Source organism: Chrysemys picta, chromosome 12, assembly GCF_011386835.1.
Source record: "Chrysemys picta bellii isolate R12L10 chromosome 12, ASM1138683v2, whole genome shotgun sequence".
Taxonomy (NCBI): Eukaryota; Metazoa; Chordata; order Testudines; family Emydidae; genus Chrysemys; species Chrysemys picta.
The window spans coordinates 50365109-50791922 of NC_088802.1; the positions used below are offsets into that span (position 1 = coordinate 50365109).

Sequence of the window (426814 nt, forward strand, 5' to 3'; positions counted from 1 at the left end):
GAATTATGGCTGATGGGAAGCAATTTGCTCTTGAGGCTTCTGTAAATAAAATCTTTCTCCAAAGCCACCTGAGATGCCCACGCACCTTGGAACTAAAGTTTTTAGGACCTGCACAGCGGAGTGGAAGCTAGACAGATTTTTTTTTTGGTCTCCCTAAACTAGCCCTTGAGCAGGAATTTTTGCACCTTCACTGAGCTCCATTTGGAGGCAAAATGATCCACACAAGCTACTTTGACAATTTTCATCTTTGATTTATTCCAGGCTTTAAGCTACTTAGATGGAAGAGACTCCTTTTGTAATAATGATGGTTTCTTTCCTCCTCTCCTGCCCCCATTATTCTTTACCAGGATCAGGTAACAAAAAAATCAGCAGCTGCTAGTTTCCCACACAGAGGAGTTGGAGTGAATTAAAAGTAAATTGGAGAATCTACTGCATGGCAGATCACTTCTGAAACTGATAACCAGTTGTTTCAAACACTTCCATGTAGTATTGTTCAACTGGCACTTATTTGGACAAATGTGGACACAGCTTTTTTTGAGATTATTATTAAAATAAAAACATGTAAATTATTTCCCCTCATGCACTGTTCTTGGTTAACTGGAAAAAAGAATCTAAGCTGTAAATACCATCAAACTTATTTAATCAATTTATAAACATTGTATCGGTAAAAACAGTTCTATTCTAAATGCTCTCTGTACACTGAGAGTCTAACCAAACATTAACAAGATTGAAAATTAAAGTCTGAAAACTGAACAGTTGGCAAAATGGCAAAGGCATGAATCATTACTCTACCTGATTATAGCCTGGCTCCCTAATAGAGCCCCGGCCCTGCAAACACTTATACACGGAAAACTTTATCACATGGGTAGTCCCATTGACTTCTATGAGATTACTCGTGGGACTTCGATGGAATTTAAGCAGACTCTTAATAACTGTTCTGACAAGGGATGTTTTCCTGACAACAAGCATATGTGTTTGCAGGCCTATATATATTTGCACATTGCAACACCACACATTAAGAGACGCTCAGCTTTTAAACCCTTCATCTGGACTGAGCAGGTCATTTTCTATTTATAAGTAATGAATATCAAGCTCTAATTTAAGGGTTCTGTTGTTGTTTTTTAATGCTTAAATATGCCTAAAAACAAATCTATTACATAAATATATAAATTATTTTTAAAATGAGGAAACAGATGCCTTAAGGGAGAGCATATAAAAACGTACAGAGAAATATAACCATATTTATAAATTCTGGAGTGTACAAAATGATGCCCTGGTTTAAAACAAAGCAAATTATCCCGGAGTAAAGGCGACAGCATATACACATTACATTTCTTATCTGGAATAGGTGGACAGTGTTAGCCCTGATACTACATCAGATTGGCAACCACAGACCCACATATCTGTGCAGGGGCCCCACAGAACCCAGTGGGCACAGGGCTCTGTGCTATTGGCTCCTGATACAGAACTGGGATCATATTTTGGAATATGTTGTAAATACCGTATATACTCGTTCATAAGCCGAATTTTTTTTAGTGAAAAAGGGAAGCACCAGAGAACCGGCTTATGAACGGGTATAGAGAGGGAGAGGTGGGACACAGCTCCTCCCCCCGACAGAGGAAGCAAGGAGAGGCAGCACGGCCAGCGGACACAGAAGGGAAGAGGCGGGGCCAGCGTCTCTCCGCTTCTGGCCACGCTGCTCTCCCCCCAGCCTCTGAAGCAGCCGCAGTTCCAGGACTGGCAGGCTGCAGCCGTGCCGCTCGACCCCACCCCCAGAGGAAGCTGTGGCTGTGCCGCCCTACCTGCTGGAGCACGCTGCGGCCGTGCCCCCCAGCCCAGCCCGGCCCGCTGGAACATGCTGTGGTCGCGCCGCCCGGTCTTGCCCGCCGGAGCAGGCTGTGGCCGCGCTGCCCAGCCTACTGGAGCAGCTCCATCCAGGTCAGAGACATCCTCCCCTGGCCCTCCCCAGATAAGGTGGGAAGGGATGGGATGGGGAGAGTGTGGGGGTCCCGGGCTAGGGGTGGGGTCATGTGGGGGGTGGTCACAGGGGTTACTCCCCTGACTCCCAGCTTCTCCCCCCAAAAAACATTTCCCCACCAGTTGTTGTCCGGCCCGTCAGGGTAAGCAGCTGGTGCGCTGGGACACTTTGTTTACTTAGGTTTACCTCCGTGCCTGCGGACGCTTGAGGTAAACAACATCTCGGCTCACCAGGAGCTTATCCTGATGGCCCGGGAGCCAAAATTTGCTGACCCCTGAGTTATAGGGTTGGTTTATGAATGGGTTATAAAATGTTTCCATTTTTACTTATCCATCTTGGGGGGGGGTGGCTTATAAACTAACCAGCTTATAATCGAGTATATACGGTAATGATAAAATAGTACAAGGGTCATTACAAATACATTGTAATGAGGTTGAACGTCAGTGCATTACATTTAGTACAATCAAACTTTAAATTAAAATATAATATACAAAAAACACCTTCAGGATTTTCTGATGCTGACATTTTCTGAGGCCATTAAAACAACAAGAGTAGAAACCATACATTCTGACACTGTTCTTTCAGTAATCTTGTGGTTTTTTACAACAGTACTCGCTATAGATTTTCACCTTCGGTTCCCCAAACTAAATTTAGATATGGACTGATATTCATCTCCTGGTAGCTCTCAGTCCTCCAAGACCAAAGTGTATAACATTGACTTTTTCATGAATGACGAGGTCCCCAATGAAGGTACGCTGCAAAATTAATCAAGCTTGAAATAATGTATACTATTTTCTGTAAAATATAAAATTTGCACTAGATCTTCAGTTGGGGGAAATCAGCAGAGCGCCACTGACTTCCACGGATCTATGACAGTTTATACCAGCAGAAAATCTGACCGTTTGTTTCAAGAATTTGCCTTTCTGATGTCAAAAGTTTTCAAAGTCATATTGGAGGGAGGTCTAACATGAATGGTTTTTGGACATGATTTGCCAAACGCCCTAAATGAATGTCTTGGCTCCTACAGAAACTCAGTGGGAACCTAACTTAATTATAGACCTCTGAAAATCCCCTGAGGTATAGTTGGGAGGGATGGCTATTGATCATTATGGCCTACTTAGAAATGATACACAGAAATGATGGTCCATCATTGTGAATGTCCAATCAAGATGCAATTTATACTTTTGTAATTAATACCATTACTTAGAAATGTACATGTATCGTTCATGCCAATAAATCTACAGCAAAATGATACAAACACACAAGCTTGTGCCACCTACCATGAAATGCATTTTTGCTACTGGTGGTTCTTTGATATCAAACCCTCTCTAAGCCCAATCCTGGATCTATTCCACATCCAAAGCTACTACTTGTTGGGTGTGTGGAACGGCTGGGGGATCAGGACTTGTATTTCAGATATGTAGGGTAAGTATCATTTAAAAAAAACCCAAAAAACTACCACACTCTCTAGGCAATGATTAACACCATTTATGATCATATAAATAGAGGATTGTCCTGAAAAAGTGGCCTAAAAATGACAAACTGAGTCAGGACACAGCAGCTGCTTGCTCTTAATCCAAGTAGGCAATGGGGTTAATTGCCATTCAACATGGGGAGGAGGACATTTGATCATAATCAGGACATTTGAGCAGGGCAGGGTAGTTACTGTTCATCTGGAGAGATGCATCACTGGAAATATCGGAGGGGCTGCGTCCGCGCACCCAGGCATCGGGGTGCAAGAATTGCCCTGAGTAATCAGAGCAGTTGCTAAGACGGGGGTGGTAGAAGCCGGGGTGGGGCCTGTAGATCTCCTCGGCCGTGTATCGTTTCATGAACAGGTAGACGGACATCACACCAGCACTCTGAAGGGGAGAAAATGAAACAAATGCTACTCACAGAGTAGGGAACTGGGTTGATTTAATTCTAAATGAATGAACGATACTCAGGAGCCGTATTGGCATTGCCAAGGATAAACAAGACTATGAAAGCAGCATGGTCTAGTGGGCAGGGCATCAGACTAGGTGCCCGGAGACCTAGTTTCATTCCCTTGCTCTGCAAATGACTTGTGGTAAGACGCTGGTTATAGGGTGGCCATTCCAGTACTTTCAGAAACAGCGTGACGCTGCTCCCACTGGCAGGGCCTCTCTCACGCACAGCACGTGTGAGGTCACGCTGCACTGGGGGACACCATTTTGAGGAGCGCACCACCTCACCCCCACCGGCATGGCCTCTCACGCACAGTGCATGCGAGGTCATGCTGCACAAGGGGGTGCCATCTTTAAGAGTGTGCCGCCCTGCCCCCACTGGCATGACTTCACTTTTAAAAATAGAGTCCCCTGTCCAATACTGGACAAAACCAGGACCAAATAGGGAACAAAGCATCCAAAAAGAGGACAAACGGCCTCCCGACTTGGGTAAGTCACTTCTGCCTCTGCTTCCCAATCTGAAACATGGGGATAACAATACACCTGTCATCAAGGTGCTCCTGCTTCTCCTAATTCAACCTACTTTGACCACTGGCATTCAGGGTTTGCACTGGCTGGCAGGAGACACAGGCTCAGTTGACAGCACCAGGATCGGCCCATTTGTTTGTCATTCCATATAGATGTCTATTAATGATAAGGGGCTTCTAGAGAGTCTTGCCCTTTCAAACCCCATCACAATCCCCCTTTTCATAACAACCAATTCCTGACGGATTGGCCCAACAGTCAATATTTTAACTCCTGAGAACAGACCATGTTTCTAAGGTTATGTCTACACTGCCCTGCAGTATGGACTACAGGGGTGTGAATAGCAGCGAGCACAAAAGTGCTGCACTAACTCCCCCGTGTGGACACTGCAGGCGTGAATAAAAGTTTCCTACTTTGCATTAATGGAGTCCTGTTTGAAGAGGACTACGTTAATGTGGACTAGGAACCTTTTAGTTAACATCCACCCCGGGGAGTTACAGGGCAGCCCTTTGGTGCATACTGCTATTCATATCTCTGTAGTTCAAGCTGTGGGCAATATAAATGTGTCCTTATAGGCACTCCAGAAAGCTCACGACTGACAAGTACCTCTGTGAGAAGGAAAGAGATAGCAGAGAAAGCAAATGACCATCCATATTTATAACTGAAGTAAGTCTCTGAGTCCTTGGTCTGGTTCAACATCTCGTCGTTAATGCTGGATATGTACAGCACCAGCCCCACAACCAGAGATAAACCTGGGAAGGGAGAATGACAGAAGGAAACGTTCTTCAGTAAAGACACGAAGCAGCTCACGGTGGTTCTTCCTTTAAGAGAAAATGTGTATCTAAAATTTAAAATATGTAGGTTGCATTTCAAAAAATTGGGGAAACAGGCTTCTCCCCCATTGAACGGATCAGCGTATTTATGTCATTTTAGTCAAACCATTATGTTCTTAAGCAACACTCTTCTGAGCTACAAGTGATCCGTGTACGAAAATGCTTTAAAGCTCAACTGTCACCGCTGCTTGTTTAACACTCCTCTAACGCTATGAATAAAACATTGACTTGTCTCATGTAGGAAGATCCCAGTTGACAATTTTAAAGTTTCAAACATCCCCTGAGACTGACTTACCATAAGAAATAAGGGGCCTGGGTTTTTGTTTTTTTTAAAGAGTCCGATCTTACGGGAGTGATAAATTGTGGATGCAAACTTCTACAGGTCTCATTATACCCTTGCAGTCCTAAAGTAGGCTATTAAAGGGCTACCGTTTATATACTGCACTGAATAGACTTGGAGACCAAGTTAAGAGCCCCCGAAGTTACCGAAACAATAAGCTAACCGATATTCTTGGAGAATGCTGAAAACTACAAAAAAGAAAATCCTCTCACCACAGCTTTTTTTTCTCACCGGCCTCAAGAATGAGAAGTAAAACAAGGAAAGACAGATTTATCAGAACTAAGGAAAATAGTTTTAGAGTCAAGTATTTTTTTCACCATTATTCCTAGATGTACCTTATGAGATGTAAATACTAATATTGATTTTCTTTAGCTCCATAGGTCTGGAATTCCTGAGGTTGAGGCTCATATATTGTGCCAGGCTAAGAGACTGCATGGTATCATATCAAAGATCAAGTGAAGCGGTCATAATTAAAGCTGGTTGGGAATTTTTCTTTCCCTATGAAAATTTTCACATCGAGCTCTTGATGAAAGCCCAAGCATTTTTGATGGAAAAGGTAATTTTCCACAAAATTTCCATTTTGTTGAAAAGCCATTTTTCATCTTAAAAAAAAAAAAAAGTTTGATGACAATTTTGACCAGGTCTAGCCGTAATGTGCCACCTCACCATTGATTTCAATGAGGAGTTCTGCTTAAAAATACTATGGCACAATATAGCCCAAAGTAAGGATTTAACAGAGTGTTACTGCCGCTTTACAAATCTGTGGGTTTTTATGGCTGTTATTCCCCTCCCCTCGACGTACAAGGGCTTTCAGAGGAAACAAAGGCAGATGAGACAGCAAGTGCAATGTTAAGATCATTCCAATGAAACTCACCAGACAGAATGAAGAAGATTCCTGATACAAAGGCCAGGATGGTTCTGTGAGGCTGAATGTGTCCAATATTGCTCAGTATAAACCCGATGAACATGAAAAAGAGGCTGACCAAAGGGAAAGGCGTAGCAGAACGAATCATCTCTGATTGTAAAAGAGGGAGGAAAAATAAGAACAGGGTTAGCTCCTCCCTACATAACACCAGAACTGGGCTAGATTGCACAGGCCAGGTCCTTTACATCTCCAATTTGTAGCTTTCTATAGATCTCTCTTTTTCCTTTCCTGTTTTCTCTCTGAGTCTCATGTGCGTGCTGGCACCCACCCCCAAACCAACACACCAAATCTTCTTTGATAAGCAGTTGACCGAAGGTGCAATTATGCCTGGCTGAGAACACATCTGTTAATGTTTGTATTCCGAGTGGTTTCCACCTGAAGCCTTACAAATGCACATCCGATATTTTTTGTGGTAGCATCGCAAGTCTTTTCATAAACACTTGGCTTTATCATCTCAAAAATGTACCAAGCACGGTTAAGGTTCACACTTAGAAGTGGCAAAAACAAAACATAGGACTTTACAGTGAGAGCTGTGACATTCCATCCTTAGCTCATCCCACCCCACAGGGGATCTAAATCAGCACGCAATGCCCCAATCTGTATGTGTGTACACTCATCTATTCCCAAAAAAGCCACCAGCCTTGACCACTCCAGTGACAGGATGCAGGGCCTGGCTTGTAGCCGCTGTGAGCATCCCAGCATAAGGGGGAGACATAATCAGAGACTTTTGAGCATGTCTGGCATTTCACCAAGTAAAAAGTGTAGTTGTACGTAAGCAACCAGTTGTACATTACAACACAGCACTAACAGGGAATCAGAAGCCTCCTTTTGCATCCTGAGTTCTGAAGTAATTCCTAGTAACCCGTTAGTACTTTAACAGGCTGTAAAGTAAATAAACCACCTACTTAGAACATTGATTGTCGATTCAGACGTCAGCTGGACGTTCATGGGCATGACGTATTCTATAGTAAAACACCGGCCACGCTCCTCACCTGCAGGGAGAAGAGTCTGATTCATGCTTGTCATTTAATTAAAATGTTTTCTTTAATAGAAGGTTGGTTTTTAGATGAATTTCAGTGCATGCAAAAGAAACTTGCTTTTCTGCTGCTCTTTGAGTCATAACTGTTGGCATGTGGTGCTGAAGAAAGATGCCTACTAGCTACTGTATCCTTGAGGGATTGGCTTTTTAAAATGTCGCTGGCAAAAGAGTAATAGCTCAGGGAGTACTGCGAGCTGGTCTCATGTATCAAACACATTCGCTCCACAAATACAAAATTCACATTGTGCTGGTCATTCTGAACATTTATTGGAGGGCAGTGGAAATGGAAAAATGACAAATCTCAAGCTATGGGAAGTACATGGTAACATTACTGGGTGGAAACAAGGAGGACAGGTGGATGGAGTACTACAGTGCATTTTCAAACAAACTGCATGTAAACAGCTGTTCCTGAATAGGAGAAAGCGCTGAGAGCTAATTGCTAATTGGTAATGGGGGGGGGGGGAGGAGGCGGTGTTTGACAGATCATGCAATTCTACGTTAGCTAGAGAGGGCTTGGCTTAGGATGCCTTCTGATGAGGCAAACAAAGGTTTTTGTTAATCAAAAACACGATCAATCAAAATGGATGGTCAATCTCCATGGGGCTGCTACTCCCCACTGCACAGGTGGCCAGAAAATGGGTGGGCAGGAGCAAGGAACAATGGAGCCTCAATTTGGCCCCTCCCATTCCACATCCAGTAGCCGGTTACTTCCTGCTGGAGTATGGGAAGAACCAGGGAGAGAATTGTGACTCCGTAATTCCTTCCCTGCTGTGATCCTGAGCAGCACAGCTCTGCGCCACCATTCATTCAGGGCAGATTGTAAAGTTTCAATCGATGCGTAAGGAATGATACCACCCAAGCCCCCCTGTGCAAGAGGAGAAACTGAGGCAAAGAAGCGGTTAAGTGGCTTGCCCAAGGTTTGGGCAGAACATCTGCAGCAAAAACAGGAAAGGCAACTAAAATCCCTGGCTTCCTCATTGAAGATGATGTGAAAAATCACAAGAGTGAACAGTTCTTTGTACAAAGCACCGTACCTGCCAAGAAGCAGACCCTCCAGAGACCAGAGTGCAGCGACATTTTGATTTCGGTGGTCTGATTGTGGGGCAGGATGATTCCTTCCTCCAGGTAAAGCCAGTAGTCGGTGCTAACAGCAATTCCTAAGAGCCCCAAACCGCACACAGCAAACACGCTGCTGAGCAGAGTCAGAGCCTTCCTGCCGCACGCGCTCATTCCAAAAAGCATCAGGGTTCGAGACGGCAGTAAGGAACAGCTGGAGGGGAGAAAAGATGGCGTGATTAGCCGGGGCTGTAGCACAGCCAATCTATTTCCAACTTTGCTTTCTTTGAGATCTGTAAGTGACAAAAAGCTTTGCCCTCCCCTTTCCTGCTTATTTAGGTCAAGCTGAAATAAACCATTAAAAAAAATCACAAACTCCCCAGACAGACAAAGCATTTGAACCAAATGCTACCCGACTGCCACACAGTTTTACTCCCCAAGTGTTCATGGACTTGCTGGACACACTGCCCCCTGGGATGTACACATCCAGCCCTAGGGATGTGCACACACACACCACAATGGGGTTGTTATTTATCAGTGGTGTTACTGAGTTGCCTACATGCTCCAACCAAAATTGGGGCCCCATCTAATTATCTATCTTAGGTACTACTGTTGCCGAATGCCTCACAATCTTTATCCTCCCGACTCTCCTGTGAAGTTGGTGGTTTCTAAGCTACAGATACATAGTAAGAGACATTCCCTGTCCAGAGATCTTGCCATCTAAAGTCCGAATCCTGCAGAGCTTTACATGCATGCTCACATTTAGGGAGTTGGAATTAATACCATAGAAGTCAATAGGACTATGCACAGTGTGTAAAGTGAAGCATAGGTGGAAGTCTTCGCAGGTCAAGGCCTAAATAATACCTTACATTTATCTAGAGCCTTTCATCCACAAGGATCCCAAACACATTACAAACCCATGCACACATTGAGAACCACCATGATCTGCACTTAGCCACATACACACTGAGCCATTCTTTGTGTGAATTATAGGTCTCTCCACTCCTGTGAGAAACGATTTGCCATCAGGGGCTAGATTGAAGCAGGGCTTTGGAGCGGAGCCCGGAGCAGCTCCGGAACAGTGGAGCTGCAGGTTTTTGCCTGGAGCTGGAGTGGAGCCGGAGCAACAGCTCCAAAGCCCTGGATTGAAGTCTCATATTATTTAGGGTTACCATACTTAACAAATAAAAAAAGAGGACCCTCCATGAGGTCCTGGCCCCGCCCATTTCCCACCCCCAGCCCCACCCCAACCCCGCCCTAACACCGCCCCCTCCTCCCTCCCACTCCCAGCCACGCGGAAAGGGCTGCCCGAGCGCTACCGGCTTCACAGTTTGCCGGGCAGCCCCAGACCCCTGCGCCCCTGGCTGGCGCTTCCCCCCAGTGCAGCTGGAGCCCCGGGAGGGGAAGCGCCCAGCCGGGGGCGCAGGGTCTGGGAGGCTGCCCGGCAAACCGTGAAGCCGGTAGCGCTTGGGCTTCGGGCAGCCCCCTTGCCTCCGGACCGTGCGCCCCCAGCCGGGCACTTCCCCTCCCGGGCTCCGGCGGTTGCAGGGTCCGGAGGCATGGGGGCTGCCCAAGCCCGTAGCGCTCGGCTCTTAAACAGAGCTGAAGAGTCAGGGAGGAGCAGAGCCGCCGCGGCCGGAGGCTCTGCTCCTCCCCTGACTCTTCGGCTCTGTTTAAGAGCCGAGCTGCCCCAGCGCTTACCGGCTTCGGGCAGCCCCCGTGCATTCCGGACCCTGCGCCGCTGGAGCCTGGGAGGGGGAAGTCGCCCGGCCGGCGGCTGGGGTCGGAGGCAAGGGGGGGCTGCCTGAAGCCCATAGCGCTCGGGCAGGCTCGGCTCTTAAACAGAAGCTGAAGAGTCAGGGGAGGAGCAGAGGCAGCCACAGGAGGGGAAGTGCCCCCGGCCGGCATTTTCCCGGACATGTTCGGCTTTTGGCAATTCCCCCCGGATGGGGGTTTGATTGCCGAAAAGCCGGACAGGTCCGGGAAAAACCGGACGTATGGTAACCCTAATATTATTAAGCGTTGGTAATTTTACTAAATGCACTGTGGCCCATACACTAAATGACATTCGCTAGATAAATGAATGAAATATATTGTGCAATGCGCTAGCCTCACTTTATTTACTTTTTTATTGTGTTTGTTCACTTACTCGCTAATTTGCAGATTCAGTCGTTCTCAGTGGGCCTTCCAGATGACATTGCAGATTGACAAGATTTTACCAAAGGTCATCATTTTATTTATTAAAGTTTTACCAAAGGCTCTTAAGCAAAGTATGCAGTCATGGGATAAGAGGGAAGGTCCTCTCATGGATCAATCACTGGTTAAAAGGCAGGAAACAAGGGGTAGGAATACATGGTCAGTTTTCACAGTGGAGAGGTAGTGGGGGCCCCCGGGAACTGTACTGGGACCAGTGCTGTTCAACATATTCGTAAATGATCTGGAAAAGGGGGGAAATAGTGAGGTGGCAAAGTTTGCAGATGATACAAAATTCCCCAAGTTAATTTCAAAGCAGACTGCGAAGAAGTACAAAGGGATCTCACACAAGTGGCTGACTGGGCAACAAAATGGCAAATGAAATTCAATGTTGATAAATGCAAAGGAACGCATATTGAAAAACATATCCCAACTATACATACAAAATGATGGGGTTTAAATTAGTTGTTACTACTCAATAAAGAGATCTTGGAGTCATTGTGGATAATTCTCTGAAAACATCTGCTCGCGTTAAGTAGAAGTCTAAAAAAGCTAACAGAATGTTAGGAACCATTAGGAAAGGGATAGATAAGAAGACAGAAAATATCATAATGACACTGTATAAATCCGCAGTATGCCCACACCTTCAATACAGCATGGAGTTCTGGTTGACCCATCTCAAAAAAGATAGATTAGAACTGGAAAAGGTACAGAGAATTAGGGGTATGGTACAACTTCCATATGAGGAGAGATAAAAAAGATTGGTACTGTTCATCTTGGAAAAGAGACGATTAGGAGGAATATGATAGAGGTTTATACAATCATGAATGGTGTGGAGAAAGTGAATAAGGAAGTGTTATTTACCCCTTCACATAACACAAGAAACAGGGGGGACACCCAATGAAATTAACAGGCAGCAGGTTTAAAACAAACAAAAGCAATGCACAGTCAACCTGTGGAACTCATTGCCAGAGGATGTTGTGAAGGCCAAAAGTATAACCGGGTTAAAAAAAAAATTAGATGGAGGATAGGTCCATCAATGACTATTAGCCCAAGATGGTCAGGGGTGCAATCCCCATGCTCTGGGTGCCCCTAAGCCTCTGACTGCCAGATGTTGGGACTGGGACAACAGGGGATGGATCACTCAATAAATTGCCCTGTTCTGTTTATTCCCTCCGAAGCCCCGGGCATGGGTCACTGTTGGAAAAACAGGTTTCAGAGAAGCAGCTGTGTTAGTCTGTATCCGCAAAAAGAACAGGAATACTTGTGGCACCTTAGAGACAGGATGCTGGGCTAGATGGACCACTGTTCTGACCCAGTATGGTCATTCTTATGTTCTCAAAAGTTCACTGCTCCCTGACAAGGCACTAAGGGCTCTGTGCCACAGGGCAAAAGCATAACTAAAACAGAAGAAAAGTCACAACAAATGACAGGTTAGAGAAATGAGAGGCAATGAAGAAGGTTTTGCTAAAGCCATTGTAGCTTGGTGGTGGGAATCAGGTAGCTAGATCTCTTTACTGCTTTTACAAAGACACACTATGAGCTACAGATAAGGGCAGTATCATGCAGCCTTTCCCAAGTGTGTTTGGTTCTTACTGAAAACAAGAGAAACAAAAACAAAATTCCCTCTTGACAACAAACCAATCAAATTTAACACAGGAGCAGAAGGCAACATCTTCCTTGTCCTACTTTTAAAATTGCACATGCACTGTTCAAGCTATGTAAAGCTTCAAACAATACAATGGTAGCTGATTGACTCCAAACAGAACGCAGTGTTTAATTAGCGTGTACACTGCAAGGTGACAAGGAAGGCAGAAAACTCCTAAAGAAACAGAAGAGACAATGTCATATCAATTGTTGGAAGCATTTCCAAAATACTGAGGGGATAACTAATCAGAAATATGGGATAGTGTGGTCTTGTGTCTCTTAGGGCAGTTCTGCACATTAGCTTGTACCGAAGTAACTGAATTGTTTTTCATTTCACACCTTTTGTTATTTTGGGCCAAGTCAGTGTGTGAACACGCACAATTGAAGTAGGATATTTTTAAGTTTTTTTGGTTTTTTTTTTAACTTCCTTGTTGAAGCGAAGGAAGGACCAAGCGATTAAAGCAGGAAGCCTGGGAATCAGGAGTCCTGGGTTCCTCTGAGAGTGGGCTTTAGTGCGTGAGCAGAGGAATGTGGGGGCATGGGAGTCAGGAGGACACCACGGTTCTGTCCGTGCCCTGGCTTTTTACGATGGATAAATTAATAACTTAGATACAGTAACTCACAGGGGGACCTGTAAGACTTCACAGTTTGCAAAGCACTTTGAGAACCAGCAAAGGAAGAGTGCTATTGCAGACATCATGATTCCTGCCCTGAGAAGCAGGTGACGATAAGTATTTCCTGCCACTGAACAATGATACAGTCCTTGTATCTGCAGGACAGCCAACAAGTTAAGCTCCTTTAGGCAGAGTAAAATGTACTTTCCCTTTGATAACAATCAAATAAACACAGGCAATTAACCTCACCTACCAAGTTTTGCACTGCCTTTCCATTTGACCATACACAGAATATTAAAATAAAAGATGAAAGCAGTTTTCCTGAGTGTTAATGTTCTTTACACAACATTATGCTTCAAAAGAAATACATGGTGAAGAGGTTCAAACTATTTAAAAGGACAGTACCCCTATTCCTAGACACTAAAACTAAGTGCAAAGGAGTTAACTGAAACTTGGAAAGAAACTTGGCTCTTTCTACATTGACATTAGATAGACCATGCACATAAGGTGCTGACTTAAGCTACAAAAAGTGCTGTCACTTGAAGAATGTGGCCCAGCCAAGACCCTGCCACTACATGGTATTACCCTTGCCTATGGCTTTGATGAAGAGTCTGTTGTTTTTTTTTTGTTTTTTGTTTTACATGGTTTTCTCAGTTCCTTGGAAACCCTGATGTTCAATATTTGCCACTGGTGACTAAGGGGTTTTGTATGCGGTTAGCAACACCATAAAGATACAAAATAGAGATTGCTTCTTTCATTCAGACCTCAGGCAGCGGGAGCTATCAAGCCTGAAATTGTGTGACCATTACTTGCCAGACACCCACACTATAGAGCAGCATATGAAATTACAGCCTTGAAGTCGACTATACCCTACAGAGAACATCAGCAGCAGGATGCATGTTGTATGTGTGCAGGAACATCAAGACACTTTTTCTGATATATTGGTGGGCCAAAGCCAAGTAGGGATGGGTGGTTATGGGGAAAAGAAGAGATTCTTGCTCCAAAGACATCTATAATCCTTTCATTTAATCACCTCTAACCTGTTCCTACTGACCAAACTCTCCTCTGTGGCTTGAAAGCCAAAATCATTTAATAACTGAGAAAAAAAAAGTTTTTTGCCCCTTTGAGAATATTTGCCCATCCCCTAAGGAACTGTTGTGATCAGAAAAGTGACTATGCAGATATGGCACCTTCCTGTTCGTCACTTCTACTCCCTGGGTCCATATTGAGCCATATTTTCTGACTACAGTGTCTAAAAGAAAAGAGTTTACTGTGTTTTACTCCTGTTAATACTTCTGAAGCCAAAACAACTAAGGGAGCTGGAGTCTATTCCTGGCTCATGTATCATCAACAGGACTGTTAACAAAGGGCCTGACTGTGAGGGCTTGACTATACAGTGTGTTAGCACAAGGCAAGCTGGGGTGTAAATCTGCATTGCTGTATTCCTGTCCTGCACACTAACTGCCCACGTAGAACCTACTTCTGTGCTCCAACCTATTGCCGGTTGAAACAGTGGCATGCAAATCACACCACCGAACTTTTAGCGTACAGCAGCACGGTCCACAAGGACGGTTAGTGCACCGCACGCTACAGCAAGGTAGATTTACACCCAGCTTGCCGCACGCTAACTCGCTGTATCGACATGCCCCGAGAAGGGATGAGCACCTTAAAGTCCATTGAGGCTAATCAGAAATGAGTTTTTTAATGTAGTGCAGGGAATTATAAATTGTTCTTTCTGATCCCTTGTCCAGGACCAGTGCTTGGAAAAAATATACTGGTCTGGCAGAATTTGTACTGGTTTACTGGTGCATTTCTAGCACTGACTTGTGAGGTCAGACTTCAAAATCATGCCATTCTGATTGCCGCTAACCTTCCATCTCCCCCACTTCAATTCAGGGCCGCCCAGAGGATTCGGGGGCCTGGGGCAAAGCGGGGGAGCGGACATAAAAAAAGATGCCACCCGCTGCGGCGCTTGTACTCAACGGGCGGCGCTCCGAGTCTGCGGCGGCGGCAGGTCCTTCACTCGCTCCACGTCTTCGGCAGCTCTGAAGGGCCCGCCGCCACCGAAGTGCCGCCGAAGACCCGGACCGCCGCCGGGGTGAGTAGCCAGGGAAGGGATTCTCGGCCATGGCTCACGGGGCCCCTGCGGGGCCCGGGGCAAATTGCCCCCACTTGCCCTCCCCCCCTCCGGGCGGCCCTGCTTCAATTCTCATGTGGTTTTAACAGCTGATCTCTGAGGACTTGTGAGAGACACTGTGAGGGAGAGAATGGACCCCAACCAGAACCATCAGTCTCCCCAGCACCTCCCTGGACCCAGAACTGTGCAAGAGAGTCCCCCGCCCACGCACTCCGGGGGCACTAGAGGAGACTCCAGCCAGCAGCGGCAGAAGCTGCAGGCCCCTTGGAGAACTTTCCGCAGTTCTGACTGGACTCTCGCTGCCCTGTGCTGATCAGCTGTTTGCGCCAACCCTCCCCTTCTGCCTCACCACAGGCTCTTCACCTCGGCATCACCCCTCTTACCCGCTTCTCCCCTCCCCCTTAGCCCAGCTCCTCCCAAACTCGACAATCAATCAATCAATAAATTAAAGATTGAGGCAGTAACATGACATTTTGTCACCATCACATTGTTCACGTCCACCCCCTTCCCCCACCCTGTGTCCATCTTTCTATGTAAGCTCTTTGGATCAGGGACGGGGTTTTTTTTTGTTCTGTCTTAGGTACAGCGCCTAGTACCATGGGCTCCGAGGTGCTACAGTAACACAAGTAATAGATCAATACTAATATGGCTGTTATGCCTTGTGAATCAGCAGGGGCTCGTAAGAGGGAGATTTTTCAAAGGTACAAACGGGAGACAGGTTTGAGTTTCAGTAGGAATTGGGCAGTTGTCCTTTATGCCTTTGAAAATCTCACTCTAAATGAATCCATTGTGCCACTGAAAAAAGGAGATTGTTGGGTTTCCAGTGAAATCATGTGAAGAATTAATTTTGAACGCTGGTGATTTGGAGATCCGGATCCTTAGAACTGTCCCTGCTTCTTCAGTCTCACTACACTCTTTTGGTACCAGTCCAGGGATGAATACAGAAAGTAATCTGCAGTCGTAATGCTTTCCCTCCTGGTTTATACATATAACACTCCAACGATAATTGTGCATGTACCTCTCCACAACAGACCCCTTCAGAAACCTTTGAAACGAACACTGGTGTCATTACAAATGCTGTTCATCGACGCTCACAAGTGACTTACTTGACATTCTCACCCATTTCTTCAAGATCTCAGAAATAAAATATTATTCTGGACCTGATCTCTGAACCCAATTCTCTACGGCAGCAGAGGAGAGACCAGAGCAAGAGCAACCACCATTGTCTATGTAAGTGGGTTGTGAAAAATCAATCAATCTGTATTTCAACTGGCTGATCAACACTGACCACAGCAACAGATCCACGCTTTAAAGCCCTCAAGTGCCAATGGCAAATGACCCTCCTTTCAACCCCAGGTCCCGGTTGAAAGAGCAGAGCTAAATCAAGCGAAGATGGCAGCTATTAGTGCCAAAGCCACTTGCTAGAATGCAGTCTCCAATTTACTGCTGTTTGCGGCAAAGTGAAGCACTGAGAAAGTTGTCTCAGCTAACAAGAGAAAATGTTTCATTTATGGACACACACTGGGATTCAGCAGGACAAATGTGGTGGCCTGGTTGTGTGATTTCAAAAGCGTAGTGCTAGGGCAAGGCAGGGAAAGCAGGAGAGAATCGAGGCTATAAGGTAAACGCGCACACAGACACAAAGTTAGAATTAGGAGAGGAACTAAAGCAAAGGCAGAGATTAAGGAGAAAATAAAGAGAAATGAATAGAGCACAGTGAAAGGGGGAAGGTGAAACCCACTGAGTGAGCTTTCAAGTGCATGAAGAACAGTAGGGAAGAAGGTAGCAGCCAGCAAGTTCAGAAAGAGAGAGCAAGGATGGGGTAAGGAAGGAACTGACTTGAAAGACCAACTCCCCACTAAGTTGTAGCAAAGCTTTTTCATTGGACTAAAAATAAAGGGCTTTCAAGAAGCAAGGTCTCCTCCTCAGGACACAACGCAGCCCATACGAGAAGCCAAGGATAAATAGGTCAAGGGAGAATGGATCTTTCCAAACTTAACTTTGCAAAGTTGCGGAGAGTCCAGACTCGATGGAAGCACTGCCCCAGTTTGTCCCACTGCTTTAAGACAATTAGCAAGGATACCACTGGACACAGCACAATGCCAGACAGACTCATGGTCAGGCAAATCCTCACCTTCTCAATGCAGAACCAAACAGGATGATGCTACAAGAGAGCAGGCACGGCCATGGATTGCCTTGTTTCACGTCTTACTCCAGATCTTAGCTTACAGCCAAGCAGAAAGCACAAAGGTCAACTGACCTACATGAAGATGCTCTGAGCCCACTCCCCACTGAGAGAAGGGAGGCAGAACAGGCCAGGAAGATGAGGCTCCTGGCTACCTTGCATGCACAGCTACCCGGACGGTTCTAGTCTCCGTTGGGCTGGGTTTTCAAAAGAGCGGAGCTCCAGTTAGACACCCAAATAAGAGCCGGGTTTTCAAAGATACGCAGCACCCAGAAACTCTCATTGTGACGCCCAGCACGCTGAGTGCTTTTGAAAATCTGGCTCAGCGTGTCCCACCAAGATGGCTTTTCAGCTCTTTGGCCCTGTCCCAGCAAATAAAATAGACTCTTAAGCAGGGAACCAATTTCTTACCTGTTAACAGGGAGATTTTCAAAGGCACAAAGGGCAGTAAAGTGCTCGCACCCACTGGATGTCAATGGGAGCTGGGTCCCTAACTCCCAACTGTGCCTTTGAAAATCTCCCCCTGCTTCTCTCCAGTTTCAAGCAGTGCTGACTGGTGGAAAAGCCACACTGCCCATCACTCTGAACCGGCAATATGACAAGACTGTATATGTCTGCGTCAGTCTACAAACTCCATTCTGGTGTGTGAACGTCCCCTTTTGATTGACAAACTGTGCTGTGCCTTCATTTTGACAACTTATAGGTGCGGAACCAAAGCTCAGGAAGGGTAAGCAACATTCCCAAGATCGCATAGGATGTCTATGGCAGAGGCAGGCGCTGAACCCAGGTTTTCTGAATCCTAGTCCAGCACCCTAATCAGAAGACTGTTTTACCTCTTCAAGTGGTTCCCTACACTGTACACGACACACCCCATGCAACTTCTGTAGTGAGGTGACTACAGGGCCCAGCCTCATTCACAACACACCATACAATGGCTACGACTGGCTTTCAATGGCACTAGCAACTTCTAAATAATGTGGGGGGGGGAGGGGGGAGACAGGACAATAGCTTGCATAGACGCCATTTTAGGTCATGTGCATATTTTCAAGACCTCATTTACACATTAGTTTCTAGATCAAAACATAACCCTGGAAAGCTCATATTTAACATACCCTGCCTCCTCTCAGCAAGCAGAACTACCACACTTTGAAGGTCAGCAAAACTCAGGTTCCAGGGGATCGGTCAAGGCGACAAGTTTCACAGTCTAGGACCCTCCACAACAAATGCCTTTGTGTCTGGCTCTCAAGAGTTCAAATTTGCAGAAGCAGCCAGCAGAAGTGCAGCTACTGGGACCAGGGCCGGCTCCAGGCACCAGCTGAGCAAGCTGGTGCTTGGGGACGGCAGATTGTTCGAGGCGGCATTCTGCCCAATCCTAGGGCGGCACGGCCGCTTTTTTTTGTTGTTGTTCCACTCCGGCTGCCCTGTAGGGGGCGGTGGCGCGGAGAACCAGAGCGCCCTGCAGGGCAGTCCTCTTCCTTCCCTCCCCGCCGACCGGAGCGGAGCCCTTGCGGCAGGAGGCGGCGCAGCGGGAGGGGCCGCGTGGCAGCGCCCCTGCTGTAGCCCTGGCCGCCCCCTTCTCTCTCTCTCCCACCCCCCCCAGCCGGTCCCCCTGCACCTGCGCTCTGGCCGCGCCGCTGGTTTTTTTTGTTTTTTTGTTTTGCTTTGCCGTTCTGGCCGCCCCGTTTTTTTTTTTGTGCTTGGGGCGGCCAAAAAGCCAGAGCCGGCCCTGATTGGGACAGAGCACAGGGAGAAAAGTAGCCTCTTGGGTAGGAAGGTCTCAGACCATGAGGCTTTATGGTCTCAGTTGTCTACGTCAAAATGATTAACATGAGAAACATAAAGGCTGAGAAAACAGAGAAACTGAAAGGGAGGTGCAGGCTGTCTGTCCATGTTACAGCAAGACTCTGACCAAGTGGTTTGATAGAAAAGATTTGAACAAATTGATTCTTCTAAAGTTCTCCCTGACCTCTGAATACTTCCTATTAATGCAAAGTTTAGTTACATAAACTCTTAATTACTAACACGGGATGTCACCTTTCTTTTGATAGTCCTCTCATGCCATGCATACAAAAGCCTGTATACAATATTAATCTACCTGCTGTACTACTTTGTGATTTCCCGAGTAACAGCACCATTCAAAAATCCAGATGCTAATACATAATCAGCTCTGGATGCAAGATTTACGAAGGAGGAATATTCATCACTGTAGAAGTCTGCAGATAAAGCTGGAGGGAGAAGAATCAATTGTGAATTTCACTCTAGGCTGCAGAATTCTCATTGCTCTGTGTTACTGATTATGGTACGTGTCCACTGACCTCTGTTCATGGTACTATATCATACTGGCAACACTTTCCCCTTTATATTCTAAATGTTTACAGTCTAGTAATCCAACAGACTAGCAATCCTATTTTGCCTTCAGTATTTTGTGTTAACCCACACTTGCACGTGTGTGCCTCAAATGGAGGCTTTAAAGAATTTTAATACAGACACTGAAAGCAGCACACACTAGCTGAATGTACAATAGTTCAGTGGAAGGTGGAGAGCAGCGGATGGTTTAGAGCAGGGGTAGGCAACCTGTGGCACGCATGCTGATTTTCAGTGGCACTCACACTGCCTGGGTCCTGGCCACCGGTCGGGGGGGGGGGGAGGGGGCTCTGCATTTTAATGTAATTTGAAATGAAGCTTCTTAAACATTTTAAAAACCTTATTTACTTTACATACAACAATAGTTTAGTTATATATTATAGAAGAAGAGACCTTCTAAAAACATTAAAATGTATGACTGGCACGAGAAACCTTAAATTAGAGTGAATAAATGAAGACTCAGCACACCACTTCTGAGAGGTTGCCGACCCCTGGTTTAGAGGATTGGTAATTGGACATGCCACCTTCACGTCAAGGCCAGTTCTGATTTAACCTGGTAGTGGATGAAATTACCATAACTGTACTGACTTCCAGGTGCAATTTAAGATGTTGCTGATCTACAGAGCACAGAATGGTTTGAGCCCTGGCTAAGTGAGATCCCCTGTTTCCTTATGCACCAGATGGAGTCAGTTATCTACCTATGGTACTTACATGGCCTTTGTGATGATGTGGAATTGCTATATATTAATCTATGGCTACTGATGAGCAATAATTTTATGACGTGTCCCGATCAGTGAGGTAAAGTTAATGTATAACTATGGTGGGTTATTAGAATTTTCTGTAGGACTGTGTTGACCTAACTTAATGGGGGGGAGGAGGGAGGGAGAGAGAGAGAAAGCAAACAAGAAGACCACAGAGTAGGTCTAGATAAGAACACCCAAGCACGGGCCTGAAAGACGATGAGGCAAACTGTTAGTTTCAAGTATCCTGTCTCTGACAAAGTAGTAAACCTTGTTTTGCCAGAGCTGAAAGTTATCAGATTATAGACCTAACAAACAGTTAAAATTGTCTTGATTTCTGCAAAGGGGGACACTAAGGATTATATTTTAAGGCGGAAAAAACTAACAGTAAAGAAATGGCAAAGGATAAGCAAGAACTAGCAAGAATTGACTAGGACTGACTGCAAATGTGAATCCGTAGCACAAGCATACACTAAAGGCCAGCTTCCACTTCCATTTAAGGCAATGCGAGTTTTGGAACAGACTTCCATGGGAGAAGGATTTAGCTCTGAAGGGTGTGTCACATATCCGGGCTTGACCTGTTTCCACTGAATTCAATGGCAAAATTACCATTGTTTTGAGAAGTAATACTGTTAATATAAGAAAAGAGGTACCAACATTCCAGAAAGATGAAGGCAATAAAAATCCCATGAGACTAAATCAACATACATGGAAGCCCACTGGACTAAGCGCCCGGAGACCAGGGTTCTATTCCCCACTCTGCCACAACTTGCTGTGTAACCTTTGCTAAGTCACTTCACCTTTCTGTGCCTGTCCCTTCCTACCCTTTGACTTGTCTATGTAGACTGTAAGCACTTTGGGGCAGGGACTGTGTCTCACTGTCTATATAGCACCCATCTCAGAGGGTGCATTTAAGACAAACATTTACCAGGCATTATTACTTTACTAGTGTCATCTTGAGGTTTAAGATGCGCAAACCATCATTCATGCCACTGGAGATCGAGATCCATCCTCAGTTTCACAAAGTTACTGACAAATTTAAGGCACTTCTTGTATTTAAAGAGAGAAACGAAATCTCCTTTCATAACTTTTCCAGCAGGATAGTAAAATGCATTGTGACAAATTAAAAACCTGGACATCTTTTCTCTATCCAGACACACAAGATACTTTTTAAGAAGTTTTAGTTTGAACTAGAAATGAAAAAAAAATCACACATGCTCTTACATGCCAACCATCTTAGCCCTGTATGAACCATGAATTAGACATTAAGTCATGAAATTTCTCTGTGCTACAAAGTTTTACCCACATAGGCTAACAATAACACATTGTTAAAGGATGTTAATTACAGAAGGCATAGAGAGAAGGATTCTCCAGGCTCCAGGCTTATTCTGATTTGTAGCACAAGCATTGGTAGGTAAGTAGAAGATTAGGCTCTTGACCCACATTTCCCCTATCTGCCCTTCTCTTTGAGTGCTTCATGCAGCTAGGGAGGTACAGACAGAGCTGCAGTGACATGACAGCTGGAGTTAAGTTAAGCAGAAGTGGGGGTGGAGGGAACAACCCTAAGAGCCAAATTAGAAATTCCACCTCACTCCTCTCTCGGGTTCTTACATTCCAGGCAGCACACACAAGTAAAGACGTCTGTGTAGCAGAGGTTTTAAAACAGGGCAGCGTACGATTAATAGAGGGGGTTCTCCCCACACCTGAATGTTTCCATGCCGCTCCTGCTTGGGAACATTGTCGTAGTGGATTCCATTTTGCAAAGTGGGCCGCCCGTCCCATGTGACAAGTGAAAGCAAGCAAGATGAGCCTGAAAAGAAATCCCCAGAGCACCATCGCCATCTCTGAGCAGTGAGCGCTGCAGTCTGTGCATTGTAGAGCTTGGGAGTGTGCAGAGAGGGACTCAGAGACCTAGCCAGCCTGCCTTCTTAAAGACAATTGCTACCATGGAGCAGCACCCTGCAGATGCTGCTATTAGTAGTCAGCCCTTTCGCCACTTAGAAACCAGCCTTGCCACAAACTCTGAGCATGGCAATGGTATCCTAATTAAACCAGAGACTGACTTCGGTATAAACACTTCAGACAAGCAGCTTAGCAACTCCTGGGCATTAGCCATCTACATTAAAATCAACTAGCCAAGTACAACCTTTGTTTACTTACGGCTTTACTAAAGCAGGTGTGTCTGGGGCCACTCAGATGGCAATAGAATACCAGCCCTAAAAACCCAGCCTTATCATCAGCCTGATTATGACACGGGTGAAGACTAATCATTTGGTGAGAATTCCTCCCTCTCGCTTTGCTTCATGTCCCCAATTATCTTTCACTGGAACGCATCCTAATTGCCATCATCGGTTACTCAGTCTGAGTGCGATTTTGAAGCATAGATCGACGAATGTACCACGGCTCTTTTGATGTATTCAAACTCTGTGCTTCCTCTGACTTCAGCAAGATTCATTACAACCTCCTGGGCTGAATTGCTAATGTCCCAGGAGACACAATAGGAAAATCCTTGCAGAAATGCAGAGGAGTCTGTTGTCATTCCCAACACATCTACAATTTTATACCTAAAACTGAACCTCCCACACCCACACCCACTTCCCCTCTTTGTGCTCCTCCCCCACTCTCTCTCTGTCTTCTCTGTTTATACAGTAAGCTCTTTGGAGCAGGGACCATCTATACTGGGCCTAGCACAATAGAGCCTCAATCTTGGTGGAGATCTTTACCTGCGCCACTGATGCAAATAATTAATGATTAAAACAGGGAGTGGACTTTGGCAATCATAAAATATCAGGGTTGGAAGGGACCTCAGGAGGTCATCTGGTCCAACCCCCTGCTCAAAACAGGACCAATCCCCAGACAGATTTTTGTCCCAGATCCCTAAATGGCCCCAAAGATTGAACTCACAACCCTGGGTTTATCAGGCCAATGCTCAAACCACTGAGCTATCCCTCCCCTGACATTCAAACGTTCACATCTCCCAGAATACACAGCACCATCTGCAATAGAGGGACAGGGCCTTTGTCCACCCTTCCCACCAGACCCAAAGGGACCTGCACAGGATAACAAGCCGTGCCCCCATACCGTTGAATCTTCTATAGCAGCATCCAAGAGGAATTTGCAGGGAACAGCCAGCACTGGATATAGATGAGGGTGCAGGGTGTGAGTTAAGGCCTTCCAGTCCCCTGCATTGGCGGCAGAGGGGCCCAACCCAAGCCCCAGTATCCCTCCCTCCAGATGAGGAGCAGCAGAAGAGCCTTCTGCAGCCTCCTGACAGCATCTTTCATTCAGCTCTGAAACTTGAACATTGAGCATCTTTTTCTTATCTGCTCTATTGCCACTGGCTGTTCCCTCTTCGTCCCACCCCCTATCAGTGCCCCCTTCAGCTTCCCAGCCTTCTACACTGTGCCTTCTACCCCCCTCTCTTTTCCCACGCCCCTTCCCACCATCACCCTCCGTCACGGCAATCCCAACAAGTGCCACCCCAAAGCAAACCAAAACCAAAGAAACCCTAATGTTAAGTTTTCATAACACAAATAAACCCGTTTTTAAAAAGCAAACCCTCGACGGCTAGCACTAGCATGGTGTGTGCCTGTCACCACCCAGACCTTAGCTCTTGGTGCTTGGAAAACACCTAGCACATTTTGGGCACAACCTGAATATAAATATTTCAGAAGAATCTGCCCGTTCCGGGTAACTAATTTCCAGGCACATGGCTGCGGGCAGAGGAGGGGACCCAAGCTGATCAGAAGCTGAACTAGCCCAAACAAATCATTCCAGCCCAGCGAGAAGCGAAGAAAAAACTGTTCCCATCCCTCTGCCGGTCTGTAGGCACACAAGGGCTGATCTCATTCACACACCTGGCAGATGCTTCTGCAAAAGCATGATGAGAACATTTGGCAAGGCTGACGTTTTCTTGCTCCTTTACTGCAGCGCCTGGTATGAACATGCCTTCTTTGGGAATCACACTGAGAAATCTTGTCCCTACCCCTACTCTCTATTTTCCTTGGCTCATCACACTTCCTCTGGCCAGTTAAATCCCACTTGTGCTGATGAATTTCCCTCCTCCTCCGGCCTGCTAAGTGCAAATCATTGATGGAAGGATACTTTCCCATCTTGTGTTTTTCTGTCTGAATGCTCCTCCCAGATCCCAGCACTATAGCTACTAGACAGCATGACCCTCTGTACAAGCACTTCCATGCCATGCAGGTGGATTGCAACATGGTTCACTGCTAGCCAACTGGCATACACAGCATGCTCACCTCCCTTCCCCCTGCTTGCCAAAGGCGTGAAAATCCTGACCTGAGGTCACACTTCTCTCCCCTACAGCAACATATTATTCCATCAGCTGAGTCACAATCTAAACCCTCAGGAGATCAATGCATAACTAGTTCTGGTGAATCCACTATGTAAAACTTCAGGCCAACCCAATATAACAAGAACACAATTTGGCACAAGTACTTTTGCCATCTATGTAACTGGGGGGGAATCACTCATTAAAGAAGATGCTTTTCACACTGAGCTGAAGGCCACTGGGAGAAGAATGTTTAATATTGCACCATTAGCTTTTACTATGGATGTCATCTCCTGCTCTTTCCCTAACTCGCAGGTGTGCAGGGGGAAAGCAAGCTGGTTTTGGCTCTGTTTTGAAACAAATTGTTCTTCCTTTCATCATTGGTGATTACTTCCTAGCACCTGGGTTTTTAACTAATGGCTGTATCAACTCATGAATTCTCGTGTGCTTCTGTGAATGCCACATTGTAGTTCAACCTCCTTTTTGAATGTAACCTTGTGGCTTTGGACATGCATTTTTGCAGCAGGACCTTGACACCGTGGACAGACTGTACCTGGGAAGCTCTGACAAAGCAGTTAAAGGATCAACATTGCACGGACGCGGGGTGACCAGATAGCAAGCATGACAAACAGGGACGGGGGGGTGTAACAGGGTCCTATATAAGACAAACCCCCCAATATTGGGACAGCCCTGGTAATATTGGGACGTCTGGTCACCCTAAACTTATGTCTTCACATCTTATTTATGTGGGTTCTGAAATGATTCTTAGTATTTATTCTATTTCAGTCAATTTTGCGGCAAAAAGTATTACAATGTTCTGTACACGTGTGTAGATAGTAGCCAAATTCTACGATAGGTCAATAAGTTATTTCCCTTCCTTATCTTACATTCCAAAGCTGAAGCTGCAAGTTTCCTGGTATGAACTGTGCCAAATGGGGAATCATTCGGCTCAATGAATATATTCAACAGCTACAATAGAGCTACAAGGAATTGGAGAAATAAACATATAAAAACTTGTCTGACTCCTGGCCATCAAGCTGAACAGCTGCGCATCAAGCGCTGGCGGATAAAGGAAATGGCTCTTAGGGAACCTGCTCGTTCCTTATTCTGCATGTTTAACAATCCCAGAAAGCTCCCAGGGCCAAACCGTGCTCATGCAAATATTCTCACTCAAGTCAATGGAGAGATGTGCATGAGAAAAATGGGTGGGATTTCTTCCTGAGAGCATTTACACTGCTGGTGCAAAGATGCCCTAAAGCAGCTCTAACTGGCTATGGAAGGACCGGCAGTGGTGCCGACCCAGAATATGTCTACATTGAAAAGCATACAGCAGCTGCGCCACTGTAGCGCTTCAGTATAGACACTCACTACAGCAAAGAGACAGGTTCTCCCATCACCGTAGCTAATCCACCTCCCCGAGAGGCTATAGCAGTCTACACTGGGGCTTAGAGGTTGGCTTAGCTACATCCCTCAGGAGCGTGGATTTTTCACACCCCCGAGAGATGTAGCTATGTTGATGTCAGTTTCCAGGGCAGACCAGCCCCCAGTGCAGAGGCTCCTATGCCATGCCCCACTCTTTGTGTAAGGAGCATGGCTGGAAGAAAGGGAATGCAACCAAGGCTCCCTTCTGCCCAGCAGACCCTTCACTACCATATCAGCTCCTTGGGGGAATTGGCAGCGGATTATTATTATTGCTTATTATTTGTATTCTCGTTGTTCCTAGGAGACCCTGTCATGTATTAGGACCACACTGTGCTAGGCACTGCCCAAACGCAGAACAAAAACGACAGTTCCTGCCCCAAAAGATGAAAGTAAGAGCAGTCATTAGTAAAAAGCAACTTTCTCATCCTCTTCCTCAACTACAGTCTGTACCCCTTGCCTGCTGCGAAGGTTATGGGCCTGGAAACTATTCCATTATTCTCCCAACCTAGTTAGAGCACAGTCGATGTAGAAAGTGATTGTAGTGGACTTGATTTCAACCTAAGTCACGGTGCAACAGCATGGAGCAGCCCCACCCAAAAAACAGCAGCACACTAGTTGTTAAAATTAAACCAAATTATGTTCTTTGTAAATTCAAAAGGAAAACATGGACACAAAAGGCACTTCATCCGAAGAGGGCTAATATGTTAATATTCCTTCAGCAGGGCTTTCTTCAGAGAGTCAGATAATTCTCTCCCATTGTTAGTTACCCCTTACAAAGACATATAGTGACTAAAAAAAAAAATTGGCTTTTAACACACGTGCCAAAATTGGGGGTACTGAGTTTCCTCACTGTGCTTTTTGACTGACAGAACCACTAAACCTCTCTCAGCAAGGCACCGGAATGGATGGTTAGCATTAGCGAGGGCAGCAGCATGGCGAACCAGACAAGAGCTCTATGCAAAGCAAATAAGTTCGCCGTTGCTGTTCACTGGAGAACAGTTCGATTGTATTTAGGTTAGAGAAAGGGGTCTCCACTGGATCTGAAAAAAGTGGCTGCAAAAGATGCTAAAAATGTCAACCTTAAGGGGTGGATAGTTTTCAAAATGTTGAACAACTAGTCAGCAGTCCTCTGTATGCAAAATCCCCCCTGCCCTCTCCAGCTAACTGACATGATGGCTAAAATACCAGCTTTTACAGCTCACAATACTTTCTGCGGATTTTAATAACCATTGTTTGCAGAAGAGAAGACAGATTCCATGTCTCAGTTCACTTGTTCATATGGCAACAAATGGTCTAATATTTTTGTTTATACTTCATTTAACAAGCAGGTCAGGTGTTTTCCGTGTTGCCTCACTTGAATTTACATTATCTTCTCCAGCTGCAGGGCATGTTGTCTGTTACCCTCTCATTGTCCTGGGTACCGTAGGTTTTTATATTCACTGCACCTCACTTTTTCATATCAAGACTTCATTACTGCTGTGAATCAGTGTTAGCACTGAGACAAGATAGGTGAGGTTATATCTTTTTTGGACCAACTTCTGTACAAGCTTTGATTGCTAGCATTGCTGGTTCTACAGTGATTAAATGAATCTGGAAGCTTTTTTTTTCTCCCCAGTGGGCAGTGTCTCAGGAAAACAACCCAACACATGCAAACCCTTCCTATATAGACTTGGGAAGCACAGGCTGACTTTATTGAAGTGACAGAACTGAGATTCTAAAGTCAAGGGGCCAAATCCCCAGCTGGCGTAGATTGTTGTAGCTCCATTGACTTCAGTGAAGCGCAACAATTTACCCAAGTTCAAGTTGAGAATCTGGCTCAAAGTTCTTAGTCAAGGAAACCCAGCATCAATTGCAAATTGCTTTGTTAGCAGAGTTCGCCAAATCAATCACTTGACCAACTCCTATTTTCTTGTAATGACTTTACAAGTTTAACAAGTTGAAGCCAATAAGACTGGGATATAGAAAATGAAAGTACAAACGAATGTCCTTACTGACAGAGAAAGAACGAGAAAAACAAAAGCAGAGCGCTAATAAACTCGTTAACAGATTTAAAATTTAGTGGGGGAGTTTATTAACCGGCACATTCCAATAACTGATCCGCCAACGCAAGTTGAACAAGTGAGGGAAGAGTTGTATAGTGCCAGGGATTTAACACTTCCCTTATCCTGCAGGAAGGAGCACACTTTTCTTTTTAAGCAGAAACTCAGTGTTATTCAATGGCATTCATCCTGCAGGACCCATGAAATTCTACAGCCACAGGTTAAAGCTCCTAACCAATCTAAATCACAAATGATCTCTCTTTTGGGACTAATCCTGCAGTCAAATTCTTACTGAAGACTGTAACTGTTTAGTGTGATAAAAGACTGCACGATCCGGGCGCTGGAACATCTTTTTGATAGTGTTAAAACTAAAGGGAAAAAAGAAGTTACCGAGAAGTAATTATAGCTGGACGGGAAAAACAACAACATAAAAACAAGAGAGCACGGCCTCAGAACCTGTTATTTCATCACAAATCACCTCTTCTTTAACTAGGACCCAGCAACTCCGATGATTGGAAGGCACTTCAGTATTCTGACCTTATCTAGACTAGGTTAAAAGGTACACCTCTACCCCGATATAACACGAATTTGGATATAATGCGGTAAAGCAGCACTCTGGCGGGGTGGGGGCTGCGCGCTCCGGTGGATCAAAGCAAGTTCAATATAACGCGGTTTCACCTATAACGCGGTAAGATTTTTTGGCTCCCGTTATATCGGGGTAGAGGTGTATGTTGTTAGAATGCAGTAGCTAACGCATTCTGACACATTTGACAATTCAGTATAGATAAGACCCCACACTGCTGGTCACGCAAGTTAAACTGGTTGAGATAAAGTGTGGGGGAGAGCCTAACCTTTAACTTAATCATGTAGCATGTGTTAAAGTCTACACTGCCTTGTTGGCACAGGACTTTTCAAACATGGTCTTGTCCACACACAAAAATCGTACCACTTTAACTATAATGGCATAGCTAAAGTGGTACAACCCCTTAGTGCAGATGCAATTATATCAGAACAAAAGTGTGGATACTGGTGATTATTCCTCATATGGGAAGGGGATAAACATACCATTGTCCACATGAGGGGTTGTATCGGTATGAGAAAAAAAAAATCACACACAGTTATACCAATACAAACACTGTGCATAGACCAGTTAGAACAAGCTACACCTCCTGTCTTTATACTTTAGGCCTGCTGAAAAGTATCAGCTAATGAGATAAGACTTCAATAGCCTTTATCCAATCATCACACCCCTTTCTCTCAGCATCACACACAGAATTTCTTCAAAATGAATTAATTCTCTATATCATTTTTTCACCGAAAACATTAGGAAATAAACAATTAGGTCATGTAAGGGTTTGACTCTCATGGGCAGGTATAGGAGGCCCTAGGCTCACTTAAGATCAGCTTTGATATGCAGACCAACACTGCACCTCCTGGACAGCCCAATAAATTACCTTAGAAGAATGTCTTTAAGCTTTCTGGCTTTTACATCAAAGTAGGCAACATAAATCACATACCATTGTGATTGTCCCTCCCCCCACCTATTCCTCTGACCTTCCTTGTTGTAGCCTGGCCCTATTCGATGCAGTATTTTATAGCTGGGTATTTTAAATATGAGCTCATGTCTGAGAATGAGAAGAAATGGCAATGCGTTTAGCAGTTACTAGACAAGGGTTGGCCAACCAGTGGCTAACATGGCAATTAGCATCTCATCTGCATGAGTAAAAAGAACAGGCGTACTTGTGGCACCTTAGAGACTAACAAAGAGTAGTTAACGTCTATCAAAGCCACAGAAGAAACCTACTCTCAAATGAGTGTTTTCCTGTAGGGACCCTGTACTCTCTTGATATGTTCCAGCCGCCTGTGTTCTATAACGCTGCATTTGTTACCATCACACTGAAGCTGCCTGTTGTTGCTTGGTGCTGCTGCTGTTGTCTTGCCCACGGTGTTATATTTATACTGCTTCTTACAGCTTTTAACACCCTTCCTCCCCCCATCGCTCTGTCCCTGATTCTGTGTCACAGGGTAACACCTTCCCACTCATCAAACTGGCAGGGCTGAAATAGAGGGGGACAAAAGTGTTCCACCTGTTATAACACAGTGATTCAGAGTTATTCCCGGGTGGATTTGGTTTTCACGGTTAGCTATGGTTCAAATGAAGTCTTATATCACATGGGCACATGGGGGGAGGGGGCAAAAAGGTGGCCTGCTACTACACCTCTGCCTACTGGAGTAGTAGATACTGCAGGTTTTGCCCCAACCTCCTTCATCTGCCCCAGTTTTCCATGCCACCACAATCTGTATTTCTAACCCCCCAGCTGTCAACTCCCCTTGCCTGATTCCCCTTGCTCTATGGGAACTGGGCAAAGGGCAGAGAAAGGGAAGTGGCTTTAGTGAGGCTTCCCCCAGGGCTCATGTTTCTCATCAGTCCATTAAGAGTTTGCGCTTTCTCAGAAAGAGGAGGAAAGGAAAAAGCACATTGTGCAGGTGGAGCAGAATCCACTTTCAGTCTGGACTCTGCTCACCCCACAGAGCAAAGAGACGCTGCCCGGGATCATCAAGCCAAAGGAAATATTTCGAACACCAAGTCCCAGAATAATTGAACCTCAAGGATGGACTCAAAGTTCCCTCTTTGTTAGTGATAAAGTGCCATGCTCCGCAATGCTGAGATCAAGGCGGTGAGGTCTCTCCTCTCCTCATTCTCTAGCTCCCCTGTGCAGACGAGCAGAGGGGATGTGTGAAGTATTTTCTTCCCAGGGTAGACCAGGAAGCTCTCCCTTCAGACCCCAAAGCACAGCTCCCAAGTGCTCATCTCCAAATACCATGAGGCAGAGGGTTCCTATGCTTGCATGGATCGGGTGTGTGCATTTCAAACATCCCTCCTGCCGAAACCCTCTGCCTCCAGACAATGAGATGTGTGTGCACACGGGCGTTTGCACAACGGCCCTTTCTCCATCCCCTGCACGCGCAAACACACCCACCCACACGCACAGAGCCAACCCTCCTCCCCCCCCTCCGCGATTAAGAGAATGAAAAGCGGGTCTTACCTTTGGACTGCAGCAGGCGACCCCCACGAGTCTCTCCCCCCCCCCCGCCTTGTGATCTGAGTCTCCGGGCGCCGTTCAGCTCCCAGGCGCTGCAAAGGGGCGCGCACGGGAGAAGGATGCGCAGGGCCGGGGTGGGCTGGGAGCGGATCGGCCACTGGAAAGGGGAGGCGTGTGTGAGCTCTCTGCAGCTCCAGCGCTGGGTTTTATCCTCCTTCCTCCGGCGTGGGGGGCGCCGCCGCTGCAGGGGAGGGAGAGCCCCGGCGAGGCTTGGAAGGGAGGAGAGAGGAATCACATGGTGTTAAGGGCATAGACTTGCGGGAGGAGGGGGAGCAATCCCTGACCCCCACTGGTCATCCTCCCCCAGCCCCCTCCGCTGTGGCCAGCATCTGACAACTCACCAAGATCAACTGGCTGCAGAAAAGTCGCGGAGGGGGCATTTTTGGAGGCTGCACGGATCCATACAGCCCTTCCCTGGCTGGTGAGCTGGGTGCTTGGTTTGGCCCTTCCCTCTGCTCCCCTGAACCCACAGCGCAGAGCAGGGGACACAGATGGGGACGTTATCCCTTCTACAGCTCCCAAGGGAATTTAGGTGCCGAACTCCCGTGGGCTCCTTGGAAACCCCATCCTGTACACGCTAGCTCCTTCCATCCCGAAAGATTTCCCCAACTATCCATACAGGGACCACTTCTCACATCACAGATGCAGCCACTTCTGGGGCGGAACCCTGCAGCTGTTGAACCGCTCATGAACACTGTGCAGCAGTTGGTGGCAGGAGATTGCTTAGGGCAGCAAGAGAGTCTCCCTTTGTAACCTGGTTAGTGGGTTTTTTTTACCCTGCAGGTTTCAGAGCTGCAGATATTCAAGATATTGTGTAGAAGGCCAAGTCTACACATAAAAATTAGATCAACTGAGCTGTGTCACTCAGGACTGTGAAAAAGTTTCCACCCCGTGTGATGCAGTTAGGCCAACCTAACCCCCTGCATAGATGCCGCTAGACTGGTAGAAGAATTCTTTCATCAACCTAGCTACTGTCTCTCGGGGAGATGGATTAAATACACATCAACACAAAAACCCTATTCCATGGATGTGGGAAGCATCTACAATTCTACACTACAATAGCACAGCTGCAACACCGTGATATACCCTAAGACACACGGAAAAGGGTGGGATGAAACTCACCTCTGACTTGATGCAGCCAGACACAGCACAACTTTCCTGGTAAAGCATCTTTCACCCACAGCCTGCCCCAAACATGCATAATAGAGTTAAACAGACACAGTTACAAATGCAAAGGAAAACCACCACAGATAACAGGGGGAGTGGAATAGAGAGGCATAAAGCTTCCAGGAGAGAGAAGAAGCTTCTAGTTGAGATTTAAAATGAGATGGAGAATCACAGGCAAGCTATTTCAGGGGCTGCAGAGGAGAAGGTGCTTGCACTAAGATTGGTAAGAGAGCAGGGGCAGGACGCAGAAGGGAGACAGAGAGAGAGAGAGAGAGAAGGGGACACATTCAGAGTAACTCCTCTGAAAACCACTGAGGCACAGAGTTGCTAAGTGACTCACCCAAAGTCACAGAGAGGGTCCATAGCAGAGCCAGGAATCGAGTCCAGTCAACTGGGCCACGTGCTTGGGATATGACTAAAAAGATGTGGTGTCGGTATCAGAGATTCCTAGGCTAAATTCCAATCTCTAAGCAAGCTGGATAAATTACAGTAATTGTGCAGCAGGTCTTTTCGGCCTGTCTACAGCAAATATTATCAGTTTATGGACGAAGCCTCCAGTGGATTAAGCGTTTGATTCGTTTGATATTTCTAAACGCAGCGCTCGTTCTTTGAAAGGACTCTCAGCATCTAAAGACTGCGACTTTAGATGTTTCTATTTCAGCAGCCTTCGCAGCAGAACGCCAGGCATAGGCAAAAGCCCTTATTAAATAGTAATGGAGTCAATACACTGAAGAGAGATTCAGTTTGGTGGCTTTCAATCCCAGGCACTAGAGAGGAGATTTCCCAGTCCAAAAATAACAGCAGCAATTAATTAATTAATTATTGTGAGAGGGGGCGAGTGATCACCTTGGCTCCTTCTTTGAAATAAATATTGGATCACCATTTCCCTACTACATTATTCACACATGCCTCAAAGTATTTCATGGATTTCGGGTGATTTGGTTAGGAGTCCAGGCTTGCAGCCTGAAAAGTTAATGATCAATTAGCAGTCTCTTAGTAATTTTACAAGAGATCATCTAAAATACATTACCAGGGGTAGGCAACCTATGGCACACATGCCGAAGGCGGCACGCGAGCTGATTTTCAGTGGCACTCACACTGCCCGGGTCCTGGCCACTGAAATGATGCTCAGCTGGTGTTGACTGGCTGAAGTCAATGGATCTATGCTGATTTGCATCTGCTGAGGATCTGGCTAATTACTCCTGGGGGAATTCTGCATCACTGTGAGTGCGCAGAATTCATGTCCCTTGCAGATTTCTTTGCTTCCCCACAGAAAAATGACTTCTGATGGGGAAGCAAAGGGAAGCCAAAAGAGTGCTCCCTTCCCCCTTCCCCCCCACGTCCCTGGCAGCGCAGGCAAATTCAGGCACCTGGAGCAGCCAGTAGAGACATAAATCACCACTCAGGGGAGGGAGCAGTGTAGTCGTGTGTGTGAGAAAGAGAGAGACACACTGTTCCTCTTGCTCGCTACTACAGCACACTTAGCATGAAGGGGCAGGGTTTGGGGTGTTTCTGAGGAGGTAGGTGTGGGACAGGCTCTGTCCCGTCAGGCAGAGGAGGATGTAGCAGCCTGCCTGCTTAGTGAACTGTTCCCATTCTCTTTGTGAATTCCCCCAGGAGTATAAAACAAATGTAAAAGTTTTAAGGCTCCTTTATATTGCCAGAGTGGTGTAAAGGACAGTATGGCCTTATAAATGCTTATGGTGCTTTAGTGATTAGAACTGGTCTAAATTTTTGGACTGAATAAATTTCCTATCCGAATGTGCTCTAGGAACGGTTTGCTACTGACCTTTCTGGAGATGGTCAGTAGCCAGTTTAAACTGTGAGTTTGATTCCCCAGCCCTCACTTGCTCTTCAGTTGCCTATGATGCAACACTGAGCATATGCTGCATATATTTGTTGACTAATAACTAGAAATAAAGGGTCAAACCTAGTTACATTGCTGTTAGGCAAGGGTGTTTGGGGATTTCCTCCAATGCTCCCCACTCCCATTCTCCATCCACTGTATTGTAGTTTAAATAAATTACTGAAATAATTGAAACCAGAATGATTATATTGTGTTATTTTGACAAATAAAATATGCAGAATTTTATAATATTGTGCGCAGAATTTTTAATTTTTTGGAACAGAATTCCCCCAAGAGTACTAATTGTATTTTACTTTGGGGCATATGTATAATATAAGGCTGAGAGTGTGTTAGTCATATGGCACTGTTTTACATCCTACAGCCCTGCAATCAGATCCACGCAGGCAGAAACCTGAACCTGTGTGGGCTCCCAACTGACAATATATGTGCATCAAAGTTACTCACGTCTGCAAGTTTTTGCAGGATTGGACCTGAAATTTGTTCTTTCATATAATATTATGGTGCTACAATAATAGCCTCAGCCGGTTTTTCTCTGCTATAGCCCAGACATTTAAGGATAAACCATTCACAGCCTTAGCTCTCTTAGTTTATCCCTGCATCATTTCACAAAATAAAGCCAAAACGTAACAGTATCCCTCAAATAAAACTCTATTACATTTGGAGGAAGAGTTGAGTGATTCCAGATCCCCTGTAGAGTACGGACAATACTGAGAGAGTATTGACTTAATCAGTCAGAAATAAGGGCTTCACTCGTTGGAATAATAGGAAAGAGAGATTGTGTGCCAGGATGCTGTAAAAGTATAGAGTCCACATTCCCTCTGAAGGAGATGCAGCGGTGACTCCTGTCAGGATCTGCAGAGCTCTCACTGCCAGTAAATTAAGGAGTAGGAGGACAAACAATAGTTGTCTACACGACTACACGTAAAAGTTGTCCCCTTATAACTAGAGTGCCACAGTTAAAGTGATATACCGGCCATAGCCAGGACGCAGTTATACCACTGTAAATGTGCTTCTACCACTAGCCCTTATTTCCATTTGGGAAGGTAAATAAGATACACTGGTATAAGGTCTGGTGACAGGGCATCATCCCACTCCTGTCTTCTTTCTAGCTACGAACTGCTCAGAGCCCTGCTTCTGGCCAAACACCTTGTGCAATTTATTTACTGTGCTCTCTGCACCATCCTTACAGACTTGTGCAGCTCTGTATTTACAACAGCACATGCTCCTTAGCTCAACTCAGCCAAGGAGGTGGGGAGACAGAAGGTATCTTCCTCCTGAGGGATCTCTCCTGCCTGTGACTCTGAGAAGGCCACTCTCTACCTGTCCTCCCCGCCAACTCCAAGCACTTCCTTACTGTGCCTTTCTACTTCCTGGGCTAATGGGTTAATTAGCCATGCAGGTCTCTCCAGCCCATCCTCAACCGATCGATTAGGCACGGCTTTGCCCTCAGGTTTACTCTGGGGTGATGTAACTGGTGATCCAGTGACCAGAGTGCTGAGAACTCTGTTACAGATCCCTTTATACTGGTGTTCCTGTGTTCACACTAAGGGTTGTCTCCGTATAACTAGTTGTGTAAAAACATCACACTCCTAACCAAACTAGTTAAACTGGTACAAAATCTGTGTGTAGACCAGGCCTACGGGCCAAATTATAATTCCCTTTCTCGTGCAGACTAGACCCTACCCCCTGAGAAGTAACACTGAATCCAAGAGTAATGTACTATGTAGCATGAGTAAATGAATATGAATCTGGGTTTAAAAGGGAGATTCCAAAGGGCTCAGCTTTCACCTAACTATGCTCTCATTAAGTCAATGGGCACATAGGTGCCAACTCTGTGGGTGCTCCAGGGCTAGAGCACCCACAGAAAAAAAATAGTGGGTGCTCAGCACCCACTGGTGGGCCCCACCGATCAGCTCCTCCCCTTCCCCCAGCACCTCCCGCCCACCGAGGATCAGCTGTTCAGCGGCGGGCAGGAGGTATTGGGGGTGGGGGAGGAGCAGGGGCAGGAAGAGGTGGAGCGAGGGCGGGGTGCACTCGGGGAGGGGTTAGAATGGGCTGGGAAGAGGTGGGACGGGGCAGAGTCTGGGATAGAGCGGGGAGGTGAGCCCCCACCCCCCCAGGAAATCAGAAAGTCAGTGCCTCTGAATGGGCGTGTTACCACTGACTTCATTGGGAGCAGGGTTGGGCGATGTGCTTTTCAAAACAGCATCCTAACCTCTTTGCACACGTCCACATTTTGAAGTGGACACAAGAGTCTGGAGGTAGCTAATCTACAGTAAATTACATTAAATCCAAAAAGGGTACGGGGGCAGGCCACTGATAGGCTTCCTCTTGTTTCAATCAAACCCGAATTATTTTAATATGGTAATTGGCTTAGCTTTTTTTTTAAATACGAGTGTCTAATTTTCTAATAAAAAGTAATCTACTGGAATAGTTGCCTGGATACTGCACAGGATTATTCATATACAACATGAATATGCATGTGGAGTATTTCGACAATGACAGAATTAACCATTATGGCAGAAGAGGTCTCTAGCAGCCATGCGATCAATTAGAAATACCCTTTTGGGGCCTTATTCTGATGTTTTGGATTTCAAGGTAAATAATTTTGGATTAACACCACACTGGGCACGAATCTCCCTCGCACTGCACCATGTGTCATTATTTACACCAGTGCCAAGCAGAGGTAAATGTCACCCCTCTGATTTCGTAGCATTTTACACCTTGCTGGCACTCAATTTGCACGGGGGCAAATGATGACACAAACACAGCCCAGCGGAGAGGCAAACCTACTATGTAGAGCTGCTTATAAGCAATGATCACATGTTAACAAGTATTTAGCCATCTTGGGTGAAATCCTGGTCCCATTGAAGTCAATGGCCAAACTCCCTTTGACTGAGTTTGATAGAGAAATGCCCAAGGCACAAAGTTCTGATCCATATTTGGACCCAGAAATGCATATCCCCGAAGTTCAGGGTTCCAGTCTGGACCACTCATTGCTCTACTGCCCTTGGTACTCAAGGGTACTCTGATTTTTCTCGTATTCTGGTCCCTAAAATGGGATGCTCTGGTTAAGAAATTGAAAACTAGAGGGCCATTTGATGGCAATCTTCTTTCACTGGGAATACAATATGCCCATAGGACAACTTGTTGCTGATAACAGATGCTTTGACGTTTGATGCTGCGAATCTGACAAGTCTGGACAGCAGTGACACACATGGGGGTCTATTTAGAGCATGGATTTTACATGATTGTAATTCAATTGGCTGAAGTGGAATTACTCTTGATTTACTCTGGTGGAAGTGAAATCAGAATCAGGTTTTATAATAGACTAATTCATAAAAACAGGTCAAGATCAAAAAGCAAACAATATTTATTAAGGTATGTGCCACATTTCTATGTCAAGATTGTGACACTGGTAGACCAGGTACCAGTTTGTGTCAAAGCCCCAGGTCTCACTGAACACTTACAAATGCATAGCTGGAAACCAGGCTTGCTTACCTGTGTGTTAACATCGAATATCTATTTTGATAATGCTAAGTTGATAAGGATGTGTTTAGTCTTTATGAAATGCTTGTAGGATACTATATGTATTGATCTCACTAACAACCTCTATAACCCCTGGTACAAAGTTATATTGAGTGTTTGCACTGTAATTATGTAACTCACCAAACACGAAAGGAAGCACTGATGAAGATAAAGGGCTCGTCCATGCAGGGCTGGCTTTATGAACGGCGGTGCCCAATTCGAAATGCCGCCGAAGCCGCCCCCCTCCCCCGCCACCGAAGTGCCGCTGAAGACCAGGAGCGAACCCACCCCCCCACCGCCGGATGCCTAAGGCGCAGGGCCCTCTTAGGCGCCGGCGCGGGGCCCTCTTAGGTGCGGGGCCCGATTCCGGGGAATCAGGGGAATTGGCTTAAAGCTGGCCCTGCGTCCATGGCCCATTGAAGGCAAATGAAATATTGTGTAGATCAGACAGAGATTCTGTTGATTGCATTCCCAGCTCCCCCCCCACCCCCCCCAGGAAGGAGAGACCTATGCATGAACTCATCCCATTAATTTGGACTCTGGAATGAAGGGGGAAAATCCCTGAAAAGGAGAAATTGAATCTCTTCCATGCTGTCTAGACTCTGATGGGCAAAGATTCCTAAACACAAGCAAAGAGATCCCCTTGCTGCTCGGCCTGGGTTTGCCCTGAAAGACTCTTTGAATTGACAGATTACTACAACTCTGTCACCTTTCGAATCACTGACTGTAACTCACTTATGTGGGTACATTTACTTGCTTTAACTTTAAATAACGCATTTGTTTTTCCTAGTTAATAAACTTTTAGTTAGTTTATTATAGGACTGGCTACAGGAGTTGTCTTTAGTGTGAGATCTAAAGTACAAATTGATCAGAGGAAGTGACTGGAAGCAACTTGAATATTTTCCCAGTACTCACTCACCCCTCCAGCACCCCCCAAATACCACCTTCTAATACACACACACCCCTCCAGCACCCCCAAACACCACCTCCCAGTACACACGCACCCCTCTAGCACCCCCAAACACCACCTCCGAGTACAAACACACCCCTCCAGCACCCCCCAAATACCACCTCCCAGTACACACACACCCCTCCACCCCCCCAATACCACCTCCGAGTACAAACACACCCCTCCAGCACCCCCCAAATACCACCTCCCAGTACACACACACCCCTCCACCCCCCCAATACCACCTCCCAGTACACACACACCCCTCCAGCACCCCCCAAATACCACCTCCCAGTACACCCCCCAGCACCCCCCAAATACCATCTCCCAATACTCCCCAAATACCACTTCCCAGTACATATCCCCCCAGCACCCCCCAAATACCACCTCCCAGTACACACACCCCCTCCAATACCCCCCAAACATCCCCTCCAGCACCCCCAAACATCCCCTCCCAGTACACACACACACCCCTCCAGCACCTCCCAGTACACACACCCCCTCCAGCACCCCCCAAATACCACCTCCCAGTACACACACACCCTCCAGCACCCCCCAAATACCACCTCCCAGTACACTCACATCCCTCCAGCACCCCCCAAATACCACCTCCCAGTACACTCACATCCCTCCAGCACCCCCCAAACATCCCCTCCCAGTAGACACACACAAACCTCCAGCTCTCTCCAAATACCCCCTCCAGCACCCTCCAACTGTGCCCCCCTCTGTTCCCCCTCCTCCTCTCCCTGGAAGTGTCCTCTATTTGGGAACGTGAAATATGGTAACCCTGTGGCCGTTCTGACTCTGAGCTGCTGCACCCCATGACTGCTGGTGCCCAGGGATCATGGCTCAGCAGTGCTACTCTGTTTCTGCCTGCAAAGGCGGAGAGCATTGGCAGGGGCTGGCTGTGGCATCTGCCTGGCCCCTTCGCCCTCTCGCTGGTCTTAGTCCCTGCTGAGGTGAGGGGCCATGCACGCCCCACAGGGCCCCTCTCCCTGATGGATGCATGTTAATAGTTGGCTGCAGTGCCTATTGTGGCTGCACAGGTGGGCCTCAGGGAAAAAGGTCTGGCAACCCTAGATCTACTGTACCTGAATGAACTGAAAATCAAAGGAATCCAAAGGTTGGTGGGGCATCAGAAGGCCTGTCTTCTCAGCAGGATGGGGGAGTCCACATTGCTATTTTGCCACCTCAAGTGAGAGTCTTTAATGGACAAAGCAGGAGATCAAGAATCAGCAGTCCTAGGTTCTATTCCTGGCTCTGCCACTTACCACATGACCTCAGGCAAGTCCCTTAATCACTCTGTGCCTTAGTTTCCTCATTTGTAATCTGGGGTTAACACCTACCTCACAGAGGCCTGTGAGGCTACATTCAAGCACGTCTGTAAAGCAAGCTGATTGCCTGGGCGGGATGGTGCCAGGTCTTCATTCTCACCAACCTTGTGGATTCAAGTTCCAAACGCGGGCATTGCTGCCGAGCTGTAATACGTCTTTTTCTTCATTTAAGCAGAGCAGCTGTGCTACCTGGGCAGAGTCCAAATTGACAGCCGAGTGCAGTCCCAGCTTTCCCTCTTTCTTAGCATTCCTCATAGCAAAAATCTTGCCGTTAATAAAAAAAAAAAAAAACATTTGTGAAGAAGAAACCCGAGGAGACTTTTTCTGCAGGACGATGCTGGGCAGGAATTAGTCAGAGCAGCTTCACAGTTATTTCTCCAGGAAGAGATAGGTTAATTAGCACTTTGCATCTTCTCAGGGCTCCTCAGGGGTTTGGAGCCTGTCTTTATTTATCAGTTCCTGTATCGTACATTACTTTAGCACCTTCCAGTGCTGTCTCATACCCAGATGTCAGCATCTTCAAGTCATTCACTCTCTTTTTGACCTCTATGCATTTTACTATCTGTTGCTTTAACATTTTTTTCCAGCAGGGTAAGAGGGGAATCTGGCACTGTAGGGGCTAGTCCAATGTCTAAGATCCCAACCCTGCAAAGAGCTAGGCACATGTTTAACTTTCCATGTCGGAGTAGTCCCACTGAAATCGATGTGACTATTATTCACATTGTTAAGCACATGCTTCAATCTTTGCAGGACTGGGGCTTAAGTCAATTGGAGCCATCCTGGTAATATTATTGCTAACTGGAACTGGCCTTACTGCCATATTCAGAACCCACTGAAGTGGGGGCCACTCCATTGATTTCAACAGGTCTGAAGTTGGACCATTATATGTTAGTGAGCACTGACTTAAATAGAGATTGGCCCAGAGCAGCAAAGACGTATATGACCTCCCTGAAGGTCCCCACCCTGGGTCCTTTTAAAGTCTGTATGAAAAGAAAACACACCCCACCCAAGGGACATGTAAATCAAAAGGCACCTGCCCAGGCACAATCCCACATGCAGCAATAAATGCAGAAGCAGAGAGAAGAACTTCTGAGCAGCCCTGTCTGTCTGAGTGACTTCAGATCGTAAACTCTTCAGGGCTTGGAAGGTGCCTGGTTTCTGACTAGAAAGCACCTAATACCAGCGTGGGAACTACTAGAAACAAACAACAACAACAATAATAAAATCCCTTCAGGTGAATGTGCCAAGAAAATCCATTTGAATATAAAAACATACCATGCATTAACAGATATTGAAAATAAGCCACTGGCTGTACTGCTGACCCTGAGGTAAAAATTAAATCCCATTATTCATCCCTCCTTGCAATAGCTGTATTTAAAAAAAAAAAAAAAAAGGAAATGAGAAAGATGAATTTTCAAGTATAATTCTGAACAATGAGTCTAATGTCCTTTAGTCTTTCATGTCCCCGGGTTCAACCTCTTTTCCTCCTTCATGTTATTTCCCTTCATGTTGTTTGTCATTGTGGAAGACAAGTATCCCCAGGGGAGAAGGGCTCTGCTCATCTGCAGTGTAAATAATATTTTCATCAGTTTGAATATACTAGATATTAGCATAATGTCATCCCTGGGCCAGCGTGGTATCATGCTGGGGCTTTGCAGTTTGGCTGGCAGATAGAGGAGAAATCAGCAACGTGTAGTGTGGGTATATTCTCAGTGAAAATTATTTTATTTTTACATGCACTCCAATTTGGAAAAATTGACGATCACGAACTAGACACAGACCTCTCCTCACTTTCAGGGATTTCAGCCCAAACCCTAGTGCCCAATTACCAGGGGACAATTCTGCCTCAAGAATTTATTCTAGTCAGAAAGACATGAAGGCAGAAAGAAAACTCCCTTTCTGTCAGCCACTGCTCCCCCAAAGAAACTTCAAGAGAGAACCGACAATGCACCATTCTTCCAAAACTAAAAACTTGCTCACACGCTAGTAAAACTGCGTAACAGCACCATCTGGTGAGCCCTGCCATGACAACAGCATTTCACTCACCGGAGTTGGCTGCAGGGATGGCTACAGACACACTGACTTCTTTAAGGTCACTTCCCACCCTGAGCACTGGCTCTTCCCTTTAACTCCAGATCAGGGGTAGACCGTCACACAATCTGCCCTGCACCCATCTGCTGGGACCTGAGGGAAGAAAAAGGGAGAACAGGAAAATTTCCACAGCAAAAAAAAACTTTGATAGAGGTAGGTCTGAGCTTTGTGTCAGAAGCCTGGTCTTTTCTCTTATACTTTTGTACTTATTTGATATGGTGGCACCTAGAATTTGTTTGGTGTTTGGTATGAAAGAAGATTGAAGAACTTAGTAGCACCAGCCTCATTACAAACTGCAAGTTGCTGAGACTGCTGTCCAAGCATGCTCCATTCCTCATGGTGGTTTGTTGGGCAAACTTGCCACCTGCATAATTCAGCAGAGGTCAGATAAGAGGGACTGAGAAGGGGTGGGGGAGGTAGAACTGTAGTAGACTCTGTTGTTAAATCGTGTGCCTCGTTAGTGTGTTGGTCAGGTTGATATTGGCAGACAGGTTCATCCTGCAATGTGTATTGTGGGCACGAATGCCTTCAAGCTTACCTCTGCCGGAATAAAGGGGGGGACCATGAAGCAGGGGGTGCTCTCGCAGTGTCAGAAGCATGAATGAGGCACCTGCAATGCAAAAGGGAGGTGGAACTTACATTCTGCAGCATGAGAAATGAGGAATACAACTGGAATGCGATGGCTTTAAAATATTGGTTTTACGTCCATTTAAATTCATCATCTTCTCCTCCTCCTATCTCATGCAACAGAGTGGCCTAATGATGGCCGAAGGCAGACTTTTAAAATGGCTACTTTTAAACATTTTGATAGCACTTAACATGTTCCTTGATTTCAAGTATCCATAGAAATTACTCGGAACCTACAGTCAGGGATTGTCTACACGGAGCAGCAGTGCATACTACAGTGGTGTGATTTCTAAAGTGCACTAATGTACTATGTATTAATTGGTCCAGGTAGACCCTGCAGATGAGTGTTAAAAGTTCCCTAGTGCACTGTAATGAGATGCTGTTTGAAGCAGTACTACTGTTAGCAGAGTCTGAGTGAGCTCTTCCCTGACATCTAGTGATGAGCTGTGGAAGAGGACTTCAGGAGCTGATCTCGTTTGCATGGACACACCCACCCTGCCTAGATGCTCAGCATGATGGGATTGCTTGCCCAAATGATCACTTTTGGATCCCCAGTCTCCTTGTTATTGGGGCAGGAGTAATAAAGGGTTGTTATCCTTGTTGTGTGAATCAAGGGCAGAAGAACTGTACCTGGCATACCCTCAGATAAACTGCACTCGCTAGGCAGGGAACGTGGGTTCCAAAGCCCAGTGAGTTGAGAAAGGGTGGGGACAGGTGGTGTAGGCTCTGTGTAAGGTTCCCAGACACCATTTGACCCTCCCTCTCTCCACTGTGTAATAAAAGAGCTATTTTAGACTAAATTGAGAGTCTTGTTACATGCTGCAGAGCTGAAATTACTGATACCTAGGTCTAAGAATTAGACCTACTTTAGGACAGTGTCTCTGATGCAAGAGACTGCCCAGTGTGCACTAGCAGTGAGGCTCTCCCACTAACAGAAATCACTCAGAGCTGAAATCACTGAGAGCTGTGTTAAGTGGCCACACTGAAGACATCTTGGCGAGCAGCCAGCAGGGCTGCTGGTGGAGAGGCGCAGGCCAGCAGGGTGGCTGATGGAGAGGTGTAGCCAGCGAGGCAGCTGATGGAGAGGTGTAGCCAGCAGCCAGCGAGGCAGCTGATGGAGAGGTGTAGCCAGCAGCCAGCGAGGCAGCTGATGGAGAGGCATGACCAGTAGGACGGCTGGTGGAGAGGTGCAGGGAGAGGCGCAGTAAGCAGCCAGTAGGGCGGCTGGCGGAGAGGGCCAGAGCAGAGCCCCGCAAAGAGGCCCGGCGGCGAGCAAGTGCCCGAGCCATGGAGCGTATAAGGTGTCTCTTACCCCCCCCCTTCCACCCAGGGTGGGAGGTGAACTCTGCAATGAACCTCTGAACTCTGGGGCTGCCCTGACCAAGGACAGCGACTGTGAGTGGGGTGCAGAGAAGGGAAGGGCGTGGGGGTGGGTTTTTTGCTCATGGTTTATGAACCCTATTTGCAGCGTTTTCCCAAATTAATGCTGAATTACTCCCCTCCTTTTATTAAAAGCTTTTTGCTGCACTCAGACTCTGTGCTTGTGAGAGGAGAAGTATGGCCTCTTAGAGGTGGCCAGGGGTGGTGTGTAATTGTCCCAGGTCACTGGGTGGGGGTTCGAGCCAGTTTTGTGTTGCATCGTTGAAAAGGAACCCCTACATACTGAACTTGGCCCTTGTTGTTGCCAACTCTGACTGGCAGAAGGGTTACATTACAGTGAAGCACACTAGGGCACTTTAATGCACACCAGCAGGGTCTACACAGACCAATTAATGAGCAACATGTTAGTGCACTTTAGAATTTGCACCCCCATAGGACACATTGCTGCCCAGTGTAGACAAGCCGTCAGCCAAACTCCACCATGACTTGCAGTAGCAGAGGCTACTAAATGCCATACATTCCATAAAAGGCCTTGCAATTCTTTGTACTCAGGTTAAAATTAAATTAAACTCCTTACATTCTTGATAAAGCCAGCAAACTTGGATTAATAAATGACAGAGTCCTCATGAAAATGTTAGAAAATAAGCTATCCCAAACCATTCTTCATATGATTTATATATATTTCTTATACTTCCCGTAATTCTTCCCCACTAATACTTGATGATACCCTTACTATACTGAGGTAAGTGGGACTACTCATAAAATAAAGAACTAAGCATCATGAGTAAGCGTATCAGAATTTGGCCCATTGATATTTATAGATACAAAAATGCAACATACATATTCCTATGCTAGCAGTAGGGCCGATAGAAAATTTTCCATTTAAACTGCTTTTCAAGGAAACACAGAGTTTTTACAGATCTTATTTTATTTTGCAAAAAGTGTCTGCTTTCTGTAGAAAATTTTTACTTTTTCCTCAAGAACCTGAATGCCTGAAAATCAAGATGTTTCAAGGAAAACCTGAAAAATTTAAATTCAGAAATGCTGTTAGTGCTTCACGAGAGTTGTAGTTTGGGTGCCTCATGCCCTTATACCCTTCTATGGGCCATGTCCCCAGCTGGACTACATCTCCCATGATGCACCATGGGTAGGGAATCTCATGATGCATCAACAGTGGCTCAGCAAGAGGGTATACCATAGTGAATAATGGGAGATGTAGTCTGGCCGGAGAACCTATGCCAGAGAATAATGGGGGCATGAGGCACCTGAAATATTAACTCCATAAGGTATTGCAGCAGCATTTCTGAACTGAAATTTTTCAGTTTTCACCTGACAATTTTGGTTTTGGTTTTCCGCCAAAAAAAATTTTTTTCCCTGAAAAATTTCAGCAATTCCCCCTCCTCCCCCCCATAATTGTTAACATTCTTAATGGGGGAAAATATCCATTTTCCAACCAGCTCTATCTAGCAGTGACTTCAACCAACAAAACTATTATGTTTTCTGTTTCTTGCTAATATGTTTTCAATGTTATTACCTAATTTCCTTTCTAACGTTAGGGAAATGACCGTTTCCTATACAACATGGCAACTCTTGGTCAATGCTGACTTTTTAACATCTACCACTGTATTTTAACCTTGGGATAAGTAGAAACATTTGGTGCCAAGATTTTCATTCAAATTCACCTAAGACTATTGAAACTCATGAAAATCTTCCATTCCCCCAAATTTGCGATACCAATACCTCACATTTGTGTAACCTGTATTTATGCTGTAGCATGATTATTTGTCTATTACTTTCCTTAACATCTCATGTTCTCAAATAAGTGACCATGCTGATCCTATGTTAACACTTATTGAAGAGAGGTTTAAAAAGTCACAATTATTCGTTGCATCTTACATGAAAATTACAGGAGACACTCGATTTATGACTGCTTACAACAATCTGTAACCCACTAACCCCCTCTTTTTGTCCTATGACTGCAGAGGTATTAATGGGCCAATCTACTTTAAATGGTCCCTTAGAATATATGCTAACTACTTACGTTAAACAATCCATTCCACCTTGCATTTATCTGTGACACTCGGAGTACTTTTCCGAGACCTGAAGAAGAGCTCTGTGGAGGGGATGGTATGATGGGATAGCCTAATTTTGGCAATTAATTTATCTTTGACTATTAGTGGTAAATATGTCCAATGGCCTGTGATGAGATGTTAGATGGGGTGGGATCTGAGTTACTACAGAGAATTCTTTCCTGAGTGTCTGGCTGGTGAGTCTTGCCCACATGCTCAGGGTTTAGCTGATTGCCATATTTGGGGTCAGGAAGGAATTTTCCTCCAGGGCAGATTGGCAGAGGCCTTGGGGTTTTTTTGCCTTCCTCTGTAGCGTGAGGCACAAGTCACTTGCTGGAGGATTCTCTGCACCTTGAGGACTTCAATAGCTCAGACATAGGTTAGGGGTTTGTTACAGGAGTGGGTGGGTGAGATTCTGTGGCTGGCGTTGTGCAGGAGGTCAGACTAGACAATCATAATGATCCCTTCTGACCTTAAAGTCTATGATTCTATGATTCTCAAAAGCTTGTCTCTCTCACCAACAGATGCTGGTCCAGTAAAAGATATTACCTCACCCATCTTGTCTCTCTAATTATCACTTTTAACAGTGGTAGTATTGTTGCACTATGGATCAGAGATATGTTTTTTTATAAGAAATTGAAGTTTTATACTTGAGTAAGTAACAACCTCACTGGTATAAAGCACGAGGCACTTTGAACTGAAAAAAAACAATCCAACCCCTCTCGATATATATTGAAGACAAAGAAAGCTTTAGTAGTTATTGCTGCTGTGTTGTATAAATCAATGTTTATGGCAATCTTTGAGTTCCTCTGCAAAAGGCACATTTACATTAGGTTGCTGCAGAATGAAAAATCATTTTTAGCATCAAAGTATTAAGAATAGGAAAATAGGGACAGCTCATGGTGTCCCCAAGGTGTTCAAAGGGTACCTAGCCTACCCTATACTCCAGGGAGGTTTCTTACACTGAAGTTCCTTTTGATTTCACATGAGCACCAAGTAATTAAATGAACACATCTCCTTTCGTGGCTTGGCTCTGCAGTTCAGTCTCATTTATTATTTCTCACTCAGCTCCCTTCATGTTGGTCCGTTACTCAGGTACAGGTTACTGTCATAGCTGTTCATTATATTTCTCTCTCCACCCCGGTGGCACACGAAAGCTAAAACTACCACTGCTAATAATAATAAAACACGGTCCCCTTTCACACGCAGTCTCACCGAAAGGCTCTGACTCACAGGAATAACAAAGCAGAACGTGTGACAGGAAGTTATACTACGTTAATTTAAAATAAAATACACTCAGCTATCATATGCAATCTCAACTCAGCTAACAAAAGCCAAACAATTCTAAATTAAGGCTTTTTGCCTTGACGTTGCAGTACATCACTTCTTTTCGGATCACACCATTAGCTGACAGGCACCAAAGTGCATTTGGGTGGGCACTGCGACCTGATCTTGGAAAATTCTCACTTTTTTTGGAGGTTAAGGCAGGGATCTTTTAAAGGGCATTAAGGAAATTAGGTGCCCAAGTCTCATCAAATTTCCATGGGAGCTGGGCACTAATTCTCTGCTAATCCCAACCTCAAGGACTAACTTTTTATTTGGCTTTTTCCATTTGCTCTTGTCATTTTTACTAATATTAAAATGATCTCAGATGGGAGGCTCAGAGTTGGCTGATTTTTTAAAATGTTATCACATGTTTTAAATGGATTAACGGCCTGGTCCAAAGCCCTCTGAGTCAACGGAAAAAGGCTCCCACTGACGTCAGTGGTCTTTGGATCAGTCTCTTATTGTGTTAATAAAAGGTGCCATATTGACCACTCTGAAAATGAAATTCCATGATTTATCCACCCAACAAGCGTAGCACAGGTAATGGTTTATTCAATCTCTGGGTTCTGCTGAGCACTCCAGTTAGTGCCAGGTGGGGAATTTATTGTTCTCATCACTAGCCTATGCCCCTTCCCTCAGTCTTCCCTTCTATTTACCATATATAGTTTCTATAAATGTTTTTAACAGACTTTTACCGGTTTTCTTTTCCTAAAGCCACAGACAATCAGGCTCAGTGTTTCAGACAAACTGTTACACTTGCATGAGAAGCAAATGAAGCTGTTAAAAGCCGAATGTTTGTGGGGGCGGGAAGGGGGAGAGCGAAGTCTAGTATCACTGAAAAGACTTCCTTTCAGGAGGTTGCCTATAAAACCCTCTTACATTGGATTATTAGCTCTGTTACGGGCACTGAGTTTTATTAAGTGTTGTGTACAAAGGGACACATCATGCAGCAAAGTAAGGGGAAATACTCATTGACTCCATAAAGCTTAAAGACAAATTATGCAGGCACATTCCGAAAGGCTGGTTTATGAGCTCATTGACAAACACATGTTAATACCAAGGCCCAGATGATTACCAGCTTTTCCAGTAGCTGGCATGGCGGCGGCAAAGCAAAGCTTATGCACAGATTACCAATAGGGGATGATATCTGGAAAATAAAACATTCTGTACAAACCCACCGAGTAACTAAAGTGATATTTTACACATTAATATATTTTGAGTACATCCAGAGGTGCAAGTGAATTTAAAGTGATAATCAGGGTAGGAAGGTAGCTTCATTTCCCGTGCTGCTTTGTTAATTGTCTAGATCTTTTTATAGTTTTATAACATGCAGCTGGTAAGAAAATAGGGGAGCTTTCCATGGAAAATTTCAACAAAACAAAAGGATAGAAATTCTGACTTTCTGGTGAAAAATCAAAAACTGAAATATTTCTATTTGGAAATGCTCCTGCAATGCCTCATGGGAGCTGTAATTCGGGTGCCTGATGTCCCCTAAGATCAGGCTCCCTGGTCAGACGATACCTCCCATGCTGTAACGCAGCCTCTCTTCCTGATGAGGGGAAGCTGTGGATCATGGGAGTTCCAGGCTGTGGTGCACCACGAGTAGGGCCGGCTCCAGGCACCAGCCCACCAAGCTTGTGCTTGGGGCGGCACCTGGAGGGGGGCGGTGCAGTGCTCCGGCTCCGGCCGCCGGGGAGAACGGAGCCCCGGCCGGGCTCTCCGCCCTCCTCCAGGGGCTCCGGCCGGTTGGGAAGAGCGGCCCGCGGCCAGGCTTAGCGCCCTCCCCTGCTGTGTGGGTGGAAAGACTGGCTGAGGAACCTGGCCCCTAACTGGACATGAGGGAACTCAGCTACGCTCCCCTGATGCACAGCAGTTGCATATCCCAATCAAAACATTATGGGTTTTGGGTCTTCAGTCTTGAATGAAAAAATCAGCATTTTCTGTAGAAAGCAAACACGGCGTGAAAAACTTCATTCACTTGAAGACCCCATTTTCTGTCTAAAACAGTTGTGGCAGAATATTTTCAAGCAGCCCTACCTATACTACTCACAAATTAGTGATCTGCCTTCAGCATGTGGTTCTTTCTGTCACCCTTACCAGCTACAGACAACTCCTCCATGGGACAAATTGCAACACATACGCTCTGTGCAGGAGCACTTTAAAAAAAAAAATCCATCAATCATACTTACTTTGTTCTGGCAGCTGAATTTCTCTCGTCAGCCTTTGCGCGATGAGATGGACTCAGTCAGCTTCCTCAGCAGAAGGCTACGTTCATACCAAGCCCGTTGATCACAGACTCCGCTCCATTTCGTTTTGCAGTTTGTGTCAAGACAAGAGACAGGTGAATATTTGTCGGCCTTGCTAAAAAAGAGGGTGAGATTTGGATTTTAAAGCCCCTCTGAGCAGTTTCCATTTTGTTTTGGTTTTTTCCTCACTCCAATATCGCACTTAGAAATTCAGCCTTCTTCTTCAGCCCCGAAGGACCGTGCAGCAAGATGGCATGGTAGAAGCTGATTCCATGACCAGCAATGAACACCTGAAGTGGCAACTAGAGCGTGACACTATCGTACTGTCAAAGAATCTAGTAAATCCCCCGAGAGGGAGATGCTGTTGACTCATTTCCCTATGAAATCTGCCTTATTTCAGCTCTCCCTACTCTGAAAGAAAGTCTTCAGTGCTTTTTCTTCAAGGCTTCTTTCGACCAATTGCTATTGGGCCTGTACTTGTCAGTAGAGCTGAGCAACATTTGTTTTGGCAAATGGTGGACTTGCCAAAAAATGCATTTTTCAGGGCATCAAATTTATGTGAACTCAGGTTGGATTTGGAGAATTGTTTTGACTGGGGGAAAAAAAAAACCCGAAAACAAAAATTTCAGAAGTGTCGAATAGTAATTATATGATTCAAGTATGTTCCTGAGTTGGGCCCATACGTGTTTATTTTTATTTAGCTGCACATTGCTCATAGCACGTGGGTGGAGAGTGGGGGAAATGCAGGTTACTAAAACAATCATGATTTTGTATCTGTTTTTCCAGTGATTTTCAGGCCAATTTCTCAGTGCCATAGGGATGCCATTGATAATATAGGCTGGTCTATCATCATTCTTGGGCAATCTCCTCCAGTGACTATTTTATACATTCAACTGGGTGCTTGTTAAAACTTATTTTTGCTTATGTGGTGTGGATGACTCGTGAAAATGATGTATACCTGTTTAAAAAACTGTGTGGGGGGGGAAGGGGGGGATATTATTTCAGCTGACACTGGAAGAAAGCAAGTCTGATTGTTTTGTTATGTATTGCTTGGTTACTTATTGAGCACGCTTGGCATTGTACACAATATAGAGGAACTTACGTACTGAAGGAGACAGACAATCAGGAAATTTCAGCCCCTCATTTGGAAGTTTCTATTCTTTACATTTCGTTTCAAAAGCCATAGAGGACATCAGCCTAACCTTGGACGTCAGCCTGCCTCTTAGACTGACTTAGTGGTTAGTATTCCCGGCTGGTCAAACTCACCCCTGTGCAGGGGGTTAGCACAAGTCCTAAGCATCTTGAGTCCACTATTTTGAGGGCTTAAGTGGTGCCCGGACCTCTTGCTGGCTCTCAGCACAGTGAATTTCAGCTTAACCGCACTCCCATGCCGGGGAAATAGGTTTAATCCCTGAGCTCCATTTTGGCTCCATGGGTCAGACGGAGATTGAAATGCATCATGGCGCTCTGGGGTGACCTTCCTGTATGATTTAGGAGTGATGAAATGGTGGCACCCAAGCCCTCTCAGCTGTAAGGTGGGGGCCATACTATGGACATTTCCTGGAGGTTATTGGGGTATGGGGGTGGGGAGAGAATTGCTCCTCAGAAATTAATGATGGATGCCGAAGATAGTTTTCTGCTTCTCACCATATAGCGTTTCTAGCTGCACTCATCTGCTGCTACCAGCTGGAGGGCAGTCTCCAAACCCAAGGAGCCAGAGTTCTGTTGATCCTCCTGTCAAAGAGCTGCACTTTACAGTCATTTAAACAGAGGTGGGTAGCAAGAATCAACATCTTACATGGTCTGCGATAAGCTCTGTATTCCTTTTCATGCAGGGCAGATGGTTTCAGGCAAGTGCACCCCATTCTGGAAGACTATTCGGGCAAAAGAGGGAATGTAATTATCACTGATCATATATCAGGACTGACTATGCAGCCAGTAAATCTAACCAATGTTACTTTCTATATGGCCACCTGGAATGGTGCATACAAATTAGCTGTGAAGAGAAACATGACCCAGCTATCCAAGTTGTTTATCAAGGCTTCTAAGGCATCATTAATGTTCCTCAAAGGAGATGTGACTCATTTGAAAATGGAAATGTAGTCTTCCTTTGAACCAAGGCTTAGAGCACTAGGATACATTCTAATCAGTCTATGGCCTTCTGCCACTGCATTTTAAGTGAGTCCCAAGTGGAGGTGTGCTTTGCCCTTTTTTAGCTTTGCAGGCAGTACAAGTATTTTATAGATCCAATATCCTATGAAGCTCAGAGAACTGAAAGATCATTCTGGGTGCTCTGGAACATTTTCTCAGTCAGCTCCAGGAAGCGTGTGTATATTTGCAGCCTACTTATGCCTATGGGAGTTTTATGCATGTGTCCTTTGAACAACTTTGAAAATGTATGTGGCATTCCTCCCCACCACCAATTTAGACCAGTGAAAAGCATCCTTATTGTAGAGCTCAGTCACGTAAGGCTGCAATACTTCATATACATGGGTACTGCAATTTATCTCCTAAATAGCTGAAGTCCAGAATAACTCTGTGCCCACCCCTGCCTCTCATTCTGACATTCTAACCTTTCCCGAGAGAAGAATCAAATCTGCAGGGTCTTCAGAGACTGGCTTCTAATGAGCTCTATCTGACCTGAAAATCTAGCAACCCTGTGAATGCTGCCAATACTTGACGAATGTGACATGTGCTTGCATGATATCTGGCCATTTCAATTCATTTCCTACAATCTGCTGACAAGTGGAATAGAGAGGAGCTGAACACATTTCCGTTTTGAAACGGTTTGGTACTCGACTGCAAAGACCTGCTCACATGCCAGGTCAATATTGCATCTGCATTATGAACAAGAGTTCTGAGGCTGTTTCTATGCCATGAGCTAGGGCTGTGGTTCCCTGCTGGTGTACACTTACTCAGGTGGGTTTGTTCTCGGCTTGGCTCAGCCATGCCTCTGAAGCTGCTATCAGTGTTTCTGCTGCTACATTCATGTGCCAGCAATGCCCCTCTGCCATGTACATTGGCCAAACCGGACAGTCTTTACGCAAAAGAATTAATGGACACAAATCTGACATCAGGAATCAAAATACTCAAAAACCAGTGGGAGAACACTTTAACCTGTCTGGTCATTCAGTGACAGACCTGCGGGTGGCTATATTACAACAGAAAAACTTCAAAAACAGACTCCAACGAGAGACTGCTGAGCTAGAATTGATATGCAAACTAGACACAATCAACTCCGGTTTGAATAAGGACTGGGAATGGCTGAGCCATTACAAACATTGAATCTATCTCCCCTTGTAAGTATTCTCACACTTCTTATCAAACTGTCTGTACTGGGCTAGCTTGATTATCACTTCAAAAGTTTTTTTTCTCTTAATTAATTGGCCTCTCAGAGTTGGTAAGACAACTCCCACCTGTTTATGCTCTCTGTATGTGTGTATATATATCTCCTCAATATATGTTCCATTCTATATGCATCCGAAGAAGTGGGCTGTAGTCCACAAAAGCTTATGCTCTAATAAATTTGTCTATAAGGTGCCACAAGTACTCCTGTTCTTCTTTTTGCTGCTACACTGCTATTCATAGTCATGCTAGCGCTCATCAAGCTAATGTGAGCATGTGCACGAAAGCAGAGGAATCACACCCCTAGCTGGTAATGTAGACATAGCCTGAGAAGGTAGGAGACTACTGACTGTATTACCTATACTGAATTATACAGCACCTTCCATGCAAGGCTTTCCACAGACCTCACAAACATTAAGAAATTAAGCCCTGCAACATCCCCAGGGAGGTAGTAGATGAGAGTCCCTAGACGGGGAAGCTGAGGCAAAGAGATGTTCGATACCTGGTCTTGAAAGGGGCCAAGCATTCGCATATCACATTGCTGTCACAGCTGCTGAATGAAGTAGCTCGCAGTTCTAATCTAAACAGTGAAGATGATGGTGAATGGATATACCCTGCCTTTGATCTTTGGATGGCGTCTCCCCTTCTGATCCCATCACAGAAGAAACAGAGCTACATCCTTAGCAGGGGTAACTTGGCATAGCTCCTGTGATGGAGTGTTCACGCCACATAGGAATGGAAGGGATTGATGGAGGCCTCGGGGGGCCTGCCACACCCTGTCCCAGAAAGCAGCAGTGGAGGTGAGTCCTCCAAGCAGCCTAGAAAGGCTATGCAGGAAGCAGCCAATTGGAGGGAGGCTGCAGGAAGCAGCCAATTAGGGCCCAGCTGGCTAGTACAATAAGGAGCTGCAGGGCAGAGCAGTGTCAGTTGCTGTGGGGAGCCCAAGGAGTGAGGATGGTGTTCGTAGCAGGCTGCAGCAAGGGTACCGAGCAGTTGCTGGCAGGGACCAGGCGAGTAAGAGGGAACTCCTGGCTGGCTGCTGGGAGTTGCTGACTGAATGCCCTGAGAATAGGGCAAAGAATGTGCTGGGGCGCCGGGACGTGGCCCAGGGAATTGAAGCAGCATTGAAGAAAGTTAAGGAGACTCAGCAGGAAGCTGCTATCTACAGCGTCCCTGGGTTGGGACCCAGCGTAGCAGGCGGGCTTGACTGATAGTGATACCTAAGTCCAAAAGGGGGAAACACAGATGGTGACATGACCGGAGGGCTGAGTGATGAAGAGGATGCTCTGATACTTGGACTGAGGTGGGTCTGCAGGAGGAGAGGGCGCACTAATCCCCATGACGACCAGCAGGAGGTGCCACTGTTGTAAGCGGACCCCGTTACACCACCATTGACTTCCTATTTATACTAGCTGAGAATTCACAAGTCGGCTTCCCGAATTCACTGTTTTACTGTGCAGAAGGTTCTATGGAAAGGGGACAAAAGGGTATTTTTCAATTAAAATATTGCCTTCAGTAGAAGTTGTATACACTCATATCAAGGCTGAAGAGAGGACAACAGCCTGATTCTGTGTGTGGGAAAGAGAACAGAGGCAGCCAAACCTATTGCTACATAATAAGCACCCAAGTAAGTAACTGAGTGTGAGGTTCAACAAATATCTCAGAAAGGTGCAGGCAAGATCTGGTCTCTTGAGATGCCATTCATCATAATGTGATCCAAATTGTTTTTTGGTATTTGAGGATAAAACTATGCTGGCCAAGACGTGGAAGATTAAGCCTTGACTAGTAGGCGTGCATGGACAGGCAAGGGTTACAGGAGGCAGAATAGAAAGATTATGCTGGAAGGAGAAAAACTGTCCTCCATCATGGATGTGGTAAAACAAATTCACATCACAGGCAGGCTGAGGACGAGAGTGAAAATGGATTACAGACTTCATTACTGAGAACTGAAAGCAAAAGAGAGCTGTGATCCCCGTTAATGGGCTGGCTGAAAATTAAATGGAAAGTTTGAAATGCACCTGCTCTGCACCACAGAAAGCACAATGGGGTTCAAAATTACACTCAGAGCTCCAGAGGTGAAAGCAGACAGGTTTGGTAGGGCATCATTATACATCACAGCAGAATTAACTTTAAAATTAATCATAGCGAGCATTCAAATTTAAGATGAACCACACTTTTTTTGTTTGTTTTTACTCCAAAGCAAAGTTAGATCAGCTCCTTACAGCTTAGAGAAGTATCCTGTCTTATCCTAGCTGCAACTGAAAGTGAACAAGAAACTGACCATATGGGTGAAAGAGGAAGAATTCCTCTTGCTTTATTGCATCACAGTTTAATAGAATCTCATTTTATGATGTCACTGACCGCAAGCATCAATGAAATCAGCACCATCATGTGCACCAGAGATGGAATAGCTTTATATGAGGATTTTTAGAAAAATGACACACAAAAAATCACATGCTCCAGAAATTTATACATATCCCTTTAGCACAGGCTACCCTATGGGTTTGGGATAGAACTAAATTCTTTTCCCATTGCAAATAATCCAGCTCTTAACCCAAATCATGAACCAGAGTTTTAAAGATTGGGAGAGACATGGAATACATACAGTTGGCCAACTATTCAATAAAGAAACTTCTAATTTATTTAGAGACCAAAACTAACTTTAACTGGCCCATTCTCCCATGATACCACTACTCTCAAATTAGGCATTATGTTGCTCAACCTTCTAGAATAATTGTTTTATACAGAAAGCTAACTTTGAAGCAAGGGATTTAACTGCTTTACAAACATTGCTTGTATACCCTGATTTACATAACCAGCTATATACTGCAAAACAGGAAGGGTGCAAAGTCATGGTTACCGTGCATCATAATGCCAATGAAATTAAACGGGTATTTGCAAGAATTGGCTAGGATCTGTCGCACCACTGATGGGAAGTGTTATTGGGATGGTTCCCCACTGGCAGAGGCATCCTGGATTTGGCCCTACACCCCATGATAGGGTCTGGTCAATTAGGAAACAAAAAACAAAACTAATTTATATAAATCTTTGCAGATGTCTTTCCAAACAAAAAAAAGTGTCCATATATAACATGCTGGAAAAAGGACAAATCACCCCAGAAGAATGGGTTGATCTGAAAAGAAGAGGACCAACAATCTCAGACTATAGCACAATAAAATGTCTTTAAGGTACTGTTTGATGGTACCTCACACCAGTCAGGTTAAGAGAGCGAGTATGTGTACTGATATTGAATGCAGATCAATGATGAAGAAATTGTGGTGAAAGTGGAGATTTTATTTATATATATATAGTGGACATGTCCAGTCATTAGAGTGCTGGGATGCAATTTGTAAGTAAATATCACAAATTGTTGGATATTTATTACCAAAGGATCCTTGGAAATCCTCTTAGGGCTTCCACACAGGAGGAAATGAAGAATTCATCTCTCATCTGCTATTTATTGGTAGCCTCTCACTGGAAAAAGAAAAACAGTCCAACTGTATAGGAATGGTTAAAAAAACATTAGAGGTCGTTGCCATGGAAAAATGAACACACCAATTACATACCCAGCAAAACAGATAGACTGATACTTAGCTATTGTCTTAACTTTTATTCAGTACTCAGGCAATACTGTAAAAAAAGCACATCTGTGCAATTTTTTTTTAATATTGACATTTGATAGATATGCCTGCTCTATGTAATCAGAGATTTTACTCATTTTAAGAAAATCATTAGAAACAACATGTCCTGGGGTTGTAACAACGCGCATTCTGTAATATGGTAATACCCTGTTAAATAGAGAGATCTGACGACTATATTCCTGTATAATGTCTCTTTAAACAAAAGCTCATTGTTGTAATGACTGTTTTGTTTCTGATATTTACATGGCAAGAATTTGTAAACCTGTTTATACTTCTAAATAAATAATATATCTACATATACAAATAACCTGCTCTCTAGGATAGGAAATAGCCAAAACGATTGCCCTTTGGGAGCACACCCAGCGCTTTGTAAATTTTGAGAGTTCATCTTCTTAACAACCTGTGATTATTTGCATGTGATGCTTTCCCCATCACTCTTGTGCATGCACTTACAAAACTGGGATGCTGTCTACAGCACATACTAATTCCTCACTGGCTTTCTCAAGCAGAACAGTTCAAATGAACAGAGAGTCCTGCACCCTTGGCTTTCTTTAGGAAAACCTACTCAAGGCTTTTCAATTCTTAGCAATAACTTTGAAGCGTCTGCCTTGCTTTGGTGATAACACCGCGAATGCAAGGAAGCATGTTAATGGAATCACTGAAGCATCCTTTAAGCTCCACTCTTCAATGGAAATAATTAAATACCTTAGATTGGAGACACTTCAAAACAAAGAAATCACAAAACCCAGTGTTTAGTTGAACATTGCCCAATTTGTCCTAGCAATGAACTTCCCTCCAGCAATATTTTCAAACATATTGTCATATTTTGACAAATCTTTGCTCTAGTATTTCAGGAACGTCAGGTGAGCTTTTCTGCTTGGAAGTGACAGTCTGACAGTTTGCCTTTATTGTCCCTGCTGAATTACTGAACATTCGGGGCAATGCAGTGGTATAAAAGTTCAGGCTGAATGATCCTAGAACATTCGATACCTTTCACCACACATCTTTAATACAAATGTATGTATAGCATCTTTTATGCAAACGGTAGCTGAGTACGGTATGCAGAGTTATACAATGCAGTTACACATTTAAAATAAAATATAATGGCAGAAGCCGAGAAATTAAAGTATGCAATGCAATTAAGTACTGTGACATATAGTAGAGAACACACACATTATTCAAAGAGTTGTAGGCAATTTTACATTTCCACTATAAAAAAATACTTGCTTTAGCTGCTTGCCACATTCAAGTAGATGTCGTCTTCCAAGTTCACATAATACCTCCAGTAAACGAAATATTTTTGTTCCTTCTGTAACAGTTTTCCTCTATATCCAGAAGTACCATAGCAAATCCTCCTTGCATTTCTTCCAGCAGTCCATGTCCTTAATCATATAAACTTTTTGAATAATGTGTATATTCTCTATTATATGTCACAGTACTTAATCATGTTTAAAAAGCTTACCACAATACAGTAACACTACACACCTCCTGTATATCTGAACATTCCAACTCAGTTACATGGTTTTCTCCTTTTTCATCCATGCACTCACATACATGTTTAAGTGTGTGGAGGGAGAAGAGGAAATATTAAGATATAGAAAGATCCAGTGAAGCTAGCTGTTTGAGGTTTATCCAGACCTGCTCCATCGTCCCTTTCTTTCAGATGAGAGGTAAAACTGGGGCCCTGAGCTCTGGTCATTATTAAAGGTTTTATAATGAATCTGGTGTAGTAACCAAATTCTAGTGGGGTTTATTACTTCCTGTTGACTTAAACTCACCAGATTAGATACGCCTCTTCTCTTACAGCCTTAGTATATGGGGTAGTACTGCTGTATGGTAAATGACCGTACCCACTTGTTACATTGTCATTTCTCAATGGACAAAACCTAAGCTCCAGCACCAAAGAACAGACCTCCACCACTTGCGTTAAAGGAATTTGCTGGTAGTAGTAAGCTCTTGCTGTCTCTAAGAACTAGCCCCAAGAGGGAGAAATGTCACACTTACCCATATACTTCCTGGGTCACAGGAAACACATTTTGAGTGTCAAGTCCACTGGAGTACAAAACCCCAGACAGACCACCACTCTATAATGACATCCATCATGGGTCACCAAGCAGGGATCCAACATTCACCACCAAAACACAGGCCCCTACCTATTCTGCTACAGAAGTTACTCCTTTAACTGTTAGCACTAGGATCTTAACTTCTTTGTGGATTGAACACTAGAAGAGGGACAACAATCACCAGCACGTTAAGCATTTGCTCTATACTTCCCTAACTGTGGTCTCATTTCAACACCAATTCTTCCTTCCCCACCCCAGGTTGACTTCCAAATGGGCCAGCAACTACCAGTTTTGGGGAGGCAAGTCAGTGTAGAACTTGCTAGTTCAAAGATTTCCCCCTCTTGGCTCTCCACATCCCAGAAACCTTCATTTCCCCACAGCATAGATCACCATGGAACTGTAGCTCAAGGCACTCCCTGGAAAATTCCCAGTTCCTTAATGGTTAAGAGTGGCTGAATTAGGGTGCGACTATTTCCAAAGTGCCATGATTTCTGTGTTAGAATACATCTCACTTAGTGCTTTCCTCTAGGTTTACTTGTGGATTATTTATATAGAGCCAAATTAATGCATGAGGCTCTACAGTTTTCTTTAAAGAACCCAAACATGTAGGGTGAAGTCCTGCGCCCACTGAAGCTGATGGCAAAATTCCCAATGACTTCCATAAGGCCAGGATTTCACCCATCATCCCTGATACCATTATTGGATCCACGAAGGTGCAGGCGTTGCCACACTCAATTCAGTAGGGCACTGCCCAGGTGCAGGAGTCCACTAGCATAGATCCCTTTGCAGGATCAGGGCCTGATTTTAAAATTTTCACACACAAAATGTCTTCTAATAGAAATGTGCAGGGAACCTGATCATTCTGTAACTGGTTATCTTTTATCATGAAGTATTTATTCAGAATTATTTTACTTAAAATGGCGAGGCAGAAATATGGCACTGGGCTTAACCTCATGCTCTCCTGATCCTACCCCAGTGAATCAACTTGGCCATTGACTTCAATGGGCATGGGATAAAGCCCTTAGAGAGGAGCCCATCAAAACTCTGTATTTAGACATCCTTAATAGTGGGGAATTCAGATTCGGCTCTGAACTTCATAGCTTGGCTACGCCAAATCCCTGGATCTAAGCAGTGCGAAGTTTGGGAAAATGCTAGACCTGAGCTAAGGTCCACCTCTAACTTTACAATAAAGAATTCAGTCACTGGAGATCCCCAAAGGATGTAAGCCAGACAAAAGAACACAAAGCAATGATCAAGTATCTTTATTCAGACACACTTGCTTTCAAACTACAATTAATATTTAACAAAAGCATATCATGCAAACAAAGACTAAAGGTTAAAGAATTAAGAAAAAACAATGCAGTAATTTATACATCAATCTTGCCAGCTATTCTTCCAATATTTTTTGAAAAATGAATCGCCTCTCCACATTTTCCTATAGTATCTTGCAATTAAATAATAAGAAAATAATGTTCTCCTCTTTATAAAAATGAAGTTTGGGTCTTAAAATGATATCCTTCTCTGTTAATGATTTCAAGGTGGTATTATTCCTTGTTAAAAAAATAAACACAACAAATGCAATGATTTCAAATGTTTCAGGCGTATTCTATAAAAGACAGACATTCTCTTGCAAAAAGTACAAGTACTGTGAGCTGCATTTGTAAGCTTTTAGAAGAGGCAACAAAGCGTTTCATTTTGTTAAAATGATTTTTCTTACATTCGTTCTAGTAACTCAAAGAACGGAACAAATTTGAAACTCTTTCTGGGGAAATAAATCTATAGTGTTAAATCTTCGCCTTACTACAGCAAGAATGCTCACTAAGATCCCAATTCAGCAAAACACTCAAGCATGTGTTTAAGTCCCACTGACTTCAATGGGACTTAAGCATGTGCTGCTTGAAGTTAAGCATAGATGGACTTAAGCATATGCTTACGTGGTTTCCTGAATTGGGCCTAAGGGCTCGGCTCTGCAAGGTGTGGAACACTATGACCCTGGATCCAGGACAACACCGAAGCACGTTTTGAGCTATAAGGCTGTGAGTATTTCTACGCTCTTCAGTGGGATTGCTCATGTGCTTAGAGTACATGAAGTGCTTGGCTGGATCAGAGCCAGATTGATCAGCACCGTACAGGACTGAGCCCTAATGCAAGGGGTGCAAACAATGCTGATTCTGCACAATTGTTTAACCAGGAAAAAAAAAACCCCTACAGTTCGTTCCTTTATCAATTCAAATTATTCTTATTAAAAAATGGTGGCTTATAAAGATTAAAAAACAAAGATTATTGTTCTTAAAATCTGTTTCTTTCACCTATTTATAAATGATAAAAAATAACTTGCTATTAGCCGAAGGTTTCATGACAGGTCCTTCTAATCAAAAATTAATATATGGCCCCGTCTGCTCCCATTGACAGAAAAGGGCAACAGATTTGGATCTCACCTACCACCTATTCTGACTCCCATTGAAGTCAATAGAAAAACGTCCTGAGTTTACTAGCAGCAGGATTGTGCCCTTGCATCACTGGACTTCAGGGGATATTAAAAATAAGTGAGTGAAGTTACACCAGTAATAAACCCGAGTGAGATCCAGCTCTATGGTTTCAATGGAAACAGGCTACGGCCTGCAACATGATCAATGTTGTTGCTATTGCTTTTGCATTTCTAGCTTTAAAATGATTTATAAACATTACTGAATTTTTAGCCAGTCATCATAGACAGAAGAAAAATATAGCTTCTGGGGCTGTTTTCCCTGCAATTTGAAGTATCTAGGACGCTGTAGCTAAGCATGGAGCTAGATGAAGCAGCGTCTCTCAGATGCAAGTTAAATTACCAGCTGAACAAAATCCTCACTGATGGGACAATTGCAAACCAAAGATCACTTCTCCTCTTTTAAGAGCCATAACTGAGCGTTCCTAGAAAACAGTTGGGTTGTCAGTTGTATTTAGCCATATGGAATTTTGCTCTACAATATATCAATTCTGCTAAAAAAAATTTAAATTGCACAAAAAAAGTCTCAGTAGTTGGAAAACGGGTAGTGCAACTGACTTCTACACGGCTGGCAAGCAACACTTCACATTGTGATATGAGTTCAGTTAACAAGAGCTAAGCTGTACTCCAGATCCTATAAGAAACATACGTTTTTTCTTTTAAATGGTTTCAGTAGAATTACTAAAGTTATATAAAAGTATAAATAGCATGGTATATCCAGCAACACCATGTGAATTGAATAAACTGATTTATTTAATATTAAAAAATTATAATAATACTTACAATTACATAACACTTTTCATGTTAAAAGTGCATTAGAAACATTAACTAAGTAGTCCTCACAATACCTGGTGAAGGACGTAAGTATTATTATCCCCATTTTACAGATGGGGAAACTGAGGCAGAGAGGTTAAGTAACTTGCCCAAGGCCACAGAGGGAGTCAGTGATAGACCTGGGATCAGAACACATGTTCATGGACCCCAGAACTGTGCTCAGAACATCAGAGCACCCCCCCCTCTCGATTTTCTTATGAACAGGAGGGCTTTAGTGCATGATTATCATCCATTATAAGGCTATTTAATTACCAATCATCACTGGCACCACTATTAGTTGATATGAAATCAGACATGGTTATTGTGTCAATTTTTATATAACACTTCATTTAAACATTTCAAATAGTTTCTAAGGTTTGGGAATTGAAGGAAAGAGTGGTTTGGCTTTTATATGTAGCTAAATGTCTTCCTAATTAATAGCACAGAGATAAATGAATTCCTGTATTTGACACGGATATTTGTAAAGAAACAAAAACTATATACAACAATTTATGGCAATGACTAAAACAAACAAAATCACATTATATTTCCAGAAATTCCTTGGCAGGTTAGCACAGCTATTGCAAACCAAATACTACAAATATTCTTTCTAACGATATCAAAGATTTATCACTGATGTTTCCAATGTTGTGCTTTGCTTAGTATGGAGTATCTTCTCCCTTTGATGACTGCATATAACTCCAGCTCAGTTTAACTGGAGTCATGTGCATGCTCTGAAGAGAAACATACCCATAACTAAAAACAACGAGGAGTACTTGTGACACCTTAGAGACTAACAAATTAATTTGGGCGTAAGCTTTCGTGGGCTAAAACCCACTTCATTAAATACATGGAGTGGAAAATACAGTAGGCAGGTATAAATATACAGTACATGAAAAGATGGGAGTTGCCTTACCAAGTGGGGGGGGTCAGTGCTAACAAGACAATTGAATTAAAGTGGAAGTGGGCTATTCTCAACAGTAGAATACCAATACCCATAAGTGTTATCAGCAATTGCAACTCTGGACCTTTAACATTCCACCTTTCCTGCAAGGAGACAGGCTTTTCCCCTTGTTTGTTTTACAGGAGCTCAGTTGTTTTCCAATGAAATTGACCCTGCAGGCCAGGAAGGATTTTAAAGGATCAGAATGTACACACAATTCTGTAGGTTACTTTATTCACTAATGGATGGTTTTGACAGTGTAATCGTATTTAGGTTGTAAAAGAAAAATCACATTTTATTTCTGCAGACTATGAAATATCTGAAGGCTAAATGTCCCCGTCCCCCCCCTGAATTTCTAACCTGGGTTACGTTGGCATTTTTAACGTTTGGAGTGCGTTCTCTCTTTGTGCATGTGCAATTCTTCTTGATAGGAATGGAATGTGGATAAATGGGCTCTGTCTTTCAAGTCCATATTCACGTAGCAGTCCTTACCTCACCCAGGTAATCCCACTGAAATCAATAGGACGTGAATAAAAACTTGAAAGATTTTGCCCACAGAGTGAAATCGACCCCATGCAGAGGACCAGTAGGCGCCTTAGGAACCAATTCATTCCTTAAGGGTTTACGTGTGACTTATGTGGTTCCAAGGCTGTGCTAGCTCTCTGCATAGGAGTGGATTTCACCTACAGACAGGAACACAGACCCCATTTATTTCACTGCTGAGTCACTAATGCCTCAACCTGGGAAATGGACAGAGTTTTGCATCTACAGAGAGTGTTTCTAACACATTATGTAGAGATGTGTTACTTGTAATTTAAAAAAAAAAACACTAGTTTTAAAAATATGCAGTTTATTGGAGTGTTTTTTTTTTTAAGGGGGAAAATGGAACCTGGTCAATCACAAGCAGTTTCAGATTAGCAGCCTGAAACCAAAGCTTTTTCCTCAATAGTTCAAATTCCCCATGAATTGAGGTTTTAAGAACCTCTTTGGGACACCTCTATATTTATCGGCCCTCAGCCCAATTTATCTCCAACAGGCATCTACAATTGCTGCAGCACAGTGTCAGTATTACCTAATTGTGGGGGTCCTGGGCACTCTCAACTCCTTCAGAAGTCAACGAGAGCAGAGCCCATTCAGGATCTTATAAGATCAGGTGCTTAAAACTTTCACCTAAATTTTAATGCAACAAAATGTCAGTTCTAGTTTTACAAACTCATATCAGGGGTTTTTGTTGTCTCAAAGGGAAAGGTTCTAACTTAAATGAGATCACTTTAATGTTAACGACTACTCAAGTTAACCAAAGTTCTCTGGATAGCCACACCCGTATATAGATATCTGATAAATAAATAACAGCTGTATTAAAATGGCATTAGGAACACTTTTGCTGTACACTCAGGGTTTTACTTTCTATAATGCATTTCCAAATCATGAGGAAATCACTGGATGTGCCTTTTAAATAATGTGTAAAGGGCTGGTCCTAACATCAGGGCTCATATGAAACCTTGTGAGTAAGGCATAGTATTAATTAAGGATAACTTGTCTAGACAGCCACTTTTAGACAGTTCTGCACAATGTTGCCTTATCCTTGTAGGATGGGCAAGTTCTCAGTACCCTTCTGTTAGCATTACAAAAACCTACACAAGAAGACAGGAGAGGTCACACACACAGGAATTTTGAGGTAACATGATCAGAGATGACTTCCTGTTTTTAACCTAACCAATTGCAGAGCTTGTGCAAGTGCTTAAGAAAATAAAAATGAAAAATCTTGAGGAAATGAACAAAAGCAAATCATTTTAAGGTTTGGATGTTGGACCAGCCCTTTCATGTTATGCCCCAGTAGGCATAGTACTGTTTAACATTTAAAATGTGGGTCTACAATCTGATACATTCCATAGCTCCACTTCACCACTGATCCCTCCTAAGGAAAACACGAGTTCCCTATCTTGTCTACCAATCTCCTGTCCAACTTGGCTCTGTCCCATTTAGTCTCCCCTGCTGCTTCTCTCCTCTCTAGATCTCCTGTGCTCTGCTATCCTTTTCTATTTTTTCCTTTTCAAAGTCTCTCCATTACCTAATGCCCCACATCATAGTCCAAGGGTACACTTACACTGCAATAAAAGACTATTGGCTCAGCCATGACTGGCCTGAGTCAGCTGACTTAGGCTCGCAGGACTCGGGCTGTGGGGCTAAAATTGCAGTATAGATCTTCGGACTTGGGCTGCAACCGTGGCTCTGAAGCCTCGCAAGGGTGGATGGTATCAGAGACCAGGCACAAGCCCAATCCTGAACATCTGCACTGCAATTTGTAGCCCCACACACCATGAGCCCAATTCAGCTGACCAGGCTCTGAGATTGGGTGCCGGAGGTTTTTTATTGCAGGGCAGACGTACCCCCAGAATACATTTAATGACAGCTCCCGTCAGTATCGGCGGCTGTCACGTTAAGAGCCCCTTATTCTAAATCTGAGTTTTTGAAGTAATCTACTGAATCCACCATCAAATGTGGCATGATGCCTTGCTGTCCCTACCCTGTATCAGGAGTTCAATGCTAGTAGATTAGAATAATGTAGTAGGGCATGAAATTCTTCAGGCGTCCACATCCTTTATGTTGAATACCCATGTTTTTAAAGATATATATGATATACAAACAAGACAATTCATTCTCAGGTTTGGCAGATAAATTTAGTATTTTGACACAGATTTTGTTTTAAATGATTATTCCTAAAACAATTTTAAATTTTGTTTGAACGTTTCTGTAGTTTGGCAATAGCTTGAGCTCTGGTTTGTTTATAGTGCTCCTCATGTGCAGTGTTCTTCTCTAAGATCTCAGAAGGTTCCATTTTACCAGTAGCCCAGGATTACTCATTCACTCATTCACATACTCGCATGAATAGACCTTTTCTTATGAGAGTGGTCCCAGCGATTGCAATGGGACTATTTGTGGGTGAAATCCATTCCTTTGCAGAAGATCAGCACAAGTCACGAGGACTATGCACCACTGACTCCCTCAACAACTTTTGAGACTAAAAGAGATACATAAGCTTGATACTGGCCCTCTGCACATGGCTGAATTTCACCCAGACATAACTCCACTGCAATCTGTGAGACTGCTCAAGGAAGTAAGGAATAGTCATATGAGTAACAGTTTACAGGATTGGGCCCTTCCACAGCATTTTGGCAGAGTTTAGATGATCTACTGTAATACAAAACTGATGTTAAGGAAATTGCACCCTTCGTTACAGATTCTGATAAATTTATAAGTATTTTATGGGAAATATTTTACTTTGCATGAAAGTAAGTTTACATGCTGGAAAAAAACGGTAGATCACTCTGCATGCAGCAATAGAGACAACGTGCATCTGGCATTGACATGCACATCAAGAAGGCAAAAAATGTCTAAGATCGCTAACATTAACAAGGCAAAAGGAAAAGGAAAAGGTAATGACTATACCAATTTACATGCCGTAATGCAACCAAAATATGCACAAAAGTATTTACTGATCTTTGAATCAGTATCTTCTAGTAAGGTCTAAGAGGAAATAACAATCATTTTAACCAGATGATTGCTACAAGAGAAGACTGCATTAATTACAGTGTTCATCACTGCAAATAAAGAAAACCTATTTTCTTTTTTGCAAGTAATAGATGTGAAATAAAAGCCTCATTGAATCTTGTATAAAACCTGCAGGTAGCCATTATTGTTTAAAAATAGATCTACATTTAAAAAAACATAGTATATCCTATCCCATTGACTATATCCATAAACTAAAATAAAAAAACAAAACTAAGCAAAAAAATTAGCAATAAAACATTAAGCTAAATCTAAATAATAATGCTCATTTAGAACAAGAACCTTCACAAACATAGCACAATTTTGTCTTATAATTTTTTTAATACTCTCTTTATACTTGATACGATTATGTCAATAATAGAGATTTGCTTATTATTAAGGGTTATTACTAAACATGCAAAATTTATTGCATGAAGCATATGCAAAATGTATTAAATTCCCTTCTACCAATAAAACAATTTTTAACAGCTTTTTCTTTCAGGCTCCCATATTCTACAGCTCCACGGGTTTTAAACCAATATTTAAAGTGGAATTTAGACCAAAAAAACTCGTATTTTTCTAAGTTACCTTGGGGAAAGCAGGAAGTGACTTTGAACTCCACACGGTCATTAAATTACGGCACACAGTGCTCTCCTCTACTACCCTAGTCTGCAGCCTACTAAATGAATAAGTGTGAGTGGGTTGTAAGGGGTTACAGTTCTGTTTCACACTCTGGTTAACAAAAGTTTTATAGCAAAATATTGGTATTAGTAGAACTGGCTAACAATGAACTTGAGTAGTGGTGTAAATTAAATTAATATAACTAACAATGGCACCCTGGATCACAGAATAATCTCATGGAGATTAAAGTTAACACAAGTATTATTATTTTTATTACTATTAAATATGCAATTTTATCCTTGAGCTAATATTTGTCCTGGGCGCTAGTTACCATCAATCCTAAATATCTGGCCGCTACTGAAAATCTGTTTAAATTTGTGTCTGCTTTGTGCAATTGAGTCTCAAAGCCCAAGTGTCCAACATTATTTCATTAAAAAAACCCAACCTGGTACGTGTCCATATTTTTCTAAAAGCAATAGCCTTGAAACATTTTGCTTTGAACAATCTTACACAGTGCCCCTCCCTCCCGCAGTTACCCCTCCCTTTCAATCACTTGTGCTGTCGTTTCATCAGGAGTCATCAGGAAGACCAAAAGGAAGAGTAGTCCCTCAGGGCCTACTGCTCACATTTCATGCTATCCACATTTAAGGGCTGAAGACTTTCCATTTTAAGGTGGGTTGTTTGTTTTTTCCAGCCTACTTGATGCTGTTTCATTTTTTCTAATACGCTTTTCCAGTGCCGGAGGGGAGGTGGAAAAGGACAATAGAAATTATGCAAATATATTAAAATATACCGAAAATGGCTAACTTCATAAGAATAACCCTACAGCCAGTAGTGTGAATAAATGGACACTATATATTACATGAGCTTCTACTAAGACAACTTCTCTTTGTTGCAAAGCCAAATCCTGAATGAGTGTCCTTTTCCCTCCCCCTCCTCCTGTACTTTTTACCCTACAATTTCCAGGCCCAACTGGAACCAACAAGGCAAAGGCCTAAAAATTCTAGGGCAAAGGTCCATTTTCCACTGGGTGGTTTGTTCATGTCTATCAGCTTCATACTACACTTAGTAAGCTCGGGTGTACAAACTGTGGATTGATATAGGAGAACCCTTCAAAATCTGTTTGGTCTATGTTAGAAATGACCAGCTGATCAGGCGGTGTTAATACTGGTTGTCCTCGAGTAAAGAATTTGTCGAAGTTTTCAGCACCTTTGCCACACTAAAAGAGAAAAAGGGAAAAAAAATAATATAATTAGATGAAAAAAACATCAACGACACCTACTGACAGCGCTGTCTCTTGACTCATTCAGGATAGATATTGTGGGCTTCTCTCACGTTTTATCTTTACAGGTAGCTAGGACGCAATTTTCTTCCCTGATGTTAAAATATATAGCAAAGATGCAAGGTGAAGAGAAAATGAAAAATTTGTAACACATGGAGTAAGTAGCAGGATTGTGATGTAATGGAGTTCTTTCCAGAAGTACTGTGTGGCTCAGGACCATGGTACAAATATGAATGGAAAAAGTGGGGCAAACCTCCCCCTGCAGCTACTCAGGTAGATGGGCAATGGCTTTGTTCCACAGAGTTATCATGTGAGCAAAATTACTCATCTATATAAAGCTGGAAGCATGAATCTGTCAATTACTGGCAGCATTATACAGAAGCTTGGAAGGATTCGATTTTTATCAGTAGATGTCAATTTCACCGCACACACAAACTGATGAAAAAATACTTCCATTGATAATAACTGACATTTACAGATAGGCAAAGTAAGAAAAATGCTGCTTGCCAACTCATGAGAGTTTAAATTAAGGATATTTACTTTGTATATTTTGACATGTGATGTTGACAATTTGAGTTTCAACGGTTATAAAGCGTTCACTTTTTATATCTCGGTGTCCGCTGTCATTAAATAATTATTGTCTGAACCCCCGATGGTCTGACGCACCATAATTTCCCGCAACTGTGAACATTTAAATATGTGAAAATAGGAAAAAACACTTTAAAATAAACATGGATATTATCTGTCAAAATGGTAAAAAAAAAAAACAAAATTGAATTCTGCCAAGCCTAGTTCTACAGCATGCACCTGACTATGAATTTTGACTGCCAGCTCTTTTTCAGCTGGACCTCGCACGAGTACCGGTTTGTCACTGTTCACAACTAGGCACTTTCTTAATACTTGGTCTTGCCTCAAAGAAAAACTAACCCAAATGCATCATAACTCCCATTTGGAGAATTGAGAGACTAGCTTGTGTTGAACCTGAGCAGACCCCTTTGTAAATTAAACTCGGAGGAATTCTATCCTGTTTAGTAGGTACACTTTTAGCATGCTATTTTCTGGGTCTCTAAGAGTATGTCTACACTGCAGTTAAAAACCTGTGACTGGCCTGTGTCAGCTGACTTGGGCTCGTGGGGCTCAGACTAAGGGGCTGTTAACTGCAGTGTAGAGGCTTGGGCTGGAGCCTGGGCTCTAGAACCCTGCAAAGTTATTGAAATGATACTGAATTCTAAAGCAGCTGCCGATCCTGAAATCAGCTCTGCAAGACATTTATTCCAACTCAGCCGTCAAGACTATATGAGATTTCTTAGATAACAGAAAGATGGAGAGCCTGGAGAGGCAAGTTGTGTCTGCCAAAGGAAGGAGTTATAAAGGCCCGGAGTGGAGATGGCTGGACACAACTGGTTCTATTTCACAGATAGGGAGACCTCTCTTCTCATAAAGGCCAGCAAAGAGGTATAGTTGTGCAGAAAGCGATCGAGTCAGAACATAAACATGAAGAGCTCAGTTGTCATGGAAAGGTTGAGGGCAGCATTAAGGAGGGCAGACAACACTCAGAGCAAAGCAGCATTACTGGCAAGTAAAAGGGGATGGAGGAATGGAACGAACACAACAAAATTAGCTTGGCTGGAAGAAACTGAGTGCACGCTCGGGTAATACTGGACTTTGTATCCTCTGGAGAAGCCTAAAGGAACTTAAAAGCAAATCAGGTTCTCTCAATGATGTTAGTGGAACAGTGCTATACAGGGTGGTGTGTGCCTGTACTACAAGTCCTGTGAAAATGTCTTCCCATTTTAGCTGCTCCTTTCCTCTCTGCTAACTTCTGTAGGGTGTCTGCACTACTTTACATTACATTTAATGGGACTGTTTGCATTCAGCCTTCAAGGATGATATACCACCATGCACCTCTTCTAACCTGGGAACAGATGGTTCATTTGAAGATCTCATCTGCATTATCTAACACTAATGCAAACTGGGGTAGGGTTGAAGAGGAGTAGACGGAACTCAAGCGATCAGATACACGGTTCATATGCTACTTTGGACACAGTTCACTTATACCGTGTTCCCAATTATCTTGTAGAGCACCTAGCAGAAATAATAATAGTAAGGCCTTGGCTACACTTACCCGCTAGTTCGGCGGCTGGCAATCGAACTTCTGGGTTCGACTTATCGCGTCTAGTCTGGACGCGATAAATCGAACCCGGAAGTGCTCGGCGAGAGGAGTACCGCGGCGTCGACGGGGGAGCCTGCCTGCCGAGTGTGGACCAAGGTAAGTTCGAACTAAGGTACTTCGAACTTCAGCTACGTTATTCACGTAGCTGAAGTTGCGTACCTTAGTTCGAATTAGGGGGGTAGTGTAGACCAAGCCTAATAAAGTATAAGCAAAGCTGCAAAGAATTTTTGCTGTCTTGGGCACAAGATGCCTTATGTTTTAAATAAAAACTGCATGCGCAGGACACTGACTATAGTGTTCACAAGGCTATTTGTTCAGTTTATTACCAACACAAACAGAAAAACACTCCAACCGGTTAAAGAGTTATGTTAGTTTGCTTATCATTTCACCCAGCGTTCTGAATATGTGCTCACCGAATACCTCGATGCCCACTGAAGCCAGTGAATTTTGGTACAGAAGTGCTGAAGAACAAGAATGGACAATACTGACTTGTGGTGAAGGGTAAAACTCTCCAAATTCAGAGTTGTGAGAAAGCAGGCATGTACCACAATTAATAACCATCAAATCAATCTAGAGTCATGGAAATCAATTCAAAGCAGCAGTAAAGGGGCTTACTTACCAGTGAAACTTTTTTTTTTTTAAAAGATCTTTGACAAATGCATCTTATGCCTCCAAAAGAAAAACGGATGCCCAATAAGTTCTTTCAGTCAATGGAAGCTCAGCAGGTGACGCAAAGATGAATCATTTAAATAATTTTATCACGGATAGTCTAACCACCTGCTTTATAAATCTTATTACCACAACATTGCTGTAACTGACACAACTCTGAAGAGTAAGACTGTTCTATGTCTTGATGAAAAATTCTTGTTTCAGTCACAGTTCCCTGTTGCATAGGCTAGAATTAGGATATTCTAAACACACACGGGAAGATGACATCTCCTTCAAGTGGCTATCAAAGATTGTTGGTCAAATACCAGAAAAACGGCAAAAGAATTTAATCTAGAACCTGCAAATGTTTTATTATTGGGTTGTGCTGGTATATAGCCTTCCTAAACTATACACTGTAATCAGAGATGGTTTGGGGAGGCTCACACTATTAATTATATTCCATGTGTGTTCTTAAACAAATTGCCACTAGCTGACATGAAGTTAAGTTTGTATTTAATCTACTGAAATGCAAAATATCTTATCTCCTCTGTCCCTGTATAAAAATTACTTGGACTTAAAACAAAACTGGCTTTTTTGTCTTTTTGTTTTACATGAAGTCTAAAAAATGACCCCAAATAATCTTTTCCTACCCTCATTCATGAACAGCAACTACAGTATGTCATCATATCCCTTGTGTCAGATTTCTTAAGCCCTGTCTGTAGCAGATGCTTATGCCCTGTCTGTAGCAGATGCTTATGTTGATTCAGGCACACTGGTGGTAGTAACATTGGGAGTCCTTGGTTAGATAGGCCACAAACATTTTTAATGTTGCATCATCTATTCCTTCTAAGAGGGAATCTAATTAACAGGTTGTTAAAAATGCCTCTGGCACCCAGTGGCCTACACTAATGCTCCCATTATTGCTAACTTTATTGGAGCTCAAACAGGATTAGCAACAGGGGGAAATTTTGGAAAAATGTCTTTATTGTAGATCCCCTTTCTACTTTGTCTTTAGTCACTTAACAATAATTCTGCATCTGGCATCCAGATGAACCCCATTACAATCTTTATCACATTCACTATTGCTTGTAGTTTTCAAAGTGTAAAGTTATTTTCCTTTAGACTAGTTTTTGTTTCCTTTTAATTTCTGCTCTGACTCTTGATACATATTGTTTAAAATGTGCCAAGAGATTATCCTAATTTTTGAAAATGTAGTTTCTGAAACAGGGTTTTTCTTCACAGGTTTCTGTGTTGGATGGATGACCATTTGTGGATAGCTTTCAAAACAAGCCTGGTGAATTGGTAACTGAATAAAAGAATTTTTCACCGGTACGGAACAAATCCATATCTTGCGTAGGTCTAGGTCATCCAAAAATCATTTCATGGCAGTTTGGTGGACTATATGAAATATATTAGAGCTCTCAGACATGTTCTTGGTAAACAGGCCGTATCCAAAAAGCACTTTGCATCTGTGACAAAATGTCAAGTTGTAGGATTCTGCATGAAGCTGAACAACTATCCCTCTGATGCAGACACACACAAACTCTTGGTTTGGAGATAAGGAGACCTGCTTAGCCTGGCTTTCACCAGGAGGTCAGGCTAGATGAACATGATGGTCCCTTCTGGCCTTAAAAGTCTATGAGTCAGTAGAACAGTCCTGCAGCTCCATGCAAGGTCTTAAAGTCTAAAAATCTCTTATAACACTCTTCCTGGCGGTATCAAAAGAAAGTCCAAGGAGAGAACAGGCAGTGGGGTTTGAACGTTCTTTTTCAGCCAATTCAGGTTTGAGGCAGGAGGTGCAAGCTAGCCCATTCTGCATTCGTTCGATGGATAACTGAGGAAATCAGTCCCCGGAGACTATCCAAGTGTCTGGCATCTTTCACAAACAACTAAATTCATTTAAAAAATAAGAAAAAAAGGCAGTGTATCTTCCCTATTCATTTTTTTTTTGCAGAGTATGACAGATTTGTGTATGTCTGTATGTAACCATAAACCCCATTGTTTTTTGTAAATGCTATTTTGATTATAAACAGTCTGTGCTTCATTGTTGCCTTTTAACTTCCAACCTGGACTTGGCTATCGTGGTTATTAGCAAAGACTCTCTGTGCCCCTAGCAGTGGACTAACGATGGAGAGCAAGCAAGAGTCATTAACATGAATGATCTTCCATTCAAATGGAAGAACCTTTAGAACAATGAGCTGGCTGCAGCCCAGAACAACCAGTGTCCCAGGTGGAATGTAACTAACCAATGAATCACCTGACAAGGGACATAAAGCCACCTGGGGGTGTCACCTGAGAGAGGCTGAAACTTTGTAAAAGGACTTTCTTCAGCAAGGGGAAAGGAGACCACAACAAAAAGATAAGGCTGGCCAGGAGGAAAGGAAGAATCCTGGACCTGCTAGAAGGACACTGACTAAGACCCAGAGGACTCTGAAGGGGTGAGGAAAATGAGTCAGGGATGTTTGTGCGGGCTTTGTTATTTTTCCACAGACCTCTATCTTTCTTGTGTTTGTCTATGGACTTGTCTGCACTGGCCAGCTAAATCAGTGCCGCTGCGATCGATGCAGCGGCATTGATTTAGTGGGTCTGGTGAAGACTCGGTAAGTCGATGGGAGAGCGCTCTCTCATTGTCTTCAGTATTCCACCTCCCAGAGAGGCAGAAGCTAAGTTGGCAGGAGGGCGTCTCCTGTTGACACAGCACAGTGTAGACACCGCATTAAGTCGATGTAAATTATGTCGCTTGGGGGGGTGATTTTTTCACACTACTGAGCGACGTAACTTACATTGAGTTAAGCAGTAGTGGAGACTAGGCCTAAGAGTAAAGTGTAATTGGTTAAGAAGTTGCTCTGCGACATGTGTGTGTGCTACTTGTTTTATCTGTCCCAAAGTAGCCAAAGGGTGAAAGGCATTATTGTAGCATTTCTAGCTTGATTTTTAGACCAATGAGGTTGAAGGAATTCAGATAAGCACTGTGTACCAGTAGCCAGTGAATACTGGCACTTGTCATAACCTTCAGCTTCTTGCCAGCACTCCTGTATGTCAGATCCTTATTACAACTTAAGGTTTGGATGTTATTTTTTCTGGCTGCATTCCTTTTGCAGATAAATGACATACAGCACTGGAACTGGTGAGACAGAGTGTGGGAAACCAGTGGCAGGGACTCATCCTGTTTTAATATGGGTTTATCCATCATAAAAAGCTCAATGTGTAATATTAAAAAAACCCACAAAACTTTAAACATTGATATTGTTATTATGGATGTTTGCCCAGTACTAAAGCAGGATGGAAAAGACCCACTTCCTACACTGGAAGCTGCCAGTAAAATATCCCTTTTAGCAAGGTATCAATCAGCAACAATAACCTGAGAAATGCCATTTTGTAATTAAACAGATTTAAAAATTCAGTTTACACTTTATTCATAATGAGGCGCATGTCTAACACTGTTAGCTTTCAGATTGCAAGGATAAGCAAAATGGATGCAGTTTGCTTTTAATAGTTTTTTCTGCCTAATTCTGTGATGTGCTCATTAACAGATTGCTGTTGGGCTGGTATAATTTACGTACAGAAGATGTAGTTTATGCGTCAGGACTTAGTCAGGCAACCGTATAATCAAAGGCCAAACATCACTTTTAACTAAAGAGTCTGTTTCTCCTCTTGAAGCACATGTAAAACTTCCATGAACATGTAATTAATAAGGCTATTGCCTGCATAACATAGATATTAAATATGAGGATATTGCCTGCAGAAAATAGACTCCCTAGCATATTATTTTCAATAATATGCAATACAATAGCATGCATTTTAAGCAATACAATGGCTCAGACTTTAGTCTATTTATATGAACTTCACTCGTTGTCTACTGTAAAAATGGTCGTACAAGTACTTCCACAGAGAAAATCTAAAATTAAATATGATTTTATTATTGTTTAGAGCATATAACATATGACTGACATTCAATAGTAGGTGACATTGAATGAAATTTTCAAAAGTGCCTCAGGTACTTAGAGGTCTAAGTCGAATTGAAAGTCAATGGTACATAGATTCTTAAGTGCATACGTCAATTTGAAAAATGGGACTTAGGTGCTTTTGAAAATTTTACCCATTGTCTGATACTTCCCTTGATAAATGAAGAGACTCAAGTACCATCTTATTAATTAAAAACATACTTCTAGGAGATGTAGAAAGGCATAATTATACCTCAGTCTCAGGTAGTCAGGGAAAACTGACTAGTTTGTTCTATAGCCGCTTCAATTTTATTTTACTTATATAAATTATAATGTGTTTGTCAAAACAAAAAGTTTTAGGGCATTTAAAAAAAATCAATGTAATATTTCAATATAGCTATATAAAAGCAGGGCCAATTTTTCCTCTTAGTTACACCAGTGTAAAAATATAACATGATAGGAACCTCTGTTATCAACAAAAAATGTCCTATCCTGCAAGCCCACTTTCTCCTGGTTAGTCCCTTACAGGACTATGTGTATAAGTAAGAACTACTTGTGCAAGTGAAAGTTTCAGGACTGGGCCTCAAGGAATTCCCTATTTCAGTTACAAGAGCCGCTGACACCTAGTAAGATTTTCTGCAAAATGACATAATTGAATCCAGCTTTACAAATACCTGTAGGCTCTCATGAAGATGTTTTTATCCAAAAATCAATATAAATAGAATTAGTTACTAGGATATGTTGGTAAACCAATAACAAGGGACACAAGATTTGGATTTAAAATGATTGTCTAAGAAAGTAAGGCAGCCACATTAATACTAGATTTATCTAGATATGTTTCAATAGCAACCTGTATAAATAAAATAAGTCGTAATCAGCAGCCGAGAAACAGCCCAGCTGGTGATTAATCCCCTATTATGATATAAATAGGAGCTGTGATATAGCTTTCTGCAATTAAATGTGACATATTGGAATTAGATTGTATTTCAGGCTTTTAGTACTTTACACCCTTTAATAAAGTTTCATATGGGAAACGTGGGTCTAGATCCTGTGAGGTGCTGAGGTTATTCTCCTTAACTTCAGTGGGAGTTCAGCACACTCAGCTCTTCGGAGGATCAGACATGCTGATACTAATGGAGATATGGTTTATTTTTAGCTTTAATTGTGACACAAACATTGCATGACGAAAAATGTACATAATATGTGTCTGAAAAAGAGCAATTCCCCAGCTGTCTGCCAGGTTGGAGAACCACCAATGGTCATTAATAGAACCATGGGCATTTCCTTACTTATTTACACAGTGTGTGTGTGACATTCACTTTTTATGATAAGCCTGACTTTTACTAGCCTAGTATATAGTTCTCTTGGTATGCAAGCACACCTCCTGTTGAGGTTAAAGTATGCATATTACTCTCAACAAGAGAAGACTAGACATAGGTGCTGGAAATAGAGGTGCGTGGGGTTTCCATTATAAACAGGATTTACACCTTGGTTCAATGGCTCTCAGCACCCCCACTATAAAAACTGTTCCAGCACCTCTGAGAATATATGCTCTCCTTGGGTAGCACCCTCCCTCTGTTTACTGATCCATCTTTAGTGAGATTTACTCTAACATTCCAAACCTCTGAATAGCTTCAAACAGCTGCCATCAACTGGCCAGAGAAATGTACTTTTCTTTTCCATAAATGAAGAGTCTGCACCATCTCCCATCCAACCTCCTTGACCTCTAAATACAGAACACTGGCCCAAGGACCATGAGCAACAATATTCAGTCCTGCATAGTGGCAGGTTTGAGGTCGGATATCTTCTGACCCTGGAGAGCAAGAATTGAGCATTTTTATATTATTGGAAAGGGTTGATTCTAATGAAACGCACAGCATTTACCTCCAGCCATGAAATGTACCCAAATATTAGATCTCACAGTAAAGGCAAGCTATTCAGGTCATTCGTTTATAGAAGCGTTTAAATCTAAACTAATTTATTTGGATTTTTCTCCTCCTCTGAGCCCTCTAGAGTTACTATAATATTAAAAAAAAAAACTTTCCAAAGCATTTCTAACATTGTTTTTCTATAAAACAAATAGCATATGCAGAAATACATGATAGCATGGTATTGTATAAAGCTTTGTGATGACCTACGTCACTCAAGGTTTCATCACTCTTGAGTAACGTGGCCATCCCAGACTCATGCTGATAAAACAATTCTAGCATACTGTCATGTGCTCCCCATCCGTCTGCATGGAGGATGATTACATAGATTCCTTTCATCTTGTTATGCTACTAAATAGAAACAAAACAAGTGTTATAGAGGAGAGCTGCTACAGTAAGACATTTTCCAGGGGTCTCTGGCAGCTTTGACCTCCTTCTTCCTCAGATTTAACCTATTTTCTCTTTTGCATCAAGAACAAGCCTTTGTTTATCAATCATGTTACAAGCTGAAAGAAATTCTGAGCTGGATGACAAACACTACTACTTCTTCAAAGTAGATTAGACTTACTGTACTCACATTAATTAAGAGATCAATTACTTATTTGGATTTCTAAAACTGTGCCTATCCAATGATCCAGATACGTGCACATTACACGGTAACAAACCTTACTCATAAATCAGATTGATTATAGACTCTCCTCCACTATGGACATGGCAGGAGTACCGAAAACCACCCTAGTAAATTGCCCATATCCCTTCATTAATCTATCCTCTTCTTGAAAACCTTGGGAGAGAGAAGAGCCTTGTGGCACACCTGGAAATTCAACCAACTTGGACTCTGGCAAACCAATATGGGAAGCACAGTCCGAAGTTGAAGCTATTTAGTGAAAATACCCCAGCAGTTATACCATGGGCTGTCAGTTCAAGTGTTCAGTGTAATAGTTGCCATACCACAAAGAGACAGGCAATTTCTCAAGTAAATAGGCAACATGCCATTTAGAGCTTTCCAGATTAAAACCTAGCTCAAACTGAAGCCAGTACAGACCACAGAGCACTGTTGGGTGCTCCTTGTGGGAAAACCCCATCAAAAGTAGGCAGTCCGCTGAATTGTGCGCTGGATGAGGTTTCCGAATGGTGCTCAGGTGTAGCGAACATTACGGTAATGCAATTCTGAGCTGCAAATACACGGATAACTGACAAGGCCTGTGTCACAACACTTCAGCCAAACACAGATAGAAAGCATTAAGGAAGTAGGGATTTTATTATACAGAAAATCTCTGCAAATTGACTCCCATTTAGTCTACTGTGTGTTTTCACGTAGCACAGCTCTATCAAAGGCTTCTTATCAGGAAATCAGCAATAATTTTGTGGCATTTTTGATGACGCACTACCTACACTGGGTTATGCTAGAGCATGGAGTAGTACTAGTGACATTGCATGGCAGTCTGTCATAATCCAAGTGCTTGATTTAAGAAATGTCACACCTTTTGGGATACAGCTGTCTTGCAATGCCATCAAGTTGGCATTAGCCTCATACCACAGAGAGGCTTGATTGCAAACAGTGCATTTTAATAGGGAGACATCCTGCGTCTCACTCACCACTTTAGGCTTGAATGGCGGCTGAATCTCTCTGTTCTCCAGTTTCTCCCAGTCGATTCTCCTGAAGAATGCATGCTCCCTGACATCTCGCTCCCCCTCAGGCCCACAGCCAAGCCTTTTTGCAGGGTGTTTTGTCATTAACTAGAAATCAGTAAAACACCAAATGATTAAATTGACTTTTGGAATGAAACAGTAACAGACTGTCCACAGGTGGAATTGTTATTGCTCCTCATGTCAAGATGTACCTCAGCAATAAAATCCGTGTGAAAAGCTATACTTTATTTTTAAAGTGTTAATTTCTTTATTTCAAAGCTAGAATTGCCTGTAGGCACGGCAAGTCAAGGCCACTCTTTAAACCCTGCTTTCCTCTTTCGTTACACAAAGGTTACTGATACAGGAACAAATTTAGGCATGGTATAGGTGGGCACAATGGAATTACATCTGCATCCATCGTGTCTGAATTCAGCTCTTGTTACTATTACAACGTAGCCTTGTACACATCCAGAACAGGCTCTACTCGGCTTCAGCAATCAATTAAACTTGATAAATTCCATTACACTGAAACATTTAAAGTACAAGTTTCCTATAATTTTTCTGAGCGTGTTCTGGACAGCGCTTGTCATTTTTTTGGCAGCCTCCTGACAGTAACTAATCTGTGCTTCTCCTCTTACATCCTTAATACCAACTTGATCAATATTAAATACCAGCTGCACAGAGAAACCACACTCACAAAAAGGAGCAATAATGCACACTTATGCGCACTAATGTGCACCCTAATTAGCAAGCTCCTCCATGGAAATGAGCGGTCAATGAGTATAAGCATTGGCAACTAAGGAATGCAGCCCTCGCCCAATATTATGGGACTTCTGGAATCTTGCTTTATTCTAGTACAGTGGGTGCCATTAATAAATGAGCATTTACGGCATTTCCTTATTTAATGTTACTGTAATATTTGCCATATTCCCTATCTACAGAATGGGGAATATAAGGAGTGGGATAGTTGTGATAATTACTGCAATAAAACTCTTTAACATTATTTAATTGCACACATTAATAGCATTAATAGCAATGTATGTATAGCCAGCATTTAAAAAAAAAATCGAGCCTAAAGTCAGACTCCTAAGTTTGTATATTAGGCAGATAAACAAGTAGCTTGATTTTAAAAAATCTTGTGCATCCAGCGGTCCCTTTTATGTCAATCAAGCCTCTTATTTAGGAGAGAAAATATGAATTTTGGGTTTTAAAGTTTAGTCTCCTTTTGGAGAAAATTTTGTTAGTAAATATGAATTTAGGAGTCAATATCTTGGTACCTATTCTTGAAAAGGATGGTCATATATCTTTGTTCACCTAGTTAAACAAGTCCATGTACATAGATGATCATTTTAACATACTTTGTGTTAACAACAATAAGAACAATGATACAAAACAGGGAACCAAAGGGATTTAAGGAAACAGAATGTACATTATGTTTGAAACACCTTGTTCTTCAAGCTTAAAACAGCTCTTTACCATTTCTGTTAACTTTCCTAAAATGTGCAATTTGACAGCTAGTGACATCAGAAAGTGTTGCTTATGGTTGTATTAGTATTGAAGACCTGCGAATTAGTTGTATAGTTGCCAACCAGAAGATACAAGCTCAAGAGCAAGCAGGATTCCTTGGTTTTGGCCAGTTGAGGCTAAATATTGTATGTTGTTGAAAAGTAAAGCACCAGGCAAATAACATTTCCTATCACAAAAATAAGTACTGTAGCAGCGCTGTCTGTACTTGGAGGTACTGCTTTGAATTCTACTCTCCTGGTGTCACGTAGGAAGCTCTGTTGCTGGCTTCTCAGACCACACGTGTGCGAGAAAGGGATTTTAGAAGGGTGCGAAAGGATATAACATGTCTCCTTGGGTCATTTCAATCACAAAAATGTTCCACAGAGATAGCAAAGAAATATTCACCTTGAATGATGGTCTATTCAGTAAGTTCATATGGATTTGAGAGATGTTAACAGGAAATGACAGAGTAATTTCTGTGCTTGACACCTTTCCCACGCTGCTCTGAGAGTAGTAGATGCTCTGAAAGTATATTTTTTGAGGAAAATATCTGTCCATTATAGACAGAGGGAATTCCAATAGTTGAGATTTAGGAAAGCCGTTTTTGTCCATTATAAACTGATAGGACCCTCTAACCACAAATATTATGAGGTGAGCATGCTGTACTTTGTTGGATGCACATTTTACTTTTAAATATGTCAGCAGTATCAGACTTTTTGGGTGTGTGTGGGGGGGTATACTCAATCTGCTAATAATGAAAAATCTAGAGAGCTTAGTGAGCATAAATGCAGCCGTGTGTGACTCTTGTGGAACATTTGTGACAATATTTTAGCATACTTGGGGAATGCCATTAAAGCAGGAAAAAGTCAACACAAACTTTTCTTTGCTAATTCTCTGCAGTCACATCAATGCTCTCCCCAAAACCCCCATTAAAATAGTCTACAATCAGAGATGACCTTAAGCCACAAAGCTTGGACCTGGATCAGAATTTCCTCACCACTCACTGGTGTTTAGACTGGAGGTTTTCGTTCAGGCTAATTTCTATCTAAATGCTAAAATGACTTCTGTTAATCCACTGTTGTTTGCAGTGATGCTGTAGCCATGTTGGTTCCAGGATATTAGAGAGACGAGGTGGGTGAGATAGAATCTTTTATTGGACCAACTTCTGTTGGTGAGAGAGACAAGCTTTTGAGCCACACAGCTCTGTGTAAACTGATCCAATAAAAGACACTATCTCACCCACCTTGTCCCCCCTGTTCATTCCTTCAGTTCTTCCTATCAGGTCAAACACACAGGGCCCAGTGCTGTAGTGTGCCTCCTGCAAAGTGCTGTGTACTGTCAGCTCCCATTTGGCATCAATTAGAGCTGAGACGGCTTGGCACCTTGCACAATCTGACTCACAGTGTAGACAATTTAAGGCCTTGGCTACACTTACCCGCTAGTTCGACGGCTGGAAATCAAACTTCTGGGTTCGACTTATCGCGTCTAGTCTGGACGCGATAAGTCGAACCTGGAAGTGCTCGCCGTCGACTGCGGTACTCCAGCTCGGCGAGAGGAGTACCGCGGAGTCGACGGGGGAGCCTGCCTGCCGAGTGTGGACCAAGGTAAGTTCGAACTAATTCGAACTAAGGTACTTCGAACTTCAGCTACGTTATTCACGTAGCTGAAGTTGCGTACCTTAGTTCGAATTAGGGGGGTAGTGTAGACCAAGCCTAAGAGATGGGAAAGGCTCACACAACCACCCTGTTTGTAGCTTCTGCTTTGTATTTGGCTGCAACGGATTCTGAAATCTTTTCCTACCACAAAATAAACATGCACTGCAGAAAGAGTTGACACTCTTGCAGCCCTTGCCTTTGGCAGAGACCAAGTGAGGATGCAGGTGATCATCCATGTTATCTGCCTAAAAACCGGGCTGGACAGTGTTTATATTTGGAAAAGCCCAGTGGTATAAACTCAGTCAAACGCCACAAACTTTGGTTATTTAACACACTCTGTTGAAAAAGGATCCCATGATATAGCAACAACTTGCTTACCCCTTTGCAGATAGAAACAGCTTCTTTGGACAGCGATTTAGGATAGGAAACATTGTGCTCCATTATGGACTGAAAGAGTTCATCTTCATCCTCCCCATCAAATGGAGGCTGTTCAAGGAAAATAAAGAAGGTAAAATTATGTGGCGTTAATTTTAATTCCCTATAAATGTTATTTATTTACTGAAAAGCAGATACATTATTGAGGAGTTTTACATTTACAATGTACTCGACAATTCTGGTTATCTTTAATTAGATCTTTTTAAAGTTACCTTCCTGTAGCCATCCTAAAACAATCTAATCAGTACATGCTTTAGGCCAGTACTTTCTATGACTTTGATCTAAAGTGTCATGTAATTCCAATGATGCTCCCATTTGATTTAAAGGTAAATAGTGTTTCTGTGAGGGGAAGACAGTATAAGAAGTACGGGCTACATGTGTGTTTAAAATGTGGTGTGAGGATGAAGAAAGCCAGCACAAGATCCATGGGAGCTGCTTAAGTCCCACATAAACCCTGAACTAAGAGTTTAAGTGGGACTTAAGTTTTGCATAGGCCTTCTAGCAGCCCTTTGCACAGCGGTGAATATCATCCAGAAAGAACACTCCAAAAAAGAAAGCACCACTTAGTTATAAAGTACAGAGACAAGAACTCATGCAAACAGATAAATGTTTACCGATTGCTGGGCCTAATCTTATGTTTTTTGAAGACATATTCAAGGCAGCTATCATAATTAAAACAAATGTTGATGCATTTATCTACAAACAAATCTATATCTTCCAAGAAGCCCTGGAGGAATTACGTAGCACTTAATTATCAGAGGGGTAGCCGTGTTAGTCTGAATCTGTAAAAAGCAACAGAGGGTCCTGTGGCACCTTTGAGACTAACAAAGGTGCCACAGGACCCTCTGTTGCCTTTTAGCACTTAATGTAAATGCAGAAAATCCTAATAAGATAATGCTCTACAAATGACGTAAGACTCAGTAAATACACAAGTATATCAGACTTCTTCAAGAATAAGAAAACAAGAAGCTGGGATCTCCCAACATTATCCGACACAGCGGGATTCTACATTTCTAAATTCTCCAATTTATTTTGAATTATTATCAGTAATTTTGGTGGGTGTAGATAAACCCACAGAACTCATCTGTAGAACATCAGATGTTTCAGTACTGTTAAATATCTTAAGATTCTCACACACCTTTTCTCTGTCATAAAATACAAAAATGTTGAGGCAACAGAACAATCTGCAAGTAACTGGAGATGACCACAGATCAGACGCACGGTGATCTTGGTAAGAATTTGAAAGGAAAAAGAATAATGGACCAGCACACAGTATTCAGTTGTTACACAAGAAGTCAAGAAATCTACTGGGACTTAGCCTGGGAAAGAATATCAGAGGCTGGCTACATATTGTAAATATAGGAAATTCTGTGGTAGCTTCAGCTCTCTCTCTCAGGAGAATCACTTACATAAATCTTCCCCACGTCACGAGAATACCAGAGCTCTTTAGAGTTGGTTTGTTACCTTCAACTAAACTTTGCAGTCCAGGACCTGCTTTTCCAGTTGTGTAATCCCATCACGTGTGTAGAGAAAGGGCTCTGTAATCAACTGTGGTTTGAACAGCAAGCCCTGGGCTTTGCCCCCATGCACACAATACAAAAATACTGTCAGGATTCTGTGCCTTAACTTCCATGAAGAGTATCTAAAAACTCTGCTATTATGTTTCCAGGGGTTCTCTCCCAGTTGCACAATACTTCTTCCATTTATTATGCACTGCCTTGTAAAGTTCCTCTCATTAGATTTTGAAGAATAGCAGCAATATAATTCTTACCTGACCAGCTAGCATCTCGTATAACAGCACACCGTAGGCCCACCAATCTACTGATTTTCCATAGGGCTGATAAGCAATAATCTGTGAAATAATGAAAATAAAAATACCTGAGTTAAATATGGTCAGTGGTGAATCAAATTAACATCGACTTATGGAGACAAATACATGCCACTGAAATGCATAGAGAATCCAATCCTGTCATCCTTAATAAAGCCAAATCCCACTTGAATTTATGTATCTTACAGCACAGAATCCAGATCCGTGTGTTAGAATTGTAGGGCCAGATTTACAAAGGTATTTAGGCACCAAAAGAGGCAAATTGGCACCTAGAAGTATTTACCAAAGCACCTAAAGCAGGTTAGATGCCTAACTCTCATTAAAGCCAATGGGAGTTAAGTGCCTTTGCAAATCTCGCTAGGTGCCTATTTGCTTCTTTAGGCATCTAGATACCTTTGTAAATCCAGCCCTTCGAAGATTCAGGATGCGCTTTTGAAAATAATGAAGCAGGTAGAGTAATGCTACACAGAAGACCAGAATGATTTCATCAAGCCATTCATATTAAAGAAGCAAATCATCTGCACTTTATTCAGAGGGTATCAACAATTCAGAATTTCATTTCATTACTCTGTAATATTTACATTTTGTCCATCTCTAAAAACAGGCAAAAATCCCCAAAGTATGAGTAAGATCTCTAAAAATCTCAGCGTTGTTTTACAATGCTACACAATTCTCATGCTCTTCGTCTGAAACCAGGAAACCAGTTATGCCAACAGGAAAGGGGTTTCTGCCATTCAGACTAATGACAATTTCCAAGTATTTTGCACGCAGGGTTTATTTTAAAGGTGCATTGGAGCATACAGTCGGTTACAGTCTCAGCTCTAAATGCCATTTCAGTTTAACATCATTTGTTTGTATCTTTACTGTTATCGATTTCTAGTAATTCTGAAGAGATTACCTGTCCCATTTTTTTCCAGTAAAGGGAATGTTCTGAAACATTCTTGGATATTTTTCCTAGAATATAGGTCTCTCCTATTTAGTTTGGGGGCAAGTCTAGTTGACCCTGAAACCATAATTCATCTATTTCAAAGGAATAATCAGACAATGAGATATTGTCCTTTCACCATTAAACATTCCTTAATTTAGTCTCCTTTTCCTGCTACTATGTGTTTTTCATTCTCTGTGAAACAAATTGCTAAGACTAGTACAGATCACACACCCTAGGTTCTCAGCAGTCTGGTAAAGGAATTAAACCGGCTATCTGTAAGGAAAACATTTAATTATCAGTTCAACAAAACAGCGCTATGTAGCCACTACACAAAGACTACAGAACCTATCTGAAAATTATTGTCTTCACTAGGGTAATAACAGGACATGATCTGGAAGTTAGCAGTCTCTCTCTTAGCAAAGAAACTCAAAATAAGTCACTCTCTGAAATACATTACTCATGAGTTAGCAGCTGCAATGTATCTAAGAACATCTAAATTACAGTGTTTGTATCTTAACTTTACTGTAGAAAACTAATTTTTAGAATACAGTGTATTTTTTTTCTTAGTGGTAACTGCTATTAATATCAACCTCTAATTAAACTAACAATCTAGAAAAAATGGAGAAGAATTTTAAAGAGCTCCTTTAAATTGTGGGGAAACATGTAAATCATTGTATTTAAGCTCGGAAAACGTCTAGTGGTCAGAGCAGGGGGCTGGGAATCAAGACTCCTGGATTCTATTCCCTCACTTTGTATAGTAGACCATATGTCATTTGTGTTTTCTGTACCTACTTCCTTCTCTACAGTTAGGCATAATGAAGTTGCTGCTGGTACAACGCTTTAAGATTCCTAGATGAAAGGGGCTACAAAAATGCAGACTTAATTTTACAATTCTTTTGCAATTATCACATATACTGGGCCTTATAACATACATTTGGGGCCACCTACTTCCTGTTATAGTGGTGGACAGATTTGATTACTTTCAATGTTTTTCCACTTACCAGTAAGTTCTCAGGGGGTCTATTTAAAATCAATGTTGCTACTTCAAAGAACAAACACTTTCAAAATTTCAACCAGAAAAAAGGACTGGCCTTTATACATAAAACATGTTAAAAAATACCTCACTGTACTGGAAAAATCCCAACCCTATCTGACAGTGTTTTCATCCACAGAGTAATGGCTGTATTTTTAAAAGGTCGTTAAAATGCAAGGACAGAATATTTTTTTACAATTAGTATGTTTCCCTTCAAGGAGCCTAATGTAGAGATATTTTGTAAACTGAAATTAGAGAATGAAAAAATTATCAGATCCATGCCATAGAGGGGGCAAAATCCTTTGAAAATGTCCATCCCATGGGTGCTTTACCTGGGGGTCACAAATAGGTCCGGGAAAGTCACAACAAACTTCCCTTTCTCCATGGCCAGATGGCGTGGGGTGGGAGAGAACAGAACATTTTTGCTATTTTAACATGGGGTCGCGGTATGGAAAAGGTCAAGAAACACTTGTCTGCTGATTCTGACTGTTCATTTACCCTGGGCAACGGATAGGTAAGTGTCCTCATCCTTGAATATGATCTTCCAAAAACAAATCTAGCTTTAGAACAGGAGAGTCTCAAAGAAAGTCAGACACAATCAATGTGAAATATCATAGTCGCTCGTTACCATAAAACACTGTTAGAGACTCACAAGAGAACTCAAACTGTTTTTGTGCTGGTCTTGTCAGAGGAGCAGGAATACCAATTAGATATTGCAGGTCAGTAAATTTGTGCCTAGGACACTGAAGAAACTATGCAGTATCTCCTCACTCCAGGAATGCTGAAAGAGTCAATAAGATGCAGGTAGGATCAAAGGGTGGGATTTATAAAGGCACCTAAGGGCAGGTCTTCACTCCCGCCGGTAGTGATCGATCTGTTGGGGGGTCAATTTATCACGTCTAGTGTAGACGTGATAAAATCGATCCCCGATCCCGCTTCCCGTCGACTCCGGAACTCCAGCTCGCGAGAAGCGGAAGCAAAGTCGACGGGGGAGCGGCAGCAGTCGACTCGCCGCCGTCCTCATGGCCAGGTAAGTCGACCTAAGATATGCTGACTTTAGCTACGCTATTCGTGTAGCTGAAGTTGCGTATCTTAGGTCGCCCCCCCCGGCTAGTGTAGACCTGGGCTAAGGGAGACAGATTCCATTGAAAGGGATTTGGCTGCTCTTTGAAAATCCCACTCAAAGTGCTTATTAAACTCTCTCTCACTGAACCCTGGAATGTGGTGTCCCAATTGGTTTTATCCTGAGAAATATGGTTTCACGTTTAATATTAGAACTCACTTCTTGAACCTGTGGAATTTTCTTGTATGTATGTATGTACGTACGTATATGTATGTGTATAGCTCAAAGCCACCAGGAATTATTGGCACAGTGAAAATAAAAGGGTAATGATGTTTGCCCCTCAAACGGGGAAATAAACCTATGGATGCCATGATGATGTAGAACTGGTTGAATGATACATTTGTTGCACCTTCTGGACCCCTCAAAAGATTTTAAAACAACAACAACAACAACAACAACAAAACCCTAACCCCCTAATTAACTATGTCCCATGTGAATTACTAGCTAAATTCTAATATGGGTTTATCGATATGGTAAAATTGAAATGCAAAAGAGTAACCTGCCATGTTAATTTGCTAACCTGCCAATCACTCACAGAGAAACTGGCAGCTTGGTTCACACATAACAAATTGAAGCTATACAAAGCATTAATTGGGAAAGTAATGGGAAAAAATCTGGACTTCAAAGAAGGGCAATAATTTGTGGGGGCAGGGAAGGAGTGCAGTTATTTTGGTTCAGGTTGTGCAAGATATGTAGGGAAGGTTCTCGTTTTTTTGGCTTTACAGTCATATAAAAGTCAAACTCACTCACCAATTAGTAATTGTACCCCATTGTCCTGGACACTGTGCGCACACAATAAAAGGACAGGTCCTTACCCTTAAGAGAGAAAAGTCCTAAAGGAAAGCATATTTCCTCTAAAGGGCTGAAACTCTTCATCACTGGATGTAATCTGGTGAGTGTGAATGGACTGCTGTAAACTGCAAATGGCACAGGGTCAGTACTGAAATTCTACTATTTTGTGCCTGGGCTAGTTTCCTGCTTCACTGTAGAATCACAAACACTTAAAATGAATTAGTTCAATATTTGAAGTAACTCCCTCCTTCACTAAATTCTTGTCATTCAAATGGTTGTGTACTGTGAGTCCACTGCCACATTCGGTCTCAGGCCTGGCTGCTTTTCCGTGGTAGGTGAAAAGATCCGTACACAGCATGTGAATTCTGGGATCCTTTTCGGTACAAAGTGAAATATAAATACAAATGATCCAATAAAATGACTGCTACTGCTATAATAAATTCAGCTTTTAAACGGAATATGTATCCCTGCCATAAGCAACAGTCAAAGCCCACTTTTCCAGCACTCAAAATAGTTATCAACCTGCCATACTCCTGGCAGGTACAAGTTTGGTTTGTTTGTTTGTTTTTTACATTGAAAAAAACCCATTGTTTTGGGGTTCTCTCAGAATCAACCTTTCAGTCACTGCAAGGATTCTAACTCTTGGGATTTCGTTTTGTGCCCAAGAGAGAAGTTTGTGCTAAAAGTGATTGGAAACCTTTCTTATTAATACTGGTTTTGACATCCATCTCCCTCAGTCTCTGGTGACCAGCCAAGGAGATACTGCAGCATTAGTCAATTTCAAGGTTATTAGACCAATACAGCCATAAATATTTATATTTCAGCTCAGCCCAATAATGAAAATTCCATACAGGATAATCAGTTTACTCCTGCCTGACAGAATTGGCTGCACCAAGCATACAATTATTTTAACCTTTGCACAGTTCTCAAATCTTGAACCTATATGTTTAAAAATACCCCCTTTGTCCAATGTGCACTATACATGAGCTAAAAAAATGATGCAAAATTTCCTAAGACAAATAAAGGAAATCCATTATGTTACAGTACCGCATTCATTCTTGACCTGGGAATCATGACCCTTCCCTCCCCCAAAGACAGTGGGTTCATGAATAGGTATCAGGGGATCATGACTACCATGCCCTTTCCGTATTGCTAAAGGAGGGTGGGGGAGGACGGAGGAGAGAGGGAGAGAGTGGCGATGGTCCATCAAGAACCTGACTGCGTGGGACTGGAATCCTGGCATGGAAAACGCTGGTAATCACTGCAGTTACGGAAGAACCAGGCATAAGAGTGAATTTGGTCTCATGCTGGCTTCCCCTTAAGGAGAGAAGAAATTCTCTCGATCCAAGAGGGTGCAGTGTTTTTGATTTTTAAATTCCTCATTCTATTTTTGCATCTCATCCCTCTAGAAGCTTTTCACAGAAGCCACTCCCAAGATGGTTGGATGATTGGTCCCCTCCTCTGCTGAAACCACTGTTTCCCTCTTTGACTGACTGGAAATGGGAAGATTTAAAATCAAAACCCTCCCATGAGAATTCATCTTGATATTTATAATTTTGCTTTGAATTCAATTAGGTTCTATTGCTGAACATATAAAGACGCTTTGGATGTATCTAATACATTTCAGTTATAACCTACTGTAAAATCTAGACCACTGGGAGGCCTTAGAACAAACATGCTGAAATTCCTTTGCCAGCAAAAGGGAATGAGATAGTATGTGCCTTGGTATTCTTATTCATTATTTGTATTACCCTAGTGCCAAGGTGGCTTACCACTGGTTTATACTCAAGCTGGGATCGACGCTCTGAGATTGATTCACCGGTGGTTGATTTAGCGGGTCTAGCAAAGACCCGCCAGATCAACTGCAGATCGCTTTCCAGTTGACACCTGTACTTTACCCCCGACGAGAAGAGGTAAGTCGACGGGAGACCCGGTGGTAACTCAACCTAAGGTACGTCGACTCCAGTTACGTTATTCATGTAGCTGGAGTTGCGTAGCGTAGGTCGACTTACCGCGGTAGTATAGACATAGCCTTACACATAGACAAAGACCCCATTGTTCTAGGTGCTCTACAAATACAGAAAAAGACAGTCCCTGCCCCCAAAGACCTTACAATTTAACTCATTATGCACCTTCAAAAAATCCCTCCACAAAACTCTTCTCTGCTGTGATGCCTATAAAAAACTTGACCTGGTCAGGCCACTGGTGCACCAATACCACTGCCTGGCTTTGAGGCTCATCGCATAGTTTTAGATAACAATTCTTCCTCCAATGTCATGTCCTCAGAAACTAAGGCAAAGCAGTCGGCTGAAAAAGACATGCATGCTCTGAAATCTAATCTATACAAATCGTATTTCCCCCCAGTTACAGAAAGTTGTGGTAAAAGGACAATTTCTTCATATGAATTAAAGTGAAAATGCACCATTTCAACTGTACATTGACCATGTTTTCTCTGACTTTAGCTGGCACAAGAATATCACCCATAGATATGGCACTATCTTCTTTGTGTTCTTTGCTATATTGGCTTCATTTGCATTTGATGGGAAAAGGTGAAATGCTGACCTGGGTTATTCTGATCTCCTGCTGCAAGTAACAGCAATTTATGAAAACACAAGGTCTGTTAACATTTTACATAGGCACAGACTATGAACTGTGAGAAGAAAACAACCTGTCTCACTTGCAATTTCAGGAAAGTGCCAAAATTCACATTATACAAGAATGAATATTTCCCCCCACATATAAATCGTACGTGCTTTAACAAACATTAAATTATAGCTGGAAACGCTCCAATCAGAGATGCATTTTAACTAGTGTTCAGTAAAATAGGCTGCCTTTTGGATCTGGAAGAAATTCCTTTACCCAGAGCCATAGATCTAATGATGGAGATGTGGATTGTGGCTTCCGAGTTATGGTTGTGTTGAGATTTGCAGGGAAAACAGGATTTAAATCAGTGCTCTTGAATTTAGGCTCCATGCTCAATACACAAACAGCAGAGCCTAATACTCAGATCTTCAAATCACTTAATGACCACAGTCCCTCATTTCTCATTTTGTCTTATAGCTAATATAACTATATCTCTCGGTATCACATCTTCATTTGGCACAGGCTGGAATTAAGGCTGGGGTTTCAGCACTTGGTTGTGAGTATGCCGAGTAGCTGCATGCTGGAGGTGAGAAGGTTACGTTTTTGAGCCGAGCAGTCGGAGTATGTGTGGGTATTGGAATGTTTAATTGGTAAGAATTATACATTGTAGTTCTGAATATTCATATTGCTGGAAATTTCCTTGATTTTTTTAGTAATCGTGTTGATGCACTTGAGCTACCTTGCCGTAATAACTTAATTAAGATTTTTGGGTGGATATGGGTAAAGTAAACTTTTCTCATTATAAACCCTGACTATAAATATCTGACTAAAAGTTGCATTGAATAAGTCAGACAGATGTTACTTTTGGGTAACCCCGACAATAGTAATGGGAAATTTGGGGGAAAACTTTAGATTTGTTACATCAACTGCATCAAAGTTCTGAATTTGCAGTTTAATAGGAGGAGCTTTCTCAAATCCAAAGGTGATAGCCCAATTTTGTACCAGGTGATAGGATATACATTATCCAGAATACAGGGCAGAAGCTTTGCAGGAAAGCTGGTGAACCACTGCAGGAATTCATTAATCTCTTGTTGAAAATCGAGACACTCGTGAGTTCCTGAAAATAGTGCAAATGCTTGTTAATATATTTTATAGCAGCAGTGAGAACCCTTGGTGAGATGCATTAATGAAGCTATGTTTGCTCCCAATAACAACCTCATTAACATCTGTCAGCATTGTATGACTTTAAAATTAAATGGCACAAAGCTTTTTATATGCATGCTTGCTACAACTTTAATGAAACTGGATTGACAGTTCAAGCTGGTATTATGGCTTCCTTAGCAGTTTGTTATTATGAGCACAAATTTGAATTTCAATCTGATAAACAAACAATGCTTCATGAGCTAGATATTCCCTAAATAAAATCTTATTAATGGTCTTTTTTATTCATTCACAAAAGTATTACATCTTCCTGCAGAAGCAAGGACAGTCCTACGCATAAAACAGCCATTTTGTAGCGGTCATATATTCACTGGGTGAAATGTTTACAAAATCCTTTTGAGAAGTCGTATGCTATTTCCAATGTTAAATGTTTACCTCTGGTGCAATGTAGTCTGGAGTGCCACAGAATGTCCTCGTTGTTACTCCATCTGCCATATGTTCTTTGCACATCCCAAAATCTGCAATCTTTATGTGTCCTTCTGAATCCAGCATCACATTATCTAATTTCAGATCTCTATGAAGAATCATAGTAATTTAATATTAACAGTTATACCAGCTAGGCCACCAAAAATGTTGTCTTACATCAGTTTCACTACTGAATATTATGTGTTTTTTATATATACGTGTATATATGTGTGTGTGTATATATGTGTGTGTGTAGGGTGGACAGAGGGGTATCTTCCAGATGATGCCTTAAAAACAGGAAGTTTTTTCTGTGTGTTCTGTGTGGACATTAAAGATCCCATGGCATCTTTCATAAATGTAGTGGTTTGTTCAAGAGTTCATCAGCCGTATCATCCCCCTTGGGTGTGCTGCTCCACAGAAGTGGCTGCATTTCATCATGTAGTATACAGTTTGTGAAGCACTTTGGCTGGAAGGTGATACTTCAGCAATGAAACAATACAGCCAAGCAGTATGTCTCGGGGAAGAACAGGAAGAGAGGCTAAGGGGGGCTTCACAGGAGTAGGATAAAAATGGATAGCAAGATGAAGTTTTTTCACGAAGACCAAAAAGTCATATTACAGATTAAGCAACACCACATAAATGCTGCACTGCCAAAGGAATGCCATGTGACCACAAATGGGAGGAGAGGTATGCATGGGATACTCTCTACTAAGGTGTTGAATACACTATGAAAAAGTTTGAGGATCACTGCTCTAAGTCAACCTTCTAAACTAGTAATGAACAAGTAACCACTTAATTAAAGGTCAGCGTTCAACAAAATGAAAACAGAATTGTTCCTCAAATTAAAATCAGAAGGTAGAATTGCTCATTAGGCCAATGTTTTTTTACTTTGCTGACTGACCAATATTGTCTGATGCCCTTGAGTCAAAGCTTTCAGTCTGTACTATTCGCAGGATCCCATTATGCATTAAAGAACTATGCCCTTCTTGATTCAGCTGTCTTTTACATTTGTCTTTGCATATTAAAATCTCTGTTCATAAAATATATGGCAGGCTAACAATGCTAAATTCCTAATTGGCAGTGTTCTTATGTTCAATGTTTTATTTCTGAAGAAATGTGTGGGCACTGAATTATTATAGGGTCACACAAGGTACTCCTAGAGCATTATAACTCAACTACACTGATGTTGTAGACTATATATAACAAATACAGGCATGCACACTCTCTCTCTCTCTCTCTCTCACACACACACACACCCTTTTACATAAACACATGCTTTAGGACACATGAATGTATGCAATGCAGTAAGATATAACAAACGTTTTGGACTCAAGTGTTTTCAATTGAATGCTGCAGAGTGCAGATGTCAACATATCTAAGATACGCAGTCACCCTTAGTTAAAGGAACATCACCAACAAAACAATGAAGTTTAGTTATTAACACCAAATTGACTCTAAATTGATTTTAAAATACTTTAAATAGCCGAACACATCAATCTCTCCAGGGTTTTAATAGGAACGACTTGTGTCAGTTAGTACTCACCTATAAACAATTCCTTTTTTATGGAGAAAGAATAGCCCAATTGAAATCTCAGCTGCATAAAACCTGTAAGAACAGAATTTCAGATTTCTTATCTTCTGCGTATGATTTTCCTCTGCAGAAATATATTTGAAACTCACAACACCAAAGAATTAAAGCAAAAGAGTATGAGAAACTATTGCATTCATGTATATATTAAGCAGTAAAGATAACATCCTGCATCAACTTGATTTTCCTAATCATTTATGAAGTGTGATAATAATATTTTGACAAGACAGGGTAAAAAAATTGGGCATTTCTTCCTAAAATAAGAAGCACAGTGCAATTATTACATGGCAGTTATGTGGTAAGTAATCTGACTGGATAGGTCATTCCTCTCAATGCCTGATCACATCAGACCATTTATGATTCATAATGCTGATTAATTTACATTGAGATTCACACATCATTAAAATAATTTATAAAAATATTGTTACTTTATACAAATGGTAATGGATTAATTACTTCAAGCTAATTGAACTGACTGCCATATACAATGCAATTGCCAAAAGTAGTGTAAGTATACACAATATTGATGAGCTTTTGAAGCCAGAGTTACTGCAGAGCTGAGCCAATTACATGAAGGCGGCCAGTAAAAAAACAAGATTGATGATTAAGTTTAATAAAAAGGAAAAGGCAGCATAGCTCTTAAAATTCTGGTTCAGAATTGTTTTTAGTCTCTTTGGAATGTTTGCCAACACAGACCTTGGGGCAGGCCATCAGATAAAAATCAATCAATAAAATAAATTAATGGAGACATCCTATCTCCTAGAACTGGGAGGGATGGTCATTGAGTCCAGCCCCCTGCCTTCTCTAGCAGAACCAAGTACTGATTTTGCCTCAGATCTCTAAATGGCCCCCTCAAGGATTGAACTCACAACCCTGGGTTTAGCAGGCCAAGGCTCAAACCACCAAGCTATCCCTCCCCCCAGAGGGGGTACAATGTGATAGCACCACAGAAGTCAATGGAGCTGTGGCAATCTATACCAGCTGGAAATCAATGGGGCTATGCACATTTGCACCAGCTGAGGATCTGACCCATGAGATGACTCTGGTTTTTATTTAGTACTTAGTCAGGTCATGCTTCCATTTTTGTCTTTTATGTGTCATATATTTAAAATTAAGGTTTTTTTTAAATGACTCTTACTTGATGATTTTAACCATACTGAGCAAGTTTCAACTTAACAGCTATTTTTCTGCATTTTTAAAAACAGGACAGGTCACACTTTATATTAAGGTTTAATGGATAAACTGTTTATAAAATGCTAATAAATGTTTAATAGACATTAAAAGCATGTTACAAACTTGAGTAGTACATTTTAAAGAAAAGCACATCAGAAGGTGTTACAGATGGTTAGCAACCTATTGATCTGTTGGATGTCAGAACAATATATAACAATTGATTAACTATTTATTAAGACATCTATTAATGTATTAACTCTTAAAACGATCTATAAATTGAACTTTTATAATATAAAGTGTGACCACAGTATCTATCACTAGATATGCATTAAATTAAGCTTAATTACATAGTAAATGCTGAATCTGTTTCTTGTGTCTCTCACAGTGTTGTTCATTTAGTGTGAATTGTTAATAGCCATATTGTACTCCTGTTTACTTGTTGCCATTGATTTTAAAATTATTTTTTAGGTTAAGCTATCACCTGCAATGTGCGCTGGATGTTTAGACCAGCAGGCCAACAAAGTTTTTATTATACTGAATAAAAAGATGACAGCCCCAATTTATATATAATACCTTACATACTGGACAAATCTGATCCCTCTGCTACAGTGTAAAATTAGTAATGACTTTATTTAAATCAACAAACACTCACACTGCCTGTGGCTCCTTAAATTTTCCTACTTGCTGAATGTGATACATGAGGTCACCACCATTCACATACTCCATAACAAAGTACAGACGATCCTAGAACATAGTATTAAAAAGGTAAACACATTAGGCATAAGGAGTGATGTATTGCCCAATAGAATGTATTATTAAAAAGGTAAACTCATTAGGCGATGGACAGTGATGTATTCTCCCGTAGAGGTCACTACTATAAAGATTCTAATACAAAACAATCTTAAGAATGAGTCTATATATTCTGCACATTATGGCAAAAACAATTTTATAGATCAGGAAATGGAAACAGAATGACTTATAGATATTGCAAGAGTCAGTGGCAGGCTGGAACTCCATTCAGCCTTGCCAATTTTAGGGATGCAAGTTTATTTCTTATTACTCGTATTACAGTAGTGCCCATAATGTTACAAGTACTGTTCATACAGACAGGAAGACATAGCTAAGCCCAAGAGCTCATGTTTTTTAAGACAACAAAAAACTCTATAGATGGTTGGAAATTCTTGCCTTGTGAAGATGGGCATTTCCAAACCTATGTTGTAACATTTTCCCTAGGAAGACATGGAAGATGAAAGTGCACCTGATTTTAAAAGAAGGCAACAAGAAAACTATGAACATGATTTTAGAAAACTGGGTTCATGAGTCTTGATATTGAATTGGCCAACTCCAAATCATTTTTGCCCCAAACACCCTATTTCAGCAAAAGGCAGATTTAAGCATTTTGGAGGGAGAATTTTTTCTTTGGCCAAAATGTACATACCTGGGTGTCTGAAATTAGACATCTAGGGTAACATTTTCAAAACACCTAAGTGACTTAGAGTGTTCAGTTCAGATTGGTAGCTGAATGTTTCACCATTGGATGGTGAAAAGATGATGCAAAATGAGACCTCATTCTTGCAAAGACTTATGCTTGTATGTAAAATTACACACTCATTGTACACGTGCTTAAATCTTTGCAGTTTTGGGGCTTGACTTTAGATGTCTTTATCTAAGTAGACAAATGTCCATGCCACAAAAAACAGCACTACATTTAGAATTAATTGTAATTAATTGTAACTACCACTGACCTTTCCCTCTGAACTAAAATATGTTCTGATGGGACCATCTTCTGACATGTACTATCATTTTCTGGTCCTTATATCACCAACACAAACTCCATAGGTGAACCTTTTTGTATATTACATGCTACTGTTTGTATCACAGCCTTAGGGGAAGTAAAAAGCACTCACCTATTCTTTGCTCACTAACTACCATCCTAGCTTCAGCCTCCTTATCTTAGGGGTACCAGGGAACCAAATTAACTATGTCAATATATTAATAAATAAATAATTAGCTCATTAGATTACTGGGAAATTAAGGCCCCAATCAAGCAGAGTACTAAAGAACATACTTAACTTGAATAATATGAAAAGTCCCACTGACATAACTGAGTTCTTATATACAGAAAGAGAAAAGCTCTGTATAACTAGTTGCTGTAGAATACTTCTAAAGATCTATTTATTACTATTATTCTAAAGATCTATTTATTATTTTTATGGATTTTCCTGATTTCACAGGGTATCTATTTCTTACATTTTTCTGTGTAAAGCACCCATGAGATCTGCAAGTTGAAGATACTAAATGTTGCTGAAATAATAAAATATATCAGAGTTATCTTAGCAGAAGATTAAATCGAAAGAAGCGGAGGAGTGGGAAAGGACAGACATCACGTACAACTGTTTGGAAGCAAGAATGCAGCTGTGTTAGGAAAGGTGGCTTATCCTGCAGTGCTAGGACTCGTTTTTCAATCATGGTACATTCCACATCATCATCCTGAATCACCACATCTTTTTTCAATATTTTGACTGCATACAGCTCCTCCGTCCCCTTCCTGTCTGCCAGCATCACCTGCACAAAGAGAAATGACAGGCTGAAAATCTCCCTCGCAGGCAGAGAATGGAGGTGACTCACAAGCCCTGAGAAAGATGTAAATGGCACACCAGCTTCCCATTTTACCAGCACTTATTGACTTGGCTTGAAGCTCTGAAAATATCATGATTACTCACTGATTACAAGGAGCTGTACTATCACTTCAAAAATGGTGTTTACACTAACACCTGTGCCAGTGCTCCCAGATAATCATGGGCTCCTCTCCTAATGGCCAACAAAATGACAGACCCCACTTGAATTCCTCCATAAAATGCACTTTTATTATAAAACCACTTGTTAAAACAGCCAGAAAAACAGCAGCACCTTTAGTGGGTTAACAGTTTTCCCTGCATTTCTCATTCCTGACGTTTCCCAAGTATTCATTCGTACTGCATGACGACAACTTTCACAAATGGCATTGTGACCTACGTAACAGCTCTATCATCATCATCACCATCACCACCAAAGATGAGCCTGAATCTCCTTGAACTTTGGGGAAGGTCAGATCTGGATTCTTGAGCCCACCTCTGTATGAAAAGCCCGGAATTCCTAACATCATTTAAAATTTAAGAACTCAAAAAAATTTTTTTTTTAAAACATGCAACTTAAAGCATTCAAGTTTTGCAACTCAATGCCCATATGAGTGCCTAAGGGCATAAACTAAGCATCTCTGGACGTAAGTGGCATGTTCACACTTAAGTGACAGATATAGAATTTGAATGTCTATTATACCACCCAGGCTTGAAAATTGGCCCAACAATGTGGAACATCAAGACAGCGGATGGTCCTATTCTGGACATTTCATATACTGGAAAACAAATATTCCGCCCCATATCACCTTTTTGCAGTAATCATCAGTACAAAAATAATCATTTTCATTCATACATATAAAAATCTTCTACTGTTCTGGTAGGTCTTCACTGCAGGTTATTAGATGTAAGAATAATCAAGATAACTATATTTGTATACTACGAAGAGACGAGGTCTAAAAACGGAATCCCTAAAATCTGCAGCAAATGCATACAATGGTATTTTCCTGCTCTTCATTTAATAGCTTCATAGATTTTTATGGCTGGAAGGGTTCAATTAATCTGTATTTCTGCACAGCACAGGCCACAGATTTTTACTCAGTAATTCCTGCATCTACCCTACAACTTATGGTTGAAATAGACAAGCATCTCTTTTAAGAAAAAACAGCCAGTCTTAATTTAAAGATTCCAAATAATGGAGAATTTACCATATCTTGGGGTAATCTGTTCCAGTGGTTGATTACCCTCATTTAAAAAATCTGCATTTTATAAACGACAGCTCATAGGAGGACAACTCTCAGTTCATTTCTATTAAAAATAAGGCAGGTGGAACTGACTTTCAAGGTTTCTTACCTTTCCAAAGCTCCCCTTCCCAAGCACCATGAGAAAGTTGAAATCTGTCAGCTTCACATGGTCCAGGTTGTTGGATGGTATATTGGAAATCCTGTCTTCTATTGGAGTAATGACTTTGTGACCAGCTGGTCCAAGTCTGGCTTTCTAAAGAAGTAAAGAATATTGAAGTGAGAAGTTTAACCTGCTTACCCAGTAAAATGAAAGATTAGAAGAATGACGTTCAGTTGTAGATGACCAATTTGAAGCTGGATTCTCAGGAGAAAGGCTGCATAACAAAAGTTGCACAGACACAAATTCAAAGACGCATTCCAACAACATTTTTGTCATTATTAAGTGAAACAAAGTGGTAAACTGTGTAAGTGTCTAACCAGATAAAAGCAGATACACTTATCTGGTTAACAGAAGAAAATCAAAACAAAAAACAAGCAAAAATCACTATTTTTATGCCATAAGCAGGCTAATCAGTGATTTTTGTTTTTAAATATAAAAGGTGCTCTTTATAAATGTCATACTATAATGTTACTAGTGTACCTTAGGATATAAGAGAAAGTGTTTATATACATTCGCTTTTAAAATGTCATATGGAAGTTCACTCTTTGTAGCAGACTAATCTGTGACTTTTGTTTTTAAATATAAAAGGTGCTCTTTAAAAATGTCATACTGTAATGTTACTAGTGTACCTTAGGTTATAAGAGAAAGTGTTTATATACATTCTCTTTTAAAATGTCATACACAAGTTCACTCTTCATAGCAAGAGTTAGTCTGTGACATGCATTATGAAAAATAACCTCCACTTTGAAAACCCAACATATTATGACAATCAGTGTTGATGGGTATGGCCACTTTTGAACTGGCATTACAATCAACTTTGATTTTCAATCAAGTGTTGATAGGGGCGGGGAGAAGGGGGAAATGCTACATAAAAAAAAGTTTCTCTTGCCGACATAGTGTAGTTCATATTTTGCAGAAGGTTGCAACAGTCCGAGTGGGGCTACGTCTTCACTACCCGCCGGGAATCGGCGGGTAGAAATCTATCTCTCGGGGATCGAATTATAGCATCTCGTCGGGTCGCGACAATCGATCCCCGAATCGACGCTTGTACTCCACCAGCGCAGGTAGGAGTAAGCGCCGTCGACGGGGGAGCCACGGAGGTCGATTTGCCGCCGTCCTCACAGCGGGGTAAGTCGGCTCGGATACGTTGAATTCAGCTACGCTATTTGCGTATCTTAAATTGACCCCCCCGTGCCCCCCGTAGTGAGGACGTAGCCTGAGTAAATCAAATGAGATACTGTAAATAACATATGTAAGCTGCATTTCAAACGTCACAAAGTTAGGAAAAAATTAAGTCTCACCAAATGATAATTCAGAGCTATAATAGCTCAATGACCCCCTCTGCTTAAAACTTATCCTACACACCAGCAGTGAAGTCAAGAGGGTTTAAAATTGGCATTATACACAGAGTTTAGTGTTCTCTCTAAACTAGATGAAGACCCATTGTGCTGGACTGTCTAAATAATCCTAACTGCTCATACTCTGATTTCTGTCTCCAAGCACTTTACAAACATAGTAGTTACTCCTAATGCCATATCTGGAACGTACAGTAATTATGTATTATTACCACCATTTCACAGATGAGGAAACCAACGCACAGAGAAGTTAAGTCACTTGTCCAAAATCAACCAGTAAGTCAGTGCTAAAGCCTGGGTTTGAACTCACCCTGTGTGCTCCTCCTAGAAATTTGAAGATACATTTCCCCCCCACACTTTTATTTTAGGCATTTCACTTAACAGAAATCAAACACTCCCTCACCTCTTGATAGTGAGTATTCCCTTTCATACACATGAAAAAAGGTATACTCTGCTGGTATATACACATGATGTTTTCCACTTATGTTAATAATGGAGTTTAACATTAATATGGCATTTCCAGTTTCTTCCTTTATTATAATTAGCTATTTGTATGGCAGTAACACCCAGAGACCACAATGAGGATCAGGGCTCCATTGTGCTAGGTACCATAAAAACACATAGTAAGAGACAGTCCTTGCCCCATACACCTTGCAGTCAAGTCCCTGTTCCTCAATGCATTGCTCATGGGCAGACCTCTGTGCTGGCACAAATTCCCCTGGACTTCAATAGGGCTTTGTATGTGCACAGTCTACCTCTGAACAATACCTGGCATGACTGAGATGTTAACAAACAGGTTGTAAACTAAAATCTTATGTTTATACAAGGTAACAGGTGTTTAATCATATCACTTTCTCCATCACTATAGACTTTCTGGATATTCTGATGCATGTCCCAGAAAGGGGCCTAAACAACAAAATATTTTTATGTATAAGGAGCAGGTTAAGTGTCCATATTTACAAAAGGCAGAGGACTTCTAGCCAGACACAGAGTGAGCAGCATCCGAGGTTTCCAAGTTGCTTTGCTTTTCAAACAATATTCCAGTGAAATGCTGCAGCTTCTCTCCTTGCACATCTGGGTCCTTTACACCCACTCTCATCCCTGAGGCTGTGAACACTATATTTGGCACTCCTATCATTCTGAGTTACTCCAAAGATTTGGTCCATAATATTTGTTTTTGGGATAAAAACCTAAGACTCATTTATATATAAATAGGTGCTTTATTAACAAATGCTCTAGCTTGCCTTCCAAGACAAATGTAAAAAGTTAATTGATAAGCTTCTGTGCCCTCCGCTGGCTACAAAGCAGAATTGCAGAACACACTGTAGTTTCTCCTTAGTAGTAAGTATGGGCCATATTTAATTGTCAAGATCAAACAGGCAACTGTCAAGAAACAGCATTAAAGATGGAAAAGACTTGTTTGGTCACCCTGACAGAGTAGACTGGTTCTTGTATTAGTATTAGTAGTAGTAATAGATATGCTAAATATCTAACATCATCAGCAGGTGGAGGAAGCTCACTGTCCAACTCCTTAAATGAGCTAAGTAGCTGTTTTCTGAGGTTGAGGACATTTTTCTTCTAAAAAACAGAAAATGATAATCTATTAGCAAATTGATATCTTTCTAGCTGTGAAGGTGGTAATCTGAACATAAATAGAAACAGTTATTCAGGTTATTGAATACAGAGCAGTAGGCAATGTACAATTTATCATAGTTTAAAGATGCACATGCATATTGTACCTGTAATATTTTTTAAATGTGAAATCACCTAAGTCATAGATGCTTAATGTAACTGCTCTATTTTGGCCACAGATGGCACAATGATCTCATAAATAAAATCAGTACGTACTGTAGCATTTTAGATTATTTTAACTGAAAAAAAAAAAGACAAATATTCTGGGATATGGGTGTAGAAGAACATAAAGGATTGGTTGGGGTTAACAGGTGAAAAATGCTTGGTAACCTCAATATGGTGGTTTTAAGGAAGTTTGGGGAGAAGGTCTTTGTAAATGCTCTTCAGGCTTCATAGTGGGAAACACAGTTTTTGTAAAATTTGCCTTTTACTACAGCAAGAAAATGAAGGTGAAATCCAGATTTTCCACTTTTCACTAACCCGCAAAACAAGGGCTTTCTGTAAGGTTTGCAACTGCGGTGTCTTGTACAAGGCTGCAAGTATCATCTGTTTTGTGCGACCTACCCAGGCACCAGAAAGTGTATCGAATGCCGTTTAACATTTGGTCACACCTGAAGCCAAAACCGGTGCCTCACTAAAAGAGAGCCCTGATCTTAGAGGTATTATCCATGCCATGCTACAGCACGTGCTTGGGGCAAAAGGAGTAACTCTGGGTACAGACACTTTGGCGTTCAGGTAAGCACAAGGTAAAGGACTCCTGAACAAAAGCAGACTGGATTGTTCCTAGGCCTTGGTCATTCAATCAGGGCCGGCTCCAGGCACTAGCCCAGCAAGCCGGTGCTTGGGGCGACCAAGGGGAAGGGGTGGCACGTCGGGCTCTTTGGCGGCAATTCAGTGGCGGGTCCCTCGGTCCCTCTCGGAGGGAAGGACCTGCCACCAAATTGCCGCCGAAGAAGAAAGTGCCACCGATCGCAATTGCAGCTTTCTCCTCCCTCCCCCCCCCCCCGACGCTTGGGGAGGCAAAAACCCTGGTGCCGGCCCTGCATTCAATGAAGGGGTATAAATCAGAATGGCCTAAATAACCTAATGACAAGTACCCATTAAAAGATCTACAGTGCCCTTCCACCTGGGCCAACAGTCTGTGCATACAGGCCAATCTAAAAGAAAGCCTTCCATGTGCAGCACAGAGGAAAATTGGTGCATCCGAATCTTTTTCGTTGCCTTTTGGTTAAAAGTGTATCACTAGGATACAATGCAAACTTCACGGCTGGGGAACCACTTTTTGAAGCAATGACGCAGTCACTGACTTAAACCAAACATTTCAAGGATGACCTATTTGTAGTGCAGCCCAACGTGAAATGTCAAGGTTCTGTTGCAGTGTATTCCAATCACTTATTTGCACATAGAAAACAGTCTTCTTTCTCAGCTCTATTCACAGAAACTGCCAGTGATACCAGAACAAAATAGGGTTGTTTCCATGGGAACAAAATCATAAAAGCTCTATGAAGAACCTCCAGTCTAAAACAGTAAAAACAAATTTTTGATGGGAAATTGCACTGCCAGTATAAATGGAAAGAACTAACACCTCAACAGCTCTTCAGAGTCAGCTTCTATAATGTTGCATGTGGTTAAATTTATCCTGGAGACGGGCCCAAACCAAAAGTTTTACATTTCACAGAATTAGTATCGGAACTTTGTGATCACTCAGCCCCACCACTAAAGTATTCCTGTTTTGTTTATATGCATCTTAGGCTAGGTCTACACTACCCGCCTGAATCGGCGGGTAGAAATCGACCTCTCGGGGATCGATTTATCGCGTCCCGTTGGGACGCGACAATCGATCCCCGAATCGACGCTCTTACTCCACCAGCGGAGGTGGTAGTAAGCGCCGTCGACAGAAAGCCGCAGAAGTCGATTTTGCCGCCGTCCTCACAGCGGGGTAAGTCGGCTGCGATACGTCGAATTCAGCTACGCTATTCACGTAGCTGAATTTGCGTATCTTAAATCGACTCCCTGCTGTAGTGTAGATGTACCCTTATCAACAGATTTAAAAACCACACAGAAAGCCTTACATCTTGCCTTTAAAATGATAAGAAGAGTATTTTAACTTTGTAGTTAACAATTTCAATAGTTTCTTAAAAAAGCTGAAAGGGATCCGCAGGATGGCAGTGCACTTTTCAGTGGCTACTACAGACAATTTAGCAGCTTTTTCATTCGGATGAACAGCAATTAATACAGCTTTGTTAGGTATTATTAAATTATTCATTATATAGTAATCAGAGTTATTTCTTATTGTCACTTCCTTATCACTTCAATACTACATGTCATGCAAACAGGGATGGGACCAGGACCCACTAATGGTCAATAAGCAACAATTTCAATGGAACTTAGCTTCTTATCCCAGGTGACACCTGGCACACCCATTTCTGAATGCAAGAGAAAGCCTTCCTCATACCAGCTCTGCAGATTTTAGTTAGTATGAAACTTTCACTCCCACTAAAAAGAATAAAAGGCCCTCAAGGCAAAAGACAAATAAAAAAAGTTAAAGGCATTTTCCATCAGAAATATTCCAGATACAATACTTTAACCCGCAATATCGTATGTTCCACAAAAAGCCACCCCTTCTTATAAGACTCTATATGTAGAGATTTTATATAAAAGGGATTCAGTGCAAGCACTGTACAACAGAATACAATACGACACATAGTGATGTCAGTTTTCTAGTTTTACAGCACAGAGCCTTGAACGGCCCAAACAGGGAAGCTTTGCCTGAGACAGATGTGCAGAATTTGATTCAGAATGAGGTAAACACACATTGAACGACATAGTGACTCCCAGGGTGATTTTCTGATTAATTGTTCCCATCACCCCTGTATTTTTTAAATCCCTAAGCTGTACACTTTGCAGACATTTCATCCAAGATGAACTGAATGAATAAATGGAAGAGGACTTCTAAATCATCACTCTGCTTATTCTTTAGGTAGCTTTATCAACGTTTGGATGTGTCACCACCCTGTATTGCAATGACACCGTGGCAACTAATCAGCTGTCCAGGTGAGAGTGCACACCAAGCTATCTTGGGACACGTTGTGCACATCTCCCACCAATTCCCAAGCATTTTCTCTGACGCAGGCTGGAGGTTCTGAAGGTGGATACACACTGCCTGTAAAATATTTTCCAATCTTCTGTTTTGTTGAACACAACCTGGTCAGAGTGGCCTCTGAACATTCCTCTATACCCAGAACAAGTCTAACTACCGGGTCTTCCAATAATGTATTCGTTTTTCTTGCTTCACATTTACTACTGCACATACTAAACTTTGTGACTCCAAGAGACGATTGTGTGTATGGTGGAGACAGAGAAGGGATAAAGGCCATTTTTAAAAGCCTCCGCACCCGGGCAACTGGTCACAATTTTATTTTTCAATACACCCTGCAGGAAGTAATGCAAACAACGCATTTCTAGAAATACAAATGGAGAGCCTTTGATTTCTTTACCCCAAATGAGTTGCTCTGAAATTTATTTTTATTCCTGTGACTACAGTAGAAGGGAAAATGCCACTAGACAATGCAACAAAGAAGAATATACAATCCAAAGTATCCAAGATGTCCAAAGTGGCAAATCTGTATCAGCCACGCAATTTTCTATGTAACAAGTGCACCCACATTCAAAGGCTTCTATGAAAGGACTCTTAAGTAGCTCCCTGATGGCAATCCTATTTGGAAATGCTTTTGACAGGACTCATGGCACTTCAGCTTTAGTCTAGATTCCTGAGCACATATTCTTCTATATGATCATATATGAACAAATAATTTAAGAGCTGGATCCCGCCTGTGGTACATGCCCAACTGTCTGCACAGCAAGGGGGAGCAGACATACAGTCCAGTGAAACTCGGTCACAAGGATTCCTGCTGGGGAAGGGTAGGATTTCAGTGGCCCTGTGCTCAGTAGCAGAGGGGGAGGAGGTAAAGGTTCATGCTTTGGTCATGAGGGTGGCTTGTGTATATGGCTCAGGGTTTCAGAACCACTGCTTTTCTACCAGACCTTGGTTTTTCTACAAGGAGATGGTTTTATCTGACAGGTATTATGGACATTTGGGATATCTAAAGACTATTATATCAAGATTATAATTGTTATATGTACCTTAAAGGGCTAGGAATTGCATTCTAGTTCCACAACCAAAGTGTTTCCTGCAGGAACTAAAAACACTGGGAAGGGTAATTAATGCAAATCCCTAGGTTGGTGACAAGTCTGGAGAAGCCTTACCCCTCCCCGGGTATAGATTGGTTTGACCTAGCTGGGGAAATCCGGAAAACGAAACTGAACACCGTATACAATGATCAGCCTGACACAGTCTCTCTCTCTCTCAATCCAAGAAGTGACTTGAAACTGAGGAAGACAGGTGACATCTGGCAAGCCAGACATGCACAGAAACAGTTTGTTGTTTGTAAGGTATGTTATATCAGTAATACTTTTGTTCTGAATACATATGAAGGGTGGCTGGTCACGGAGTTAACCTTATTGTTGCTCCTGAGAGAACAAGACAGCAATTATGGAACTCAAGTCAGACCTCGGGATGATTATCGCAGAGACCTGCAAGAGGAATTGTAGCCTAAATCCCCAGGCTGGAAGGAAAGAGCTGCAAGACTCCACTCTGAGAAAGTTGCTGGCTAGAGGCTGGAGACTGAAATGTGTGCCACAAACATGACAGAGGTGCAGTTACCTTGGGAAGGGTCACTGTGCTCACCTGGATGTGCAAGTTAGTTAGATGGGCTTTTATTTACTTAGGCTTACATTTCCAGAAGCAACCAGTGATTTGGAGTGGTTCAATTTATGGCCACCTAATTTGAGACATCATAAAAGGGGCCTGATTCTCAGAAAGAGCTGAGCACCCACCATCTGAGAAATCAGACCCCCTAAAAGTGTCTCAGGCACCCAAAATGGGGCACATAAAATCACTAATATATTTGGAAAATATAGTTCCTATATCTTTAAAGAAACAACCCGAAGAATCTCAAAACACTAAAACCTGCAAATTGTGCATGTGGTCAACCTATTCCACCACCTTCCTGTTACTGTTACCTTTGTCATCCCCTCCTTCCATTTGTTTGACATATTTGTCATGCTAATTTGGTGCATCATCTTAATTTTTGTTTAGGGCAAGGAATGTCTCTTACCACATGTCTGGTTGGCAGAACAGTGCCTGAATGACAGCGACTGGTGGGCACCACAGCAATACAGTTAATAAATAGTCATATAGCAACACTCTTGTGCACCATGGAGTAAATTCTGAATGGCCACTTGAACACAGCACAGTTGTGTTGTACACTACATAAGCCAAGGACTGGGTTTGGAGGAGGCAGATCATGTGCCAATATGGCTGCAATGTACAAGAGTACAATTATTAGCTGATGGAATTAAGAACATAAGAACATAAGAATGGCCATACTGGGTCAGACCAAAGCTCTATTTAGTCCAGTATCCTGTCTTCCGAAAGTGGCCAATGCCAGGTGCCCCAGAGGGAATGAACAGAACAGGTAATCACCAAATGATCCATCCCTGTCGCCCCTTCCCAGCTTCTGGCAAAGAGAGGCTAGGGACACCATCCCTGCCCATCCTGGCTAATAGCCTATCCTCCATTAACTTACCTAGTTCTTTTTTTGGCCTACACAACATCCTCTGGCAAAGAGTTCCACAGGTTAACTGTGTTGTGTGAAAAAAATACTTCCTTTTGTTTGTTTTAAATCTGCTGTCTATTAATTTCATTTGGTGACCCCTAGTTCTTGTAAAAACAACGAGGAGTCCTTGTGGCATCTTGGAGACTAACAAATTTATATTTATACCTGCCTACTTTCATTCCATGCATCTGATGAAGTGGGTTATAGCCCACAAAAGTTTATGCCCAAATAAATTTGTTAGTCTCTAAGGTCCCACAAGGACTCCTCGTTGTTTTTGCTGCTACAGACTAACATGGCTTCCCCTTTGAAACCTAGTTCTTGTGTTATGAGAAGGCGTAAATAACACTTCCTTATTTACTTTCTCCACACCAGTCATGATTTTATAGATCTGTCATATCCCCCCTTTTCCAAGCTGAAAAGTCCCAGTTTTATTAATCGCTACTCATATGGCAGCCGTTCCCTACCCCTAATCATTTTTGTTGCCCAATCATTATTTTGTTGCCCAACGAATTAGTTTGTTATTAATGCCAAGTTTCTCCAATTTGGTAAAGACTGATTGTAAAATATACATTTTTGCTGTATTCAGAATATATGGCAGTATCATGATCATAGGTAACACCTAAAAACCCAATTGTCACTGAATACCTAAGTTTGAGAGACACTACCTGCTTGCTGATTCTCCTATATATAAGTAAATAACAACATTTGGGCCCCAATTCAGTAGAGCACTTAAGGACGTGCTTACGTCCCACTGGAGTCAATGGAGTTTGAGCATGTGTTGATATCCTTTGATGAACACGGGCCCTGGAGAGCTGTTTGCTATCTTTACATACAGTGTGTTGAAAAATCGCAAGCAAGTGGATTAGCTGTAGGTATTGAAAGAATAAGCAAACTTTAAAACCCAAAGCTTAATGAAAAATGAACTAGTTATAATATCCGTTTAAAAGAATCATTGACTTTTGACTTGACTTTTGGAGCCAAAAATATTCTGCTGTTCTACTGAATATTACTTCATACACAAATAAAATTATAGGTGCCCATTTATAAGACACAGACATCTGTAATTACATATTGTAATATGTACTACATATTTTTGCAGTCTTGAAGGAACATTTAACGTTTTAATTAAATTACTGTTTAGAGTGGAAGGCTATTACTGCTAACAATTTTACATTACAGGCACAAAAAAAACACATAATTGTTCTATAATCACATCATCGTTATTTGTTGATGTTCACATTTTTGGAGATTAGCTCCAAATATCATCACACGATAATATTACAAAGGGCATAAGTAATCAAGTAATTAGTTTGCTTCTGCATCCATTTGCATAGTTATTCCGGTCTTGCAAAGTTAAGGGGCATCTATAGTTCTCTGTATATAAATCCCAAATGATCTGTATTGAATATAAAAATGCTGTTGAAATATACAGTTTCTAATTATTTGCTGAGAAATGCCCGTCTGTTTTCAGATCTCATTTTTGAGAGCTCACTGGTTTATTTGTATGATTAGTACTTGCGCCTAAGCCCCATTTTCAAAAGAAAGTCTGGATCTTTGGAGCTTAAGGGTACATCTACATTGCTAAAAAGACCAACAGCTACAGGCTCACAGTAGGGGCTAAAGATAGCAGTGTAGACACGCAGGCTCAGGCTGGAGCCTGGGCTCTGAAACCCAGTGAGGGGAAGAGTCTCAGATCTCAGGCTCCAGCCCGAGCCTGAACATCTATACTGGTATTTTTAGCCCCGTAGCGCGAGCCCGAGTCAGTTGACCCATGCTCGGAGACTTGTCGTTGTAGCTCTTTTTTTTGCAGGGTAAATGTACCCTCAATCTCACTGAAAGTTAATGGGATTTAGGCTCCCAAGTAACTAAAAAAATGGGACTTGGGCTCTAACTCACCTGGTTGTTTTTGAAAAGTTAACCCCTCCATTCTATTTTCCATCAAAGGCAGCGATTTATGCAGCACTTTGGCCACTAGACTGATGTTTTAGAGTCCAGTCCTGAAAACCTTTAGACACGTGAACAACCCATTTCAATATTTTAGGACTACTCCGTAGGGACTTCAGGATCAGATCCGTACACCCCCTGATTCTCCAAGCTGCTCTATGCAGGCAGATCCTGGCATCTAGGTGGAACGATTAGCAGGATAAGGACATGAGACTTTAACCCCCACATTTTATCATCATCATCATCATTAAACTGGTATATAAATGAGGAGGTTACCATAAGGATAGTGCTGACTTGAAAATTCAGAAACAAGGAAATTATATAATTAGTCTGCCATTCCACTCTGAACATACTTCATTGTACTGGAAGGCTCTGACAATAGTGTGTTGTTAATTTCCTGATGTGGTAGTTTGTGCTAGAATGAATTTCAATGTAGTTTTTACAAATAATTTCTTAATAAAAAACTTAAAACAAAAATCAAACTATTTTTCTATTCTTGTTTTCCTTTTGCCAGGAACAAACAGTTCTCAGTGATATACTTAAACAATACCCAAGAATAAGAGTACTAAACTGTACTACTGCTTAGTAGAAAAGGTGCGCCCAATACGTACGTTTTGGAGTATATTGATCAGTCAGGTTGTGTTTCTTCATATTGAATCTATTCAGGGCTTAGTCCTGTTCTCCAATACACAGGCAATAATCATTGCACATGAACAATCTATTACTGTGCTTATAAACAGCCATCCATACTAACTGGCTTTATGAGGTATGCTATGAGGAATACCCATGTATCAAGGACGTAATGTGCATTATGGACCATAATGAGATTTCAAAATATTTATGAGACATAATTATTGTGGATGGCACTATACACTATCAAACTGAAATTCTTGGCCAGTTAAAAAAAATGTCACTTCTTATGACACACTCGGGAAACAATAACTTGTTGAAAAGTTCTTTCCTAGCAAAAGCTATTTCTCACATGCTTGTTATATTGTCTAATAAACAGGCTTAGTGGGAATGTTATTTTTGCATATGAGGAATTATTTATGTCTCATTATTTAAAATGCAGAAACATGGACTAAAAATATTGACCAAGGCAAATAAAAATATCAGTTCAACACTTTCAAAGATATAAAGACACATGTACAATAAAAATAAATGTGCCCGGATTACAGAAAGTAACTAATCAATGGATGCAGTTTTTATTCTCATAAAATGGCATGTCCAAGAGCAACTAGTATTTTTCATCTTTAATTCTTCCTTCCAATTTACTCTTTAGAGGTGAAATTCACTTCTGTGCAGAGTCTATACAAGAACTTGTCACCGGTTAAGTCCAATTTAAGCATTAAAAATAGGGCTTAAGTGAGAATCAGATGGTGCCCAAGCCTTCTGTATGTGTCTTTGCACAACTGCAACATCACTCTACAAGCTCTGATTTTACTGACAAGTCAAACAACTCAGATTTTCTCAGCAAACAGTACAGCAACACTGTCACTAGGCAGATACCTGTTAATGGCAGCAAGTTGATTTTCTCTTTCTTAGAACTAGGTATGCCTAGAAAATATGCAGGATAGGGTGAAGCAAGCTGGAATGTACAGGGAGAAATACATCTGAAAAAAGGAGGAACCAGCCAACTGAAAGCACAGAACAGGTATACAATCTCCTCCCTCAAACTTTTTTGTTATCTTGTGGGGGGTAGGGAGCAGCGAATAAAAGGCAGTCCTAATGTGATAACTTTTAACACTCAAGGTTATCCTGGGGCCCATTAACCCTCACAGCATTCCAGGAACCATATTTTCATGCAGTTATATTGGTTATATATAGTATGGCTTTAGTCCTCATAATTCAGGAATATCTTCTCTTGCTTCGGTATTTCTTACATCTCATGTTCTGTTACATTATGATTTTTCTTATGTCTTTTATGATAGAGAACTTGCTCAACCTCCTTTGTTTCTGGAGTAGTTTACTTCAGGTCCTAGTGACTTATGGGATCTAGTCATGCTTATAGGGTTTTTTCCCTACCAACTGCTCTCCTTCCAGGCTAGTAAGAATGAAGTCTTCATCTTTACGCGTGATGAGCCAAGTTACAATATACATTAGGAATTTCCTTATAAGGTCAAAATAAGAAACCAATAATCTGTATCTGAGTATCTTATTCTAAGATGTCAACAGCCAAACTCCACCAAGAGTCTCACATGTTACACATTTTCAATGTACTTGGATCACACTATAATGCAGACAACATACGATTCCCGACTACAGAGGAGGAAAAGTGAAATAAGGAGGCAAAAGGGAAATATTCTAAATGACACCAAAGTCTTTACAACAGTACTATGAAGTTCACTTGAAAATACTGCATTTCTCTGTTGTCATGGCAACTCATCCTTGGTATGCTGAAGAAGAGCAGAGCGATCTATCAGTAACATGTTTCCAAGGTGGAGAAAAGGACAGAAAGATAGTTGCTCCTTTTCAAATAAACGTTAGACACAGTATATATGTGTATAACTCAGTTTTCTTAATAGCTAGCACGCTTATCTCCAGTTTTCCCGTTATGTGTTGGCTCCAGTGACACCTACTGGGCAGAGTTTTCTCCCCTGCAGCTGAATCGGCTTGAGATTGACATCTCTGCTGCTCGTTAAAGATCAATATGGTCTCTTTTCCCAACAACACATTCCTCCTAACAAGACTGCATTGCTCATGCAAACACATACAGCTATAAACAGCAAACTAATAACATAACAGAGCAACGTTGTCTTCAGGTTCTAGTACAAACAATGCAATGTGAACAGAAGTCGGCAGAACAAAAGACTGGGGTTTTATGTACCTCACCCTAAGTCCCTGCAGCTGGGCACACCCAGATAAGAACAGTTCAATTAAAAACAGGCACCAGGATCATGAAAACAAGCGGCGAAGTCCTGGCCCCACTGAAGTCAACGGCAAAACTCCCCCTGACTTCAGTAGAGCCAGAATTTAACCCAACAATTAAGCTTTCCCTTACAGCTCCTTTGCAGGCTGTGTGTGAAAACCAGGATCCATTGAAGTTAATGGCAAAGTCCAATTGCCTGCAACAGGGCCAGGATTTCACCCTATGTATTCTCTATCAAACAGCCTTCCAGTCTTCCTTACCAAAGATTGCACCTGCCTGTAGGACACAACACTGACATTGCAGAAGAACACCATTCTCTTCTCTTTCAGAACTGGGCCTCAGAAACAGGACTATCCTCAACTTGACATCAGGAACTCGCTCCCCTGGGAATACTGAGGCCATCTACTTGATCCTGGAGGGCCTACAATGGCAATAGCAAAAGGCTCTTCTTTTCCCAGTTACCCACATCAGTGGTTTTCAAACTTTTTTTGTGGTGATGCAGTTGAAGAAAATTGTTGATGCCCGCGACCCAACAGAGCCGGGGATGAGGGGTTTGGGGTGTGGGAGGGGCTCAGGGCTGGGGCGCCGGGGTGAGGGCTGCGGTGTCAGAACAGGTAGGAACTAGCCTGCCTTAGCCGAGCAGCTCTGCCGATGGGACTTTTAACGGCCCAGTCGGCGTTGCTGACCAGAGCCGCCATGATCCAGTGCCTTACATTCTGCGACCCAGTACTGGGTTGTGACCCGCAGTTTGAAAACCACTGACCTACGTGACGCTCCAGTTTCCACTGGCTCAAGGAACGAGCCAACTCACATCCCTGCCTAGACACTAGAACACTCGGCGGCCTCGTTTGCCAATGTTTTCTGTTGGCCATGTCTTACAGTAACCCTAAAATATAAACAATTGTAGACTGTGTTCTCTCTGTTCAGCATATTGCACGAAAAAGTGTCAGTTTCACTGTTAGACCCAGCCTTTGCTTTCAAGAGTAAAGCTGATTGTTACCATTGGACTCTATTTGAGTCTAGCCTGAGTCTCGATAAGAATCTCTGAACAGCTTGGTGCCTAATACTGTATACGGTCGTCAGAAGCCTCCACTGGACACAATTGGTAGCACACATGCAAAGGACACCCAGGAATGACTGTCTATATCCTGAATTTTCCAAATCTCAAGGGAAGATTAACCCTCTGCTCACTCTACTGGTGATAGGAGAGACAATGGGGTGTGTGTGTGGAGGGGAACAAATCAATTTGTCTTTGTTTTATTATCAGGAAACCTTTAATAAGCAAACACATCCAGCAAATTCAAAAATGAAGATCTGGGGGGAAAACCTCTTGCTTAACAAAATATTCTTCACCAGTCTGGCATCTTGTTTACTATTTCATGACACTTTACAGTCAGTATCATTAGATCTGCTCTGAAGACTTCATCAACCTACATTTTCCCCATTGAATGTGCTTTAATTACTGGTTGCTTGGTCATTTTGGAGGAGAAGACCCCATTTCTCAGACTCAGCAAGAGCTGAATATTTCACCACACTGTGTTTTTATGTTAGTATCATAACATAGTGAAAGCTCATAATTTAGTAGCAGAGGGCCTGGTAACCATGGAAACAATGTTTAGAGAGAGATAGCCCCCAAACTACAGATTACTTACAGTGCTAAACGCTCTGATCAAATAATTCAATTAAAAGATGGTTATGTCAAAGTTCAGCCCTACGCATTGTGCTGCCCAAGGCCAAATTCAGTATCTAAGCACCCTCAGTTCTCTGTCCATTCTATCGCTTCCCTTTAAAACAGGTACTGAGCTATCAGACAAAGGCTTTTTGTATTAAGCTTTCTATTAGGTAGAAGGATTTTTTAACATACTCTCTGTCTTTCTTGCATTTCTTTTCTTCTCTTTCCATTCCCCTGTCCTTCATTTCAGCTTTTCATTTTGCTGCCTATTTTGGTGGACCATCTTTTTCACTGTTCATTCTCACTCAGTCTTACTTGTCTATGGTTTCTATTAGGAACAAACAAATAATATTAATACTATGTTAAAAAGAATTGAGTTTCACAGACATAATGATAGCATTAACTAATATGTACACATACATTTATGTCCAGAGACACACATGTATTCACACAAGAGGAATGTTTAAAATTCCTATTGGCAAAGACATACGTAAAATATCTAGGAATAATCACCAGAGTCACTCTAGTACCATTAGGATATACTGTACTATTGATACTACCAAGGACCTTTGTGACTCCACAGATATTTTCTCATCTGTTGATTTATGAATCGTTCAGTAAAATTACACATCCTGACCAACAAAAATAGTGGCAAGAAACAACAAAAATACTGGCAAGAAACTATCAGCAAACATGCAAAAATAAATGAAAACCACACACCACAGCTGCAATCTTACTATGGCTGTGATTTCACTATAGTAAAATATGACATCATAAGAAAAGCAGTGTGGAAAAAAAAATCAAGTAAAATGTATTGCATTTACATTGGTGACCTCTACTCTCAGAATCCCAGTCCACACCAGAATGGCCTCCAAGTCCATTTAAATGTAAATATCTGAAAACATTTGTATTCAAATATAATAATATATTTTCTTATTATTAATATTGTCTGGGATTGCAGATGTGTGTCAGATCAAAAACACATTGTAAAAGCCTTCCTCCTCATTTCCTCTCTTCCATGTATACTCTTTTCCCTCTCTATTTAAATGTATATCATATTTACCCTTCAAAATGGTGTCCTCCATGCAGTGTGACACTGCATGCATGTCAGTGGAGGTGGAGTCACACAGGCAGGTGTGGGCCCACACCGTTCCCGAAAGTACCAAAATGTCTGGTATTCTGGGCATGCATGAGGAGGAAGGGTTTGAGGAACATAGCCTGGGGCAATGGACCTCTGGACATTTCATTGGATGCAGTGGTGCCAGGGGAAGTCAAGGTTTTAATCTTTACAAGGTAGTTTCCAGATATCCTTTTGATGTAGTTAACATTGTTTAATATGTTTAATAAAGTTGCAGCCAGCTGACTCTACTTTGTTTTCAGTCTTTACTGCCTAACTGCTGTGTCCTCTACAAATCAGGAGTTCTAACTAGACAGAAAGCTAATTAAATCTGCTGTCTGGGGAAGATATTCCGAAATTATTGTAGAAATATCCTGTAAAACAACATGCAGCGGTACTAAAAAAAACAGCCCAAATGTGATTATACTGCAGTGTGTGCTATCAAAACTCAGTAGGAGCAGCAACTCCATGAATGCTCAAAATAAACTTTTTATAAAATTCACCCATTTTTTTAAGTGATACAAATTCCCACTAATTTACAATATTGAACCATTCAAAGAAAGCAGGGTTTGATTTAAGCAGAAAATGATTAGAAATATCAAAGTATCAAAACGATTATTAATGATATATTGTTTAATATGGACAAAGAATAAAATTATGTTGCAAAACTTATTAATGGAATTCGGTGGGAGACCTTGAACTAGTCCTTCCTGCTCCAGTACCAGCCCCAAACTACCATGGGGCAAACAGGGCACCAGAAATTCTGCCACTGGTTTGTATGACAATTGGTACTCTATAACCAGGTCTAAACTGATAAACTTCCATGCCAAAGACACAAGTAATTATTTGAAGATAGTCTAGATGTGTTTTGCCAATGATGTTTCAAAAATGCAGAAGCAAACAAAAACCTGTATACAAATGCAAGTTTCATCTACTGGAAAAAAACAATCTCTCTCTTATTATAAAGCTGTTCTTACCAGACTCCAATAATTTTATAAATGCTAGTGTTTGTGCTGTTTAAGGCAAATATTGTAGACTCAGTCTCACAGTGTTCCCGAAATACTGTTTTTGTTATTAATTTATTTTCAGTTTCGAAGCGTTACATATTGTCAGGAACATAGTCTCCCTTGTGGTCTGCTCCTGCTGTTTCTATTCAATTTCAATCTTGTAAATTTAGGAACACAACCTCTCTGGTGGTCCCATGTAAACTGATTACTTACAAAATTATTTCCAGAGAGATACTAACGCCACTGACGATTAATTTGCAGAATGGCGTATGCAATGACGCTTTTGAGTATGGGTTCATCAGTGATGCTAAAGCATTGACAGTGGCAAGTAAAATGTTTCTGGGCAAGAATGAGGGAAGGGATTCGTAATAACTGGTTTATAGAGATAAGACAGGAAGGGAAGGAGCATTGACTGAACCCTGGCAGGGAAAATGAACCCTGGCTGGGAAAAAATTGGAATTCTTGGGAATTACGTTACCAAATAAGTGTGCTGAGTCCCCACCTTCCTTTGATGGAAAAACAATCCTGTAATTCGCATTAGCCAAATGTTAATTATACCCACAAAAAAGTACTTGTATTGCCTCTATATGCACAGCGCAGGGGTGCACTGCACAAGTGCTAAATAGTTATGGACTGTTTATCAAGGAACAGGATCTTTCTAGCTGCAATTGTGTGGTGCAAGCACTGACCACAGACTCGTCCCCCAGTTAGCCACTTGTTCCCCTGGAAGCTGGAAATGAAGTTTTCCACTTGCATTGGGCCATTTCAATGTCCTGACTGTGTTTGTATAGTAATGGAAAAATTGAGTTTCACCTTTCAATTCTATATGCTATTCCAAATGTGTTCATTTACAGTTGGCTTTTGCTTTGTGCGTGGGTAGCTTTTGCTATGAGATGGTCTCTGATTTACTATTTGCTTTTGTTTCATGTTTGGGTGATTGTAAGATGGGATCCACTTGCAATTATTCCTAAGTGACATGTATCCCAATATCCCTGAGAACCCTGAATTAAAAGGCAGATGAGAATTTATTAAACCAGTATCTGCAGACTATTCTACACAAATCAGGCTAATGGTCACCTCCAGTGGGGATATATTTAAATAGAGAAGCTTGCAACATCCCTGAATGGATCAAGTTTCATTGATGAAACCAGTCTGTTTTTTTACTTTGAAACAGGAAACAAGAGATGATCCCTACTGTGACAGGGCAGTTCTCTTCTGAAGATGTTTTCTGAGGCAAAGATACCAAATAAAAGATCATGGTTTAAAAAACAAAAACAAAAACAAAAACAAACAAACAAAAAAATATAAGAAAAGTCACCATAAAACTGGCTGCATCAGAAAGCCACATGATTATTACATTATGAAATATTCGGTAATGAAAAACGATCATTTTTATTCTTTATTTAGTCCAATATTAATATATTTGACAAAATTATGTCAGTATAATATGAACATGTGATCTCAAAGATAAGAAATTGATTTTTAAATTGGATTTCACATGTTTCATGCCATTTATTATCTACAGCTGCCCTGGATCTTAGAATATGTTAAATATAATTTTCTCAAACTGATGAAAATGGTCCCAATGCCATTTTGGTTGTAAGTGTTCTTCAAACACTGTACTGTACAGTACTTTTGAAAAATAATCGTTGTCAAGAACCTTAGGTTAGCTCTGTACTGCTCGTGTAAGTGATATCAGTAGTCTTTACCCTCCCGCAGCATGAAAAGCTGTTAGAAACAACACATTACTATTTTTTAAAGAAATCTTACATGCAAATCAGAAAGTCCTGACATATATTTTTCAGGTCTAAGATATATTTTTAATGGAAATAATTCTGTGAGGTGGGGGGTCAGCGAAATTAAAATGGGATGTAAAATAGGTGATTTGGTAATCTAGGCACCAAAGCATCTGTGCAATATTTATGGGTACTATATTCTATGGTATATTGCACTACAGTATACTTATATGAATATATATGTTTGTGGTTTATTAAACCATAACACAGGCATGCTATACAGTGTATATATTTAAATATACAGTGAAAATGGATATAATCCGATATATGGAATTTATTCACAGTTCCACAAGGAGAAAATAATTGTGCTGTTTATCTAATTAAAGATGCACTATTTCCATTTTCCAAGAGAAGAACCAATTCATTTAACAACTTCTTAAAAATAAAGGCACGCTGCACCTGTGCAGGTATTGATGGCAAACTTTTGGCTAATACACTTAATTTTAGGACTATATTATGGCAAATTATAAAAGATACATACTTCAAAAATTGGTGGTGGGGGCAATGGAGGGTGGTTTATACACTAAAGCAGCTTAAACTAGGAAAAAATCAAGTGCATCCTTAAAAGGTGATAAAAATGACAGCAATCCAAATGTCAGAAACTGGAAACATTCAGAGAAGAGTTTTAGTGAAGAGAAATGAGCAAGAGAACATGGAGGAGAAAACTACCTTTAAGAAGCGGATTTTTTTTATGACAGCCCTGAAAAAGACAGGAGAAGGAGAAAAACTTCTGCATCAGTAAAGGGCTAGCAAAGCAAAGTACCAACAGTTATCAGCAGCAGTACACAAGGATAAAAGCAGCAACTCCAATACACAGCAGAAAGTACAAAAATGGATGTGTTAGTTATGCAGATCACAGCACAATCAGGAAAAAGGAAATACCCTCATCACCAATAAGAAACATGGAACAGTACAGTAGGGTACAGTGATGCAACGCTCTCTATATCTGTTATTCATTTTAGAAAGTGATGAGATATCTAAAGCATCTGATACTAATGTTTTAATTAATGTTGACCCCAATCCTGCAACCACACACACTTCAGATTAGCATGTAACATCGCGGATATCAATGGGATTACTGGCGTTTGTAAAGCTAAGTATGTGTATGAGTGGTTGTAGGATTGGAGTCTTAATATCAAAACTACAGTAGGGAGATGTGATGCTACAAAAAATCCCCTTGGGATTTTCTCCTTAATTAGAATGGTTGGGGACTGTTCTCCGCACCGGAGTCTGGACGTTTTATCAAGGGGTCGTGCAGTCACGCTTCATGCCCTCATGTTCCCTCCAGAGAGAATAAAGGGCAGAGGACTCTGCCTACCACCGCTTTTGGACAGTCAGAACAATTTAGTGAGCACTATGAGTGGGATCCATAACCACAGGAACTCAGAGAAGAAAAACTTTTCTAAGTTGAGAACAGGTTTTACGTCCGTCAGTTAAATCAGAGATTTGGGTCGATTCTAATTTTATTTGAACTAGTTCAGCTATCTTTTGTGCTAGGCATACAGACAACTTAATGTATGGTGTGATGAATATAGGGGGATGGTGGAATCCTATTCATTAAAGGCAGCATTTAGTGGCTATTGGGTGATTGCCATGATGTGGTCATTTGCCAGCTTTAGATGGGTGCTTAGAGCCTGTAGTATATTTCATTCAGTCAGCTCAATAGAGAATACTCTACCCTTCCTAATATTACGACACAGCTGCAGTTTGCTTTTTTAAAAATTAAGCAAACAGAGCTAAAAACATTTTTTTCCTTTTTCCGTTTTCTGCTTTTCAGGACATAGCATCAAAGGACATATAAAAAAAAGGGAATAGGATTGTTAAGAGCAGATTTATAAGTTATGGGTACACTGAGAATTATCTTAAAGTTGGTGAGATTAAAAACTTGGAGGAAAGCTGACCCAGTCAGTGCATTTATTGCCCCTTGCTTCTTTGGCCATTTTCTTGATTCCGTTTTACAGTTGCTTGGATATGGTCCTGTAAATAAATGATGGGTTGCAAAGCTTTGTGGGCAAATGGACGCCCTGGAGGGAAAACTGGACACCCGCGATGTCTATCACTATCCATCTGCACCCTAAGATTATACAGAAGAATCTGCTTTATTTCTGTCTATATTCTTATAGGTGGTGTAGAATGCAACATGCCTATAGCTAAGACTACCTGATACTTTCAGGTATAAAAGCCTTTTTTCAATTTCTTTTAACTTTACCAAACAAACCATTTTCCATGTTGCTGGTCTACCTAATGGTATTTTTTAAAAATGTTTTCTTACGTTTCTGCTAAAGCAGTTCAGACATTTCTGTGAATGAGATTAGGGAAAAATATCTTGTTTTGCCCATGTTAAAAAAATGCCTACAACTGTTTCACTGAGAAGCTCTAGTGCTTCCAAGCTTTGCAACAGGGACTTCAATTTTAGCATCCCTTTGTGTCGGGGATGTATCTTTTTGCTGTCTCTGTGCAAAGTCACTCAAATTAAGCCTAGTTATTAGCCTCTGAAATATTGTAGTTTTCACATGGCTCAGTAGAAGCTTCTTAGAGGTTGGCACATAAATTCTCTGAAGCTCCCATCTGCAAATACTGTTTTTTCTGATTGAAGAAAAACAAGATAAAGCTACAGAAAACAAATTTAATACAGAAGAAATATTTTTTTCTAATGAACTATCGACACTGAAAATGCCTGTTAAAAAGCTAAATTTCACCAAGGCAATCTCGACTTTGCTGTGTTTATTTACAGAAGTTTCTTACTCCCCGATCAAATCTCTCTTTTGCTCGGTCTGCTCCCAGATTTAGTAGGAAATAGACATATCAACCCTAAACTGAATATGACTCAAAATGTTACAAGTATTTAAGAGAAACTGGGCTAACACAATGAAATGTTTATTCATGCACTAACTGGGACATATTGCTTCTCTCAAAATGGATTAAACTTGCTCCTAAATAAAGATGTGCAATTGTCTAATCTCATGTCTTTCACTAACTCCTTTTTCCTCCCAGTGATCTTCAGAATATCTCTTTTAGAAGTTCTCCTAACTTCCTTTGTCAACATTTTCATAACTCTGGGAAGGAGCCCATCTGGCCATTGTGTCTTACCATTACTCAGTAACCAATTTTTCTATTACCTATTCTGGAGTGACTCTCTTCCATTCATTAGTCCTTCTGATGCTTGAGGAAAATGTATTCCTGTCATCAATATCCTCTCTCCTTGTGAGCAAATGAGGCAAAGAATTAAGTACTCTGCATTGGTAACCTCTTCCATCACTAAGCTTACACTAGGTAAGGTTGTCAGAAGTGCCTAAACAACTTGCAAGTCTAACTCCTATTTTCAAAAGTCACTTTGGAGCTGTCATAACTATAAAGGGAAGGGTAACAGCTGTCCTGTGTACAGTACTATAAAATCCCTCCTGGCCAGAGACTCCAAAATCCTTTTCCCTGTAAAGTGTTAAGAAGCTCAGGTAACCTGGCTGGCATCTGACCAAAGGACCAATAAGGGGACAAGATACTTTCAAATCTTGGGGGGGGGGGGAAAGGTTTTTGTTTGTGCTCTTTGTTTGGGAGTTCGTTCGCTCTTGGGACTGAGAGGGACCAGACATCAATCCAGGTTCTCCACATCTTTCTAAACAAGTCTCTCCTATTTCAAACTTGTAAGTAAATAGCCAGGCAAGGCATCTTAGTTTTACTTTGTTTTCTCAACTTGTAAATGTACCTTTTACTAGAGTGTTTATCTTTGTTTGCTGTACTTTGAACCTAAGACTAGAGGGGAGTCCTCTGAGCTCTTTAAGTTTGATTACCCTGTAAAGTTATTTTCCATACTGATTTTACAGAGATGATTTTTACCTTTTTCTTTAATTAAAAGCCTTGGGATGGTGGCAGCGGACCAGAGCTAAGCTGGTAGTTAAGCTTAGAAGTTTTTATGCAGGCCCCCACCTTTTGTACCCTAAAGTTCAAAGTGGGGATACAGCCTTGACAGGAGCCTAAGTCCCACTGACTTTTAGTGAGACTTACGCTCCTAAGGGCCAGATTTTCAAAGGTATTTAGGAGTCTAAAGATTTAAGTAAGTGCCTAGTGGGATATTTAGAAGTACTTGGGCACCTAACTCACATTCATTTAAATGGGAGTTAAGTGCCTAAGTGCTTTTGAAAACCCCACTAGCGGTCTAGCTGCATCTTTAGGTACCTATATAACCTTGAAAATCTGGCCCTAGGTGCCTAAGTCACTTTTGAAACAGGGTCTCATGCTCTTCAGAACCAGTTATGTATTTCTGAACATTTCTTATAGACCTCATCAGTTCTTGACCATTTAACTCTAAGTTTTGAAGTTTTTCTAATTCTTTATTTTTGCTCCATTTTATATTGGACACTCAATTTCAAATTCTAAAGTTTGCTGCCACCCTTTGCAGCTGAGGCTTTGTGTACATTTCACCTGCCATTTTCTAATATTTATAATTTGTGTTTCTTTATTCATACACAATAGCTTTTTAAAAATAACGCATGAATTGCTAGATCTTAAATATCGGCCGTGAGAATATATAGTAGTCCGCTTTGCTTTAAACAGCTCCCATTTTCCCTTTTTCTCCCACACCAAATTTCTTCTACCAAATGTGTACAGTCTGGGAATATTACCTTCTGAAGTCCTTTTCCCTTTATTTACTTAGACTCTGAGTCATACTGATTTTATTCCATTGGTCCTCCACTATAGGGCCTATAAAAAAATTATTACGCTTAAAATTAATTCAAATTGACTTGAATACTGCATCATGGATTGGAAAGTGGGTCAAAGACCATAACTGAGAACGTAACATGTTCAATGCCTGATGTCCTCTATTCTTTTTCACCTCTTTCCACTGTAAGTCAATGATACCTGTTCTGGGCTATCATCTGGTTTCTGAGCTCTCTTCAGGTCTATCTGTCCCTGTCCTTTGCGTTCTTGACCAAATTATGTCTCTGGGAAACTGGCTCTCAAGATCAGCAGCTTTTCCTGGAAAGGCTCCCAAAGCTGACTGGGAACTGATTGCAGATGGCAGAATAGCAGCACCGCTCACCTAGGAAGTGCCACTGGCTCATAAACCGCAGCATAATCTCCCTATCCACTCAGGGTAGCTTACCTAAAGAAAAACGAAGAAACAAACCTAAAATTAGAGGGAGACAGACAACTCAAGGACACAATGGGAAGAGAGGTGATCACAGAGTCAGCATCAGGTGTACCCTGTCTAGGGATACTGGGCAACCCTGGTAAAATAAGGGTTAATTTGGCTTAGGCTATGCTAGCAAACACATAGCCCTACAATTAATTACATTTAATTTGCTTATGCAAAATATGCCCCCAAAATGCACTTTTATTGAGGGGCAGGGGAGAGGAAAGAAGATACAATAAATAAAAGAGGTTTTGTTCTATTTTTTATATAAATGTTATGTACGGGTAAAAACTCTGCCATAGCCAGTAAAATAAGAGCTTTATTTATTTACTGGCTTGCTTACCAACAGCACCCAGGAGCTGAATAATTACAAGAGTCATACAGAGATCACATCCCATTGGCTGCGCTTGTCGATTTGTTAGAAAGGTTAGTACATGATTAAGAGATGTTGTCTGTAGCAAGTTATCAGTAGCTGGGCATAAGCCCATTAGCAGACGAATACACATAAGAACGGCCATACTGGGTCAGACCAATGGTCCATCTAGCCCAGTATCCTATCTTCCGACAGTGGCCAATGCCAGGTGCTTCAGAGGGAGTAAGCAGAAGAGGCTATCATTGAGTGATCCATCCCCTGTCATCTGCTCCCAGCTTCTGGCTGTCAGAGGCTAGGGACACCCAGAGCATGGGGTTGCATCCCTGACCATCTTGTCTAAGAGCCATTCATGGACATATCGTCCACATACTTATCTAATATTTTTTTGAATCCCGTTATAGTTTTGGCCTTCACAATATCCCCTGGCAATGAGCTCCACAGGTTGACTGTGTGTTGTGTGAAATACTTATGTTAATTTTAAGAACAGCTGCCCATAAATTTCATTGGGTAACACCTTGTTCTTCTGTTATGTGAAGGAGTAAATAACATTTCCTTATTCAGTTTCTCAACACCAGTCACGATTTATAGACCTCTATCATATCCCGTCTTAGTCATCTCTTTTCCAAGCTGAAAAGTTCCAGTCTTTTTAATTTCTCCTTGTACAGAAGCTGTTGCATACCATCAATCATTTTTATTGTCCTTCTCCATACCTTTTCCAATTCTAATATATCTTTTTTGAGATGGGATGACCAGAACTGCAAGCAGTATTCAGTGTGTGGGCATATCATGGATTTATATAGTGGCATTATTATATTTACTACCTTATTTACTGCCCCTTTCCTAATCATTCCTAACATTCTGTTAGCTTTTTTGACTGTCACTGCAAGTTGAGCAGATGTTTTCAGAGGAATATCCACAGTGTCTGCAAGATCTCTTTCTTGAGTGGTAGCAGCTAATTAAGATCCCATCATTTTGTATGTACAGTTGTTTTCATACAGTATGTATGTTTTCCTATGTGCACTGCTTTGCATGTGTCAACACTGAATTTCATCTGCCATTTTGTTACCCAGTCACCAAGAAGGTGTTATAGATGGTCATAAACTATCATTATCAGCCACCTATTGATCTGTTGGATTTTTTTTAAATTAACCATTTATTAACACTGTTCATTTATAAATGGTTAATATAGTATTATTTATAAATGTATTGTTAATATAAAGTGTGACCATTTTTCCTCCTTTTTTTGGAGGGGTTCAAAATTTGAAATATTTTAAATCTGTAATTCACGTATTTCCGGCAGGTTCATGATCAAGAGCATATCATTACAACTTCCTTGTGCTCGTAGCAAACTTTATAGTTTGTAGCAATCTTTAATTGCTGACAAACTGTTTTCAAATCACATGTTTAGTGGTAAAATGCCCAAAATGGACAGCCAGAATGAATATATTTTTGAGGAAAGTAATGATATTTTAAAAGAAAGCAGTCTCTCATACTTCTCAGCAATAATATTGACCTTGGCTTGGATTTTTTCCCCCCCAGTTCCGGCCATGCCTCAAATCTGCATTTCATGTAAGTTCCTACCTTGTACCCTGTACTGATGTTATGACAGGACCCATGATTGCTGATCCACGGTAGGCCAAAGAGGAGACCTCACTTTTCTCATAACGAATAGTCAAAACAAATGAACATTAGCTTCATCCACTTCTGGCAGCTGATGCGCAACACCAAGTGCATTACCCTTTCTTTTTATTTTGGCATATGTCTTTGTGCTGTAGCGGTCTTGAGAAATGCATAACTGGATTTTCATTTCTACATTATCAACACCCATCATAAATGAACACACACACACACACACACACACACACAGTAACCCAGTTCAAAAAATGGTATATTGCACAGTAAAACCTAAAGGAGGAAATAACACACAATCTATCAAGGGCTTTTCATATGCCATCATTCATTTCAATAGTCTCTCTTTAGTAAAATATTACTGATGAACATATAGAAGAGATTTAAAGTGTAAAAAAAATGTATATTTTAAATGAGTTAAAGCTGCTGAAAAGGCGGCATTTGTTATCCAAATTTGGAACATATGATCATTTTGCATTTTGAAGACAACCCAGATTTTTTTGCATATATGAAAAATAGTGACATTTGAATAACACTGAAATATCTTCTGAGACCAGGAAGCAGTTGTTTTACGTTTTTACCTTATTTACAACTTTACTTATGTGGCATTATAACATTAGCACTTTTTCTTATCCCTGGTAAATGGTTCTTACAAAAGGTTGTAAGAAAATAAAAAAATAATAATAATCCCAAGTGATATATTTTACCATTACATATAACCTCCTGGCCCCATTCCCACATCAGCAAGAAAAAAAAAAAACATAAGAAAAGAAACCCTAAAACTTTCCCCACATCTTTTTGTGTCTGCAACATCAACTTTATCTGTCTACAGACTTAGCCTCAAAACAGCACTAGATGTCATTTTAAATTTGAAACACCTGTATTCATAGTCCAATGGGAAAAAGTCCAATCTAGATAGGATAAAATGTAAACGGGATCTTGAGTAGGAAAGACCTAATACTGCAAAATAAATTTATGCTGGAGAAAGTACAATTGTACATGGAAGAAAATGAAAATATCAACTGGAGTTTTAAACACTTCTCAAATGTATAAAATAAATCCTATTTCATGCTGCAGACCACAAGTATAGTAGCTGATCCCAGCATAGACTCAAGAGCAATAAAAGCACCTATTCTTTTTGAAAGCTGAATGCCGTTTTTCCTCATTTTCTTGGGTTAACCTGTGTTTTATAATAACAGTGCAGAATTCTGTCTTTTGGTAAACAGAAAAGATTATAATTTCAGAGCTAAAGAAGCAGGCTTGGTATTGTGTGTGCAAGGCAGGCATTTTATTTATGCCGGAGATAAATAATTTGGGTCAAATCCTCAAATGACTTATTAGGAAAGAGGAAACATGACACCATGCCACGAATGTCTCAAAAAAATTGTAGATGCGGCCAGGAGGACTACTGAGTTCACAGGAGTATATTCGTGGCTTTGCTGGAACCAAAACTGTTCCCACCTGTGCCGTGCCCTATTGCTACTGGGTCTGTCTAGGTGTAATGAACAGCAAGTATTCTGTTGGAACATCCTCTGTATTTGCAACAAAAGGCAGGACCAACCATTCCAATTTGCATCACAGTAGGCAGGCAATATCCGCTGCAGATATGTTTTTTCTGCAGTTTCTCTTTCCTGTACATAAGCAGAAATGTCACTCACTTACCTGAGACTTCTGCACCCACATTAGTGAGTTCAGTGATTCAGGACAGAGCCCTTTGTAAATATTTTTAAAGCTCTAAATAATCAGTGCTTGACAAATAATAATAATTTCCTCCTAAAAAATTAAATTACTGTGCACCCCCTGAAACTAATATTAAAATGCTACTAGTTCTGGGCCCATAGTGTTTAACATTATTGACAAACTATCAGCCCGATCTTCTAAGTAGCCCAAAAATACACCCTACAAGAATGCACAGCAAAAATTATAACATATCTCAATGATGAGCCGCCTTATTCTTTTTTTAAAAAAGCATCTTTGAGTTTAATTCAATTATATAACAAGGGGGAAACATATGCAAAACATAGCTAGCACCACTTATATTTAATCCTCACCTCAAATTTCTGTCTGAGTTCTACATTTCCATCATCATCAGCTTCTGGAATTGGAACATTGTAGTATTCACCTTCTTCTTGGTTAAGCAACTTGTACCTGTGGAACACATGGAAGCAGGGTGACGGGCCAAATTAATATTACTTCTCATTAAAATATATTTAGTATCGTATATGTGGCCTGTCTGAAAATATAGGACGAAATCCCATCCCTACTGAAGTCAATGGCATCGTTCCCAGTCATGTCAATAAGGCCAGAATTTCAACCACTGTCACAATAGTGTAGTAAAACTATTTTATAAGGCTTAAAGTGGACATGTAATTCATTAAATAAGACAAGGACCCGACAAGATGTTGTTTTGTAAAATCAGTTTCTATGTGTTTCTGAGCAGGGTTATATTGATCATGATATATTTACTGTTATATATACACTTGCGTATTCAAGATTAATACAACGTCCACATTGCCAAATTCTGCTCTTCTAATTGAGTTTGCAGCACTGGCTGGTTGCAGGAGGAGTTTCACACACAAACTCAAATGCACTTTTTGCTTTTAGTATTTTAATTTTGGGGGGATTATTTATAATTTAAATGCTCCATGTTTACGTTAATGATCCATGAATTTAAACACAGGAAATTATGCAAAAAGCATAAGGAATGTCTTGGGGTTGAAAATATTGCTATGTAACTTTTTAAAACTTCCTCTCTTTCTAGAGCACCTCTTACCATCCACACGCTGGTATTTTCATAAGCTCTGACACCCCAAATGAAAGAGATCCCATGAAATCATTTCTAGTCGTTCGATCCCAGTCCCAAACTTCTATAGATAACCGTCGATCTTTGTCTGTAGGTTTCATTTTACTACAAAAAGGGAAGAAAAAATTAGAAAAAAGTAGGCATGCTTGAAGTTTTCAAAAGTACAATTCAATAAACCACACGGTGCTACCTACATAGATAACATAGCATTACAAAAGATTGAACTTACAATGTAAATGACTCATTCCAATGTGGGTTTAGAGTGGAACGGATGGTTTTTGTTTTTTGTTTACTTTCATTCTTCGGGTCAGGGATAAGTTTCAGCTTCACATATGGATCTGAAAGTCCATTTGGATCCATAGGGATTAAGTTTTTTGCTTCTCGTACTGCAAATGTAAAATGTATAATGTATTATTCATCTATTCATAGAAGAGAAGTAGCATAATGCTAATTATATAGGACTACAAAACATTAACAAAAGAATAACGTTAAGTCACAGGAAAGAAAAATGTAAATTACTGATTTTAAGCATATTAGAAAATAAAACTAAAAAACCCCATGCAGATCCACTAATGAGATCAGGTTAGTGGACAAAACTTTGACTGTCGTGGGCTGAGGTTCATTTCTGGATATTTGCTTCTGCCCTGAGCATGACAGGAAGAAATGGTCAGTTAGTTAGACAATGCACATAAAACACTGGCACACCACAAAGGTTATTTTCTGCCCATGGTATGACTGTTTAGCAACCAAATCCAATACAAAGAACTTCTAAGTTGGTAACTATTCTATGTGCCTTTATTAAATTGGACAAATAGCAGCTCTGTATTACATTTTGCTGCACTTGCAAAAATGAATAAAAGGAGAATTTAAGAAGTCTGGGAACATAGCAAACAGATGTATTGTTTGTTCAATTTCTGAATCACAAGACCCATCTTATTGCATTCAGCAGCCTACAAGAGTAGGATAGCTTTGCAAATGTTGGTACCTTCCCTTCGAAAAGATGTTAAGTTGCTGTCATGAAACAGAAGGGCTGTTACTTAATTCTGTAAGTTTGAAACTGGTTCATATACAACGGAAGGAGATCTTGGATATACTGTAACTGATTTAAGTTCAGAAGCCATTATAAATGCAGTTGGGTAAGCCTGCAATACCTACAAAGCCATTTTGCTTAATGTACTTTTAAAGTAATCTATGTGCTCAATTATCTAACCACAGGGCTGTTTATTTTGGTGCTTAGATAGCCTGTTAACAGGGCCACACAGGTACCTGAATTGTGAACAACAGATTTCACAGGCTATGTGTTGCATTGTGGGTAAGCTGTACACATTTTTCTATAATTGATTATTGGAGAACATACAATGTTAAACTCTTTACAGACTAGATGTTCATGAAGATGTTAGATGAAGCCACAACAAGAATGTGAACAGGCAAGTCAGAAACTTAAAACAAGGTTACTATGCTGTTTTAATTATCTCAAGTTGCACATGAAAGTTGTGGTGGCTTCCAATTTTATGATGTTGGGGGGAAACTACAAATGTGCCGATTTTGTACTTTCTAGATTCTGAATCAACTCCCCATATGGTATTGATCCCAAACAGGTGTGTGAGACAGATGAGAACAGTCTACTATAGTCTGCACATGTCCTCGTTCAAGTTGGGGGTCTCACAAGGTCATACCCTGAGAGGTGTCAAGCAACTGTTGACATCAATGGGAACTGATGCATTCATCAGAGGCTCAGCACACCCAGATTTTGGACCATCTGCGACTGCATCAGCAGCAAGCATTAATTAAACAGTCCAGCAGCCACAGCAGAGGAGTGCTTGAAATTGATGAGCAAATGTATTAACTGAAATTCTCCCCTGTGTAGAGAACCTTCACAAGTCCAATGTGCCATGAAAGTCATGCTGTTTTGAGTGTTTAAGTGAGGCTTAAGTGACAAAGCAGCTTTGCGTTCGCCCTCAGACCAGGGGTGAATTTCACCCTATTGAGAAACTGTCCCCACCCCGACTTTGTGGGGAACTCTAATTAACATTAATGCAGGTTCCATTTGTGGAACAATTGCAGGGCTTGCAACAGAGATCCACAAAACATATCACAGAAGACAATTTGGGCCTTTCACTTGCAAAGCGTACTGTGGGCTGAATAAGCATATCCAAATCATAAATATAACCAATGGCTTATTTGTATAAAATTTTGCTCACTGGAGTAGCCTTCTGAGCTACACATTTCACTGTCCTGAGATCTCCATATTCCCCAGAACTGCTCTGACTTATACTCAGTCTGCCTGTGGGCTCCGAAGGGCTATAAGCAGTCAAGAACAGCTGCAGTGCAGCGGTGTTCTGGCCTTGGCTGCTTCTTCTGAGCCTGTCCCTTGGGGCGGCAAGGGATGCTGACGTAGAGCTTTTCTGCCAGTGGTACACCAGCTGAGGGCATTCCTGAGTGCGTTGGGGGGCGAGAGGGGAGGGAGAGCAACTGCTTTTAAGACACTGGAACAGCATAAAGAGGCCTCAGGGTAATGGAGACTTTTGCCTCAAAACTATTAACCTTTATTTCTCGTTTTAAATTTCTAAATTCAATCCGTCTGCTTTCAGTGCAGCAGAACAGTCCATTTCCAAGCTCTGCCATATGCACAACAGCATTCCTACCTGATTTCTTCTGAATTCTGATGAATTGAAAACTTGGTGAAATTTTAAAAGGAAATTGCCAGCGATCACCAGAGACAATCATTTAAACTAAAAAGAGCTATTCCTCTCAAACATCACTGGAGTGGCATACCAGTTGGGTTTAAAACAAATTTTCTGACTTGGAAAATCATCCATTTAATGCTAAATGAAATGCCAAGTGATAGAGTCTCAGGTACCGGTTTTAGCGGATACCCATGTATAAGATGAAATATAGTAATACTTCTACAGGGAAATATTGGTAACTGCAAAATCACTAAAGCATCACGTTGATAAATGACTGTTGCTCGAGTTTTTCCTTATATTCAACTGATTTATTAAAGGGAACAAAATCTAATATTTGTAACAGAAATCTGTTTTCAGAATCTGCACTGAACAAAAAAGGCAAAACAGGAGTATTTATTGTTTTTCAAAACTAAATCCAGAGTGTTTTGGGTTTTGGTCCAAGTTTAACTGAACTCTCAATTTTTGGGATGTAGTTTTTGGGATGTAGTTTCTTACCCATCCCTAACATGTACCACTTCTTACAACAGCATTATAGGGACCCAATCAACTTAAAAATCTGACCCCTGACTTTGAACTTATTGTTGTCACAACTGAAACGTAAAATACTAAAAATGAAAGAAGTTAGTGAAGAGGGGGCGGGATATTTTCTCCCCCATTTTGTCTATATATTTGACAATTCTTTTTAATTGCTTCCCCAATGTAGTCAGGAAGAGTGAATTTCACCCCTGTGTACAGGGGTTACACATGACCTATGCAACAGGGCTGCCCAGAGGATTCAGGGGGCCCGGGGCAAAGCAATTTTGGGGGCCTCCATAAAAAAAAGTTGCAATACTATAGAAGACTATATTCTCGTGGGGGCCCCTGTGGGGCCCGGGGCAAATTGCCCCACTTGCCCTCCCCTCTGGGCGGCCCTGCTATGCAACACCAAGATGCTATTTGAGGGTTTAAGTGGGACTTCATATGCCTGGTGATAGCTCTCTCTGCTCAGGGGTGAATTTCAACCTCAGTTAGTCAGTTTCCTTTGTATGAGCCTTTTTATACAGCAGAAGAAAGGGGGGAAAACCCCATAAAAGCCCAGATTTTTGGGTGCCAAGTTTGAGACACCTTAGAACAGCCTAATTTTCAGAGAGCTGGTGCTCAGCACTTTTTAGATTTCTGGCCCCTTTAAGGAATTTCAGGTTTGGCACCCGAAATTACTAATCGTTTTGGAAAATAGCAAAACACAATTTTAAAATATCAGTAATTGGCACAACAGAGGTAGCACACATAGTTACAGATATAATATTACTTTGACTTCCTTTTCAAAAATTGACTCGATTTTAAGTTGACAGTCTCCCTTTAAGAGTGAAATAATGAAAGAATTGTCAGATAAGGAAAAGCATCCCCAAGAATCCCAATGCTGCAATACTGTAAATGGATCCAGAAAAATGGAGACTCAAAAGGGACTGGCTTTTGTGTTTGGAAATCACCTAGCACATAGCGGGTGCTATAGTAAATAATACTTATGACAAGCACGGAGGCGCAAGGTAGTCAACAAATAAAAATGATGATTCAGAGAAGTTAAGTGACATGCAAAAGTTACACAGTGATTCAATAGCAAATCTGGGAATACAACCCAAGAATCCTGACTCTCAATTCTTTGCTATAGAATGAAAAAAACCAAGTACCTTCTACAGAGCCAGAATCTACACCACAACCTAAGCATTGCACTGCTCCCTTTCGCCTTTCTTTTGTTTTGAGTAACAACCTCTTGATCAAAATGGGGGAGTGAATAGTGGCTACGCAGCTGATGTTGGGAACTGCATTTAAAGCAGGACTCAACTTCATTTGTTTTCGACTTGAACAGTCAAATTTTGTTCCAAAATTTGGCATAACCCTCTTCCAAGTACACTGAATTTTCACGTAATTAAAAAAATCACTAACTTTTCCAGCAAACATTTTAAAATTGTCCCTTATTTGAAACTTTGCCCTCGGAGCCTTATTTTTTTTTTTGCATTACTCTAGTTGAACCAACAGAATTCTCACTAATTCCAAACCTCACATTCTAAAATGGCATAAATCTCCTCAAAAATTTTAACAAATAAATAAGCCAGAGATTTTCTTAACTTAATCCATCTGTTTCTGTCTTTAACTTTCTGTTTTTAAAAATTAATATTACACTCTCCATCCGATTTCACAAAATGGTAATACTTTGCTCTGACTGTAGCTAAACTACCCTAACAGGTGTAGAATTTCCTGGTATGCACAACTATTGCATCTCTTTCTTTGCCTTTGTTTGTTGAAACTACTGAAGATACATGCACTGGCTTTAGAGCAAAATAATATAAAACTGCTGAATATGCAACCATTATTTGACCTTAAGTTCGAACTCGGAACTTCTGAAGAAGAATCTTCTGATGTATTCATTCCAGATGAATGTTTCTTGATTTCTTATAATAAATTAATGTATTTCATAAACTGAAGTTGGGATGCTCTCTCTCTGACCCACATGCCTGATTAGAAAACTATTTACAGTAACTAAAGCTATCCACCGCAGCAAATATTTATAGTGATTATGTCTGTTCTTGGGTGCTCCTGCTATAGAGATATCAGTTTACACTAGGCTTTCACGCCACCTATTTGCCATTGATGCTACCACCAGTCCAGCTCCAATGCTGATAGCAATAGTGGAAGCTGGTGGCTGCCAAAGTTTTAATCGCAATCTTTAACCCAGCTTGGTGCAGATCTAGATGACATAGTGTTAAAAATGCCAGTGGCCACAGAAGCATATTCAGCTCCACCAGTGGGAATGATAGCATCAAAGAGTGGTAGCAAAGGTGGGAAATTTTAGGCAAGAAATGCTAGAGGGGAGACAATCTTTCACTACAGCTGAAAACTCACATTGTGGTCATATATAGGCATATTTTCATTTGACTTGCATACCAAATGTTAACTGCTCTGTGATATCAAATGTGGAAAGAACACATCTGTTGAGCTGACTGTATTGTGTTTCTGCTTTGGAATTTAAAAATTGCACATCTTTAGATTTTTAATTTAAATACTTAATGTTAATCATTCAGCTGGTATTGAGATGTTTTACTTTGCAATTACCAGCTGTCAAGCATAGATAAGAATGAAAGCAACACAGGTTAACATGTCACATAATTTCATGTAAGGTCACAATACTATCAACTCATTATTAAATTTACTTACTTAGGGGCTGGAGGTGCAATATTTGGAAAATAACCACGCCCAATAATTGAAATGCTGGGAATACCTTTGTTTTCTAAACATTATCACAAGCTGTAAAGGAATTTATAATTTTGCTGTAGGCTAGAATTTGGTTTTACAGGAGGCCTTTCATTAATAATATATCCCTAAGTGTTTTGTAGAAATTGAGTTACTGTAGATATTGTAACCAAGTGACTTTGTGAATTCACCCTTAGCTTTCACAGTCATGAATGTTAGAAACTATTTTATCTGGCCAGGACACGGGGATCCTGGAATGTAACCAGAGTCAAGGAAAGGAAATCTTGTTTTAACTTATGTCACAGCATCGTCCAAACACTGAATTGCATTGTCAGATTCCGAGTATAAGCTGAAGTACTGCCTAGCACTTGAACCCAAGACTTCCTGGCCTAGATGTTAAAATGGTACCATCTGAGCCACCCAGGCATATTATAATACATTGTTTACTCTCAATATTTATAGAGCTGGAAGAGGACAGCTTTCAGCAGTATCCAGCAGTCAAATGACTTGCAAACCAGCTATGGCACCATTTTCAGAATAGGATGTGTTTTCCTTCTGAAAATAAAGGCGTGATTGTGGTGCATTTACAACTGTGCACTGCTGCTGTCAAATAGAAAACAACATAAACAATGACAGAAAGACACAATACGGATGTCAGAGTAAAGCACGGTGAAAGGCAGAATTATTAGCTAACATGACACAATAGCTCCATTATCCTAAAGTGTTAAAGGTGCTATACAAAGTCAAATAACGATTTTATTCAGTACCATGTTTGCACAATATATACATTTCAAAGTAGTAAAAAAATATAGATTTTTGAATATTGGTCAACTACAAATAAGAAAACGATATGAAATATTTAAAAATGTAAGGGGGTGTGGAATGGGACACTGGGTAAATATCAGCTGACAGGTGTATTTGCATATTGTATTTATACTACTTGCTTAAAATGAAAGACAGCGCTTGAGCAGGTGAAATTTTACTTTTTACAATACTTGTACAAGTCACACGGAAAGCAACAAAAAGGACAGCACAGTCAATTGATCTGCTACTACACTGATTAAATCTCTATTAATCTACAGTACTGGTCTCCAAAGTGGGGTGCACGCAAGAGGATCCTTCGGGGTGCGCGGCAGGAGGAGCGCCGCCGGAGCAGCGCTGCTTTTTATTTTCCTCCCCCTCCCTCAGCCCGGGAGTCCGAGCAGCTCTTTCCCCCCCCCCTCCCTTGGCAGTTTTACTGATGGGGTGCGCAATCAAAAAAGTTTGGAGACCACTGATCTACAGGATCCAAATGCATGCTAAAGCTGATAAAATGGCGGAGAAAACTTTAATTGAATAAAAACAAACTAATGTGAAAAATAAATGTCCTGTTTAGAAAGGATGGATACAGAACTAGACTGGGAATGAGGAAACCTGAGTTCCAGTTCTGGCTCTGACACTAACCTCCTGCCTCACCCTGGGCAAATCACTTTGCCTCTCTATGCCTGAGTTTCCCCTCATAGTTGATTGTAAGTTCTTTGGAGCAGGAACTGTCTCTTGCCACATGTACGCATTCCACCACCTGGTACAATGGCCTTCTGGAACCTGACACTAAGGCAATACAAATAAGTAATAATAATGTTTATCAAAATGATGGCATGAGAAAAAAACAAATCTACGCGGCAAATTGTAATTAGGAGCATCTTTTCAATTTGGGGGATAAAAGCTCTGCCGCCCCAACTTCCATCACATACCTCTGCTTTTCTTTACAAGAGAGCTCAAATTAATGAGTTGTATTTTACAGCACTGCCAGACAAAGTTAATAGAGGTGACACTGGAGGGCATAAACTTATTAAATAATTTCAAAGCAATTTACCCGTGATACCAGCACAATCACTAAGTGTATAATACGTAAATTCAATAAATGCTTATACAATGCTTTAAATATTTAGAGCACTTAATAAACCCTCACAATACTCCTGTGAGGTAAGCAGTTATAATCCTCATTATATAAATGAGGAAAAGAGCACAATACAGCCCTGATTCTGCAACGTATTTAAGCACATTCTTAAATGCTTTTGTGAACTAGGGCCTAAATGACTTATCCAAAGCCAGCACCAATGTAAAAGCTGAGATTAGATATCAGGAATTCCTCACTCCTAGTCTCTGGGTAGAGTATGCAGCCACTCTTATCTTTGTATCTTATCTGCCTGACTAAAACGGTTGTTCGTATGGGCCCCATCATCTCAGGATCTGAGAACCTGGCATAAAATTAATAATACATATTTCTCTTCCTTCCCAGCCAGTGCAACAAATAGCCTGATTAGCTGATAGATTTTTGCCTGTGTGAGCAAGAGAGTGCGTTGTGAGTCTGTGCGTGTGAAGAAATTATCAAGGGAAAACTCAGTTGAAATAAGTTTTGCATTTAGTCTGTTCTGTGCTCATTGTTCTCTCTCGCAAGTGTCATGGTATATTGCCAGCCGCTGTGAAAGTTCTGTCTCCTGCACTTATGAACCTCCCGCTATTGACTGACAGTTTTATTGTTCTAGTAGAAGATAGCTGTCCTGAGGGGAAACGGCTGCAGAGGGAGACGTGATCTCTTACGTAACAAGGGCCAATCCCGTGGACAGCTTTGACTATCAACACAGACAGGGCCAGCTCTACCGTTTTTGCCACCCCGAGCAGCGCACCGAATTGCGGACGGCGGGGGCAGTCCGTGTGCTGTTAGGGTGGCACGCACGTTTCCGTGGTGGTGGCAATTCGGCAGCAGCGCCTGTCTTCAGCTGGAAGACAGAAGCCGCCAAATTGCCACCACGGGCAGCTGAACATAGAAGCTGAATTGCCGCCGCCGTGGAAACGCACATGCCGCCCTAACGGCACACAGACAGCCCCGCCGTCCATGGCGGCAATTTTGCGCGCTGCTTGGGGCGGTAAAAACACACGGACTGCCGCTCCTTGCAGATTGCCGCCCCAAGCACCTGCTTGGAATGCTGGTGCCGGAGCCGGCCCTGACACAGAGGCCCTGAACTGGAATCTGAATTTAATGAGAAGTCATTAAGCATTATGGGAAATGGGGAGTAAGTGGTGGGTGTCACACACATTGGGTAGGATTCTAATGTTCACATACTAAAATTGTGATAGGACGAGAGCTGTATGCTACAATAAATTAGCAAATTTTATGCTCGTGCTGCATATTTTGAATGCAATACATCAAGTGTCCATTTGGAGGAACTGTGGGACTACAATAAATTTGCAAAGTAAAATAGATAACCTGATGGAATCAGGTCTATTGTAATCAGCATCGGAGCTGGAAAGGAATCATATTAACCTGATCCTGAGTTTGATGTTTACAATTTCTTTTTCTTTTATATATGTTTTTAAATTATGAAAGGAGAAAAAGATGTACAAAACAAAAGGTGCAACATAGGGTACAATCCCACTTATTCAACAATATTTTTAAGAGATTTGCACTGGAAAAATTAGTCATATTTGTCTCATAATATAAATTAAGCCATTGGGCACCCTAAACTAAGATACTTTTTGCAACTTGACACATTCTGGATGTGCACACATCCTTTCCTTTGTGTCATATACAGGCATGACATTTTATGGGAAGGGAAGGGAAGATTCAGGCTGCATCAACCTCTGAGGTTTTCAGAAAAATGAAGCACCTCTTATTGTGATCGGCACTATGTGAGATATGAGAACAAACAACTGAATGTCCATACACAAATTAGCTTTCCAGATAGACTATTTTTAAAACAATATTTTAATCGAGCAAGCTATATTTAAATGACAGTATTTAAAAAATAACATTTTTAGACTTTTTTTTTTTTTTGCCATGCTCCAACTAGGAAAATGGATCAAAATAATAAGAAGCAACACGTCCAAAAGAGCCTAAATCTTGAGAGGTGCAGAGCATTAGCAAATCCAGTGAGAGATGTAGGTGTTCAAACACCACTCAGAATCAGGCCCACAGTCCTTTATCATAGAATCATAGGCCTGGAAGGGACCTCGCAAGGTCATCTAGTCCAGTCCCCTGCACTCATGGCAGGACTAAGTATTATCTCTAGACCATCCCTGACAGGTGTTTCTCTAACCTGCTTTTAAAAATCTCCTGTGATGGAGATTCCACAACCTCCCTAGGCAATTTATTCCAGTGCTTAGCCACCCTGACAGTTAGGAAGTTTTCCTAATGTCCAACCTAACCTCCCTTGCTGCAATTTAAGCCCATTGCTTCTCATCCTGTTTTCAGAGGTTAAGAACAACGATTTTTCTCCCTCATCCTTGTAACAACCTTTTATGTACTTGAAAACTGTTATGTACCCTCTTAGTCTTCTCTTTTCCAGACTAAACAAACCCAATTTTTTCAATCTTCCTTCATAGGTCATGTCTTCTAGACCTTTAATCATTTTTATTGCTCTATGTAAAGAGATACTACCTCTTGTCTGAAAAGATTATTGCTCCTGCAAGTAACTTAGGCAGCATATATTCACCACCTATTCTCTATACAAGCAAAAGTCCATTCAAATGAATGAAATATCTGCATCACTGACTTCATGACTTTTCAGGGTAGAAATAATGGATATGTTGAATGAGTGCATATACTGTTCCACAATAAGATGCCAACCACGTGATACACGTAACATGATACATGCTAAGAACGGTACTTAGTCCATGGAAACATGTCCGATCAATTCTTACTTTAAAAAGTAAACTGAATATATAAAGATAAATTAAAAAAAAAGTAAAAAATAGACTTTTCCTGGCATGTGTGTAGTAAGCTGCAGCTTGACAGGAGTTTTGCATCTCTATCTATGCTCCACTTAACAGCTGTTCTTACTGTTGGTTGCTGGACTTCTCCAGGACTGGTGTCAGGATGACCTCAGTGGAGGTCCTATGTCTCTAGAACTTATTCCTTCTTGTATTCTGCCATAGTCTAAATTTAGCTTCCTTGCACCAGTCCCCTTCTCCTCTCCATTTAGAGGTATCTGAGGAAAAAAGCACTTGGGAAGATGAAATGTGCGCTGATCCCACTCCTCTCTACAGCCTGCAAGAATAATAGGGCAGTCTGGAAGGCAAGTGGAAGGCTCTGAATGAGACACGAATTGCCTTCTGCAGCCCACCACGTCAGCTCTGTCTGAGAGGACTTTAAAGTTGGGGAAGGGATGGCTCCAGCTTTATGGCAATTTTCTCCATTCTCAGCTGCTCCTTTTCTCTTATCAAATCTTCGTCCATGAGGCAAGGGAAAGATGAAATTTCTCTCTCAATCCTTGAAGAAATGAGCCATTGTTACTATAATTTACTGTAAATGCTGTTGAAAGGCCCAGGAGGGCTTAAAATTGGTACATTGCCCTTAACTGAATCATTGCAGTAAGATATTGTATGGTCATTAGTATTCTAAGGACTCAGCAGGACATGAGTGAAATGGGATAAGCGAAGGATGGAGCAGCAGCCTTCAGTAGGAATCTCTCAAGCTAAACATAATTTTTTAGCTCAGTATATGTAATTTTATTAATGTGCTGATAGCTTTGGAGCTTGTACAGTTCAGGCCTCTGACAGAAACAATTTCATGACTTTTATTCCTAGAGTCGAATATGAGACAAGTGAGGAGCTGAATAAATGCTATTTGCCCTGGACAGGATGTACACTATTGGAAGGTTTTCATTAAAACTCCTGTGAACACACCTGCTCAGTAATTCTTAACACCGTGTTCTCACCCTAATTCTCTGTGTTCAAACTCTACCTAGGGATGCTTAGCGTGAAACGCAGCAGAATTTCCAGATATTAGTTACTCTGATGCAGAATCATTCTCTGAGGCTTAGATACGGAGAGCTCCCTGGAGAAAACAATTACTGAATAGCCTTGGCACATGCTGCTGATCTAGGAGGCAGCCTGGACAGCTAGGGGACAGGAGAGTAAGTGCAAGGCTATTTCTTTCCTACCTCTCACTGCAGGAAACACTGAATGGGGAGAAAAAACAACCTTCCAGAAACAATAAAGGAGGAGTTCAAAGATTAACTGGGAAGGAAAAGACATAACTGTCTACTAAACACAGGCTGTTAAAGAAAAAATGTCATTATCTTGCTCCTTCTTGTTTTAAGAGTTCTGGCCTATTTGTATTTTTGTCTGCATAATTAGTACCCTTTGACATCTTTTTTCAACTGATCAAGCATTTCTTTTCTTGAGGGAACAGGATGATGATACTTGCACTGAACTGAGAGCGTAAAGAACTACCATCTCCGTGGTCCACCTCTTCGATGGCATCCTATTTTTAACAAGACAGATCATGTTCCTGTAACCGGGGTGTCAGGCTGCAGAAGAAATTCCCCTCTCCATTAGAGGCATGATATTTTGTGTATGGCTAAAACAGAATAAGCCAAATGGAAAATATCCCTAAGAAAATGAATTAAGAGTTGTTTTTGGAGACCACCTCTCAATCAGCATGCACTCTGAGAAAGCCACAGTTTAATTAAAAACAACAAACAAACATACTTTCTTCTCTCCTTTGTGAGACCCTTTACAAGCTTGAATACTTGAATGATACTAGGAGGAAGTGTTCTGTTTTACAAGGTAATAATAAAGGTCTTGAGATGCTAAATAAGGAGACCAAGAACAATTATCCTGGTAAGGGATGAAGATAACTCCCTAGGAGAGTTTGGTAGCTGTGCTAATAGCATCCTTCTTTTACGGGACCAATATAGGAAAATGTTTAATGGAATACGTATTCTCTCTTGCCTTTCCCGTTCTGCCTGTCACACTTATTGGAGCAGAGTTATGCTGTGGCGGTCAGCAGAATAGTATTTATAAGAACAGAACAGTATTAATAATTCATATTTTAATAATTATCCTTTCCACTTCTCTATGAAGACTTTCATGAAAGAATCCAATAACTGTTTTGAAAACATTAGCTAAAGAGGCCTCACTATTCTACCATGAGAAAGGTAAGCATTTATCCCCGTTTATAGATGGATAAACTGAGATACAATCTTTTCCAACGCCACAAAACAAGCTAGTTATTGAGTTTGAATTAGAACCCAAGAGTGTCTTGGCTCCCAGACATCTGCTGAGGTTGTGCTTTTCCTCGAACTGCTTACCATGCATCTGACAAGCCTTGCAGCCTGCAAGACTTGTCTATTGGCAAGGTTTGTTTTGCTTTATAGTCCTGTACTTGTATTCTATTCATGTGAAGAACAAATGCACTTGCAAAACTGCTCCATTGTGACCCTCTATCATAATTATCACATTGAAATGTTTGCCCTATGGAGCTACTTGCAAAACTCAATTATATAATCTAGAGTTACCATACGTCCGGTTTTTCCCGGACATGTCCGGCTTTTCGGCAATCAAACCCCCGTCCGGGGGAATTGCCAAAAAGCCGAACATGTCCAGGAAAATACCGGCCGGGCACTTCCCCTCCCACGGCTGCTCTGCTCTCCCCTGACTCTTCGGCTCTGGTTAAGAGCCGAGCTGCCCGAGCGCTACCGGCTTCGGGCAGCCCCCTTGCCTCCGGACCCTGAACTGCCGGCCGGGCACTTCCCCTCCCGGGCTCCAGCTGCTCTGCTCCGGCGGCGCAGGGTCCGGAAGCAAGGGGGCTGCTCGAAGCCAGAACGCTCGGGCAGCTCGGCTCTTAAACAGAGCTGAAGAGTCAGGGGAGGAGCAGAGCAGCCAGAGCCTGGGAGGGGAAGTGCCCAGCCGGGGGCGCAGGGTCTGGAGGCATGGGGGCTGCCCGAAACCCGAGCACTACCGGCTTCACGGTTTGCCGGGTAGCCTCCAGACCCTGCACCCCCGGCTGGGCGCTTCCCCTCCCGGGCTCCAGCTGCGCTGGGGAAGTGCTGGCCAGGGGCGCAGGGTCTGGGGGCTGCCCGGCAAACCGTGAAGCTGGTAGCGCTCGGGCAGCCCTTTTCGCGTGGCTGGGAGGGAGGAGGGGGAGTTAGGGCGGGGACTTTGGGGAAGGGGCGGAGTTGGGGTGGGGCCAGGGGTGGGAAAGGGGCGGGGCCAGTGCCCCATGGATGTCCTCTTTTTTTATTTTTTAAATATGGTAACCCTATATAATCAGCACCAAAATGAACTACTTATGCCACACTTCTTTTGTGGCAGAGGAAAACAATTCTCGTTCTAATTTCCATGTAGTCCATCACCACTACAAAGTCCTGTAATGTAAGACTTTTCTCTAACAAATGACTATTCCCAGCCAAGTTAAATCCTCTTTTAATATCCTGTTGGAGAGCAATGCTCACTTATTACTCTCACATTTACTGGATCCTGATGCCGTAATGAGTGCGGAATATGAAAGTGTCTGCATTTGGTAGGCGATCTATCCAACAAGGTATAGAAGAGTGATTCATTTTCCTTATATTATAAGGTGAAAAAATAGCTAATTTTAATGTGACCATTTTCTAATATATCCTTTCATGCCAGTAAGAAATTTACCATAGTCTCTGCTACCCTTTAATAAGAATTTGGAGCTACTGGAGTTTCTCTACTTTAAATTCACACCGAGAAAGATGTACCTTTTTTTATTCCACAGCTGGAAATCTCCTGGGTTCTATTATACTGCCTCACTAGAATATATTATTAGTTATCCCCCTTTACACACATTCGCTTTTGTAGGATAGGATACCTTTTCAGAACAATGTGAGTTTTGACAGGGAAAGCTGTCCCCCCTTCCTTGGGGGGAGGGATAGCTCAGTGGTTTGAGCATTGGCCTGCTAAACCCAGGGTTGTGAGTTCAATCCTTGAGGGGGCCACTTCGGGATCTGGGGCAAAATCAGTACTTGATCCTGCTAGTGAAGGCAGGGGGCTGGACTCAATGACCTTTCAAGGTCCCTTCCAGTTCTAGGAGATAGGATATCTCCATATATTATTTTTATTATTATTTTTAAAGCACTTCCTTTGCAATACGAAATTGCCAGAAGATGGTATCAGATCCTTATTCAATTACCTGTGTTCTTCAGTTTATATTTTGAAATACTTTCATAGGGTTATATTAGATGTAGTTTAGTTTGGGCATTTGTAGCTCCTTAAGGAAAACATTCTGCTACTACTTTATGGTAAAAGCAAACTTACTACGGATCTAAGTGGGAATCACAAGGAAACAGCTTAGAAGAGCAGGCCCACTCTACAATGAGCACAGAGGGCGTTGGATTCTGGGATCACCAGAGAAGGTTGAAGAGGTCACCAGGAAACAAGAGAAAATGTGCAATTATATTCTGTTACAGTACAAATCCCTCTCACATGGAGCAAATCTTCTGGGAATCACCTTGCTCAATGGCAGTTACTGGCAATTCCCAGTGACAGTTGGGAGTTACAAGCTGGTCAAGTAGACAGATTGCTCACACACATTCATTTTTAAAATCACAGCTGGTACCTTGCAGGCAGTAATAAAGTAGCAAGTCCTTTATTTCAGTGATACTCTCGGCGCAGAACAAAAATTGAAAGCAATGTTAATGAGGCGGATGCAGAAAGATTCTAATGTGAGCTCACTGCTAACCTCACCTGAACAGGCTGACTTTTTAAAATAGGGATAAAATGAAAGGGGAACTTTTAGAGGAGACAGAATTCTGACAAGGACCCAGAAATTAGTCAAAATTCGCCAGGTTGCATCAATGATGTGGCAGAGTCGTGGTACTCAGCTGTTTTATACTTGTAAGCTTTGTGGCTTCCCTAACAAAAACTTGAACATTCACAGCCACTAATGTAGCTTCTCTTCGATTAGGAAACATTGACCCCAACAGCCAGGAGTAATTTGGAAAAGTTGGGATTAGGGGCGAGGAGAACCCCACTAACTCATAGCAAGGCTATATTACACACCTGGGCAGCCGTCCTCTGCTCCTATCTTCTTCAAAGAGCATTCCAAGGCTCCTTTCTTCTAACACAAGCCTCATTATATACAAAACTCGGTCCTATATTCTCCATAACTGAGGAACGTACACATACAAAACTGAATATAATGGATGGTAAAACAGTTTTTTTTTTAAATTGAGAAGTTTACATAACATTAGGAACATAAGATGACAGCAAGTCAGTGGCACCCTGGCCCTAAATAAATGAGTACGTCAATATGGCAATTCTTTGTTATAAGATGCTGTCAAGTTCAACTCCTAGCAACTGTTAGGCCAGAGTTTAGAATCTCAGTAATGTGACAATTTTTTACATTTCAGTGCACCACGCAAGGTTATTTTCTCACAATGATTTCCATTAGCTCAGTATAAAAATAATTTTAGAAGGGGGGGCGGAGTCTGATTCAGCTACCTACAGATTCACTCACTGCACAACATCAGATGGTAAGATTATAAAATGGGATCAGCAAAAAACAGAACAATTCAAGAAAGGAGCTGTGCTTTCATATTCATCAAATATAGATGTGCTCTGAGTGGAAGTCAATACAATACAACAAGCAGCAGGATTGGGAATAATAAAAGTGTGTTTAATAACAGCAACCTGCCAACAAACCACAATGTTAACAATAAGTTAATAAGGAAAAGGATATATAGAGCTAACTGAAAACAATTCAAGAGATTTTCTAAACAAAGAGCAACAACAATAAACACCCAAGATTTACTGCCTTCAGGTGCATTGAAAAGAAGAGCTCTAAAACCTTTTTCCTTAGTGAACCATGGATTGCAAACTCCAGGCCATCTGAAACAGAATTAGGTATTAATATTTTAGAACTGCCACAAAGAAGCATGCCTTCTTGAACGAAAGGTTAGGTCAACAAGATTTTAAAAAATGCGGTATTTAATTGTAATGTGTGCATAAACTTATTAAATCCAGTGAGCAGAGTAGTGCAGTATTTCATTTGTCATGACTAGGACCTTGCATTTGACGGAGATGCTGCAACTGCTGACAGCTGTTGAGCTGAGGAATTCATAAATCTTTCAACTTGCATGCAACACAATTACCCCAACAGGCACACAAGCTCCTAAACGAAAATGGAGAATTGTCCTGGCTACTGGTTTCAAATCCACTTCCAGGGTCAACATGACCCTGCAACCAATTTCAATTTCTGACCAATGATAGATGTAATTTTTTGTAAGATCTTTCAATCCAATAGTTGTGCTCAATGGAAGGGATAAAGAAAAAAAACACCAGAAAAAAAGAGAACTTTTTTTTTCTTCTACCCGCTCCCCAGCCTTTCCCCACCCTCCCCGAAAGGAATGCTAATTGTCCCAGTCTCCCACTGACCTCTCAAACTAACACCCTCTTCCTGCATTTGTAAAACTCATAGGAAACTAGTTTCTAGGCATTATCCATTTAAGAACTTGCTAGTTTCCTCAGTGTTCAGATCAATAAAAAAAATTGAACAAAACCTTTAAAACATGTCAGGGTTTTCTTCCCACTGAACCTCTGGAGTGGAAACTTTCTTGTTTCACAGCTATATGGATGCAACACTGTCAGATACATTAAGCAAAGGGAGCAAATTGTGGAATCACCTACTAATGTATTAAAAGCTCTTTTGTGCCATCCAGGCTCATCTTTTGATTTCTCTGTTTGCTCTCCAATGTAATTAAAGAAAATTAATTGTAAAGAAAAATGTAAAGCAATCCAATTAACTGCTATAAATAAATTACTGTATGTATTAATAATATATTGCTCCTCTATGAGATCCTCAATCTGCAGAACTCAAAGAACCTTCACAGGGCTAATGACTTAAGCCTTCCAGCACCCCTGGGATTCACGGGAGAAAAAAATTATCCTCATTGTACACATGAGAAACTGAGGCACAGAGCGATGAAGTGACTTGTCCGAAGTCATAACAGAAACCAGTGGCAGAGCTGGGAATAAAAACAAGGTCTTCTACTGACCAGTCCTCCTTAACCACAAGCCCATCTTTTCTCCTCATGGTTTTGGGATCACTTTTAAAATCATCCGCCTTCTACACATACAAGAAGAAAGTAGAGAACAATTAATTTAGATTTCACCTGCGAAACACATTCAGTTTTGCGGCAACCTCATTTCCTACAACTGTCCCAAGTGATTTGCTTCTTTCCATTCCTAATTGACACCAAATAACATTTTTTGGAAAGACAGTGTTTGGAAAACATGATGTGAAACCTCACTTATGAATCTACTCCAAAGCCACTGCTTTAACTTTTCAGCGCAAGAAAACATTTCCGGTGCTAATTTCATAGCAATTAATATTACCCTTAGAATGATAACCCTATAATTAGAAGCAATTAAAATACTGCTGAAAAATGAGCTGCCCTGTCAATGTTGATTTCTCTTCCCATTAAAGCCAGGACACTGAAGCAGAGCTTTACAATAATTTGCTTCCACTCTTCTGAGGGGTGCTACTGTTTTGCAGCCCTCCATGACAATTGTGCTCTTTTCATTTTCATGGTTTGTTTCAGATGTGCCAATAAAGCCAATGTGAACTAATCTAGTTAGTCTCAAAGATTAGTAGGCTTCAGTAACGCATTCATCAGCCTGTAGCTGACAAAGAAAAATAGCTTTTGCCTGATCACTTAGGACCCTAAGTCTCGTTTTTAAAAATGCTATCCAAGGTCTTCACAGAAAAGAAAGGGAAGTACAGATTTTCACACAACTATGCACCTCCTGCAGCACATCCACATCCAGTGATTCAGCATCAGAAGAAACTTGTATTTTAACTGCAGCCAACAGGATCTAGCGTGAATCATTCTCCTCCATGGGAGATAAATCACTGCTGAATGCATATTTAACATTTAACTGAACTCCAGACAAGTGTGTAAAGTGGAATTGGAGCCTTGATGTAAATAACTACATTATTTTCTATTAGGAGAGCATGAACATCTTCTCCGCTATTCCTCTTATGGTCAAGCTTTGTGCTTTTCTAATAGACCCCAATCTTCAGTGTGCTATGATGAAAAAAAGCTACATAATGGAAAGTCAAGAGAAAATAATGGCTCAAATTTGGATCAGATAACAGAGCAGACTTTGACAGTGTCCTTTTATTTGTACCCAAAGCATTGAGCTACATATCTAAAAATATTTAAGAGCGCTAATTGCACTTCATATCTTTTTCCTCTATTTTTTGTAAATGAATTGTGTGTTCACTGTTAAGCAGAGCAAGGGCTCACTAGATACAGGCGAGTCTCATCTTATGCGCATTTAACATGCGCGAATTCAGCTTTACGCGGTCGGCAAAAACAAAACAAAACAAAAGAGAAAAATAACAATTTAAATACTGTACCTGTAGTGCAGGTAATTCTGCCTGCCATTACACTCAATGTAATTTTGACTATACGCGATTTTCGCTTTACGCGCTGACAGCGGAACGTAACCCCAGCGTAAGATGAGACTTGCCTGTACTAGTCACAAACCACAGGATTTAAAGCCTGTTCCACCCATATAATGGGTGTGAAAGGGTGTCAGCAAATGTCCTGCTAAAGAACAGACTAGAAGAAGGGCAGGCTTCAAGCTTGACATAATCCTCCAAACAAACTCTAGGTCAGGGGTCGGCAACATTTGGCACGCGGCTCGCCAGGGTAAGCACCTTGGTGGGCCAGGCCAGTTTATTTACCTGCTGACGCGGCAGGTTCGGCCGATCGTGGCCCCCACTTGCCGCGGTTCGCCGTCCCGGGCCAATGGGGTTGGCGGGAAGCCGCGGCCAGCACATCCCTCGCCTGCGCCGCTTCTCGCCACCCCCATTGGCCCGGGCCGGCGAACCGTGGCGAGTGGGGGCCGCGATCGGCTGAACCTGCCGTGTCAGCAGGTAAATAAACTGGCCTGGCCCGGCCCAGCCCGCCAGGGTGCTTACCCTGGCGAGCCGCGTGCCAAACGTTGCCAACCCCTGCTCTAGGTCATGCCTATTGAATCCTCCCTTTACCCCTGATCACCATGCCAGACAGACCAGAACGTTTCCTAAACTGTGGAAGTAATCCTAATCGCCTACCCATGTGGTAAATTTTACAAAAATATCCTGGATTTTTGTAACATCTGGTCATCCCAGTTTATCTGAGCTGTGGATGAAGACCATGTAGGTTGGGTTGCTGTTTAAGAAATACGTATTTTTGTTTACATCCTGATAATGGTAAACAAACATTAAATCAAACCTCAGGCATCTTGGTTGCACAACAAAAACCTACACTCTGTTCCAGAAAGAGCAACATAACTTAAAGCAGTCCAAGAGCCCTTTAATTATCTCCAGATTTACTCAGTTTTAAACAATTAGAGCAGCAAGGACATCTTACATTCAGAGCGCAATCTGCATCTCCAAAATGCTTTATGAAGCCTCTCCATGAAGCTCCAGTAGAGTGCAGCCTGCTAGGGAAGGAAAGTGGCTACTTGGCACTACCTAGTGCACAGCACTCCGCTTAGCTTAGAGTGTATGGGAGGTGAAATTGTGGCTAAAACACTGGGGTAATTCCTACATAATTTTTCATAAGTGCCACAAGGTCTGTAATCTGCATGCAGACCAACCAGGAGCTCTGCTTTTAAGGTCTCATCTTGACGTCCCCACTAAATAAATTACATGGAATTAAATACAGTAGATCTACTTCTGAAGGACTGTGGCAATCCTGCCAATGTTCTCCAGGTTGCTTAGATATTTTAAATGCACTGTTTAAGCCACTAGGCCATTGCCATCTGGTTCAGTTCCCACTTCCCCTCAATACTATTCAGTGGTGCAAATTACCACATTAGCAAGTATAGATATGCAATAGCCCCTTCCCAAACAAAAGCCACCTGAACCTCCTTATTGTCTTTCTAAGTATAGTACTCAAAGCCACTTAGGGTATGTCTACACTACCCGCCGGATTGGCGGTTAGTGATCAATCGATCGGGGATCGACTTATCGCGTCTAGTGTAGACGGGATAAAATCGATCCCCGATCGCTTTGCCGTCGACTCCAGAACTCCACCGCCGTGAGACGCAGAAGCGGAGTTGACGGGGGAGTGGCAGCGGTCAACTTGCGCCATCCTCACGGCCAGGTAAATCGACCTAAGATACGCCAACTTCAGCTACGCTATTCGCTATTCGCGTAGCTGAAGTTAGCGTATCTTAGGTCGATCCCCCACCCTAGTGTAGACCTAGCCTTACTCAACAATACTGACTCACAAACTGCAATCTACTAAGGAGCACCTCACTAAGAAATGTCACCCACAACTCCTCTCCCACAATAGCTATCAATGCTGAGGCAGGAATGGTTGTTAAGAGTTCTGTCTATTTAAGGAATTTATGGGATGCCACCATAGGTGCCGGCTGTACATTTAACAGCACAAATGTTTTGCAGGCAATCCAAACAGCGCACTGTTTGGAAGAATACAAAAACTCTGCAAAAGTTAAAGTTATTTAGCAACCAAAACAGGATGCAGGATAGGAGCAGCATTTGGGAATGCCAGCCCAAGGGGTTAGTATTTATCAAAATAAATAAGTAAACAAAATTTCAGGCCAAGTCCTGTACAGCAGCTGCCAAGCATCCCTTTTTTGTACTTCTATGCCTGAAGTGTCCTGATGATGTATTCATCCAATTCTTTGAGGCTCGCAGCTGTGGGACCCTTCTTGCCAGCTCTTGTGAAAGAGCTTTCTTCCAAAGCTTTTTATTTGACTCATTTTAAAGGCAACGTGTTACTGGGAGAAGAGGTATTAAAAATGTGAAATTTCAATAAAGCAAAAATATATATACCCAGCTTCAGAAGTTGTTTTTTTGGGGGTGAAAGACACAAAAAAAGAATCCAAAATCCATATGTCTTTGGTTGGTTAGTTTTGAAAAAAAAAATTTGCTTCCAAGGACCAAATTGCCATTTTTATTTCAAGTCATTTTCTGGACCCATGACAATGGAAATGCTGACAAGCCGTTAATTGTAATAGCACAAGTGGTACCACAATTATTATATACATTGAGAAACTATAACAAACATTTGCCTTTGCAGCAACAGAGCTATTAATTGTAGGATGGAAATGCTTTCCTATAAACACATGAGCCACAGTATTTGACAAGTGCACTCACTAAAATGGTGATTATGAAAAAAACTTGACTTGAAACCGATTTTTGGGGATGTTCCACAATGAACAAATTCTGAAAACTTAACAGCCCACAACAAAAAACCTTTTACAGCTTTGCTGTCCTCACATTTTGGAAAAGTGTTTTTCAAATAAAAATCTGAACTGTGAGGATTGATTTATACAGTTATATTGTAGCACCTCATTATGTCCAAGTCTTGTAAATAACTTTGATAATCTATAGGGATCATAAAGTATGATACTCTTTACTTTCTGATAATACACAAATGTAGCGTAAATGAGCTGCAGTGTGAATGAATATTGCCTAAAGATAATATTGAAAAAACATATCAGTTTTTTTTCTTGTTGTTTAATTATATCTTAAAATGTTACTATCGGACTAATATCTAGAGCAGTGGTTCTTAATCCACAGGCTATTGGCTGCTTGCGGCCTAATCATCACACAGCTGCAGTTCATGCGACATCCTCAGGGCCATACAGGTAGTATATATATTGTGTGGAGTGATGTTACACCACATATTCTTCATAGAAATATGGTTATATGAATATGGCATAACTAAGATGTTTTATTCAAGGTGGATCATGTGAGATATCTTTGGAAAGATTATGATGAATGTGATTATCCAATTTGTATGCATGTATCATTTCTGTATCTGGAGTTAGGAATATTAACTATGTAACAATTACAACTGCATATACACTTGGGAAACGCCCACCAGACAGTAAGCAATCAGCCTTGATGGGTCGTTAGAAAAAGACAACGAGTCTTTAAAGATGTGGATCTTCCATCTTCTTGGAGTTCTTCCTGTGGACATTGCAAATAAACCTGGTTTCATGGTTGCTTCAACACTGCAAGGTCAGGTAATGAGATCACCTGATGCAAAATACCATCTTGGACACTGCTGGTACTTTTCCAATGGAAACAAAGGCCTTACGTAAATTCTATTTAAGGCTGGGAGGCAAGGCCATCAGCACTCTCCCTTCACTGCCTTCCCACCCAAGAAGAAAGATTGCTAAAAGTACCTGAGGAGACAAAGGAACTAAGCTGATGGAAAGGCAAGGGCTGAGTCTAGACTGAGACAGAGGAGTCTAGTCTGTAAAGAGAAACAACAAACTCTAAGCTACAGAAACTCTGCATCCTGCCTAAGCCATTTTGTAACCTGTTTCTTTAGAGAATCAAGCTTAGTTTGTGTGTTTTGTTTTATTTGCTCAGTGATCTGCTCTGTTCTGTTTGCTATCCCTTGTAATTACTTAAAATTTACCTTTTATAGTTAATAAACTTATTTCTGGTTTATAACGTCACCCAGTTTGTGCAATTCATATCCGGGGTGGGGGGAAGAAACTGTGCATATCTCTCTCCACATCGAGGGAGAGTGCAAATTTTTATGAGCTTGCACTGTGCAGACTTTTCTATACAGTGCAAGACAATATTATTTTGGGTTTACTCTCCAAAGGGGCTGTGCACTTGAGTGCTGGGCAATTTCTTAGCTGAAACTTCCCATAGAGACCTGCTTGCAGACTTCGTATGATTCTACAGCTTGTGCGTCCCTACCTGTGTGTGCGCTGCCAGAGGCCGGAGAGCCTGATTCAGCAAAACAGGGAGAGGGAGCCCAGGCTAGTGGAGCAGGCAGGCTCAGTGAATACTCAGTACATCAGGTGGCATCCCAGACCGGGGTGTGTGTGTATAAGGGTCTAACCTGTCACAATATACATTGTGTGGATGTGGCCCGCATAACACAAAGAGCTGCAAAATGTAGTCTACTATGGTAAATAGGTTGAGAACCATTGATCTAGAGAGACTGAACATTTCAAGCAGGTTTGTGAATTATAGAAATATAGGGCTGGAAGGGACCTCAAGAGGTCACCTAGTTCATCCCCTCCCCCCTATTCCTGTTTGTCTAACCTGTTCTTAAAAACCTCCAAGAATATGGATTCCATAACTTCCTAGATGATTCTCTTCCAACATGTATGCCCTAGGTGTGATCACTGAGCCACACGGCAACTTCACGGATCACATTCTTCCGGGGCCTGTCCATACAGGCTGGCTCAAAAGCTCCCCACCAAACTTTTCTTGAGAGCATCTCTGACCAAATCAATTTTGCGTGTGAACATAACCACCTAATCAATTCCATAGTCCTCAGAATCCTAATTCTCAAATTTACTCTGGTGCAAGCCCCAAGATCCTTTTCATGAAGGTGAATAAGTAGGGCGTAAGATGCCCTTGAAAAACCCAGGCAGAATTTATAAAATACGGGGTGAGCACGAAAGCCAATTGGCTTGACCTGTCCATGGGAGGTGGAGGACTGGAGTGTCAGGGACCCACAGCTGACTCATTGCCTTCTGCTGACTGAGCTAATGAACCCGGCCTCCTGGGCTGAAGGCTCTAACTGGCACAGTCTCAAATCTCAGCAGATCTAGATGCCTGGCTGCTCCATCGTGTTCCACAACCACAGCTGTGTTTCTGGTCCTGCCCTCAGATCCTTGTTTCTTGTCCCTGGCTTCCTGCTCCTGTTCTGGCTGATACTCTGGTTCCAACCTCTGGCTCCCGGCTCCAGCTTGCTCCCTGGACGTGATAGTCAGATTCTGACCACAGCTTTGATGCTTGGCTCCTGATTTCTGGCCCTCAGCTCTAGTTTGCTCCCAGGACTTGACATATGGCTTATGAACATTGCTCTGACCTCTGGCTCTCGCTCACCCTGACTTGATAACCTGTCTCCTAATGCTGCCAGTAGGCCTGTCTAGCTCTGTTTCAACCACTACACCGGCCTCCTGCCCTGAACACTAGACAAGCATGTCCACAGCCCAATCATTACACAGAGAAGAAGGAGAGGCCTGGTTCTTGCCTTGCCAAGTATGTGCTTCTGCCTTCCCCTCCCTTTTAGGCACTGTGTCTTATCCCTGCAGGTCTGACAGGGATGCTATTGACTTCAGTGGAGCCAGGATTTCATTCTAAATGTTATGGCGCCTCAGGCCTGTTCTGCTACATACGCTGGTTCCAGCCTTCTGCTCCTCTACTGGCAAGATAAGTAATTATGAATCCCATTCAAAAAGATCCACCATTCTTAGAGGGAAAAGTCTGTGATTAAACTGGACCAAACAGTGGTAAAAACGCAATGATTGCTCTCTTAAAAAGTCAGGCTTATTGACCCTCTCAGAACATCTATTTTATGCCACTAAAAATCATGGATGTAGGGAGAATAAATACTTCCAGACTTGTAAGATAGGACCCTGTTTTTGGCTTTGACACAGTTAGCTCAGTGCACCTGTTGTTTTCTTCCTTAGTAGTTCCAGCCTTCTGTAGACCTTCTCTGGCAGTAAGCACAATCTAGTGAATATTTATACAGGCCAGCAGATCCTAGACTATCTGCTATCAATGTCTAAACAAATGTGACCAAAGACTCATTCTGAAAGCCAATGTAATTCTGCTTTACAGGATACTATGCTTGGGGAAAAAAACACCTTTTCCTTCCATGTTAGAATTTAAAATGTAAAAAATTTTGAACGATTTTTGTCAAATGCTGGTAAGTATCTTTGGGTACATCTACACTACAGCGGGGAGTCGATTTAAGATACGCAAATTCAGCTACGTGAATAGCGTAGCTGAATTCGACGTATTGCAGCCGACTTACCCCGTTGTGAGGACGGCGGCAAAATCGACTTCTGCCGCTTTTTGTCGGCGGCGCTTACTACCACCTCCGCTGGTGGAGTTAGAGCGCCGATTCGGGGATCGATTGTCGCGTCCAGACGGGACGCGATAAATCGATCCCCGAGAGGTCGATTTCTACCCGCCGATTCAGGCGGGTAGTATAGACCAGACCTTAGACACATGAAAAGCAGTTCTGAGACTTTCCACTACACCCTAGGGCCTATTATTGGCTCATCCCAGAAACAATAAGTAATGAGAGAACCGGAAAAAAATTGTTTTAGCTCTGCTGAGCAGTCAGAACCTAGATTCTGCTTAGGTGAACTATCTAAGACTCCCAGTCTTATAAAACTGGGATAGAAATATTTTGAGATTTAGGTGCAGTAAAGTTTTTGAGATGTTTAACCACAATGCTGATGCTTAACAAATAATTGTTTTTTTATGCCCAGTGCCCATTGGATGCAAACTGCAAAATATTTTGTCTGAATTCTAATTTCAATCACGGTATCAAGAATCCACAGGAGACTAAGGACATGCAGATGCAATATATTCCTGCATTCTAGACAATCGTCTATCTAAGATTCAATATATTCAGTATTCAATATAAGAGAATTTGAGGAAAGCATCCTTTTAAAAAAATTGCTCCATCAATACATGGCATTGGCAAACCTAGATTGATAGCTGAGGTTAATGACTAGGGAAAGAATCACAACTGTGGCAGCAGCAAGTTCTTTGTTGCAAATTCTGCAAGCACATCTGCTGCTGTTCAGCGTATCAACTCAATTAGGATAGTGAATGAGAAAATGCCAAAGAAGAAATTCTGAGCAATACACACTGTTGACTTGGGATGCTGTCCATTTTCTACTTTAAAAAAAATTATAATTATTTTTAAGAAAAACACTAAAGCGGTCTTTCAGAAGAACAAGCTACAACCCATCTACCTTGGATTTAAACCGATTATTATTTCTTCAGTTTCTCCTGTGCTGCTAGATAATTTTGTATTTCAAATCAATAGTCTGTTTTGCCTCCCTAATGAATCTCCCTGATAGAGTCTTTTTGTCCATTTAAAATATTTTTAGCTTGCTATTAAAACGGATAGAGACAAGATATGGACAGGAGAGCGGGCAATACAGATTTCTGTCCAGCACATTCCTAATTCTTATCAAAATGCATTGTGTTGTTATACATAGTGAATTTTTTTTTGGATATCTTTATACACCTGTGTAGATAAACTGTTCCTCTTCATTGAGATGTGTATACATTGCAGTAACAGACAAATCTTTCAAATTTGTGACGGGTTGGGTGAGGTAATATCTTTTATTGGCCCAGCTTCTGTGGATGAAAGAGATGAGCTTTCAAGCTACACAGAGGAGCTCTTCTTCAATACTCTTCTTGCCTCTTTCACCCACATAAGTTGGTCCAATAAAAGATATTTCTTCACCCACCTTATCTCTCTAATAGCCTGGGAGCAACACGGCCACACCACCACTGTAAACAAATAATCATGTGCACATCCGACCTTGGAACCTCACTGAAGCTGTCCAGTTCTGCTAGTCTTATCTAAATACAGTAATACCTCCTGTCCTAAAACGACTTCTGTTTTTTCCTCTGGGAAACTTTTCTTAAAACTGAGACACTTGAAAACTACAAGTATTGTATCTTCAATACTCAGGGAATAAATGATTGAATCTGCTCTGTTTCTTCAACAGGATGATGCATGTGAAAAGAACCAGCAGCACCTGTAGAAGCTACAATCATTTTACCCTCTTTGAAACTTTGAAGAGACATTTATAATACAAAAAACTAACAAAGAATTTGATCCTGCTACACTGGAGTCAATGGGACTTTTGTTATTGATTTAAAAGAAAGCAGGATCGGGCCCACAATGCATAAAAAGATGAAAATATTAACTAATGTCTATAGGTGAAGGCTAATTGGTGAGTTGGCAAGATTTTGAAACTGATCTTCTGCACTTCCTTTAAATTCAAGTGTGTTTCTTTCTAGTCGAAGTACCATGAGAGGTTAAAATGAATTAATTTTGAGTAGCAGCAAAGAGTCCTGTGGCACCTTATAGACTAACAGACGTATTGGAGCATGAGCTTTCGTGGGTGAATACCCACTTCGTCGGAAGCATGGACATTCACCCACGAAAGCTCATGCTCCAATACGTCTGTTAGTCTATAAGGTGCCACAGGACTCTTTGCTGCTTTTACAGATCCAGACTAACACGGCTACCCCTTTGATACTAATCTAGAGTAGTTTCAGATACCAGTTTCCAGGCGGGATACTAAAACAAGTTATTGTAAAATAAAACTACTTGTTATCAATACACTGCTCATTGTGCAGTATGTGAAAAGTCTTCAAAATCGCCTTAGTTTCCAATTACAATCCTATACTTTGAACTCTGGTATAACTGTTTCAGGACATCTAACTAATGCTGAATGTCAACTTCATCCTGGGACCCTAATTCAACAGAACTGTTAAGCACATGCCTAAAAAAGTGGTTGCTTAAAATCATCCCTATTCAACAAAGTAATTAAGCATGTGCTGAAGTCCCACTGAAGTCAATGGGATTTAAGCATGTGTTTTAAGTGCTTTGTTGAATCATTTTTGCAGGGCAGCTTTAAAGTTAGGTATTTAATCATGTGCCTTTCTGATTAATGACCTACATTAATACAAATATTCAATTTCTTCAGTGTTATGATTTTCAAATCAATTCCTCCTGATGTTACAGTTTAGACACCTTGCTACATCATTTAAGAAATGCCTTCACTATTTAGTGAAAGTAACATGACCTAAATAACAGCACCTCGGAGAAGTTTACTCCTCCTCCATCAGTGGGATGCAAGTGGAAAAAGTTAGCTACAATTAGTCGTCACATGGCTGCTATTCTGATCTTCTGTAGTTATATGTTATCCTTCTCTTTCCTTCCTTTCCAGTGTCTTTTACAAGATTTAATAGAATACTGTGTAAAATATTCTGGTGTCAAAATGATGAAAAAAATGTAGGTAGATAGGTATGGGGAAAATTTTGACAGTCCTGTAAAAGTCTTGAAGATTCAGAAATGTGGTTTCCTTTACAATCAATCATAGACAGCCTGACAAGAAAACCCAGAATGTGTGTTCTAACTTATTCTGAAACATAAGAAAAAGTGAATAACTAAAGGTAATATCCTTTATCATTTAATGTATTTTTGGTAGACTGCACAGTCTGGCATCTAAAGGGGGCAAGACTGATGTTCAATACCTACATATGATGAGAGCAAAACGGATACTTCACTACAACCATGAAAAAAAAGAGAAAAATGGAGACATCCTCACATCCCTCCAGCTCTGCTTTAGCCTCAGAACTGAAATTAATTCCCCATCACAATAAAGCGAGCAGCACTCTCATCTTAAAACCCAAAGGATCACAAAGTTCATATTCTGAGGGCCAATTTTTCCACTAACTGTTTTAACTGTAAATGTTTCTTACATGTTTGCTTTACAGATCCCATCACTGGAGGAGTCCTGGTCATTTGGGTTGAAATCCTGGTCCTGTTGAAGTCAATGGTAAAATACCCATTGACTTCAATGGGGCCAGGATTTAATCCCTGCTTATTACTGTAGACACTTCCCAAATGACGTCACATTTCATTATTTCTATTGTTTTCAAATAACATTGTACATTTAATTAGCGGGGTCTGACATCTGTTTTTATTAGTGTCTGGAAAATGAGGACACGACAATTTATTTGGGTTTTAGATATATTTTACATATTAATTCAACATGATCTTTATGACCTGTGAGATACAGGAGAGAAAGGATCAACTATACCACCCCCCCATCTCCTCCTCCTTTCCTACTCTCCACACCACGAGCTCTTTTAATGTAAATACATTTTAATCTGAACTGTACATAGTATTCTGGATGTGAGAACACAAATAATTTACTTTAAATAGGAACGAATTGTAACATTTGTCACCATCACATAATGTACACTGCTAGTCACTCCTAGCTAAAATATAAAAATTAGAAAAATTATCAAGGAATGTGTATTTTATGTTTGTTAATGTCTCAGTTGGTAACTAAAGGCCAGATCCCATTCTCTGATATGCATGAGGAAGCTCCACTGAAGTTAACAAAAGGAATATGTGCCTACTTGAAGAGAAATCTAAGCAGTCTCTTGCCACCCCCCCCCCTTTTTTTTTTTTTTTTTTTTTATATAAAGTAAATGAGGCCCAGCTTTTCTGAATGTTTCAGGTTACTGTTGGTTACCTGAAAAATTGATTTCATAGAGATTTTAAAGTTAGTGTTCCTGCGTTTTAATTTAGAGCCACTATTATTTCTTTGAACTATGTGCGTATCTATTATAAACTAACCTGTTCTTTTAAATAATAACATGGCATTTCTTAGACTAAAGTACATATTGAATGAAATCCTTGCCTTACTGACATTAATGGGGTGTTTTGTTCTTTACTTCAATGGGCCTAGATTTCATTCACAGCACATAAATAGGCTACAAATAATGCTGAACACAACTTATGTTAGTTATTCCAAAGCCCAGGAAAGTTCAAATTAAACCCTTCTATTGTCACCAATTCTCAGAACGCCTTTTTTTTACCTGTGACTTGCAGTTTGTCACCACTGACTTCAACTTTCAGATAAATCCTTCCTCTTTTCTCTGTGTGATCCATTCCACACAGACTTGGGACGTTTATTACACACTGTTTGTGAACATTCATATCGCAAGCTGTGGATCAGGAAAGAAAAGGTTCAGAAAATGATGACATGTATGAAAGTCAATATATTTATGCTAAATACATATGGTAAACATGAGTGGTAAAATTATTCTATAACATCTGATTAATCGTTGGGGTTTTTTTTTAACCAACCAAAATGCAATGGCTCTCCTTATAAATATTATTAAAAAACACTGAAGTATTAACCACAATAAAAGGCTCAGCTTCAGTCACCTAAAAATGTGACCTTATTAATGGAATGTAAAACAGACAAAATGAAGAGTCCATGGAATAAAGACTTGATCCAAAATATTAGAACGTTTGCTATAAATTACTGTAACCAATACAAAAATTGACAGTTTGCTTATTGATACAGAACTGTAAATATTTCTTTTCTAATTTCCATAATACTAGCATGGGGGGGATGGAGAGAAAATGAGAGAAAAGGCTGATCATGCAGATGTAACAGAGGAAGAGATGTCAGGATTTGGACATGACCTGGATATGTGATCTAGAGAGAAGGCTGTGGAAAATCATATCCATATTACCTACCTTGGTGACAGTTTAATGGTGCTGATGCCATCAATGACAAAGAAAAGGGTGAGTTGAAGGTTTGGGATGGAAGATAAGGAATTACAATGTTAATCATGGTAAATTTAAATTATGATGAGAAATCTAGCAAGAGATGTTAGAGACACAAGCTGAGATGCAGAATTTAAGGTTAGAGAGTCCATGCCCCACCCCTGCCACCTCAATAAATATTCTGGGAACAGTGAAAGAGAGATGAAAAGAACTGAAGACAACAAAGTCAAGGGGGGGGACAAGATTTCAAGGAGATGATGACAAATCATGTCATCAGCACACAAGAGATCAAGGAATATGAGGATGGACTAGAGGGTGCAATATGTGGCCAGGAAGAGGTCATTATGAACATTGACATGGAGTGGAGCAGGAGGTAGCTAGTTTGGGAGGAATCTGGGATGACACTGGAGCAGAGGAAATCAAGGCAATAGTTGTAGGACGTGCATTTGAGGAGTCTGGAGGTGGGACAATAGGGAGAATGGCCAGCCCAAAGCATGGCTCTGTTGTGACAGTACAAATAATATTTATGCATTTTAAACCATTTTTTGTTTTTTTGCCACCCTTTTACACATCCAAGGGTGATTCCTTTTGCCTATCTTTTGGGGTACAGATTCCATACAAATTATGGTTGTTGCAGGAGTGACTATGAAATACGGGACCTTAGCTAGCAGCTGGGCTGAACCAATGTCTCCACAAAGGATGCATCCTTCCCATACCAAAGTAGAACAAGCTTCAGAACTGCGACGGCAAATACACTTTAGCCATATCAAACTCAATAGATTCCTTTTTCTATGGTTTGCATTAGCATATTTTTACAGCATTTTTCCCACTGGAGGAGGTTTGGCTGATTTATGTTGTTTTACTGAGAGTCTTCAATAATGAAATATTCATTTGAATATACAGTACTGTAATTAACTGTAATTGAAACAATATTTTTCCAGACAAAGGAAAGAGGACGCTTGATGCCTAATGGTTTCCCTTATTATCTAAAAGGCCATTTTAATAACTTTAGAAAAACTTACTTACTGTCACATTTCATCCCTTGATGTAGAAGTCCATACAGCAATGATCCACAATGGTCACAGAACGTTGGGCTTCCATATGTGTGGATTTTAAACTTGTGTTTGCTTCTGGGATCCTAAAGAGGAAGCAGAAATAGGTTTTTAAGTAATGTCTAAAACTGCAAACCAAATTTCATCTATCACTGTAAATGTTGAATACATTAGAGGTCCACAGTTTATGTAGCAGAAAAGCACACTATAGAATACAGCGAATTCACCAGGTACGTGCTAGTTGAGTGAACCTAGAGTTGGTACAGCTATCAATCTGCAATTAAAACACACATTGACAGGAGCAGGATTGCATACTAAACAATAGGATTTAGCCTTCGATGAACATGACATATACTAGATATCTTTATTCACAAGTTGTGACTAATTACATTTAATAGCAGTCATTGCTTCAAATGAAGATATGTGATATTTGGGAAAAAAACATGTTTTGGAAGTTTGTTCTGAACATGGAAAAAACTACTGTAAAATCCGAATATCAAAGATGATGTTCAAATATTGTAAATCTGTAATCTGTATTATTATAAAGGAAAAGGGGCTCATTTTAACTTGACACATGCTAAATATTTTACTCAGACTGCTATTCCTGACTGAATTTCCAACTAAGAAATTTATAGCGATGAGACATCTTAATGGCACTGGCTGCTTGGAAAAGATTTCTAGTTTAGGGTCAGTGAAATGGAATACACCCAAATCATTTAAGTCAAACAAATACAGTACTGTAACTCCAAATAGGGTTGCCAACTTTCTAATCGTAGAAAACCAAATACCTTTGCCCCGCCCATTTCCCCAAGGCCCCACCTCCACTTTCTCCATCCCCCCTCTCTCCGCCACCCTTGCTCACTTTCACCAGGCCATGGCAGAGGGTTGGGGTGTGGGCTCTGGCTGGAGGTGTGGGGCCAGGGATGAGGGATTTGGGGTACAGGAGGGGGCTCTGGGATGGGGCCAAGGGGTTCCTCCGGCTGGAGGTGCAGACTCTGGGGTGCGGCCAGGGATGAGTAGTTTGGGGTGTAGGAGGGGGCTACGGGCTGGGGGGTAGGGGCAAGGGGTTCAGAGTGTGGCAGGGGGCTCCAGGCTGAGGCAGGGGGTTGGAGTGTGGGAGCGGGTACGGGATCTTGGCTGGGGGTGTGGGCTCCGGGGTGGGGCCAGAAATGCGGGGTTCAGGGTGCAGGAGGGGATCCCGGCTGGGGCAGAGGGTTGGAAGTGGATCAGCTGAAAAATGACTATGATTTTGAATCTGAAATTAATTACATCATCACTCTTTTTTGTTTGTTTCTTTCTTTCTGCCCATTCTCTGACTAACTCCATGGAGAAAGGGATTATGCAATTCTAGATCCTTCTAGCATTATTACAACTTTAATGAATACCTAACTGTCATGCAAGGACTCCTTTAACACAGCAAATAGCTACATCTTAATCTAAATGCCACCCTCAACAGATAGGTGTAGTTGATTAGGCTGCTGCCAAGTGGGGAAAGCCCCAGCTGTAGAGAAGAAGGCATTTGATGACAGGCACCAGTTAGCTCCTCCTTGCCCCCTCCCTCCCACCCTTACAAAAAGTTTCCTTCTGTGTACATTTTAAATTAATACCAATGGTCATATTATTTTACATTTAGATTATTACCATACAGTCAGCAAAAAATAAAGTACCATGTCAACTTAAACTAAGCTCGCTAGTAAAGGTCATTTCCGCTTTTCAGCTAATACTTAAGAAGATTCATAAGAATACAACACATGAACTCAGATTTCAAGTTGACAATATATTACATTGATTGTTGTTTATTTCTCAGCCTGAAATATGTTATGAAAAGAAATGCTGTACATATTTATTTTGTGGATGCTGTCAGTCTAAATTGAACTACACTCACAATTTTCCAGAGAACATCTGTTTGTTACTTATTAAAGATGTAACCAATGGGATCTTGTGGTATGGGGTCATGGGAATGTGACTTTTCAGAACGTTATCTGAAGAATAGAATCACACAGTTCCTCTGAAGGAGGAGGAGTGCACAGTAATATCAAAACCATTTAAAATAAAGTTTCAATGCCAACTCTTCATTCTATTTTTAATTAGCAAGGAGCAGGGGTAAATGCTGCCTTAACTTGTAATTCTATATAAACATTATTTTGCTAACCACTGTTGCTGTTGCTAAGGTCAATAAATCTATTGCTAAGACTGACACTAGAGAGGCACTTCTTTTTAAAACTCGTGTTAAACATCTGCCATAAATGACATTTATGACTGACAGATTATAAAACTGTAAGTATAAGGGAAAAAGCAAATACAGGAAATGATCATTGTGAATGCTTAATTAATCATCTGCTGTACCTATAATACAGGTATTACACTAAAACTGTAAAACAAGTATTGTCAAATAGTTGTTGTAGCATGGAAATACTTGTACAATATACTTTATCTGTAGATGTATATTGCCCCTGGCTGGTACATAGGAGTCGAAGTGATCACCTGCCAAATATTTACAATTATCCTTATACTTATTGTCTGTCACTGTTGATTCTGCTCCCAATTCTCTTTAAATCAGGTCGATAAATTCTTTGTTGAATTTAGCTATTAGTTTGCAAATGTTGAAGTCCTACGTTATTTGATTTTATAGTTTCATATTATATAGTTAACTCCATTATTTTACCCAATTTCATTGCATTTTTATAGTGGCTTAGTATGCTTTAAGCACTCCTGATTTATGTATAAAACAACAAATAAAATATAAATAATAAAAATACAGTGTTGGGCTCATTCTATACATGTTGTAATTGTGCAATACCTTTGTACTTTTTTGTTTTATTTGTTAAATTACTATTCAAACATTTGGGCAAAGCAGGATTATGCCACAGAAATTGATCACGTGGTTGCCTTGGTTATCAGCAGTTGATTCAATACCATGTGCCATAACTAGAAAGCTTATTTAACCATACAGAGCACCTTTTTTTATCCATTTTGATTACACATACATGAGTTTAATAGTGGGACACCAGAGATTGCGCCATTAAACTGGATAGCCCTGATCCTGCAACACTAATACATGTGCTTAACGTGACTATCATGAGTACTCCCATTCAAAGTAATCATTAAGTATTTGTAGAACCATTTACAGGATCGGGGCCTAACTGTACAGCATAATAACAGTGTCTTATATTAGGAAAGGCTAGACCACTCTTGTCATAAAGCAGCATACCAATGAGCCGTCCATGGGACTAGCACTTGCTTAATCTCACCTAATATCAATGAGTAAAACATTTTATGAAACTTCCAAATGGTCAAACATATGAGCCAATAGCATGCAAACTTGGGGGCAAGTTCTGTCCTCAGATATCTCCAGGAAACAACTACTGACTTAAACAGAATTATGTATATACACGAGGGCAGAATTTGGTTCTCACTTCTTGCCAGTAAAATGCTACAGAAATAAATTAACTAGGATATAAAATTATATGACTTCCACTGGCTTTCACAAATACTTATAAGGCACTCCATTATATACGCATATATAATTTAAAACATCACTCAACTTTTTACATTTCATTTAATAGTAGTTTCCTGCCCAACTTAAGAAAATGCCAGTAGTGCTATGTTTAAAATAACACATACAGCATGAATTAGATCTTTTGAGCAGCAGTACATTTGTTCTGACCATTTTATTCTATACATTCACACTCACAAGACTCCTTCTTGTCTGAATGTGCATGCAGAGAAAGAAATATCAAAACTCCTGCTGAAATGGAAATTCTCCCTTAATATGAAATCCATTTTAAACATTTTCCAGTTGCTTGATTGACAGCAAACACAAAAACCTCAGGAACTTTTAAGGCTAGAAAATGACAGAGGCATTTTCCATCAGTCTAACTCTCTCTTTTTTTTAATCCTGTGTTTTTTTGTTGGGCAACAAGTCATGAAAGATTCATGTTGCCACGGTAAAACATCGTTCCCATTCTGGGCTGGCATTTGGATATCTAGCTCACTAGATCTGCAGGGAATGTTGCAGTATTTGTGTCTCTAATCTTGTACTACACTGTAGGACTTCAAACTGTCTGGGCAGTAGTGGCAGCTTGAAATATGAAATGGTACAAGCACGCCTATAAAGCCATGATTTCAAAGCAAATGCATTACCCTGACCATTGCCTAAGACAAGGTCTGATTACATTCACTAAACATGGAAAAGGGGTACAACACATGTGTGTTTAAAAAAAAAAAAAAGGATCCAAGATAAAATCATTCAGAAGATAGAGCCTTTTCTGATCATCTCTTCCATATATTCTAAAATGGTATCTGAGAATTCACGTGTGAGCACTTCAGTCATTACTTTGCTTCCTAATTGCATGGGGATAGCAAATACAATGTGAAATTCCATTAAATAACCTTTGAAAAAAACATTTCACAATACGATAAGGATGAAGTGAACTTGAAGTAAACATGAAAATACACAAAAAGGGTACAATCTATTTAGCTTAATGAATCATATTAGATAGAACACTACATATTTACCAACACACACACACACACACACACACACAAGGTAGTTCACTGATGTAATGACTTTTGTAGTATTACAACAGTAACATTATTCTATGAATGAATGGTGCTTGAACAATTTCCCTAAGGCACTGAACAGAAACATCTTTCCCGTTAACTATCCACCGGTTTTCTTCAACAATGGGAATGCTGCAGTTCCCATTAATATTTGGGCTCCCATATGCCACTCTTTTAGTATCCAGGAAGTAAAGAGATCACAGGATCTTGTTCTAATCTCACATCCTGTTATATTTTAAGGAGGAGTCCAGTGTTGGGTTGTAAATGGCACTGTCTTTATTGTTTAATGGCAGCAGTGGGAGGAGGAAAGCTTCTATGAGCTATATCTATCCTTGCACATGAGGCTCCAGATTGTGCCTGTAATCCATCTATTAAAAAGGTGCTCTAGTGCCAGAAGAAAATGAAAAACCACAAAGGAATATCCTCAAGCACTAGAAGAGTCTATTAAGAATTCCCTCACACTAAATCCACCAAATCCTAGGAATTCCTATTAATCCTAAAGACACAGGAGCTGCCAGAGTGTGCCCAATGTGAAGTGCATATTATTTATTAAAAGCTGCTCTTTTAACTTAGGGCATGATACTGCGAGTTCCTGCAGGTCTGGATTCGTAATAAAAGGGATTCCATCTCATGCTTCTATAATCCTAATTCAATAATACTCTCAGATAAATCAAGCCCAGAAGCAGATTTCTAGTCATGTATTTTGAAGATTTTTTTTGGATATAAAGTGATATAGTGGGTCCTGGCATGCAAAAGACTTGCACTTAAAAAAAAAACCAGGAAAAAGTCAAAGCATAGATTTGTTGGAATGTATCATATCAGAGTTCACTCTAGAGGCACACAAAACTGTTATGTATGATCAAGTGTCTAGTGTTGAGCCTTCATGTTGCTCACAAAACATGTCATACTCCCAGCAACAAAGTAGACACTGTTACAAGAGCAGAAGAAGAATATTTTAGGGATCTCCTAATTATAGGTCTGGCTTGTTACTGTGGAAATTAAAACACTCATCAAGTTATATCTTTATGTCCTAACAGCTGTATTATATTAAAAGAAGTGAAAAATATATTGTTAACAGAAAAAGTATGGGTAAGACAAGAAGATTGCCACTAAAATGCTTAACATCAAATGCTTACTTTTGTTATTTTATGTATTCTGAGATTTGTTCTCCAAACAGAACTATAGCAACCCACCGATGCATCTCTTATTGCTCAGAAAGATATTTGCATATTGCGATATTCATACCCTGTGTTTCTTCCCATGTGGCAGGAACAACAACTGAATGTTTACTGGCATCTTCCAATTACTGGCATGTTACCCATTAAAAAGTTAAGGTGCACGCATTATGGGATTATGTACATATATTAAGGGCAAAATGTGACCCTTGCCAAAACCAGTAAATTGTTAGGATTTTATGCCCACTAGTCAGAACACCCAAATTATCTAGTGGCTAAAGCACAAGACTGGGAGCCAGTACCCCTAGATTCTATTCCTGTCCCCACCTGACTCCTTTCTTACCTCTGTGCAGAAATTTTGTACCTATCTGTCCTCTTACTCATGTGTAATGTGGGTCTAATAATATTTTAACTTCATTTGATATATAGAATGAAAAACAAACTAAGAGTAAAAAAAGGAATGTTTGTCTAGATTTACAATATTTTAAAGATTATGACATGACATTTAGACATGACATTTAGAAAGCGCAAACAAGAATACATTTATATTTACTTGGAAACGTGCAATTGCTGTAAATTGCCGTGCAATTTTCTAACCTGTTCACTTTTAGTCAAAGTTAGCCTTTAATAATTCCTCACCATAAGCACCTCTGGCTATAATATCTTAGTAGCAAGGCAAAGTAGAACACGACAAACCGATTGTCAAGCAATGGCTTCTATTGGCAAGATTATTGTATTTTGCACTAAACCTGGCAGAGATTAATCATAAATACTCTAAAGGGAAAATTCACTCTTCTTTTCACAGAGTCAGTAAAAAGGCAATGGGAAAACTGTAAAAATCCTGCCATCATTCAGCAGTGCTGAATGATGAATAAGTTGAGATGTGTAATGTTATTGCAGGCTGAAAAGTAGTAAAACCTCTGCTTCCTGCTCACACCTGTCTTCTAAAATCAAAGCACGTTTTCAACTATGAAGAATTAGTATACCTGGATTTAATCTAGATAAATAGGAAAGGAAAGCTCTTGCAATTTGTGATGTAGGTATTTCATTATTTTGCCCCCCTCAGAAACAACCACTGCTTACACAGTTTTGTGCATTTACTGCTTGTTTTGGCTAGAGACAGGCATAAAGCCAACCAATATTAGGCGAGGTGCCACATCAGTACGTCTAGGCTGAGATTTTCAAAGCCTTGCAGGCCAGACCGAGTTACACAATTCCCATTTACACTGAATGGGAGTCATGTATCTAAACCGTCTAGGTAGTTTTGAAAATCTCAGCCCCATTTGCTAATTTCAAGCACACCTCTGTTACTCTAATCTTGGGTCACATTTAAGCAGAGACTGTCAAACATGATAAAACAGGGGGATTTGTGACATGAAAAGGTTTGTCCAAAAAGAACTACACCAAGAGTCCTCAAACTTATTGACTAATCCAAATCTGAGGCAAAATCTCCAAAATCTACAACTAGAGAAGTAATTCACTCCGCCAAACCGGCTGATTAGGACAATTTTTCTTCTCACTACTCCACTTCACTCCTATGCTTTAAATATTCTAGACAGGAGAAGAGACTCAAATACACTTTCACTCCTCTAGAGGGAGGAAGAACAACATATAGGCACATAATCTAACCACTCTTTAAAAAAAAAAAAATGATGCATTTCCATTAAACTAAAGATAAATTCTTCTCCCTGCAGCAGCACAAGCACAATTTATTACTCTCTGGTAGCTAATATAGTTCAACAATAGCTGTTATGGATATAGATGTTGTGCAGTCTATATGGTTTTATAAAAACATGATAAGTGAATATACGGTAACTGGAATAGTTTTATAAAAACATGATAATAAGTGAATATAATGCAACTGGAATATGCTTCATGCAAAAGGTCTCTTGTAAGGTATCATTACAAAGCTTATAATCTAGTGAGTGAGATCATCCTATTTGTATAAATGTACCACTCTTGTATCTGAAACTAGAAATATAAAATATAACTCTGAGGGCCTATTGTAATTATGCAAACTGTGGGCCATTAATGGTGGTTTGGAATCTTGATGACTCCCATTGTCTGCAGATGACTGTGTTTACCTGTGAGTCTTCCTGTATATGTGTGTGCTGGCAAGTGGGTAATGAAGTCTTGCAGTGACATGTGATCATGTCACCTGAACTGGAATCCATCTTTAACCTGGTGCTTTTCCAGTGGATGGAAACCCAGAGGGACAAAGGATTCCTGCCTTATACAAAAGATATATAAAGGAGTGGAAGAGAACAGAGGGGGGGGAGGAGCCATCATGAAGAATCCCCTAGCTATCACCTGAGCTGGAACAAGAGCTGTACCGGAGAAAGAATTGTGCCCAGACCTGGAAGGTGTCCAGTCTGAGAAAAAACTTACTGAAACATCTCCGAGGGTGAGATTATCTGTATTCAATTTGATTAGACATAGATTTGCGCATTTTATTTTGCTTGGTGACTTACTTTGTTCTGTCTGTTACTACTTGGAACCACTTAAATCCTACTTTCTGTATTTAATAAAATCACTTTCTACTTAGTAATTAACTCAGAGTATATATTTATACCTGGGGGAGCAAACAGCTGTGCATATCTCTCTATCGGTGTTATAGAGGGCAAACAATTTATGAGTTTACCCTGTATAAGCTGTATACAGGGTAAAACGGATTTATTTGGGTTTAGACCCCATTGGGAGTTGGGCATCTGAGTGCTAAAGACAAGCACACTTCTGTGAGCAGTTTTCAGGTAAACCTGCAGCTTTGGGGCAAGTAATTCAGACCTTGGGTCTGTGTTGGAGCAGATGGGAGTGTCTGGCTCAGCAAGACAGTGTGCTGCAGTCCTGAGCTGGCAGGGAAAACAGGAGCAGGGGTAGTCTTGGTACATTAGATGGCAGCTCCCAAGGGGGTTTCTGTGATCCAACCCATCACAGTTTCCATTAAACTTTGGAACAGAAAGTGTAAAACTGACAACTTACAGCACTATTTCTATGCCATGGGTAAATGTTAAATAATCAGACAAATTAATTTTGATGTACTTTTTCTGGCCAGCAACACTTGCAGCTGCCCTGATGCAAATGTTGTGGAACAACTAATTAGCTTATATTGGTGGAAATGTTTTGCAGGTGATGCTATGGAAAAGCTAAATACATAAATTATAAAATATACTTTATACTTCTAACAGTAAAGACATGGGATGTGGACAGAAATCCTGATTTGATTTTTTTATTTAAAGATGCATGTGTGTTTTTAAAGAAAAGAGCTGTTATTTCTCCAGCGCCAGCAGGAATTGGAAGTCTGCCTTGAAGTTCTAGACCTTAGCTTTGTTTATAACATCATAACAAATGCTACTGCACATACCCCACCTTGGACATTTAGCCATCAGACAGATCGGCTATGACTCCTATCCTGATAAATGCCTCCTTAAAGTAATAATAATTTTGAATAGGAAATTTAACTATTGATCATGTTAGATAACTGTGGGAAATAAAGGGGGGAGAGGGGAAGAAAAATGCTACCGTAGATTATGAGAAGAAGAAAGGTTCAGATTGTTTCAAATTCTATATTTGAACAGCATATTGTTTAACAGTTAGAGTAGGCATCACAGTTGGAAGTCCTGGAATGCATTTGTGGCCCTGCCACTAACTTGCTGTTTAACCTTGGTTAAGTCACATACTCTTGCCATACTTCAGTTTCACTAGTGTACAAAATTAGAACAACATGCAGTGCTGTTGCAAAGTCAAATTAATTTACATTTGTATAAAGTGCAAAAATGCTATATTATCCTACAGCAAAGAAACCAATTATTTACAGATGTGCATGGTGTGGGTTACAGTAGCTCACACAACTCAAGACTTAGGACAGAGTCAGGATACCTGGATTATTTTTCCAGCTCTACTTCTGACATGCTGCATAGCCTTGAGCAAGTCTTAACTTCTCTGTGCTTCAGCTTCCCCATCTTTAAAACAGAGGTAATGATATTTACTAGCTTTAGTAAAGCAATATATAAGTGCTATGTATTATTTCTTCTTCTTCGATTCCTGTACACCAGATAAGTAATGACAATGGGGCTGAATGAAATCTTTCCACCACTTTCTGTCTTGTACCAGCTTCACAGCTTCATTCATCTTTAAAACTTTTTGTTCTATGTCATTCTTCACCATGTTGATCCAATGCATCCTTGGTTTTCCTCTATTTCTAGTTCCTTGCACTTGCATATCTTGCCTTCTAGTGTATCCTTGCTGGGTCAATTCTTGACACGTGTCCCAACCATCGCAGTTGTCTTTCTTGAATTTTCTGTAACAGCATTATTTCTTGCCCTACTCATTTTCTTATCACTTCGTTTTTTATTTTCTGCTATCTTGAAACACTCGGTATTCCCCTGAGTCAGTTCATTTCCACAGGCATTATCTTTTGTTCACCAGCTTTCCTCAGACTCCAGCATTCTGACCACACAGCAGTATCAACACAACTCTTGTCTCATAAACACTGATTTTTGTTTTTATCTAAATGTCTTCAGCCCTCCAGATCTTGCAGTTTTCTGAATGCTGTGGCCATGAGTCCAATTCTTCTTTTTATACCATCTTCACAATTCCCATTCTTCAGTACTAGTCCCCCAAGGTACACAAATGTTTCTATTTCTTCTAATTCTCAACTTTGGTCTTCCAATTGCCGAAATGTTTATCTTTTCCATGCTAATCTTCAGTTGGAATTTTCCACATTCCCTGCCCTCCATGGTCAATGATATGAGAGCAATATCATCTGTAAATCGAATGTTATTCATGTCTTCCCACATAACATGTCTCCTCCCATTTCCCTATGTATTAGCTATTATTATTATTAATGCAGAATGTACCAATAAACTGAAAAAATTATTACTTTTGATGCAAGTAGATACGTGATATGATCCCATCCGACACCCTACCACACAACAAATATAACTGACAACACCTACGGTTTACCTACATGCACCCAGAAATAGTCTGCAGTGTAAGGCATAGGAAGGAGTCAACAGCAGAGATTTTTGGGGAGTAAACCCTTGAAAATTTACATCAAGGAAATATTACAAGGATATTGCTCTCTGAGCAGCCTATGCACCTTGGTATCATGAAAATCAATCTGTTGATAGCTGCAGATGTGAAAAAGAATCTTGTGCAGCCAGTGTGTGTGTGTGTGTGTGTGTGTGTGTGTGTGTGTGTGTGTGTGTGTGTGTAATTGACAGAATCAACAAGGGACATGGAACAGTTCTCTGCATATACTCTGCCCAGTCAGCTCTGCCTATCCCAAGCCCGCCTCTGTTTGAGCTCAGAGCTTCCCAGCTTGTCTGACAGGACATCCACAGGCAAAGGTTGTGGGACAACAGGCTTTTCAACCACCCTACTATACTTTCTGCCACTTTGGTTTGCACTTGATTCAGTGTGAATGATATATTTCAACTTCTGGCATGTGTTATGTACATATTTAAGAGGAATCAGTTCCCTCTATAATGATTCTATGAAGGGTAATATATTAACTCAGTTAACAGGAGAACTCCACAATAGTAAAAACAGTGACTGCATAGTTATATTTGTTTCAAAAGAGTTAGTGTACAGGACTGTCCATTAGAAAATAAATCAAATATGACACTATTTAGAAACAACCATATGGAAATGCCAATGAAAATACTGGTGACCATGTGGAAACACATTTCTCCCGCTAGTTTATTTTTGTAATAATGTGTGTCATCAGTGTACGGAGGCGTAGCAAAGGCTAGCTGACATGAGTCACACACAGAAAACCTCTTGTTCACTAGTACTACCAAATAGGAAACTCTAACAGTTCCATTACACTGAAATATCACCTGTGACTAGGTTGCATTCCAGTACCTGGGTCTAGCTCCCTCCTCAAAGACAATACCCACTTCCTCTCTGAAAGATGGTCTTAATGGCCATCGACTGCTAGACTGAAGCTCAAGGAATCTGGGCTGAAAGGAAAGAATAATTATCAGACCACTTTCTGCCACAACATATACAGTATATATAATATGCAAGTATACTCTACAATGATGAAAGGTACATCCAATTCCCTTTGCAAGGTAGCAAGAGTTGTATAACTTCAGGAGAAAAACTGAACTTTATTTACTAGAAGACAGAGAAAAGATCCTGTGAAGAGGCTATCTGGGGATGTCTGAAGAAAAAAAAAACAACCACCCTTGGATACTAAATCAGAACATACAGCTTTTATGTGCTGTAATATATCAAATATTTCTTACAATAAATACCTTGAGACACCATAAGCTCACAGAAGTTATTCTTTAAATTCATATACTTCAGGTTGGGTTTTAGGTTTATTTACAGAATACTTATTGCACCCACTCACATTTTACCCATCCTAGAGATAAATAATGAACTACACTCACCAGTTCTCTTGATATGTTTTCTAGGAACAAGGTTTGAACTATCTCATCCATAGTAGTTAAACTTACAGAGTTCATGTGCCTCAAAAAGCCTTTGTTTGAAATTCTCTAGAACTTATTTTCTTCAACGAAAAGACATGACAAATAGTTACACGTGTTCTTCTGCACATATGGGAAAGTGGTATCCTTAGTGAGCCACCTTTAATTCTAGCAACTGCAGCTCTTAAGGTGGGCCCTACCTTAACTGACGATTCATTGGGCACAGCATGTGAAAAAAGCAAACTCAAGGCTAAGCAAGCAGAAATAATATCCAAAAACTCAACTGGATTCTGAACTACAGTTCAGAAACAGAGAGCACTGCCATGTAATTCAGCAAAAGTAAAATGGCAAATATGAGCTACAGTAAGTGTATAATTATATTTTAAAGTTACTAGCCCAGAAACAGGAAAGTTTGGCTCAAATACGGTACACTACTGTTTCAATTTCCATTCATACTTAAATTGTTTGATTATAATGGAAAAATACCATGGTAGTTCAAGCATCTAGCTTAACCATCCACGTATTTAACATTTGAAAATAAAATAAACAGCTAGACATAACCCGTAAAACAAGATATTGTTTACATATAGGATGATTAATAATTACATGGAATCTGTCATGCCTGAGAACCACACCCTAGTTTCATACACATTTCTCTCATCTACACCTTATAAAAGGAAAGTAAACAATGATGCGACTGACTTGCCGTACGTTTGCAGGTGTTCTTTCACGCTTTTACAGAACGTGCTCTAGTATCTGCTACTGCGCAAAAACTGTTGCAGCACAGATAATGAAAAAAGTAAAGGCAATAAGGGCCGATTATCAAAGATCGTAACTATTCTTTAGAATGGGGTTCCCAAACTGTGGTACATGTACAAGACATCTCTGGAGGGTATATGGAAGAAACTGTGTAATGGTGGATTTTATTTATTGCATTCTCAAAATAGGCTACTCAGATGATGTTTTAAAATTCTGTGGGAATGCGTTATATAAAATACGGTAGTTAATTTACTTCAAGATTTAGCAATGAGAACACAGATACACAGAGACGCTGACGTACAGAGCTCTCACCTCCGATCACCATATAGAGCTGGATCAGTTGCCCAGCAACTGTCCAGTCTAACTGAGCTCAGAACAAAGTCAGGGTTGTTTTTTTTCCGGTTGTATATGTCGCACTATAACTACATCTGTATGTAACAGTGAAATATGTTAAAACAGGTAGTGTTAAGAAGAACACACAAAGTATCAGTGATGAGGCATGCAGGAGTATGTGGGCAGCTGGTAAATCTGGAAGGGGGTACATGGACAGCGGATAGCTCTGGAAGGAGGTATGCAATAAGAAAAGTTTGGGAACCTCTGCTTTAGATTATATGCCTTTATTATCAAAGTACCTTGATTAGCATCATAAATGGGTTAAAACATGCTACCCTTGAAATAATATACACGACGATTATATTTCCATCTAGAGCAGGAGCTGCTTATTTCTGTTACTATCTCAAATAGAGGACTACCACCTAAACTTACAGAGCAAGCATTCACCTTGAACAGGTCGTGCACAGCTAACCAGAATCCTTGTTCTGGCATACAGCATCTCATTCCACATGAATGAGGATGATTTTTAATCAAGCACATTGCTTAGTCAGCTATATGAATAGGACTATTTTGCAGGATGTCAATAACTTTTTGAAAAATATCACCGTTCATGCTGATGGAATACTGTTTTAAGTCTTCTACTTTGTCTGCCTTTTTCACGCTTTTTTCAGAGTCCTTTAGAATTAATTCATCAGTAATTCACAAGTTCCTTATAAAGACAACGAAATAGAACTCATTGTTTTTGGTCAATACAGTACTGCCCCATATTCATATTTCTTGTCGTAAAGTCACGCTTCAAAATGGAAAGGAGAAAACGAACACTGGAGCTTTAGGGCACAATTTCCCACACCAACCTAACAAAGCACTGAAACACTTACATCCACCCCTTCTCAGGAAAGGACTTGAGCATGTGCTTACTCACTTTGCTGAAACGAGCGTTCTTCCATTTAAGTCCAATTAATAACAGTAGAAACTCTTTCTGGGAGGGAGGGGCAGGAGCGGGGAAGCGCTGTGTCTCTGTTCCTCCCCCTCCCTCCCAGAAAGTCCTAAGCGCCGCCAAACAGCGCTTAGGACTTTGGGGGCGGGAGGGGATGTGGCGTGCTCCGGAGAGGAGGTGGAGTGGGGGTGGGAAGAAGTGGGCCTGGAGTATTCCTAGCAAAGTCCGAGCCTGTTCTTCTCTGAGGAAGCTGCCACTGCTGCTGCAAAGGTGCTTCCTAGCATCCTTGCCTGCAGAGGGCTGTGCTGTGTGGGGTAAGCCAGGGGCACTTCCCAACCACAGTACAGTACTGTACGGTACATTATATAATGCCTTTTGTCTGCCCCCCAAAAATTTCCTTGGAACCTAACCCCCCACATTTACATTAAATCTTATGGGAAAACTGGATTCATTTAACATGGTTTCACTTAAAGTTGCATTTTTCAGGAACATAACTACAACGTTAAGTGAGGAGTTACTGTATAAGTCGTGGACAGGCCATGGGCCATGAATTTTTGTTTATTGCCCGTGACCTGTCCATGACTTATACTAAAAATACCCCATGACTAAATTGTAGCCTCACTTATTGCTTGAATTTCTAATGAAAGTAAATCAACATTGTAAGGGATGGATAAATGTACATGACTTGTTATAACATTTCAAGAAATCACTGATCCTATTCACAATTAGAAATATAAATAATTATGCATATTCAATGTGAGTTTTTGTAACTCATTTCAGTAAAGAGCAAAAATAATTGACAGTTTCTGAAATAGAACACAAATTTCAAATGCATTCTCTAAAAGACTGGCAGGTATGTTTTCATCAAATCAATACACAATATACTACAACCTCTAATCATTTCCTACTGTGATAGAAAGAAACACTGAATCCTGTATATTTCATACTGCACAGGATTTTTTTCTTTCCAAAATCCTCCATTAAAAACTAGATCCACATGGAACTTTGTTGTGACAGGTTGGAGAAAACGGTGTGCAATTTGTGTTGGATATACTGTACTTATAACACATTTACCTTACTATTGATTAATGATCCAGTTAATCAAAAATACTGAAGAGAAATCTACTGCATTTTTTCTCAGTAGGAAAAAAATCCTAGATACTTCCTGTACTTTACTCAGTCAAGACTTTTATTGACTTCAGTCGGACTTTTGCCCTAGTAAGACCTTCAGATTCTGGCACATTGAGACTAAGGGTACGTCTACACTACCCGCCGGATCGGCGGGTAGCAATCGATCTTTCGGGGATCGATTTATCACGTGTAGTATAGACGCGATAAATCGATCCCCAATCGCTCTCCTGTCAATGCTGAACTCCAGATCGGTGAGAGGCAGAAGCAAAGTCGACGGGAGAGCCGCGGCCGTCGATCCCACGCTGCGAGGATGCGAAGTAAGTAATTCTAAGTTGATTTAAGATACGTCGACTTCAGCTATGCTATTCTCGTAGCTGAAGTTGCGTATCTTAGATCGATCCTCCCCCCAGTGTAGACCAGGCCTCAGTCACACTATCTCTCACAAAACAGTGGGTACAACTCATTAACTAAACCCGCATTCAGATGCAGTATCAGTTACTGAATGTGTGTCTGCTTTTTACCCTTCGTTTTCCTGCTGGCATGGTCAAATATCTTGCACGGAGTCATACACTGAGATGGCAGCTTAGACCTGGGTCTGTAGTTTGTGCCAAGGATCCACGCTCTGCGACTGGAAATAATAAACAACTTCCATGGTTTAATATATGGTTTCTATGATCACAATCCAGGATGTGAGGAAGAGAAATAGTATAACAGGCTTTGTTAATTGGTAACCAGCAATATCCAGTTTCTGATTCAATGGGGTTGCACAGGTGTAATCACTAAAAAAAAAAAAAAATACCCAAGAAGGGAATCCTGTCTCAGCCAGCAACACAGACAATTTGAGATATGCAGAGATTACTGGGTGATGTTCTACAGTCTGTGATATGCAGGACATCAGACTAAAATATAATGTCCTCTTCTGGCCTTGACAACTATAAAAATGCCTTTAAAAGATTTTTTTTTCCATTTCCTTCTGGGGAGTCAGCCTATCAAGGACAGTGCAGCATGAGCTGTAAGTGTACTAGGAGACACAGCACCTTCACTGCTTTAAGAGCTAATTATGTTAATAGTCCCAGCTTCAGTGTGACGTTTCTGGGGATGGGTGCTGAAGGGAAAAGCAGGGAAAAGGGGCCTGATAAAACTAGAAGATGATGGGAATTAATATAGCAAAAGCCTAAAAGAATGTGTTGGAGAGGACTAGTACGAGTGAGTGACTTTATATAGTTTTTTGGGGGGGGTTGGGTTGGGGTGAGGGTGACAACATATAAAATACCTTCACATCACTAATAAATGGTTTACACATACTTTTTTTTTGTGCACATAAGTTTCCAATTTAACTTTTTCCTAGGAAAATTAAATGCACAAACAAGATGCCCTATTCTGAAACTTATTCAATGCAGCACCATCACTAAAATTTAATCAGGAAGCAAACCCTGATTTGGCTGTAAGGGTTCAATAGCCCACAGTGTACAAAAGGAACAAAGAGTCCAAGTTTTTCAGAAATCAGGAAGTTCTGGCAAAGGAAAGCAGCATTCTGAAAGTTAGGGAAGGTCATCAGATCTAGGGAGAGCTCCAATGCTATCAACCAATCTATGTGAAGTCTGCGGACTCTGCCAATGAGCTAGATGCTGCTACTGGAAAAAATAACTTCTATAGATGGACATACATTTCCTATGATTTCCATCCAATGGCGGAGGACAACGAATGGTATAACATGCTTTCTTACTTGGTAACCAACAATAACCAACCTTTTACAAAATCCAGCCCAAAATTATAACTGTCCTTATGCAGACATACACTGTTACTGGAGCCACTGGAGTCGTATGACCTCTGAGATATGACAGGAGTATAGCCACCTTTTATTACCCTGACCCATGTCATGTGACTTGAAAATAAAGGTTGGCATATTACCAGCACTCCTCCATGTCTCACCTTTATTTAGGTTTTGTCAGTTGTGTTATCAGCAAATGGCTTTTTTTTTTCTTCCTATAGGGCAGAGGGAGACTCAAAATATTGGGAAGTAGGGTTCAACTAGAGTTAAAAGAAAGAAAGAAAAGGATTTTCAGACAGAGGTTTCAGTTCTCTCCTGGAATGCACGCTAATTAAAAGGTTTTATTATTATTTATTATTATTTATTTATTATTATTTATTTATGATTAAGGGACACATGGTCAGAGAATCAACCTATTTTCATAGAATCAATTTTGATAATTGCCTTTTGTTCATATCCTTGTAGAGAATAGTACTGATTGAGTTGGCATATGGAGAGTGACGATCTATGCAACTGTACTCACAGGGGTTTATAATTTCCTAATTACCATACAGGCAGTTACATTTGGGAAAGAATCAGCATTTACTTGCTATTTTTTGTACATTCTTTTTTAACAAAGAAACTGCAGCATAATTACAGGAAAGTGCATAAACAAAGAATGCTGTCAGAAGATGATTTGCTCTTATGAACAGATGAGGAGCAAGGGGGGGGGGGCAGGATTTTGTTTTAGATTAAATTAAATTTAATCTGACAATGTAGAAGTCATGTCATGAAGTAACTTTAAAAGACGGAATTTAAAAATTACTGTTACTAATATAGTGTTTGTGTTTACAATAAGCTAATTTTTTTTAAGCCTTCTAGATGTTAACCAACAGATGCTGAGAGTCTGAATTCATAAGAAGTCCTTAGAAAGAGAAGGACACACTTATATGGGAATCTCAGCACTGAACCAAACCTTATTTATGGACTCCAGAACTGAAATCCTCTTCAGCCAGAAGGTAGCAAGACATACATGTACATTTTAACTATTTAGCACTAAATGTGTTAACATTACGAAGCTGAAAGCAACAGAAATCAACACAATCTCAATCCAAAATTCTTTGGGCAATTGTTGCCTCGGATAGATACAATATGAGGAGTTCTGTAACATATTATTTAAAATTACAATGTGGTTACTGTGGTTTCCAGTGGAGCTGAAATGTAGGTGCAACTAGTGCACAGATATGATGGTACTAAGATTTACTATCAGCAAATAAGTAATGTCATCATTGTCATTTGATTGTTGGTCAGTATGGAGTGCTTTAGCTGGATGATGTATTGTGTAATATATCTAGGTGCAATAACCAATCAACAGCTCTCTATGTTTCATGAGTCTGCCTGAACACCTATAGATACTGATTAGAGGTGTTTTTTAAACTACTCACAATTTGATAGCTGGAGCTCACTAATTCACATTATCCTTCTATTATTTAGCTGAAGAGAGGTGGAGATGAAATGAAAGCTGAGTACTAACCAATCTGAAATCCCCTACTTTCTTTGCAAAACCAGTAACCCAGAGGTCTGAGTTCAACATCTGCTCTAGCTTGCCTGCACTTCATACAGGCAACTAAATGTCTGTTTATCCAAAAAGTAATCAGCAACAGTTTAGGCAAAGAATGGGAACAATATCAAGCTGTGTTTCTCTGTGAAGCCGTCATATTTGTCAGCTGAAGATATTCTCTAGTGTTTTTAAGGCTTGAGAAAGGTGATCCCAGCTTCAGTTTGATTATTATAAACAACAATAATATAAAACAACACATTACCCTTATAAAGTCAAAGCTGCCCGTAAGTTACTTCTGTCCAAACCCACTGGAGACAGTCTGAAGACTGTGGTTCTGGCCTTACGTAGCCCTTCTCATTCCATGATGTCAAGACTCGTTACCACTGTTAATTGAGTCTTAGCATCCTATGTTAACAGAAAAGTGTTGTAGTTTCCCATTTTACAGATATGTAAACTGAGGCACAGTAAGATGAGATGACTTGCAAAAGATATCTGAGTCAGTGACAGAGCTAGGAACTGAATTCATAAGTCTGGATTTTCAGTCTCCTGCTCTAACCACCACAAGGTCACATTCACTGCCTAGTGAAACACTGGCCTAACCTAATAACTTTTACACTCCCTCCTCCCCAACCCCGAAATTAAGGCATAGTCTATTTCACCCCCAAAAGACCCTCCGGAAATGGTACGTATGCATTCTAAATACTCTCACTGAAATATCAACCACCTATTTCGTGTGTTCCTCCTTACCCCAACCTCCACATGCGATAATTTTCTCCCATTGCAGCATCTATACACATCAGAGCTTTTAGTGAGGAAACAAATCACCCCAAAGGCTTAACATTTATATGTCTGAATGAATCTCTACAGAAGGAAAGGATTTAATACCCATATAGAACAACAGACGGCACAAACTCTGAAGCCTGGGAACCAGCTAACTTCAATGCTGTTGATGTATTTGCAGAAGTTGGAAAATATTTCTGTTACAAATACTCAAAGATTTCTCATTGACAGTAAAGGAGGAAAATCAGAGAAAAGTCAGCCTATTCTACTTCAGGCTCTTGAATAACTTTAGCCTTACTAATTTTCCTTAACTTTAATGAAAGTTTGAGAGAATCTTTACAGAAGGAATTTCTTTTAAACAAATCTCCTGAAATATTCACTTGAAATTTCAACAATGGATTTTTCAAGTTGCACCAAGATTTTCCAGAGAGGACTAAGCCCACTCACTTGGGAATCAGATACTGAGAATTCTAGTTAGCTGATCTGGGCTCTTTAAGCATCTCTTGCTTAGGACATACCAACTTTTGATTGTGATACTGCTGTCCGGAATATTGCCATGGAAGAAACAGATATACATTTCTCAAATCTACAGGCAAATTTACAGACACAAACGAACATCCCTTACCAAACTACCTTTTCCACAAAGGTCTGCATTGGTGCAGTTTTTCTTATACATTAATGTTGTATAGTAATGCTGCTTAAAACCTGGGTGAAAAAACTGTATTTATTCAAATGGCCTGTGGGGAAAACAAGTTATCTTGATAAAAATAAATAAATTGCTCTCAGGGGAAGATTAAAACAATTGCAAGGTGACAGATGATTTCCCACGATAGTAAAGGAGACACAGTCAAGATGTGCAAGAACAGCACAGCTTTGAGATCGAACTGGAGGGGAAAACAAAGACGACACCACTTCTGCTTCAGGGAAGGAAAGAAGAAAATCTCAGTTTGTGGAGATCTGAGCTGGTATATAAATGTAAATACATAGTGGATTTCAGCATACATTTATGCAGGGAATTGGCAATTCTATTTTTTTCCCCTTTTTAAAAAAACATTGTGGAGCCTAAAATCCTCTCCAGTTGCACGGTTTACATTTTTCACATTTCAAATAAACCCATTTCTTCCTTTAGCAGCAAAAACAACTGGCTTATCACTTGTAAGTGGTGAACCAAATTCAGATATGAATCCAAAGTAGCTGCAGATAAGTCACTAAGAGCAGAATTTGGTTTCTTACGTTTACTTCCTACTGTCAGGATAGCCTTGTCTTGAAGTCAGGAGACCTGCTTTCTATTCCTGGCTATAACAGTAGCTTGTTACATGATTTTGAAGACAGTCACTTAACCTTACTGTGCCCCAATTTTCTGCATTGTAAAATAGGTAGTAACACTGACCCTACCTAATAAAGTATTGTATAGCTTAATTCATTAGTATTTATAAAAACATTGAGATTTCACAATCTGAAAGTGTTCCTTGATCATGTATTACATGCTAACATAACATCCCATAAATGTTGAAGCAGAAGACCCCTATATAACACTCATCTATGATGTACAGATGGTGCTCTAAAGGCCTGACTGTGGTGTTTACACTGATTAGAATACGCTTTGAATCAAGCCCTAAAAATCAAAGCATTAATATTGTATAACACCTCTCATCCCAAATGATCCCAAACCATTTTCAAAACTGATATTCAAACTTTATTTGGGGATCATGTGATCCAACACTCAAATGCAGGGAGCTCTGGGTTGAAATACAGCAGCTGTTTAACAGCACATATCAACACTACACAGAAGGATAGGAAGTAGAGAATAATACCGCATTATGCCAAAAAGTGCTCTTCAGGGGCCACTGAGGTACAAGCATAGGCTAACTAAAGCACTCACATTTTCTCTGTCAGTTAAAGCTCTGAGGTTTTTTTATACTTGCAAAGAAGGGCTGACACTTAGGCTCACTTTTGAAGGCCCTGTGGTCCCAGAAGAGGAGCTTTGAGTTAAAGGTGTTTTCTAGGTGCAAAGTTCAGGGAATGGAACAGGGAGAATAGACTATTTGTTAAGTTTTTAGATTTGTGTGAGACTTGAGAATGGGACAAATGTCCAAACCAGCTGGTTCTTAGGACAGGGCAGTAGTGTCATCCTGGGGGATTCTGCAAAATTTGCCAGTTTACAGTTTGTTACCACCTCTGTTCAAGGAAACAGAACTTGTGTATGTTTTCTAAATAAACAAATTACACTAAGAAAACACCTGACTCGTAATTGATTTCTGCTCCACAATGGGAAACTGGCCTGCAAAAACCCCACATTTGCTACAACTGTATGCATGTGAAATTTTAGGGGAAAATTAGATAGGCAAATTGTAAAGACTATTCAGCTAAAAGATTAGTCAACATCCTGTGTCTCTTGTACAAGGTCTCCTTCATAAAATGATGTCCGTAGTTTACAGTTGCGGACATATCAAACATGCAGGTCTATTTGAGAAGCCAGTCTCTATGCCATGTGTCTTTGTCAGTGTGCACAGCAATAACCATTATGACTTACATTACTTTAACTATTAAATCTTGGGCAGTTGCCTTTAACTAACTGAATAACAAATACTAAATCTACCATTCTGATTTCATGTTACCAAGTCATGTACTAGATGTTCATTGCTTTGCACTGATCAGTCAGAAAATAAACCATGACTAGTCAAATGAATGGCTCATTAGCTTGCCCAAAATAATGTAAGTATAAAAGAGAGTGCAATTGGGTATTTGTCACATATTAAGGAAATCATCACATAGGAGAGATTGCATATCTTTAACTACCTGGATTTTGCATTTTTTAAAATAGATTGGACTGCCAATATTCCTGACAATTATGCAATAAAGTCAGTAGTGAAACTGGCTAACAAATTATTTTGTTCAAAATCTGCGCATTTTTGGTTGCTTAGTGATCTAAAGGGTTAGTGCCCTCAAGTTCACACACCTATGTCTTTGATTTTCTCCTTCAAACTCTACTCCTATTCTCCATTTGCCTACACCACTGAAACTGTTGCATTTTTGCATCAAGATTATCATGCAAGAAAAGGGTAACACGAGAACTGCATGCTTGCTGCACTCCAGGACCAAGATGCATTGACATAATAAGTGGGAGGAGGAAGACTGCACAAAGCCTAACAATGCAATGCCCAACTCAAGCAATAAACCTTTTCCTTTAATGAGACCAAAAAAAAAAAAAAAATCACAAAAAATGTTATTTTAAATCTACAATTGTTTGTAGTAAATACAAAACCTTCCAATGTGTCAAAGAAACATCTTGATCATCTGCAGGGGAACAAAACATTGGAGACATAGTTTTTTTCTCTGTTATGCATTCATGTATAGTAACTAGAAGGATGATATTTACATGGAACAGAAAGAAAAAGGATGGGAAGCTCTTCCCCATGCTATAGGACACAAATGTGGAACTAATCATGGAGTTTAAAGCAACACAGTGAAAGCTAAAGAACAGTGGAGAAAATATAAATGCTGAAAAACATGTCCAATTGAACCAAAAAAGAGTAAATTATATTCATTTGCTGCTCTCTCATTGTCCCTTTTCTACATTTTCCCATTGTTAAAAGAACAAGCTGAGGGGAGGAAGAGGGACAAGAGCCTAGTTTTTTCTTCAGAAGTTAAAACCACTACACTGAGTGACCCCTACAGCAGGGTGTGCAGAGGGACGGTAGACAGTGAACAACCCTCTAATCTTCAACCAGTGACTCTAAGCAATAATGACTGTGCAGTCAAAAGTGCCACAGAAGTTGGATTCCCCAAAAAATCAATCATCATTGTTCACTTGTGCTCCACAAGAGAATGTGTCAATAGCAAAGAGAGGGAGGAGAAATCACCACATATCACAAACAATGGAAAGTAAATAAAAAAACATTACAAGCAATCAGTTATCTTCTGTTTTGCCTTTAAATTTACACTTAAATGTAAATTTTCATTTTCTTTCAAATTACATTTATCTCACATTTTTTCTTTAAATTTTCCCTGTCTCCACAAAAATACGAATAATTTCAATTATGTATATGCACGCTAATAAGAATTCAGTTTTTACTGGTAAATGTCAGTAAATGTTGATCTCACCATACACACACAAACTGACGAAAATATATTTCCATGAATAATTATCAAAATTTACTGGGCAAAGTAAGAAAACAGTTACTTGAGAGCTTATTACAGTTTGATTTAAGAATATTTAATTTGTATATTTTGACATGTGATGTCGATAATTTGTATTTTAACATCTGTAATGCTTTAACTTTTTGAATCTCAACATCTATAGTTATTAAATAATTATCCCCCAAAATCCCACCAATAATTTCTCTATTCCTACTGTTAAAATTAAACAATACTTTGGTTTTAAGAAGGCTGTCTGGTCACTACATTCATCGCTGGCTACAGACTCCAAAGGGAAGAACCGTAGGTGTTGCATCCAATAAGATCTGTTGGGTAAACACGGTTGATACACCACCACTATACCCCAGGCCAAGGCCTGAAATCTGAAGGGGTGCACTCAGAGATGACAGAAAGGAGACAAGGGTGTGTCGAGATCTGTAACCATAGCACTCCACCAAAAGAACTTCTCACTAATCAGCACTATATCCAATTATTCATGTTCATAGTTTAACAGCTCACTCAACTGCTAAGCAAGTAGTAGAATTGAACTTCTGCCAGTTGTAGAGAAAGATTGTGTGTTCTTTTTTCAACGCACACTTAATAAAACGTTCAAATTTCTCTTTCTGTAGAACATTTCTGAAATGATTAATAATTGCAGAAAGGAAGGCAGAACAATTAAACAGAATCATTAATTTATCCTATTTTCCTAAATGAGAAGGTATTTTCTTGAAGCTTTACAGGTTACCTATCGTTGCACCACAAACGAGAGCAGAGCAGGGCTTTGACTTACTGGGTTATTTCATTATCCCTCTCACTGTTTGGTCACTAGAGAACTTTGTGATAAATTGCTGCCTAATGCTCATGATCCTGAGTCATCCTTTACTGATATAATTCTAGAATTTATCTTGAAGGAACAAAAAAGGCTTCCAAATTTCTCATCAACCTAAAAATAAAAAGAACATCTGTGAGGTTCATCTGCAGTTTGCTGTTTATGTGCAGCATCAAGGGAGCAGTTAATAAGCTCTGTCCTTCACCAGCAGAAACCACTTCAGGTCATGTGATTTACTACAAATGATTTCAAATAGGTAATTCAATTGCTAAAAATGGCAAAATAACATAAAAGATGTGTTTGCTCCTCAGACTGGGCTAAAACTAGGTGGGCCCTTTGCTTATTTGAAGTCAGGGAAATCCACATTGGTCCATTTGCACTCTTGCCCCTTCCCTCTGAGGCAATATCTGGGTGGGGGACAGCTGACAAGGCGAGCATGGACTGGTTCTCTCTTCTCTGCTCCCAAGTGAATAATTTTTGGAATATCTCTTACTTCTCTGACTAAAATGCAAGCACAGATGGGCTACCAGTGGAAAGAAAGGAGGCGGATCATGTTAGCCTTTCACCTCTTTAGACATACATTCAAATCCTGACTTAGCTCATCCCTGAACATGAGCAAAGCTACATCATCCTATTTCTCCACAGCATTTTATTTTAGCATTTACCTGAGAATTCACAAAACCGAAATAATGTGACAGAAGTGTGACACTTGTGAACCAAACCTTTAAATACATATTAAAATTGTGGGTGAAAACAACAATATAGAAAATCACATGTTGCAATAAAAAGACATCAGCTTTAACACTAAATGAATGACTCCCCAAATGTCCATGAACTTTGATTTGCCCCACTCAACCTTCACCCTCAGAAAAAGTGTAAGACGACAGGCTTTACAGCATAGCCTGATGCTCCCAGGGCACTGTGGAACACTAAACATGGTAATGAACCATGAAAGTATTATGGGAGGAGGGAGGGGAAGCATGCCTCATTGTGACCAAGGATGAGAGAACAGTTCTGTTAAAATAAGAACCAACTCAAGCCTCCATCTAATCCTTAAACTGAACTCAGCCCTTTTTAAGGCTTCCCAATAAATAACCGTAACCCTCAATAAGAAATGTGTTGTAATCATGTTAAAAACATGGTGGGCTCCAAATCTTCCTGTTGTGAATCAAAAGAAAACTGAAGCACTAAAAGGAAACCGTGGGACTCCCGCAGAGCAGCCATCTCAAATTTGCTCCTAAGAGTGAATGAGTCACAGTTGTTTTACAATATTGGGAACTGTATTCACAGCATTAAACAATGAATAAATTTGTTATAACATATTAGTTAATCACTAACAATTTGGTGTGCACTGTTCAAGGCACAATAAAGTGGTTTTAAAACTTCAGTAGGACCTCACTCTCCAGGTTATAATTTACCAAGAAACATATCTGTCTGTCTTTTTCGGTAGGTATTTCTAATATGCCCATCCCCATAGTATTTAGGCACCATAACATTTTAAAAGAGTCTATAATGCCTGATAATAGACTATTTTCTTTTCTCCTCCCTTGGTTTGGTTGTTTTTAAGGACATAGGAGTTGCCCCATTGGGTCAGACCAATGGTCCATCTATCCCAGTACCCTGACTCTGACAGCGGCCAAAACCAGAGCTTCAGGGAGAATATACAAAACAGGCCAATTCTGGAGTGATCCACCCTTATCTTCCACTCCCAGCTTCCGTCAGCCAGAGGTTTAGGGTTGGCGGAGCATGGGGTTGCATCCCTAACCATTCTGGGTAACAGCCATTCTCCATGAATACCCATTTCTATGATTCCTTTGGATAAAGTATGCTTGATGTCTTTGGCTATGCTGAAAATGCCTTAATTTGGAAGAAGGCCTGCACAAAGAGGTTTGTATTGCACTGCACTCTAAAAGAAGGACTCATGAGCTCAGTCTTCTGCTGGTTCTCCCCATTTCTCAACAACACTTAAAAGCAGGAACAACGCTTCAGCGAAGCCTCAAGTTACTAAGATTTCATTACTTTTATAAAGCATTCTCGTGTACTCCTATTTGTACCCCAGGAACTGTGATAAACAATTACAATACAACTGCAACAAGTGTCAATAAAAAATAATCTCAGGAGAGATTATTCAAATGCACATAAGGGATTCAGCAGCAGAAATCTCATTGATTTGTGCTTCTAAATTCCTTGGGTACTTAGGAAAATCTGTCCCATACATTGTGTGATGTGTTATCTTCGCTTCTTCTACTGTGTGTAGTCAGTTATTTGCCAATTCATAAAATTCAGTAATTGATAGGGAGACCCACTGCGAGTGAAAATTAGTGGGGTCCATTGCTGGGCACGTGCGGTCTATGGTTTTAAAAGTTCAGCCTATTGGAGATAATTAATTTACATCAAAAGTCTTAAGTCCTGGAACTATGGATTTCAAAAGTGCCTACGTCTAAAAATCTTTTAATTTTCTTTAAAGCGATCTTGGAAGGTTGTATCATTTTAACTCTTTCCTGATATCGTTCAGTCCAGTCAGACAGCACTGACTGGGATTCCCTGTGTTGGTATACAGCTGGTACCACATTTGCAAAAATGGTGGTGAAGAATAACCGTGGAAGCCAGGTTGGCCAAATATTTGATGTAGCAGTACCCAATTGATAAATGACACTTCTATTTCCTTCAGAGACTGCTAATTCTGCTCTCAGTTTGAGAGCTTAGAATTGTGGACTCGCAAATCGTGTCCATAAAACAATCTGTGATGATCCAACATTTAGTCAGTTGCACTGAAGAATACATCTTTGAGTCCCAAGAAGCACGTACAATAGTAGAATTGGAGTCTGAAGTTTGCACTAAATCTATCTATCCTTATATACAAAACTAAGTGCACACTTACGAAAAAGAACATTCTTCTATAATCCTTTTTTCCAATCAACACTGTCTTTTCTTGGTGCTGTCAGTTAAGCCTTTGTAAGGCTATATCAAAAGGAAAAAAACTACTAAAATTAATCCTTGAGTACAAGTGGAAATGTGTAATACTTCCACCGAAAGAGGTTCTGATATTGTAAACATGCAGAAAGATCTATAATATCAGGAATAGTGAGAAGAAAGAATTCCCTGGAAAAATGGGTCTGCCAGCAGTTCTCAAGTCTTAAGCAGAGAAATGCAGGGAAAGTCATTTTTCCAACCACATCTATCGGCTCCTTTGCTTGGCTGACAGGCTATTCCAATATGGGGCGCTTAAGACATCCTTTCAAATTTGTAGCATATCAGCGTGAACCTTCAGGAAATTGAGCAAACAAAAACCACCAAACCAGCAAATGGAGGAAAATCTTCCTTAACAGAGCAACTTAAATGTAAAGTAAATATTTATAAAATAGGGAGCCAAAAATTACATTATCTCCTAAAGTCCTTAAGAAAATCCACTTCAGCCTGGAAAACCTCCCACATTCATTAAAAGAAACAAAAACAAGGAAGCATTAGTGTACTTCCTACAGATTAAATACTTACAAGTACATGAATGGTTTCACTTTTATGATGTGTACAGTCCAAATTAAGAGACAGTAATGCAGATGCATTGGCAAGTAGTTGTTTGAGCCAGAACCATAAATGCTTCTAAGCACAGTTTACATAACCTTTTCATATTACGAGAAACTTATCTGTACCCAGTGTTGGGTTTTCCCTTGGAAAATTTCTGGTTATTGTTTTCTTCAGCTTCTGGCAAAAACACACAAATCATGCAGAATTTCAGATTCACATTTAATGACATTTACTCAAAGAAGGAAAACATGCTCTCTACGTTTTCCATACTTAAATAGCTTATATATTATACTTTCCTTTTTGTAGCCTTCCTATACCTCGGCTGTCATTATGATGCAAAATGTCCTGTAGCCAGGCTGAATACACAATGATATTAAATATCACTAACTACAACTGATATGTGTTTTTGACAAAACGTACAGATTAACTAAGGCGAGCTGCATGTAACCAAGTGGGACTGGAAGGTGGCTCAGCTCCTCCCAGCACTTTAAGTTCACATTGTTTCAGCAAACCAAAGTCACATGGGTTTCATTTTTCGTGTGGCAAAAACCCACCAGAATTTCTGGGATTCTGAGGTTCATGCAAATCAAAAAACTGCAAGCAAAACTGAAATAAACACTGACGAAAATAAAATCTCATTTCCTAAGTGAACAGAACTTGTTTCCCTCTTTACAATCTAGATGTGCCAGTCCATTCAATTGCTTACATTCATGCTAATTTCATGTATGTTTTATTGTGAAGATTTTGCACTGTCCTATTATGAGGTTACTGACCTCAGCACTGTCTCTGGATAATATAGCACAAGATTTAGAGCTTACACGCATTCCAAAAGTAAATGAAAAATGTTTCATGCTAAAATAAGCAACTGTGCCTGTAGATAACCTGCACTCTCCTGATCTATGTGTGGAACAGGACCTCCTGGATTCAACTGTCCTGTAGATAGGAGAGTGAATCCCAGTTCAAGTGTCAGACACAAAAGATAACAATATGGAAGTATCACTTACAGATTCACTCTTCCATACCATTCTATTCCATGCATTGCACTTGAATGTAGTTTTCCCTCAGCTTTAGAAGACATTAAGATTGAATTTCCTATCTGGTTTATGCAAGGTAAGTTGGTGAAAAATACCCTTTTAGTGGAGGAGGGAGGGCCTTTGACTGGACAGCAGGGAATGAGAAAAGTCCAAATACGCGCATGGCAGGGAGGGGCCAAAGGGGGCTCCTTCCACCCCTTCAGTTCTCTGCTTAGCCATTAGCTGGGCAAGGGAAGATGGGATTAGCTGACTGGCTGCTGTCCCCCCCTCACCTTCCCTCCCCGCGGACATAGCTGCCTCGAGGACGTTCAAGGCCCACAAGGCCTGCCTGCCTGAGTTCATAGAATTTAGAGCTCAGGAAGGGATCCAGCATCTGTGGCCCATCCCTGAGAATCAGATGGTCAGATATGCAGTGTTATTGGTACACCATGGGTCAGCGCTCTCCACTATACTGGGTCAAACTAGCTGGCCTGTCCTTTTGGTGTAAGCCAGAAGGTTTCCCAGACCCAGGTAGAGATTTCATGGTGCAGAAGCTCTAAGAGAGATGGTCCAGAGGCAAAGGACACACACACGGGAGTGACAAGAGGAATCCCATAACCATTAAAATTTTTACAGAGTTATCAAATGCTCTGCCCAGGTGATGCAGTTGTGGGATGGAGGCAGTTTTATGCAAGGCCACTTTCATTCCTGGCTTCTTGGAGGGTAAATGATCCAGTACTCCAGGAAACCATAGATGGATCTAGGTGGGCAGTTGTCACCTGGTACAGTGTTGCTTAAACACCGCAAGAGACCAATTAGTGTCAAGGGTTCTTTTCTTCTAAAAGGGCTTGGGAATTCTGATTCCTCAGAAATGTTTTAGCACCTTCCAGTCAGAGATATAAGGATTATACCATTCTGCTCAATATTCTTTAAACCAATTATTGATATTATAGAGCGAGTTTGCTTTTAAATCTTTTATACTCTTCAGTTCATGTAATAATTTCTAATTCGCCAGATCTTAGTATTTTTTTCCCCATGCTTTAAAGATCTGTATTCTAAATGCTCCAACACAAACTGAGCTCACATGGAGAAACTAGTATTTGTTCTGAATCCTTTGAAAATGTGTTGGATCTACATATGATGTAACTGCTAGCCAATGTTTAAAATGTATCTAGGTCAACTAGCTTGCTTGAGAAAAAAATAAACTAGTGTATTCAGAAAGCAGAAGTAGAATAATTTTATTTTTCCATTTACAGAAGGTTTTCCATTTGAAAACCTTTAAAAATGTGTTGGTGCCAACTTAAATATTCAGATACATCACTTTGTTTAATAAAACATTCACCATCGAAATGTTAATTTGCCACTGAACAAACTATTATTAAGCTTAAGCTTTCCTCCATTAAGAGATTTGAAATCTCTGCTCCTGTGTGCAGCTTCTGAAAAGAAGAGTTTAATGCAAGCAACTATGTGAATTGTCAAGGTTTACAGCATTTTTTATATTAAGATTGTTGGAATTAAGTTCATAAGAAATCAAATCTTGCAGAAGGGGTGAAGGAAAAAATAAGTTAATGTCAGCCTTTAATGGGAATTAACAAAAAAAATAACACGAACAAAATGAAAACTGGCAAAGAAATATACTGACACACAAATATGTATTAATAGGAGTTTCCATTAAAAAGAAAAAGGATCTTGCAGTATAGTTATCTGCAAGAGTATAAGGGACTCTCAAGCTTTTTATCCATTTCTACTGGTTGAATCACAGAAACCAAAAGATTCACAAGGCTCTTGCATCTACTCTTGCTGAAAGCAGCAATGCATCATGGAAAAAAATACCATAAAATGGTTATGAATTTGTAAACTGAATTTCATCCTAAGTACAGAAGTTTGATAGAAACAAAAGGGTTTCAACATGTTTAAATAGCTATGATAGTAGCATCAAACCTCTGAACTTGACCCTCAGAAAGCATGACGTAAAATGAAAGAAGTCTGAACAAAAAGTTTGCAATTCAAGCTTTGGAAAATATTTCCCCCAAAACCCATTTCTGTGTAAGAGGGACATGCCTAACATTTAGCCTTTCTTACAAATTATGGACCAATCCTCCAAACATGTAAAACCAAGCACAGTGCTTAGCAGTAAATGTTTGCAGGATCTTGCCTGTTTCCTTGCTAGCATCATGACAATGCTGCTATATCTCCCAAACTAACCTCTTTTCTTCCTGCCTGTCAAAGCAAACCAAAAACCAAAAACAAAACAACCCCCCCCCCACCATACACACACAAGCAGAGCACTAGGTATCAGAAACTATGAATATTCAAAAAATTGTTTTCACCTCCAAAGCTCTATCATGGCATCGGTCCTGGTGTTTATTCCTAAAGTAAACTATATTCTTCTTTCTGAAATAAAAATGCAAGTCTCCATTGGCACAAGCCAATTGTTGCTTTCATTGGCTGAGTGGCATTAACAACACATAAAGCAATCGTAGCAGGTCACAGTCCAAATCTAAATAAGAAACCAATACTGCTTTGCCTGGAGGAAACAGGGAAAATGCTGACCAGTCTGAGGTGATCTGGCAGGTAGAACAAATTACCTCAAACAACCCCTATTCCCCCAAGAACTCCAGGGACAGAGCTGTACAAAAACCTAATATCCAAAGAATCTCTGCAGTGTTTCAAACTTATTCTGATAATACTGCAAAAATGAACAATACGTATACAATTACTGTAAATATATATTCAGACCTTATATTGTACAAGGTATGGCAAACCTTCACAAAAACAATGATTTTAACCATCAGTGAGTCATCCATTATAAACATTAAAGGTACACCTGAATATACTCTGATGCACATGGTTACAAGCCATATTCTTGGGATATTTCAAGAACTTGCCTGTTTCAAAATCCAAACTTGCAAGAATGGGGCTGGGGCAGAGAGATGGGTTTTTTTGGTTTTGTGGTTTTTCCCTAATAAGAAAACATGGCAGATGGGAAAGTTTTACATCCAACACAAGTGGAAAACTCAGGAGAGTTTAGGATTATGTGATTGATCAATAGCATAGTCAGTATCTGTTGCTTATACAGAGGAAAACAGTGGGATCACAATAGCTTAGGTCAGATACGACATTTATCTATGTAATTCAGAGGACTGACTCATGAGCTATTTAACTTACTTAACACAAGTGTCATCGCAGACAGGTATCTCACTTGCTCATTTATTACGGTCTGTGTCAAACAAAACTAGCAAAATTCTGCAAGAACAGCGATTCTCAATTGCTAGGAAGGAAAACCTAAATCAACTGGCAGAATGAAAAGAAACGAATTACATACTGAAGTCATACTTATTTGTCCACAAAAAATATCAAATGAATTGTATCACTGCATTTGGTCAACATTTCAGACAGGTCAGCATTCATTTAGCTTCATGATCTATGCACTGTAATAGGATGCTAAATGGTGTTTGGATTTAAATTGTGTGTCACTTTATCTGCTTTCCTTCCTTATCCTATTGATATTCCTGTCACTACTAACCAATCTTTGCCCATAGGTGTCCTGCATCGTCTCTTACTGATTCCCCTGGCCTAGATCCAATGGCTCCTATTCTCTTACTTGCCTTAACCTTAACAGTTTCCCTTTAAACGGCCAAGTCACAGCAGGGTTTCAGATCTGGTAGTTGCTGGGAGTTGGGAAAGCTGCTTTTCTTAAAATCTTGAGTGTACTGGGGCTTCCTACAATGTCAGCAGCTTGGGTAATAAAACTTGAGGTTGTACCTACACTATTGCTGATCTCAGATTTTAGTTAATCCAGCAGAAATGGATTGGAGAATATGGCCTGGTACTGAGAGTACTGGGGCTTCCTACAATGTCAGAAGCCTGCAAAGATTTTTACTCTTTCTATAGCCTTTAGAATAAGTAATACTGATTCCATGGAAAGAGATGTTAAAAAAAAGTTGAACTACCCAAAATTTAACACTACACAAACAAAGGCCATATTCTCCAGTCCATTTCTGCTGGATTAACTAAAATCTGAGATCAGCAATAGTGTAGGTACAACCTCAAGTTTTATTACCCAGTTTTGAGTTCTGTTCTGTCCTTCAGGTTGCAAGGAGAAAGGTGTCGGATTGAGAAATACCTAAAATATAACCTTTGTTTCCCTGTGATTCAGTCAAATCTGTTCCTGATTTTTTATTTATATATATATAAACATTACTAATTTAACTCAAGTAATTACTTAATAGTTGACTTACATCCTGCCTCAGTACTAGTAAAATATCTATATTACATATATTTATCAAAACAGTGCAAGGTTTATATCTTTCTAATCAGAGCCACTGTGACATAGGAAGGCAATTTTTAATCAAAGCCCCATCTGTTAAGTTTAGAAATGACTGAATATGCAGGCTGGAATATGTGTGAAATATGTACTCACTATGTTAAATTTTCTCTAAGACCAGTAACAAATGTATAACGATAGTTGACTATATGCAGAATACAGTTTAAAATGTATACCATGTGAAAGCTACGGATGAAAAACACTGAGATTATTATTACATATTGAAAAAAAATAAACATTTAATGTAAAATGGGGTGTTAAATCCATGCCCTAAAGCTTTCTACAATTCTCCTTGATTAGATCTATTTTTCCCCCAAAATATTATTTGTTCATTTAGCTATAATGCCTACAGCATCACGTAATGATCAATTTAGTAAGAGGACTCAATACATTAAAATGGTAATTTGCTTTTTAAATTACAAGTTAAAATGGTAACATCTATTTAAAAATGAAACCATACGATTCAAAGAGGATCATATCTGTATTCAGACACACTGCATGTACTGTAATTGTTACAGAAAGAAACCACCAAAGGAACAAAGAACAGAAATAAAAGGCAATATAACTAAAGCAAGAAAATTGGAGAGTCATACCATAATTGAACCGTATGAGGTACAGTGGTGATAAGGTTCCTCAGTTAGCTCCCAATACTGTGCTACTGAATATACACAGTAAATGCAGTGAAATTAGTGTACCAAATTCTTTGGTCCTTGATCAAGCAGAACTCCTACTGAAGTTAGAATTGGCCAAATGGTGGAAATTACACAGTAACAAATGGTTAATCACAAGTTTAGAGCTTTATTTTGTTGTTATAAGGGGTGATGCTTTGCATTTCTGTAGCAATTTCCATCCAAGGATTTCAAAATGTTTTCCAGACTTTAATTAAACTTCACAACACCTCTTACAGTACAAAAATTATCTCCATTTTACAGATGGGAAAACTGAGACAGGGTGGATTAGCAACTTGCCTAAGATCATGCAGGTAACAGAACTCAGATTTCCTAGTCCTATGCTTTAACCACTAGTCAATAATTCTTCTAATAAATAAATGGGCACAAAATTATTTTACCACTATATGACATCAATGTTGACAATCAGACATTGACATTATTTGGACATTATAAGGATTGAAGCTGAGACATCTGCCTCCAATTCTCCAGGGTTTTGAATAATTTTTAAGCTCTGAACAAAGAACACTTAGTGCCATGCACTTTTAGCTTCATAGTTAGGTTATTTTAAGTAGGTAAAACTTGATGGAATATAACTTTTTTATTCTGGAATATTTTAATTTAAAGGTATCATTCTACTCCCTTGAGAATTCAGAACATTTTAGAATGCTGCTTTTTTTAAATTTAGGCTATTTCAAAGTTACAAGACTCCACACACAGCCTCAAAAGTATGAAATATTATACTACTCTCAGCTTACCCAGAGCCCTCAGTAAAACAAAGGCTAAATCCCCTCTCCTTAGTAGAAGCCTACTTCTCTTTTTTTCCATCTCGTCTCATTGCCTGATCTCCGCATCTCCAACCTACCACTCCCAACTCCCCACACACAAAAAAACCCCTACAAACAAGAGCAAGACAAGACAAAAAAAAACTTTTCTAGAGCATGGGTATATGCTGCACCTACATTAAGCCCCATTGACTTTAACTGGTCTTCACTTGGAAAGGGAGGTCCATCCACCTACATGCAAGATTGGGGCTGAGTGAATTAGCTTAATTTTTTCTAGGTCTGTTTCCCAATCTATACAATGGTCATGTTAATGCTTTGCTATCTCTTAAGGGGTAGATTGAGGCTATGTCCTCACTACGGGGGGGGGGGGGAGAGGGGGAGTATTTAAGATACGCAAATTCAGCTACGCAAATAGCGTAGCTGAATTCGACGTATCCGAGCCAACTTACCCCGCTGTGAGGACGGCGGCAAATCGACCTCCGCGGCTCCCCCGTCGACAGCGCTTACTACTACCTCCGCTGGTGGAGTACAAGCATTGATTCGGGGATCGATTGTCACGTCCCGACGAGATGCGATAATTCGATCCCCAAGAGATCGATTTCTACCCGTCAATTCAGGCGGGTAGTGTAGACGTAGCTTGAGAGACTTAATATTGTAGAGTGTTTTGAAGATGTCAGATGAAAGGTGCTACATGAATTCAAAGTATTATACTAACTCCTTCTACCCATCCTGCTGTTTTCCAGTTCAGAAGTCAGTTACAGCAACTCGGATCTGGCACATTACTGGGGAGTACTCTGAGCCACTCAGCATGGAATTGGAGATCTTAATTTATTAGTCTTGTGGGAAAAAATGAGGGGAAAGTAGTGGTCAGATTAAACAATTTAACATTAACCTAATTCACTCATGACAAGTCAAATAGAGACACAGTGCTAGATCACCAACAAACAGAGCTTGGGTTGAAATGGGGATGGATGAGTAAAAATTATTAGGGAGCAAGAAAAGGAAGCTCCAAGTTTTCCTTTGCAAATGCAACCCCCAGTTAGATTAAACTGCCAGGAAAAATGCTGTTTTATTGGCTGCACCATCACCAAACGTACTTCATGGAAGCCAAAAGGTAGGTAGACAACAAAGATCCTTGTTTCCCTCAAGCCATGTGAAAATGTGGCCTGTTAGAGAAATAGTTTCAAAAGGACCCGCAAAGAAGTGAACCTCTAATAGGGAGATAAAAAACAAAAGATTTGAACATGAAAAAACTCCCATTCAAGCTCTTCTTTTGAGTCTCTTTTCCTTTCTTAAGTAGCTATAATTTACTTCCACTCCAGCAACCGCATCTCAAACCCCTTGACAGGTGAGCCCATTCCAAATCCCTGTACTACCAACTCTCTTACAGTATTTATTGCGACTTTCTGTCTAATTTATGTCCCGTTGGTTCTAAAATGAAAGGCCTCCAGGTTAACATACTGAGCACATAATATTCTATCTGCATGTATAATTATTGTTTCCCAAAAATATGACACATTCATGTTAAATACACCAAAAAGAACTCATGGGTACCACACATTTTATGGCATTACCGTAACACCTTTCAAAGTGCCCCAGCAGAAGTTACCACATAACCAGTGAGAAGCTATTAGCCCATTGCCACGCTGTAATTAGATGTTTGCCTCTCTTCTCAAGAATTCTCAACTTACACATTTTATTGACCAAAAATAAGAGTTCTCAGAAATTGCAAGGTTCACTGTTCATCATGTACTGTATCTTATATCTAGTAACAAGACATACATTTTCTCTGTGTTTACGGATTGAAAAGTTCCTCTAAAAACATTCTACCTTGGAGTTCCACAGCTCTAACTCACCATTGATGATTTGTATATAAAATTTTCTCACTTTACAAGTCACAGCTGGATTTTTTTTTAACTGCCAATACAGCAAGCACAACTTAATACCTGACTTCAAATGTTTTCCACTTCATAGAGTGCATCTTCCCCCAACTTCCTCCATTTTTGCCAGTAATACATTTTTAAACTATATTTATTTAGGAAGTTTTAACAGTTTTACAAAGTGTAACCATGTAAATATCAGAGACAATATGGTTTTAGGAATCAGCAATGAGCTGGGCAATCTAGCAACTGATGATGAATGATGCCTGAGGCAAAATAATTTCAGCTTCCACTTCTTTGCTTTTCTGAGAGGTTAAAAACCTGTTTTGCCAAGAGACTAAGCAGATATCATGCATAAACAGTTTTTACTGACTGAATATAACATTTGGGGGATTACAAATTATACCATATTTATATCTCAGCTGAAATGAGGTAGAGCTTGAGCAGCTAGTAATCTGAGGAAGTCTGGAGCCCTGTTTCTCTACCCACTAGCTAGGCTCCAACTAGGGGAGACTTTCCGCAGCAGAGAACATTTGCCTAGTATCACAGCAGAGTCCACAGAACATCTGCCACATTAAGGAGTCTCAATGAGTCCCGGGGAGAGGGAAGAACAGTGCCCAAGAGCTATTGTGCCAGTGGAGCATGGTGGAACTGAGTTGGGGAGATGGAAACATTGATAGATTTGGGAGGAGAGAGGAAGTCAGGGGAGGGAATAACTTAACATCTAACATAGTGTGACCAGATGTCCGGTTTTCAAGCAGAAAATCAGGTTGAAAAGGGAACCTGATGGTGTCTTGTCAGATCTATTGACTGGATACCCAAAGTTCAGTTACTGTAGGCAGGGGAGGTGCCGAATCATCACCCGCGCCCGACCCTACTCAGACAGGGCGACCTCCTACGTATGACGCTGGCTACAACAGTGCTATGTGAATGCCTGTTCTCGCTTTCAGGTGACATTGTGAACAAGAAGCGGGCACCATTATCTCCTCCAAATGTAAACAAACTTGTTTGTCTGAGCAATTGGCTGACCAAGAAATAGGACTAAGTGGACTTGTAGGCTCTCACGTTTTACATTGTTTTATTTTTGAATGCAGTTATTTTTTGTACATAATTCTACATTTGTAAGTTCAACTTTCATGATAAAGAGACTGCACTACAGTATTCGTATTAGCTGAACTGAAAAAATACCATTTCTTTTGTTTTTTACAGTGCAACTATTTGTAAGCAAAATAGCTATTAAGTGAGCACTATACACTTTGTATTCTGTGTGGTAATTTAAATCAATATTTTTGAAAATGTAGAAAACATCCAAAACTATTTAAATAAATGGTATCCTATTCATAGTGTGATTAATCGGATGATTAATTGCAATTAATTTTTTTAATTGCTTGGCAGCCCTAGTTAAAATAAAATAATCTTCAGTTTTCTAGTATGCCACAAATAACAAAGACGATTATCATTCAGTTTAGCTTAACTGCTAGGGCCAAGTCCTGCAACAAATACTCAGATAAATAACCCTTATCAGACATGTAAACCTTGCATGAAAAAGGTTACATAATTTAGGATTACAGGATTAGGCTCTGATAGCCAACAGCAACATCAACAAACAGCAGCTGAATGAGCTCATGACAATAAGAAGACAACCAAATGAGTTAGATATCCTTTTGTTTACCAAATGCGGTCAAAAAGAAGGGGAAAGATGCAAAGAGCTGTATTTAGCACTCCTGACTCAAGCAAGACTTCCGGTTAGGTCAGGGTAATCAATGGCAGTTTTGCGCGAATAAGACTATGCCTACATTTCATTCACCATTCTGTGGAGGAGAAAAGAACTCCAGAGATGCATCAGTTAAGACAGAGCCACCAAATGGAACAGCAGCAATTGCACAAGCTAGCTAACGTGAGCAGTAAATCATCTAAGCATTAAAAGAAATTAACTGCCACATTAAAAAAAATTCCAAATTAATAATGTAAATGTTTCCATTTAAAATGTTAGAAATTACATTTTCTTTACATCATTTCACATATTCAATATATATGCACATTAAAAACTGTGGATGTTATAATAGATATAATGCAAGCAATGCAAAGTTGCCCCTAAAACTAACCGATTCAATAGTTAGAGCATTAGAGGATAGAATAAAGATGTCACAAAATGCTCCTATGCAACATCCCCTCCCAGCCACTAATGTGGGTTGGAGATGGGGGAGGAAATGGGGATGTTTTTACGTCCTGTAGCCCTGGTTGCTGAAACATCCCCTTGGGCTATTGGCAGCTGGAATAAATTAGAGCAGGCTTCAGGTTAATTTATTTGAGGGACAGGCCTGGCACACAGATGGCCCCATAACTGGGATAATTCCCTCCCCACGTCTCCCAGTTTACTTTGTGCACTTGATAGCACTGCAGTCAATTTCACTGATTTATTTCCCTTTGTATGGATCTTTCACACAGCAACAGAGAAGAGGGGGAAAAAATAAGAAAATGTGATTGTAAGACAACTTTTTTATAAAATGAACTGGATTTCAAGTTGATAATGTCCCTTCCAATTATAAGCATGCAACAATCTACAAAAACTATGCAAATACTGAAAAGCCTGCTTTTAGATTTGCCTGCCAACATTTCATTCCAGACTTGATGGTTGTTTCAAGATTCTTAATGAATTCAAACTCAACTTACTGTGAGTGGCATCTAGCTTTAGTAAATTTTAATTTTACGTATTGACAATTAAATTTTCTTCATTACTGCAGGATGATGAATTTTGTAGCTAAATCTCAAACTTCAGTTCAGATTAAGTCACATATTCCATCAACACTGACAGAATTACCCAAACAGCCTGTGAAAATTAACATTTGTATTAGTCTTTCCTGTCGCTATTCAACAGGCAAATAAATCTTCCCTTTTCAGACTGATTCAATTGCCTTTAAAATACTTTTTAATTGATGTACTTTAAAAGAAAACTGGAACACTGGCTTTCTGACGTGCCAGCATCTCAGACTGTGGTCACAGAGGTTCAGAAGGGTGAGGCCAGATCAGCTGGTTGGGAAGTGCAGTAAGAGGTAGTGGCGGTTCAGGAAGAGTGTGCTACCTATCAAGTCACTTGGTCCAGTGTCCCTCAACTTGTAAATGTAAATGTATACATCTAGGACCAAAGAATGTAGACCATCCTTACAGAATGGGGAACTCTGTCCTGTGAAGCAGTGGCTCTGAAAAAGATCTGGGGTTATGGTGGATAATCAGCTGAACGTGCATCCCAGTATGATACTGTGGCCAAAAACGCTAATGAAATCTTGGGATGCATAAATGGGAATCAGAGAGGTTATTTTACTTCTGAATTTGCATTGGTGCAACTACTGCTGGAATACTGTATCCAGTTCCAGTGCCCGCAATTCAAGAAGGATGTTGATAAATTGGAGAGGGTTCAGAGAAGCGCCACGAGAATAATTAAAGAATTAGAAAACATGCCTTACAGTGATAGACTCAAAGAGTTCAATCTATTTAGCTTAAAGAGAAGCTTAAGGGGTGACTTGATTACAGTCTGTAAGTACCTATCTGGGGAACAAATATTTAGTAACAGGCTCTTCAATGTAGCACAGAAAGGTATAACATGATCCAGTGGCTGGAAACGGAAGCTAGACAAAGTCAGACTGGAAATAAGGCATACATTTTTCACAGTGTGGATAATTACCCATCGGAACAGTTTACCAAGGATCATGGTGGATTTTCCAGCACTGACAGTTTTTTAAATCAAGAGTGGATATTTTCTAAAAGATAAGCTCCATTGCTGCTTGGGGGGACTGGAAGGGGGGTGGATGGGACGGTCCTGGGGTCAGCCACACCAGCCGCTGCAGAAGTCCCGGAAAGTCATGGAATCCGTGACTTCTGTGACTCCGTGAAAGACTTGCGGCCTTAATTTTTATTATTATGCATTAGTTCAAGTCTTGCTATCACCAGAGAACTAAGTCTTTAGAAGAACTTGACTGCAGAGAGTGGTGACCTGGAAAACCAGGATGAGAAAGCCATACCATACATATGGGGCAGTGTGGAAAAAGCCCAGTGATGGGAATTGATTAGAAGCATTCACTAAAATTTGATAAAACCATCTCTAATATTGCTTTGTGCTATTAAAAATTTGCATATTGCGCCACACAGTTGGGTACCCAGGCATTAGCGGGTAGCAGCTGCATTTCCATGATGGGTCAAGTGATTAGCATGTAAAATTAATGTGTCACAAGTTTTGGGCTCCTTCTAGTTGAAAGGCTCTACACAAATGTTAGATCTTTGTTATTTCTGCTCATCTGCATCAGAAGTCAAACCTAAAATAACAAAGGTGGATAGCAGCCATAATGCTAATTTACATCTCTTCCCAAATGTACTTTCTTACATGTTTGCTAAACTAACAGAATTCTGCAGATGGCTTTACTTTAAAATCTACATGCCATTAAATTAAAATTTTATTTTGCTAAACTACCTCCCCAACATGAATGATTAACAATGTGATGAGTAGGTCTGCAAAACTTTTATTCCTTCTGGACAACAACTAACTAGAATAATAGCATGCTACTGTTTTCACATCTCCCTGCTGCTATAAGGATGCCTTGTGTTCATGAAGAACCTGAAAACTAACTCCTTAGACCACTGAAAATCAGAGAGAATAGAGGGGTGAAGTGGCTTTATCATCTGGAGAGAGGTGGCTGATTGCTCAAAACTTCTGCCAGCTAGTTAATGAAGTGGGATTGGCAATGTCTTCTGAAGAGGCTATTTCCAGCAAGAGATGATACACCATCTGTAGAAGAAAAAGGGCTTAGAGCAGAGAAAAACAGTAACTTTGTAACAAAAAGATGTGCTAATGCTGGGGTATCCTGTATGTGAAAAGGATGCATTCAGAAATCTAAAGTAATAACCATGGCATATTACCTTCAAAGTATAAATTATTCAGCAAAGATAGTGTACAACAGAAACGGATATAAAATGACTTCTGGAACATATCACTAGCAGTTCCCAGTATCATACTATGGTTGTTATTCTTAAGGACAGAGATTACATTAAGGTACAGCAGATAACATGCCCATGTTAAACTCTACTAATGACAGTGGAGGCAGGAAACACAAAAAAACCCCACCTATAAGCTGCCCTAAAACTCATTATACTAGTTGGTCTCTTGGGGGACTGCCATTTTCATTCAGGAGGAGATGGCAAGAGCTATATTAAACAGGTCACTACATTTTAAAACAAAGTTAGGACACCACCAGCAAACTTAGTTAGAATTATTTCATTACAGTAGAACCTTTGAATTATGATCACCTTGGGAATGGAGGTTGTTCATAACTCTGAAATGTTCATAACTATGCACAAAACATTATGTTGGTTCTTCCAAAAGTTTACAACTGAACATTGACTTAATACAGCTTTGAAACTTTACCGTGAAGAAAAATGCTGCTTTTAAACATCTTAATTTAAATGAAACAAGCACAGAAACAGTTTCCTTACTGTGTCAATTTTTTTAAACGTTCTTTTTTTTAGTAGTTTACGTTTATGACAGGACTGTGCTGTCTTTTTTTTATTTTTATTTTTTATTTGCCTTTTTTTGTGTGTCTCTGCTGCTGCCTGATTGCGTACTTCCGGTTCCAAATGAGGTGTGTGGTTGACCGGTCAGTTTGTAACTCTAGTGATCATAAGTCTAAGGTTCTACTGTATTAGCAGTAGGCTTTTAGTATTTATTAAATAGAAAAAGGAAATGGAAGAAAATGCTAAAACCAACTAGGGGTAAGAAAAAAAACGGGGGGGGCGGAGTGGGGGCCAAAATTGTTTCTGCTTGGGGTGGCAAAAATCCTAGAGCCGGCCCTGATTACTGGCACGCAAAACCTTAAATTAGAGTGAATAAACGAAGACTCGGCACACCGCTTCTGAAAGGTTGCTGACCCCTGGACTATAGTGAGATTTTCAGCAGAGTGAAAAGGGCAGAACTAAGATTGGAGAGAGCCAACAGGCTAGAGGAGATGAACTTGAGACAACAACTGTAGATGGAATGAGTTTGGAGATGAAGGCGAGAAACAGCTGGACAGATAGGTGGGTAAATAGCAGTCTACCAATATGGAAATCAGGCGTAACTTAATACATGGCAGATGCATAATCATAATGTGGGAATCTGTTCAGAGACTCCAGTTCACAGGTGTAGGGAAAGCTCACCACAGTTCAGAACTGATGGTATCCACGAAGCTGAATGGGTAAAGGACTTTGCTGCATCCCCAATAATCAGTAATAAAATCTTGGTCCATAAAAATATCTTGTCTGCTTTCTGTGCCGGCGAGTGTGTGATTCAGCATAAGCAGTTAAACGAAAGGGGTAAAATAGTTGGGACATGAGTGATCAAAATAGATGTAACAAAACCCAGAAACAATACTTGCTCTTCAGTTCCATGAATAATAAGCACCAGTTGTATTTATACTTGCATCTGATTTAAGTTCAAATATTCACAGTAGTGCAGTTGCTAAAAGCTGTGAGCGTTATTCTGTCTCATCTTTTCTTGTCTCTGCTTATCAGTATTCTTAGCTTTTCCACTTTTCCAAATTTCAGAACTGAGTCGTAACATTAGTGGACTTTTAATATTCTTTTCACAGAAAGTAAGTTAACGAAGAGTTGGATAAAGGCAGATAAGAAGGCTATTATGCATTCTTACAAAAGCACTTTTCCCCCTGCAGAAATTACATCAGGCAGACTTCATTTTCCCTAACTTTTTACATAACATATTATGGACTTCCAACAACACAAAGGCTATGGATGTGAATACTCTCAAGCATAGAAGAGTGGATACTATATGAAAGCATTCAGTTGGGCAAAAATTGCTAAGTTCTGTTGGTAGTGCTTTGTGGTTGACACAAGTTTGAGATGGCTGCAGTTGACATAAGTTTGAGATGGGGGAGGGATAGCTCAGTGGTTTGAGTATTGGCCTACTAAACCCAAGGTTGAGAGTTCAATCCTTGAGGGGGCCATTTAGGGAACTGGGGCAAAAATCTGTCTGGGGATTGGTCCTGCTTTGAGCAGGGGGTTGGACTAGATACCTCCTGAGGTCCCTTCCAACCCTGATATTCTGACTCTATGATTATGTATAATATCCCATAGTCATGGCTATTAAGCATTTATACCACACCACCATGTGTTTGGAATATGCCATGTATTTTATTAAAAAATATTTTAGAGAATATTGGATCATTTATTGTATCCTGTGAAGTCAGACGTCTTAGTTGTTTTAAATCCAATAGTACATGGGGAACACAGGGGGGGGGGGAGAGAAATTAAAAGATAAAGACCTCTTAAAAAAAGCTAACAACTTTTGTACACATAAAAAAGTCACTACTCTAATGTCCAAAATTTCAAGCACTTCTATAGCCATACAATATACTTCATTGGGGAGCTGGGGGTCTCTTCTTTGCTATGGTATAAAACTCCACATTTGAGGACCCCAGACATAGACTACATTGATCCAGGAATAAATGCTTTCGTTTTGGAGGAAAAATTCCTAATCTGAGTGGAGAAAATAACTATTTTTGATAAATTTTGTTTTTGTAGTTTATTTCAACAGCAGTAGTCCAAAGCAGCCCAACGGACTGAAATGTTACAAGCAGTACCAGCAGGTTGGATTGAAGGACCCAGAGCACATAGATGATCACAGTGCATGATAAATACAATTAATCAAATGGCTACATCACCACACATGTGGAATATAAATAATTCTTTCCCCTATATAATGAGGCAATGAAATTATTGTCCCACCTGTCTGCTAAAAAAAAATTAAAAGCCACTGGAGATTTTTAAAAACGTGTCTGCTTCAAACTTTCATAAAGAAATTAACTTTTAAATCAAAAGTATTTTGCAAGATTATCCACAAGAGAAATTTTATCTAAGCTTTGAACATCCTGCAGGATACTAAATTAGGTGATAACTGAAAACAGATAAGCGAGGCCAAAATATTCATTCAGCCTTTTAGTAGCACAGCCAAACATCTTTCACAACAATTTTTTAGAATTGTCTTTCACAAACTGCCTGCAGTGTGAAAGTTTTAGCATCACACATCCTGTGGGTCAAGTACTATATAAAGTGACAGCTAGCGTTAAGGCAGAGAATACTAAAACTATACATGAAGAATGAAAATTTAATGTACTCTAATAACTAAATTCACACACACACACACACACACACACACACACACAGAGAGTACTAGAGATACACAGTGGGATAATAATCACTTTTCAATATACTCCATATATTATCCTGTTTCACTTCTACTTTATCAAATTGCTGAAATTTGATCCAAGTGGCAGCAAGCAGAGAGAAATCTTAGCATTATTTCTAAATTTGCTGTAGTCTTTTGAAAAGTATGTTAATAATGTTATTAAAATAAAATCCTATTATCATGTTAGGAATATTTCCAGGCTTTTGCTTATATTTAGTTGGACATGGAGATTGTGGCAAATCTCTTTCTTGTAGAATTATAATTCCTTAATTACTGTATCTTTCATTCATTCTAGGAATGGTCTTCAGTATTTGTGAAACTGTAGTAGCTAAAATTATAGCTCAGTGTATTTTAACAGGTATTTCCAACTTTGTTAATGGATTGTCATTGAATCACCATAATGGATGATCATAGGATTACTACTAGAAATTTGTTAGGTGGTGACTTTCTGTTTTTGTGCTTGAGCCTTTGCATGTTACGCAATTCCCTAAGCTAGGATTTGAAGCATAGAGTTAATCCACTTTTTAAAACTCCAATTTTTATTTAACTAAGCTATGAACTAGTTTATGGCAACCTGTTTGCATGATTGTGAATTATGCTGGAATATCTGCAGTAAGAGTGCTATCATACAAAATAAAGTGTTCAGTTGATTCAGTAGAGCAGCATGAGAATGGAGGTGATGAGAGGTCACTATTACACATTCATTGCAAGACAAATTTTATATGGCCAACTGTTATTCTATACCTGTGAAAGGTCATCTAAAATCACCACCACTCTCTGGGTTTCTCAACAATACGGAATCTCCTTATAGAATATAGTATACCTCCATGGTAGTTACATTTCACAGGTATGAGAAAACAACTGTAATCCCAACCCAACTGGTAAATCCAGAAAACAAACTGAATATACTCGTGTGAGCAGAATTAATCCACTCTTGGTTAGTCTAAAGCTGAGTTGACTCAAAATTAATGAATTTTAACATTTACTGGTTACCAGCACCATATTTTTTACGTTTTGTAGAGTATCACATTTCAACAAAGTGCTTCTGTATTTACTATTATTGATAGAGCTGGACAAACTCATTTGAGCTTTTCATTAAATTGTCCTTTCTCAAAATATATCTCATACACTCCCATACAATACTGTATTAAATTCATCTTCTACAGTAACAGCAATTGAGTAATATCATTGTGTCAAATTATATTAAATAGCTAACAAGAACCTTTATGTTGTGAAATGAATACGAGTAAAATGTATCAGATTACAAGTTAGACACCAGTATGTAACAAGACACTATTCAGTGTTAAATTTAGTTTGTAATTAATATTATTTGTATTATTAATTATCACAAAGTAATTCCAAAATATTTGTATTCATTTTCAGGTGCTTAGGCTGGAAATTATTTAATGTTTTTTCTATCATTTTTCAAGAACACAATAGCACTTGTTACAAGACAGATGTAAATTTATTGTCAAGGGATTTTGTTTATAATAGTTTAAGCTTCCTTGTCCAGTTCTTGTTTTCAACTTTTCTTAAATGGTCCCTAAGCTCTACAGCAGGGGTCGGCAACCTTTCAGAAGTGGGGTGCCGAGTCTTCATTTAATCACTCTAATTTAAGGTTTCGTGTGCCAGTAATACATTTTAACGTTTTTAGAAGGTCTCTCTCTCTAAGTCTATAATATATAACTAAACTATTGTATGTATGTAAAGTAAATAAGGTTTTTAAAATGCTTAAGAAGCTTCATTTAAAATTAAATTAAAATGCAGAGTCCCCCGGACCGGGGGCCAGGACCCGGGCAGTGTGAGTGCCACTGAAAATCAGCTTTTTTTTTTTTTTTTAACCTTTCCTGATAGGTCAGATTTTCTAAACCTTTTATCATTTCCGTTGCTCTCCTCTGGATTCTCTCCAATTGGTCCACATCTTTCCTAATGTGCGGCACCCAGAATTAGACACAGTACTCCAGCTGAGGCCTCACAAGTGCCGAGCAGAGCAGGACAATTGCCTCCTGTGTCTTACATACAACACTCCGGTTAATACACCCCAGAATTATATTGCAACTGCATCACATTGTAGACTCACCCAATTTGTGTTCCTACTGTATTTAAAGAACCTCTTCTTACTGTCTTTTATGTCCCTTGCTACGTGTAAATCATTTTCTCCTCATCCTTTCTGATTTTGTCCCTAGTGCTTGTGCTATACTTTGGTACTCCTCCTTAGCAATTTGCCCATGTTTTCACTTTTTGTAGGATTCCTTTTTGATTTTCAGGTCATTAAAGAGCTCCTGATGGAGACACATTGGCCTCTTACTATTCTTCTTACCTTTCCTTCACATCAGGATAGTTCCTCTAATATTGTCTCCTTGAGAAACTGCCAGCTATCTTTAACTCCTTTATCCCTTAGATTTTCTTCTCATGTGACTTTAACTGCTAGTTTTATAAAATTGTTCAAGTCTTCTTTTTTGAAGTCCATTGTTCTTATTCTGCTGCTCTCACTCACTCACATGAAGGGCATCTCAGTGTGCGAAGATTTAGGATTTACATTTTTTCTCAAGGCTAACAAAGTCCACCAATCATCTCCCAGGTCTGGAGAGATGTTTACCTTTGGGAGCTTCCCCTTTGCACCTAGGGTGACCAGACAGCAAATGTGAAAAATCAGGACAGGGGACTTTTTCTAATAGTTAAGAAAAAGACCCAAAAATCAGGACTGTCCCTATAAAATCGGGACATCTGGTCACCCTATTTGCACCACACAACAGCAACTAACTCTGATGAAATTACTAACTCACTTATAAATGTACAACTTTAAAACCCACTCCTTATTAACATAAAGGCAGGCCTCCAGGATGCTACAAGAATGGCAAGGTGTCTAATGGGGCTTTTTGACTATATTGCCCCAGGGAAAAATTGCTTCCTCATCCCCAAAACTGGGGACCGGCCGGACCCACAGCCCCATGGAAACACAGTTCAAATGACATCTCTATTCTAGGGCAGGAGGGTGGGGCATCACCACAACAGAATGGTCACTGCATGCCCTGAGGGCTTCATGTAAGTTGGGGAGGGGTGAGAGAGACTATCAAACTCTTCCTTCTCCCCACAGCTTGCTCAAAGTGAGAGGCAGAGCACTGTGATATCCCCAGCAAGCCAGTTTGCCTGAAGTCCAGCACCAGCACTTTGCTTTTTCTTCAAGGACAATGACAGTGCTTTCACTAGTCACCACACAGCTCTTCCAAAGCAAAATACATTTATTCTTAGGGCAAAAGTATCACAGAGAAAACATCAAAACAATAAAAGGATTCAAACATTCACTAAATATATCAGGAATCATCCTCTTCTGATGGGGAGTCTGGGAGGCCACAACCTTTCCAACCCTTCCACAAGGGTTAGGCCTGTTTGCTAAATCAAAAGGAAGACCCTGAATCTGTTTAAACTCAACCTTTGTGTTTCCCAAATTCTCCTTTGTCTCTTGGTCTCTGGAAAAACCCATTTTGAATCTGTGTATACAAGCCACCCTAGGGGGTAGTACCTCTCTGGAGTTGTTTGCAGTACCAACAACTTGCCTTAATCATTCTCCCACTGTTCTTTAGTTCTTGGAGGAAGTAGAAGTACAATCATAAACCATTCCTAAATTAAACACCATGGTCCCTAAAGATACTGCATGGGTTATAACAACTGTCACACTAACTTTAAGTAAATTGCTTCAGTTGATAACAGACGAGACAAGGAAACAAACATATAAATGAAAAGTTGCAATTAGTCGTAAAGGTTCAAAGTTAAGTTAAATAAAATGTACTGAATGCATTATTTACATACCTTATAGACAATCATGCCACTAAAATCAAATCTTACTGTTATTTTTAGAAGGTTTCCATGCATTGCTAACATTAGTAAACAAAGTGCCTAATGAAGCATACTTCATTTATGAAATGTCTCATCAGAACTTTTGCCTTTTTGTATGCTTTCATCAACTGCTTTATTGTACCTAATTGTAGGGCAGAAAGAAGTATATAGGATTTGATTTATCTAAGACCCCAAAAGGCCACACAATATACTGCAATTGCAATTTATAAAAATCAGATTGCTGTTCGAAATTAATTATTTTATTGTTTTAAAGTATTCAATACTTTTTCTTTAAACTCACAGCCAGAAATAGCTTCCAATTTTGCTGGCAATGTAATGAAAAATGTTTTAAATAATGGATACGACTGTTATTCTTGCTTGTGGTGATAACGGTGTGTGACATCTACGAAATACTGAAAAAACTCCAATGTAATTAATAAGAGACAGGATATCTAAATACACCATAAAGGTAAAACAAGCATTACAAATTGAGACAGACTAAAACTAAGATTAAGTTTTATAGTAGACTTTAAATTCCACTTAGTTCAGTAACTAATAAAAATAGTGTAGTTTATATACCATATTTTCACTAAAGTGAATCTACTGTGATGAAAGATGGAAGCTTTCTTTATCCACAGAAATGAATGCAGGAGTCATCCTTAAACACTTTCCAATCGTCTTTATATCTTTGGTTACTTCAGTGTTCCCTAAATATCAGCAAGACTACACTAATGGCATTTGTCCTCAGAATTAAGACAGTTCACAGCATCTGTGCTCTCCTGGTATCTTGTTGCTGCAGAATATCCAAATAGCCACAACAGAAAGAAACGGCTTTTTCTGCATCCAGCTGGCCAGGAAATTGCATCTGATTCTGTCAGAATCAGAAATGGCCACTGTAATCCATGTGTTTGTGACCTCCTACCTGGCCATTGTCATGCCCTGACCACCTGATCCGAAGCCCACTGAAGAAAATGGAAAAGACTCCCATTGACTTCAGCAGGCTTTAGATCCGTAGCTCAGAATGAAAAACACCTATCTTGGAATTGCTGGTTAAAAATGCAGCTTTCAATCTGTTGAGCAACACTAGCTACTGAGAACACATCACCCCAGTGTCCTGCTCTCTGTACTGGCTTCCCATTGAATTCTGAGCTAGTGTTAAGATTTTAGTATCATCTTCAGTCTCAAAGATGGATGGTCTGGGTCAGTACAGTTCACAACTGCAGTGGCCAACTGCCAAAAGGGCAGGGATGCAGTATGGTGGCACAGCACCACACTAACTTACTAGGTGAAGATCTGGCCTGCAAATCTGTGGTATTTTGTGTTGAATGGAAATTTGCATGCTGTCTTGTTCATTCTTCTTACAGGGCAATCTAAGTGCATTTTTTTTTAAGAAATATTTTCTACAAAAATATCACATTTATCCAGATATTTCCTAACTCTGCTTTCTTGACAATTAAATTGACAATCTACCGCTCATGCAGAACTTCATGGGGGTGTTGAAATTTTGTGGTCTTTCAACTGTTAATCTGTTTGAAAAATTGTGTTGCGTAACAGGCTTGAGGCAAGAACTATGCTAATGTTAGGTATAATATTTTCCCTTCCTACAACTCAGATTATCTCTCTGCTACAGTACAGACCAGTTTATATATTATACAAAGTCCTGAAAAGACTAAAGATTGATATATAGAAGAGTTAAATCTCAGAGAATATTTTTAGTAAAAGTCAGGGACAGGTCACAGGCAATAATGAAAAATTCACAGAAGTCTGTGACCTGTCCCTGACTCTTACTAAAAATATCTGTGACAAAAGGGGGAGTCTGGGCAGCTCCCTCAGCTGCAGCAGCTCTTGGGTTCACCCTACCACCCGGGGTGGTTGGGTGGGAAACAGCAGGGGTCCCCCTGCTACCCACAGGAGCGAGGAGCAGTGGGGAGCTCCCGCCACCAGGGGCAGCGGTGGTACCCCGCAGTTCCCTCCTCTGCAGCTCCCAACCGCACTGGCTGAAGTCACAGAAGTCTTTGGAAATCACGGATTCCGTGACCTCCATGACTAAATTGCAGCCTTACTTATAACCCAGGAGTACTACATTCATGGACATTAGGGAACTATTCATATTAGAATTCATGCCCTGCTGGAGTGCATTGTCAAACCATGTAGACAAGCCCAGAGTGTATGGCAGGGGGCTGCGAAGCCTTAAAACTCCTAGTCAGAAGGGAAAGGGCCACAGATCCCTGCTCAGAGACAGGCAACAGCTGGGGGCTTGAGAGGGCTCTCCTGCAGTGGACCAAGAATTGGGGGGAGATACATGTGCAGTGACCCCAAAACTGTGACAACCGGTACACGTCACTGTATATAAAGTAAAAGAAGCCATGTTATATATAATACTGTTTTCGTTCCAGATCATCAATATAACTTCAACTAACTCAGGTTAAGAGATAATTGCATATATTGTAACATCAGTACTTACACATATCATAATATGCATTTTGCATAAATTAAACAGCAGCTGCAGATTACATAATCAACTATATTAAAAAATAATGTATATATATACATATTATTTTAAAGACCTAGTTTTAAAAGGTGTTGAGCACCTACAGCTCCTATTGTCAATGGGGTCTGTGTGTGCTTGGCACTTTGAAAATAAGGTTATTGTACACACACACACAGTGTGTGTGTGTGTGTGTGTGTGTGTGTGTGTGTGTGTGTGTGTGTGTGTGTGTGAGTGAGAGAGAGAGAAATAAAATACTGAATTATGATCTTCCATATAATTTTTAGATACAATTTGGTTTTGCTAACTAACCTTTACAAAAAGTCTAATTCAGGGTTTATTTAAATGGGGAGTTATTTTGGAATAGCTAATACTGATTAACTCCATATTTAGATAATCTTATTCTGGAATAAAAGCATATTGAGTTAATTGGGAATAGTTTATCGGCTTCAAATACATAGCTTATCTTATTCTGGATTAATTTTCATATATAAAAAAGCCCTAATACTATAGATTCATCAGTGTATGACTCACAGGTCTAGAGGAAAAAGGAATTTCTGTCCAATTTATGAGCAAGGAAGTATTTTGTTGATTACATGTAATCTTCTTTACATAGCCACAACCTCAGGAAATATTCATTTTTGAAGATTTGTATTAAGATATATTGCTCTTTTACTTCAGTGATCATTAACCCCAAATTACTGGGGTTTATCCCACAAAACTGACAAAAACAGGAAGCAATGAACATAGAAAAATGGACTGTCCTGTGCACATAGCAGGAGGATACCCAATGCAGTCTTCTGGCAGTTGAGAAAAAGTTAGTTGGGATTTGGATTGCAATTTTACTTTTCATTCTTATGTATTTATCTTGGAAGAACCATTAATTTAGAAGCTTTCAGTGCTGATGCTATTTAAGGAATTGTCATATATCTTTGGTTATTGTTAATTCTAGTACACACCAAATCTCCACACACCGGGTTAAAATACTGCAGGTATGTTTTTGGCTCAGAACTGGTCTCAATTTGACATGAGGGTTTTATTGTTGCCAAATATACTATAGCAGAAATCATTTCAATTTAATTTCAACTTGTGAGACTGGTGAACAGCTGTCCCTTCAAATACAAGGATAAAGTGCTGGACTGCTAAAATGCAACGCTTCTGCCTTTCTTATTGTATAATGCATTTCCAATAAAGCATCATTGGGCTATGTGCTTTTAGCCCTATGTGAACTTAAAGCCACATTATCTTTCCAGTTTTACCCTTCTACTTACAGCTTTCCCATTCATGTGCATGAGAGAGGCTGCTGAAATTTATATTAATTCTCAAAAAAAATCATGTAGTGTAGTGGTTATGGAGTGTACATGAAATCTACTCATAAAAAAAAAAAAAAAGGTAAAATGACATTCCCTGTCCTAGTCTTAAATACTTGTCATTATGTTGGCAATATTTCTAAGCAAATTCTTACGGAAGTCCCTAAATGACAGAGAAACATTTCCACATCTGCACCCACTACTCTGCTCAATTTGACATATATGTGAACATATTTTTTCCTGTAACATGTTCAATATAAAAATGCTGATGAAGTTTGGACTAAGTTACTTTATTTGATTTGTTGCAAGTTGCCTTTATGTAGACATATGACATGCACTGATAAGCAAAGAGCCTGCTAGCTGCATAGTTCCTTTTATCTTCACCAACTGCTCATTTGTGCTTCTGGCACATAAATGACAGATGCTGAGCAGAGCTCTGATGGGTTACACTTATCTCCCAAAAGTCACATAATTGCCTTCTGCTAACTTGATTTCCCACCATCCGTCTCTTTCCTCCATCTCTTTGCTTCTGCAATGACACCATTTTGGGATTTCCCTTCTTCTAAGGTGGCTCGGACATCAGTCTCTTTAGGAACCACTAGGACATTACAATAGGACGTTAGCACTACCCCGGATACAAATAATGGATGGATGTGTCTTACTCCAGCTGCCTTAACAGAACCAGAGAATTCTTTGTTTGTTCCCCCTCACCCCCCCAAATTCAATTCCTTTCAGTAAGCTACTAAAGTGCCTTCTATCAGCAGTGATCCTAATGTATCCATTTTAAAATATGAATTATCAGGACCTCTTTCTCTAGCTTCCCTCACATCATAATATCCAAAAGCCCTCCCCTTAATTCACTGCTGTCCTTCCAATAATTCAACTGTTCTCATCCTTCCACATAAAGCTTACATTGCACCCTTTTCCTCATTACATAAAATAACCATTCATGACATTAACTCTTTTTTATGAGCAACCAAACGAAAAAAATAGTATACAGTAGGGTTGTCCAATTCTATTTTCAGTATACAAGGTAAAAGGAATAGTAAACATTCTGGATTTTACAAACAATTCAACAAATCAAGATAATTTGCATTTCTATACTGCCTTTTAAGTAATGGTTTCAAAGTATTTTGCAATAATGCATTTTACAAATCAAGCCTCAGAATTCTGCTGCAAGGTCAATAAGTGTTATTCTCATCATTTTACAAAAAGGGACAATGAGGTGCAAAGAATTCAAGTAAGTGGACCAAGGTCACCAAAAATGCCTGTGGCGCAGTTGAGACTAAAACGCTTGAATCCCAGTCCTATCCTTTACCCATTAGACAACTCTTCACCCTCTGTTACAGAACAAACACATACTCTCTTTCTAGATTATAAAACTACTGTGACCACAAAAGTTCCAAACCTAAAAAGAGAACATCCTGATTGTGTTGTACTTTCCTTCAGCAGAAATACATAGTTAAGATTTCTAAATGTAGTAAATCGTATCAGTATTTACTTATACAACTGTGTAAGCTTATCTTCCTATTTCTATGGTACATATATATTTTATTTATCAACAATATTCTGTAAATGAAACTTAATTCCCCTGAAAACATGAAGATTTCTCTCTGTTTTTAATTATGAAAACTTAGACTTTTCAACTTAAGGACATGAAGTGAAACTCTAGAATACATGTAAATCATTTAAATTCAAATTCTGTTCTCAGACATATGGGCTCCCCCGATGTCAATGGAAGCCATATGCACATAAGAGGTTAAAAAAAATAAAAATAAATAACCATTTTTGGGACAACGAAATGGAAAATTACAACCAAAATATCCTTCCTTTCAAACATGCACATTACAACGAAAGACATTATTTGCTGTCTGAGTCTGTCCCAAGTAATAAGAACTTCTGGTGTTCTGAGGATAGAAAAGATTCAGGTCAAAGAACATAACGAAGAAAGAAGATTAAAGGCATTAAACGTCAATTTTGGAACAGACGATGAGAAATATCTATAAACCTTATAATGAGTCCAAATGACAGGAAAAAACAAGCTGAGTTCTAAAACACATTTGTTTTCTCAAGAGGAAACAAATGCTACAAATCCGGATTGGAGGCTGAATGAGAAATGTTATTGGTATATAGTATCATAGGAAGCTGAAGACTGATCATCAGACGTCTCATGAGAAAACAGAATCCAAATAACCAAATATTATTAAAGTAACCACTGCATGGTAATGAAGAATTAAAGGAAATAAAAGTACAAGTGGGGAAATCCCAGCATTAAAAGTGCACAAAAGAAAAAGTTACTCTGGTGGGGCAATGTGCCTCTTAAAAGTAATCGTGCCTAGTGGTCTGCCCATCCCTTCACATAGCATGGCCCTTGAAGATTTTGAAAGGGCCAGTACATATAAAAGGACCTAGGAGTTACTGACAGAGGAAGCAGTCCCACGAGTAAGTGGTGGTTGGGAAGAAATCCCGTTACTATGTCTTTAAGGGTCAAGAGGCTTGCAGAGAGGCTAGGGCAAGGTTCTCCTCTCATCCAACCCAATGGGTCTGAGCTGGGAGAAGGGGACCAAAATAAAAGCTGCGTCCTCCTTCACAGCAGGGCAGATACCAGCAGAAGAAGGCTGGCCTGCTGAGTGCTCTAAGCTTGAGGATTAATAGGGGAAAAGGGGCCAGCTGAGAGGCAGGCTGGTGAAGGTCTAGAAGCTGGTGAAATTACAACCTAGCTCCAAAGAGGAGAGCTGGAGATTTCAGTTTTGAGGGAGTGATCATCTGAAGCACAAACCCATCTCCAACTTATATGTCACAATAGCTGGCCACAAGGCAGCCCCCAAATTTACTCTTTCAGTCCCCACAAAAATATGTTTCTAAGGCCTGCTAAATGGTGTTTCTATTCAATAGGAACATCCAGCTACACTGTTAAACAGTTATGAGCATAATAAAAAGTTTAAAAAAAACCCTGCTGTGTAGTACTATTTAGAGTTTTAGAGCTACTGCAAAGTGCAAATCAATATAATTAGGGAAATCCAGAACCAGCAATGGTTAGAGACAGCTAAAAAGATCACTGCGCAATGAACAGTAAAATAAAGGACTTCAATCACCAGGACTTATAATTCTGTACATTTCACACACTTTAAAGAAGTACATTGATGTATGCAGCGTTGTTGTAGCTGTGGTGGTCCCAGGATATTAGAGAGGCAAGGTGCGTGAGGTAAGATATTTTACTGGACCAACTTCTGTTGGTGAGAAGCTTGAAAGCTTATCTGTCTCACCAACACAAATTGGTCCAATAAAAGATATTACCTCACCCCGCTCCCACCTCTGTAAGCATATTGATGAGCATACACAATCTTAACCAAAGATTACATGTAGGAATAAATGTTTTAGGAAGCTGAGCTATTTTACTGAAACTGTGCTATTTTTAATATCCACTGGCACACTACTGTGCAGATTCTGCTATCTAAACAGTGGTGGTATGATTTCCCCAGGGTGGCGCGCTGTTCAGGCTGTAGTGCTTAGGAGCTAAGCAACAGTTTGTTTTCATTGTGATGGTTTGTTGTAACATCTCCTGTCCCCTTAGGTGGATTTGTGCTTAAATTATTCAGAGTAGTTTTTTCTTTTGCATAGCGTGAAGCTGCTAAGCCTCACTGGAAGAAAAAAAAAATCCCTTATCTGTTAGTTTCAAACTAATAAAACCATACTTTATAAAAAAAATCTTCAGCTGTGGACCTTTTGTTCTCTCTCTCTCGTGATATATGTTGCTAGCAGCAGCAGAACTACAGCAGCTGGACTCCACTTTCTTTTCATCCTTTAGTACGTACTTCTTATTCCTCCCCCATACTGAATGAGGCTGCTGCATGTTCAGAATTTCTCACTGGATTGCTTTCCTTCACAGCATAAAAGTTCTGGTCCCCTTGCACCCTGAACTGCAGTGGCTGTCTGCAACAACTTTTCTGATCCATAATACAGTTATAGCATGGGCAAGGACAATGAATAATTCTCTATATTGCCCTATAAGGAACACTTCTGGGCAAAGAGAGAGATTCATTCTCAATATACATTCAATCTTTGGCCTGCATGCTGAGATACCCAGCAAGGGTGCCAGTTGTGAAAGTGGTCTATCTGTTAGCTATGTCTATCCACTGGGAACTGGGCTATGACTACCATTTTCTCCTCCAATAAGACACTTGACAACCATCAGATGGTATATTAAATAATTTTAATTACTACTTTCATATGGATTTGGACTAGTGACCGAGAGGTATCCTGTTATAGAGATCATCCAATCCCTAACTTTGTAAATGTTACCCTTCGGCATAACATGGGAGTTTCCAACGAAGTCTATCAAACCTTTCCTCCAGTGGTTTTGTTGTACCCATTAGGAATAATGGATGTGTTTTGGAAAAACCCACATGGATTGTTTCCAGTTATAAACTTAACATCTTGACAACCAGCTACATGTGCATACTGTGATAAGAGCTTTATCTCTTAAGACACATGCAACAGTTTGAATCTTGAACAAAAGATTAACAGCATCTCTGCTGTCTAACACATCTAAAACATTGGGCAAAATGGACTGTTCTAGTTGTGAGGCATATAACCTTTGAAATGTTCACACTACAAATAGTGGAAACCTCAGCACTTTAAAGAATAGTACTGTGCAAAACATGTTAAGAGAAAAAGGGCATGAAAACATCGACTTCCACCTCACATAGCTAATTTCATTTGACAGTGTTTTAATAATGCGAGGAGCCTTTTTCAGACTCTACTGCAATAACTGTATTGTTCCTGCAGCTGTTAAGCGGGCCAAGGACATACAGATAACTAAATTAACCAGAAACAGTATAGTGGAGACTAGGTGCCTCGAGATCGAGAACTCCAGAATCCTCATCCTCACTCTGCTGTTGGGCCTTGTGCAAAATCTTAACCTCCCTGGGCTTCAGTTTCTGCTGACAATGTGGAGATAAGATATTTAATGTAAGAATTAGTTCAAGTTTGAACAACCTTCTGCGGAGCTATTGGCTGCTTACTCACCCACACATTTCTCATGAAAAACTCAACTCCAGACTGAAATCTGCATTTCTATGGAGAAACATTCTGACCTAAAGCTATCAAATTCCTTCACCCTCCTCAGATGAGCAACTCATTAAGCTCTTGCATTTAGATTTTTCTTTGATCATGTTTTTTCTCTAGCCATTAAGAAAACAAAAATATTGCACTAAATACTTCAAGAAGCAATTAGAAGTTAACTTTACATTCATTATGCATAGCAGCCGGACTAAAGGGGACAGCCAATCATAGGAGAGTTACTTCTTGCAGAGAATTCTTACAGGTGAATACCAACAGATGTCTATTCCTAGGTCTGGCACATGTCAGCAAGGAGTTATTTATAGATTTGCCTCAAGGCAAAACTGTTTGACATTCACACTACATACCTCATGGGGTATGAAGAGTTTATTTACAGTGAAGCCTATTAGACGGTTAAGAATGTTTCCCCTAGGGAAAAAAGTCCTCAGACTGCAAGGACATAAATCTACCTTTCATGTTTACACACATGCTTAAAATATCATATACAAGCACTTTTTGCAAAATAACTATTGTTTCTACTTTGTTTGCTCATGTAATGCTATCAAGATGAATATGTAATTCACAAAGGGCTTTGCAGCAGTTTATGAACTGTAGTAAGTCACTTTAAGAAGTGGAAATTACATAATTGTTATATTTCTTCACAAAGTCTTTAGTTGGGCTACAATACTGCACAAAGAACAAACAATGGTTATTTAATTTCTAACCATTAAAATCGGCATTAAGAATAAAAAGAAAGTTTTACATGAGACTAAAGCTGGGTTATACATAGGTCCTAAATTATTTGATAGTCTCTCTTTACTGCCAAACTATTAAATACTGAATGAGCTTAGATCAATCAGCTGTATTATAACCCCACACACAAAATATGACTGATCTGAATCATCCTAAAAATCAATTGATGCACAGATGTTGATACCTACTGTCGCATACATGTTTTTATTTCACAGTGTGTCTGTTTTTACTACAATACATAGTAAGGATCATTTAGTTCAAAACTAAATGTCAGTAAAAGCTAGCGAAAAAGTATGGAGTCGTAACACCCAGCACTGTGTTTCCATCAGATCAAATAAACTGAGGGTACGTCTACACTACCCGCCGGATCGGCAGGTAGTGATCGATCTATCGGGGATCGATTTATCGCGTCTAGTATAAATGCGATAAAATCGATCCCCGATCGCTCTGCCATCGACTCCGGAATGCCACCACAGCGAGAGGCGGAAGCGGAATCGATGGGGGAGCGGCAGCGGTCAACTTGCCGCCGTCCTCACAGCCAGGTAAATCGACCTAAGATACGCCAACTTCAGCTACACTATTCACATAGCTGAAGTTGCGTATCTTAGGTCGACCCTCCCTCCCCCAGTGTAGACCTAGCCTAAGTAATGTCTGGTGCCAAAAAGGAAAAAATGTTGGTGAATAAACTGGTCGTCTCCTGAGCTAGTACCAAAGAGATGCTGTACTATGTTTAGGTACATTGTGCTATTAAAGGGGGTCATTAAAGTTCCTAGAGCAATTTTGTTTTTGTTTTTGTAAGAGTTGGAATGAAGGTGACACCGTACAATGAAGGTGATGTTCTAACACTCTTGGCAGAGATGCAGTTAAAGCATGGGACAACATATTAATTTAACGCCCAATCTATCGAGTTTGGATCCAGAGTCAATCCCGATCTTCTCAAACGTTTAGGGTGGGTGGATCCAGGGTGTCAAGGCCCATCTTGGCACTGAAGGCCTATTGGAGGTAAGTGGGAGATAAGAAGTCCTTTGTTGTTTGTTTTCTGTGGGGTTCACTTTTGTTGTTATCTAGTGGGTTATGCCAATCCATCTACCTTACAGTTGCCCCATGAGGACGTCTGAGCTTAGATTTCTCCCCCCCTCTCCCCAGGCCATTGGATGTGGTGGGGCCCTCAAGGCTCCTCCTGCTAAGGGGGGATAGTGGTTTAGGGGCTTCAGCATGCAGGGGGCATTACTGTGTGTTATTTAATAGCTATTGTGTTCCAACCCAAAAGTTTCTGCAGTGAATTTGGCAGGTACACACCATCCTTGGGAATGAACTCCAAAATTCTCCATACGTACCACAATTGGCCAACCATCCAGAGGAATGGGCACTATAGTGTGTGTGTGCGCTGTTTTCCATTGCCTGTGCTAGCAAGAGCTTGTTGCTAACAGCAGAAATCCCAGATCAATGCCCATTTCCTGCTCTGCTTGATGAATGAAGCACACAGGAACACTGTTCTCAGAAAGCCCTTCAGTTCAAGGAACTAGAAAGCACACGATGCATTGTGAGGTAGAAGAGCTAAGAGCTGGAAGAAGTGAGCCTCACACACTTATCTGCTGGGGAAAGGATGCTGGGAGCATATCATTAGTAACTGGATCCAGCATTCCAATGAGAGTGATGGCCCTGAATTTAGGACTGTACCTACATCGCGGAAGGGTACTGCTACGGAATACAGGGAGAGCTGGAACATGTACGAAAAATATTCAGTTTACTATCATCCACACTCACCAACAGCTTAGCAAGCTTGGCTATTTCTCCAAATAGGCGACTCAGCACTACCCGATACCAGTCAAAATCCAATATATCCAGTGGTGAGGGGTGCCATATAGACCATAATAATCATCCTCATCCTGGTTCCATTCAATCTATGTAGTGCCCAGATAAGCCCCATTATCTTGGAGTAAATGAAAACACCTTTGCAATGACCCTCATCAATATCCTGATTCAGTTCAGGTATTGCTAATGGCTTCCTTCCCAGACTGTTTAATGCGCACAGCTCTCTAGTTATAGATTTTTAAAATCAATCTATATATCTATAGCTATATCTCTATATCTATATCTCTATAACTAGATCTATATATAAAAAGAGTCAGAAATCAGGAATACATAAATACTCAAAGACTAAATAAGGAGAAATTTTAGGGAAAAACAGAGGTGTCACTTTACTAGCAATATTTCAGCAATGACAACAATTTGAAGCGTAACATTAAGTTTCTGTGCAGAACACAGTAAAATACAGTCAGACCTGTTTGACATCACAAGTGGCCAAATTGTGGCTTCTACTTTAACCTATACATTTGTAACCCCAGATGCCAAAAATTTACAGCTTTTTATAATTGAAAAATCTATCTGGAATCATGCCGGTTTTGTTTGTTTACCATTAGATTGATTAGGAAGCATTAAATAAAATGGTTGTTGCAAGGCAAATGAACATATAACCGCAAGTTGGATACGTTAATATACCTTACAATATTCTTTCTTCACAGTTCACTATGATTTTGTGGTTCAGTCCCAGGCTACCCAGTTTAACGACAAAAAGGAGAAGACCCTCCATATAATGAACACTTTGAAACAAATTTTTGTAGCCCAGCAAGAAAATTTTTATTACCAAAACGAAGTGTTTCTAAGCTTTACTGATTATGACTCCCTTTGACTCTGAATAAGTCCTTCCAGAATATCCTATTAAGTTCCTCACAGAGAAATAATGGTTTTTATAATGCTGGGAACATACCTGGTGAACTGACCTCAAATGTCTCAAATGTCTATTGGGAAAACTTCTTTTTAATTGCTGTAAAATGGAACATGCCCAGACTCCTTAAGAAAGGCTCATTATAAAATTCTAGCAATTTTACCTAGTAAGACATTGAGGGTTTGAAATCTCAACTTACACTGCATCATTAGTGAGTTCAGATCTGATTTAAGAAAGACTGGGTAGGGGGAAAGAAGCAGAAAAGGGAGCAGTATACTAAAAGAAAAAGATTCCATACACAGTATATACCATACATCAAGGACCCACTTGTACCATCCTAGCTTTTGCGGGTCTTCTATTCCCAACAGATAGCACAGACTCTTTTCACTACAAAAACATGCTATGGAAGTAAGATGCCTCATACTTAGCAAAAGTGAGTTTAAATAATAGACAAAGGCTTATGAACTCTTACAACTAGTTTTAAAAACCTAAAAATACTCCAAAGGTTCACAAATCATTGACTTTCTCACAAGATTTATCCAGCCACAATCTATATTTAATTCAAGTACAAAAGAAGGGGCCTTTGTATTAAAAATTTCTGCATCAATCTTCTCTTCTCATAAAGAGCTTAAGGAAGAGGAAATAGATGATGGGTGACTGACTCCAAGACCATGTACGACTTCTCTACTGCTTTCTCAGTCCCACAGTTCATAAAACTTGGCCATTTCCTGAGATCCGATATTAGACATGTAATTTAGCTGGTCTCATATATTGTGTTATATTTTATGTTTTTCCAAAGAGAAAAATGTTCTACTTATAAAGCAGCATTTTTGTCTTTAGGCCTTTCAACACTGTTTCACCAATTGGTACAAGCGGAGGTGGTTTGATACAGCCATCTTTCATGGCACATCAAAGTATACATTATTCATTTTTATATCTTTGCAGTACGATGTAAAGTAGATTTTCAAGAAGATCCTGTAAAAACTTTAAAAGGTCATTAAAGCACATGAATCACGCACCAAAAGCATAATATAACAAAAAATGAAAGGAACAAAATAAAATAATTAGAAATATCAATGGTTTTCATTAAGAAGTCAGTATTCAATAAAAGTTATTAGACAGCAGTATCTCACACCACAGTTACTTCCCTATGCTAAGAAGAAGAATCTTGGTGGTAAATGCTGTAAATTAAATGATGACTGCAGCAGCTCGTTAAGCATTCTGCTTAATACTGAATTTAGAATTGGAGTTTTTCTAAATTCTAAAAATTGAAATGAACTTTTCTTCAAGAGCCTATATTTTTCTCTACACAAATGGGATATTTGTATTTAGAAGCTTGATTAGTTAAGCTGAATTTTAATTATTTCCCTGAAGCTTAGTTACATTTACGAATTTGTGTATCATCCTTGCGCAGGGGCCATGCTAATCTTTTCTGTATCGTTCCAATTTTAGTATATGTGCTGCTGAAGCAAGCACCCTAGGCAAAAGGTTAAAACATCTGTCAATCTTTAAGGCAAACACTGACTGCTCTATTCTATTGATATTTAAAGAGGGAGGGAGTGAAGAGAGAGATTAAGGGTAAACAATGCTCTATTCTCCTACTGCACATCTCATTATAAAAGACACTGTCAGCACTTCTATCAGATTTCACCCACAAGCTGGCAAGCACAATTTGTTTGCTACAGGGTAAGTGCACAATTACAGACCTGTGAAAATCTACAAGAATGCCAAACATTTTTAGAGAGACAAGGTGGGTGAGGTAATATCTTTTATTGGACCAACTTCAGTTGGTGAGAGAGAGAGAGAGAGAGAGAGAGAGAGACACAGAGACATTTTCGAGCCACACACAGGTCTCCTTCAGGTCTGGGAAAGGTACTCCCAGTGTTCCAGCAAAATGCAAGATGGAACAGATTGTTTAGCATAAGTAGTTAGCACCTACTGTAAGGGACCATTCAAGGTACAGGCCTGTTAACAACTTTACAGTCATAGGACAAACGGAGTGGGTTTAGTGGGTTATGGGTTGTTGTAATAAGCCATAGATCCAGTCTTTCTGTTCAGTTCATGATTATTAGTGTCTAGCATAGTAATGAATTTAAGGTCCCAGGCTCATCTTTTGAAAGTGTTGTGCAGTTTTCCTTTGAGAATGAGGACAGGCATCAGATATAGAGTGATCACTTTGTGAAAATATTTTTAGCACTTTCTGATTTTGAGGTGGTTCCTAAATCAAAATTAGATAAAAATCTCAATTTGCGGTAAGATGAGTGGGCTGGCATTTGTAGTGCACTATATTAGCCATATGGTACAATTCTAAAATGTCTCATCAGCTATAGTATCTATCTTGTAAAGTACTGATAACTGTTTGTTTGGGGGGAGGGGAGGGAAGGGGAAGAGAAGGTGTGCAGTGAAATCTTCTGTATTACTGGTCTTAGCCAGTAAAGTCTCAGTTCCTTGATACTAATCACATTCCCCTACTGCAGGGGTTCTCAAGCTGGGGGTCGAGAGGTCGCGAGGTTATTACATGAGGAGTCGCGAGCGGTCAACTTCCACCCCAAATCCCACTTTGCCTCCAGCATTTATAACGGTGTTAAATATACAAAAAAGTGTTTTTAATTCGGGGGGGGGGGGTCACACTCAGAGGCTTCCAATGTGAAAGGGGTCACCAGTAAAAAAAAAAGTTTGAGAGCCACTGCCCTACTGCAACCACCTATTGTGACAGAGGGAAAAAATAAATCAAATGGATAATTCAGAGTAGGTTGTTTCTAAAACTAATGTTAAGTATGCTGACCTGACTCAATCTCCATACTACCGACTTGCTATGGAAGAAAATACATTGGCGCCCCTCTGAGTTTGACACAAACAAAAATGCTGTCACTAGTATATTTTGGTACTATTGTCTCAGGTTCATTATCAGTTGTTTTTGATGTCCTTTTCCACAGTAGCCTTAAAAAGGAGATATCTGTTGCATGCTGCAGTGGATGCCTATAAGCCATTTTCTTTCTATGTAGAAGGAAAAGATGAACTTGACTACAAAGAAGAGGTTTCTACCCAGAGGGTGAAGAGGGGATAGAGACTATTTGATAGGAGAGAACGCTGATCTCCACAAGGCAGCTGACCATGGACTAGAAGAGAGAAAAAAAATGGGAAGAGATTCTAATAGGCAAGGTAACAGCTTTGTACAAAGACATCTAGCCTGTTCTTGTGAGTCACTGCACAGCCTTTGCATAGACAAGAATAGAGCTGAGGATTCTCACTATGAATTTCTTGGTTGTATCTGTTTCTGCTCTCTTCAAACAAGTCAGTATATGATTTTAAATTTAGCTATAGTTACTAAGGTGCTGATGATTCCAGGAGATATGAAAGGTTCTTCCACTGAAGGGAGAGGGAGCAAGCAGTAGGATCAACTGACCCAAAAGTGCCACAGTCACAAAAAGTTGTTTGAGGCTGCTCTATAGGAAGCCACAGATTGACATACCCAATGACATTACAAGGTGCCACTATATGGTAACACTGAGTAACGCAGTATTTGCCTTCTTTATAATCAAGGAGATGGTGGCAATAATCAAAGTGTATCAAAACAGAATTTAAACCTATGTAACCTGTAGTTCTAAGCTAGCCCACTAAAATACCAAACTATAAAACTATATGGAAGGATACACAATAATAAAAGTCACACAACCCACCTTACTTAGTTTTCACTAGTTCCTTTCAAATTATATCATGAATAATCTGAGTCATATAATTACATGCACCAGTACGCGGATTTCTTTATCTTCCAATAATTATAAAAATATGAATTCATAAGATGACACAAAAGGAAATGATAAATTCTGCTGATATTAACTTAGTAGGCAGAAGGTTTAGAGTGTGGTTTTCTCCATGAGAAGGCTACCTGATGTACATGAAAGAGATTCTCTCCATGTCAGAGGGGCGGTTGTGCTGTATAACAGAGCTACTTGCTGATCTGTTGCCATGGCAACAGCAGCATCACATGGGCAAAGAATTAAGAGAAAGATAAAAGGCCTTTTAAAACTGTTATAAAAAAAGAGTACACATTGCTTTGGCTACTTCAAGCATATCAGGGTTTATTTTTCAAAAAGAATAAAGTGAATTATGATGGAAACTATGGATATATTGACAAATTTAGATTGCTATACACCATGTCTCTCTGCAACCTTCCAGTACAAATAAGATCCAATAGTGACCACCTTAATTAGTACTACTAAAGATATTTTAATTTTTTCCCTTTTTTTAGTCTTGCAACCATTAATATACTTTTTTAAACAATGTTTATATAAATATTCACGTAAGAACATTTCTCTGTATTTCAACGTTCATAATGTAACATCTTTAAAAATGTATCAAGTGGGATACTATATCTTTAGTTAGTCTGTAAATATCCTCTCTGTCTCCAACTAGCAGTTTTGTTACTTATCACTAAATTCTCACTTCTGTTGATATACTGTGACTACGAGTGTTATAACAGAGCATAGTCTTTTCTTATATTGGATTTTGGCAGTCCATCATGGCTACGTAGGGTGACCAGATCACCAAAGAAAAATATCGGGACGCGGGGGGGGGGGGGAGAGGGGTGACGTGGGGGGGGGCGTCGCGGGGGGGGGTGACGTGGGGGGGCGTGGCAGGGGGCGGGGCCAAAAAAAAAAAAAAAAAACCTTCCTCCGCAAGTGCTGGAGGGAGGCCCGGGAGACTCAGGGGAAGCGCGGGGCCGGGGTGAGTAAGAGTCCGGCCTGGTCCCGAGCAGGCAGGACTCAGTCGGGTGGTAAGGAGAGGAGGGGGGCGGCCCGCGGGGCCAGGCGGCGGTTGTTCTCCCCCCCGGGCAGCAGGACTCGGGAGCAGCCGCTGCTGCAGCTCCCACTGCCGCGGGGGGAGGAAGCTGCCATGGCGCTCCGCGGCTGCGGCTCTGGCGCCCCCGAACCCCCCGAGCCGGGGCCTGCTGCGGGGACCCAGCAGCGCGCACGCTGGGCCCAGCCCCTGGCCAGTCGCGTCTGGGCTGCTGCCCAGCTGGTGCTATCCCGCGGCGGCCCCGGAGTGGGGGCAGCAGGCCCCAGCCCCCCCCGTCCCGCAGGGGAACGAACGGGGCTGGGCGGCCGATGCCTCCACCCCGGGGCCGCCGCGGGATAGCACCAGCTGGGCAGCAGCCCAGACGTGCCTAGCCAGGGGCTGGGCCCAGCGTACGCGCTGCTGCAGGCCCCGGCTCGGGGGGTTCGGGGGCGCCAGAGCCGCCGAGCGCCATGGCCGCTTCCTCCCCCGTCGCCTGGCCCCGCGGGTCGCCCCCCTCCTCTCCCAACCACCCAACTGAGTCCTGCCTGCACTGGGCCAGGCCGGACTGTTACTCACCCCGGCCCCGCGCTGCCTCTGAGTCTCCCGGGCCTCCCTCCAGCGCTTGTGGAGGGAGGGGGAATGGTGAGCCCGGGGAAGAGGCGGGGATTCGGGGAGGGAGCCAATCGGGGGAGGAGGGGGCGGAGTCGGGGGAGGGGGGGGGGCGCGAGCACTTCCGGGCTCGAGGCTCGGGGCATTTCCTTGTTTGTCCGGTTGTCCCGACCGCACGTCGGTCGGGACGCGGGACAAACAAGGAAATATCGGGACGGTCCCGATAAAATCGGGACGTCTGGTCACCCTATGGCTACGGGTATTTCTCCTTACCCCAGCTCATCCATGCCAGAGTCAGAAGATAAACATATGAAAAAAAGACTGGTTCAAAGGTTTTTCCTCTCCCTAAATGAAATCTCCGTTACTGAACCTCCATTTCCTTGCCATTACTTTCACCCATCCTCTACAACATAATTTACAGTAATCTGCAACAAAGAAGGTCCTGTACTGTGTAATTACAGCTATATCTGGACCTAATGCTAATTCTGGCACTTTTAGCAGTCTTCTTAAAAGGTGAAGTCTCTTATTCTCTATCTCGAGCCAAGTCTATTTTTATAGCACTCCTATTCTTTCATATTTCTAAGAAAAAATTACCCTATTTCAAGAAGTATAAGAGAAACATAAGCCTATTTTACTTGTGCTACCAAAATTAATCATTCTTGATGTTTTACTTCCATATTATGAACTTCTGCAGAAGAGAACAATAGCATTTACTAAACATTCTAGCATGGGTTTCTAAGCTTTAAATACTTTCGATATACAGTACTACACATAGTTTTCAACGAAGTACTGTTGAAAAGCCAAAACTCAGGGTAACCTCAAAAGCAAGCATATCAGAAGTCTGAGCACAACAATACCTAATGCATATCTGACAAAACACAACAACATTTAAGAGATCTGTTTATTATTATTCTTTTTACAGAGATTACCATTGAAAAAGAGAGTCATATATTTTATTCCAAGATTAAATAGCATGCACAGGTAAGTAACAAGGGGATAACAACAGATAAGTAATCGTGACAAATTCCACTGAATACTCCAATGAATTAAGCAAAATATACAGCACAGCTTAATGAAGCATAAACCACTTCATATCCCTGCCCCCACTAATGAAATAATAGATTATTAAATTTGTATCTCTCAAGTAGATAAATGCTGAAACAGATTCTTTTACTAACCATATACCAAAATAAGTACATTAGTGTTAGAGATTTAACTATTAACTACAAAAACTAATCAGAAAATGCAATACAATAAAATAATTCACCTGGCACTTCACAATTTGCAGATGAATTAAAATGAGTTTCACAAAAATTAAATAATTGCTCAGAAATTAATAGTACCACACTGCATTTTTTAAAAAATAATAAATAAATCCAATTTTTCATGGGTCTTCAGGAGAGGAACTCCTTCTTATGGACTATCACAAGCCTGAAGCATCAGGACTTCCCATTGAACGGGATGGTGGGTAAGGTTATGGAGCTTGGTTCTGAAGCCGCAGACTAAAGGTGCATTGAGGCCTCCCAAGGTCTACTTGAAATAGATATGCCACCTTGTGATCACTTAGGTTCTTCAGAAACAGGGCAGGAGCAGAACATCAGGACCATATTTTAAACATAAGGAAATTCTCATGGAAACACTTTAAGGTGAAGTTAAAGTTCCCAGAACATGAGTGGTTTGAGTGAAAGAATGTTTGAGGGGAAAAAAAAAAAAACCTACTAAACGTTAGAAACTAGGGAAAAGCAGAACTAAAAAGTTAATTTTCTGAAAAATAGCACAAATCCATATTAGAATAGGTAGGAAAAATTCTGACCATATCTGGAAGCCATGCTAGCTCTGTGTCTAATACAACACTTGGGGAATTGGCTACCACATGGAATCATAGGAACTGATCTGTTGAGATGATGATCATTGCCTACAGACTCATCCCTTGAGTGAGCTGAGTCCTTATGAATGGTGGAGAATGACTGCCTTTGGCATGCTATTTGTCTCAACAGGAATTTGTAAAAATTCTTGTGCGTGTACTGTGCCCATAAAGTAAGCTACAATGGAGCCTATCCAGTGTTTTTGTGGGAATAGGCACCTGTGGAAGTAGATAAAAGATTTATACAGAAGATTCTTTGTTTCACCCTACCAGGCCACACTCTTGTAACATCATTTTAAATCCGGGATTATCCCAAATTACTATTTCTCCATGAAAAAAGGATTGAAATTAAATTATAGATAGTTTGAGCCACACAATCCTGGCAAGCAACAGGAAGAAAGATCTGGCTATCTCGTCTTATAAATAGCTTTATGAAATCCTCCTCTACTTCCAATCCACTATGTTTTTTCATGGTCTATTTTAGTAACCCATAGAGCGACCGTCTTACGAATATGAGTCATGTTGTACTGTCAAGGCTAGAAGCCTAAAAATCAAACTCAACACACATTATCCATCTAATGTCTAAATCTTACTTTTTAACCCCAGGAAAACATGCTAAAAATTTTTTTTTACTTTGATTAAATAAAACACTTTATTCATTTTTTGTTTTCTTAACTTTGCCCCATAAAGTCAAACTCAGTTTGCTCTCAAATACCCTGTATCACATTTTACTGGAATCAATATAAAGTCAAGATTAATTTTCACCAGTTCTTCCCAGATATGTGGTGCCCATTTAAATGTATAGCCCAGGGAATGAGAACAAAATCACCGAAGACATAGGGAGAACCTGTAATTTGCAAAGGGGATTTAGAGCCTTAAATTCTACTGATTTTCCAATGAAAATTAGGATCCTAAATACCTACATGACATTTTAAAATGGGATTTGGGCTCCTAAATCACTTAGGTTTTTAGCCAATTTTACACTTTATGGGTTGTGAGGTTCTTTGTTGTGTTTTGTTATTAGCAAGAAGGGTAAAGTAAGAAGTATCACGTGTATATGAAACGGACAGACACAGGGGATAAGAAACACTTTGTTTGGATTTTCAATATCACGATAATGTGCTGGACCGACACCAAGTTTCTCATAGTAGAGTGGAAAAAAGATATTCTACCAGCCAATTCTGTTGAAGGCTCACCCTGCATCTATAATGAAACCTGGATGGCTACTTCCTAGATTGTTTAAATTTATTTAGTGAATAGGCAGGCTAATAGTAGTATATATTTGCTTAAGTGCCACCATGTATCTAGTCTCCTATACTGAATTGATGTTATACCTCACTCGTCACTAACTGCAAGTGTCAGGAGCTTTCAAGGAGGAGTATAATTTGTATGACTTGCCTCTGTGATTACCTTTTTTATCAAAGTCAATGCTGCTTTCTAACTGGCTGGCTGATAGTGATCCACAGCTGCTCTGAAAATGCTCTCTCAACAAACAGTGGAAAGAGTGGAATTTAAATATTTAAGAGCAGTTATAAGCCAAGGAAGGTCATACTTAAAATTTCAGAAACATGTATTTGAGGGCCCACTGCTAGTATTTTAACCAGGTTTTTACTGTGCACAAGAAAGAAACACAGTGCAAAGCCTTTTCTGCATGATTTGTGTGCCAATATTATGCTGCAGATCACTTCACAGGATCTCTTGTGAACACTTTCTGCAGTTCAAATGTGTGGGGGGTTCAAGTCTCAGGCCTTGGCTACACTTACCCGGTAGTTCGACGGCTGGAAATCGAACTTCTGGGTTCGACTTATCGCGTCTAGTCTGGACGTGATAAGTCGAACCCGGAAGTGCTCGCCGTCGACTGCGGTACTCCAGCTCGCCGAGAGGAGTACCGCGGAGTCGACGGGGGAGCCTGCCTGCCGAGTGTGGACCAAGGTAAGTTCGAACTAATTCGAACTAAGGTACTTCGAACTTCAGCTACGTTATTCACGTAGCTGAAGTTGCGTACCTTTGTTCGAATTAGGGGGGTAGTGTAGACCAAGCCTTAGAGTCTAGCTTTGAGTTCAGGAATCAAAAGCATGAAACATCTCTAAGTCAAACTCAGTTGAAACGGCCATCTCATTCTCTCTCTCTCTCTCTCTCTCTCTCTCTCTGATGCTCTGTGGAATTGTAAATTTAGTCTGATTTCAAAGAAAAGATACAAAAGTGGCCTACAGTTTCACCAAAAAGGTTTGCAAAACTTCAGTGACCTTCTGAGGTACTCGAGGTTTGAATTTGTAACAAAAAAGGAAAGCAGCAGACAAATGCTGTGTGATTTTGAGCTTTGTTCCCTACATTCTGCACAGTGAAGCAATGGGAGGTCCTCTTAACATTGGAAATTCTCTTGTCATTATCAAATCTGGCATGTAAATAAATCCCAACCACTCTCTAGAAAGTGATGTACCATCTTAAAATTTCAGTGTATTTCTCAAAAGGTAGATGAGGGACATTATTGCAGTGACACCAGATTCTTGTTACTAATACAAGCAGGGCTCTCTGCAAACATTTCTAACTTTACTATATTATAATTATTCAATACATCCCTTCTGTCCAAGAGGGACACAACTTGTTTTCCCTTTTTTGTTGTAAATGCCTCTGGATACAGATTATATGACTTCCTGCTCTCTACCAATCTTTCTAGAATGTTAAAAAACATGACATTTCCTCAAGCTTGTAGTCCTCTTTTTAACTGTAGGATGGCTAGTTGGGTTTTTTTTTATCCTGCTGTTCTCTATCAATCTAATAGCCCTTTACAGAGTGATTAAAATGGGTACATATTTTGAGTGTCTCTGCCAGGAATTGTTTAATTGTTGAAAGAAATCATGCATCAACAGATATAGAAAGAATGCAAAATGTGGTACATGTGAATTTATCATCTCACACTGCTGGTACAACACTGACTTCACGATCTAGGATAGTAAAACCAAGGGAAGGCCCTTGAGATCTAAGCCATACATCCACAAGGACCTTACTGGGAGTGCAGTGACCTTTGTTCAAATCACAGATGCAAAGCGTGTAGCTTGTTTTCTAATGTCTCTGACATTGGCCATAATAGATGTTGAGCTTGAAATTACACTTTGTTGGATTTCCATAGGAAAGGGATATTCAAGGCAAAAGGCATCATTTGCTTCTTTATGTCTGAAGTGGAAATCTAAATTCTTCCTCCTTCCCCAATATATTTTTTTTAAATAAACATAACAAAAAGAGCGGATTCATACATTTAATTAATAGGTCGATGTAATGAGCACTGGCAAAGTAAGTTTCATTTCATTTGCTTATTTTCTTGCAAATGCTGTTAATGTCAGTGCTCCCATAATTTCTGCCTCCTCTATCTTCTAGGAAATGTATTTAATAATGGAAACAAAGTATGCTTCGAGGTACTATACGTCTCTCTCTACACAAAAATCACTTTCTTGAAAAAAAGAGAGAAAGATCATGCATTGTGTATAAAACTGGTCTGGAAACAGACAAAGCACACTCTTTCACAAAATGGCACTATATTATTTTCCTTGGGAGTATTTAAGTATAATTGAAAGACTATTTTCATCTCAGAAACTTGGAGAATTTCAAATGCAAGTTAACTAGACACCTGAATGAAATGACAACAAATATATCAGACAATTATATAAATACTAAAGTATTTTTATAATTAATATCCTTTTCACAAAAATCATCATATGGTACATTGGAAACTCTAGGGCATGGAAACAGTGTTCTGCATTCCAGGGGTATGCAAATTGTACTAACTTAGGTAGTAATAACATAACAGAGTAAAATACTAAAATGTAAACATTATAAAACCTACCAAACATTTTAGTAAATTGAAGCGTAACAGTCTATAACCCTCTTCATTTACTAGTACCTATTGTTGTAGAAAAGATTATTAAACATTTATTTTCTGTATTATTCTTACAGGAAATAACACACCATGCTTTGGGGATTAAATGTATGTCAACATTGATAACCCAAATGAAGTATTTAAATACTGTCTCCAAAATCCAGACAGGAAATGTAACATGCAATATTAAAAATGATTAACAACTTTCCAGATAATGGATTCTACAACAGTTAAGAGAGGCTTCATCCGATTAAATGGTCTCACACTTTCATTTGCAATGCTGCCCTGCAGAAAAGAAAAGCCAGGAGTGTGCACTGAAGAATACACACTTGAAGTATCAAAGGCAGATTTATAGCCCAGGTATATAAACTAATTCACCACTAGTACAAAGGACCTTTCTCCACGTTCCCAAGCCTAACACCTCACTGCCTCTGATGTTGATTTTAAATGCACCATGTTCTTTACTAACCTCTTATTCTCATAGGTGAATAATAATGTAATCATATTTTAACTCGTTTATTCCTTTCAGTTTTTAAAAGAATCTAAAACCTAAAGTAACGGTTTATTATTTGTAGTCACACATGGTATTTAGAGTACTGGTAATAAGACACACACACACAACACTGTGGATGAAATCCTGGCCCTGTTGAAACCAACAGGAGTTGTGACACTGAATTCAATACGTCTGCTCCAAAAAAACATAGGCTAACGGAAAGCACAACATAATAAGCTGGTGATGTTGCCTATCTTGTTGAGTCCAATGTGGTGGTGGTCTTTCTTAACTGCTGCAAATTAGTTCTTCACCCACACCTTGAAGTATAAAGTTTTGCCTACTAAAATGTCAGGTAATATCAGGCTCCAACACAATTAAGTCAAGTAGCAGAAGACAGAGTTAAATTTGGGTGGCAGCACACAAGTACTGCAGAACAGGTGCATGGCTGGTAGTGATTTGAAGAAGGGAACATTTGGGACACCACTGATTAAGAAGCTGTTTCACATGGGAAAGAGATGATGTGCCAAGAATGGAGGATGAAAAGAAAGGGAGCGATTAAGAGGAAGACTACCCCCAAGGCACTGGGAAGGGCATAAGAAGAAACAGAAGGGTGGAGTGCTTTAAATGGCATGCCGAGATGCTGGAACTGAATGAGGGGGAATAAGAGGGAGCCAGGGCACACAGATAAGGAGATGAAAGGAAGGAGGTCAGAGCAATAGGAGAAGATTATTTTTAATCCCAGGAAGATGAATTTAGCCATGGTATTTGGGTCAGGATGAAGCTTCATGTATACTAAAGAATTGCACTGTTGCAACTTGAAGCTGTTTAGTCACATGGGTGCAAGTTGGCACAGTGCTGCATGTCCACACTATCCATCCAGTTTTGAGTACGATGTAAAACACAGTAGTCCTGAGCATCTGAGTTCCACGTCATAGATGTAACCGAGAACTTTCAGGTGGCAAACATGCATGCAGCCATGATTCCTTAAAAATGGAAAGCTGAGGAGACTTGAACTTTTATGAGCCTCTGGTACTCAGGACTAGCTGGTCTGTGGCAAAGGTATATAACGCACAGGCTTAACACATGTACTTGTATCTCATCTCATAACTCGGACCATGCTCTAATCACCAGATCACATGCCGTTCCTCTTTACAAACAAATATTTAAATATATACTGTATATAGAGAATACGGTACTTTATTTCCTTTGAGACACCTTAGATTCTAGTCTGAAATGTGCCCTCATAGACTGATCATTAAGAGAGAGCTAGATTGTTTGTACAGACTTATGTTTTGAATTTGCAAGAAACTAATAATTCTACTATGCAAATGTGTACTATTTTACTGCTTTTGGAGAAGGCCGCTGCTTATCTCCAGCATAAATTATACTAAAAGTTATACAAATCAGAGGACTCAGAGTCTAATCAGGATAACAGCGCTTACCACCTGAAACTCATTTCACTTTCCAAAACAAGAAAAGCCTTCAAAGACGTATTTGCTTTTGACAAAAGCTATTAATTTCACATGTAAATTCTTAAAAACAACCCAAGCTTTCAGAGTTTATAACCAACAGAGAGTTTATAATCCTCCATATAACTTTTTGTTCATCCATTATTTACTGATCTAGTAAATACCACGTTAAAAACGTGCATGAGAAGCTCATTAAAATCTAGTGACACGAGTATAGTTTACTGGTACATGTCATCTGCAATAGATAATGCTCTATAATCTAGAGCCTAAATGGGATATAAGCAACAAAACAGAGTGTTTCAGACAAAGGAAACTTCAGAATGTATTGTTCCTATAAACAGATGTTAAATTACTTCACTGTATAATAGAATTTATAATCCTGAAGGTTTCTATGTGAACAAGCAACATCAGTTTATTATTTCAGTAGGGTGCAATAAAGTTCTCATTTTACTTGCAATTTGTAATGAACTGGAGGCCAATTATAAAAAGCCAAAGGTTTCTCACCAGAAATGCTATGCATACATAAAACTATTGATAAAGCTCTTAAAAATGAAGTAGAATCTTTCTAGTTCACTAATGACTACCAGACCACAGCAGACTAGAGTATTTTGCAAGTGATCAAACTAGAAAGCAAATATAATACTTCACAAAATGCACTTTGCTAATTTATTTCAGTAATTTTCATTTATGAAGCATAGATACAGTAATTGAAATTAATGTACTGATAATTATTACAGCATACATTGTAAAAAACAAAAAACACACCATATCCTAGTAATATAAAACCTTACCACAGCGCTCAGTGACTGAATCCTTTCTGAGAAATGGGATGAGGAAGATGTTGTTTTTACATAATTGTAAATTAGCAAGGTTCTACTTTAAATACACAGGGAAAATTCAGGAAGACTAACCTATCTTCAAAATTGTAATGTGTTCTGCAAGGGCAGAATCCTGTAATTATCTGGAACCCCACTAACTTATGTGGTTCCATGCAGGGACAGGGGACCACCAATATGGAACTTCTAGCAGGGGCCTTAGTGTTAACACTACAGACAGTGTTGCTCTAGATACATAGCAAGATCCCTCTCCTGCAGTATGTTGCAGTTGTGCAGTTTAAAGCACAGGACCAGGGGCTAAAACATAAAATATATTTGACTGTACTATATACTATTAAATAATTTTCTGGTGTTTATAAATATGTATGTACATACACACATGTAAAATGTGCAGTAAATATGAAATGTGCACAGCACCTTGAAATACAGAATAGTTTGTGATCAAGTGATTTATAAAAAGGGCCACATTAAGATCCTTTAAAGTTTCTACTGATTAGGAAAACAATGATAAAATTACTTTTTGCCCCATTGCATAGCGAGTTATAAAACTGGCTTCTACATAAAAGTAGGCCTAATTTTTTTCAAACATTTTAATTTTTAAGAATAGTTTCAAATGGCTCATTCTTCGCTGTTCAATACGAAGAAATGGGCTCATGAGGCTGGTAAAAATTACCATATTTAAATTTTCTTTCTAGTTATACAAATTATTTCCCACAAGTTTGGATTCAGCCATCCAGTTAACATCTTCTGAAATATTTAGCAAACGGTTGGTTCATCTCAAGTCCAATACTGCTCTAATCATTTACCGTGACAATCACTATTAACTGCTGATGCATGCGCTAAAATTCATACTTCTCATTCTCATCCTCTTATGTGGCATCTGCATCTTTCCTGCAAACTTATTACAGATTTGTTTATATGTTGTTGCTAGAAAAAAATGATTTGAAATAAATACCACAGGCCAGAGAAAAATCTTTACATGAAAAAGAGAGAGCATTTTCTAACTGATCCCAAATTTTAGACCCCATTAATTTGAATGTGTCATTTGAAAGACATCCTATTCAGTTGTTCACCAGTAAAACTTAGAAGAATATCTAAAGGATACGGGACTCTCAAATTTGCATCCTTCTAAAGAAGGGATGAGGCAAATGAATAAAACTATAGATTTGTAAGTGATAACACCACATCCATTTCAGAACTAAGAAAATATATAAATGCTTAAATATATTTAATTGTAATTGCACCTTTCATTACTGCTGATTAATAAAGTGAAATTACTTCCTTACACTGTCTTTTTATATTTAACTCAAAGAATGAAATTTATTTTTGATTAATTAATATTGTTGATTGCATTCTTTAATAACGAATGGCAAACTACAAAAAGACATTTCCCTCTTTTATTCTGAAAAACAAAGTTACATAGGATGACAACAATGATATTTTAGACGTGTGCACACACACTTCCCATGCAAAAAACAGTGAACATTTTCATGTAACCATGAGCTATGTGACAAATCAGTCCAGGTACTCTTTAGCCCTACATCACTGAGGCCTGCAACAGTTACGTCCTCACTGCAGAGTTAGTTTGAGTTATCTATATAGCTTGAATGAGATGGCCAACTGCAAAATAACACTCCAGCAACAGAGTTATTGTGTTAGTAGGACAGAGTAAATGTATCCCTACTGCATTACTAGCTCAAATATGAGGAGCACCTGAGCTTTGATTCATACCTTCCCTCTCTCCCCCATTGGCCAGCTAGCTCAAGTTTAAAGCACTCCCTAACTCAAGCCAATTCTAATTTTGTTATTTCAAAAGGAAAATTCTTACGTATTGAAAATGCATGGCCATAACAGAGATACTGCCTGCATCGAGAAATATCAGTATATATAATACTACAAACATTGACTTTTTGCTTGGGTGAACATATCACCATCCTGTTTTGTTTGAGGGAATACTGCCCTCTGTTATGATGTGGTCAATATTTACCTCAGCTTTACTTACTAAAATGGATATTTCAAGTCTATACATCCTTATATTCATTTCAATATATTGTTCTATTCCCAATAACTTAAAACTCTATTATAGAGTGGCAATTTTGATGATCTTTGCAGTGAAGCATTACTGTTAGGAGCAACACAGTTTAAAAAAAAAAAACACATCAAAATAGATCACGTTCTAAGGTACTTACATCAGTGTCAGGCCCTTTGTCTGCACCAGGACAAGAAAACGTAACAAATTCATGGCACCTCTTGTGAACCACAAAACAGCAAACTAGTTAAAAAAAAAAGGGGGGGGAGGGGAAACAACAGTTAGAGTGGCACAGATTTACTAAATCTTTACTGTTGAAACAAATTTAGTTTCACTGAAATCAGTGTATGGAGAAGGGAACTTCAGAAAGTTAGGATACTTTGGATTAAAAAGTGACAATTCTCCGTGATGTTTACATGTGCATGTACCTGTTTAGTGCTGGTATTACAGTTTGTCCATTTTTGAAATACTGCAAAGTATATGAAAGTCACTGTTTGCTCTGCTACAAAAATGACTTGTGGACATAATATTATTTCAGTTTTGCAGACAGGGAGTTATCTGGTTACAGATTTGAAAGAAACTTCTCCTGCTATAACATGATGTAATATAGGCCCAGCAGATCTTCCAATGTTGGCATTTTATTTTATGGAACACTTGGACTTTTCAGCAGGCCTCTCCTCAAATCTTTATATCTTTTACTCTATAGCTTACAGCTTTTAAACAAAGGAAAACCCAGCCACTTGGTCAGAACCAATATTTTCCTGGTTACATGTTAATGTTTTTATGTTCCGCGCCTTAGGTGAATACAAAATTACAAGGATATTACTACTGTTCATGCAGTCTTATGAAAAAGGTGGTTCTCTTGTGTATATACCTTGCAAACACTAGTTATGTTACATCAGTCAGTGTATTCTCTCTGGTAACTTTGATTTAAGCATCATCACATTGCATAAACATCCTGCTAGAACCATTTTAGACAGGGCAACTTGTAAGGAAACTCCTCTAAATCATTATTTATAGATTACACTCTATTTTATTCTATGTCAGACTGAAAGTTCTTGATTAGATTCAACTACTTAATAATTCAGGAAGAAACTACGGAGCTTATTTGTAACACTTAAGCCATAAAAAAACTTCAGACAATTCTACCTCAAAAATGCTCTACCTTGTTACAGCTAGAGGAAATCCTAAACAAATGCAGAGATGTCATAGCTCTATACATAATTTTCCCTATAAATATGGTGAGTGAGGACAGGGCAAGTGGGAAGAGGAGAAAGAGTGAATGGAAAGAGAATTCACAAATTTAAAGGCCAGAATAACATAGTCCAAAGCATTTTACCCAGGAATTATTCTTCCCTACTATGTAAGTGGACACTATCAAGCCAAGTAACTTGTTTCAAAATCTGGACTTTGGGGCATACAGAAATATAGACATTACCCTGTGAAGATTGGTGCTCTGTTTACAATGATATAACGTTTTTGCTTATTTAAAATTATGTTAGGAGCATTATTTTTAATATTTTTAAATGACTGTTGCATTGCTGTGGTTAACTTTTGTTAAGCCTAAAGTTTAAAGTAACTTTGACTCTTTAAATGCGCACTTGGACTAAAAGTCACATAACTGTTGATTGGCAAACTGGATCAGGATTTGTCACGTTAAATACAATAATGAAGAGCTTTTTCAAAACTTAAATGCAAGTGAGTATTTACTTTTTCCTAATTTAGCTTCTCATGTATTTCATGTAGTCAGTTGGCGTGTCTCATGGGACATAAACATGGCCATTGTTGGCTCCACTTCAGACATTCCCCACAATTCCCCTGAAAATTCGCCACTGCCAACAGGTATGTATGTGGCCTCCTAATAAGTACTCATGGGTTTAAGGAGATGTGTATTTGAAGCAGGAAAAGGATTTATTTCCTCCTTGCAGAGCCTTTCTTTGCCCACAACAATCAATTTTGCCGCCTTTTACAGGCGACAGGAATTGTCCAAGAGGGAGCTTTTGTCCCCCATAAGTCCTACCCTACAAAGGTGCACTATTTGAAGTGGCCAGTGCTACTTATTCATCAATTCTGAGGCAAGACATGTCATTAAGCTGAGTTACAATTGTAAATCTCTATCAGTCTCTGACAGAAGGAGAAATCTAAAAGATCTCTGTGGTTATCTGAAAAACCATAATGTTAGACACATTAGAAGTTATAAATACTGTATAATACGCAAAGAGATATTACATGCTTAATTATATTCTTTAGGTCGGATGATGCATAAACTGTCAACACCAGTAATGAGAATCAGTCCTCATTGCTATTTTCAAAGACATAACATACTTCAAGACTATAAAATTACAATCTCAATATGTAACTTTTCATCAGAACGAGTTTCACGACAATTTATCTGTGATGGCTTTTATGCTGCAAGACACACATGAATAAACAGTAAATTGCTTTCTTCATGCATTCAAAAGTTGTCAACATGCATACAGCCGATTCATAAAATTTACTGAAGTAATTTGATACAGAGAAATACGTTTTCTAGTCTCACTTGGCTATTTGCAGCCAAGTGTTCAATAAGGTCTATTACCATATTCCTATAAAATCCTTTCAGCTTCATCAGCAATCAAATGCAGCGCCTCAATATGTATCATAATAATCATCAAAATTTAAGCAAAATTAAACATGATCAGATAATGTAAAATGCAAAGAGCTAACTGTCAACAATGTGAAAACAAGTAACCACTTACAAAATGATATAACATCAAATCAACAATATGTCCTGTGGTCCTTTACAGCTGAAAGAATGGTTACTACCTGTATTTTAGGGTAGGACAGACTGTAGTACAGTAAATGTATTATAGTGGCAAAAGAGACCATGTTATGATACCATATCGCGGTAGTGATAATAGGAGTTACTAGATAGCTACAACTGTTTTCAGTAAAGAGGAAGCCACAGTACCCACAAAATATCATGCAGTATTTAACATCAAATGTGTAAATGTTACTTAATACCACTGCCTATTATGGGCATGGAGGTCAAACATCCATGTAGTGATTAGTTAGCAAAATGTGAAAATTCATCCTTGATGCAGCTTCATTTTGTATGGACTTCAACTGTTACACCAATGATGAATTTGGCAGTTTGTTGACCAAGTCTCTGCGTAGCTCGAAACCTTGTCTGTCTCTTCTACCAAACGAAGTTGGTCCAGTAAGAGATATTATCTCATCCACATTGTCTCTCTCATATCCTGGGACCAACATGGCTACAACAATATTGCAAACATTAATTTTAATATGCAGTTAGCAAAACTGCATCACTTGAGGACTAATGTTCTCTAACAGTTTGCCAGCTCTATTTTTATAGCAGATCTATAACACCACTAATGAAAGTTCCACATTACCATACCTACATCAGTGCACATACACAGAGCTATAATTTTATTCAATTCAGAGAAATGAAATAAAATGGTACAAAAAAAAAAAAGATAAATGAGTACTGAGAAAAAAAGTTTTCTAGCAGTCAGTGATCTCTGTATGCTTTGAGGGCAAACTAGACAAATGCAATCCATTCTGTCACAAAGGATGTAACGTGTCTGAATACTGCACTTTACATGGAAATGAACAGTGAAAGATAAGTACAAAGAAGTTGAAGTATTAAATCTTTCAGTAGGCCGCTACCTTTTGGTTTTAAGGAAGTACAATTGCTCTGTTGCTAAAGATCCCACATGGCCGAAATACATTTGACCTCATGTTTTAAATGTGTCATCTTAAAAACATATTTCACTTGTTAAAGTTCATTTTCAGAGTCATAAATCAATGTGCAACTTGACTTATGTGCAGGGAGTGCAAAGTCTATTGAAAATGCATTAGCACATTTAAGACTAAGAGGATTATCACAATGCAAAAGAATGCATTGCTTGTAATGGTTTTCTGTCTCCTCACACAAAATAGGATACATACCCAATAAATAGGGTATGTTTACAGTATATTTTCAATATGTAGTCAAGGGACTGACATGTTTATTCATACATATAGGACCAATTAAGTTTGTATTAGACATTACAATTCTAATGCTACTTCATTTTTATTGAACAAAGTTTTCCATTAATATGCAGACTTATATCATGATCCTGCACACATTTACGTATATCAGCAGCCTCATTCAACTCAATTATTCTGTTCAGGTGCATAAAGTTTCTCAAATGCATAAATGTTTTTAGGACAGGGGCTTCAGGTTGGTGATGTATTTGTATATCGTACAAACAGTTTCTCATAGATGAAAGTGTCAAAATGTTACCATTTAACACAACATTCTCTTTAATTGCATTTAATAAAAGGGTATAAATTCTTTTACCGGTATTGAAATAAAAAGAGTTAAATTTATTATTATGCTTTGAACTTTGCTATAATTTATGTTTTTTTACATGAACTCTCCTGTCTGGAATAGATAAATTAAATGTCATCATAAATTAGGGGGGAGATGGTACGCTCTATAGCAGCGTAATAGCTGGACTTCAATGTCTTTAGTAATAGAAAAAAATCTATTGTATATTATATTTGCATATTAAAATAAAATAACCCGGTTCAGTTTTTTATCTCAGAAAACAATATTTTTCTGGGATCCGTTGTAGAGCTGTAAGAAAAACAAACAAATGTTTCATATGTATTAAATGCTAAGTAATGGCACCCTGCACATACGTTATGATTGGTTTTTAGCTGAGCATTTCTAGAATGCCCAGACTAACATTTGAATAATTTCTAAAGAAGTAGAATGTTTTTTCTGAGGACAAAACACAAACAAAAAACAGTGTATATACCTTCTGTTTAAATGAAAAAGTTTAATTTATCAAAATCTAGCTCATTTTGAAAAGCCGCAGAGTTACAATTGATAGAACATGTACAGAAGGTTAACAGTGAAAAGAATACAATTTTAGTTTTATAACGAGTTCAAGATCAGTCATGGAAAAAACATATGGTAGGAAGAGAATTAATCTGGATGACAAATAGAGCAATGAAGGGTAAACTGAAATTTATGAAGGAGGTGGGGGCAAGTTTTGCTAGAACAGTGACTGCCTTTGCTCTGTACTTCATTAATTCATTCCAGCTCTATAACTTTGAGATTTGGGAATACCGGGTAACGAGTCATGCTCTCATTTACTGCCATTTAACAGTTCTCATGAGAACAGAGAGAGGGATTTCACAACATTATATTGTAAGCTAGGCCATGGATACATAGATTCCAAGGCCCAAAGGGACCACTGTGATCATCTAGGCTGATGTCCTGTATAATACAGGCCATACAATTCCCCCCATAATAATTCCTTGAGCATATATAATTTAGAAAAACATCCAATTTTGATTTTAAAACAGCCAGTGATGAAGAATACATCATGATCCTTGGTAAACTGTTCCACTGGTTAATTACCCTCACTGTTAAAAATGTACATCTTATTTCCGGTCTGAACTGGTCTAGCTTCCACTTCCAAACATTAGATCATGTTATAGCTTTCTCTACTAGACTGAAGACCTGTTACTAAATATTTGTTCCCCATGTAGGTACTTACAGACTGCAATCAAGTCACCCCTATAACATTCTCTTTGTTAAGCTAAATAGAATGAGCTCCTTGAGTCTATCACCAAAAGGCATGTTTTCTAATTCTTCAGTCATTCTCATGGCTATTCTCTGAACCCTCTACACTTTATAAATATCCTTGTTTACATCAGCACTATTATCTTTATCATCTAAATTTGTAATCTCATTAAAAAAATCTAGTTTGATAAGATCTATTTTCCATAAATCTGTGCTGATTGCCATTAATTATTACTCTTCTTTAAGTCTTATTAATCAAGTCCCATATTAGCTGCTCCATTATCTTGCCCAGGATGAATGTCAGACTGACAGACCTATGATTACCCAGGTCGCTATGTCTATCCTTTTTATATATTGGTACAACATTAGCTTTCTTCCAGTCTTAGGAACATCGTCATTGCTCCAAGGCTTTGTGGTCCAGCAAGCACCTCAGCCAACTCTTTTAAAACTCTTGGATGCAAGTTATCTGGACCAGCTGATTTTCAAATGTCTGACTTTAGTACCTCCTGATGTACTAGTGGAATAGAAAGAGTATCAACATCATATGATATGACTACATCATCTGTTTTTTCCCAAATATAAAACAGAAATATTTATTGAACACATCTGCCTTTTTTGTATTTATCAATGCTAATTCTACTATTTACATATATTAATGGACTGATACCATTATTAGGATTTTTTTTTGTTGCTAATGTTATTAAAAAACTCCTTATTGACCCTGACTATTCTGGTCATAGATTTCTCCTTGTGTCCTTTTGCTTCCTTTAGCGATTGTCTACAATTCCTCACTTCTGATTTATATTCACTACTATCAGCTTTCCCTTTCTTCTAGTCATTATATATTATTTTTTAGCAATAATTATTTATTATTTTAGCTATCTTCACTTCCCCTTTAAACCAGGTCAGTTTTTTAACCAATATGGCCTTTTCCCTTGATTGTGGGTCTATTGCTTTTGGGGCATTTTGGGGTAAAGCATTCTTAAAACAATTCCCTATTATCATTTACATTTTTCTGATTAAACTATTCCTCTCAGCTGATCTGGCTCCTACTTGTTTTCAGCTTTGTGAAACTGGCCCTTTTAAAGCACAAAGCATACATAAGGCAGCAGAGAACTTAAGTGGAAACTCAACAGAACCTCAGTAAAACGGTTATCATGTCCTAGCAGAGAGAGTGGGAAAAATAGGCCACCTTGTCCCACTTGAAAAGAGAGGCATGAATAGATTGGTGCAGCAGACCACTAACGGGGAACCTAGTGATAGACCAAGCTTTCCTGCTAATTGCAAATAGATATACCAAACTGTGTAGGTAAGTAACAGCCTTCCAATTCACCAGAAGACCAGCAAGCAGAGGCAGGTAGGGCCTGTGCCCCTGCCCCCTTGAATGCATGAATTCAGAAAAAGTCAAATGATGCTAGAAATTCATGATAATTTTCATAAACAACAACAAAAAATTTACTTCTTAAAATGAAACATTACTTGCCTAAAAATAAGAAACCAAACTATCAGAAGCACTGTACTTCTAAAACTGCAAATGCTGTAGAGTCAGGATGTGTCTACTCATCAGTGAGGTCAGCCGCAGCTTGCAGAATCTAAGCTTTCATTTAATAACAACAACATTTCTAGACCTCCTGGTTATAAAAGCCCCAATCCTGCATTTCTCTGCATACAGAGCCTTACTGAAGTCACTAGGATTCCACGGAGACACAACTGTGCACCCATGTTCAGTGAATTGAGGAATTGGGTCCTAATCCTTCAAATATGAAATAAGTGTAAACTATTGCTGTGCTGTAATTTTCAGACCTAGAAAGACAAGGGTCTCTGCTACTGCTCATTGCTTGTTTAAGCTATACCAGTGTGAAAACTGGTCTTGGTTCACTGGTGGTATTGGGAATCTCCTGTAGGCAGTTGTGAAATTGGCAACTATTAGAGCACTTTCACACAGGGTACGTCCAGACTACCCGCTGTATCGGCAGGCAGCGATCGATTTATCGGGGATCGATATATCGCGTCTCGTTAAGATGCGATATATCGATCCCCGAACGTGCTCCCCGTTGACTCCGGAACTCCAAAGCGAGCAGCAGTAGCAGAGTCGACAGGGAAGCCGCGGCCGTCGATCCCGCGCCATGAGGACAGGAGGTAAGTCGGAATAAGCGATGTCAACTTCAGCTACGGTATTCCCGTAGCTGAAGTTGCTTATGTTACATTGACACCCCTCCCCCCCACAGTGTAGACCAGGCCTTAGGATTTATATGAGCAAGAACAGAGGCATACACAGAGCAGTGCATCTCAAATGTATTTGATCATGCACCCCTTCTTTGTGTCTGCAGTAGTTTACGACCCCCTCCCCTCCCCACCACACAAACATATATACCAATAAAAAATATGCAACTCTCACTAAATATTAAAACAGTAAGGCATTGATTCAAACAAAGCCAACGATCCATTGTAATAAGATCAAAAGCAAAACTGCTATCGTGGTCGATGCTTAAAATTAAATGTGCACACCTTGTCATAGCAAATGGATTAACATACAGATAGCAACAACTCTGTATAATGTGATGAAAGCTTAACAGAATCTGTCAAAAGGCACAGCGCCACCTGAGGACCTGATATGTCTGGAGGAATCCGCTTTTGCTAGTTATTCATTGCTGTTCGTAAAATGTGCACATAAGAACGGCCATACTGGGTCAGACCAAAGGTCCATCTAGCCCAGTATCCTGTCTTCCGACAGGTTAGCAAACAGAAGCTAAGGACACCATGCCTGCCCACCCTGGCTAATAGCCATTGATGGACCTAACCTCCATTAATTTATCTAGTTCTTTTTTTAATCCAGTTACAGTCCTGGCCTTCACAACATCCTCTGGCAAAGAGTTCCACAGGTTCACAGTACATTGTATGAAGAAATATTTCCTTTTGTTTGTTTTAAACCTGTTGCCTATTAATTTCATTTGGTGACTCCTAGTTCTTGTGTTATGAGTAAATAACACTTCCTTATTTACTTACTCCACACCAGTCATGATTTTATAGACCTCTATCATATCCCAATTTCCCCCCCTAAAGCTTCTCACATCCTACCCCTCCCAGAATACATTCCATGCCCCCCCCCAGGGGGGCCAGCTCTCCACTCTGAAAACTTCTGCACACGAAGTATTTACAGGGACATGACCTAAAACTGCAGGCTAGGAGAGGTGTAAAGTAGCACTCTCCACCCACCCAGGAAGTGATGGGTAATGCCTGTTGGGGACTGGGTTAGAAAGGGTGGCGAGAAGAGCCTGAAGAAACTGCTCTTTTCTTGCTCCTACCTATCAGATGGGATTATGAGGTTCACCTGAGCATTACAATTAAACCAGGGTGGGGAACCTCTGGCCCACTGCTTAATTTAATCTGGCCTGTGGCAAGTCCCCACGCCGAAGGCCAGAAGCCCAGAGTGCCAGCACCCTCCCTTCCCCCTGCAGCTCCTGGGCAGAGGAATGATCAGGGAAGCCCCGCATGCTGCCTCCGGCCCCCCGTGCCAGCTCCGCAGCTCCCATTGGCCGGAAACCTCGGCCAATGGGAGCTGCGGGTGCGGGCAGCATGCACCACGCAGAGCCCCTGGCCACCCCTCTGCCTAGGGGCCGGACACGCCTGCCGCTTCCGGGAGCAGCGCGGAGCCTGCCTTAGCTCCGCCGTCCGGGAGCTGCTTCAGGTAAGCGCCACCTGGCCAGAGCCCTCTGCCGCACCTTAACTCCCTCCCAGACCCTGCACCCCACCCACACTCCAACCCCAAGCCCTGAGCTCCCTCCCAAACCCAAACTCCCTCCCAGAGCCTCACATTCTATCTGCACCCCCAATCCCCTGCCCCAGTTCAAAACCCCCCTTTCCCGCACCCTGACTCCCTCCCAGAGCCCGCACCGCCACCTGTACTGCAACCCCTACCCCAGGTCGGAACCCCCTTCCACACTCCAAGCCCTCGGCCTCAGCCCCACCCCCAGCCTGAACCTCACCCCCTCCCACACCCCAACCCCAGCCCAGAACCTGCTTCCTGAACCCCTCATTTCTGGCCCCAGCCCAGAGGAAGCCCTGAGCCTCCGCACACCCCACCCCACCCCACGCGCAGGGCTGGAGCCACGAGCGTTGGCTCACCCCACTGTGGGGGAAAGCCCTGAGCTTCTTCTCTCCCCCTTCACCCCCACGGGGCTGGGTGTGGCCAACGATTGATTTTTCTCTGTGGGTCAATGGCCCCTAATAGAAAAAATGTTCCCCACCCCTACATCCGACAGTAAGTATTGGGAAATTTTCTTCTGCATATTATAACTCAGAACTTTGTTCCTTTAACCAGGCAATTCAACTAAGAGCTAGATAAAATAGCCTCATGGAAGGCAAAGAAGAATCACTTTCAATCCCAAACAACATGAGCTGTTTTTAAAGCATGATGAAAACAGCTAATATTTTGACAGAGAAAAAGAAAACAACGTAACCTCTCTGAAAAACAAACAAGGAAGAGAGCTTATTCACTAAATTCATGATTTTATGTTGTGTTGAAAAAAATTTTCCCTCCCCACATTCTTTTGTTTTTCTTTTTGTTTATTTTGGTTGGTTGATTTTTTGCTGCCAATGTAATTAACCTGGAACCTGAAAAAAAATCTAAATATGTCTCTGGCTATTTATCTGAGATGAGACATTTTCATCTGCCTTTTCCACCAAGCCATTCATGGATGTGGAATAAAGTTGGAGATAATATTTCCTAAGTATGATAAATATATTATGAAAATATAAGGCTCGAGTAACAAAAATAAATGAAAACCAAAAAATACAGCATACATTTGGAGGCCAATATGTACTTTCACAATGCATAGGGTGACCAGATGTCCTGTTTTGGGGGACTTTTTCTTATATAGCCGCCTATTATCCTCCCTCCCCCTATACCGTTTTTTCACAGTTGCTATCTGGTCACCCTAACAATGCAGTACAAAAAAAAAAAAAAAAGCACAGGATTTGATTTACACAACAATTTGTTTGTGTTTCACAACATACACCTTTTAAGATCAGATCTGCTAAACGCATTCAAAATACAAGCTGCTTATTATCAAAACATTTAATTGAATCAACAGAATATTCAGAAAGCATTTGACATGCATTTCTCAAGAGAGCATATCTTTCTAAAAGACATGCGCTAGCTCAACTACAAATTTTGGGCTTGATGCAGGAATCCCTGGGTGAAATTCTCTGGCCTGTGTTATAGAGAAGTCAGATTAGATGATCATAACAGCCCCTACTTTTAACGTTTATGTATCTATGACATCAGTTTAATATCTAGTTTATGGTTCGTATAGAACGCTAAAGTTTAACTACCAGTCCTAGGTCTAAGGGGTTGTTGTTGTTGTTGTTGTTGACACTAAGCTAATAAGACAATTTACTGATAAATATCTAACATATTTTGTTTCATATACTTTGTAATGATTTTTTTTTTAGAGGAACAAGAATATAAAATTGGTGATTAGAGTGCCAACAAAAAATTCCACACCATCCACTTAGATGAAAACCATAAAATGAGTCAAAATTAATCAGGCCACAACTTTATTATTAGATGTGGGGAGATAAAACTGTACAGTGGCAGGTAGCTTCATATTCATTCAATATCTCAATGGCAGGCTTCGATCAGCCCTCCCCCCACCCTTTTTCCATCCAGGTCCCCCAGCCAACCCATTGCCGGGTCCTTACCATCGCCACCCCTCGAACTAAGGTTAAGGTGGGCTATAAGAAAGGGGGCTTGGCTCCCTGCTGTACCAGTCATAGGAGTACCAACCGCACTCCTCCCCAGTTCCGCTCCTTTAACAAACACCTCCTTTTAAGTCCTTTACCAAGCCATTTATCTGGTGACTGTACATCTTCCTTAATGAATATCTGCACTGGACATCCGCCCCACACTTACGTAATTAACTGTGACATTCCCTTCCCTTCACCGTAACAAAGCCCTCCCTGCACCCTGTGGGGAAGGTGAAAACCCCCCACTCCACCTAGGCCAATCTAATGGTGAGGGAAAAATTCCTTTCCAGACGAGCGACTAGCATGATGCCCACGGCAAACATGGTATTTTGCCACGCTGACCAACTCCCCCCCCCCCCCTTTTGCAGCAGCTTCTGAGCCTCTCCCCCTCCCTTGCCCGAAAAGTGCTATCTCCACTCCCCCCAGCAAGCTGGACAATGGGCCCCCCCACTTAAGGTACAGTGTAGTGCAGTCATTTCCAAAGTGGTTCGAAAGGGATGGTGGACAGGGTTTTTTTTTTTAAACCTTTTTCAATATATGAGTGGCATTAAAAATGCATTGGCTGAGCATAGTTATATCATTAAATATAACTGTTTTTCTGTACTAGGTGATTAACATGTTTAATTAACATATTTTAATTAGCCTGCTAATTAATATATTTTAAAACACTATTCATTTTCCCAGTGTAGATAAAGTATATTGTATAAGGGCACGTCTTCACTACCCGCTGGATCGGTGGGTAGCGATCGATCTATCGGGGATCGATTTATTGCGTCTAGTGAAGCTAAAATGGATGGTTACGATGACTAAACTAGAATTCACTTTCCCTTTATTATCTTATAACCTGTCACACAACAGAGATCATATGCCCTCCACAAGTGCTGATACAAAAAAAAAACAGTGAACTTGAGAGAGTTTACTTTGAGAAACAGTTATTTGTACTGAATTATTTTTAAAAGTTCTAGTGTAATGTTCAAAATGAAACCAACATCATCATTTTATTAAAATGTGGTACATATAATAACTTAAGCAAGCATGAATACGCTGGATATTTCACATTCATAACCCAAACCATTATATGGATCTGAATAAAGCACCATCTATAAAGCAAGTATCTCACACTTATTCTATCTAGGTTTTTATAAGGTTTCCCATCACCATGGTGTCTGAATATCTTCCACAAAATTTTTTCCTCTTTACATTCTGCTTTTTTCACTACCCTAGGAATCTATCACTTTCGTAATTTTAAGTTCCAGCAAAGAAAGATCATTCCTATATTTCAGAATGGTAGCCTTAAAATAAAGCATGTTACTTTCAATGTGCAAGCAGATCAAAGTGAAATAATAATAATTTATTATAATGCTAAATATACATAGCAATCAAGATTTGTTTTCTGCATTTTTTATCTCCTTATCTTAAAAATCTTAAAACAAGTCTTAAAAGTAGTATCAGAGGGATAGCCATGTTAGTCTTTAAGGTGCCACCGGACTCCTCATTGTTCTTAAATAAAGGTCTTCCCAGATTTTTACTGGTTTGCAATTTATTCACTAGACTCCCCGAATTCTGTGGAAATACAAACTTGATTCCCTCAAAGTTTCATAACAGCTCATTTTCTGAGGAGGTTCTAATAGTTCTCTTTCCCTTCTCCAATACATAAAAAGTCCTTCGGCTTCAGGAAGAAGCAAGAACTGAGTAGGGTGTTTTAAGGTACGTTTTTATTTAATTTCAGTTTATAGTTCTTGACCTCACTGATGTTCCCTACTAGCCTTATTCACAGCCTTACACTGTCTGACTTCAAAAAGCTCTTACTAAGCACACTTCAGTCTTTCACCAGCTGTTTTTTCCACATAACATCATTCTATGCAGTAATGGTTTCTATTGTTTGCATTTCCTGCATTGCAGAGTTAGATATTTTGGGCATGATCTTCATCTGGTGTAAACTGGCATTGCTCCACTGACTTCAGCTGAGCTAGGCTGATTTTATACCAGCTGAGGTTCTAGCTCAATGAATACTGTCCACTTGATAGCCTAGTCTGCTAATCTGTCTAAATCCCAATGAATCCTGCAATTATCATTTGGGTAGTTTGTTTCACTTATTGAAAGATCACTGACTAGAATTGCTATTAATATTACTCACAGCTGAGGCACATTTTAGGAACCAAAGATATTTTTGACTTCCAATTTCCCTCTCTAGTGAAAAGAATAGCTTGATTTAGGCTTGCATAAGCAGTCATGTGGGAGGGTAGTTTCTTCACATCCTTCATTATAGTCAAAAAAAGAATCAGATTTTTTGTCTGCTTTGACAACTGCTTACTTCTGTAGCAGTTGTGACCTACCTTTGGAGAGGCTGCAAGAACACCTACATCAAAAAGATTGCACAATCTTTAACTAATTGTTTCTCAGGAACCACAACATCACTGGAAGGGAGCTGATTTGGCTATGTAATGCTTTCCCGCCATCCTGAGATCCTACACTACTTAGCGCCAACTCTACCTCTAAACAACTTGAGTAATTGTTATGAAATCATCACACATTTTGCCAGACATTTCTGGTAGTTTCTTTATCCTCCTTCTCAAAGATCTTTATCATGTTCAGGAAATTTGCATCTATTTTATAAATCAATTATATTTGGGGATTTGCATTTACATGTTTTTAATTATTACTGGTAAACCTTTGGAATGTGTTAAGAAATAGTTTTATATTGCCTGTGACATGACATAATGCTTCCCTGATTTTTTTCTTTCAAATCTGTTGTACGTGTTATAGGACATTTTAATTTATTTGATTCTACAGGGTCAAGTGTGGACATTTAGTTAACCGCAGCAAGGGTAAAGAACAAGTTTCTCAGGTTTCTTACAGACTCACTGGATTTGAGTTGTGTTAATGGCTTTTTTAGCAACACTGCCACAATAGCTTTGAAGAAGGTGGTAAGCTGGTGCAATTCACACACTGAGCGATCCTGAAGATGAAAGTTACACCATGTCCCTTCTGAGTACGGCCCCCTGAAATTACTTTTTCCTTCCAAGGAAACCAAGGAGATTGCATGATGAAGTGTAACCCTGGATGTCCCATACAGCTTAAAGACGCATTATATGGATAAGCACTAACCTGACACCTTTTCAAGGTATCTAGCAGACAAGCCAGACATTCTCTTGAAAGCAAATCAATATGTTCATCGTATCACCAGCAAATATGGCTTGTATACTTAGTGGATAAATAGTATGTCAGGAACAATAAACTTGTCCATGATACACCACTGATTGTTTTAATTTTTATTTAAAATGCCAAAACAGCTTCTTCTCAGTAAATAACAGGCTAAATAAATAAATAAAAAAAATCATGAGAAATGTTCTTGCCAAGGTCCCTCATAAAACTGAGTTTTTTAGCCCACATATCTTAATATGTTATCTTCGTGTTATATCTCATTACAATTGTTAAATCCATTAATTTTTTATGCTGTGTTTAAAAGTTCTCTCTAAAACAACTAATTCCTCTACAAAGCATCCAAAATGGATGGATCAATTCCTCTTTTGTCCAAAAAGTACATGGTCACTACTGTCCAAAAGGATCCCCATCACAACCGATGGCCCCTTATAGGAAATCCTATTTTAGGGTCTTGAGGATTGCCTTAAAGAAAAGCTGTAGATTGTTAACTAATAGAGTTGCTTAGTAGTCTTCTCAATGACTGTTGATCAATGCTCAGGCAACAACTCAAGCAGCTTATGGATAACCAACATAATCTATCAGTGACACTCCAGAACATGATGAATAATCAACTAGGAAACAACACAAAGTGGAATGATCCAGGAAAATATGCAGGGAGAATCAGCCAAATATAAGGAAGAATTGGACTGAATCCAAATTGTACAGGTGTTCCACATATTACAAAGGATCCATTAGGCACATTAGCTATTAAGTGGATTTTTATGAAGCATTTGTAGTCTCATTCTAGTTCCTAGTGGACGGCTTCTACTTTACCACCAAGGAATTGTATTGTATTGATCTGATTCTCTCCCTTCTATGTGATAAACTCTATATTATGGCTGATAGTGTTGGGGCAATGTAGGAAGAATCTCTTTTATTGCCATGACGCATTCCATCCATCGGTTTCAATTATATTAGTCTAGCACCTGGGGTGAGGACTCTCTCGCGCTCTCTCTCACTCACACATACACACCCCCTTCACAAATAGAAAACTCCCATTGAAGTTTGCACAAGAAAGAACTGAGGAAGCAGTGAGTAAGAATATCAAGAGGTGACCTTTAATGCACTTAAGTGGAGTGGACCGTACTTGGAAAACGATCAGTAAAGACATCAATAAGCAACATAGAAAGAGGTCATCATAATAAAGTGTAGTGCACATCAGTAAAATCAACTATCAGACTAACACTCCCATAAATACTTTTATATGGAAGGTTTAAGTGCACTCTCTTTCAAAAATGCATAGTAAGCTTCTATTAAGACTACTCATTTAAATCAATTTCCAGATGTAGCACAGTAGCCTGTGTTTAGGATTATCTGAACTAACAGTTGAGTAATCATAATAGACTAATTAATTTGATTTAATCAAATGTGTACTGAATTAACAAGTCATTATGGAGATGATGCACAACTCTCTCCCAGTGTCCTGCTTACATGTTATCTTTGTAAGCCGGGAAAAAAAGCAATCAGCATCACTGCAAGCAAAATACTCAATACTTTCAAACAAGAAATGTTTTAATTCTCAGACTGATCACTGAAAATTAGAATAGAACCACCTGTTAATGCACGATTCCAATAAAAAATAAAAATGATTTTTTTTGCAGTGTGAAATCAAGTGTATGCGTGTATGTATATACACTCACACACACACGCACGCGCCACTTAAATCCCACTTCAACGCTGCACGAATTCAATAATTAATGCCTCCAAGCCTTGAACCCAAAACTAGTGTTACAAGTGAAACTGTTGTGTAAGTAGTACATATGGATAACTAACTTCTTTATGAATAATTTCTGAGTTCACTCTTAGGAGACTAGTATTAAAATTATATGGAACATAAAACCAACTTCTGAAACCACTGATTAATGTGGAAACAAAAACCATTTTCTATAATGGTAACATATGGCCCTCATTCTTGGAAAAAAAGGTTTCGGTGTGAAACTAATTAGAGAGTTATAAGTATGAAAATAGGGACAGTGTTACAATAATTAACAAAAAAAGGTTGAGAAATTATTATAGTTTTAAAGTAAACGTGAGTATCATTATATATTAACCATTATATTTTCAGCCTCTTTTCAATTCTCAAATAAAGATATAAGTGCAGAATAATTCTAATTCACCATTAAAACTCCCCTCTTCAAAAGCAATCCAAAAGAATAAGTTCCCCAAAGGATAAATCTCAGGTCTATATGATGCATGTTTCCCTTAACAGAGACCATGTGAAACATCGGCATAAGAAAGGCAAAGACATAACATCAGTAGTAAATGATGGAAGACAAATACTGAATATTTTTTAATGTTTTGGTATATTATGTTATTTAAAAATAATAACTACCATAACAATTTGTTATTTTGACCTTTATTATACTTCAACAAAATACATTTATTTCCCATGTGATTCGATAAATAAGTTAGAGAAGGTCTAGCAAAGGATGGCATGAAATAAGACTATACATTTTAAGACTTTCTGAATGTCTGGTTATTAATTATTATTGCCCAAGGCAGCCATACCCATTTGTTCTTATCACAAGTTCCCTAATATTTTTTTTACTCAATATTCCTTTACATCTTTTCTTCCCTCAGTTGCTACTTTAATTGTGCAAATTACCTTCATTTATCACCAATATTTTAATCAAGACTCTTGCAAATTTATATCATGCATGTTTCTTTACACTTTAGTACTTCAAACGTCATCAGATAGAGTTTTGCGTCTTGCATCTTAATCAGACTGATATTACTGCGTAGCCTTTTCTGACTTTCACAACAGTTCATTTGGTCTTGGGTTGCACCTAGCATTTTAATAGCACTTTAAACTGTTCATTAATATCTATCCTAAGCTTACAGCAATCCTACACCCCTCCAGTATTAGACCTTGAGAAACTGTTTATGCTTCTGACCTTTGTCAGCTGAAACCAAAACTTGGCCTCATTCAGAACTGCCAGCTGCTGCTGGAATATGCCTCTGGATAATCAAAGAAGCTGGAAATGCTCAGATCCCAACAATTTAACTCACTGGGTAACATATGTATTGGCTAAATCTTTACCTTATTTGTCAAATGCTAACAGTGTAGCTGGCCCTGTAACGTACAGTTTAGAACAAAGACTGCCAGTCATCTTACTGCTACAGAAAACATACCTAAGACCACCTCATTTCAAAAGCCCAGTACATATTCACCTTCAGCCTTCTGGTTAGTCACTACATGTACCATAAACATCCCAATAAACTAGCTTGCTAGATATGAAACTCCTACATAACTCCTACAGTGGGAAAAAGAATTACCTTCTGTAGTAGAAAAAAGAGTTATGTATTATACTTAGAACAGTGGGTTGGCTTTGAGGCCTACAGTATCAAAACAAGTTTACTTGCTGCCTCCCCTCCAAGGATGAAAGCTACACAGCCATTCTCTGCTCTACTTAATTAAGTAGCTAATGAGCTGACCTTTCATTAGTTGGAAGCGTCTGCCAGTCCACCTTTCTCCCCTCATTTGTAATGCACTGGCTACTGTGTATTTCTCACCACTGCCAAGTGTAAAGTAAGACCACAGAAGATACAAATCTTATCAGTTGAACTCAGAGGAGAAACTCCTTTAGGGATACGTGGTAGGACCTGCGTTTTTTTAAGCCAAACTTCCAAAGATTTATTTTCCACCAACTAATAATGAAATCTTGCATTACCACAGAATTGTTAGCATAACAACTGTAGTGTTCGATACTCAATTCCTGTAGTAGTAAATCAAGTTTCCCTATTCACAACAATCCTAAGAAATCACCTGGAAATGTTAATGTGCTTTCACCAAAGTTTTGCTAACATAAGAATATAATAGAGCATTTTGTTTTCTTTGAACAGTGTAAAACAGTAGGGTATCAATTTCTTCTGCAAATGCTACATTTTTAGGGTCATGGCACATGGAAAATAAAAAAACTTGCGTCTCTCAGGAGAGGTTCATTTTTTGGGTGGGGTCATACTGTGTTTTTGAATGAAAGATTTGTGAATTAAAAATAAATTGTAAGCAAGCTACTCTTCCTATAAAATGCCAATCTCAGCTGTGAGGGCCTTTGGTCCACATTTGAAAAAGGAGTGAAAGATTCTGATGTCAATAATTCCTGTTTCTTTCTGCTCTTTATTATTTTGCAAAAAAACTAATATTTTATCTAAGATTTCAAACAATGTACATTCTTTTCAGTAATTCCAGTAACAGTTAAGACAATTTAACACCTATATTCTTTAATGTTCTACTATCCAATCTAATCAATTTAATAGTGGTTTTTCAGTTTGGATGTTTTTATTAATCTTACATGATATTTCTATTGCGTCAAACACCTCTACACAGTACGGTTTCCTATTGACTAGATTCGGTACTTTCTCAGTTCTTGATTTGAGTGAATATTATTTATACACCATGTTCTTCATTTAATAGGTAGAAACTAAAAAAAAGCCTTCTTGGGTAGCATTATGCCTTCAAGCATGGGCTATATGTAAGTGAAAAAATGTCAATATCAGTAGTTTCTGGATATAAAATCTGAAGTTTAGCATTTCAATTTTCAAAGCAAACATTTGTCATTTCTCAATACTTGGACATTTATATGAAAAAGGTTTCAAATACATCTTACTTCATGTATTCTACCAAACAACTCAATATGTGTCTGGGTAATTTTCTAGTAAAAAGGAGTACCTAATTCGTTCCAATATGTAAAATCAAAGTCTCAAATGCATGAGATTTCTAGGGATATTTTTTAAGAGAAGGATGAAATGCAGCAGTGACATTCACCTGTTATACAATTTTGAAAATGTGGTAGCGGTTCCACATTGCTTATTACGGGTGTTAAGAAGTCATACATGATAGTCACATTGTGTTCATCATTTTCTTTGAAGTGAAGGCTATATTACGGCTTTAGAAAAAACTGTCAAGGAAATCTGCTGTTACACATTTTACCAATAGGGTAAGTAGACGAGAGCTGACATACATGGTGTACAGTAGCCAGAGTCAGATAGATTCCCGTAGGGTTTTTGACACTAAATAATAAAAGAGGAAAATTACTCAGGTATTTTGGAGGTTTACCAGTATGACTCCAATCCTTGTGGTTATGTTTCCAGACCATGCTACCTTTTCCCCCAAATGTCAACAAGCGTCATTGTTAACCTATTTTTTCCAATAGTATTTGAAATACTACGTTTTGGGTTTTGATGATAATATATATTATAAGAGAGCTTTAAAATAGCACATAGTAGCACATGTTGGGATGGCAATGCTGCAAAAACAACAATTGTCAATATGTTTTCAGAAACAAAATATTTTCTGCTGAAATGTCATTTAACTATCTTGTGTTTAAAAATGGAAAGAAATATTTTTAATACTTGTGCAATTTTAGTTTAACACATGGCTGCAATTCAATGGATTTCCAGAGTTTAATTTCTGCCAGCCAAAACGGTCCATTTTATGGTTTTGTATTTTGTATTCACTGATTCATGTATTTTATTTTAAGCAAATGCTGTAGTATTTACTGCCCTGGTAACAGGAAATATCAGAACATTCTACAAACTCCACAGTCAGTCTCCAGCCCATAAATGCCAACTCCGTGGGTGCTCCGGAGCTCAAGCACCCACTGAAAAACAAAAAGGAGGTGGTCAGCACACACGAGCCGCCAGTAAGTGGTGCACTGTGAAACTAGAAGGCAGAAAGCACCTACCGGCAAAAACAAAAAAGTCAGCGCCTGTGCTCCAGCCATTTAGCTACAAGGAGGGGGGGGAAAAAAAACTATTAGGCCACTACAAAGTTTTGCCAACATAACTATGTTGGTTAGGAGTCTGGAAAGAATTGCACACGTAACCAACATATGTTGGCAAAAAAAAAACCACCATATAGATGCAGCTTATGCTGACAAAACAGTGTTTTTGCCAGTATAGCTGAGGTCATTTAACTATAATGGCAAAAAGAAGAACAGGAGGACTTGTGGCACCTTAGAGACTAACAAATTTGTTAGTCTCTAAGGTGCCACAAGTCCTCCTGTTCTTCTTTTTGCGGATACAGACTAACACGGCTGCTACTCTGAAACCTTTTATAATGGCAAAAGAAATCCTTTTGTGTACATGGTGCATTTCCAGTAGGGGGCTTTGCTGGTATACCTATAATGGCAAAGTCTTTGTAGTATACAAATGGCAAAGCCTTTGTAGCCCTGAGTCACTGACAGTGGATTAGCCCCTCTTGCTTTTGAAGACCTTGCTTTTTCCCGCTGACTCTGCAGCTGGAGGCAGGTAGACAGACCTTCTGTTGCAGAGGCTCGACCGTTTGTGAAGGAAAAATCATCCAAATTCTAAAGTTTTACTTTGGAGAAGTCCGGCTTAAAATACCTAATAGAATCAAGGAACCTAAAGATTTGTGGGACAGCCCAGAGAGAAGAAAGAAATACTCCCTTTGTTTTGAGAAAACTCTTTTCCTTGAGGCGCTGCAGTGGCAGCATCCTCTCACAGTCCCAGGCTAGAAGAGGCAAATGGCTGGAAACCAATCTGAAAGGAAGGCCAAGAGAAGATAATCTGTGTCTTGCACACTACCCTGACAGGAAAGTTCATAAGTAGAGATTTGTGCCTCTTGTGACTAGGGCCAAGGCACACTGAGCCAGATTCTCAGCTAGCATAAATAGCTGAGTGTATCCATTTACACCGGCTAAGGATCTAGTCCTCCCTCTTTTTCCATCCTAGAGTACTGCAGTAGCATGCTTCACTCACAAACCAAGGGAGGACAATAAAAACACAAAAGGCTCTGCGAAACTGCATGTAAATCTAGGGCTCCACTGGAATTTTGCATCCACAAGCCTGGCTGCTCCCAGCAAAGCTGCAGAGAGCACAAAGTCCCAAATACAGATTGGGAAAACTAGGAAGAAGGTGCTAAGAGGTATACTGGACGATCTCACAAACACATCCTATAGTAAATATGTGGATTTATGAGGGTGATTCATCCTATCTCTGGGTTTGCTATATTGCCCAACACTATATTACCTTAGTACTACAACATCAATGTGTTAGTTTAATAATATGATTTATTTATAAAAACTAAATAAGCATTCACCTACAATCTCAATGTCTTTACATTAGTTATAGTTTCAATCATCAAAATGTTCAACTGTAATATTATTCAACCCATTCCCAAACACAGGCCAGCAAGATACAGATAAAATATAAATCTCCCCCACTTCCTCCTTTCCCAAATCCTCAGACTGGAGATTCACGGTAGGGAGACGTAGCCACATTTAGCACTTATAGCTCATTAATTTTGACTTCAGCCAACTGCTTTGAAAAACATATTGCTGTTAAAAAAAATTCATGTTGTAATGCTGCAATCAATAGTCACTTAAAGCTACAACATACTGTCACAAATTTAAAACTGTATTCTAAATTATCTGATATGCGAGGGTTTTGATCTTACCCTCATAATATGCTGGCTGCTGAGAGTTGTGTGCTCAAAAATATTGTTACTGGTAAGTTTAATGTATGGTACTGACAGTGAGGACTCAGAAAATGTAATATTACAGTAATAAATACAGAAGCAATCTGCTTTCAAATGATCTGGGAAGGGAAAATACTTATTGTCACACTCCACTCATCTGTGAATCATGTATCCACACATCCCAACAGGTTTGACACTAGTCAGTATGATGGTTTGTGTACAACATACACAAAGTAACTAATATTGGGTAAAAATAATATATCTTACAATTTAGAAAGCAGTTAAAAAAAAAAGACTAGCTTGTTAACAAAAAGAGCCAAACACAAATTTTCACTTACCACCTTAGAAAAAATGCCAACCAATACAAGCCAGGCAAAGTTTGAGAGTCCTGTTGGTACCACAGTATGTTGAAAAACCAACATCTTTATTCAATTACCCTTAATGTGCAACCTCAAGCCTGGGGGCTGGCATTCAGTAAAGGAGGCATTTCCTAAAAAGGCCCAACCCAATGGCCTGATAGGTCTGTACAGACAGGGTGCAAACCAGTGTATTTTTTGAAGTCATCTTCGACCTTTTCCACAATAGTGACATCAGACAGTAACTGTAAATTCACGAATCCTAAGCATTTTTTAAAACCCTATTCAGCCATATTTCCACTAGCCTCAAAGCTATCCTCCCAAATGGTATGATGTTAACAAACTACCTGACTTTCATAATGCTGGCAATACAGCTATGTTTGTTTACATAGTTCTGCCTATTTAGCGGCTTTGAAAACTGTTGTTTTCAGAGGAACAGGTGGAACAGGTCTGACAGAGCAGTGGGGAGAGGCAACAGAGCGCAGATGTAGATGTTGCTGTGTTTGTGTATGCTATCTTTTGTGGAATAAAACAAGACAGGAGTTATTTCAAAACTGTGTTGAAAAGTTGTTACGAACATAGTATAAGGGCACACCACTCTCTCTCCATAAGTCAGAGAATAATGAAGATCTTAGAGACCTGCATCATTTTCATGTTGCATTGAAGCCACAAAATTTCCCCAAGGTGCACATACTGCCAACTACTTGACTTAATTTCATATTTTCTGCACCACACCAAGCAATTAATGAATTTATCACCTAATGAGCTGTAGACGTAGCTTTAAAATTGGAAGGGGGAAAACCTTTCTATGAATCAATCAGAACGCAACTGATCTTTCACCCACCTTCTTGGTCTGGTCAGACTAACATCAACATTTATCTCCTCATTTTCTCAGATATAGTTTTGTGTGCATTTTATTTTATTGTACTTGGTGACTTACTTTGTTCTGTCTGTTACTACTTGGAACCACTTAAATTCTATTTTCTGTATTTAATAAAATCACTTTTTATTTAGTAATTTACTCAGAGTGTGTATTAATACCTGGGGGAGCAAACAACTGTGCATATCTCTCTATCAGTGTTACAGAGGGTCGAACAATTTATGAGTTTGTCCTGCATAAGCTTTATGCAGGGTAAAACAGATTTATTTGGGTTTAGACCCCATTGGGAGTTGAGCATCTGAGTGCTAAAGACAAGCACACTTCTGTGAGCTGTTTTCAGGTAAACTTACAGCTTTGGGGCAAATGATTCAGACCCTGGGTCTGTGTTGGAGCAGATGGGAGTGTCTTGCTCAGCAAGACAGGGTGCTGGAGTCCTGAGCTGTCAGGGAAAACAGGAATAGAAGTAGTCTTGGTACACCAGGTGGCAGCTCCCAAGGGGGTTTCTGTGATTCAACCCGTCACACTAGTACTGTACGAACACAGAACAAAAAGATGGGCCAGGCCTTAAACCACTTCTAACTTAAGTATAAAACAACAAATGGATATGGAGAGATTGGTGATTACAAGGAAACAATGAATCAACACAGTCAGCATGCTAGGAAATGGTATCAGAACACCAGCATCCTAACACATATCAAGTTTATTGTGGGCATCAGGTAAGAGAGACTTTAAGGAGGGATTTGAAGGAAGATAACAAGGTAGTTATGCAGATGTTTCGGTGTGCCCTTCCCAGGCGAGGGACAGCATGGGAGAAAGCACAAAGTTGCTTGTCTGAAAATGTAATACATGGGCCTTGGAGGCTGTCATGATTGGCTGATTGGAAGGAGGAGTTGATATTTCAGTAGCAAATGAGAGATAATAGGCTGTGAGAGGCCATGAAAACAAAGAAAAGCAGCTTATGTTTGATGCACTACAGAAGGTTTAACACTTTTTTCTCAAGGCTATCACAAATAATTCTTCCCTCAATTCCTTGCATCATCTGTTTTCCATCATCTCTTGTCAGTATCATACCAGCTAACAACAAGATTATGTTTGTGTCCTGAATCTACATCAAAGGCCACAGAGACTGGGAACAGTTTCAAACAGAAATAAGACCCAATAACCACAATTTAGTCATTTCCCAACATTGCACATCTGATTCCTGGAAGTCAAATATTAGAATTCAGTTGGTGCTTATTGCGAAAACTCAGTATCTAAGGGTTTGAGATATGTAGTATAATGAACATAAAAAGTAGGATAGATTATATAAACACCACAGTACACCATACTAATTATATGACTATACTATCTAATAGTCAACAAATATTTACGCCAAGTTATTGAGAAATCTTTAACTATTAACAGGTTAACGCCAAACACAAATGAAACTTCCATTTGAATACAAAGTACAGTTTCAGAATTAGAGAAAAGAAAGAGGGAAGCTTTTAAAACTTCTATTTTCACCAGAAGTGAAAATACACGCTAATAGAGGCTAGGACACTTGTGTAGGTCCTTTCAATCTGCAGCTCTCTAGTAACTAACGTACACTTCGTCAGTTTTAAGTTTGTCTTTTGCAGCATAGAACCTCAGAAGGCTCATTACTTGTACCTGTCCTGTTAAGTATTTCTTTCGTACCCTGATATCACATCTTTTCTGCACGGTGTTCTCCCAGAAAGTCTACATGCCTTCACACCTTCAGTAATCTGTCTCTTTTGTCATCACCTTTCTAGGTGTTTGTTTTAGTCAGTTTCCACCAGTTTTCTAGCCAAAGTCTCACCTCTCTCTCTCTCACTTTTATTTGATGATTTTCAAGTCATAGTTCAAAACAGCACTTGACCCAAACCAAAGTGCTGAATGAGTGATTCAACATGCACCCCAATCCACAAGGTAGAATTATCATCTCAATCTACACATATTACAGAACATCTAGGCTTGTTTCTCATCTACCTTGCTTTTGGAGCTATGTCGCACAGAATACAAAAGATTATTTATATAGGGCAAAATTCACCACCATTCAGGGAATTTGCACAAAAGTTGTATGCACCATTTAAGTCTTATTAAAGCTCTGTATTAACTGGCACATCAGATCCTTGTTCAGGCCATCTGGGTGTGATTTAATTTCATCTATAAACACACAGACTTTCTGAAATACAGAAGAAAATTATAAATCAATCCAATATAGTCACACAAATCAACATTTCAATAATTCTCACGCTACCCCAAGTAACACAGAAAAACTATGCTCCCTCCCATCCCAGCAAATGATTTTTTTAAAGCAAAATACTGATATAAGGTTTTGACTAAAAGTGGAAGACAATATTCTATAGAAAGATACAGCAAAATATAATCATACTTATTTATTTGAAGAAAACTTAGACAAAGTAGCTATGGGTTTGGGTGCGTGTGCACGTATGTGCACATCTCCCCTGCTTGTCTTCTTCTAAAGTTATATAGAACTGTGGTCAGCTATTTGGGTGACTGAACCACAAGTGCTTGCAGTGCAAGTAGCATCCTTCAACATGCATATGTGGGTTTGACAGCATGAAGCAACACCTCTTTTGGGGGAAAAACGAGGTGCATACAGTGTTGGTCTCACCTCTTCTGCTACAATGTAGGAGATCGGTTCCAATGTTTCATAGGTGTTATTGGGACACGGATATTATGAAATTCTAGAATATACATTGGAGCATTATATTACATTGCATTATTAGACTTGTATCGCATATAGATATGGCCGCCTCCTCCCCCTTTGTCACATATTTAGGTTTCTACACAATAGTTTTCAGAAGCATTTATTCTGTATTGTGTTTCCATTCTTGTATTTCACAATATTCAAACCCTAATGAAAAAATGTTGAAAGAATAAATAATTCAATCAGTAAAAAGAACACTGAAAGCCAAACAGAAACACTTAATGATAATACTCAAGAGCAGCACTGCTGATAATACAACCCCATTTTCAATGTATTATGCAGCACTACAATCTTACATTAGGAAAATATTTGCAATGCCAGAAAGATTACTTATATACAGTATTCACTAAAACGGTCACTATTAAGAGAGGAGGAAGAAGAGCACAGGACTAGAAGTGAAATGGAAGATTGGTCCAATGGTTAGAACACAAGTTGGGGATCTGGGAGACCTCATGCGTGACCTTGGGCAAGTCAATGAGTCTCTCAATTCCCCATCTATAAAATGGAGATAATATCTCCCTACTTCACAGGGGTTTGTGAGGCACTGAGATAGTATGGTGATAGAGGCCATATATGTTATAGACCTGTAGGCTATTTTCAGCTCTACAACTGGCTTGCTCTACAAATGCAGTTGAAGGTCATACTACTTCTGAGTCACAATTTGATATCTGCAAAATGGGTACAATTTTTCTACCATAGAGGTTTTGTGCGATATCTAATTGATACTTGTGAAGCAATTTGACATGCTCTGAAATATCCAAGTGCAATTAATTAATTTAAATTTCCTGCAGTATATTCTGGAAGAAAAGCAGCACATTTCATATATTCAAATTCTCCATTTGAAAGCTCTCATAAGAAAAAGAGACTATGTGAAATCAATATTGACAAATTAGGCTGCTCCTCCTGTCTTATCTCTGAAACTATGCCAACCAGGCAATCACTTCACATATCCTGCAACACATAAACCTAACTCTGTTGCATCATTTCCCCTTTTGTCTAGTTCAAACAGGCTGAAATTTTATATTGAGGGGGGAGACGGTATTTGCTCTGTATATTTATCCAGAATTTTGAAGTGAAAGTAAGAGTCATCTTAAACTAACAATTTCCTCCATCAGTCTATTTGTATGACATATTAATGATAGAGAAATAACGAGATACAGTATTATATTTACTTTTATGGCAAAAAGAAAAAGATACAGACTGAATAAAAGACGTAGCTTATTTCCATCCAGGCAAAACCCACTACTAGGAAGAACAATCTTTTCTTTCTGTGAAGGGCTAATGCAGACAGTTCGGACATTCAGCTTCTCCCTCCTACACAAGTTCTTGCAGATCCCATTTCATTCCTTTGCACCAAAAGATGTGGGTGTGGACACTAACCTGGCATTGCAATATCTGCAACTATTAGTTAAATGCAGCTTATATACATAAGAGAGAGTGTATGCACATTACTATACATTACAGCATTAAAATATACGCCAAAATATGCTAAATCAAGAGGGTCCAAAACAGAGGTGAATAAAATAAAATTATGGGCCAAGGTACCAAAGTATAGGGCCACAGGTTAAAATAAGACACATTTTTGGAACCAAAAAAAGGTTGTTTTTTAATAGTAGGAAGAGGTGTAATGAGAATGCATTACCAGTCTATTCTCAAAGTAGTGAGTACACCTACTTTTTAATGGATTAATTGCTGAAACGCTTGATGGTATAAACATATTAGGAAAAGTTGGTGATCATTTGGTACATTAAAAGGGAGCGAGCACTAAGCACAATGGATGGCAGGGCACACCGTATAAACCAAAAGATGGTTAAAAAAAAGGGATGAAAAGAGTAAAAAGGTAAAAAATATAGTTTCCCTCCTACCTGTATTTATATATAAAAGTCACATGCTTTAAAACAGTGGTTCTCAACGCAGAGGGTACATCAGCTCATCTAGATATTTGCCTAAGTTTACAACTGGCTACATAGAAAGCACTAGCAAAGTCAGGACAAACTTAAAATTTCATACAGACAATGACTTGTTTATACTGCTCTATATACTATACACTGAAATGTAAGTACAATATTTATATTCCAATTGATTTACTTTATAATTATATGGTAAAAATGAGAAAGTCAGCAATTTTTTAGTAATAGTGTGCTGTGTCACTTTTGTATTTTTATGTCTGATATTGTAAGAAAGTAGTTTTTAATTGAGGCAAAACTTGGGGGTATGCCAGACAAATCCGACTCCTGAAAGGGGTACAGTAGTTTGGAAAGGTTGAGAGCCACTGCTTTAAAACAGCTTCAGTGTGTGTGCATATACTTAAAAAGTACACAGTTAAAGAGACCTTATATATTGCATTTCCCAGTGTAAAGCATTATGGGATATGACAAGGACTTCCCTGCACTCTTCCACTACAAGAAGCACCCTCTGTTCACAAGCGAAGAAGGTTCAGTGATTTTTTTCAACTGTACATCCCATAATGCTTATAATGGTTATTATGAAATGAGGGCTTTTTAAGTATTAAAGCAGTTTCTGAAACACGTGATATCCAACCTTCAGGGCTTTTTCAATCTATTCATTAATTACATACTCAATTTTTACATAGAGATTACTGTATCTATGCAAAATGCTAGCTGTACTTTCATAAACCTATTAATATCTTTCCTTTGAGGTGCCCCATTTTATCTTATTAAAGTAATAATTCTCCTAAAGTCATCCATCAAAAATGGTGCTAATTTAGCTATTTCAAGAATACATAATGGCATAAAAATGATCCTGGATACAACCAACAGTAATAGACATCTTGTGTAATTTTTTTATAAGTTTAATTCACTGTCGTTTAGAATTATGCTACTCTTGGCTGTAGAAGCCACAGCAGAAAACACTGCACGCTTCAATCTATTTGGTAAATGCGTAGTATTTCAGTCAATACATCAGAGGAGGAAAAGGGAGACAGCATTGCTCTTTCAAATGAGCCAATTAACATATGTGCAAACTGATAAACATTTATGAGGAACATCGGCAACTGATTCTTCACATATTAGAGTAAATCCAACAATGGCCCTAACTTGAAAATAAGATGACTTTGAGAAAGTTGGTCTTTATCTGGGCTACACTGCTAATAATAAAGGGAATGGACTAAGAAAATGGGAAGTAATAAATTACTGCAATGCCTCACCTTTGAACATCAAAGATGGACTTTAAAATACTGCTACTTACATCATTCTTGTGAAATGTTATTAAACTTTTAATAATAATAATAATATATGGAGATATCCCATCTCCTAGAACTGGAAGGGACCTTGAAAGATCATTGAATCCAGCTGCCTTCACTAGCAGGACCAAGTACTGATTTTGCCCCAGGTCCCTAAGTGGCCCCCTCCAGGATTGAACTCACAACCCTGGGTTTAGTAGGCCAATGCTCAAACCACTGAGCTGTCCCTCCTCCCCCTCTTTTAGGGGTTTAAATAAAATGGCAAACTAACTTTTACAGCGACTTACAATTGCTGGCCTAACCAATTCTTTTAACACCTGTTATTTATTCCTTTATCTTTTAACATCTCACATTTATATAGGTCAATTACCAACTAAGAGCAATATCCAGTAATGCTTGCATAGGCAAAACTCCCACTGATTTGCTTGCTTCACTTATTAATCAGTGAGTATGTGCATGTTTAAGATGCCTGAAGAACTGGCAATATATTTTATAGCAACCACAACTACTGAATTTTGCCGTTTGTATTACTGTGCCCTGTGAAGTTTAGATGAGCTGTTTTATTTATAAACTATTACTTCTGCTATTAGCAGAGTGCAAACAACACTGGGCAGAAACCTGGTAGCTGCCTACCAAGAACACTTAGCACCTACATATTGTCATGTCAAGGGCTCGCAGAATCCTGTCCGGTTCTTATGCAGTGGAATAGCATTAGTTCCACTGCAAGAGTCCTTCCACAATCACAAGACTGGTTTAGAAGAGGGGAAGGGTATTTGCCCACTAAAAATCAAGACGCCAACCAGAAATTATTAACTCTATTCCTAGGGACATGACAACACTCATTTCCTACCTCCCTAATCCTTTCACCTGGGTGAAAAGCACTGTACATAATAACTGCCTATAATGTTCTTTTTCTGCTGAAATAAGACAACTATGCAACTTCTTCATTCTTATTAGCAAATTTGCCATTAAATACTATTTTACAGAGCAATTTAAGGTATACAAGCTTCAGATCTGAGCAGTTTCACTGCTCCAGTCCTATTTTTCAGATTATTTTAAGGTTTTCTCCTCCAGGTTTCTATCTGAAAATAGCCCCACTCTTATGGCAATGTGAAGGCACCACGTTAGGACAACCTATTATAAACTATTAAAAATAAACTATAGTAACATGACACATTTAACAAGGGACATCCATACTTTCATTTGATATGCTCAAATTACTGATCAAGTCATTTTTAAAGACACATTTATCTCTTCTGTTCTATTCTTTTTCCTCCTCCCACCTTCAGAATAAACAGACTTCTTTCCTAGCTGTTCCTGAACAGAAGTAAACAAGAACAGTCATCTTAAAGAAAGCCCCAACATAATCTTAAAACTTCCAATCTTAGCAGAGCAACTAGAATGACTTTCCTATCCTCACACATGCTATATTTCCGGGTAAGAAGGCAGACAGAGTAGTTCTCCACAGAGCTCACAGTGCTGCTGTCACCGATTTTGCTGCAGGCAGACCTGTGCATAGCCACTAGCCAAGTGTAAACCATTACTGTTGGATCATGAGATACCTAATAAGCTTTTTAGACATTTGTCTTTAGCGTAAGAACCATAGGATACAGGAGAATACTTGATTTTTCATCTCATATTAAATCAACTACTTGGTCAATTGACAACAGGCCGCACCACATTTAAAAGGTACTGCATAAATCAGTTCATGGTTGAGAGCTCTGAAAACTGACCAGAATAATGTGCTAACATAACAATAAAGCTTTGATTTTTAGAAAACGAAGTGATCTTTTGATAATAATTATATGGCTTGTTTTCCAAAAGCTTAAATGTTAACAAATTACTGACAGCTGTAAATCAAAATATTTCCTTAATTTATTACTGTTTTTAATGGACATAAATATAAATATTGAGACTCTAGATCTGAATGCCAAGATCTGAATATTAAGTACTTTTAGTCCATTTTTAGTTTACTTCCTCGTTTCCAAATGTGCTTGAGAAACCTGATCACATATCTTATAAAATTAATGAACTTTATTTGCCAGAAAAAAACAAGCCACAAATGAAAGCCAAAAAGGCAGCATTTATTTCACTTCAAGAAGCGAACAAGGAAGGCCAAAAAGAAACTGAACAAGCTGTTGGTGATTTGAACAGCAATGGATCCTAAGTAATTAAAGGAACATAGCTAAGCTATTTGCAACACCTATTAGGTTACAGTCATAGTCCCAGAAGTTAGTAACAACTTTATTTAACTAAAAATACAAATAAGATGGCTGGGAGCGAGGCTCCTGGGTGGGATGAAAAGACTAAAAGTGATTTGTGAAGAACTAAGTTACTGTTGTAAACCCACTGAATGTCGTCACCAGGGGATGAGAGGTCCCTAAAGCCTTCCGAACAGAGACACTATGAACCCTTGCAACCCTTTGGACCCTAACTGCTGCTGTGGGATGCCACTCATTGTGTAGACGTACCCAAAATGGGCTATCACTGAGTAATTTCGACACTACTTGTATGGTGCTCAATTTCACGTGTGGACAGACAATAATCCACTGATTTCTGTGTTAACAAGTGCCAATCCGGGTGCTACAGGGCAGAGATGGGTGGCCGCCTTGGTTATCTACAAGTGGCTGTCTTGACTAGCTATGAGTTCAGCATTCAGTACCAAAAAGGTAAAAGCACTATAGATGAGGATGCGTTGTCTCAGGATCAGGTTTCAGAAGTGGCTGTGATTCCTACAAAGGGAGTGAGAGTTATTTGCATTGTGAGCCACCAAGAGTCAAAGGTCCAGGGCAGTCTTCATGGTTGTGCTGCAGAAACGTTGGATCTCCATTCTAAAAGTGTAACATTAGCTTCAGTGAACTATACTGCGTTAAACCAATCTCCATTGACAGAGCTCACCATGAACTGAACCTCACTCGCTCAACACTGGGTATTGATGCCAAACCCAAGAGACAGGTAGAGGGGGAGAAGAGACAGGTGTTGCTACCTGGTGGTGTGAACTCTACAAGTAACTTTACTCATGTGAGTAGACAGAGAAGTTAGCTTTCTTGTCTTTATTCATGTTTGGCTAATTAGACTGGGTCTTAGTTCATCAAATTAAACCTCTTTTGCATGGTGTGTGCAGTGGTGGGGTATTTTAAAGGTCAGACTCTAGTATTTTAGAAATCTCCTATGCCCTGACAAACTATTCAGAAGAGTCTGAACTTTAAAATATCTCACCACTAAATACATCATGCAAAACAGGTTTCATCTGATGAACTAAGTTCCAGTCTAATTAGTCAAACATGAATGAAGGTAAACAGGTGAGTCAGAAAAACACATCCTTTGCAAAATACTTACTGATAACCAAGAAGTCCTTCAAAAGCCTGGAACATCCTTTGATATTAACCTAGAATATTTTATTCAAGCAAAGTAACGAATACTAGTTCATCAGCACTCTAACGCAGAATATTTATGCCTTGCAAATCTGTTTAACACAGGAACAAAGCTCATGATTCCACGAAAGAAAAAAGATATATTTCCACAAAGTAAATGTTATTGTGACATTTGTTGTGTGCTATTTAATGTTTACATTTGATATGTGACTACATGAATTGAAGCATTCAGAGAATCAGGGCACTGAGCCAAAGAAACACCAACACGGATGTTGTCAGACACTCCCGGTGTGGTGCTCTGCTCTGTTCAATGTTGATATCAATCGGCTGCGTGCGTGTGTTCCCTCTGTGTGCTGCCCCAGCTCCGTGCAGATAGCTGACACAGCAGACCCCAAGAGAACCCCCAATGACCACAGACTCTAGTAAGGTACAAAGGCACGTCGGCCAGGTTTATTGCCTTTAGAGATACACAGTCTTCAGCTCCCCGGCAAACAAAGTCCAAGGTGCTGCTAGCCAGTACATATGTGCTCCCTTGACAATGGACTGAGCTCAGTCAGTGGCGGGACTTTCCACTGCCCCCTAGGCTGGACAAAGACATCCACTCAGGGGTGCATTCTTATACACAGGTACAAACAAGTTACACATCACTCCTGACGTATTGAGGTTCAACCCCTCTACGTAGCAAGGTACAAACCTTCTACGTAGCAAGGTACCACCTCTCACCTTGTACATGTTGGTTTGAACAAAACAACTCTATCCATCATATTACCTGTTTGGCCCCGTCATTGGGATGGTTCAGCCTGTTTCTTGTTATCTGTGTGGAATGTGCAAGTATTGGAGCGTTCGGATATCTAGTGTTCAGTACCTTTTAGGTATGTCTCTACTTGCAGCATCAGCCCTTTCCTTCCCAGCTTCTGTGAGCAGGGCCTGCCTCTGGCTCACAGCTTAACTTTGCTTTATATTAGGAAGGTCTTGACCGTTACTTTAGTTCAGGCCTCAAGCCTCATACTGGGCCTCTAATAAGGGTTTATGTTTCAGGGCCTCATCTTACTACAATGGATATGCTTTCCTCTTCCTCAGTCTGTCTTCACTTGCCCTGTCTTTTTTCATGTTAATAAGGGCATTTTTGTCAGGCATTTTTGTGTAAATGAATAAAGATAAATCATAGGAACTTCTCAAGTTTTTGAGACAGTCATAATATTCCACAAGTTAACAAATCCAAGTTTTTGCTTTAGGGCAACCATATTTTACTTAGAAGCTAAATTTGCAATCTAAATATACTTTAAACTCAATTTATGTTTCCCTGTGTTTAAATTAATTAATTTGATGGGCTGCACATAGCATGTGCTCGGCTGTGCTGTTAAAATGCTTGCACTAATCACAAAAGTGATATTATAAGACATCATCTAACAAAACTATGCATTCCTGTACCAATACTCTATTAGCCTGCAATAAAATGAAAAATGAAAATACAAGATTCCATCTGTTCATTTTTCTAATTATAACAGTCAGAAAAGCACAAAAGGACAAACCAATGAAGGGAATAACAAACTATTCTCTTGACATAATGAGGAATTTCAAGCTCTTGATAATAATACTCTAATAAGGGCCTGTTTATCAGATGCTGGCCTCCCCCTGTGTGCATTAAACTTTTGCACATAGACAAACTAGCATGCACACTTCTGGGGCATCCAAAAAAACAACTTATGTACAACTTCTATAATCTTTCCATACACATATTAGAATCTTAAAACTATGCATGCAATTTGCAGCCCATAGGGGGGAAAAGAAATCAGTAAGAGTCCCTGGTTAAGGATGATAGGCATAAAACTTTACATATAGCTCCACAGTAGTTTCAACCCTCATTTCATTTCTCCTGTCACAATAGCTTTGTGCAAAGAAATCTGCAAGGGTTTCTTAGATGGAAAAGGTGGGAGGAAGAGGAGGGGGCGGGATGGGGAGAAGGAGCAAGAGAAACTACAGAACAGCAGGATGCTACCGACACAAGCCTAGCCAAGCCCTTCCGTGGAGAATTTTGGGTCACTAGAGCCTCATGACCATCAAACTAGTGGCTCCTCCCCTAACGGTTCATTCCTCGCCTAATTGGGACCTCACAAAGTTTCCTTCCAGAATGCAGAGATAGTGACCCCACTTGACTGCTCACAAATACCCTCCTATCCCCCCTTGGAAGACTAAAGTGGGGCTTAAATAGGGAAGAGAGCCTTGTGGGCCTTTGTCAATTGAATTTCATCTTCAGCAATGTTCTGAAGTCTTTTAATAAATATACCCCTTTCACCTGCGATAAACCCTACATAAAAGGAGTATGGGTGTTTGCACAAATGAAGTGTGACCACAAAAAAACCACACCAACCAACACTGACTCATAACCAAGGAGGAAGTCAACACCACTGTACAAACAAACATATTAAGCTCCATTTCACTGGAAATGCTTATGTATTGCTCCTTAAGTATACAGCATATACTGATAATACAGCAGCGCTCATGTTTTGTCATTTGAAAGGAGATGAGGAGACCTTCTCTACAAGGGATCTTCCCTGGATTTTCCCCCCCTCCCTGCAAATGCCTGACATTTGTTGCAATCTGATTCATTCCCAAATTTTTTAATAAAAAGTTTCCTTTTCAGAAATATTGTTCTGAGTCCCAGGGATGAGTCATTTCAGTTAGGTATAATTTGACACGCTGTAGGTGAACCCTGTCAGAGTAAAGTGAAATCTGCCCTCCTAAATCACATCTCAATACATGGTCAACACATACATAAAAATGTTATGGTGGAATTTTAACAAGGGGCTTCTAAGAGGACACTCCAGCACACCTATGCCTCGATGTACAAGGTAGTTACATAATGAAGGTGTATCCTGTATTACAGGGTAAGCATTTATTGTGCTGACGCAGGAGAATTTTTAAAATTTCCATCTCAATTTGGAAAATAATTTTTCAAAATACTAAAATGCAATAGTACACATGTAGGTTCAGAAGAAAAAAAAGACAGAGCTAAAATTTTTTGCCTCCTTCGCAAAATCAAAACCAAACACATAATTCACTGCTCAGTTCATACGGTGTGGGAAGTGGTAACCTGCAGCAAATATTTAACAAATTTTAAGCCCTAAAAATCTGGTTTATAGTGGACATGCTGATACAGCTTTAACAACAGTAGCTCAAAGTAACTGGTACTCATGACTATGCTAAGATCATTTTTCAGTACAGTACATTCATATATAAAATCACTCAACTTCATAAAATGCTACATAGTTACTAAAAATTGGGAATACTGTGCAGCAAAAAAGGTGTGCGTGTGTGTACACACACACACACACACACACACACACACAGAGTAGGGCTGTCAATCACAGTTACCTCATGTGATTAACTAAAAAAATTAATCGCGATTAAAAATGTTATCACGATTAATCGCACTTAACAACAGAAAAACAATTGAAATGTATTAAATTTTTTGGATGTTTTTCTACATTTTCAATATTGATTTCAATTACAACACAGAATACAAAGTGCACAGTGCTTACTTTATATTAATATTTTTGGTTACAAATATATGCACTGTAAAAATGATAAAAGAAATCGTATTTTTCTATTTACCTCATACAGGTACTGAAGTGTAATCTCTTTATTGTGAAAGTGCAATTTACAAATGCAGATTTTTTTTTTCGGTTACATAACTGCACTCAAAAACAAAACACTGGCCTTGGCTTCACTTGGCAATTTACAGCGCTGCCGCAGCGCTGTGAAGCGCGAGTGTAGTCGCACCGCCAGCGCAGCGAGAGCTCTCTTGCAGCGCTGTAAGTACTCGACCTCTCCGCTCGGGGGGGGGGCGTTTTCACACCCCTGAACGCAGCAAGTTGCAGTGCTGTACAGCGCCAGTGTAGCCAAGGCCAGTGTAAAACTTTAGCGCCTACAAGTCCACTCAGTCCTACTTCTTATTCTCCCAAATGCTAAGACAAACAAGTTTATTTACATTGACAGGAGATACTGCTGCCTGCTTATTTATGTCATCTGAAAGCGAGAACAGACATTTGCATGGCACTTTTGTAGCCAACATTGCAAGGTATTTACATGCCAGATATGCTAAATATTCGTATGCCCCTTCCATGCTTCGGCCACCATTCCAGAAAACATGCTTCCATGCTGATGATGCTCGTTAAAAAAATAATGCATCAATTAAATTTGTGACTGTACTTCTTGGGGGGAGAACTGTATGTCTCCTGCTCTGTTTTACCCACATTCTGCATATATTTCACATTAAGGATGATGACCCAGCACATGTTCATTTTAAGAACACTTTCACAGCCAATTTGACAAAACGCAAAGAAGGTACCAATGTGAAATTTCTAAAAATAGCTACAGCACTCGACCCAATGTTTAAGAATCTGAAGAGCTGTCCTAAATCTGAGAAGGATGAGGTGTGGAGCATGATTTCAGAAGTCTTAAAAAAGCAACACTCCCATGCGGAAATTACAGAACCCGAGCCACCAAAAAAGAAAATCAACCTTCTTCTGCTGGTGGCATCTGACTCAGATAATGAAAATGAACACGCGCTGCTTTGGATCGTTATCAAGCAGAACCCATCATCAGCATGGACGCATGTCCTCTGGAATGGTGGCTGAAGCATGAAGGGACATATGACTCTTTAGTGCATCTGGCACGTAAATATCTTGCAACGCCAGTTACAACAGTGTCATGCCTGTTCTCACTTTCAGGTGACATTGTAAATAAGAAGCAGGCAGCATTATCTCCTGCAAATTGTAACCAACCTTGTTTGTCTTAGTGGTTGGCTGACCAAGAAGTAGGACTGCGTGGACTTGTACACGCTAAAGTTTTACACTGTTTTATTTTTGAATGCAGTTTTTTTGTACATAATTCTACATTTGTAAGTTCAACTTCCAGGATAAAGAGATTGCACAACAGTACTTGTATGGGGTGAACTGAAAAATACAATTTTTGTTTTTACAGTGCAAATATTTGTAATAAAAATAAATATAAAGTAAACACTGTACACTTTGTATTCTGTGTTGTAATTAAAATAAATATATTTAAAAATGTTGTAAACATCCAAAAATATTTAAAATAAATGGTTTTCTATTGTTGTTTAGTGCATGATTAATGGCACGAAAAAAAATTTTAATCGCTTGACAGCCCTAATACACACACACACACACACACACACACACCTCTATACATCAGTAATACACACGCACAGAAAGAGAATGACAACTCAGGATAAACAAATGAAGTGGGTAAACATCTCTGAATATAATAAGCCATTACTCAAATGTGGTTCAGGATCCCTAAAAAGCTAAGTTCAGTGAATGACATAAATTATACCTACATAAGTGGTAGTATGTACAAGCCCTAAGGGTGTGAGATCTTGCACTACTGAAACCAATGGCAGTTTTGCCACTGAATTTAACAGGCGCACATCAAACCACAAATTTCTTGGGTTTCTTTAAAAATCCTAGCCTAAATGTCTATTCAATTTCAGAAAGGCTTTATTCCAGTTTTGTGTAGTCCATCAGTTGAAATGTGTACCTCAAAGATGATTTTGGAGGGATATTTTTGTTGTTTTCTTCTTCTGCATTATCCAATGCATTCCCAAGGCTTGCTACAGAGACTTGCCCAATTAATTACATTTTATTAAAAGGTCATGTTACCCACTGAAGGCTTCCAACTAAAAACACTATTCTGGCTCTAATCAATCATTAAAATATGACTTCATTCCAAAATTAATAGTAACCCCTCCCAGGGTCCTGATTTAAAAAAAAATGCAATGAGCTTGGGTAAAGGGAAAATAAAAAACATTTTAATACTTTTTAAAAAAAAATATTAGAAGAATCACAGTTACAAAAGTTATTATTGAGGATAAGTCTTCAGCGTTAACCAAGTTTGAACCATGTAAGCAGAACTGCCAAAGACATGGCTGAAACCCATTATCCAGCTAAGAAAATTCTACTCTTCCCTGCTTCTCCGAGGGAAAAAAAGAGAGGTTTTCCCCAACATACTGAGATTTTTATTACTGATTCAAAACAAGCAGAAATTCTGTTCCTTAGGTTTGGCTGTCATAAAAATTACAGTAATTCCTTAAAGACATTTCAAGCATGGGGGAAATGGCATTCAGAGAGCCTATTTCATGGAGAGAATACTTGTAGCTTCAGAAGTGGGAAAGGTATGAATAATATAAAATGAGAGCAATCAATCAATGAAATCACTGAAATTTTTATATATATATAAATATATAATACACATATATATATATATATATATAGTGAATGGATGTCTATATATGGATGTTTATATCTATATATATAAATTAAATTGTGAATGGATTCATCACATTTATAGTGTATTTAAAAAATAAACGCTTTCCAAAACAGAAGAGAGCCAGCAAAAATGAACTCGGAGGTAAATCCAATAGCATTGCAATAGTAAGCGGAACCCATTCAGCATCTTCATACAATGTTGCTCTAACTTCTGAAAACTAAGCCCCGTTTTAGGAAAATGAAACCAATTGCACCCAACAACCCAGCAGTGCAAACCTGCCATGAGCTTAAAGTAGGTCAGAAATATTAAGGCGGCTCAGGTGAGCAGCTCTTGAAAATAAGCTGAACCAGACATTAAAGTATACTTCAGCAAACAGTATAAGATTTAAAAAACATTTCTTTTGAGCTTTAAAGGATCTGTTGTACTAATGATAACCATTTACAAAGACTTTTCAAACTAAATCAACTTAACTGTTGCTCTGGGAATAAGACTAAGATTTATGATGCCACAAAACAATGAACCCTTTTTATACTGCGAGCTTAATGTCATTATAAATTATTCTTTTCTGTCCACAAAGCACTTATAAGCACCTGTGATGATGTATTAATATTAAAAAAAACCCACTAAATATACTAATGGATGCATTGACTCTACAAGACAAGCTCTTTGGTGTGGCAGATCCAGTAGTATTAAAAAACGGTGACCCAAAAGGGAAAACTAATAAAAAAGGAAGATAAAACGGGTCAAAGATGAGCTCACCATCTAACAGATGTCCCCAAAGAAAACTCGTAGATATACCTCCACTGATATGATCATCACCCCCCACAACATAAATTTCAAGATCCATGGGTCCCATAGGTGCTGGCACTAGGGGTGCTGCCGCACTCGCTGACTTGAAGTGGTTTCCATCATATACAGGGTTTACAGTTTGGTTCAACGGCTCTCAGCACCCCCACTGTACAGATTGTTCCAGCACCCCTGATGGGTCCTACCCAAGCCTATCACAACAGGTGGTATACCTCATCCAGGCACTAAATGACGCAACAATAATTATGTGGGTGAAATCAGAGACAATCACTAGGCTCTCTAATGAACTCCCATAAAAAATTATTTAAAAAACAAACAAACCCATAACAGTGGGTGAATACTTTTCCCAAAGTGATCACTCTATCTGGCCTATGAGCCCTCATCCTCAAAGGAAACCTGCAGAACACCTTCAAAAGACCAGCCTGGGAGCGTACATTCATAACGTGCTAGATGCTAAAAATCACAGACTGAATGAGACACAGGATTTATGGCTGATTACAACAATCTATAACCCACTTAAATTGTCCCCAGCTTTGCTGGGGTTTTTTGCCTTTCACCTCTATGACTAGTCAGGTGTTGATGGGCTATTTCACCTTGAATGGTACCTTAAAGTATGTATGAACTTCCTATGCTAAACAATCTGTTCCACCTTGTATTTAGCTGTGACACTCTCAATACATCTACACTGCAATTAGGCAGACTCAGATAAGACCATCTGAAAAGTATATTTCTTTTAATAGCTAATCTGTTGTGGAAATAGCCTGCATCTGAGTATCCAGGAGATCACATGAACTCTGGACTGGGAGCAGGTAACCATAATCTACAGGCACTTTCACTGATATGCTTTGTGTTAAAGAAACCAGTACAAAAATCTCCCCATACAGTAGCTCTTCAGTATCCTCCTGAGATCTCCCACTCTCCAGTTCCATCTCTCCCTACATGTCATTCCACGCATTTCTCAAATTTCAGTCTTTTTTTGTGTTCTGATCCTGTTTCTCAACAATAAGTAGCAGATCCTTGTCCCATCCTGGTTCCATATCAAAAATATGCTCCTTGATCTTTAAAATCCCATCTCAAAGCCTAACTTTTTTCCCTGATCTATGACCGCTAGTGATCTAAAAATTCCACTCCTTCAGCCTCCCAGAATCCTTTTGTTCAGTATTAGTGAAACTTGCCACAAAAGCTTTTAGGGTAACATAAAACAGGCATAAAAAAAAGTATGCTAAAACAGAAGGCTTAAAAACAATTATTCCACATTATCTGCGTTACACTTTCCATGTACAAGAATTTTGCTACCTGCCATTTTTAGTGAACATTATTCTAAATGAATCAATAAACTGGAAAACATAAGTGCATTACAAATCAGCTTTATTTTCACAAAACATCTTCTTCTGTTTAGACAAGATGACTATTAAGGTAAAAAGCACAGTTCAAAGATGTACTTATTTTACTACAGTATAATTATTTAATCTGTACTACCTTCCCTTAATAAAATATACCATTTAAAATGAGGATATAGTATAATAGAAGGAATAAATATGCAGTAAAAGCTGTGTTATCTTGCCCTCTACCAACCAGAAAGCTCTATAAACCACCATTTCTAATCTTCATAGAGAGGCCAGTTTACAGTCCAGTTGGTGCGGGGCCAGCAGGCTCCCCTAGCTGGCTCTGCGTGGCTCCCCAGAAGCGACGACATGTCCCTGCTGCTCCTAGGCAGGGGAACAGCCACAAAGGTTTTGGAGTGCGGGAAGAGGTGCGGGGCTGGGGGTTGGGATGCAGAAGAGGGTGCAGGGCAGGGGCTCTGTGAGGGACGTTGAGGCACGGGAGCGGTTTCAGGGTGCTAGATCCAGGCAACGCTCACCTCGGGTGGCTCCCCACAAGCGGCAACCTGTCCCTGATGCTCCTAGGCGGAGGCGCAGCTAGGCAGCTCTGCCTGCTACCTCCATCTGCAGGCATCACCCCCGCAGTTCCCATTGGCTGCGGTTCCCAGCCAATGGGAGCTGCGGAGCCAGCGCTTGGGGCGGGGCAGGAGCAGAGCCTTTTCCCTTTTTCTGATTATGTAAGGAAATTCCTAAAGGGTCGAATGTATGCAATATTTTAATTCGTGAACATTGAAAAGATGTGGCTTCTTGTAAGAAATTTTCTAATAGCAGATGACACTATGCATTGAGGACTTGCTAGAACTTTTTCAAAGAAATTAATAGCCAGACACACTTTCCTATTACATAGCCTTCCAGAGGGGCTATTCTTTAACACTAAAAACACTGAATCACAAGGGTATATTATCAAAAATGTACTAGAAAATTAGGTTCATTCTTGTGTCAATTTAGAGTTTCCTTTCACAGTATTCTTTTGACTATAGTTTTGATTAATTTTGTTTGGACGTCTATGTAAATCCATCAATTTAAATATTATATATTTTATTTAATGTGTATATAAATAAATATAATAAGTGTTAATATAATATAAAAGTCAGAGAAAAAACAAACAAAATATTTCAACTTCCCACCCCATCTAAAATTTTGTCAAAAGCGACATTCCAAAGAAATAGATCGATTTCAATGAAAATGCATTTATCGACAGAAAACTGTTAAATTAAAATAAATTCAACCAGCTCTACTTACAGGCTAAATGCATAAGAGAAACTGAAGAAATCATAAAACATAAGATGAATTACATATATATCTTTAAAATAAGAGGAAGAACCCTTCTGTCCATGTAGTGAAAAAAATTTCAGGAACAACTTTAGCCATAAGTAATTACTATTCCTTAGCTAAATCTGTTTCTAGTAAAAGTCTTACCAGGATCTTCTTACAAGATGCTGACCATAAAGATATATTTTCCTGGTTACAGAGCAGAATATTTGGGAACTTCCAATGGCCCTACTTTATTCTTTCAGATAAGAATGTGTGTAACTCAAGAAACCCAAACTTCATTAGGCTATTTAGATGGCTTCATTTAACCCTATCACACTTCTCCCACTCCAGTGAGTCAGAAAAACCAGACAGTCTGGCTTTCAGACCTGAAATGACACTTAGGAGTAGTTAGTCACCAGATAAATAATGTATGAAACATGCATCTGTGTTTTACTATGCAGACACAGCTTTATGTTAGGTTCTAGTCGGGTGCCACATTTCTATATCACAGGGGTATTGGAACAGGTCAGCCTGAATATAAATAAACAATGGGAAAGGAGCTAAAAAGTATACAAATTATATCAAAAGAACATACAAGAACATGGCTGAAAGGTAACTATGAGAGAGAGAGAAAATAAAAATAAGTCAAGATTGACTAATCATCATAAACAACTCAGGTATTCTTTGGCAAATGTGTACTTAATACTGCTTTCTAGAGCTGCAGCCATTTAATTTTTGGAGTCAACTATAATGCAGGCAGGTGATATTTTGGCTTCTCCATACAGCTCTAACAATGGACCTCAATCCTTTTACCCACAACACACCCACCTAGCCCTTAGTTGAAGTGGCAAAATCATTACACGCCTATTACTTTGGAACAGAAAGAGGACACCAAACTCATTTTCCCTGGTGGCCACATGGAAGATTTGGATTTAAGTCCCCATTATTGATAGGCCGGATGATGCACTTACACACAGTGCCCACCACTCACTAAATACTCAACAGTTACTTTTATACTACTTTAGTATAAACATTATGCATGTTTACCTAATAGAGCCAGAAGCATACAAGATTTTTTTCTGATCCTATTATGCTTCAATGTTGCACAATCAGCAGGATGTGTAATTAGGAACACTCACAAGCAGGGTAAAGTAATGTAATAAAATCACAAGAAAGAAAAATTATATACATACAGCCTATCCCCTATGTAAACAGTGAAATTTCTACAAAAGTAGATGGAAAATGATGAATAAATCACAATAGACACAAGCTGGTATGGGAACAGAAAACACTCTCACAGTGAATAATGATGTTGTGTAATAAACACTAACGAGTGGTTTTTTTGGTGACCTAGTTTGAGAGATCTCACAAAGGCTAGTTTTCAGAAGCGCTGAGCACTCTGAAAAAAACCAAACCCCTTTGAAGTATTTCTCAAAAACGGAAGCACCCAGCACAACTATCCACTTCTGAAAATTTACATTGCAGTCACTTTGTTTTAAAAAAAAGAAAAAAAGAAAAGAAAAGTGGCGGGGAAGAGGGATGTCTCTACCTGAGTAGTACAAGCCTACGCAATAAATACTACAGGTTAAATTTTTAGATAATAAAAACAATAATGCTTAATATACTTAAGTGATACAAAAGATAAATTATAATAATGTTTTTCATAACATGCTGCATCTTCCACATCAACTGAATTGCCCATACTTCTGTAAGAATTCAACTGTCACCCAAGTACTATGGGGAGGGGGAGTCACTAGAAATGTCATTAGATAGAGGTGTCTCTCCTCCAGGAAATAGAAGACAAGCCCTGAACTAGATAAAGTGCTTCAACATTTCATTGACATGGTGAAAAATTTTGCTTCAGCCACATTTAGACATTTAAATAGAAAGTGCATAATTTTCAGAGGTGGTAAGTACCTGCAGCTCATGCTGACTTCAATGGAAATTATGGTGCTCATCAACCCTGAAAATCAAGTACTTTTTAGTTAAATGCTTAAACAGGGACTTAGGTGCTAACTTTAGGCATTCAAGTTTGAACATTTTAGCTTATATACATATCATGTACAGTATAAAACAAGAGATCAGATTACTACAATTCCTAAATGTAATATGAATTTCCAGCATAGGAGGAACTCTGATCTTTTAAATTGTAATGACTACCTTGCAAATAAGAGATCAGTACCACTGACTTCAGCTATTGAAGCAGAAATCCAATGCAATAATTTATAACAGGCCAAATCCTGCCCTGTTCATGTATGCAAGGGAGACAAGTGGATGCAGAGAGTTCTCTAAACACACCAGTGCAAAGTCTTTCCCTAATAAGATCTTTAAGAGAGGCATCTAGATAATGCACTAATCCTACAAAAAACGTTTCCTCCAAACATGCATGGTCAAACTGGTTAAAGGACACGTCTCCTGCCTACAGCTCAAACAACGAAATCTATATGCTGCAATCTGCAACTAGAATTAGCCTGGGACACAGATTGTTTATGCTGAGAGGGCAGAAAAATGTGCTCCACAGTCTATTTACACATAGGTCCTACCCACAATTACCCTACAAGCCTCTGCTCAACCTTACCTCAGCACAAATGGGTCAGACAGGGATAGGAAGGTTCTAGTATCTTGTCTGGTCTCACTGGCTGTTTCACTAGCAGAAGTTGGATTTACCCCAGTCCGCTGCTATACCCATATTTTAACAGTCTCTAGCACTGCTGTTATAGTTTCCATTATAAATTGAAGTGTTTTAAATTACAGGAAAAGAAATAAAAATAAAATTTGTCTGTAACTCAGCGATATTCCTCCCAGTCAAGTTCCGGGTAATTGAAAAACAATGGATTTATTTATTCTGGAGCTCCAAACTGACTGTAGATAACTTGTTAACTGATTTATGGAGGTGAGTCAGCTTCTGGAACAAGCAGAGGATGAGTAACAAAATAAGAAACAGGGAAAACATTTGTGCTCAACACTGTTACTTTAAAAGAGTCTAGTGCTGATGTTACGTGGCAGACATCCTGAGGATCTGACACACTATTTTTGTTATCATAGAGTTTAAGACCAGAAGGAACCACCACATTGTCTCTGACCTCTTGTATCTATCACAGGCCACTAAACAGCACCCAACCACCTCCACACCAAGTCCAACCAACAAAATTAGACCAAGTATTACAACCCTCAGGAGACTAAAATATTCCAGAGAGCAGGAGGGACTGAGGTGCACCCATTCCCCAGGCCACTGCAATGGCAGGGAACTGATTAAGTGAGATATACCCAGATGATTCCAGCAAGTGATTCTGCACCTCATGCTGGAGAAGGTAAAAAAACAAAACAAAAAACAACAAAAACTCCAGGTCCCTGCCAATCTGTCCTGGAAGAAATTACTTCCTGATCCCAAATATGGCAAACTGTTAGACCCTGAGCATGGGGGCAAACCCCACCAGCCAAGTACCTAGAAAAAGAATTTTCAGTACCACCGCAGAGCCCTGGCTTGCCCCATCCACTGTCCCAGCCTCAGCCATGGTATCTCTGATGCTTCAGAAGAAGGAGTAAAAAAAAAAAAAAATAATAATAATAATAATCCAAGATTGCATCTGGGAGAAGAGATGGGTTGCCAATTTTCTAATCCCACAAAACCAAAACACCCTTGCCCCGCCGCTCTCTGATGCCCCACCCCTTCTCTGAGGCCCTCTCCCACTCACTCCATCCCCCCTCCTTCTGTCGCCCATGCCCCCACCCTCACTCACTCATTTTTACTGGGCTGAGGAAGGGGGTTGGGGTACAGGAGGGGTGAAGGCTCTGCTAGGGATGCAGGCCCTGGGGTGGGGCCAGGGATGAGGGGTTTGGGCTGTAGGAGGGGGCCCAGGCTGGGGTTAGAGCTGAGGTGTTCAGAGTGTGGGAGGGGGCTCCAAGCTGAGGCAGGCGATTGGGGTGTGGGAGGGGGTACAGCCTCTGGGCTGGGGATGCGGGTTCTGGAGTGGGGCCAGAAATGACGGGTTCAGGGTACAGGAGGGGGCTCCGGGCTGGGGCAGGGGGTTTGGTGGGGATGCGGGATGCACGCTCCGGGAGGGAGTTTGGGTGCAGGAGGGGACTCAGGGCTGAGTCAGGGGGTTGGGAGGGGGTGTGGGCTTTGGGAGGGAGTTTGGGGGTGGGTTGGGGCAGGGGGTTGCAGTGTGGGCTCTGGGCAGTGCTTACCTCAGGGAACTCCACGGAAGCGGCGACATGTCCCTCAGCTCCTAGGCATAGGGCGGCCAGGAAACTCTGCATGGTGCACGCTGCCTCCGCGTGCAGGCGCCTCCCCCGCAGCTCCCTTTGGCTGTGGTTCCCGGCCAATTGGAGCTGCAGAGCTGGCACACAGCGTGGGGGCAGCGTGTGGAGCCCCCCTTGGCCACCCCTGAGTCTCCGAGCCAGAGGACATGTCGCCACTTACGGGAGCCGCGCAGAGCCAGGTAGGAAGTCTGCCAGCCCCACCAACTGGACTTTTAACGGCCCAGTAAGCGGTGCTGACTGTAACCACCAGGGTCCCTTTTTGACTGGGTGTTTTGGTCGAAAACTGGACACCTGGTAACCCTTGAGAGGAGGGGGAGGAATCTCTTCCTGACCCCTGCAGGTGACTGGCTGAAGTCTTGAAGCATGAGATTTAGGAAGGCAAGACATGAACCAGAAGGGACCCCCGGACTGTATGCCCACCCCCACCCCCCCACCACCACAGTCAATCCCATCATACAATCCCACTCATAAATTTACCAAAGTCTACCTTAAAACAGGTTATTTCCCCCCACAACTTATCGGGAAACTATTCTAGAACATCACTTTTGTTCATGCGTCTGTCTCTGTTTCTTTCTCTACCATCATTGACCTTGAATTCAGTGGCAGAATAATATGACGTTTTTGTCAAGACTATTATCCTCCACTCCCCCCCCCCCCACACACACACACACACCTCTATCATGAACTTAGTTCTGATGGAGCTAGTTGCAGATGCAGTGACAGACTGTTTAACCAAGAATTACTTCAGCCATGTATTTAAACTTACTTCCCATCTGCATAACGTCTCTATGATGGGATTCTGTATAACCAATTTTTTTTAAATATGGTTTCACTTTGGTTTACGAATTTCTACAAGTCTTAAAAGGCTTTTAACATTTTTGCAAGTTACTGTTACATAAAGTGGATGGAGGTTTCTACATATGTTTAGAGGAAAACAACAGATGACCATGTCCAATTCTCAGAACAGTAGGTATTAAGCACATGTGGTAACCTTTTAGTGAGGAATTTATGTGTGTTCACAGTGACTTGAGCACAATAAAACCACTACCTGCAAAGGGGTTTCATGAGTTCATTTTATTTGAAGTGCAACATTTTCTGCTTTAATCAATCACACTTTGGGAGCAGAGAGGCATTCAAAACTAGTGCTTTTCTTTCTGACTCATTACCAGACCAGCATTCAAGTTAAACTTTTAGTAAATTATCAGTTTCACTGGAAGCTCACAAGAGCTCATTGAAAGCAATATCTAAAGATCTGGCTTCTTTTGTACTATTATGTAGTCTATAAAATGAAGGCATGTTACATTTATTAAAAAAGATTAAAGCCAGTGGTACTGTTTCACTTTCCCTCATTTCTTGCCAGAATCAAGGTTTGAGCTCATAAGTAAGACGACGACGACTTTTGTATTCTTTATTATTTTTTTGTATATTATTTTTTAAAATAATTTAATAGCCCTATTATACTGATATACTTTCGCAGTGTAATCCAATGCTCTTTGCTGTTTTAAAGCATTAGGGCATTTTCACAGGAAGTAATGAAACATTAAATTGTTTCCCATTAATGAAAAAGAACATGGTTGTTTCCTTTCCTCACTGCATCAGCCTCAGAGCTCTTATTCGGTCTTAGAAGAAGAGTTGAAAAGTTCTTAGTTAACACCACACACACACACACACACACACACACAACCCCTCCCACACACCCAAAAAAAAACCCAACCCAGCAAGAAAATGGATTGGCTTTCAGATGTATTGACAGACAAAACTACATCATCAGATTCATTTAGTGATGCTATTAACAGCCTTGATAAATATGAAACACATAATGTAAAGCATACAGAAGAATATTGATTAGACTAAAAAGTTGTGGAAATGAGACATGACTGATGTGGTTTTGCTCCTTTCAAAAGAGAGGCAGTAAATCATTGAACATTATGGGGAGAAAAAAGGATGCTGAAAGCTATTCATTAGTGACAAATAAGCTACAGGTAACTTTCTAGTGCAGTTAATAAAATCCAACCATGCTCCTCATGAAAGAGTCCATATTTACTTCCTCAACAAAGGCCTATGTGAGCCAAAATGTTGGCCCCCTTATGCTTGATAATAACTGTAAATCAGTCTAACAGCATTTCAATGCAAGTAGAACACCAGATTAAGTAGAACATTTTGAGAAGGGCTAAAAAGTTTTAGAAAACCGGTATAGTTCAAATTTAAGGGAGGTTTACATCTGTGTGAATTTTGAAGTTGAGGTGCTCTGGTTACATTGGAGAGGGGTATAAAATTTAGTGAGAAACAGCATGCATAGTTTAGGAAGTTTGGAAGTTACCATGCCATTAAATGCAATTTGGGAAGCATTCCAATTTATATTTGCTATGCTAAATCTCACCATATGTTCACATTGTTCGCTGAATTAAGGAGATCATCATCTGAAAGTCTGATTTATACCACAAGTCACAACCTGTTAAAATTATGAAGACAGGATTTGGTCAACAGCTTCAAGCCAAGTGTTAAATGTTTCTATTCTCCTTTCTTCATTTTTCAGAAACAGAACAGATGTTATTCAGTTCTGATTTCAACCAGGGGAGTACAGACATTTCGCCATATAATTAAAATATTTTCTACGAGGACTTGACCCTATTTTACTCTGCAAGCTTCGACTTAATGAATTCTGGTTCACAATCCTAGTGGGGAAATGAATTTTTCATCCTCATTCTCAAATGAGCTTTCTGCAGGCATCAAAAGAGTTTGAGTTTCTCACATCAGATCAGAGTAGCAGAGTACTATAATTCAACCTTAAAGATTTTTTTTTGTTATTTACTGATATAAGTAAATCATCACATATAGAAAAGCACAGATGTATTCAAAAAGAGAACACACGAAACTGAATTCCAAAGAATCAAGAAAACGTTTTTAAAGAGCTATGATGGCATAAAATTATCTATCCTTGGGGTTGCCACCTAGACGGTATTCAACCAACACTACTGCATTATAAAACTATAAATGATTTTCAATACAAGCCTGTTAGTGAGTTACCTTGTGTTTTAACACCATGGGAAATTTATTTCTATCCTCTGCACCCACTGCTCTTAAGGCTTCTTGCCTTTTAAAAATAGTACAGATAGTTATTAAAAGCATCCTTGAGTCTATCCTGTAACTTGCTGCTGCACTTCCCTCTGCATAGCTCTCAACTTGGAAATAACTAACAGGAAAGTGACTGATTCTAACAGAGTTGATTTAAGAATAGCTGGAATGAGGCAGAACAATAATAATAATATTCTTCGCAATTTTTTTGTGTTTGCATCCCACAATCTCAAACCTCTGTTAAGCATTGTACCCCTTCTACAGGGCTGGAAAGTGCAGCATAGAAGGAATAATTTGTCTAGCGCCACACAGACTAAGAGTGTACTGACATAAAATTTGCACCAATTTAACTAAAAGAATGTTTAAAGGGGGAAAGTGTTGTTGTTGTTTTTTACACTGAGATAGGTATCTCAATGTAAAATACTGGTGGGAGACACAAGGCACAGGTAAAAGCAAGCTGGTCGAGGTCAAAACTACAGTGTCTTTAATCCACTAAGATTTTACATTGAGACAGCTATCTCAATGTTAAAGCCACCTGTTTTTGCAGTGAAGACATATCCTAACACTGATTTTTAAGTCAATTTTGTTAAACTGATTAAAATCATCATACGGACACACAAATTGATATAAATTAGATGTAAACAGATCAATTCTCCAACACAGGAAGGTCTGCACTGCACTTACAAAAATCAATTTAAAAAAACAAGCTCTCTCAACTCTTTGCAACTTTTGTGTTTAGAAAAGGTCTAAGGGCTTGTCAACATTATAGATTTTTGCACTGACGTCACACACTTGCAAGCCCCATTGTACATCACATCTACACTGAAGGGGATTTGCAGTGAAGTCAATGAGACTATTAACATGATTAGAGTTACTTATGTACACGCAACTGTTTGCACGATGAGGGCCTATTTTCAGCAGTGGCGCCAAGGTTTTTGGCACCCTAGGCGGGAGTCCTTCTGCGCTCCCGGCTGTCGTCAGCAATTCTGCAGTGGGCGGGGGGGTCCCGGTCTTCGGGGCACTTCGGCAGCAGGTCCCGGAGCGAGTGAAGGACCTGCCGCAGAATTGCCACCGAAGACCCAGATTGCGGAAGGACCCCCCGCTGCCGAATTGCCGCCAAGGGTGGCAAAATGCTGTCTCCCCAATCCTGGCGCCCTATTCGACCACCTAGGTCGCCTAAATGGAAGCGCCGGCCCTGCCTATTTTACAAAGCAAGGAACAGAATGCAGGGAGTATTGGTGCCCATGCTTCAATATAATCACTTAACTATACTTAATATCGAAAGTAGATCCAATCAAAACCAACTTTCTAAAACTATAAATCCAACCTAAAGGCTGATGATGCAATGGAAAAATAGGAAGAGGCCAAAGGGAAAGAAAAAGCACAAGAAAGGGCTGGATTCATATATGGAAAATTCTATCAGGTCATGATGCTGGCCCTTTTGAGATGTAGGGCAGTTAGCTTACAGCATTTGGGGTGGGTTTGTGTCAGTGAGAAAAAAGGTTTATCAATATAGTTTTATTTCCACATAGTCTAGCAGGAAGCAAAAAGTTATTAGGGTTGCTAACTAAAAAATATTCTGTTCTGGGGTTTGAATTCCTTTCATGTTTCAAAATGTTTTTATATTATTTAAAAAGCTGGCAATTCATGTTCCCTCACTAAAGTACAGTAAGTGCACAGTAAGAAAAGAGCATGTTTTTAATCCCTTTTTAACTAATAATACATGAGATGCCTACCATTTGCCTCAAGGCATTACTGGTGTAATCAAGGGATTTCTAGATGCAGAAAGCCCATATTTGTCCTGTACTGCTGTATCTGTCACAGAACCTTCACATTTTACAGCACACTAATGATGAAAATGGTGCATCACTAGAGGTTGTCTGCTAGCTCACTGTAACCTTCCAATAAGTACCTTTTTTGTTATTTTTCGCATTTAGATTTTATTTTAATATCCTGCACTGGATAGCCTCAATCACATTCTTCCCATCACAATGCCATATAGAACCCTAAAACTTGGGAATTCCATTTCCAGGCCTGGAAAAAAAACCTGGGTTCTTTTTATCAACATGAGCTGATCTGACAGTGTCATTTAGAATAGTGATCAAAACACTGTTCAGGGAGAAGAGAAAATTGAGGTTATAACTGGAAAGAAACAGTGGACATGAATGCTCAACTAGATTTGATAAAGGCACACCTCATACCTTGGCATTAGCCTTTTCAATATTAGCGGACATGAAAGAACGCATAAGAAAGTGGCAACGTAGTGCACCAGCGCTGGGAGCTACTTCCCTCACGGAGGTGGTTGTATTACAGCGCTGGGAGACCACTCTCCCAGCTCTGGAGCCGCGACTACACAGCCACGTTAAAGCGCTGCCGCGGCAGCACTTTAACGTTGGCTGTGTAGACATAACCTAAATAATATAAAAACTTATACACCATCTTTCATCATGAAGGATCTCTCAGTGCTTTGCAAATACAGGAGTGTCTTCATCCACTACTAAGATAGGGCCACTTCTCGAATGGAACAGCACACAACAGAACTACACAACACAGCAGAACAGGAAGTGAAGAATGTCACCCCATTCAGCAGGGTAAAGCATGTTTGATCAAACTTCCAAGGAATAGGCAACCTCTGGGGTCTAAGGAGGGTAGCAAGGAGGGACAGGCTCGGCTGCTCCAGACTTTTCCCTAACCCCCTCCCACAGAACATGTGGAGATTGCACCTAAACCGTAAGGGGAGGTTTCCCAAGTATGCTCACTTAATGGAAGATTCATTAAAAGTCAGGTGTGCTTTTTCACCTATATCACATCATCCTAGAGGCCCAGTTTTAGCTTAACAAGGAGTAAAAAAGACAGCAATTTAAAAAGTTTTACATTTAATAAGTGGTGTTCATCATTTTGAACTTGCAGGAAAATCTTCACCAGTTGAGATACTCTCCCTACAAATGGGAATGAGGGTAAGAAGATTCAGAGGTTTTTCTGAAACCTAGGGGTCACGCTGAAGACGACCAACCCTAAATACTGGTTATATGACATGAGGTCATTTAACACCATCAGACCCAAGTAAATACCTAGTATTTTAGAAGGTGGGGGGAGATTTAACTATCCCCATTAAAATTAAAAGTTAGTAAGGTTGCAGCACGTCTCTTTAAAAATCTATCCCTGTATCTGTAATTCATTCTCCTGCACAACCTGATCAATATCCTATTCCAGCGACAGTCCAGGGACAATTAAGGTCGAAAAATTTTTGGGAGGAGTGGGAGGGCATGGCACGGAGGGAGCAAGAAAGGAGGATATGAATGAATTATGTATGTTTTGTCTATTGTAAAATGACAAATTCATTTCATGCAGTATTCCCTGTGCAAGGTAAGGGTTTAATTACCTCTAAAAAATGTTCTAAGGTAAAAGAGAGCACAGTTATATTAATATGAATACAAACGTGACCTAGTCATTGGCGGAACCCTATTTGAACATCGAGAAATTCACAAGCTCACATGCTGTTCTCCAAATGGCAGAGAGAAGAATCAGATTGACCATATCATGATGAATGGCAAACGGTGACGCTCACTGACAGATGTGAAAGTGAGAAGGGGTGCAGATGTTGGCAGTGACCACCACCTTGTGACAGCTTCCATCAAGCTAAAACTGAGAAGTGTGGGTCCACCAGACAAGGGACATAGACATTATGATCTTGACAAGCTAAAGTCCCTTGAAATACAGAAAGCGTTCGTTCTGCAGTTAAAGAACAGGTTTCAAGCACTTGCAGTCCTTGATGAAGAGGAGGGGAATGCGGATGAGGAGATCAACAAGAAGTGGGACAAAGCAACAGTAATTTATAAACTGAGCAGTGAAGCCTGTCTAGGCTAAAGGCAGAAGAGAAGGAAGGAGTGGATTACACCCAGCACATGGAACGCCATAGAAACCAGACGAGCTCTGAAGAAGAAAGTTTTAGACACAGGATCCCAGAAGCTAAAGGACAAATACCACGAGCAGTATAGCCAGGCACACCGGGAGATCAAACGCCTTGTGAGAGCTGACAAACAGCATTATATTGATAATCTGGCAACACAAGCAGAGGAAGCAGCTGCTCGTGGTGAACAAGGAACCGTCTACAAAATGACGCGGCTTATCAGTGGTAAACGGCAGACGAACAAACACTCATCAGGAATAAACTGAACAAAGGCCACCTACGAACAACCAAAAAAGAACAAGAAAAAAAAAAGAACAAGAAATGCACTGGACAGAGCATTTCAAAGAATTGCTGAACAGGGAGCAGCTAAAGAGGAAGCAAACATCCAGGAGGCAGAAGAAGATCTTGATAGCAACACAGACACCCCAACTAAGGAAGAGATCATTCAAGCCATCAAATGCTTAAAAAAATCGTAAAGCTCCTGGCAAGGATAATTTGAACACAGAATTGTACAAGGTAAATCACAAATTAGCAGAATCTATCCTGGCCCCTCTATTTACATCAGTCTGGGAAAGGGAAAAAGTGCCATAGGAGTGGATCAATGGGGTTATAGCGAAGATACCAAAGAAAGAAACTCTCAGTGATTGTAATGGAGTGGTATCACACTTTTATCTGTGCCAAGCAAAGTATTGTGTAAGATCATAGTCCAACATATATCAGAGGCAGTTGATAGCGTTCTCAGAAAAGAGCAAGCTGGTTTTCGGAAAGGGTGTGGATGCACAGACCAGATCTTCACTCTATGAAACATAACTGAGCAGTGCTTAGAATGACAACGGCAACTCTACATAAATTTCATAGACTTTGAGAAGGCTTTTGATAGCATTCACAGGACCAGCCTACGGTGCATTCTGTGGGCATATGAAATTCCTTTCCATATAATCAACGTCATCAAAAGCTTCTATTTCAACTTTACATGCAGTGTTGATCATAGTGAGCTTAGTTTTGAAGTAAAAACAGAAGTATATCAGGGTGTGTCATGTCTGCAATCCTCTTCAACACTGCCATTGACTGGGTAATGCGGCGTACAACAGAAGACATGCCAAGAGGCATTAAATTGACAGTCTTCTCATCCCTTGAAGACCTGGACTTCACAGATGATGTTGCTCTCCTATCACATACCCAACACCATATTTAAAAAAAAAAAAAAAACTCGACAACACATTCAGCAAGCAAACTGGACTGAAAATCAACCCCAATAAGACCGATATCATGACCTTTAATATTGCCTCACCATCACCAGTACAGATAGAGGATTATGTTCTCACCAATGTAGAAACATTCACATACTTGGACAGCACCATCAGCCAGGATGGTGGAACAAGCCAGGACATTCGGAACATAATCAATAAAGCCAGGAACACCTTCAGGAGCTTACAGTCTGGAAATCATCAAAATTCAACACCAAAACCAAACTCAAGATTTATCAGAGCTGCATACTTTCAACACTACTTTATAGAGCAGAATGCTGGGGAATGAGAAAGTATGACATGTCCAAACTGTCTTCATTCCATACAATCTGCCTCAGAAAAACCCTCCATATCTTTTGGCCCAGAATAATCTCAAACCAAGATCTATTGACACAGTGCAGTCAAGAGGATCTGAGCACCATCATTGCCAGGAGGCATTGGAGATGGATCAGTCATGTGCTTCAGATGGAAACTGATTACATCACCAAAGTAGCAATAAGATGGACACCTGAAGGCAAGCAAAAACGAGGCTGCCCGAAAACAACTTGGCGAAGAGCTGTGGAAGCCGAGCTGAAAAACCTGGGGCACAGCTGGGAAACCATTGAAAGACCTGCCAGAAACAGACAGGAGTGGAGGAGCTTCGTCACTATCCTAAACGCCAGAAGCGTAATAGGAACATGATGATGATGATGATGATGATACGTGATAACATGCAAGGCTTTTCTCTTCTTAAAGCTGAAAACACATTCAGCTACTGGTCATACTTTATGTTAGTAATACTGTATAAAGTATCTTGCAGTTTTTAGGGATGTGTATTTCATGACTTCACCAAATGACACACATACCACTTTTGATTAGCAGCACTTAAAATTGTAAATGCATCTTTCCACAGGTAATCTAAAACTGTTTCAAACAACGGTTGTATTCCCGGAGGGGGGGGGGGGCTGTCAGGGAGGGGGAGCAGTTGTACTCTTAGGAGTAGCTCATCCAGTTTGGTCCCCACTTGACACCCAGCTCTCACCTGTGGCTCCAAGTAGCTGTCAGCATGCAACAGCAGCCACACCCTGGAGACCGTCTCGATTGGCCGGCTAAACCAGGTGAGGGTAGCCGATGAGTATGAGACTCTTGGTGAGTTAGGGCCTGTCTACCCATTGCATGCCAAGGCTGGCCTTCCCAGTCACCAACGGCGTCAAGCAAGGGTGTGTTTTAGCACCCACTTTGTTCAGCATGATATTCTCTGCCACTTTGACTGATGCCTTTCAACACTGCACTGAAGGAGCAGGCCTGAAGTATAGAACTGATGGGAAACTATTCAATCTGAGGTGACTGCATGCCATCACCAAGATGAAGGAAACTGTACTTCGAGACTCTGAATGCTAGTACAGAGCCAGAAATGCAAGCCAGCATGGACAAGTTTTCAAGTGCATGCAACAGCTTTGGTCTCACTATTAACATCAAGAAGACTGAGGTCATGCACCAGCCAGCTCCCCACGCTCCGTACTCAGAACTGTGCATCACTGTAAATGGACAGAGACTTCAGACAGTGGACCACTTCACGTACCTGGGCAGTACCCTTTCCCGAGCAGTGTCAATCAATGATGAAGTAAACTGCAGAATTGCTAAAGCCAGCTCTGCATTTGGCCGATTGCGCTCCAACGTTTGGGAACGTCGAGGGATCAGCCTACCAACGAAGCTGAAGGTCTACCGAGCAGTGGTGCTTCCAACTCTGCTGTACGCCTGCAAGACGTGGACTATCTGTTGGAGTCATGGCTCAATCACGTCCACATTTCCTGTCTGCGAAAGCTTCTAAAAATCAGATGGCAGGACAAAGTGCCCGATACTGATGTCCTTACTAGAGCCAGTCGGCCGTCAGTTCACACATTGCCGATGAGAGCCCAGACCAGGTGTGCCGGACATGTCGTCAGAATGTCAGACGAACGCATTCCTAAACAGCTCTTCTATGGAGAACTCACTCAAGAAAAGCGCTCCCATAGAGGACAAAAGAAGCGGTTCAAGGACACGCTGAAGATCTCTTTGAAGTCCTTCGAGATCAACACCGCCACTTGGGAAACCTTCACACTGAACCGTCCAGCATGGCGCAGCCTCATTCACACAGACAGTAATACCTCTGAGGCGAGGCGTATTGCTGAGGCTGGAAAAAAGCGTGAGCTGCGCAAGTCCAGAGCTGCTCGTACATCATCGACTGTGCCATTACATGTCTGCCCGACGTGTGATAGGACGTTCCACGCCCGAATTGGACTGATCAGTCATCTTCGGACGCATAGAGCCCGGTCATCGAAAGAATGAGTTGTTGAGGTCTTCATCAATAACGATGGACGAACATCATCATATTCCCAGAATTTTAAAATTAAGGATGAATAAAAAAGACCAAATAAATACAAGTATATAATCAAAAATTGATACATTCTGCACTGTAATTATCATAGGTAGCTGGTACTTTATAGTAAGCTGAATTCTTCTGCTCAGCATCCCAATGCCTAACTGATATAAAAGCCTAATTCTCCTCTTCAAAAGTGACTTAGGAATTTAGCAACCTAGCGACACGTAGGGTCCAAAGTCACTCCTGAAAATGAGCTTAGGAGCCTAATTCACATAGACATTTTTGAAAATTTTATCAGCCCTCTTTATTGACAATATTTCTAACATTAAGCTAATCCATTAGGGACTGAGATAAAACAGCAATGGACATGGTATGAGAAAACTAGAGAGAGAAGAGGTAGTGTTGGAGCAGTGGGGAAAGGGACTGCAGACTTTTCTATTATTTTTACTGAGTTATGTAATGTTAGTTCTGTAAATACACAGCTAATACCTTGTAAATGTACAATAGAACTGCACAGGGTCTCTCCCAAATCGCAGGAAAAAGTGTCCTATTCTATGTATCATATGAGCATCTTTGTGCTGTGAATCAAGATTTTAAAACATTCCAGGAAATGTACCACATCTTCTCCCATTTATATTGTTCTAAAAATGTATGTAGCTTTTATGTGGTTAGACTAATAATTGAATAAGAGCACAGTTCACAGTTCCTGAAGATATATGCTGTACTTTCTCAAATTCCAAGTCTCTATCTTGGCACAAATAGACTGTTTTTGTTAGCATTTTTGTATGGTTGGCAGAAATCATATATTAAAACCATATCATGTAGTGTTTCTATTCCATAAAGTAAACAGTTTCTAAATCAAATGGATTTATAGCACTGCGTGTTATAACGATTGCTTGAATCCATTGATTTTAATAGCCATTTCCTACGTGACCTATTACGATTCTTTGATATATGGCATTCAACTGATTCTTTCAACGAAGCCTAATTAAAATTAAATGAGAAGATGGAACATTTTTCTTTTAATATCGATAGCAGTGCTCTCCGTTTTACAACCTTGCAACTTGCTGAAGATATCCTACTCACAGGCATATGGCCCCTGGTCCTGCCAAAACAGCAGAACCACCACTGAAGACAATATCACAGCTTGCCCTATTAATATTTTCTGTTAAATTCTGCCTCCTTGGCCTTAGGAGAAGGATCCTAAAGGTTATGTTCAAAACCAGAGTCCTTATATCTCTTCCTCAATAGCAAAGTTTTAATCAGACACTAGGAATGTCAACATTCTTCAACAATCACAAAAAATAGCAGGGGGAGAAAAAAGGGGGCATAAATTTGGTTTACTGAAAACAAGAGAAGTGTGGAGAAATTTATCATGTTAATCAACTTAAGGTGTTTAAGGGTGCATCTCACAGACTACAGAGACCAGAACATATCAGTGCACAGTGAAGAAACCCCCGGCCTAGAAAAAAGGAAAAGATAAACCTACAGATAACTGATTACATACTTAATTGTCCAATGTAGTTGACCAAACACCTACAAAGAAGTGACAATGGCCTACGGTAAAACTGAGGCCACCTAGCAGTTTAACTGCTACATCCATATCTGGGACTTTGCTTAATAATGTACAGTTGAGGCATATATCTGCCATAAATCCCTTTCATCCATATTCCAGTTTGGTTATTGTGTAAAAGCAAGTGCATCACTGTATACTACTTTATTAATTGATATAATAGTTTGGTATCAGGATCATATACGAGACCCAGTTCCTGGGCAAGAAACTATTCCACAGTCTGGTATCTTTCGAACTAGATCACTCCGAAGTTTAGATGGAATTATGGGTCCAATTTCAAGACTACTTAGATCTGAGATATCCATTTGGAACAGGGCAGATATAATAAAGCACATTAACTAGTTCACATATCAGGCAGTGGAAACAGTTTTCAAACCCATAATTCCTGGCATTGAGGGCCTGGTTACTGAGGAATAGTATATAGTGTATAATATGCATGACATTTCTAAGTTGCTTAACCAAACAAGTAAAAATTAATGTATTGAGCACAGAAAACAATAAGAAAACAAGGGACAACGGCGTAGGGAATTAACTCATAACTCCCATAGGCTGTGCAGATAACTGCCATAACAAGTTCATTAGGGGATATCAAAAAAGGAAAATTGCCTGATCTTATTAGAGATGAGTACTTCACTAAATGATATTGTCCTCAGTGTATAAAACAGAGGCTTTCGTGAAGTGGCAATGCATTAATCATGCAAACAAATTCCACTTAGCACAACTTGTAATTTGGGGTCAATGACAACACATTCTAATTGTGGCATATGTTATTCAAAACAATTGTGTTCCATATCGGGGTCTGTTTATACTTCCTTTATGGTATGTTTACTGATACTGGATCCTAACACTGCAATATTGATTAGGGAACATTAGCCAACTTAAGTAGCTTATGCTGAATAAAGCATCTAAAGCGAATGTCTGGATGTACTTCAGCTACTGGTAAAGCATTGGGCAATGCAAACCTGGAGGGTACGACATAATGATTGGTGCTCTGTAAACTGATATGGATGTAGGTGTGATACAGTAGAACCTCCAAGATACGAACACCAGTGTTACGGACTGACCGGTCAACTGGACACCATGTGAAACTGGAAGTAACCAATCAGGCAGCGGCAGCAGCAGCAGCACACACACACGCAAATACTACTGGGCCTGCACTGCATCTTAAAGGTAGGCACATCTGGGCAGCCTGTCCCCAGCCCCAGCCACCTGTGCATGGACGCCACTTACAGCAAGAGGCTGGGACTGCCCGCCCAAGGCAGCGAGAACCAGGAGAGCAGGAGCGGCGCTGGGGTCTGTCCCGCTTTCACCCCTTCCCCCCGCCACCGGGAGGGGGACAAGCTTGCAAACTCACGCCAGCGCCAAGTAGGGAGCTCAGCTGCTGCTGAAGCCTGGCCTTGAGTGTCAGCGCCTGGATCTGGAGCCCGAACTGTGCTTTGATCAGTTACGAACAACCTCCGTTCCCGAGGCGTCCGTAACTCAGAGGTTCTATGGTATCTTTGACATCGCAACTCCAATGTGAGGTCTCACCAGTATAATGAGACAGATGAGTTAGCTGTTAGCGCCTGTTGCCCCATGAACCTCACCAAGTAGTGACAACCGGGGAGCAGGATTAGGGTGCTGGGGTTTCCACCGCCCACCCAGTGCCCCTGCCAGGAGCGCCAGAGGAGGTGGCGGGACTGCAGGTGGAAGATGTAGGGAGGGGCCCCCCCACTTGCTCTGGCCCAGGGCCCCAAAACACCCTAATCTGCCTCTGCTGGTGGGTTACAACTCAGTGACATATAGAAAGTTCTCTAACGTGGAAACAGATCCTTAGAATCAGTCAAATGTTGTGCTGGAAGGGACCTCAAGAAGTCGTCAAGTCCAACCCACTTGAGGTGAGGCAGAACCAAGTAAACCTAGACCATCCCTCACAGATATCTGGTCAACCTGTTCTTAAAAACCTCCAATGATAGGGATTCCACAATCTCCCTTGGAAGTCTATTCCGGAGCTTAACTATCCTTATAGTTAGAAGGTTTTTCCTAATATCTAACAAATCTCCCTTGCTTCAGACTGAGCCCATTACTTCTTGTCCTACCTTCAGTGAACATGAATAATAGTTGGTCACCATCCTCTTTATAACAGCCCTTAACATATCTGAAGACTTATCAGGTTCCACCTCTGTTTTCTTTTCTCAAGACTAAACATGCCCAGTTTTTTTAACCTTTCCCTATAGGTTCCCTAAACCTTCTACCATTTTTGTCTCCCCTCTGGACTCCCTCCAATTTGTCCACATCTTTCCTAAAGTGTGCCGTCCAGAATTGGACACAGTACTCCAGCTGAGGCCTCACCAGTGCCAAGTGGGATAATTACCTCCTATGCCTTACATATGACACTTCTGTGAGTACACCCCAGAATAATATTAGCCTTTTTTGCAGCCACATCACATTGGTGACTCATATCCAGTTTGTCATCCACTATAACCCCCCAGATCCTTTTCAGCAGTACTACCACCTAGCCAATTATCCCTCATTTCATAGTTTTGCATTTGATTTGTCTTTCCTAAGTGAAGTGCTTTGCACTTGTCTTTATTGAATTTAATCTTGTTGAATTCAGACTAATTCTCCAATTTGTCAAGGTCATTTTGAACTCTAATCCTCTCTTCCACAGCAACCCCTCACAGCTTGGTATCATCTGCAAAGTTTATATTGTCAAGTATCAGAGGGGTAGCCATGTTAGTCTGGATCTGTAAAAAGCGACAAAGAGTCCTGTGGCACCTTACAGACTAACAGACATATTGGAGCATAAGCTGTCGTCGGTGGCTATACTTTCAATACCACCACCCTCTCAAGGAGGAGTAACCTTGTCCTGTTCTCCCAGAAATGCTGAAAGACACTAACTATCAAATGATAAAATCCCCTTTAGAGCTACTGAGTAGTAGCAATTCTCCTTAAGGACCCTCTTCTCATCACTCTGCTTTGTTCTCTCTCTGATTTTTATGTCAATCTCCTCCTCTTCCCAGTCAGTTTTCATGGTCTACAAAAGAATCATATGTTAACGGATTATTGCTAATTAACCTCACAGTAAGGTTCTGCAGTTCATTTTTATCTATTTATTTTACATAACGACAAAGTTTGGACCAGAATTAACTTCAGATGCTTCACTTTAAAGTTTTCAACACATTTTTATGTTGCATATGAGAAATTTATTCTGTACATATAGATTTTATCCAATCTCTTCTTTCTGAAAATGCACATACTAATGTAAGTTTATGGGAAAAGAAAAATTCATTAAAAAAAGATTACACAGAATCAAATTACACAGCACGTCAGTTTTCAAATGACATTTGTAACTGTTCATTAGGGATAGTTTTAAAAAAATATTTATCAACTTCTCAAACTTTGCCCCAGGCCTTGCATTACACAGAACATTTGCAAGGAAGACTAATCTCAGATGCATGGATGTGGACACTGGATTAGGACAGAAAAAAGAGCTTTACTTGAAGTTTCCAATGCTTATTCATAGACTATCAGAAGTTTTGTATGCAATACATTATTATCTTGTGTTTTCTTAAAAAAAAAAAAAAAATTAGGGACCAGAGCCAAGCAATTAAAAGACCAGAAGAAAATCACCAGTAATATACAGTTTCTAATATAGAAAATGACTTCTTGTTGTATAACAAAGGCTAACATCTGAGAAATTCTTATAGTTATATCTGAAATATAATGAATCGTTTTGGTAGCATCCCTTGAAAACGGTAAGCATTTATTTTACTGTGTATTATCCAGAAACTGTCTTGAACATTTTGTTTATTGACCAATGCCTGTCACCTTCCCTTTGAAGTCAATGAAAATTCAGCATGCAGATAAACTGAAAACAGGATACGGCTGTCTGCACAACATTTTATTAAAACATATTGAGTGATAAGGTTTAAACTGGCCTATTAAGGCAACATCCATCTATAGTCCCTTCAACAGCTTCCAGTGTTCCAACTGGTGGTTGTTTGTTTATATTTCCCCTGAATCATTCTGAAGACTGACTTAATCCTGCAAAAAAATTGAGTACACTAGAGTTATTCTTAACACTCTGTTCAGCATGCTACTAGTTTTAAGATTCAGTTTAGGCAGTTGGACACTATTCAGTAAACATGCCATCCAAAGGACTATTCACACTCTTTAGGACAGATGCTCAGCTGGTTCAAATCCTTAGCTCAACAGAGCTATGACAATATACGCCAGCAGAGAATCTGCCCTCTCTGGCATTGAATACGTTCTTGAGAATATGGCATAGGAAAGAGAGAGATATAAAAAGCCAAACAGAAAATATTTACATATTTTTCTGGAAAGTTATTTAAAGTAGCAGAACTGAGTGTAATTCATGAAGACTTGAGCTGATGAAGGAAAGTATGCAACTTAGAAAATAGATTCAGACTGTTTTTCAGACTGTCCAAGAACATGACCTGGTACATTCAATGAAAACACCATGTTGGAAGGCATGCGTTTCCTGGAATGAAGAGACAATAGGACATTTACTATAAGAAAAAGTCTTATAATATTGGCCATTCCCAACAAGATTCATTTGTCATCCTTTGACTGAATATAGGTTAGAGAATAAATCAATTAAATGTTTATAACCAATATTTTGGTCAAGAGGTATTAATCTGCAGGTGAGCAAGAAAATATATCTTTAAACTGTTACCTTGCAGCAGTACTCTATTATTTCTGTGTATGACTGTAATTTCTGGGAGCATTCTCTCCGAAGAGTACGGCTTTTTCCCATTTTAACAATACCATTCAAATCTGACAGTTATTCCTTGAAAAAAGGAAAGTCCACAGAAAACTTATTGGACTCTCTTACTTTCCGAATAACTAATGACTGTACTACATGTTGAATTTTCACTTAAATTATTAGAATTTCCTGATGTCCCTATAGCTAATTATGTGTTTTTGAAATAAAGATAAAATTTAGTGATTAAATTGTGAAATCGTGCATTAAACCTGGCTCATAAGTTTTACTGATCATTTGAAGTTATTTTATTTTATATATCCAGAACTATACCATAGTTGGCTATTTTCCCATTTGCTTTCAATTTTTCTGAGCAGGAATCAGATAAACTATACTTACTTCATGTATAAAAAGAGTTAGGATGGTAAAACTTGAGCTGCATAAATTTTTCTGCAAATTTTAGCCTTATGGCCTTTCAAGCCAATTCTAAAACATCTGGCAGAAATGCAAATGAAGATTGCCTAGAACAAAAAAGTTTGGCTCTATCCTGAATCCATCAGTTGATTTCTGCTCTCGTTCCCATAGTTATATATCATTTTGGAGGTTATCCAAAAAAATGGTAAAGTAAAATTTACATGTACAGTAGCACCCCTGTCTGAAGTTGAGCCAAAGATGGGGAGGCCACACTGCAGGTTACCAAATCTTGTGAATTACCGGGAACAAATACGACTAATTGTTTTAAAAGAAAAAAAAATCAAGGATACTGAATCACAAAGGCACCAAACTCTTATTTTGACAAAAATTTGACATATGAATTACTTATGCTAATACCTCATACTTCAGCCGAGCCTTCTTCGGTGTGGGCCAGCATAACCCTGAAGTGTCTCCACTGGTTCAAGGGTCTGAAGAAGCCTCCAACAACCAAGTCCCTCTGCTCCCAAGAAGAGGGAGAAGGAGGCCACAGTCGAGGTCATGCCTAGTTGCAGCAGCTGAGGTGGACTCTATAGCCATCCTGAATAATTCAGGTATCTCAGTCTGGGCTGAATTTGTCTTGGTCAGAGATAGCACAATGTACTGGGTCCTGCTTCATGTTAAGGTGTAAGTTGGGTGGGCACTTACCCTTGTTATCAGTTTACTTTTCCAGAGGTTGTGTCTGACTGAGGAGGGGATGGAGCTGATTCAGTACCTTGGTAGCAGGAATCCATCTCCCGAAGCTGAGCCTTCCTTTGGGAGCCAAACATACACAACTCCCCCATCAACGCACTCAAAGAATAGGGAGGATCAAAAAAGGCACTTTCTGCTCCTGAGCTAATTGCACCCTCTTGACAGTGTGGCGTGTGCCCCTAGAAAGCTGCAGCAGCACATTAAAAGTCCTTAATGAGAAAGAATCTGCTGCAACTTTGTATCGATGTGGAAGAAAAAAAGTGTTTTATTAATTTACCGGATGGAGGCATAACAGCCCCCACAAACACTGAGTTTAGGTGTTGGGCGCTGTAGAAGTGAGTGCACCTCCATTGCAGCTCTGGAGGCAGAGAGAACTAGCAGGCTCCTTAATGGAAGGAACTCCAATATCACAGGGATGGGTATGGCACAAGAACTAGAATAGAATAAAAAAAACAACTACATCTGTATTAAATAGCCAACAAGTTCGACTTTGCCTCCTAAAGCAGGAAGACAAATGGAAGCTCCACTGCTAGAATCAGTGGGTATGGCTGAGAGGAAGACTGTGGACAGTACCCATCTATTTTACTAATCTCTGAAATAAAAATCATTGTTCTCCGTACTATTCAGGCTCACAAACAACCTGAAAGTACAGTTACATAGCTGACAAACAAGGTAGATTAAATCAGCAAACTGATTTACTTGTCTCCATAATATCTTAATATTAAAACTCTGGTAATTCCATGGGGATTAAATTATTGAGGAGCGATAGACTGTTTGAAATTTATGATGTAAATATAAGTCTAAATCCTGGAGCCCTTACTTTAACAGAACTCCCACTGACTTCAAGAGTTTGTATGAATAAACACAATCCCTAGTGAATTATCCATATTTCTACAAATAATTTTTGTAAGTGTACACGACTTGCTCATACTTCTCTATAGCTTTCTTGAGAGATACAAACTTTTTAACATATGAGAAAAACACATTAAAGGTTTAAATGATTAAATTAAAATTTCATTAGCAGGAAGTAATCAGTGAAATGCATCCAAGCTTAAATCTGCTAAATCTACTAAGACTTTTTGGCTTTTAGTGCTCACTGACGCAGCAGTGTAAATTTGATGCAGCATGTTGTGCAAAAGCTTCTTAGTCTCTTTTAATCCTAAACCCATGAAATGATGTTTCACAATGAGGTGACACAATGGTTAGATGCACCGTTCCTTTTGCTACAAATTAAGATATGTCAGCTTAACTGACGTTTTCATATTAAGGTTCAAATTCCTTACTAATAATGCTAACAGTTGCCAAGCCATACAGAGATAATTTGTTAATCATTTATTTGTAAAACAATAGCAACACAGCTTCTGACCATACTTTCATTTTTAGCGAATTTTCATTGAATCATAACTATCTATGGTGCTTTTCGCTAACTGTAGTCTGTTCAGTCAGTAAAAATATATTTTCAAAGTAGGAGAGAGATTAGAAAATTAGCAATAAATCTTTTCCACCTATAGCAGCAGTTAACCTACAGGCTGTGCAGCACCAGTTAAACACATTTCTATGTTTTCATAGACAAGACTTCTGTAAAAACAAATAAAGCCAAAATTAATTTAATTGTTTAGCTTATTATCCATTTATAACTTGATTTAAATATACAATCATACAGAAATAATTAACAATCATTCTTTTAAAGACAGCAGGCAATCCGAGAACATCAACCATCCCCATGCTTATCAATTTACTGAGAATCCATGAATGTCTTCATTGAAATGCCTAAGACAGTAGCTCATTCCTGTCTTTCTTTAAATGAAAGAACTGAAGTTGCATGGCAGTCCCACGCAGAGTGCTGATATGCACTCTGCATTAAGGTAGTCACAAGTGGGAACGTTATTGTCTTATGGGCACTTTCATGATCTTAAAGAGTGTACCGCCAGGTTATACAAGATCAGTTGAAGCACTTTGTCAGTTTTAGTGTAACTGCACCACGTTCCCTCACAGCAATCTGGATATATAGTTAAATTGGAACAGAATTGAATAGCACTAGTCACTAAGGATGTTCGTTTGCCACAACTTGCAGATGATTTCCAGTGCGGTTAAAAGGATCGGTTCCCCAAAGTAAAAAACCTGGGGATTTTACCAAATGGCCTTGTGCTCATGGAATAGACACAGACTGTGTAACCTTCATGGGCAGCGGTCCCCCCTTTAGTACCGTCTGTCCCCCTCGTGGGGGAGGGTGTAGGATTCAGAAGAGCAAGCTGACTCCTAGGAGTAGGTTGAGGAGAGTCTGCCCCGAGTTATGGGTTATATGCCCCTTAAAATCCATCCCTGTTTGTCCTCATTTACTGCTGTGTCTACATCAATAAAATAACCTACATGCATGCTAAAAAGGTGGTCACCCCCACACACACTCCAACCTATGGCTCTGGTAGGTTTCACGCCTTCAAAACCCACAACTGGGTTTTCCCCAGGTTTACAAAATTCATATCTATCTCAGATCCAGATTAAAGTCAGTTGATTTAGCCAAAAGTCTGTTGATCTCTGGAGGATCCAGTTTGAACCAGAATATGTGAGCCAACCAGGAGGTGGTACCTTTCTGGAGGTGTTGTAACTTGAGTGATTTGCCTTAATCATTTCCTACTGCTTTCACTTGCTGGATGAACTGTGGTAAACCTCCCCTACACGGTGCATACAATCCCTGGCCCACAATGATACATAAATCATTCATCGTTAATATGATAGGGTCTCCTTGTTAAGCTTTGCTGCTTAACAAAAATAAGAAAAGCTCTGAACTAATTCTGTAGGTACTTAGAAGAGGAAACCAACTTGCTACTAAAAGTACTTTTTGCTTTTGCCTCACTACTTGGGAGAAGATGTACAGAGGAAGGTGCCCTATCACACGGTTTTCCCTTGTGCAGTGAAGAGGAAATTAGGCATCTTTATGAGGTACATTCAGGTCAATGAAAGTGTCTATTCACATTAATAACCACTAGAAAATCTGCACTTACTTCTACAACTTGTATATATCTCCAAAATTAGTAAACCGTGCTATAGGAAGGAAAAATGATTCATGGAAAATGATAAAGTCAATGTCCTCTCTATATAGGGGACTTTTAGTGAAATGATCGTTCTTACAAAGATGCTGCTCAATCCTAAATGTTCAGGAAAGGTTCAAGAGTTGAACTGCTTCTGAATGAGTTCTTACTAAGTAACAGTGAAAGGCACAAAGCAATACATTATCCCAAGGTTAGTCATGTTGACAAGGAGAATTCTCATAGTTACCTGACACTAATGCTTCCCTTAGGAAACAGTGAAGCTTTATTATATTTACAATGAAAATTCAATTGAAAACAAACAGAAAAAATGTTATAAAATTGTTTAAAGTGCCTTGCTGCTTAACAAAAATAAGTAATTCTGGACTAATTCTGTATGTATTTAGAGGAGGAAACTAACTTGTTACTAAGATTACACTTTGCTTTTGCCTCATTATTTGGGAGAAAAGGTACAGAGGAATACCATCAATTTCCAAGATTATCTGAGGCAGCCCAAGAGAGATTAGCATCAACATGAGAACGATGTGGATCAAGGGCAGTACATGGCGCTAAATGCTTTTTCCTCAGAGCAAAAAACAGAACACCTTATTGACAGGCATTCGGTGGATTACCAGAGATGGATCTTAAATGGAGGGAGGGGGAGAGAGAGAGAATGAGAGAGAAATGTGTTTACAAAAGATCTTGGAAGAAATGTGGGTACATCAAGGTTTTAACAGTTTACTTTAAATAATTGCGCTGAAGAAGTAGAGTTTTCACATTAAAGAACTGGTTTCAGCATCAATATTTTTCTACATTTATCACACCTATTATGATTTAGACTATTTCTTAAACCTGTTTAACCAAGTCTCAAATGTTGGATCCTGAAATCTTCTACTACAACTAACAGTAATAGCAATGCCGTTAGAAGTTGCTCAGCAACAAACCACTAACTGATTTTCCACTTGGAACAATTGTTGTTACATACAGTTTACCCATTTGTATTGTGCCCTTCAACAGAGTAACATTTAACCAAACATTCTGATAATTATACCTTTCAGCAAACTTGTTTCACAGTATTGTGGATGGTACCATCTAGCTCTTGAAAAGGTACAGAAAATGAATTGGTGTCAATGTCTACAACATGCAACTGAGTATATCCTCCTTTGTATCATATCCAGCTCTGAATGCCAATGTCATTAAGGCACAAATGCCTTCCACTTCCCAGCTTTCAAAACGATAACATTTTTCAAAATGCCCATAATGAATATAAAAATATACATAAAAACACACACAATACAAATATGTCAAAAGCACTGCATTTGTGGTACCACAATTCAAAATAGAAAACTGAAGGGGGGGTATTTTTGGGGTGGGTTTTTTCCCCCCAACTCAGCCCTACTTTCATTTGACAGAAAAAAAAAGATGCTCTCTTTCTATCCTAGAAGCATCGTTAAATTAAGGGCAACAGGGAGAAAGGAATAAATATGTTTATTGCCACAAAGATAAGCAAAGCTACTTAAGTGACTAGCTGATCATAAGCTTATTGTACTAGGATTTAAAAGTAAGAAATTACAAAAAAACCCACAGCACTGAGAGCATTTTACATGCTCTAATTATCCTTTGGAATATAATTCTGGTAGGGATTCAAAAAATTGGACTCATCAAGGGTGAGTGGGAAGCTCCCCTTGACAAGTGTGGGAAGCCTAATCCAGAAACAGAAGAGAAGAGTAAGACAGGAAAATACCATTTTGTGTCTACAGTTTTCAGTTTCTGGAAAACCACAGTCCCAGCCCAAAGCCCTACTAGTCATTGCAGAAACCACTCTATTTCCTGGCTCAGGAATATTAAGCTAAGATGGTCTGGCCAGGCTATGGAAAACAACTTTTGATTGGGATCAGGCTACTCAGTAATCAATTTTGGCTTTCAAACCTAATCATGGCACAGTATTGCAAGGTTAGATTTCCCCTAGCAGCTAAGCTGGTTCTTGTTAGATGTATATAGCAAAGAGACAGAAACTGACACACTAGGGAAGGGGTAACAGAGACTGGTGCTGGCAGACCAGGTGCCAGCTCATGCCAAGGCCACTGGGTCTCCCTGAATGCTGACAAATGCATAGCTGGAAACAAGTCTGGCTCGCCTGTATTTTAGTATTGTTAAAATAGATATTAGAGTTGTAAGCCTGTGTTTAGTCTTTATGAACTGCCTGTAGGATGCTGCATGTATTCATCTTACTGATATCATCTGTATTCCATGATATAAGGTAATATTTAAGTGCTTGCTCTGTAACTATAAAAACGTTTGCTAAGACGGTAAACCCCCAAAGAGGGGGGAGACGCATTACCAACTGTGAAACACTAGCAACAAGTATTGTCATCTCCTCTCCAACAAAATCAGGTCTATAGACACCAAACCATTGTGGAACATCAGTGAACAAAAGACTTTGTTAATTACTACCCCCACATTCATTACTAGAGAAGGAATTCTATGCCACTACGCTCACACAAAACTCATGTCCCCCGCAGATTTTTTCTTTTCTCTGCAGAAAATACATTCTGCCAGAGAGGCATTGCAGTTATCCCTTTTGCCCACCAGGAGCTGCTGTGGTGCCAGAAAAGAGGGCAGCCGGCTCACCAGAGCTGATAGGGAGGAGAAGTGGTTGTGTTCTCACAGTGGCTTTCCTACAGGGCCAGGTAAGGAGACACGAGATAAGGGGGACACAGATGAGAGCAGGGCATATGGGGCTGCTGGGGGTGCGGGGGAGTCACACAGACTAGGTTCAAAAGGGATAGTGGGGGGGCAGACTAAGGATGGGGATGAATGGGAGTGGGGGTGCAGGGCCACATTAAAGCAAGGGAGAGGGTATATGGGGATGGGGTGCAGAAACACATGGGAATGGGGGAGGATGGGTGGCTGAGTCGGGGTGCAAGGACATATGGGGACTGGGGAGGAGGACACAGACACAAGGGGACAGAGGCAGATGTGCCTGACTGAATGGGAGAGGCTAGTAGTCAGCCAGGGTCTGAATGGGGGAGGCTCCCCAACTCCCTAAAAATCCCTCCCTGCCAAAAACCCTGTTCCATACTTCTCCCACCACACCCAACAACCCTCCAGGTTCACTCCCAGGCTCCTTCCCAGCAATTACTTCCTTCTCCCTCAGCTCTTTCATTACCGTGACTCCCCCAGCCTTTGCACTGCTTCTGAGCAGTGCAGAAAATATGCTTCTGTCTTGTAGTTGAAATGAACTGTTACTCAAAGTTCTGCATTAATATACCTAGTAAGTAATCTATTTGTCAAAAAACATTTCCTGAATTTTTTGTTGTTGTCTGTATTGTTACAGACATACTTGCTGACAGGTTTTTGAAATAAATTACCAAAATAATTGAAACTGGTGTAATTATATTATGTTATTTTGACAAATAAAATATGCAGAAGTTTTTGGCGCAGAATTCCCCCAGGAGGAATCTATGAAAAGGGTAGTGCACAAGCCTTCATCCCATCACAGCTGGACGAAGGGAATAAAAATCCCTGTTAAGGAGATATCATCACTGGGCTGCTTGGAATTCTGAGAGGGCAATATTTCTAGGCATACGCAAGGGATGCCCAAGCTGCTTAGCTTGGGTTAGCCCTAAAAGGCACATAAAGCTTGCATATTATATCAGCTACTATTACCTTTTTTGGAACCTAAGACCACATTTCATTTGTGTGTGTATGTTTCCCTGCTTTAACCTTGTAAATAAGTCTCTTATTTCTTTACTTAGTTAATAATTTTTTAATTTATTACAGGATTGGCTCCAAGCATGGTCTATTGTGAGAGATCTGGGGTGCAAATGACCTGGGGTAAGCGACTGGTCTTTGGGACTGGGAGTAATCTGAATATTATTGTGATTTTTGGTGTAAGGGACCACCTATCACTAAGGCAGGCTTGCCTGGGTAGCAAGATAGCCCCTTTAGACACTCTGGCCTGTCTGTGACTCCATGTTAAGACTCTTATAATGCTTTAGGAGTTCACACTTGTTGTTTGGTTGGTGAAATCTAATTACAGAACATACCACCAGTTTGGAGTTCATGCCCTATTCCTTGACGGTCTGCCTTGAGGTTGGCACTCATGGTAATGAGCCACTCCAGACAGAGACCTCCAGGGCTCACATTTGAGGAGCTGCTCATGGAGAAGATGATTTCTTCTCTCACCCAGTCAGAAGGAGCTAGAAAAAAAGGTTCAACAATGGTATGGTAAATCCTTGGATCAAGCCCTGATGGTTGAGGGATAATGACAAGTCTGTCTGAAATACTGCTCTACCACATTGTTATCAAACCCTTCACAGAAAAATAAAATGTCCAATGAGACCACAACCTGGCTCCATCAACAACGTACAATCAAAAAATGTCTTTGATGGTCTATATCTAGACACTTCTATTTATATAAGGAACATTCAGGTCTGTTGCTATGACAATTATGTATTGTAACCTCACCAGAAGCTGAGAGAAGCCCAAACCAACAGTTTTTACTGCAAACATTTCACACCATTTCCTTGACTCTAGTCTGTCCTTTGTCAACAACCTAGCACAATTTCTGATTTCAACCCAGGGTAGGGTTCAAACACAACAGTACTAAACGCGTGTTGATGATGAAGGTTAAAGCTTACAATTCTATTCTAAAGCATCAAGAAATAATTCCCCGCAATGACACACTTCGGACGTTTGTGAAGTTTTATGCTTTTTTTGAAATTACATTCGTTGTCAAGCAACACTTTATAGCTTTCCTAAGGCAGCAAAGGCAAACCTATTATAATGAATAAGCAGAAATTATTACTGTGTTAGTCTTCTGTCTTGTCAGGAATCATGTGATGATTACCTTTCTAAGCTCACTGTTTTCCATTCATTTTAATACAACACTAAAACTCAACATACAGCTGACATCACTGGGACGGTGTTTTCTATTACTCATCCTACTGTGATACTGACATCTCTCTAAGGAATACGCTGCATACTTCCTAGGCGTTAGCTAAATCAGATTAACAGACTCATGCAATAAAAACAGAAAGTAACAAAAAAATTCATGGTGTGGTATAAGGAAAAATGGATTACATTTAAAAAAAATCAATTTAAGCAACTAATCACAGTCATAAAAAAAAGGAGGGTCCATTAGGGATTCAACTTGATACTACGTTCTTCAGTGCCTAGACATTTCAGTGATGGAAGTCCCATAAATGCAATGCATTACACAAGCCACGCCTACTTCTCCCCAATAACTTTAGACATCTCAATTAAATTTTCCTTGCTGCCAGGGAATCTACTGCTTGCTGCCAGCTTTGAACAACCAACTCACTATCTCCACATATGACAAAAAACTGGGACAAACATTCAAATCTGACAGCTTGCTGGAAAGAAGTAGAGGAAATCAATGAGAAGGTTTTTCCAACCTACCTCATAAGATCTTCTATCTGTGCACACCGCCCCATCAGGTGGTACCTGACTATCACTTTCTCATCTCACACTACTGGTATGAGAATTTTCTTCTCTTCAGCTCACAACTCAATCAGTCTTATTGTATTTCTCCATGCTTTTTCAAACCTCAATTTAAAACAATTTTTTTCTCCCCGTTATTAGTCTTATAAAGGAATGCTTTAATTTATTTACCACATTCAGATTGCTTTACTCACCCAACCTTTTCTTGTAATATATTATTTATACTGTATTGTATTCTGTAAACTGTTCTGAGATAGAGTTTATTCAAAAGACACTATACAAAACAAAGTTGTTCTACAGAATATCACAAAGCATTCAAACTTTTTTTTTCTGATTTCAGATTTCTAAAGGACACAATCTTGTTGAGAATTACTTTAGCAACACATAGCATTCGTCTAAAATTACTTTGGGTACTGCTATTCTGAGTAACAGGCTGAAATGATAATTACCATTTCATTCTTTAAACAATCGAAATTTCCTGGCTATAAAACCAGAACCAGTCTGCACCAAGTAGAATCAATGGCAAAGAACTGGAATATTAATTAAGATATTACCTCAAAGTAATGTAATTTTGATTTTTTTTTAAAAGAGTTAATATTGACTACCCCAACAGTGCATGAACTAGCTGGAGTGCTCAGAATAGAACTAGAAAACAAATTGCGTAATCTTGTTTGAAATGATCAGATGAAGTTATGCTGCATTTTTATTTAGAGCTAGAACATATGACTAGCAAAGCTTCACCTACCTCCATAATTAGCCATCTGTTTCTTGAAATTGTATTAGTTAAATTTATATATATAATTTTGGCAACAGGAGAGCTTAGCATCCCATTTATCCTTTTCCAATCATCACAATGAAGTACATTATCAACAGTGTGATGCAGTTGCAAAAAAGACTAATATCGTTCTGAGGTATATTAACAGGAGTGGCATATGTCAGACACAGAAGGTAGCTGTCCTGCTCTTCTCGGCACTGGTGAGGCTTCAGCTGGAGCACTGTGTCCAATTCTGGATGCCACACTTTAGGAAAGGTGTGAACAAATTGCAGCAAGTCCAGAGGAGAGCAACAAAAAAGGTAAAAGGGTTACAAAACATAACCTTGTGGCTTTTGTGCCTTTCTATAAATGGCCTTCCCCTTCCTTACTCTTTCCTACAAACTATTAGGTTTAGAGTGGACCAGGCAGCCCAATTCCAAGAAGCAACCATTCCATCTGAAGTATATACACCTGACTGAGTTTTAGACTTCCAGTTCTTGTAACAAGAAAAAGATAATTCCAGAAGTAGCCGGCAGGTAACTGCACAGGAAAGTCTGCAAAGCACTGTGCTTCTGCCACTGGAAGAGGAAAACAATCTCCCCAACACTCTCTTGCTGTAGAACAGTGGTCCCCAAACTCCGGAGCATGCCCCCCCATAGAGAAAGTTCTGGGGGGCAGACAGTGGGGCCCAGGCCAACCCCTATGGGGGCAGGGAGGGAGTGCCATCCTTCCAGCCCTGCTCCACCCCCTGCCTCACTCCTCCCTCAGTCCTACTCTGCCTCCAGGCCTGGGCCAGCCCCTATGGGAGACTGGGAAGGAGCACCATGCTTCCAGCCCCGTTCCGCCCCCAGACCGTCATTCCCTCTCTGCACCAGACCAGCTCCACCTCTAGCCCCAGCTCCTCCTCCATCCCCAGTTCCACCCACAGCCCAAACTCCACTGATCACGAAGCCTTGGTTGTGCAGTAACAGAGGGGGGACATGGACAGATTCCAATAATGGTAAGGGTGGGGCGCAACTGGAAAAGTTTGTGCACCACTGTTGTAGAAGGTATAGGGATTATCCATTAATCACTGATGCTGAATGCTGTAGGAAGCTACAAAACAGTATTTTATAAGAGGCTACACAGGCGATGTGAAACCAGACAGCATAGTCTCAAACAACTTGTCAATCCCATTTCAAAGCCAATGCATAATACCAAATAACGAGGACAGAAATTTAATCTATATTTCGGATTGTCTCAACAAATACACACTTCAAACCTGTATCCACAAGCCCCTGCCTACAGTTTTTACCCACTCCTCTATTTCAGCCTAATCATAGAATCATAGAATATCAAGGTTGGAAGGGACCTCAGGAGGTCATCTGGTCCAACCCCCTGCTCAAAGCAGGACCAATCCTCAATTTTGCCCCAATCCCTAAATGGCCCCCTCAAGGATTGAACTCACAACCCTGGGTTTAGCAGGCCAATGCTCAAACCACTGAGCTATCCCTCCCCCAATATTTCTCCTTTCTTTTGACTCTCCATTACAACACAGCAGGACTCAGATCACTTTGAAAGACAGATTATTCAGAATCTGAATTTCCAAGGATTAGTTGTTGAAACTGCAAGAGTAATATAAAGTTCACCAGCCTTCTTCCTACAGACTATGAGCTCTGCGTCTGATGGTTCTAGTTTCCTATAGCCTCAAAATCAAGACTCCCAAGAGCGCCAAAGTCTTTTTGTGTGGTAGTACCACTATATTTACCAAACCACAACACTGCCAACTAGACAGATGCAGTAACACACTAAGCCTGCCACTTTAATAGTCATACAGTTTATCAGAAGTATTTTCTTTAAACCAGTATGAAAACAAATCTTAAATCTTCAATTGAAACAGAATTCTGGTGGGCATATATTTTTTCAGATCAAAGGTCTCATTCTTTATCACAACTGTTCACTCAGGTTCTCTACTCAGACTTTCCGTTTTTCTGCTTAATGGCATCTTTGCCAGCAAAGGCCATTAGAGCTCAGCTAAACCAAAGCAACAGTTTTAATGCTATTAAGCAGGCAATCCAATTAAGGCATTTCCAAGTAGTATTTATCATTAAAGAGAGCTGTAAGTAAGCAGCTAGAGTTGTCCATATCTGAAAATAAAGTATGTGAATGCTTCACATATCTTTCTGTAAGGACATGTAGTTCAAAACAATAAAAAGAAATAGAATATAGGTATCACAAAACCCATATTACTGTTTTTAATTTTCTAGGAGCACTCATCCTCAATGGGGTGCAGTATCTTCATGATTAATTAACTTATTCAGTGCACTTAGGCCAAAGAATAAACACAGTAATATGAATATATGATCTATTATGAGTTTAAACTGCCTTAATAAAATTCTGCCTCCAGTGCGTCTGTGGAAAAGAATGTATTTTATTAGTTAACATTCCCAATCTACATTTAAAAAATACTACCTTCTATTAAGTCTCCCATAATCTTACCTCTACACAGATTAGAATACCAACTCTATTTGCTATAAGCATTACTCTGTGTGTGTGTGCGCGCGCGCGTGTTTATATATAGTGTGTACGTACGTACACACACACACACACACACACACACACACACACACACCCCGCTAGGCAACAGAATAATCCTTCCTTAATTTTCATTTATACCCTATAACAGTCAATTTAATTGTATTCAAAAAGATGTCAGTAGTAGTTTAGGAGGTGGTGGACTAAGCAGTTTATTTAGACAATATATTCGTACTAATGATTCAAATGAATAAAATAATATTTTGAATTTATATTAAAATATTGATTAAAAATAAATACAAGCTTCATTCTTATGCATGATGTAATTTTAATCCATTTTCCTTATACCACCCCATTCATTTTTTTGTTACTTTCTGTTTTTATTGCATGAGTTCTGTTAACCTGATTTAGCTAATGCCTAGGAAGTATGCAGATTGATAAAGTTAGACCTCCTCAATATTGGCCACTGCTGTATGCCTACAGTGTTTGTTTGTATCAGTATTCTCACTTTCATGATCCCAACAGTGTTTGAATATTATTCTGCAACTTGTCCTCTCTTTAGAGAAACTCTAAAAATTTGACTTTTGACTTACTATCCTGTTTGCAGATTAATGAATGCACACCAAAGGAGAACAGCAGAGGACAAACTGAAAGGTGAGTTTTTTGTTGCTTTTTCTTTTTCTTTTTGTGACTGCATTTAGCAATTTAAGCTTTTGATTCTCAAAGTATTATCAATAAGATTTATTTTAAATTTCAAAAGAATAACCAAAAATTATAAATAAGTGTTGGCAAAGCATAATGTTCCGGAGATGAGAGGGCAAGGAGATGAGTTTTCTCTGTGAAGTATGTATCCATGTATTCTGAAAAGTTAATGAAATGAAACAACAAGAATTTTGAATAACTTTGAGAAGTGAAAAGCTGTAGCCATCAGTCAAGTCTTTGGGAGTTTAATTTAACAAATACTGCTAGTTAATGACAATATGGTATCCCTGTTGTAGCTTTTGCTTAAAATGCTTAAGTTTCTTACAAAGAAATAGGCTGTCCAAGGCCACTGAATCACAGCCATCCTGTAGGTGTTGGAGATCAGAAAATCAGAATATCAGGGTTGGAAGGGACCTCAGGAGGTCATCTAGTCCAACCCCCTGCTCAAAGCAGGACCAATCCCCAGACAGATTTTTGCCCCAGATCCCTAAATGGCCCCCTCAAGGATTGAATTCACAACCCTGGCTTTAGCAGGCTAATGCTCAAACCACTGAGCTATCCCTCCTCCCCAAGTGAAGGAATTCCCATGCTACAAACAAGGCAGCAGGAGCACTTCTTGAGATTTTGCTATTGGGCTGACAGTACTTCTTAGCTGTTTAGGGGTTTTTAAAGAATTGAAGAGCGACGATGAAAATTCACACACTTGAAAAGGCCTAAAGAAAATTTTTTTTGTAGTATTCCACACTATAAGGCAAAAATTAAGATAAGGTTTATCCAAAACCAAATGCATAACTGGAATTTTGCATGTTCAGCTATTTATTGAAACAAATTCACATGCCACTAAGTGTTTTTGCCTTTTTAAGATTTTAGAGTGAAAGATCAATATACTAAGGCCCCAGTTTCTACCACAGGAGACTTCCTAGGATGTCCAAAATTCCATATATGGACACTCAAATTGGCAGAAAGAGGCAAAGAACAGGCAGTTACACACAAGTGCACCTCTACCCCGCTATAACATGAATTCGGATATAACGCAGTAAAGCAGTGTTCCGGGGGGGGGGGGGTGCGCTGCGCACTCTGGCGGATCAAAGGAAGTTCCGCATAACGCGGTTTCACCTATAACGCGGTAAGATTTTTTGGCTCCCGAGGACAGTGTTATATCGGGGTAGAGGTGTATCAATATGCACCTCCTAAAAAGACACCAACATTTAGTCCTTTTAAAGTGCATGACACAAATGCAACTCAAAGGAATCAGTAACAAAATTGATTTCTTCTGGTAAAAGCTTTTTCTTGTGGAGTGGACATTTCATAGCTCAATACAACATTATGTACTTCTACGGCTCTGATACGTATAGTATCCGAGCACCTCATAACCATTAGTTAATACTACTTCCCTTTCTCAATTAGGTTATCCCCATTTTACAGATGAGGAATGGAGGGCCAGAGAGATTAAGTGACTTGCCCAAGGGTCATGCAGGACAACGTAGTATAACCTGTGTATTTGAATATTGTGCAGGATGCTTGTATTCGGAACAAATTATGTATGACACTGGTCCTAGGACAGATAATGCGTGTACAGATACTTGTACAGTATATGTCATCCTCAATGATGCAAGTGTTTGTACTTGTTTTGACTTGATGAGGAGCTAAACAAGATTAGCCCTAATCTTATTGCAAGAGGCATATAAAAGGATTACATTCTACTGAAACAATGTTGAAGAGATTACGGCAGAGGAAAAGGTAACGAGCAGAAAGAAACAACAATGTTGATAATGAGCAGTTTCACATCATCCACCACTACATGCTGCACTGAAAACTTATCTCCAAACAGCTACTAGTGGCTGTTATTAATTCAGATTTTAACAAATGAATACATGCAATTCAAATAGCACTCCAATTTGCTTTTTTCAATTTAGTAATGTGAATGAACATTAATAACTAACTACTTGGTTTATTTTGGTTATTAGTCAATCCTATGTCTAAAACATCCTTTTCCATTTATGGTGCATCAGTAATATTCTGGGGTAATATATGAAAGCAAATTATAGTGTAGAGGGAATGTTCCTTCAGAGTGAAATCCACGTCTTTTGCAGAGGGTCAGCCAAGACTCTACTTAAACCCTGAAAATAGGGCTGAGGGGGAATCAATGTGGTTTATGTACCTGGAGCTGTCCCTCCACACAAGGCTTAATTCCATCCTGAAAGATTTGGCACTTCACATGTTTCCACAGCAAAAGAATTTGTGAACCTCAACTCAGAACATTATTAAATGTGCTTTGCTCAAAAAAATAAAAACACACCCCAGAATGGGGAAATGGTGTAATTGCACTAACAACAACTGCAATACTTTGGCTATGTGTTGAAAGCACATACCACCATAACTCAGTACAGAATGCCACTGAAGACTACACTAAGTTCACAATTTTCATACTATGTTGATTCCAATTAGTTCTATAGGTTTTAGCATGATTTGTGCAGCACACACCTATTCATTGCCAAATGCCAAACTTAAAAAACAAGAAACTGAACTTTACTCTTTCTTGCTCAAAGATTGTGCGGTTCTTTAGGGGGCAAAAAACCCTATAAGTTTTAATCACGGGTCTACAACATTGAAACATTTCAAATGGTCATCAATACCTCCTATTTAAAAAACGTGCACAATAGTTTCATTATCAGTCACGTCTATTAAGTGGAGCTATCATAAATTAGTTCAATCTCATCTTCTGAGATAGTAGAGGAGCTGTGTGCCTCGTTTTTAAAAAAGTCAACAGATTCAACAACTCATCCAGTGAAGACACTAATGAAAAAATTCCATCTGACATTATGCAATATGAGACATTAAGATTAGAAGCATCAACAGAAGAACCAAGTATGGGAAAAAGAGGGAGGAATCCTCTTGACAAAATTACCAGGGAACCATGTGGTATCCCAGCCTTATGTTCAAATTATAGCTGCAAATTCCTGACTTCGTAAACGAAAATCACGTGCATAGCGGTCAGCTTATGCTCAATAAGTTGCAATTAAGACAGGGTGCTTTAAAGACTGCTGCACAGCAGGTGCACTTACCTGAAGCAAATTAAACTCTTGATTAAAAATTGTGCCAATAAATAAGTCTGTACTTTACATTTTAAAATCACTCTATACAAACTCACTGCCTGAGCTCATCATCATTATGAGGGAAACCACTAGAGTCTAGACTCAGTTCACACACAAAATCCCAAACTAGCTAGCCTCTGAGGCAGGGAATCCTAATGAATAGGCTAAGTGATAGTAGATCCCAGTATCTGCTCTTGGTAGAAGAAGAGAACAAAGAAATGCATTTTGCATCTCAGTTTGAATGTGACCAAGTCTAGGGCTCTGACTATATCCTGAGGTAAGTTGTCCTACTAAGAAGACCACCACCACCCCTCAACTGTTCTAAACAAATGGAAGAAGTAGGCTATCAAAGACAAGCAAAAGAAACTAACTATTACTACCTCAGGCACTGAAGAAGGAAGGTAACAGAATCCTGGGTGCAAGGTCTCTTGCATCCTGAAATAGCAGAACTAGCAAATGTGTGTGGTGGGTGTGCAAGTGAACCTAAGAGACCTTTATGCCAACTGACAAAGGGCTCATGCTACCCAGTGTTGTCAGAATATTTAGCCAAACAGCATCTTGTAAGGGATCATACAAAAAACAGTGATATGCTGGTCACGAATATCACTGCATGATGTATGTATGGGTTTTGTATAAAGAGTTACGTATATGTGCTGATAATACGTTGTTAAAATATGTTGTGGAGGCAGCTGATAAACAAATCTGTCCTATGCAAACAAATGTTTTTTTGCCTGTGCCTTCACTGTAAATTAAGCAACGTGATGCCAGAGACAATGGAAATTTGCATCTGAGTCCACAGGAAAAGCAAGCTGAGAGGCGGGTGGGGAAGATAGGATGCCTTCCTGGAGCACAACCATCTTGGTGCTGTGTATTAAGGTGAAAAGTGTGTCCTCAGTGAGCCAACAGGCTGTGTATTCGGTCTCTTTGGAGACAGAGGACTTGGTAGTTTCTATCACTGTCCAGAGAGAGGGATGGGGCACTGCAAAGCCACATCTCTGGGAAACTGGAGTTCACTGCATGTTACCTGCAAGGCAAGGTTTAGATTGGCAGTGTCAAGGAATTTCCTGGTCAGGCAGACAGACTGATGTGGCAGGGAGCTTATGCTCCAGCAAAGCAGCTTATAGTTTTGGGCTCCCTGAGGAGCACGTCACTGGGTATAATTTTTAAAAAGAACTAAGTCCCATTTTCAAAAGCACATAAATCACTTAAAAACCTAAGTCCCATTGACTTTTGTAAGTGACGGCTCTCAATTTGTAAGCAAATTCTACTTTAAAACCAGATATATGCCAAACCTAGGTGTAATATAGAATTCAAAAATAACAGCAATGGATGCTGTGCATTAAAGATGAACACATATTACTCATGACAGCAGTTATACACACAGACAGTATCTGAGTGCCTTATGTGTTAGGAACTTTAAACCCACATCTTATCTGTGCAGTATTAAATTACAGTTTCACAAGTACACTCTGCCATCATCTGAAATATTCTCAATAGACAAGTGTTTCAGAGGTATGGTGATATCACAGTGACAGGGACGCTAGAGACAGAGAGAGAGAGAAAAGACTGCAAAAATACAAGGGACATCCCAGAATATGGCTATAAAATAAGCTGAAACTATTTAAGATAAATGCAATTCAAATAATGTTACAACAGAAAATATTTCTATACTCAGTCTTTTAGAGGATATTCTTTTCTATTTGTCTGAACAAGAGAATTTGAAAAAAGGTTAAATCTTTCAAATTAGAACCCACCGTTTAATTTTAATCAGAAGTAATTAACCCTAAAGGAATCAAGTTTTCAGATCCTAATGCACACACCCACATGATGAGAATCAATGAATGGGCCTAAAGACTATTCCAAAAATCTTGTTAGAGTCATTCATATTTTAGGTGGATGAGGAATTTAGGATCCTGAAATATTTAGAATGTGTTTGATTTTGAGACCTTGACAAGAAATGCACCTGAATATGCCAGGTGCAATATTAAAATAATCAAGGAAGAGAATAACTATTTATTTGCAATTTGAGAACACATTTTTGATTATTTAGTTACATTTAATTAAAAGCAAAATAAAAATCGAATTGGCAATAATTCTCATAGGGATGCTAATTATACAGGTGTCAGTTTTGTAAAAATTCTCAAAAGCCACTGTGCACCATATCCATGTTCAACACAGTTCCGTTAAGCAATGCCAATGTATCTATTACATTTATATTCAGATGTAGTAAAACATCCTCAATTTGAAATGTTTAAATGGAGGGCCTTACAATTAGTTGATTAGATATAGACAGAGAAAGAAAATACACTATCACATCAATATAAAAGTTAGGAGGCAATTTGCATACATCTTCCTTTCTAACCCTCAATTGCACATGCTCCAAATATGAAATTCTTGCATGTTATATTCATGGATTATGTATTTTAAAATGTGCACTCTTGCTCACAAGTTAGTAGAAAAAAGCAGTTAACAGCAAGAATAATTTATGAGCAGACATATCACAGCTCTGCTCACCAATAAAAGCAACAAGAGAGCCACGGAAGCCCATAAATTGACTCATCACTTAGATCAATAAACAAGAAATATAACTACCCCCTTTTAATAAATACATATTCCAGTTAGAGAGAGGTCCAAAGTGGGCAAAGAGAGGACTCACGAAAATTATTCTTCTCTTTTTTCTCCTTGGAGATTATGAAACAGGAATCAGTAAGATTTTTTTTTTATTCCAGGCAGAGGTTACAATATATACAATACTGATCACTTAGTTGGGGGAAATTTAAGATCTGTGGATACTCTAAAATATGAGCATTGGACATCTCCAGATGAACACACTATCACCACTTGACTTTCTCAGGTCAAATTCACAATCCTTCCACACATCCAATCTAAAGAGCAGTGAACAGCAGTCAGAGCAGAAGATCAAGAAGGATAAACTCTTTCCATGATGTGGAACAGCAGCGCTGCATGGGTAAATCTCAGCAGGAGAATTTGGGTCTATGTAGGTCCACTTTGCATAGTCCAATCCTTTTTACCTCCAATCTCACTCTCTATCATCAGTTCCACTACCATTTAGAAAAAATGAGGTTAATGGTGGAGTGTATTTTACATTCTTTGTATTTTGCAACACTGGTAGCACAAGTATTATTCTGATGTGTTTAACTCTCCTCACATGTAAGACAGTACTAAAAAAAAAAAGTTTAATTTAAAATAATTCTTCTCTACACCAGTCTGAGGATCTCAAAGTGCTTAAGCAATTAATTCTCAAAACAACCCTTTGAGGTGAGTATTCTCATCCCTATTAGAGAAGGAAGGAATAGGCACAGAAAGATTAATACACTTGTTCAAGGTTACAGAGCCCCAGCCTAGTGCTTTAACCACTAGACCTGACTCTCTCATACAACCATCAAGCCTAGTACATACAGCTGTGATACTCTACGTACCTGGAATGTAGAAAACTCAATTTCAGATTAAATGTTTGTACTGAATTTAATATGCTGAATGTGTATAAGGCTTGTAAACGTCTTGATATGACAAATCTTTATATTGAACATGCATTCCACTAATAGCTATAAAAAACCCTATCTTGCCGGAGGGTGGAGATTTACATAATTAATTAAGTATCCATTAGAGCTTGCTATTGTTTTAGTCACAAAGCATCTTTGAAAAGATACTGTTAAAATGTGCAAATAAAAATGTATTCTTGTGAATTAAATTAAAATTGCTGTTATTAGTCGTTCCTCCCATCACCTCTCTACAGATTACCTGAAAAAACTAGTATCACTTAGCAGTACAAGTCAATTATGGCTTTTTCCTTCAGTTAGCACACTGCAATATTTCTGAAGATGAAACCAATATGAATAAGTGAGTAATGATGACATTTTATAATCATAATTTCCTTAAGCAGGGATGCACAACAGTAATTATTTAAATTACCATGCTAATTCAGGAGGCTAAATGTAAGAACAGAAAACAAAAAAAAACAAGGTCCACAGTACTGAACAAATTTGGTAAATGCTAGTGACTATGCAACTTGAAATACAGGTACTTTCCAACAGGAACTTTTGTACAGTCATGAATGCAAAAGAGTATGTGACATCATGGAACGCCTGGGGACAATTCTGATGCAAGTAAAAAACTGTGAATTAGTATAACCTTCTAAATGTAAAGTTTCCTTTTCATGCATTCCTAATATCTGCAACAAATTGTGTGCCTTAAATTTTCATTCTGCATGACTATTACAGACAAAGGAAACTAAGATCCTTTGCCACATACAATAAAAAAATATTTCATACAATTGCCATTATTAGAACATTTGTTATTCTTAAGATGCTGAAATGGTTTGCATTGAGGAGGAGTTACTTTTAAAAAGGGATTTTTCAGCCTCCCACATAATAGTAAAATTGCAGCACATTCTAAGTGCAAAGACCCGGATTCAGAAAATGTATTGGAAATTCTAGACCCAGAGGCTAAAACTTAATGAGTCTATTATATACTACAGTTTAGTGGGAAAGTGAGAGGTGGAGAAGGCACATAGTTCATGCTAAGTGAGCCCAGCTGCTTCAAAGCCACCACAACAGAGTCATACAAAATGTCAAATTCTAATTTGGGGGGGTCAGAGAGGAAGTGCAGTGTTCCACTTTTTTTCCACTTGTGTCCTATGACTTTATACCTGACGATATCCAAAAAAGATTTGAAATGTCAAACAAAAATCTCTCTTCAATTTGTGCTGCTAACAATAATATACGTTGCCACATCCTGCTTGCGTTGGTATTAATTGGGAGGAAGTGTTGTCTAGGTAGAAGAACAAGGAGACTCGGCAATGAGTTCTATTCCTGGCTCTACCACGGACGTGCTGTGGGAAAATCATTCTGCTACGTTTATCCAGTTCCTCATCTTTAAAATGGGTGTAATACTATTTACTCACCTTTCCAGGGTACTGTGAGGCTTAATTAAGGTTTGTCATCTCTGAAATTAGCCACTGGCTTTACTCTTTAGTAGCTGAATTTCAGGATTTGTTAACTCAGAGGTTGTTTTATTTAAATATGGAAAATTGTTCACATTGGCCGACAGTATTAAAATTCATTTTTAAAGTGAAAGGCAGCATTACTGAATGAGTACTACAGGATGGGGAAAGACGAATGCTTCTGTGTCTTACTTTTCATAGTTAACGTACCATTTAATACCCCGTATCCTGAAACATCTCGGGAGACATGTTAATATTGCAACCAATTCTGCTGCAGGTTGTCATTGTGAATGTTGCAATACACAGTCCCCTTTGGATGTCTGGTAGCATGATCTCTTTATCACAGGATCAGAGGCAGGCACTGTAGGTGTTCCAAGCACTAGGCTCTACAGGCTCTAATCCTCATTGTGCTGTCAAACACCCACACACCGAGTATCAGAAAATTTCTTTCCTAGGGCTGCCAGAACCAAAGAAGGTACAAATTCCACAGGCACAATCGCTTTCATGGTTTCGACCAAAGATAAACGAACAGTACCTAACCCAACCCTTACAAGCAGTTCAGTACAGGGATAAGAGTCTCTAGTAACCTCTTCAGGTGGTTTTCCTGCTGCAGCTACTGCTGGCCCCTTGCCAGCAATGAGATGTATCTGACTCACCACCTTCCTGTCCCAGCAAGCAGGCTGCCTGTTGCCCAGCCTTTTCTCCTCAGCCAGCTATCCAGCGGCTGCTCTCCTGAGCCTGGTCCCTTCTCACCTTAAGAAGTCCCTCCTTTCCAGTACTCTGGGGATTATGGAGACCTCTATTTGTATTATTTGTATTGTAATTGCGCCTAGAGGCCCCAATCAGGATTGGGCCCCATTGCACTGGGCACCAAAACACACAAAAACAATTAATGTAAAGTCTACAGGGCAGGGACAGTATTTTTTTTGCATAAGCTTAGAAAAGTAGAGGAACCAAAGTTGTTATAGCAGAAGTGAAACTCCTTTAAAAGGCAGTTTCTTATTTATAAACACTGCCAAAAGCTTTACCTCCTATTCTAATAGTCATTTAATTCACGAATGGCTGAATTTTGAACATTGTTCAAACTTGGTATGCAAGTATTCCTAATTAAAAAATGCTGCCTTTGCCAGGTTTGAAAAATGTCGAGTTTGATTTGACAGTTATGGGTGTTTGAAACGTTACTTTGATCTGAGCAACAAATTAAAAATCTCTTACACCTATAAATGTGGTTAATGTGCACACACAGCTAAGTGTTTTGTTTCCAGTGACCAACAACACATGTGTCAGTCACCAGCGTAAAATGGGCACTGAATTTGTGGAGAGGAAATGCATGCAGAATTTACAAGAAATGCCTCAAACAAACATTGTACGGAAATAATTCTATATGTGCACTAGGCAAAAAACAGCAGAATACAAGATTATAACCAGTCAATCATTTATTCGTGTATGGAAAGTACAGTACATTAACACAGTGCTGGAAACATCATCATCAGCCAGCAACTGTAATAGTTACAAACAAGCAAAAATATCTTCGAACTTACTTTTTTGCTCTACTTGTGCTATCAGATACAACTGTCAGATTCTTGATATTGCTAATGTGTCAGTATTCCTTCATAAAGTATGTAAGAACAATTGTACATGCTCTATATTTTAGTGCCTGTTACTTCTTGTAAACAATCAAATGACTGGTACAGCTACAGTAGATTCCAACACTAACAATACCATCCTCCTCCTCAATATCCTTGTTACTTTTTAGAAAGGGTTAAAAAGTAGTTTTGTCCAATCATTTCAGCTTAGTCTCCTCCTAAATGAAGACGTCTGACTGAATTTTGATAAATGGGGATATATCCATAGGTCCTGGAACTAGAGGTGCTACCACATTCCTTGGCCTGAAGTGGTTTCCATCATATATAGGGTTTAGGGTTTGGTTCAATGGCTCTCAGCAGCACCACTATACAAAAATGGTTCCAGCACCCCTATATGTATTGTACAGTAATTTTCTACTGGGGATTTCACCCATTATGAGCTTTAAAATACCCTCTGCTACTTCAGATGCACTCTCTCTTCTCTTGGCCATAAAAAAGAAGAGCAAAGCAGGGGTGCTATAATGTCTTGCTATATAAGGGTAATAATCAACTTAGGGATTTACTCTCAGTCTAGGACACCACATGGCTGCTCATTCATTAATGTTGAAATGCTTTAACATTGATAAAACACAGCACTATGCCTGAACTTCTGTATTACTGAACATTGCAGCTGAGCGCTGCACAAACCTGATGGCAATTTGTAAGAAAAACTAAAGACATTTAAAAAAAAATTTAAAAAAATAAAAACAGTTTTTTCACCCATGTTTTATATTACACTTATCAGATCAAACTTTGCATTTTAAGAAGTTATTACAAGAGATAAACAACGTGCTTCTGTATCCAAGTGTCAACAAAGCATAAAAATATTCATAAATGACAAGAGGGCTGGAAAATACCCAACAAGTACAAAGTATTTTCTTCAACCGAGGAAGGAAAAATGAGAGAGACACTAAAGGTGAATGTGATAACTGCTCAGAAGTAGCAAAAAGGAGTGGAGAAGGGCAAGAACCCCCCAACACCTAGCCTCACAAATCTATGGGTCTCCCAATGTGTCTTATTTTCAGTATCTTTTACAGTGGACTAAAAGCTCCTCAGAGCAAGGATCTTTTTACTTGCACTTTGTACAGCAAACAACATACTGTGGCACGTTAGTATGTGAAGAGTGCAAATATTAAGATAGTAATTGTTTGAGGTAATCTTGATACCAATGAAACTGAGCAAAGAATGACTTACTCAGAATGGGTGTGATCCTATAGAGTACTGAGCTCTCTGGCCCTGATCCAGCAAATCACTTTGGCATGTGCTTAACTTTGAGCATGCAAAAAGCAACAGAGGGTCCTGAAGCAACAGATTCAGACTAACACGGCTACCCCTCTGATATTTGAGCATGCAGGTACTCCCATATACTTCACTGGGAATTACTCAGATGCCTACAATTAAGCACATACATAAGTGCTCTGTGGAATCAGGGTCAGATTGTTCAGCATCTTGCAGGACTGGGCTCAATATCAAGAATAAAGGAACCAGAGGAAGCTCCGGAACTTGAGTCAAACGAAGGCCGAGAAGATGTCCCTAGGAGTCAATGAGACGGGAGCCAAGGAACCCAGGAAGTGGGGTAGGAGGAGTCCTTCACAGGGAGTTTCTGCAGGAAATGAGGCAAGGAGAGGGGAGACTGATCATGAAGAATCCTGGCTTGACCTGCCTGACTGACATGAAGAGACACCCCCATTGTACAACACTGAATATACCTAGACAATTGTGTGTGTTATTGCAATGGTTTATATCTCTTGTAAATGTGTTTATTTAAGCCTTCCCCTATTTCAACTACCAAAAATGCTCAGCTTGAAATACTTTTCGTTGCTGTTCCTAGAAAAGTACTCTGTTCAATAAAATGCTTTCACTTCGTTTAGTCAGTTTCTGAAGCAGATGATCCTAATGTTTAGAGTGAAAGGTGGAGCAAATGACAACAAGCAGAGGAGAAAAATTGCTGAATATGGAGATGCAACAGTCGTGTTCTTAGACACGACACCAAATCCCAAATAGCACAATTGAGCACTACAGACTGATCGCACAGAACACTGAAGCAATTAGCAAGACTTTCAAGATCTGTCACTACAGTCACTGCTAAAACAAAGACAACTGTGCTATTCCCGGTTCTGCCACTGTCTTGCTCTAGAAGTCAGGCAAGTCACAACCTCTGTGCCTCAGGTTCAGGGCCGGCTCCAGGCACCAGGCAACCAAGCACGTGCTTGGGGCGGCACCTGGTAAGGGGCGGCCAATCTTGGGTGGCGGGGGGCAACGCAGCGCGGTGCTCCGTGGGGGGCGGGGGTGTTCGGCGGCATGGGGCTCAGCTGGGGGTGTTTGGCGGTGTTCCACGGGGGGGGCTTCAGGAGTGCAGCGCTGCGCAGGGGGCAGAGGTGTTCGGCAGCGCGGCGCTCCACGGGGGGTGGGGGTGTTCGGCAGCGGGGCGGAGGGGTGTTGGGCAGTGCGGCGGGGGGGGCAGGGGCTGTTCGGCGGCGCGGCGCTCAGCGGGGGTTTCAACGGCGTGGCGCTCGGCGGCGGTGTTCGGCAGCGCGGCGCTCGGCGGGGGCCAAGGGGTGTTCGGCAGCACGGCGCTCCACGGGGGGTGGGGGTGTTCGGCAGCGGGGCGGAGGGGTGTTGGGCAGTGCGGCGGGGGGGGCAGGGGCTGTTCGGCGGCGCGGCGCTCAGCGGGGGTTTCCACGGCGTGGCGCTCGGCGGCGGTGTTCGGCAGCGCGGCGCTCGGCGGGGGCCAAGGGGTGTTCGGCAGCACGGCGGGGGCTGTTCGGCGGCGCTCTGCGCGTGGGGGGGGGTTCAGCAGCGCGGCGGGGGCGAGGGTTGTTCAGCGGCGCTCAGGGGGGGTTCGGCGGCATGGCACTCGGTGTGGGGGGGGTGTTACGGCGGGGCGGCGCTTTTTTTTGCTGCTTGGGGCGGCAAAAAAAGTTAGAGCCGTCCCTGCTCAGGTTCCCTATGTGAAACAGGGAAGAATGTTTACTGACCTCAAAATTGTGTTGAGAGACATCATTACACACACCTTTGCAAAGAGGGGAGGCCTCTAGTCCCAACCACCCACACACACACACAGAGTTTCATAGAGGAGGTCTACCGAACCCTAGCCCCAGACAGAGCTCCTAATTGCAACAGCTTGAGTGTGATATGTGGAGTTTGGAAGCTGGGAGCAGCACAGTATTTGGGGCAGGAGGCTTGTTTATAAACAGAGGCTGGGTGATTAATGAGAAGCCTTTTGTTATCTTAAAGTAAATTAAGGATCATTAGATGATCCTGAAAGCACTGCCAGTCACTTTGGTTAAAAGATAGGAAACAAAGGATAGGAATAAAAACTGAGAATGGAGAGAGGTGCATATTAATAAATGATCTGGAAAACAGGTATGCAGTTATGTGGTAAAATTTGCAGATGATACAAAATTACTAAAGATAGTTAAATCCAAAGCAGACTGTGAAGAGCTACAAAACGATCTCACAAAACTGGGTGACCGAGCAACACAATGGCAGAAGAAAACCAATGTTGATAAATGCAAAGTAATGCATTTGGCAAAATATAAATATAAAATATAAATACAAAATGATGGGGTCTAAATTAGCTTAACCCATTGTAGCGGGGTAGTTATCCCGCTCCTGCCTTGAAGGGCTTAAAACAGCCAGGGAGAGGGGTTGGGGAAAGGCAGAGGAGCTGGGGCGCTCCAGCCTGGAAAGCCCCAGGCTGCGGCCTAGCATTGGGCTAACAGGTACTGGGGGTTGCAGAGGGCAGCCCAGGGGTAGGCAAAGGCAGCAGGTCCAAACCCAACCTTGCCTATGATGAGTGGCTTTTACACTGCAGTCTGCCCCAGTGAGCGAGGGCTAGATGAGGACTGGCAGTAGCCCAGATTGACGCAAGGTGGGGATGGGGGCGGGGGGATTCCCCAGAGAGGGGAGACCTAGAGGCAGAGTGTGGGGGTATTGCCAGGGGGCAGCACCTCAGATCAAAGAGCACCAGAGTCCAGGGAGGGACACGGGGCCAAGCGGTAGTGGATCACCAGCCTACAGAGGGCGCTCCGGGCTGGAAATCGAGCTAATTCCCTGAGAGACCAGCAGGGGGCACCGCCGGGGTGAGTGGATACTTCTCTGAGAACACCTGCTCAATGTGCAATGGCAATTTTAAAAGCTAACAGAATATTGGGAATCATTAGAAAAACAATACATAATTAGAGAAAAATATCATATTGCTTCTATATAAATGCATGGTACGCCAACATACTGAATAGTGCATGCAGATTTGGTCACTCCATCTTAAAAAAAGATATACTGGATTTGGGTATAGAACACCTTCTGTATGAGGAGAGATTAAAAAGACTGGGACTTTTCAGCTTGGAAAAGAGATGACTAAGGGAGGACATGATAGAGGTCTATAAATTCATGGCTGGTGTGGAAAAATTGAATAAGGAAATGTTATTTACTCCTTTACATAACACAAGAACTAGGGGTCATCCAATGAAAATAGGCAGCAGATTTAAAAACAAAAAGTATTTCTGAACAGTCAACTGTGGAACTCTTTGCCAGGGGATGTTGTGAAGGCCAAAACTATAACCAGGTTCCAATAAGAACTAGATAAGTTCATGGAGGATAGGTCCAGCAATGGCTATTAGCCAGGGTGGGCAGGGAATCCAACACCATGTTCTGCATATCCCTTGCCTCGGTTTGCCAGAAGCTGTGGGTGGGCAACTTGATGATTGCCTGTTCTGTTCATTCCCTCTGGAGCACTTGACATTAGCCATTGTTGGAAGACAGGATACTGGGCTTAGATGGACCTTTGGTCTGACCCAGTTTGGCCATTCTGATGGTCTTATATAGAACCCAGATGTATCTGCTCCCCGCTATAATCCACTAGACCCCGCTCTCCTCCCAGAAACTGGGATAGAACCCAGGAGTCCTGACGGGGTCTCTCTCTCCACAGAGTTAGTAATAAAGTAAGAATATATATTAAAATGTTAAATCTAACCAGTGTCCCTTAAGTGACTTGCCACAAGATGTCAGAACATGTTATTAGAACTGAGTGGGTGTAATATTTATTTAATTTTCTTTCTTTTATATAGGAATTAGATACAGAGTTCCTGTTAGCTAATTGCTAAGTTATCTGCCTAAAAACTACAGTTTTCAAGTGCCTAAGTAGCCCCAGGAATCACGGTTAAAGTCTCCCCCCCCGAAAAAAAAAATATCTGAAATGGCGCCTCTGTTTTCAAGGTCTGTCACTACAGCCACTGCTAAAACAAAGACAACTGTGCTATTCCTGGTTCTGCCACTGTCTTGCTCTAGAACATTGGGCAAGTCACAACCTCTGTACCTCAGATTCCCTACCTCAAAATTGTGTTGTAAGGCATCAATACATGCATGTTTGCAAAGGAGTCTGAGATTACTGGATGAGGCACAGGTATTTGCTGACAGCAGAGGAATGGGGAGACTCACTAATCTTCAGTTACCTGCCAGATTCTGGAGAGGAGTGAGCTCTAATGGGCGGTCTCTTCTGCCCATTCCCCCCAAACTTGACCTCTTCTGCTTCATCGCCTCCCATCTGTTCTTATCCCGGTCTCCACTTTGATTAGTCAGGAATTTAATGACAACAAGATGCAATGCTAGCCTTTTATTTGAAGATTGTAATCTGGTTAGTAGAGGTCTTGTAAACACTGCAAGCCCTGACAGCAACTATTGACTATGCCGCACAAAGTTTGTTTGTGCAGACTGAAGAATGGGATGCATTCTAGTCTCCACAACCGCCAGTGTCTGGTAATAACGTCTATCTACTTCATACCGTCTTATTTAGAAGCATCTCTAGTAATTTTTCTACAGTTTCCTCATACCTAGAAGAGCTACAAGCTGTAAAATATCAGGTACTTTTAAAAAAAATCTATTACATATTTTTAAAGTTTAAAAAAAAAATGATTTCAAAAAGCATCAGTTCTCGTTTTCTGCTTAGCCAATCTTTTTCCTTCTGTGTTTCTAATGGAGCTTGAAGTTAATATGGATTTTTAGTTTAGCTCCTATTCATACACCATCACCGATGATGGTAGAACAGCTTTAGGAACAAGATTTGTTTTAGTTAACTGTTACAGCAGAGGAAGATGACTATATACAAGAGCACAAAACATATCCCTATGAGTCGCACAAAACAATACCAAGCACTAGGTTAAATAATTTTTAGATACTCTAAGATTTTCTTCATCAGGATTATACCGCTCAAGTTAGCTTGGCATTATCAACTGATGAAAAGGATGACAAACAAAATCAAGACGACTTAATCCATAAGTAGTTTGATTAGTTTCCCTAAGGCCCTTAAAATAAAACAAAATTCATCTTCCCACAGGGTATATTCAAATCAATTTGTAAAGTGGGAATTCTCAGCAAGCCTACTGCAGAGCTACACGATAGCTATACTACAAATAGAAATTCTACAGAACTTACTGCACTATTTTCAAAAGACCTAGCTGTGGTTTAGTGGAGTACAGTAGACTGCTTGAAGCCAGGTTCTATGAGCTATACATCGTTCTGTAGAATGCTTTTTTGCACAGCCATTCTTCATAGTATGTGATGAATATTTCTTTGTGCAGTTTAGAGTACTTTGTGAACTACTGACTAAGCAGAACAGCACACACACAGTCTCTTTATAACCTTGGTAAATACATTCATATGCAAAACTGACAATTTCTCATGAGTCTCTGAAGCATATACAGAGTTCTTTACTAGGATTTTTAAGTTACTCTTAAAACTAGTTACAGAATCAAGTCCAACAAAAAACAAACAAAAAACAACAACAAAAAAGAGGGCTTGTCTACATGGTGGTGTAATGTGCTCTACAGGGATGTGATTTCTAAAGGACATTAGCATGTTGAGATTAATTGGTCCATATAGATGCTGCTGGCGCACTTTAATGTAACACTCTTTGAAACAGTATTATAATAAAGTGCAGTAGAAAACATTTAATGCACACCACCAGTGTCAACAAGGACTAATTAATGCACAACACGTGAGATTAGGAAATCACACACCCCTAGGCCGCATAACCCCACTATGCAGATAAACCCTGAGAAATATGGACAGATTGATTGATTTAAACAATCCCTCTCTCGCTCCCCCCACCCCACCCCCACACACAAAACTAAGGGGCATACATATTTTATGCTACTGTGCTTTTTCTCTATTTAAAGAAATTGGATTTGTCATATGAAAATAAAAAAGTTAAACTGATCAGTCAGGTAAGAAGGTATATAAGCAGCAGTAAGGAACATTGTAAGCATGTAAAACAACTCCCAGTTTGGGAGAAGGAAACCTGATCCAAGGAGTAGCAAAATGCCAGGACACAATGGCGAGATTAAGGTCAGAGTTTACACAGAGACAGTACCCATGGAAACACCGTCCTATGTCCAAAGTTGTTTTCCTAGTGTTAAAGAGTTGCTGTAGCGATCAGTCATTATTTGGCGTGGAAGGCTTAAATATTATTCCATCAAGAAGCCCACACAACCTTTACATGACAAAAAAATTGCTGCTATTCTGCATATAAGCCACTACAACACAACTGTAGAAGAGGACTGTAGCAAGACTCAAAAGAGAAAAGATGGAACACAAAGCAATTACACAAATGAGAGAGTCATCACAAAGAAAAAAAATATCTATACATGATTAAACTCCACGGAAATGTGCAGATCTACTGGTATTGTTCCTAATGGCCAGTTGTTACAATGTTAAATCTGGACATAACCCCTTTCCAAAGAGGGTTGATTAGGTTAATGCAATGATATCTATACAGCTGTTGTTGTATATCCTTTGAAAGCACGTTATAAAATGAAACTGACTTCACTGTCGCCAACTATTTCGCCGGTAATGTATGATATTCTCCATCAAACTAAGCCGTTTATCATAGGATTACAGGGAGATTATTGAAATGCATCATACAAAAATATACCAAAACAAATTTTGATACAGTAGCAGATTACAAGGAAGAAAAACATGAAGTCTGAAAACCCTTAGTGCCTTTTTATTTAGAATTTAATTTTTTAGAATTCAAGTTCTTAGCACGTTTCTTCCACCACTAATATGCCAATACTATTTTGTGCGAGAGCCATGGGATGTTTGGTCTAGTTGGGTTTTCCTCTCTCATATTTGATTATCCCGCATTTTAAGTACTTGATTATTTCAATTTACAAACAAAAACTTGATTGGTTAAAATCTTCCATTTAAGATAAACTATTCGTGAAAATGAACATATGCACCTTTTAGGCATAAAGGCCACCTTCAGCATCACAAACTGGAAAAAAAATTAGAGCAACGTTGCTGTAGTCCTCTTTTCTTCTGAACTGAAAGAATAGCTCCCAGAATGAAAATTCATGTATCTTGGGAGATTCTTCAAATAATGCACCTAAAAATGTCTTATGGATAATTTGATGAAAATCATCTGAAGCATTTTCTGTTAATTGCAGCAGTTGCCAGCTACAATGACAAAAGTTAAGATTGCAAATTGGTTTAAAGTATAACCCTCTTTTCACTTGCTTGTAACTTGCAGAAAAAATACTCACTCTGCAGTAAAGTTTTGCATTCTTGGTCTCAGCCCAAAAGTGACTGTTTAAAAAAAAAAAAAATCCACCAGAAAAGAACATTTGAGTTCATTGTGCTCAAGCCTTTTTTTAGTTATATATTGAGAACAAAAGCTTTACCTCCTATTCTAACAGTCATTTAATTCACGAATGGCTGAATTTTGAACATTGTTCAAACTTGGTATGCAAGTATTCCTAATTAAAAAATGTTGCCTTTGCCAGGTTTGAAAAATGTCGAGTTTGATTTGACAGTTATGGGTGTTTGAAACGTTACTTTGATCTGAGCAACAAATTAAAAATCTCTTACACCTATAAATGTGGTTAATGTGCACACACATCTAAGTGTTTTGTTTCCAGTGACCAACAACACATGTGTCAGTCACCAGTGTAAAATGGGCACTGAATTTGTGGAGAGGAAGTGCATGCAGAATTTACAAGAAATGCCTCAAACAAACATTGTACGGAAATAATTCTATATGTGCACTAGGCAAAAAACAGCAGAATACAAGATTATAACCAATCATTTATTCGTGTATGGAAAGTACAGTACATTAACACAGTGCTGGAAACATCATCATCAGCCAGCAACTGTAATAGTTACAAACAAGCAAAAATATCTTCGAACTTACTTTTTTGCTCTACTTGTGCTATCAGATACAACTGGCAGATTCTTGATATTGCTAATGTGTCAGTATTCCTTCATAAAGTATGTAAGAACAATTGTACATGCTCTATATTTTAGTGCCTGTTACTTCTTGTAAACAATCAAATGACTGGTACAGCTACAGTAGATTCCAACACTAACAATACCATCCTCCTCCTCAATATCCTTGTTACTTTTTAGAAAGGGTTAAAAAGTAGTTTTGTCCAATTATTTCAGCTTAGTCTCCTCCTAAATGAAGACGTCTGACTGAATTTTGATAAATGGGGATATATCCATAGGTCCTGGAACTAGAGGTGCTACCACATTCCTTGGCCTGAAGTGGTTTCCATCATATATAGGGTTTAGGGTTTGGTTCAATGGCTCTCAGCAGCACCACTATACAAAAATGGTTCCAGCACCCCTATATGTATTGTACAGTAATTTTCTACTGGGGATTTCACCCATTATGAGCTTTAAAATACCCTCTGCTACTTCAGATACACTCTCTCTTCTCTTGGCCATATCTTATGTCCAATGACAGCGGTGGGGTTTTGTTGTTGTGTGTTTGGGTTTTTTGGAGGGGGAATGGTTGCACATTTAACTAAAGATGATAAAAACAACAAAAGGCAAGAATTAAGTATTCAAATACAACACTGCTTCAATTTTCTTCTGTCACATATTTAAGTTATTAATAGAGGCCCTAAAAATAAGAGTCCTGCAGAACAGCTCAGAGCGATATCTAACACTCAGTAAAAGTCAGTCCATGGAAGACCATAACAGCTGATATAGGATGAAATCCAAGATTATTCTTTTTAAAAGTCAAGTAATGAATTCATTGTTTGGAAAACATTAAAAGAACTAGAGCAACAGAAACTGAAATCTTATTCTTCACCAATTGAACATCAGTGAGCACATCTTATCCCACAGCTCTGCCACAGAGTGCCTAGGTAGGAAGACACTTTACTTATCACATTGACTGATTCTTATCTCCTCTTCTTTGTTACATTAATTTGCCAACTGTGACAAATGCCTGGGTGCATAGCCAGCCAAAGGGAAAGAGAAAGGAAGGGACTCAGGAGCTCAGAGACTCAACATTTTTCCTACCATTTAAAACAGGGAAACAACTCATGGTAAAAAAAAATAAACACAACTAAAACCCTAAGGTAGAGTATCATAAAGACAGCCTTTAGAACTCAGACAACTCCTATCTCCCACCAAATGCTAAATGTCCTAGAAAACACAGCTCTCAAGGAAGTATATAGAAAACAATGCCACAGGAATTTCAGTGAGACACTAACGTCAGACCAGTAGTTCTGAACCAGGGCATCGTGACCACCCTCTCCTTCATATATTGCTAAATGGGAGAGGGATCCCAACAACATTCTGGGTAGCATAAGGGGTTCCAGGGTCATCCCAGTATGGAAAAGGTTGCAAATTGAACTTCAGGAGTTGGATTCTGAACATGAGACACAAATGACTAATACAACAAAAATTCTTCAGCCCCAAAACTGCCTATTCAACACTTTTGACTCCACTTAAAATAAACTGAAGAAAAAAGAAAATGTTGTATTTTGGAAGATTAAACACTATCTGTTGGAAAAGAGATCTAGAAGTTTCTTCTACAATGATTAAGGTTTGATTAAATGATGGTTTCAAATGAGTATTACCATTTCCCTAAAGTTACAGTCCTACAGTAATCTGAATGTAAAGGAGCTGTGAAGTGTAGTGGATTTTTTATTATTATTATTATTATTGAAAAAATAGCTTGGAAGGGGACATCACTTAGTCAAATCCAATCTTACCCTTTTACTAGGTTTGAAAACATCAGGTCAAGCTTTTACAATCTGGAATATGGTACCTAAAATAGATAATTTTCAAAGATTTTCAAAGCACATTGCAAACCTTAACAGACTCACAAATCCTTGTGAGTTACATAAACTGAGGCATAGAGGAGTTAAGAGATTTGCCTAAAAAAACAGAGTAAATAAATGGCAGAGCCAGGAATAGACCCTGGGAACCTTGTTCACAGGCTTGTGCCCTCACCACTAGACACCACAAATACAGACGCTCCCCAGGTTATGCAAATCCGATTTATGGAAATCCGGATTTATAGGAAAAGTTCCATAAATTCTGTAAGCGTTTTGTGGGTTTTTTTGGGGGGAGGGGGGGAGATTGCACGTAGTTGTCAGAGATACGTTCCTGACTTACGCAAATTTTGACTTACGCAAGGCGTTCCGCAAGAGAACGCTTGCGTAAGTCGGGGAGCTTCTGTAGTGATAATACCCAAATGAAAGTATATTGAGATTATAAAAAAAAAATCTGTCAAAAATAAATACCTATATAGGATTCTAATGACTGCAGACAATACACGTATTTCAACACCATCCCTGTAAAAACAAATATCATACACAGAAATGTGATTGGAATAAAGTAATTAAAAAACTACAATGACAATTTACCCATTTCAGTGAATGATTTTAAATTACAAAGACACCTGTAAGAGCTCATAATGCAAGCATAGCATGAGATGAAACTATGTAAGTACAGGGTTTGGAAAGACAGACTAAAACAAAGTTGTAATTACTCTACATTTTCTAATAAACCTAAATGAGGCAAATGATTGTGTACGTGTGAATTTCTGCACGTACTTGCGAATTATCATTCAAGTCATTTAGGAACATTCCAGTGGAAATAGATCATTGTCAATTAGTAGCAATATTTTTCATAAATATCAGTTTTGTGGCTCAATCTTTCTGAATAAGGGTTTTAAGAGTCCCAAGCACAAGTTCAATCACTATATAAACAGTTTTCATGAAAATGGCTTCAGATTTCCCAGACACAGATATTTAGAGAAAGCAGGTTATCTTGAATAAATTAAAAGGTCACAGACAGTTCAGGCTGGCTGGCAGTGATCCAAGGATAGCATGCTCATCTCTTCAAAAGGATGGAGAAGTCTTTGGGTCACACCTGAATGAATGGGACTGGCCAATGCTCAAGCTTCAAAATAGCCACCAACTATCCTAAGTCAATTGTCCAAGGATATAAACATTATGAAGGATAGGGGGATGAAAACCTGGCTCATTGATGTCAATGCCAAGATTCCCATTGACTTAAATGAGGCCAGTATTTTACATGTTATGTTTAGAAGGGAGGAGAAATATGGCATGAATAGGAGAATTCCAGGTAATCTCCGCTCATTCTTTGGGAGAGGGCTGCAGGAAGTTAAGCAAGCTGATCAATGTGACAACAAGAGTACTTGCCAAATGTACTAAATTGCTCATCCAATACAGTAACAGGACACATGATAACCTAATACAGGCAGTCCTCGGACTAACACCACAATTGGTTCCTGAAAATTGCGTCGTAAGTCGAAACGTCGCAACTCGGAATCGCAGTACACTCCATTGCGGGACTGAGCGTCGTAAGGTCAAAAACAATTGTCGTAAGTCGAATAAGGGGGTCAATTCAGAAACGTCGTAAATGCTATTTGTCGTAAGTCAAACATGGTGAAGTCAAGGACCGCGTGTACAACACCACTTTTTAAGGCAGCTTTTTCTGCTGGGCATACGAATGAATATTTTTCAGGACAGACATGCTGCAGTCAGTATCTGTACTTACAAATTAAGGACAGAGTCTGAATTTTTTTAAAAAAATATCTAATTATAAACCTAATAGGCCTCAGTCTGTGCTCTGACGGATTTCATAAAGTTGAAAATTTATGACAGAGAATACACTATCCTCAGCAATAGTTCCCTTCTAATTAACTACTATGAATGCAGAGTAGGGCTGATCAACCACACTACATACATCCAACCTAACCAAGGACTTATTTTATAAATTTTATTACCAATCATTATTTAATTCTCAGGTTCAATACTTATTTTTTTTTAAAAAGACATTGTTTTAGAAGTAATCTACTCACAGGATAGCTCAGGCACATATTAAATGCATTTTACTGTTTGTTTTTACATGAGGGCACGTAACAGAAGGTACAAAGAATTTTACATGAGTACAGTAAATCCAATGGCAGTAATAAATAAATATATTTTATGACCCCTAGTAATATTCTGAACAATGCTGAACTTTTTTTAACAACCAATCCCTCTATAATTTAAGAGGATTGGCAATATAAGGAAGATTTTTTGTAGGTATCTGAGAAATCATTTCACACATACAAGATATTTATATACCTGATTTAAAAAAAAAAAAAGTTAATAGAAGTTGAACAAAAGATATACAAAAAGCAAATCAATATTTAAAATCCATTTCACAAGAGAACGAGAAAATCCCGTAAAGCAAGACACACAAGCTCTTTAACAAAAAGATAAGTACAATGACACATACAATTTACATTCATTTAAAGCTACCTGTGAGCATTTAAAAAAAAAAAGCCACACACACACACACACACGAAACTACTCTGTGCCAGGATCAAACTGGTAGTATCAACAATCCTTAGTTAATTATTTGTGAACGGTAGTAATTAATATCGACTATGTTTCTTAACTATGGCACGATTTTCTATTTAGCAAATTCTTAACTTCTCTGCATCTGTTAATTTTGTCATTTAACTTATGGAATAATTCAACATGCTTAACTCAAAGAAAGCTTTTAAAAAAAAAAACAGTATCTTGGAAACTACTTTTTAATTTTTGCTTGAAAGAAGATGAGGTGTGGGGAAGAAAGAATTTCTCCTCTAAAAGCTCTAAATGGCTCCAAAGCGTCAGTTCAAGAAATGTTTCCAATATCTGATTTAAATGGGAAAAACAAAGAAAGATTATAAGCACCAAAGCAAAACGTTAAAATTGTATTGACAAATAATTCTCAAATGAAGAAAATCAAGACAACCTAACATTTAGGGCTCATTTTTCAAATGTTTTAGACATGCATACTTACCATGCCTATAGATGAAAGTCCTGCATTTGCATATACAAACTATCTGTATATATTATTATACTATTTTAAGATTTTCAAAGGTGTGCATCACCACAATATCGGAGAGTCTCACAGAACCTGTTTGACTGTACAATAGTATTATCATTATTTTACAAATGAGGAAACTGATGCACAAATATAATGATTTCTGAAAGACCACACAGGAAATCTGGGACAGAGATGGAAACTCAATCCAGGTCTAAGACCACCCTTCCCCTCTGAATATCTGATTTCTCTGCTCACGGTAATATGACATGCAAATTAGATGCATATTTTACCTAAACATTTTGAAAAAGCAAGTCCTTAAACACAAATAAATGTTAATGTTCCCCATTTATCTAGGGGATGAAAAAGTGAAGGCATACGTGTGCAAGCTCTGCTCGAGCTACTGCAGAACAATACCAATATGACAACAGCCTAGGCAACAGTTCAGGCTAGCAATTAGAGTGCAACCCTGCCCAACCCTCTGGATACATACTCAGTAGCTAGCCTGAGCCAGCACCCATGCCACCACAGCCACACTGCTATTTTTAGGCACTAGCTCAAGCTAGGGGGAAGGAATACGTGAATAACGTAGCTGAAGTTGACGTACTTAGATCTACTCACCGCAGTGTCTTCACTGCGGTGAGTCGACGGCTGACGCTCCCCCGTCAACTCCACCTGTGCCTCTCAGCCTGGTGGAGTACAGGAGTCGACGGGAGAGTGCTCAGGGGTTGATTTATCGCGTCTATCGACCCCCGCTGGATCGATCGCTACCTGCCAATCCGGTGGGTAGTATAGACATACCCTAAGGATGTCTCTCTTTACCTCAGATTTCAGAGTGGTAGCTGTGTTAGTCTGTATCAGCAAAAAGAACCAGGAGTACTTGTGGCACCTTAGAGACTAACAGTAGATATAGATAGAGAGAGAGAGAGAGATACACACACACACACAGCACATCTTCCTACTGTATTTTCCACTGCATGCATCTGACGAAGTAGGCTTTAGCTCACAAAAGCTTATGCCCAAATAAATTTGTTAGTCTCTAAGGTGCCACAAGTACTCCTCATTCACTATTGTTAAATAGGGATAACAGCACTTCCCTACCTCAGGGGGTGTTTGAGGCTACATATATTAAAAGTTGTGATATGCTCAGACACTACAGATTATTTGCCTAAGATAGCTAGAACAATATATACATACAGCAGCTGGAGAGCAGCCATCTACAAGTTTGAAGGCAATTTGGCTGGCAAGATTGCACAGCATGCTACACAGCAGTGGGAAAGATGGGGGAAGCAGCAATTTTAGGCAAGGTTACTTTGGGAGCTAACTAAAATGCACTAGGTGATTTATAGGCATGTATAAAACACAGTCACTTCTCCAAAAGCACTTGAAGTGCCATGGAACTGTATTTTTCCACATGCAATACCTTTGTTTTAAAGAACAGGAGTACTTGTGGCACCTTAGAGACTAACAAATTTATTAGAGCATAAGCTTTCGTGGACTACAGCCCACTTCTTCGGATGCATCCGAAAAAGTGGGCTGTAGTCCACAAAAGCTTATGCTGTAATAAATTTGTTAGTCTCTAAGGTGCCACAAGTTCTCCTGTTCTTTTTGCGGATACAGACTAACACGGCTGCTACTCTGAAACCTTTGTTTTAAAGCTGTCATTAAACACACACACACACATCTCCTCTCATCACATGGAAATCACTCTACTAACCTCAAAAGGGTCAAGGGCTGACTATTTGACCCTGCTGTGATCTGAACTTGTGGGTTGAGGCATTGTACGTATTTCAAAACTGATGCTTATCCCACTCCATCCTGTCCGGGTCAAGGATTTCACACAAATCCAGATATGTTCTGGAACTATGGATGCTGGGCGTGCTCACAGCTTGAAGTGATTTCCATTATATACAGGAAAAAGAACAGGAGTACTTGTGGCACCTTAGAGACTAACAAATTTATTAGAGCATAAGCTTTCATGGGCTACTGCCCACTTCTTCGGATGCATATAGAGTGGAACATATATTGAGGGGCTATATATACACACATACAGAGAGCATGAACAGGTGGGAGTTGTCTTACCAACTCTGAGAGGCCAATTAAGAGAAAAAAAAAATTTTGAAGTGATAATCAAGCTAGCCCAGTACAGACAGTTTGATAAGAAGTGTGAGAATACTTACGAGGGGAGATAGATTCAATGTTTGTAATGGCTCAGCCATTCCCAGTCCTTATTCAATCTTGAGTTGATTGTATCTAGTTTGCATATCAATTCCAGCTCAGCAGTCTCTCGTTGGAGTCTGTTTTTGTTTATTCCCCAAGTGTTTATTTTTTTTAAACCAAATAATTTAAAAATACTATGTTGACGTACATATGCAAGAACCAATATGGCTCTCCTGCTAGCTGGACAAGTACAGCTGAGACACATTGTACTGGATATATTTCTGCTCCCATATTTGATTAAATTAACACTCATGACAATACTAACTGAGCAATGCTAGTTGCAATATTTTAGATACAGAGGGTGACGTCATGTACTATAGGGGTTCCACAAACTCTTAACTAGTGACCTGAACACCATAGCTGTACCCACATTTAAGCATTTGCTGCAAACCTAAATTAACCAATATCTCTCATTAATAATAAATTACATAAGCTATATCAGTTTCAGAAACAGAGATGCACTAGTTACATGTATACAGGACAGCATGTTCAGTAATAAGGCACTAGACTGAGTCAGGAGACCTGGCATATAATTCTGGCCGAGGCCTGCCGATTGGGGGCGGGGCCGCAAAGGGGCCCGGGAGACCTGGGCCTCTTTAAATCACCCAGGCAGGCTGCAGGGCACCTAGGCATGCAAAACCGCTTTGGGGGGCCTCCAAGTGATGTATTCATCATTTCTGCCCTGGGCCCCGCCCACCCTACGCACAGCCCTTGCCTTGGGGCCGGGAATTTCTGTCGGCAAGCCTGTTCTGGCCCCACTGAACTCAATGGTAAAACTCCCATTGACTTCAACAGGGTCAGGATTTCACCTCTCATTTCTATTCCCAAATCTGGCACTGACTATGTGTTTGATGTTGGGCAAATAAATTCACTTTTGTAAGGTGTTTTGAGATCAACAGACCAAAGTTGCCATAAGTGTTAACTATTATTGTTTATGCCAGTACTAATGTCTTTGTAACAAGGGCTTGAAGAATCCTATTATTAATATTCTGTAAGTTTCTGTTCTCTTTGATATAGAAAAAAAATGACTAAAACAACATTTAAAAATCCCCCAAAAAAGAACGTGCAGCATTTTAGGTTTTAATTTCTGTTTATTTTTGTGTACAAGTTTGTTTTTACTCCCTCATAAAATCAACATTCACAAATTTATTTTGCTTCTCCTCAGTTCCAAGAAAGTTATTCTTTGCTTGCCAAATGAGCAGAGTCAAGAATTATTCAGCAAGTAGGTGGGAATGGGTGGTAAAATAACAAATGAAAATAATATAATTTACAAAGTCTCTTGGAAGAGGATGGGAATCAAATGGAATTTAATTCAAAGCGATTTCTGATTACAATATTGTATTTAGAAAACTTGTACTATATATTTGCAACAATAAGCTATGCTTAATACAAATTTGTAGTGGCAAAGTTTTTAAACTTTTTTTTAAATGAGAGCTAAAGTGAACATTAATGGCAAAGCAGAACCTCTGAAGATCCTACTAACCACTTGCATCTTTGGTTGTAATTTTCTATCATGCCACAAGGTTTCAGACTATTACTAAAGTCTTCTAACGGAAATATTAACCCTCTCAATTGCCTCAACAATAAAAAAAATAAATATTTTCCTCTCAAACAAGTAGGTTGTTTAAAAAACAATTAGATAAAAAACTATTAGTAAAGGTGTATAATAAAAACTCTGCCATTAACAACATAATTCCAAATGGAAGTATATAAAGTATACCGTTTTCAGAAGCTTGTCTTAGTTATAAAACTTCAAAAAACATTGAAAATACTGTTTGAGGAAAGCACAATAATAACTTATCATGTCTTGATGGATTCCAGATAAATTACAAATATATCACAACAAAATTCTTTTAAATTTCATTTTATCTATGTAAACCTCAGTGTCATTAAGCAACTAGTATCTAAAATGTTCACAACTGCAATATGAAAATAAATCTCTTACAAAATTCAGGGGGGGGGGAAATCAGAATTTAGCATCACTGCTCACAAACTTTTTTAATCTTTTCACATTTTATAGCTTCTTGTTACATAGATATAAAGTACGTTTAGAAGAAATTCAACTGAAATGAGAACATCTTTAAACTTCACACTTCATGTAATACATTCTAAATATTTAGTTGGATTATATCAATGAGAGTAAATTCTTCTGGAGGGCGGGGGGGTGGAGAAGAGAGAGGGGAAAAAAAGGTCAAGGCAAAAAAAAAAAAAAAAACCACCCTGCAACTACAGTGGAAGATACAGCATGTATTGTATTTGCCCTCTTCTACTTCTTTTGGTATATCTAAAATTATTAAATACATCCCAAAGATGATATGACGGGCTGTTGAATTGTACAAATTACTTACCATAAATAGTTTCTCCGGGCTCTCTTGAGAAACAGCTGTACTAAGCTTCTATCAGAAAGAGCCAATCAAAACTGCAAAAACATCTATTTGCTGTTTGCATCATTCTCTATCCCACAAAGAATTTGTTTTGTTTTTCTGGGGAAGAGTTGGCTACACATTGTATCACACATTTATGGTCCTTAAATACTCCCAACATCTGCAATGATACTTTGAAAAAATTCCTTCTTTACAAACATAACCCAGCATTGACAAGACTTTGCTGTTAGTATGACTGGATAAAATGATCCTATTTTCAGTACACAAAACAGTATCACGCTTAACAGGGACAATTCTAGATGCCCAGAAAATGGTACAAAGAATATTATGATCCTAACGGAAGTTCATTGCTTTAGCCTTTGCTCATTACCTTTTGGCTATAAATAGTGATTTAACAAAGCAATGTTAATTGAGACTATATGCAAAAAGTCTCAGAGACAATGTAGACTTTCTAACAAGTTAAATCTTGCACTAAAATCATTCTGAAAGAGTGCACTGACTTCCCACACAACACACACCCAGCTATGAAAGGAGGCTTTACATTTTCACTCCCCAATGAGGTGACAAATTACAGTATTGGAGTACTGACAAGCTTGGTCTCTGGCAGAGGAAAGGTTGTTGTGTCTTACAGAAACTGATCACAGAACTGCACTAGTTCCTCCCCTCCCTCTCTGCCCCCCCTCCCCCCAAAAAAGGCAGCACTGTGCCACAGCAGACCTAGAACTGGAAATCCACATTGCCAGAAGAAACCTTATTCCAGAGGAGAGGGAGTGGGGGGTGTCAACAAACTATATATGGTGGAAAACAAATTGTATGTTTTAAAATTTCTCATGCAAACTGATTCTCTTTTCCCTCTCACCTCTACTTGCTTCTTACCCTCTCTGCTCTCTTTTCCTCTTACTTTTATTAACTGCTCTAAACAAAGCCAACTCGGTTCAGGCAACCACTCTCCACACAACTTATTCCTAGCTACTGACAGAACTTTATTTACAGAACTGCTCAACACAATCAACTCCTAGCACAGATACACACCCAACCTCTTTATTTGATCTTTCCTTATACCATGACAAAACAACAGAGTAACAGGAAAGTGTTACACAACAAATGATTAGAGTTAACTGTCAAGAAGTTTCAAATGCAACGCTTCACACATCTTAAAAATACAATTCTCTTGCCAGCAGAAAGCAGCACTCCTTTCCACTGGCCCAGCAAGTCTCCCTTGGCTAGGGTGGATAGAGGCTTATCCCTATGCCAATCGGAGAAATGGCTTGGTAGCAACCATCCAATGCCAGTTTAAACATTACAGAGCTACATAAGACAGTCAATACACGATGGACTCAAACTCACCCTAGCCCAATCATGCAAGAAGATGCACTAAGCACATCAAGACTAGGAGGATGGGGACATGCTGACATCCCTACAAGGGTGGAGTTTCTTTTCTCAGTGATTAAGTCAGCCAACCAAGAACTTCAAGTCCAAAATGTGTGAGACATATCTCTGTCCTGCAGATCACCTGAGGAGGAAGAAAGGGGCCATAGGTCTGAAGATTTGCACCCATTTGCCACTCTATATTTAGTGAACAGGTAAGAAGCAGCATGCACACAATAATATATATGACCTAAAAACTGATTGTCCCTCTCTTGACTATGCTGTGGGGTTACTCCTGTCCACAGTTCGCAGAAGATGCCAAGAGATACACAAACTGGGGAGGCCCCAAAGGTGGGGGGGGGGGGAGAAAGAGAGAAAGCGTGAAATAATAGCTAGCTAATTTTATGTTCCAACTGAATTTCCTAAAAATATTAATTCACAGAGGTAGATTGCTTTTACATACATCCTGTATTGACTGACTGATTACAGGGCTCTGCTTCCTTCTATGATACAATATTACTTGAAGTTACACTGCATGTATTTATGTGACTCTTTTTAAGTTCCACTAAGAATTAGCACAATTTCAACTATATAGGTTATTTCTGATTTCATTAACTTGATTTTTTATAAGAATGCTAGTTAAAAGTTTAATATTGAGATCAGGCAAGTGAGTATTGTTTTATGCAAATATGTAGGCAGGCCATGAGCTAATTCATGCACAAAAACACCACTCCCGTGCCCCAAAAGCCCCCCACCTGATTCAGCTACCTGTTCTATCTTGCTCTTAACCAAATTAGTAAGTTCTTTGGAAAAGAGATACCTCCCTTACTGCATGTCTGCACAGCATCTGACTGGTGCCTCTGGGCACTACCACGTTGCAAATAACAAAATCAATCAATCACAGTCTATAATTATAACTAGACTATGCTTCTGATCCCACAAGTTGCTTTTTGGAAGCAGACCTGCGAGATGCCCATTGACCTCAATGCAGGCCTACCCACATGAAGCAATCTGCAGGATCAGGGCCTAAAATAATAAGGAGGACTACAAAATTATAGCTACTATGCTAGCTAAGAGCATGATCCTGCACTCACACACAGTCCCACTGTCTTCACTATGACTACCAATATGAGTAATGGTTTGCAGAATCAGGACCTAAATCAATTTCACCACCCTCAGAAATTTCCATTCTTTGCAATGTTTACATTTGAGGGTTCTAAAGTTAGTACTGTTGATTTTTACATTTTATTTTCATTTTTTTTGTTAAGTGAGAAGTCATGAGATCTGTATATCTGATACGACCCTTTGCATAATCAAACCTCAAACTCAAATTAATTTAAACTAAACAGAGGATGGAGTATGTCTTGGCCACAGCCACCCACCCACCCACCGCCAAAGCTAGGCTCAATAAAAAACGGAGAATGGAAAGAATTTTTAAAGGTCAAAATTTGCACAAATGGGATGAATGCCAAGCTAAAGCAAACAGGGCTATAAAAATGAAGTTCTACAATAAGCGCATAGTAATCTTTCTAATTTATAGGTTTTTAATTTACAATATAAACTCCACGGGGAAGAGACGAGGTCTTCATTTAAATTTCACACAAGGCTGAGCCCATTGCTAAAGCTTAAGATAATTTAAATTACATTCTCTTAACACAAGCTTTCAAAACCATCCTCACTGCAGAAAGTCTGTTTATGAATGTGAATATACACCCCCATCCACCCACCCCTATGATTCCCCAACATGTTAATGATATATTAGTTACTGCATGCTCGACACACTCTTTCTTTAATCTTCAACTGTACATTTACCTACATATCCAATAATAGGAAGCTATTATGTCCCCATATATTTATGGCCCTAAATGAATTAGTTTTTACAACAGGACTTCTCACATGAAGTCTCAGTCATTGTCAACCACCCAATGATAATCACCCACCTTCTATTATTCTCTCATCAAGATGCAAAGCATTCACAAAGCATTGTAACAGAGCACTGGGCATTGCAGGGCATGCCCATGTCCAATGTGTCTGTGGTGGCCTATGCTGGCCTACGACCAAATGAAGATAAATTTTATTAATCTGTGAATAAAAAACAGCCTTTTAGAATTTATAGTGCAATCTATTTGTATCTAAAAATATTATAGTCAGCCTAATGCCAGCATTAATATTTGACAAAGTAAAGCCTCAATCCTGCAAAATGTTGTATGTGTGGGCAGAACCTTGCAGAAGCACAATGAAGTCAGTATGACTTCAGAGGTGTAGGAGCAACCTGTATATAGCTTCACTAATTTCAGTGGAGTCTCCTCACAGAAGCATGGAGTCTGCCCACACAAAACAGCTTGTAGGATCAGCTCCTAACTATTTTGCCACCAAAACTTTAGAATATTACATTAAGTGTAATGCTTATCTTTTTCTTAAGAAGGTTACTTATACAAACATACAATTCTGCCAGGCACACACATGCTGGTATTTTCCTTTGTAGGGATTAAACTGTTCCTCATACTTTTACTCTGATTTCCTGGTATGGTAGTAAGCCTTTCAGAGTTCTTAAAAATAGGCATTACTGACTTCTTTGCATATGTCAACAAATGCAGTCATCAGTTTCACAGGCTACACAATGCCATGTACCTGCATACCTGAGCAGAGAACAAAATACTTAAAGTACTCCTTAACAAAACATGGATACCATTGACAGGCCATAATAAATATAAAATCAAATCAAAGAATAGAAATAGCTAGTGGAACAGCATGACCTGTGTAGTTGGCATAAAATCAATATGTTCCTTTAAGAAATAATTCCACTTTTAAGAAAACACATGTCCAATATGCATTTAAAAAAAAATCCTGTTCAGAAACTGCACAGCTTTGTAATACCCTGATTATAAGCAAGTCAGGGTCATTACTGTATAAGTGATTCAGAAACTAAGATTAAAGAAACTGCTATTTGTACTAACATGTGGGTGAGGTTTAGACAAGCAAATAGCTACATGCAGAAATCAAACACCATGAAGAAACAACACCTTTTTTACCGACTGAAATACTTGGTAGAGCATGGAATTTACAGAAGGATTTATTTAACAAAATATATTCATTTTCACTTGTGGCTTAGACAATCTGTTCCTCGATTCCAACAGATGTATGAAAAAACAGCTGTGCTATGGACATGTCACCAACGTATATTCACACTACACAATTCATTTCAAACAACTTGAAATTCAGAATTGTTTATCCCTTTTATTCAGTTTTTACAGGCTTGTGCCTGAAGTTGTCTTTCAATGGGAGCTTTGACAAAAATAAACAACTCGGTATTAAAATATCTTGACTAGAATGTAAATGGAACTCTGGTAAGATCCCTTTTTGCTGTTCTCTTGCAACATCTTCATCACCAATAGCACCCCACATACAGGACAACTGAAAACTCATATAGGATGGCAGCTGTTCCCTTAGCTCTTTTCTGTTCTCTTTTTTTAAAATGGAGAACTTTCATCCTTTAAATGTATCCAGAATAAAAAGTAATTTAGAAAAACCAAAAGAAACCAAGGCAGAGAGAAGAATGGCATTTGTTGAAGGTTCTCAGTCAGTAGGCTCATTTATAGAAGTAGTTACCAGAGGTGGTTAGATTGAGACAAAATCTGAGAAGTTGCAGGGCATACTGCATGGCTAATCCATTTACTGACGCTTTGCCACCTTAACAGATTTGGAACACACACCCCCCCCAACACAAACACACACACACACACACACACAAAAACCATCAAGCTGAACATGCTAACCCCTGGAATGGGCAAAAGGGCAGACTCCTACATCAGTCCATTAGGGATATCATCATGCACAACAAATTTATCTATTTCTTGCTCAGATACTACATTGATGGTTGCTATAGGAAATCATTAAACTAGACAGACAAAAATTGAGAAGTGTTATAGAGTAGGAATAAAGAGTTAGTGAACATAGCTGATGTGCCTTATATTCTTCCCCAAAACAATGGAAGTGCTAAAAGCTTGTATGACTGTTTCTGTCACTGACTTAAGTCCGGCCTTTGAATTAGCATTATTTAGCTTTAAAGCTTCTAAGCTTGCTCACTCTTTAAGATAAAGACTTTTTTAAAACTGTTATGATGCCTGTCTGTTTCATGTTTTAGTGCAGAGGGCAGAAGTAGTTAGATACTATATACAACTAAAAGTACGTTATAAAAAGTATATAAAACAGAGGTGAGTATTATACTCACTATGAGATCCACTAGTTTTGTAGCAGAGACACATGCAAGTTCTTTGGGGCAGGAACTGTCATTTATGATGTCTGTATAGTTCTTAGTACAACGGGGAGCAGACTGGTTGTGACCTTTAGGCACTATCACCATATGAACAGTAGATAATAGTACAATGCATAACTTGTTAACACATGAAGCAGTGATAGTCAGCATCTTTTTCAAATAGTTAATGACGAGAATATTTCCTGTATGGAACTATTATCAAGCCAACAATGCATGATCCACACGCTCAAGGCTGGATTATCTGACTTCTGGAGATTTGGTTAAATGGAGGAGCCGGCATGCAGAGGGCTACCTTTCAGCCCCCACCATTCTTCTGTTGATCAACTTTAGAGAAGGCAAGAAGTGCAGACAGCAGACCTCAGGAGACACAGTCAACCCAGCAATAGCTTAATTTAACTAGAATTTGGATAGCAGAGGCATAACTATAATGACGGGATACCATGTAACAATATATATTTATTCCTGACATACTGCACAAGAACTTTTAGACTTCATATATTGTTCTGCTTTCAAGAAATAGAAAGGAAAGAAGTTTCCCTACTGGGAAAGACTTCTTCAGTCAGAGAGAATCATAAGAATGTGGAACAGTTTGCAGCGCAATATGGAAGCAGACAGCTGGAAATATACTTCAAAGATTGATTTCATGGAGCAAAAAGCAGTTAGAAGACAGATTGATGTTTTTTACCCTTCCACAAAGTCTGTTTCAACCTATCTATACAGAAAAGCAATGATAATGTGTTATTAACTATGTTCTGCACTATCAGTATTAGAAAACAAAGGAAAAAAAAAAAAGACAGACTCAGCCCACAAAAATTATTTGATAGCAGATTTCAAACAGGGGAAGCCTCATCCTGAGCTCTTCAGTGGGCAGGACAGGTTTGGGCAGTTTTAATAATGATATTATTGATATTGCCATGCGGCATTCAGTGGGACATACTGGTGATTAAACAACAAATCAGCGACTTAATATATGCTAAAAGATGTCAACCAGAAAACAGTAGCAAAAGGTATATTTAAAGTGAAAGCATTAACTCCAGAATATAAACAACTTTGTTAATGGAGCCAATACAATAACATGTATAACACATTCCAGAGGGGTTCAAAATGCTTTGAACTTAAAGAGGAGTGAAATATTTGAACTTTAGATGAGGAGTTATTTTTGGAAACAAAGTTCATCTCCCTTCAAAATAACTACACTCTCATCCTACAGCTAGTATGCATTTTTCCCCGTACATATTAGTAATGTAAAGGAAATGAACTAAATACTACCCTCATTCACTGCCATGCAATCCTACTCAAGAAAAGAGAGTTCCAGGGATATAGCAGAGCAGAGGAAGTCCCTTTTAAAATAATTTATATTATATATAAACATATTATGGGTAAGGAAAACAATCAGACAATGAAAACACCATCACTGAATATTTAGTCATTTTAATCAGAAAATTACAGTGGTGTTTCAAGAGAAGTTAATACAGAAACTTATCTATCCCAATCCATGCCAATTCAGTCAGACACATCAATCTGCACACATTTAAAATTTTAAAATGGATGAAATGTAATAGATCTCTATTGCTAATCAGTATTGTCTTCTATGACTATTTTGAAAACAATTACAGTACCTACAGCACACAGATAGTTATCTTCATACAATGGTGCCTCCCAGTAAAATTCAGGGGTTGATTTTCATATGTATTTGTGCACTCCTCTGTGTGTATTCATAAGGAGTGCACAAATACATATAAAAATCAAAGCAGCTCTTTTGATAAAAGCAACTCCGTTTGTAACTTATCCTGTTTGTGTTTTTTAAAGAGAGGTAATGTTCTAAGCAGCAACAGCAGATCATGTTTTAATTAGATTGTAAACCCCTTAGTGCAGGGACTGTTGTGTTTGTGTAGTACCTAGCACAATGGGACCCTGAGCTATGACTGGGGCCCCTATGCACTGCAGTGAATATAAACAAGTAATAATAAATGTTGAACATACACCCTAATGGATCCATTTAAATATTTTTGTCATTAGGGCCTTAATCCTACAAGGTGAGCTGCTTACACAGACCCTTCTCCTTAACCTACAGTGTGCTTCTTCAGTATACAGTGGTTCTGACACTGTGAATCGCGTACATGCATTTTAAGCTTATGCAGACTTCATTACATTTTTAAATGGCAGGGCATGCAAGGCAGCTGTTTTTGCAAACCAGACAAGTTTTGGTTTCAGTCCATATCAAAATGCTCGATGACTTCTATGCCATTTAGAATGGTGGAAGTGAGGGGGGGGGGGGAAGAGAGTAATAAAAATGCAGACAAACCCATAACATTATAGGGGCAAAATACACATTTTCCGAGAAGTGTATTACTTTGGAGAGAAAAACAAAAGCAACACCAGGCAATTGGCAATATGCACATACACAAGACAATCTCCAAAAAATTACACATTTCCCTCCGTAGAATAAAGCTCAATGTGTGCAGCTACTTAAAGTACCAGCAAACACTGCTTGTTTTGTATAGGAATGGTTTTAACTCAAGGTTAAACGAAGTTATACTGGAATCCACAGACAAACCATTTGAGTGTATTTGCCTGAGATAGGAGCCATCTATTACAGGAAGTCTTGAGAGCAGATTCCACTGTATTTTTTAATGTTTCAAGAGTTCATTTTCCAATAGCAATAACCAGTGAACAACTAATGACAAATACCTAAGTATCTGTAACTTCCATTGGACTTCAGTTGACGCCTGCTGATTTGAACAGGGTTGTAGTTTATAACAACTATCAAGATTCGGCCCTAAGAGCTAGTTCCTACAGACTTTTACTCATATGTATAGTTCCATTAACTTCAGTAAAAAGAAAAAGGAATACTTGTGGCACCTTAGAGACTAACAAATTTATTTGAGCATAAGCTTTTGTGGGCTACAGCCCACTTCATCAGATGCATAGAATGGAACATATAGTAAGGAGATATATACAGTATACCCATACAGAGAACATGAAAAGGTGGGAGTTGCCCTACTAACTCTAAGAGGCTAATTAATTAAGAGAAAAAACTTTTGTAGTGAAACCTGTCATTAACTTCAGTGTTAACAGTGGAATGATTCATGTGACTAAAGTTTGGAGAGTTTGCCGCTGAATGAGGAAGTAATATCCAGTAAAAAAACAAATTCAAACTAAAACAAAAATCACTGAATCTCAGTCAGGAAATCTGATTTTTTTTTTTTACTTCACCTTTCTACAAATTCTCTTCCAAACATTTCAAGCAATTCTGCTTATAACAGAGAAAGCCATTTAGAACACTTGCTAAACACCAGCTCCAACAAAATTAATATGTTAAAATGCTATTTTGCAAGTCAATTTACATGAACTGAATACTGGTATGGCTCAATATCAGCAGGTGTTGTGGTGTTTTGTTTTGCAGTCATGCAAAACCAAATGGAACAATAAAGAATACACCAATTTTGCCTGCCCAGGACTCAAACTGGTTTGGCTGTCATCTCTGAATCAGATATCACTCCCACGTACTTAATTAGAATGTGAAGAGTTTCATAAAACCATTTTCAGGGCAATGAAACAGTCATTTTCTTTAACTGTAAAAATGACTGGAACAGCTAACTGATTAAAGCAAAAAAAAAAATTGAGCATGTTAGAAGTGCACAGAAGAGGAAGGTGGATCTGCTGTTGTGGAAATATAATTCCAGAACACCTAAAATGAGTCAAAATGCATTTTCTTAAAAACCAAAACACACGCGCACACGCCGTGCAATAAGCCCAGATTTTCCAACAGAAGTTGCCTGGAAAACAAGTAAATGATGTACTTTCCTATTTCAATAAAGCATGTCTACTCCATGAATAAATTGTGAACTCATTATTGTACACCTAGTTTTATTTTACTTTATTTATAGTCTTTTCCATGGCTTTCATCAGTCTAGTACCTGAGCCTTTCACAAACATGAATGAATATATCCTCAAAACACCCCTGTGAAAGGAGGAAGAACTCATCCTAGTATACATAAGTGAGGCTGAGGGAAATGAAGACCCCAATCCTGCAATGATAAACCATTCAAGCCGAGGCCATTTCACCTGCAAGGAGTGACAATACCAATGAGGGCCTATTCAAGCTCTTCTTAATATTCAAAGGTTTCAGAGTAGCAGCCGTGTTAGTCTGTATCCGCAAAAAGAACAGGAGTACTTGTGGCACCTTAGAGACTAACAAATTTATTAGAGCATAAGCTTTCGTGGACTACAGCCCACTTAGTGGCTGTAGTCCACGAAAGCTTATGCTCTAATAAATTTGTTAGTCTCTAAGGTGCCACAAGTACTCCTGTTCTTAATATTCAAAGACATGCCAGAATTCTTCAGCACAGCTGGAAAGATCCTCCAGTACCAGTCCCATAAGAAACCATGCTTCCTCCCTACTTGGAGTGTGTGTTGTTGGGAAGGCAAGGGGGAAAAAAAAGAGGAGAGGAGTGCAAAACAAATGCAGACAGAAGTTAAAAAGCAAAGGAATCTATTTAAAATGTACTTAAGAAAAAAAAATATTTATATTTGTTAAATGTTCACCTGCAACAGGCTGCACTCAAATCGACCTTGATCCTACAGAAGGCACTTGCAAGCACAGATCTTAACTCCCCTACAGAGTCACATTGACTTCTGTAGAACTAAATTGCAATCTTAGCATCAGGCTAACAGAAGTATTCATTAAACTGATTTATAAGGAAGCTCAAACATACAGAGCACAGCACAGAACTGCACTTTTCAAAGGGGGTCATGTATAGCATCCAATCTGCCTGCAAAACTTACACAGACATCAAGAGACAGACAAAACTTTGGGAGACTTTACTTCCTGTCTAACCTCAGCAGCAAAATTTCTGGGAACAGAAGCAGTGGCAATAAAATACATTTTTCTTTCTTTTAATTAGGAAAAAATAGAAGAAGTTAGAGCACAGACCTCATATGAGGGAAGCAATTAACATGAGACTATTGGTGGGAAGACAAGAGGAACGAATAGAAAAGCTGCCACACCCCTAGTTCATTCACCTATAAAGAAAACTTCTGACATCTCCTCTATAAATATGTTAAGACTGGAAAGGGAAATCAACATATGCTGCATGTGTAAAACAAGCCAAAGACCACCACTTATTTCTTCAGATAAGAGATACAGCACAGGAACATTGGAGACTAGTATGTTCCCCATCCCTCCAAAAAGACCTTTTATTTTACAAAATTAAGGTTTTTTTTCCTTTTTATGAATAATTAAGACAGTGCTTAAAAGAACAGGACACAAGAGCCAAGGTTTATTTCAGAGAGCACAGGAGAAAGAATAGTAGGCGAAGGGGACATAAAAAAGGATCTTATGTTGCAGTTTCTTAACATGCTATTTGTTTTGCACGGAAAGGAAATGGCTTAGTCCCCAACTGATTTTGTTTATTATATATTAATTGCATTATAATAGTACCCAGAGACCTTAAACAAGACTGCAGTCTCACTGTGTTAGGTGCTGCACATAGTAAGATACAGACCCGGTTCCAAAGAGCTTACAATCTAGTTAAGACAAGATGCAACAACTGGGCAAAAAAAACACTCAAACAAATTGAGGGAATGGAGGGAGAGAGTGATAGTAACCATAGAAGGCACACAGTTACATGGATTAGCTAAGCATATTATTAGCTCTTTAAGTCAATAATACACACACACACACACACACACACACACAAACTCTAAAGACTTCCTGATTTGCTAAGCAGTTTGTCAGTCAGCCTCAAATCTTAAAATGTATTTGGAAAATGAAGCGTGTAGAGTATTGCAACTCCATTAAAGGCACTGAAGTAGTAAATTAAGAGGCAGAGAGTTTGCAGTAGGTGACCACAAAATCTGAACATGGGAAAATTATTTACTCAACAACACCACAAATGCTGATCTCATGTTCACTGCTCGAAATAAAACTGATTCTTACTTCAAGGAACCAAACCCAGACTGAGGCACAGAAAAGAAATTACATGAACAACCTCAGGCCCTAAATTTCTCCAACGTGCACCATTCTTGTTCTTTAGAATGATTATGCATCTCTGTTTTCACACAGAAAATATTTTGTTTAAAAATGGAAACAGATGGAAACAAAAATACAAAATAAACAAGGTCCACATTAATGAGCATGCTTATCATAAAGGCCGTTTCCTTAAAAAGAGAAACATTCATATTCTGGAAGACAAAATAATTTGTTTAAATTTCTATTTGAACATTTCCGCATTCCCCTTGTAGAGATTCCAGAAAACAGAGCAAAAAGCTTCCCCCTCCCCCCTACCCATCTAACCAGTTTGCTCTCTTGCTTGACAATGGGGAAAAAATCATTTTTATGATCTTACAATGTTTTCACTAACAATCACAAGGATGACCTACAAAGAATGAAAAAAAACTGTTTCAAATCTCTGAGAACAGCTTGAGTAAACTTGAACGCAATTTGTTTACTAACAATCCGTCAGAGTTACAACATGCTGACAATGATTCTACCATACAGTATTAATGTTTTATTAAATAGTAGAGAAACTGATTACAAATGCAAGGGTCCAGAAAGACGACCTTAATAGTTACACAAAGCTCTATGGAGCCCGAATTTTAAAGCTAAGTGCAAGATTTTCATATAGTGTATCGATCTCAATTGTGCACCAACTATATGGACCAAGATTCTACTCTCATAGAGGTCATCAGCAAATTCCCATTGACTTCGATGAGAGCAGGATCAGGCCCAACATTTCTCAGCAATATTTTACAGCTTTAAGATGTACCCTTCTCGAGTGCAGTCAGATGCCCCTTACCACCACTCATCCTGCCCCCTCCAAAAGGGCAGACAGAGAAAGGTTGGTACACAAAACCCAGAAGAGAAACAATGAATGGGAGCAGTCACATGTACTATAGAGATATGTAACCAAGTTGCAAAGTTCATATCTAGAATTTGACCCATAACCAAAATTCCCTGAAGTTAGGAGAGATTCAAATTGATTGCTCTGGTTCAGGCCCACTTCTAATACTATAAAAATCAGCCAGTGTTTGAATGTTACTGCAATAACTGAGCTCAGTGAAGTGACTGAAGAACAGAGCAAGAAAATTCAGATGTAATCGTCACAGTACAGTATATGGCAACTGCACTTGTATTTCCCCTTCCTGGTCCAGCAAGGGCACCAAACCCTCAGGCTTCCCTAGCTGTTGCCTCTCTTGGGTAGAGATCTACATCCTTCTCCCTTCTGACCAGGGTATTTCCAAGCTGCACAGTTCCCTGCCTTCACTATGTATTTCTCAGCACAGACAAGTTGCCCCAGGACACCTGCTGGCTTTTTCTTCAGAGATGGTTGACAAATGTAATTGCTACATTTATAAGTATCACACAGTTTTTTTCTAAGCAAGCCTACTTTATTCTTAAGGTAAAAAGAAATGCAGACAAAACATTAAAAACAACAAAAGAACCTACATGCATGTTAATAAGCTTATACTGGTTAACCCCAACCCTAACACAAATTCTGGCAGGATGTGTCATTTAACTCCCTCACCCTAGGGGAGTCCTTGTGGTCACAAGTTCATCACAGGTTTCAGAGTGGTAGCCGTGTTAGTCTGTATCAGCAACAACATAAGCTTTTGTGGGCTAAAACCCACTTCATCAGATGCTTGGAGTGAAAAACACAGTAGGCAGGTGTATATAACAGCACATGAAAAGATGGGAGTTGCCTTAACAAGTTGGGGGTCAGTACTAACGAGGCCAATTCAATCAAGGTGGATGTAGGCTATTCCCAACAGTTGACAAGAAGGTGTGAGTATCAACAGAGGGGAAAAGTGCACTCATAACATGTTCAGTTCACCATTTATACACTGCAGGTGTCTTTAATCTGGAGTTTTCAGAAACAGGTAAGTAGTACACATTGGGTCTTTCTCCCCAGTTAATATCCTCAAAAGATTAACTTCAGAGGGGAGAATTTGCACCACTTCACATACAGCTGTTCCAGAAAAAACTCTGAACTTCCTAATACCTTCCAGAGATTGTATTATCTTGTCTTCCTGCTAAAGAAGTTCCATACAATCTCAAAATGTACATAAACGTTTGCATTTCTAATACAACATCTCTCAAAGGCATTAACCCTAATTCAGTAAGGTTTAACTTCATTCAATAAAGTTCATTGGGGATATTGGCAGTCACATTAATGCTTAGGATACTTTTTAAAAAAAAAATTCCTTTTGTATTAATTTGGTGCACTATATAGTGAAGGACTCAGAATTCCGCAAAAAAATCAGAATTAGCCAGGGACTGGTATACTGCGGACAAAAACTTTTTTTAAATTTTCCCACTGAACTCTGGTAACACAGCTCAGTTCTGGCCAAAATCATTTTCACTCTCGATACATCTACAGTTGTGCAAGAATAACTCTTTGAGACAAAAACTGTCCCAGCACACAGTACACTAGGTTGGGGCCTTTGAGCATTAAGGAAATACAAACAACAAAAGTCTGATTTTACTATCCTTTGTAAATGTAAAGGATAAATTTAAATTTAAGTTTGGTTTACACCCAAAAGTTAAGTTGTGCAAGACTTCTATACGGAATCAAAGATAAAAAGAAACATTATCTTCTTTCTTTAAGACATTAATGAAAATATTTTTTGGATATAAACTGTCTCCTGCAATGTTGAAACCTCAACACTGCAGCACAGGCCTAGTGCACTGCAGCTAGAAATTGAAACTGACTATAACAAAGGAAAAACACTGTTGCAAGACTCAAAGTGAATCCAGAACAAAAAGTATACAAAGATAAGAAAGAACTTGTATTAAATTTTTATCCCAAGAGTGTCACTTTAAATTGGAATTTTAGTAGTACTTTGTATATGACTTTCCAGTAATACAAGTTAAAAATATGGAAGAGTATGAGACGTACCTAAAACACATGCAGCATTAGCTGTAACAGTTCATGTAAATGCATGGAGTTAGGATTTGTGGGTTAATTCGTAAGAACCTGGCGCAAATTCTTCAATTAGGGTCTTTTACGGTAGCAGATTATCGGAAGCCTTTACGGTTTGTTGCATTCATGTATATTACCAGGGAACATTCCACCTCCCCTCTTTCAATAACTTACTGCCAAAGAGAGCTTAAGCCACCTATGGCTTTAAGAAAAAATACCCAAACTCCAATTTGTCTGTCAAGTTTCAGTCTAGCATGAGATTTTGCAACATAGAGAATCAGACAGACCAAGAACTATACTATAGTTGTGCTAGGAGCTGTCACTATAATAATTTTTCTTTTCCCTCTCTGTCATTCTGAAATTTGTGTCATATTCTTCATTGATGTCTTTTCTCTGAATCTAATATCTTTATTTTAAAATGTCATGCAGTTTCTGGAACCTGCTTTCTAGCTAGCATCTTGCAGTTCTTTTACTTCCTTATCCTCTTGTTATTTACAATCACTTCATTACAGTCATTGTCCCAGCTTTCACCCTGCATAGTTGTTCTAAGTTTATTCCTTCTTCAGTATTTCAGAGCCTTTCAATAAGAAAAAACAATGAATTCAAAGGTTTTTTGTTTGTTTCTTTTTTACAAAGTTAATACAGTAAAAGCTTTGTTATCCAGCATGTTACGGGAATGGCGGTGGGGGGCGCCAGTAAGTCAAAAATACTGGTTAACTGAGAATTATACTTACCAATGGAGGGAGGGAATTTGGGTGCGGGAGGGAGCTCAGTGCTGGGAGTTGGAGCGCGGGCTCTGAGGGGGGAGTTTGGGTTAGGGAGGGGGCTTGGGGCAGGGGGTTGGGGTGCGGGAGGGGTTTTGAGGTGCTGGATCTGGGCGTTGCTCACCTTGGGTGGCTCCCCAGAAGCAGTGACATGTCCCTGCTGCTCCTAGGCGGAGGTGCAGCCAGGCAGCTCTGCACACTGCCTCCGCCCGCAGATGCGGCCCCCGCAGCTCCCATTAGCCATGGTTCCCAGACAATGGGAGCTGCAGAGCCAGCGCTCAGGGCAGGGGCAGCGGCAGCGCACGGAAACCCCGCGGCTGTTCCTCTGACTAGGAGCAGCAGGGACAAGTCACTGCTTCCGGGGAGTCAGGCAGAGCCAGGTAGGGAGCCTGCCAGCCCTGCAACAACCAGACTTTTAATGGATATCAGAAATGCCAGTTTCTAGAGCTTTCCAGTTGGTAAAGTGCCGGATAACAAAGTCACTACAGTAAAAGCTGTATTTCTCATGGAATGTTAAATGATACACTACCTATAGCAGCTTTCCAAATACCATACAATTCCATTAATTTCCAATACTCGTTAGCTTCCAAGATATAAAAATTTGGTTGATTTTTTTTTAAATTAGAGTTAAAAAGTTTCTTGTAAAAATCAATTTGGTTTGACCAACTTTAATTAACAGCTGGTTTAACATTTCACTTGGCATATTCATTCTCCCCCCTCTCCAATTCCATTCTACACACCACCTCCTGCCAGATCAAGACAAGGTAACACAATTAGGCTACAACAAAGGACATGAAACAGTCACTGAATGTTTTTTTAGCAACATTACAATAAACAAAATCCCTAATCACACAAGACGTGACAGAGACACACGTTTTTAAAGAACTACATAATTAAGATAAAATTTATGATTTTATTTTGCATTAGGTGCCAGGAGGTGAAAGGCCCACCTTTTTTCCTTGGGCTTCCATTTCCATCTGCCCATCATCCAGTATTTCTCTACTTTTCTTTTCCTATTTTCCCCTTTACATTCTTATTCAATGTCCTCAGATTCAGCAAAACTTTCTCACTTATTCACTTCAGTTAACAACGCCCTGGCCTGAAGTTCCCAATTAATCCTGCATTTCGGAGTTGCATGGGTGCTACAGTGAAGCAGTCTGACCTCAAACATAACTCTGACTATTAATAATAAAGGAAAAGGGAGAGGCACGAGGAAGGAAGGAAGGAGAGAAAGAAATGAACAATTAATTTTCTATCTATAGTAGAACTGTTTTTGAACTAAAGAACTATGATTCAAGTCAGAGAGCTGAAGTGCAGCACCCACCCAATTATCAGAGAGAGTGATTTAAGATTCAAGGCCAACTCCTGATAATATGTCTAATGAATGTGATTTCACTTTCATCTGGATCAACAAATAACAAAGTTCATCATTTAAATATTATAGTAGGAAAGATCAGATACCACAGTGATTGGTGCATTAAACACACAGACAAACAACATTCAGGATGAAGAAATGTATTTTATGGCATTAGCAACCATGATAAAGATGAGAATTTTTTTAAATGATCGCGTTCTTTATTACTTTTGACCATGTAAGAGCAGAGTCCAAATGCATAGTCCAGAGTATCCTCCAGTAGTGTAAAAGCACAGAAATACTGCTTGGATGGATGCACAAGAAACATGGGGAAGGACATCTTCAGGGTCCAGAAAAAAAACCACTTCCAGAGCATGAAATCCCCCACTGTTGCCAGTGCCAAGACAATGTCTTGGAGATTAGACAAGATCAAACTCTGATCTTTACCTATGATAAATATCATTCCTTACCTAATAGGCCTCCTCTCGGAAAATTAAAATTAACCCTACCAGTTTGAGTGTAAGTGTAGTAGGAGAAACCCTCCCAAAAGATAAGAAACTGGAAACAGGAATTGCCATACTAAATCTGACAGTAGTCCATCTAGTCCTGTATCTGCAAGTATCAGCTGCTTAAGAGAAAGATGCAACAAACTCTGCAATAAGCAATTATGGAATAACACATGGGAAGTTTCCTCCTAACCCCATAGAGTTAAAGGCAGGCTTATGAGAAAGTTTGAAAAGATTTTGAACTGGATTTATTTTACCCATCTTGTTCCACGTTTTTTAAATATTTGAGGAGGAGGAGTATAACATGATCACTTCAGAGCTAATTCATTCCCGTGCTCTTACACACCTCCTTGCCAAACATTGAGCATACCCAACTATTCACATAGCTGAAGCTTCTCTAGGTATTCAACCAGCTTCTATCAGTAAAATGCAATAAAGGGAGAAATCAGGGAGGCCCTTAAATTCCAACATATTAAATACTTGACATGCTCACGGCCCATAATAGTGAATTACACCAGAAAAAGAACATGCATATTTCATAGTAAGGCAACACACAAAAAAGCGTACTTCCTTACCAACCTGATTTTTTAAAGGTTCATCGCTAAAATCAAATACAAAATTAACGGAGAACATTCTCACCCCCCATTCTTAGTTAATTTTTGTAACATCTATGTAGTTCAGGGAACTTCCCGTGTTGAATATTTAAATAATTCTTTCACTAGAGGCCAAATTTTAAGGTCTTTAATGGAACAAAGAGAGTGTCACGTTATTAAAGATTTGGCAGTATGATACTAGATCTATGACTTACAAAGAGCAATAAGACATAGGGATAGCAGGAGGATTAAAAGTAACAAGGTTTTTTTCCCCGTGTAAATTCTATGATAAAAATATGCTTACATAGTGGACAACAGGCAAAATATAGACTACACTTTTAGAAAGGTGGATATAAATGTACTGTAGTCACTCTTTTTCACTAGAAAAAAATAGTAGCAAGGGTATATTTTTTAAAAATATCACCCCTGTATGTACAGGATGAGAAAGGTTTTATTTTTAAAAGTGCCAGCTAACATCAAAATAGCCCTGCCATGAAATGACCACAACTAACAGAGCGCTCATTCCCCTACTTAATAAATAAAATCAGTATTGAGGATAGAAAAATGTGGTTTAAAGCATTAGCAAACAATCGTAGAAAGTGTAATGAGCGAAGGAGCCAGAAGGCTAGCTACTGAGTACACATGTAGCATCAACAGGACAGATAAATTATAAGAAGTTACAGCATACTGACGTCTATTAAAAACATTAAAAGGGTACGATACTATATATAAAGTAGACAAAGAAAACTATTGCTAACTCAGAATAAATACTGAATGAGTCTCACAATGGCGCAGTTTATAAAGCCTATAACAGAATGTAGCATGAAATAAGTTTTAATATATCTATCCTAATATAACTTCCAACTGTTATCAGTTCACATTATTACAATAATTGCTAGCTCTGCTGACTGGGAATTAATTACATTCATTTTATTGTTTGGGGGTTTCTTAATTGTATTCTATATCACAGAGTGATTCCCTTGTGTTGATTAAAACAGAGTTCAAACCAATGGTCTATCTGAATTTATAGGTAAAAAGGATGAAGATTAAAAACAAAAAGATTGGGACATGAAAGAAAATCCATAAGACTAAAAGGTGATTTCATTTTCCAACACACCCCCACATGCAGCACCTCCTGATCCAAAAAAAAAAATAAAAAAAAAAGTGATCCCTGTAAGGTATAAATTGCATAAACATTCTTTTTGTAAAAAGTTAGAGGCTGCACTGTATGCAAATGATGACATTTAATTTGAGGAAACTCTGTCAAAAGAAACTTTCTGGTTTGCCTGTTTCACATTTTAAAAAAATCTTAATTCAACAATTCTAATCCTTTTCAACGTACATACGGACAGATCACCTGCATCGCTTTTCCTTCTTGCTATACCAGTCAACCTTTGGCTGGATTTAAAATGAGGTGTAACACTGTATGGCAATCAATAAACTATTTGTGGCTTACCTTGGCACTGAAATCCTTGTTTCCCAAACCCCCTGCAAGGGAAAAAGACAAACACTGTCTTAACATATTTAGTTATTGCTTCTTCCCACTAACCTACTATAATAAAAAAAAAAAACCTCACATTAAACTACATGATTTCAGGTTTTGTTAAGAAAGCAACAGATTTTAGAATACAAAACAAAGCATTAACCCGTCTATTTCAAAGATGAGAATAGCAGCAGATTCCAGCTATGTAATTTCATTTTCTGGCAAACCTTTATTTTATTTTTATTTTATTTTACAAGCAATTTTGGATCCACAATTAGTGTCATCTGTGAATATTACAATTCCTCCATGCCATGTGTATACTTACAATATTATAAATACTCCAACTGCTAGAGGGCTATAAAAAGAACCATAGTTGGATTCTAAGATGAATTTTAGTATGCATATTGAGATTTAACTATCTACAACAATGATTGCGGGATGAGATCAGGAGACAGACTACAGAAAGGCGTTTGACGCTGGTTGTTTTGGGGCTTTTACAAAGAATATCCAGCTAACACAGAGAAAATAAATTAATAAAGGCCACTGCTCTAATAACTATTGTACTTCTAATCTTTTAAAAATAATTCTATTAATAAGTTATCATTGTTTGAAACAATGATTTAAACATGTGCATAGTATTAGCTATCATACCCAGAGTTTAGTAATATATTAAATCTCACGCAAATCACCACCTCATTTTTTCATTTTTCATTTTGACATTGAGTTCTTTTTCTCCATCAACAAAAATAGTTGTTTTCAGTACCATTTACACACACTCTCTACATTCTCTCTTTTGAGGAGGTTTTGTATCTGAGGCAACAGCTGAAAGTGTTTATACTGAGAGAAAACAAAACCAAATTACGAAGACAAACATCCAGCAAAAGCCATTACATTGAATATAGCTCCCTTTAGCAAGAATAAGTATGAAGTTTAGCTACAAAATTTATGATTAAATAACTAACAATAACATCTCTTCCTCATATCCAAATATTTATTGTGATTTAGAGAAAAAAAAATCATTTAAAAAAAAACCTCATGTGACTTCAGTAAAAATTTACTTCAAATTAAAGTTGACATTAAAGGGACACGCAACTTTACAAAAAAATTTAGTTTTATCTGAAACATTTTTCATACTGTTATTACAAGTGAAACCTAAGATCACGATACTGGAAAGCTTATAAAATTGTATTTGCTTATTTACTCAGTATATTTGACAATACTTTCCATACAGTCTTTTCACTGTTTCCCTGTTTGCGTGGGTCTTTCACTCCATAACACAAGAAAGAAAAATTGTTTTTTCTAAAATATACAAATATAATTATAAAACCACCAAAACAGACAACAGGACTAAGGCTGGACACAGAATCTGAAGCTACTTTTAGGTTAGGTGATTAGATTTCGAGACAACAGTGTTCTTTGACCAGCAAACTGAAATGCATCCTTTCTTCATAGTTTGTACTGAAAGATACTAGTTCACATTTGAGTCTGTTTCATGCAGTCTATAGTGTAATGAATCTCTCTCTTATCCAAAATTTCACAAAATAAAGCAAACCTTGGGTAGAATTTCCTTTAAACAAATGTGGCAAGTCTAAATAAGAATCTGCTACCTAGTTCGATATTAAGATCATCAAGTTGGATAAAAAAAAAAAATAACCCACACACATTTGGGGAGGACTTCATTCCACTGAAATATTACATGTTCTTTATTCACACCTCCAAATGTTTAATAATAGTCACATTCTTGATTTTTATCCCTCAACTGGAAATTGTTATGGGGATGCAACAGTTAGGTGTCCATTTAATGACCTCTGAAGATGCCATACTTGCCATGTTTTTGGTGCAAAGGCACCCAATATTTCATCTGACTTTAAACCAATAATGAAAAAGAATGTACTGAAGTTGCTGCATGCTGTCTTTGAAGAACATTTAAGAGCTTCCTAGACTTACTAGCAAGGAAAGACCACAGCGTACAACTACTCTTGCCACCTGTCAACAACAGGATATCCTTTCACTTTCAAATACATCCTGTAATCAGGTGCCTTTTATCATGACGGTATTGTTTTTAAAAACTGCATTATTTATCTGTACCAATACATGCTGACAATAACCCTGCAGCATTCTTTCACACCTGCCAAGTCTCACTCTTTTTGGATTTATTTTAAAGCAGTTTTTAAATTCTTCTACTTTTACAATGAAGGGTTTTGCAATTTCCCCCAAATCGTGATAGTGTGAGAAGCCAGAACTTATTTTTCCCCTTTTCTACAGTCTGCCTATGTCCGTTTCAGCCACTCCTCTCCCCATATATTTGCAACGGTTTGTTGCATGCTCCCCTCTCACATGTTTTGTGTTTGCTAATAGAATCAGTCTCTCTCTGCCACAGCATCCAAGTTAAAGAAGGCAGCACAAAGAGAGAAACTGAGAATGTACAGTAGGCCAAGGGTCATGCCGCCCAGTGCATGCTGAGGGAGCCAGCCAAGTGCAGTGTGCACACAGCCAGTTGCATGCATTCCCCTCACAATCTTCTCACACTGCTGAGCCCCAAGGAACAACAGACTTTACTTTCAGCAGTGCTCATCACCACCCACCGCTCTCACTAACGTCAGTGGGAAAGGTGGGTGCTCCTCAAATTTGAAGATCAAGCCCCTAAGTCTTTCCTCTCTCCACACAAGTTGCAGTATGCAACATAAAGAGAAGGAAGCACATGAATGTATATAATTTACAGGTGAGCCAAGTGCCCCACCCATTCCCACGGTCTCAGGTCAGGTCACAGGGTATGAGCAATCGGTCTGCATACTACTCACTGCTGCCCTGCTTAGCAGAGGGTATACGATGCAGCTAAGCCAACCGCATGCAAGCACACGCTGAAATTGCCCTGTCTGGCCTAGGGTATGAGTGAGCTGAGTACACCACCTGGTCAAGAACATGATAGGGACTAACAATTCAGTGTTTGCTTCTGGATTCTGAAGAGCCTTGCAGAGCCTTGCCACCTGCCCTGAACCCAACAGGACCCAATTCCCAGTGTCAGGTTTGAGTCGATCAGGTTGGGTCTGAAAAGAACCAACCCTCTCGGATCCAGGTCTGGTCAGGTAGGCTCTGATCATCTCCTCCTGCCTGTGAAGTCGGTGCTGCAGCAGCTGCGTGCCCCGCTCCTGCCAACCACCACCACCTCACTGTGCTGTGAATGCTGCAGAGTGCACTCACGAGTCACAGCACATCTCACTCCACAGCACACACAGCGCAGCAAGGCAGCAGTGGCAGGGTACACACCTGCCACTGTGCTGACCCCATGGGCAGGAGACAGCCCGAGAGGATTCACAGGCACGAGACGTGAGAAGCCACTACCCAACTGAACCCCAAGTACGAGGTGGAGGCAGTCGATATCAGTTTGGAGGGAAGTGTTGGGTCCAGGTTGGATCTAAAAAGGACTCAACATGCTCAGGTCAGGTTTGTGTCTAGGTTGCGTTCAGGTCAGGCTTTAAAATTAGGCCCAAGCAGACCTCTAATTTGATTATTTTGTCCTCTTTGTCTCTCGGCAGCCTCTTTCCTATACTTGCTAATCAAGAGGCACCGGCTGCAATGTATTTTCTAGTCTCCCTGCCCTCCACAGGCAGCAACAGGGAACACAGGAACAGCAACTATCACAAAGATAATGAAAAGGCTGCAAAAGTTTTGCTGAATGCCGGGAGAGTGGTGCAAACGCTGGGAAGCAGGGAGGTCCCTTACCAGGTTAAATCAGTGGCTGTAGAACCTGGGCAGGATGAGATTAGATGCATGAATGCTAGGGAGGCATAAAGGCTAGGGAGTCCGCAAATGAAATCAATGAAGTGACAGCACAACTTGGGTTGGGGGAGGAGGGATAAGAATGTACGGTAGTCTGAAGGAGAGGAGGTGTGCTCCGAGTATCACAATAGGGAAACAGATGTTTAGGGGATGGAGGACAGTCCAAGCGCTAATCCCTGGATTAAACTGATCCTGTGGCTGCAGAACATGGGTTGGGTGCATATCTGAGGACTGCAGGGAGTGTTTATTTCTTGCCCAAGGGATCAAGTGTCATTTCCCAGGTGTCCCCAGGGTGCATGGAGGTCTCCCTAAGACACTCACAAAATGAAGTGCAATGGCTGCAAAACAGGGGTGCGTGTGCCTTACAGCACGGGTCATAGAGTATAATGGGAGGTGATTTAGAGTTGTTCCCAGGGTTCAAGCTAGGGGGTTCCCCAGTTAGAGTCATCAGTGGCTGCAGGATGTGCGCAAAATGCATTCCTATAGGCGAGTTACTAGGGAAGTCACCAAAAGAAGTTGATGTACACCTCTACCCCAATATAACGCGACCTGATATAACACGAATTCGGATATAACACAGTAAAGCAGTGCTCCGGGCGGGGGGCAAGGCTTGCGCACTCCGGTGGATCAAAGCAAGTTCGATATAACGCGGTAAGATTTTTTGGCTCCCGAGGACAGCGTTAAATTGGGGTAGAGGTGTACTAGCTGCAGAAGGTGTGCTGGGCAACAAGGATGAATACATAGATATGTTGTGTTGGAGGCAATATGGGGGGGGGGGAGGTCACTCAGATTAAATTGGTGCAGTAGGGCTGCACTAAGTGGCCTAGCTAAGGTGATCAGATATGGGGGAAGGCACATGGCATGGAGGAACTCCTCCCTAGCAAGGTGTGGGAATAGCAAGGTACAAGCAGTATAGTGGGGTCTCTCATCAAATTACATAGGTGCAGTGGCAGCATAAGGTGAGCTGGCTGAAGTGGGTAGTTCATAGCATCCCGAATCATAGTGGGAGAGGACAGATGTTACAGGCAAGGTAGCTGGGAGTCTCACCAGAAGAAGTCAGTGCAATGGCTGCAGAAGGGGATGGTATAGAGGCAGTATACAGGGAATCACTGCAGTACAGCAGAAGGGTGGGTGGCTGGGGGGGCATGGGCAATATAGGAACCAGCGGTGGCATAGGGGCAGTGTAAGTGGCAAGGAACAATATGGGGATGGTATAGCAGCAGGGACAGCACAGGAGCGATACAGGGGTCTCTCACCAGGTGAAGTCGGTGCAGGGCTGCAGAAGGGGAGTTGCCCGGGGGACAGTAGAGGGCGATGTACGTGGCAGGGAGCAGTACGGGGGCGGTATAGGGATGGGGGCGGTATAGGAGCAGGGGCAGTACAGGAGCAGGGCAGCGGTCTCTCACCAGGTGAAGTCGGTGTAGTGGCTGCAGGAGGGGAGTAACCCGGGGGGGCGGTATAGGGGCAGGGAGCAGTAGGGGGTGGCATAGGGGGGTCTCTCACCAGATGAAGTCAGTGCAGGGCTGCAGGAGTGGAACAGTACAGGGGTGGTATAGGGACAGGAGGAGTACGGGGGTGGAATGGGGCAGGGAGCAGTAGGGGGTGGTATAGGGATCTCTCCCCAGATTAAGTCGGTGCAGGGCTGCAGGGGGGAAGTTGCCTGGGGGGCGGTATAGGGGCAGGGAGCAGGACTGGGGCGGTATACGGGCAGTAGAGCAGGACAGGGGTCTCTCACCAGATGAAGTCGGTGCAGTGGCTGCAGCAGGGGAGTTGCCCAGGGGGCGGTACAACGGACAGGGGCAGTACGGGGGCGGCATAGGGGGTCTCTCACCAGATGAAGTCGGTGCAGGGCTGCAGGAGGGGAGTTGCCCAGGGGGTGGTATAGGGACGGGGCAGTATGGGGGCGGTATAAGAGGCAGGGGCAGTACGGGAGCGCTATAAGGGTCTCTCACCAGATGAAGTCGCTGCAGGAGGGGAGTTACCCGGGGGGCGGTCTAGGGGCAGGGAGCTGGACGGGGGTGGGACGGGGGCGGTCTAGGGGCAGGGGCGGTATAAGGGACGGGGGCGGTCTAGGGGCAGGGAGCAGTACGGGGGCGCTCTAGGGGTCTCTCACCAGATGAAGTCGGTGCAGTGGCTGCAGGAGGGGAGTTACCCGGGGGGCGGTCTAGGGGCAGGGAGCAGGACGGGGGCGGTATAAGGGGCAGGACGGGGGCGGTATAAGGGGCAGGACGGGGGCGGTATAAGGGGTCTCTCACCAGATGAAGTCGGTGCAGTGGCTGCAGGAGGGGAGTTACCCGGGAGGCGGTCTAGGGGCAGGGAGCGGGACAGGGGCGGTATAGGGGCAGGGAGTAGGACGGGGGCGCTCTAGGGGTCTCTCACCAGATGAAGTCGGTGCAGTGGCTGCAGGAGGGGAGTTACCCGGGGGGCGGTCTAGGGGCAGTGAGCGGGACGGGGGCGGTCTAAGGGGCAGGACGGGGGCGGTCTAGGGGCAGGGAGCGGGGCGGGGGCGGTATAAGGGGCAGAGGCAGGACGGGGGCGCTCTAGGGGTCTCTCACCAGATGAAGTCGGTGCAGTGGCTGCAGGAGGGGAGTTACCCGGGGGGCGGTCTAGGGGCAGGGAGCGGGACGGGGGCGGTATAAGGGGCAGGACGGGGGCGGTCTAGGGGCAGGGAGCGGGACTGGGGCGGTATAAGGGGCAGGACGGGGGCGGTCTAGGGGCAGGGAGCAGGACTGGGGCGGTATAAGGGGCAGGACGGGGGCGCTCTAGGGGCAGGGAGCGGGACGGGGGCGGTATAAGGGGCAGGGGCAGGACGGGGGCGGTATAGGGGTCTCTCACCAGATGAAGTCGGTGCAGTGGCTGCAGGAGGGGAGTTACCCGGGGGGCGGTCTAGGGGCAGGGAGCGGGGCGGGGGCGGTATAAGGGGCAGGGGCAGGACGGGGGTGGTATAGGGATCTCTCACCAGATGAAGTCAGTGCAGTGGCTGCAGGAGGGGAGTTACCCGGGGGGCGGTCTAGGGGCAGGGAGCGGGGCGGGGGCGGTATAAGGGGCAGGACGGGGGCGCTCTAGGGGTCTCTCACCAGATGAAGTCGGTGCAGTGGCTGCAGGAGGGGAGTTACCCGGGGGGCGGTCTAGGGGCAGGGAGCGGGACGGGGGCGGTATAAGGGGCAGGACAGGGGCGGTATAGGGGCAGGGAGCGGGACGGGGGCGGTATAAGGGGCAGGACGGGGGCGGTATAAGGGGCAGGGGCAGGACGGGGGCGGTCTAGGGGCAGGGAGCAGGACTGGGGCGGTATAAGGGGCAGGACGGGGGCGCTCTAGGGGCAGGGAGCGGGACGGGGGCGGTATAAGGGGCAGGGGCAGGACGGGGGCGGTATAGGGGTCTCTCACCAGATGAAGTCGGTGCAGTGGCTGCAGGAGGGGAGTTACCCGGGGGGCGGTCTAGGGGCAGGGAGCGGGGCGGGGGCGGTATAAGGGGCAGGGGCAGGACGGGGGTGGTATAGGGATCTCTCACCAGATGAAGTCAGTGCAGTGGCTGCAGGAGGGGAGTTACCCGGGGGGCGGTCTAGGGGCAGGGAGCGGGGCGGGGGCGGTATAAGGGGCAGGACGGGGGCGCTCTAGGGGTCTCTCACCAGATGAAGTCGGTGCAGTGGCTGCAGGAGGGGAGTTACCCGGGGGGCGGTCTAGGGGCAGGGAGCGGGACGGGGGCGGTATAAGGGGCAGGGGCAGGACGGGGGCGGTATAGGGATCTCTCACCAGATGAAGTCGGTGCAGTGGCTGCAGGAGGGGAGTTACCCGGGGGGCGGTCTAGGGGCAGGGAGCGGGGCGGGGGCGGTATAAGGGGCAGGGGCAGGACGGGGGCGCTCTAGGGGTCTCTCACCAGATGAAGTCGGTGCAGTGGCTGCAGGAGGGGAGTTACCCGGGGGGCGCTCTAGGGGCAGGGAGCGGGACGGGGCGGTATAAGGGGCAGGACGGGGGCGGTATAAGGGGCAGGGAGCGGGACGGGGGTGGTATAAGGAGCAGGACGGGGGCGGTCTAGGGGCAGGGAGCGGGACGGGGGCGGTATAAGGGGCAGGACGGGGGCGCTCTAGGGGTCTCTCACCAGATGAAGTCGGTGCAGTGGCTGCAGGAGGGGAGTTACCCGGGGGCGGTCTAGGGGCAGGGGCAGGACGGGGGCGGTATAAGGGGCAGGACGGGGGCGGTATAAGGGGCAGGGGCAGGACGGGGGCGGTATAGGGATCTCTCACCAGATGAAGTCGGTGCAGTGGCTGCAGAACGTGGGCTGCTTGAAGAAGCGCGCGGTGAATTTATGCTCCTTCACCTCGTGCACGTTCTTCTGCCTCAAGGCTCCCTTGCGAGCGAAGCGCTGCACCACGTCCGGGTCCGCGCCGGGCTCGGGGCCCGGGAACACGTCGGCCATGGCGCCCCCTCGCTGCTCCCGCCGGGAGCTGGGCTGAGCCGGGAGCCGCCGTCCGCCCCGTCCGGCAGCCGCCGAGCCTCTGGCAGCGGCAAGGCTGGGCGCTGCCTCCTGCTCCGGCTCCTGACGTGCGAGCCGCGCGTAGGGGGCGGGAGGAGGATCCCGGCCCGGCTGCTCCGCCCGTGCGCTGCCTGAGCCCCCTGCCGCGGGCGGGCGGGGCGGGGCGAGACGAGACGCGCCGGCACTGGGCGGGCGCAAGGCCGGGAGGTCCGGGCCCGGCGGGGTGCGCCGCGTCCTGCAGCCGCTGGTCTACACACACACACACACACACCCGCCCCGTGACAGCCCTTCCCCCACCACACAGCTATTCCCCCTACACACTGCCCCTCCCTAATACACAGCCCTATCCCCGCACACACTGCCCTTCCCCTCCACACACTGCCCCCCAATACACAGCCCTCCCCCACCACACAGCTATTCACCCCTACACACTGCCCCTCCCTAATACACAGCCCTCCCCCCCCGCACACACTGCCCTTCCCCTCCACACACTGCCCCCAATACACAGCCCTCCCCCACCACACAGCTATTCCCCCTACACACTGCCCCTGCCCTCCACACACACTGCCCCTTCCTAATACACAGCCCTCCCCTACACACACTGCCCCCAATACACAGCCCTCCCCCACCACACAGCTATTCCCCCTACACACTGTCCGTGCTCTCCACACACACTGCCGCTTCCTAATACACAGCCCTATCCCCGCACACACTGCCCTTCCCCTCCACACACTGCCCCTCCCTAATACACAGCCCTCCCCTCCACACACTGCCCCCCAATACACAGCATTCCCCACCACACAGCTATTCCCCCTACACACTGCCCCTCCCTAATACACAGCCCTCCCCCCCCGCACACACTGCCCTTCCCCTCCACACACTGCCCCCAATACACAGCCCTCCCCCACCACACAGCTATTCACCCCTACACACTGCCCCTCCCTAATACACAGCCCTATCCCCGCACACACAGCCCTCCCCCACCACACAGCTATTCACCCCTACACACTGCCCCTCCCTAATACACAGCCCTCCCCCCCCGCACACACTGCCCTTCCCCTCCACACACTGCCCCCAATACACAGCCCTCCCCCACCACACAGCTATTCCCCCTACACACTGCCCCTGCCCTCCACACACACTGCCCCTTCCTAATACACAGCCCTCCCCTACACACACTGCCCCCAATACACAGCCCTCCCCCACCACACAGCTATTCCCCCTACACACTGTCCGTGCTCTCCACACACACTGCCGCTTCCTAATACACAGCCCTATCCCCGCACACACTGCCCTTCCCCTCCACACACTGCCCCTCCCTAATACACAGCCCTCCCCTCCACACACTGCCCCCCAATACACAGCATTCCCCACCACACAGCTATTCCCCCTACACACTGCCCCTCCCTAATACACAGCCCTCCCCCCCGCACACGCTGCCCCTCACCTCCACACACTGCCCCCCAATACACAGTCCTCCCCCACCACACAGCTATTCCCCCTACACACTGTCCCCACACACTGCCCCTCCCTAATACACAGCCCTATCCCCGCACACACTGCCCTTCCCCTCCACACACTGCCCCCAATACACAGCCCTCCCCCACCACACAGCTATTCCCCCTACACACTGCCCCTGCCCTCCACACACACTGCCCCTTCCTAATACACAGCCCTCCCCCCGCACACACTGCCCCTCCCCTCCACACACTGCCCCCCAATACACAGCCCTCCCCCACCACACAGCTATTCCCCCTACACACTGTCCCTGCCCTCCACACACACTGCCCCTTCCTAATACACAGCCCTATCCCCGCACACACTGCCCTTCCCCTCCACACACTGCCCCCAATACACAGCCCTCCCCCACCACACAGCTATTCCCCCTACACACTGCCCCTGCCCTCCACACACACTGCCCCTTCCTAATACACAGCCCTCCCCTCCACACACTGCCCCCCAATACACAGCCCTCCCCCACCACACAGCTATTCCCCCTACACACTGCCCCCTCCACTCCACACACACTGCCCCCACACACTGCCCCTCCCTAATACACAGCCCTCCCCCCGCACACACTGCCCTTCCCCTCCACACGCTGCCCCGCCAATACACAGCCCTCCCCCACCACACAGCGATTCCCCCTACACACTGCCCCTCCCTAATACACAGCCCTCCCCTCCACACACTGCCCCCCAATACACAGCCCTCCCACACACACACTGCCCCCTACCCTCCACTCACTGCCCCTCCTACACACACTCCCTCCCTAATACACAGCCCTCTCCCACATACACTGCCCCCACACACTACCCTCTCCCTAATACACACCCCTTTCCCCCACACACTGCCCCCTCCCTGCACACACTTCCCCCACACACACTACCCCGTCCCTAATACACAGCCCTCCCACACACACACACACTGCCCCCTCCTACACACCCCTTCCCCCACGCACGCTGCCCCCTTCTTCCCCCACAAACTACCCTGTCCCTAATACACACTCCCTTCCCCACACACACCCTGCTCCCCTCCTACACATCCCTCCCCCCACACACACACCCTCCCCACACACACTGCCCCCTTCCTAATACACAGCCTTCTCCCGCACACACTGCCCCCACACACACCCCTTCCCCCACACACACTGCTCCCTCCTTCTTCCCCCACACAGTGCCCCCTCCCTAATACACAGCCCTTCCCCCACCCCACAGCCCATCCCCCCACCCCAGAGCGATTCCCCACACACAGTGCCCCCTCCTTCACACTCCTTCCCCCCACACACACTTCCCCCTCCCTAATACACAGCCCTCCCCCAATACTCACACTGCCCCCCGAACACCCCTTCCCCACACACACTGTCCCCAGCCTAATACACAACCCTCCCCCACGCCCTCCACTACCCACCCCTTCCCTCCTCACTGCGCAGCCCTTCCCCAATACACAGCCCTTCCCCCATACACACTTCCCCCTCCCAAAAACACAGCCCTTCCCCACCACGCAACTCTTCCCTCCCCACTGCACAGCCCTTCCCACACACACACACCACGTAACCCTTCCCCCCCACAACTCCCCCTCTGCATGTCCCTTCCCCCACACATAGCCCCTCCCCCAACCGGACAGCCCTTCCCCCACACACTGCCCACCCCTCCCTGCGCAGCCCTTCTCCACCACTACCACAGCCCTACCTCCCCATACACAATCACCTGCCCCACCACAACAGACAGTGCAACTATCACCACACACACCACTATACCAACCACCTCCCCACTACCTGACACCACACATCCCACAACACACACAACTCACTCCTCCACAAGACACACACCACTCCCCTCCCCCACTACAACACAAACAGAGTAACGGAACCCTCACACCCTACTACACAACACACATCAACAGCCTCCCCAACTACGACACACACACAGTGCAACTTGCACCACACACCTTACTAGACAACACACACACACAAATCTCCCCCCCACTAAAACTGATGCACAACTCCCCCACCCACAATTACACAATACAAAATGCAACTGGCACCACACACACACACCTCCACACCCAAAATCCACCCCACCACAACATACAACAAATATGCATGGCGCCAACTGCACTGTCACCCCACTTCACACACACATACACACAGACATCCAGTTGGCACCACACACCCATACTGCACAATACCACAAACCCCTATCACCCACCTGCATCCATTATGCACACAGCCCCCTACCACTACAACGCACAACATATACAAAGTACAATCGTACATTACCCCATCACCAATACAACACACAAATATACACACAGTGCAATTGGTACTGCACATCACAACTTCCTCCATCACCTCACACCCACAACCCCCACCACCACAACACATATACGCACAAAAACAGTAAGGCCAGTGTTTGCTACCTCTCATCACACACATATACCCATCCATCGCCACCCCACACAGCAGAGTGCAACCGACAATGTGCCCCACTACACAATACCCACATCACCACCACCTACAAATCCACACCCATAACACCCCACTGCTACAACAAACACATACGCAGACTGCAGGTGGAACCTGCTTCTAAGCACACACATCCATTACACATCACATTATACACACACAACCAAAACACACACACAGAGTACATCCAGTCCTTGGTGCTTTTCATCACACAGAACACCCACTTCTACTAAAGTACATATACACTCTATATTATACACACTACCCTCACTACTACAACAAACACAGAGTGCAGCCAGTATCTGCTGCCTCTCACAACACATCACCCCACCCCCACTAAAACACACATATCCAACAAACACACGGTGCAGATGGGACCTGCTACCTCTTAGAACAAGAACATACACAGTGCACACACCATCATACACATAACAAACACGTACATAGAGTGCAGCCAGCACCCACCATATACCCACAGTGCACCACACAACACCACACCACCCTACAATATGCTTAACACACAGCAGGACACCTCTGACAATGCTCCTAACAAACACACCACACAACCAAGCAATACAGCACCCCAACTCACAACAAAAACCCTGCCCAACACACAGCTCCAAATATAACATACGCAAACACACCCAAAATACCTGGACACTCAAATATTCCCACATAGAGCACCTCTGTGCACACCCACAAGGCACATCTACACCCACATGTATGCACACAGCATGTATCAAACACACAATTAATGCCAAAGACCTAAATCGTATTTATACTGTGTACAAATGCTTCTGGTTCTTTCATGTACGTGAATATATATATAATATTGTGTATGTGTGTAATATGTATTATCCCAGTCCAATACAAGTAGGGTGACCAGACAGCAAGTGTGAAAAATCAGGACAGGGGGTGGGGATAATAGGAGCCTATATAAGAAAGAGACCCAAAAATCGGGACTGTCCCTATAAAATCGGGACATCTGGTCACCCTAAATACAAGTATATATATGTAAACATTTACAAATATGTGTATTATATATTCTCAGGCAGACACTTTAGTTATGTGGAGTTAAGATTGAAAGAATCTTCTAGTTACCTCTGGCAAAAAAATAAATAAACTGAAATAAGAGGAAGTTATATCTTTCTCCAAAACCACAAGCTTTAGAAAGCTCTGAAATTCTAAGTTCAGGTTCCACTTTATGAAGCAAAACACCACCACTAATAAAAATACAAACAGACTAGAAAGTAAACAAATGCATAAATCTTGACAACCAGAAACTGGGGCTAACTTTTTAATCCATTACCTAAAATTATCTCATTAATGACCACAAAAATATTAATGCAGTATGGCCTGATTTTCTGAATTGTAGAAGCAGGGATCTGCAAGTATTCTGAACCTCTTGCAGTGAGACACATACTTTTATTGTACTGTACCTAGAGTTAGTGGCACTAGAGGGGCAGAGCTGAGGTTCATGGGTAGCTATTAGTTGTGTATTTAAATACTCATTTTTTCTTGTTTATTTACTGTAAATTTTAATCTTATCTTGGAATTTCCAGGGTTCCTAACATTTATGTACAGTGTTCTTTTAAGATATGGGTTGGTTGGTTTGTCTTAAATAACCTGAAAGATTCTTCCACCCTTCCCTGCAGGTTAGTGAAGCTTTTGTTGAGGAACTTCTTTAGGTTTTAAAATATGTTTAAAGATGGCTCACTGACAGCAGTCCCTGTGAAGTTTGTCATGGGACTACTTGTTTAAATACCTTGCTGAATCCCATGGCCTACTCACTTGTTTAATTACCTTGCTGCCTTAATGTATACTGTAACAATAAACAACTAGATTCAGAGAGAAGGAAGCCTGATAAAAGTTGAGGCCAGGATATGAAGAAATGAGAAGAAGGGGAATAGACATCTAACAGTCTTTTGTATGTTTAATGTTAATACAGTATTTCATTGTTGGAACAGCACAGCAAAGTTTTATCTTTAGCTAAACATTTAATTACCTGTATCCATTTATCAGTTTATCTAGATTTTTCTACAAATAATAGGTAAGAGACCAGATTTTTAAAGGTAGTTAGGTGATGATGTGCTCGCCATAACAGTGTATAACTGATTTAGAAGCCTAAATATCATGTTTGGGATTTTGGCTTGTAAGTGCCTACATCCCTTTTGGGAATGAGATTTAGGCTCTGAAATCAGTTAGGCTTCGCAATGCTGAGCACAGCAATGACTAAAAACCTTTAAAAATCTGGGCCTAGGTCTTCCCTTATCAAGTTTTCCTATTGTTCCTAATCGGCATGGAACCTTGCATCCACAGAGTAAGTGTAACTTTCCCTGAAGTAATGAAACCAAGCTAATTTATCAGTAATTGCTTCTATCTGTTCTGTCTGTTTCCTTCCACTATTGAAATTCCTTGCGTGTATTGACTTTACAAACGTGCACATGCATGTGAAATGAATTAAAGAAGAGAACTAGGAAGAAGGAAAGAAAGGAAGTCTTGGTGACTTTACGTTTGGTACATAATTGGATGGGATATGGTGGGTTTGGCTATCATTTTTTTTTTAATTTGTTGTATAATTTTGTTGCATTCTCATTTGGTTTTTAGTTAGGTTTGTTAAGATGTTAAGGTACCCAGAGATCTTTAGCATAGTCTCTGTTGGCAGTTACAGGTGCTGTTCAGGATCAGGTCTTAAGAGCTCCCTTTGAGGTCAGTGGCAAAAGGCCCTAAAATTAATTATTACTATTACTCCCAATAATATTAGCCAAATACAGAAAACCTTCAAGAATATACAGCAATAAAGCCCTGGATTTATGTTATTTATTATTTGGATACTGCATGTGTTTATTACAAAAAGAAGAACAGGAGTATTTGTGGCACCTTAGAGACTAACAAATTTATTAGAGCATAAGCTTTCGTGGACTACAGCCCACTTCTTCGGATGAAGTGGGCTGTAGTCCACGAAAGCTTATGCTCTAATAAATTTGTTAGTCTCTAAGGTGCCACAAGTACTCCTGTTCTTCTTTTTGCGGATACAGACTAACACGGCTGTTACTCTGAAACCTGTGTTTATTACAGTGGTTCACAATCTTTGCTCCTGCTTGGGATAGATTCGCCCCATACACTATATCCTGACATAGTTATCATTGTCTTGTCTCTCCTTTTTTTCTGTTCATTTTCTTCCTTCTGTCTGCGTACACATACCTACCCATGTTCTTAGGCTGCATCAGTCACAGTGATAGCTGAACACCTTACCTTATCTGTCATTTTCTCTTTATTCTTTCTTCCTTGCTTGCCTGCCCTCCCTTGTTTTCTTTCTTATTCCTTCTTGGTTTTGTTTTTTGCTGACTTTTTCTTTCCCTATTTTCTGACCCTTTTCTCAAGTGACTTCACTGCCTCACTCACCAGAAGGCTACATGCTGCAAGGGATGATGTGGTGCAGTGTCCATTGGCTTCACCCTGGACTGAGACGAGCACCATGGGAGCAGAAGCCAGTCTGAAATGCTACATCAGTCAGCTACATCATGGGTCACCATAGGGAGAGAAAGTGGATGGCTTTCAAGGAACTAGCTGCTTTGCTTTTCCTGAAGCTGTGGCAGTATATATGCAGGTCTGCTGCTTTCCACACCAACACTTATCCTCTCCTCTGACCCCCTCCCCCAAAGAAGCCCATTTTTCAGGTTGGGAAACACTGGTTCATTAGCTAGGCTTGATCCTGCAAGGTGCTTTCCATGTCACCAGGCCACCAGTTATATATGCTAGCACAATGTGAACGTTTAAAGATGTGCTTCTAAAAAACAGTCATAAGTAAGATTGTCCACAGAAGGACTCTCATCATGGATGCAACTTCTTGAGGGGTGGGAGGGGTGAGAAGTTCTGAAAACTTCTAGACAAAAAACCTTCAAAATAAAAATCCTTCATTTGCTGAGGATCAAATGCCAATGTAATTTACTCATGAAGGTGTTCTAGTCACAGACTCAACTCATGCTTCCCTATGCCACCTGTGAATGATGCTGTACTTCAGGGCTGCACAGAGGTATCTGGGGGGCTGTGGCAAAATCTGAAACTGAGGTCCCCCACCCTTCCAAAAAAAATTACCACTGAGGGGAGGCCTTTTTGGGGGGACAGGGTTTTGGAGAGCGAATCCACTCCACACTCACTCCCCAGCAGGAGCTCTTGTCCCATGGGGCTGGCTCACCACTCCAGGCATTGTGATCTAGTATATGGGTCAGAGTGCCACTCAGGTTTAGCCCAGCCACCTCTCCATCATGAGAGAGGGGCCACCGGGCCAGACCTGAATGGGTCTGTGACCCTATGCACCAGTTCATAATACCACTCAGTTTGGGGGACCTCTCAAAAGTAGGTGGGGGGCAAGCTGCTCCTATTTCCCCCCTCCCCAGTCCCGCTATTCCTTAACTTATGTTTCACCTCAAGTGGTGCTGTATTTATATTGTATCAGTGGCTCATACTTGCCTGTGGAATATTCTATTATTCTCATTGCAGATCTCCATACAATTTAAAATAAATGGCTGATGATACATAAAGGGTTGAAAGGAAAATTCATCAGTCATTTATTTCAGGGTTCTCATTGGCATTTTGAGTGACATCCTATTGTATTCCTTTTTAATACTTCTATTATATGGACATGCTAAAATATCTCTAATTTTGAAGCTGAACACCACATCTAACATTATGCTGCTCTATAGATATTGAAATGTAGTAAAGAGTGAAGTCCTTTGGGCTATCTCAAGTCTTGTCATCTGAATTTTTGTTTCCTTTTAGATTGAATAAAGAAACATTTCTCTGCATCAGAATATTTTCTTTCATTATTCTACTGCAATTTCTCCCCTCCCCACCGAGATCCCTATGAAAAGGTTCAAATTACACTTTCAATAAGTAATTTACATACTTTGAAACCATCAAAACAATTTTTTCTGTAGGCAAATCATATGTCTTCCAATATGCACCCAAGAATAACCAAAAGAGCAAGCAAAAATCAAATTAAAATGGACAAGCCTTGGAGAAAAGAACAGACCTAGAGGCAGATCTTACTTGTGCCCACTGAACAGGAATGCATTCTTTATTTTCCAATTTTAATTTTTAATTAAGTGCAAGTACCTCATGTGACGCCCACACATTAAATTGTTAAACAAGCTCATGAAAGATTATCGTATAGGAACTTTTACTTTTCACATTCATTTAGGGTGAAATTCACCCTTGTGAGAATGCCAGCATGGGGCCTGGCTATAACCAACCACTTAAATTCCTATGATGAAGCAGAGAAACTGCTAGTCAGCACCGCTACCACCTGTGGAGAGTGAGGAACCCCGGTGGGCCAGCCTCTATTCCACCCTGGTCCCATGGCCTGCTGGGGATATCGGTTAGTGGCTCCTCCAGGGAGCCGTGAGCACGGGCGTGTACCTAGCGTGGTTCACCCCCACCCCCATCGCCTGCCCCTTTTGTGGCGTGAGGGAGAACCTGGCGCATGCTTATCTCGAATGTGATAAGCACACACCCATTTATATTTGCACACCCTGTCCACGGCCCCACCAAGTTGCGAGATCTCCTCGTCAACCTCCTCCTGGCCCTGGCCAAAGTGGGGGAGGTTCAACACCAGGAGAAGGATGCTGGACAAGGGGGTGCTCTGTGACTGTGGGGCCTATTTCCACTTCTCCCTCGTCTCACGCATCCAGGCAGAGTTCCTCTGAGCGGCATCCGCTGGCTCCCTAGACAGCTTTGAGGAGCAGTGGGCGCTGTCCGGGGTTCTCTGCTCGGTGTCCCCCTCTGGATCCCTAGTTCTGAACCTGTGACCTTCACTCCTGACCCTGTTATTCTTTAGTTGTCCCCCGTTTTCAGTTGGTTCCCAGGTCCAGTGGTCCCTCCCACAAGGCTGGGGGAGGGGCCTTTAGACGTGGGCAGGCTTGCATCCGCCCACCTCCCAAGATTTCCAATAAGGCCAGTCAGCACAGCAGGGGTTAAAGAAAGCCTTTGGGCCCAGCTACCCCCTCCCTGCCATACCTGCAGCCAATGCCAGGCCTGGAGGGGGGGGGCTAAAAGAAGGGAGCCTGATTCAGTTCAGGGATACGGCTGTGGCCCAGGGGCAGGGACTAGGGCTAGGGCGAGTCCTGGTCCTGGTCCTGTCCTGTCCTGTCCTACAGGAAATGAGCTCTGTCCTGCCAACCAGGGCAGCTACCTGACAGTAAGTATGGGTTTCCTAGCCAGGGGAGGAGGAAGCCCAATGCAGGAAGTAAGTGTGAACCCCAGAGACTTTGTGGGGCTTGCCCTCACCAGCTTGTGGCTTCCCTGCCTGAAGGAGTCTGGGGCTATGGGAAGGTGTTGTCTGGACCCCAGAGGGAATCCTGCAGGAAGCAAGCTGCCCGGTACAGTAGAACCTCTGAGTTATGAACAGCTCAGGAATGGAGGTTGTTTGTAACTCTGAAATGTTTGGAACTTTGACCAGAACACTATGGTGGTTCTTTCAACAGTTTGAGCTGAACATTGACTTTACTATGCAGAAGAAAAATCCTGCTTTCCCTTTATTTATTTATTTTTAGTAGTTTGTTTAATACAATGCAGTACTTTTGTGTGTATCTACTGCCGCCTGATTGGATAGTTCTGGTTTCAAATGAGAGGTGCGGTTGACTGGTCTGCTCATAACTCTGAGATTCTACTGTAGCTTGGACTAGAAGGGGCCATGCCCCAAACTGAACAGACTGTTGGGAAGTAGTCTAGGGCAGCAGATTCTGATTCCCTGCTCCCTGTGTTCAAGGGTTGACATACACGGGACCTGTGTTGAGATCTGGTGGAGCTGGAGGGCCTTAAAGGCTGAAGCTACTCCACCAGCAGGGGGCTGAGAACCAGGTGATCTAACCCCTAGGCTACCAGGCCACCCCACCCTTGTTACAATCCCATACAGGCCCTCTGCACAGAGGTAAATTTCACATTTAGAAAAGAAAATAAGCAGGTACATGTTTGCTGGGACTTCTTGAAGACCTAATCTGAACAGGTTAAGAAGTCATCTCACTATGCTATTTTGAAGCCTTCTCTCTAAAGCTTAACACATGCTTAATGGCATGCTTTATTTACACTGACCTGCACGGAGAGACTATGCCTTTTATATTGTGTGTTTGCTGCAAAGCAGCAGCATTAAAATTAAGTGTGTCTCACTAGCATTCAGCTGGGCTTGTAACTGTAGCAGAAGAATATTCATGGTGTACTATATATGGGCCAAGGACCTGATTTTTATTTATTTATTTTTTTTCACACCAAAGTAAATGAAAACTTTCTGCTAAATTCAACATCAGCAGAATCAGGCATGAAGTCCTGTTTGCCTTAGTTACTCAAATCTGTTGAAAGCAGTAGCACTTCTGCATGCATAAGTGAGCAAGATTTTGCCTTACAACTATAATGTATAAACAGACATTAAATAAATTATAGTTCAAACGATCATTTTTAACAGCTGAATGTGTTAATTTCAAATAAAAGCTTGTGCCAGTTGTATGACTTTTTTGTTTGTTCTGGAGAATAAGTACATGACAAAAATGAAATCAGTGGCAGTTTTGCAAATATAATCTAGAGTGCATTGTTTTACTTCCTGTGCTACCATTATATTGCAGATAAGAAGATGTAGGAAAAATGCTGCATGGTTATTGAATAAGACCCAGTGCCATTTCCAGCTCTGACCATATGATCCTCCTTTATCCAGCCTACACAACTGTTTATACTCATGGAAACACAAATAATGGACGTGACACGGGTTTGGCTGGACAAATGCAGTCTTAAAATATTTGTTTTAGAAGAATCAAAAGGTGGGGGGAATGCAGAACCACAACACAGGGGCTACCCTATTTATTTAAGAAACTTATTTCAAATACAAAAGTATGGTTAGGTTAAAATGAAGGGTGAAAAGTCTTCTGGCTTAATGGAATAATATTAAAAAATCTACTGTACACTCCTTTTGCTGCTTTCATTCAAGTATCTCAAAATTCTTTACAAACCTTAGGCTGTAGTTCACATCCTGGGCCTAATTCACCACTCTATCACTGTAGATTTATGCGAGTGTAATACTGACTTCAGTAGAAATACACCATCATAAAGGTGGAATAAGCGTAATAAGTAAGGCCCCCAGTGCACAGGGGCAGCCCACGGCATATCTACAAATTAAATCCCATTTACATCCTTTTTTGAAGACTTAAGTGTGAATTACAACATGCTGCCTTATGTTGACCTTCTGCACTGGGGTGAATCTCACCCTTTGATGCGTAAGCCACACACCGAACCTGTTGTAGATAGAGAAATATTATTCCCATCTTACCGATGAGGAAACTGGCTCCCTGGTCCATGCCAAATTACATTTCCAAATCTGGATGCCTAAAAATCCTGTGTAAGAGGTACTGAGTGTGCACAGCTAGCATTGGCTTCACTCAGTTGGAAAACCGGACCACGTAAATATGGGTTTAGGCACTGCAGTTGCCCTAACTGACTTGTCCAAAGTTATAAATCGGAAATCTGAAGAAGAACTCCATGGAGCTTGCCTATTTCACCAGCAGACTTTGGTCCAATAAAAAAATATTACCTCACCCACCTACACTAACACCCAACTACACTAACACTGCAACCAAATTAGGAAGTGGCAAATTAGAAAATGGGCACAGGGTGCCTACTTAGTCCTTAAACAACACACGCACACACTTGTTCTGTGGAGAGAGAGCGTGAGAGAGACATTTCTGCTCTAAACTAGGTTCATGACTGTGTGGTCCTCATCATCATTAATATCACAGTCATAATCATTTTCACTATCAGTTATCTGCCTATCTAGAAGCTGAATCATTTATTACTTCTATTTATTGTGACTTCCAAGCTTTCTTTACATAAAGATCTTTAGCTCATTAGTGATGCTATAACTTTGCTAAGTTTAAATTTTGAAATACTTTTTTCCCTTATTGGAATATTTTAAACTTTAAAAAACCCTGTTTCTGGCATTCCTGCACCCATCATATCTTGAGGTTCCTGGAGAACAGAAATAAATATCCTGAAAACCTTGCAACTTATTTCTGTCCTATGAATATATGTACAGTATTATGGGTTAAACCCGAGAAATAGTCAGTAGGTTAACGTGCATCATAACAAAGGAAACATCCCTTTTGGTTACATTAAAGAATTCCCCTACTACCACTCAGCCTTCGAAGAAACCTTAGCAAACAATAATTGCCATTTACCAGAAAATAAAACAGCGTTCAAGCTACAGACTTTCTTCCCACAGAAAATATGTCTTAAAATATTTTTTTCCCAGAAAACATGAGCATAATTTGAAAATCATACATTTTAGACACATCTTCTAATAAGCAAAAAAAGAGGATGTCTCATAGTCACTTGCCAATTGATTTTGTTCCAGAAGTACTGTATCACCTTTTATAAGCCAAGAGCTATATTTATTTTAATTTTGCACCTATCCTGGATCTTACAACATAGATTTTTCTGTACTTCCATCCAGTAGACTCCTATTCAGCCTGAATTTCTGCTAGTGTCCATGTAAACTAAAAGGATTCTGTTTTTTGCAGAAATTAGTGGAAAAATTAGTCCATTTCCATAAATGCAAAAAAATATATAAATTAAATTAATCCACCAGCAAAAATACACACATGTGAATTCTGAGTAGTTTTACATATTATGACTAGCCTGCACCTGCTCTTCCCAAAGTGCTTATGGCTGCTTTTTTTTTTTTTTACTGTGCAGCCTGAAAAATTAAATTTACAATAACCTTGCTGACAACTATTCTTGTCAAGATCAGAACTACTGCAGAATATTATTACTGTACATTCTGTTTGCTAAAATGTTGACAGCATTTTAGCATCTGTATGTACTGCGAATAAAGTCTGAATAAGGTAACTGACCTATAGTATATCACACATCTTTCTCAAAAAAATGTATTGATATGCAAAATTCAGCAAACGTGTGGCTAGGTGGAGAGATGGGTTAGACATAAGGGTCAGAATTTTCAGAAAGGCCCAGCACCAATAAGTGGGTCATATTGTCAGAAGACCTTTGTTTCCATTTAGGTATCAAAATAATTGGCTGGATTTTCAGAAAGACTCAGTATACATTATGTGCTGAGCACTTTTGAAAATTGGCTCTAGTGCCTAAATAGGATCTGAGGTCTTTTGAAAATCTGACTCCATTTATGGGCATTGAGCACTTCAAAATCTAGTCCTGAGCTTTTTTGAAAATCAGGATCTAGATTGATCTCTGAACATCATAGTTCTAAGGAAGGAGCATACCCTCTCTTCCTCAGTAATCAGAGGTGTGTCTGAAGTGCAGGGCCGGCTCCAGGCACCAGCTTACCAAGCTGGTGCTTGGGGCGGCCACACCAGAGAGGGGCGGCACGTCCGGCTCTTCGGCGGCAGTTCAGCAGTGGGTCCCTCACTCCCGCTCGGAGCGAAGGACCTCCTGCCGAAGTGCCGCAGATCGCGATCGCAGCTTTTTTGTTTGTTTGTTTGTTTTTTGTTTTGCGAGGGGAGGGGTGGGGGGTTGGCTGCTTGGGGCGGCAAAAACCTTGGAGCCGGCCCTGCTGAAGTGGACCTCAGATCTGGCTGCGTTCCCTTAATTTTTTTAGTAACACAGTACTGAGCTATATTTGCTTTTTTTTTTTTTTTTTTTTTTGTCTCTGCTGCTGCCTGATTGCATACTTCTGGTTCCAAGTGAGGTGTGTGGTTGACTGGTCAGTTCGTAACTCTGGTGTTCATAACTCTGAGGTTCTACTGTACTGTGATACCGTGCAGAACAGATATGAACTACATCGTCTGAGGTGTGGGAACGATTGCATAGTACCATGACTTTCCAATAACACGCCTGGCTCAAGTCAAATTAAACATGCACTCTCATCATTAGTGCTAAAATCACCCACTAAAACTCTTAAATGCATAAAAAAAGAATTTCTGTTGTGCACAAAATTCAAAGAAATTCACGCAAAGGCCTTTCCAAGGGGGAAATATTAAAGCAGTCAAGCAGCAATATCATCTGTTTATAAAAGTCATTGGCACATCCATCAGGACTTGGTGCTTTATTAAGGTTTCAGTTCTGATATCACTTTTTCAATCTCCTTAAGCGAGAGGTTGATTTAGAGCTTTCATAGCTTCCCATAGTAGAAGAATTTCAGCTTATGAAGGAAGGGCTGACACCTACCAAGAATAGCAGTTTGCTAAGAAATTGATAGAAATAAATTAGAGCAGGCCAAATTAGTCTCTGGTGTTCAAATACCTCTCAAATGATCAGAATCAAATCTCCTGCCGATGGAAAGAAGAGTGTTTCTTTAGTTGGAGGCAATCTAAGCCGTGTTTACATTACCTGGCTTCATTTCAGGAAAATGCCATTTTTTAAATAAAGTAAAATATCACCAGTATCAATTTATTTTTAAATAAGCCCTCCTCCCTCCCTAGTACAGATGGTCTGTTAGTTGCTTGATAAGAGCCTATGTTTCTTTTCTAATAGGACTTGATACATTTTCAGTCAGTTAAATGTTTGAACTTAGATGGTTTTTAATAACATAAAATCAGTTCTCTTTAAAATGATTTTCATTTGAACTTTAGTGCTGAATGGCCAGCACTTCAGAGAGTTCTTTATCTGCCAGTGGTATTTGTGCCAGCTTTTTGTCATCTGATATGGAGCCCAGTACAATCTAGAGATTATTACTTGCTGTCTTCGGTTTTGCCTCCATCATGGATGTTAATAGATAAGAGTTTTCTGTACTTTATTTGTACTATTATAATGCAGATCTGTTCTCCGTTTAGCTCTGAATTCACTTAAAGGAAGTCTGGGAGTGGGCCCAGACTACCCATGACAAGTTAATTTAAAGAGCCTGTCTAGGCAGATAATTGAATCACAAGCACCTGGGCCTGATAAAAGGCCATCAGGGCACAGTTGGTGCTCCTAGATAAAGAAGCTCTCCCAATTGAGAGAAACTCCCAGAATTGAGAACTACAGGCCCCAAGGAGGAGGACTGTAAAACCCCTGAGCCGAGAGAGAGACTATAGGTCAGAGAAGCAATGATTGAGAACCTTAGGCCCTAAGGAATAGTTCTCTGGAGAGTTCCTTGGATATTGGCTAGAGTCCTCCAAGGAGACTAGGATCCTTCTTTTCCACTCTGCCTTCCTGCACCTGGCTTCTTATCCAAAATATGGAATGTCTGGTATTTCTTTCATACATAACCTTTAACACTCTGTCAGGTGACTCCGTGATCAGCCTCAACAGGTGACCACTGACCCTACCAACTGACTTCATTGCCAGGAAATTGCTCACCTGATAAACTAGTTCTCATGAGTAGGAAACAGCCTATTGTCTAGAGTGCTTCTTTTTGAACAGAGGACCATCCAGTTGTAATGACTCTGTTAGCCCTCGACTGCTACCCCTTGGAATTCCTGATAGACATGGAGGTAAAAGGACAACCGTGAAGGCAAACAAGCATCACATTGGAAATGGAGTTTGCAGCTTGATAAAGACACAGACAGGGTCCATGATCTCACACACGACATAGCTTTCCTGAATCATCACAATATGTTCCTGGTGTCGATAATGGCATTGGTGAAGCTGAAGCTTGATTTCAGGAGGACAGATTCCGGGAGCTCATGCTGTTCACCAACTGAGAGCTACAGGCAATGCCTCACCAGTTGTGGAGCCAGGTTTCATGACCGCTTTAGGACTAGCAAAAAACTTCAGTGACCCCCCAGACATTCAGAGCAGGTAAGGCTGAAAGGGCCAGGGGTAAATGAGCCGTGGGATTTCACTGGTGGACCTTGTGCCTATAGGAGAAGAGGAGACCTGAAGTCTTCATGGACTGAGGTCCCTCCTTGGTAACCTCTGCCACATTCTGGAGGTGGGAGAGGGCGGGGGAGAAGAAATAATATGAAACTTTGAATTATTCCGCAATTTTGCCTTATGAGGAAAATATGGGTTAAAAATAAGCCTTCTTCAGAGCACTATGCATATTCGCCTTAGATTCTTAATGAGTTGATTCTGTGGACCTTTGCTCCTGCAAATTGGACTACTATGAAATGCCTGCAGCTGAAGCGGTTTCATATGTTTCTTTCCCCCAAGGTTATCCATCCAGGTGACTGCTTGCCTGGGTCAATCTCAAATGGCAAGTCACTCAGGGAACATTATCTAATTGCTTAAATCCATATCTTCAGCTGGTGTAAAACAGTGCAGCTTCATTGAAGTCAGTGGAGTCATACCAACCTAAACCAGCTGAAGATCTGGCTCAGAGATGTTAACCTCGTTTTAATTGTTTGTGAGAAATCAGGGTAAGACACAAGACAAAAATCACAATTACATTTCTATTTGTTTCAGAGTAGCAGCCGTGTTAGTCTGTATCCGCAAAAAGAACTAGGAGGACTTGTGGCACCTTAGAGACTAACAAATGTATTTGAGCATAAGCTTTCGTGGGCTACAGCCCACTGCAGGAGGAAAAAAAGCTTTTGTAGTGATAATCAGGATGGCCCATTTTAGACAGTTGACAAGAAGGTGTGAGAATACTTAACATGGGGAAATAGATTCAATTAGTGTAATGACCCAGCCACTCCCAGTCTCTATTCAAACCCAAGTTAATGGTATCTAGTTTGCATATTAATTCAAGTTCAGCAGTTTCTTGTTGGAGTCTGTTTCTGAAGCTTTTTGTGTTGATCATAAAGATTTGGGGCGTGCTTCTCATCTCCCATCGATGTAAATAAGGAGTAATACCATTAAAGTTAATGGAGGCATACTTGTGTAGTCGCGCTGTATGAGGCAGATCCAAAACCCAGAGGAAGCCAATGGAAAGGCTTCCATTGACTTCCGCGGGTCTGGGATCAGGCCCTTGAGGGAGAGCAGAATCAGATCTTTGATATCACTGTGCTTTGTCAGCAGCACAGAAATTGAATGATATAGAGGGCAGATTTATTCACCTAGATTACTCTGGAGTTGTGCCCAGAAAGAATATAACAGATAATACCCAGAGGCTAACGGAGATCTTAAATCAACTGCTACATAGACTTAGCAGCTGATACTAAGAGACGCTTCTGACACAGCCAAATAGCAATGATTATAGGCTGCCTTCTGACCCCCTGGCTTTTGCTGAATGTTCTTAACTTGGGTGAATAAATCAAACAACTCCTCAGCTACTGATTTTTTTAAAAATTATTATTATAATCCACCTGTCCTGGGAAAACCAAAGAATAGCAGTGAGTAAATGTATTGCAAGCTGGATGCTGTTGTGACATTTTGTCTATTTGCCAAGTCAGCTGTGGGCAACATCTTAAAACTTAACAAGTAGCCAACATAAACTCAAAAACAATTGTTACTAGGGAAAAACAAAAACTAACAATTCCGGCACAAGGAAATTTAATAAAAGAGCAGCACTAAATCCTAGCTATCTATTTATTGTGGAGAGAGAGAACAGAGAGATTCATGTTCATGTGAAATCATCTCCCTATGTCAAGGTGAAGATGAGCAAGTAGTTACATGAACCAGTTCTGAGAGCGACTGACATTTTGCATCTCTGCTTTCTCCAGTGTTCTTATTTGCCGATTGAAGCCCTTTTCTAGGTGATATAGAAACTAGGACAAAAACCAATGTGTCAGGTGCCACTGGTCCACAAAGTGGTCAAAAGCCAAGACTGCGACTGTAAAGTGCATTCCTGCAGCACTGTTTTCCTTGGAGAACTTGCTGGCCAGAGCTGATCCCTGTATTAGTTCAGCATGCTAACAAGACTGTAGTATGATACAATACATACATACATACATACATAGATGCTGCTCTCATTGAAATCAATGGAATATATCCTGCTGACTTCATTGGGAGCAGGTGCAGAGCCATGAAGGGAATATTGAGCATGTTGTCAGGTTTTTAGTCTCGGGTCTGATGGGCGAGGAAGAGGCAAGTTTAAAGCTGATGTGGTGCTTCCCCAACCGCAAACCCAAACAAGTGCTTTAACCTCTCTCTTAGGGTGACCGATGTCCCGATTTTATAGGGACAGTCCCGATATTTGGGGCTTTTTCTTATATAGGCTCGTATTACCCCCCCCATCCCCTGTCCCGATTTTTCACACTTGCTATCTGGTCACTCTACTCTTCCTTTGTCCTTGGTATCTCTTTCAGTTCTCATCCCTTCACATCTCATTGCTTCATAGAGTTATTACAGGTTAGAGGAGGAAGGGAGCAAAGTGGCTTTGTGCTTCCCCATACTGTGGGTCTGGCCATAGTGCAGACTAGAACAGCCTCATGCTTGCGGGTAGCATAATATTGTTATGCTAGCTCTATGCCACCCAGGGAATCTCTTGATGCCAGTGATTGGCTGCGCTGTCTTTACAGCCCCTTTACACCCCGGGCTAAAGGGTAAAAGAATTGGACTCTTTGGTTCTACACTTTTGGTTGAACGGGGGCTGCCTGAAGTGATTTAAGGCTGAACTAACAAATTCTGGAGCGACTTACACCACTGTGATGGTGGAATAACTTCAACAAGACCACTCTGGAATGACAGTGGTGTAACCAAGAGCAGAATTTGCCCCTAAATTATGCTGCTAATGAGAACACTTCCTTTAGTGACCACTTATGAAATAGACCCTATTTGTATGTCACCAATGAAGTAAAAAATTGTCAGGTCAGTGCTAGTTACTGCATGTTTGGTTTAAACACTCACCCAAGAAATGAAAGAGATCTTCACTGAACGACCCTTAATTAGGTGCATGTCTTGACTTTTGCCTAGCTGCAGAAGTTGAAGATAGTTAATGTATAAATTTGGACTAATTGGTGTCAAGTTAGCTATTAAATGATGGCTGATGTTTAGAAAATGGGACCAGACCTAATTGGTACAGAATTGAGTGAGTTTATTCTTAGTTATTGTAGAGAACAAGGAAAATGTCCATATTTTTATCAACGTATAACTCTTTTACCCAGGCACTTTTGTATTGCTACCAACTTGGTCATGAGGGATTAATTTCCTTCCAGAGACGCTCTCCTAAGTGTTTCATGGACATGGATGAGGTCACTGACACATGTCTGGGTTGACATGAATGAAGTCACTGACACATGTCTGGGTTGACATGAATGAAGTATCACGAATTGTCAACATGTGACTAAAGCTGCCTTGAAGATACAATGAAGACCAAAGATCAGATCATTAACTTTTAATGGCGGCTGGCTAATGGGACTTTTTGGAATATGGGTAGGCAATTGCCCACAACCTCTCTTCTATATGAACTGGGGGTTGGGGCAACATCTGTGAAAACAGTGTGACTGGTATTTGAAACAAAGGACCTAGGTGTTATGGGTCTTGTATAAAGAACATGCTCCCCCAGCCAGAGAAGGACATCCACTCTGGGAGGCTTGCTGCAGGTATACAGTCTGTCTTCCAGGCCAGGGCAAAGAGGGACCCGCTTAACTTTCACTTAACCTGTCAGCTTCCCTTGGCTTGGTTATCTGGTTCAGCATTTCTTTACCATTTTAACCCAATATCCCTGAGCACTGCATTCCTACTGATTAATAATGTCTTGTTTTGAAAAGGCTGTCCTGTGTCACTGCAAATACTTACTGGTTGCAGAGCTCCCAGAAGGGGAAGTCTCCAATGGGGTTCCAAGCTCATTTGGACCTGCTGAAGAAGCAATGGTGAGAAACAGAGGTGCTGAAGTCAGGGACCCAGTCTCAGAGTTGTGGGGCTCCCCTTGAGCAAAATGGAGAGCCAGGGCCTATCACTAAGAGAAGTGCACTCCAAGAAAGACTGGAAGGGTCAGAGTCATAGCACACTCTGTAATATAGTGACCGTGGAGAAGGAGACACAGACTATAGAAACTCAGACGCTCTTGTGGAAAGTTCATAGATCGCTGGAACTGTCACATCACAGTTCAGTTCTCCCTCCCCCTTTCCCACTTGTCATTTACAGGTTGGGTATGCTATCTAGGCTCCTGATGGGACACCTCTCCCATAAATATCTTTGCCATCTACAATGCTCCTAAAGCAGGCTGGCGTGGTAACTAGAAAGAGTTATGATGAGTATGGCTATGATTTACTCACAGGTATTTTCAGTAAAAGTCATGGACAGGTCACAGCCAATAAACAAAAATTCACAGCCCATGACTTATACTATAAATACCCTGGACTAAATCTTGGGGGCGGGGGGGGCACGTTGTGGGGCGGCACCCCAAGGGGGAGGTACTGCTGGGGAGGCCAGGGCCAGCGGCACCAGCTCTGGATGGTCCCCGGGGAGCGACCGCCCTGGCCGTCCCGGGACTGCTGCTCTGGCAGTCCTTGGGGAGTGGCTGCCCCGGGCCGCCCGAGCAGCAGCCGGTGTGGCTGTCCCCAAGGCCACCTGAGCAGCTAGTGCCGGTGGCCCTGTGGTTAGCCACACAGAAGTCACGGAGATCGCAGAAAGTCTGTGACTTCCGTGACCTCTGTGCCAGACATGGATCTCTAATGATGAGTAATGCTAATAATTGGGGTGCACTGTCCCCTGTGCTCACTACAGAGACCAGGCCTTGGATCTCCCCATTCCTGCACAGGATACTGGAGCTTTCTGAACTTACCTTCCTCTGGCAGCCTGGGGAAAGGGGTTGCGACCTGGCCCTTTGTGTTTATTTCAAGAAAAGGAAACCAAACAAACCTCTGCACAAGATTTTATTGAGCTCAATATCTTCCTTACGTTCATGTCTAAAAATGAATGCACCTGTGAACTGGAGGGATCAAACAATAACTAAAGAACCACTAAACCACCAGCCCTACAGTTTCCAAAAGGGACCATTTTATCCTCTTAAATCTCCTGAATTCTGGACTTAATTTCATTTTTACCTTTTCAGGAAAATTATTCTCGTGGTCTGGATTACATTTTGGTTTTGTTTCTCTCCCTAAGAAACTGAAAAACCACTTTGACAAAAAGATCAACATAACCTTAAGAATGGACCTGCTCACAATAGGTGCATACCACAAGCAGCAGTGAGGTATTCAGTCCCTAAGCATCTGCCAAAAGGAAAAAAAGTTGTTCTTTCTTTGAGGAAGCATATTCCCCTGTTCATTTTGTGGCAGGCATGCTGTCTTTAATTTAGGCTCTCATGCTGTAAATACTTGTGCACATGAAGTAACTTGCTATGCATGTTCATGCCCATGAAGTTATTTATGCGCTAAAGGGATGGCAAGATCGGGGCCTTAGATGACATGTATAATTAAATACTATCATCCACATGCAGAGAGAAAAAAGGTTTTCTTTAGCTTGATTGGCTTGCTGATTCTATGCCAAGAGGAACCATATCAGCGTGAACACAATATTTATTCCTTAACGAGTCATTGCCACTTACTGGAAGAAAATATTCTTGAGTGTGACATGCATGCGTTCTAACATTTCTTTGCTGCTGCAAAATAAAAAGCTAAATAAGAGCTTCAAAAGTATCAGTAGTTATTATGGAACTGACTGCATTCTCTCCCGCTTTTCATTCAGCTTGATATGCAAGGGAATGATAAAGAGCTATTTATAAATAGAAAATGGGACCATTTGGCTATTCAAATATCTATGAAGTTACCAGTTAATGTGACACTTATTCAGTCCATTTTTTTTTTCTGTTGCATCTTTTGTCTCAAAGCAGCATATAAAGCTTTTCAGCTCACGTTTATAGTTGTGCTGTACACAATAGAGTATATTATGCCATCTGGTGATCGTTATGGGTAATGCTCCCATGGAGACTGATGAATGGTGAAATCTCTTGACTCAGGCAAGTTGGGCCTTCTGTTTCTATGTTGTTTTAAAAAATAGGTCAGAATGTAACAGCAATAGTAGCTAGAGCCTGGCAAGGAGTTAAGCCAAGAGGGAAAAGGTTAAACTCTTCTCATCTCCCCAAAGGTCTTGGCAAGGGTAAAGCTGTTTTGTAAATATTTTTTTAAGAGGAATAGGAAAACTCTGACAAATAATGTAAATACAGATAGGAGAAAAGACTCAGAGGTTGAGAAGCTGCACTTTATCCTTTGTCTGTGTGAGTTTGGTAAATATTTTGGGCAAGACACTCAGAGCGGAAGCACAGAAATTGTTAAAAGCACTTTCGATCTGAAGAGATTAGCATGTTTCTGATGATTTAATGTGCTGATCAAAGTCTGTATTTTAAATGCAAAGAGAGATGCTTTTTAAAAACAAAGGCTAAACTGTTTAAGAACGGACATCGGTAAGAGTGTGTGTATAGACGCAGCCCGGCTCCACACGACATCACCCAAAGATACTCCACCATACCACTGATGCCAGATTCGGTGCTCCATCTGACTACTTGTCCCACAACCAGGGTGACCAGGCTACTCTGTATGTGTGAAAAACCTTCCCCAAACAGGTGGGCAAAGCCACCACCATCTGTGTTCAAATCCCTCCTTACATCAGGGGTTCTCAACCTTTTTCTTTCTGACCGCCCCCCCCCCCCCAATAGGCTATACAAACTCAATGGCCCACCTATGCCACAAGAACTGGTTTTCTGCATATAAAACTCAGGGCCGGTATTACGGGGTAGCAAGCAGGGAAATTGTCTGTGGCCCCATGCCACAGGGGCCCTTGCGAAGCGACATTGCTCAGGCTTTGGCTGCAGCCCCGGTGGCTTCAGCCCCATGAGGTGGGGCTTCGGCTTTCTGCCCTGGGCCCCAGCAAGTCTAACATTGGCCCTGCTTGGTGGCCCCCTGAAACTTGCTCATGGCCCCCCAGGTGGCCCTGGACCCCTGGTTAAGAACCACTGCCTTCCATAACACCTCAGGGAGAAGGAAGGAATCAAAGTCAGATACTTGTTCAAAATGTTCAGCCATGCTGTTCATATGCCTTTCTTGAGGAGCCATGTAATCTTATTGTTGTAACCATTGTCCATCTTTCCTCTTGCCATCCACCCAGGGCTCTTCTTCCATTCCAGTCTGAGTCTCCCAACCACTCCTCCCCACTTGAGCTCTTATGTCCATTCCCAAATACAGTCAGGGTTTCTTCCCTGTCCCCTGTGAACCACCACTTGTAGTAAGATGAGGCCCTGAAACATAAACCCTTATCAGAGGCCCGTATGAGGCCTGAACTAAAGTAATGGTCAAGGCTTTGCTAACATAAAGCAAAGTTAAGCGGTGAGCCAGAGGCAGGCCCTGCTCACAGAAGCTGGCAAGGAAAGGGCTGATGCTGCAAGTAGAGACATACCTAAAAGGTACTGAACACTAGATATCCGAACGCTCCAATACTTGCACGTTCCACACAGATAACAAGGAACAAGCTGACCAGTGACAGGGCCAAAAGGGTAATATGATGGATAGAGTTGTTTTGTTCAAATCAACATGTACAAGGTGAGAGGCGGCACCTTATTACGTAGAGGGGTTGTACCTTGCTACATAGAGGGGTTGCACCTCAATACGTCAGGAGTGATGTATAACTTGTTTGTACCTGTGTATAAGAATGCATCCCTGAGTGGATGTCTTTGTCCAGCCTAGGGGGCAGTGGAAAGTCCCGCCACTGACTGAGCTGAGTCCATTGTCAGGGAGCACATAAGTACTGGCTAGCCACACCTCAGCAGCACCTTGGACTTTGTTTGCCAGGGAGCTGGAGACTGTGTTTCTCTTCGACAATAAACCTGGCTGACGTGTCTTCGTACCTTACTAGAGTCTGTGGTCATTGGGGGTTCTCTCGGGGTCTGCTGTGTGAGCTATCTGCGCAGAGCTGGGGCAGCACACAGAGGGAACACACGCACGCAGCCGATTGATATCAACATTGAACAGAGCAGAGCACCACACCGGGAGCGTCTGACAACACTGGTGACCCCGACCGCTGATCTGGTGAGTAAGCGAGCTGTCCACTGTAGGAACCGCAATCTAACATGGCAGAAAACCTTGAGCTAGGGAACCCCCTTATCCCCTCTCTTTATATTCCCACAGAGCTTGCTAACTCGTGGACCCGCTGGATTGCCAGTAAGGGGGGTCCATATGAATTTTAAAAAGAAAGTGGGGAAACATGGACTGGCATATGTAGAGCGATAGTAGAAACCGAGGCTCTAAAAAATAAAAGTAAAAAAGCAAGAATTCTGCAACGCATGTCTAGGGCAGTGAGATGGTTAAAACAGCATGCCACAAATTTGGCAAAGCAAGTAACAGTAACAAAGGAAGAGTTAAAAGAATCAAAAGAAGTTACACAGCCCTGAAATGCTCCCACCGCCCTTGCAGGGTGGCAAGCAACCCAGAGACAACCAGCACAGGAACAGAATAAAACACTGGAAACAGCTGCAAGGAACCTACAAAAAATACATGTGCCGTCCACTGTTGTAAATATTGGTGGTAAACAGCAGGCTTCAGATAGCTACCTGAGTCTGAAGAATGGGGACAGAAGTGGAAAAAGGTGGTCCTAGTAAAATTAAAAGATGAAACGGGGTCCACTTCATTGCAACCACCACCTTATGATAAAAGCCAGGTTCCAGTTGAACTTAAACTGAGATCTAGACTGGTGCCTGTCAGAATGGGACAAGTAAGTGCACAGAAGGAAAGAGTAGCACACAATACTTTCACAGAATTGGTAAATCAGATGAAGGAAAATATGAAACAGTTCACAGAGCACATTAGGAGACAGGAGCTGCGACTCAATCGCAGGGGAGTGAATAAAAAAGATTTTCAAAGTAAAAAACCAAAATTAAGTGGGTTAACACCTAGAATTGATGCATTAACACACGGAGTTGCCCAAAACCAGTTAACTGCAGCAAAAAAGGGCACTCCTACCATCCATTTGGCATGCACTCAAAAGCAACAGACACGGGGAGAACAAATTCAAGTTTTACAAAGGCAGGTAACTACCCCCACTCTCCTCTCAGAGCCAGGATAAAAAACAGGGGCGCGATTCCCAACTGTGCAGGTTCCCAACTGCTTTGACCCATGGAACCACACTCCGCGCTCATATCTGAAAATAGAACCTTCTTTCTCAAATATTTTTACATACTGGTTAAGTTTTGTCCTTTATATGCTTTCTTAGTTTGCTAAACTTACTGCTGCTGCCTGTACTTTCAAATACAGTACCTTGATAGAGTTAATCTTTCTTGGCTCAGGTCTCGCTACCTTCCTAGGTTGCTCTTCACCCCCCGCCCTTTCCCCTGCTGCTCCTCACTTCTGCTCTCTCTCTCTCTTTGTTTTAAAAGTTAAAAGTTATGGTTTTTACAGAAACCTCCAAAAGATAAAGCAATTGAAAACAGAAAAAACAAAAATAAAACAAGGTAAAAACTTTACTTTAATTAAATCCAGTAATTTAAGTATTTTAACCCTTCAGGAATGCAACAGCTGGAATTATTCCTAACTTTCTTGAAGATATGGTTGCCAAGCAACAGAAATGCAACAGAAATGCACACTTGGCTTCTAATCCTAACCACTAACTAATATTTGAAACATGGACGTTTCTTATTTCCATATAGCAGAGTTTTAAAATAATGTTAAATATAAAGCAATGCAAAATTCCTTGTTACCAAATTAATACAATAAATTTGGCAAATATTACTATAATTTTATCAATTTATGTTACAAGTTTTAAATAAGGAAATAATTTGTTTATTCGAATGTTTAACCCTTTTTATTTATTTATTTTTTTGTTTGCCTTATTTTGTATAGTTATGAATAGAATTCTGGCGCCATTTGTTTTTAATTGTAAGTTTGTCCTGTATGTCATGTGTGTTGTCTTGTGTTGTATGTTGTGTGGGTCACGTGACTATTTTTAATTATTTTTATTTTTTGTTGCAACAAAAGTCAATTTTATACCCTTTTAAAAAAATATATATGTATATGTGGTACCACACTATTTTGAGATCATGTTTGGGGTATAATCATAGTATTATTAGCACCAATTTTTTGTGCAAAGTTCAAAAAAGTTTCAGTTATAAATATGAACATATGTCTGCCTCAACAAATAATGCAATTGCAACCAAAAAGGATTATCTTTTATCGATCATGGTTTGGTTTTGTTTTTTAAGTTTTTTCCTTTTTTTTTTTTTATTATTTTTTGTTATTCAAAGAAAAAATGTAAGGGGAAACCTCAACATGAAGGTAAAAATAATATTAACAGGTTTCCATGTTTTCAAAGGGTTTCCACCTTTGGCTCCCAAACATAACAAAGCATCATGAAAGTATACCCTCAACTACCCTCAAAGTATCTGTATTTAAAATTTATTTTGGTTTAATTTTATAATTGGTTTAATTTTCTACACTTTTCTTTTGTTACGTTATGTTAATGGGAAGCAATGGTTGTTAAAGTTTGTGCTTCTAAACAGTTAACAAGAGAGAAGTTGGTATCACAAGCAAATTAACTCTAAAAAGCTTGTTAAAATTATGTTATTAACTCTTTTGCTGAAACAAAGTGTTCAGCAAGGGAAAGCAATACACCTTCTCATGGAAGATTGTGAGCATTTATTTTAGCCGTTAAGCATTACATTTTGTATGAAATATTAGTAATGCACCTCAAATGAAAATGAATGTCTATACACCAATCGCAAAAGTATGAGGCCTGAGGCCTGAACTAAAGTAATGGTCAAGACTTTGCTAACATAAAGCAAAGCTAAGCTGTGAGCCAGAGGCAGACCCTGCTCACAGAAGCTGGCAAGGAAAGGGCTGATGCTGCAAAAAGAGACATACCTAAAAGGTACTGAACACTAGATATCCGAACACTCCAGTACTTGCACATCCCCAGGATTGGCTTAACCAGAGGCTCTCCAGCCCACAGGGCAAGCCCTTCTGTTACAGAGGGTTCCCCTCTCCCATGCGGAGTGAAAGTCTGAGGGCTAGATCATCACGCTGTCTGGAGGGTGAGTGCCAGTCTCAGGTCAGACTGTCAGAAAATCAGGAAGACACCCCTCTCACACACCCCAAACTGGTGGTATGTTCTGTAGTTAGATTTCACCAAGGCAGTAACAAATGTGAACTCCTGGATCACTATCCCAGTCTTACAATAGAGTCCTTCATTGGCATTTCACAAGCTTTCTTTGATGTTTCAGAGTAGCAGCCGTGTTAGTCTGTATCCGCAAAAAGAAGAACAGGAGGACTTGTGGCACCTTAGAGACTAACAAATTTATTAGAGCATAAGCTTTCGTGGACTACAGCCCACTTCTTCGGATGCATATAGAATGGAACATATATTGAGGAGATATATATACACACATACAGAGAGCATAAACAGGTGGGAGTTGTCTTACCACCTCTGAGAGGCCATACCATCAGGGGCTCGTTCACCTGCACATCTACCAATGTGATATATGCCATCATGTGCCAGCAATGCCCCTCTGCCATGTACATTGGCCAAACCGGACAGTCTCTACGCAAAAGAATTAATGGACACAAATCTGACATCAGGAATCAAAATACTCAAAAACCAGTGGGAGAACACTTTAACCTGTCTGGTCATTCAGTGACAGACCTGCGGGTGGCTATATTACAACAGAAAAACTTCAAAAACAGACTCCAACGAGAAACTGCTGAGCTAGAATTGATATGCAAACTAGACACAATCAACTCCGGTTTGAATAAGGACTGGGAATGGCTGAGCCATTACAAACATTGAATCTATCTCCCCTTGTAAGTATTCTCACACTTGTTATCTAACTGTCTGTACTGGGCTAGCTTGATTATCACTTCAAAAGTTTTTTTTCTCTTAATTAATTGGCCTCTCAGAGGTGGTAAGACAACTCCCACCTGTTTATGCTCTCTGTATGTGTGTATATATATCTCCTCAATATATGTTCCATTCTATATGCATCCGAAGAAGTGGGCTGTAGTCCACGAAAGCTTATGCTCTAATAAATTTGTTAGTCTCTAAGGTGCCACAAGTCCTCCTGTTCTTCTTTCTTTGATGTGTAATTTAGTTGCACAAATATTTACCCTGTAAATGTTTCCTATTACATTATGACAGGAATAGAGAAGCAAAAATAATATCAGTAACATCCTGTTAGTTTTATGAAGTTTAAACACCCAAAGGTACATTTACAATCACTTTGATGTAATACACAAGTGAATTGACCTGAATACACTCGAGCATGACCTGGTCAGCCAGCATCACACAGATTTTTTTTCAGCTGGTGTAAATCAGTTTAGTCACTGTAGAATGGAGTTACATCAATTTACACCTGACAAGGAACTGGCCCTGAAAGGTTTGGAGATGACTTACTAGTTGGTGCCTAGTTTCTTGAAAAAAAAAAAAAAAAGAAAAAGAAAAAAAATTCAAGAGGACACAATCCAGGGGAACCAACAGGCAGAGATGAGTGACCTTCAGAATTGGTCACTATCTGAATTCCTGTAATACATGTGCATCAGGAACATTTCTGCCGATATTACCAGCAGTCTTTTATCTTCTATTTACTAGATCAGAGCAAACACGAAGAGTTAATATTTAACTCACCTCTTGTGGCTGTCTACTAATTTTAAGAGAAGAAACGGTTACTTTAGAGTCATTTTGGAGGCTTGGGAACTAGCAGCAATGCCCTCGGTGCTGTTCTTGTTGACTGTTACTCTAGCACACTGTGCTCTTGCAGGACGTGGTAAGTGTCTTTGACTTTTGCATAGCAAATAATATTCCTTATTGTAAGTAGAAAATGAGGATGGGAGCACCTTGGTGGAGATGGGGGTTTTGCAGAATCTCTGGGGGTTATCAAGCAGTTGGAAAAGTCTGGCCAAAATATTAGAATTTTTCTTGAAAACTATCACCCTGTACTGCTTCTGTAGGCTGAGTGCATGGCATTGCACATACCAGGGGCTCCTTGTATTTCTCTGTTCCCCCCCACTGCCCCGCTTCCTGTGTGCCATCCTACCATCACCCTCTATTTCAGAGACTCCCTGCAACCTTCCCACTCCCCACTTCTGTGTCCCCATAGCATCCCTCCACCCCATACAGGATATTCTATTCTCCCTACAACATGCTAGGAGCTCTGTGTATCTCCTATCTCCTCCTCCCCAATACCATTGTCCCCTATTCTTTCCCTTTCCAGGGATTTGGTGTGTGCCCCTATTCCCCCTTTCCTCTGCATACCCTGCCTTCCCACCATGGCAGGGGTTCTGGGTGGGCCCCCCATTTCACCCTCTGCCACATGTCAGGGGCACTGATGTCCCCTCTGTTGTGTTAATTTAGACAGAATAAAGGGCCTAAAGAGTTAAACGTTACAGAGTTTTAGACAAGGTTTAGGGTTTTGTATACAGATACCTCAGCTTGCTTAGTACCATGGCAAACACACTATTAAAAATCTTTTCCTTTTTTGTGTCTTTAATAAAAGGTTAAAACCATTAAAGCATTTGAAATGTAAAGTATTAAATATGACTTTCTTTATAACATCCCTTGTTCCCACTCCCTTTAGATGGTAACCCCCCTTTATCTGAAAGTCTCTTAGTTGGTAACTGTCCTATGGGTGGAAAAGAGAAGAAGTTAATTGAGATGGGCTGGAATTGTATGATTGCTGCTGTTAAAGTCTGAGCCCATTTCTCAGAAGACAAAACAAGACCAACCCACACACAAGGGGGGAGAAAAGAATAGAGAAGGTAGAAAATGCAGCGTCTGTCTCTGGTGTGGACTCCCACTTGCAACCTCGCTGCTGGAAAAACACTGGCACAGCACATGATCTTATCAGCTACCCTGAACCCTAGCAAACTTGAACAAGCATTCGGGCTCTTTTGGGCATTGCTTTTGGGTGTCTTTTTCTGGTCACAGGCTTACAGCAGTTTTGCAAAATATGAAGTCTTGGCCAGCAAAACCAGACCCTCATTAGAAGGAAAAAAGGCGCGAGTTAGAACAGAAGAAATAAGGTGGGGAAGGAAAAGCACACACAAGAGTGGGTGTGAGAGACAAGGAAAGAACACACCAGTGGGGTGAGACAAGGACAAGACCTCTCAAAGGTGTGTGTGTCACACACACACACACACACACAGAGACAGTCTCACATCCCAGGTGGTGGTTGGGATTCAGCTGATATAGGTGGCAATGTCATCTGTCTTCCTTTCTCTGGCCTTGTCTGGTCAGCAACTCTTTCAGGCTCAGGATGAAAAAAAGACTGGGGTTCCAGAAGATGGTGAGGGTGGCAGCCTTGATGGTGAAACTCGCTCCAGTAGCCAATTTTTCTCTCCAAAGTGTTTTTCTTTTTAAGACTCTTAAAAGTGACGGGGAGGAATAGTCCAGCCTCTTATTATTTTGTCCACCGATTAGGCCTGATATCCGACACACCAATTTTGTTTCATTGATTTCTGGTTCCACACTTTTCCTGTCTCAAGGACTGTATTAAGATCATGCCTGGTAGTTATACCAGGAGGTCTTTTTGTTTGAACTAATTCAGTCTGTCTCTTTTTTGCATCTTTTCCCATCAACATTTGTTGTAGGTTATTGTAACGTTTTATGAACTTTCACTCGCTTTTCACAGTTCAGCTCACAATTAGGGTAAATTTGTATGCTCAACAACTCCTCCATACAATCGTCGTCCATTTTCCTTCTATGGCAGGGGTTCTGTGTGACACCCCCTCCCTCCGCCCTTCCCAAGGTCCTCCATTCTTCCCGCCCATGCCAGGGATTCTGTGTACACCCCTATTCCCCCCCCCCGTCCCCATTCTCGTTTCTTTTCTGTCTGGGAGATCAATCATTCAGGGTGTTGTCATTTTTAAACTATATTAGGAGGATCAGCAGACTGAGATAGGGGTGGTGTTATTTTGAAAGGTGTCACTGGGTGCCATCAAGTGGTTCTTTGATCTATGGACAGTTACAGACAGACAATTGGAGAAATGCCTTTGAGTTGAGTATAAGACTCTGTGCTTGAGTCTTCTGAATCATACAAACAAAAATCCTCTGCCCAGTACAACTAAAACCTTTTACTGAAAGTGCTTCCTTTTTTCCAGTTTGCCACAAGCCCCCTGAAGTGCCATTTGCTACAGTTGATGTAGACAAGAGAGTATATGATGTAGGTGAAGAAATTACATACACCTGTGATCCTGGTTATAGCCATCAGAGTGGCTCAAGGAAGTATACTTGCCCTCTGTCTGGTAAATGGCCTATCAATAAAATGAGATGTATACGTAAGTAACTCATAAATACCATTCCTAGATGTTATATTCTGCTGCTGCTAGACTGTGCATTGGTTTGACACAAGCTTTTTTATGGTTTGTGTGATCTATCTAGCTACGCAGCTGTGATGCCTTCATTTTCTGTGTTCTTGCCTTTACATTGTAAGAACTGAGCACAAAGTTGAGTTCTTAAACTGTAAAGTAAGCAGCCATTTTGTTATCAGGGTTGCTGCTGCTAGATAGGAGTTGCACACTTCACTCTCTATTGGGAGCTTTACTTTTGTTTTTTCTTGTTGTTGATTCCCTTAATCCAAAATAAAAGATGTTTAGATTGAAATTATATAGTTGTTTTGTATACACTGAAAATTGTAACTATTTATGATGTTTATAACCAAAATTTTAACTCAGCTGTTTCATCCTTAAAATTCTTATGTTTGTTTATTCTATTGTTTTAAAGTGTGTGAGTAAAATATTGATAATTTTGAGTTTAATGACATCTACAGAAATATATTTTTGTTTACAAAATTCCATTATACTTAAATGGAAGCAGGGTCAGACCCTGACAACTTTAATCTTTATTGACGTCAATCACAGACAAGTTATTTATATCTCATGCTTTGCATAGCCCTTAATCAATTGTCAAAGCTAATGTAATCACTAAGAACTTTGAAACTATCTTAAGTGTATTTTGATTTCAAATATAAAATGTCTAGAGTGATGAAAATGTGTACAAAGAAGTGAAGAAATTTGAATGACACTAGTCATTAAATGATGTAAATTCTGTGACTGCTTTATTTTATACATCATGAAATAATAATATCCTCTCATCTTTAAACAACAGCAAAGAAATGTCCCTATCCTGAAGCCATGATAAACGGAATAGTTCATGTTATAGACACGAACTATCAAAGTTTGATACACTTTTCATGTGAACCCGGGTAAGTTCTCATATCACCATGCTATTAAAAATAACTTCAACATAGTAAGGTAATAAACTAGATCCTCTGGTTTTATTAATTGAGCAAAGCTACAGAAATAAAAATGATCCATTTCATATTTTATGATGGTGAACATAGAAATTCCTATACTGTATTAGACCAATGATTCACGTAGTTAGGTAACCACTAGGAGAGATTTTGTTATGAAATGTGATACTACTTAAAATACATAAATAAAATGAACATACTTTTTAAGAACAAACCCCGGAAATTGTTGCACTTTTCATATAAAATATTTCTAGAAGCACAGTGACTTGGCTTTATTATTCTCAAAATCCCCAATATTGGTTCCCATAGACATCCATCTTGTCCAGCTTTCTTGTCGTCTCCAAGTTTGGATAACATGGAGGAGTTATGTGACGGAGAATAATTCAACCTTGCATGCTGTATCAGAGGATCAGGCTAAATCCAAGCAGCAAATTTAAGGCAAAGGAAGATCAAAGCAGTGTTTCAAAATTATTAGGAAGCTACTGAGAAATGTGGTCTACATTATTGAAAAACTCAGGCCCCAAAGCAGTCGTCATCCGTTCCTTGGAGTGTCCCCAACTCATCCTGACAATCAGTGCACTTAGAGGGACCTCTGCTCATGGGAAGGATAAATCAATCAATTTAAAATGCACAAATATAAGAGAAATCCAGTGAAATTGCAGGCTAGATTGAAAAATTAAAACAAGAAAATTGGGACCCCCAAATTAATAAGAAAGCTGCACTAGACTTGGAAAACTGAGAAAATCAATGGAAGGATTGAGAATAATGGCAAAAAATCTCCGAATGACTGATGCTTCCACCAGAATAACACAGAATGGTGTATTGTACATGATCATTCAGGGCACACTTGCTCCTACGGAGTCTGCCCATGGACTTCAATGGATGCTGAACTGGATCATTAAGAACAAATCTCGGTCCTGTTAGTGAATGCTGGAATTCCCCTAGATTTTCAATGGGATCAGGATTTGGCCCTAGTGAAACTGGGGAAGATACAATTAGGGGGAATGACAGCTAGAGCGGACATTGAGACCCCAGGAATTGAGCTGACAGAGAAATAGGACAGATTTCAGTCCCCATGTTAGTACAATATTCAGTTCAAATCAACAAGGTGATCTCCAGACAGCATCACTCAGACTGAGAATATGGGAAACAAGGTCATATGGAAATGGCTGTGTCAGAGCTGCCGAACAACTGATTTAAAAAATTCTTCACTTGTCAGGAGCCCCAGATATTCAAGAATTGGTGTGGAGGACAGGTCTCTCTCTCTCTTACCCTGTTTAACATTGGCCATAGCTTAGCGGGGGATTTTGCTACTCCCAAGAGAATGACTCTCAGAAATGGAACCAGTCCAAATGGCAGGGCTGATTTTATGCAAAAAAAAAAAAAAAAAATTCTGTGCCACCTACTCCCCCCTTTGTAAATCTCCTTTGTACAGCATGAGATGAACTTCTGCATCAGAGACAGCTCCATAACAATCTAGGCTCTTGGGGCTGAAAATATTGCTTCTATGTCTTTCCCTGCACAGTGAATGAAAACTTGAGGTTAGCCCTTATTTGGTCTCCTTATGCAGCAGTGCAATACACTTTTACCCAGGGATGGCTGGTTTGAAAAAGTGCTGCCAGTTTTGGAGATTAGAATAAATTCAAAGGAATTGGCAAAGGAAAATACAGCGACAGATGTTTGATACCAGCACGTTGGTGGAACCAGCGATATATAAAGGGATGTTTCAGCTAGAGCTGTTCCCTTGTTTTGAAGTGCTGTCGGGTGACATTAAAACTGGGAAGAAATCTGTAGAAACAAATCACGTGGGTGAAAACAATTGTCGGTAGACAACGTTTAAAAGAAATATCCTATCAAAATATACCTAACCGCTCTTTCAGTATGCAAATGAGCAGTCACCATCAAGCAACCTGTTTAGAGATGTAATTATATGTTGTGACTGCGCAGTGGGTTCACTCACAATTTTTGTGGATTCGGCTAAGGAGGCCTCCTGAACGTATGGCTCTAAAATAAACAGCACACAAACTAGGCTGTACAGTGTGAGCTGCATTATTAGTATGTCATCAGCGCACTTTGTATCCAATGTTTTTATTATTTGCATAGCACCTTAGGGTGTCTGTCAGAGGGCAGCTGGCCCCCTGAAGGGGCCGGGGGTTGCGCTGACCTCTGGGAGGCAGTTAACTACACCAGAGGGAAGCATTCTGGTGTGATAAAAGAAACTATGCCTGGTGGGGGCTAGCTAGGGGAACAGAGGCTCCTGGGGAGAGGAACCGTTCCCAGAAAGTAGGAGAACACACCTACGGAGAAAGCTTCTTGGGGGAAGCTGGTGATGGGGGGTCACCAGCAAAAAAAAAAAACCAAGGAAAATTGCTCCTGGATGGGAGAGTTTGTGACAAGAAGGGACTATGAATGATAAATCTCAGAGAAACCAGGCTACCTTAAAAGTCTTCACTGGGCAACAACAAAAGCCCTGGGAAAAGAAGAATTTTATGTTGTCCTGGGGAGGGTCAGCCTCTGTGGGAACTTTGATGCAATAGGAGAGACCCTCCCGCAGCTAATGACAAGAGAGCCCTGACTCCAAAAAAGGGTTCACGAAGGCCTCCCAGGTAAGGAACCTTGGATATAATTAGCATTGACAGACGAAGGCTGACTCAGCCTCCTCCCTGTCCTGCTACAGATACTGAAGGGGAGGCCTATTAATGTGATGTTCTGCCTTTGGGGTTGAATAAATAGACCCCTGAAGGGTGCTGTTCAATATACAAGCCTCACTGGACTTATTAAAATCCTCATTCAGGGAAACTGAGGCAGAGACACAATGGCAGCACCTCACCAAGTCACCAAGGTGATTTTGGGGTGATGGCCCCCATTACAGAGTACTTGACATTGAAAAAAAACCCACATGGAAATAAGAGATCCTTCTCTGAACAGCTTAAAGCCTAAAAGTATCAGAAGGAATAGAGAGCGAGAGAGAGAGTCAGAGAGGAGAATAGTGTTGAACAGGCGAATAAGATCAGGGAAACAAGTTTTGGGGACAGACTTGGAGGTGGATAGGACAGTCGCTCTTCTGCATGTAGGAGCACCATGAGAAAGGCATGAAGCTGAGTGTGGAATGAAACGTCAGAGCAGAAAGCTGAGAGGATTCTGTAGAATCTATGCTGTAAGAGGGGGGCATAGAGGAAATGAGAACTAAAATGTAGGCAGGGTGGATGGAGCTCTGCATAGCCTTGTGTGTGTGTATATATATACACCAGATGTGTCCATCAAAGTATCACCATAGCAATAGTACAGCATAAAGGTATCACTTCTTTGTAAGGTATCCATCTAAGACTACAGATATTTAGACAATAGTCAGACAAACATGTGACTCATTCCCCTGGAATAATTCATTAGCAAATATTTTTCACCTGTGACATTCATGGCTGACGCACAGACTGGAATTCATTGTTAAGTGTAAATCAATGCTTAATTTATGCCAGGGCTGAGGCCTGGCACCTCTAGGCTTTGCAGTTCATAGCCCCGGCCCCTCTGTGCTTGCTGTATCAGTTATGAATGTAAAAAAATGTCTTGAGCCCCAGCAACTAATTGCTTGAACAGGGCCGGCTCTAACTTTTTTGCTGCCCCAAGCAGCAAAAAAAAGTGCCGCGCTGCTGGAACCCCCCCGCAAGCGCCGCGCTCCGCACCGCCCCCCTGCCGAGTGCCGCGCCGCCGGAGCCCGCCCCCCCCCCCGCCGAGCTCCCCCCCCCCGGAGCGCCGCGCCCCTCGCCGCCCCCCGGCCGAGGGCCACGCCGCCGGAGTGCCCCCCCCCGCAGAATGCTGCGCCGCGCTGCCCCCCGCCACCCCAAGATTTGCCGCCCCTTACCAGGTGCCGCCCCAAGCATGTGCTTGGTTGCCTGGTGCCTGGAGCCGGCCCTGTGCTTGAACCCCGGCACCTCTTTCATTACAAATTAAGCGCTGGTGTAAATGGTTTCATTCAAATTGCTCCTCTGAGAAAGACAGTATAACAAGCACCTCTGACATTCAGTATAATAATGGGATTTGATTGATGGACCTCATTTTGCTAACAATAGTTTGCTGGTTTCCAGCTGTGTAATATAGAAATGACAGAAACAGGATGAGCATTTCATTAAAACTCAGTGTAAGGACTTTCACTAATACATTCATGGAAGTCTGGAGATAAGGACATTAGAGGGAAGGTACATGTGAATTAAACTGGGCTGACTGGTGTCTACTGGTAAAGTTATGCACTATGGTATCTACCCTGAAGTATCTGATTTTATACAAACAGAATCAATGTACTTGTCATAGATAACTGAGCGTTGCTCCCAAGAAACCATTTATTGTACCATCCACTGTATTAATGACAAATCAATGTTCTTTACTTGCATGTATACACCGTATTAATCAATTATATAAACCAATATGGCAAATACTATATATAATTGACTGTGGAAGGTATTGGCCTCATATTCGTTTTCTCCTCTTGTGAAACCACGCCTTTTGGAAACTTGCAGTGTTAGTATAGAGCCAATTTTTTCAGGTTTCAATCAAAATTCCCATTAAAATCAATGAGTGTTTGAACTAGAGAAGGATTCCAGGATTTGGACCCTACGGTGCAGTGCATATCTGCTTGCTGGGTCTCTTTTAGAGGAGTACTAGTCTTTCTTGTCAAGATTATTTCAATCCTGCTACGTGTAAATGGTCTCAAAGTTTGCTTATAAATGGATCTCTTTCTCTTCAGATACATTCTCTATGGAACAGACACTAGCCAGTGCATGGCAGATGGACAGTGGAGCGGAAAACGACCTGTATGCCAACGTATGTGTCCCATATATAAAAGAAATTCTCTGGGCCTTATTCTTATGTACATTCAAGACCTTTTTATGTCGTTCTGGCCTTTTAAAGACCCTTAAAGTGGGCAGAAATATATTTCCATCCACTCCAAGGCTTCTTAGCAGTGCCAGAGCAATGTAAAGGGACTCGGTGTAAATAAGAATCAGACCTTCTATCTCTGACATGGAGAGAATGGTGTGATCTGTTTTATTTTTATTATTTTGGGGGTGTGTGAATTGTAAGAGAAGAGTAGTTTAATAATCTGTTTAATAGAATGGGCGTCTGGAACTCCTGAATTCTAATACTGGAGCAGAGATGATGCCGATTCCCTGGGGATGGGGCAGGTCACTTACCCTCTTTGCTTCAAATTAGGATATTAGGGAAACTCTGCCACTCTGGTGTAGGTGTTGTTTTGCCATAATCTACCCTTCATAGACATACAACACTTTGATGAGAGAAGTACAAATATGCAGTTATGGTCTATGTATTATTATATAGGCTGTAACATTTTACAGCAATCCATGAATTACAAATGCTTATGCCACTGAGCCTTTTAATCTTAGGCTTGGTCTACACTAAACCCCCAAATCGAACTAAGGTACGCAACTTCAGCTACGTGAATAACGTAGCTGAAGTCGACGTACCTTAGTTCGAACTTACCGCGGTCCAGACCCGGCAGGCAGGCTCCCCCGTCGACTCCGCGTACTCCTCGCGGCGAGCAGGATTACCGGAGTCGACGGGGAGCACTTCTGAGTTCGATTTATCGCGTCCAGACAAGACGCGATAAATCGAACCCAGAAGTTCGATTGCCTGCCGCCGAACCAGCGTGGTAAGTATAGACAAGCCCTTATTGCGTTGGGAAATAAATTTCTCTGTGATGGTATGCATAATTCCATCATGGGCATGGTGCTCGTTCTGTGCGATGTTCCTCAAGGCAGGAGTAACAGCTAGGTCAGTGGTACTCAGTCCTCAGTGATTCAGGAGCCAAATTAGCGATCAACATTACCCAAAAGAGCCACTGTAGTGTGAATTCATTGTTTCATTTACTATAGTGCTATATATTCATATTTAAACAGTATGATGGGAAATGTTTAGTGTGTGTGTGTATATGTGCGTGTATGTGTATGTGTGTATAATATATATACACCTCTACCTCGATATAACGCAACCCGATATAACATGAATTTGGATATAACGCGGTAAAGCAGTGCTCCCAGGGGGCGGGGCTGCGCACTCCGGTGGATCAAAGCAAGTTCGCTACAACGCAGTTTCACCTATAACGCGGTAAGATTTTTTGGCTCCCGAGGACAGCGTTATATCGAGGTAGAGGTGTATTATTCTCACAGCAAAATAACTGAGCAAGTATTATTTTTTTATCAGCTACAATTGATTAATAACCTAGACTGGTTAATAATTAAATCACACAGTGTTTTAATATGTGCTGCAAAGAGCCTCAGGAGGCACATTAAAGAGCCACTTGCAGTTCTCGAGATTCAGTCGGAGTATCGCTGAGCTAGATTTATAACATATGTGGAATAATGATGCTCTGGTTTTTCCAGCTGTGACTTGTCCTCCTCCCTCGCTTCCTGAATTTGGAGTTATTTCTTACCATAAGCTATCGCCTGGAAATGAGTCCGTCTTCCAAGACATTATCCGTTTTGAATGCTTATCATCTTTTGCGTTGTTTGGAAATGAAACTGCTACTTGCATGGCCAATGGGACCTGGAGTGATATACCAGAATGCAGGTGTAAGTAAATATATGATCACTAATTTCCATTATTTTATTATTTTAAAAGCTTCTTAGAATAACATGTATGAAATCGCATGAACAATATTTTTTTAAAATGGGCTGTCTAAAAAGATACCGACTTGTTAATGCATACATTGGATAGACTAGAATTCACCCTATTCTGAAAGGCAGAATCATGAATGAAAGTAGATGCTGACAGTGACCTCAAGCTGGCACATTTTGTAGAACAAAACGCTGCCCCAAGGTAACTATAACCTATGATATTGTATAAGTTTATGCAAATCAAGAGCAACTTCCACTGATATGAAATCAAAATCTGCTCCATGAACATATTCCACTAACTAAGCAGTAGCAGTGAACTATTTCATCAGTTTAAGAAATACAGGACTAGACTGCCAATGAGTAACTCCAGTTGGTAACTCCATTAGCATAACTCCATTGAATTCAATGGACCGGTGCCAAATTCCACTATTTTAGGATCTGATTCATAGATTATAATGAAAATATTTCTAAACAAAATAACATTTGTTTCTTTCTAACATCTTCACCTTCTCTCATGGTATATCTCTGGGAAAGAGGAACCAAAGAAAGTTTCAAGGTTACCATATTTTCCACAGTATATAATATGTCTTAAACGTCTACATCTGATGCAGCTTTGTTTTTTCTACAACAGATGTAACATGTCCACATCCAACGGGGATAGAAAATGGATTTGTAAATTTTCATGTTCGCAGAACCTATCGTTATATGGAGAGCGTCGATTACGGCTGCCAGCCTCGTTATGTGCTAGATGGACCAAGGGAATCAAGGTGTGAAAAAACAGGTAGCTGGTCCATCAAGCCAACCTGTAAAGGTATGAATATATATACTCTGTATTAAAAACCATCTATTGACCTGTATTGTCCTAAAAGTGTAGCTATCCATCATGAGAGATGTCTTTATAACAGTTCCCCATCTCTAAACAAAGCAGAAAGTACAAACATTTCATACTGAGGTCTGTAAGAAAACATGAAATGATTATCTGCTTCAAAATCCGACCTAGTGTAAGAGGATACAACTGAATTGACTTCAGTGATCAAGCACCTATTTCCACTAGGTCTGAATTCTCCCTTTTACTCATCTTTCTCGTAACTGAATGAAAACATTGTACGCTGGTCAGGTCTACGCTAGAAACTTTTGTTGGTGTTGCAATGTTGCTTGGGGCACTTCCCCCTCCCCCACCGCCTTTTTTAAAGAAACATTTCTATACCGGCACAAACCTCAATGTAAAGGCTATACCACCAAAAGCATGTTTTATATTGGTGTAAGCTGTACCTGCACTAGAAGGGTTTGCCAGTATAATTACACCAGCAAATCTTTTCTAGTGTAGACCTGGCCTCACTAGTCTCCCCCATTTACTGTGATCAGAAGTAACATTTTCTGTGATTATATCACTTAATTTGTTTTCCATCAATATTTAGACTATTTGTAACATATTCACACTTTTAAATTATGAAAAGGGTCAAAGATGCCGCTTATTTGGATGTTCCCAATAAAAGATACACCTACAACTGACCTATGGAAACCAGCCACTTGACCACGTTCATCAAGAACACGTATTCACCTAAACCAGCATATTGCAATAAGTCAGAGCATGGGATTTTCAAAAACACCCAAGCGTGCTTCAAAGTCACTTAGCCCCAGGGGTGAAAGTAATTTAAAGGACTTACCTGTGTGCCGGAGTCCTGAGCGGGGGGGGCAGGGCCTCAACTGGAAGCGGGCAGGGCCTCAACCAGAAGAGGCGGAGCCTTTAAATCCCCGGGCCCTTTAAATCGAGATTTAAAGGGCCCGGGGCTCCAGCTGTGTTAGCGACGGCTGGGAACCCTGGGCCCTTTAAATCACCGTTGGAGCCCGATGGTAGTGGTACCTGTGGCAGCAGCCAGGAGCCCTGGGGCTCGGGCAGTGATTTAAAGGGCCCGGGGCTCCAGCCGTTGCTGGGAGTCCCGGGTCCTTTAAATCGCTGGCGTGGGGAAGCTGCCCCTTGCCGGTATGTGTACCTGTTCACCGTACCATACTAGCCTACTTTCACCTCTGCTTAGCCCACTATCGAATATCCCACACAGGGTCTGTACTCCAACTAGCTAGGCAAGCGGACAGATCTGCATGGGCCACAGGGTGTTCTTCTACCTCCAAATGTTATTTTTGTATCTTCTTCAAAAGACCTAGCCCATTCAATTTTTAAACAGAGCTCTTATTATTCAGAAGTACCATTTACAAATTAATTGTTTTTCAGCACCATGTAAAATACCAGTTAAGAAAGCCACAGTGTTATACAACGGCCGGAAGATAAAAGTTCAGAATGACCTCAAGGAAGGAATACAGCATGCTGAAACTGTTTTCTTTTTCTGCAAAAACCAAGATAAAACGTGTGGCTATACCATACCCACTCAGTGTATAAATGGCCAACTCACAGTCCCTTCCTGTTTCGAAGGTATGAACCAGGGTAACTGCACAAGAGTGTCCAGCTTGGGAGAGTGATAAGACCTTGATTATATGGGGGGGAGTGGATTCATTTAGCCTGAATCCATACTTGAGGGCTAAAGCATTTGGCTTGAAGAAGGGTAGTGGAAGGTTTCAGTGGGAGAAGTGGTCCCAGCTATGGAGAGCATGCATAGCAAGAGTCTTCTATGTCAGAGAAGTGCTCTGTGGCAAAAAACTGACAGGGCCATGGCCAGTGAATCTGTGACTTCATGAATTGACTGGTCAAAACTCTCGATGGAGGAGGATTGTAGGGACTTATGTAGGATTTATGGCTTTGAGACCCTGGGACATTGCATTCATTCCTGGGGAAGAACACCATCCTTGCTATCACTTATGCTGGACCTATTTATGCAGGATTTGCATGGGATTGTGGGGAGGAGGGATCACGGGCTGGTAATCCAGCTTTGAATTTTTGACATCAGGATCACAAAGTGATTGATGGCTTCACTGCAGAATCGAGGCTGCAGAAGCTGCATTGCAAATGCAAAATATTTCAAAACAGAAATAATTTGAAAGATTCTGATTGCTAACTTCTTTATTAGCAGTCAGGGAAATATGGCAGCTTGTAGGCAAGAGGAAGTGCTTTGTGTTTGTTATTCTTTTATTAAATTTGCCCCCGCAAAAAGTTCCTCTTTACAGCTCCATTTCATTTGAAAATGTGTGTGTGTGTGGGGGGGGGGGGGAGAACCCCACCATATGCTCAGTGTGGAAATACCTGCTCTCATTTTTGCATGGCTTGCATTAGCATCAGACGATGGATGCAGCTGTTGCTGAAATGGGCTCTCGAAAGGTATCTTTCTATGGTTCCTATGGCGTATAGCTAAAATTCACTACATAGTATGCCCCAGGATTGTAACTTATTTCAGTTGTTACGTATTTTAAAGAATCTCACCTAGATTTGTAACTTCTTGTTTTTGACAGAAATTGGTACTTTGTTTTTTTGGAAAAAGGATCCATCAGAGTTGACACCATGTGATGCCTGAGTGAATTCAAAACAACATTGTTCTGTTAACTAAATGTTTTATTACAACAAAATTGTAAAGGTGGAAAGGAGGTCCCAAGGAGTGTATTCCTCCCTGCCCCTACAAACAGTGTAATCTCATTGCCAGTCTATTTCACAGTCTAAGATAAAATGTTCTGTTACAAATTCTCTCCTGAGATATATCTGATCTGTTCCTTTGCTCACTTTCCTCTCCTTCTTATTTGCAAGTCCCTTTCAGACCACCCTAAGCAATTCCTCTCCTTTGGTGTTTACACTCTTTCATGTACTTGTAATTTGTTCTCACATCTCCGGCCATACACCAGTGTGGTCATTTTTCAGTCAAGCTGTAGTGCATACTTATTTCTTTTAATATTACCTGGTCATTAATCAAATCCTCTAGCTCTTTCCTTTTTATCATTCAAAGTCAGTTTTAACTGTATCCACACAGTATTGTACCTTTCCTCATAAAATGTTTTTGAATGGTAATTGTGGCATTTGCATGTGAAGAAGTGGGTTTTTTACCACGAAAACGTATGCCCTAATAAATCTGTTAGTCTTTAAGGTGCCACCGGACTCCTCATTGTTTTTGTGGATACAGACTAACACAGCTACCCCTCTGATATTGTGGCATTGATTTTCTTATTTTCTTATTGTGCCTTTTTAACTAAACATGAGAAATTTAAGTATGAAAACAACCTTCTCAAGTTACTCATTTTACAGTCTGATTTCAAAGCAAACACATATAAAACCAGGCCTCCCCTTTCTAATCTGTACCAGTAGTCTGAAAATTCAAATGAGGGACAGTGCTTAGTCAAAAGGGAGGCGTTTGACTAGTGGCTGGAGAAAACTGTCTGTCAGGACTCTGTCTAGCTCTGCCTCTGACTGTCTATAGAATGACAGAAGTGTCAGGCTGGAAGGGAATTTGAGAGGTCATTTAGTCTAGTCCCCAGCACTGAGACAGGACCAAATATACCTAAGCTATCCCCGACACGTGCTCGTAGTATGTTCCTCTGCACATACTCTAATTGGCCTGGATTCTTTCACCCCAGATCAGCCCATGAAAGAAGGCCACCCTCTGTGCAGATCACATAAATGGGTCAGACACCCCTATGGAAACATCTCCTTCCCTTGAAGCGTAGAAAGAGTTTGTTGCAGCTTCAGGGTAGAGACTAATTGGGCTAGGGCAGGATCTACAGGGATGATATACATCATCCCCCTTCTGGCCCTGCAGAGACTCTTCTGGCTAAGATGATACAGCCTGGGACTGGACTATCCTTTCTACAGTTCCTGGTGCCAGGGAGCAGGATAGCATCAGGTGCCAGAAAAAGTGGAAAGGCACCAGGCTTCTTTGCAGTTGGCTCTATCCTCCCACAACTTCCCCAGGATCCTCAAGATTTCTGGGCAGGCCCGGTGACCCAGTCTCCAGTGACGGGATGGGGAGGTAAAAACCAGGTTCCTGACAAAATTAGAAGGGATAAACTCGATGAGGAAATCCCAAGAAATATTTTCTCCTCCAAAGCTTTACCCATGTTGATTTTTGAGGGACGAGATTGTGATGGGTTTGACCCCTTGGGAAGCCACCTGATGTGCTGAGGATACCACTGAGTCTACCTCTTCTGCCAGCCTGGGCCCCCTTTAACCTGTCTTGCTGAGCCAGGCTATTAAAGCCTCCTCTAACACACACACAGGCAGGGCCACACCCAGCTGCCGATCAGCTCTGGGAAGACTCAGCTTCAGGGACTTGCTCCAGCACTCAGCTGTCCACCTCCCTTGGAGTGCAGACTCAAAGATATATTATAAAATTTGCCCCCCCGCAATGTGGAGAGAGGTGTGCACACTTCTTCCCCTCCCCCCCCCCCCGGTGAGAAATTACAGAAACTGGGGTTAATAATAAACAAAAAAATGTATTAACTATAGAAGGCAGCTTTTAAGTGGTAAAAGGGGTAACAAACAGAACAAAGCAGATTATTAAGCAAATAAAATCAAACTATCAAACTAAGCTAGTTTCACTAAAGAAATTGGTTACAAATAGTATTTCTAATCCTAGATATTGTTGCAGGCAGTTTGCAAAGTTTCTGTGGTTCAGAGTTCCAGACTAGACTCCTATCTCAGTCTGGACTCCCCCCAGCCTTCCCTTTTGCAGTCTTTCTTCTTGGGCAGACAGGCATTGGAGAGGAGGAGTCCTGTTTGCCTTCCTCCCACCCCTTAAATAGGATTTACATAAGGCGGGAATCCTTTGTTTCCCAACTTGACCCCTCTTCCCTTACAGTGGAAAGTTATAAGAAGTCCTAGGTAATGTCTTAGTATCAGGTGACAAGACCACCTGACTCTGTAGGATCACAGCGTCCATGAGTCAGTGGCAGCATGGAGCGTCCACAGGAAGGCCAAACTTTTCACAGTCCTTTGTTCTCACTGATGGGCCATCCGCCCAATCTGACTTTTCCATTGTTTTACCTGAAGTGTAAGCATAGTTGAAATACAGATACATAGTCAATATTCCTAACTTCAGATACAGAAATGATTCAGGCATACAAATTGGATAATTGCATTCAGTAAATCATAACCTTTCCAATGATATCTCACATGAGCCATCTTTCAGAAAGTATATCTCAGATATGTCATTCATATCATAAGCATATTTCCATAAAGAATATGGAATGACATGTCACAGAAATGATCTGGGCTACTGAAAATGAATGAGAAACTAGCACGGTGTGGAACTTCTCGTGAGTAATGGTATGTAGTGTTGTTGTAGCTGTGTCGGTCCCACAATATGGGAGAGACAAGATGGGTGAGTTAATATCTTTTATTAGACCAACTTCTGTTGGTGAGAGAGTCAGACTTTCGAGCTCACATGGAGCTCTTTTATAATGGTGGCAGAATGAGATACTTAAACTTTCTAGCCTCACTTGCTGTAGCAAGTGAATCTTTAGGAAAGAAAATGGTCATGTGTAAAAATATCAGTTCATACTGTATTTGTCCTAGAAGGATCTAATGCAAATTGTTTTGAAGAGACTTCCTCTAAAAATACACTTCCTGTTACATAAGGAGTTTATTTGGTTCCCAAAGGCCAGTAACTATCTCATAACTTCCTATTCTTTTCTTATTTTCACGGTGAGAACGTGTAATGCTATTCTTACTCTGTTGCACATAGTTCTGGAGTCTTAAAACTCCATCTGCCCTGGAGGTGAAAGTATATTACAGGAACTCAATGCTATTCAGTAGCATACAGTCTGCATGACGATTGGAAGTGTTCATTTCCCAGGGCTATACAGTACACACTAATGTAGGCTACAATTTTCCAAAGAACCTAAAAGGAGTTCCCAAATTTCCACAGGATTTGGGTGCATTGCTTTCTTAGACTCTTCTGAAAATCCCAACATTAAAAATCAGAAAACCATTTACCTTGTACATGTGATTCCAAATATACCTGAAACAAATATTCTATCTACACTGATTTATCTTATTGATTCTGTTTTATGCAATAGTTAATTTTTAACACTGCGACTAATTACACAATGCCTGCCTTAAAAAAATTCTTACATAAACAAGTTGAGTAAAGATGATGATTTCTGGTCTCTAACCAGGTTTTTTAGTAGACTATATCCTCCATCCAGCTTATGATGCAGTGCAGGGCAGTAACAAGATCAATACTAGTTCTGGGGAAATCCATTGAACATTTCATGTAGCTAAGCTGATGAAACTCTTGATTACACGGGATACCAGCCAGTATTCATTTCTCTCTCTGATATGTACCAGCAAATAAGGAAAATATTCAAACATACTTACAAAATGTGTGTGCGCGCGCACATGCCTACATATACCTGGGCACCAAACCATCATAACACCTGGTTTGTGCAGCGGAAATGTCATTCTTCCTGTATTGTTAAACTTTTAGGACTTAAAGAGGAAAGGATGGTATTTTTAATTACAAACGGGACTGCCTTGTGTCATTTATGATGTGCACTAGAAATAATTTTTTAAATACATTATTTTGAGCTTATCTAAGGTCTGTGCCAGCTCCTATTAAGACAATGGGAAAACCCCATGGGTGTAGTATCAAGTGGGCCCATGCAAATTTGACAATGATATGCAGGGAGTGGGAAGACTGTTCTTGTAACTATATCTTCCTTGTATAGTCCTATTAATTTTTAATACAAACGTTTTCAACACTATACAGATGAAAGTGGCAGCAAAGTATTTTAAGCAACTGGAAAACATCTCTGTGTGCACCATTGTTAATTACCTACAATAAGTTTCAGTCTATGAAAGAAAGAAAGAGTATTATTAGAATAACAGCAACATACAAGAGCAGTTCTGACCACTTTTAGCAGGGAACAGATGTATTTGTAACTGAGTAGGTGGACAGACCAATCCAAGTAAAGACTATTTTTTCTATCCCTATTTCAAGTGGTAGACATGAGAATTAATTTCTTTTTGAGCTGTCAGAAGGAATTTATTAAGGGTAGCATGTGACTCAAAATCCTTTTGCATAACATGGTACAGTCAGACTATGGCACTGGAAGTAAGAGCTGGGTGTTTCCATTCTCCTCCAAATAAAGGTTATGCATACTACATAAGGTGACAATGAATCTCTTCTTGGGATTGACTGAACTAGTCGCTCAAACAAAATGACCAGAACATAAACCCTGGCCTAAGCTTTCTCTTTAGCCCTAGTTGTTCCTAGGCTGCCCTGTCTTTCTCTAGATCCCTCTGACCAAAACCTCATGTCTGTCTCTTATACCTTGGTGGCATTAACAATCTGTGCCTTCCCTGCAATGTCAGGGGATTTACTTTGCTGTTTTATGCAACTCTTGCCAAGAGGTGGACTGACAAGAGCTCTGCATCACTATGTGAGGTCATATATCTGTTGTGTTAATTTTCATGGAATAAATAGGTCCAGAGAACCCAATGTGTTAACACAACCCTGTTACTGTACAACACTCAACAGTTAAACATTGTTCAGGATTTTGAGCCGAGACCTTGGCCCGCTTAGTTTCATGGCAAATGCACCATTAAAAACCTTTATAAGCTTTTATTAAAGATATAGAAAAAAGGAAAAACAGTGAAAGCATTTGAAATATAAAGCATGAAGTAAGACTTCTTTTAAATAAGTCTTTATTTCCTTTTCCTTTACCTGTAGGATTTTTTTTTTATAAAGAAAAAGCCCGCTTTACTGTCTTTTAGATGTTATTAAAGAGGATTGTAACAGCCCTTTTAGGGGGAAAGAGAAAAGGTTAGTTGAGGTGCTGCTGCTGTTGTTCAAGACCAAACCCATTTCCTAGAAGATGAGAAAAATACACAAAAAAGGAAGAAAAAAGGCCAGCAAAGATAGAAAATTCAGCTTCTGTCTCTTGTGCTGATTCTTACTTGCAACCTTGCTGCTAGAGATACATGGTTACACTTTGTGGTTTTATCAACCACTCCAACTCCTGGCAGCATCAAGATATCTAAGGCTCACAGCAGTGTTGCAAAAGAGGCAGTCTTGACTGGCTAAGCCAGACTCTTGCACAACAGAGGGCAAAAGGAGAGAGAAGGAAGAGAAGAAAAGTTGGGTGGTGGGGAAACAAGTCTCTCATCCCAGCTGGTCTTTGGATTTAGCTGGATCTGGTGATGTCACCTGGGTTTTTCTGTCCGGCCCATTCCACACAAGTTATCACTCAGGGTCAGGACAATGAAGGACCAGTGGTGTCATGGTGGATCCAGGGATGCCAGGGGACAGTGAGCATGTCAGCCATGGTGGTAAAGCTCTCTCCTTCTGGTCCACCTGTCTCACAGCCTGCCAGCTTGGTTCTCCTCCAAAGAGTTTGTTTGTTTCTGACACAAAGAGAGTGATGGGCACAATAGGTCACCCCTCATTATTTTGCCTACTAATTAGGCCTAATTTCCAATACACCAATTTTGATCCATTGATTTCTCATCCCACACTCTTTCTGTTTACTGACATGATCTCAACACAGTCCTGGTAGGCCTTTTTGTTTATACGAACCCAGTCTTTCTATCTCCCTTCTGTACCTTTTCCCATTCCCCTTTGTTACCAGTGACTGGAACATTTTGTACACTTTTATATACTTCCCCACAGCTGAACTCAATTGCAGCAGGCCTGTCAGGCCCCAATTATTACAACATATCTTATCTCCTGTTACATACACCTATGAGCAAATTCTGCCTTGTTGTAATAGGACAGAACTGAAATCAAAGGAACTGCACTTTCATACACCAGAGCAGAATATGCTCCGATAGTCCAATACATTAGCAACAGTGCTGATTATATCACTGTATCACACTACTTGAACGTTAGCTTTCACACATTGCCACTTTGATCCATTCATTTCTCAACCTTTCAGAAGAGAATATACAGTATATAATTAGATGTAAGAATGTCCCAAACTACCTGACAATTTTAAACTAAGTATAATTACATCTAAATTGCCCAAATAAGATGTCCTAGTGTGTGTGAACTTAACTACTGGATATAGTCTATTTCACCTTATCCACAGAACATTTAGGTAACTAAATTCCTATTTGAAAAATCTCTCTATAAATCTTACTACAATTTAGTTGTTTGCTAAAGTTATTTATACCACATCCCAATCCCAAATTTACAAACAACTGATGATATTTTTTTTTTGAGGAAAAAAAACCCTATGCATTTCAATTATTTCTGAGAAAAGGAGAAGCATGGACTAGGTTGCACATTGTGAGCAAGGAGCACAAAAGAAATACTGCACCTGGGAATAAAGTTTCAGCTACAGGTAAATGGAAACTTTTAAAATAAGATAATTTTGTATAATTTTTTTCCAGAAATTGTATAATTAACTCTCAGTGGATAAGAAACAGTGAAGATGATAAGTTCTAATGCCCAAACTACAAACAACTGAAATTGACAAGGCTCTTATTTGTAAAGAAACATCAAAATTACAATATGCAGATGTATTATAAACCAGTGGATATTATAAGAGATAAGAGTTTTGTTAGAAAATAAAGAAACTGTACTCTGAACACACTATACTCTGAAAATGGTGCATTCAATTTTCTTTGTACTTCATACGAGTTATGGAAAGATAGGCTGTGACAAGTGTAAAGGTGCTCTGGCATACCAGGGGTTAACAGTTTCCTGCCTATCACATCTTGCTGGGGTTATATATTAAAAGGAGAAGCTGTTCCAAAGAAGGCTATCACAGGGAAAGGGTATGTCTTAGCTTCTCCCACTCGGCTGAAGCTGGAAAATCCTCAGGGGGTTATTAACCTGGTAGCTTGAAACATTTGTTTTGGTTTGAATTTTGTTTTTGAAAATAAAGCAATTCCCGAAGAAAGGAATGTGAAGTGACCTGTACTTGGGACTTTTATTTTTCCTTCCACCAGCTTACATAGGCATGTTTAGAAATTTATCTGATCTATACTAAATTAGGCATTGACTTAATATGGCAAAAAAAAAAAAAAAAACCAACCAGGAGAAAGCACAGCTCTTCTGAGGACCATGATAATTGTTTTACTACAAATTTACCTATAGAATATATTCCAGGGTTGTTTTGTGATCTGTTTTGATGGCAAATTTAGAATTTGCCAAATTCACAACTACAGATGCATCTATATGCACCCAGAGCATGTAATAGGAATATCCAGTTATAAAACTTAATGTTAATAAAAAATTTAGAAAGATATTTAAGACACTAACAATTAGGGAGTAGAATAAGACTTTCATGGGGAAGGGGCAGATCACCCAAATTCACCTACTGTAAGATTTCTTGCACCTTCCTCTGAGGTTTCTGAGGCTGGTCAAGGTTGGAGAGAAGACACCGGACTATATGGATCCTGGGTTTGATCCAATACAATGATTCCTATGTTCCCATCCAGAGAAAATAATTAGAATTTCATCATACTAAATATGGTAGATAATATTGGTGGTATATGTGCAGTTAACTGTGCTGAACCATATGTGATTTCCTTTGAAGAGTAACAAGAAATGTCTTATCTGTGTCTGTGAAAAAGAAACACTCAGCAACTAAGGGTACGTCCAGACTACCTGCCATATCGGCGGGTAGCGATCGATTTATTGGGGATCGATATATCACGTCTCGTTAAGATGCTCCCCGGTGACTCCGGAACTCCACCGGAGCTAGAGGCAGTAGCGGAGTTGACGGGGGAGCTGCGGCCGTTGATCCCGCGCCGTGAGGACGGGAGGTAAATCGGAATAAGATATGTCGACTTCAGCTATGGTATTCCCGTAGCTGAAGTTACGTATCTTACATCGACACCCTCCCCTAGTGTAGACCAGGCCTTAATTACTCTAGAACTTTATAGACCAGTAAAGTCTTATAAACCCAACTAACATCGTACTAGATTCATTTTAATATTAAAAGATACATTACAGCCAACCTACAGAACTCTAGTTTAAAAAAAACCTTTATACATCAGAAGGACATGAATTCTTTTTATAAGCTTTTACCATTCAATATTATACATCAGATACATTTCTTATTGTGATCTGTGATTACATGTTCCTGTCTTCCTTTATAAGTAATGGGGGCAGCTATCATGAAATAATATTATTCAACCTTCCACAAATATATCAGAGTTTGTGTGTGTGTGTGTGTGTGTGTGTGTGTGTGTGTGTATGTAATGTTACACCATCTTAGACTGCTTCTAGAGTCACAGGACAAAATATTCAAAATCGTCTTAATTTGGCATCTATGTCATTTGGCAAGCACCCATCTTACTTGAAAAACTGGTCTGAATGTTTTGTAGACAAAACTTGGGAAAGAGCTTTAGCCCAGATGCTGACAGTTTAATATAAACTTTTCTGCACCAAAATGTTGCAAAGTTGGAATACGGTTAGAGACAAGTTTGCTGGGCTGCCATTTGATGCCATGAAACACTACTTTGTTTCCTCCCAATTTCTTTGTACTTTACACATTAGCAACACTCATTTGCCTCCTGGGTCATAATGGTTTTTCTAAGCACTGTTAATAAATGTTTCAGTTTCCTGAATTCTACTTACCCTTTTAGTGTGGGAATCCTGATCACATCACCTGCCTCCCTTCCTGCTCTCAAGATGATATATTACAGCAGAGATTTTAAACCCTTTTTCATTTGCAGACCCCTAAAAATTTAGAATGGAGGTGCAGATGCATAGTCTGCAGACACCCAGGGGTCCTTGGACCACAGGTTGAAAACCGCTGTAGCAGAGTATGTATAAGCATTGTCCTTAAGAGTTATATTCATGTTTTTGTATTTATTATCCATTCTCCTCAAAGAGAAAAATAATGTGACCTGATAAGTCTTTGAAGTGGTGAAATGTTTTGTGAGTCACAACAGTTGAGACATGAAAGGTTTGCACAGAAGACTTAAAAAAATGTAGTGCAACTAGAAGATGTTTCCAAGAAGCCTGCAATGAGTGAGTGAAACCTGCCATTTTCTTTATAGACAACTGAAAGAATGCCTTAAGCTGTGCTTACGTTATTTGTGGCAACCTGCTGACACCGTTACAAAGATAAGACAGCATGGTAAAATTAGATGAAAACACACTGAACTGCATTTTATGTAAATGAATGCATTTTTACAATTCAAATTGTGATTTTGTTCTGTATTTACTTTGGGGATTTTTATGTATTCTACAACTGTATTTCTGGAATTATTTCCTCTGGAGGGCCAACACACATCAACACATATCAACTAACTTGTTCAGAACGGTAACTTCTGCAGGAGATCGCTGTGGTAGTTGTATGAACATTTTTCTCTCTTGGCTAGAAGTTATGTAATTGTGAAATCACTGCATACACTCTCCCCTAGAGAAGACTCTTTCCCTTTTTGATGCCCTCCATCACTCAACCTTGTTAAACAAACACTGAACAGTGACTAAGAAAGTGGATCTGTTTTCTCAGGACATTACTCCTGGACAGGACTGGTAGATTCAGTAGTGGTCCTGCTCCCAGGGCCGGCTCCAGGCACCAGCCGAGCAAGCTGGTGCTTGGGGTGGCAGCTTGTAGGAGGCGGCATTCCGCCCAATCCTAGGGCGGCATGGCCGTTTTTTGTTGTTGTTGTTGTTCCGCTCCGGCCGCCCTGTAGGGGGCAGCGGCATGGAGGACGGGAGCAAGCCCGGCAGGGCAGCCCGCGTCCTTCCCTCCCAGCCGATCGGAGTGGTGCGGAGCCCTCCCGGCATGGGGCATGGTGGAAGGGGTCACGTGGCAGCGTCCCGCTGAAGCCCTGGCCGCCCCCCCTTCTCTCTCCCCCTCCCCCCGCTAGCCGGGGCACATCTGCAGGGCAGGGAGTCCCCCTGCATCCTGGCTCCGGCTGCATCGCAGGTTTGGTTTTTTTGCTTGGGGCAGCCAGAAAGCCAGAGCCGGCCCTGCCTGCTCCCTCCAAGAATCTTTTCAGTGACCCTCTAAAAGATATACATCCACATGTTTACATTCGCCCCTCAGACTACGAGCACATTCTGTATTTCAAGATGCTCAGTAGTGGGCAAAATACGAGTAGAACGTTGCCCATATGTAAAAGCCAAATGCAGGTAGCTTGTTTGCAAAACAGGTTAGCTTGCTTGACAGCTCTGGAGCTTCAAGTTGGTCAACAAAACTGGTACACTATTATCAATGGCAGTGCAAGCTTCCCCATGCTCCCATAACATTCAATGGAATCACATAAAACTTCCATGAAAACTCACCTTGGACTGGGAGTTCTGGAGGCTTGAGGAAAGTTAATTTTCCTTATAAATTCAAGGGAACAAGTTTCAACTTTGGTTGCTTTTGTCAAATCAATCTTAACTCTGGAGTAGTGACCAGTGCATCCATTATCTGAGCTGTTACAGAGAATTCTTTCCTGGGTGTCTGGCTGGTGAGTCTTGCCCACATGCTCAGGGTTTAGCTGAGTGCCGTATTTGGGGTCAGGAAGGAATTTTCCTCCAGGGCAGATTGGCAAAGGCCCTGGGGGTTTTTCGCCTTTCTCTGCAGCATGGGGCACAGGTCACCTGCTGGAGGATTCTCTGCACCTTGAAGTCTTTAAACCACTATTTGAGGACTTCAATAGCTCAGACATAGGTTAGGGGTTTGATACAGGAGTACAGGTGGGTGAGATTCTGTGGCCTGCGCTGTGCAGGAGGTTAGACTAGACGATCATAATGGTCCCTTCTGCCCTTAAAGTCTATGATTCTATGTTAGTGTGCGTCAACCCTGTCCTGGAAGAAACAACTCTAGGGTAACAGGTTTGTCATCATTAGGTCTATAGAGCCCTTGGCTTTTCTCCTGAGTCGGCCAACAAGGATTCTTATTGCTATTTGTCACCTAAGAATTGGATTGACTTGGACCAACCAATTTCATATACTGCAATTACAAACCTGGGCTTTGAACAGGTGATTTAGAGATGAAAGTCTCTACATTTTATTTGATCACTTTGGCCAACCAGTTCACCAACACTATTTCTGTAGAGTACAAGTCCACTATTTTAAAATATAAAAAGATTACTTATTGTCATTATAATTACATTAAAGTCTGAATTTAAAAAAAATTTTGATTAAAGAGTATAAGTCTTTTGTAGTCGGCTCATGAGATTGCACCAAGAGATGAAGCCTGGGTTGTTGGACTCCATCAGTGGTTTTTGCACTGCCACTATGCAAATATGTGAATGGAATTTTCTAAGGAGTTACAGGCAATCTATCAAGGTAACTAGTAGTTGCCACAGCTATCTTTGAATGAACCTTAATCCAGAATGATTTCCTCTGAAGATTAACTGAGAAATCTAAGAGAACAATTTGCTACAGTATTTTAAGAAATTCTTCTTTGCTGTATTGGTGCATATGGAGCAGGATTAGTCATGATCTGAAAGAGTTTACTCACTCTAGACAAAAGCTATTTTAGATGCTTTGTGTAAGGCAAGGCCAGAGGGGGGAATTTTAGGAAGAAAAATAGAAATAAAATAATAAGGCTTGCCAATTTATGCTCTCTTTCACATTTAGGATCCCAAGTCATACAGACACCCTTTAAGTTAACTAAAAAGGGAGGCTGAATTCTACAGCTAACTCAAACCTCAAATATATGAATGCAGTTTAACTGGAAGGGTTGACCAGAACCAACTGTATTCAACAGCATATAAGAAGCTTGTTTGTTCTAGTCAATACTTGCAATTAAACAATGTTCAGCACCATTTCAGATGCACACGTTGACATTTAATGGAGAATTGCCAAAAATATTGTTCATTATTGCCAAAAGCCAGATCTATTTTTTGTTGACCTTCAATTTCAAAATGACACAGAAAAAATATTTCCCCCATTATTGATTATCAAGCTATTGCTCAATAAAGCAAACAAAAAACAAAACCCCACCTGTCATCCACCAACCAATTCACTCTACAACTTCTCTCTCAATCCTTTTATCTATCTATCTTTGTGCTTGTCTACACATACAGTGCTGCAGCGCTTAGTGAAGACGCTACCAAGGCAAACAGGAGAGCTTCTCCCGTCAGCGTAAGTACTCCACCTCCCCTTAGATTGGTGGTGGCCAACCTGAGCCTGAGAAGGACGCAGAGTTTACCAATGTACATTGCCAAAGAGCCACAGTAATAAGTCAGCAGCTCCCCCATCAGCTATCCCACCCTGCTCCCAGCGCCTCCCAGCCACCTGCAGCCCCATGGATCAGCACCTCCCCCGCCCTCCCAATCAGCTGTTTCTTGGCATGCAGGAGGCTTTGGGTCGGGGAGGTGGGGAGAAAGAGAGGGAGGACCGAGGACATTGCAGGCTCAGGGGAGGGGGCGGGAAGGGATGGAGTGGGGGGCAGGGCCTTTCGCAGAGCCAGAGGTTGAGCAGTGAGCACCCCCTGGCACACTGGAAAGTTGGCGCCTGTAGCTCCAGCCCCGGAGTTGGTGCCGGTACAAGGAGCCGCATATTAACTTCTGAAGAGCCACACGTGGCTCTGGAGCCACAGGTTGGCAACCCCTGCCTTAGATGAAACCATAGTATGTATATGTGGCAGAATGAAAATAGTGAAAAAACAACAAAACCCAATTCAAAGCTCCCCCCAGGCATTCACACACACATAACAGCTCAAACAAAGCCCCCTCAAAATGGTACGTGTGTTTGGTATGCCATTTTAATTGTGTTTAAACAATGTATTATTTAAGTCATCTTAAAGATTTATTCAGACACATAAAGCCTAAAAGATGCATTTTGTGCACAAATCCCAACATACATCAAAATGAAGTAATTCTCCCAAAGCACCCTTCAATTAGACCCTTTCATAGAACTCCCTGCCTAGCAATGCCACTCCATACCCCCCAAACTCCTTCTTTTGGGCCCCACAAAACACGGTCTTCAAGATAACTGCCTAAACAGCTTTGTCCCTGCAACCATCCCTCCGCCAACAGCCCACCTGCCCTGACCCAGTGCCACACCCCAGCAGAGCCCCACAAACCACCCATTCTACATCACAATCCCCCTCCCTTATAGAGCCCCCCCACTTAATCCCTGCCCCGCCATAGCCTCCTCCACATTCCTCCCTCACCCCATCCCTCTCCCACCCCAACAGTCCCCGACACAGCCCCTCACCCATCCCTCCTGCACCCCAACAGCCCCTGACAGCCCCTCACCCCATCCCTCCCCCACCCCAAGTCCCTGACACAGCCCCTCAGCCTCACCCCATCCCTCCCCCACCCCAACAGTCCCCGACAGCCCCTCACCCATCCCTCCTGCACCCCAACAGCCCCCAACAGTCCCTCAGCCCATCCCTCCCCCACCCCAACAGTCCCCAACACAGCCCCTCAGCCTCACCCCATCCCTCCTGCACCCCAACAGTCC

At 40.6% G+C, this 426814-nt stretch overlaps 3 protein-coding genes and 1 non-coding gene across 7 annotated transcripts; 1 reads left to right on the top strand and 3 right to left on the bottom strand.

The window, feature by feature from the left end:
- Positions 1-623: 623 nt before the first annotated feature.
- On the bottom strand, positions 624-31498 carry CACNG5 (calcium voltage-gated channel auxiliary subunit gamma 5). The gene is made up of 6 exons (XM_005314381.5): positions 31301-31498; positions 8600-8835; positions 7432-7518; positions 6476-6616; positions 5035-5180; positions 624-3840 (listed from the first exon to the last, which is right to left on the bottom strand). Exons 2-6 carry the CDS (start codon positions 8805-8807, stop codon positions 3583-3585), a joined length of 840 nt encoding a protein of 279 aa, XP_005314438.2. The 5' UTR covers positions 8808-8835; positions 31301-31498; the 3' UTR covers positions 624-3582.
- Positions 31499-65355: 33857 nt separating this feature from the next.
- On the bottom strand, positions 65356-370133 carry PRKCA (protein kinase C alpha). 4 transcript variants are annotated; one of them, XM_008167621.4, is made up of 17 exons: positions 369771-370133; positions 361721-361752; positions 237244-237326; positions 160114-160225; positions 158388-158516; positions 128533-128689; positions 128274-128408; positions 127552-127648; positions 99247-99390; positions 97670-97843; positions 95931-96022; positions 94061-94123; positions 92488-92626; positions 84376-84456; positions 82548-82655; positions 78976-79116; positions 65356-68620 (listed from the first exon to the last, which is right to left on the bottom strand). In XM_008167621.4, the coding sequence occupies exons 1-17, from the start codon at positions 369941-369943 to the stop codon at positions 68456-68458; spliced, it is 2025 nt and encodes a 674-aa protein (XP_008165843.1). In that variant the 5' UTR covers positions 369944-370133; the 3' UTR covers positions 65356-68455. The 4 variants fall into 4 exon arrangements, with proteins under 4 accessions (XP_008165843.1, XP_065419726.1, XP_008165842.1 ...); XM_065563654.1 differs by lacking the exon at positions 369771-370133 and adding an exon at positions 367263-367295; XM_008167620.4 differs by lacking the exon at positions 78976-79116 and having other exon boundaries at positions 369771-370088.
- Positions 222500-222606, bottom strand: LOC112059454 (U6 spliceosomal RNA). The gene has a single exon (XR_002888769.2). It is a non-coding gene; the product is annotated as a U6 spliceosomal RNA (small nuclear RNA).
- Positions 370134-394387: 24254 nt separating the features above from the next.
- On the top strand, positions 394388-413596 carry APOH (apolipoprotein H). Its single transcript, XM_065563655.1, has 9 exons — positions 394388-394747; positions 399291-399465; positions 401798-401974; positions 402804-402900; positions 407687-407763; positions 409338-409526; positions 410203-410382; positions 411802-411999; positions 412971-413596. Exons 2-9 carry the CDS (start codon positions 399405-399407, stop codon positions 413030-413032), a joined length of 1041 nt encoding a protein of 346 aa, XP_065419727.1. The 5' UTR covers positions 394388-394747; positions 399291-399404; the 3' UTR covers positions 413033-413596.
- Positions 413597-426814: the final 13218 nt, after the last annotated feature.

Bases quoted from the DNA above. Each gene is read 5' to 3' on its own strand.
- CACNG5 (XM_005314381.5), bottom strand. From the start codon at position 8,807: ATGCTTTTTGGAATGAGCGCGTGCGGCAGGAAGGCTCTGACTCTGCTC. The intron at 7,519-8,599 runs GTACGGTGCTTT...TTCTCCCTGCAG, and splicing joins GAGGGTCTGCTTCTTGGCAG to GTGAGGAGCGTGGCCGGTGT. The intron at 3,841-5,034 runs GTACTTGTCAGT...TCTCCCCTTCAG, and splicing joins TCTCTTTCCTTCTCACAGAG to AGTGCTGGTGTGATGTCCGT.
- PRKCA (XM_008167621.4), bottom strand. From the start codon at position 369,943: ATGGCCGACGTGTTCCCGGGCCCCGAGCCCGGCGCGGACCCGGACGTG. The intron at 128,409-128,532 runs GTAAGTTCAATC...CCCTTTTTGTAG, and splicing joins TGGAATGAGTCATTTACATT to TAAAATGAAACCTACAGACA. The intron at 97,844-99,246 runs GTAAGAAACCTT...CTCTTTGTGCAG, and splicing joins GGAAGGGGAGCTTTGGAAAG to GTGATGCTGGCAGACAGGAA.
- APOH (XM_065563655.1), top strand. From the start codon at position 399,405: ATGCCCTCGGTGCTGTTCTTGTTGACTGTTACTCTAGCACACTGTGCT. The intron at 399,466-401,797 runs GTAAGTGTCTTT...CCTTTTTTCCAG, and splicing joins CTGTGCTCTTGCAGGACGTG to TTTGCCACAAGCCCCCTGAA. The intron at 401,975-402,803 runs GTAAGTAACTCA...TTTAAACAACAG, and splicing joins CAATAAAATGAGATGTATAC to CAAAGAAATGTCCCTATCCT.